This window comes from Equus asinus, chromosome 7 (genome assembly GCF_041296235.1).
Source record: "Equus asinus isolate D_3611 breed Donkey chromosome 7, EquAss-T2T_v2, whole genome shotgun sequence".
Taxonomy (NCBI): domain Eukaryota; kingdom Metazoa; phylum Chordata; class Mammalia; order Perissodactyla; family Equidae; genus Equus; species Equus asinus.
This window is the reverse complement of record NC_091796.1, coordinates 47,926,699-48,414,285: the sequence shown is the minus strand read 5'-3', so window position 1 is coordinate 48,414,285 and position 487,587 is coordinate 47,926,699. Positions and strand designations below refer to the sequence as shown.

The 487,587-nt window shown below is 39.0% G+C and overlaps 4 protein-coding genes, 4 long non-coding RNA genes and 1 pseudogene across 29 annotated transcripts; 4 read left to right on the top strand and 5 right to left on the bottom strand.

The window, feature by feature from the left end:
• Window positions 1–728: 728 nt before the first annotated feature.
• On the top strand, window positions 729–105,653 carry TTC39C (tetratricopeptide repeat domain 39C). 5 transcript variants are annotated; one of them, XM_070513291.1, is made up of 16 exons: window positions 19,915–20,050; window positions 21,153–21,207; window positions 21,369–21,433; window positions 47,725–47,773; window positions 50,022–50,150; window positions 52,319–52,433; window positions 60,297–60,651; window positions 62,415–62,583; window positions 89,327–89,420; window positions 91,948–92,055; window positions 96,162–96,271; window positions 97,286–97,409; window positions 101,491–101,588; window positions 102,719–102,823; window positions 104,127–104,165; window positions 105,261–105,653. In XM_070513291.1, the coding sequence occupies exons 4-16, from the start codon at window positions 47,741–47,743 to the stop codon at window positions 105,348–105,350; spliced, it is 1,569 nt and encodes a 522-aa protein (XP_070369392.1). In that variant the 5' UTR covers window positions 19,915–20,050; window positions 21,153–21,207; window positions 21,369–21,433; window positions 47,725–47,740; the 3' UTR covers window positions 105,351–105,653. The 5 variants fall into 5 exon arrangements, with proteins under 5 accessions (XP_044630423.1, XP_070369394.1, XP_070369392.1 ...); XM_044774488.2 differs by lacking the exons at window positions 19,915–20,050; window positions 21,153–21,207; window positions 21,369–21,433 and adding an exon at window positions 729–1,114; XM_070513293.1 differs by lacking the exons at window positions 19,915–20,050; window positions 21,153–21,207; window positions 21,369–21,433 and adding an exon at window positions 869–1,114 and having other exon boundaries at window positions 60,297–60,623.
• Window positions 105,654–110,748: 5,095 nt separating this feature from the next.
• On the top strand, window positions 110,749–133,742 carry CABYR (calcium binding tyrosine phosphorylation regulated). 6 transcript variants are annotated; one of them, XM_070513298.1, is made up of 6 exons: window positions 110,749–110,886; window positions 112,891–113,063; window positions 113,162–113,215; window positions 128,154–128,501; window positions 131,528–132,128; window positions 133,656–133,742. In XM_070513298.1, exons 2-5 carry the CDS (start codon window positions 112,916–112,918, stop codon window positions 132,121–132,123), a joined length of 1,146 nt encoding a protein of 381 aa, XP_070369399.1. In that variant the 5' UTR covers window positions 110,749–110,886; window positions 112,891–112,915; the 3' UTR covers window positions 132,124–132,128; window positions 133,656–133,742. The 6 variants fall into 6 exon arrangements, with proteins under 6 accessions (XP_070369399.1, XP_070369396.1, XP_070369400.1 ...); XM_070513299.1 differs by having other exon boundaries at window positions 110,830–110,996; XM_044774491.2 differs by having other exon boundaries at window positions 110,835–111,238.
• Window positions 133,743–134,170: 428 nt separating this feature from the next.
• On the bottom strand, window positions 134,171–241,105 carry LOC106822896 (oxysterol-binding protein-related protein 1). Of its 6 annotated transcripts, XM_014828255.3 has the most exons (14): window positions 240,558–240,931; window positions 213,398–213,554; window positions 195,925–196,074; window positions 163,488–163,563; window positions 148,932–149,066; window positions 147,799–147,896; window positions 146,755–146,937; window positions 145,051–145,158; window positions 144,051–144,140; window positions 143,684–143,810; window positions 141,340–141,456; window positions 140,614–140,737; window positions 138,684–138,774; window positions 134,171–135,368 (listed from the first exon to the last, which is right to left on the bottom strand). In XM_014828255.3, the coding sequence occupies exons 3-14, from the start codon at window positions 195,984–195,986 to the stop codon at window positions 135,266–135,268; spliced, it is 1,314 nt and encodes a 437-aa protein (XP_014683741.1). In that variant the 5' UTR covers window positions 195,987–196,074; window positions 213,398–213,554; window positions 240,558–240,931; the 3' UTR covers window positions 134,171–135,265. The 6 variants fall into 6 exon arrangements, with proteins under 6 accessions (XP_014683741.1, XP_014683742.1, XP_070369402.1 ...); XM_014828256.3 differs by lacking the exon at window positions 213,398–213,554 and having other exon boundaries at window positions 240,558–241,105; XM_070513301.1 differs by lacking the exon at window positions 163,488–163,563 and having other exon boundaries at window positions 240,558–240,799.
• Window positions 241,106–244,561: 3,456 nt separating this feature from the next.
• LOC139045669 (uncharacterized) lies at window positions 244,562–247,825 on the bottom strand. The gene is made up of 3 exons (XR_011504500.1): window positions 247,718–247,825; window positions 246,878–247,078; window positions 244,562–244,832 (listed from the first exon to the last, which is right to left on the bottom strand). It is a non-coding gene; the product is annotated as an uncharacterized lncRNA (long non-coding RNA).
• Window positions 247,826–249,226: 1,401 nt separating this feature from the next.
• On the bottom strand, window positions 249,227–257,231 carry LOC139045670 (uncharacterized). The gene is made up of 3 exons (XR_011504501.1): window positions 257,092–257,231; window positions 251,929–251,981; window positions 249,227–249,352 (listed from the first exon to the last, which is right to left on the bottom strand). It is a non-coding gene; the product is annotated as an uncharacterized lncRNA (long non-coding RNA).
• Window positions 257,232–259,166: 1,935 nt separating this feature from the next.
• LOC139045796 (oxysterol-binding protein-related protein 1-like) lies at window positions 259,167–278,074 on the bottom strand (annotated as a pseudogene).
• A 4,029-nt stretch (window positions 278,075–282,103) lies between these two features.
• LOC123287296 (uncharacterized) lies at window positions 282,104–360,237 on the top strand. Of its 3 annotated transcripts, XR_011504498.1 has the most exons (4): window positions 282,104–282,229; window positions 292,556–292,735; window positions 300,190–300,586; window positions 300,753–301,329. It is a non-coding gene; the product is annotated as an uncharacterized lncRNA (long non-coding RNA). The 3 variants fall into 3 exon arrangements; XR_011504496.1 differs by lacking the exons at window positions 300,190–300,586; window positions 300,753–301,329 and adding an exon at window positions 359,911–360,237; XR_011504497.1 differs by lacking the exons at window positions 282,104–282,229; window positions 300,190–300,586; window positions 300,753–301,329 and adding exons at window positions 282,270–282,608; window positions 359,911–360,232.
• Window positions 359,829–406,639, bottom strand: LOC106822897 (uncharacterized). The gene is made up of 6 exons (XR_011504499.1): window positions 406,515–406,639; window positions 379,541–379,637; window positions 374,274–374,359; window positions 365,146–365,326; window positions 363,325–363,412; window positions 359,829–359,961 (listed from the first exon to the last, which is right to left on the bottom strand). It is a non-coding gene; the product is annotated as an uncharacterized lncRNA (long non-coding RNA).
• Window positions 406,640–453,441: 46,802 nt separating this feature from the next.
• On the top strand, window positions 453,442–482,505 carry IMPACT (impact RWD domain protein). Of its 6 annotated transcripts, none has more exons than XM_014828365.3 (11): window positions 453,442–453,615; window positions 454,704–454,832; window positions 456,732–456,784; window positions 458,462–458,524; window positions 465,568–465,653; window positions 469,397–469,480; window positions 471,812–471,909; window positions 474,051–474,124; window positions 477,451–477,541; window positions 479,057–479,191; window positions 479,942–482,228. In XM_014828365.3, the coding sequence occupies exons 1-11, from the start codon at window positions 453,580–453,582 to the stop codon at window positions 480,008–480,010; spliced, it is 918 nt and encodes a 305-aa protein (XP_014683851.1). In that variant the 5' UTR covers window positions 453,442–453,579; the 3' UTR covers window positions 480,011–482,228. The 6 variants fall into 6 exon arrangements, with proteins under 6 accessions (XP_014683851.1, XP_070369391.1, XP_044630436.2 ...); XM_044774501.2 differs by having other exon boundaries at window positions 453,457–453,615; window positions 477,451–477,547; XM_070513289.1 differs by lacking the exon at window positions 456,732–456,784 and having other exon boundaries at window positions 453,457–453,615.
• Window positions 482,506–487,587: the final 5,082 nt, after the last annotated feature.

The following is a 487,587-nucleotide window of genomic DNA, read 5'->3' as shown; positions in this document are numbered from 1 at the left end:
GAAAACCATAGCTTTCACTTATTTTTCTATTTCATTGATATCAAAGTATAATTGCCAGCCTAAGACTAGAACTCACTTCAACAGCTTAATTTATAACTCTTAAATATTCAGGTGTATACCATATGGGCCTCCATCTGACCTCTTGCCCTATCGCGCAAATGTTGGTGGCGGGCCAGAGGGGGTGGATGCCGGATCCAGGAGCTCTCCGGTCCAGCTCCTCGGCGCTAGGCTCTGGGCTGCGGTCCGGCAGGTACCGGGGGACCCGGACCCGCCGCCCACCTCCCAGGGGATTGGCTGCCACCGGCTAGTGGGCGGCCCCAGGATCGGGATGAAGTTGGGGGTCGCGGGTGCTGGCCGCGTGGGGTTTCAGGCTCTCGTGGCGAAAGCGCCGCGCGCTGGCTGCGGCCACCTGCTCTCTAGCCGCGCGCTCTTGCTGCTTCCCAGGAGGAGTTCCCCGTGCCCTTTTCAACCCGCTTGCCCTCTCTGGCTTCCCCGAGGCTCCGGGTCCGGCCCTTTTGGAGGAGAGGGTCAAGGTCCGGGGCTCGTGGCCTCGCGCGTATCCGCGCTGGCCCTGGACGGCTGGCCGAGGGGCGCGGTGAGGGCACCCACAGGGACCGGGCGCTGGGGCTGCAGGAAGCGGGGGCGGCGGCCGCTCGGGCCCCGGCTCCGCGGGGTTAGAAACACCCGGAAACGGATTCGCTTCGGTGCCCGCGCGAGCCGCGTGTCTCGGAGGGAGCGGGAGGAGCGGCGGGCGGCTGCTGAGTAATCCCCCGCGGCGGCGGCGGGCGGCGGCCTGGGCGCGCACATCCCCCGCGCCGCAGCCGGTCGCGGCTCCTCCCTCCCCGCCCCGCCCCGCCGCGCTCCGGACAGGTAGCGGCGGGCTCCGGGCGCGCGCCGGGCCGCAGCAGCTGCTCCCGACCTCGCCTCGGCCCTGCGCAGAGCCTCGCGCGCCCATGGCCGGCTCGGAGCAGCAGCGGCCGCGGCGGCGGGATGACGGAGACGCGGCGGCGGCGGCGGCGGCGCCCCTGCAGGACGCGGAGCTGGCCCTGGCCGGCATCAACATGCTGCTCAACAACGGCTTCAGGGAGTCGGACCAGCTTTTCAAACAATACAGGTGACCCACGCCCCCTGCTCCCCCGCCCCGGCCACGCGCGCCTCGGGTCCAGCACCTGCGCTTCACTATGCAGCTGGCCCTCCCCCTCCCGTCGGTCACTAATCCCTGGCCCCGTCCCCGGTCCCCATGTCGCCTCCCTCGGCCTGAGCTGCAGCCGGCGCTTCTGCGCCTTTGCCACATCGCCGCTTTCCACCCCCACCCCCGCGCGGTTGTCCTTTCCCTCCGTGGGACCCGCCACGCGTCCTCCTGGAGCGCCCACGTCTCTCCCTCTCCCTCACTTTCTCCGCGGCCTCCCCCTTTGAGAGGCGCCCGGGGATTTTCCGCTCCCCGCTCAGGGGTCGCCCTCCCGCCGCCAGGTCCGGAGCCGGGCTTGGGGACCTGGGGCCGGATGCGATCTGAGGCAGCAGCGAGCCTTGGACTTGTAGTGGTGTTACTCCGGCTCGCGTGCTGCCAGAGCAGCCTTTGTGACACGGAGCACACCAGCTGGCTCGTGCCTGTTTCTTGTTCCTCGTATTACTTTGCATCATTGTGCATTCCGGACGCTTTTATTGTTTGAAAACAGATATTCATAATCGCCTTGCCGTGCAGGAATTTGAAAAACTCAACCTAACTCTGCTCACTTACCCCCTGTCTGCCTGTCTTCTAAAACTCAGTCCTGAAAATTAGTTTCTAGTACTTTTCAAGCAAACGTATTTACTATGGATTTCTCTAACTGAAAGGAAGAAGGAAATGGAGGGATTTTTAAGTATATGCAAGAGTGGAAGGAAGAACACGTGTGTTCAGTTAATTATGTTTCATTCGTCTTTTTAAAAATGAAGTGAAAGAACTGAAACTGGGAACTTTCTTGTGGGTGTGGGAGGAGCCTTCAGTTTCATTGGGGACCAGAAGCATCTGCTTTCTCGTTTAGGAAGAAGTTTGTGATTTGCCCTTTGAGTGTGGACAAGACTCTGGGATGTTAATTACTAGCTTCTCTATAGATGCTTAAGGGCCATGTGCTTCACACTTTCTTGGGCCCCCTGGTTTGGTTAGGAAGAAGAAGTCTGATGTGCTGCTATGATGGAGAGCCACAGTCTTAAGAAAATGAGAGAGAGGGAGATAGGATGCCCAAAGTTTTCAGACCTCAAAGAATGGTGGTTTCTGCTGGTTGGAGCTTCCACATCTTAATGGCACAGCAAATATCTCACAACTATAAACTTTTCACTGAAGAAATTTTACTTTTAAATCAGTTTTTTTAATCGAAAAATGAAAACTTCTTAGCTTTACTCAGAACATTTTATTTTTAAAGCATACAAGTCTGATTTCAAGCCAGAGTTTCATCAAGGCTTTTAATGGAGGATAGATTTAAAAGATTTACTTGTCCTGCAAACTCTCTCGGGTAGTTTTTGTAGCCTTCTGAGAATGTATTTCATGAGGCAAAAAAAAAAAAACCCCAGCATCTGAATATTTCGTATACTGTGCTCTGACTTTTTTTAGACTACCAGTTTGTGTTGTATGAGAGAGGCCTGTAGAAAGTCTTAGAGTCAGGTTTACTCTCTTTAGTTGTTGATCAAGATATGGTGCTTGCGTGTCAATACTTCTTGCTTTGAAATATTTTGTTACTTATTTTAATGTTTTTTTCTTCTGAACTGCTTTAGTGTACTTAAATACTACCTTGTGGTTCCTGTATTTGAAAGCATGAAATAACAGTATTTTTGCCTTATCTAGGCAATTTTATGCATTGTTATTAAAGGGCAGGTTATGGGTCATAGGAAAACTCATTTTCTCACAGCAACAGCAGAGAGATGCATCTTGAAAGGTGTTTCTCTGTGGGTGAGTGTGTTGGGAGTTGGGGGGTGTGTCCAGAGAGGATTTACATTGTGTAGATAGGAGCTATCTGCTTGTGTTTTGAAATTAGAACTGAAGATAAAGAAGGAAACAAAATATTGTGGTATGTGTTCTTTGCCAAGCACAGTGCTAGGTAGGCGCATTCCCTTATATTCTCACTATTCTGTGACAACAAAAGAGTGAGGTGTGTTTCATCGTGACACTTCATAATGAGAGACTTGAGTCTCAGGGTTTAGCATGGAGCAGGACATAAGCACTGGGGGTGTAAATTAAGGACTCTTTTCGTTATACCTGCCTGTCTCATTAAATTTATTATTATTTTTTTGTAATTTGCCCTGCAACCTCATTTTCCAGCAACTTAAAAAACTTTTTTAAGAGGTGGACAGTAGTAACATTATCCTGTCAGCTTTCCCTTGCTCCATCTGATGTGTTTGTGATGTGGAAAGTCATTGCCTTCTTCTCATCTCCCGAAATGTGCTTCTGATCCGTGTTTTGGAAAGCGCGATTGTCTAGAGGTGTGCTTGTGGACCAGAGTCTGCAACCAGCGTTCCAGTCCTAGTTACGCTACTTTTAGTACATACTGACTTTGGTTTCTTGAAATTTGCTTCCTTGCCTATAAAATGGGAGTAGCACAATCATAGTGTAGTTGCTAGAATTAAAAGAAATAATCCATGGTAGCTGTTACAATGTAAGCGCTCAGTAAACACTAGCTAGCTTTTGTACCTGATGTGTTCACCACTCTTGTGCTTTCTGCTTGACGTAGTTTGCTTAGAAGACAAAACGTCCTGTATGCAGGTAGCTTTTATATTTAAAGTTAGCCTCACATACTACATTTGAAAGATTTAGATCCTCTTATGCTTTTGGATGCTTCCTGTTCCAAAGTTGAATGGCCTACTGGAAAACTCAGCAGTAACTTTGTTGTAAGTATTAGAGAATACCTCTGGCTCAGTTTATCTACGGAAGAGAGAGCGACAGCAATTTGGTTATCTCTTTTCTTAGGATTGTTTTGTCACAGAGGACCACCCTTCCCCCATTAGTAGACCTTCCAGAATCTTATTGTTACAGTTTAGCAATAGAAACATATTTTGTATCTAGCATAACAATAACATTTTTTATTGAAGCCAGAAAATCATTTTCTCATGCCATATTACTGGGATGGCAGAAGTTTCATCAATAGCTACTTACTGAGAAATGATTACCTCATAGAAACGGATTATTATGAAGGCCATTCTGAATTAGTGGAAAGTCTGGATTGTATAATTCACATATCATACATATAGGGATTAGAAATATATGCACAGTAGCGGCTTTCTTTTGAGCTATAAGACATGCCATAGTTGGAATTTCAAAATGTAGCTGTGATTTCCATTGTAACTATAGTAATGATGTAACAAGCTGCCCCCTTGTTGGCATTGAGCCACTGTCAGGTACTTGGAGATGTGTTCCCAGAGGTTGGAACAGATTGGTGCTGCTTTGTGGCCTCTCTGCTCTGAACCCAAGGACATAACTTTGTAAGTTCGTGATACTCACCACCTGAAATCAAATTCCTGATCTTGGTCTTAGGGTTCGGTGCTCTAATCCAGCAGTGTTCACTCTTCCTCCTACACACACACACACACACACACACACACACACTCATACACTCTCATTCATTCTCACTCTTAACTGATGTTTGCATGCATGACACACACTCAGACCTTTGGGTATTCAGGCACAGGATGTGGTAGGCTGTGGTTATGTGCACAAGACAGGCACTAAATTTTTAGATGTTGTGGTGTAGGTAAGATTGACAGTGGGAGGGAGTCTGGGAGATGTATGTGTGGCCCTCTGTAGTCAGTAGCAGTGGAGAGAAGCAACTTATAGCCCAGCTTGGAGGAGGATTTTGTGGAGGAAATGATGCCTGAGCATCATGATGGGGTAGAAGTCAGTGAGTTGAAGGAGGAGGAGTTGGGAGGGTGAGGGGAAGAGGGAGAAGGAGGATGTGAGAGGCGGTGAGGTGGAAATGGAAATCTGGGAGAGGAAACAGTGAAAACGCCACATGGAGATGTGAAATGGCATCTCAAGAAGAGGGTTGAGAACTGCAAGCTGATCAGTATTATTAGGTTGTCAAGTTTGATGGCTTATTCTACACTTGTTATTTTCTTCTCAGATCCACTGGTTGGTCCAAGTTTCCTATGAGTCAGTGCTGCTTTTCAGGGTGACTTTGCTGCTAGGTGTCTAGTCAGCTCTCTGTTTACGATGACCATTGTCCCCCACAGTGTGGCCCTCACATCCATAATTAACTTTTGCCTCCTTAGGACCTCAGGGTCCTAATGTCACCATCTTTTTCTCTTTGGGGCTTGCAATATTACTTTGCTTTTTAATCAGAGAACTAGCCGGAGAGGTGAAGCACACTGAACTGTGAGGAAGACGGGAGACATCTGGAGCTCTTGGCCAAAACGAGCTTTGCAGTTCCAGTTTCCACAGGCCTGACATTTGCTCTCCCTCCTCCCCTGGAGGGCACCATCTCCATCTCCTGCTTTAACTCCTGGCCTTCTTTCTAACCTTAAGACTTCTATAATTCTTACCCCTGCCAACACCACCACCAATTTCTGGCTGTAAATCTTATTAAAAAGTCATATTTAGTCATTGTCAACTAAAATAAGAAGCATACAGTGATGATAATGAATGTTCATTGAGGATAAATATGCATGAATATAATAAAGAACTAGTAATAGTTGGTGTTATGAATTGTGATATTTTTCTTTTCCATGTTATTTAAAATTATAAAAGTGGCAAAAATGTATTAAAAACAAAAAGCAAGAAAGATTCAGGGTAAGTAATTTGTGTATTTTTAAAATGAATGTGTGGATTTTAAATTGTTTAACAGTTTACAGCACATATGACAAAGCCATATGACATGTGGCTTTATTTATGAGCATGTTGATTATAGAGCCAGTCTTACCATAGAGATGGCTCAGTATAATCCAGGGATTGCAATCTATCGCCGGTGGGCCAAATCTGGCCTGCTCACTGCTTTTGTAAATAAAGTTTAATTGGGACACAGCCACTCTCATTTGATTATGTATTTTCTGTGGCTGCTTGTACAATACAATAGCAGAAATGAATAGCTGTGACAGACACCGTAGGCTGGCAAAGCCTAAATTATTTACTCTCTGGCCCCTTACAGAAGAAGTTTATTGACCTCTGGTACAAACCATAGTTCCCCCTGGAAAAACTCAAAAGGCGTGTGTAAGAGGCCTAGGCCAGTAGATGTCTGAGCCTCTTCCGTGCCCCAGACTGTGTCGGATGCTTCAGAGGACAGGAGTTTCAGGCCACCTGTGTTTTCTGCATGATTTGGCTGCTCCCAGACAGCAGCGTGTCTGTGCCTTGCTGCTGGAGTCTATAGAGAGTCCGTGGAGGCAGAAATGCAAGAAAAGGAGAAGGGATGAAAAGCAGAAATGGTGTGAGGAAACGGGCAGGAGAGATAGGAAACTCATCTGTTGCCTTTTTCCATCCTCCTCGGTGGTGTGTTTGTAAAAAGGCTCATTTTTTTCCCCCCAACTATTGCACTGTCTGAAAAGCTCCCAATTAAATATTCATTATAGATATATTTGTCTTAATTGGGATTCTTTCAAAAATGCAACTGTCTGTAGAATAAAGGGAGAGTTTGTATAGGAAATTATCAGGAAAAAAGTGAATACGCATACTGTGGGGGGGGGTGTGTCTGTGTACAAACACACATAGTTAAAGACTCGAACCTTAAGAGTCTGTGTGCTCTGAGTTATGCGTGCTGTATTAACAAGTAGTTCAGTGAGTTACCTTCATTACCTACCCTCGTTGAGAGGAGCTCTACCAGGTGGAATGAAGTTTCAATGAAGATAAGGCAAAAAAGGAAGAGAGAGAATATTGAGGCATAGAGCACTTTCTGTTCTAGTTACACAAAACCACTTGTAGATCCCGAAACACATCATCACATTTCAGGGGTCATGGCCTCCTGCACAGGCTGTTTTAGCTCCTAAAATACCATTTTTCACACCCCCTTCTCCTTTGCCAGGGTAACTCTCCTCCTTACGCAGCAACAGCAGTGGGACTTTGAAGAGGCTAAGGCTAAATAGAACTTGAGGAGGAGAGAGTGTAGAAGTACAGAAAGTAGATGGCTGTGTAGCACAGATGAATTTCTCTCTTGTTTCAAAACTTTGCCTAGTGCCCGCTCTACTCCGTGAGAGGGTTGGGATGCCGGCGAAGAATTCATCTCTTTTATACCTTTTCCACCACTTACTCTGTTCCCTAAATTCGGGGTATGCTGTTCAGCCAGTCACGTAGGTCCAGTTTGGGATTGAAGAGGCCGTTGTGGGCTAACGTGGGGATCTAGGCATCACTTTAAAGTCTTTTTATTATGGGGAGAAATGCATTCCAATTTCTGAACAAGTGACTTTGCACCTGTGTTTCTTTTTTATTGAGGTATAATTGACAGAACATTATATTAGTTTCAGGTGTACAACATAATGATTGGATCTTTGTATGTATTGTGAAATGATCACCGCAATAAGTCTGGTTAGCGTCTGTCACCATACAGAGTTACAAAAACATGTTTTTACGTAAAACCGTTCATCACTTTGCTGTGTAAGGAGAGAGGGTCGTGACTCCCTGATCTCTCATTTGAGGATTGAGGGAGGGCTTTTCTCCAGGTGTGAAGGTGGTTGATGGTTTGCCATCTCAGCCCTTTCCCTAGCTGAGGTTGCTTTCTCCATCTCTTCCTTCTTGCTCAAGAATTTCAGAACACAAGAAATATATATATTACTCCTGTCTTACAGGAAAACTGACCGTTATTACAGAGAAAGGCCCTAGAGAGTGTCTGCCATGTGCAGGACACAAAAGGGAGAAGCAGCTCTTGCCTTCAAGGAGGTGTTGCTTACTTATCATCTTTAAATGTGCCTCAGGAAGGGTCACTTTAACACCTTGTCTTGTCCAAAGCTGTGCTGTCTGTGAAATCACTTGTTTAGGTGACTTGCTTTTCCTAATACACATCAAAATAAGCACATAATGGTAAAAATGGTAAAACTGTGTGCCAGGTCACACACCAGCACTCTTGAATGTTAATCCTTGTTTAATCCTCCCCACAGCTCTGTAAGGGAGTGCTCTTGTTACTTCTGTCTTATGGGGGGAGGAGGGGAGGCACAGTGACATTGAATGACCTGCCCAACGTTTCACGTTAAGTGGCTGTCTGGCTCCAGAATCTGTGTGTTTAACCACTACACTGTACTACGGCTCTTCTGCAACTTAGACAATAAGAGAAATTTACCTATGTGCTGCTACAGCCATCTTGGGGTGAGTCACCAGCAATATGCAAACCACACTCTGACACCCAGAGGCTACTCGATAAATCCCCAGAGAGATCCATCTTTAGGGAATGTGTCACCCGGAACTTTAGACCCTTTGTGGCTCCCAGTCTTCTACAGGATGAAGTCCGAGGTCCTCTCTTGGCATAGGATGTCCTGTGATCTGGCTTGTCTGCTTCCCTGCCTGCCTCCTGCCTCTTCGGCCCAGTCGTGTTGGAGTATATTGCATCATCTAACTAGTTCTGGCTTGTCATTCAAGACACAGCTCAGATCTCCATGAAAGGGTGGTGTGACTCCTCAGTGCTCCTGCAGCATCCTTCCACCCCTTTATCCAGCACTAATGTTGTAGGGAAGTTGTTTACATGGCTTCCTGTCTGTGTGATGGGGCTGAGATAGTAGAGATGGGTGGACTTGCTCGTCAGGTGTTTTGGCCTTCCTGAGGTTCTGGAGTGATGTGGGATCCATGAGATTTTATAGGCATATCAGCTCCCTTTTATTAGCTAGTCGGCAAGTGCAGCCCAGGGGCAGTGTCATTTAGGAGCTCTGAAAGTCAGGATTCCATATCACTCCTTCCATAGTGACACAGTAGGTGCATCTCTTGACCCAGTGGAGGCGCTCTGGAGTGCCCCCAGAATTGACACTCTGCTCCTCATGAGCAGCTAACAGAACCTCCTGGCCTGTCAGCCTCTTCCCTTTGGTGCAGCCAGGTGGCCCAGTGCTTAGTGTGGGGCAATGCGGAGCAGAGCTGCCACTGAGCACACACTGGTCTTGATGGGTGCCATCAAAGGAAAGCTGAGCAATCTCAAGTCTCCTGCTTCTGTAGTGGCCTCGGTCTCAGCTGCGCATGGCCCAGGCATCACAGCTCTTTGAGTGAGCTGTCCTCCGCTCTGTGTTGTGTCCAGTCAAGGGGAGTCCTGCTCTAACTGGCCGCCCTTTCACTTCTCTCAATAGCTGCCTGTGGGGCTCTGGGCCACCCCCCGGGCAGTGCTGGCATGACATGATCTGTAGTATTTGCCTCTCTGGTGTGAGAAGGCAGAAATCCAGCTCCCCAACTCCAGGATCCCTGTCCTGAATTTCAGGAAGAACTGGTCTCTGGAACAACTTGGCGGCTAGAAGGGAAGCTTTCTAGAGCAGGGGCTCTTGTCTGTCAGATCTAATGCCCTCTTTTTATGATAAATATTTTAGAATTCCTCTTCTCTGCTCCTAAAACAAAACTGATAGATGAAATGACTTGCTGACATGTACAATGTCTAAAAGTCAATAGAATGCCCAAATAGTTTTATAAAGGAGAAGTAAAAAGAAATTCATAATGAAAAATTCCATGTATTTCAAAATGTAAATGCCCAACACGCCTTCATCAGAAGATGAAGTAGTTAGATACTGGCACCTGTGTATAATGAATAAATTTGGATTTAAGAGAAGATCAGAAGCCATCCCATAGTAGAGAAATCAGAGAGCAGATGCACTTTAAACTAAAAGAGGTAACATATCAAACTTATCTATATGTGTTAAGAGAAAGTGGGGAAATAACCTTAATTGGAGTAGGAACAATACGCCAGGCCAAAACGCTGACTGTGGAAGTGGAGAAAATGAGGAAGCACGACATTTTGGCAGTGAGCCAGGCCGCCTGTGTCGGGGTGGTGTCAGAATAGTTAATTGCCTGTGTTAGGACGTGGGATGTGTGCTGACAGAGTGTCTCAGAAAACAGATCTCCCATCTTTAAATCCTTCCCCAAGCCAAGCACTTTGGAGACCAAAGCCTTGAATACATGTCTGGGATTAGAGGATGAATTGAGAAAAAGGTTTATAAGGAAGTTGAGGAGGGAGGTGGTATGTGACCCCTGAGGACAGTATCAGGGTAAGATAGAAAAATAAGAATCAAACCCAAAATAAATAATTTCTGTATGCAATTTTTATCATATAAATTTCACTATGCTACAGACTCTTAATATAGGACAGGAAGAATGACAAATTTATTAATGAAAATCATTTGTATCCAATATTTCATGAGTCTTCAGTAATTTATTTGGCTTTAAACATATTTAAAGGAGTTTTCAGTATCCCTGTCAATTGTTGGCATGTGATAGCTACAGATGCAGGCTGGTATAGCTGTGGTGTTGGCAACTCAGATGCCACACGCAGTGTTGCTATTGGTGACATGGTTTTCCAAAATTGTGAACAAATCTAGATAAAGGGTATATTTAGACAGTGCCAGAATGATTTTGTTTCTATGTCCATGGAGGTAGGTTTTAGAACTAAATAGTGATAAACAGTTTTTCATCCACATGATTTTCCAGATGTTCAGAAGTTGTGCAGGACATGGGACGATGTGCAGGACAGGGGACAATATGCTCGCCTATCTCGCACATTGCAGGATGTCTTGCATCCTTGGCCCATTCCATTGAGAGGCACTGAGTTTGGGGACATGAGGCTCAAGGCAAGGTTTGCTCTCTGAAGCTGGAATCCCGGGGCTGCCGGGAACAGCACAGGGGTGGGGTGTCTGTGCTGATAGGAGGGGGACAGGCTACCCAGGCTGACACAGCAGCAGAAGAAGGAGCATGGTGGAGAAGGCGGTGCCTCCATTGCGTCTGTGTCCACGGGTGCCAGGAGAGCCCAGGGGTAGGGTTCATCCAATGTTATGCCCCACAGGTTACTGCTCCTAAACACCAGCTTCTCCAGGTCACACATACACAGGTGCTTCTAGGGCCAGACAGCTCCAGGAAGGGATGTCAGCTCCAGTTCTTCTGTCCCTTGCCATGTGGATAGAGAAGCACTGGGGCCCTTTCCCAACTTCATTCTCAATGGGGAGCCAGCTTGCAGGACCTGTGTCTTTCTAGCCTCAAGTGACTTTATTTCAGACGCCTAGTCTCCCTGCCCTGTCCCCACTCAGGTCTTTCTGACTTTGAATCTCAAGGTATAAAGTGGTCCACAGCCTGCCCAAGAAGTGAGCAAGATTTTTGCTAAGTAGGTTACTCACACACACAAAAAAGAGGCTGAATCCCCAGGAATCAGGACATGGATGCCCCCAAGTTAATAGCCAAGGAGACCACAAAAACAGTTCTTCTAAAATGGGAAAAAATAGGGAAGGATGCTTCATGATGATTTTCTGTTCTGTTGTATTTAGAAGTAGCTAGTAGGAAACACCCCTCCACACACATACACACACACACACACAATTTAATCTCTGATAGGATGCCTCAACAGGACAGATATGCAGAGCTTTCTCTGGTCTCACCCTCAACCATGACGTCAGCTGCATCCCATAATACATGTTAGCTTGACCTGTTCTTACATGCTTGATCGCACCGTCGTATTCCTTGCTGGGTGGGGCTTTTCTAGGAAAACGTGAGTTTGAGCGTGATGCGTCTGAGTTCCTATGTTTAGCGAGCATCATTTGCTGCTCTTCCCGCTTTGGCCTTCTTGCCATCTAGATAAATGCCTTTTGTGTTGGAATTGTGCTTTCTGGCCTCCTCTCTGCAGCAACTCTCCTTCAGGTTTTACTTCATGTAAATTATTCATCCATAAAGTAAGCAACACCAGATAAACAGATTTTTAAATGGTTGTATCATTTTATCTCTATCAGAAGTAAAAATTTGGTGCTACAGGGCAGAAAATGAGGGAAAACGACATTTTATATCTGAATCCAAATCGAATTTGCTAAATGACGGGGATTCAGGTTTTGGATTAAATTAAAATCCATGCTGTATGGCCTCTTGAGGAAGCTTCCAAGATAATGAGTCACTGTCAAGGCTTCAAGTGCTGTTTTTCCCCTCATTTTGAACAGTGAGTTGCAAACTCTCTAGTTATGTATTGTCAACGGATCTCTGGAGCAAGAAAGAACTTGATATCTTCGTGTCTTGTATATCATGCTCACCCTCTTTATTTAGGTCTAAAATAAAGAAGCATGTTGAATTCATCAGCTGCATCCCTGTCTGATGTTGTGACTCTTGAACTATCTGAGACCAGAATGGGGCTGCTTTTGTAGGTCTGCAGTTGTTGGAGTAATTGGACTTCAGTCTTTCCTCCACATTGTAGGAAGGTTTGCATCAATTTAATTGCTGAGAAAAGAGTTTAATTACATCTGGAATGCCTTTTGCTTTAGCTGTCAACCACGTGAATCCAGATGTTGTTTGCTCATTTCTGTATTGATGATTGAAAGATACTCATTATTTTGAATTATCAGAATTATGAACTGAGCTAGAAAATCTTCCTCTTGAAATAGCAAAGAAAAACAAGGAGGAAGGGCGATGGGAGAGGGGAAATGGCGGTCTATAGAAGTTTAGCCAAGTATCGGGACCTGCTGTGGTGGATTTCTTGGAGATTCTTGTTCTGGAGAAATTGCTAGTATAAAAATGGCAAGAAATGAGAGAATCATTTGGGTGTTTTTCTGTAGTCCATGTATGGTGTCTTGGATCTGGGCTTGGCCTGTAGTTGAGGCTAACTTGAAATTGTGAGCTTTTCTCTTCATAGAAGAATGTTGAGTTTTATCTAAAAGTAACAACAAACCGCATCAGAGAGCTATTCTGTTTAAGTCTAAATTTACAGTTAAGGAAGCTTATGAATAGTGAAGTAAACACAAGTGAAATTTTCTTGACCTATGCTCTACTGAAAACTAAAGGAAAATGTGGGTCCCTTGGTGAGAGACACACACTTCCACGTGAAGTTCAGAGTGGTTTACTAAGCACTATCTGACTAAAATTTTATTATCAGGACTAAGTCTCTAGTTTCAGTTTGAAATGCCTTTTAACTGAGTGATAGACATCTCCTAGAATCTTTAAATGATTATCTAAAATGAGCTAGTGTTTGAATTGCTTATATAAATAACCTGTATAAACAGTGTGTGTTTAATCCTCAAAGTATTCATGCAGTTTGTGGATTATTGCCATACGTAATAAAGGAACCCTATTATGACTTAAAGATGAGAAAATAACGAAAATATGTTGATCAATTTTATTACTTTTAAAATAACCCTTGTCGAAGGATTGGTTGGAAAGGCTTTTTAGGTGGTTGATGAAAATGTGTTTGGATGATCTCTTTGTAAGTTGCTTATCAATGCTGGCTCCTTCTGGTATTGGTATAGAATGGAGATGATTGAGCTGATTATTTAGTTGTATGACTTAAGATAGAGAAGGTACTAATGCTGATGAGTTAAGAATATATTTGATACACATTAATGACAGAATTAGAAAAACTGTAAAAGCAAATTGACTTTATTTAGCCTGAAGTTATTTTCAGAATATATCAGTAACTCTAAATGAGCATCAGGCCTTAGCAATAAATGAATATGAATTAGCAGAACTAGAGAGGAAGCAGAGTAAAGTTAGAAGTGTTACGGTCTTGTAATCACACAACAGTTATTTGGTCTTCACTCGCCTTACTGCATGGGCAAAGAATGGCAGTGAATGGTCATCAAGTGGGTAATCAGTGCTTACTGTTAACGTGCACTGTCGTGTGCGTTTCATCCTTAACCCCGATTCTCTCAATAGCCCTGAGGATAAATATTGTTATTATCACTTTGCACATGACAAAAGTGAGGGCTCTTGACAGAAGGAGGTCTTACAGAGCCCAAGTTAAAAGAGCATGAGTGGAAGATCTGGCCCCAGCCCCAGAGTGTAGGCTCTTTCCCTGCTTCCTCCAAAAGAACCCTGTTCTTTCACTGGTATTACCCAGAAATATTGCAGGCCACTTGTTTAGCTGGATCTTCTCTGGCACATCTGATCATCTTCCAGTGCTCCCAAGCTCAGTGGATGGCACCACTTGAAACAAGGTTAGGCTCGTCAGAAGTCTAGAAAGCTCCCTTGGCAGTTCCCTCTTACTCACCATCTTCCTGCATATCTCTTGAACCCATTCACTTCTCTTCATCTCCACCACCATCACCTAGTCCAGGCCACCTCTCACTTGGAAAACTGCAGTACTCCAGCTGGCTTCCTCATCTCCTCTGTCCCTCCTCCACCCCCACCCCTGTGAACTTTTCAACATGTGAGTCTAATTATATTGCCTCTCTGCTAAGAATCCTTTCATGGCCTCTTTGGTAGGCTGAAAAATGGTCCTTCAAAAGATATCCACAGCTGATCCCTGAAATCTCTGAGTGCTACCTTCTGTGGCAAAAAAAGTGTCTTGCATATGTGGTTAAGTTAAAGATTTTGAGATGGGAAGATTATCCAGGTGGATATCCAATCCACCCAGATGGGATAGATGTGATCACATATATCCTTATATATGAAACAGAGGGAGATTTCATACACATAGAGAAGATAGTATGAAAATGGAGCAGAGAGAAAGATTTGAAGACGTTGGCCTTGAAGATTGGAGTGATGGTGGCCACAGGCCCCGGAATGCAGGCAGCACCAGAAACTGGAGTAGTGAGGGCATGGATTCTCCCAGAGTCTCTGGAGGGAGCACAGCCCTGCCCACATCTTGATTTCAGCCCAGTGAAACTAATTACAGACTTCTGGCCCCCAGAACCGGGAGAGAATAAATTTCCATTGTTTTAAGCCACCAAGTTGCAGCAATTCATTACAGCAGCCACAGGAAACTAAAACAACCTCCCTCTGCTCTCAGGATTAGGACCAGAATCTCTATCAGGAGCTCTGTGGTGTGGCTTAGCCCTGCTTGGTTTGCCTCTTAACCATCTGCTGTTTTATCTTTTTCTGTATATTTTACAGTTATTTCTTTCATTTTTTTTTTAAAGATTGGCACCTGAGCTAACAACTGTTACCAATCTTCTTTTTTTTTGATTTCTGCTTTTTCTCCCCAACTCCCCCAAGTATATAGTTGTATATTTTAGTTGTGGGTCCTTCCACTTGTGGTATGTGGGACGCCGCCTCAACATGGCCTGATGAGTGGTGCCATGTCGGTGCCCAGTATCCGAACCGGCAAAACCCTGGAGTGCGCGAACTTAACCACTCAGCCACAGGGCCGGCCCCTCATTGTGTTCCTTCTAGGCTGGGGCTGTACAAAGCCAAGTGAGCTCATGCTAGAAAATAGACTCATAGCTCTTGTTTTCATATGGTGGCTTATATAAAAATGGAAAAGTAAAATAGCTTTAACTTGACAGTGATTTTGATTTTAATGAGTTTCAGAATCTGTGCTAACCTTCATTTAAAATATCAACGCTTTGGCCAGTTACATCACTCTGTAGCCTTTTCTTTCTTTGCTGTGCTCTTCCCTTACTCTTTGACCTCTGGTCACCTTAGTCTTCTTTCAAATTCTTGAAGATTCTCGAAGAATCGTGTTCTTTTCCTCTGGGCTTCCCACCTCCGTTTGTGATTATATACAGATAGCACTTGCTTTGCTTGCTTCTAACATGCGTGGATTTCAGTTACCAGAGGTTAGTTAAATAACACCAGTTCCCCAATAACATGGTTCAAATTTCACTTAGCCCTGTGTACGAACTGTGAGTAACTGTATATACAAGCTGCTAGCTCTTGAGCCCGCAAGTCACCACGTTTGTAACAGATGCACGTCATGATCAGTGACCAATCATGTCACTTCTTTCAGAGTTGGCCTCTGACTGGTCACTGTGCATCTCTTATTCAGTTCCCACACAGACAGCAAAGTAGGTTGTTGTGTTGCCTCCTTATCTCTTAATGTTAAATCCACATGACATTTTACAGAAGTGGGTAATTAAGAGGGACTTGGCGAACAAAGATGAAAGTGTAGCAAAGAAAAAAGTGAAATCTGGGAGTGAAATCTGCGTTGAACATAAATTGAGTTATAGGAGGAGGAGCTACCCTGGGAGTGTTATCCCTGTCACCTTTCAAGGGACTCTACGTGTACAGCCATGGGTGCCTAGTGAAGGCATTTTTACCAACACAAAGGAGCTAAGTGGTTGTGAGGAAAAAGATGAAGATGTCCCAGAATCGGTGACACAGGCAAAGAACTTCACATTAAAGAAACTCGCAGAGATATGTCACAACATTGAAGGCACAAAGGCTAAAATGTTGGAAGCTGATCCAAATCTAGTAAGAAGTATGACAGTTCACCAAGACGTAGCAAAAATGCTCACTCTGCATCATAAGTTATATGACGAGAAGAAAGCAAGTGCTCTTCAAATATTCTCGATAAGGTTTGTACAAAAAGTAAAGCACTTTAATGTCAATGTTTCTAATGTTTTAAATTATAGCCTACTAAATAAATACTAGTTTTACTATTTTTTCATTTCATAAATATACATATTTATAACTGGCAGGAAGTTTTTAAATTATTTTTTAATTGTAAAATGTTCATAAAAAATACACCATTTTAACCATTTTTAAGTGTACAGTTCAGTGGCATTAAGTACAATTGTGTTGTTGTGCAACTGTCACCACCATCCATCTCCAGAACTTTTTTAATCTTCCAGGCTGAAACTCTGTACCCATTAGACACTAACTCCTCATTCTTCCCTCCTCCCAGCCCCTGGCAACCACCGTTGTACTTCCTGTCTCTTTAAATTTAACTACTCTAGGTACCTCATATAAGTGGAATTACACAGTATTTGTCCTTTTGTGACTGCCTTATTTCACTTAGCTTATTGTCTTCAAGGTTCATCCGTGTTGTAGCATGTATCAGAATTTCCTTCCTTTTTAAGGCTGAATAATATCCCATTGTCTGTACAGTCATGCGGCGCATAACAACGTTTGGTCAATGACAGGCCACATATACAATGGTGGTCCCGTAAGATTAGTATCATAAGGGCTGGCCTGGTGGTGCAATGGTTAAGTGCACACATTCCACTTTGGTAGCCTGGGGTTCGCCAGTTCGGATCCTGGGTGCAGACATGGCACTGCTTGGCAAGCCATGCTCTGGCAGGCGTCCCATGTATAAAGTAGAGGAAGATGGGCACAGATGTTAGCTCAGGGCCAGTCTTCCTCAGCAAAAACAGGAAGATTGGCAGCAGATGTTAGCTCAGGGTTAATCTTCCTTAAAAAAAAAAAGATTAGCACCATATAGCCTAGTATAAGACTTCCCCCCACTAGACTGTGCTCCTTGAGATTAAGAACATTGTCTGATTTGCTCACTGTTGTATCCCCAGCACGTAACCTGATGTCTGGCATGTAGTGGTTGCTCAGTCAGTAAATGATGCATGAATGATCCTTGCTTTCAAACATGAGTTTTACCTGGATCCCACTGTGTGTGCCATACATCTCCCATTCTTTAAATGTATGGATCCTTTATGATAGGAGGTTTATCTGGGGTATTGGAAAGTAGTGTTGCAGGGTCTCAGATAAACTGTCTCGCTAGGAGGATTAGATAAGACTATGAATTGATGTCTTTCACTTGTTTTAAGGCTTACATATGTTAGACATTCTGTGTAGTGTTCGTTGGTTATTATAACATCTTGTATTATCCCTTTAGCACTAAGACACTATATATGATCCCACTTGAAATAGAAAATTCAGGACAAATGTGTGCTGGTAGTGAAGTGTAGTTGGTGGCAAGGTTGCTGCTGTGAACTCAGCTGTTGTGATCAAGGAGATCATAAAGGGACTGTGGCATTTTGTGTTGATATGCACCTGTGGAAGTGGGGACCATGCATCAGGTCAAGAGAAAAGACACTTCACTTCTTCTCATTCTTCAGGCTGCATAGTGAGACTCCCCTGCAGGTGGGGCCTCACTTGGGGTCAGTAAAAATACAACCAAAAGGTGATTCCTGCTGCTCCACATGCCCATGTCCTCTGAACAGTCAAATGCATGTCTAGTGATGACGTTCGGCTCTTATCGTTCACACCAGGTTCTATAGAAGGGTAATGTTTGCTTAAAATCAAATTCTCATTATTTTTGTTAATAAGTTAAATATTTATTGATTGCCTACTGTGTTCGAATCACCCCAGTAGGTGCTAAGAGGAGACAAAGGCAAACAAGACCCTTTTCCTGCCCTCAAAGAAGTACCAGTCGGGTGAGGGAGAGCCGCACAACATCTAATTTAAATGGAGTAACATCGTGAGAACAGAAAGAAGAACAGGTGCGTTAGTCTGCTCGGGCTGCTGTAACAAAGTCTCACAGATCAGGTGGCTTAAACAACAGATATTTATTTTTTCACAGTCCTGGAGGCTGCAAGTCCGCAATCAGGATGGCAGCATGGTCAGGGTCTGGTGAGAGCTTTCTTCCTGGCTTGCAGATGGCTGCCTTCTCGCTGTGTCCTTGCATGGCCTTTTTTCTGAGTACATGTGAGTTCTCTCTCTTCCTCTTCTTATAAGGCCACCAGTCCTATCGGATTCCAACCCCCACCCTCATGACATCACTTAACCTAAATTACCTCCTAAAAGCCCTGTCTCCAAGTATAGTCTCATTGGTGCTTAGGACGTCATCATATGCACGTGGGGGAGACACAATTCAGTCCATAGCAACAGGGATGCCAAACTTTATTGAGGACTTACAGTGCATCAGACACCGTGCTGCGTGTTCTCATTCAATCCTCCTCATGACCCTGGGAGGCAGGAACTGTGATTTTCTTCTGTTTTACAGATGAGGAAACTGAGGCTTGGCAGAAATAGATTTTCAAGCCCACTCACTTTACAGAGCCGATGTTGAACCCAGGGCCCTGGGAATTGGGGTAGTGTCAGAGGAGGTACCTTAAGGATGAGTAGGGAAGTGGCCAGGGGCACTCAGGCAGGCAGGGGAGCAGCCTCTGACTTGGCGTGTGTTGTATTCAGGGGCAGGCTGTTCCCTGGATGCACATAGAGAGGTGCATTAAAAGCAATGGTGGAGGTTGATGCTGGTACGTAGGTGGGTTCGTGTTCTATGCAGAGCCACGGAATTTTTTAGCCTTGCCCTTGGGCAACAGGGAGCCATTGGCAGTTTTTGAGCAGAAGAGTGACATAAGATTTTTGTTTCAGAAATCTAATTCTGTGTGTAATGTACACAATAAATCTGGAGGTCGGGAAACAAGTTAGGTAGCAATTGTCCTAGCCGACGTGGTGCTGCCTGAGCAGGGTCGATACACGTGAAAGGTTTTTGGAGGTAGAATCAACACGACTGTTGGGTTTCAATTTTTTTTTTTGGTTGTTGGGAGAGGAATTGAGGATGTTCTGGGTCACTAGCTAGATGGTGCTGCCACTGAGAGAGAGAGGGAGAATACAGAAAGAGGAACACATTTGAAGGATTGAGTAATGTAACAATTTCTTTACCAGTTTGCCATCAATTGGGAAATGTTAGACTGAGTGTTTTAAGTCTCTTGGGAAAGAAATGTATGTGGTACTGGATACTGGGGAAAGACTTGCAGCCGCTAGTTGAGTGTACTGGAGGCCTCTTACCTAATGTGATCAGACCACTAGTGGTTATTTAATTTGGAATTATAGAAATGAAAGAACATTTAGTAAATATTTTGTTCTGACTTTTGCTGTAAGGCCAAGGCCCTCCCTTTGTGAGTTTGCCGATGGGTTTTCCAATTGGCTCTCTTGCTTACGCCTCGCCTATAATGCATTCCTGTGGTTTTCAGCACGGGGGTCTTGAAAGTGGAACAGAGATTGAAGTCATTTGCAAAGCAATCTGAGTGGAAGCTCCATGGTTTTACAGGTCTTGTGCACTTATCTCTCTCACTAATCCTAAAGGAATTTTTAAAGTCATATGCCTTTATCAATCTTGTTGAAGCATTTATTTATTCTATATAGATGTGCCACTTTTTGTAACCTTATTTCATCTATTTACATGATAAACAATTATATAATTGCAGTAATAAAGTCAACAGGCACAAACATGAATAATCCCAGGGACTCTGAGGAAGCACAGAAGAACCCACAGTTTGAGTGTTCAGTAGGCAAAGGGCATCTTTTTCCCCTCCTCTAATATTGCTGAATCTGGAGATTAAGGTGAGTGGATATTGGTTGGGTGTCTACTGTGTGTGTATTTTTTGTGCATGTATATATAAAACAAAGATAATTGTAGACATCAGTTTGACATGGTAGTACCATATTTTTTCTGGGTTACATTCTAAATGTCTCATTATGTTTAGAGCGGTTACAAAGAGGAAATGTTATAGGAAGCATTACACCATCATAGTGTCAAATGAAACTGGTGTTAGTGGAATTTCTCTTTAGATGTAGTAGTGAAGTGAAATGGGTTCAAGAAAAAAAGTGGGGCATCAGAGGGACTGTTGGATCACTAGAGAGAGAAGAGTAGAAGTATTTCCTTTTGAAATTCAGATTTATATATGCCATTTCATAATTTATGACTTCTTAGATTCCTAATGCCATCAGTTAAAATGATCATTGCTTCCAAGTGAGCCCACCTACTTTCTAGCAATGCTAAAAGCACAGCTAATTGTAGAGTCTAAAACAGCCTGCACATATAGTCCATTAGAGCCAAGGGTTATTTTCCCTTGGTGACAAGATTAGCATTGATTAGCTAGCACAGGAAGAGAACACTGTTGGCTTTTGAGAACCTTGGCTCTACCTTGCAGAGAGCCTGTGTTTGATGGCACTCTGGTGGCTGGCTGGCTGGGCAGTGGAGAACATACCCAGCCAGTAGCCCAGGGGTGTGTTAACAGTTTAGGAGAGGCCAGGAGTGCTATTTGCCGGCTCAAAAGACACCAAGCCAATGTAAGATGCAGCAAGTTCTCTGATGTGTGGTCCAGCAGCAGTACTGACCTTTGTCATTAGCTTAGGAATAGCTAGTAATTGTGAAACATCTTTGTGACCTCTTTCCTCTCATCTATTTCCCTGGTTTGCTTTAGTTATTTTAATGCTGGAGAGAAATTGAAGCTTTTAATAATATTAATGGGAGTATGATATCACTTTTTCTTTTTAATTTATTAAATATTTTAAACGTACAAAAAGTACAGCATGTTATTAAAAATATGGATGCCTTTCATACTCAGAATTAACAGATGTTAACATTTGCCATATTTGCGTCAGAATTTTTTTAGAGAAATAAAACATTATAAATACAGTTAAGATCCCCTTTGTTTTCCAGTGTAATTCCAGTTTTCCTCTTGCCCTCCCCAGGGGCAGCCACTGTCCTCAAATTGGTATGTGTCTTTTTCCATCCATATTTACACCTTTATTGCATGTTTCTCTCCATAAACAACATATAGGTTTGTGTTTTTAAATGTACATAATGAGTATCCTTTGCAGTTTGCATTTTTCACCCAGTTTTTTATTTCTGAGTTTTACCCATGTTAATATACAGGCATATCTCAGAGGTGCCACGGGTCCAGTTCCAGACCACTGCAATAGAGCAAATATCACAATAAAGTGAGTCACGTGAAGTTTTTGGCTTCCCAGTGCATATAAAAGTTATGTTTACACTATCCTGTAGTCTAAGTATGCAATAGCATTATATCTAAAAAACAATGTACATACCTTAATTAAAAAATACTTGAGTGCTAAAAAATGCTAACTGTCACCTGAGCCTTCAGTGAGTTATAGTCCTTGTGCTGGTGGAGGATCGTGCCTTGATGTTGATGGCAGCTGGCTGATCAGGGTGGTGGTTGCTGAAGGTTGGGGTGGCTGTAGCAATTTCTTAAAATAAGACAACAATGAAGTTTACCACATCAGTTGACTGTTCCTTTCATGAACGATGTCTCTGTAGCATGCAATACTGTTTGATAGTATTTTGCCCAGTAGAACTTCTTTCAAAATTGGAGTCAGTCCTCTCAAACCTGCTGCCACTTTATCAACTAAGTTTATATAATGTTCTAAATCCTTTGTTGTCATTTCAAGAATCTTCACAGCATCTTCACCAGGAATAGATTGTATCTCAAGAAACCACTTTCTTTGCTCATCCATAACAAGCAACTCCTCATCTGTTAAAGTGTTATCATAAGATTGAAGCAATTCAGTCCCATCTTCAGGCTCCACTTCTAATTCTAGTTCTATTGCTTTTTCCACCAAATTTGCAGTTACTTCCTCCCCTGAAGTCTTGAACTCCTCAAAGTCATCCATGAGGGTTGGAATCAACTTCTTCCAAACTCTTGTTAATATTTATATTTTAACTCTTTCATGAATCATGCCATATTCTTAATGGGCATCTAGAATGGTGAATCCTTTCCAGAAGGTTTTCAATTTACTTTGCCCAGATCCATCAGAGGAATTCTATCTATGGTAGCTATTGCCTTATGAAATGTACTTCTTAAATAATAAGAGTTGAAACTCAGAATTACACCTTGATCCATGGGCTGAAGAATGGATGTTGTTTTAGCAGACATGAAAGCATTAATCTCATTGTACGCCTCCATCAGAGCTCTTGGGTGACCAGGTGTGTTGTCAGTGTGCTGTAATATTTTGAAAGGTATCTTTTTTCTGAACAGTAGGTCTCAACAGTGGGCTTAAAATATTCGGTTAATCATGTTATACACAGCTATGCTGTCATCCAGGCTTTGTTGTTCCACTTGTAGAGCACAGGCAGAGTAGATTTAGCATAATTCTTAAGGGCCCGAGGATTTTCAGAGTGGTAAATGAGCATTGGCTTCAACTTAAAGTCACCAGCTGCATTAGCCTGTAACAAGAGAGTCAGGCTGGGGCTGGCTCTGTGGCCGAGTGGTTAAGTTCGCGCACTCTGCTGCAGCGGCCCAGGGTTCGGATCCTGGGCACGGACATGGCACTGCTCGTCAGGCCACGTTGAGGCGGCGTCCCACATCCCACAACTAGAAGGACCTGCAACTAAGATATACAACTGTGTACAGGCGGGGGTTGGGGAGATAAAGCAGGAAAAAAAAAAAAAGATTGGCAACAGTTGTTAGTGCAGGTGCCAATCTTTAAAAAAAAAAAAAAAAAAGGAGAGTCAGGCTGTCCTTTGAAGTTTATACTTCTCTCTAGCTACGAAAGTCCTAGATGGAATCTTCTTCCAATATAAGGCTGTTTTGTCTACACTGAGTATCTGTTGTTGAGTGTAGCCACCCCTGTCAATTATCTTAGCAAGATCTTCTGGATAACTTGCTGCAGCTTCTACATGAGCGCCTGCTGCTTCACTTTGCACTTATGTTAAGGAGACAGCTGCTTTCCTTAAACCTCATGAACCAACCTCTGCTGGCTTCAGACTTTTCTGTAGCTTTTTCACCTCTCAGCCTCTGCCAAATTGAAGAGAGTTAGGGCCTTGCTCTGGGTTAGGCTTTGGTTTACGGGAATGTTCTGACTGATTTGATCTTCTGTCTAGACCACCAAAACTTCTCTGTGTCAGCAATAAGGCTGTTTCGCTTTCTTATCATTCGTGTGTTCACTGGAGTAGCACTTTTAATTTCCTTCAAGAACTTTTCCTTTGCATTCACAACTTGGCTGTTTGGTACAAGAGGCCTAGCTTTTGGCCCCTTGGCTTTCAACATATCTTCCTTACTAAGGTGAATCATGTGTAGCTTTCAGTTTAAAGTGAGAGACGTGTGACTCTTCCTTCCACTTGAACACTTAGATGTCAGTGTAGGATTATTAATTGGCCTGATTTCAATATTGTTGAGAGCGGTATGTACTACACTTCTCATAAAAATTCCTGTCTGCTGTGCCTGCAGCGTACACATTGGTGATAAAATAAATGAAATTCTGTGGAGGAAATCAGGCACGGTCTCTGTCCTGAAAAAATTGAGTCTAGCTGGGGTTATGTAATATATACATATGAAAGATAACACATTTATGAAGCAAGCTAAGAGTAGTAGAAAATATAATTTGTAGAAATAGCTTGAAAATCAAATGGAAGCAATATATGTTGAAAAAAAGAGTGAAATCAAAGACTACTCAGTGATACCATTCTTTTCTTCCTGCTTCTTCCTCCCAGTCTTAGAGCTCAATCTTATAGAAGCAGGTTATAGAGCACTTAGTCAACACACTGAAGAAGAAAAGAAGGTAAGAAAAGCTCGAGCCTTCTGAGCGTGCTGTGGGCTGGAGACACTGGGGCCAAGTGCTCGGTGGCAGGCCTGGCACCCTAGAGGTGTCCCAGACCTGCCAGTCGGCTGCTTGGGACTGTGGCTGCTCAACACAAAGCCACAAACATGAGGGGCCCTTCATGCTGTCCCATACTCAACGTTGTCATGCACTTGTGCCATCTCATACTCAGAGCTTACTCAATTCTGCTTCTGCGCCATAACTCTCAGGCCAATCCCCTGAGCAAGGGCACATGGAGAGATGCAGGTGCATACCTGAGGACGTTCTCAGGGTGGGAGAACCATCTGAGGTGTGTGGCATTAAGGTGATCACAGCAGGTTTAGGATCGAAGGACTGGTTTTGCATTTGCAAAATGTTTCAGAGAGTTCTCACCAAGCTTGTTAGTGCTTTCTCTAACGTTTAGTATCTCACAAGTCAGGACAGTAAGTTAACTTCTTGCCCCAAATCTCTCTACCTCTAGCTATTGGATTTTCACCTATGGGAATGAAACTTCTGTAATGGAGGTTGACAGAAGGAAGAGTATAGTGTGTGTGTGTGTTTAATAATCAGTTTTGTTGGAGCTATGGTGTAAACCCAGGAATTCTGGTTTCTGTCTGTGGACACAGCATGGGTACAGGTCACAGAGAGGCATCATGGAAAAAGCTGGATTTTTTTCAGGATTCTAATTGGGTTGTGAAAAGGAGAGGGGATAATGTGCAAAGACTGAGAGGACAAGATCAGCACTGTGGAGTGGTCAAGGGCTGTCAGATTTGCGGAGCTGGAGCAGAGAGCCTGCTTGGAAGAAGAAAGGAGAAATAAAGCCAGTGAGGGCCAGACTGTTGGGGGAATGTCGAGCAGTGGCAGTAGTTTGTTCTGATGGACGGTCAAAAGGGACAGCTGGTCAATGACAGAAGGCATGTTGAAAGGTGTCCCTGGGCAACACTGCTTTTGTGGCAGTTTGGTGTGGACTAGAGTTTGGGAGACGCCAGTCCTGAAAGGTGAGGCCCGAGATGGAGGCTTGCCTGAAGGGAACAGGAAAGGGGAAGAACAAGGGAAAGACAGGACCCTCAACTCCCAGAGGACTATGGGAGGACGAGGTGCTAGCGATCGTAATGGAAAGACTGAGAAATACTTTTGAAAATAGGATCTTAAATTTGGTTCAACAAAACAGGACTTAATAAATACAAGAATTCTTTCTTTCAAGTAGGAAAATATTAGTGATGTCTTCAAATATTCTTTTCCAAAAGGGTACATTAGAATATATATTTTAGTTAGCAAAACTCTGCCAGCCTTATTAATTTACCACTTTTTGGAAACAAAAATCCTAACAACGCCTCTAAGACTTTGCTACTCAAGGTATGGTTTGGGGTCCAGCAGTATCGTTTAGGGGCTCCTTAGAATGTAGAAGGCCTCACCCAGACCACCTGGATGAGAGTCTGCCTTTTAGCAGCGGGGATTTGAATGCATAGCAGAGTATGAGAAGCACTGCTCCAACACACGGTCTCCTTGTGAGTTTTTTAAAGTTTTTTTTTTGTTTTTGTTTTTTGCTGAGGAAGTTTCACCCTGAGCTAACATCTGTGGCAGTCTTCCTCTATTTTGTATGTGGGTCACTGCCACAGCATGGCCACTGCCAACTGGTCTATGTCCACACCCAGGAACTGAACCCAAGCCGCCAAAGCTGAGCACGCCAAACTTAACCACTACACCACAGGGCTGGCCCTTTCTTGTGACTTTTTTTGTTTTTAATGAAGATTAGCCCTGAGCTAACATTCACTGCCAATCCTCCTCTTTTTGCTGAGGAAGACTGGCCCTGAGCTAACATCTGTTCCCATCCTCCTCTACTTTATATGTGGGATGCCTGCCACAGCATGGCTTGACAAGCAGTGTGTAGGTCTGCAACTGGGATCTGAACAGGCGAACCCCAGGCCGCCAAAACAGAACGTGGGAACTTAACTGCTGTGTCCCTGGGCTGGCCCCTCTTGTGACTTTTTTAAAGAAAATTTATAACAAAAAAATTTTATTATATATCAAGTTTTGTTTTCTGGAAGTCTGTAATAAATGCCAAGAATACCCTTTTAAAAGTGCTGATAGGAGCAGTTATAAAATTGGTGATTTAGTGATAAATATGTACTGTTCACCGTCAGTCTTTCCACTCTGAAACATCACTTCCTGTGAAGCAGTCTTATTTCAGTGCCTGGAACAGTGCTTGGCACATCTAGTGCTCAAAAGATATTTTTGATAATTTTGAATAAATGGATGAAAATTAAGTATTTTAAATTACTTTGATGTGTACATTTTAAAACTATGCCTTATGTTGATTAAGTTAAAAACTTCAGCTTGCAAGGGAGATAAATGCTTATTTATTGATCATTTAGAAAAGAAAGAAAAGTAGAAAAAAGAAAAATCACTCTTTACTCCTGCTACTCATAGATAACATTTTAGGATGTTTCTTTTTGTGACTGTTTTCATGCAGTTTGTCATACTGCACGTATTGCTTTATCTTCTGCTTTTTCGCTGATCATGACAGAGTAACTAGTTTGTTCATGATTACTATGTGCCAAGCTTCAAACTAGGCATTTTAGATACTTTTCTCTTTTGTTTGTTATACTTACATAAGGCAGTGTAATTACATCAGATTTTCAAATGAGGAAAACAGGCTGAGAGTTTGTGTATGTTGTTCATGGTCATATAGCTAGTCCCTGATCAAGTTAAGATTTTAACTCAGGACCAGTTTTGATAGCCTGTGCTTTTTCAAACACTCTGGAGTAAGCATTTCCTTAGTTATTATGTTTTTTGGTGGGGGGACTAAAATAATATTTTTCTAGGTGAATATATCATAATTTGGCTGAAAGTTTCTATCCTTCAACATTCCAGTAGTCTTATTTCTTGATATTACATATAATACTGTGTTGAACATCTTTGTGTAGAAATATTTTTGTGCATTTCATTTTTCTTAAGGTTGGTTCTTAGAAATATTTTTAAGTCTCTTGAAAGATAGGAAAATAGATAATAGAACTTTCCAAAAGTTCCGCATCAATTTTCTCATCGGTCACTGTAAATGTTACATTGTGTATTTGAATGCATATGGGCAAAGTAATATGTGAACCATGCTTCTTCAGAAAAAATCCATTTGAATGTTTTTTTCTTTCGTTTTGAATAATTTTTGACTTTTATGTCACAAAATGTAATGGATATTTGTTACTGAAATATTTAGCTGTCTGTAAATATCAGCTTTTATATTATGTGGAATTTTAGCATGATATTCGTGCTACCCTGCTCAAAAAAAAAGTCCACAATTTGTTAAGAAGATGTACATCATTTGCATCGATTTGTGTTTTCATAAGCTCAGAATTCTTAAATTGTGAGTTTTTTATGGTATACAGCTTATTCAACTTTAATATGTATTTAATACCACTTTTTTCTTCTCCAAAATCATGACGACCATATCATTCTTAGACTAAGGTATGGTATTTCTTTTTGTTTCCTTTCTCCTTCTCTCTCTTCCACCCTCCCTCCCTGCTCTATTTCTTTTTGTAGCAGGAGGGCAGATGGTGTAGAGAGGAAAGCCTGTGCATGTTATCACAACAACCACAGCCACGGTAAAACCAACCAAACAAACCCTTACTTACATGGAACTTTATTTGATATTCTAATTAAACTATTGAAGAAGGTAATATCCCCTACTCTTAATATTTGGAATCATAACAGATCACTATAAAATTTAATAGCTCTTTATTGGCGACAATACCAGAAGAGGACGATAATGAGAACATATGAAAATAGAATACTGTCTTATTCATTTAGCCATGTTTATTTGATGCAGTGCCTGTTTATTTTTATCTGTAGTGTACCTTTCCCAAATATCAGCACAGCATCTTTAAGCTGGCAAAAAAAATTTTGATTCTGTTATTGAACAGAATCTGTTGTAGATGGGTTTTATCCTTTAGTTATATGTATGATTTTGTGGTCTGATAATACCTCTTCTAAAATAAAAAGTGTTACAGTTTAATAATTTGTGTGAGACTAATAAACCAGTGAATTTGGAAAACACATACGTGTACTTTCCACAATATGTTAGAAAGTTTTGCAGTTTTGAAATACTTGATAAGCTATGAGTAAGACATTAATAGATAGTTGCATAAGCAATTAAGGGCCTGTGAGAGTGAATTGATTTTGTTAAATTCAGTTAAGTACCCTATTTCTGACTTCCTTAAATAAATGAGGCATTTTTGCTTGCTGCCCTTTTGCATTTATGCAAGGCTGCACACAGCCTGAAGGCGGTCATGCTTGTATGAGTAGGCAGTTAAAGGCCTTTCCCATTCTGATTGGAATTACTTATTTTAAAAGGAATGATGTGATAAATATTTGAATTTAATGTAAAGTTTTAGTTAAAACAGGTAACTTTTCTACCTCTGTTCTTTTGGAATAGCAGTCAGTTTTAGCATAACTTTATTTCAATAGATATTGCCGTCTTCTTGTGCACTACAATCATGTAAACTAAAAACTCATAATCATATTTATCTTTTAAGATCTCACTTTCATGGTAAGTATCAGCGATTGCTGTTTTGAGTTTATTTTTTTCTTAAAAGTAGGCTTTTCAAATGCAGGGAGTTTTTTTTTTAATTTAGTTTTCATTGAGGTAATGATAGGTTACAATCTTGTGAAATTTCAGTTGTACATTATTGTTTGTCAGTCGTGTTGGAGGTGCACCCCTTCACACTTTGTGCCCACCCCCCACCCCACCTTTCCCCTGGTAGCCACTAATCTGTTCTCTTTGTCTACATTTTTGAATTCCTCATATGAGTGGAGTCATACAGAGATTGTCCTTCTCTATCTGGCTTATTTCACTTGACATAATTCCCTCAAGGTCCATCCATGTTGTTGCAAATGAGATGATTTTGTTCTTTTTTACAGCTGAGTAGTATTCCGTTGTATATATACACCACATCTTCTTTATCCAGTCATCTGTTGATGGGCACTTAGGTTGCTTCCACGTCTTGGCTATTGTAAATAATGCTGCAGTGAACATTGGGGTGCATGGGACTTTTGGAATTGCTGACTTCAGGCTCTTTGGATAGATACCCAGTAGTGGGATAGCTGGATCGTATGGGAGTTCTATTTTTAATCTTTTGAGAAATCTCCATACTGTTGTCCATAGTGGCTGCACCAGTTTGCATTCCCACCAGCAGTGTATGAGGATTCCTTTTTCTCCACAACCTCTGCAACATTTGTTACTATTTGTTTTAGTTATTTTTGTCATTCTAATGGGTGTAAGGTGATATCTTAGTGTAGTTTTGATTTGCATTTCCCTGATGATCAGCGATGATGAACATCTTTTCATGTGCCTATTGGCCATCTGTATATCTTCTTTGGAGAAATGTCTGTTCATGTCTCCTGCCCATTTTTTGATCAGGTTGTTTGATTTTTTGTTGTTGAGTTGTGTGAGTTCTTTATATATTATGGCTATTAAGCCTTTGCCAGATGTATGACTTGAAGATATTTTTTTCCCAGGTAGTGGGTTGTTTTTTTGTTTCACTCCTGTTTTCCTTTGCCTTGAAGAAGCGCTTTAGTCTGATGAAGTCCCATTTGTTTATTCTTTCTATTGTTTCCCTTGTCTGAGAAGACATGGTGTCTGAAAAGATCCTTTTAATACTGATGTCAAAGAATGTACTGCCTACATTTTCTTCTAGAAGCCTTATGGTTTCAGGTCTCACCTTTAGGTCTTTGATCCATTTAGAGTTTATTTTGATGAATGGTGAAAAAGAATGGTCAATTTTCGTTCTTTTACATGTGGCTTTCCAGTTTTTCCAGCACCATTTGTTGAAAAGACGTTCTTTTCTCCATCATATGCCCTCAGTGCCTTTGTCGAAGATTAGCTGTTCATAGACATATGGTTTTATTTCTGGGCTTTCAATTCTGTTCCACTGAAATGTGCACCTGTTTTTGTACCAGTACCATGCTGTTTTGATTACTGTAGCTTTGTAGTAAGTTTTGAAGTCAGGGATTGTGATGCCTCTAGCTTTGTTGTTTTTTCTCAGGATTGCTTTAGCAATTCGGGGTCTTTTGTTGCCCCATATGAATTTTAGGATTCTTTGTTCTATTTCTGTAAAGAATGTCATTGGGATTCTGATTGGTATAGCATTGAATCTGTAGATTGCTTTAAGTAGAATGGATATTTTAACTATGTTTATTCTTCCAATCCATGTACATGGAATGTCTTTCCATCTCTTTTTGTCGTCATCCATTTCTTTCAGAAAAGCCTTGTAATTTTCGTTGTGTAGGTCTTTCATTTCCTTAGGTAAATTCACCCTGAGGTATTTTACTCTTTTTGTTGCGATTGTGAATGGTGTTGTATTCTTGAGTTCTTTTACTGTTAGTTTGTTATTAGAGTATAGAAATGCTACTGATTTATGTAAATTGATTTTATACCCTGCAACTTTGCTGTAGTTATTGATAACTTCTAGAAGTTTTCCAATGGGTTCTTTGGGGTTTTCTATATATAAGATCATGTCATCTGCAAACAGTGAGAGTTTCACTTCTTCCCTCCCTATTTGGATTCCTTTTTCTTGCCTAATTGCTGTGGCTAAAACCTCCAGTACTATGTTAAATAAGAGTGGTGATAGAGGGTATCCCTGTCTTGTTCCTGTTTTCAGGGGGGTGGCACACAGTTCTTGCCCATTGAGTATGATATCGGCTGTGGGTTTGTCATTTATGGCCTTTATTATGTTGAGGTAGTTCCCTTCTATTCACATTTTGTTCAGAGTTTTTATCATAAATGGCTGTTGGAACTTGTCAAATGCTTTCTCTGCATCTATTGAAATGATCATGTGGTTTTTATTCCTCAGTTTGTTGATGTGGTGTATCACGTTGATTGATTTGCAGATGTTGAACCATCCTTGTGTCCCTGGTATGAATCCCACTTTATCATGATGTATGATCCTTTTGATGAATTGCTGAATTCAGGTTGCCAAAATTTTGTTGAGAATTTTTGCATGTATGTTCATCAGCGATATTGGCCTGTAGTTTCATGTTGTCCTTGTCAGGCTTTGGTATCAGCGTGATGTTGGCCTCATAGAATGTGTTAGGAAGTGTTCCATCCTCCCTAATTTTTTGGAATAGCTTGAAAAGGATAGGTATTAAATCCTCTCTGAAAGTTTGGTAGAATCCTCAGGGAAGCCATCTGGTCCTGGGGTTTTATTCTTTGGAGTGCTTTTGATTGTTGTTTCAATCTCTTTCCTTGTGATTGGTCTGTTCAAATTGTCTGCTTCGTCTTGACTAAGCTTTGGGAGATTGTAGGAGTCCAGGAATTTATCCATTTCCTCTAGGTTATCCATTCTGTTGGCATATAGTTTTTCGTGGTCTTCTCTTATAATCCGTAGTATTTCTACAGAGTCTGTTGTTATTTCTCCTCTTTCATTTCTGATTTTGTTTATTTGAGCTTTCTGTCCTTTTTTTCTTTGTAAGTCTGGCTAGGGGTTTGTCAATTTTATTTATCTTCTCAAAGAACCAGCTGTTTGTTTCATTGATCCTTTCTACTGCCTTTTTTGTTTCAATAGCACTTATTTCTGCTCTGATTTTTATTATTTATCTCCTTCTGCTGACTTTGGTCTTTGTTTGTTCTTTCTCTAATTCAGTTAGGTGTAATTTAAGATTGCTTATTTGGGATTTTTCTTGTTTGTTAAGTTGTGTCTGTATTGCAATGAATTTTCCTCTTAATACAGCTTTTGCTGTATCCCATATGAGTTGGTATTGCATGTTATCATTTTCGTTTGTCTCCAGGTATTTTTTGATTTCTTCAACGATCCATTGCTTGTTCAATAGCATAGTGTTTAGTCTCCACATCCTTGTGCCTTTCTCAGCTTTTTTCTTCTAATTAATTTCTAGCTTTATAGCATTATGATCAGAGAAGATGCTTGTTATTATTTCAATTTTTTAAAATTTGTGTAAGCTTGCCTTGTTTCCCAACATATGGTCTATCCTTGAGAATGTTCCATGCGTGCTTGAGAAGAATGTGTATTCTGCTGTTTTGGGTGAAGTGTTCTATATATGTCTGTTAAGTCCAACTGTTTTAGCTTTTTGTTTAGCTCCACTGTTTCCTTGTTGATTTTCTGTCTGGATGATCTGTCCATTGATGTGAGTGGGGTGTTGAGGTCCCCTACTATTATTGTGTTATTTTTGATATGTTCTTTTAGGTTTGTTAATAGTTGCTTTATGAACTTTGGTGCTCCTGTGTTAGGTGCATAGATATTTATAAGCATTATTTCTTCTTCATGAAGTGTCCCTTTGATCATTATGTATTGGCCCTCTATGTCTTTCTTTACCTGCCTTATCTTGAAATCTGTTTTGTCTGATATAAGTATTGTGACACCTGCTTTCTTTTGTTTGCTATTAGCTTGGAGTATTGTCTTCTACCCCTTCACTCTGAGCCTGTGTTTGTCCTTGGGGCTGAGTTGTTTTTTCTGGAGCCAACAAATTGTTGGATCTTGTTCTTTCCATTTTGCCACTCTGTGCCTTTTTATTGGAGAGTTCAGTCCGTTTACATTGAGGGTGATTATTGATGCATGAGGGCTTAATGCTGTCATTCTGTCTATCGTTTTCCGGTTTTCCTGCGTTTCCTTTGTTTCTCATCCTGTGTGTTTTAGCCTACTTATTGACTTCTGCAATTTCTTATTCTGGGTTTCTTAGACTTTTCCTTATGTATGTCTCTGTTCTATTTTTTAGTTTAGTGGCTACCCTGAAGTTTGTATTCAGAATCTCATGCATAACATAGTCCATTTTCTGGTGGTCTCTTACTTCCTTACCCTAAACTGATTCAGTCCCTTTCCTCCTCCCCTCCTAAATTATTATTTTCATCTCTTATTCCATGCTGCCCTGAGTATTCTTTCTTTGTAATTCACTTTTGCCATTTTTACTACTATATGCCTTGCAGTAGGTCTTTTTACAATGACAAATCTAGGAGATCTGAAAACTTCCTCCACACACATTTCTCTCCCTAGATTTGGGAAGTTGTCTTCTGTTATTTCGTTGAGCACACTTTCTGCTCCATTTTCCTTTTCCACGCCCTCAGGACTTTCAATTATTCTTCAGTTGCATCTTCTCATTGAGTCAGCTATTTCTCGGAGATTTCCTTCAGTTTTTTTAATGTTTAGTTCTTTTTCTTCCTCTGTCTGGAGCCATTCAGCCTGTCTATCTTTGATTATGCTAATTTTCTCCTCTATGATGTCTACACGGGCATTCAGGGAATCCATATTCTGTTTTATCTGATCCATTGTATTTTTAATCTCTAGTATTTCTAATTGATTCTTCTTTATAGTTTCAATCTCTTTTGTGAAGTAACTCCAGAACTCGTTGACCTGTTTCTCTATATTTCCCTTTACCTCAGTGAGTTTTTTGATGATAGCTACTCTGAATTCATTGTCACTTAGTTTACCTATTTTCAAGTCCTCAGGACATAATTCTGTGTTTTTATTGTTTTCCTTTTGGTCTGGAGCTTTTATAAATTGCTGGATGGTAGAGGAGCGGTTTTTGTGCATAATTCTATTATTTGTTTGCAGTTAGGGCATGGCGCCAGTAGATAGGAGTCGAGAGCCGTGTGTTCTGAGCCCTCCGCCTTCAGCTGCGATGGTGGTGCACAGCGTGGGTTGGGAGAGGAGGGGCACTTTCTCTCGCACAGACCTGAATTCCTATCAGCTCTCGCTCTTTGGTTTCCTGGGGTCCTGGCTTGATGAGGTCCCCCCAAGTGAAAGCTTTCCCCAGTTTAAAGGATTTCCACTGTGTGGGTCTTTGGGAGTCCTGAACCATCCTGCGGACACATGGCCCTCTCCTCTGTGCCTTTCGTCACCCACCGCAGTGATCCCAGTCTCTAGGGGAGGGGTTAAAATTCTCTCTAACCCTGTTCCAGCTCCTCCCAGGGTGGCTCCAGCCTCTCTGCCCTCCATCATTTGGCTACTGTGGGTCTCTGACGATTTCTGTTGTTAGGATTTTTTTTGGTTGGAATGCGGTTGCTCCTTTTGGTTGTAATTTGGAGGGGAGAGACTCCCAGGTGAGCTCACTCTGCCATGTCGCTGACGTCACTCCCAGGGAGTTCTTTTTAGGCTGGGGTTGACTATAAGTGTTTAGGTAAAAAATAGATTTGTTATTTTCTATTGTAGAACATATTCTTTGTGAAAACCACTTCTAACTATTTAAATTTCACATTGTTAAAATTTTTTTTATAAAGATTGGCACCTGAGCTAAAATCTGTTGCCTGTCTTTTTTTTTTCTTTTCTTCTTCTTCCTCTCCCCAAAGCCCCCCAGTACATAGCTGTACACCCCCGTTGTGAGCGCTTCTAGTTGTGGCATGTGGGATACTGCCTCAGTATGGCCTGATGAGCGGTGCCATGTCTGTGCTCAGGATCTAAACCAGCGAAACCCTGGGCTGCTGAAGCAGAGCATGCAAACCCAACCATTCGGCCATGGGGTCAGCCCCTAAATTGTTACATTTAAAAAATACAATTATAAAATGAACACATCAATGCATGATTATGTACTTCTTAAGATGTTTGCCAACTCCAGAGAAAATTTAATAATTATGTAATAAAAGGAGTCCTAGTTTTAGATGCTGGGGGTTATTTTTTTGGTGAGGAAGATTCACCCTGAGCTAACATCCGTGCTATTCTTTCTCTATTTTGTATGTGAGTTGCCACCACAGCATAGCCACCTATGAGTGGAATTGAACCTGGGCTGCCAAAGTGGAGCACCCCAGACTTAACTTCTAGGCCATGGGGCCAGCTCCAAGAAGCTGTCTTTTTAATGCCACCGTAAATATTTTTCAGAGTCCTACAGGTGAACAATTCAAGAAATATACTTGAGGAATGATGTTTTAAGGAGAGCTAACAATAAACATGGGAAATCCTTTTAAGTATTTTGTGTACTCCAGGGTCTATGCAAGTTTTAATCCTGTTTCTGGGAGTATCTTCTTTATGTTTTCTTCATTTAAACCAATTAATTATTTATTAATCTCATTCAGTAAATAATTATATTTTACCTACTATATGCCAGGCACTATTTAATGAATTTCTTTACTCAGTAAAACAGCTTTACAATATGAAATGAAACAGTTTCACCTATCACAGAACTACCTTTAATGAACTCAACATACAGATATCACTTTCTCTGCCTTCTTTTAGTTATTCTTTTGCTCATTTCTTTGTCAGGCCACTTATTCACTCATTCCTTCATTCATTGATTGATTCACTCATTCGTTCATTCAGCAAGTACTCATTGAGGTCATTCTAAATGGCAGGCCCTGGGATAGGCACCATCCCAGTGGGAAAAGCAGTAATAGTATTTGGGAAGTGTTCTGAAGGGTGAAGGCTAAGGAGCAGTGTGAGCCCAGGGGAGGGCTCCAGCCCAACTAGGGGAGGGACCAGAAAGGGGGGTCTGGAACCAGCACCTTTTGGACCAAGGCCTGGAGGATGAGCAGGAGCCAGTGAGAAAAGAAGTGGAAGGTCAGTGACCCCAGGACCCTGTGTGCCAAAGTCCAAAGCAAGAGAGCATGATATTCCCTTCTCATTGTCTTTACCTTGATTTGGAAATTTTACAGGATAAAATAATAATGGAAAAGGAAATAAAATGGAAACACAATATTTTCCCAGTTCTTGTCTCCAGACAAACTTAATTTTTATGCATATATTTTGTTTCCTAAATATCAACTTACTAAATAGTCTATTGCTAAATAATCATATTAATTAGACCAGTTAATTCTCACTCAAGGAATCATTTGGAAGTTAAAAGTGGTGCCTCAGGGCCAAACTCTCTTCCATTTCACTGTCTTAGTCTCTCATCTCCCTCCTCACAGGCCTGGCTGGCTGGGCGCTGGGCTACCATTTGGGACCCTGTGAGGGGTAGCACCCAGCTCTCTGGGCCGCTGGCTCTCCAGCCTCCCACTCCAGGCCACGTACTCCATGTCCTCTGTCCTGGTCACCATTTCTCTTTCATGGTTTTTCCCCAAATCTCCTCCACCCCACGTTCTGAGGCATACCCCTGCATTTGTTAGCTCTTCCTTTGCAAGTTACCAGGAACAAGCTGAAAAACTGGAATTCTGTTTTTGCCAGACAGTGGTAGAACCAGTCTGTATTTTAAATTACCATGGTGGCTTTGAGGGGTGTCTTGCCATATGCAGGGGATGCATTCCTAATGTCCGTACATCCTAGAAATGCATTGATCAGAACAATTGTCCATAGGAGGTAAGGATCAAGGACCTAGTTAGTTTTTACTTGTTCACTGATTCACTCATTCATTTATTTGTTCATTCATTCAGCAAGTACTCATTGAGTACTGAGAGTGCTGGGTTCAGCAGCTCATTGATGATCTATCTGTAGATAGTTCCCGCTTCACGTGTGGGAACAGACCATCGAGGCTCCTGTATATTCTCTCTGTATGTGGGGGGAGACCCAGAGTCTCAGCCTGCCCTCCAGAAGTCCTCCCATGCTGCGTCACAAGCTGATGGCTTCACTGCTTCCAGTGAGAGTCTTCTGTGGCTTCGTGGCACCAGACAGTGAATTACAAGGTCTTTTCTGATAAGATGCAAGGCCACATCACAAGCGGTTAACGTAACAAAGGTAAACAGTAAGACAGTCTAGGGGCTGTGAGTGTGACTGTCACTGCACACACACGAGCTGCCACTCCCTGGGGACTGGCATCCCTCCAGGCCTGGGGTGCCCCTGGGGCCAGCTGGTGGTGCACTGAAGACTCCCAGATCCCCAAGAAGGGGGTTACCTGATAAAAACAAGTCTGAACAGAAGACTGGACCTATTTCAAGCACTCTTCATCAAACAGTCATAAACTGAATGATAAACATTGATGACGATGATCTGCTGTCCTTCGGATAAGAAGTTCCCCAAGGATCACATTTTGAATTGTATCTGAAAAGTAAGAGAGCCTTTCAGTGAAATCTCCCCTGCTATCTTCTGATAAAGGAGACAAGCACATTCATTTTTCTCTTTTTTTTCCCCCCAAAGATTTCTTTTCTTTTCTTTTAATGCTTTTTTTTTTTTTGGTGAGGAAGATTGGCCCTGAGCTCACATCTGTTGCCAGTCTTCCTCTTTTTTTAATTTTTTTCTCCCCAAAGCCCCAGTGCACAGTTGTACATCCTAGTTGTAAGTCCTTATAGTTCTTCTCTGTGGGATGCAGCCACAGCGTGGCCTGACAAGTGGTGCGTAGGTCCACACCCAGGATCTGACCCCGTGAACCTCGGATTGCTGAAGTGGAGTGTGCAAACCTAACCACTTGGCCATGGGGCCAGCCCCTATTTTTCTTAGTGAAAGCAGTTTTTATGGGCTTGGGTTGATGGTGATCTTCTATCTGGTAATTCTTTTTGAATCTGGGAAGGAAGGTCCATCAGATGAAGTGTTGTGAAGTGTGGAGATGGTTGGTTTCTTAAGCAGATGTGTATTGGGAGCCGTTCACATGACAGGTTCTATCCTATGTGGTCAGGACAGCAGCACATGGCAGAGATGGGGTTCCCACTCTCATGGAGCTTCCAGTCTTCAAACAAATAAATAAATAATGGGATAGATATCAAATAGTACTAATTGCTCTGTAGAGAATTAAAATATAGAGGTGTGATGGAGAGTGATTGGAGGCTTATTAATGTATCCTCTTAAAAAAGAACACTAGAGAAGAGAAAATCAAAGATGGAAAGTAGCCTTTTTTCCATCAAGTAGGATGTTAGAGGAAGCCTCATTCATCCACAAAAAGTATGGTAACAAAGGATGACTTTGTGAGTAAAATTAACAATCTACCCACTTTCTGTCACTGTTTATCATTATTGGACTGTTTCTTTCTAGCAGCCAAACTGGACTGTGTAGGCTCCGTCAAGAGCAGGCGTGTTCTTGTTCATCTTTGTATCTCCTCTGCATAGCACAGTGCCTGCTGTATACTTAGTGTTCAGCAAATATATATATATATATATATTTTTTTTTTTAAAGATTTTTTAATTTTTTTCCTTTTTCTCCCCAAAGCCCCCCGGTACATAGTTGTATATTCTTCGTTGTGGGTCCTTCTAGTTGTAGCATGTGGGACGCTGCCTCAGCGTGGTTTGATGAGCAGTGCCATGACCGTGCCCAGGATTTGAACCAACGAAACACTGGGCTGCCTGCAGCAGAGCGTACGAACTTAACCACTCAGCCACAGGGCCAGCCCCAGCAAATATATTTTGAATGGATGAATGAAACAAAACTAGATTAGAACTTTTCTTATAGCCTCATGTATAGGAGAGGTCGCTTTTGATCTACTTTTAGTCTGCAGAACATTATCTGGTTATGACTGGGATATGTGATTTTACAATTAAACATCCATTTTTTTTTAAATGTTTTTTGGAAAAAAAAATGTACAGTTTCCTTTTAGATAACTTTGATGGAAAAAAGGAGCAACCTGGAAAACCAGTGTTATTTCTTTGACTTTGATAGTAACTTGTATTTCTTTTGTTGGGCCTGATTTCTTAATCATTTGACTTGGATGGGGTTGACATTTTAATCCTTCACCAAGGAGGCTCAGAGTCAACTGTGCGCTATGGGAAACCACTTTAGAACCGGAATTTGATCATAGAGAATTAGAAGATGTGGAGCAGGGAGGTGCATGGACCTGGGTACCTCTCAGACCTGTGGGGAGGTTGGTACTTAGTGAATGGGATAGATCCACTGATATTTCTATGGAAGTGATTTAACTTTCGAGAAAAACCATAACAAGCTTCAAAAGGGGACGTTCCACTGATGCTCTCCAGTTATATATGAAACCTCTAGGGATGTTCTATGTAACACATAAAGGAAGCGTTTGTAGTACTTTTTAACTAAGGTGCTTTCAGAATAGATTTTTCCTTTTGAAAAAATATTGTTAATAACCATTATAAATCATGTAAAGAAAACCTTCTAAACAAACCTTTTCATGTTTTATTTTCCTCAGCCACCATCTGAGGGAACAGGGTACTTTTCTTCCTAAACTTTTGGTTTAGAGTTTTTCCTTCATCACTTCTGAGGTGCCTTTTCCTTTTCTGCATGTGCTAGATGCTCTCTTTAATAAATGTTGAATGAATGCTGCAAGAATGAGGTGCTGAAAACGTCCCTGTTCTTCCTTGCTCTCACTGTCTGAGTAGAGAGAAATCTTTCAGTCTCTCTGGTCGTTGAGTGGTAAAAACTTTTATGCTCTTGGCACTGACAGGCCAGACATTCCTTTATTATTGCTGCCACATCTTCAAATTAAACTTGAGGTCTCCAAGTAGCTCACCATAATAGTTTCCCATTTTTGGGTGATGTTAAAAAGTAAGTTCAATAAATTTGGAAAACAGAGTTCATTGCAGAAGAATCAAATTAATCTTATCTATTGATTGTTAACACAGTGTTCTCAAAGTTTGAGAACTTGAAATACAGGGTGATAAAAATTAAGCCAATTGCCCAGGAACCGCAAGTACAAGTTCAGTGAGGTCTGCATTCAGGCGGACGGGGTCTTGAGAAGTTTAGACATCTCAGCGCTCTCTCTCTTTAGTACTGACTGCAACATATTTTAGTTTTCAACTCACCTTTCATTAAGCTCCTTATTATAAATAAAGCCTTTTATTTATTATTTTTCTTGGTAGGGTGGGGAGGAGTCAGCGAGATAGAGGGAAGATTTCACTATTAAAAATGAAAAAAAATTTAAATAAGGTAATTAGTTCAAATAGCAAGAAAATGTGTGGTTTTAGTTGATGTCCTACTGGCCTTCTTTCTTCTTTTTATTTTGAAGAGGGTGCATTTAACATCTTGTTTACACTACTTACATAGATAATATAAGAAGCAATCCCCAAGTCGTTTGCATTTGGTTTTGGAAAACAATCAGGGACTGTTTTGGGGAGGAGCCTCATGTGAGTGTCTCTCTCTTTGCTTCTTTTGGGGCCGTTTCAGGATTAGCCTGTGCTGACAGTACCCTGGGTCACAGTGGGCACAGCCAACCCTCAGTTTGCCATGAGTGAGGAAGTCACTCCCATGTAAGCAGGCTTTGGCTGTTTTGGTACTGAATCTCCCTATTATTCTATTTGGTTGACTAGACGATATATTCTGTTGAGAAATTGTATCAGGGCAGCAACTGAATCACAGGGAGTATTTGGAAAGAGTAAATTGACTTAAGTGATGCATTTTTCTCTCTGAAGGGTGTCTAAATGTAGGGAGGATATCTTTGGTGACACTACTGAAACAGAGATGGTGATTAATGTAGTTTTAGTCGTGTCTGTTTATCCCCCCACATGCACACAGTTTGTCCTTGAGGGAATCTCGTTTAATCTTATTGCCCCTCACAACACATACTCATTTTTTATTGTCCATACATATTGGAACATAGTGTACAGAGAACTTTTGTTTTTACATTAAATTTTATCAGGCATTTTTCTAGGTCATAATATTCCATCTGGTTATTTTATGAGGCATTTATTCTATTGTAGACTGTTTTTTCCCATTTTCAAAACATTTTTAATTGTGGTAAAATATACAGAACATAAAATTTACCATTTTGCCCATTTTTAAGAGTACGGTTCAGTAGTGTTAAGTACCTTCACATTGTTGTGCATCTCATCTCCAGAACTCTTTTCATCTTGCAAAACTGAGACTCTACGCCTGTTAAACAACAGCTCCTTTTTCCCTCCTCCACCCAGCTCCTGGCAACCACCATTCTACTCTATCTCTAAATTTGACTACTCTACGTACCTCATATAAATGGAATCATATAGTGTTTTTCTTTTTATGACTGGCTTATTTCACTTCGCAAAGTGTCCTCAAGATTCATCCATGTTGCAACATGTGTCAGAATTTCCTTCCTTTTTAAGACTGAATAATATTCCATTGGATGTATATACCACGTTTTGTTTATCCATTCATCCGTTAATGGACACTGGGGTTGCTTCCTCTTTTGGTTATTGTGAATAATGCTGCGAGAATGCAGGTATACAGATATCTGTTTGAGTTCCTCATTTCAGTTCTTTGGGATATATACCCATAATTGGAATTGCTGGATCATATGGTAATTCTATTTCTAAATTTTTGAGGAACTGCCATACTGTTTTCCATAGTGGCTGCACCATTTTACTTTCCCACCAACAGTGCGCAAGTGTTCCATTTTCTCCACATCCTTGCCAACACTTGTTATTTTTTGTTATTTTGATAGTAGCCATCCTCATGGGTATGAGGTGGTATCTCATTGTGGTTTTTATTTGCATTTCCCTAATGATAAGTGATGTTGGCATATTTTCATGTACATGTTGGCCATTTGTATATCTTCTTTGGAGAAATGTCTATTCATGTCCTTTGTCCACTTTTTAATTGGATTGTTTGTTTTTTTGTTGTTGAGTAATAGGAGTTCTTTCTATAGTCTGGATATTAACCCCTTATCAAATACAGTCATGCACCACATAAGGACGTTTTGGTCAACAATGGACCACGTATACGATGATGGTCCCATGAGATTAGTACCATACAGCCTAGGTGTGTAGTAGGCTATACTATATATATTTGTGTAAGTATACTCTGTGATGTTCGCACAATGACAAAATCGCCTAACAACACATTTCTCACATACCCGTCATTAAGCGAGGCCTGACTGTAAATGATTTGCAGATATTTTTCTCCTATTCCATAGGTTGCCTTTTCACTCTGTCGATTGTGTCCTTTGAGGCACAGAAGGTTTTTATTTCGATATAGTCCAATTTGTGTATTTTAACTTTTGTTGCTTATGCTTTTGGTGTCAAAGAAATTGTTGCCAGATCCAATGTCATGAAGGTTTTCCTCTATGGAGACAGTTTTTTTTAAACTCGGGTTTTCCCTATTCTGGATAATGTTCCAATGAATGACTTCATGCATTTAGCTTTTTTCTTCTGTTGGCATTATTGTACTTTACTTTCAGAAAGAAAAATGAAATACTGAAGCAGTTTTGTCCCCTTAAAGCCCATTTTTGGAGATACCAGCGAAGGCAGAGGACATCATTTGTCCTGTTAGCAAAAGTTGTTTCTGAAGGCAAGGGGACAGGCTTCTAGAGAGGCATTTGGTAATGCTTGCTTGGTGATTGTATGAAGTTAACTTACGTGGTTCTCTGGTACTGTGATTCTTAAAACAGCGTGGGTCACATGAGCAGCATGGCAGAGCTCCCTTAAGAGCATACAGGGGTGAATTTATATGCCTATCTCTTCACCCCTCAGGTCCGAGGTCTCAGGCTGCAGTGACAGATGAGGAGGACTACTTTGGGCTGATTAGGTTCAGGTGGCCCTGGATTTTTACATTTGAAGAGGGGAAAAGTCATTTTGGAGAATTCTTCTAAGAATTCAACATTATGTATGTGGACAACATTTTCAGAGAAACCAAAAAAATTCTATCCATTGCCACTGTGTTTGGGGGATAAAATTACATTTGAAGACACATATTCAATTTGTTCTTTTTCATAGCTGTGAACTATTCCTTTGAATGAATATACTGCAATTATTTGATCCATTCTAGTGTTGATGGACATTTGAATTGTTTCCAGTTTGAGGCTACTATGAATAACACTACTGTTAACATACCATACATGTCTTTTGGGGACATAATAATTCGATTTCGTTGTGTATATGTATACCCAGCAGTGAAGTTACTGGATCATAGAGTGGGCATATGTTTAATTTTAGGATGCTCCTGGACAATATATGAGAGTTCCAGTTGCTTCATATCCTCACTAACTCTGGTATTGTCAGTGCATGTAAGTATGGCCAATCAGATGAGAGTGTAGTGGTATCTCATTGTGGTTTTAATTTGTATTTCCCTGACAACGAATGCTTTTCAGCACTTTTTAATATTCTTATTGACTTCTGGATATCCTCTTTTGTGAAGTGCCTATTAAGACTTTTGCTCATTTTCTGCTGAGTTGTCAGTCACTTTTACCGATTCACAGGTGTTCTTTATATATTCTGAAGATGGGCTTGTTGTTGGATATGTGTATTGCAAATATCTCCTCCTGGTTTCTGATTTGCGTTTTTCAATCTCCTAAGAGTAAACAGAAATTCTTAATTTTAATTAAGTTTTGTTGTTGGGTAATGTAGATCTCCAGATTTGTTGTTGTTCTTTAAATTTGATTTGAACATTCTAATTATTTTGTTATTACATATAAATTTTATAATCAACCTTTCAAAACACACAAACACACACACAAACTCACACACTCACTCATACTCACACACCCCGTGGATTTTGCTTGAGATTGATTGCATTGAAGCTGTAGTTCAGTTTAAGAGAAATTAGCATCTTAGCCATGTTGAGCCTTCCAATCCATAGGAATTGTGATTCTCTTTATTTAGGTTGGTGGTTCACAACCAGGGTCTATTTTAGCCCCAGAGGACCTTTGACAATGTCTGGAGACATTTGGGGTTTCACATCTCTGGTGGGTGGCTGTGTACTATTGGCATCTTACAGGTGGAGGACAGGGATGCTGCTCGATGTCCTATAACACATAGGGCAGCCCCCATGACAAAGAATTATCCAGCCCAAGATGTTAAGAATGCCACTGTTGAGAAACCCTGATTTAAGACTTTAATTTTTCTTAGTAATGTTTCGAGTTTTCAGTGTAGGGACATTGCACATTTTTGTTAGATTTATCTTTAGATAATTAATATTTTGGTGCTATTGTGAATGATAATCTTTAAGTTTCATTTTCTAATTGTTGCTACTGTGTGTACGTAGGTATTTATGTATATGTGTGTGTATATGTGTATGTATATATATTTGCTGTTTTATATATCTCTTATATGTGTCTTTATTTGTCTGTTGTTTTATATTCCTTTTATTTTAGAGATCCCTTTCAATCTCTTTATTCCCCATATACTGTTGTATTGTTGTTGAAGAATCTAGGATCTATTTTGTCTTGTAGAATTTCCCACAGCTTGGATTTTGCTGATTGTATCAACATGGTGTTTAATATGTTCCCTTGTCTTTATGATCACTGCCCATATACATTAATTCATTAGATCTGAAAAATGAGAGGCTCTGATTCTATCATTTTCTTTTTCTTTTTTCTTTTTTTTTGGTGAGGAAGATTGGCCCTGAACTAACATCTCTTGCCAATCTTCCTCTTTTTGCTTGAGGAAGATTGTCATTGAGCTAATATCTATGCAAGTCTTCCTCTATTTTTTTGTATGTGGGACACTGCCACAGCATGGCTTGATGAATGGTGTGTAGGTCCGTGTCCAGGATCTGAACTTGTGAACCCCAGGCTGCCAAAGCAGAGCCTGCAGACTTGACCACTACACCACTGGGCCCACCCCCTGCATTTTATTTTTTAGCCTAGGATATTTTTGTAAAGAGAACCCTTCTCCCAACTAATTAGTCTGAGTCCAGAGAGAAACAGCAGGATAAATGCTTATTCTTTCCCTTTTTTTATCAGTTTTCAAAATAATGAGTTGGTTCTCTAAGATTCTCCATAGGCAACCAGTGAAGTTGTTTTTTCTTTTTTTAATTAAAAGTATCATTATGAACTTACGGTTTAAACTTATTTGGTATTTCAATCCATTGCCGTTTTTTATCCTTATTGATGATCAAATTGTTCCATGTTTGGCAAGTGGGAACCTCTTCAAGGCCCTAGTATATTTTTTATGACTTCTTTGCTTTCTGCGGTAACAAGAGATTCCAGGCTCTTGAACATTTCTTGACTCTGACCTGGAATCAACCATTTCTTCAAGGAGTGGTGGTCTCTTTTACACAGTGTATTTAGAGAGGGTGCCAGGCATGCGTAATGCCACTCAGTGGTCGTTGTTTCTAGTCTTTTCCAGTAGACAGAGCTAGAAAAGATGTATTTTTTTTTTCTTAAGATAAAAAATCCATTGAGTTTGCATTGCTTTTCCTGTTTGTATTCTGGAATCTAAGATTTTTAATTAACTTTGTTTTTTTTTTTCTATGCACAAAATCCTGTGTCTCAACAAACACCAACATACCTACACATTGCTTTATCACAGACTACCTATCCAGCAGCCTTAGAATAACAATTACAACTTGACTGGTAGAAATATGATTACTGAAAAGAAATTAAATGTTTTTTGCCATCTTTTGGGGTCTGTTTTTAAGGATGTTTCATAATAGAGATGTGCCGTCACATTACTGTGTTTTAAAGCCGCTTGGAACAGTTCTGCTCTGTGTGGTTATGGTACCAACTGGATTTGCATTTAAGTACATGTAATTCATTTTAGTTTTTATTTTTAGGGGTTGTGTTATTAAAATTTAATTTGGTGTTATTGTGATGTACAACATTTACATGGTTCCAAAGTCAAATCAACATGACAAAGTACATACAAAGAAGCTTCATTTCTATCCTTGTTTCTCTATCCCTGTTCCCTCCCTCACTTTGTAGGTATCCATGTTTTACAAAACTTTATGGGTTATCCTGCCATTATTTTTTTCAATATCACTGAGTATGTGTATATGCTCCCTTCTTTTGATTACGTGGCACGTTCACTACGTGGTCTATTTCACTTGCCCCCTCCTCCTTTCTTGGGTCTCTGGTATTTAGAAAGGTTTGTATTTTGGTTCTGATGCTTACCTTTACACTCAACCTTTGCATAACACCCTCACTCCCCTCGTGTTTGGGTCTTTGTTTATTTGTTCCTATGATGAGCATGTTGAAGTGAGCTAGGAGCCTCTTCCTTCTCCTCCCTTAGCATCAGTTTTGAAGCAATGATCCTTGTACTCTTTGGGAACATTTCCCTGTCTCCAAAATGAATAAGTTTTATGTAGAAACACGTGTGGGCCAAAATTGATGAAGATGAGGTAAATTAATGTAGGATCACTTGAAGTATGTCAAGTTAAAAAATCAAATGGACTAAACAAGTGAACGTTGTTCGGTTAAGCTCTTGGAACACCGGGTAGTGTGCAGCACTTGAGAGGATGTCGCTTGTGGACGAGGTCATTATGGAGCGTCTCATGTCTGCAGTGCTGTGGGGTTTACAGAGACAGTCCTCAATGAGGGAAGAATGTTTCCATTGGGCTGGCTTTTCACTTCAGTGATAAGATGGTATGTGAAGTACTAAGGGCTAGGCTAGGGTACCATGAATAATTAATAGCCATGGCTCTCAGAAACCTAATTTTAGTCAAGAACAGGAACAAGGAGCAAATGTAGCAGCACTGGCCCTAGTTTCAGCTTCTTTTATTTCTCAAATGGCAAAGTGGCTAATGTGTAAGCCAGGAAAGGGGAACACTAATCAGCACCCGATGGAAATGTGTCTGTCCTGAAAGGCAGAGTTCTGTGTCGTTCATCCTTCACTGATGCATATTTGTGTGTAAGGCATGATGATGAGGGATAAGAGGCTGAAAATAACATTTTAGAGGGGACACTGACATGCAAACCAAATTATAATAGGGTGGGAGCCTATACTGGTATTCTAGGTAGAGCTGTGGAGTGGCAGAACTAACGTTCCCCCGGGGCAGAGTGGAAGGATGCTGGAGACTGCACAGTGTGCTGTTAGCTGTGCTGTTTGAGCCAGATCTATGGGTGTGAGAGCTAGTGGGGGATCTTCACAGTGAGTTCACCTTCCTAATTTTTTCTTGTAGATTTAAGTGTCCTGTTAAATGGGGGTAAACAAACTATTATTCACTGTAGAATTTGAGTAGGTACCAAGTAGATGGGGGAAAAAATGGTAGCAGAAGATTAACATTCCAAAGAAATTGAGTTTCTAATCCTCCATTCTCCCCCTGCCCCCCCCCAAACACATACACACACACCCCACGAGAGGAAAAGGCATGTGTATACCATTTGACTCAGCAATGTTACCTCTAGCAGTTTATCCCAAGAACATATTTGGACTTGCCTGCAAAGATATATGTACAAAGATGTTCATCCAGGCATTGAGTACGTTTGTGTGTGTACATATGCATATATACATATAAATATGTATGTTCTCCCTGCTGTACCCACTCCTCACCTCCTCAACACATGCACACTCACTTTGCACACAAACTAAATTTCCAGTAGGGGACTGACTACATTGTTCTTGCTGTGTTTGTAATGACGATATATTATTTACATAATAAAAAATCAGTAAAATTATTTTTCAAGAAAGCAATTAAACTTGCTTTCTCTCTTAGTGCAATTTACAGAGATTTGGATTTTGTACTGGTTGTGAATTTGAAGCAGAGAGTTTGTATTCTTTAAATTGAATTTGTGTTAGTTTGGTTTGGTTTCCTGGTTGGCTTACATGTAAAATTGGATAATGACTATGTATTACGGTGGGGAAATGACTGACTTTTGGGAGGCGTTCTTAAAGTTCTTTGGATAGGATAAGTGAGTTTTTGAGATCTGGCTCAGTGGTAAAATCCTTTACTCTACTCTAAAAATGATACATATTTTATGTATGTAAAGTTTTGAACACGTTTTGCGTTTTAAAAATGGGTATTAGTCATCTTCCTTTGGCCGTGTGTGCGGATGTCGGATTGGTTACTGAGGCAGTCTCTGTTGTAATTGGACTTTCTTGTTCGCCTTGCTTTGAAGGACCAGGGGCAGAATCTATCCTGGCAGACAGATCTGTGAACCTCCTTGCCTCTTTAAATTTTTTTTAGGGTAATTTAATGGGCTTGAAGACCTTAACTTTTATCCAATTATTAGGACTATGTGGTGATCCTGATGGATCAATTGTTTTTAAAATAACAGCTTACAATAAAAATAATTTTATTTTGTTTCCTTAACAGAAATCATAGCCCGTTAATGAGTTTTGGAGCCAGCTTTGTCAGTTTTTTGGTAAGTTGATGTGGGGGGAGGTATTGGTGTGAAGGAAACAAATGTATAAAGTATAGGATTTAGTGGCTACTGGCTGTATAGATACAGAACTTTTAGAGCTTAAAACTAGAAGTAAGTTTTTGCCTGTTAATCAAACCTGTGTGATATCTTCTCTTCCCTATTTTGCAATAAAATGCTGGGGCCAGCCTTTTCCAAATGGTTAAGTTCGTGCGCTCCGCTTCAGTGGCCCAGGGTTTCTCGGGTTCAGATCCTGGGCATGTCCTGATGATTGGACAGGGCACTGCTCATCAGGGCACGCTGAGGCAGCGTCCTGTGTAGCACAACCAGAAGGGCCTACAACTAGAATATACAACTATGTACTTGGGGAGATTTGGGGAGGAAAACAAAGAGGAAGATTAGCAGCAGTGTTAGCTCAGGGCCAATCTTCCTCACACACACACACACGCACACACACACACAAAATCCTTGTGGTCAGCCTTGACTTTAAAAAAATAAATAAATAAAATGCTCATACCTTACTTCTAGAGTATTAAGTTTTTCCTAACCAAAATCCTTTTTAAAATAAAAATGTAATTGAACGACCTTTCCAAAAATTAAAACTGCATTAGAGTTAAAAAAAAAAAAAAAAGTCAGACTTTGGATAATAAAGGTTTGCTCTAAAATTATTAAATAAGTGTGGACTGGAAGACAAGTTAAATTAGCAAAGCTAAAATTTTTCAGTTACTATTATATTTTCAAATATTAATATTTAGGAATTGAGAGAATAGGTTGCAGTTAGTTTTTAAAGTAAATTGGGCAATGTAGAAAATTGGATGCTTTTATTTTTCAGAAACGCTTATCACATAAACTACCTTCAAACACACAGTTTTTTAAAAAACCATCATAGAATTGTATAACAGCAAAAAAAATTCACGAGTAGAATCTCAGAGAAGTAAAATGGAGAAAACATTTAGATTCCAGATTTAGAAAGATGTCAGCAAATGGGCATGTTGGCATGTCATGTGCATCCTTGCAGCACCCAACCGTAGGCAGCAAGCTGGCTTCTGGTGACATGGATTTTTATTCAAGCTATTTATTTCCTCATATTGCCAGGCAATATAACAAAATTTTAAGGCCTACTGTTTGCAAGAAAACAGTTCTTGATCTTAAGCAAAGTGGTGCTGGGTAGGAATGGCAGGATGAGTTCCCACGTAACTGCACAGGCTTGGCAGGGGGTGGGGGGGGCTGGGGAGCTGGGGGGAGTGGGGTTGGGGGCGGGGGTGGGGGCGGGGAGGAGGCCCTGGCAGGATTGGGATTTGGTTGGGAAGAAGAGTGTGGAGGGGAGATTTGGGCACGGGTGGATGTGGTCTGGTTTGTCTAGAACAGAAATCCGAGGAGACCTAGAATGCCAAGGTGGCGCTGGCTGAATGTGATAAGGAATGGAGAGCTAGATACAGTGAGTTCATTAGGTCCTTCCAAGAACCTGGTGTCCTCTCTGCCCTGTAGCCTGTTCATCTCAGTAACCTCAGTTCTACTGGGTGGAAGTAGCAGGTTTTCAGCAGAGGAAAGCTTGCCTCTCCCAGTCAAATGTGCCCTGAAGAAAATCTACCAGCATCAGGTGCTTGGAAACAAGCTGTCAGTGGAATTTTTCACCGTGGACAGTATGAAATGAGTTCCTTATAAGTGAACTCATGGGAATTGCTGTCCCTGAAAAGACCGATGATTTTCAGAGCACCTCCTAGCTGTTGTTTCGTTAGCCGTTTTTGTGCAGCACTTGAGGCAGCCAGGGATCCGTGTGTGGGTAGAGACTCTGTTATAAAAACTGAATTAAGTGGACCAAGCAGAAATTATACAGGGTTTTTGTTACTGTATTTAATAACAAAAAACTACTGTAGAACAGGAACTGTAAGAACATTTGTTACCATGTAGTCTTTCATGCCAGTGTAATACAAGTAGATTCTTATTTTATATTGAGATTATAGTTTTTTTAAGTGAATAGGGTTTGCCGTAACATTCTGGTTCTTTAACTTGCAACCAGCAGAGATAGGACACCGGGTTCTTGGAAGGACCTAAGGAACTCACTGTATCTAGCTCTCCCTTCCTTATCGCCTTCAGCTAGCACCACCTCGGCCTTCTAGGACTCCTCAGTATGACTCTTATAATTTAAATGGTTTTTTCCCCCTAGTTTGGAGTTTTGTTGCAATAAATTGGCCTGAATTTTCAAACAGTTACTGATTCATTTGTTCTTTCCTTATTTCTTTCTTGGAAGAATGCCATGATGACATTTGAGGAAGAAAAAATGCAGTTGGCGTGTGATGACTTAAAAACTACAGAAAAGCTATGTGAAAGTGAAGAGGCTGGAGTAATTGAAACAATCAAGAACAAAATTAAGAAGAATGTAAGTACTGTGTCTCCAGGTTGTCAACTGTGTGCCACTTACGGAGAACATTGCTCATTTACTTGGTTTTTAGGATATAACTGAAAGCACTAAATGTTTCTTAAGGCTTTTGATTATGTAAAATGTATTTCTTAAAACAATAGAAGCTCCCTGCAGTCATTAGAGCCAGTCACTGCATGTTCTTTTGGTATCTTAAAATTACCTTCTTCCATAATGGGCCCTGTGGCAAGGGCGTTTGTAATGAGGCTTTCACGTACGTGTCTAATTCAGATATGTTGCATTTTGGCATAATTCGGGAATTCCGGCGTTTACGTACTTTTCCCCAGGCCTCACCAGCTTTTGGTTACAAATAAAGTCACAATTACGTTGTAATTCACTTTTCTTGATTTTGCTTTCACCTTTCAGTGCAGAAGTTCTAGGATTCGGAGTGGCATCTTCCTACCCTTATATTTCTGGAGTGGAGTGCCCATGGGTCTCGCATATATCACATATTTAGCTGACAAACCTGTCTGTTGCTTATAGTGTTCAAAAGCCTCATTGTCTTTTCTTCTACTCCTTCGTTTGAGGCCAGGGCATCTTACCTCTGTGTTTAATTTTGGTGTTCACCATGAGGAAGCCACTGGTGCACCAGGAGTATCGTCTCCTGGTGCTCCAGAAGGGCCAGAGTTTTCCACAATTCCTTTCTCTCCAAACCCTAAATCCAGTCAATTACCAAGTCCTGTTGACTCTCTTTCTTAAATACCCCCGGAATTCATCTGCTTCTCTCCATCCTCTCTGCAGTTTCCCTAGGTCAGCCACCGTCTCCACTTGCTTGAGACAACCCTCACTGGCACTTCTGCCTCCGGTCTCACTGTTCTCTAATCCATTCTCCATGAGACGGTCACTAAAATGCAAATAATATGTTGCTAGTTTCATTCTCCGTGTCCCCACCTCCATCATTACCATCTCAGTAGAGTCCAAACTCCTTACTATGGCTGACTTGGTGTTTGCTTTTCCAGTACCTAGAACATTCTCCTCCTCTTGACCTGGTTCCTACTCATTCTTTGGTTCTCGCCAGATGTCATTGCCTCCAGACACTCTTGCCTGAACTCCCACGCCCTGTTGAGTATGTCTCCTGCTTGTTTCCATAGTTCTCTGCACTTTACCCTCCAGAGCACCTAACAGTATTATGTGGTTGTAAGGTCAGTATTCCCTCCTTGGACTGTGAGCTTGTTTACATGTCTATCCTCAGTATCTAGTGCCATGCCTAGCACGTATGTTAATAATTAATTAATTATCATTTATGTAATATAATTAATACATCTTTGCAATTTAAAAAACTTTTTCACATGTGGTATTTCATTAGCCCTTCCAACAAGCCTGCACAGTAGACATTATTACAAAGAAATAGAAGCATGGGTAAATTGACATTTGCCTGAGCAAAGAGAGTAATGAGTGCTGCAGTGAGATGTGGAACAGTGGTGACCGTGACGAGTTATGCTCATCTAGAAAAAAGGGAAGCAGGTCACTGTGTCTTGTATACTATGTGTATTATTGTCATATTTGCAGAAATCCTGTCATTTCTTATATCGTTGTAAAAGCATATGAAAGCTATTTAGCTTATTTTGTTCAAATTTACTTTGTATTAAGAATGCAGTATTCTATTTGAGTGATTTTTCTTCATTTAGAAAATTCTTTATGATAAAGCCCAACATTTTATAAAAAGCAGGACTTTTTGCTTCTTTTATGGAAGTAGTCACCTTAGAGGTTATGACTTAAATTTCAAGTTCTATTTTTCATTTGTTCAGAGCTAATTTTTAATTCCAGAGTATTTTCTCCTTAACTAAAACGTAACCAGCTTTTGACCATCATGTCTCAGTTGTGTGCACCAAAGAAATGAGTCCTACCTGGAGGTAGATGTCTGCAAAGCGGCTTTTCAGGTCGTCTACTTGGGGGAATGTTTTATACCATTAGTGATTTTTATTTTGAATAAGTAGGAATTTACATCATTTAAAAAAGGGTAAAACTCTGATGTTCTGTATTGACTTTCATGTTTCATGGCTTTCAGTGACTGCCATGATTCACCATTCCTGTGTGAAATCACTTTGCACAATAAAGTAACAGTTGTTTGGAAGGGGTATTGTTCTTGTGTGTGATTTATTGGTGTGTACTTTGTTTCCACTGAACAGGTTGATGTCCGAAAATCCGCCCCCTCTATGGTTGACCGGCTCCAGAGGCAGATAATCATAGCCGACTGTCAAGTTTACTTGGCTGTGCTCTCGTTCGTAAAACAAGAATTATCAGGTATGCTGGAGCGTTATTTTTAATAGCTTTCACTATTCAGTGGACACCATCCGTAATACTTTTTTTAGAATGCCTTGTATTTCAGTCTTTGAAGACATGTGGCGCCTCTTTGGGGCATGATGCTGATTTATTACTTGAGAAAATTGAAACTGCGAGTGCTGAATGTGTTTTAGCAGAGTAGTTTTAGTCCTAAAATCTGTTTCATCCTCTTGTCTCAAGATAATTCTGTCATACTTAGAGAAATTACCAGTACCTTTTGTATAGATAGATAGATATTTTTTTCTTTGTGGGAATCAAGTTCTGATAATAACATTTAAAGTGAAATATAACTGGTTTAAATTTAAGTTTTTTTGGAACTTGTTACTGAAGTCTTGAACATGTACTAAAGATTTCCTAAAATACTTGAATGATCTACATTTTAACAACCTTTATCAAGGGATGTAAACTAATTTCTTAATTACTTTGTCCAAGACAGATGTTTCCCAGGATTTTTTAGCTTTAATGTCTTGAGTAGTATGGACTCAAATTGAGTCTCTAATAGCTTGCTGTGAGACTGTTCTAACAGTGACACTAATTCTTTCGCTTATGTAGTTATGTGTCTCTCTGACACTGACAGCAGAAACCTGCCACTTTGGTAGATAGGATTTACTTGGAAAAAAAGGAAATCAATTAAAATTTACATTCAGAAAAGCATTTTCTTCGAAACCTTAAATGAAAAAGGGTACATTGCTGCTAAGTTGTAATATACACTTTTCTTTCCAGACTCCCAGAAACTAGTTTTTCCCTCTTTTCTCTCTTCTCTGCTCTTCAATTCTCTTTTTTCTCTTTCTCCATCTCACCCTTGAGGATACTTTCTATTTGGCTCAAGTAAAAAGTGGCATTTATTATTTTGACCTCCAAAATTTGGACTTCTTAGAGTATGTTCTATGATTGTATTTTGGCTTTTTGCTTTGGTTCAGTTTTTATTTTCTCTGTAATCCTCATCTCAGGACTCTCCCAATTACTTATTTGGTCAAGTTTTCATAGTTTCATTTCATAGTTCGTGTGAATCTTCTATAATGCACTAATACAAAACCCCCCATTTGATGATGTATGACACTGATGTATGTCTGACAGAGCACCGGAACTATCTGGAGCTCTTGGGGCAAGACAGGATCTCTGGCGTTTTCTGTGATCTTTTACTACTTTTTCCTAGACTCAAGGCCTTTTTAAAGGAGCTGATTTTAGCTACTAAGAAAATATCTGTTGAGAGAGAAGGATAAACCAAATGTAGTAAAATGTTTGGGGAATCAGGGTGAAGGGTATCTGGGAATTCTTTGTATTAATCTTACAACTCTTCTATAAGTCTGAAAGTATATCAAAATTTTAAAAGTGAGTATATTTATATCTGTCCTTCATTTGTTCATACATCAGTCCATTTAACAAAAAATTATTGAGGACGTACAATGTGCTAAGCACTGTGTCATGTGAGCAAACACAGGCCATGGTCCCTGCCCTCATGAAATTTAGAATCATCGGTTAGTACTATTTATTTTTGAAATTACTAAATATTGTTATAGAAAGTTTGGAAAAAATATAGAAAAGTAAAAAAAGTCATCTCTTGAAGAGATGTCTCCAAGTCACGACTTGGAGAAAATCACTCTTTATTGCTTATCTTCTATTTTATGTTTCTCTATTTCTTTTTTTCTTTTTTTTTTAACAAATTGAATTTATATTGTTTCAATCCTACTTTTCCCTCTTAGATCATATTTTACATATTTCCCCTATAACTCAGTTTCAAAATGTAATTTAAATAATAGCATTTTGGTTTATCCTATGAATGTGCCTTATTTATTAAACCAAGTCCTCTTGCACATTCAGCTGTTCTTTGTTTTGCATTTTTTCTTTTTTTTGTTTTGGTTATTAGTGGAGCCAAATCTATTTTTGTATTTTGTCCATAAAATATGTGTATTTATTTCACAAGTTGCCTTCCTGGCCTTTACCCATTCTCCTAATAGGTTGATATTAATCAGTCATTTCATCTTGTTTGTCATAGATTTTTAACAATGCTTGGTTCTTCCTAAAGCCTTATAGTTTATTGAATGTTATATTGATATTGGAATGAAATTCTGACAGACATGAAAACCTCAGGTTCTAATAAGGTATGTAGTGGTCATTTGCTTTATGAATAGCTCAGTGTTTGCTACAAACAAACATAACCAAAAATGTGCATCATTTGCCTTTCAGAAACCCACAGGGTTATTAGGCTGTGAAAAATGCATTTACATCTTTGTTGGGATCCATTTCTTAGGAAATGTTTTTGATGGATAATTTTCTGGGGAAAAAACCTCCTCCTTGGAGATGTTTGTTATAGGGGCCCCTCCCCCACCCCTTGAGTGGGTGGCACAGAAGTGGGTGAGGGCGCACACGCTCACTTGAGTTCCAGTGAGGGGTGAGTCTGTGTGAATTTTTTAATGCTTCATACTTTTAAAAGAGCTCTTGTGCTTTATCTCATTTGAACCTCTTTCTAATGAATTGTCCCATCATCTCTTTTTATTTTTCTACACTATTTGATAAGTATCTTTTTAATTTGCTCTATTGTTCAAGAGCTGTTTTCTTGCAGTGAGCATATATTAATTACTTTTGTACCAAAATGAAGTTATTTTTAAAACCTATTTTATGGTACTTGCCACCTTGTTTTATTATGTTTCCTTTTGAACTTGAAGATAGGCCCCATGTTTTGCTATTCTTGGCATAATTTATGCTCAATAAATTTTCCTCAAATGAGATTATCTCCTTTTTTTACATGTGAGGCAGTTTGAAGCTGATTGATTTGGTTGAGGTTGAACAATTTATACAGCTTGTTAGTGATGACAGAACCAGAACCTGAGCCACGGGTTTCTTATTTCATACCTGAATTCCTAGGATTCGCACCATTTTCCCATTACCTTAGTTTGGTTACTAGAGCCTCCACCCTCCAAATGGCCCAGAAACCTGGGTTTCTCAAGGCCTTTCCCCTCAACCCCCATTACCGCTTGCTCCTGGCATGCTGTGGAACAAGCCTGGAAGAGGATGACAGTGCTGTTGACTCACATGCTTCTCCAGGCCACGTTCTCTACGATGTCATTAGAGCGATCTTTCTAAAACTTCTTACATCTGTGCTTTAAACACTTAGCAGTTCTGTGTCACCGGCAAGGTAAAGTCCAGATTCCTTTCTCTGGTGACGTGTGAGAACCTGCCCCCTTCCCAGCCTCCCTGCCTTCTTCCCACCACAGCATCTAGCTAAGCAGAGCTCCTTGCAGTTCCCTGCATGCCCTTTGCTGCCTCATGCCCTTGTGTGTACTACCCTCTCAGTTTGGAATGCCACCCCCCTCCTCCAATATTTTTCTCTTGCCTATCCAGGGCAGCTCAGGGCAACTTCCTTCAAGTACTCCTTCCATTGTGCTTACCTTCCATTATAGGGTTCACCAGCCTTGTCTAGGACAAGTACACAGACAGAATGCTGTGGTAGAAGCTCTTACCAGATACAATCCCTGCTGAAAAATCTACAAAATATGTTCCAAGATCAATTTAGTGTAACCTGATATTTCATTTTCCAGACGACTCTTGCCCTTTCTCAGGAAGGGCTCCCACCCCCATTATGGGCACGGGGTTTCCTATCCCCTTTCCATCTCCCAGCTGATTAAGGCTGGCGCTAATAGGGGAGGGCAGATGGTCTGTGGTTTTTCTCCTGTCTGTGTCATCCTCCACAGGCTCAGATAACGATGGCTGAATGATTTATATTTGACCTTTCAGAGGGCTCTGTGTTCAACTGTTTTCTCTGCTTATTGGAAAGACATGTGCTCATTGGCCGCATTGCTCTGTGTCCAGCTGACTAAGCGTCCCTCCTGTGGGAGCCGCAGTCTGTCTGCTTGGAGCACAGTGCACTCTGTGCCTGGTCCTCACTCAGCCTTCACTCCTCTGCTTGCGGTCTGGCTGTGCTCAGATGTTTCAATCACAGTGTTCGGGACGGGAGTAGGGTAGTCCCGGGGAACCTGTTTCAGTACCAAGTTGAACTTAGAAAGTGGGGAAAACAAAATCTTTCTCTTCGTGTGTATTAACTTTGCACGTATTTCAGTGTACAATCTTTGACTCAGTGAAGACTTTGGGCTCTATTTACCTGGCTCAAATTAAGGGCCGTACAGCTTGTAATAGACTTTAATATGTGCTTCTAAACATTGGCACCTAAGCTCCTATCTTTGGCAAGAAATTAAAGACATGTTGAATTAATTTCATTTTCATTCCATAAAAATGGAGTTTTTATTTTGTTTTATTAACTGAATTCCATGTGGTTGGCATTGATGGATTTTTACGTTTGTTTTCATTGCTCCCATCCTCTTCTCTACCTCCTCACCTGAGAGATGGACGCCTACAATTGTTTCCCGAACACTGGTCCCTTCAACCCCAATCTTAGAGATTTCCCTCTCCTCCTGTGCAGGTGTCCCTTCCTCAGCTGGACGTTAGGGACCTCCATAGCTGAGCGCAGCATGCTGATGCCCTTTCCTGTGTGTCCCCTCTGCCTCTGAGCAGCTTGCTCACGTGTATCTTCCTGCTCATGCTCCTGTTCCTCTCTCCTGGAACGCTGCCTGTCCCTAAGTGCTGTAAAGCTATAGTAGCCTGGAAAATACAGGATAAAATGGAGTTAAATTTTTTCCTGCCAAATTTCCATTTAGGGGTGGAGGTGAGAGGGAGTAAAGTTTTCTGCTGAAATCCTGCAGTACTTATTTTGCACTTTCCAATTTATTTATGGGTTTTATTATATAGAAAACAATTTAATGACAAAAAGGAAATAAAAAGAATAATTCGTCCATAATCTCACCTTTATTTGTTTTCATTCTTCTAAATATGACCCAGTGGATCGTATAACTAAACATATAGATATATAGTCTTATGCTGCACACTTATTTTTTTCAGTTGTTTTATTTTCTAGTTTTATTGTGGGCATTTGGAGGGCTCAGACTGTCTTATAGTTCTTTTGTATCCCTCAGGTGCCAAGCCCAGTCCTAGGCACATAATAGGAATTTAATCAGTATCTCATTAACATTTTTAGGGTTTTGCAAGTTCTTTTTCATTTTTTGAATCTGTAGCTAGTGATTATTTTCACTTAGATCCCAATTGTGTTTGTGTTCTCAAGACTATATATTTTAGTTTCCTTTTTTTTTTTTCATTTTCTGTTTTTCTGTTCAATCTTTGGCTTTTTGGATCATAACTGAGAGTCATCTTTCTTGTTTATGGGCGTATTGGATGAACCCAACCACTTTGTTAGCATACACAGAAGTTTCAGGGTTTTCTTCTTATTCTTTTTTTTAAAGACTTTATTTTTCCTTTTTCTCCCAAAGGCCCCCTGGTACATAGTTGTGTATTTTTAGTTGTGGGTCCTTCTAGTTGTGCTATGTAGGATGTCGCCTCAGCATGGCTTGATGAGCAGTGCCATGTCCGCACCCAGGATTTGAACCAGCGAAACTCCAGGCCACTGAAGTGGAGCACGTGAACTTACCCACTTGGCCACAGGGCCAGCCCCCAGGGTTTTCTTAAACCTTTCTTTTCCCATAGTGCTTCCATAGGAGAGAAAAAGTCACTGAGTCTCTTAAAGGCAGGATCTATGTCTTATTTCTCTTTGATTCTCCTAGAACAGTACCTGAGATATCATATTTGCTGAGTAAATATATTTGTTAAATTGAACTGAATGAGAAGATATTGTTTCAAACATGTATTACTTTTATAAAGTTATTAAAAAAAGTTCCCTTTTAAGGAAAAGCCTCTATAAACTAATTTGTTTTGCTTGTTCATCCTGTCTTATAGCCTTCTTTTCAGTGAACTTGGGCTATAGGACGTTAATCACTCAGAACTTGTGAGATGGTTGTGTTTTGAACTGTGGTCCCATAGGAGATAGGGTCATCATTTGTCAGAAAATTGGTACATTTAAATAAAATAATAGCTTGATTCCATGGATTGAGGGTCCTCAAGACCCTCAGGTTCAGTGATTTGCAAGGACTCAGCGTATAATCACGCTCATGGCTCTGATTTGTGGCAGTGAAAGGATGCAGAGCAAAACCAGTGAAGGGAAAAGGTGCAGGGGGGAATGTCCAGGAAAAATCAGGCACAAGCTTTCCAGGGTCTTCTCCCAGGGGAGTCACATAGGACGTGCTTAATTCCTCTGGCAAGAAGTTGTGACAACACATGTAAAATGTTACCAACCTGAGAAACTTGTTAGAGACTCAGCTTCCAGAGTTTTTATTGGGAGCTGACCATGTAGGCACCCGCTGCCTTGCACATACCCAAATTCCAGACTCCCAGAAGGAGAGCAGGTGTTCAACATAAACCATATTGTTTGTTCAAACATTGTGGGCACCGTGAGCCACTCTTATCAGTTCTGGAAATGGTGGGAACCCTCCCAAATCCACGTTCCCAGATGCCAGCCAGGAGCCAACCTTGTAAGCAGGCCTTTCAGAGGAGAACAGTGGCCTGCTACCTGAACTCTTTCCTGTACAGTATATACCGTATATTCTTAGATCCCTTTCAATTTAGGGATTAGACTTTTATAAATCAGATTGTATGTTAAATATTTTCTGTAATTTAAAAATCACTTTTAAAAAACTTTTCCTGCTGTTGTAAAGGGCCCAAGAGTCTGGGACAGTTCCTGTTGTCTTGCACCTGTGCGTTGGGGTCAGAGTATTGCTGCCATATTGGTAACAGTGCAGAGTGGATAAGCTCTCTTCTGCAGTTACAAGAGAACTGTTTTACAGAAATTCCCTGCGGAAGACCTTTTCCTCAAATATGTGGTGATGATGCTCTCAGATAAGCACAGATAAATTGACTCCCTGTTTCCTTCCACGTCAGAAGGGAAAAATGTTCATGGGAGGAGAGGTTGAGATAGGGCATCGGGCTTGTGTGGGAGGGGCTGTTGGGGCACAGAGCAGGGTAAATCCAATTGTGTCTTATCTCTGAAGTCTTCTTTGTGGCACATACTCTCAAGAAGGCTCTGTTAAGAAAAATTGGCTTAATGGGAAGTAATGGATTCAGCTTTAAAAATAACAGATGTTCACCCTCTGTTGTGGCATAGCTGCTTCTTCACCACCTTCCTTTGCTGGATCTCTCTAGGCTGGGGCAGCGTGACAGTTTGGCCATTGTCATAGACCAAATAAAGCCATCCTGATAAGGTGCGGTTAAGCCACCAATAGGCATTAGATACAGAAGAATTAGGGATTCTTTGCATTTCTGCATTTAACACTAAGAACTTTTTTGTTAATAAACTGGCCATTTGTTCACCCAATAAATATTAATTAATCCTTTCTGTTTGCTTGTTTTGTTTTTTGGCAAATCTCCATGCTTAGTGCTTGGGTATAAATTCAGCAGTGATTTAGACTTAGGACTTGCTCTTGAAGAGGAATGAAACACAGGGCAGACAAATGTAAGAGTTATAAAAGAGGTTTATCAGGAAAGTGCCATGGTAGCTCAGAGACACGGTGAGGTTCATGTTTCACAGAACTCATGGAAAAAAAGTCCAGCTCAAGTGATGCTTGTATGCTTGTATCCATTCATTCTTTCATTCAGCAGATATTGTATACTATGTCCTAGCTCCTGCGAAATGGGCTCCACGCAACAATAAACAAAGAAATACATGGTCTTGCCGAGTAGTCATACAGTGTGGTAAAGGGAAACAGACAACAAATAAGGAATGTATGCCCTCTGAAGAAACAAGGTGCAAGGATAGATCATAACGTTTATTGTTTTTAAAAATCTTGCTTGATTTTTCAGGTCCTTCTTCAATAACCTCATTATTAATACAGGAAAATTATTTTAAAATGGTTATTTTTTCATGGTTTTCTTCCCTTCTCTTTATAGCATATATAAAAGGTGGGTGGATCCTTAGGAAAGCCTGGAAGATTTACAATAAATGCTATCTGGACATCAATGCCCTCCAGGAGCTGTATCAGAAGAAGCTAACTGAAGAGCCCTTGACTTCTGACGCTGCAAATGATAATCACATTGTGGCTGAAGGGGTGTCTGAGGAGTCTCTAAACAGACTGAAAGGTGCTGTGAGCTTTGGATATGGCCTTTTTCACCTTTGCATATCCATGGTGCCCCCAAACCTGCTCAAAATCATCAACCTGCTGGGTTTTCCTGGAGACCGCCTACAGGGGCTTTCTTCACTGATGTATGCAAGCGAAAGTAAGGACATGAAGGCCCCTTTAGCTACGTGAGTAGCTGTATTGCAATGCTTTGGTAGATAATATAGTGTTGAAAGTAAGTAAACAACAATCAAAACCTTTAAAGGAAACTTCAGGTAAAATGCTTGGTTGGTTGACATGATGCCATGCCTGATGTCTTTTAATGCAATGCCAAGGACTGTGTTTTGGGGGGTGTTCATAAGCTGATTTTAGAGAACAGGGCACTGTTCTTAAGTCTCATGAGTCCTATATTTTAAACAGGTAAAATGATCATGCTTTTTAACCTCAAATGATTTCATAGGCAGTTTTTGTGACCTTGACCACATTCACTGAGAGATTCACGATTCTGATTTTTGGAGTTAAGGGGTACAAATTTGATAAGGCTTTTCTGTCATTGAGAATTTTTATTCGTATATCCTTATATGGGGTAATCTTCCTTGATAATTCTGGTTGGTCCATTGGTCTCTTATATGTGGCTTGGATATTTTGTGCTGTTCAGCCAGATTGAGTCATATTATGTTGTGCAGCCTAAACTTAAATGACAATTATTTCAACAATGGAGTGTGGTGAAGCTGATGTAACTATCCAGAGCAAAGATTTACCCATTTCTCCATTTGTTAAAAATGATGTGATTTTTTTTCAGTCTGGTAAATATCTACCATTTGCAACTTGAGTAATTTTACCAGACACACTAGATGTCCTTTGACGTTACACCACTTGTCAAAATTTTTCCAAAAAAACTTGATATCACAGAGATCCTTAGCTCAATTTCTACTCATCTTATTGTATTGAGAGTTGAGGACTTTGGATGTTTTCTCTTAATCAGTTGGTAGCTATTATAAAGATCATTAATTTTTCATTTCAAAAATATTTGTGCCTCCCCAAACTCATTAAATGACACAGTAGTCCTTTATTAATTTGCCTTAACAGATTTGTGATAATTTATCTGTCTATGTCTTCATATTATTTTCTGAGAAAGGAATGAATTGAATTAATAATGTAAATTGGTCCTATCTTTAGAAGAGAACCAAATTTATGACTATCCTGGAAGCACACATTTACACAAAAATATTTGTTGGTTAAACATTTTTGTCCATTCGTTAAAGCAGATCCCAGTGAATCTATTTCATATACCTACTATATCATGGCATTTTTTTCTTCAAAGGGATGAGTTTGAAGTGAGAGAATTTTAAGTAATTTGCTTATTTGTTCGTTTTTTAAATTGAGCATCCTCAAAGGCCAGAGAAGGGGCCATCGATCTGGTCCTCTCAGTTACTTTAACCCAATTTAGTGTAATTTTGCTTGTGGTTCCTATGTTTAAATTCAGATTCTGAGGCTTACGCCTAACTTTTGTGAACACAAGAGAAAACAACGTTTTCCTTTTGCAGAAAGTAATGCTTTTGTTATGAGGGGACCATAGATTCATGGTAACCAGTTACTGTTTCTAATTTGTGCCTTGATGAGTTAGGTGTAGAATTCAGAGATTTATGTCAGTCATACATTCAGTGATCCATCCAGAAGCCTCAGAAGAGCTCACTGTTTCTGTCACCTTATTCTTCTCTCACCTGATGGAAGGGAATGTGCTGATTTATATGTTGTGTTCAAGTTGCAGTTTCCTAAATATTGGTAAAATTAAAATGGGGAAAAATACTCTGATTTTACTTCTTTAAAGACTGCATAGTAAGCTCTTTGGAAGGAGTGTGTATTGGGCGAGCTCATGCTGATTTTTTTAAAAAGTAGAAACACTATAAGAAAAGTCTTTTGCTCACCGTTTCTCTCCCTCTCCCCTTAGACTAGCTCTGCTGTGGTATCATACTGTAGTCCGCCCGTTCTTTGCCTTGGATGGCAGTGATAACAAAGCAGGCCTGGATGAAGCAAAGGAAATTCTTCTCAGAAAAGAAGCTGCTTATCCAAATTCTTCCCTCTTTATGTTTTTCAAGGGACGCATACAACGATTAGAGGTACCGTGCCTTCCCCATCTTTTGAAAATAAAGCCTTCTGTTGATCAAATCTAATTCTGGCTTGGGGACTAGTATCCAAATGAGGCCGAATGTCTTGGGGCCGAGGAACATTTTGTTCTTGTGCCTTCCGTGGCAATGATGCCACGGAAGGCTCTCCCAGGAACCCAGGATGTTAGTTACCTTCTGTTCAGGAGACGTGGGTGAAGCTGGTATGGGGTTCCTCGTTGGTAATGAGACAAGAGTGGTGTTCTCTAAGCTGAAGGCAGAGGAGCATTAGTAAGTCTCTTAGTTGAAGAACACAAAATACAATTTTTTTTCTTCTCTGGAGTTACTAATAATCTTTTTCTAAATTTTCGTCTTCACTAACGATTTATACACAAGTTATTGTCTTAAATGTCAAGGACAGCATCAGCTTTGAAATTGTGGTAGCTCTTATTGGTTTTTCATGTGCTTCATTTGCCTGGGCACTGTGCCAGGAGCTTATATGTGCTATCCCACTTAATCTTCCAAACAAGCCTATGACACACATAGAAAATTGTCCTCTGTGTTTTATAGGAAAGAAAAACAGGGATCTGAGAGTGTTACCAGACAGAAACACAGGTTCTTTACCCGCCACACAAGAGGGTCCAAATAAAAACTGGAACACCAGGCTTATGTCAAGGAAAGGGTTTTTATTTCACGTCATGTCATCTGGGAAACAAGAGTCAGCCCTCAAATTTGTCTCCTCAAAAGATGGGAGGCAGGGGGTTTTAAAGGTTGTGAGGAGTCGGCTGCTTATAGGGAGGGAAGCCTGTGGCCTTGCTGGTTGGTGCTTTCCCACCAGCCTGCATTTGGCCTTGTGAGGCTGCTTGCAGGAGGAGGATGGAGAGATAAGGGAATCTACAGGTGGATGTCCTTCGTTGTCTGCCTCCGTGATAGGTGTTGCATTTTGGGGCCAGGAAACCGAGGAGCTGAGGTCTGGGAAGCTTCAGCTTCTTGATATTCTCTGGATATCAGTTTCCCTGTAACAAACTTCAAGGAACCGTAATTAGCCAAAACTTCAGTATGAGCCCAGCATGAGGCCACCTGGGCTTTTAATAACTTGTAACTTCTGTTTGCCTTGTGAAGTTCAGGGATACAAGGGTTTAAAAAACTGATGTTTACAGATGAATGTAACTTAGAGAAGCAGGGAAAGGGGATGAGTGCTTTTGGTTTTAACCCCACATATGCTGGGTTTACTGTAGGGGACCCATATCAGGGCCAGCATCAAGAGGGCTTCAAGTGACCTCCAAGCTCACCCTGCGAGTGAGGCCAGGCTGTCTTGTTCCAGAACCAGAACACGCCCTGGCCTTTGGAGGGGCTCTTCTTCTCCTTCATGCCTCTTTTTTTGTCTGCTTGTTTGAGGGCATGAGGATTTAAAGAAAAATGAAAATATTTATAAGAAATAAATCAGGCATATGAATCATACATATGAAAGAAGGTGGCTGTGATGCTAGGGGCCCACCCATATTCTCACCAACAGCTATTCATGAATCAGTGTGAGGTGTTAACAACCTCATCCTCCAGTTAACCAGGTACTCTGCAGCACAGTCAATGCTTGAAGTCAACCCAGCAAACCAATGAATGCATTTGGAAGATTTTTGCCTAGAAATGCTTTTATGAGCGCAAGGAGGAATTGTTCATTAATTTTTTTGTTGGCGATGAAGTGTACATTACTTTCCAATAATGTCTTTCCTTCACAAGTGCCTCCTTAAATCTGGAGATTCCTCATCTTTATATTTGGAAGTGGTACTTTGGAGATTATCTTTTTTTTTTTTTAAGATTTTATTTTTTCCTTTTTCTCCCCAAAGCCCCCCAGTACATAGTTGTATATTCTTCGTTGTGGGTCCTTCTAGTTGTGGCATATGGGACGCTGCCTCAGCGTGGTTTGATGAGCAGTGCCATGTCCGCGCCCAGGATTCGAACCAACGAAACACTGGGCCGCCTGCAGCGGAGCGCGCGAACTTAACCACTCGGCCACGGGGCCAGCCCCTGGAGATTATCTTAATAGTTTATCATGAAAACAGCACAGGAAGCTCACCAGGATCTGAATGACTTAAACCCATGTCCGAGTTATTTTTCTTCTCGTTATCTTGAAACTATTTTTCTTTGCATTGAGGCTCATGTGACTACAGTTATATTTCTGTTTTTCTCATGCGGTCTTAAAAACATTGTTCTGATCAATCTCTTGTGCAGTCTGGTCTGTTTGTTTGTGATTCTTTTCTTTCAGGCTCAGGGTTATGGTCCTACATGTAGGGAAGGTGTTCAGGTTATTAAAGTTTCTCTACTCCCTTGGGTTTGTGCAGGAGGAACTAAGACTGTAAAAGGAAATTTCAGGTTGACTAAGCCTTCGCACTTCAATGATCATTTCTGAGATGAAAGTTAGGTACAGGGTAAGTGCTTTCTAGATGTAAATTTCTTGAAGGGCGGCCAGGATGCATTTTGAATAACTTTGAACAGGATCATAGTAGGGTCAGTGTTCAACAGAGATTTGCTGACTGGGGGTGAGAGCCTGAAGTTGACAATTGTGTAACACAGCAATAATGCGCCATAGTATTAGGCATTTATTAGAATTCTCTTCCCTTACTCCACTGATCAATGAATGCTCCAGATTGGGTTTTGAAGCTGTTAAATAGAAATGTACAAGTCAGGATTTATGTTTGGTTATGCCTGCCATTTTAGTTAATTTTTCATTTTAAAACAAAAGTGCTTAACTTTTAGCTACACTAATAACTTTTTTTCCCTAAAAACTTAACTTGGCATAGTTTTAGTTTATACCACAATTCATTCCTATTGGGGACTGAGTGAATGCTAAAAGTTTAAGTGGTCATTCATTGTTGTTGGGATGGTTCTAGAAATGAGGAAGCCACAGCGCCATCAAAGGATTCTTATAAATATGGTTTGGGGAGGTATATAGTCAACATTGTATCTCTCAGCAGGCATTCACTCTCTTTTAGGGCAGATCGTTGTGATCTGAGTGTGGGTGGTAGATGTTAGAACTTCACCGTGAAGCAATTTCCTTACCTAACTGATACTGGTTTTAAGAAAAAAACCTGAAAAGATCTATTACTGCTCTTGTTCAGTGAGCTGTAGCTTGGGGGCCAAGCAAAATGTGGCAAGTGTTTCTGTTTGGCCCTTCCCAAAGGCCAGAGGATGAAAGGGTTTTAGGGCTGACTTGAAATGTTGGTATTATCCTCACGGTGCCCAGACACCAGCATTTCATTAACCTTTCCAAGTAACCGTGTAGGAAGGTGTCAGTTGGTGACATCCTTCATTTGCACATGAGAAACTCTGTCCAGGAAGGCTATGATGTGCTCTTGTCAAAGGCTTTTTGTAAGGTCTCTAAGGTCCAACTCAGTTGATGAAAACACCCACGGCTGTTTTCAACAGATTCACTTGCAAAGAATCTTTTTTCTTTCAGTGGGCATTTAGGTTAGAGAGAGGGCCCTTTGACATCTTTTTATCAACAAACACTGACAGAACATGGTCCGGGGGCTCTAATTTAGGCAGGTGCATCATATGACACTGTCTTAGTTTCTTCAGTGACGCAGAATCTGTAAAATTATTTGAACAGCTGCGTTTTTGTGAGCTTGCTGTCATCCAGGGTGACTAGCTTCAATGTGTACTGGTTCGTTTTCTTTTTCCTGTGATCATTATTTTGAAATCATATGCAGTTGCCCACTTCCTCTTTTAGTTTCATTAAGAAGTTTTTACATACTTTGCACTTCATTGTTTGGGACAATTTGAAATCCATATGGGAGGGTGGTCTTTAACACACCCACCCCTGTCCTTCCACTTGTATAACCTTGTTGTAGTGACTTCATCCCTTTCTGTTGTTGTGACCTAACTTGACCTAGCAGTGAAGTTCTGCCCTTGATGGGCTTGGGGTCCGTCTGTACCCCAGGATGGTCAGCACCCTCTGCTTTTGGGGGCTGCTGAAGCACATGAATCTTGGCTGGCTGCACAAAGAATTTTCTTTCTTTGCTACTTTCGCTTCTCCGCACTGGATGTCTACATACCCCGACTCCAGCCTTCTCCACACCCTGTGGTCCTTACTACCTCTTCTGTCTCTTGACTTCTCCCATGTGACTACTCCTGTTGCTGTGAGGAATAAATGGGCTCATACTGTACTTAGCATGGATTCAATACTCCCTAAGTAGTGGTGGGATGGTGGTTATTATTCCTACTGAATGCTTAAGCCTGAGAAGTAGGGGTATCAAATTTTCTCTTTTTTCTTCTTAAGAGAAAGTACTTGTTTTGGTGTTGAGAGCCGTTCAGCAACGCTAGGGCTGTAATTGGCAAAATGGGTGTGTGTGTAGCTAGAGGGGCTGTGGATGCCATACAGTACCTGTATTTACTTTTCTCTGAATTTCCATAATGCAAACAGCTATTAGGAAGTGGACGCATGGGGTCTATAGCAATCTCAATTTTAAAATGTGAACCAATAGTTATTGTTTTGAGCTTTTGTATTTTTCATTAGTTTGCACCCAGTTAAACCTATGGTAGTGAAAAAGACAAGTGATTAAGGATTATTTGTCTTGATTATTTTAAAAGTATTAGGGACAGGTCTATATTTTAATAAACTACTTTTATTTCTCTCTGGTCCTCTTTTTCTTCTAAACAACACAGATTTGCACAACTTCTCTCCCCTTCAGTATTAACAGTCTATTTAGTAATATACAGATGTGTGTATTTGGTTTTATGTGTATACATACTTTCATCTACACACTTTTATATGGTGTGACTACTTAGTAACGAAACTAGTTTTTGAAATTAGTCTATTTGTCTCTAAATGCTCAAATATTTGAATGTATGCAAGGTGATAAACATATTCTAATAAAGCTGCTGTATGTAAGCATTTTGAGACCTCTTATTTTGAAACTGTCTTCTGAGCTTGGACCCCTACTTTTTGAATATTCTGCATGCTGGCATTTTAAAACCTTGGGTTTGGTTTTTAGGAGCAGAGGTCTGGGCCTAGGACAATACTGACCCTCAATGTTTGTTTGTTGAATGAATAGGTCATTCTGCAAATTCATTGATCAGTATGAGTGATATAGTTCCTTTGTTTAGAAAGGAAGTTGGTTATCACGAACTGTCTGTTTTTCTTGTGGCAACTAAACCTGTTTCTGAAGCCAGTTCTGAAGAAGAAGATGCAAAAATGTCTTGACAATTGGAATGAGAGAATGGCCTCCTAAGGAGAGTACCAAATCCGATGTTTAGATTCTGATGTGCTGGCTAAAGAAATGTGACTCTAAAAAAATAAATAAGTTTAAATGAAATAAAAAGCAATTGGATTTAAATGAAGTCTGTGCTCATTGCTGGGAGTACAGAGATGAGAGGGCTTGAGCCCTTGTCCTGCATCAGCTCAGCCTGGTGGGGACTTGACTATAATGCCTCTCAGACACTTATAACAGTTACAAGACTCCTTCATAAGGACAACATGGACGTTTGTACAGGCCTAGAGGTCACACTGAAGAAATTATAATGAACTTTTCCTTTTATATTGTGTGTATACCTTCAATCATCTTTCTCTTATTTGAAGCTGCCTTGTTTGTTCTTTCTGGAAAACACAGCCTTCTCACTGTGCAGTCTGCTCCTCTGCCTGTGCGTCCCCCCCCCGCCCTCCCCTTCTTTCTGAGAAAGGTATATGATAGGATATAGTATTTCCCCCATAATCAGTGTCTGCAGGGACTGTGTGGATGATTGATCTATACTTCACTGTATTCCTGTCACCCTGACATTCCATCTCCTTCTAAGAGGATAAGGCTTCTTATCCTTACTTTCTATCACCTGCAAAGTTCTGTGTGAAAGGCTTTCACACACCTACCCCAGTGTGCGTGTGTTCTGTCTCTGGACCTTCTTTCTACCCATTATTTTAGGTGTCTTCGATTGTCTGAGGTACCTTTTAAAAATTAGCTGTAGCGCTTTCTCTCTGTACTTTTATTGAGATGAAATTGCATGTTTCATTGGTGCTTCCCAGAATAATTGGGAGCTCTGTGTTGCTTTTTAGCCCATCAGTTCATGATTGTGGCAGGGACAGAAAAGTGGAGGTTGATCTCTTTGGTGATTAATTTATCAGATTGAGAGGGCCTGCAGGGGTTGTGGAGGGTAGGGGTCAGCACAGAAGTGCCACACACAGAGCCTGTGCTCGGGGGCACGGTGACATATCAGAGCTGTTTGGTGGCATCGTTTCTTTGCATCTGTTGAAGAGCAAGCCTGCCTCTTGTATTGGAACAGCATGCCTTGCCAGCATGATGTAATGTTGTTATTTATAGGATCAGGAAAAAGGCAATGGAGGAAGAGAAATAATTTCCTGAAGTTCTGTTAATTGTAGTCTTCTTTTTCCCCATCCTACGTGGTTCTCGTTATTACTTCAGGCACCAAAAAATAGGGTTGCCATTTATTCTTAGAAGTACACAAAATGAGAGATTGATTTAATCTGGTGGAGGAGAGATAGAGGATGTATTTGTCTTGGCTTTCCAGCGAGATAAATCCATATTGTGTGGTTTAATGACTGTCCACTGAAATAAGAAGATGTTGGTAACGCCAGTTGCTAATGGGTACATACATTTGCTGTTCTTTTAACTCTATGTTTACAGGCTGTTGGGTTGAAAAGCAAGTAGAAGGTTAATACTGATTTATATCCCTGAGCTCACCGATGTGCGTAAGAGGATGAGCTGTCCTTTGCCCACATTAGCCCCAGCACTAAGGGTAGGGGTTAAACGCATCATCTATTGTTAGGTGTCCTTGATAGCGTTGTTGCTAAACCGATTCTGCTGCTCAGCAGCATTAATGCTGGATCCCACGTAAGTAAGTGGGTTGTCACAACACGTCCTTGTATGTGCTACAGGTGACAAGGAGGGCCTCTCGTTTTAAACACATCCATAATAGTTTACTTTAAGATGTTAAGCAACTTCATAAAAATCACCCAGTGATATTTAAATTGTAAGCTGATTTACTTCCACTTCTTTTGTGATCTTTTATACACGTGTGAGTATTGTTTACAAATCAAATGCTTACATATTTTAACATAGTTTTTATAAATAACTGGTATGCAGACTATTTAGATTCCCATTGTGTTAATCATTTGATATTTCCCTGTTGTTAGGAAATTGTTGTTGGGATATTTGACTGTTGTCATTTCCCTATTATTTCCCAGTATTTTGCTGTGCTGGTGAGTACTGAAATAAATATCTTAGCATATTTTTTCTTGAGTTGTTTCCTTGGGTTATGGCTCCAGTGGTATTGATGCGGGGTCGGTGAGCCGAGGAGTCGAAAGAAAGATTTCTTAGACTCTTAAGATCTGGCAGTAGTGCTCTTTTATTTAGAGAATAGTATAGAATAGCATGGGGATAGGACCAATGGGCAATCAGAGCTGCTGCGTGGGGACAGGACCCATGGGCAGTCAGAGATGCTGTTGGCATGGGGAGCTGCTGCTGCCGCCGCTGGCATGGGGACAGGACCCATGGGCAGTCAGAGATGCTGCTGGCATGGGAAGCTGCCGCTGCTGCTGCTGGCATGGGGACAGGACCCATGGGCAGGCAGAGCTGCTGCCGGCATGTTGCTGCTGCTGCTTCTGCTACTCCAAGTTGAGGGTTAGAGTTAAATTTAAGGCATAGGTATGTGAGTTATCTCTTGACAAGACAAAGAATATGTAAAAAAGTTAAAATGGTATCAGTGCCCGTAGGGTCCGACCGTTTGGTGGTCCCACAACTTTTAGGTAAGAATCAAACCGGATTGAGTAAATGGCAGAAGTCACCGCGTGAATTTTATCCTCAGCTAAAGACAAAGGAGGATTGGGGGGGGGGTGGGGGTGCGGGTTCAGTTACATGAGGTTGCCAGACAGTAACCAATTTAAATTCTTGCCTCTGGCATTAAGAGTTTCTAGAGATAAGGCCATCCCCCTTCTTCCTGGCACAGAGAGGAAGGCATCTTTACAGATAGAGGTTTCCCTTAGAAATGTAAATGTTTCCCAACAAAGTGGCAGGCAAATTCCACTCCTCGGAGCCTGCTTCTCATCTGTAGTTTTAAAATTAACCAGCCTAAAAATCCTCATCATCAACCATTTTAAAATTAAGCAACCTAAAAATCCTCATCAGTATCATTGTTAGAATCAGAGTATGAACAGCTCTGTAGCTCTTGCTAAATGAGAGATTATACTCAAGAAATAGTGGGCCAGAGTATAATCAGTCATTATTTTGTGCATGGTAGCAGCAGCAGTATTCAGCTGCATAGTTTTCTTTCTTTCTTTCTTTCTTTTTGCCATAATGGTACAAATTAAAGTAGTTTAAAGATAGTACTTAAAATATTACTGTTAAGATAAATACTTCTGAAAGATATCAGAAGACTCAGTATTGTGAAGGTGGCAATACTCCCTTAAATGATCTACAGATTCAGGCAATCCCTATCAAAGTCACAGCTGGCTTTTTTACAGAAATTGACAAACTGATACTAAACTCAAGGAATCCAGAATAGCCAAAACAATCTTGAAAAGGAAGATCAAAGTTGGAGTAGTCATACTTCCTCATCTCAGAACTTGCTACAAAGTAATCAAGACATTGTGCTACTGGCATAAGAATAGACATATGGATCAATGAGAGTCGAGAAATAAACTTTGGCATTTATGGATCAATTGACTTTTGACAAGGGCACCAAGACAAACCAATGGGCAAAGAATAGTTTTTTCAACAAGTGGCCTTGGGACAACTGAATATCCACATGCAAAAGAATGAAGTTGACTTCTACCTAGTACCATACCCAAGAATTAGCAAAATGGATCATAGCCTTAAATGTAAGACCTAAAACTGTAAAAATCCTGGGTTAGGCAGTGGTTTCTTAGACATGACATCAAAAGCACAACAAAATCAAAAATAGCCCAATTGAAAACTAAATCAGAATTAAACACTTTTGCACTGCAAAGAATACCATCAAGAAAGTGTTAGCCTAAAAATAAAGAATGAAAATGAGAGGAAGAGAGGCGTTTATTTTGGGACCAAAGAATTGCAGTTCGGGGTACACAGATTCTGGTTGCACCCCAAATAGTGTCCTTCTATAGACTTCTTTGGTAAGAAGCGGGGGATTTTAAGGCAAAAGAGGGAGATTTGCAGTACAAAGAATGTTAATTGGGGTTGGCAGTGGAAAGCTAATCTTGACTAAAGATAATTGATTGTTAAGGCTAGCTAGAGGAAGACAAAAGTTAGTCACTGTGGTGAGTTGCAGGTTTCTTGCAGTGTTCTCAGAATATTTGTGTCTTGACTCAGTTCAGAAGTTCCTGTTCTGCCCAATGAGGACGTGCATAAGACCCATTTCCTTAATGGCTCTCGGCTCCATTTTAAAGCTTTTAGACATGTGACCCCATTTTGTTTCATATTTCACAGAAGTGAAAAGACAACCCACAGAATGGGAGAAAATATTTGCAAGTTGCGGATCTGATGAGGGACTTGGATCCAGAATATGTAAAGAACTCTTACAACTCAATTACTAGAGGCCAAATAACCCAATTAAAAATTAGGCAAAGGATCTGAAGAGACATTTCTCCAAAGAAGATTAGACAAATGACTAACAAGCATATGAGAAGATGCCCAGCGTCATAAGTCATTATGAGAAGTGCAAATCAAAACCAAGTGAGATGCTAATGTCATATCCACCAGGCTAGCTATAATAAAAAAAGACAGCCAATGTCACTTGTAGGTAAACATGGGGAGAAATTGGAACCCTCATTCGTTGCTGGTGGGAATGTAAAACAGTGCAGCCACTTTGGAAAACAGTTTGGCAGTTCCTCAAAATATTAAACATAGATTTACCATATGACCCAGCAATTTTACTCTTAGAAATATATCCAAGAGAAATGAAAACATACGTCCATGTTATTATTCATAAAGCAAAGAAGTGGAACCAACTCACATGTTCAACTGATGAATGGATAAATGTGTATCCATACAATGGAATAATATTCATCAGTAAAAAGGAATGAAGTCCTGATATATAATGGATGAACCCTGAAAACCTGTTAAGTGAAAAAAGACGATCACAAAGGAGCATATATTGTATGATTCTCTTTATATGAAATCTCCAGAAGGACAGAGAGAATAGATTTATTGCTTACTTAAGGGCAGGTATGGGTGAGAGAGAATGTGGAGTAACTGTTAATAGGTATAGGCTTAGGGCCGGCCCCGTGGCTGAGTGGGTAAGTCCGCGCACTTGGCTTCAGTGGCCCAGGGTTTCACCGGTTTGGATCCTGGGCTCAGATATGGCACCACTCATCAGGCCATGCTGAGGCGGCATCCCACATAGCACAACCAGAAGGATTTACAACTAGAATATACAACTATGTACTGGGGGGCTTTGGGGAAAAGAAGAAGGAAAAAAAAAGATTGGCAACAGGTGCCAATATTTTTAATAAAAAGAGAACAGCACAATTTCTGTAAAAAAAAAAAAAAAAGTAGATACAGGCTTTCTTTTTGGGGTGATGAAAATATTCTAAATTTTGATTATAGTAATGGTTGTCCAACTCTGTGAATATACTAAAACCATGAATTTTACACTTTAAGTGGGTGAATTTTATGATATTTGAATTACATCTCAATACATGTTTCAAAAAAGTGTTACTGAGAGTGTGTGTTTTCTACATGAATGTATACTCTCTTTTTCTTTGAATATAGACTGTTGATCCAACCAAGTTTGATGACTTTTGAGTACGAAATATTTTCCTTATATATTTGCCTAAATTCTAATGTATAATATAAGCATAAATGATGTTTATCATGTATTTCCCCTCTTCTGTTACTTTCATTTTGAGAACTATCATTACATTTTATTGCGAAATTTGAACATTCAAACTTATATACATCTTTGTTATAATAGACTTCATTTCTTCAGAAATAAAATTTATCTTTAGCCCAAATTGGGACACATAGACTATTCTGTTTTCTTCTAGACTGTAAATTGATGTTTTAAAAACTCTTCTTATATTCTCATACCTCATTGCATATGTGAGATATGGGTATGGTTCAATTCTGATACCTACCATAATTCAGAATTATTAATACTTTTGATTTAAGAGTGTTTCTCTTGCTGTTATGGAATTAAATCCTTAAGATAGATGGGATCTGTTTTTGAAATGTCTTTATATTCTACCTTTTATATATATTTTTTAATGAATATTACATAGTTCTGATAATTGTGATTTTTATGTCTTAATATAACAAATACATCACTATTGTCTTTAAAAATATATATTATTTAGTATTTTTATCCACTTGTTTTCTCGTGCATATTTAACTATCAGTTTGTCAGGTTCTATATAAGGAAATTTTAATTGACATTCTATTTATAATATTTCTTATTGATTTCTGAGGATATCTCTCCTTTTAGTCATGTCACCTTTTATTTCTCCCATTAGTCTTTATAGTTTTGGGGGACATACATCTGTCCATCCTGTATATAGTAAACAGGGGTCCAGATAAAATAAATATTTGCAAGTATTGTTATTTTGCATAGTTATTTTGTGTAGTTATTTTGAGATTAAGGAGGAACCAGAATTCAGGCCTTCTTTCTCACTCCATGATTCTTTTTAGCTTTTTTTTTTTGCAAATAAGTTACACACATATATATTATATACATATATATATTAGCAAATAACATATATTTAAGTATGAATATAAATGTAGATATAAATATTCAGGGAGGCTTATTCTTATTGGGCTTTAGAAATAAACCTGGTATTTTTTTAAACAATGAATTGTTTAATAGAATTTTTCTTTTGCATTTTGGAGAAGCAAATCACTTAAAGTAATTAAACCATCATTAAACATTTGAAAGTATTTTTCTATTACTCGTTGTTAAGTACCCTTTGAAACCAGTTCTTGAATAACTTCCCTTATTTCTTCAATAAGGTTTTAATGTAGAAACATCTACTTACTGTTATATCCATTTTAGTTCTATATTATGTTTTTTCTATTTCCACTTACTACTTTTTTCAGTTTTATTTATTTTTTATTGAGGTAACATTGGTTTATAACATTATATAAATTTCAGATGTACATCATTATATTTCAGTTTCTGTGTGGACCACATCATGTTTACCACCCAAAGACTAATTACCGTCTGTCGCTGTACACATGTGCCTTATCATCCTTTTTGTCTTCTTCCCTCCCCTCTTCCACTCTGGTAACCACCAATCCAATCTCTGTATCTATGTGTTTGTTTGTTTATTGCTGCTGTTAGCTTTCACTTATGAGTAAAATCACATGGTATTTGACTTTCTCCATATGACGTATTTTGCTTAGCATAATGATGAATGGCTATAATTAACAAGACAAGAAATAATAAGTGTTGGAGAGGATGTGAAGAAAAAGGAATGCTCGGGGCTGGCCCCGTGGCCGAGTGGTTAAGTTCGCGCGCTCCGCTGCAGGCGGCCCAGTGTTTCGTCAGTTCGAATCCTGGGCGCGGACATGGCACTGCTCGTCAGACCACGCTGAGGCAGCGTCCCACATGCCACAACTAGAAGGACCCACAACGAAGAATATACAACTATGTATGGGGGGCTTTGGGGAGAAAAAGGAAAAAATAAAATCTTTAAAAAAAAAAAAAAGAAAAAAAAAAAGAAAAAGGAATGCTCACACACTGCTGGTGGGAATGTAAATTGGTGCAGCACTATGGAAAACAGTATAGAGATTCCTCAAAAAATTAAGAATAGAAATACTATATGACCCAACTATTCTGCTTCTGGGTATTTATCCAAAAAACAGAAAAACACTAAGTTGAAAGTTATTTGCACCCGTGTGTTCATTGCAGCATTATTCACAATAGCCAAGTCTTGGAAGTAACCTAAGTGCCCATCAGTGAATGAATGGATAAAGATGTGGTATATATACACAATGGAATACTACACAGCCATAAAAAAGATGAGCTCTTGCCATTTGCGACAACATGGATGGACCTTGAAAGTATTATGCTAAGCAGAATAAGTCGACTTACTACTTTTTAAACAGATGATTGAATACTATTTCCAGATATGTAAAAATGTGTTATTGCTTTTTCTTATTTTTGGTATTTTATTATTTGTGGTATTTTTATAAATTTGTGTTTTCTTAATTTTATGATTGGGCTTTTGGACTATCATATTGGTTTTTGTAGAGAGAGATTTTATTTTTTTATCAATTCATATTTTATTTCCATTTTACTTCCAGTTTTCCTTAATTTAGCTTGTTTTATAGTTCATTTTCTTAATGCTTTCTCATAACATATTTGTTTTATTAGAATAGGGAAATATTAGTGTTCTTATTTAGGGATTTTATTATATTCCTTGAAATTCAGCTTACATTTTGTTGTTTTACTTGAGGGTGTTTGGGAGGCTGTGATACTGTGATAGAGATATATATTTGGTCTTTGATCCCAGTTCCTGGCAAAAAGTTCCTAAACCTGTGAATTTTCTGAGTGAGATAGGTGATAGGAGCATCTTTTGTGATTCATTACAAGCCTCTTTCAGTCTTACCTGAGTTTATGTTAATGAATGACTAGTGGCTGGAGGCCACTAGGTAGCTTCAGGATGGGGGCTGGGTGCCAGAAGAGCTGACTATGTATGATTAGAGGGTTGGAACTTTCAACTGCATCCCCCATGCCTCCCCCAACCTCCTGGGAGAGGGAGAGGCTGGAGATCATGCCTGTGTAATGGAAGCTCCGTAAAATCCCTAAACAGTGGGGTTCAGAGAGTTTCCTGGTTGGTGAATATATCCATGTGCTCAGAGGTGATGCACCCCAAACTCCAAGGGACAGAATATGCTGTGCTCGTAAGCCTTCCCTACCTCGCCCTATGGACCTCTTCATCTGGCTGTTCATTTGTATTTTTTATAATAAACTGGTAATAGTAAGGAAAGTGTTTCCCTGAGCTCTGTGAGCCATTGTAGCAAACTATCAACCCTGAGGAGGGGGTCATGAGAATCCTGATTTGTCACCATGTCAGATAGAAGTGTGGCTACCTGGGGAGCCACTACTGGCAATTGACCTCCACAGTGGGGGCAGTCTTGTAGAACTGCGCCCCTAACCTATGGGGACTGTACTAACTCCGAGTAGTTAGTGTCAGAATTGAATTAAATTGTAGGACACCCAGTTGATGTCAGGAAAGAGCTAGAGAATTCATTGGTGTGGGAAAACCCCACACATTTGGTGTCAAAAGTGTTGTGAGTATAGAAAACAGTTTTCCTTTAGGCTGCCTAAAGGTTTCATGTTATTAAATGTTCATTGCCATATGTCTTTTGTTGTTGTGATTAATCTCAGTTATGTCATTTGGTAAACTGTGTGGTCTGCTCTGTCTGGTCCCCTTGTTTGAGTCTGTGTGTAGCCCTCGACTTCGGCCTGGCAGTAGCCTGTGGCTAAGGGCCCAGCCCTGGAGGCCAACTGGCTGGGCTGAGTCCTGGCTCCTCCACTCTGGCCAAGTGACCTTGGATGAGACCCTTCATCTCTTTAAACCTTCCCTCCTCAGTGAGATGGGGACCCTAGTGGTGGTACCTAGGGCATAGTTTTGCTGTTAAGATGCAGTGAGGTGGTAATCTGGGAGGTATGTGCTGCTCACAGAGCTCTGAGTGAGTACCAGTCGTCGTTGGCTTTAATGATGGTGGCACCACTGTGGCTGCTCTTAAGACTTCTGCACTAATGGTGACAGCGACAGAGCTCATGCTCTCAGAGAGATCAGGTCTGCATGGCAGGCAGGCACGTAAACAGATGCTGGCATGGCCAGGCTTTGAGAAACATAAAAGCAGATGTATAGGAGGGTAAAGCAGGGTGCAGCTCACCTACGATGCAACCCTTACAGCTGGGAAAGAGGACCCAGAAGTTGGGGTGTTTGGGCTGGCTTTTGAAGAGTCAGTAGGAGTTTGCAGGTAGAGGTAAGAGCATGGGGGAGGAGCATGCATTCAAGCCCAGATGCGAGAAAAGGCCAGATAATGGAGAGATGGAACTCAGTGGGGCTGGAGCCTTTGGTGGAGAGAGGCAGTTGGAATAGGGGTGACCTGGGAAGCAACAGATCATTGGATTTTGTTTCTCAATCCAAATCTCCTTTCTCATAGAGGAGTTTCTGTTCATATTTAATTGTGCAGTGGTGCATGTGTATTCTTTTCCTTTGCCCTTCAGGGTTATGTTTATTGTTCTTGCTTGTTTCCTTTTCTGCTTACCTATTTGTTGGTAGATTTTTCCTTAATATCAGATTGAAAAGATGATCGTAGTGTTTTACTTGTTTTTCTCCTTATTTAAACATGGGTTCACACATCCGTGCAGTCAGTGGTCCAAGTCTTCTTTGTTCCTCATGCTTCTGATGCTGGTAAGTGGACGGTGAATTCCCATTGAGCATGACTCAGAGTCTAGTTTTAGGAAATAGCATTTCTCACTTCCACCTACCCCTTGTCCAGGACTCTTGTATGACATTTTATATTTTCTCATAGTATCACATTGAACTTTTCTGTCTTCCTTTATGATTTTGGACTCTTAATGTTTGGGCGCACTGGTTTCTTTGTTTAGTGGAGTGGTCCTCATTTCTCTGTGGTTTCTCAGAGAGCTCGTTTGCTCTGGGAATGTGTTGTCGTATTGCTTCAGAGCTTCAGGTTTTGGTGTGTAGTGTTGTGGAAAGAGCACTGGACTCAAGTCTGAAGATCTGGCTTTGGCTCTGTCATAAACCATAGAAACACTCCTTGCTTCCAGATGGTTGCTCACATATCAGACAGTTTGAAAGAGCTGTGAGACCTCAGTCAAGCTAGTCACCCTTTTTGGCACACTGTTTTTTTTTAATTTTTTTTTTAAAGATTTTATTTTTTTCCTTTTTCTCCCCAAAGCCCCCCAGTACATAGTTGTATATTCTTCGTTGTGGGTCCTTCTAGTTGTGGCATGTGGGACGCTGCCTCAGCGTGGTTTGATGAGCAGTGCCATGTCCGCGCCCAGGATTCGAACCAACGAAACACTGGGCTGCCTGCAGCGGAGCGCGCGAATTTAACCACTCGGCCACGGGGCCAGCCCCTTGGTACACTGTTTTTTACTTGGAAACTTAGAGGGTTGGAACAAATCAGTGTTTTCTGAAGCATCTGCCGTGGATTACTGATTTGATGGACTAGTTAGTACACATTCCATGAAAAGAGGTTCCATGTCAGGTAAATAGGAATATCCTGGGGCTTCTCAGACAATTTAGTTTTGCACGGTGAGGGAGATAGAGTATATGTGCCATGTTTACCCATTTATTTCACCAGGAAAATTCTTTTTCATACAGTAGCCTGTGAGACTAGAAGCATTCAATAGAGCACTCTGAGAAACACTAGGCTACATAATTTTAAAGACTTCTTCAGTTTTCAAGTTTTGTGGTTCTGTGACTATACTGAAAGCCACTTAATTGTACACTTTAAAAGGATGCATTTTCTGGTATGTGAAATATATCTCAACAAAGCTGTTTTAAAAACATTTTTTTATGGTTCTTTAATCTTCGGAACTAATTATCTGGGATTATTTCTGTTTTTCACAACTTGTCTTTAATTCCTCTTTGAAAAAAACCCACGTAGCAGCTTGCCCGTTTGACATCCTCTACAGAGAATGCCCTTCACTTCCAGGAAAACTTTTCAAAGTCACTTTCCTAATTATGGCTTCTATTTGTTTCTCTCTTGCATATTAGCTCCTCTGCATCTATTTTCTGGTTTGTCTGTTTATCTTGAATTGCTGTCTTCTTTTGAGTAATCTGACCGCTTGTAGATTAGTATATTCTGTGTTTCTGTGGTCTTTGTTTTTCTAAGTTAGTTCTTTGCATTATCTTCTTCACTGTTTTAGCTCTTTGATAGCATCTTTAACATAAGCACATTTCTTTTAAATTTACTGCTGCTTTTCATATAATTCCTTTTCTGTAATTTTAAAAGGCAGCATGTATAGCTGAAAAAGCATTGAACTCCGCTCAAAATGGTCTCTTCAACTTACTGGCTGACAGAGCTGTCTGAGCCTGTGTCCTTGTCTGTAAAAAGAGGGCAGCATCTCCCAGGTCAGCCTTCAGTAATGTAACATGGGTATGGTAAAGTGCTAGGCACACGGTACTTAGTCAGGACTTTTCCTATTTAGACAGAATTGTGTCTGGGTTGTAAATCTAGTATAAAGCACTTTCCATCACAAATTTTGTCAGAATTATGTGCGTAACTGTTGAGAGACCAAGGAAATCTTGTGACTGGTACATTATTCAGTTCCTCTACTGTTAGTGATAGATTCAGTTACATAACTCATTTTCCAAGGAGATTGCTGTCCATCCACATTGGAGGTACTGAAAACATAACTACTATATTTCATTATTTGTACATAATCAGAGATTTGTTGCCTATGATCTAAAAGGTCTTCTGGGGGATGCGAAGAGAAATAGAAAAAGACCCTTCCCCCAAAGAAATTATAATCTAATGATAAAGATAGCAATGTGAATGCATGAAAAGGCAATAGAAGGAAAGTGCCACATGAATGGGTGGTCATTGTAGGTGGGGATGACTGGGGGAAGTGGGGATGGAGGAGGTGGGTGGGACCTGAGGAGAGCACGGAGGTGAGGAGTGTTGGCTCCAGAGTTGGAATAAACAGGTTCATGTTTCTGCACCTTGACCTTGAACAGCTGTATGGCCTTCAGCAAAGCACACAGATTGTCCCGAGAGGGTTTGCCATCTTACCAGGCACTTGATAAGAGTGCCACACACGTTAGCTTTTGTGATGACGATGATGAGACTGGAGTAAGCTGGTTAAGGCAGCATTCTTTAAAGGCTCAGCATCAGAACGTGTATTTCTTACCATCTTGTTCTGTCTAAATAATGCATATTCATTTGGGAACATGGTAAAATACAAAAGTACATCAAGAAGCAGATAAAAATCTTGCATTCCAGAAATAACTGCTATTTACCTTTTGCTAGATATCAGAGTATTGACTATCCTTATCAGTTGGAGATCTATATCTTCTCAATAGTCATTCCCAGTAAAGTCTGGAGGAATTCATCTGTCAGAAATTTGTGCAGACCATGAAAGGGCAAGTGGAGATTCACAGCACATCCCTGTGTTATAGAAATCTATGTATAATTTATTAATGTACAGTTTGTATGTGTAGTCAGCAGTAATGCACAGTACTCATTGTAGTCCAGTTCTTAGGGACTCACTGAAATCCTCTGCTGTATTTCCTGAGAAATATGTTTCAAGGTCAGCATCATTTTCTGTTTATTTGCTGGGTCTCTTTCATGTCTCATGTGACTCATATTGGATAGTCTCTTTCTTATTTATGGGATTTTGTGAATTAATTAGGAATTTCAGAGGCCTCTTCTTATATCTTTTGCACTTGCTCAACCTTCTCACTTTAAATCTGGTCCTCGTCAACCATTTTATAAAGAGATTAATTTCCTCCAGTGTAGACTTCTGCTCAGTGTTGCTCATTTCCTCTCCCCTCTCCTTGGCCTCAGGGATCTTACCCACTCCTGGTTTTCCTCCAGGCTCGTTGGCCACTCCTCCATCTCTTTTGCAGTTTCCTACTCATTTGCCCAACCTCCAGCTACTGGAATACCTCAGGTCTTGGACTTTTCTCTCTATTACCTTCCTTCATTCCTTTAGCAAGTTCATCCAGCCTCATGACACCCCATATATTCCAGTGACCCCCAAATTTGTTCTTTAGCTCAGAGTTCCCTCTTGAATTCCAGACTCATGTCCAGTCCTCCTACTCAACATCTCCAACAGGCAGTTTGCCCATGCTCCTGTCTTGTCCCCAAAGACGCCCTCCCTGCAGTCCCCTGCATTTTCCTTGCTGGTAACTCTGTCCTCCTATGGCGAAAACCTTGGAGTCATCCTTGATTTTTCTCTTTCTTTTGTACCTTACATCCAAAGCTTTGGTAAATCTTGTCAACTCTGCTTTTCAAAACACTCTAGAATCAGAGCACTTCTTTCCACCCTTTCCACCCCACCCTGGTCCCAGCCACCATCATTTTCTCCTGGATAGTTACAGTAGTCTCCTAACTGACCTCCTGTTTTTGTTCTTCCTGCCCTACAGTCTGTTCTCAACACAGCCTGAGTGGATGTGGTAAAATTTAAGTCACATCATGTCATGCCTCTGTGCAAAACCCTTAAATGACTTCCCTTCTCATTCTGTGCAGAAACCCAAATTCGTTTTTTTTTTTTGAGGAAGATTAGCCTTGAGCTAACATCTGCCACCAATCCTCCTCTTTTTGCTGAGGAAGACTGGCCCTGAGCTAACATCTGTGCCCATCTTCCTCTACTTTATATGTGGGACACCTGCCACAGCATGGCTTGACAAGCAGTGTGTAGGTCTGCACCCAGGATCCAAACCAGCGAACCCTGGGCTGCCAAAGCAGAATGTATGAACTTAACCCCTGTGCCACTGGGCAGGCCCCTTAACCGAAATTCTTCTAATGGCCTACAAGACCCTACACACACTAGCCCCTATAACCTCTGCGACCTCATCATCCACCTCCCAGTGCTCACCCCAACTCTATGCCTGCCTCACTGGCCTCCTTCCTTCCTCAAACATGCAGGGCATGCTCTGCCTCGGGGCCTTTGCCCCTTCTGCGCCTTTGCCTAAAATGCTTTTACCGTGATATCTGCTTCAACCATTCCCTCACTTCCTTCAACTTTGTTCAGTCATCTTCTCAGGGAGACCTTCCCTGACTGTGGTATTGAATGTGTCAGTCTCACTCCCTGTCTGGACTCCCTATCCCCCTTCATTATAATCCACCCACCTCACTCCTGCCTGGAGACTCATCCTCATTGGACACATGGCATAAGGTGTTTTCCTTATTTGCTCATTGTCTGTCTCTCTCCATTAAAATGAGAATATAAGCTGCACGAGGCAGCGACTTTGTCTGGGTCACTGCTTATCTTAAATGCCTCAGCCAGTGCCTGGCTTCTAGACAGCGGGGCCTCAGAGAGTGTGTGTGCGTGTATTTTGAATGAATGAATACTCTTGCCTCCTGCTCTTTCCCTCCCAGTTGTGCTGTGATAATAGTTATATTTCTATAGCCCCTGGATAAATATAATAATAATAAAGGATAATATAAACATACAAAAACAAAAATAGCCAGAACACTTAGACAAACCATGAAATAAGATATGCAAATGGCCAATAGCATATGACCCTCACAATGTAAACGAGGAGATGCAAACTAAAACTACATGGAAAAAATGATTGGCTGATATTAAAAACATGCTGTGCTAGAAAAAGGTATAGGGAAATAGGCCCATTATAAACTGTTGGCACACATGTAAATTGGTAAAACCTTTGGGGCAGGCTGTCTGGTGTTTATACAAATTACTTATACAATTTGCTAGCCTATGAGGAAATAACGTAGGTGCACCATATGCGCTCAGGCACACATGCACTGAAATACGTGCTTACACACACGCAGGAAGCCAGAGACCACACCTGCCCACCTTCGTCACCTGTAAGAGCAACTGTGGGGGTGGACTCTGAGTCCAGGGGAGGGGGAGGTGCTGTGATTTGCCTCACTTAGGTCCAGAGACCAGAAAAGTTTTCCAGAGAAGCAGGATACTGTCCGTTCCCACCACATACATGAGCGTGGAGAAGGGACGAATGTCTCCCCAAAACAGGGCACCTCTGACAGGGGGTGTCTTTAGGTTCCCAGGGCTGCCACACAAAGAAGCACGACTGGGTACAGAAGTTTATTTTCTTACGGTCCTGAGGTAGGAAGTCCAGGGTCAGGGTGCCGGCAGCCTTGATCTCTCCCAAGACCCCCCACCTTGGCTTGGAGATGGCCGCCTTCTCCCTCTAATGTGGTCCTTCCTCTGTGTGTGCACATGTCTGCTTCTTAATCTCCTTTTCTTACAAGGACATCAGTCACATTGGATTGGGGCCTGCCCTAAAGACCTCACTTTAACTTAATCACCTCTTTAACAACCTTATCTCCAAATATGGTTACATTCTGGGATACTAGGGGACTTCAACATATGAATTTGGGCGAACGCACTTCAGCCCATAACAGTTAGCAGTGCAAAGTAGTGTCTCCTCACAGGTACCTGGGGTTTTCCTCTTTCTTTTCACATAGATGCCACCAGTACCCCAGTAGCCTCCGAGTACCTGGCAAGCTCTCCCAGAGGTGCCAGAACAGAAAGACTCACAGACCAAATTAAAACGGGCTTGAATCACGGTTTACTAAATCAGTGTAAAACACACAGCAGGAAACAAAGGGAAAGAGAGAACATCAGTTAACACTCTTAGGACCGGTGCAAGTGGGGTGGGAGGGCTACACCACCTGAGTCCTGGGGCACTCAGTGTGCAGTGTCCTGCTTCACTCTGCACATCAGCCTTCCTCACTGACGGGTGGGTACGAGGAGAGAGGGGCCCACGGGGGAAGGTGCCCTGGCCGATGTCACGTGCTTGGTCAGAAACACACGAGGATAAGTACACCTGGCCACAGCTAATTAAACTGATGGTCAGTTAGGGGTTTTATTAGTGTTTCTTGGGCAGAGGACATGGTGCTAGAAGGGGCATCACCAATGGGTGGTCAAATTAATACTTCATAAATGTTAAGTTCTAATGCATATTTAGTATTCTGAATATTTAGTGTTTTTGTGTATTTAGTCTCATGTATACTTAGTACCCAGGTGCCTCGTGAATATTAGATATCTCCTGGCTCTTTCATTCTCTGTAACACACAGAGACACAGACACACACAGGCTCTCCTTGCTAAGTGCTTAACTGTGTCCTTAACACATCTCAGGAACTCTGCCTGTGCCTAACAAACTCTTTGCTTACTAGTTACTTAAAACACCTTGAAAGAATATGCCCTGTGTTTTACAAACGTATCTGACAGAACTGAAAATTCTCAAAAGCAAACACACATTAGAGCCGTCTGCATGGGAACACCCTTCCCCCGTAGCTGGACCACAGGCACCACGACGGTGATCCCCTCTCTGGTGTTTAACCCGGCAGAATTAAGTGATACCAACATTATCTGAACGTCAGTGGACAGGCTCCAAGCTGAGACCCTGGAGTTTGTGAACTCTTGCTGTCATTTAAGGTTAAATGTGATTCTGGAGGCGGTACAAAAGGAAACTGCCTGCTTTACGGATTCGGGGAAGTCTGGGACGTGGTGTCCCTTTGGCACCACAGTCTGGGCCGGGCCCCCACAGAACTTGGCCTTGTTTCCATTTCCACTTTGTTTTGCAACTTTGGAAGTGGAAGCTTTTGCTAGGTACCTGGATTGAGTGAGTCCTCTCAGCTTGGTGTTACTAGTGAAAATCTTGGAGTAGAACAGAATGTAACATTAGTACTGACTCTGAAAATTATTCATGCTTTTTGTGTCTTCATATGTGTACTTGGAGATCCTTACTTTCTAAAGGGCTTTAAAGATATATTACTGTGGAAATAGCTTAAGAATAACCTAACATTTTTAATATTGTGTGGAAAATGTTGCCTGTGGTTACAGCATCCCTTCATATTACATGTTTCATTTTTCTTTGTCTCCTGTCTCTCCAGCTGTGTATGTTTTTGGATTAGGCAAGAGTACACCCTTGTATATTTGTGGTAGACTCTTAAACAGCTCTTAATTATGCCTGCTAGATAGAATCTGGAATCTCTCCTGGTGGCTGAAATAATTTGTGAGAAGCTTAATTGCCACTTACTGCCCAAGCCTTGGTTCTAAATGTTGGAAAATAATATTGTGATTTATTTCCCAGCACTATTAACGGGTGACATAGAGCTCTTTGTAAAGACAATGTACCTTTCCCAAGAGCATTTTATTTACATGAATTCACTTCTTTCAACATCCCCTGAGAGTACAAACAAAACAAATTATTTCCTAAGGTTCAAAATTGTGTTGGTGATGAAGTTGGCAGTGAAATCTGGCACTATTGACTAAAATTTAATATTCTTTGTTACACTGTGTGCCCATTAAAAGGAAAAATATAAATTGTGGTAATTTAAACATTTTAAATGAATTATTCAGTTGAAAGATATGGCTTTATAGTGAACTAGTTATTTAGATAGTTCCAGAGCATAGAAAATATTTCATATTTTCTGGAAGTCTACAAGTTCCGGCATTATCCTGATACCAAAACTCACAGAGGAGAACACTAAACAAAATATTATAGGTCAACTTCATCCTGAATAAAGAAATTCTAAATCAATATTAGCAAATCAAATCCAACAGCATATTTTTTAAATGCCGTATTATGACCTTAGCAGGGCTTCTTCCCCAAGGGCAGGCATGGTTCAGCCTCAGGAAGTGTGTTCCTGTTATTCCCTGTGTTGAGGAAGTAATTGATCAAACCATCCAATCCTGTCAATAGATGCCCAAATGGCACTGAATGAAAGGCACTTTAAAAAACCAAAGAAACTATTAGCAAATTAGAGATAGAAAGGAAATTTCTCTCTTTGTTAAAAATGGTACCTACTAAAAACATGCATATACTGAAAACTACATTTAATGGTGCAACATTAAATCTCCTCATTACAGATGGGAATAAAGCAAGGATGTGTGCTAATATTCAGTATTTTAACTGATATCCTAGCCAGTTATCGGAGAAGTCTTTTGTAGAGGAAAGGACAACGCTGTCATTATTTGCAAATGATTTGAATATCTCCCTAGAAAATCCAAGAGAAAACAACTAAAAAGATTATGAGAATTCATAAGACTATAATAATGACATATACAAAATCAACTTGCAAAAATCCCAAGTTTTCCTACAAACCAGCAACACTCACTTAGAAGGTAAAATGGAGGAACAAATCCCTTTTACAATTGCCACAAGTAGTATAAAATGCCTCAGAATACACCTGTCAAGAAGTCCTGAATGACTGGAAAAACACACTAGATCTCTGTAGTAACAATGCAGTAGCCATGAATTATGCTGATTTTAATTTGGCAATAAGTATGCTCCATTTAACTGGGCAAAGACTTGTGCTTTGGTTCTTTGTGGCTTCCTCTGGAAGCAGGTGAAGCTAGCTACCGTTTTTTTCTCATTTTACTAGTGAGGAAACTGAGGCTTTAGGTAGTTTCTGTGACACAGCGTGTCAGTGCATAATTCATGAGACAAAAGCCTGTGTGATACTGTCTGAGGCTTGGCTTCACGGCTTTTTCACACCAGACCATTTTCGGTATTCCCTTCAGGCCCCAGGGTATGTGAATTTCTTCAAAAATTAAACTGTGAATCGAATATCAAATTGAGGATAATTCTTCTTTCTCTGCTGTGTAGCGGATATTTTAATTTGTAACCATAAAAGCTTCCACAGATCATTTTTATTTTAAGTTATTTTGGTGAAAAATAAGGGGAAATGTTTTTCCACTCTTTAGTGGTTGTTCATTGTAATTCCTCAATGAGTGTCGGGCTAGAACTGGAATTAATTTTGGAGTTAATGTCATTAAGCTCCATAAATGGTCTCAGTACTTTCCAGTTCTATTAGTTCTGCTTGTAACAGAAAGAGCATGGTACTTTCCTTGCAGTTTAATTTTTAAAGAATACACTGTGTCAGTTTTCTAAGGCTGTTTAACAAATTACCACAAACTTGGCGGCTTACAACAATAGACATTTATTCTCTCGAAGTTCTGGAGGCCAGAAGTCCAGTCAGTTTCCCTGGGGTGAACTCAAGGTGTGGGCAGGGCAGTGCTCTCCCTGGAGGCTCCAGGGAGAACGTGTTCCTCGCCTGTTACAGCCTCTGGCGGCTGTCCGCATTCCTGGGCTTGTGGCCACATCACTCCAGTCTGTGCCTCCGTGGTCACACTGCCTCCTCTTCCATGTGTGTCTGCTTTCTCTGTTTCTCCCTCTTATAAGGACGTGTGATTGCGTTTAGGGCCCACCTGGATAATCCGGGATCTGCTCCCTCGTCTCAGGCTCCTGTATCACAGCTCATGCACTCTCCCTGAGGAGAGCACATCTGGACTCAGCTGGAGCAGAGTTTGGATACCAGTCAATTGCTAGCTTGTTGGCCTTGACCAAGCTACTTAACCTCTTTGAACTTCAGTTTCTTCATCTGAAAATGGACCTAATACATGCCTATCTCAGAGAGGTTTTTTTAATTTAATTATTTTATTGAGGTCATATTGATTTATAACATTGTGTAATTTCAGGGGTAGATTATTATCTATCAGTTTCTGTATAGAGTGCATCATGCTCACCCCCAATAGTCTCGTTTTTATCTGTCACCATACATATGTGCCCCTTTATCCCCTTTACCCTCTGGTAACCACTAATCTGTTTTCTTTGTCCACGGGTTTGTTTATCTTCCTCATATGAGTGAAATCATACCGTTTTTGTCTTCTCTGTCTTCAGAGTTTTTGGAAGAGTTAAGAGAAACAATGTTCATACAAATGTTACTTGGTTTCTTTTTTCTTTACTTACATTCAAAGCCTTGTTTTGGCCTGTCTTTGTGCCTTCAGAGCCGGGCACATAGTAGTTCCCCAACAAACGTTCACCGAGCAGTTTTCTGTCCTCTGAAGGGCACTGTGGCATGGCTAGGATGCACTGAACCCCAGCTGGGCACAGCTTGGAAGTGATGCCCATGCAGCAATATCCCGTGTGTGACAGTTGAATGTCATGCACTTAGCAAACTGGGGAGATGCGTGAAGAGCAGAGTTCTCAACACTGTCGTTTCTGTGTAAATGTGCTAAATCGAGTGCCTGCATGATGCAGGAAAAAAACTGCTGATCCAGCAAGGGAGAAGTTAGAGACGGATGTAACGACAGAGCTCTCTCTGCACACACGTGCTCTTCGTAAAAGACTGATTGATTTTTTAGGTCTCTGGTATTTGGCTGTGTGCTTACAATCTGTGTGGATGTCTGCCCTCAGAGTTGTGCACCTGTTTTACATTTCTGTGAGGTTCCCTCCAACTGGATGTTAAGCTTCCTGTGACTCAGTGAAGTGTATCTTCCGTGGCTACCTAGTCAGCATTCGGGGCTGGTGATGAGGGGTTGAACGCTGCGTTCGAACCTTCCTGACAACAGAGTGAAGTGTTGTATGGAGTATGAGCAGTTAGTGATCCAGCAGTGGCCTTGGGTGAGCAGTCACTTGGCCTACAATGTTCCTGAGTCACAGACTGTCCTGCACATCTCCTTCTGACTCATCAGTGCAGTGTGTTGTGTCCTGGAGGCCTCCTGCAGGAACCGTGCATCACAAGGAGCCCAGGAATGTGGTGGGGGCTGGTCCTCAGAGAAGCCCACAGCCCCTCTTCCAGGACCCTTCCTGCCCCCTCCTGGCTGCCTGTGGGGAGAAGAGGCCTTGGGGGACTTGGAAAGGGCGTGGTTGGGGCAGAGAGGGAGGCACACAGGGACCCTGAGGAGGCGGAGTGTGGGGGAGGCAGAGCAGGGCTCATGCAGTCCCTCAGTCCCGACTGCCATCTTCCGGGCCGGGGTGGGTGTACCCAGAAGGGTGGAATATAGTCGCTACCCCTGTAAAACTTACCTGGTCCCACGGAGCTGGACTAGCAAACTCGTCTAATACAAGTTCTGTTGTCCACGTCTGTAGAGGGTGCCGTGGGGGAAGGTGGGGGTGAGCTGAGCCCTCGCTGGAGGAATCTCCTGCCTGAGCAGAAGAAGTGCCCTGTGCTTAGGTTCATCTCACAACTGCGTGGGCAAAGTCGAGTGTTCTGGAAATCTTTAAGTCACTCTCTTCTGTACTGCTTAATCTAAGATAGCTATTAAGGAAAAAGGTCCTTTGGAATTACGATGACTGTGATGTTATTGACAGGTGTCAACCAGTGACTCTGTTTTCATTTTGTCCTTAGTGTCAAATCAACAGTGCCTTGACTTCCTTCCACACCGCTTTGGAACTTGCAGTCGATCAGAGAGAAATCCAGCATGTCTGTCTCTATGAAATCGGTAAATATGGGTGTCTGTTCAGCTTCTTGTCATGAAATAGTCCGAATGCATTCAGCTGACGTCCAGCTGAATGCCCAGCTCTTGTCATGCAAGTATTAGTGCATTCTTGTGCACTTCTTCATTATTAATGCTGCTGAGTTTGTATCTCTGTAAAATGCTTGTTCCCTTTTTAATAACAGGACTTTGTTATCAAAGCACAATTGATGATACTTATCTCAATGATTCTCATTTCTTCTTTATAATTCATTCTTTCTAACATTTTGATTTTAGGACAGTAGGTAATGTTAAGTGAGTTGACTGAAAAGCATTTGTAAACACCCCATTGGACTGCACATTAGAATTCAGAACTATTTTCTCCTCCCCCCCAATCAGTGTTAACCTGAGGAGAAAAACATGGCGTAGGAGAGAGCTGGGCCCATGGATTACAGTCCCAGCTGTTGGCCGACTGGCTCAGGGACCTGGGACAAGTTGCAGCTGCCCTCGTAGTTCCCATTGGAGTTATGGCACCTCCCTCGTGGCGGTTGGGAGCTTCACATGGAATCACAGGAAGAGCATCAGGCAGGGTGCACATGGAAGGCCCTCCCCATGTGTTCGCTGCTCCCTTCTGTTTCTCCCTCCTAGAGATGAAGTGATGACGAAACGCGGAAGCATTTATTTGCCTAAGGTTTTCCCCAAAGTTGTCACTGTCAGTTTCTTGCTGACTGCACTAAAATTCTCCTGTCCTGTTACATTAGTAATTCCATAATCCTTTTATGTAACTGTTTACATTACTAAAATATTGGGAGCTGCCCAATAAAGAATATTATGTGTTTTTTAGGGTTTTTCTTGGTGAGGAAGATTGGCCCTGAGCTAAGATCTGTTGCCAACCTTCCTCTTTTTGCTTGAGAAACATTGGCTCTAAGCTAACATCTATGTCAGTCTTCCTCTATTTTGTGTGTGGGACACCACCACAGCATGGCTTGATGAGTCGTGGGTGGGTCCATGCCTGAGATCTGAAGCCACGGTCCCTGGGCCACCAAAATGGAGTGCACAAACTTAACCACTACACCACCAGGCTGCCCCAACAATATGTTTTAAATGCCTCTTATGGTTTAGGGAGGGGATATGAGGTATAATCCAGTGGAAAATGTATTTTTATATAGTCTGTTGAGTAGCCATAACGTAGAATAGTGTGTATTTCAAGAACTTGAATTAAAGGGCCCAGATTTAGTGGCCTTTTTTTCCTCTTAAGATCCTGGTATCTTTGTTTTTTCTTCCAGTTTTGTTGAGATATAGTTGGCATATAGCATGGTATTACTTTAAGGTGGACAACACAATGATTTGATATGTGTGTATATTGTGAAATGGTTATAGTGGCCCTTTTTTTGTGTACATTTCCAGGTTTGTTAGAAATCTTCAAAATCATTGAATCCAACACTAAGGCCTTAGGAAAGTTAACTTGGGGGAGAAAAGTAGCAAAATCAGAAATCAGGCGGCTTATTCAGGTTCAGTGCTGCCTCCCACCTCTATTTTGCATTTAATTCAAATCTTCTCTTGATATCTGTTACACAATGGAAATAACTAACCCCCATTTTTACTCCAAAATATGTCAATTTCATATCCTATCCCATAGAATTTGACACTGAGTTTTCCAGAAGTGTAGATTGCCTCATCCCTATAGTTCAAATGGCAGGTCCAAGATGCCACAACTACTTGTGATGCACCTGATACCAGAATTGTGTTTTATGGAGACAAGATCATGGATGGGAGAGAGTAATGGCCTTCAGTCCTCAGTTCTTCCTTGTTAGCTGCGTGGCCTTGGGCAAGTCACATAAGCTCTTCATGCCTTAGGTTTTCTCCTTGGTGAAATAAGGACACCATCAGCCACATTTGCGAGGCTCTAGCCAGATTAGAGAGAATTTATAGCAAGCTCCTGGCCCAGGCCTTGGCACACAGAGGGTACTATTGTAACCGTGGGAATAAATTCCTTGCGTGTTCATTGTTGCCACTTCTTATCAGAATGCCAGTCTACAGTGTTTTGATCCAGGAAAGACGGGGTCCTTTCTCAGCTCCACTGCCAGCTTGCAGAGGGAGGGTGGGAAAGTATTTACTTTCTGACTGCTCTCTTCTTCACACAATGATTTGAGAATTAATAGTAATCATTAAGGAGCAGGTGAGTGCTTTAAGACTTTTTGAGGTGGTCACTATACATAGAATCTGATGATATTGTTTTTCTGTACTGGGGCCTATTGCATACTTGGGTTAATCTCACAACTGGAGAAAACAAACTGGAGTGTGTTCATAGAAATCTTTACACCACTTTCTTCTATACTGCTTAATTGGTTGTAAAATAGAAATGCCCTGTTGTCCTCAAAATGTCACACTGAAAATATTTAAGAGAAAAAAGATCAGTTGTTAAGTTTTCAGGTAGTGCACATACACCACTCACAGAGAAGGACAGTCAGCAGTATCAAAGGTTTGTAGCTTAAAGATGGGATATTGAAGCTCACTACTATAGGGTTGTATCCTAAAAATGTTTCTTTCATAGGTTGGTGCAGCATGATAGAGCTGAATTTCAAGGATGCATTTGATTCCTTTGAGAGGCTAAAAAATGAGTCCCGGTGGTCACAGTGCTATTATGCCTATTTAACTGCGGGTGAGTAGACCTCTTCTGTCCTGAGTTGGGTCACATGTGTTGGCGGATGGGAGAATGACAGTGGGAAGATGCAGAAGTTGTGTTCTTCCTCAGTGTTCCCCAGCATATTAATGTCTTGTGCTACTGAGTAAATAGCAGCTGAATACAGTGTTCACTGACCCAGCTGAGCACAGTCTCTTCAGTTCTGCATGCCATGCCCCTCCCCCACTCTCCCACTCTGAGCTGGTTTAGTCACATGCTCTGTCTTGGAAATGCTTATTGTGAAGTTCTCCCTATTTTTGTGCATTTTGCTCTAAGTAGCCTCAGCCTACCCTTACCTCTCTCCTTTAGTTTCTATGATATATTTTTTATTTATTAGGAATTTAAAGAATTTTTAAGATGGTAACGTGTCTCTGTAATTGTATTAATGTTTTTGTTTGGATCGTCAGTGCTTTGGTTACAAAGTTGCACAGATTTCAGAGTAGTTGGCTCTAACCTGTTTGACGTATTAACTCTGTTACAGTTACACTGTGATTTTGCATAACACAAGGTATTTTTACACTGTGTATCGTTATAGCAGAAACACCTCTAATTTCTGATAGAAATATGAGAGTTCCTTGCCTTTAAGCCCTTGTATAAGGAGATAGGTAAAGATATGCTGCCACCTGGTGGACAAAAGGGTTATCTGTGCCTGAGCGACATGCAGTGCAGTTGTGAACTGTAATTGTAGAGGTGGGAATTGAAGAGACCCATGCAGTGGTTGTACATTTTCTGCCTCTAACAATGAGTTGTCCTTATGCAGCTATTTAAGTCATTCTTTTACTTTAAATTTAAGACTAATCCAAACATTATTTTAAATATCTCCGTATTTCTCAGAGTATTTGGATTTAATGAAACATCTCCTGTCGTTCCATCCTCTTAACTGATCTACTTAAAATAAGATAGAATTAACAGTGGCCAGTATGTAGATCCTGGATGTTCTAAAACTGCAGTCCCTTAGCGATCAGTATGAAATCCTCTTATAGCCACCCACCTCACTACAATCCCCGCAGGGCATCCATTTCATATGGTTCTGTAGCTAATGTTTGAATAGGATTATTTTCAATATCCTGGTTAGTACACCATGTCTCACACTTTAAGAGTTGTTTTATAGAATTCACAGCCATCTCAGATGAAAGTAGCAACTGTTTAAGGAGCGACCTTGGTGTACCCAACACGTTGAGAGGTGGATGAACCAAAAAAGAGAGGCCTGCATGACAGCTCGAGGATCGTTAAGGTGTAATTGAGTCACATGGTCAATTATGGGCAGGTATTTCCCTTCTAATCTTTGTTGAGCATAGAACATGAAGAAGTAAATGCACAATGTGACTATACAGAGGAGCATTTATTCTGCAATCTTGGAAATCTTATGAAATGCCAGTTGTAGGAGATGATAAAGCATGAAAGACTCTAGTCTCTGCTCTCCAAGGGGATTTTATGCAGGTGATAAGACGAGTGTGAATAGTGCCACCACAGAGAGTTCACGGGAGAGGGAAAGACGCTTCCGTCAAGCTGTCAGAGGAGGCGTCTTGCAGGAGCTGCCATCAGACTTGGCCCTGAAGGACAGGTGCACGTGGACAGGCAGAGCTGGAGAGGATGGGCCTTCAGGGACCAGAAACACTGCCACCAGCAGCCTAGTTCCTTGCAGTATTTTTTTAACTGTGGTAAAATATACATAACTTAAAATTGACCATGGTAGCCATTTTTAAGCGTATAGGTCAGTGGCATTAAGTATGTTCACACTGTCAGGCAGCCATCGCCACCATCCATCTCCAGAACTTTATCATCCAGAACTGAAACTCTGAACCCACGAAACAATAACTCTCCGTTCCCCCCCTCAACAGCCCCCAGCAACCACCATTCTCCTCTCTGTCTCTATGAATTTGACTATTTTAGGTCCCTAAGATAAGTGAAATCATACAATATTTGTCCTTTGTGTCTGGCTTATTTCACTTAGCATAATGTCTTCAAGGTTCATCCATGTGGTAGCATGTTTCAGAAATTTCTTCATTTTTAAGGCTGAATAATATTCCATTGTATGTATATACCACATTTTGTTTATCCATTTATCTGTCAGTGGACATTTGGGTTGCTTCCACCTTTTGGCTACTGTGAATAATGCTGCAATGAACATGGGTTTCTTGGAGACCCTGCTTTCAGTTCCTTGGGGTGTGTACCCAGAAATGGAATGGCTGGATCATATCCCTGTACTATTCTTGCAACTTTTCAGTAAGTTTGAAATTATATAAGAAGTTACCGAAAAAGGTTAGACTATCACTTATGGAATGGTATAAACTTAGTCTTAATGGAAGAGCCAAGCATTCTAAGTTCTGTTTAGGTCTCAGATTTAGGATAAATCAGAGATGCTCATGCTTTCAAACATCTGCATCTTTTAAAGCAGCTGTCTGTAATTGTACTGCAAGAGGGATTGGTGGTGTGTATTCTTGAGGATCTGAGGCGTTAGTGCTGTAGAGCTTCAAAGGTGGGTCAGATCTGATTCCATTGCTGTTTATGGCACATGGGAGGGCTTGTGCACACACTCTCTCATTCTTGCTTGCACACTCACTCTGTTTTTTAAATTGTGTGACTCTGTAAGAATGTTATAAATTTTCTGCAGAAGACCTCAGGCTAGGGGTAGCAGAAATTTTCTTTTTCATTGGTTTACTGTGTGACCTTAGGCAACTCTTTTAACTTTTCTGGACCTCTGTATCCTCTGATCTACGATGATGGGGTTGGTTTACAAAACAACCACTGAGCTTCCTCCTGATTTTGAAATGTTATAGCTGGAACTGATGAGGTCATTTTAGATGGCTTCAGACCCCAACATCTGGACCAGGGCTGCTCCTGTAACTGGGAATGGGATTGTCCCTCCCTTTGAATATTCAGCTTAACCCCTCTCACTCCCAGTAGAAATCTTCTGCCTTTCCCATAACCTCCATGTCCTCAGCTTTCTCTAAGCCTTGCTGCTTCTGCTTCTTTGGCCCTGCCAATAGCAGCCCATCCTCTCACATGCCATGGCCCTGTGCTCTGCTTGACGAAGCCCAAAAATGTGAGTATAGGACCACCTAGTTTGGGGTGCTTGAATGAAGAAGGAGGAACCAGCAAACCAACAGACGTTCCAACTGAGGATTGAAAAACATCTAACAAAGGCAAACATCTCACAAAGATAGCATCTAACAAATAATTAATAGAAATGAATTCTGTGCCATAGGAGTTAAGAAAACGATGACAAAGACTGGTTGGCAAATTTTTTTTAAGGAGGTGGGACTGAAGCTGGTATGCAGTTCGGAGAAGGCAGAGAGCAGGTGAAACAAAGGGAGGATGATTAAGTCTTTGCCTGGAGCTTGGGTGGGATGAAGATGGTGTGCAGACCATCCTCCCAGGCTCAGCTGGACTCCTATCTCCTCAAAGCTTTCCTCATCTCTCCAAAGAGAAATGGTCCCTTCTCTTTCTGAGCTTTTCCAAAAGTACTTTGGTTCTCCAACTCTAAAGGCTCGTGTCACTCTGTACACTGTAGCTATGGGACCGTGTGTATGTCTTCTCTCTCCAGCTGAAATTTACGTTTCTTCAGGGTGCAAGTTTGTGTGTTTCTTCATATTCTTACTGGTGGCTTGTCAGTGGTAGGTGTCCAACGAACCTGTGTAAGACTTATTCATGACTTTCTTTCCAGGCACAGAAATGTCCTCTTTCTGTAGTGAAGCTGTCATGATCCTCTTGGCTCCTCATTGTTCTTTCCTAGATTTCTCTTTGTTCCACATTCTAAGCATGTGGGTTCCCATTAGACTGTACACTGTGACAGCAGCTGGGGATTTTGTTGCATACGAGACCATCTCCCCAACAAAAAGACTAGCGCCATGGCTTTCCCATCTGTCTCACCAAAGCTCTGGGAGCCCAGCACCTAGGAAACAGTTGTTGAATAAATGGAATGACTATCAACAGGATGGTGTGGTCCTTTGTGTAGCAGTCTTTTTAAATATATTTGCTCCCATTTTTTCTTTGGTAACATTTTCCAAGTACCATCAACCTAGGTAGCCCTTAGTGGCGTCTTCCCCCTAATGCTTAAGAAATACAATGATGGTTTCTTACAGTTTGTCAAGGAGCCACTGGTGATGTGGATGGGGCACAGATTGTCTTTAAAGAAGTTCAGAAACTCTTCAAGAGGAAAAACAATCAGATTGAACAGTTCTCAGTGAAAAAGGTATGTTGGAACCTATTGACCTGGTGGATTATTTATGATGAGCAATTGTAACCAACACTAACTTAGAAAGGTTTTAGGAAGTCATATTAAAAGCTGGTGACTTACTTGTCTTGCAAATGTAGTTCACCACTGTGGGGAGAATTTATCCCCATGGTCGTACTCTGTCCTGCGTGGAAAGTGCTTCTTTTGCTGCAAAGAATTAAAGCAGTTGTTTTTTTTCAACAAGGAGAGACATTACAGACCGTGTAGAGCTAATGAGCATATCTGGAGAGGGAAAGCATCTTTCTAAAGAGTTTCAGAAGGATACGGATTGGCAGAACCTGGGCAAGAGATACAGACTGCTGGTCTTGATATTGTGAACATGTCACATTTTGACCTAAGAAAGAACAAAAGTGTGCACAAAATTCACCAGCAGAATGTGACTACAGTCCTTGGCCTACGTCCCTAATTTATTTTATACTTTTAAGAATATAATTTAGCTGAATTATCATGGGTTGTATTGACAATTTGTCATATCCTGAATTTTCCATGATTTTAGTTTTATAAGTTTTTATTGAATGAACATTTAATGACGTGGTTCGAGTATGAACCAGACTGTGGTATGGAATGCCACTGAGAGCACTCAGTAAGTAAAAAGTAAAAAAGTCAATAAAACCATAGCTAAAAGTCATTCAGTATTCCATCCTCCATGTAAACCCATGGAGTCACCCAGCGCTATAAATTCCTTTGATTTGGACTCAAATGAATCTAGTTTCATCCCCAAGTTTTCAAAATATACCCTGTATCTTGATAGTAGATGAGTGAAATAATGAATAGAAGGTATGGCTACCAATATATTAAAAATTGGAAAGCAAAATTTTTTTATAGAGAGAGAAATTTGCATTTTCAACTTTGTAGGAGGGTGCTGTTCATGTTAAATATGAACCGTGCACTTTCAAATATCTCCAAAGTATATTTTTTTAATTTGAATTTGTTTTCAAAATAATGTAGCCTAATCGTTCTGACTCCTCGCAGGCGGAGCGGTTTCGGAAACAAACCCCCAGCACAGGGCTGTGTGTGCTGGCGTCCATCGAAGTGCTGTACCTGTGGAAAGCCCTTCCCAACTGTTCCTTCCCCAACCTCCAGAGGATGAGTCAAGGTAAAACCACACTGTGCTCCTCGGCTCGTTCCTTGAGTCCTCATTAATATTATCTGATTCACAGAGAACACATCTGCCGTTCCTGGATGAATGACGCAGAGATTGAGAAAATTCAGTCTCTTAGGTGACAGGAGTAGGAAGCCCTGGAATGTACAGACACGCGTTGTTAGCAGCGTATGGTGATGCACTGGGTGTAAATGTTATTAATGCTACAGCCGTGGGGGCTCCTGGAAGCATACGTTTTTTCCCAGTGAAAGCCCTTTGTTTCATTTCGGTTCGACTCACATTCATTAACATGCACAGATACTAAGTGTACAGTTCAATGAGTTTTGACAAATACATACACCATGGCATCTGCCACCATAATCAAGAATAGAACATTTCCACCGCCCCTAGAACTTCCCTTGTGCCCCTTCTCAGTCCGTCCCCATGCCAAGGCATCCACTGTTCTGATTTCTCTCTCCAGGGATTACTTTTGCCTGTCCTTGAACTTGGTGTAAGTGGATTCAGACAGTGTGTACCTTTCAGTGCTGGGCTCCATGTGTTTAGCCGGCACCTGTGCGAGTTCCGTGGTGGAGGCTGTGTCATCAGTTCGCTCCTCTTTCTGGCTGAGTGGTGCTCCATCGTATGGCTATTCCTATTCCACAATTGTTCTTTCATTCTCCTGTTACTGGACACTTGGTTCGTTTCTGGGTTTTTAGCTATCACGAGTAAAGCTGTCACGAACATAAGTCTACAACATAAGTCCTTCGTGTGGACGTTGCATGCTCATTTCTCTTAGTAGATACCTGGGAGTGTAATTAGAAGCCTACATTTTTGATTCATATATTTAAAAAAACATAAAACTGTGGTAATATAACCTTCCTAAAGTAATTTTCCTTATAAGTTTAGGAAAAGTTCACAGGAGAAGAACCTAAATCTTTAGGTAAAATAAAGCTTTATTGGTTATTAAAGGAATACTGTAACATTTCTTGTAAAGGTTTAATGGCAGACGTTTGAATGACACTTCATCTTCATAGTCTGGCAAATTATTTAGTTTGCTCCCCACTGCAGGCCAGGGAAGTAGAAAGGCAGACAATACATACTGTCCTACCCATTTTAAAGTGAAGAAACCAACTCGGCACAGTGAGGTGACTGGCCCAGCTCCCACAGGAGCGAGAGTCGATGCTGCTGGTCTGAGGGCAGCACATGGAGTGGCAAAGCTTTAAGCTCTTCCACACGCGGCTTCACCTTCCCGGGAGCATCAAGGTGTTTAAATTGCGCAGCCAGAAGTACGATTACAAGAGGAGATGCTATGTCAAAATGAAAACGCATTCATCCAGATATATGGTTTTACAGACAGTAATTATCTTGGGAAATGTATTCTTATTCACATATATGCTGCCTAGTTATCACTTAATGTGACTGAATATTCTCTGAACTCTTTTCCTGGTGTCAAAATAAACTAACAACAAAGATGTAGTCATGGAGAGGGAGGCAGGCTCTGGAGTAAACATGAGATAATTCTTTAATGTCTTTGTTGAAAGTTAACTCAGTTTTGAGGTCTATTAATGAGACTATATCATTCCCCAGTGTTAAGTGGTAATGATCCAAATTGATTCAACCGTGTAGAGTACAGTGAAGATTTTTGTAGAGAAATAGTTAAGTTCCAGAAAAACCTGACAGTGAGTGATAGTGATGCGTTTATTAAACTCTTTCCGTTAGGCCCACATAGCTTTGTGCACTGAGCTCCTTGGGGTCCCCATCTGTACCTGCTCGATCAGCAGAGCTGGTTGGATTCCTGTGTCTTTGTCTTGTGGTTTCATTCTTAGCCCTCCCTCTACCCATCTCCCCCCCTCACTGCATTCTTTCTCCACGTTTTAAAGATGTTTCTGTGCATTCTCAGCACAGCAGCCAGAGTGATCCTATTAAAACCTAAGTCATGTCGTGTCATTTTGCTTTTCAGAACCCTCTATGGTGTCATCTCATTCAAAGGAAAAGCCCACGTCCATTCAGTGGCCTCCAGTGCCCTGCCCCTCTCCCCACAGTGCCGTTGCCTCCCTCTGCTCTTCCCCCTCGCTCACGAGGCTCCAGCCATGCTCCTCCTCGTTGTTCTTGAACACACCAGGCATGTGCTGGCCTCGGTGCCTGTGCACTTGCTCTTCTCTCTCTCTGCAAATGCTCTTCCTGCGAACATCTGCATGGCTCTTTCTCTCATTTCCTTTGGAGCTTTACTCAAATGTTACCTTTTCAGTGAGGCTTAACCTGTACCTTTCCAACACACATGTAAATTCCCATTCGCCTTCCTAGCTTTATTTTTTCCCTTAGCGCTAACACTTCTTTAACATACATGTTTTACCCACTTGCCTTTTGTATCGTCTATTTCCTCCACAAAATGTTACTTTCTTAAGGGCAGAGATTTTTTCTGCTTTTTACTGCTGTATTCCAAGCACCTACATCTGCCTGGCACAGAGTGAGTGCTCAATAAGTATTAAATGAATGAGAAAGTAAATGAACTGCATCTCCCCTTCCTCAACACTGCTGCCTTAGGATCATTAAAGTTCTTTTTATGTGGAGGGATTATTCTTAGCCTAGCTCTTTTTCTTTTTCTTTTTCTTTTTTTTTTTTTTGGTGAGGAAAATTGGCTCTGAGCTAACATCTGTTACCAGTCTTCCTCTTGTTGTTTGAAGAAGATTGTCCCTGAGTTAACGTCTGTACCAATCTTCCTCTGTTTTGTGTGTGGGATGCCACCACAGCATGGCTTGATAAGCAGTGCATAGGTCCATGCCTGGGATCTGAACTCGCAAACCCTGGGCCGATAAAGCAGAGCGCATGAACCCAACCACTATGCCACTGGATCAGCCCCTTCAGCCTAGCTTTTTGAGGCAACTCTTGCTTCTATAGGTTCAAACTCTGGTCTTCATATTTACCTCCTAGCTGCTCTACCCAGCTCTTCCAGTTGCCTTCAATTATTTGTTCTGGAACTTTGAGCATTTTGTATATGTAGATAGATATACACACACACACGCACATAAATATATACACACACACACACGTATATTTGTATGTGTGTAAATGTATGTATGTGTATGTATAATATGTATCTATGTATAAAATCTTATCAAATATCAATATCTTTATTGGTCCACAGAAATAATTACTTCTTTTCCTTTTCTGTTAGCTCCACTATGTTTCCAATTTCCATCTTTTCATTTCCCTGAAAACCTTCCATAGCATCCTCCTACATGGGTGCCCATCCTCCACAGAAGATGGCAGCTTCATGAGTGGAGGGATCAGGTCTGATCCCATCTCAGTGACTAGTGCAGCACCTTAAAATAAACATTGTAAAGGTGTCTGCTGCCTGGTTTGTGAAATTAATATGATGCAGTTAAAATGATATTAATAGACTTTATTTTTTAGAACAGTTTTAGATTCACAGAAAAACTGAGCAGAAAGTACAGAGGTTTTCACATGTACCCCCCAACAAACACACATGCACACACAGCCTCCGTAACCATCAGCATCCCTCATCAGTAGGATTTGTTACATCAGTAACATTTGTTACAACTGCTGGACCAACACTGCCACATCATCACCCAAAGTCCATAGTTTACATTAGGGTTCCTGCTATGTTTTGTACATTCTGTGGGATTTGATAAGTGTACAATGACATGTAGCCACTCTTAAAGATAGTATCATACAGAATAGTTTCACTTCCCTGAAAAATCCTCTGTGCTCCACCTGCTTGTCCCTCCCCCCGCCAGGCCTCTGGCAACCATGGATCTTCTTTACTGCCTCCGTAGTTTTGTGTTTTCCAGACTGTCATATAGTTGGAATCATGCCATATCTTGCAGATTAGCTTCTTTCACTTGGTAACAGTATGATGCAATTCTGAGTTGTCTGGGCATTGTGAAGTTTGATGTCTTTGCCTTTCTTTGACGAAGGGTACTCACTGATTGGTGAGGACGGGGAACCTTCTGAGTTTTAGAGGACAGAATCATGAACTGAATAAGTCACTAAACAATGAAATTCTTAACTCTTGATGATACTTAAGGAATTAAGGGACTGTATTTCCTTCCTGCTATTTTCCCTTCTCTTTAAGCTTGCCATGCAGTGGACGATTCATCTGTCATTGGATTAAAGTATTTGCTTCTTGGTGCCATACACAAATGTCTAGGAAACTCAGAAGACGCTGTTCAGGTAAACTGTTAAATGTTGTCATGGCTAAGAAATATAAACTGTGAAAACCTACATATGTGCTTGTGAATAAAAAAAGTGAAAAAGCGTTAAACAAAACCAGACCTCCCACTGCAATGTGAGCTTTATCCACTTTTATTTGATTCTTGTCACCTTCTCAGATGCTAGAAGCTCATGATGGTTCATACTAATTTTTAATGTAACTTCAAGTTCTTAAAGTACTTCTTTACATATGGCTTCTTTTCTGGCACTAGCTGTTTATCAAAGATGACAGTCTCAATTGGAGGAGGAGGAAATGAGGATGCAGACAGTTTTGAAGGAGCGGAGTAAACCCTCACAGTTAGATAAATACAAAAGTGATCGGGCGTGTCAGTGTGTGTTCACTTTTGCTCTGACTGCAGATTGCTGATGCAGTACTGGAGGTGAAGTGTGGAAAGTTCTTAGCTTGGGATGTTCTATGTACATAGATGAAAAAGAACCATTCGTTATCTTCAAATGTAGTTGAAGGGATTTTTCTAACCGAGCTTTTGTTTGGTTGGTGTTTTGAATATTCTTTCAAAGAGTTCATTAATAAGAGTACAGTAATAGGAGACTTTGGCTGTTCAGTCCTACAGTGTTGATGCACTGATATTATCATTTTAAATTAATTATTTAGTGTGGGGTTACAGTGGTTATTACATGGCTCTGAATAGCTTGTTTTAGATCATATGCTTAAGTATCAACAAGATACAGTCAAGACACGTGTCAAGAGATGGCTCCTGGCTTGTGTGCTTGCTTTCTGTTTTAAATAATAAAATGGAATCTTCAGACTTTAAGATGCAGATAAAGATGTTCTCAGCAGTAAAATCAGTAGAGGCTAGCGTGTCAGCTGGAAAAATAAGTAGCACAAATTGGATTGACTGATGGGTAGCATATGCTGGAGGAAGCTCCCCAGACAAGCATGTAAAGGACTTCTAAGATATAGATGAGGATGGATGGGAGGAAATAAAGATGCAAAAAGAAATGAAAGTCTGATATAGAATACAGAAATGAGTCCCTCTTCCTGCCTCCTGAAGATGCGATGAGCCTTAAGTAGGCAAATGAGCCTAAGTAGGGAAATGAATGAATCCCAGTAATATTTGTATTGCTTTCAGTTCTTTCAGCGAGCTGTTAAAGATGAGCTGTCTCGTCAGAGTAACTTGTATGTTCAGCCATATGCTTGCTATGAACTTGGCTGTCTTCTATTAGACAAACCAGAGGTAAGACCTTATGTATTAAATAATGTCCATCAACAAAAATATGCAATGAACAGGCACAAAGCATCCTTCATTTAGAATAAATTAATTGAACATAGTGTTTTTTTGTTTTGTTTTCCTTAATTTCACCTAGGGTGAGTCCAAGAAGCTACTAATCCTATCTTACTATGTTCAAGAAGGTGATTTCTGCTCTGGAATTAGAATTATAAAAATAACTTTTTGTACAAAAGTTCATTCGAGGGAAAATCATTGCCTTTTTTAGAATGCTGTGATATGCTGCAGTGTGGTTTATTTGGAAGAATACAGAAGTGCACTGTGATTCTAGCTCTGCCATTTACTTTAGTTTACGATACTGGTTAAGTTACTTAGCCACCTACCTTCTTCCTAATATGTAAAACAGGATAAAAATACCTGCCTTGCCAGTTTAATAAAGATTGTAGTGAGAGTAAATGAGGATGACATGTATGATTACTTTAAAAATTTTAGAATACCATATAAATTTAAGCTGACAATTACTAAGATGTATATTTAAGTACAATGGGACAGTTTAAAAAAAAAAAGATTTCATTAGTACTGGATTTGCTTGGTACCTTCTTTTAGAAGCTTAATTACACAGTATTGGCTTTATAAAAAGTCTAATTTTTAGTACGTTCAACTCAGCTTTCAAATATGTGAATTTTCTAAAAGTTGAGCTAAATCAACAGAAATATGATTTTAGTCTAACCCTTAAATATGTATTCTATCTTGTCAAAGATAAGCTTTTAATTGGTAAGCCTTTTCATGTGAAATTCTAATTTTACCAAAATAGAAAATGTGATTTTGGTAGAAATTCCAAACACTATATTCTTTATTTTAAGGAAATTTTTACTTTTAATGCAGCCTTAAAGTATATACATAAAATATAACAAGACTGGTCCATTTCTTGAATAATGAAGTTGATGTCCTCAATCAGGAATGCCTTCAAAAGGAGATACAAGACTTCAGATAAATGTTTTAATTGTTATCAGTTTTAGATTGTTTAGTAAGAGCTTAACCTAAAGTATTATAATTCTTTTAAGTTATTATCCTTTATGGAACAGTAGTGGAGATTATAAAAAATTATTTATCAAGTAATGGCTTGATGTAAATTTCTAAGCACCATTATATTAAAGAAAAACTGAGTCATTATACATGAATGAGCAGTTAACTCACCTGTATGCCTACTGTGAGTTGTTTTAATTAACATATCCTCCTAGTATAACATTTTCTGCTTGCGTATATATAAATTTAGACATTAAGAGGTAATCTGTTTTTCTTACGTTCATAGACTGTAGCAAGAGGCAGAACTCTACTTCTTCAGGCAAAGGTAAGAATAATTGAATCTTCCTCTTTCCAGTGGCTCTTCTTAGCCTTTGGAGTGTACACTTGAGTCTGAATTCAAGAAGTTTTGTGAAATGATTGTTCTGATTGATATTTCCGGAAAGGAAAAGTAATAACTAATTGAATCACTGAGCACTTGATTTTTAAGTGAAATTACCGGTATCATAAGAAACTCCTATGAAATTGCTCATCCTGCTTTATAAGTACTCTTCTTGTTTGAGTGGGAAAGTAACTTTTGATTTCATAACTACGTTCATTTTTGTGTGTGTGAGGAAGATTGGCCCTGAGCTAACAACACCTGTTGCCAGTCTTCTTATTTTTGCTTGAGGAAGAGTGGCCCTGAGCTAAAATCTGTGCCAGTCTTCCTCTATTTTGTATGTGGGACACTGCCATAGCATGGCTTGATGAGCGTTGTGTGTAGATCCACACCCGGGATCCAAACCCGCAAACCCTGGGCCGCTGAAGAGGAGCATGTGTACTTAACCACTACACCACCAGGCCGGCCCCTCATAACTACGTTCTTGAATTAAGAATTTCTTTTTTTTTTTGAAGATTGGCCCTGAGCTAACATCTATTGTCAATCTTCTTTATTTTCTTCTTCTCCCTGAAGTCCCCCAGTAAATAGCTGTATATTCTAGTTGTGGGTCCATCTGGTTGTACTGTGTGGGACGCCACCTCAGCATGGCCTGATGAGAGGTGCTAGGTCCGAGCCCAGGATCTGAACCAGTGAAACCCTGGGCCACCAAAGTGGAGTGGGCACACTTAACCACTCAGCCACGGGGCCGGCCCCTCAATGAAGAATTTCTAACAGCAACTTATATCGAGCACTACTTAAGACTGCCATTTCAGGAATAACATGAAGAAAATTTTCCAAAGATGGCAGTAATGACACTCAGTTGACATTTTAAAAATGAACACGAAGTTTGAGGTTTGGAGAATAAGAAAACCAAGTTGCTGTGAAGCCTTTAGTAGGAGTGTGAGGGCTTTTATTGGGGAGTCCCACGCGTAGTGTGGTGTATACTGCAGTCTTTCAGAAGGCTGAGCTGGTAGAGTCCGTAAATATCTTTCTTTGGTCTTACAGGAGGATTTCTCTGGCTACGACTTCGAAAACAGACTGCATGTCCGCATCCATGCTGCTCTGGCCTCTCTGAGGGAGCTGGTTCCTCAGTGACAGACCCGGAGTTCCCGCTCTGTCCCTCCGCACCCAGGTTCTGCACTTTAAAGTAAAAGCAGAGGACACGGCTCTTAGGAAGATCAGCTTTTCTTCTGAAAACCGCCCGTGCCAGGGACACACTTTCCCAGTTAGGCTGACATATTCAAGATCTCCTCTTTTAAACATATAGCTAAAAAGTAAAAATAATGATGTTAATAGTGATACTAACTAACCACCTGGGGAGAGGGGTAAGTGACCTTGTTCAAACATTTTAGTTTTGTGATTTATTATTTTTAAAATAAAATCAAACTGAATATTCAACCTGTGATCTTGTAGGAATGCCTACGTTAAGCACATATCTGACTGGGAAACACTAAGAGGTCCCTGTAAAATTATTAACAATATCATGACATAGCATTTATATTGTGTTTTGAAAAAATAAAAGTGCTTTCTAGTGTTTTACTTTATCCTCAGACTATTCCTGTGAATAATATAGCACAGATATTCTTATCTCCATTGTCCGGATAATGAAACTCAGGCACAAAAAGGCTAATTGACTTATCCCAGGTAATTATTCCTTTTATCAGTGGAGCGATGAATAGAATGCAGATCTCCTGACTGTGGACCGAATATTCTTTTATTGTAAAAAATATATGTTAATAACCCAGAATTCCATGTTTTCCTTATTAAAAAGCAAATGCTCTTCAGCTGACGTTGTGTCATCAAAAATACCTATCTCCACATTGTCTACAAAATGTTTCAAAGTGAGAAATACTTTTTTCCTTTGAAAGCCAACCAAGTGGAAGCAAATAGAGGATAGTTTTACAACCGAAAGTATAACTGTTTTGATAGTTTATTAGAAAGCCTAGTCTATAGACTAGATAAATAATACCTACATTTTAGGAGTTTCCTTTCTTTGTGATAAATTGTCTAATTACCAACTTTTAAGTTACTTGAAAAGGTTGTTCTTGAATGAACATAGGTTTTTTGGCCTCAAAATATTTGCTGGTGAGGATTTGTTGGGCTATCTGTTACCAGGATTTAATCATTTTCTCTTTAGCTCAGGTTGTTCAGTATTATAAAAGGAGTTCCAAGTTATTTTTTAATCCTTTTTGCTAATTTTTGTTGTCATTTAATTTACCTCTTTGTCCAATACTGCACACCTGTGGTTTTGAAGAATCTAAATACCTCAGTCACTTAAGAATTTCTGCCATAATTGTGTGACTAACTTGGCTCAATCTTAAGGTTATATCCCTTTTTTTTAACTTATATTGAGCTAAAGAGTTTCATCTTGGGATGTCATTTATTTGTGTATCCTGTTAGCTGAAGCATGATCTTATGCGAGGTTAATACTTTTATATTTATTTTCAAAATAAAACATAGGAGGAGTAGCTAGAATGTTGGCAGCTTTAATCTACTTAATCTGGTTTTGAGGGACTGATAATTTGTTTGAAAGAAATGATTATTCCCCACTGACTTTGACTAAACCATCTTCATGTCTCCTCACTTGCAAAGTGTTTATTCACGTTGACTTTCTGGTGTGAATCCTGCAGGATTTTAGACACTAGCCAGAGAGAAAAGATTGCTATCCTACATTCAGCGAAAGAGAGATCCAGAAGCCAAGTAGATGCTTTCTAAAGAGAAAAATTGGTGTCTAAAAATATTGGATACCTGGTTTTATTGAGGCTGAAGGGAAGAACGTTAGGAATCTTTAAAATATGGCTCTTGCCATTTTGCTGTCTTCTTGACTATAATATATGTGGCAAACTTCTCAGTTATGATTATGCAACATTCTGAATCATGAAGTTCTTCAGAGTTTGTACTTACTTTAATTTTCAGTTCAAATATTATTCAAACTATTATTCAGTATTCAAAGATTACAGAAAGCCCTGTACTTCAGAATTTTTTTTAAAAAAAATTGTGCTTGCATTAACTACTTAAAAAAATTATTTTTATTTCTCCAGAGAAAATTCAGGATTTCAAATAAGTTTGTATTCAGTTCACTTAACTGAACAGATAACTTTATAACACTGTCTGCTAGGTTTTCTTTAATAGTCAAAGAATACGTCTGTTTACAAAGTCCAGCCTAGGTTTGGTGCAGGATGGCCCCTGTGGTTTATCTGTGTTAACATGGTAGGAGAACGTGGAAGGAGGGGTCTATGATGATTCTAAAGACTCTCAAATAACAAAACCACAGTGTGAGTACACTGTACCATTAGATTGACTGAAATCGGAGTACATTTCTGAATCGCGTACTTCATAATAGTTATCTGGCCTGTGTGCTGTGACTTATCCAACCTGTGAACTACTGTGATCCGCCTGGAAACTTAGTTTGGTGTAAATTGCTCTTTACCCTTTGCTGATGAAGAAAATAATCATCTAAGCGGAACTATTTGCATCTATCTGTGCTTTTTATGTTGATATCACTCACTCCTTCCCCTTTCCTATTTTGGAGGCTCTCTAATAGATCTTCTAATTTATAAGTATCAAATGTATTTTTGTATTAGATTGTGCCTATGATGAGAGAAATCTCTAATGTATTTTTATGTACTCGGAACACATGATTTGACACACTTGGAAACAGTCTAATAATAATTTAAGATGTACCTTTGTGGTTAATGTATTTAAGATCTTTTATTGGGTTAGGTATCGTTTTGATTTTAGCACATGGTAGTTAAGTACTTGACTGAGTAAAGAATTGTTACTTCTAGATGTCACAGAAAATTAGAATATTTATTGTCACATATAAGTTAATTATTTACAGAATTTTCACTTTCATATTTCCGCCAACTAAAATTAAAGGACAACACATATCTGATTTTTAAAATACACATACACATAAATGTGTGTTTGTGTGTGTGTGTATAGTCCTTTGCTGCGTAAACTTTCCTACTTGATTGCTTCTTTCAGCAAATTGTGGTGGCAAGCGTTCAGGTATGACTCTGTACCTATGAAGATGTACGTTCACACAGTCATGATGTACTACTGTTTGGTATTTCTTATATTTCTTTGGATCCTGTTGGTAGTATATTTTGTAGGGAAAAAAAAATGCTAAGCCCAGATCATCCCAGGAAGATAAATAGTAGAAGGCATAGACTTAGGAACTAGGAAGAGGAAATACAGAAAGAGAAAAGGACGGGGGAGCAAGAGCACGGACAGTGGGTCAATAAAAGATGTGCCCCTTCTTCAGTGAAGTGTGCAGAAATCACCCAGTGCGAAGTGTCATTGGCTTTCTTGTAAAAACTTCAAGGGGGCTGAGCTCTATCTTCTAGCTGACTTGGGTATGAAATAGAAGTGATCCACAGTCGCCCAGGGGAGCTGTGTGTCATCCTTCCTTTTTCCTCCCACAGGCCAGTGGTTCTCACATTTTAGTTCTGCAGATGGATCACTCTGGAAGGCATTTTTAACAAGCTCCTAGGATGATTCTAATGCAGGTGGTCAAAATCAGAGAAACATTGCCCTAGGTTATCATCTTTTGGTAAGTATTTAGTAACTCTGAGAGAAGAGTCAAAAACAGAATTATATAGCAAGGTTATGCTCAGTCATCGAGTGTGTGTCATGGGGCCGCTGAGCTTCTAACTTGTTGGTTTCCTAAAGTAGGAGATTCCTGAGCTAAGTTTTAAAGGAGAAGGATGCACTCAGGTGAAATGATGGCTAGAAAGACATGTCAGGCCTTGGACCTGATGAGCAAAGGCACAGAAGTGACAAATAGCATGTGTGTTTAGACCTCGTCTCTAGAGAGTCAAATGGGAACCAAGTGGTAAGATAAAATAGGAGAGTTTTGCAGAGGTCACACACCAAGAACCTTGGGCTTCTATAGAGTAAGGTTTTGGGGGCAGGTGCGGGGGGAGGGCAGGGAGCAATGGAGAAAAACTAGATTTGCATTTCAGTTAGATCCCTAGTGACTGAAAGGGAGATGAACACACGGATGAAAAGATTGTAAAACCACATCAAATCATTAGGAGTTCTAGAAATCAAAGCAGCAAATAGTTGTTTGAAAAGTTTTGGTTAAATGTTTTCACTAACAATTTGCATTTTAGAGAGACTTGGACAGTCATTGAAGAAATGCGGAAAGAATAAAGGCTTGCCTTTTGAGTTACAGATATTCTGCACGATACCTAACATCTAACTGGTGTTTGAGATGACCTACCAAGGTTAGTTAGGCTACACAAGCATAAATGTATCTAATTCCAAAAGATACCATAAATAAAATCTAACGTTTGTACTTGGGTTTTTTTAGTAGGTCGCTTCGTTACACCTTTGATAGTAAATACATTATAAACAAAACTGTCAGAAATCATGAAAGCCTCATTTCATTTTTATTTACACTACCAAAGTGGGGCTGGGGCAGTGATGAAGGACAGAAAAAGACCACCTGCAGACCTATCATCATACACATAGTCTAAAAGCATTTCTCCTTTTAAAATGTAATTTTCATGAGAAGAGGGAGCTTATCTGCCACATAATGGACACTCAGTAATAATTATTAAATGGATGAATTAACATCCCCAGAAAATGCTGTGTGCAGCGTAGATGTAGGCTGGGCTGCAACATTGCCTGTTATTCCAAAGTGCTCTGGAAGCCTTAATGTTCTTCTGAATTTAAAAGTTTGTCAGATATATGCCCTGATGATGTTATTTAACGGTTGCTTTACAGTGGTTCTTGCTGCTTTTTAAACTTTTGAAAGTGGACTGCAACGATTTAAACTTTTGAAAATGGACTGCAACGAAGGCTGCTTGGAATCTGATAACTAGACTATGGGTTATTTCATGCCCAGTACAGAAATGTGAGCCTGAAGCACAGAGCGGGTATTTTAAATGTCACCGTTCCTTTACTTTGGTAAAACTGAGCTGAAATCACACCCAGTACTCGTTGACTTGCAGGCTGTTGCTAATGGTACAGTTTGGGGAGGAGAGACTGTGCCCGAGGTATTGCAAAATCCGAATTACGGAGCAACAGGAACCCTCAGGATTAATGCCAACTTCTCCTTCCACGGGCGAATTTCTCAAGAGGAAAAGTACTGTGTTGCATAAAATTATTCTCTTTATACTAGTGTTTGTGTGTACCCAGAGGCAGAAGTTATTCTTCGAAAAGGTGACTCAGGAGAGTAACAGATTACGGGGGTAGAGGTAGGGTGAAGAGGAGAGGCAGTGGCGGCAAGAAAGAACTGCCATAAATCTATTTCTCTCTCCTTCCAAACCAGCTCTTATTTTAGACTGAGTGACCAAAAGCGTGGCCTTGAGCTGCTCCGGACTCCCGGCCTCCTGGAACCGCCAATTCCCCTACGCCGGTGCGTATGCGGTCCGAAAACCCGGCAGCACGGCTCTCGTACGCGCGGAGTTCTGGCCTTTGTCCCTTCCGGCTCCCCATTGGCTGGAACGGCCGAGGCCCCGCCCCCTCTCGTGGCGGTCCCGAGCCTTCCGCGAGAGGGCGGGGCTTTGTGACGCATGCCTTGACGTCCCCAGGGCTATAAAGAGGACCGCTGGAAGCGCGCGCTCCTTCAGGAGCCGCCGGCAAGGGAGCAAGGAGGAAGGTCGTAGCCGGAAAGGAGAAGGTGGGGCGAGTCTGGAGGAACGGCCCGCCCCTGCGGCCCCAGAGGCAGTTGGGCCCTCGAGGCCCCTCGCGCGTTGGGATCAGTGGACGGTTCCTCAAGTGCCGGGGAAGGTGGGGGGCCGAAGTGGGAGGCCCGTGGGGACGGGCGGGCCCACACCGGTGGGTTTTTTCAGCAGCCTGCCAGCAGCCAGGGCGGCGGAGCTCCGGGACCGGGCCGGCGGGACCTCCGCTTGCTTCCTGAGCTCGCGGACGCGGAGTCTGGACGCCCGCTCTTCCACATTTCACTTCTGTCCCCGCCACACAGATCAAACGGCAACCCGAGCACAGCCCCCGCGGGGCCCGCAGACCGCAGCGTAGGTCCTTAGGGAGTGAGTGGTTTGTCCCGTTTACGTTTGCGGTGGCTCCGAAGCCCCCGCTCTCGCATCCTCAGCCCAAGGCACTGTTGTCCTGCTCAAACGTTATCGCTGTGGTCGTGGGTAAATGGACGTTCACAGTTTGGCGCGGGGGGTGTAAAATTTGCTAGTTTTTTTTGGCAAATATTCATTAAAGGAGAGATTTGGGGAGAATTATTAAGCTGTCACTTTTAAACAACCCAAGTGTCTACGTTTGTGACTTTTCCCGTTGATGTAGTTACGCCTGGTGTCACGGTATTTCTCAGCTTGCTCAGGACAAATCTTTATATAGGACTGCGTTGTAGGACGCTCAGCATCCCTGGTCCTGAGGCGCTAAGTGGCCCCGCATATTCGCAAGTCCGGGGTAGGATGGGGTGGGCGGGCGCACCACCTTGGTTGAAAGCAGTTAGGATCACGCGGGGCCGCTCTCTCCAGTTAGTAGCACCAACTGGTAACTGCCTACGGAAAGGGTGTTTTGTTAGCTCCGTCATGGCTACTACTAAGCCACTTTCTAAACATCTGTCTGCTCACAGTGGGGTGCAAAGGATGTACTTTTTAAAAAATTATACATACATATGTATATATAAAATATATGTAATTATATGCATCATACGTAGAATTACTGCCTATGTCCCTCAACATTTAGTATGTGGGCCTGTCAGAGATGCCATTCTGGCTTTTTAAAGATGGTTTAATTCAGTAAAACTCCAGTTTGCATGACACTCTGATAGTAAGTTTTCATTAAGGAATTCTATACACTTAAATATATTCTCAAATGGTTTGCTTTGGCCTATACAGATTCATTTTTTCTTGACTTTTGAAAATATGAAATGTGTTTTTGTATATTCAGCGTTTTGCTATGACACATTAGTTGCATTTATTAGAGGTCGACCCCTTGTATAATTGCTGTAACTAAACTGTGCCACTTAGCCCCATGAAACTCGTTATTCTCTTTACTGTGGGGATGTTGCTGAGGACATGGTTCGTTATCTGACACTATTCTACTATTCTCCACTTTGTGAAGACCCATAGGAGAAATTTCTCATGGGTCTCAGTGTCCAGAATAGCTATGATTCTCCCAAGCAACTGATTTGTTTTCTTTTCTCAGGAAACTTGGATCATTTAACCAACTGTTTCCTACTTTGTGATGGCTGCTTGGTAGCTCAGGGCTGATTTGACAGCTTGGAAAAGCCAGTGCCCATGTGGTTTGGAAGGATGTTGTTTGGACACAGATAAATGAGATTAATTTAATTTTCTTGAAATTGTACTGCACAAAATATTTACTGAATTTTACAGAAACAGGTTTTGGTTGTTTGGTTTTTTATTCATTGTTTTTAATATCATCCTGGAGTTCTTAGCAGGGCTTTTCCCATGGACTTCTTTAATAGTACTAGATTGCTCATCTACACGTAATAAGCTAGTGGTAGTGTGGTTTTTTGTAAATTACCATCAATAATTAGCCCATTTTACTAGAATAAATACCTAGAGATTAGAAGAAAAATTAATAATTTTAATAGGAGACAGATTTGTTCTTAGAAAATATAATTAACTGGTGAGAAATATTCTAATATACTAATATACTATTTATAAGACTTTGTTTTTCTTCATTATAGTTGAGATTACAGACATCCTGCCAAAATGATTTCTTCAAAGCCCAGACTTGTCATACCTTATGGCCTCAAGACTCTGCTTGAAGGAGTTAGCAGAGCCATTCTCAAAACCAATCCGCCAAACATCACCCAGTTTGCAGCAGTGTATTTTAAAGAACTTATTGTGTTTAGAGAAGGTTTGTTATTGCCTTTAGATTACATATTTGTTGCTTTGAAAAAGAAAGCATTTTAAGTTGGAAATTTTATGTATCTGATTTACTGTATTTATTCTCAGGGAATAATTCTCTGGATATAAAGGATCTGGTTAAACAGTTTCATCAGATTAAAGGTAAGTACCACAGTGGTAATAGTTTAATAATAATAGTTATAAATTATTGCATCATTACTAGCATGCATTCAAACTTGATGATGCCCTCAAATATTTTGTGTTTGAATAATCATACTGATGCTTTATTTTTATTATTAAATCAGTTTTTTAAAAAATTAGAAGACTGACTTTTGGAGGATTCTAAATCTTAAAAAGACAAAAATAGGAATCACTCATCTTTTGCAAACCATTTGGTACAATAAGACCTAGAACAGTGTGTGTAAACTATGACTCAGACTCTTTCCAGTATACCCTGTCTTTAGGGAAGAAGTACAGTGTATTTGAAGAAAATTGTATTTTGTAGTAATAAAGGCTCAAATTATAATGAGATACATTACTTACCAAAGTTCTGTAAACACTCTTCTTGGGAGATTAAAGAAAAGGTTCACCATCCCCTTTTTCTTTCTTCCCATGATACTTTAACTGCAGTGCGGGTGGGAGGACAGGAGATCAATTAGGTGTCATGACCATCTTTTCTGTTCCACAAGTCTCTCTGTGTAGTGAAGAGAGAAGTTTTTCGTAGAAGGTGGTCTCCTCTGGCCTATCTCTGTGACATAGGCTGTATATCTCTGTGTATATGTGTAAATGTCTATCTGGCCTATCTCTGTGACATAGGCTGTATATCTCTGTGTATATGTGTAAATGTCTATCTGGCCTATCTCTGTGACATAGGCTGTATATCTCTGTGTATATGTGTAAATGTCTATCTGGCCTATCTCTGTGACATAGGCTGTATATCTCTGTGTATATGTGTAAATGTCTATCTTATGTGAACGTGCAGCATGCAACTGAGTTGACAGAGGAGCAATGAAAAAATCAGAGGGAGAGAAATGAGAAAGGCAAAGTTGACAGGGTGAAAATTTGGGACGATCCCTATAAGCAAAAGAGGATAAATTGGTCAAATCCCAAGGACAGACACACATATCTAAAAGAATGGTAACAAAAAGCTTTTGGCAGGATTTTCTGGAGAAAATGGAGACTCATGGTCAGTATGGAAAATACCTAAATAATAATTGCTACATTGGCTGGCTAACATCTTAGAATGATCATAGAGAAAGAAAAGACCTGATCAATGAGTTTCAACTACCTTTATACTCATCCACGTTGGTGATGTTAATAGATAAAATAGCCAAGATAGGGAGAAATCAGGAGTAAGACTTTGGAAAATATAAAAATCATGAGGGTTTGGATCTGCAGTGAAAGAGACACCCAAAACAGAAAGCAAGATTAAGAGCAGCAAGAGTCAGCCTTTGAAGGTTCAGAAATATTCTATTGTGTAGTCTGGCTGCTTCCCTGCAGGGTCTTGGCAGCATTCTCAGCCTACCATGGGAAATAGGTCTAGGATTTGCTTACCACCAGCAGGATATACAGACAAGTGCTAGAACACTGACCACTCTCCCCCTCCCCATGAGCCTTGTTTCCCAGGCAGTCAAGGTTAATATGGCCTTTGTACTTGTATCTTCTATACCAGGAGCTATGTTTGAGAGGATTGGGAGCGTGCAGGTTTGCTATGTTTGAGAATCACGATAAAGTCAGTGAATCTTTATGGTGAAAGGTAACTAACTGGTAGCCTTTGAGGCCAGTTTGTTTACCGAAGAATTTACCCACCATTCGACTTAGCAAATGGACTAAACTAATGTGGATTTTGGTCCAGCTGGTTTAACATCTTTGAATCTCAGGCTTCAAAATTAACAGACTGAACTAATGGAGTAGCCATACTTTCGATGGAGCCTCAGGGGTAGGAGATACTGCTGCTTTTTTCCTCGAGTAACTACAGATATCGAGGAAATTGACATAGATATATAGATAATGCTAAAAGCCAACTCATAGTATGGCTGTAGAAACAGATTGCTCTTTAGATAGTAGAGTAAAAACGAACTCCTTGTTCTAGTTTACCTGGGAGATGGGAAGTAACATGAAGGTATGACCAGAAAATACAGAGTTCAGTGTTACTGTCTAATATTGCTTTGGCTCGTTTATTCATCTGCCTTTTATTGTCGTCTGAAATGGTTTCTTAATGGACAAACCGTATCCGTTAACTTGGGTTCTATCATAGAGACTGCCTGAGTCCAACTATATCCAGGAAAGCATCACTCTGGGCTAAAGAGGGACTATCTGGGGATATACAGGGACCATAACGTTCCCACTTGGTAGGGCATTTCCTCCCCTGAGTGACATCCTCCTACCTTCTGACTGGTTTAATTCCCCAACTGCTATTCCTGTGGGAGTTCTAAATAAATTTGGCTGCATGGTTGTTTCAGTTCTAGACAATAAAAATGTAGTTATAACAGGTGGTATCTTTTCCTTCCTCTAAATAGAACTTTCTTTATGTGGATCCCAGTTTTAAATATGGATGGTGGGCATCTATAATAATCTACATGCTCTGTTGGTCCCAAGGATTATGGCTCTCCCAGGCTTTCAGTGACTTGCAATATGAGGAAATGGACCATCCTTTGAGGACTGAGTCGACTTACTCTTATTCTGGTCTTTCAGTCTCTTCAGCAAGAGGCTAGATCAGCCTAAAGACTGCACCGGGTGTTGGAACTTGGTGATACGGGCAAGAGCTAAATTCCTAGTGCATTGGTCCCCACTGATCTCCCAGATATCAGATATTAGCATGAAAGACGTGTGTTTCATAAGAATCTTCCGTGGGGATGCTGTATCCTCCAAAGTTATTCCCAAACTGGTCATTCTCTGCCAGCAGCATTACTACGAAGCTGACTATATGCATGAAAAGTGTGGAGATAAGTACATCCTGCATATATCATTTGTTTTGTTTGAATACTTCATTCTGTGATTTTTCCCAGAAGGAGCCCAGTTTTTGGTAGGGGCCTCTAGGACCATTAGTGGTTATCCATCTCCCCAGTGACTTCAAAATTTCATGCAGAGGCAGGTGAGGGAGGAGAAAAAGAACCAGACGTGGGAGCAAACTTTTCTCACGTCTCTGTTGTGTCTCATTTTTTCCCCCATTTTCCAGAGCCTAGGATCTTTAGAATGGTTTCTGGCTCTATCCAGGTCTCCGTTGTGGTATTTCACCCACATATGCCCATTTCCAAAGCAACTCATGCTGTGAAACACTTTCTTGGATCCTCCTCTTGTTTTTCTGCAATTTGATTAAACAGATCTCACTACCATATGAATCTATGAATCCAAATAAATCATTGATTAAGGGGATTGTAGAAACTCAGGCAATATTTTAAGGCAAAAGAGTTGTCTCTTAAGTTCTATCACCTAGGATATGCTAGGAAAAGAAGGAAGAAGAGGACAGAATTTATTGAGTACCTGTTTTGTCCTAGGCATTTACAATATATTTTGTCGATTAATTAAGACAACTTTATAAGGTAGGTGACATCATTGCAATTTTGCTCAAGAGAGTTCTGATGCTTGGGAATGATTAAATAACTTGTAAGCTTCCAAATATTAAGTAACTGGTAGAGTTAGGATCTATACTTAGATCTTTGTAGTAGCATGAAGATGTTCCTAGTAGCATAACTCATGCTCTTTCCACAACATTCTAGGATCCCTCTGCAACAACCTTAAATTCTTGAGCTGAAAGAGTGAAGGGAGAGGAATTTCAGCTTCCTTTCCTCACATTATCTTGCACTATTTCACTTCTTCCTCCCCTGTCACCTTCTTGTGTGGAACCTGAAGCCTAAATTATGCTAATTTCTAATCTTTTCACCACTCAGTGAAGAGGGCAATGATTTCTCCTTCAGAGTGGCAAAAGAGATCTCAGCAGCGCTATCATCTTCCATCCGGGTAAGCCTAATTGAGTCCAGTTTCCGGCGTCAGCCCTGTCTTGGCTTCCAACGGAGGCAGGAAATAGCCACCTCTTATAAAGAATCAAGAAGGCCTAGCCCACCTGGATCCTCATCTGTTACCCTGTTAACTTTTCTAACTGATGCTGGACATTCTTTGCTTGGCCATGTAATAGAAATTATAGTCATGAACTGCTGCCGCCCATTGGGCCCAATTTCAATTGCTCTGCAGCATCACAGCAATTATGAATGTCATTAAATATTGTCTTGAGTTATTCATGTTAAATATTCATAATAAGTAATGTTTTTAGTTTAGTTCCTATGCCAAATTCTATTTTTCTGCCTTATATAGTTGGTTACACATACTTGTGGCTCTCCGCTCTTATTAAAGAAACAAGGAATATACCTATTTCAGGACTACCCGTGCTAAATTTTGAGAGGCTCTGGTGCTACTTCATACTTTCCTGGGCATTTTTTCAAGTAAGGCTAAACTGAGTCCTTAAACAGGGATGGGTATTGTGCCAAAATGACCCTTTTATTTCTTGAAGTCTTGCATTTGCCTAGGCAGGGTGGTAATTTGTACCAAGGTAATACTTTAATTAAATTTAAAAACGGTTTGAATGATTATCTGGTGATGTTGTTGGGATGGGGGCTAGGTCCTTTGTGCTTTTCCATTGTGGTAAGGTTATTCACTTGGGGAATAGTCCATAATAAAGAAGGCAAATAAATCACTGAGAAAATGGTATAGTCAAGATTTTGGGTCAGATTGTCAGACTAGGACAGAAACACAGGATCAGGATTAAGAGAGGAGGGGCCTGGGGTGGGAAGTAGATATGGCAAACCAGGGAAGCTGGAACAGGAAACCAGGTTGCCAAGATCAGGAACACTAAGAGACAAGAGGCAATACATGAAGGAAAACATCTTGGGCCTTGTAAGTTAAGTGTATCACTCTGCAATCAAGAAACTTTGATAGCTCTCTATTTTCACAACATCCAAACTCTTCAGTGTTGTAGGGATACTTTTGAAAAATATTAAACTGGTAGAGATTGATTTCAGATAACCTCTAATTGTTCCTATTTGCTCTGTTGATCCCTATCCACTGAAGCATTCATTTGCTTTAGGGAGAAGGCAAATATAGCCTGGAGCAAGGAAGTTATTACTCAGTATTGAGATTCCAATGTTCATAGTACAAAAGCTAACAATTTGGAGTTTTGCAGGAATCTGTTTTTGTTGAGAGATTTTCTTGGCATTTCCAGATCTGAGTTTTGATTTAAGAGCCAAAGCTACCAGAATCAAGTTTTTACTTTACATAAGCCATAGAGGAGGGGAATAAAAGATAGGATACAAAGGATATTTCCTGCTGCAAAGGAAAGGGAAATGGAAAGTCCTTCTTGGCAGTGGGATTGTGGAGTGGGGTGTGGGTAGTGCATGGAAAGTGCTAGCTGAGATTGAAACTGGGGATAAGGAAGGTAAGTAGAATCTCTGACCAGAACTCTAAAATCTGAGCAGAAGGCGTTCTCTGCTTTCCTGGGTGCTGTCTAGAAGAGTGCATGCCTCTCAGAGAAGCCATATGGTTAGCATGGCACTGCATTTAGTATGACTTATGCTATATTCAACACCTCTACAATTGTCATGATCAGACATTCAGTAAATATTTGTTGAATAAAAGAATTGCATTTGAAGCAATAGATTAGAAATGATGGAGAATCTTTCTCGGATGAGCCTAAGATATTATTTCTGGTTTGCTATGGCCTCTGTGTGGCTTTTAGTGGGTCCAGATGTGTTTAGATTATCTCAGAGTGCCGACTAGCAAGGAATCAGTATGGGAAAAAGTGAAGTGACTCAACCTGCTAGCAGAGCTGTAGTACCTAATGTCCAAGCTGGGAATATGTCCAGCTAGGGCTCAGATGCTAAAGAGGACCAAATTATGAAGGGGATCTCCCAGTCCTTGAGTGAAATAAGCAAACAGGCCACACTTGCCACAAAGTAGAAACACTTTAGTGGTAAATACAGCAAAATCAGAGACCAACACCCAGAGCCCAGGCAATGTGAGTTGCCTCTGCTGGAGGTAATTGAGAGCTAGCAGAAAAGGACAACATGTGGATCAGAGCCAGAGGCTTCCTTAGCACTCCGATTCTGTCTTTAGAAGTGGGAGAACCTTGGCTAAAAGAGCAGTACCCCAAAAGACTGAATAATTAACCAAAGAGACTTTTAAACTAGAAGGGACAAATGTTTTTAACTAAGATCAAGTAAATTTTGCCATTGGGAAATGAACATTTAATGAAAACTGAGATCAGCTAGAGAAAATAGAGTAATGCTCTCTAGCATATAAGTCATAGTATGTAAATTTTGATCCCTTTACAAGACTATGGCATGCAAAGTTTTCTACAGTCTGAATCTCGCCTACCTTTACAATCATCTCTCTCATTTCATATCTTCATAGACCTTATGCACCAGACAGACTACTTGCCATCTCCTGAAAATATGAAGTAATTTTAAGTCATTTGATTTTGGCTTATGCTACTTTTCTCTTCAGGGATTCCTTTCCCTCCCCTTTCTACTTTTCAAATCCCACATATCCTTAAAGTCCAGTTCATTATTTCATTTAACAAATATTTAAATTCCTAACCATTACCAGATGCTGTGCTAGGTGAAATTCAGTTGACGAAGAGAGATTTCAGTTTCATCTATGATGGAGTAGCTAATATTGGACTTACCCACCTACCATAAACAACCATAAAAGCTGGAGAAATTGTATAAAACAAAGTCCCGTGCTGAATTCTTGGGAGAAGGGATTCACAGAAATTGAGCCCCATATTCACCCTCGTGGCAATTTTCAAATTCTTGTGCAGGGAAATAGAGGGCAAGCAGAGAGTGGAGGTCTTTCTGGGAAGAAGAAACAGAGAAGCAGAGTTTGGGGCTACTAATGTGGCTGGGATTTGTGTGACAAAGTACCAGAGAGAGAAGGCATTTGAAGAGAAGGATCCCTAAAAGTCTGCAAAAATATTTCCTTTGGGTTTTTGGCCAATTCCTAAGCTGCTCATGTGTGGACCAAGGCTTGAGGAGGCTTAGCAGAGAAGAGCTGTTGGGAGACTGAAGGCTGAGTAGGGATTTCAGAAGTGGTTTGCTGTTGGAAGAGGCTTTGGAGTTTGGGGCCAGCCAAACTGAAGAGACTTTTGTGAAACCCTGGCAATTAAGTTGAGACCCCAGGAAGGTCACACCCTAGGAATAAAGGCAATGTGCTAGGAGTAAGAACAAAGCTAAAATACACCCACTTTAACAAAATCTAAAAACCAAGTGTCAGGAGGATCTGATCTGCCATTATTAGAACAAGATCAACACCATTTAGAAGAAAATAATCAGAGCCTCTGCAATGTGTCATTTACAATTTCAAGCACAAATAAAAATTACTAGACATCCAAAGAAGCAGGAGGAAATGCTAATAATCAAGAAATAAAACATAAAACACTCACTAGAAGCAGACCCAAAGAAGATCCAAATATTGGAAGTAGTACAAGAGGACTGAAAATAACTATGCTGAATATGTTTGGAAAAAATGGATGAAAAGGTGGAGAACTTCAACAGAGATAGAATCTAAAATAAGAGACAAATGATTATTCCATAACTGCAAACTAAAAACTTATTGGATGGCTGTACTAGCATAAGACAGAATTAGGAAGCTAAAACACAGGGCAATAGAAAATATTGAAATTGAGTTAAAGAGAAAAACAATAGGAAAGAGTGTAAGAGACATTTGTGGGACATGATCAAAAGGTCTAACGTGTAATTGGCATCACAGGGGGAGAAAAGATATGAGGTGGAAAAGTATTATTTGAAAAAATAACGGCTGAGAATTGTCCCAGTCCAACTGAAAGACATCAACCTACAGATTCAAAAAGTTTGGTGAACCCACAGGATTATTAGGAAGAAAACCACACTTCAGCACATCATGGTCAAATTATTGAAAAAGATAAAGGCAAAATCATGAAAGCAGGCAGGGTAAAAGGGCAGATTACTTTCAGGGTAATAAGACAAATGGCTGATCACTTAACCAAAACCATAGAAGCCAAAAGACAATGGAATGATATCTCTAAAGTGCTGAAAGCAAACAACTGCCAACGTGGAATGAATGTATACCCAGTGGATAGCTCCTTTAAAAAAAAAGAAAGCAAAATACAGACATTCTCAGACAAAAGCTGAGAGAATTGATTTCCATTAGACCTGCTCTACAAGAAATACTTGTAAAGAAGTTTATAAGTAAACAAGGAATAAAAGGGAACTTTCTAAATCCAATAATACCTATGCATTACAAAAACTTACAGCTACCATTATTCTCAATGGTGAATATTGAATACTTTCCCTTTGAGATTGGAACCAGGACAGAGATGTCTAATATCATCATTTCTATTCAACATTGTACAGTATGTTCTAGTCAGTGCAGTAAGACAAATGGAAAACAAAAGGAAAAAAAGACAAAAAGGTATACTTATTGGAAAGGAAGAAGTAAAACTACTTTATTCACACAAGACATTATTGTGATGTAGAAAATCCAAAAGAATCATCATCTTGGTAACCAGCCTGATACTCCAGAGGAGAGGGTGTATGGGGCACAGCCCGGAGCTTTATGGGTAGTAAGTTAAAAAGTACACATGTACTATCTAATTGTCCTAAATCTTAAGATAATGACTTCAACAAGTACCCATTGAGAAAGTAGACATTACAGAATTCGTAGAATAAAAGCAGCATATACCACTATCCCCCTTTTTCATGTTTCCTTACTACTTCTAATTTATGCCCCATATCAGTTAGGAAAGCCTTCAGCTACAAGTAGCAGAAAACCAATTAACAGTTACTTAAAGAAAAATAAGATATCTGAAAGTGTTGTTCATTCTGCTGCTAATATTATAATAATAAAGCATCAATTATCTAGGCTTTCTGCTCTACCCTCCTTAGCATATTTTACTTGTCCCTTCATGCCACTGCTCCAGGTGTTAGGTCCATGTTTAAGTTAGGAAGGAGAAGAAAGTGGTGGTGCCAGTAATACTTGTTCCTGTCATTAAGAAGGGAAAATCTTTCCAAGAAGTCTCCTAGCAGACTTCCACTTCTGTCTCATTGGCCAAGGAAGGCTAATAAAGTTTCTGATAAGGGAAATCAGAATGGACAGGGCTGGTTTAGCACCTTCTCCAGAGGGCCTCTGGCATCTTGGGTGGGGCAGTTGTGTGGGGCCCCTTTCATACCTGCCCCTTCTCTTTTTCAAAGCTTAATGACAGTCACTTAAAAGCCATTATATTCCGTACATATTTCAGTCACTACACTGACCACATTGTTTTAATCATCTATTTGTGTGTGTCTATCCTTAGTCAGACTGTACTCTTTAGGAAGTCTTATTCATCTTTGATTCCTCAGTTTCTGTCACATAATAGAAGTTAATGATTGGTGAATGAAGAATGAGCGGAAGAGAGGAAGGGGAGAAAAATAGACTGCCTACTGTCTCTAGTATTCCTCATTCCGATCAGTTCAGCACACAACAGTTGGAATCCTCTTCTGTTTTAAACTCTTAAACACTGTATACCATACATACTCCAAATTCTCGACTTCGAGTACTCTACTGTGAGTTCCTCACCTCCAGTCCTTATCTCCTGTCTCCTCTCCTGTCCTGTTAATCACCTCTCCTATCTCCTATTATGTCCTGCTTTTATTTTCCTCTCGTCTTTGACACCTTTCAGGTTTCCCTTTAGTGCCAGAATATGGCTTTTTTCTTATTCTTCCCTGGCAGTTACGTGCCCCAGCACCACCAGTCTCCACATGAGTTCTGCTATTCCAAGCAATAGTGTGTGCTTGGCACTTCTCTCTTTATCTTATTGGTTCCACAGAATACTGATTTTCTGTATTCTACAATGAATTTTAATCAGTTAGTCACTTTATTGTACTTAAAAGTAAACTATACAGGGAGAAATGCCTTTCCCTATGTTCTTAATTCTGAGAGCCTGTGCAGTTTTTTTTTTGTGTTAAAGTAGAACCAGATCACTGAAGTCATATTGGGTTAATCTTCATAAGGTTGATAAGTAAGATTAACCCATAGCAAACCTAGTTTACAACTTGAAGAAATACAGTTTTTTGTACAAACACAATCTCAAGGTTACAAATCAGCAATCTTTGGAATGATTAAAACAGATCTTAAAACATGAGAGAAAAGCTCTTTACCTTTCTTGTTTTAGCTATTTTATTGGGGTCATATTGACTTATAACATTGTGTAAATTTCAGGTGTACATCACTGTATTTCAGTTTCTGTATAGACTGCATTGTGTTCAACACCGACAGTCTACTTTTAATCCATCACTGTACATATGTGCCCCTCTACCCCTTTTGCTCTCCCCCAACCCTCTTCTCCTCTGGTAACCACCAATCTGTTTTCCTTATCTGTTCTTTACCTTTCTTAATAAACAGATATTGACAGGGACTCAATTTAGATTTACGTTATATACATGGTAACTTGTATGCATATGTTTGCTGACATTCTCTCATGTATTCTAAACAAAGCCAAATGGTTAGTTCAGTACTTTGGATTTTCGAAAACACTGTTAAAGCTTAAGGCATCTGATCTCAACTTAATTTTTCAGAATTAAGCAATGCATCCATTCAAAATAGTATATATGATATATATATGTGTTTATATACATATACACACACACATACATAAATTATAAATGAAAAACAACTATGCTGCATTTTATCACCCAGCTTAGGAAATAGCCAATTTAATTTTAATCAAAGCTGAATTAAAAATGTGAGGTTTATAGTTTTTAATTTTTTACATTTCAAAACTTTTCTGTCTCTTTTTAACTAGGTGTTGATTTATTCTTTTCTCATTTATATGTGATTTACAGTTTATAGAATACTTTCAGATGAATGATTCCATTTATCTCCACAAAAACTCATGAGGTCAGAATTATAACTCTCATTTTGCAGATGAGGGGCTGAAGCTCAGAACATTGATTTGGCCAAGGTCGTGCAGCAATTAAATCACAGTCAGGACTGAAACCTAGGTCTTCTCCTGTATTTTTTACTGTGAAAAAGAAAGCAGTATACAGAAATTCCCTGATGAACTGTTAATGCTTCATAATTACATAATGCTTTACCCTTCCAGAATGGTTGTTATTTAATAGGAGACTTCTACAGGCAAAACTATTAAGCCTGGGAATTAATCTCCTAGATATAATTTGACGTATGACAAGCCTATGAGGTAGACACTTTTTTTTTCTTTTATTGAGGTTATGATAGTTTACAACCTTGTGAAATTTCAGTTGTACATTATTTTTTATCAGTCATATATTAGGTGCACCACTTCACCCTTTGTGCCCACCCTCCACCCCCCTTTCCCCTGGTAACTACTAATCTGTTCTCTTTGTCCATATGTTTATCTTTCACATATCACTGGAGTCATACAGAGATTGTCTTTATGTGGCTTATTTCACTTAACATAATACCCTCAAGGTCCATCCATGTTGTTGTGAATGGGACGATTTTGTCATTTTTTGTGGCTGAGTAGTATTCCATTGTATATATATACCACATCTTCTTTATCCAGTCATCAGTCATTGGTCACTTAGGTTGCTTCCACGTCTTGGCTATTGTGAAGAATGCTGCAGTGAACATAGGGTGCATGGGTCTCTTTGAATTGCTGATTTCAAGTTCTTTGGATAGATACCCAGTAGTGGGATGGCTGGGTCATATGGTATTTCTATTTTTAATTTTTTGAGACATCTCCATACTGTTTTCCACAGTGGCTGCACCAGTTTGCATTCCTACCAGCAGTGTGTGAGGGTTCATTTTTCTCCACAACCTCTCCAACATTTGTTATTTTTTGTGTTGGTTATTTTAGCCATTCTAATTAGTGTAAGATGCTATCTTAGTGTAGTTTTGATTTGCATTTCCCTGATGATCAGTGATGATGAGCATCTTTTCATGTGCCTATTGGCCATCCGTATATCTTTTTTGAAGAAATGTCTGTTCATATCCCCTCCCCATTTTTTGATGGGGATGTTTGATTTTTTGTTGTTGTGTGAGTTCTTTATATATTATGGATATTAACCCTTTGTCAGATATGTGATTTGCAAATATTTTTTTCCCAGTTGGTGGATGTGTTTTTGTTTCAATCCTGTTTCCCCTTGCCTTGTAGAAGCTCTTTAGTCTGATGAAGTCCCATTTGTTTATTCTTTCTATTGTTTCCCTTGTCTGAGAAGACATGGTGTCTGTAAAGATCCTCTTAAGACTGATGTTAGAGAGTATACTGCTTCTATTTTCTTCCAGAAGTCTTATGGTTTCAGGTCTTACCTTTAAGTCTTTGACCCATTTTGAGTTTATTTTTGTGAATGGCATAAAAGAATGGTGTATTTTTGTTCTTTTACATGTGGCTGTCCAGTTTTCCCAACACCATTTGTTGAAGAGACTTTCTTTCCTCCATTGTAGGCCCTCAGCTCCTTTGTTGAAGATTAGCTGTCCATACATGTGTGGTTGTGTTTCTGGGCTTTCAATTCTGTTCCATTGATCTGTGTGTCTGTTTTTGTACCAGTTGAGGTGGACACTTTTAAAACGGCAAGTGGGTCTTTCCAGAGTTGCTAAAATTACATCATGTAAGTGATGTATCACATAGGCCCCATGCAGGCAATCTAGGGGTTGAATTACTGCTTCTTGAAAATTCTCATGGTAAATAAATCATTGGTTGGGGAATTTAAGATCTTCTGGGTGAAAATAGAGTTTTAGAGGCCTTGAATTGGTCTGGGGGTGGGTAGGTCAATCTTGTCAAACGTTGGGCTTGGGTTTTGTGATGGCTTTTGTTACCTTCGTTGTACTGCCGCCTTCAAATTCCTTTAGCAGTGGACTGCTGTTACCTTGTGCTGATGGCGGGGCTGGGGTGCTAAGGGTGTTTCTCTGTGCCTGGGCTTCACACTCAGCTTTCAGCCTTCCCCTCTCGTCTGCACCCCAAAGAGCGTCTCTCCTCACGTTCTTGCCCCTCACCCAGGGGCAGCCTGCCATTTCTTGTTACTCTGTGCTGGTCTGGTGGTTGGGGCACAGGGATTCTCTGGCCTAGGCTGGCCCTTGCATCTGGGCTGTGGGGGTGGAGCTTTCTCAGTGTTCCTGCTGGTCATCAGTGTGGCAACCAAACTCTACCTTGTATCTGTGGTCAGTCCTGCCAGTATTCCCTGCCTCTGCCCCAGTGGTAGGAGACCTCTGCTTGGTGTTGATATAGGATCCCTCTTCTGACCTCTACCCTGCTTCCATCTTTCATATGAGGCCCACAGAAAAGTGCTTGTGACTGAGTGTGAACCTCATTGGGTCTGGAGTCCTGAGCTATTCCAGACTGACATCCTAGCCCACATTTGGCCTTTAGCAGTTAAGATTTTAGCTGATACCAGTTAGTATGGTGGTGGCCTCTCCTTTCTGGGCTCTGCCACAGATGAGACGGTTCTTGTAGCCCTTCTCTCCTTGGAGGGAGGGCTGGTTGCTCTTTGGAATCAGGTGACTTGATTGCCTGGGACTCTGCTCTCTGATGGGCTCAAGAAAAGTTATTTTGTGGTTTATCTGACTTTTCCTTGTTGTGATGGGAACAATGTTTTCTGTTCAACTTTCTATATCTGAAGTGTAAGGCCAGCCTTATTTAAATAAAATTTCCTTTATTCCTCCAGCCAGAGGAGTTCTTTTCCTCTTCTGAACTTCCATAGATCTTTATTAGGACCACTATTAGGTACTCATACTTTTTTACCTATAATATTTGTGCATCAGTCTTATCCTCCCCGACTGAAGTAAGCTTTATGAGGCCTTGTCTTAAAATCTTTATATCCTCAACAGTGCCTAGTACAGTATCTTACATGAGCACAAGCACTCAGTCCAATGTATGGTGGGTAAATGGCTTTATTAAAAAGTGGGTGGGGAAGTCCCAAAGAGGCGAATGGTTAGGAAAATGAGGTTATTGTTCTAGGCAGAGGGAGGTTAGAGTAGATGTGGCTCTTTGGACTTTTTTAAAAACTTTTTTATGCAGGTGAGCATTTGGTGTGGCACCATGTCCATAATTAGACCCCTTCCTTGAGTTTACGGGAGCTCAGCAGCTATTGCGGACGGAACACTGTAGGACACTATTCTTTGGAAAGCAGCTGAACCTATGAAAACGTCTTCAAACGAGGTTTTGACTTGAAGCAAACAAATTCTTGTAAAGCAAATTCTCCTTTCCCGCAGATTTCATTATGATATTAGGGAAATGCTTCCCCAAGAGAAAATCTTCCATAAAGTAAGCAGATGTGAAAATGTTCGATGAGTACTGACTAAGGTGGTTAGACAGGTGTGTGGGTGGCAAGCAGAATGCTGAGTCCAGAAAAATCGAGCAGTTTTCCAGCTCTAGGAGTTTCTGCATATCTTCAGCTATCTTGACCTTGTAAGCCATGGGAATTTCCCTCATGCCTTAGGATTCACTGAGTCCTCACTTACGGATCCGGAGATCTCTTTCTGCTCCTCTTGTCTAAGTCAGTATGACTCTGGCTGCATTATCACACCTTGCTAGCAGGAGCTACCATTTTGGGGTTAGAGTGTATGACATTTCCTAATGTAAAAATATCCTATAGTCCTTAGTTTTCCAATTCATTAAGTTAAACTTTATAAACCTATTTTCTTAAATTGAAGAACGCCTTTATTAATGTGACAGCATTTGTTTCATTACTAAGTTATTACACCAGCTACAGATTAGATAATTTCTTGCCCAGGTTGAAGTCTTTCTTTTCCCTCTAGTTTTATGAGGAAGTTTGGCTCAAGAGCTTTTTCCCTGGAGGTTTTCAGCTTCCTTATTTCTAGGCAGAGTTAGGATCCTCCCCCTCATGCTGACCAGCTGAAGGTGGTGTCTGATTATTAGTTTTGTTGCTGTGCTACTTAGAATCACTTATTTCTGAGGAAATGAACTGAGGTATCTTTTGAGTGAAAAAGGACAGGAAAGTTTTATCGCCCACACTAAACCACAGATGTTGCAAATAAAGCAAAACTCTTTTGTTCTTGTGTATATATTGACATTTGAATGCTCAAGCTATTACTACTTTCCTTCAAATTCTTATTTGGGGAATGTATGCTTATTAACCCATCTGGCTGTTATTTTTAGTAGAGAAGTGGTCAGAAGGAACGACACAAGAGAAGAAACCAGAATGTGTAAAAGAACCAGAAAGAACATCTGTAGTTTCCAAAGAACCTAGACGGATGGAAAAGTCTACGGACACAGAGGAGGACAACATAGCTGGACCGCTATTTAGAAACAAAACCACTCAGTTCCCATCGATTCACGCGGAGCTGCAACCTGAGCCTGAGGAGACAACTGAAGCAGTTCGTGGTCCTTCGAAACCACCCACCCCTAAAGTTACTACCCCACCCTCATCACCATCCCCAGCAGCTGTCTCACCAGAGTTTGCCTATGTCCCAGCTGACCCAGCTCAGTTTGCTGCTCAGATGTTAGGTAAAACTTCATCTATTCATTCTGATCAATCTGACATTTTAATGGTGGATGTGGCAACAAGTATGCCTGTTTTGTCCGAGGAGAGGCTGAGCTTAGAGGCTGCTGAAGATATTGTGGTGGCCTCTCCTGTTGTGTATTCTGGAGAGATGGTAGCAATGCGGGTTCAGAGCCAAGAAACTGTCCATGTAGATTTGCATTCTAAAGACCAGGCTGAACCATCAACGGCTTCCTCATTCCCCTTGCAGGATGAACAAGAACCTCCTGCTTATGATCAAGCTCCTAAGGTCTCTTTGCAGGCTGATATTGAGGTTACATCAATCCTTCATATATCATCTATCTATAAAGATCAGCCTGTGACTGCAGGAGTTACTTATGTTGAGCAAATACCAGAACAAATAGTTATCCCTTTTACTGATCACGTTGCTTGGCTTAAAGAAAATGAGCAGTCACCACCAGTTAGTTCCGTATCTGTAGGAGGCAAGAGAGCCTCAGGCATATCTGAAAAATCTTTAGGTTCTGCAAAACCTGCACAGTTGGAGGAGAATGCCAAATATGATTCCTCAGTACATATGGAGGCAGAAGCAACAGTTCTGCTCTCTGACACCTCTTTCAAGGGTCAGCCTGCACAATCCCTGGATGCAGAGGGCTCTACCAAAGCAGGAGGCTCTGAAAAATCTCTACACCTTGAAGTGGAGATCATTGCAGTAGTCCCTGGCAATCCTGGAGAGGAAAACTCTGCATCCCAGGAGACGAAGGTCAAACCTGTGCTCTCTGGGGAAGATGCAGAAGCAGTACACTCAGATGCATCTGTAAGATCATCTGGTGGCCCCTACCCTCCTGTTCCAGAAGGTTTTACTGAATCAGACATTGAACCAGAATGAGGAGCAGCACCTGAACAAGGTTTGATGGAGCCAGGTAAGAAAATTAGATACTTACAAAATTAAAAGTTACATTTCAGGTAACCATCTAGGTAGGCTCCCTGCAGATTGGTCAAGTCTTTTTTTTCAGTAGCTTTTAAAATGCCACACCTATTTAAAGGCTTTGTTGTATTTGAGATTTTACTCTTATGAGCTGAGTGATTTTCAAGTGACATCACCACAGCTTGGCCTCCATGTTTGGTCATCTAGCACTTTTGTGTTACTCTTTTGGATATTTTATGTATTGAAAAACATTAGAGCCTGTTGTCAGGTACAAAATATATTTATGTGATCTGAATACTCCTATTGCAAAACTGTAATTAGGGGATGTTGGTTTGAAATTTCTCACTTGTGAAGGTAAAATCACACTACAGCAATGCATTTCCATAGGCTGTGGCATTTAAAGCGTAAAAGAAATGGTGGTGTTTGACTCTGCTTTCGCCCTGCGTCAGGAGAGCTCTGCATCCAGGTTTGGGGAGCTGGGTCAAGCACTGATTTCCTGCCTGGGAGCTTCCTGCAGCCGAGGGAGCAGCTTCATAACTGGATGGAGAGAGGACAGGTCAGGTTGAAGTGCTGTCACACAGGGGAGCAGGGAGGTAGCAGCAACAGAAAGGACAGGGAGGCACTCGAGCAATAATGGATGCGGCCAAGATTCCCCTGACAAGTGCCAAAATCAGGTTGCTTTCTTGGCTGCTGAACTATCATCAGTGCTTTCCTGTGACACAGACATGATTTGACCTCCATCTCAGTCTAATTATGGCCTTTGGTCTGCTCATCCTCCTGCCGCATTCAGACAAATGCAGGGATGCTTCTCCCTGTAGGGACAGATGGGAAATGCATGAGCCAACCTCCCCCATTCCTTTTGCAGAAACTCTCTCAACTTTGACTCTTAGAGCCAGAATGATAAAGTGTTACCAAAGCAGGTGTTTAGAGATCAAATTGTGTCTGGCTGTGTGACAGGGATTCTGCACAGCTGAAAAGGCAGAGGGCAGTGTTGGGAGTATAGCCTGTGGGACTGGCATTACACTTGTGGCTTAAGCAGCACTTCCATACCAAGTTACTGTTCTCAAGTGCTTAACTATTTCCAAAGCACTAGGAGAATATTTAACAACAACAAAAAAACCTGAAGAGTTGGCTTATGCACCTTTTTAAATTAGCTTCAAGAAAGATCAGTTGAAACTATCTGAAGCTACTGAAAAATCCTATCAGCTTAATCATGTGCATAGCGTTGTTTTCTTTCTTGGGGAAGAGAAAAAGCTGCGCCGGTGATACATGGCCCAGTGTGCAAAAGGTGAACTCGAAACATTTGGGCGAACGGCAGCTCCTCCATCAGGAACCTTTTCTCCTTTATCCCATCTTCTGGGACTCAGTTCTCCAAGACAGCACTCTCTTAATTAGGCAAGTCAAAGTTGGTATCATAGGTTCCTTGGTGTCAGTAGATGGATGGCACTCCTAGATCTTTTTTTACTTAAAGAACCCCCGTGGGACCAACCAGCCGTTTACTCCCTCTTAGGACCTCTGATTTCAAGCCTTGCCTAAAAGGGGTGCTCTCTGGAGTTCTGAGTTCTAGATTATGGGATGTTTTGAGTGTGCTGACAAATTAATGGGAGATAATGGTGCCTGTGAAGGGCCAGAGATATTTGATTATGTGATCAGATGACCTAGCAATGACTTCTTTAGTAAAGAAAAAATCACTATGCAGATGCATTAACAGATTTTCAATGGCTCAACACATTCTTCACTTGATTTTTTTGATAAAGCCAAAAATGTTGATTTTCCATTTCCTCTCTGAGGACTTTGTAGAGGCCATGTCTAAAGTTTAAGTACCTGGAAACAGCAACTTAGAATGAGATTGCTGCTTCTGCCACAACTCTAGTGTCCCTGCCACTTGCTATCACAACATTGTTCCTGTTTTCAACTGTAGAGAATCTCTCTTCTTTCACATTCCAAACACAATTCATTTAGCCCTCTCTATAGCATGCTTTATGGCACATAGCACTACAGCTGTTTGTTTAGACGTAAAAAAAACCTTACAAAGACATTTCTGTGCATAGCGCCTGATACAGAGACCAAATCTTTAATGCCTGCAAATTTTTTTTTTTTTTATAGCAATAGCAGCAAGCGAAGCAGGACAACCACCACCATATTCTAACATGTGGACCCTTTATTGTCTAACTGATATGAATCAACAAAGTCGCCCATCACCGCCACCTGCACCTGGGCCTTTCCCCCAAGCAACCCTCTATTTATCTAATAAGGATCCACAGTTTCGGCAGCATCCACCGAAAGTTACTTCTCCAACTTATGTGGTGATGGACGACAGCAAGAAGACCAGTGCCCCACCTTTTATTTTAGTAGGCTCAAATGTTCAGGAAGTACAGGATTGGAAACCTCTTCCTGGACATGCTGTTGTTTCTCAGTCAGATGCCTCGAAGAGATTTGCTGCAGTACAAGTACCCATTGCTGTTCCTGCAGATCAGAAATTCCAGAAACATACCCCAAATCCCCAGAATGGTAGTCCTCCTACAAGTGGACAAGATGTCCCCAGACCACAAAGCCCAGTGTTTCTTTCCGTTGCTTTCCCAGTAGAAGATATAGCCAAAAAAGGTTCAGGATCTGGTGACAAACATACTCCTTTTGGAAGTTACGGTATTGCTGGAGAAATAACTGTGACTACTGCCCATGTTCGCAGAGCAGAAACTTAAAACTGGTAGGTAAATTTTCCTACCATAATATGTGGGCCTTAACACACTTGAGTTTTCAGCATTTTGATTTGTTGACCTGGAGACTGAGGTATTTTACAAAATTGAATTGAGATATGCAGTGAGTTGAGGTATGCTCTAATATGATGTGGTTATTGCCTGCAACTTCCTTCCCAATTACGAATAAATGCACAGCGGGTGCACTGCACCACAATGACTCACACAGTGGATTTGGTCCCTAATACACAAACCAATCAGCTCAATCACCTTTGAACACCTGGTTCTGTCTAGCCCTGTGGAAGACATAAAAGGGGATGGATTAAAAGAAAAAAAAGAAAGAGACAAGACATAGTTTTATATGGGAACTTTAGAATCTACTTGTCATGTTTAAGGGGTGGGGAGGAACAGAGAGAAGGCATAAGAGCTGGAAACAATTAAAGAGCAAGGTAAGAGATAATATATGGAGCATCCAATCAATGCAGTAAGTTTATTCCCTGTTAGAGTGAATATTTAGAGTAGAATGGACAGGCTGGAAATACATTAAAGAGCTAAAACAACCACAGACGAGAGAGTTTTATCACTCACAGATCATTTTAAATTTTTTATTCAACCAGTACTTAATACCTTGTACTGTGCCAGCCCCTCCCCCCCTCCTCCATGTGTGTACAGTAGAGGGAGCAAACATGGACCGTACACCTTACTGGGAGAGAAGGACAAAAAAGTAAAGTACAATATGTGAAGTATTGTGAAGAAAACCAAGAAGGTAACTGAAGCAGGCCCTCCTTTATTAGACGGGGTGTTCAGGCCCGGATGTAAACTGACACCTGAGTAAGAGGAGGAGTCAGCCTTGCAAAGAACCCACAGATAGGAAGGAAAGAGCATGGGGGTTCAAGATATTGCAAGTAGGCCAAACTGAGACTGGCTGGGAGGAGCTGTGGAGAGTACATAAGATGGCGTTGGAGGCATGAAGAGGGGACCATATAATTCAGGGCCTCTGTATTCCAAGGAAAGAGATTTGCATTAAAGTTCAATGGGAAGCCAGAAGAATGACAGATCCCACTGGCTGCCATGTGGAAAAGTAACAGAAGTCAGGAGGATGTCAATAGAGGAAGCAGGGAGATGAGTTAGGAATATAATACAAATGTTATACCCAGACACTAATGAATGAGTTCAGTTACTAAAAACAATTTATGGGTACTTCAAGCTGACTATCTGATGAACAAAAGCTAGATTTCATTCATAGGCTGGTTCAAATACTACAGTTACCATATTTAAGGAGACAACTCTCAATTATCAAAATATCTTAGAGCTATGTCTACTACTTATTCATCCTCTTTGTAGACTTTTAGTGGAATTGTCAAAATGGCTGTTTTCAGCATGAACTGCTAGGATATTTTAGTGCAAATGCACAGGTAACTGATTAGTTAAGAGCTTTGTAACAGCAGGAGGGTAGACCTTGCATTTCTGATCTTCCATTCATTTTACATGTTCGGATTCATGACTAAACAATTCACAATTTACCTTATTCCTAACAGATGCCAAAAAATGACGCTGTTTGAGTCGATGATCAAGGTGGAGTCTGCCATCAAGCATAATATATCAATAAACTTCATGCAAGCATAAAACCTGGTATTCTTATTTTGTAATTTAAGAGGTATACAACCAACCAAACACAAAAGGCCTTAAATCTTTTCAGACTTGTATCACAGTAGCATTTTCCAATTCGTACGTATAGAGTGTAAAAAAACTTTAACCGTTCCTACTCTAGCAGATCTAGTCACAAGTTTTCTGGCCAGGTGCTGCCACTTGATCATTCTGTGTCTGGCATTCACACCAAGTGAACACAGCAGCACTTCACTATACTGCTGTACTACCCAGAGAATACTGAGTGCTAACGGCCTACTTAGCACTGGGCACCCTAGGTGGCTAGTTTTTTTTGGCCCTAGGGACTGCAGCACCATAAGGACGTCTTTGTAAGGACATTCTTAATAATTTACGATAGCATTAAGTGGTAACACTAGTATATTTGAAAGTTTAAAAGAAACCACACTTTTTTTGAACATTCTAAAGCCTTTATTTAGCATCAGGTAGATTATTTCATTATAACACTTGTTAACTTCAAGACAGCAATTAAAATAACTTACTGGTAGCTACCTAAGGCCCTTTGCAGCAGTATCTCAGTCTGGGGTTGGGTGGATAAATACCGTAAGATTAATGTACCCCAATTAAAGGGGCAAAGCTACTGTACAGTAGGTCTCCATACATATTTTAAGTACACAGGTGCCTTGCAAACTTGAAATGCACAAGACCTCCTTTTATATAGTTACATACTTATAATACATGAGTGCAACTTAATTTCTTTGGTGGCATTTGCCACTGGAAGTTGAAGCATTTAAAAAAGTTTGTCGTTATGTAATGACAGTGATTAAAATCGGTACTTCTAGGGTATTTTTATGAATTGTTAGATTTTATACATATCTTCAAACACCTTTTAATTCTAATGACACTGATTATAGAAAATTGTAAAAGTAAATTCAGAGCACTAAAATAAGCAAATGAAATACCTTTTCCAGCTTAATTCTTCAGGTTTTCTCATCAGCAATACCTATGCTGAATTCAGGCATTTTTTCTTTTTGATGGTGGGAAGGGGTAAAACTGAGAGGATTAGGATGAAAAGCCATCTTTTCAATGTAGTTTTTACAAAATGACCTAACCTTCTTATAGAACAATTCTAAACATTTCAAAGTTACATCTAAAACATAGAGGCATACAGCATAAAAATATTCAAAATAACTTCATTTGGGATTACTTTATAATTCCATAAAGCTAAAGTTACATTTAGGTATAAACCTTCAGTAAATATGGCAACAGCAACCATAAAAAGCATATTCAGCAATTTCTCTTACCTCTATATAAAATAGTATTCCAAATAAGTATGTTTGGATAGCAAAATTACCCATTTTTTTCTGAGACTTTCATCACCAGTATCACCTTATGCCCTACTTTTGTTGAGTAAAATGCAAGTTCTCTCATGAGTGGGTTTTTTCTTTTTTTTAAAGATGAGTAGAAACCAAGGGAAAAAATTAAAAAACATAGGTTTAAGACTTATTTGTAGATTAGCCAAACACCCTGACTTGTCTGCATTTTAATAAATGTCAGGCAAATTGAAGTAGTTTCTGTCCCAGTAGCTGCCAGAGTAAAGCCAGTCCTGCGCTCCGTTGTAGGGATTAGGACCTTGATGGAACCACCTGTTTAAAGAGAAAGGACAAGATTTACAGGGGAAACTGATCACAGGGTTCCTGCTGCGTCATTAGCTTGTAGTGGTTCCCTAGTGCAGCAATTCATTCTGTGAGTTAGGATTTCCAAAGAGACTTTGAAGAAGTGGTAGTTTTTTTAGAGAGCAGGTATGCAGAATAATATTCCAACAGGTGTAATGATACCATGCAGAAAGTTTATGGATCTTCCAAAGCATTTAGCAAGAGTACTTAACAAAGTGGTATCTTCTGTCTAGAAGGCTTCTGAGAACCAATATATTTGTCTAATTGTTCATTCTCTAGCCCCATTCCTTATCTTCCACTAGAAGGTACTCTTTTGAGCAATTAGGAATGAGGAATTAGGATAAGGAAATTTTACAACATATCTACAGGGGCTGGTCCCGTGGCCGAGTGGTTAAGTTCACACGCTCCGCTGCAGGCGGCCCAGTGTTTCGTTGGTTCGAATCCTGGGCGCGGACTTGGCACTGCTCATCAAACCACACTGAGGCAGCGTCCCACATGCCTCAACTAGAAGGACCCACAACAAAGAATATACAACTATGTACCGGGGGGCTTTGGGGAGCAAAAGGAAAAAAATAAAAAATCTTTAAAAAAAAAAACGTATCTACAGTAATATGTAAAGTGCCTGATTCAGAGTAAATGTTCCTCAAACTCTTAATGCTCTGTTTTGTAAATGAGGAGCTGAGTGTCAGAGAAGTTAAATAACTTGCCCAAGCTGGTAACTGATACCAAACTTGAGTTTGATTTTAAAGACCGTGATTTTTCAAATATACTATGCTACACATGAAATTAGTCCGGTCCGGATCTTCCTGGGTTTCAGTTTTCTCCATGCTAATAAGGATCTTAGGTTGCATCAAGCTTTTAACATCCTAACCTGTCTTTCTAATCCTAGAAAGGGCTGCCCTAATCCTATCCCCATTTCCCACAGGCCCAGCTTTCTATAAGTAATGGAAATGCAAAATTACTTGCTCAAAAGGTTCACTATCAAATTTGTGTAACTTTTTTGAATGATTGTTTCAGAGTAACATTGAGGAAAATAGCTTCATATCTCTTTGCCATTCTGTCCAAATAAATTGCTTCTGAAAATATTTAACAATTAGAGTGAGGTTAGTTTTCTTTGATAAGTCCCAAATATTCCTATTATCACTAAAGCAGCAATAAAAACCCTAAAAGAAAAAACATTTCAGATTGAGCTAATTCCTTGAAGGATTATACAGTAAATGCTCATTAGACCAAATTCTCTTGAATATTATTATATAAATTCTTTAGTTAGCTTTTGGGACTTTTCCCTAATTAGAAAATTTAAAAGTCTGCTTCAAATGATCAAGATATATGTCTATTTAGACTTTAGTAACCAAACTAGAAATATATTAAGGAACCATTATTTGATCAAAGTCGCAGAATTTTTGTCTCCTATGAAGCATATAGTTATACTCCTTTCTCAAAAGTCCAAGCAGTAAAAGCACTTTTATAGTCATGCTTAGCAAAGTCAAGCACTTAGAAAAGCAGGCAAATCAAAATCAAGGTAATAAAAAATAATTTAGAAAATGAACTGAGTGAAACCAGTATTAGCGGGAATGCCAGCTTTTAGTGTGGAGGAACTTGGGACAGATCATAATAAGTTTCTGGGTTTGATTTCTATGAGGGTTGGTTAGCTCAATCCAGCAGAAAAGTGTTCCTTCACAAACTGCCCCATCCCCCGCACTCAGACTGGAACAAGCTACTCAAAAGTCTATTCGCAGTCTGGAGAAGAACCAAACCAGCGAGCGTGTAATCTCATCACTACTGGAGAAGAGCTCAAAGCATACATTCTTTTGACAACGGGTCGGCAGGATACTTTTAAGATAGGTATATTCATATAAGAACTACTGATGCTAAGAGAGAGCTGTGGAAGAAAGCATGTGTAAGGCCCCAAACTGTAGTTCCCAAACGTAGCTTCCAGTTTTTATTTTCAGTCTATTACAGAGCTGTCTAGAAGCTCTTTGCTTTCTAAACGCAGACTTTATCTGACAGTAAAAATTCTTAGTGGACTTTCTGCTCACATTGTATACCTGAAAATGTGACCAGAAAATTAAAGGAGTTAATAATTAGAAATATAGTACAACTGGGGTTTTCTGCAAAAGAGACTAGAAATAATGATAAAATGTATCAAATCTTCAAAAGGGATCACACACAGTAAAGCACCGTGGCTTTGTCTGAAGGATTAATGAAGGTGGAGGGTCTGATCACAGCCTGCAGCTTACTAGTTGTGCGCCCTTGACAAGTCCCCTCAGTGAAACACACCAGTGTTTGGTTTCCTCTGGTGCAACGAAGGGATTTCTAGACGAGTGGTTTTCAAATTGCATTCCACAGAGTTCTAGGAACTAGGGTGCGTGCAGGGTGGGAGGGTGAGGAGTGCCAAGGCCACGCCCCTCAGTCCTCATCCAACCAGAGCAGCTCTGTTCCCCTGCGCTCTATATTTGCAGATTCTTTATGTGTTTATTGGCAAAAAAGATTTTGCTAACAGAAAAAGTCCCCAAACCACAGGACCAGATGATATCTAAGGTTATTTCTAGTTCTAATAATTATCTAAGATGCAAAAGGACTACCAAATATGCAAAATTATGCCCATACTGGCTCTAAAGTTTATTTAATAACTTTCAATTATGGGACAATGGTTTCTGTTATGTGATACTAAATGTAGAAAAAGTTTTATTCTATTCCCATTTATAAGTGATTCTATTACTCAATAAAGTGACAACTAAGTAACTCCTGATTCTTAAAAAAAAACACAAAAAACCTTCAAAACTTAGAAGTTTTATTGCCCGCTTTCTATTTCTGAATGGAACCCAAGATGTTACCTTATATAAATCATATTTCCATTACATGTCAAATCTCCTGTGTTTGGAAGAGTAAAGGCATTGTTCAAATATCCTTAATACATGATACAAGTGGAAGCAATGGCTCTCAACTTATTTTCATGCCAAAAATCTGTAATTCTGGATTTCACCTCCCCTCTCACATATGGAAAGGGCAGGGTTTGGCCAGATAAGGAAGGTCTGCTTAATGGACACTTACCTGTGTGGGAATATTTTAATCTTAATTTCCAAATAGTCCTTTCTCTGTCACGCATGCAATTCTTTCAGAATACTTAGTAAATGGAAATAACTTTTCTCTCAGGCCTAGGGACAACTCTGCAGGGTTTCTGTTAGGCACTACTCTGCAGTTCCCCGTAGGTGATAGCCCTGCCTTGCCCACACACAGCAGCCTGCCTAAGGGCTCAGCCATGAGGCATGAAAAGCCACCTACCTCGTCTTCCAGTCCTCTTCCGACTTGGACCTGTTTTTGCGGGCTGCTCTCTGTTTTTCCTCAAGTCGTTTTTTTTCTTCACTAGCTTGATCTAAAATAAGAACATCAATAAAAAAGTTACTCTAAAAGTAGAGAATGCCCAGCACAGTACGAAACACAATAACTTTATAGAGAAGCACCATCCATATGCATTACCGGGGTCTTCATTTTATTAGAACACAGACTCCAGAGTCAAACACCGTACCCAAGCTAGTAAGAGACGGAGCTGGCATTCGAAACTCAGTTGTCTGTTTCTACAGCCTATGCCCTTAACAACCTCTGCATTTACCAAAAGGAACCTGCTTATTTTTTTTCCTTAAAGATTGGCACCTGAGCTAACAATTGTTGCCAATCTTCTTTTTTTTCCTTTGTATTGCTTTTTCTCTCCAAATCCCCCCAGTACATAGTTGTATATTTTAGTTGTGGGTCCTTCTAGTTGTGGCATGTGGGACGCCTCCTCAACATGGCCTGATGAGCATTGCCATGTCTGTGCTCAGGATGTGAACCAGTGGAACCCTGGGCCACCGAAGCAGAGCACGCGAACTTAACCACTGGGCCACAGGGCCAGCCCAGGAACCTGCTTATTCTTTTTTTTGAGGAAGATTAGCCCTGAGCTAACATCTGCTGCCAATCCTCTCTTTTTGCTGAGGAAGACTGGCCCTGAGCTAACATCCGTGCCCATCTTCCTCTACTTTATATGTGGGACGCCTGCCACAGCATGGCTTGCCAAGCAGTGCCATGTCTGCACCCGGGATCGGAACTGGCGAACCCCGGGCCACCAAAGCAGAACGTGCGAGCTTAACCACTGCACCACTGGGCAGGCCTTGGAACCTGCTTGCTCTTAACGCCAAAAATATTATGCTAAAATGCTTCAGTGAAAACTTGAGTGGAAAAACTGATGTGAAATGGAAAAAATAAGTGTGAAATTTTTCTAAATTCTTAGTGAGACCTCACAGAGTTCCTTCAGATTTCATTCATAAAAAATTCAAACAATTTTCCAAAATACTGTTGCCTTGTCTCACTGATAATTCAAAGAGAGCATGAGAGAATGTGGCTAGAACAGTGTTTCTCAACCTTGGACTACTGATGTATAGGACCCAATGATTCTTGTAGGGGGACGTCCTATACATTGTAGGACATTTAGCCATATCCCAGGCCTCTACCCACTAGATGCCAGTAGCAGTTCCCCAAATGTGACAGACAAAGTCTCCAGACATGGCCACATGTCCCCTGGGGTAAAAAACTGCCCCCCTTTGGGGAACCACTGAATTAGAAGAAATTTAATACCACCAGATACAAATGTTATAATTAACCAAGGGGATGCCAAGCTCTTCTTTGAGGCTCACAAGGTGCTACACAGATCCTGAAATACGTAGTGAAATAATTAGGCAGAATATAGTTTAAAGACGATAAAGATGCTAGTATTTTCTCACATTCCTCTCTGACATTTAAGACATGCCTCTGGTCATATGTAGTACACAGTCATGCGCCACATAACATTTTAATCAACAATGGACTGCATACATGATGGTGGTCCCAGAAGATTAGTACCAGAAAGCCTGGGTGTGTAGTAGGCTAGACCATCGAGTTGTGTAAGTGCACTGTATGATGTTCACACAACGATGAAACCATCTAATGATTCACTTTGCAGAATATATCCCTGTCCTGAAGCGATGTGTGAGATTATCAGGGAGTATCACTGAAACGATGAATATGAGCTAAAAAAGTCTACCTCAGATTTCCAAATTTAAAACAAAAGTTACTGAATTTAAATTGAATTTTAATTAAAAAATCTCTCAGAGACACTACGCTAACAATCACCAGGAATAAAACAAACCATCATCCCCAAAGACATTAATCTTCACCAGTAGCACCGTCAGATGCTAGTTACCTATTTCTCCATTTTCCATGGCTCTGATGTCAGGCCGTAACCTGCAGTCTGTCTTAGGAATCACACTCTCCATTTCCTTGTCTACTTCATTCAAAACCATTGCAAAGGTAGTAAAATTATACATCTAAAAAAAAGCAAAACATTCAAATTAATATATACCATGGCCTAACGCAAAATGAAAGCCCTGAAGGTAGAAGAGGTGTGATTTGACAATGAGCCCCCTCCTCTTTTCTGTGGTAAGGATGATCAACCTTTCTCAGACCACGTATCTAAATGTTTTCACTGAAGTCCGCACCACCTGTGGGTATCTCAAAGCAGGGCTCTTAATAAATATCCTCTATCATTGTCAGCTTTAAGTAGCACTATAAGGAAAATGAATATTCTTTCTCTTTTCCATATTAAAATCATTACTTGCTGGATCTGAGGAGCTTACACTGAATAGGTTGCATCATCATGTATTTAACGAGAGCCAGTTTTATCCCTAAGTACTTATTAAAGAAGGCCCGAAAAGTCCCATCCCAATGCATCTTCTCCAGCCAGACACCAGAAGGGATGGACAAAATGAATGAACTGGGTCTCAGGGTGAGTAGCCAGCAGAGGGACAACTGAGGAGCATTTTGATGACAACTTGCCCTCCTCTCTGTTCTGCGCTGCATGTGCCGGGGAAAGAGCACCATTAGAGCTGAATATGAACAGTGAGGCCACATTCCGCCAGCGCAGTCCCACCTGGGCAGAATTTGGAGGCCGTGGGGCTATTCGCCATAGGAGAACACTTCCAGGGATAACAAATACACTTTCAGAATCTGGCATTGGCATTTCATCCGACTCCTCAGAAGTGCTCATCTAGAAGAACCAACAGATGAACCAAATTAAAACATTCAAAAAGAATATACTTACAAATCACAAAATAACCACCATTTATTGCACACCAGAATGTAAACTGCATGAGGGCTGGGGCACCATGACATTTTCCTTCCTATATCCATACTTTTTGACACAGTGCTTTAATGTTTTTAAAGCTCTTTTTTTAAAGACAAAATAACTCATTTGAGTATTTCCTAGAATATTATGAGAACAAGCAAAGGTTAAATCCTTGGGCCAGTCAACTAAATTAATCAATGACACAAAACCAGTAGGGATCCTGAAAGAATTCAATAAAAATGGAATTTAAAAAGGTGTTAGGTTAAAAAAAACCCTAACATTTCCTTTGGCTAGCCCCCATAGGAAGAGCTATGCTAGGAGCTCTCCATGCATTTAGTCCTTACATAATAAACCTATGAGACTATATTATTACAGTTTTATATATAAAGAATTTAAGCCTTTGGAAGGTTAAGTGCTATTCCCAATGTCACACAGTTACCAAATCTAGAACTGCTGGGTGAGACACTTTGAATGAAGATAGTTTAAAAAACAGCAGCAAGGAGGTGACAAAATTGATGATGACAAATTTCCTACAGCATCTGAGTATGCTCAGGGAACACCAGAAATCTATGGTAGCTAGATGCATACCAGAAGGAGAGAGATGAGACAAGCAGTGAATGTGTGCAAATAATTTCTCTCTCCAAGGAGTAAAGCCACTTTTCTACAAAGATCGACTGGAGATTTATGGGATAGGAGGGATATTTTCTGGGATTTCTTTGCTTCCTCCTATCCCCCATAAAAGGAGGGTGGACAATGCATGTGTTGGTGAGGCTGTCTTTGCCAAATTGCCTACTATTAGCTGGAGGTGCTGCCAAAGAGTTTGTGGCAGGGCTCCCAGGATCCTGGAACATTTCCTTCTCCAGCCCCATCAGTCTCGTAACAGCTGCAGTGAACTGCCAGTGCACCCCCCAGAATGAACGAAAAGCAGGTGGGAAACATGGCATGTGTTCTTCACAGAACTGCACAGCGAGATGAAGGGAAATAGAAAGAAAAGAGCCAAAGCCACAGGAAAGCAGTTAGCTCTGGTCATTTAATAAAACACTTTTCATCTGAGGACCATGGGTAACTCAATTTACAAAGAAAGTCGCTCATAAATACACCTTCTGTTTCTGAGGAAGATTAGGGCTTCTTAAACTTTTGAATGTGTATGAATTGCCCGAAAAGCCCTAGAGACTGTGACTCAGTAGGTCTGAGGTGAAGCTGGGAGCCTGCAAGCTCTCAGATGATGCTCAGGTCACCAGCTCTTGGATGTGCTTTGAGCAGAAAGGACTGAATCAGTCTTTACTATGAGCAGACGCTATTCTGAGCCCAATGCATCTGCTAACTCATTTTTCAAGTAGCCACTATTATTAACCCCATTTTAGAAACGAAGGGACTGGGGCAGAGAGAAGGTGCGCAATCTGCCTAAGACGGTACCACTCATAAACGGTGGCGATGGGATTCTAACCCAGTTTGTGCCGCCAGCTACTGGAAAGTAATCAGTCCTCAAATATTTCCTGTCCAAACAGGTGCAGTCTTTCTTTAGCTCTCAGCTCTTCTGCCTGGAGGAAAGGGCTAGGAGTCTGCTGAACATGAGAGCCTCCGGGCGCCCGTGCAGCAGGAAGCATGTACCTCACATGTGGGAAATTCCATCAGCACACTAGCTGTCCCACAAAGCAAAAGGTCAGTAAGAGAAGGACCGCAGTCCAGTAATGACTCCTTTAGCTGTGGCGGTCTTAACTTCAGTGATTTAGGGGTAAGGAAGAGGACAAGAAAACTGCTAATGAGCATGAAAATGCAGGTGACAATTTTGGATGAAATTTTAAATACTCAAATGATCTCAACTTCTAATGCAGTAAACAGAAAAGAGGAAAAAAAATTTGTCTAAGATGACCTCCATCTTTCCAAAGCTATGTGAATTCAGAGTCCCATCTGTAACTGCACACGTTACAAAAGTGCCACACACCCATATTCTATATAAGATTATGTCAAACGTTAGCTACAAAGGCAGATTATCTGTTCATTAACAAACTTCAAGGGGAAAAATCACATGCATTAGACACAGGAAAAAAAGGTCAAACTGTGAGCCAATAACAGGCCACCTCCAAAATGACTGGTAGAAATTGAAGAGTCCAATGAGTCCTTAGATACCACCTTACAGGATGTTCACCTGTTTGCTGTTCTTCTTCTCTTCAGTATTTTTCTTATCATTTTTTTTGTAAGCATCAAAAGTGGCGGGATCAACACTATACAAACACTCAGTCCACTTCCCATAGAGGGCACAGAGCTTCTTTTTGCTGTCAAGAGAAACCGATGTTTAGTCAACAATTAAACCAGTGTTTTGCTGCAATCAAATATTATTATAAAGATCCTTAAAAATGAGATTCTTTAAAGAAATACATATTTCCTTGTAGAAGAAAGACTTTTTCAATTTATTAGAATGCTTGTTTCCTAGGTTCTGGCAGCAGATTTTAACAGTGACATTTCATTTCGTGAACAACATCTATGCCATTCAACATTTAAAATGGAAACTTTACCTTTTATCTTGAATGTAGCCTTCAACTTTGTGTAACTCCTTACCAAAAAGGCCGCATGGCTTAAAATTCAACACACATTTGTCTCCAGTCCTAGGAAGGAAACATTAGGGTCAGATTACCATCCAATACAGAAGAAGCGGTAGACAATAATGACTATGATAACCTTTTTAGCAGCAGCTGCTGTTTACTAATTTTCTAACACATGCCAGGCTCCCTACAGAAGTTATCATAATTCATCCTTAATGTGTACTGGACCCACCATAAAGAAAAGGTAAGCAAGGTTCATAAAGAATAAGTGACTTGCTGCTATGCAATGAATGTTTATGTCCCCCCAAATTCACATGTTGAAGCCCTAATCCCTAATATGATGGCATATGGAGGGAATATGGTCATGAGGGTGAAGCTCTCATGAATGGGATTAGTGCCTTTATAAGAAGAAACACAAGAAAGAGAATCTCTGACACGTGAGGGTATGAAAAAGGGGCCTTCTGCAAACCAGGAAGAGGGCCTTCACCAGACATCAAATGTGCCAGCACCCTGATCTTGCACTTCCCAGCCTCCAGAACCATGAGAAATGAATTTCTGCTGTTTAAACCACCCAGTTTATGGGATTCTGTTACAGCAGCCCAAGATGACTAAGACCCTTGCCTAACATCACAAAGCAGGATTTGAATCGAACTCTTTTTAGCTTTTATGTTCCTCTCGCCCCATCCCACCCCACTGTGTGAAGAATGCCAATGAAACAATATAAACAAAATGAGCTGAGGTTGGAATTAAGATTCACAGAGGCTGCAGAAGCTCAGAGTTCACCCAGTCTTTCCCAGTCAGAAACTTTAATGAACTCCATTCATTAAAGGGATGGGCTGCTACTTACTCAAGAGTTATACTGACTGGTTCTTAAATGATCATCAGGCCCCACTAGAGCTTTTTAAAAAATGAAGTCCATTAGAACTGTTCAATGACAATTGAAGGGATAGATAAGTACCCTAAAGTGTCTTACTTGTGGTTTATGATTTCCACATTGCCGTACTGCTCAATCCAAAGTTTTCCCACAATGATATTATGTACACAGCAGGTAGGATTTGTCCATGTGTATGCTTCATTGTGTCTAAAAAACAAAAATTAAAACCAAAACCCAGAAAAAAAGGTGAGAAGCGTTATTTTGTTTAAAAAGTGCACTTGTCTCAAATGCCATACTCAACAAACAGATCACACTGCTGGAGATAACTAAGCTCTAATTGGTGTAACTCTGTAAAACCAGTGTAACCTGACTACTCTTATTGTTTCTTAAAAGGATACAAAAGCTTAAGAAAAGAACTCTCTACTTCCACCAAACTCCAAATAAACTATGTATATAATCATCTGAAGCATTCAAAAGTTAGGTGAAAACATACAAAAATAAAATAAATTAGAGGTAGAAAATAAAAATGAAGTTCTATTTAGCACTTTTCAGACAAAGTACCCTCCAGCTCATCAAAGGAAAAACCTTATTCAGGTCATTTCAATGTAGGAGCATAAAAGGATGAGCTTAGACTTTCATACACAGCTTTATGGGATCCCTTTCTCGAGCTCCCTACTCTCTGTGGTTTTCCCCACACTCTCAGGTACCAGAGGGGGTCTTTCCTCTGGCCTTCTAGCTAGCAAGGGGAGGTTTTAGCCTCTGCTCTGCCTTGCACTTCCCACAACTGAGTCTTCCTCGGGGGCAGAGAGGTGAGAGAAAAGAAAGAGGAAAAAAGTAACAGGGATTCTTCTCACACTATTTGGACCACAGGGACCTCTTTATCAAGTTCCTCTGTTGAGAGAAAGACATTTTCTGAGTTTCAGGTACTGGTGTGGCTGCTGCTGCCACCACCACTACAAGTATGTAGTTGTGGGTCCTAGAGCTCGCTCTGGGACAAGGTTAGGAGAGAAAAATAAATGGAACTTCCCCCACTTCCTACATCCTGCAGGGGTATCTTTCTAGGTCCTCTAACCAGAAAGACAGGGTTTCTCTTGGAACTTTTTCTGTCTGCCTCCACTGCCCAGTTCCGGGATTTGGGCTGCTCTGACTCTAACCCAGGAAACATGGGGGGATAACACCAGGAAACTCACTGCCATATTGGTCTTCAGATTTTAATTTCTCTCCCCAGTCTGCCTGAGATCATTTACTTTTCAAATTCCTGAGATTGTTGCTTTACGTCTTCTGTCCAGGGTTTTTAGTTGAAATCACTGGAAAAGATAGGCTAGGGTGTGCTTACTCTATCTTAACTGGAACTGGAACTGCCTTTGAATGTAAAACTAATCTTTTTCCTATTGCTCAAGAAGAGAACTTCTAATTTACCTAAGGTCTAAGATGTGCCACACAATTGTCATTTCAATATTTCTCAAAGTGATTCATTTTGAAAGATTAACAAAATATTAGCACCATGATATACAGAAAGCCTGTTTCATAAGAACTGTCATGGAGTGATTAACTCCATTCTATCTTAAAATAGAGCCAAATACCATAGTCAAACATCGTTAAACTTTTTACACATACCCAGATTGATTAACAATGGTGATTGTCACGTTTCTCAAAGTCTTTTATATGGAGGTAGATAATTTACGCTTTATAAAAGCTGCTTCTTTTTCTCCAGCTTTTAACAACAAGGTCAGGTCTGTGTGAAGGCGTATACTTATGAGTAGGCATACGTGAAAAGAGTTTAATGGCTTGATTTCAACTTACTCAAGGAGCTCCAAGGTGATGGTTCCTTTGGGTTCTGCTTCTACACTCTTTCCCCAGAACTTCAGTTTGGGGTAGATTGAACCATGAAAGATGAAATCATTGTTTAATCCTTCAGCATGAAATGCACTAATGGGTGGATGATGGCTGACCTGCTCTGAGATGAGTCTGAAACCAAGGTCATCTCTTCAGATTAAAAAAAAAAAGTAACGTTATAATTAACTCTTATCATGGAATGTGGACATAATTATCATTTTGGTCGACAAGCAATGTTAAAGTATTAAAGAAACAGGTTTGACAAAGTAAATAATTCTATGTTATCATCCTGATAAAAGAACAACTCAACATATGAGAAACTGTACAAACGTAACCCAAACTACTAAATCCAATGTTATTATAATTCTAGCTACTCGAACATTAAAATAAAGAACACCCACATGAATTTGGCTGATTTAAACAAACTGGTAATATTAGCCACATAAATTTAAAAATTATCATTCCATTTGTATTAAGATAGAGAATCTAGTGTGTCCACTTCCAAACATCTACAGAATAAATGAGATCAAAACTTGTACAGAGAAGAAGAGAAAGATTCAGAAAAAATAAAGCCACATGAATTCCCCAATTGTACGTAAACAAGAAGCAGGCTACAACAGGCAAAGAGAACTGCACTTGTAGATGCCTGCACTGCCTTTATGCCAACAGTATAAATTTATGCTAACACATTTCATACGCTTCTAAGTCCCAATAATGTCTTACAATCTACATAAGGAGAACAGGACAGTCATAAATCCCATATGATCAGGAATACTGAAATCCTCGTAATTACTTTTTATAATGGTACATTTTCTGTATGTTTCAATATTTTTGACATAGTCTCTAAAATAAGTATTATAGAAACAAACATCAAATAGATTAACTTGCTCCAGTTATAGAAAATTGTTAGTGGTGATGCTCAAAATATATATATATTTTTCTCTTCATTTTAAAGGCTATATAAATCATGCAAGTTCAACTAACGATCTGGAATATAGCGAAATATCTTACCGAACTAATTCGTAAGTCTCTCCTAGAAGGGGGTTGAAAGGCTTTCCAGTGCGTTCCCACTGAGAAGCAACCGCCGATACAGCGAATGCAGCTACACACTGTGGGACAAAGCATTAGAAGTTAAAATTAGCCTTGCTTGCTCCTCATTCTCTCAGGAACTGAAATTCTGCTGAAGACTCTAATTTACAAAATTATTTTGAGGACTGATTACTTTTTAAATAGGTCTATTAAATTATGACTTTGGATTTTTAATATGGCTCTAGCAACTTTATATGCAAATATGGATATTCAGAATGAAAATTACTCTGAGTCTCTTCCTCTAGTGTCATTCTCACCATGGTTTTTACAACATTCTAAAGAGTGCTACAAATTCTCTCAAGGACTTTAAAAAACCTCTCAAACACAAAATTACTTCTAATTCCTTTAAAATTTCTAAAACGTACAACATTTTTAGGATGGGGAGAAGAGAAAAAACTAAAACTGGTATCAAGTCCAATGAGACTGGGAAAAGCTGATTTATATAAATGAAAAAAACAGGAAGATTCCCTTTAGAATGCTCTGGCTTTGTCTGAAGGAGAACAATGTATCTATTATACTCTGCCTGTATCTAGTCCATCCAAATACATCACATAAACATCTTCTATTCAAAAGAAAATGAAAAAGTGCAATTCCTTGTTGTCTTTTGTTTTAACCTATGGCAGTGTTTGTATATTCAAATATACACACATAAGCATAAACATATTTATGTGTGTATGTGTGTGTTCATTTCTTTTTGGAAACACCCTGAGCAAGTCTGAAAGGAAAAAGGAAGGATTTTTCCCTCTAACACAATGCTGCTTTCTAAAATGAAGACTCAGAAACAGCTCAGCAATATCTAGGTTTGATTATGGCTCACCTCCTGCTTCTCTTGCCATTTCCGTTGGTCTTTCTACTATGGCAGAACTCTGACGAGAGGGTGGCAGGGGGAAGGAATGCAGAGGACACTCCAAACATGCCACGTTTCAATAACATTTCCCAACCTCATATTAGACATAACACTAATTCTGTGTAGGTGTGTTTGGGGTGGGGGGTGGGAGTGGTAGCAGAGAAGTCTCTAAGACTCAAACCTCTTTCAGGGCTTTCTTGACACATACCTGCATCCTTTCCACAGGATCAGAAAATGAACTGGCCTTGTGGATGAGGTATGTATGCTCCATATATTCAGTGAGTCGCTGTAGGAAGCTCAAAGGCTCATTAAATATAACTGGCATTGTGATCTTGGATAGTTCCTATTTAACGAGAAAATGGAAACTGTGATATCCAATATAGACAGCAAACGTATCTGCTGCTATGTGTACATAACTGGTTCCGGGAAAGGAAGTAACAGAAAGTAAGAACCCATGAAATTCAACTACTTTCGATTCAATTTCACAAATCTTTCCATAGCACCTAACAATATGAAGTATATTGTTCTAGGTCTTGAAGTAAATACCAAGGCTACCCAAATATCCTCCTTGGCTTCAAGCAGCTTACAATCTAGCGGTGAGCATGAGATGATGACTATTAATAAGTTTGCCTTAGACCAGAATTAGAAAACAGGATATAAAGGTGATGAGGACACAAAAAGCAAAAATCTTCACAGTGGGCTAAGGATCAATCACATATATCACTTTTGTGAATAATTTTCCAAAAGAAATTTCAGACTGTTTTTAACTGATAACATTGAGGTTTTCTGAGCATACCAATCTACTATAAATTGTGGACTAGGGTATTAGAAAGCTATTGTGTATTTCACAGAATAGGTTTTAAATTGTTTGCCAGAGTGACACAACCACAGTAGACTTCCAAAAATAATTTAATGATGGGGCAGGGGCCTCTGGCCTGAGTTGCAACCTTTTCACTCTGTCTACCACATGCTGTCAGCAAAGAAAAGCATGAGGCCCTTGAAAAATTTCATTAGGTAACAAACTTATATTGGTATTCTCTGGAATGTTCTGATCATCTTCCCAACTTTCTACCTACCATTATCTACCTTTCCCTTGGGAATCAGGTCTTTCATGAAGCCCACTGACTAAAGTCAATGGTCAGGTGAATGGTCTCAAGGTGCCATTAAGGTTGAATACCACCTATCTTAGCTCCAACTTTTTTCCCTAAACATCCAAATTCTTACCAATCTTCACAAGTAAAAATAATGTAATCTTCACAAAAGTACAACTGGTGTGCATTAAAAAAAATAAGCTCATTCATTACCATAAAATATTGCAGAACACAAACAGACATAGAGCAGCTCAATCTAATTAAAAGAATGGTAGGTTTATTGCTGCCTCACTGAGGAGACAAGGGAGAATAGGAACTATAAAGAGATAAAGAAAAGAAGCCTCAACTACATATACCCGAACATCTCATTAAATCCAAAAATTCACTAATGGGGCCAAGTCAAGAAAATAGAACTACCAAAACTTGTCTTAAATGAGATGTCCCAGGCTCTCTTTCTTCTACCTAGAAGCATCTTCATTGGATATTTTTCTTTTTTAAAAAACTAATAGAGGAATATATAACTCTCAGTATAAAATTTAATAATACAGAAGTAAAAACATGAAAATGCTCCTCTCCCCAGAGGCAAAGCACCATCAGCATTTTGGGATACATTGCTGTGTATTTCTACCAAGTGTGTATACACATATATCTTATTGTTGTTGTTTCTTTTAAACACATGGGATCCACTCTATGTATTGACCCATGACTTGCTTTTTCCATTTTTACTCTTCTCTGGTGGTCTTACGCACATATAAGGTACACCAATGAGTGTGTCAAGTTCTTTGTAATCACTGGATGGTGTAATGGTAAGACCACAGAACCGGACTGCATTCCACTGCTGGCTTTCTCATTTGCTAGCTGTGTGACTATGGCCAAGTTAAACTCTGCCAGTTTCCTCATCAATAACACGGCACTACAGTAGTATCTACCACAAGGCATCGTTATAAGACTAATATTTGCAAAACACTTAGACCAGTTCTGGGCATATTAGTAAATGCTATGAGTGTTTGTTAAATTAAAAAAAAAAAGTCTATATATAGATATACCATGCACTATTTAATCATATATCTTTTAAAACATGGGTAAATATGGCTTTAAAGTAGATTTCTCTAAGTGGAATTCCTGAGTCAAAGGTACAGTCATTTAAAATTTTTATAGCTGTTACCAAGCTAAATGTCTTCCAAAAAGGCTTTACCAATTTGTATTCCCACCAATACTGCATGAGAGTCAGATCTTTTAACATCAAACGGAGCGGCACTCCTTCCAATCTTCATTTAGATGTGTACACTCTTTCCTTACATAAATATTTAATTGAAGAATACTCTAAAATTATAATGGTGGTGGGTAAATCACTTATAACTCTCGCATGAAACTAAAAAACAAAAGTATTCAAAATGACTGTAACAACAATACTTTCTTAACAGATATACAATGAAAAAAGATGTAAATTGTGACATCAAAAACATAAAATGGGGGGGAGTATAAAAACACAGAGCTTCTGTATGCATTTAAAGTTAAGCTGTTATCAGCTTAAAATACACTGTTCTAAATAGAAGATGTTTTAAGTCTTATAAAACAAAAGCAAAAACCTATAGTAGATACATAAAGAGAAAGGTATCAAGCACACTACTACAGAAAATCATAAATCACAAAGGAAGAAAGTAAGAGAGGAACAAAGGAACCAATGAATTGCAAAACAAAAGCAAATAACTTAAAAAATGTCAATAGTAAGTCCTCACTTATCAGTAATTATTTAAATGTAAACGAACTAAATTCTCCAATCAAAAGACATGGAGTGGCTGAACAGAGTGAAAAAACAAGACCCAAGTATATGCTGCCTATAAGAGACTTGCTTCAGCTTTAAGGACACACATAGACTGAAAGTGAAAGAATGGAAAAAGGTATTTCAAGCAAATGGAAACCAAAAGCAAGCAGGAGTAGCTATACTTACATCAGACAAAACGGACTTTAAGCCAAAGACCGTAACAAGACACAAGAGGATCATCATGTAATGATAAAGGGATCAATTCATCAGAAGATATAACAATTATAAATATTTATGCACCCAACACAGGAGCATCTAAATATACAGAGCAAGTATTAACAAATCTGAAGGGAGAAGTAGACAGCAATACAATAATAGTAGGGGACCTCAATACCCTACTTTCAACAATGGATAGATCACCTAGACAGAAAATCAGTAAGAAAACACGAGACTTAAAGGACACATTAAACTAGACAGACCCAAGAGACATATACAGAACATCCCATCCAATAGCAGCAGAATACACACATTCTTCTCAAGTGCACATGGAACATTCTCCAGGATAGATCATAATTTAGGTCACAAAACAAGTCTTAATTTAAGAAGACTGAAACTGGGGCTGGCCCTGTGGCTGAGTGGTTAAGTTTGCACACTCCGCTTCGGCAGCCCAGGGTTTCACCGGTTCGAATCCTGGGCGTGGACATGGCACCACTCATCAAGCCATGCTGAGGTAGCATCCCACATGCCACAACTAGAAGGACCCACAACTAAAAAATACACAACTATGTACTGGGGGGCTTTGGGGAGAAAAAGAAAAAAATAAAATCTTTAAAAAAAAAAAGAAGACTGAAACCATATCAAGCATCTTTTCCAACCAAAATGATATGAAATTAGAATAAATTATAATAAAACTGGAAAATTCACAATACATGGAGATTAAACAACATGCTACTGAACAACCAACAGGTAAAAGAAATCAAAATAACAATCAAAAACTATCGTGAGACAAGAGAAAATGGAAATATACCAAAACTTATGGGATGCAGCAAAAGCAGTTCCAAGAGGACGTTCACAGCAATAAATACCTACATTAAGAAACAAGAAAGATCTCAAATAAACAGCCTAAGTTTACACCTCAACAAAATAGAAGAACAAACTAAACCCAAAATTAGTAGAAGGAAGGAAATAACAAAGCTCAGAGTAGAAATAAATGAAATAGAGACTAAAAAGACAACAGAAAAGATCAACGAAACTAAGCGCTGGTTTTCTGAAAAGATAAACACATCAGAGAAACCTTCAGCTAGACTCACCAAGGAAAAAAGAGCAAGATGGCTCAAATAAATAAAATTATAAACGAAAGAGGAAGCTTTACAACTGAGACCACATGAGTACAAAGGATCATAAGAGACTACTATGAATAATTACATGCCAACAAATTGGACAACCTAGAAGAAACAGATAAATTCCTAGAAATATACAACCTACCAAGACTGGATCATGAAGAAGTAGAAAGTGTGAATGGACCAGTTACTAGTAAGGAAATTGAAGCAGTAGTAAAAAATCTCCCAACAAACAAAAGTCCAAGATCAGATGACTTCACTGGTGAACTCTGCCAGACATTTAAAGAACAATTAATACCTATCTTCCTCAAAATCTTCCAAAAAACAGAAAAGGAAGGAACACTTCCAAATTTATTTTACTAGGCCAGCATTACCCTAATACCAAAATCAGACAAGGATACCACAAGAAAAGAAAATTATAGGCCAATATCCCTGATGAACATAGTTGTAAAAATCCTCAACAAAATACTGGCAAACCAATTCAACAGTACATTAAAAGGATCATAAATCATGATCAAGCGGGATTTATTCCAGGGATGCAAGGATGGTTCAACACTCACAAATCAATCAATGTGATACACCACATTAACAAATGAAGGATAAAAAATCGTAAGATCATCTCAATAGATGCAGAAAAAGCACTGGACAAAATTTAACATCTTTTCAAGATAAAAACTCTCAACAAACTGCATATAGAGGGAATGTACCTCAACATAATAAAAGCCAAATATGACAAGCCCACAGCTAACATACTCAATGGTGAAAAGTTGAAAGCAACTCCTCTAAGATCCAGAACACGACAATCCCCACTCTCACCAATTTTATTCAACATAGTATGGAAGTTCTTGCCTAGTTAGTTAGGCAAGAAAAATAAATAAAAGGCATCCAAATCAGAAAGAAAGAAGTATAATTGTTTCTATTTGCAGATGACATGATATTTTATGTATATATATATATAGAAAACTCTAAAGACTAAACCAAAACACTGTTTGAACTAAATTCAGTAAAGTTGCAGGATACAAAAATCAATATATAAAAATCAGTTGTGGGGCCAGCCCTGTGGCCAAGTGATTAAGTTCACATGCTCCACTGCAGCGGCCCAGGGTTTCACTGGTTTGGATCCTGGGTGCAGACATGACACGACTCATCAAGCCAGGCTGAGGCAGCATCCCACATGCCACAACTAGAAGGATCCACAACTAAAAAATATACAACTATGTACGGGGGGGCTTTGGGGAGAAAACGGAAAAATAAAATCTTAAAAAAAAAAATCAGTTGCATTTCTATACACCAACAACAAACTCAGAAAGAGAAATTAAGAAAACAATCCTATTTACAATAGCATCAACAAGAATAAAATACTTATGGCTAAATTTAACCAAGGAGGTGAAAGATCTAAACACTGAAAACTATGAGATATTAGTGAAAGAAATTGCAAAAGACAGAAATATATGGAAAGATATTCTGTGCTCATGAATTGGAAAAATTAACATTATTAAAATGTCCGTACTATCCAAAGCAATCTACAGATTCAATGCAATCCCTATCAAAATATCAATGGCATTTTTGACTAGAAAAAACACTCCTAAAATTTGTACGGAACCACAAAAGAGTACAAGTAACTAAGTAATCTGGAGAAAAAAGAACAAAGTTGTAGGCGTCATGCTCCCTGATTTCATACTATATTACAACGCTACAGCAGTTAAAACACTATAGTATTGGCATAAGAAGACACATAGATGAATGAAATACAATAGAGAGCACAGAAAGAAACCTGTGGATAAATGGTCAATAGATTTTTCTGCATGTATGAGGCAGATTTGCCCTGAGCTAATACCTGTGCCAATCTTCCTCTATTTTGTATGTGGGTCACCACCACAGCACAGCTGCCAAGAAGCGATGTAGGTCCATACTCAGGAACTGAACTTGGGCCACCAAAGTGGAGTGCACTGAACTTCACCACTAGGCCATGGGGCTGGCCCAATCAATTGATTTTTGACAAAGGAACAAATAATATACAATGGGGAAAAGATAGTCTCTTCAATAAATAGTGCTAGGAAAACTGGACAGCCATATGCAAAAGAAGGAAACTGGACCCCTACCTTATAGCATACACAAAAATCAACTCAAAGTGGATTTAAAGACTTTAATGTAAGAATTGAAACTATAAAACTACTAGAAGAAAACACAGTGGGTAAGATGCTTGACATTGGTCTTGCTGATGATTTTTTAGATTTGAGACCAAAAGCAAAGGCAATAAAAGCAAAAGTAAACAAGTGAGACTACATCAAACAAAAAGCTTCTGCACAGCAAAGGAAACCATCAACAAAGTGAAACAATATTTGCAAATCATATATTTGATAAAAGGTTAATATTCAAAAAAATAAAGAACTCACACAACTCGACAGCAGAAAAACAAACAATCTGATTAAAAAATGGGGAGAGGAACTGAATAGACATTTTCCCAAAGACAATATATATAGAGGTACATGAAAAGGTGCTCAACATCACTAATTATCAGGGAAATGCAAATCAAAACCACAATGAGGTATCACCTCACACCTGTTAGGATAGCTTTTCTCAAAAAGACAAGAGATAAATGCTGGCAAGGATGTGGAGAAAAGGGAACCCTTGTGCACTATTAGTGGGAATTGGTACAGCCACTATGGAAAACAGTATAGACATTTCTCAAGAAATTAAAAATACAACTACCAAATGATCCAGTAACCCCAGTTTCAGGTATATCCAAAGGAAATGAAACCGTTACCTCAAGAGATACTTGTACTCTCATGTTCACTGCAGTATTTTTCACAATAGCCAAGGTACGGAAACAACTTAAGTGTCCATCAATGGAGGGATGGATCAAGAAAATGTCATATATACATATATACACACATACATACAGTGGAATATTATTTGGTCTTAAAAAAAAAGCAAATCCTGCCACTTGTGACAATATGAATGAAAGTGGAGGGCATTATGCTAAGCGAAACAAGCTTAGGAAGACAAATACTTCATGGTATCACTTATATGTGGAGCCTTAAAAAATAGTCAAACTCATAGAAACAGAGTAGAAAGGTGGTTGCCAGGGGCTGAGGGGTGGGGAAAACAGGGAGAGTTTGGTAAAATGGTACAAACTTTCAGTTGTGAGATGAATAAGGTCTGGGGATCTAATGTATAATCTGGTGACTACAGTTGACAACGCTGTATTGTATAGCTGAAATTTGTTGAGAGTAGAACTTAAATGTTCTCACCAAAAAGAAAAGAAAAATATGTGAAGTGATGGATATGTTAATTAACTTGATCAGGGGAATCCCTTCACCATGTATACATATCTCCAATCATTTTGGTGTATACTTTAAATATCTTATAATTTTGTCAATTATACCTCGAAAGAAAAAACCCAAACAAAACAACCAAGCAATCTTGTGGTATGGAATATGCATGTAGAGATAAAACTATTTCAGAGTGTTTTTTAAAAAAAATTTGACTGAGCAGCTGGTAGGTGCCAGGCACTGTCTTAGGCACTGGATTAAAAACCTTGTTACAGGCGCTCCTGACCTGGAATGCCTTGCTCTCTTAACTCTTGTACTTCCTACCCTTAATTCAAGGCCCAGTTCAAGTCTCTCCTCCTCAACTATTCTAGCACTCACTGATTTCTCACCTCTTCCAACTCTTGGAGTACCAGAAGCTCCTGCTCACCAGTTAGCATTTCATCATGTATTAGATGATATTACCTGCTGTTATGTCATGGGTGCTAACCAGCTTATCTTGCTAACCATACAGTAATATAATTCCCAGAGGGAGGGATAATACTTCGTACTCCACCTGTATCCTCATCACCTCAGGGAAGAAGAGCACATTGCAGGTGGCCCCTGCCCCACAGGCTCCTATATATTCCCACTGCCCCCTGAGTTTCTTCCTCTTTGGAAATTTATCACAACCTACTGCATTTTCCCACCTCCTTCACTGGAATACAAGCTCCTTGAAGTCAAAACCGTCTTGTTTAATGACGTGCAACAGTTCACATGGCGAAATGTCAAGTAAAACAGTAGGCTACAAAGCGACATGTTAAAAAATACTCTAATTTTGTAAAATATCTTTTATAGACAGGGAAACAAATATTGGAAGGTTACAGCACTAAAAGGTTAACAGTTGTTTTCTCTAAGAGTTGGTACTATAGGTAATCTTAATTGTCTTCCTTATTCCAAATTTCCTAAAACAAACATACATTGCTCTTCTAATCAGTAGTAAAACAAGAGATATTATGTCAAATCCTAACACTTTCAGCCTGGCAAAAGAAAAGAATGGGGAAACTAATAACCTTGCACCACAGAAAATGGACCACCTTACAACATATACTTTGCTTTTTCTCTTGTACATTTTATGATTAGCATAACGTAAGTGTGTAACTGGCATGACGGAAAAAGCGGAACAAAAAAATATGCTCAGATTCGTCCAGTCCTAAGTTCTAGGTAGAGTAAAGAGTTGTGGTTAAAACAATGAGTTCTGAACACAAAGTGGAATGGTGGTTGCCAGGGGCTGGGGAGGGGGGATGGGGGGGATAGTGTTTAACAGCTACAGAGTGTCGGTTCCGCAAGATGAAAAGAGTTCTGAGGGTGGATGGTGGTGATGGCAGCTCAACAATGAAAATGTACTCAGCCATGAACTGTACACTTAAAGATGGTTAAGATGGTAAACTTTATGTCATGTGTACTTTACCACAATTTTTTAAAAAGGAAAAAATAATAATGGGCTCTGAGATCAAAAACCAGTTGCCACCCATTGCTTGTGTCGCCATGAGTTCCTCACCTCTCCCCAAAGTAGGGATTTCATTACGAACCTCACAGGGCTTGTAAAGATTAGATTAATTAATTCATAGAAAACACTTACAATAGTGCCAGGCATATGCTAAGCAAGCAATAAGTGTAGCTATTATCATTATTACTAATAATACATCCCAGAGCTCCAGGTCCTCCAAGGTTGCATAGAGTGAGGAGGCTTCAGAGGCTGGGATACTTCACCCTGTCACCTGGGCAGCCAAGCTGTAGAAAAGCTACTTAGATGGCAGCATGGCTTATGAGTCCTGGCCTTAAAAGGTGAGGGAGTGAGGGAAGAAGCACCTGCTCCCCCTCACGCCCCAGCCAGGAGGGATCACTGTAGTCCCTGCTGCTCAGGTTCTCACTGCTGGCTGGATGTCCTATCCAATCCCCAAGACGACAGGGTGGTGACACGAGCCCTATCCCTTGACTAGTATGTGACACAAACTATGCCGTTTCCAGCTCAGCTCTCTTCCCGTTTTCTACATTTTACTCTGTTGTGCACAACAGCAGGATGAGATTTACTTTAAAGGAATTTAAAGGATTTACTCATTAAAGGAATAAAGAATTTTACCTCTAAGTTTGATTCTGGATTTTTTTTTCCTGAAAAATACTAGAAGGACTATAAAACATTCACTATGGGAATAAGAGAGGTGCTGGGGGTGACAGAGCATTTTAGCTCTGCCCTAATTATGGTGGATCAGATAGGATCCTGGCCTAGGGACTTAATTTTTCATCTCTAAAGCAATGCTGTGTATGTTGGCATTTCTTCACATATATCTCTTTGGGAAAATATACAGGCAAGACGGGACAGTCAAGTGTCTACTAGCCATTGGTTGCTCAACACCACTTAGCTAGACTTTATATGAGTTAGCAACTCAATGAAAAAAAGGGTGGTGAAAAAAACTCCAGAGACCAAGGCACGAAGGACATGGTCTTACCATCAATTCAATGGGTACATTATTTTTTACTCACTTGAAAAGCTCCTAAAATTCTAAAAGGTTCTTTAAATCCAATTTTGTAATCTAGAATAATTTAAATATCTTCCTATTTCTTTTAGTAACTCAGAATGTAAGCATTTAAGGAAATGAAATGGCACACATCTGGGCCACATAACAGGGAGGGAGTGGAAGGGGAAAAAAGACCTGAGAGAATATATACACATAATTCCAGACTGCCGTAAAAAAGCTATTTTAAAATAAAGCAACGGACCTGCAACTTTATTGCCTCTATTAGTCTGTATTACTTTTAAATAATCTTACAATTATTTTAACTGTTAAAATCTACATATCTTCCCTGTATATGTAATGAAAAACTCAGTGACGCAAACTATATTCATTCCCTCTTGGAAATTCACAGAGACACTATTTTTACCTCCAATAAAATGAAGTTTGGTATTGGATTCTCCAGATATTGTATACAACTAATTAGCTCTGGGTATATTCCAATAATAGGAAAAGCAACAACGCACAATATGAAGGTCAAGTTTCAGGAAGAAACATTAGCTCGAATACTTTTATCACTGAGAGCTTCAGTCAGCTTGAAAAATTAAATATTTATGCCAGGCAATTCTATCTTGTGACCCAGCTAAAAGCAAAGTTTAAATTTATCCATGCAAATTAATAGCAACCGATGATGAAACTGAAGAAACTCTTAATTGCAATTGCTCATCAGCTGACAAACTGAGAAGAAAAAAAGAGGGAAGGTTGCTTCGTCATTTGAGCACTATATAAACAACCCGAAGAGAAGGCCAATTGGATCCCAACTGAAATGGAAAATATTTTATATATGTAATGTCTAGCATCATAACACCCAAATTTGCAAATATTTAAGACCTGGGTTACAGAGAGAAACTCAACTTAGGTCTTAGGCTAAGTCTGTCTGCTCGTTTGCCCAGGCAGCCAGCCTTTGGGTACGGTCCTCACCTACGACTCAAGCACTAAGTGAGCCTCTAGGCTCTTCACTGATAGTCAAGTGTCAGCAGCAGTCTTGGCTCTGTTCCTTGGATGTGCCTTCTGCAAGATGACATTGGCACTGGATCCTTCCTCCACAACACCTCTCCCACAGCCACCAAGGATGTAAAAATTCACCCTTCTTATGTTCAAGGGCCTCGGGGGTCAACGGTCTTTCCCATCTTGTGCTACTCAGTCCCCTCCCTCTCCACAAGATGTGTACCATCTATGAGTTTAGCATTGCATGAGAGGTTCTTGTATCTGAATACCATTGACTACGCCCAAAACAGTCACACTAAGACCTCACAAGACAGTCTTCCTGGGACCACTCTGAACAAGAAGTTTGAAAAAAGCCTGCTGCCCCCACACCTTTTGCTGAGTTCACAGTTGGTTATGTCACTGTTCCTCAGCAATCAGAGACCAGCCCAGGGGAAACACAACGGCGGAATGAGGAGAGGATACATACCCAGAAATGAAGGAACTATGGAGCAGGAAAGAGGTATGTGTTTGTGTGTGAACTGAACCACACTCTGCGCACCTTGGTGCAACCAGTGGTAGTCAAGAAAGTCAAGAAAAGCTATGAGGTAAAAGATAAACAGAAAGATATTCTTTTCCTATTCTTTCTGTCTAGTAGCTGAATATTTTCAGAGTTCAGAGGCAGTTTGAGCCCTCTTGCTAGAGGCATTTAACCAAAGGTTGGACATCAGCTAGATGGGAATGTGGAAGGACAACTGAAGCAACGGCTGGAAGCTTGGACTGGATCATAGTTTTCACATTGTATTCATTCAAGGTACATGAAGGGACCTGAAGACTGTCCAGCTGGTAAGTGGGCAGGGATGCTTTAAGGGAATCGATTTCCAGATGCTCAACCTCCATATGCATTCTTACCTAAAAACTGAGAGGCCAAAGAATGTATTTGCATTGGATGTACTACTGTTCCTCTTTTCCCACTTTTCCTTTTACAACTGCACTTCTGCTACTTAAAAAAAAAAAAAAAAAAGGACATATCTCACATCAACCTGAAACACAGGACAGTATTCTTGCCCTGAAGTATAAAAATCTTCAGGCCATCAAATGAAAGCTGGCTTAGAAATACAGTATTGGTATCAATGAAGCCTCTTTTAATCAAGCACTACTAATCTACATGAGAGTTCCAGGACTTTCCATTCTTCAGATAAGGGAAAGACTTGACATTACAAATGAGGTCTTCCAGCCGTTTCTTTCCATGTTAGAATGTTCTAATTTCAGATGATGGTAGAGATGCTAAATTTTGTTTAATTACTTTGCTTCTTCTGTCCCCTGTCTCTCAAGTCAGAATTTCAGAGATTTGACAAAGCTCCAAATCTTATCTAGATCTATATCTATCTTACATTTAGAGTTCAAGAATGGGACAGTCGTCACAGTGACATATACTAATATGCTCATCTAAATCCAAAAACAGCACCACACTCCTGTCAGTTGACCTGGGAGGCACCTGGCTGTGGTTGGGCCCTATGGCTATGTGGCAGGCATTCTGCATCAAATGAAGGAGTTAAATCTCTGGTTGTGAGGGAAAAATTTTAAGGCTCATGGTAAAATAAAAGCACTTCATCAAAAAAATTATATTGGCAAAGGTTTGTTTCAGTGAAAAATAGTTCAAACCCCTTCCCAATATTACAAGGCATATGTGTGTGTGAGAGGAAATAGTTACATGAATCAAGAGTTGAGAGCCCTGATAAAGCTTCTCCAGTACATTTCCCAGAGACTGAGACATCTGTGATTCCAATGGAAGGTAACAAGACATTTTGCAAGTTAAGTTTTGCAAATTTTTGTTTTCAATAACCTTGAAGGAGGTCCTAATCGAATTGTCAGCTTATGGACCATAAAAAATTATTTTTGATAATACAGTTATGTGTCACTTAACAATGGAGATAAGTTTGGAGAAATGTGTCAATAGATGATTTCGTTGCTGTGTGAACATCAGAGTGTACTTACACAAACCTTGATGGTGTAGCCTAGTGTGTCTAGGCTATATGGTACTAATCCTATGAGACCACCGTTGAATACGCAGTCCACTGCTAACCAAAATGTTGTCATATGGCACGTGACTGTGTATTATTATCTGATTTTTGGCATATAGTTGGGAAGGGCTCACGGAACTGAATGATATTGCTAGATATTAAAAAACACAAAACTCCTACTCCCATCTGTCTATTAATGTGAGCAAGGTTTCTTAATCTTCAAATCTATTAAAAAATAAGCATATAATTGTTACTGAAAATCCTGCCTCATTCTAGCAAGAGGGTGACATTCATTCTCAGATATCTACACTCAATTGAAAAAAATCCATTTCACTAATAAGATTTTACCTTTTATGTTAATATTTTCACAAATTTTGTAATGTCTGTTATTTTTATCACTCATATACTAATATTTGTAAGAATAACTTGATGGAAAGAAACTTTTGGAACTAAAGTCTTATGGTCATAGGATATAAACTTTAATTTTTATAGGTATGTTTTGTGATAGCAAAGTATGGTAGAGGAACCAATAAGAGACCTTAAAGATTAAAAAAAATAAGTTAGGATAACATTCTATAGAAAATATGAAATAAAAATGTGAGTTAAAGGAGCAAATGGAACTATAAACTTTTTGACTCTTAACAGCTTGCTCTCATATTTAACAGAACAATGGTGGCATTCAAATCTCTACGGTATTTGGTTCTACTGCATATCTTTAAAAGAATGACATGACATTTTCACTTAAAAAAGTCAGTATTTATAACATATAAGACCTTTTTCATCTCTTATAATAACCCAACACTAATATTCTATGACCCCAAGATAGCAAACAGAGGGCCCGCATTTGATGGCCCCAGTTGCAAATGCCTACTCAAATTTTGTGCCTAGGTGTCTTGCTTTTCTCACCCTGGTGCTGGCCCTGGTTTCCAAAGTCATTAAGTAGGAATACCCATGACCTAACCTCTGGGTGAGTCCTGCTGAGAAACCTTAAAGGCCTGGGAGAGAAGAGGGGGAAGAAAACAGGGGACAATGGGATTACGGGATTAGATTCCTTCAACAAAAGCTCAATGGGGGTAAGGAAATAAGGAGCAAAGGAACCAGTATCACTATTAATTCTGAACTGGGAATTTGTCTGGTAAAAGCTTCAATCACAAAGAGACTTAGGATTGAATTCCAGTCATGTAAAGTATTCATTTCATGTAGTACAATCCAACATTTTGGTAACATAATCCTGTCCAAAACAGATCAGGAGAAACAAAGGAAGGGTGTCATTAGTTTTGGAAATCTAAGTCTCTATATTCTTTTCAGAAAAAAGCAAAGCAAAATGTGTATTTATGAGGAAGTGGAGGATGGGGGGCAAAGTGAGCCTGGCTGGAGAAGGTGCTCCAGGGGGCCATGGTCCAGACTGACAAATGCCTAAAGAATATACTTTGACTTTCCTTCCTGATTAAGGCAAAATTACACCTAGACCATACCTGGCAGATAAGCAACTATCATGAGTTCTTAAAAGCCACATATTTTGAATAATGATATTGCACCATAAAGCTATATCATCATATCATAAATGAAGGGCATAATAACAGAAGTCACATTAAAGCCATATCAAATGGTATAAAGAGTGGTTCAAAAACTGTCAGGAAAACCTATAGAAAACTTTTCCTGATTTCTGATTCTCAAGTTTCCATAAACATTGTTGTGTATCACTTTTATGCCAACATTATGATTCCATTCTAAAGGATATGCAGTGAAAGACCTATCAGCTTAATGTTATATTATAAATTTGACAGTTAATTTACCATTCCAATACATTTTCTGAGGATGCTCCAGATACTGAAGTCATTTCTGGAAAACATGGGGGAGGGCAAGCTTGTTCTGGAAAAAGAAAAGAAAAATAAAGATTTAATTTTAATGCCCTTGATGCTGGGAAGGAAAAGTTATTGTCATTAATTAAGAGCAACAGGTACATGAAAAGATGCTCAACATCACTAGTCATCAGGGAAATGCAAATTAAAACCACAGTGAGATATCACCTCATGCTTATCAGAATGGTCATCATAAAAAGACAACAGAAAACAAGCGTTGGCATGGATGTGGAGAAAAGGGAATCCTTGTGCACTGCTGGTGGGATTATAAATTGACATAGCCACTATGGAAAATCGTATGGAGGTTCCTCAAAAAATTAAAAATAGAACTACCATATGATCCAGTAATTCCACTTATGGGAATATATCTACAGGAAACGAAAACACTAACTTGAAAAGATATCTGCACCCCCACGTTCACAGCAGCATTATTTATAATAGCCAAGACATGAAAACAATGTAAGTGTCCACTGATGGGTAAATGGATAAAGAAGTTGTGGTGTAACAGCCAACACCACAGAAATACAAAGGATCATAAAAGATTACTACAAACAATTATATGTCAACAAACTGGACCTAGAAGAAATAGATAAATTCCTAGAAACATACAATCTTCCAAGACTGAACCAAGAAGAAATAGAAAATCTGAAAAGACTGATTACTAGTAATGAAATTGAATCAATAATCAAAAAAACTTCCAACAAACAAAAGTCCAGGACATCTTCACAGATGAATTCAACCAAACATTTAAAGAAGAGTTAATACTTATCTTTCTCAAACTATTCTAAAAAATCGAACAGGAAGAAATGCTTCCAAACTCATTCTATAAGGCCAGCACTACCCTGATACCAAAATCAGACAAAGAGATTAAAAAAAGAAAATTACAGGCCAATATCCCAGATGAACACAGATGTAAATGTCCTCAACAAAAATAATTACAAAATCAAATTCAACAATATGTGAAAAGGATCACACACCATGATCAACTGGGATTTATCCCAGGGATGCAAGGATGGTTCAATACCTGCAAATCAATCAACATGATACACCACATTAACAAAACGAAAAATAAAAATCATATGATCACCTCAATAGATGCAGAAAAAGCATCTGACAAAATTCAACACCTATTTATGATAAAAACTCTAAACAAAGTAGGCTAGAAGGAAGATACCTCAACAGAACAAAGGCTATACATGACAAATCCACAACTAACATCATACTCAATGGTGAAAAGCTGAAAGCATTTCCTCTAAGATCAGAAACAACACAAAGATGCCAACTCTTGCCACATTTATTGAATATAGTATTGGAACTCCTAGCCACAACAATCAGATAAGATTGTTATCTTGGGATGAAAATACATCCCAATTGGAATGAAGGAAGTAAAACTGTGATTATTTGCAGATGACATGATACCATATAAAGAAAATCCTAAAGACTCCACCAAAAAAATACTAGAACTAATAAATAAATTCAGTAAAGTTGCAGAATACAAACTCAATATACAGAAATCTACCGTGTTTCTATACATCTGAATAACAAACAATTTGAAAGAGAAATTTAAAAAACAATCCCATTTACAATTCCACCAAAAAGAATAAAATGCCTAGAAATAAATTTAACCAAGGAAGTGAAAGACCTGTACTCTGAAAACTATAAGACATTGATGAAAGAAACTGAAGATGACACAAATAAACGGAAAGACATACTGTGCTAAAACATCAGAAGAATTAATATTGTTAAAATGTCCATACTGGACCTTGAGGGTATTATGTTAAATGAAATAAGCAGACAGAGAAAGACAAACACCATATGATTTCACTCACATGTGGAAGATAAACAAATATATGGACAAAGAGAACAGATTAGTGGTTACCAAAGGGGAAGGGGGTTGGGAGGTGGGCATAAGGAGTAAAGGGGCACACATATATAGTGACTGACAAATAATAATGTACAACTGAAATTTCACAATGTTATAAACTATTATGACCTCAATAAAATAAATTTTTTTAAATGTCCATACTAACAGATTCAAAGCAATCCCTATCAAAATACATTGGCATTTTGCATCAATGGCATTTTTCACAGACCTAGAGCAAATAATCCTAAAATTTGCATGGAAGACCCCCAATAGTCAAAGCAATCTTGAGAAAGAACAAAGCTGGAGGTATCATGCTCCCTGATTTCAGACTATACCACAAAGCATTAGTAATCAAAACTGTATGGTACTGGTGCAAAAACAGACACATAGATGAATGGAATGGAATAGAGCCCAGAAATAAACCCACATTTATGTGGTCGATTAATCTACAACAAAGGAGGCAAGAATATACAAGGGGGAAAAGATAGTTTCTTTAACAAATGGTGTTGGGTAAACTGGACAGCTACATGAAAAAGAATGAAAATGGGCCACTTTCTTACATCTTATACAAAAACAAACTCAAAATGTATTAAAGACTTAAGACCTGAAGCCATAAAACTCCTAGAAGAAAACATAGGCAGTAAGTTCTTTGACATTGGTCTTAGCAATATTTTTTTGGATCTGTCTCCTCAGGCAGAGGCAACAAAAACAAAAATTAACAAATGGGACTACATCAAACTAAAAAGCTTTTGCACAGTGAAGAAAATCATCAACAAACCGAAAAGGGAACCTAATGAATGGAAGGAGATATTTGCAAATGATATATCCAATAAGAGATTAACATCCAAAATATATAAAGAACTTGTACACCTCAATATCAAAGAAACAATAGAATTAAAAGATGGGCAGAGGACCTGAACAGACATTTTCCCAAAGAAGATGTATGGATGGCCACCAGACAAATGAAAAGATGCTCAACATCACTAATCATCAGGGAAATGCAAATCAAAACCACAATGAGATATCACCTCACACCTGTCAGAAAGGCTATTATGAAAACAACAACAAATAACAAGTGTCGGCGAGGATATGGAGAAAAGGGAACCCTTGTACACTATTGGTGGGAGTGTAAATTGGTGCAGCCACTATGCAAAACACTAAAATTTTTAATCAAAAATTAAAAATAGAAATACCATACAATCCGGCAATTCCATTTCTGGGTATTTATCCAAGGAAAACAAAAACTCTAATTCGAAAAGATATATGCAACCCTAGGTTCATTGAGGCATTATTCAGAACAGCCAAGATATGGAAGCAATCTAAGCGTCCAGTGATAGATGAATGGATAAAGACGATGTGATACACACACACACACACACACACACACACACACACACACACACACACACACTGGAATATTTTTTGTTAGTGCTGTGGAGTTAATTCTCACTCCTAGTGACCCTGTGTAGGCAGAGCAAAACCCAGCCAAGTCTTTTTGCACCATCCTCTCACCTTCTGGCACTGTATCAGACAATGTTCCACTGCTATCTATAGGATTTTCATGGCCAATTTTTTTGGAAGTGGGTGGCCAGGTCCTTCTTCCTAGTCTGTCTTAGTCTCGAAGCTCCACTGAAACCTGTCCACTATTGGTGACTCTGCTGGTATTTGAAATGCTGGTGGCATAGCTTTCAATATCACAATAACACACAGCTGCCACAGTACAACAGGTGACAGATGAGTGGTGTATTTCCTTGAGTGGGAAACAAACCCAAGCCATGGCAGTGAGAGCACCGAACCTTAATCACTAGACAATCAGGGCTGGCTAAAATGGACAATTACTTAGCCATAACAAAAACATCTTGCCATTGGTGACAACATGGATTGACCTAGAGGGTATTATGCTAAGTGAAATAAGTCAGACAGAGAAAGACAAATACCATATGATTTCACTTATATGTGAAATCTAAAAAACAAAAAAAATGAACAAACAAAACAAAACAGAAACAAACTCATAGATACAAAGAACAAACTGATGGTCACCAGAAGGTAGGCAGGTGGAGGGATGGGTGAAATATGCGAAGGGGATTAAGAGGTGCAAACTTCCAGTTACAAAATAAGTCACAGGGATATAATGTACAGCATAGGAAATATAGTCAATAATATTGTAATAACTTTGTATGGTGACAGATGGTTACTAGACTTCTGGGATCATTCACCACATATACAAATGTTGAGTCACTACGTTGTACACTTGAGACTAATATAATATTGCATGTCAATTATACAAAGTGGTATATATATATACATATATACACACACATATATATACACACACACACACACAATGCAAAATTATTCAGCCATAAAAAACGAGGAAATTCTACCATTTGCAACAACGTGGATGGACCTTGAAGGCCTTCCGCTAAGTAAAATACGTCAGGCAGAGAAAGAGAAATACTGTATGATCTCACTTACATGAGGAATCAATTTTTAAAAATCCCAAACACCAAAACACAGAAAAAGAGACTTGTGGGTTACCAGAGTCAAGGGATGGGGGGAGGGGGAATTGGAGGAAGGTGGACAAAAGGTGCAAACTTCCAGTTATAAGTTGAATAAGTACTAGGAATGTAACGTAGCACATGACGACAACAGTTAACACTGCTATATGATATATAGGAAAACTGATGAGAGTAGATCCTAAGAGTTCTCATGACAAGGAGAAAAGTTTTTCTTTTGTTTTTATTGTGACTGTATGAGATGATGGATGTTAACTAAACCTGTTGTGGTAATCATTTCACAATATATGTAAATCAAACCATCATGCTGTACATCTTAAATTTATATAGTGATGTATGTCAACTATTTCTCAAAAAACTGAAAAAAATATGCACGATCATAAATACGGTAAAATAGGGCCAACCTGGGGTCATATCCTTGTTCATTGCTATTTTTGCCACTGAAAAGTTTCAGAGCAGATCGACTGGCCCTATCTATGTCTTCGGTATTATTCTGATCCAAATTCTCCCAGTCCTCCTCTGTCGGTGTCCAGCTGTTTCAGGATCACCTCAGAAGCACATTGTCCTTTCATGTGCCGGCACATCTGACCCTGTTGTTTGGTTCATGACACTCCTACCATATTCTGATATTTAATAACCTATTTTACTCTAGCTGCTCAATAATGTAAACAAAAATGCCATTATGGAGCTTAGCTTAAGGTTTTTAAGAAATTAAATGGGAAAATACAAACAAACTATAAAAGCCAAAGGAAAACTCAGGCCCTGCATCATACATTACTACTTTCCCAAAGATACTGACAGTGAGCAAAATTTAGCAACTCTACCTATATTGGAACACCCCTTACAGATTAACCTCTATAGAAAGAGTATTTTCAAAGCCTCTGCAGGGGTTTGGAAGTAGCCAGAAGGAGGGTGGCTATCAGCAGCAGAGGGTCTGTGGCTTGGATGAGCAGCACTTCTGAGCTCCGACATCCTGAGGCCAGGCCCTGGCTGGTAGGAAGTCAACCCCATTTCCACAGATCACAACAGCGCTACCAGGAGGAGGAGAAAGGGGTGCACAGACCAACTTTCTAAAACACCGTGAGAACAGTGCATTCTTTTCTGTTACCTTACATTATAGCAAGGGATGCTGGTTTTCCAGCTGCCATTTGAAATATACCCATGTAACTAAAATATTAAAGAAATATTTAAAAAATTTATCTCCTAAAGAACCTCTATTCTTAAACTAAATTAATTTGAATTGTAGAACTTACTAAAATTTTATTTTTTAAATAAATGATATTTTAAAATCCTCATTCTTCTTTTTTCTTTTTCTTTTTGAGGAACACACACTGCTCATTTGACAGATCTGTTATCTAACCAATTTGCCGGGTAAGTGGCCACAGATGGTATTTAAATCATACTGTCCACAATCCAAGACTACCAGTCTCTGTGACATGAACAGTGGGACCCAGGGATAGAACCCCTGCCACTGTCTCCCATTTGCATGCATTACACAGTTTTAGAGATGCATATAAACTCAACTTTCCATCTCCTGTCTATGAAACAGTCAATCAGAAATGTAACATAAATCTAGGAAGTCGTGAGGCCGAAATAAGCTTTATGAAAACTGACTGAGGGGGAACAAATGTTTACATTAAATGTATACGTATATGTTACAATCTGATAAAAGGTAAGAACAGCAGAAAAGCCAGAAAAGCCGAAATATTTTGGAAGCAACAAAGCAGAAGATAAGAGACATCCAAGCTTTATTTTTAATTTCAATTTAGAAATCATCACAAGACTGCCAACCAAGAATCCCACTTGGGAATAGAGTCACTTTTATGCACATAACTTTTTATGGTCTTTTATTAAAATATAGTAACTGCTCATTTATGAGGAAGCCAGATTATCTGAAACATTAACTATCTATTCTAGAACACAATTAGAAAGCAGAGGTTTGTGAAAGGTAAAGGGCTATCACAAAGCCCATGCTGTTTTCTTGCGTAGGACATGCAGAGCCAAACGCAAACCCTCCTTCAGACCATATTGTGCGCAATAAACTGATCAGAAGCAGCAAGAGAAACGCTGGCCCAGAGGACAAGTACAAAGTGCAGAAATTGTGCCATAGTAAATGACCTCAAGGTTGTTGACTGCAACTTAAGTCAACAGCATAATGAGGCTGCCAAAGAGGCAGGTGCAACGTCAAGCTGCCAAAAGGAGAACATTAGCCAGAACATTCCCAATGGTAACTCCGCAATAGCCAGACTAGCACTGGGATTCAGATCCACATAACACTTTTAAAAGGAACCTTAACACTCTCACTCAGAAGGACTTACCAGAGGTTAGGCAAAGTGTCTAGAAAATGTGTGTAGGAAATGTGTAGTCTAGAAGAACAGAAACTGGAGGTGTGGGGAACACTGGCATGGTAGAGGTCTTTGGCTATTAGAGGATGAGGCCAGGGGTATAAGGATAATAACATCCCCATAACCCCACCCCCACCAGCTGCAGCATTCTATCTGCACCTGACTGCTTTTTCTCCATAGCACTGATCAACATGTGACATGCTGTAGGGTCTCCTGCGTATTTGCTGAGTACATCCCCCAAAACAGTATGTAAGCTTCCTAGATCTCACGTTTCATCTACTGCTTGTATCCCTGTTGCCCAGGACGAGCCCTAACGCAGAGGAGTTTAAGTATCTGTTGAACGAACTTTGGAATTTATAAGGCCTTTTAGCACACATTGTCTCTGTCATAAAGAATCTGGTTTATTTTGTGCTACTCAGAGATTAGGACTTGGACCACTGGTGGAAAATACAGGATGGCTAACATAAAGACCGGTCTTACAATTCATTCCAAAAAACGGAAGACAAGAAATTCTTATTAAGGAAGAGTTTCCGAGGCTGGAGGATCCCTTTCAGTCATGGCCCAGAAAGGCATTTCCACACTGGGTGGGAACTTAGTCTAGATCACCCAGGCCAGGAATGTTGCTAAACATGTTCCAGGAACGAGACAGGCCCCTGCAACAAAGAATTATCCAGCCCCAACTGTTGGTAGTGCCACAGCCAAGAAACTTGCCAAAGAATTACAGTAAGAGCTTCAGCGATAATTTTAAATTTTGTAGTAGCTACACTAAAAAAGTAAAAAGGAACAAGAAAGAGCCAGCCCTGATGGCATGGCAGTTAAAGTTTGGCACACTCCTGTTCAGTGGTCTGGGTTCGGTTCTCAGGAATGGAACCACACCACTTGTCTGTCAGTAGTCACACTGTGGTGGTGGCTCAAACAGAAGAACCAGAGGGACTTACAACTAGAATACACAACTATGTACTGAGATTTTGGGGAGGAAAGAAAAGGAACAAGATCAATTAATTTTAATAATATATTTTATTTAACTCAGTATGTCCAAAATATTAGCATTTCAATGTAATTAATATAAACAATATTAATAAGATATTTTATACTCTTTTTTCCCATACTAGTCTTCCAAATCCAGTGTGTATTTTACATTTAGAGTAAACCTCAATTTAGCTACTAACTTTTCAACAAAGTGAAATATAGTCTTACCAAAATAATAAAGTTATGTTTACTGGAAAGAAGTTTTACACTGCTTCATTTTTACAACTCCAACTTAATTAAAATTAAATAAGACTAAAAATTCAGTTTGTCACACTAGCCATATTTCAAGTGCTCAAAAACAACATGTGGCTAGTGGCTACTACTGGACATAACAGATTTCCGTGATTACTTCTGAAAACAAAAGGATAGTATTGCTCTAAGATTATAGGGGAAGAGCAAAAAATTGCTCAGTTATTGCAGTCTAAAGTCAATGAGCAACAAAACAGCCCACAGCCTAAACACCAAGAAAACACTAAATCTTCTGCAGTATTTTTTAAAGAAGCAGAGGGGATAAATTTTTTTAAAAATTAGGTAGATTAAAATGTTTTTTAAATGATTTCTACTGAAAGCATCTATTTCTATATTTAAAATAATGTTCACCCCCAACACTGGGGGAAAATAAACAGAATTCCCTAGTGATACTGATGAAGGAGGTGTTACTCCAGGCAGAAATAAGAACAAAGGAGAGCAGCAATCCGAATTTTCAGGCTGAAAGCATAGATCAACTATTCTCTTCCCTTGGAGTTTATCTGAGAGTCATTATCCTGAATTCTATGCTTCCTTTTTTTCCTCTTCACACAGAGAGAAAACACCCTGTACCAGGGACTGAGACTGATATGTCCTGGCTCTATTTTCAACCATACAGATGACATTATGACTATCTACACAACAACACAATAACAGGTTTTTAAGTGAGACGTCTCATCACAATTGTTTTATCTACCTGATGCAAATGGCTCAGCTTGTTATCGCACCATCACTCTCTGCTACACAACGTTGCAGACAGATCTCAAACTAACCAAAATTAATTTGTGAAGTGTCACTAACAAATGCTGTGCTGGAATCCCCCTCATTCAGAAAAGAGCTGTGTAAGTTCAGGAGATCATGATCCTCCAAATCTTTAAAAGATATTTTGGATGGCAGAAACTATAAGCAAGGCTCAGCTTCATAGAGCCTCTCAAACTCAGGTGAACTACACAGATCTTCTCAAACCACCTGCTAGGCACTGGGCCCACTGCCTACCTTCTGCATCACGGATTACTAGCTTAAACAAAGAACACCACTCACAGAGACTCTTGGAAAAAAGTAGAAAAAGATTATAAAACAAAGGTAGGAAAAATTAGGCTTTGTCTGGAATTAGCTGCCATTCCAGGCTTTTCAGGTTTGCTTCTTTACATTCATGAGGTCACATGGGCTCTTCTGGGTCTTGTGTATGTATGTATGTACTCTACTGAAATACCATCATACTTGGGCAGGTAGTCTTTTCCATGGAGGATATAAAGAACCGTGGGATGGGAATCAGGGTCACAGCGCATGCTCTTGCCACAGCCTACCTGCATAACCTGGGGCAAACCTCCAAGTCCAGGTTACACGGCTGTACAATTCGCCTTAGTTGGCAGCTAGATCTGTACTTAGAAAAGTAATGCCCGGAACAATTAGAGTCTCTCAGAAACGGAGATTTAGTTTCTTACCTTTATATCAGCTTTAAAGAATTCTGAAAATTCTTTTTATCAAGTACAAACATATTAAGATGAAAACATTCATAGTCACTGGTGATATTATCTGCCGACTGAATTAGCTTCTCAGTTTGTAAGAGCTCTTTTTATATTATAAATATTTTATTCACTACTTACATTGCAGATAACTTTTTCTAAGTCTAACATTGGTCTCCTGATTCTGCTTAGTGTATAATTTACCAAATCAAATCTATTTACCTGGGAGGACTATATATGTTATGACCATAATCTATACGTGAAACTTTAAACAGCTATCTTTCAATATTTTCCTTACAGACATGATTCTATTAATACTCACTCCAGAAAAAAAGGTAAATCTCTCAATTCATAAAGTTTTGTAATCTACTTCTTAAAGTTTTAGAAATTCAAGCTCTATATCAAAACTAAGACAAGATATACAACAACAAAAATATTCTTCTCAAGCATTTACCAAATGAAAGTAAACAAAATTAAATGGGAAGAAACCATGGGCTGGCCCCGTGGCACAGCAGTTAAGTGTGCACGTTCCACTTCGGTGGCCCAGGGTTCGCCGGTTCGGATCCCGGGTGCGGACATAGTGTTGCTTGGCAAGCCATGCTGTGGCAGGCATCCCACATAAAAAGTAGAGGAAGATGGGCACGGATGTTAGCTCAGGGCCAGTCTTCCTCAGCAAAAAGAGGAGGATTGGCAGCAGTTAGCTCAGGGCTAATCTTCCTCAAAAAAAAAAAAGGGAACAAACCAATGTGGTTCATTTTTCAAATTACAAAATAACACATTATTACATCAAGTGAAACAATCCACACATAAATAACAAGTTGGTCATCTATTCCTATCTCCAATACCAACATGACAGCCTAGGAAGATCCCTTGCATACTTTTCTCCTTGCACAAGTATATATTTTTTTATTGAAATATTACCCTATAGGTCACATTGTTTTTTCCCTAAATAATAATATATTAAGGATACTTCTTCAAGTCTATAGATGTAAGTATACCCATCTTTCTAATATCTTTATGTGCAGGTACGCACGCACATACATGTAGCTTTATGTAAGGAGCATGTCATGCCTGCTGGTCTTATTTTTAATGCACTCTTACACCCCCTGTTGTTCTTTTGTGCCACTCCACTTCCCCATCTCTGCCGCCACTGTACAGTCATGCAACGCTTAATGACTGGGATACATTCTGAGAAATGCGTCATGAACATCATAGAGTGCGCTTACCCAGACCTAGATGGTATACTCTACTATACACCTAGGCTATATGGTACTAATCTTATGGGACCACCGTTGTATATGCTGTCCGTCGTTGACTGAAATGTCGTTACATGACACCTGACTGTACTACTGTAACTCATGTTAAAAACGATATGCATTTTTCCACATTTTCCCAAATAGTCACAAATAGAACATGCATGTGTGCACAAAGGGGCTTTCTGACTTTAAGATTCTAAAACAGAATACTAGTGATACACACTTCCCAATGGTTTGCTTGTCCCAATCAATATTTCATGGAAATTTGCTCAAGTCAAATGGTAAACTAACTCTTTTAATAAATGAATAATATACCATGATAAGACTACTATATATCAAAATACATGTGTCATTCTCCATGAAAGGCATTCACTGTTTTCACTCTTTTGCCAAAACAAACAATGCTGCAAAAACATCCTAATACATCATATTCCTATTTAAATCTAATGCTTTCATTTCCATGGGATGGAGTACCAGGAGTAAGATTTCTGGGTGAAAAAGTATTTCTATTTTACATTTCCAAGGATGGTGCCAAACTGCTTTCTGAAAAGGCTTTAACACTTTCATATTTCAGCAATAATCTGTGAGAGCACTTTTCCCTACATCCCCACCCAGAAGCAACTGGCGTCAACAGGTGTTCTTACCCAAGTCTTGTCAGCCTGACTACTAAAAGTGGCATCACACTGCTATTTTACCTTGCTTTTATTTAACTACTAATGAGTTAGAACATATTTTCATAGGTTTAATGAACATTTGGATTTACAAATCTGTAAATTGTATCATTTATAAGGAGATTTTTTCCGTCAATTTGTAAGAATTTGTTGTATATGATAGATATTAATGTTTTGTCTTTTATTAATCTCTTTTTAGAATGCAAATAGAATCATCTGCAGGTGAAAAAAAACTTTTACAGCCAAATACGTCTTTTATGGGTATTTTTTTTTGCTTTTGGGTTTTGCCTGTCTTGGTTAAGAAGGGTTCTTCCTCCACCCCCGATATTTTTTTACATCATGTTCTAAATCTTTAAAGACTAAAATATATATGTATATGTCAAGCCCCTATCTCTACATAAAAGTAGCTAGGTACCTTTAAGGGTTTGTCCTTGCTTGTTCATCGTGGACCACTTTGACTCCAAAATTTTTGTGCACTCTCGCCTCTATGCCTTTCACAATGGGGCCTGTGAAGTCACCCTGTTCCCTTTCTTACAAGACAGAGGAGCTCTCTCTCCAACATTGCACTTACCCACGCTTCCAGGAATCTTAATAGTCTACATTTTTATTTAGCTTCATTCCAGCTTCTCTCTCCTTTAAAAAGATCCTTAATCATTGATCTGTATGCTTCAGGGAGGACGAGAAAAGTTAAGTTTTTTTAAAAGCAACGTTTTCACAAATGCTGTGACATCACACCACCACTGAGCTAACTTTAAATGAGTTCTACCAAGATGAAGTGTTTGAGCCCTACTAACTAACGTTTAGTGGGTGTTTACTTCATTTTAGACCCGTGTTAATCACTTAACATGCATCACCTCATTTAATCCTCAAAATAATCCTATAAATGAAGCACTTATTAAGTAACTTGTCCCTGGCCACAAACTTCATACCTGGTAGGACTGAGATTCTTTAACAACAGATCTTTAGCTCCTGGGTTTCAGAGCTCTGATTGCCACTTTGCGTAAACTTGAACAAGTAACTACCAAACTATTCCAAGCCTCAGTGTTTTTACTTAGAGAATGACAATACTACTTCAGATGGTCGGGATGAAGTTCCAGTGAGACAACGCATATAGAGCAGTGTTTTTGAAAGTGTGGATCCTATTCATTGGTGGTTTGTAAATTCAATTTACTGGTTCATGTAACCAGCATTTAAAAAAACAAAACAGAATACATCCAGCAAGGATAGGTATTGTAAATGAAAATTTTGTTCTGACAATACACACACAATCCCATATGTGTATAATATGTGGCCAAATATATATATATATGTTTTACTATGGGACTTTGTCAGGGACGTAGAACCTTCAGACCAGTGCCTGGCAGGTAGAAACTCTCAGCGTAAAGCAGATGTTGATGTTATTATTAATTATTTCAGGGAAAAACCATCTCATTTTTCTGTCTGAGCTGTTAAAGATTTAAAATTACTATTACTTTCTGGAGGGATAATTTACTAATTACACTTTCAAAAGATGATCTAGAAAAATGGCTGTTTATGAATAATATTCATAACTATATAAAGGTATGCACAGAGAAACAGGTAAGAAGTACTTCTATAACCCTAGAGAAAAGCAGACAATGAAATGGTTTTGACACTTATGCTATTCCTCGCTAGTAAGGCTTTACACAGGATGATGAACGGTTTAGCCAGTGGTCTCATTTGTGATCAGATATATGACCATTTGTGATCATACATTTGTGATCAGTATGGCTGGAGGAGATTTTCAAACTCCAGACCCTGGCCCCAGAACCTCTGGTTTAAACAAAGGTTCTTTAAACAGATGTGGTTAAGGCATAATGAAGCAACTTGGGACAGGCCCCAACTTGGTAAAGTCCCTGTCTTTCTCGTCATTTAATAGTTCTTGGTATTCTTTGTTTTAATGTCATATGTCCTGGATGAAAGTGCTAGAAAAATTCTGCCCAAATACCATTTTTCATTTAATTGAAATGATGAAAGAGAATATACTAATAAATCCCAAATTTAATTTCACTGTGCTTTAAACATTCCATTGACATTATTAAATGGTATTAAAACTGACTCCTGCCTTCAGACTCTAGGGTACTTCCTTTCACTGCATACATCCTTCACAGAAGACTTTAAGCATGGCTCTCCCATTCAGGCTTCTCTTTGGCACCTACTTGGGGAATGATCTGGAACTCAAAAGATGCTGTCAGCAATGGAATTTTAAAACCAACTCCAATGTTCAAATTTAAAACATTGAGGTTGACCAGTGTTCCATGTTCTACTTAAACCTCACAATTCTTTATTTTCTCTATCTTCATTCATCTCCTCTGTTATTTTTGTACACTTCTGCCACTCACTAGACTGTAATTCCCCCTGAGGTTAGGGATTAAGTCTTATTGTCCTCTGCATCCCCCACAGTGCAGAGTATTTTGCATGTAACAGGTGCTCAATGTTTTAAAATAAATGGTTTTACCTGTCTCAAGTTAAAATAGACCAAAGAAAGAAACACAGCAAAAAAATGAGAGATACAGATAAGCAGCAAGTGAGGTATGAAGAACACCAATAATCAAATTTTCTGTCTCTAAGTTATTTCTTAAGAAAATATTTTCAAAACCAAATTCCTTAACACACATTTTCAGTTGCACTTAACAACTAAACATTTCTTCTTGTTATTAAATATTTTGAAGGAATCATAATTTTAAGTAGCAGGATATTCATTTGGATATTTAGAAAAGAAAAAACAGGGGCTGGCCGAGTGGTGCAGCAGTTAAATTCGCACGTTCTGCTTCAGCGGCCCGCGGTTTGCCGGTTCGGATCCTGGGTATAGACATGGCACTGCTCGGCAAGCTACGCTGTGGTAGGCGTCCCACATATAAAGTGGAGGAAGATGGGCACGGATGTTAGCTCAGGGCCAGTCTTCCTCAGCAAAAAGAGGAGGATTGGCAGCAGATGTTAGCTCAGGGTTAATCTTCCTCAAAAAAACAAATAAACGAAAGGAAAAGAAAAAACAACCTGATTCTAACCTTTGATTCAAGATCAAAAGAATGAACTAAAAATCTAAGAAAATAATTTCATAGAGAAGTAGACTTCAATACATCTATAACTGTAATACTGAAAATCTGTTTGTGTACATGTACAAATATGTTATGTGCTTTGTACTTACGTGTGTATATCTATTTGCAGTTATCAGATACTTATTGTCTCTCTTTTCAACTATCAGAATTCTTCTTCCCCACTCCCCTAAATCCTTTCTTCCACAAGTCCCAATTTAAATATAATCTTAATGGACACAGCTTGTACTTGAATTCAATCATCTTTAATTTTGATTGCACTATTGATGTTTTTTAAACACCCAAGTTGAAAGTCTTCCAAATTAGGAAACCACAGAAACAAACTATAAAATAAAATGATACTCACAAAATTGAAGACTAGGATTTTAAAATGATGTTACAAGAGTAAACACTGTAGTAATAAAAAGTCTTATTTTCAGAAATTATGTGTAAGCTTACTTGAAACAATCTTTACATAGTTCATCTGGAATATAGCCCACAAAACTACTCTTTAAAAAAGGCTGAAAAGGAAGTGACGTGTGGAGAAGCCTAGTAATCTCATCATTGATGCGTAAACATATTCTTACTCACAAGTCATATGAAAAGTATCAAGTTCCACTGCCATTCCTCTCCAGCCCTTCTTCCTCTTGGTGTTAGGACAAGACCATAGAGAGTGAAACACTCTCATTTACCCTCCACTCATTTCTTGAGAACACGCAAGGCTGCTGCTGCAGATTTACTTAAATTCTTATTACCGTTAGATTCTAAGCTCTGTTGAACTTCCAGGTGGAACACAGCAGGTACTCAGTAAATGTTGCTAAGATAAACTTTATGCCAGTTGGTTTTCTATTAATTAAGGATCTAGGTTGAGTGAAGTGTCCCACAATGCATTTATAAAACAATTTTTCCATAGCAACAACCAAAAAAAGGGCTATTTGTTTACCTTGAGAAACTAAAATGCTATGTCATTCTCATCAAAAGACTAATGAAGTTAACGTAAAGAACACACATCAGCAGTGATACTAGAGAGAGCAGAGGCAAGACCACTTTTAGTGGTTAAAAGTTTAGGGTAGGCAAAGATTTCTCAGAAAGGACACAAAAAAGCCCTGACATCAAAGAGAAAAAATATAAAGCGGACTTTCCTAAAATTAAAAATTTCTGTTCAAAAAAGATATTAAAGACGTCTGTTCCTTATTAAGGAAATGGAAAGGCAAACTACAAACTAAGAGAAAATATCCATGATACATATATTTGATAAAAGATTATATCCAGAATAAAGAATTCCTACAAATCAATAATAGAAAGACATACGACCCAATTTAAAATGGGCAAAACTCTCAGACACTTCACGAAGAAAGACATTAACAATGGTTAATAAACACGAGTGCTTAAAATCATTTAGGAAATGTAATTTAAAACCACAAGGCGATACTATGTCACACCCATGAAACACCAGATGTTGGTGAGGACACGGAGCAACTGAAATTGTCACATATCACTGAGAATTGGTACAATGACTTTAGAAAACAATATAGTAACATCTTATAAAGCTTAACATACACCCTCTCCAGGACCCAAAAATTCTACTCCTACATAACAAAGACAATGAAAACACGTCCATAAAAAGATGTGTTTAAGAACATCTAGAGCAGCTGTGTTCATAATAACTACAGACTGGAAACAATGCAAATGTCCATCAACAGGGGTATAGAGAAACAAATTGTGGCATTTTCAAACAATGGCATACCACTCAACAATATAAAGCAATGGACACTGATACACACAATAAGGATGAATCTTGAAAACATTAAGTTGAGTGATTAAAACCAGACTCAAAAAGAGTACACACTGTACGATTCCATCTAGAATACAGACGGAGAATACCCAAGACTAATCTACAGTAAGAGAAATCAGAATAGTGGTTGTCTCTGGAGGGTGGGGACTGACTGGAAGGCAATTAGAGGGAACTTTCTGGAGTGATGTAAAGGCTCTACAATTTGATCGGGATGCTAGTTACATGGGTATATGCATTTGCCAAAACTCACCAAATTATTTATTAAGATCTGTGAATTTCATTGTATATAAATTTTACTTCAACAAAGAAACAAAACGAAACTATAATGTAATTTGTTGTTATAGATCAACATTTCTCAAACTTTTTGTCTTAAGATCAATTTAACTCTTAAAAATTATTTAGGACTCCAAAGAACTAGTTTTCTTTTACTGTGGGTTATATCTATCACTATATTCCCAAAAAAGGGGAAAAATTTAAGTTTTCACTTATTAATTTAATAACAGTAAAACCAATATGTTAATTTAACTTTTTTTTTTTTTTTTGGTGAGGAAGATTGGTCCTGAGTGCACATCTGCTGCCAATCTTCTTCTATTTTGTATGTGGGATGCCGCCACAGCACAGCTTGATGAGTGGTGTGTAGGTCTGTGCCTAGGATCCAAACCCACAAACTCTGGGCCACCAAAGCAGAGCAAGTGAACTTAACCACTATGCCACCAGGCTGGCCCTAAATAACATTTTTTATGAAAAAATAACTATATTTTCCAAAACAAAAACAACTTAGTAAGAAGAGTGCCACCATTTTTCATTTTTGCAATCTCTCTAATGTCTGGATTAACAGAAGATAGTTGGCTTCTCATAACTGCCTCTGCATTGAATCTGTGAATCACACACCATGTAGTCTCTAGAAAACTCCACTGGACACTTATTATGAATGATAATAAAAAAGACAAATGTCTTAGTGATATTAAGAAAATTGTTTTAACCTTGTGGTTCCCCCTGTAAGGGTTCTGGGGACAATCCCCAACCAAAAATGGCCCACAGACTCCACTTTACAGAACCACTGGCATAGACAGTCGGCAAAAGGGCACTCCTCTTTCCTCAGTATGTCTTTAGGGAACTTTGGAACAAGGCAAGAAAAAAACAAAAAAATTCACTCAACAAATATTGACTGAATTTCAACTACTATGATTGGTTTTGAGGACAGTAGGAAACTAGATCAACAAAATATTCAAGAGTGTTTACGGTTGAGATATTTCTATTTCAAAATACTATTTCACTTCTGGATTCTGCCTTACCACATTAAAACCCTGGCACTTCTTCAGCTACATGGGTTTAAAGATATTTGGAATCAGTAAGATTTTTCACATTATTTTAACATTTTTTTTTTAAAGATTTTTTTTTTTTTTCCTTTTTCTCCCCAAAGCCCCCAGTACATAGTTGTATATTCTTTGTTGTGGGTCCTTCTAGTTGTGGCATGTGGGACGCTGCCTCAGCGTGGTTTGATGAGCAGTGCCATGTCCGTGCCCAGGATTCGAACCAACGAAACACTGGGCCGCCTGCAGCGGAGTGCACGAACTTAACCACTCAGCCACGGGGCCAGCCCCACATTATTTTAACATTTAAATCTGGGAGTAAAACAAATTTCTTTGGTCATGCAACTCAAAGAATTTCAGCTTAAGTTGATTCAATCTGATTTTTTGTTTTTCTTTTTTTTGTATTGATGGTATTTATATCATTATGAAAATGATGCTCTCATACAACCAAGGAAAATAATGTTTGCCCTCCGAGGCTGGTAAGACTTACAAGCATAGCCTTGAAAATATTATTATTCCTCAGTCACACAATATTAAATAAAATTGTAGTTGTAATATATGCGGAAATTTAAGATTTTCAAAGGCATCTTACATATGAAATATTTTATAAGTTTAATATATTAACAGCACAATTAAAATAACTAAAATTTACCCATACAATACAATTAAATTTCCAAAATCCACCTATCCCCATTTCAACAGAAGCACACCTGGACAGGTCTTAAAAAGAGACTGTATCACTTACAACTCTATTTTGGCATGACTGATACTGTAATGTACCTTCTACCAACTTCCCCATTTGAATTCAGACAAATAAAGGAATTGCAAGTTCCCTCTCCATATCTAGAATGCCATTATGAAATCTAGTATAAACCAACGCTGTAACTTAGGGCTGAGTCAGACAACAAGGTGATGGCATTAGCTGGACAGGTGAGAATTTACCCTGATCCTAGACATCTTCAACTAAAATTAGCCTAGAGTGTTGGAAGCAGGTCAGTACAAGTCTAAGATGAGATCTCTAAGACCAGCCATACGCCTTTTTAGTTACTATGCAAACTTTAAAAATTCAACAACTTGGTTTCCTATTTTAAGCTTACTGTGATAATTTTATATAATTATCTGACATTACTATTTTATTTTGCTGTATATTTTTAGAATTTGATATTTTTTTCATTTTTGATCTTTTAAATTATAAAAAGTCTATGATTATCACTAAATAAATCTGGCTCTACAGAGCAAAGAGGTTGGGGTGATTATACTTGTTTTACAAGAAGTTTTACTGTTTTGATTTTATTAAGTAAAAACTGTATGTTCAAAATTTCAAATTGATTTTTGTACTGCTTTTCTAAAATTTAGAATTCATTGTCCAACTTCAGTAACATAGTAAATTTACTTCCTACTCGTTAGTTTATCACCATTACTAAATTAACAGGAAAGCCCATCGAACCATCACATTTCCAAGCCAAAATGGACAGATGAGAATATGCCTATGAACAATTCTTTCGGTTTAGAAAGAATCAGTCCCTTTGGGCAGCTGATTTCCCTCACTTCAGACCTACTTCATGGTGTTCAGCACAGCTGGGAGGCAGGTAGGTCACAGAAAGGCAGACCTTAACCTAGGGACAGGGTATGTATTCTTTGTTTATCTTTATCTCTAAGAATTAACTAAGATTTCATGCGAGCGGTGTTGGAACAGATGTGAAGTAACTGAAATGAAGTGAAGAGAGTAGATCATGGTAAGGTCATTTTGACTTAAAGGAAGTGGTTTTAATGACAGAGAACACTGATGAAATGCACGGTGGTGTGTGGCACAGATCACAGCCAACTGTCTTCCTCCCCGTCTCACATGAAGGCTCACCTAAGCCTCTTGCAGTGTGGATGGCAAAGGAGCAGAGAGGCGTCAAGATGGCGAGCATGAATCTTCCACTAATATCTCCCCACATTCCAGAAAGGATCTAAGGCTGTTTTATGCTAGTAATTTTGTTGGCAGGGGAGAGGAAAGAAGCCTTTCTTGACTATAACAGAAATTTCTTGGACTCTATACTAAGAAACGTCCTGTCTTGGAATTTGAACGTCCTCCAGTTGTATTACGTGGTGGTAGTAGTGGTGGTGGTAGTAGCAGTAGTAGTAGTAGTAGTAGTAGTAGTAGTAGCAGTAATAGTAGTAGTGGTAGGCAGTGAGAGGTATGGTGAGACCCTAGAGTAGATATGACTACTTGATGGTGATGGTTGATACTTGAATGCAACTCTGGAGCAAGACTGTGTTTAACACGCTATATGTTACCTGAAACACTGCAAACAAGGACTTCAGATCACCGAAACAAGAGTTTGGGGACTATGCAAAAAACAGTTAATAATAAAAGAAGAACAAATAACAGCAGAGATGGACTGAATAATAGAAGTGTCCCTCGGCAAATACCACTCTGCCTCTTTCAATAGCTCTCAACTTTTTTGACTTATTTCCCTTTAAACCCCACCTATTTTTTCAGAATGAATATAACAATTGGTTTGCGATTTGCTTTAGCCAGTTCAACAATCTGATTTGACTTCCTTTTTAAATGATCTGAGATGCTTTTGACTGCTTATTATCAGAGGGATATTTCTATGGAGAGTTGAATTTCTGGTTCCTGCCCACTCTGTGGCACATAATACCTCCATGAGTGTTATCTGACATTTTGTTAGTTTCCCTTCTGATTGCTCTGAGCATAGTGAAACATCTGTACTGCCAAGAACAGGATTCTTCCTCTTTCCTAAGAAGGTTTCTTCTGCAAAGAAAAATTACATAGTGTCCTAAAACACACACTCAGATTCAAGTAGGGTACCTGGACTTCTGAGATTTTCTTGTTCTTTCTGAAAAGATAGGTTATGTCAACTATACCCTGAGGGAAAATAGCCCAATACCTTGGTTTTCACTAATAATAAGATAATGCATAGTTACTTATGAGAAACAAATAATTTCCATGAAAATATTATACCTTTAATTATTCCTGCATCCTTTGAAATATTCTGCTTTGGTAGGAAGTTGGTGGATAATCGAGATCATAGGAAGAGAAAATTATTTTTTCCTCTAGCATTGTATAAGGAGAACAAATTTTCATCCCAAATATATTTAAAATTGGCAGAACTTTCAATGTGTTCATGTGTTCTTTTGTATGCTGTTACTACAAGTGGAAATTTATAAGGGTCCAGAGAACAAGTTCCATGTCCACTTTGATTTGTAATAGTGTCCAGCACTGAGCCAACAGCAGATGGATGCTTAATAAATGCTTTGGGAATATGATGTTAATTCTCTATAAATTATTACATAAAAGAAACAAACAGAACTGCATTAATTAAAGGCTGGGACAAATTGTCTTAAATTTCAGAATATGAAGCCTTTTGTCTAGGTATATAAATCTCTGTTGTTCTAAACATCTATAAAGATTCTCAATTTAACAAAAGAATAGAGGCTCAAGTCAGAAAATCTGGTGTGAATGTAGCTTCTATCACTTACTGGCTAAGTAATCTTGAGTAAGTCAAAGTTTCTGTGCTTCGATTTCTTCATTTGTAAAATTGAGAATATAATAATATCTGCCCTACCTATAACTCAAGAGATATTTTGAGAATCAAAAGCTATGGAGTTTGTGAAAGTACTTTATATACACCAATTTATAATCCAAATGTAAGCTGTAGCTATTAATATTATGCACAATATTGTAAAGAGCACTGAATCTGAAGTTGACACAGTACAGTCGGAAGACAGCAGCTTTAGAAATCAGACAGACCTAAGTTCTAGCCATCTTGCTATTAGACTGTGCTTTTGTGGGGTATTGCTCATTTTAGAGATGAAGCAGCTGAAGTGTGGATAGATTAAATGCTCACCAAAGCCATAGAGCTATACTAAGTCACAGAGCCAGAATCAAACGCAGAAGACAAAGAACATTAAGCTGATGGTTCTCAATCATTTTAGGATCGTCGTACGCCTTCACGTACTAGAATTTTTTACAATATACTTAAGGTATTAAGACTCAAAACACCAAAGCATAAAAGTAAAACAATATTGTGAAGAATCTATGGTTATAAACTATCTACTTGGTTCATCCACAGAAGCCCGTTTTGCTGAGAACTGTTAACTGTCCCAACCATGTTCTCTTACAGTCCAGAAAGTCCACTACTTTATTATAGCACTGGTATGACATTATGCTCCATCCCTTACCTCTTCCTAAAAGCTGGTTGTACTCTGTTCTACCACAAATCACATTATCTGCTTAGATCAATGTTCCATCATACATCATATTAGTACTCCTAGCTACAGTCATTTACGTTTTTCACATTTGTCAGCTGCAGTGGCACTGCATCCGGGTCGAGAACCAAGATGTGTAGTTAATGTGAATCACTGCCACGTTAACAAGGAATTGTCTTTGAGAATACTTGCTACGGTAAAATGGAAGTTCATCCTAAGGTTTCAGATCCAGGCTCAACACGGTGCTACCTCAACATGACTCAACAGCAGGTTATATCCCACAATTAGAATTTATCACATTTTATGCAATGAATGTGTTTTGAAAAGAGCTGTGTATAAACCAAATTTTTTTGAAGACTTTAAAGGCACAAGGCAAACAAATAAACCATTAAAGGACCTCTATGTTTTTAAAACAATCACTTCCCTAATTTATTTACCATGTAAATTCTTACTATTATATTTGGTGTTTTCTGAACAAGGAAGATTTCTCTTGAGCTAACAAGCAAAGCAAACAATAACGAAGAACTCTATGTCCCTAGAGACAGTTTTCTCCTGTAGGCAAAATTTAGATTGGCACAGTTCCAACGGGAAAGAGATACTCTGATGTATTTGTAAAGACCAAGTCCCATATGCCTTCAGAAGTCAAGATGCCCAATTTATGAATTATTGTGATTAAGAAATGGACAGAATAAACAGACTAAAGCAGACCATTAAACACTAAGTTACAATGAAAGATATTTCCTAGGCAGTCCACGTGCATGGAGGCGGAGGAGGGTGCATCTTCAAATAGAGCAAGATGCCAAGCAATAATGTACATTTTATTAAATACTCAACTTATTTCTTTTGGCTTTCTGAGGATTATAAGTGTATGTAAAGCAAATGTGAAATAGAAATTGGATATTTACCTAAGAGATTCAAAAAGCCTAGGGATCAAAAGGAGAAGTAATGAGACCTCTGTATGGGGAAAGTAGTATCAAGGGACCAAGGAATGAATAACAGAGCTTCAAGCCTCTAGTCACCTCTTGTTTACACTTGTGACAATGTTAGTTTACAACTAGCTTTACGGACGCCAGCCACACCTTCCTATTCTCAAAAGAAAGAAAAACTATGTTTCAATTTAACCATAATGGAAATCAACCGTAGAAGACATTAAATGTGAGGACAATTTTCCTTATTTACATTTACCAAAAGAAAACAATGTTATTCCAAGATTAACAGTTTCATTTCAGCTACCTCCTTCCCAAATTTCAGTTTCGAAGGACAATATAAACTTCTAAAACCCATCAAAAGACCTTTTCTTATAAGTTAAAAGGAAGAAAATTCCACATACCCACTTTTGCTTAAGTTTTATCAGTTTTCTACTTAAAACAGCACCTGACATTTAATTAGTTAAAATCACTATAAGTGCTCTGCATATATCATTTAATTATCATAACAAGCCAACAAGATAAGTCCTATTATATACCCATTCTATAGATGAAGAAGTTGAGTTTCAAAGAAATTATAAGTTGCTTAAGATCAGGAAAGTGGTAGATATGGGATTCAAATCCAGACAGCTCTTAATAACTACACTTTTCCAGTTCACCTATGTTTTTTTTTCAAAGAGCATATATACATCTGTGCAAAAATTAAGAGACAAAAACAAGATTTTTTATTTAATAGTGTCGTTTATTAAAGCGTTTTAGTAAATATATTTTCTATTATGTGGTAAGAATTAGAAATTCTTTCTAGGAATTATCTTTCCTTTTGACAAACCTGGAAAAACATTTTCAACACACATCACATACAAAAAGCTAGTTTCCCTAATGATATCATAGAGCACCTGAAAATTGCTAAATTCAACATTCCTATAGAAAAAGGGGCCAAGGATATGAGCAATTCACAGAAAAAAAAAAACCACAAATAGATCTTAAACACACAAAAAGATGCTCGACCTCCCTCATTTCAGAAATGGACATTCCATAAGGACAGGGGCTTTGTTTGTTCATTATTTAACCTCAGCACCCAGAATAGAATTTGGTATTATTACTAATAGGGACTCAAAATATATTTGCAGAATACATATACAATTTGACACATACATATATTTCAAAAAGCAAGGTCAAGAACTATCATTCTTGTGAAACTATCATTTGTGTGAAAAACACTATTATATGTAATAATAATGGTTGCATTTGGGGAAAGGAAGAGAAATGACTAGCTTAAAAAGTGGGAGTTAAAATTTGAAAAATATGCCCTACTACATTTCTGAATTTTTAACCACATGAATGTATCAATAATTAAAAATTTTAGAGAGAATCATCTCTGCATTAAACAAACACACACATAAGCATTTTTTTAGAGGCTGCAGAAAAATAACCCAAGTGACTAATATCTAAGAACATGAGACCACAAGAATTGGAATTAGCATATATTAAGTGCAAAAAAAGCAAAATTGTACAGCATCTTTTATAAGAAGAAATGGAATATATCTTTGTACTGTTTATATTAAAAGCGAAATAATTGGAAAGATTATAAAAATGATTACCTTTGGGGGAGGACAGAAACAATGTTGAGGGGACAAGAATGGAAACTAGATTATTCTAAACATACCTTGTTTTGTATTTTTTACTTTGAAATTATGTAAATATTTTATATAACTATAAAAAATTAAGTCAAAAGGGAATCCCTAAAACTTGAAAGCAAATGAAACAAACGAACCTCTCTGTGCAACAAGTTAATACTTTAACCACACAAAGAAACCACTGCAAGTGACTTTCAAACATCATTCCATGTGTTCATACATCACCTTCGGAGGATGTTAGAGAACCACCATATTCTGAAAAGAGGTAATGGGGAGTTTTTCCTTTACAGAAGAATTCTAGCTAATAAAAGTAGAAGGAATGACAGAAATATAATATAACCATTTTGCAGCACCTAATAAAATGAAGATGTGGACGCTGATCAATAATGGCTGCTAAAATCATTAGGTGCATGGCTGCTGCGCAACTTTATCAAGGATGTGTCACACTGACAATGCCCTGAACCTAACAATCAATCTCAATATTATAAAAAGAAGGAAAACCAGATAGTGCATACCTCCAATGGATGCAACAGAAGATACTTCTATGGTATGAAGTATTTTGTGGCAAACAATTCAAACCTAAATCTGGCTGAGCCTCCATATACAACCATCAGTTTACAGGAGATTCAGGAGTAAACGAATGTGTTAGATGACACCATGGGAATGCAACAGCAGTGTCAGACTGTGGACTATTCTACAGGACAAATGACCAGGTTTCGTCCACAAATAAACGGCAAGAAAGAAATGGGGAGGAAATCCAGAGATTAAAACAGATTTAAGAGACATAAATCAAATGCAGTACGTGGATCTTCTGGATTTTTATTATTAAATGACATTTTAGATTCAATTACTAAGTGACATTTATGAGACAATCAGGGAAATTTGAAAGCTGACTAAACATTTGATGATAAGACTATTTCTTAGATGTGATAATGATACTATAGTTTTAGAAAATAAGAGTCCCAATGTTTTAGAGATATGTACTAAATTAATTAAAGATGAAATGATATAATCTTGGATTTGATATAATTTTGTAAATAATTTTTTAAATTATGGAGGATGGGAGATGGGGAAGTTTGTAGATGAAATAAAGGTGGGCATATGATAAATGTTGAAGATGAATGATGGGTATGAAGGGTTCATTATGTTATTCTCTCCGTTATGTATGTTTGAAAATTTCCCTAATAAAGTTTTTTTAAGTGGGATCATACACCTGAAAATATCTTATTTTTCCTCATATCTTAAGGCAAACAACATAAATTCATTAGTTATTTGCTACGTTGTTCACTCAAGCATAGCTTTACAGATTACGGCTGCCCTAAAAAACTACCCTCATTTACCCAGGATAATCATTGTTCTAGGATCAGAATGAGCTCTTACAGTCATGGTGTGTCTCACCATCATTTGCTTACAGAATGCTAGCACTGGAAAGACTTTGTGGATTTCTAACTATGTTTTTAAAAAGCCCCAAGACAAAGAATGTCTCAGGAGTCAGGGGCAGGATAAGGAAGTGGGCCTGTGGGCCTCACCCTCAGCCCCCTGCTTCCAAAAGAGCAACTCCTCTTCTATCTGCTTTTTAAACTAGGGTGGGAAGAGGTCAATTCTATGGAAAGATGTCTCTCAGTTTTCCTAGAGCAATTCCTGGCAATAAGTTTGGCACCTCAGCCTGGTTTTGTGAAAGTAATTATTATGAATCTAAACTCATGCCATCTTTTTTTTCTTTTTCTTAACATACCCCAAGTGACCTCATGGCCTACCACCTTGTTGGTCCTAGATAAGGTTTTTGCATTTGAACTCTTTTAGCTGGATGACTAGGCCCCAAATGCCACGTTGGCACTCTCCATTATTGGTGAAGGCATCTCCAAATGTGTTTTTGTAGGACAGACGGGTGTCACATGTAATCAGAGTGGCCTACTGGCTTTTACTCCTCTAATTTAGCTACTGCCATCAACTTGCCAATCTGTTCCAGGTGTCCAGTCTCTGCCGCCCTCTGATGATAGACATCTGCAGTTTCAGGGCTGCCTGTGGTACATGCATACCCTTGCCCAACCTCTGTGCCTCTATGCCTCTTAGAGTATCAAGTATCCTTTCTCTACTGCTCCTCCTCAAGCTTCTCACTGCTTTTTGAGCTCTAGTGCTCTTCTCTCAGGCTACTGAGACATGCTTGTGTCCAGCTTGTCAAAGAGTTAGGCCCCACAGCAGAGCTACAGGAGCTTTTGGTGATACTATTCTCTTTTTATTATATATAGCCCTCTACTTTCCAGAACAAATAAGTACTCTGGGGCAGGGAGTCGGGTGACAGCACGGACTCATAGCATCTTTGGAACCAGTGCTCCCTCCAGCCCACAGGCTCTACCACAAATCTGGCTAATTCTGGGTAGGGCTCTTGCTCTTTCTCTCACAACTCGTGGGTTCTCTGAAAATCAGAGATGTATCTGGACTCTTGCTTAAGTGACCCTGGTCACTGCATGACAATAAGGAGTCACTCCAAATATTTCCTGACAGACAAGGCTGTTTTTCCGCTCAGGGCACCAGAAGATCTCTGGGTGGGGTGACTTGTTACCAACACTATGCCCTGACCTAACCAAGTCTGAAACTACATGATTTGTCTCATATCTGTAGGGGGTGGGATTTCAACACCAAGGTGGTTTTGTTCTAGTGAGTAAATATATTCAGAGATAAATGATTTTTATTTACCATAACATTTTCTCAATATAATCTTACTTCTTGGAAGTTTATTGTCTTAGCTTATACTTTCAATCTTTTTGTTTGACTTCAACTTCTTAGTATACTCCTTGTATGAATTCTCTATACATAGAAGAGAGCTGTTATTTGGCTACTAATAAGTCAATTCTAAAGCAATCATGAAGGGAAAACCCAGGGTAAAGCAAGTGATTGTCTGGAGTCCTAAGCTACCGTTTAAGCAAACTAAACCTTTGAGATTCTTAGGCACATTTACCATAGAAGGCTTTATTCAAGTAAATACAGCAAGTACCAGTATGTTAATTAGAAAAAGATAAAAACTTAGTCCCTATCACATTTTTGTTCTAAGAAATCCTTCCCTATTTCAAAACTGCAAAGATATTTTACATTTTCTTCTAAACTTTTTTAAGTTTTGCCCTTTCACATTTAAGTGCTTCATTCATTTAGAATTTATATTTGTGTATATGAAATAGGCATCCACTTCCCTCCCCACTGCCTGTATTAAATGACTACCCCAGCACCATGTGCCCAGCAATCCACTCTTTCCCTCACTGATCTGCATCGCTAGCTCTATTGCAGATAGCAGGTTTCCTTACATGTGTGGGTCTTTGGACCTTTTACTTCCATTCTACAGGTCAGTCTGCCTCCATGACAATTCTGCACTAAAAATTTGTAATCAATCTCAACAGTTGGTAGGGCAAATGACTTCCTTTCCACAAACCTGGTTCTTGAGCAGTACCATGGCTCTTCAAAGCCCCCTGTACTTAAATATATACTTCAGAATCCATTTTTCAACTTCTAAGGAAAAGGACATTGCAATTTTAATTAAAATTACATTGAGGGTATAGATCAATTTGGCAAAAACATCTTTATGACAATGAATTTTCCTTCTCAGTAAGATTATGTCTTTCAATAAGTTTTATTATTACACATATTTTGGCTAAGATTTTCCTACCTAAGTGATTTTTTAATAACTACTCTAAATATCTTTCCCCCCAGTTTTAATTGCAGTTTCTGTCTGTTGATTGTTCAAAGAAATGTGATTAGCTGATTTTGTATAAAAAGCAACCCTGTCAAACTTTCTTACTAACTCCGATAATTTGTCTGTAGAACAAAATGGTTTCATTTCTAAATTTTGTGCTTAAGTTAAACATCTGGCTATTGCCTCCAAATAATGCTGAATAAAAAAGATGATGACAGGCATTCTTGTCTTATTCCTGAGATTATAAGAACTATTTTTAATATCTCATTATCAAGGATTTATTTGTCCTAACTTTTAACTAGACTGAAGGGGTTCTCTTCTATTGGTGGTTTGCTAAGATACTTATTAATCATGAATGACTGCTTAATTTTATTGAATGTTTTTTCTTTATCTATTAGGATGATCATATATTTTTCTCCTTTAACCTATTAATGCTTTTAATATAGTGAATACCATTTCCAGAATCCTAACAAGGACCCAACATGTCGGATTCTGACCAATCTATTCTACATTAGCATCGTTTACACCATACATCTAGTGACAAAGATGATATAAATATCAATATCTTTACCAAATATAACAACTTAGGTTAAATTGCTAATACGTTAAAAGATTAGAGCTCAGAATAAATGTAATAAATTAGGTCCAAGAGTACAGAATCAATCTTAGGGAACACAGCCAAGGTGACAAGAGGTCTTATAAATATAAACCTGACCAGAATGGTGTAGGCTAACTTTCCACAAAACAACTCAATGTATTTTCTGGGGGGGGGAAAAAAAGGGCCATCAAAATGGACATTTATTTTGTACATTCTCTACCTCTGCAGTATTTTTGGTTCTAGGTCTTAAATGAAACCCTGATTCTTTCTGTTGATATTTCTCCACAACTAACCTAAAAGCACAAAGGCATGCACAACACTTTGGCCTGAAGAGTACACAGCATATTGCAGAAGTTCTCTAAAACTTCAGTATGGCAGAAAAATCATTTTGCAAGATTTCAGTCTGCAATCACAGGATCTTCAGAGGGAGAAGAGAATTCAGTTTTTATTTAGCCCAAACTTTTATTTTAGAGATAACTTTAGTTATCTAGTTAACAGAAGAATTATTTTGTTGGTAATTAACACATGGAATGGATTAAAAATCCATTAACATCTATACTTTTACTATCATAAATTCAATTAGTTTGGCATGCCTTATTTTATATTAAATTAATATGACATATGCCTTATACCTTATAAGGGTCAGAAATTTTCAAAGTGCACTCCAGGATGTCACCCTACAATAATGGGGTGGAAAAGGAAACAAGAGGGCAGAGGTTCTTCGGAACAAAGCAAATCACCATTTTTGAGGAGAAAGGGAATAAACAGAGCTGAAACAGATAATTTATGTTAAGAACTTCGTATGCGGCGGGCACTTTCCTAGGTACTCTGTGTATACTAACACATTAAATAGGAACAGAAACATAGTTTGGAATGCTTTATGATGTTATATTTGGGGAGGAAACCTGCTTCTATAATAAATACTACAGAAAGTAAAGCTTAAATTTTTTTTTGGATGAGGACATAAAGTAGATATGGTGATTCCCACTGAAGTAGGAGACTGGGGAGAAAAGAAGAGAGGACCCATCTATGGGGAGCCTCATCAATCTCTGAAGGTGGTTGAGATTTTAATAGTTTCCACACTAAGTATCTGTTGCACAAATGGTTCCAGGGCTAAAAAACAAAAATGGCTGAAAACTCTTGTTCTATTTTATCAGCAAATTAGTTAAGCTACGGTTTAATATTTTTCATGTAAACTATAATTTGTAAGGATTCTCCTTTCCCTTTTGTTTTTTCTACAGATTGGCCCTGAGCTAACATCTGTTGCCAATCTTTTATTTCTTCTTCTTCTTCCCAAAGCCCCCCAGTACATAGTTGTGTATCCTAGTTGTAGGTTCTTCTAGTTCTGCTATGTGGGACACCACCTCAGCATGGCTTGATGAGCAGTGCTAGGTCCATGCCCAGGATCAGAACTCGTGAAACCCTGGGCCGCTGAAGCGGAGCATGCAAACTTAACCACTTGGCCACATGGCCAGCTCCTCCTTTCCTGTTTTAAAATACGCATTTCTCTCTCTTAAATTTTACATCCATACTCTTCCCATCTCCTTCCTAAATTTAAGTGTGTATATCCTAGGGGTAAGTGGTGATATAGGGTGAGAGGGAAATGTGTTTATGGGAAAGTTAAGTAAGTGATGAGTAAATTATTTTTCAACATTAAAGAGAACAGAAATATATGACAAGGTCAAATAAAAATTTCACATGACTTTTAAAGATTAAAAAAAGACTTCAAATAAACTTCATGGTCACTTCAGGCCAATCCCCCAACAGCAACATATATCTACTTTTCTAAAGCATCCTGCAAATTACTATTGATTCAAATTACTCTTAGCATTAATATAATAATTTGCCATTATAAACAGATTACTTACAATGCAATTTAGGGCACAGGCAAGAGGGATTTGATAACACTGAATACTCCACCTATTTTCCCATTTTAAAATGAAACTTTTACATTATGTGTAGCACATGCTCTGTTTATTTGATTAGAGAAGAACTTTATGAATAAAAGACAGGCTTTAAAAAAACTCCTATAATAGCTACTTTTTAAAACAGTAAATTGTTATATTTCTCCACATATCCGACTGCTGACAATTTCCTAAATTGTCCTCTTTTCCTCTGAACAACTGAAGGATGTTTTACATTTATAGGTTTAATAAGCTGCGTCTTGTTTATCAGTGTAAGTTTTCTGGTTAGGTCATTATCTAGTTGCATTTCTTTGTAGTTTTGTTTACTGATCTGTCCTGGTTTCATTTTTTGAACAATTTTATGTTAACTTTCACATAGGTACCATTCTGGGTTTGACTAATTAAGACAGAACACAGAATATATGAACATAGTATAATAAATTCCCGTCAAATGCAAAATAACTACTGTTATGATTATAGTACACACACAAAAGGGCTACCAGGCCTTGAAAAGCAGAGAAATCTCCCTCTGGCCTTAGGGTATGACGGCATCTAAGAACATAGCTCTTTCTGATATTTTAAACAATTATCTTGACTACTTGTATGCTTCTTTGAACATTCCAAAGATTTCACCCATGTTCTCACTGGACTGCTATGATGCATGTGTTAAACAGTTAAAGGATGTCTTCTCTTTAGAGATAGGCAGACCTGCGAAGTTTCCTGTTAGGTATTTCATGGCCCACACAGAACTTAGCCCTGGACCCCTAAAGGAGCTAATAGTAACTGCAGAAGGGAATCAGGAAAGACACTGTTAACCACATAATCTGCAATGGTAAACTCCATCAAATGATAACCATCAATAAGTATGTTTAGAGGATACTGCTACCCCAACCAAAGAAAACTCTGGTTTTATCAGTTAGTTGCCTAAAACTCACTGATCTTTTCAAAATAAGTACAAACTGAGACATTTTTGTTAACAAGGGGCTAATACACAAAATCAGAAGTGATATGTACATTTTTCCCAGTAGAACAATAATTGAGACCAATTGTGGCCAGAATCATGGCACAGACAGGGGGTTAGAGCTATACAATCTACAAATATTAAACAAAAACTACCTTGTAGAAATTAACTGTTAATAATTCCTTATCCCATAAGGGCATTTTATGACAACAGGATATATTCTTCACTGATAATTTGATAAAATATTTCACTCTATGAATATCACCAATGCACACATATGCCACTGTGTCTGTAACTTGTGCTGAAACCAGAGAACTCTAGTGTCTGTTACATCTCATTAATTTGGGACAATCTCTACGACTAAATCATCAAGGGAATAAAAAGATACTAATGTTATTAGAAAGTATAAAATGGATATGTTCAACAAACCCTGGGTCTTAATAAAAGTCTTTGTTTAAACATAACTAAATTGTATCAACAGTCAGGCAATATTACCATCCATTCTTAATAAAACCAACAAGAAGATCAAATGACTAGAAACTAAAATAGCATTGGGAGGTAGAATCATAAAAGATGTATGATGAAAAAAGGAACCCAGCATCAATTTCAGTAGATAGTTCTGAATAGCTAACTAAAGGATTTATGTTCCCCTAAAACCACAGTTGCTAAAACCAAGTTTTGTGCTTTGTTCCTGCAATTACAGATGACGTTCTTCTCTTAAATGGACAAAGTACTTACGCTAAATGCTTTCTTGAGGTGATATAGCAATATAAATACCCAATAGAGGAAAAAAAAACCCAAGAGAAGGAGTACTTTTCCTTACAAACCCAAATGTACTTTATAATAAAATCACAGCAATGATAACTGCTAAAGGCTATCTCCTACCTGTGTTTTTTGATGCCATTGGAGAGAGCATCTCCACCACCACAATCTTTTCCTTCAGACATTCTGTGTTTTCAACTGCTCAAATGCTTTCCTTCTTCAAATGAGTGCGCTGTCACTGCTTCCAACTCAGGGACCGTTCGGATTCGGAATCTGTGGCAGAGCAGGTTCACAGTCAATGAACTGAAGTTTGGTGCCAGGCTTTGGTAACAATGGATATCTCCTTTAATGCATCAGGCTTTGAAACTTAAGCAGCCTACTTTGCCCTTCAACAATCCATCATTTAACTACCTCCTCAGGGATTTCATAGAATGTGCACCCAATAAAGTTAAAGTGGATTTATGAAACAGATATAGGTTTATATGAACTTACAATTAAACAGATTTTATATATTAAAAGAGATTTCCAAACATTACCTTATCTTTAAGGAATCATATTCAGTGGTTTCCCCCCAAACTTCTATTTTTATTTTCCCTTCCAAAGCGTCTTAAGTATAACTTACAAAAAGCATTCAAATTTTAAAATTCATATATAAGGAAAAAGCTATAGTGGCTGTACTTGTGGGAAATGTAAATTATATCCGATACTGTAGACAGAAAAGCAACAGCATTAAAATATTTTAAAAACCCTTCTTCTGCTATATTATTATTTAAATCCTCCAGTGCTAAAGCCCAAAGTGTCTATATAAAATCTAATTATCAGGCAGGCATTTTTAGGATGGAAATGCCACATTCCCAACTGGCTATGTGTTCAGAATGGAGCCATCTGCCTGTTTGGGAATAATAAGACAACTTATTTTTATACAATACATCACAGTTTTCAGGCATGTTCACATTCTTCATCTCCTTTCAGCATCTCCAGGGTGCTTTGGTGACAGCAAGGGAGGACTACAGGGTTAACAAGTGTGCTAATGGTTTCATGGTTTGCAAGTTAGGTAAACCAGGATTTGAACCTAGGTTTTCCGACTCCTTGTTTAAAGCTCTATTTATTTCAGCTGAAAGCAGCAGTCACTCAGTCTTCATAAAACTTTAAATGGTGCCTAAGTTTTCATTAAAATATAAATTCAAGGTAACTTTCCCTTCTTAAGCAGATAACTATTCACTCAACTGTCCTCAGCTCTGGGAAAGCATTCTTACACATATTCAAGCAAACTTCCTTAAAAAAATTTATCAACCATCTGCTCAGTATGCATTATAGCTAATCTGTTCAGGAAATTAAATTTTTTAGTGCTTTCTTTTCCCTTTACTGCATTCTATAATTCAGCCAATATCATGGAACCTTATTTTCAACATATTAGGTTGATTAGTAACAACTGCTGGAAAAGCACAACTGCAAGTTGGCCAACATACCTTGAACTCTGAACTCTTTAATGTTGTAAGTTACTTGCAGAAAGACTTTCGATCCTAGTAAAGTTATTTTTATTTTCTATTAATAAGTAAATATTTTTGGAACTTGAGAATACAGAGCTTTGTTCTGTCATATGCCTTATAACAAATAAACAGATATTTTACAAATAAATTTAAAGAGCTATCTATTTTTCATTGTCAATTTCAGCAGGTAGTCACAAAATTTTATCAAAAGAAAATGAAAGACAATCTGAATAGCCAATAAGAGGAAAGAGTCACCTATTAGATGAAATAAGCAGTTGTTAAAATTACACTTACGAAAACAATTTTGATAAAATAGAAAAATGCTTTTAATATAATGCTAAGACAAAAAAATCAGGATACCATTTTACAACTCTAAACTAAAAAGCAAAAAAATAATTTTACTCTGCCTTAAAGAAAGACCAGACTGGTTCAAGAAAGCAGATATCGGTACAAACAAGAGCAGTAAAATGAGAGAAGTTTGTCTAGGGCACAGTGAAGCAAAGTGGGGATCAGGCAATTTTCTGAGGTAGCCAAATGAGTGTCAGGAAAGCGTACATAGGAGAGGCAGGGCTGCAGGAAAATCTTAAAAAAACAAAAACAGTGCTCAGGTGGAGGAGAGAGTTGTTCAGATGGAGCAGCATGAGCAACACCTGAATCAAAGATAATGATAGTAGTCTTGCAGTGGTGGGTGGGGGGTGGTTTTTTCACTTCTACATTTTCAAACTTGTTTCATATGAAAAAAACTAAGAATTTAAAGAGTCAAACAAAAATAACTCTCTATTGGCTAGTATTATTTAAGATGCATTAGTACTTTATAATTTAGATGTTATGAAAATCAAAAAGCACTCAAGCAAAAAACCTCAAGCATTTATTAAACATCACTATGCACAGGATAATGTGTTTGCTATTTAAGAAATACAAATCATAAGACAGGAACTTGTCCACACAAAAAGAAAATTCTTAACAAAAAGAAGATATACAGTAAACACCAAACAAGAGGTAAGGCAGTAAGAGCTTCTATGAAGCAAAGACAGACTTTTCTCAAAACAAGATTTCAACTTAGTGAATACAAGATGAAGACCTACCTCTCTCACCTGTATCATGGGACCATGGTGCTTACCTGTAGCAATACACCATCAGGTGGGAGTACAGACCCTTGTCCTCTGTGGCTACCAGTTCTTGACTCTCTCTCTGGCTCTATCCTAGTCCATCTCCCCTCTACTCCCTTTCTCCTTGTTCCTCCACCTCTCCCTGTCCCCCAATCATTATTCCTCTCTACCCTGCTCCCAATCTCCTTCCCTCTCCAATAGAATCAGGCTATCTCCACTCTTCCCTTGAAGGGCTCTGACCAAAGTCACCAATTACTTCCACATTGCAAAGTCCAATGGTCATTTTTCAATTGTTAGTGTGACTCATCTGACACTGCTTAATTCATTCCTCTCCTTCATCATGTGCAAGGCAATAGTGGGATTCAAAGAACAGTAAGATCTGATCCCTGCCCATGGTCTAGCAGAGTCAGACTGTTTTGTGAACACATGAGTTCAGTAAATTTTTCTAGGTGCAGTAACAAAGTCTGAACAGAAGCAGTGGACCACAAAGGAGAGATCAGCCAATTTTACAGAGTGAAGGACAGGGTGTCCAGAAAGGATTGTGGCTCATGATAAGCTGAGTAAGTTGACAAGGAGTAAGAGTGGGGGTGGAGGAGAGAGTTACAATAGAGGAACTGTTCCAAGCAAAGCGAACAATGACCCAACACAAGGAGAAAAGAAATATTCAGTAAGATGGGAGTGGAAGAAACAAGAAAGAAGTGGTGGTAGGAGTAGTTGGATGGAAATGAGGGTATGAATCAGTCATTAAGCTGACTATATAGGATAAATAAAAATCAAAGGCAGGCAGTGCAACAAAGAGAATATAACATGAAGCTAAGAACGAGGTATTCCCCCAATACATGCCATGAGGTTCTGTATACTTGCTGGAAGTAAATCACAAAATTATCTCTGAGCGTTCTAGCTTCAAAGACAAAGAAGCAAACATGATCAATTACATGATTTACAGTGCCTGTGAGAGAAAAACTAACGAGTTACTTAAGAACATAAGCTCAGTTACTTCTAATGCTACAGAGATGTCTAATATATATAGTAGTCTGATATAGTTTGGACTTATTCTATTGGCAATAGGGAGCCATCATAATAGACTATGACTTCATAGCAATAGTCACACTAATCTGTCTATCTCCAGTATAACATCGTTTCAAACGGAGACTCATAGTTCTTGATATATTTAAATTCAAACACGTTTAGCTAAATGTCAAAGAGGCCACAGCCACCACGGAGAATCAAGGTAAAGCCTGCCCACAGAAGCAATTTTCAAGTCTCCCTGTATTAACAAATCAGTGATAGATCTCAGTGCCTCTGAGGTGATAATTCAATCTTAAAATTTCAGGTTTTTCAATTTTGCCCATACATAAAAATATCAAATGGGCCAGATTTTATCTACCATCCAACGTTACTGGGCAATATATTAATGACTTAGCGGAAAGCATAAAGTATTGGAAAGAGTGTGCTTGATGCCTCATGGTGGTTACAGTGCTCTTTTACAGTGGTATATGGCTGCAGTTCTCATGCTTTAGAAACAAACAAACATGGGGGAGGATGGGGAGTTACTGTTTAATGGGTACGGAGTTCCAGTTTAGGATGAAGAAAATGTTCTGGAGATGAGTAGTGGTGATGCAACAACGTAAATGTATTTAATGCCACTGAACTGTATATTTAAAAATGGTTAAATGGTAAACAAAACAAAACCTAAACAAACAGGCAAACAGAAACTTGTCAAGCCAAAGTCAAAGATCTAGCAGGCTGAATGCATGAACTATATTCTGGTCCTGTTCTCTCTCACCTCAACGCCAACAATGAAAGAAAACCACACAGAAGAAAAAGTGGTTGATTTTGCTACAGACCCAATGTTTTTAAATGCAGCAAAAGAAACTTAACAATAAACATAGCTAGATTTCAGAAAGAGTTAGCCTTTCATTATTCTTTTTATTTCCCACTGCGTTTTACCCTTATAAACATATATGCTTCTATAATACGTAAAATCACCCAAAATTTTCAGGATACTTCAGTGACCACTGAAAAAGAGGGTAATGGATTTATGAAATAGCCTTACATTACTTATTGAACTTTTGGTGAGTCATTAGGAAAATTTGTATAGCCCTGAGTAATGATGGGAAATGCAACACTTAGTACGTATTTATTTGTGGCTTTGTTTCTTCTCATCTAGTTCCAAAAGGATTCAGGTGGCTTAACTGATAATTATATTTTATAGAAAATCTGTTAGAACAATACTTGGAAAGAAACTATATTTTAGAAGATAAATTCTCCAGCCTACAGACAAGCATTTAAGGTAGATAGAATATCTGCCTGACTAATTTCTCAATTAAATGAGTAGTATTAACAGAAAGTTTGTTTTAATGTGATAAATCCCCAATGGCCTAGATCTTTAAAGCTCTATCCACATTAGGACTTAGAATTATTTTGAACACATTTCAGATTGAACACAATCTTCTCTCATCCAAATAGCATGGAAGCCAATGGCTGTGACTGGGTTAACACAACTTTAAAACTTTACTTGTAAAGTTGTATATATTAAATATATACAGCTCTTTATATGTCAACCATAGCTCAATAAAGTGGTTTTAAAAACTTTAGATTAAGAGGAGCATTACTTCTATCCTACTTTTTTGAGTTTTTCCTCCTTATTAAAAGGCTGGAAGACGAGGTCATGAAGTTAACAATATAAATATGCCAACAATTCTTATGTTATCCTGATAAACTTTTTTTCAATACAACCTTTGAAAAACAGCTTGAGAACAAATAGTACAAAGGAGCAAGATGTGGAAGAACTGTGGATAATGTCCAAATAACCCTTCCCCCTGTTACTTCAAGTAACAGGAAATAGTCAGGAGCCACACATACTCAATTTAACATCCCTTTATTGTTTATGGTTTCCCACATACTAGGCATGTTCCAAAAATGTCCAAAGTAACCCGACGTAACCCAAGCTTAAAATATCAGTGCCAAATTTTTTTGTGCGTGTGAGGAGGATTGGCCCTGAGCTAACATCTGTTGCCAATCTTCCTCTTTTTGCTGGAGGAAGACTGTCACTGAGCCAACATCTATGCCAATCTTCCCCTACTTTATGTGGGATGCCGCCACAGCGTGGCTTGACGAGCCGTGTTAGGCTCATGCCCAGGATCTGAACCTACAAACCCCAGGCTGTGGAAGCAGAGTGCGAGAACTTAACTACTACGCCACCAGGCCAGTCCCAGTGTCAAAATTTTATTTAACTTTAAGGTAAAATTGAGTAAACTCAAAAATAACACAGCAAAAATGAAGAACACAAAGAAAATAAGTGAAACGTACCACATTTAGAATAAATTGCAAACTGAAAATCAGGATGAGTCCAGAAGAAGCTGCCAAGAGACTGCTACAGTTATCTACTAAGGAAATGACAAAGCTTAAAACAGAATTTTGGCAGTAAGCAACAAGAGTCAGAGACATTCTAGACATATCCTCTCTGAATGATGTCTAAGGTCAAAATCAGCCAAAACGTATATAGTGCTGCAGATGACAGAGTTTCTTAAGAGTACTGGCTTGTCCCCAAGCAACTAAATCTACTAGTTTTCCACAACTTGCAAAATCTGCACATGTAATTGAAGATGAATAATTATACAAACTTTTGTGTGGTCTCCTGGAAATCTTATGTTTATCTATTTTGGACTACTACATCCAGAGCTTTCTAATTTGTCTTATTGATATCTTTAAAATTATTTTCAAGAAGGTCATTTTGCATTTACTCTACAAAGAAAATAATTCTAGAACTAAAGACCAGTTACAAAATAATCTATAGTTATAAAACAAAGTATTTTCACATGACTTCAATTTAATAAATCAATGTTTATCAAATACCTACCGCTCACCAGGTAAATGGCTAGTTGCTGAAATAGTTTAGAAAGATTAAGGAGATGTGGTTGGTGCCCTCCAAGTATTCAAGGTCCAATCTAGTAGAAGGCACACAAGTAAACATACGCTTATACAAACGGTGTGTGGGAATAGTGGAAGAAGTCACTCTTATGGGAACCAGAGTAAGTTTCCAAGCAGAGATGACATTTGAGCTTCGATGATGAATAAGAGTTTAAAGCAGGAAAAGAGAATACTGGGTGTTAAGGGAAGAGCAAACAGCCCCAAGGCCTGAAAGAACAAGGTGTGTCCAAGAATATCTGGCATAGTTAGGGAGGAGAGTAGTTAGAGGGAAAAGATGTGGTCATCAGATAGAAAGCTTTAAAGTGGGTCAGATCACAGAGCATGGACTTAACCTTTAGTAAGGGGGAGTTACTGGATGTTTTTCCAGAGAGTGATAGATCGGTTTTAAACTTTACAGATAACTCTGATGTATCCGTGTTTCATGGCCACTGTAACAATTACCACAAACTTGGTGGCTTAAAACAACAAAAATGTAGTCTCATAATTCTGGAGGGCAGAAGTCCAAAATGAGTTTCACTGGACCAAAATCAAAGTGTTGGCAGGACCACTGTCCTGCTGGGGGCTCTAGGAGAGAATACATTCCTTATTTCTTTCAGCTCTGGTGGCTGCCCGCATTCCTGGGCTTGTGGCCACATTACTGTAGTCGCTGCCTCCCACTGCCTTTTCCACTGTGTGTTTGTCTAATCTCCCTCTGCCTTTCTCTTATAATGATACTTGTGACAGCATTTAGGTCCCACTCAGATAATCCATGATAATCTCCTTATCTCAAGATCCTTAACTTAATCACATATGCAAAGATCTTTTTTCTAAAAACAGGTTATAGGTTACCGGGATTAGAAGGTGGACACATCTTTGGGTGGCCATTTTTCAGCCTATTACACCTGACAATATGTAATGTGGAAGACTCGTCGGCAGGGTCAAAGCCTAGAAGCAGGCAAACCTGTTAGCAGGTACTGTCATAGTCTATATCAGAAGGAGGGGGAATTTGAAGTAAGGCATTGGCAGTGAATACTGGGGAGGTGGGAGGAAAAGACTAGATATGTGGGGGTGTAAGTAAAGGAGACAAAAGATGACTTCCATACTTGTAGTTTTCACAGTGGGTAGATGATGATGTCATTAACCAAGATAGGAAATATAGAAAGGGATAGAATAAGATGACAAGTCCAATTTCCATAGTATAGAGTTTGAGATGCTTTGGGCCAAACTGAGAATTTTCAGTAAAGAGATGAGAAGCCTAAGGATATCATTATCCTCCACAACCAACTGGTTCTCAAGTTCAGTCAATTTAGCCTTAAAGATGTATCTCAAAATTTTATTCACTCAAATATTTGAACTCCTAATACGTGCCAGAATTTATGCTAGTTGCTACGGATGCAGAGTTTCTCATGGAATTTACTGTCTGGTTGAGTGCAGGGTTGACAAAAACCAAATAATCACACAAATGAGTACAAAATTTCAACTAAGGGAAATGCTGTGGTACTATGGTGCACTGAGAGCTTATAAACAGGGATCTGAATAAGTCAACTAGACTTCCTTGAAGAAGTCTCTGACCCTGAGCAAAAGTCAAGTCAGAAGGATACCTGTTCGAACAACTACAGCAATAAAAAGGGAGAGAATTGAAACCTTCTATTCTTATGTAAATTGCTTTTATTTAAACTCTTGTCATCTCTCATCTAGGTTACTAGGACCTCAAATCAATCTCTACTCCTAAAACAAAAATATTTTACTAGCATGTGAACTCCTGAGTAGGGACCATGTCTTATTTTCTTTGAATTCCCAATTCGTAATATAATGCAAGCATATTATAAGAATTCCACAATGTTTACTAAAAAAGTGAATCTTTATAAAACATTAATCTGACATCACCCTATATACTTAATTATCCCTATTGGCAACCACCACCTATACGCTAAAATTCAAATTCTTCAGCAGAATCTTATCACAAGACTCATTACAAGCTGATCCTAAACTGTTTTCTTGGCTTCATCTTGTCACTACCTCTCAGCATCCAAAACACTCACTCCTGCTTTGGCCACAGCACATTTCATGATGCTTTTAAAAACTATTTTTCTCTACCTTTGCATGTGCTGTCTTCCTCCACAAAGAAGATTCTCCCCCATCTCATCTGTCTGAAGAACTCTTTACTGACTCTTCAAAACATCCCTCAAAGGTCATTTATTTTGTTATCTTTCTCCAACTTTGCCAAGCAGTTAGCTGCCACTCCTCTGAATTTCTGTAACACTCCTTATGTACCATTCGGTGGTACTTACTCATGAACTTGTTCAACAAATATTTACTGAGCACCTCCTTCTTTGTCCAGCACTATTCTAGCGCCTAGAAATACATCAGTGAATTAAACAAGATCCTTCTCCCTCACTGAGGAGCTTACATTCTAACTGTGGGAGATCAACAAACAAATAAATATTATGTGAAAGGTACTATTTAAAAAAGGCAGAAAAAGGGAAAGAAAACGATACAGTGAAGGTGTCCCTGCGCAGAAAAATGAAGGAAGTGAGGGAGTGAGGACTGTAGATATTTGGGATAAGAGAGTTCCAGGCAGAGGAAATAATGAAAAGCAAAGGCCTGAGGGAGAACATGTTTGGCAAGTTCAAGAACTAGCGTTGAAGTCAGAGCGACAGAAGAAAGTGAGTGAGGACGACAGAGGCCGATTTTGGAAAGGTGGCAGAGGGTCAGATCATCTAGGACTTTGGCTTTTATTCTAGCCAAGAAAGCAAGGCCATTGGAGGGCTCTTTGTAGAAAATTGATGTGAACTGATTCATGTTTCAAAATGATTACTCTGAATGCTATGTTTAAAATACCGTTGGAAATAAGGGTGCAAGCAGAGAGACCAGAAAGAAAACTACTGTAATAACCCAGGCAAGGGATCATAAGGGCTTGGGTCTGGGTGATAAGAGAAGAATTACGGGAAGTGGTCAAATTCTACTATATTTTGAAGGTATATCTGACAGAACCTGTTGATGGGCTAAATATGGCTGTAAGACAAAACACACACACACACACACACACACAAAAACCACAACAGTATGTGATGGATGATTCAAAGGTACTCAGCCTTGGCCAAAACAACTGGAAAGATGGATCTTCCATCTACCAAAATGTGGAAGACTGTGGAAGGGGCAGGCTTGTGAGTAGAAATCAAGAGTTCTCTTCTGGATATTTTAAGACATTTAGGAGATCTCATCAGACATTTAAGTGAATATGCCAAGTAAATAGTTAGACATGAGACTGAAATTCAGGGAAGACAGGCTAGAGACACAAAATTATGCATTTATCAGAACACAGACAATATTTAAAGGGATGGGACTAAATAAGGTCACTTAAGGCAATGCTGCTCAAGCTTTAATGTCCATATGAATAACCTATGAATTTGAAATAAATGCAGATTCTTATTCACTAGGTAGGAGTTGGGGTCTTAGGTTCTACAGTTCCAACAAGCTTCCAGGTGATGCTGATGCTACTGATCCTTAGATCATACTCTGAGTACAAAGGATCCAGAGACTAAGTGTAGAAAGAAAAGAGAAGAGGTTCAATGCCTGCACCCTGAGAGACTCTAATATCTAAAGTTGGAAGGATTTAAAAGGACCAGAAAGGAAACTGAGAAAATCAAATGAGGGTGGTATCATGGAAGCCAAGTAAGGGAACTGTTCAATGAAGGCAGGAGTAATCAACAACCTTAAGCGCTGATGAAAGGTAAAGAGAGATGAGAATTGATACAGGATCACTCAATTAGGCAAGTGAGTATATTACAATAGTGACCTAGTCAAGAGCAAGTGCAGTGGAATGGTGATGATAAACATACACACAGAGGGTATTCAAGAAGGAATGATAAGAAAGGAAAGTGATGTGGGATCAAAGGTATTTTTAAAATATACAGCATTTTTAAAGATAAAATAGCTAATGGGGACAAGGAATAACCGATTACCTGGGAGGGAGAAGGAGCTGCATTAACGTCCTTATGTAAGTCAGAGGGGTGGGATCCCAGGCACAAAGGGAAAGGTTGGCTTCAGTTAGAGACATAACATTCATCAACGTAAAGTAGAGAAGGTAGAGTATGTAGACATCCAGGTGTGTGGGTGGCTTTGATACTGGAAACACAAGGAGTTTCTCCATGACATAAACAATGTCCTCAGATGAAGCAAGATGGAAGAGAAGGTATTAGAAACTTTAGGTGAGGTAAGTACAAAATAAACATGTAAAAGGAACTGACTAGACAAATGCAGAAGGACTGCTGGGCCGCAAAAGGGCACAAGAGAAGTTAACAGCCATGGACTTAAAGCAAGACCCGCCAGAGCGGCCTTGTATTCGTCTCAAGCTTCACAGTCACTCGAGGACTGGTATGGGAGGGGGAGGGGGATGGACTGGAGTTTTGCCAGATGAGTATAATGCAGGCAGAGAGAGGCAAGGGAGTGATTATATGATACCCATGCAATCTAAGCCTGGTAAAGTGGGAAGTGAGGACACGAGTGGAGTGAGGGACAACGAAAAGATGAATAGATGTCATGGTGTGGTCAAAGAAATGCTGGCATCAGGGTTTTAGAGACAGCAGGTTGAAAGATAGGAGATAGTGGTCAAATTGTGGAATGTATAAAACTGAGATTATGGCACATATATGGTGATTAACAAAGGCAAACTCTAGGGCCTGATCTTGGGAGTAAGTGCATTTTATCCTGGAGGAGCAGATCCCTTTCACATGACATTTTAACTATCTTTCCATGCGTTAGTCTCTTCCCCTAGACTGACAACAAACCCGCTAATTTAGGGACTAGATCTTCTTTATCTTGATATCGCCATGCCTAACAAAGCATCTGGCACACAGTGGGCACTCAATAAATAAGTTTGGTTAATGAAATCCGGTCAATGCTAAGGAGAGTACAAATGCACGTGGTCTTACAATAAATATTTAATGGAGACATTAATTTGGTCAATAAAACATTTTAGAAAAAGAACATGGGCCCAGAAGGTCAACCCCAAACCTAAAGGATAAATTATATCCACCAGCGCTTATCTACAACATATATATGATATAAGTAAGCTGCTGGATAATTTTTTAATGCTATACACACAAAACTAGATTAAAAGCCCCCACAACTATTTACATTTTCTCCAGAATGTTGTACCATATATTACATATAGTAGGTGTTTAATAACTGTGGTATTCTATGGTACTCACATGACATCAACCAATTAATCTGTTTTGTGCTGAGCAATAGAGGAAATAGAAAAGTTAATTCAATAAGGTCTCTGTCCTTAAGGGACACGCAATGTTGTTGGAGAGATGAAGAAATACACAAAAAGTTATATAACAAGAAAAAGGGCAAGAAGCAAGGCAGTATGGGTAATTGTCAAAAAAAAAAAAGGGTTGGTGGGCAAGAGAGAAATAAGTGCTGGGAATACAGAGGTGGGTGAGATTCTCATCTACTAGGCAGGTTTGGATTATAGAAAAGATAAAGAGAAAAGGCCCAGAAAAGAAATGTACAGCTATTTCAAAAATCAACTATAGAAGGAGAGAACACTGGGCCTGGGAACATAAAGAAGTCTTCACAGGGTTTTACTGAAGGGCCAAGACGCATTTCTGCCTTCCCAACGACACTGACCACCGTGGTCAAATTCTGTGTCTTCTACAGGCAAAATGTCAGTGTAGACTGACACTTATTACTGACATATTATTACTTTTTCTCAACTATTACCTGTTGTATTTATTGGATTAAGCTTTATTTGACATAGGTCATAAGTGTTTCTGTGTTGCTCTCCTCCAGACAAAATCAAAGCATAACATTATATTCCCAGTGTTCATTTTGAAAGTTTTGATTTAGAGAGATAAGCACCTACCCTTGCAACTGCTGAGAAATGCTAAAACTGGCTTCAATTCCATGACATAACTATCTATTGGTTTTGCCACTCTACACTACTGGATTCTATGCATTATTCATGCACATTTCGACCAAAATAGCATTAAGAAGAAAACTTAGGAAGAAAGGCTTTCTTGAGCAACTGATCTCAACATGTTTCTAAAAAGGAAAATGAACAGACCGTAAGAAAAACAATATATTTTTAAGTTGTAATACTTAAAAGGCAAGAATGTTCAAGAAACTGCTATCTCAGACCAGTCCTAAAGAGTAACAGCCATGAAATTATTTAACAGGTAATAAAATGTTTCAAAAATAATTCCTCAGAAGATCATCAGAGATTCATAAACCCATGCACCTTTAGTTTTCTCCCCCTTAGCTTTTTCATTTCCCCTGTCTCTGTGAGCAGGTCTCACAGCTCCAACTTGATTGTAAGTTCCTTGAGAACAAATTTAACCTTTTAACCCTACCTTATCCCTGTTTACTCCTTTGTCACCCATCCCTCGTCTCCCACATAGCACCCACAGTAGTGTATGCAGACTGTATAAAATGAGCAATGATTACTGATTCTCTTGTGCTCTTTATTGAATACCAATATATTTTTAGGGAAGACAGAAATATCAATGACATTTGGTCCACAACCTGCATTCAAAAACATTTAGAGAGCAACTATGATTCTATGCTAAGTACATCAGGGATATCAATATATAAGGTCCCTAGCATCACAAAGAGACAAGAACAATACAAGGAAAGGGCTATAAAAGAGGTGTAAACTGAGGGAACACAAAGGAAGAAATGCTCAGTTCTGCCCGGGGGAGTCAGGAAAGACTATCCAGCAGAGAAGATAATTGAGAGAGATTTGAGAACTCTGGTAGGAGGAGCAGAGGGAGCATAAAGTAAAGGTGGAATGGAAAGTGTAGAAATGGGGGTAGGAAAACGCAGAAGGAACTACTTTCTTCTTCCCTAGTGGTTCCCTCTACATATTTCTACACTTTATTTGTTGGCAGAATGGAATTTCTCCACAGAATTAGTTAGCTTTTAGTTTCTCATTAAAACTTTTTGCTTCAATACGCATAAATGTTTAGCCCTCTTGCCAGGAAGTGTTCACTTAGAGAAATATTGGAAATTTCACTCGACATAACTGTTTCATTCCTTAAACGCACATACACACACACACACAAAATGAGGACAAAATGTGATGTTTCATTAGATTTAGCTACTTTTAAATCATGTTACACAATGTAGTTCAACCAAATTGTGAGAAAGAAATGTTTGTTTTATGGAATTTTATGAAATCCTTAGTCACTAAACATACTGGAAAAAATAATTTTTAAATAACCAAAAGATCCCATGGGGCTGGAAAAATTATACTACACTGCAGGCTTGCATCAAAGTTTGTCTCACCCACTCTATTAGTAGATTTCCATTGACCCTGCTTATCTGAAAATACTTAAAGGGACATGATAAGGGAAAAGAAGAAGTCCATGTTATTCTGATTCAGCAACCAAAAATAAGCTTCAGATGAAACACAGGTTTGTATACTTTTCTTGTTCTCATTTAACTCTATCTCCAACTGCCTGCTGTCACTACTGTATTTGAGAACTGCAGAAGGCCAGTGTGGCGAGAGCACAGGAGGTAAAGGGAACAAGGGGACAAGACTGGTTTGAAGACAGAGGCAGGGTCTGGATCACGTCAAGAGCCTTGAAGACCCATTAAGGAGTCTGAATTTCCTTCTAGATGCAATGAGAAGCTACCGAAGGATTTCAGGCAGGGGAATGGGACGATATGATTGTCTACACAGTGTCACTGGATGGAGTGTGCAGAGTGAACTTCAGAAGGGCAAGGCTGGAAACACAGAAATCAGTTAGCAGATTAGACAGAGTGTGTGCAGTGTGTGTGATGATACCGACAGCTAGCATCTGTCAACCCCTTAGTGTGCCAGGCACTGTTTCAAGAACAAATATTTATTTATTTATTCCTCACAATAATTCTATGACCAACTTGAAGACAAAGAATGAGGAACAGAAGAGTCAAGTAACTTTCCAAAGGGTACAGGAAGTGGAAGAGCCGTAATTTATCAACAGCCTTCTAGTCGCAGCACCTATACTTTTAACTGCTACACTAGAGTAATAGAACAGAGATAGATTCGAGGTCTGATTTGAAGGTAGAATGGACAAGCCTTGGTCTGTGTTTCATAGATACGGCACATGAATGTCACAAATCACTCCCTTGTTTCTGGCTTTAGGAAATGAAAGAGGTGCTATTTACTAAAATGAGGCAAACCCCAGGAGGAAGAAGCTTAGGGAGGAAGATCAAGAATTCATTTTTTATTTATTCCAGCTGATAGTTAAGTACATAAATCTCTAACAAGAGATTACAGTTGGAGATACAAATTTGGGAATTGTGGTAGTCAGAATAATGGCCCCTAAAGATGTCTATGTCCTAATCTCTGAAACCTCTGGATATGTTACCTTACGTAATAAAAGGGCTCTGCAGATGTAACCGAGTTAAGGACCTTGAGATGGGAAGGTTATTCTGGATTATCTGCGTGGGTCCATTGTAATTGTTAGGGTCCTTATAAAAGGGAAGGATGAGGGTCAGTCAGAGAGAGAGCTTGGAAGATGTCATATTACTGGCTTTGAAGATGGAGGCTGGGGCCTCGAACCAAGGAATGCAGGTGGTCTCTAAAAGCTAGAAAAGGCAAGGAAACAGATTCTCTCCTAGAGCCTCCAAAAGGAATACAGCTTGACTTTAAAATTTCTGACCTCCAGAACTTTAAGAGAATAAACCTGCATTCTTTAAGCCCGTACCTTTGTGGGAATTTTTCATAGCAGCAATAGGCAACTATTACAGGAATTTTAAGTTAGTATTTAAAATAATGTGGTATTGAAAGTGTAGGTGGAAGAACCAAGAACTAAACAAAAGTTCTGGAGAAGGCAAAGGAGATGGGTACCAGAACAAATCACGAGGGGATGGTCTTAATTAAGGGAAGACGTTTCTTCTTTTGGAAGAGAAGGTGAGGAGGAAGTGGGAATAGAGGTTGATGTATATGGATTGTAGTGACAAGATGAAGTCATTCCCAAATGATGGCTTTTATGATCTCAATGAATTATGTGGCTAGGTCATCAGCAGGTCAAGACTTGAACCCAGGGGCATCTGACTCTTAATTTTAATGCAGCTCTACATTGTACCAAAGGATTCCCAAGATTTGTAGGAGGAAATAGTAGGAGTGGCTACAGAAAGGCTACTATGTTCAGGCAAATATAACAAAACTCGGGTGGGTCATTCAAGGCAGGAAGGAGCAAATGCATGGCATCTGTCTCTCTCCTTCATTTCCTACAGCCATGGCAGAACATGCCGATTAACCTAGGCTGTTGGATGCAGCCTCAGGAGGCTTTTCAACACAGCGATTCATAAAGCAGAAGGTACGGCAAACCAATCTCAATTGGCACTTGCTGTGAAATGTATTTGCCAATCCTGACCTAGGGACTACAGTTCTTTTTTTCTCTTCCTTGCAGAGGAGACAACTGTGGAGATGAACCTTAAAATATGACTGGGAAGCAGAAAAATGACAGTAGCTGCTAAATATCTATCAAGAAGAGAATGATTAAGAAAACTGTGGTAAAGGCATATCATGGACTTCTACGCAACCTTTGAAAAGAATGAGCTAGGGGCCGGCCCAGTGGCACAGGGGTTAAGTTCGTGCACTGTGCTTTGGCAGCCCAGGTTTGCTGGTTCGGATCCCGGGCGAGGACCTATGCATGATTCATCAAGCCATGCTGTGGCAGGTATCCACATATAAAATAGAGGAAGACGGGCACAGATGTTAGCTCAGGGCCAATCTTCCTCAGCAAAAAAGAGGAGGATTGGTGGCAGATGTTAGCTCAGGGCTAATCTTCCTCAAAAAAAAAAAAAAAAGACATAAAAGAAGAGCAGCTGAAGTGTGTGGGCTCTGTTATATTCAGACCTCTTTGCATTTAATCCTATAATCCCTCTAGTGACTTTCCTTTTTGGATGCCCCAAAGAGAAGGAATACAGGAGATAACACTACTAAACTTGGCACAGCATAAATGTGAATAAATGTCAGCAGTCTCACATGTCATTCACCTTCCTCTCCCATCTCCCTCCATCATGTTAAATACTTCCTTTACCCTGTCACTCATTCCACTGCCTTCAAATCTTATCTTTACTTTCTCTTCCCAATGAGTCAGTCTTTTCACAAATACCATAGCTAATTGACAGCATCATCATCATTATCATCTTTTCTCTAATTATTACAAAATCTGGTGATTAAAATTACTTTTTCCCCTTGATTCTATCACACTGCTAATAATAATCTTCCTATTTTCCCTGTTTATCTTATAAGAGGTATAAGAGGTATAATATATAACCTCTTAGCGGTACCTCTTCTCGCAAGTCATTCTCAACTCTCCACATACATCTCCTGTATTTTGAGTTCCTAGTACATGTCAGGCACTGTCCTAAACACTATTTAAACATACGAACTCATTTAATCCTGAATCAACCCGTTCAAATGGACAGTATGATTACCTCCATTTTAAATATGTATAAACTGAGAACCAGAAAGGTCATGGAACTTGCCAAGGCCACACAGCTGGCTAGTGTCAGAGGCAGGATTCCAATTCAGGGAACTTGGCTCTGGTGTCCATGTTCGTTGCCAGTGTACTATACTGATCTTTGGCATGTATTTCTGAGGCAAAGTTAAGCACTTCCTTTTCTCTGCTCCACCTACAACATAGTCTCACCTCTACTTCGGCACTTTGTGTATTGTACTGTAACCAACTGTTACTTCTCTGTCTCCTGTATTCTAAGGCCTCTCTGAGGCTAGAAACTGTCCATCTCTCTATCCTTAAACAGGTAATAGCACCTGGCACTAGGAGTTATTTAACGGTTACTGAATAAAGGAATAAACTAAATTTGTGCAGTTTTAACAGCACTCCAGCCCTAGCAAAGCTTATGCCATCAACAAAGGCAGACTCAGTGATGACTTTCATTCTGAACTTTCAGGCTCCTGCCTTAATAACATGACACACACAAAAAGGTAGTTTGGGGAGCTGTAGTGATACATTTCTACCTGTTTGATCCAGGAAACTCAAGGTGACATCACTCTAAGAAGACATTTAGGTGGTGGACTTTAAATGACCAACAATAGAGATGGCAGGATTCTAGAATTACCTGACAGCGCATCCTATAACTTGTCCTCACTAAGGATGGAGGTGGTGAGCCTTTAAACAGAGACTGCTCTAATTCATGATGTTCAGTGGCTACTCTCTGGTGCTTCTAACAAAATTTTGGTTTTTTCTTGCTCCTGTTCCAATTTAAAATTTCTCACCTAGAAGAAAACAGATATACAAAAACGACTTCAGAGTGACAGGAGACACAGACTTACTCAGAAGAATGTGAAAATTATTTGCTTTTGATCCAGTTCAGCTGCAACATCAGAAATGAAAATAGTCATGTTATATACACATGGATGAATGAGCAAAATTACCAAGCTATTTCAGTCCTTCCCATGAGGGTTTTTCTCACAACAGCTCTAGCTAATGAAAACAGATTAAGAACTAGCAAACAAATTCAACTCAGATGATCAGGATGCTAGTACAAGGACATTAGCCAATTCAAAAATCATATAAAAATTTTTTTAGAGAATATTTCTCTCAACATTATTCCTGAAATTAAGAAGACAGTTTTTGAACAAAATAAAGTTAAAATCATTTTAATTATGAAAATATGTACCACATCAAAGCACAAGATATACTCCGCCAGTTTACTTCTAAAATAACTGCTATATCAAAACAAGGGAAACAAGCGGCCAGATAATGACATTTTAATTTCCATTTTTCAATTCCATATTTTGCTTTTGGCTCTATATTTTACCTTGAATTTAGTACACTAAAATAATAACAGATTATAGAAAAGGCAAAGGCTTCATCCTTTGAAGATACAATCTATTCTTCCTATCTAATTCAAGAGCATCTGAACTTTTGCAGTTAACTGAAACCTTCTACAATTTAAGTAGCCTAATCCTCATATAAAATACCAGGTGCTAGACTTGGTATGGACAGTTTCACCTATCTTTGTATCAGAACTCTGGAAATCACAACTATTTCATAATCTCCCTCAATTCCTGGAGCCCACGTGACAATTTAGACAGGGGCCAGAAAGGCTGCGATCTCTGTTACCCACTATGTAATCTCAGAAGTCTCCCGTTCCTGTTTCCTTAGCTATAAAACAGGGATTCTATTATCGCCGAATAATCTAATCAGTGGTCTTCAACCCAGTGGACTTCAAACTTTTTTCTAAAACTTTAGCAGCAAAACCTATTTCTCAAATATAAGCCCAACATATAAAACAGATGTTTTAGAAAGCAGAACTGCACTGAGTGACACCGGATACGGATCAGTTGCCCTTCCCCTGCCTGAGGTCCCTTCAAGACCCAAAGCTGGGAGCTGTTCCAAAAGTTTGAAAAGCACTGGATGGAGTGACCTCTAGAAACTCCTCCAGGTCACAATGTCTGTCTCTGGGTCTTGGAGTTGTAGAAGTTTCTCTCAAACACTCTCTGAATTACTCACCCTCTTGCTTCTTGACCTTCCCTCGCATATTCTCCTTCCTTGGTCCCCAAGGACTCAGTGATCTCCTCTGTTCTGACTCCAGAGTCCTTTGTGGCTGAGTTCCTGAGAGCCACACATTAGGGACAATACTCCAGGAGTCCCAGATATAACTTAAAATATAGTTTTATTGAATTGCTAAGTTCATAACATATATAAGGTTAAAATTTTATTATCTTGGGATAGTTCCAGTCCTCAGGCACCTTAGTGTTTATCACAATTCATTTATCCACAAACAAGGACTACAAAATTGACCACAATGTCCAAAATGATCCTTTCCTTGAATAGAAAACATCTATAAGCACTACCCATCCAAAAACACCTTTTTAGGAAGATCCAAACTCTTTCACCCCTGCCCACCCACTCCCTTTTGGCAAAATAAATGACTGACACCCAAAAATATCAAGTTCCCTCAACAAAATCTTATTGAAAATCCAATTTATCCCTTATCCATCTAAAATAAACATTACTTTATTTCTGCCACCTCAGAATCTGTTCTCACTTGTTCTTGAGACAAGGAGCGAAAGGGGTGGGAGGCAGAAGAGGGGAAAAGAGGCTCAACCACCCTTCTAGTTCTTACTTTGCTTTTAGCTACCAGTTGATCTGAGTGCACTTGTCTTAGTTTCAAGCGCAACAAGATCTTCTGCACTGAAGATGCCTTACACCAAACTACCCAGAAAATGGCAATATCTCCACTCATGTAAAGTGATGTATCTGCAAGAGCAGGCATATAGATCACAGAAACTGCACTATTAAAGAGCTCCCTCATCGCTTTAGAGAAGCATCTAAGAACACACATAACCGTAGTTGATACTTTTTAGTCAGTTAGAAGGATCACTGGAACAATCGAATGCTAAATCCTCTACAATCTCACTATTTCAGAAACATCTAGGGGATATCCTGCATCGAAAAACTAGTGTAGAACTACTGCTAAAGTCACGCAGAACGCAAATTCATAGAATCTTCATCTTAGTTTGAAACTCCGTTTACAAATGCTCCTTTGCTAGCTTAGAAACTGTTGTAATAGAAACAATACCTTTTATGCAATGTCTCTTGGCAATTCCAGGCACAGTGCTTCATTTATACTATATATCAATACAGGCACAATGATGATGTTTTTTTAAGTCCTCAAACTATAATTACCCTAGTTATTATTAAAGGAATAAAGCACTTCCTTTACAAAATTAGTGGAGCCCAACATATGTGTTTATAATTACATCAGAGCATTTCTGGAATACCGTTAACATTTTATTTTTTCAAATTCACATACAAAATTTATACCCTCTGCCCCATGACTTTCCCACAACAAAAAAATCAACATTTAACCAAGTGAACATAAATGTCAACCTTTTTATTAGTAAAAATTTAAAGACTGAACCACCATACACTTGAGTAAACATATACATTGCTCTGTGTCTGTAGCCCCTTAAGACAAATGCAAATTCAAGCCTTTCTGGTAGTCTCTGCAAACCACTTCAACATGACAACCTTTCATCTTACGTCACTTCATGCTGACAGGTTAAATTCACAATGAATACTTCCAAAGTGTTCTTCACATTGACAGTGAACGGATGCCAGAAAAGAATCTAGTTTTAAGAACAGTCACGTGTTAGTCAGCATATACACATTTTATCTACTCTCTCATTGTATAAAGTACCTTGTTATTTACTTTCACTTCATAGAGGTTAAATCAGGCAGAGATAATAATTAAATCTGGCAAAGACCCACTAGTAAGTGGGGAGTAAGTGATTAGTATTCACAGAACACTGTGGCCAATTATCCAATTATAAGTTAAGTGAAATTCTGGTCTTGATCAATCTGGCGAAGTTCTTTCAAATAGCCACACTCTGGTCAGGTCAACAGCATTAGCCTAACTTATTTGTTATTGGATGTATGGTTACAATAACAAAGAATGTATTAGCTTCAGCCTGAAATACTAGATCTGGAATTTAAAACCATCTAATTTTATCTCTCAGATAAGGAATGACATTGACATCTATTTCTGTGGTTATTACAGGACCATTAATACACTGACTTCAACACTTTTTGAAATACATGCTTTAGGTGACTCCCTGCTATTGCTACATAGCTGTTAAAAAGTGGGCCTGCTAATTTACAATTGGTAGGGGCTCTTCCACTCATAGAAGACTACCACACTGTTTTGGCAGTGGAGGAGGATGGAGCTCTGTAAGTGGAGGAGTGAACACGAATGGTCAATGTTACTTCTGAATCCATAGTCAGGCTGAATCACACTCTCACCTCCAGGGTCCAGGAAAATTAAGATTTGATCCCATGTCTCAGGCATGATCAAGTATGGAAATATGCCCTCATGATAGTACAGTATGCATTTGTTTTGTTCTATGATTCACAAAGCGCTCTTGTACATAGTAAACTGCAGGGTTTGCACTGACTATAAGTGCCCTTCTTCTAAGCCATCCTATCACTGCTTTTTCAAATGTAATGAATTTCCTTATGTTGCTGAAACTTTTTCTTCAGTCCTTCCTATCACTAAAAAAAGACACTTATGTAAAAATAAATACGCCTCAGTGACCAGAGCAGATTTGTCTAAAAGAAGGAAACGGAGATGAGGTAGGATATGCAAGGAGGGGTGGGGAGAGAGGAGTGCAGAGCCTGCATATCACTATAACAAGTCTGGCTTTGACTCTGAGTTACGTGGGGAACCACTGGAGGGTCTGGAGCAGAGGAGTAACACTATTTGATTTACATTTTAATAATGATCTCCCTGGCTAATATGCTGAAGAAGAGACCTGAGGGGAGGTCAAGAGTAGAACCAAAAGGATCCCTTAAGAGGCCACAGCAACAACCCAGGTAAGAGACGGGTAATAGCAATGGAGGTGTTGAGAAGTAGTCAGATGCTGGATATATTTTAAAGGAAGGCCTAAATGATCTGCTGACAGACTATGGGATGTGAGAGGAAAAAGGAATCAAGGACGACTCAATGGTTTTGGCCTGAGCAACTACAGGTAAGAGTCATCCTTACCTATCACAGGGAAGACTGCAGGAGGAACTGGGACAATCAGGAACTCAGTTTCATACAGGGAAGTGTGAAAAGCTATCCAACATGTAAGCATCCAAGTATATATGTCAAATAGGCAATTATATATCAAATCAGGTGTTCAGGGAAGAGATCCAGGCTGGAGATATAACTTTGGGAGTGATTTGTAAACGGATCACATATTAAGCCATAAGACTGGACAGAATCACTAAGGGAGAAAGTGAAACAGAAACAGAAAGAAACCCAAGGAATGAGATTTCCTTCTGATTATAGAGATGAAAAAGGAAACCAAAAAAGAGAGAGAGAAGGAAAACCAGTGTATGTGATATCCTGGAATCCTAAAGTAAGTATGTCAAGGAGGAAAAAGTGATTAACGGTGTCAAACACTAATATGAGAACTAAGAAAAGACCTCTGGATTTAGCGATGAGGAGGTCAGCAGTGAACTTGACAGGGGCAGTCTCAGTGGAGTTGAGAGGATGCTGAAGGCAAAGATCCGACTGGAGTGGGTCAAGAGAAAACAGAGAACGAAACTTGAAGAGAGTGAGTATAGCTGATTCTTGAGAAGTTTTGCTAAAAAGGGAAGGAGAAGATTGAGGCAATTGCTGGAAGGGGATGTAGGGGTCAATAAGGCTATATTAGGGAAGACAACTCAGCATGTTTCTACGCTGAGAGGAAAGATTCAATAGAGAAGGGGAAATTCATGATGTAGGAGTGAGAGGAGAGAATTATGGGAATGATGTTCTTGAGTTTGCAAAACAGGCTGGGATCTTTTGTGTAAAGCTGGCCTTTGCTAAAAGCACGGAAAAGTTCATCCTTAGCTGCAGGAGAAAAGGCAGTGTGTATGTGCACAGATTCAGATAGCTGGGTACATATAACGAAGTTTTCTTCTAATTTCTTCTTTTGTCTCAGTGCATATAAGATATATAAAGAATAGGGAACAAAGAGGTCATCGACCTATAGGTCTCAACATGTGATGTAGTGAGAAGCCTCTAGTCTCTTAATATTATTCACAACATAAAAAAGTTTGCCCTGAGATCATTTCCAAGGTCCTCCAAAGCCTCATTCATAGTAACCTCGTCAACTCAACACAGGACAGCTGTTCAGGCATTTTCCCTTCGCTTACAGTCAATTGTGACTGGCCTCTGGCACTATTAAAAAATGTCCCTTTATGGGTTAATCTCCATAATACATAAAGAACTCACAAAACTCAACAACAAAAAATCAAACAAGCCGATCAAAAAATGGGCAGGGGAGGGGCTGGCCCCGTGGCCGAGTGGTTAAGCTCGCGCGCTCCGCTGCAGGCGGCCCAGTGTTTCGTTGGTTCGGATCCTGGGCGCGGACATGGCACTGCTCATCAGACCACGCTGAGGCGGCGTCCCACATGCCACCACTAGAAGAACCCACAACGAAGAATACACAACTATGTACCGGGGGGCTTTGGGGAGAAAAAGGAAAAAATAAAATCTTTAAAAAAAAAAAAATGGGCAGGGGATATGAACAGACATTTCTCGAAAGAAGATATACATACGGATGGCCAATAGGCACATGAAAAGATGCTCATCATCACTGATCATCAGGGAAATGCAAATCAAAACTACACTAAGATAGCACCTTACACTAATTAGAATGGCTGAAATAACCAAGACAAAAAATAACAAATGTTGGAGAGGTTGTGGAGAAAAAGGAACCCTCACACACTGCTGGTAGGAATGCAAACTGGTGCAGCCACTGTGGAAAACAGTATGGAGATTTCTCAAAAAATTAAAAATAGAAATACCATATGACCCAGCCATCCCACTACTGGGTATCTATCCAAAGAACTTGAAATCAGCAATTCAAAGAGACCCATGCATCTCTGTGTTCATTGCAGCATTCCTCACAATAGCCGAGATGTGGAAGCAACCTAAGTGATGATTGGATAAAGAAGATATGGTATATATATATACAATGGAATAACTACTCAGCCATAAAAAAGGATAGAATCGTCCCATTCACAACAACATGGATGGACGTTGAGGGTATTATGTTAAGCGAAATAAGCCAGATAGAGAAAGACAATCTCTGTATGACTCCACTTGTATGTGGAAAATAAACAAACGTGGACAAAGAGAACAGCTTAGTGGTTACCAGGGGAGAGGGGGTGAAGGGTGGGCACAAAAGGGTGAAGTGGTGCACCTAATATATGACTGAAAAAGAATAATGTACAACTGAAATTTCACAAGGTTGTAAACTATCATAACCTCAACAAAAAATAAACTAGAAAAGAAAGCCCCTTTCTTACCGGCATTGACATCTTCCTCAAGCCAAGAGAAAAGAAAATCCCACTGAGAATTACCTTCTGTACCTCTCTGTCCTTAAGCTCTGCTGCAGAAAAGAAGGTAAGGGCTTATATTCGGTGGTCGACTTACTGACGTGTTCTGAGTAAAATGACCTCAATGAAGTTTATTAAACTACATTTTCTGCTAATAATCTGTTAAGTCAATTACTTCCAAATGTATCTTCAGACATTTAAATCAAGGAGGAATTTGGAGATAACTGCCTACTCCCATATCTAGGACAGAGTCCAATAAATAGGCACTTAAGAAATACTTGGTAAATAAATGAGGAGTTTTAAAAGCAAGAGATAATAATATTTGGAAGAATCAATATAAACCCAGAATATCTGATAGTTATTTTTGTCATACCAATTTAAAAATAACCTCCAATAAAAATAAAATCAATGGAAGACTAGTACTATATAAAAACGACAATATAACGAACGTCTAGTTTCTACATTTCTGAAAAAAAGAAGCAGAGAAATGTGTCTTCTGAAACAAAAGCACCGTTCACTTCCACAGTATGCCACCAACAGTAGATCCAATACACATTTACCCCACTCCTTTGTTCAGTGGTCTGGCATTTAAAATAATTTAGATCTCACAGTAATTTTCTCTTTCAATTGCAAAGTTGAATCACTTGACACTGACTATAACACTCACACAAGGAACTTATACAATAAATTAAAATTTCCATAACTATGTACATTTTACATTCCAGAAGTAGCACTTACAGGATTATATTCCTAAAAGCACTATGCACTTCAATGTATAATTTCTAAATTATTCTAGACTCTAATATATAAAAATTTTCAAAAGGTTATGTATCATGTAAATTATAGAACAGAATGTTAAATTGCCATGTAACGGTATATATTAAACACACTGCAAATTTCAATGTAATGTAATAAATCTGCCCTGACTATATAAAAATGATATAATTCTAAATCCACCTATTCAATAAAGATTCTGAAATTTTAAAAAGCCTATTCTTTTAATCTCGTCTTTTTAACTCTCCATTAAATATTTGTTTGAGTGTATCTCCAAGCGCCTGGAACAGTGCCCGTAACTCGCTGAAAGGTAAGTGTTGAGACACTATTTTAAAATAAATGAGTATTACGGTGTATAGTAGTAAGAGAAGTAGAGGGTGGATGGAAGCAATGCAAAATGTTTTGTTTGTTGTTATTTTTTTCCTTTTTCTCCCCAAAGCCCCCGGGTACATAGTTGTGTATTTTTAGTTGTGGGTCCTGCTGGTTGTGGCATATGGGACACCGCCTCAGCATGGCCTGATGAGCGGTGCCATGTCCGTGCCCAGGATTTGAACTGGAGAAACCCAGGGCCACCGAAGTGGAGCGCACGAACTTAACCGCTCGGCCACGGGGCCAGCCCCGCAAAAATAACGTTTTTTGATAAAATCTCTTTAACCAGTATTAACGAGTATTTCAAAGTTTACCCAAAAAGTAATAACGTGCAGGGCCCTGAGCAAAAATGTCTCTAAAAATTTCCCTATTCTTCCCGCAGTATGCGAGTTTACAGAAAAAAAAAAAGGACAACTTCATAGGCACTTGTGTAAACAATGGCTTTGCTTACACAGGACTATTTCTATGTCTACTACTGATAAAGGAAGTATAAACACAGCATTTTACAGTTTAAAAGGCACTTTTACATACTGTTAGTTCATTAAATTCTAACAACCCTATGAGGAATATATGTGTATAAACTGAAGATCATAAGTTTAAGTTACTTGCCAAAGACTAGCAGAGGAATAAGAAATGAAAGCAAGACCTTCTAACTCCAAATCTCATTCATAAGCTTTCCAACCCACAGCGTTGCCAAAAACTGTATGTCCCAACAACATAGTTGATGCAAATACATGATGAGTCTTGGAAGCAGAGGGTCTAACTATTTTTTTGGAGAGGGTTACTAGACTGCTGGACCAGGTAAATGAGGGAGGGGGTGCAGAGTTACCTGGGCTACAGCAAAACATTTGTTAAAACCATTTCTTGGACCCCTATCAGGGATTACATCACTGTAAAATGGGAAAATCATTAAGTATATTAGGAACCTGGCTGAATCCACGCCCTCCAGGAGAATGGTTTCTCATTCCAAGAATTAGTAAATCTGTCTTGTTCAAAACCCGGCTTAGAGATGAGGTTTTCTCTCTAATGAAGAGTATATCTGGATCAGCTATAGGGTTTGTTAGGTTTTGTTTTGAACTCAGAAGGCCCAGTTTTAGGCCTGACCTACTACCGCGTCAGGACTTCCAAGAATGAACTAGGCCTATGTATTGTGATGGAGATTGCTGATTTCTCCTAATAGCTATTCTCTTCTTCCTCAGTAAGAACCCCAATTCGTTAGCTGGCTACATTGCCCTCCAGCTAAAAGACCATTTCTTAGACTCACTGGCAGCTCTGGCCAAGAAGAACGGAAGTATTGTGAGGAATTCACCAGATCTCCCGAGAGGGAAGGGCATACTCCTATTTTTGCACCTTCCTCTTCCTGCTGACAATTTGATATTTGGAACAGCCCCTAACACCTGAAACTGCCATACCAGGCCCAGAATGCCTGCCTCCTATCTTCTTTTTTATTTAAAGATTGGCCCTGAGCTAACATCTGTTGTCAATCATTTTTTTTTTTTGCTTTTTCTCCCCAAAGTCCCCTGGTACAAAGTTGTATATTCTAGTTGTAGGTCCTTCTTGTTCTGCTATGTGGGACACCGTCTCAGCACGGCTTGATGAGTGGTGCTAGGTCCATGCCCAGGATCTGAACCAGTGAAACCCTGGGCCACCAAAGTGGAGCACGCAAACTTAACCACTTGGCCACGGGGACAGCCCCAGTGCCTCCTGTCTTCTGTAAGGTGAAAAATAAATTCTCTAATTTAAGCTAATGTTAATTTGGCTTTGGTTTTTTTGGTTTGTTTGATCAATGCTAATGCTAACACTAACACACATAATGCTTTTTTGAAGCACCACAAATTATTCTGATGTGGCCCCTGATTAACAACAACCAATTAGAAGAATTTCAGTTTAGTTAAAAAATATTTACTGGGCACCTACTACTATTTCAAGGTATGTGCTACGGATACAACGTAGAATAAGGGATTGGTTAATCCTCGGAGATATTATAGTCTAGCTGGAAAAAAGACAAAAAGACACTTGACATTCCTGCCCAACTCATCTATTAAAAATGCAAGCCCAGCATTACTTCCTTAAAGTTTTCAGTGGTTCCCTATTGCCTTCACTTACGGTCTCGAAAGTGGAGTGTGTGAGCCCATGACATACGGGAATATTAGAAAATCTTTTATATTTATTTTCATCAAAAATATTGGACAGAATGTTACATATGCAGATAGAATCTGATATATACAGATTGAGAATGGTGCCCTCACACGGTCCATGTGTCACATGTCAAGGGTCAAGTGCAGGATGCACAGTAACTTCAGGGAAGAGTGGTACCTACTACTCAGAGACTGACAGAAGCACTTGATTTCAGAGTATTACGATGCACTGCAGTTTACGAGAGCTTGGTTATGAAGATTTACAGACTATATTACCTATGTGAGTTTTAGGTAACTCACAAAACGTACCCACAGCATAAAGACCACTACAAAGGAACTCTAGACTGAATACTAATGATGCGAACAAAGTGAACAAACAGAATAGAGCAAAGGCTTCTACTGCTAGTGTGAGCTCTTTGTTAGCTACTCTGGTAAAAACAGATCATATATAATCAGATTACAATAAGCCAGTTCTCCAGAAGACCATATGGAATAAGGATGTATGTATATAACGTAGGCTACTCTGTATTTATGTTATTATTATGCCTTCCTTGAGATATAAACTAATGAACATATGAAGCTATGACATTTGGCTCAAGATTTAAAATCTAAGCATCCAGAGGGTGAAGATAAACCTCAATTGTTTTCAGTGATATTTAAAGTCACATGACATTCAGTCCATAGCTTTACCCTTTAAATTTCTTCATCATATGTTAGAAAATGTTTGAAAACGCCTTTAAGGTTTTTTAATAGAAAAGAAAAAAGCTACAAATCACTTGGAGAAATACTTATTCTCAAATTACAAAGAAAGTCTGAAATACTAGTCAGGAAATAGTGTGATGAAAACCTAAGACATATTCCTTTGTCAGAAAATATTACTGTAAGATACACAGACACAGCTGCTGAAGATACAAAAAGACAATTTAGTGTGGGATATTTGTCCTTTGGAAAATTACAGATACTCTGAACATGTCTTGGCTAAACCATGTCTGAATAACCATAAGAACTAGGTTTTTAGGAACCTCTAAGGGAAAAAACATACCAAAGAAGAAATATTCTCAATAGTAAATAACCAATTTAAAATGTTTTATGGAAACTGTGTATATACATAAATGTAATATGCTGATGGAGTAGTTATTTTGACCAAATTTTGTGTGTGTGTGAGAGGAAGATTTGCCATGAGCTAATTATCTGTTGCAATCTTCCTCTGTTCTTTTTCTTCGCCCCAAAGCCCCAGCACATAGTTGTATATCCTGGTTGTGAGTCAGTCTAGTTCTTCTATATGGGATGCCACCACAGCATGGCTCAACGAATGGTGCATAGGTCCACAGCCAGGATCCAAATTGGCGCACCCTGGGCCACCAAAGCAGAGTGTGTGAACTTAACCACTACTCCACGGGGCCAGCCCCTGACCAAAACTCTTTGAAGATTATGAAAAATTTGGTATCAAAATGTGATTAGGAAAATATAAGAAAGGAAAATTATAGGCCAATCTTGATCAGCAATATAAATAAAAATTATAAGCAAAATATTAGCACACTGAACTATGCATAAAAAGGAAACACATCACAACTAAGTTGGGTATTTATTCCAGGAATGTAAGGTGAGCTCAATTTTTAAAAATCTATCAATACAATCCTACATAATTAGATTACCAGATTTTTACATTTCTAATAAAGAAACATTATAAAATTATTACAATACATACAAAAAAATCATCTGGTAAAAGAAAACCAACTGAAAAACTAAATCTCAAAAATTACAATTATGTGTTTGTGTGTGTGAGTGCATGTCTGTATATAATAGAAGGGAATTTCTTTAACATAAAACAACCTGAAAAAAGTCTACCAGAACAACAGAGCAAACATCTTCCTCAATGTTAAAACATTAAAAGCATTCATCTTAAAACAAAGAATAAAATAAGAATGGTTCTCAAAATTTCTTTTCAACATTGTATCTTGTGAAGCCCTAGCGACACATTTAGTCAAGAAAACTAAAGATATAAGAACTGAGAATAAAGAAACAAAAATGTCATTTTCAAAAGATATGACTGAGTAGAAATGTCAAAAGAATCTAGAATTATTTAGATTTAATAAGAAAGTTTAGTGAGGTTGCTGGATATAAGATCAATACATGAAGTCAACATCAACCACAAAGAAAAATGTAATCCTTTCTCTCACCGAATTGCCTTGACACCTTTATCAAGAATCAGTTGACCTATATATATGGGTGGGTTTATTTCTGGACTCTCTAATCTGTTGCACTGATCTGTGTCTCTATTCTTTCATCTATACCATACTCTCTCAATTACTTTATAATAAAAAGTGTTGAAATTACAGGTAGTGTAAGTCCTGTAACTCTGTTCTTCTCTTCCAAAATTGTTTTGGCTATTTTAGATACTTTGTATTTCTATATAAATTTTAGAATCAGCTTGCGACTTTCTACAAAAATAAACTCTGCTGGAATTTTGCTTGGGATGACTTTGATTCTCCAGATCATAAATGGAGATCAGGCATCTTAGCAATATTGAGTCTTCTGATATAAATAAAGGATATCTCTGTTTATTTAAGTCTTTAGTTTCTCTCAGCAATAGACAAAGAAAACAAAAACTAACTCTTAATGGATCATAGACCCAAATGTAAAGCTAAAATTAGAACAACTCTGGAAGAAAACACTTAACGGAAGATTTTCTGGCGAAAATGTTAGTAACTATGGGTTTGGCAAAATTTCCTTAAATAGGTCATAAAAAGCAATAGATATAAAAGAAAAAAACTGAAACTTGGACATCATCAAAATCAAAACTTTTGCTTTTCAAAAGATAATGTTACAAAAAAGAAAAGCAACACACTGGGAGAAAATATTTACAAATAACATATCCAATGAAGGACTTGTATCTAGAGTATATAAAGAATTCATAACTCAGCAATAGAATGACAAACAATCCAATTTAAAAATGAGCAAAGGACTTGAAGAGACATTTCTCCAAACACATACAAATAGCCAAAACATATATGAAAAGATGCTCAATGGCTTCAGTCAACAGATGAATGCAAATCACTACAACATTGAGATATCACTTTAAACCCTCTAGGATGGCTGTAATTAAAAAAAAAAAAGGAAGATAAATGTTGGCAAGGATGTGAAGAAAATGAAACCCTTGTGCACTGCTGGTGAGAATGTAAAATGGCACAGATGGTGTGGAAAACAGTTTGACAGTTCCTCAAAAAGCTAAACATAGAGCTACCACATGACCCAGAAAATTCACTCTTAGGGATATACTCCAAACTTGAAAAGGCTTCAAACAAATAATTGTATAAAAATGTTCAAAGCAGCATTATTCACAGTAGCCAAAAGGTGGAAATAATAAAATGTGTTATATACATACAATGGAATACTATACAGCCATAAAAAGTAACAAAATACTGATACATGCTACAGTACACATGAAGCTTGAAAACATTATGCCAAGTGAAAAGAAGCAGATGCTAAAACTCTCATATTATGTGATTCCATTGACATTAAATGTCCAAAATAGGCAAATCCATAGAGACAAAGCACAGATTCATCATTTTCAGGGGCTGGGGACAGAGGCAGGGAATGAGGAGTGACTCCTTAATGATACGGGGTTCTCTTTTGGGGTGAAGAAAATGTTTTGGAAGTAGATAGAAGAAATGGTTACATAACATTGTGAATTACTAAATGCCACTGAATTGTACACTCCAAATAGTTAATTTTATGTTATGTGAATTTTACCTCAATTGTTTAAAAATGAAAAACAAACTCAAAAAAGAAAAAGCCCCTCAAACATGAGTCTCCCATATGACCTGGCCATTATGCTTACTCTTAGGTATTTATCTAAGAGAAATGAAAGATTATCTCCACACAAAGAGTTGTACATAAATATTCATAGCTTTACTTGTAATAGCCAAAAACTGGAAACAATCCAAATGTCCATCGAAAGGTGAATAAATTGTGGCAACAGCCATAAAATGGAAGAGCATTCAGCAATAAAAAGGAATGAACTATTGATATATGCACAACAAACAATATATTGATGAATAATTGGATGAATCTCCAAATAATTATGCTGAGTTAAAGAAGCCAAATCTCCTCCATCCCCAAAAAAGCATAAACTCTAAGATTAGATTTATGTAAAATTCTAGAAAATGCCTACTAATCTCTAGTGATAGAAAGCTGATCAATACTCGTCTGTGGACAGGGGTAGGAGAAAGAGTGGGAGATATTACAAAAGACAGAAGAAACTTTCAGAAGTAATAGAAGTATTTATTTTTGAAAGTGGTGATTGTTTCACTAGTGTAAACATGTCAAAACTCACTAGATCACATGTTAAATATGTGTAATTGATTGTCTGATAATTATATCTCAATAAAGCTGTAAAAAATGATTATATTTGGGGCTGGCCCCGTGGCTGAGTGGTTAAGTTCGCGCGCTCCGCTGCAGGCGGCCCAGTGTTTCGTCGGTTCGAATCCTGGGCGCGGACATGGCACTGCTCATCAGACCACGCTGAGGCAGCGTCCCACATGCCACAACTAGAGGAACCCACAACGAAGAATACACAACTATGTACCGGGGGGCTTTGGGGAGAAAAAGGAAAAAATAAAATCTTTAAAAAAAAAAAAAAATGATTATATTTAGCGATAGTAAGGTCATACTGAAAAGACCACTCATTTACTGACAATGGTAATTAAAACAATATTTCTTATGGAGTCTTAAACATCTTTTCAAAGAATCTATGTGACAAACACTCTGATACTACTGAAAACAATGTAGGATATTAAATAGTAACGTGTACTGTATTTGCATGTTTGCCAATATGAATAAACTAAGACAGACCAAAATCCTGCTAGTGGTTGTGGGTTCTGGCGCTTCTATTCCTCTCTATTCTTTACAGAAAATAGGTTTCTGTATACTCCTGTATATCTTTCATATCTTTCCTATAATTTTACAATTAGCAAACTACGTTTAAATGTGTTTATTTAGGAACTGAGGTTTGCATCAAATTTGTAAAAGTTCTCATTGCATCAAACACAAAATGATGTTTGCAAGGCACTCCCAAATAGTGCAGAATGCACGGCTCTCTCAGCAGTCTAGTTTAGGAAACCAATCTGAGATTCTGCTAAGCACACTCCAGTCTCATCATAGTTGCAAAGCTTCTACCTAAAAACAGCTTGCTGTTATATAATCACTCACCACAGATTTATATATTTTATGTATCCTTGAAATAAATTTAGAGATATGCCATAAGAGGCAAACAATCATTTTTAAAAGCAGAGAAGTTTAATCATAATCTAAACAAATCTTATTTTCAGAGGTTATTCAAGGACTCTGTAGTTGATAGTTCTGTTGACGAAAATAACCAGAAAAAGTTATATAGCACAAGTAAGAACCTACCAACTCTAATTTTTAGATGAATTTTATTGAGATTATTTATATACAATAAAATACATCCATTTTAAATGTACAGTTCAACGAATATTCACAAATGTGTACTCCATGTAACTAGCCCCACTATAAAGACATACAGCATTTCTGTTCCCCCTTCTCCCAAGTTCTCCTGTGCCCCTTCACAGTCACTCTGCTCTCCCCACCCTCTAGGTCCAGGCAATCACTGCTCTGATTTCTATAATCACGCATTAGGTGTCTGTTCTTGAACTTCAAATAAATGGAATCAGGCAGCGTGTACTCTGCGGTCTGGCTTCCTTCACTGAGTATACTGTTTTTCAGATTCATCCATGTTGGTGCAAGTATAAGCAGTTTTTCCTTTTGACTGTTGAGGACTACTCCACTATACAGCTGATACCATGATTTCCAACTCTACTTTTTTAATGCCTTCAGCTTTGTCTCTAGGAATATGTTTCTGTATATGCTGAACATTGCTAAGTCCAGAAAGATAACAACTTTGCTTTTACAGAATTTTGATGTTTTATTCTGTTTTGTCAGTGTTTTCACGGTTTTCAAACTATGGGGAAAAACATCCCTAAAATATGCTGGAATCACAACTCACTAGGTTATAACTCCATCTGAAGAAAACATTTTAAATATCTTAAAGCAGTGCTTCCCAACCTTGGCAAGTCATGGCACACACAGAAAATGATTTTTGTACATACACAGGAAAGACCAAGCACCTGGCTTGGGGCTCTGCCATTCTAAGGGGTGAAAAGATCATTTATCTTAAGCCCATGACTTGGAAAGCTCTGCTAAGACATATCTGAAGAACAAATATTCTTGTCTTAATAATCTACATTTATTTTTACAAAACGTAAAAATCCTATGAGCAAATAAAAATATATGTGAAATAAAATATTGATTAAGCAACCAAAGTGATTTGAAAATTCCCAAAGTCTTGGGGCCTGCCCAGTGGCACAGCGGTTAAGTGAACACGTTCCTCTCCAGCAGCCCGGGGTTCACAGGTTCGGATCCCAGGTGCAGACATGACACCGCTTGGCAAGCCATGCTGTGGCAGGCGTCCCACATATAAAGTAGAGGGAGATGGGCATGGATGTTAGCTTCAGGGCTAGTCTGCCTCAGCAAAAAGAGGAGGATTGGCAGCAGATATTAGCTCAGGGCTAATCTTCCTCAAAAAAAAAAAAAGAAAAAGAAAATTCCCAAAGTCCTAAAAGAATAACATGGCCTCTTATTTACCTCCTTTCAGGTACACATAAAATTTTTCCAAAAGAAAAAAAAATGACCAATGACTGTGACCCGGTGCCCAAGCGCCCCTTCCAAGCCCAGTATGATGCAACTTCTAAGCAAAGGGAAGTCAATCATTCCATTGTGCTCTTTATGCAACAAATATTCATCAACCACCTACACCATGCCAGGCATTCCAGGCTGCAGGAAATCAGCAGTGAACAAAACAGACAAAAGTACCTGCACTCAGGGAACCTATGTCTACTATGGGGAAAGAAATGGGTGAAAACAGTGAAACATTTAGTGTGTTAGATGGTGGAAAACACTAAAGACAAAAATAAAGCTGGGAAGGGAAAAGGAAGTCCTGGGAGATAGCACTGTAACCTTAAACAGGATAGCTAAAGGACTCACTCAGCAAATGCCACAGGATTAAAGGCTGACAAAGGTGAGGGAGAGAGCTAGGCAAATATCTGGGAGAAGAGGGTTCCGGGCAGAGGAACAGCAAAAGTTCTGAGGTAGGACTGTGCTCACAAGTCTGTGGGACAACAGGAGGCCACTCTCCTCAGAACAAAGCGAGCAGGGTAGCAGGCTCCATCTCAGAGGGCTTTGTAGGCCACTCGAACAACTGAAGATCTTTCCTTTGAGCAGTATGGAAAGCCAACTGAGAAGCACCATGCACTGCACTCAAACTTCGCGTGGAACATTAGGCTCATTTCTGGATGATACATTTTAAGAAAAAACCTGAGAGGAATCGGTGAAGAGTGAGAAAAGGAAAGATCTGGAAAGTTTGACATAGTAATAACAGCTGAAGGAACTTGGAGATGTTTGGCCTGGGGAAAAGAAGAATTTATTGGTTGCTCCAAATAGCTAAGGGATTGTCACAAGAGAAGAATCATACTTTTCTGTGATGCTGCAGAGCACAGACTTGAAACCAGGGATTAAAAACACGAAAAAACTTTACCTTAATGTAAAGTTTAATTTTCTAGTATTCACGGTTCTCCTACAGTAGAATGCGTGACCCCAGGAGATAATTCATGCATAATAGTAGTAGTAACAGGAGCTAATATCTAGGTATGTTTACTATATGTCGGATATTATGATAAATACTCGGCATACTATCTCCTATAATCCTCCCACAATCCTGTGAGGTAGGTATTATTAACAATGAGGACACTCGAGCTTATTGAGATTACATGACCTGCCTAGCATCACATAACTAGTAAGTGACCGAGCCAGTACTCCAACGCAGGTCTGCTTGACTCAGGCTCCAAGCTCATACCCACTGGAGTACACTGCTGCTATGTCCATCAGTGGCAGTGTTCACATAGCACATAAAATGACCATCTAGCTGGCAGGAAGTTGGAGAGAGGATTCTTGCAAATGAAGGAAAATTAGATGACCTTTAAGATCCCTTTTATAACTTTGTGATTACATTCTTCCCAACTTTCCATTTTATTTTTAAAATTTTCCTCTGACTTCAAGGTTTATGGAAATTTTGTACTCCTAAATATGGCTAAAGATCATATAATAATAATTTCATTATAGAATATATTAAATTCCTCATCCAATTCTAACGCTCAGGTTAATCCTTCTCTGATTTTGAGGAACATATATTTTACTTCATTAGTTCCCATGTACAAGTGAAGGGAGGTTTGACTTTTCTCAAATATATTAATGTCCTTGTCTCATATTTTATATCTGGGGGGATTCAAGTGTATCTTTGCTTTCATTTTCCTAGGCTCACCCTGTAAACAAGACAAAATTCTTTTCAATTAAGCAATTATCCTTTAAAATAAAACAGCAAATCAACATTTGATATCTAATCCAAAGTAGAGAAAGAAAGTAAGTATAAAAGTAAAATACAGCTATATAGACTTAAACCAAGTCTCAAGTCCACGGAAACCTCAGGAATCATCCTTGCTTTGTGCAGTTGTTTTTCACTAAGTAGAGGGAAAAGAGAGGACTAAGGAGAATTGGGGCTGTGCACCCTGGACCACGCTTCAACAAGGACAACTTTTGAACGGTTTGAAAAGTAATGGAAAATCATTGCTCTGGAAAGAGATAGCTTGCCAACCCTGAGGTTAAAATTGGATCGAAAACATGATTACCTCTACGTGTAAAAAACTCTTCTCCACATCTTACATCCATTAGGATGGCTACCATTTAAAAAACAAAAACCCTAGAAAAGAACAAGTATTGGCAAGGAGGTAGAGAAACTAAAACTCTTATGCACTGTTGGTAGGAATGTAAAATGGTGAAGCCACTATGGAAAACAGCATGGCAAGTCCTCAAAAAGTTAAACATAGAGGGACTGGCCTGGCAGCAGAGTGGTTAAGTTCAGCGTCCTCTGCTTTAGCAGCCCAGGGTTCGCAGGTTCAGATCTCAGGCACAGACCTACAGCATTGGTCAAAGGCATGCTGTGGTGGTGACCTACATACAAAAAATAGAGGAAAATTGGCACAGATGTTAGCTCAGGGCCAATCCTCCTCAAACAAAAGGAGAAGGATTGGTAATAGCTGTTAGCTCAGGGCCAATCTTCTTCACCAAAACTAAAACAAACAAAAAAATAGAACATAGAATTACCATATGATTCAATAATTCCACTTCTGGGTATATACCCAAAAGAAGTGAAAGCAGAGCCACGAAGAGTTATTTGTACACTCATGTTCACAGCAGCATTATTCACAATAGCCAAAAGGCTGAAACAACCCAAGTGCAACACTGATGGATGAATGGATTAAAAACAATATGGTATATACATAAAATGGAATATCATTCAGCCTTAAAAAGGAAGGAAAGGGGCCTGCCCAGCGGCATGGTAGTTAAGTTTGTATGCTCGACTTCAGCAGCCCGGGCTTCAATGATTCAGATTCCGGGTGCAGACCTATGCACCGCATATCATGCCAGGCTGTGGCAGGTGTCCCACATATAAAGTAAAGGAAGATGGGCACAGATGTTAGCTCAGGGCCAATCTTCCTCAGCAAAAAGAGGAGAACTGGTGGCGGATGTTAGCTCAGGGCTAATCTTCCTCAAAAAAACAAACAAAAAAGGGAAGGAAATTCTGATATATGCTACAACATGGATAAACCTTAAGGGCAGTATGCTAAGTGATGAGCCAATCACAAAAGGACAAATATTGTATGATTCCACTTAAGTGTAATTCCTAAAACACTCAAACACACGAGAGACAGACAGTAGAATGGTGGTTGCCAGGGGCTGGGAAGAGAGGAGAATGAGTAATTATTGTTTAACAGGTACAGATTTTCAGTTTGGGAGGAGGAGAAGAGTTCTGGAGATGGATGGTGGGGATGGTTACACAACAATGTGAATGTACTTAATGCCACCAAACTGTACACTTAAAAATAGTTAAGATGTTAAGTTTTATGCTATGTATATTTTACCACAAATAAAAACAACAAAAAGATGTTTTTCTCCAAATACTGGTCTAAAATATATTGTCTGATTTGCATTAACAAGGAAAAAAGGCTCCCATTGTAACATTTGCCATATATTTTAACTTGGGTCCTTGAAATTATCTATTACAAAGTCACTTAATATCAAAATGCACATATTCTTGACATAGAATAAAACCACAGTATAAAGTACAACTCTACTCCTAACATTTTAACAACTATTTACTTAGTACTTACTTCTTGCAGAAAAATCCAAAAATAATCATCATCATACCTGAATGTGCTCTGGGACACAACCATATTCAATTAATTCACAAGAGAATGCTGTAAAATTCTCACTGCTGTAAAATTCACACTGAGAGGCCATGAAAATATAGAGCAATTTCTGATACAGTATTAGGGTAGGACTTACAAGAGATGGAGCCTACAAAGATACCATGGACAAGCCACAAATCTGGCTGGCTCTGAATTCTCTTAAGGCCAAAATAGAAAGAGAAATACAATTATGCCCTTTTAATTGTCCACAAGGAAAAAAAAATATTAGTTCTTTAGGGAAAACAAACTCCCTCTTTGCCCTTAGCTCTAACTTCTCATTCAGGGTAATATATAGGAGAATAAGAGTGTTCAAGGGCAAAATAATAATATCATTAAAGATAATTTTTTTTGAAATGCCCCTCAATAGAAATTGAGGGTGTAATGCCAATTTACAACAGTGATGGCCATTTTTAGAGCCCACGCTGTAGCATTCTGATAGTCTAGTTTAATTTTAGGACAAAATTTAGGCTATCTAGAGAAATGGATGAATTCTGTATCTTCCAAAAATGTGACCTCTACTAAGCAAAATTTTCAAAAGAAAGATGGACGGCCTTTCCTATCAAGAACTTGGAATAGAGTATTCTGTGCAAAATCTGAAGCCACTGCAATATTCTTAGCCATCTGCTTATTTCTAAAGATGGTACCCTTTTGTCAAACTGAGAAATTAGCTTATAGATGGCCACATTAGCTTTGAAACAAGGTGGACTGTCTTCTCTAATGGATTAATTTTCCTAATTCAAACCATGTGTGATATCATGGGGTTGTTCTTCAGCACTAAATATGGAGGCAGAATCCTGGATTTAGCTCTAAGTGTAGCCTTCTCCAGCCACATACACTTGGAGAAGCAGCTGACCCTCTCTCCAGGCCCTACTCTCCTTACCTGCAAAATGAAGGAGAACAGACCAATCATATCAATCATTTCAAATTGTGTTTTATAGAGGTGCCCTAGCACCTCATCAGTCTTATACCTTAGCTCCCAGTAAAACCTTTGAAATCAACAGACTAGATGCTCTACAATCGAAGCTGATTCTATGACTTTGGGATTTTAAACAACTAATCCATATCACAAAGTAAAATAACAAAAGTAAATGAAAAAATATTCAAAATTAAATCGTTTCTATCATAAATAAGAAATTTTACTAAGGAGAATAATATTCACAAAATTCATTTTTAATTCAGTTGTTCAGAACCCAAACAACAAAATCTCCTTCACAGAAACATTATTAGTGAACTCGATTTGTCAAGTAAGCTCAAAAAGGCACAGTGTCCCGAATGTAGCAAATAATAAATAGGAAAAGGAATAGATCATATACAGCTTAGTCTCCAGCAACTGGCTGTAGCGTGTCCACGTCTCCAGCTCCTGTCCACCAGAGGAAAGACACCTCCCCTGAATCTCCCTCAACCACTGGGCAGAACTTCGGTGCTTCTTGTCATTCCTATCACCACCTACTGCTTCCGTCAGTGGTTCTTTGATCCAACACCCCATGCCACAAACCACTTTTATTCTACTTCTCTGTCTCTGTATTTAGCACAAAGTCCTTTTAAGGTATTTTTCTGAAAATAAAGCATGGAAAGACCATCTTACATAAAACTGATGAGTTTATCTGAGTCTCTTAGCAACTCGTGAAGTAGACAGAAGGGGTCTGTGTTAATAATCCTGTGCCAAGGTGGAATGCGAAGCCTTGGAATAAGCTGCCCAGAGTCATATAGCAAGAAAAAGGTCACTGATACTGGAGCCTGTACCTCAGGACTCCAAATAATAGCACTTTCGTATGCTACCATCTATGCTTTCTTCCTACGCCTTCCCCATACCCTCCCTGACTTTGTCATAAATTGGAACGGACAAGGAATAACAAAGATCACGAGGTGAACCTTTGAGCATCTGAAGAAAATCAGATGCAGTTTATCTGCTTTTTCCTCGTTGGTGCTGGAGTTAAGGTTCTGAGGAGAAGGAAAGAGCAAGATGGACCATGTTGAGCAAAGAGTGGAAAAATTCTCCAAGTACTGCAGAGGTAGGGGGCTGGGGAAGAGTAGAAAATTAGGAAGACAGAAGAAAAAAGTGAAGGAAGAGGGTAAGGGAATGACGATCATTCTTCTTCCACCGTGCAAAGTACCCAGGGATAGAAAAGAAGTTGTGAGGGGTGAGGGGAAAAAACGCAGAAGGTGAGCAGCAAGGTAGGGGAAAGAAAGAGAGAGAAATGCCAAGCAGTTAAAAAGGAAGAGTTGGGTAAGAGAAAAAAAATTGGAAGTAGTCAAAACCTTCCAAAGTTTTAGCTGTTTTAAATATTAGGAGGGCAGGACTCTGCACTACATACATTAGCAGTCCTCAGCCCAGAAAGATAAGAGTCTAGGAAATATATTATTAAAGTCTGTAAAATAACCAAAGCAACAGATAAAGCTAGCAGTGAGGTATTTACTAAATTACAAAATACCAGAATTAAGAAACATACAACTTGAAATCTGGAAAAAAACAAATTTTAAACAAATTATCCACTTTCAAGAGACAGAGGATAATAAATGTATAGATACTAGGGGAAAAAATAAACTCAAAGAAAAATGATAAGAGATAACTATAAAAATTAATTTAAAAGAAAAAGAATAGATAAAGTTAGATAGTTCTTTGAAAAAGAATCAAACAAAGTCTTGAGACTTTGAGTCTGATTTTAAAAAGAGCAAAATTTACTTGGAAACAGCCAAATAAATGTTAGGAAAAAGAAAATGGAAAAATGAAAAGAAACACATAATTACAGATTCAACATAAGTTTAAAAAACAGTAATAAAAGATTATGAACATCTTCATAACAATAAATTTCAAAACTTAAATAGAAAGAATAAAATTCCTAGAAATATCCAACTTGTCAAAACTGACCCCAAAAGAAACCAAAAATTAAAACAGCTCTATAACCATTAAATATATCTAACTAGTGGTATAAAAAAAAAGAATTCACAAAGAGAAGATAGTTTTATAAGAAAGTTCCACTAAATTTTCAAGGAATAGACAATTTTAATTTTAAACAAGCTCTTCCAGAGAACAGCAAAAGAGGAAATACTTCCAAATTCATTTTATGAAGTCAGTGTAACCTTGATATTAAACTCTGATGAAGGCGGAACAAAAAAAGGAAATTACAAGCCAATCTCACTAATAAACAGATGCTAAAGTCCAAAAGAAATGAAATCGAGGAGAATGTTAAAGATAACATGTTATGACTAAATTAGGTTTATACCAGGTACACAAGGATGGTTTATCATTAGAAAAAATCTAAAAATATAATGTGTCACCTTAAACTAAAGAAAAATCTTATGATTCTTTTAATAAATGCAGAAAGAACATCTGATAAAATTCAAACCCTTTCATGATTAAAAAAATCAACAATATAAGAATGAAAGGGAACTTCATTTATCTGTTAAGTGTTATTTATTAAATATCATGCTTAACAGTGAATAATTAGAAGTTAGAAGCATGCCTTTTTTAAAAACTCAGAGATGAACATGGATTCCCACCACCTCAGCTTCTATTCAGCACTGTCCTGAAGGCCCTAGTCACTACATTAGGAACAAGAAAAATAAATAAAGGTATAATGATTGAAAGAAAATAACAAACTGCAATTATTCACAGATTATGACTGTCTACAAAGACTGAATCACAGTCTATCTTCATTGTTTCCACTTTTTCACTTCCAATTTACTCTTCTACTCACTGCAATCTGGTTTATTCCCATGTCATGCTTCTAAAACTTTTCTCATAAAGACTCCAATGACTGCCTGGCTACCAAATCTAATAGACATGTTTCAGTTGTTATCTCAACTTCTTGGACTACTTGTCTCCCTTGGCCTCTTCTGTTCCAGACTTTTGCCTCTTTGGCTGCTTTTTCTCAGTGCATTCCACTGGCTCCCTTTCTTTCACTTATCTTTTATCATAGTATTGAATCCTTTGATTTCAAACTTTTTCAAACTATACTTCTAAGTGATTATTATTTGTTCCAACTTCGATCACATTTATTCAGGTGACTTCCAATACTAATGATTCCCAACTTTTTACTGGACGAGTAAGGATGACCTCATTTGAATGTCATTGTGTCCAAAGGTGAACTCATCCTCCCCTACTCCCTTTGTTCCCTACTGTAGTCACCTTCTATCCAGTGACTTATGCCATAAACCTGGAAGTCATCTATGACTCCACCTTCTTCCTTCCTCATACTTAATCTCTTATCAGCTCTTATTTATGTTGTTTATTTGTGAAGTCTCTGTATCTTTCTTTCCTTTTCCATAGTCACCAACTTGGTTCAGACTCTGATTTTCTCTCTCTTGAATTCCTGCACCTGGTCACCCTGCTTTTAGGCCTGTCCTCTAATCCGTCTCATAAAGAGCAAATCTGATTAAATCTCTCCCCTGATTAAAATCTTTCAGTGATTCTAACTGCCCAAAATAAGATTCAAACTCTTTAGTCATGTTTTACAAAATCTTTCAAGAAGACCCTGCTATTCGCCTCGCCTTGACTGGACTTTCTCGTTATTCCCCCTCACTTCTAGTCTTAATGAACTATTTGCTAGAATTCATCCCTTTCTGTTCCCTCTGGGTATGTTGGTCTTCTGTAAGAATCTTTATAGTCATCTGACTCCTGTAGTAATCTCTTAAGTTTTACAAAGACAGACTGGTATAGCAGTATCTGACAAGGTAAACATTCTGTAAATACTTAGTGAATTAAGGAAGAAATTTTACATAAATAGATACCAAATTTATGGTAGAATATTATTAAAAATGTGTAGGGATTACATCCTTAATACTCTGAAGTTAAAACGAGAGGAAAATTGTATCAGTCTATAACTCATTCAAAATTCATCAGATAAGAGTATAAGTCAGACACTGCACTCTCTATCAGGAATACAAGACAAACACAACCCCATGCAGGTTCCAGTCTTAGCACCACTGTGAGATACAAACCTTACCAGGATAGAGCCTGGGTCATATCAAGGCTAATACACACACACACGCTTCATGCTACTAACTAAAACCTTATGCATTTTTGTTCAAAAACTTGAAAAAAGTTATCAAAATGAAAACCAGCTTCATTTTACATGAACTTCATGTTTAACTTATGTCCTAGCTGCTTCCAAAATTAACTGTAGCAGTATATTTTTGGACTATATATACAAAAGCTAAAAATTAAGGCATAACGTTGAATAATGTGGACCAAGGGAAAATTCCAAATTTCTAATTTTTAAAGGAATTAAAAGTTTTCCTATAATTCTCATGGAGCTGACAAACACAATCATATATTTGAATGCCAGAAATACTAATGATAAGTTTATAAAAACTTTTCAAAAGAATGTAAATGGTAAATGTCATAAATTGTACAGAGTTTAGAGTATCACGTTGCACAAGTGTTTTATCAATTATTTTATGTACAGTATTTAAAATGCACTTGAACTGCATCTATATACTACCTTGAATATTAATATAGGCATTTGCTTTTAATATGGAAAACCTAATAAGCTTTTAAATTTTCCCCCCTCCTCCAAGGCACAGAACTGAGGGTAGAGAGACTATGTGGGTAACTTTCATCATCAATTAAATTCCCTAAGATTAACCTTTAAAATGCTTCCATCTAAAGAGGAGAGACTAGAGTCATGCAATTGTGTTCATAGTGATACAAATTTCTTTATGAGCCAGGCTAGTAAAACTAGTACTGGCACAAAGGCTGAAGTAGCTCTCTAGTCTTCGCGTCCAGATTAAATATCTACTCAAGTGAAACCAAGATAACTTGCCAAAGTCATCAGCTTCAGGCCTGAAATCAAACACTATTTGGACCAGATATTAACTTTGGTGTGTCTTCAAATTGAAAAGAAAATTTATATTTAGATGCCCATATTCTAGCCTACACATTACTCCACCAACATGCATTTCAAACATTTTTCTCTTTTGAAAGAGATTCCTGCTAAGCAATGCTATGTCTTCAAAATGAATGCCTTCATTCTGTCTTTGAATCTAATTAAAACTAAGAAACTTTTAATAGCTTTAATAACTCTCAAAAGCTGTACTAAGGTGTTCCCTGGCATCTTCCCCTCCTTACTACCCTCTCTCCAAATCCAGAAAAAACCAGCACGACAGAAAATACAAAACAACTAGCCACATGCTCTGAACGCAAGGGAACGTGATTCTCCACTGGTTTAGGCTACAAAGAAAGTCTATGAGTAATCAAAAATCCTTAATCAAAACAAAGTTAAAAGCCAGCTCCCCTCTCCTCAACCCCAGTATAATTTCCCTTTCTCTCCTCAGTCAACTCATGCATTTCTCTTCCTTTTCTTGGAATTTTAGCGGCCTCTGAACAGCGGATGGTAAGTTCATCTCAATGTCAGCCACGGCAGAGACATGCAAAAAATCACTAACTTGGAAGGTTATTTAGGACAATAATGTCTTTCACCGCCTTACTCCTCCCACTCGGCCCCACTTGACCTACTACCAAAATTTAGCCGAAAAATCGGTCCACGGGCTTTTCACCCAGCGATGAAACAGAGGCGGCAGGAAGACCCCGCGCCGGGCAGGCAGAGCAGAGTCCCCCAGTTTCTCGCCCCCTCCCCGCTCGCCCGCGGCTGCACTCCGCTCCGCTCCCTCCGTTGAACTCTGCTTGGATCCGCTCACATCCCTAGACCGAGTCTGGCCGCCCTCCCCGTCGCTCCGCGGCGTCCTCTGCCGCCCGAGGCTGACCCGCAGAGCCCCAAGCGGGCGCACCCCCACCCACCTGGGCCGGGTCCCGGGATCGCCGCCGCCGCGCTCCACCCGCGCTCCTCGGCGAGCTCCAGCACGAATGAGCTCGGCCTGGCCCTCCGCCTCTTCTCCAGCCGGCCCGAGGCGCGACCCAGGGCGGCACCACAAGGTCTCCCCAAGTCACCTTCGCGCGGGCTGCCCCCGCTCCGGCGGGGTCGAGCAGGGCTGCGGCCCTGGTCGCCGGCGCCCGCGCTGCCGGAGCTCCGCGCGGCGTCCCCGGCGTTCGGCCGCAGAGCCGCCTCCAGGGCCGGCCGGGCGGAGTGCGAGCGGCGCGGCGAATGGCCTGCCGCAGGCGGCTCCGGCTGCCGCTGTCGTCGTCCAGTCCCTCCTCCCCGCTCCCCCACCCCCACCCCCGCGTCGCCCGCTCTGCTGAGGCTCAGGTAGGGACCCGCCGGGGCGGCGAGAGCCTGCGCACGGCCTCTCCGAGCGGACCCCCGGCCCGGGATTTTCGGGCAAGGAAGTCAGGAAAGGGCTCTTCGGAGGCCCCGCGAGGTCCTCGAGCGGGCTGCGTGCTCAGCCCTCTCCGGGAGAAGGCTGCCCTGCCAACTTTTAAACGGCCAGCCCGCAGAGGAAGCCTCTCTTCTGGACTCTTCCACCTCGAAGATAACTGACACTTACTTAGGCTTACACTGAAGACTTAATGTTTCCGATACCAAAACAAAGATTGGGGTAGTCTTCACATATTTATTTTTTATACACTTTCTGGGCTACATTTGGAGCAATGAGGAAAACAACAATATTAATCCTGCTAATGTGAAGCCTGTTTATATGAAATAGGTGGTTTCTTATTCCAGCCAGGCTTCAAGGGTAGACAAAGGCTCAGAGGACAAGAAAATCCACCACATAAATACATACTACACCTAAGTGGGATGTTCAGCCTAATGAAATTTCTGGTTAACTATGAGACTCCAGTGGGAAAAAAAAATAACTTTTTGTTACAATAGTAGTTTTAAACCTTTCTGAAGTGTATAAATCTGTCCTGAGACTGTAAGAAACAGAGTAATACTGGACAAAATTGAATATTTCTTTGACAAGATCCTAGGGTACTTTTAAGTTCACCAGTCCAACAGTGGTGGCTGTATTTGCACTAAGATGTAAAATATGTAAAAAATGATGAGGCCATACTCGGAAAAACTGGAATTAATGTTAGTGAGGTTTCAAGGTGTCTTTGAAAGTTCAGTTTGCTTTCTTTTTCATTCTAAATTGATCATTAAATATTGTATTTCAAAGTCACATTTGGCACTAAAAGGGGGAGCCCTTGCTACAGGATCTTTCTCCACAGGCTCTGAATATTAGAGAATGAATTCAGTTTACAAAACTAGTACTAGGCAGCAAAACAAAACAATGAACAAGTCTACTTTGTTTTAGAAGGCAATTTACAGAGCACCTAAAATGTGCTAGGCACTATACTGAGGAACTTCACATAAAATAACTCATTTGTATTCTCATTCACAGATTTAGAAATGGAATTCCCAAACATAGATTAATTTGCTCAAGGTTGAGCAGAGTTTAGATCCTGACTGGTCTGACCCTGAAGCTTGTATTCTTTCCTTTGTACATTCATCATTCATTCAAATATTAACTGTCTACTACATGCCAAGTGCTATGCTAGACACAGATGCTACAAAAATAACTAAGATACAGTTGCTTACTTAAGGGGCTCCAGTTTGGTAAATAATATAATCAGACAAGTAAATATATAATGATACAATGTGATAAGCGCTACAATAGCAAGGAACTAACTCATGGAACAGGAGGGACATCTAACACAGTTTTGAAGGGTGGAACCTGGGATTAGGAAACAGTGGCAGTCATTCAATTGAGAAATCCTGAGATCTTTAACTGATAGAGTGTCAATGGGGAATTTGTGTATTGGGTGGGGACAGAGGAAGTAAGGGGAGATAGACAACTGCAACATCCGAAGTAAAAAGGACAGGACTTGATTAAGAGTGGGGATCAGGAAGAAGGATGAACTAAAGGCAGCTCCCACGTTTCTGGCTTGAGTTACTGAATAGGTGGTAGTTCTATCTTTGAGTTGAATTGATAACTCAGTTTTAGACACATTGGTTTTCAAATGCCTCTGATATAACCATATGTAAATGTTCAAAAGGCAGCTGGATATACTGGTTCATAGCTAAGGAGAGATCTAAGGTGCAGATATCTGAATCATCATGGATTTCTGGTTCAAAGAGTAGATGAGATCATCCAGGGAGAATGCTGAGTGAGAAGGCCACCGAGAGAAACCTAGGGAATACTAACATTCAAGGCACAGGCAAAGAAAAGATCTTTACAAGAAGACTGAGAAGGAGCTGCTATAAAGGAAAGAGAAGTCAGAAGAGGTAGGCACCATGGAAATCACAGAGAAGAATTCCAAAAGGCAAGATGTAGTCAAATGCCAGATCCTTCAAAGGGCAAGCAACTTCATTTAAAGATGACCTCTGATTTAGCAATAAGGAAATATGTATTCACAAGAATGGTTTCAGTGGACTAGCTGAGGAATAAAGATGTAGAAACAGAAAGTATCACATTTTTAAAAATGGAATTAGAAAGGGATATAGGGAGATAGAAGCTATAAAGGAGTAGAGAATTCAAAAGAAGAGAGGAGCTGTTATTGACGCAGGATAGAAGGAGAGAGATGCCTCCAACAAAATGAAAGAATAAAGGTAACAATTGGGGTGAGGGAGTGGTAGGGAGTTGATAACATATACAACGACTGCCTAGTGTTTAACCAAGAATTTTGCTCACAGTAGGAGATAAGGAAACTGTAGAGGTGAACGAGTTAAAGACAGGTGAAGGCCTGAATGATAGAAACATTAGGAAATGAAAGAGATTAGGGACACGAAATGATTAAAGGACTCTGAACAGCACAGGAAGCTAAATAAATATTAGAGACCATGACTTTATAGAGTTACAATCCCACATGAGGGTATGATTTGTCTCCAAAGACATCAGCATCTGGTCCAGAATAGCAGTACCCTTTGGTTGGTTCCAGTTACAAGTTTGAATCTTTCCATTATACCATAAACTTAAGCATCACTATCGTCCCAATCATCCATTTGGATTATAGCTCTTTAGCAGTCAGAAGATTTAACATGGAAGCATAAAATATTTTGTAAATGAGCTTACACTTATCTTAAATAGGCAAGTTCCTACCTTGGAAAAACTGGTTTGACTAATATCAAGGGGACCTCAATAATACAGAGAACAAGAAGGGCACCAATGATGGCTTCTGTGTGACACTTTAACCACTTCTGATACCACCCTCTGGTGAGGAAAACTACAGAAAAAATAATTCATGAAACCAGTTTCTAGTCCTTTGAATGGAACTCCCAAACAACGTTAAAGAAAAATCACAACATTCCCATTCTATATTCCCAAAGTACAGCACCCTAAAAACATCTAGTAAATTTCCCTTTAGTAGGTCAATCACAAATGTTGCAGCTTACTTTATATACTGCAGTTTTTTTCAACATAAGTAGTGTTATTTACAAGTAAAATATGCCTACATGATGCCTCATTTATGTAGAGGTCATATGGAAACCTTAAATATCTGGGTCTGGGTCGGCCCCATGGCCGAGTGGTTAAGTTCGCGCGCTCCGCTTCAGCAGCCCAGGGTTTTGCCGGTTCGGATCCTGGGCGTGGACATGGCACTGCATGTTAGGCCATGTTGAGGCGGCATCCCACATGCCACAACTAGAAAGACCCACAACTAAAATATACAACTATGTACTGGGGGGATTTGGAGAGAAAAAGCAGAAAAAAAAAGATTGGCAACAGTTGTTACCCCAGGTGCCAATCTTTAAAAAAAAAAAATATCTGGGTCATATCAGAGCATCCCCAAATAAGCAAAGAACACCCAAACACCACAGAAACAGAAGGTCCCAAATCCAGGCACTAAGGCCTGTGCTCACTGTAAACCCCTAAGTTTCTCACACAGAGCCAGCTTATTCTTACTGTGGACATAATTTCACCAAGTTTGGTTATCTGGTTTTCTTTTTAATACACAGGAGATTAGGAAGAGTAAATCAGAAAGGATCAGTATCCCACTGCTAGGCACACAGTTGATCTAAAAATTAAGAGGGAGAATTTTTTAAAACCCAAAAGAAGCAAAAAAGAATTCAAAAAGCACTAGCAGGGCTGGGCCATTTAGTCAAAAAATGCAGAGTCCTATGAACATTATCCCCCGAAGGCATCTCTGTATTAAGGCATTGAGTAATTATGAACACACAAAAGGACAATCCTGAGGCACCTAGAAAAGATAAAATTAAGTTTAAAATTTTAGCTTAAGAAGTAAATTTGTAATATTTAGAATAACTGTCATCAAAACAGATTAGAATAAAACCAGTTTTGCTGCCGTGGGAGCTGGGGTCACTTTCATTTAGTGGGTCCTTATTTGTGCCAGGTACCATACAAGGTGTTGTGCCCATACGGTCTCATTTACTCTTCAAAACACTCTTTTTCGGTTGGTCACTACTTTAAAAAGGAGACTGTATTTTAAAACTGAGGCGAACAGAGATTAAATAGCAGAGACAGGAATCAGACCTAGGTCTATGTGAGTTCAAAGCTTATGATTGCTCTTTTGATGAAATTTCCAGATAATAGAAATATAATTTATGATGGCAGATAAATAAGGCATTATAGTATGTAATTATTCTGCTCTGACCTCAATTAAGCTATTAAATTCCTATGCTGTAATTCTTAGCCATTTGAAAGACTAGCTTCAATGATGCCATTTATCTTTTAAATATTTTTAGGCCTTCATTGTCTATAATCACATTTCTCAGAAGGAAATCCATGGATTCTACTGAGAGCCTCACAGAGTTGATATTTCACAGAATTACTGAAAAGGAATCTTAAAGACACTCTAAAACTTTGAAGCAATAAGTGCCATTTACTAAACAAATACTGTGTGCCAGGTAATATGCTAATATGCACTATATACATATTATTCAACTGTATACATTTAATCCCCATACCCAACACTGAGGTGTTTATATATTTTCATGTTACTTGAAACCTGCCGAAGGTCCCACAATTGGTTAAGGAAAAGACTGCCATTTAAGAGGCCCACTAGACTTTCAGACTAGTGCTCCTAACGATGTTCTATATGGTCTCCCTTATTTGAGAGATGAAGATATCAGGATTCAGAGAACTTAAATAGCCCATCATCACTTAAATAATAAGTCATAAGGATGGAACAACACAATCATTCCACACAAAGAAATTTTCTTTAGATAACAACACCTCTCCCAAAATGAGATAAATCCAATGTCAAAAACACAAAAGCTCCAAGATACCATCACAGAAAAGAGGTCACAAGTGTAAATTGGAGAGCATTCTACAAGAATAACTGTTTACTTTTCCTCAGGGCTTACTATTTGTCAGGAGCCATGCTAAATATTTTGCCTACATTGTCTTGTTTAATCCTCATGACAACTTTAAAAGGCTAAAAGAGGTTACGTAGTCAAAACTTCATGCTAACACTCTTGCACATCAAGATTTTCACAGAGAGATGATTACCTAGGCTATTTTTTAAGCAAATAGTTTAAAAACTAGCATAGTTGGATTCTCTAGAAATTAAATTACTTCTACTCTCGTGTTCGCCTTAAAACTATACATCGCTAAAACAAAAAAGCTATTAATACATCCATCAGGTACCACATAAAAGATGTGAATGAAATTTAATTTTACAGGGTACTAAATACTACACAAATCCCATGACATCATAATTTGTTCACTTCAAAAATGTTCTGCAATGCTATCATCCTATTTAGATATTTTTAGATCACTAAATCATTCCTCATTTAAATAAGCTAGACTATGAAATCTGCAGACCACCAAAAACAGAAATGCTGAGAAGAAATATTTTCAAACAGCATTAGAAGAATCAATCATTTAAAATGTTTAATGAACAACTGTTTTTCTGTGACAGTTAGAATTCTGTTAAAAGGCTTTCTGTAAGTTTGTTTTAAATGAATTCAGATTACTATTTACATATTTTTTATTATTCTCCAAATAGAATAATATATGGAATTTGTGGTTTACATAACAAATATAGCATTTAAAAAATTTTGTATGAATTCACAAGGATTCCATTCTAATCATGGGAAAATACAATTTTAGATCTTTACCTATCAGATAAACATATATGAAACCATTTTCATCTATCTGGTTTTACCAAAACCTAATCTCTAACCAAGAGGTACAAATAAATTATAACAAGAATGATAAACGTGGTGTCTTAACCTAAAAAATTGAAGATTAAACATATATATAGAAAGCTACTTGGCTTACATTAAAATCACAAAAACGGGGGGCTGGCCCCGTGGCCGAGTGGTTAAGTTCGCGCGCTCCGCTGCAGGCGGCCCAGTGTTTCGTCAGTTCGAATCCTGGGCGCGGACATGGCACTGCTCATCAAACCACGCTGAGGCAGCGTCCCACATGCCACAACTAGAAGGACCCACAACTAAGAATATGCAACTATGTACCTGGGGGCTTTGGGGAGAAAAAGGAAAAAAATAAAATCTTTAAAAAAAAAAAAAAATCACAAAAACGGGGAAAAAATCCATAAAAAAAGAGAAATCCTAGCTCAGGCAGCCAAAACACATCTTTATAACTTTTCAGTCCTTAGAAAAAGAATTCCTAATGAATAAGCATACCACTCATACTCATATTTGGAAAAGCAAATGGCAAATTTTTGAATGGGAGAGAGCAAGGGGAAAAGAGCACAAATATTTAATCCATTGAGCTGGGTTCACATAGTAAGTATGATAGGACTTTATTTTCCAAATACAAGTATTACATATTTTTCATATAAAGACCTTCAGTTTCTAGAATATTTTCACAACCCTCTTACTGATGTCACAACAACCCTGAGTAGAACAACTCTAAAACATATTTTTTAAATATGGCTATATAAATAAACTAGATGACTGAACAGAAGTTATTTCAGAATCATCCTGCCTAATCAAGGATAAATAAGTTCTAAATATTGGTGACAAATGAAGCTTTCGTTTCCTTTGTTAAGAAACTATTTTCTTCTACCTTTGGGCAACTTGAAAGCAATGACTTATCTGATAATCAAGTGTGTGACACCCAAACAACTATTAAAAAATTCAATTCTGAACTACCTACCCCTTTTTGTTTAGTGAAGAGATTAAGGCAATCACTCAAAGCTACCAAGCTTCTCTAGAAGTTTCAGAGGCAACTTCAACTTTCTGAAGAAATAATGAAAGCATTTCTATAAATAAAAAAATAAATGAGTGGGATTTTAAGGAACCTTCAAGTAAACTAAGACCACAAACATAGTTTTATATCTACTAACTTCATGTTTCCTTCCAGCTGCCTTAAACAAAGCATAAAATATGTTCCTTGTGAATCATTATTAAGCACCTACTGTATTCAGAGCACACAGATTGGTACAGAAAAAGAAAGGACAAAGCCTTGTCCTAGAAAGGCCTACATTGTACAAGTAAAAGCACCAGGACTAAAAAAATTAGTTTACAGAAATAAATAATAATGTTTAAGGGGCTGGCCCCATGGCCGAGCGGTTAAGTTCGCGCGCTCCGCTGCAGGCGGCCCAGTGTTTCGTTGGTTCGAATCCTGGGCGCAGACATGACACTGCTCATCAAACCACGCTGAGGCAGCGTCCCACATGCCACAACTAGAAGGACCCACAACAAAGAATATACAACTATGTACCGGGGGGCTTTGGGGAGAAAAAGGAAAAAATAAAATCTTAAAAAAAAAAAAAAGTAAAATTATAAAAAAAATAATAATAATAATAATAATGTTTAAGAAAAGCTGCTGACAAGAACTGATAGTGCTAGATATAAAACATTAACATTTTTATGATCTTCTATACTAGATAAGTAATTTTACTCAAAAGCAAAGTGCTAAAAAGAGACAAAAATAATTCTGTAATTCACATGATGGCTAACATATCTGAAGGCAGCATTAACTCAACTTCCTCTAGTTCTTACTTGGATATATGTTTTGCATTAATAGGTTTTTCCAATCTCAGAAATATGTCCCTGTGGTGGTTCAGTATCTTTTAGAGTATGTTTCAGTTGGGAACAAAGAAATGGTAGTATCACTATCTTCCCCAGTTTTCTAAAGAAAATCTTAATCCACTTACTAATTACAAAAAAAAAAAGAACAACCTAAAACAAAAGACTTCAGAACATGGCCAAGAGAAAGCTGCAAAATACAGACACATCACTTAAAAAACAAGTAAAATGTCATATACTGTACAGATTAATACAAGAGAAAGGTGCTTAGTTGAAATAGTTTTGGACTTTATGTTAATTATATATTAAGATCCTTTACATTTGTCCCTTCCATGAAATAAAAATCATAACATTAAGAAAGCTGATCATCAAAAAGTAACTTAAAAGAAGAAAATTAAATCTGTAGCATCATTTATATTTCAAATAATCTTGATTTACTTAAAACACTGTTCTTAAAACATGGTAAACAAGGTCAATAAACAAAAGCAATCAAATATATCCAAATGCCAGCAATTTGCAATTATTAGGCCATAAAAAGGTGGATCCCATCAACAAGAAAAAATTTTCAAATGGGAAATGGAAAGGAAAATAAAATCTACCAAGAACACATAAGAAATTATCTACAGTCATTATTTATAGGTGATAAAATTGTGAATATTACTCTGCTTTATTCTTTTTTTAAAAAAATTTCCAAGTTGTCCATATGAATGTGATTTATTTTAGCAAAGTCCTTTTCTTGGAAAAATTCTTACTCAAAAACCTATACGGCAAAAGGGGTAAAAAAAGGAAAAGGTCAGAATGAATGAAGGTATGAACAACTTTAAATTAATATCTGGATATAAAGGACAAAAGATATTTTACCTTATTTTTCATCTTATGGGATAGTTTCCTAGTGTTAGCTATTCTTAATAACACCCAAACAATTGAAAACCATTATATTCTAAAATAAATTTGACTTTACATACTTTATTTTTCATCTTCGATACACACTGTGAAGATTTATTCTCTACTTAGTTGCAAAATAGCAAAAGAGAGTACCATATGCTAGATGCCATAAGACTTAAATAGTACCTCAGCAGATGTCTCACACAGAGCAGTGCACCAAGTCCTGTGAGGAGATGTACAAGAAAAAACACACAGCCTCTGCCTTCCATAAATTTTCTGGGTAATCTAGTAATTTTCCACTTTCATGGCAAAAATCATAGGAAGATGGAAGCATAGTCATTCATGGATGCATTTCTTTTATTAAATACCATCATATGCTTAATCATCTCCAGTTTTGTCTATGTTTTAGATATTTCACACTTTAGATACTTGTTGATTAGCATAAAACAAACAAATGTTGAAATAAATTTTTAGGAACACTTATAAGTTTTTAAATAAAACTGATTCTGCAAGCTTTCAAAAGATATTCCAAGAAATACATATGAAGACAAGTTTTTATAAGAATCCATTATTAAGAGAGGGTCAGATTCTTTTGTCCAAAACAGTTTCAAAAGTTCCCTAATTTCTCTGACAATCTAGTATTCCACAGGATTTTAAAGTTAGCACTAACTTGCACAGTGGTCAATGTAAGCACTGATGGACTTCGGCATGGACACTAGTGCAGTGCAGAGCATCAAGGACCCGTCGGTTCACAGTGGCATGCTTCTTATATAAAGAAGTTCTAATACGGTCATATAAAAAGAAAGAACTGCTAAGCATCTAGGAAAGTTGCCAACTGAGAATCACTGCAAATATGTTTTAGCCAATTAATACTTAGAGACAAAGCTGTAATGAATAAATTCAAAAAGGCCAGTATATTACCATATTTGGCCTACTATAATTGGACAGTGTTAATTTTGAGGAAAAAAAGTTATCTTTTGTATTAAAAACATTTTTGACCTGAGGAAAGATGCTAGAAGATCATATGTGAAAAGCTTAACTTTAGAGACAGGTATAAAAAGCTCACACTCTCATTTTCATGATTATACTGTACAAATTTTAATTAGGTAAGTTTTAAAACTATTGGAGAAATACTTGTTTGTTGTTATGTTAACAAACTAAACTCTAATACAGATGGCCTCCAATGTTCTTCTAATATAGAAAAAGTCTACACTCCTTAGCCTAACATTTAAGATACTCCATAAACTGAATCAGTTTCAGCCACATTGTTTTCCTGGAAATATTTGTTTTCCTAGAAATATTCCTCTCCCTTACTGCCTCCAAACCTTTGTTTGAAATGTTCCCTCTTTCCTGAATATTGGAAATAATAATTATTCATATTCAGAAGTTTCCCCACTTTGATTAACATTTTCTTTTCCAAGGCCAAGTTCAAATGCCACCCTCCTCATGAAGCTTTCCTTAAAGATCACTGAGGGACATGACCTTTCTACTTGACTCGAAAAGCAGCCACATCCACTCGTAATAGAAAACACAGGGCTTGTATACATATTCCACCTCTGTTACCCTGTAAACTCTAAACCTCTAACTCCTCAAATACCCTGCACTGAGCTTTGTACAAAGAAAAGAAATATTTATTTAAAAAATGGGAAACTAATATTCTATTCCCACGGCTTGCACAGAAAATCCAAAAGATTTCGGATTATTTTATTTTACATCAAAAAAGTTATTGTACTTTAGTTAAAATATAAGACAGTTTCATTTTTATCACTACAAGATGGCTAATTGGTGCAGATAGAGAAATAGATAATTTTTACTACATTTTCCTTTTAACTTGAGGCACAAGAAAAAATATTTTGCCTGTTCTTCAACATTTAACTACTAAAATATTTCTATCATTGAGGACAAGATATTTAAAAGAAAAAACTGGATGAAGGGCATTTCATTCCTTTACCCTTGTCCTTCTGGTAATGGTGCTACCTTAAAAAAATTTTTTTAAGTAAACTCAAACAGGAGAGAGAAGAAATAGTCCAAAAATTATCTAGTGACAAAGCTAAAGATCATAGGAAATAAAGAAAATACCGAAATGAGATAAAGAATTCTCTTTTGTGGTAAAAAAAAAAAAAAAAAAAAGCGATGCATCTGACTATGGCAGTAATCAGGAGGCAATAAGGGACATCAATTTTAATGAAACAGAGTAAAATCTCCATCAAAGGCCATGAGTGGATTTGCATCACTCCAGACTGTACTTGTACAGTCCTGGCAATGGGCTCTTCACCTTATGGTAACAACTCTACCAGACAAACGAGTCAATGAAGTAAATATGAATTAAGGTTGAGCCACACGTGACCTAGAGAGCTCTACCTGTAGGAAAGTCAGGAGAGGAATGCTGTAGGGTCTGTGCCACAATGAATAAAGTGAAGAGACAGAAAATTTGATGATGTATTAACTTACATGCGCATGCTTGAGAGCTTTAGGGCATGATGCTTGCTGTCTTCCCCCTCAGACTGTGAGCGAAGTACAAGGAGTAAAAAATCACTTAGTTTCATAACCATGTTGTCTCATCTATTTGATTTCTTAAGCTTGCTGCCTGAAAGACTGGACCGAGGATAGAAGCTCCCTCTCCAGTACCCTGTATAAGAGGCCTGGGCAGCAGTGAATGCTGTGGCCTATACCTTTACCTGCTCTTCCTGTCCTTTCTAAGAACTGAGGAGACTGGGCCTGCCCACAAAGAGGACTGCAAATAGAGTTCCACTAAAGGTGATTAGTGCTACTACAGAAAAAGTGCAGGGTGATTTGGAAACACATATTAAGAACACTTAAGCTAGTTTTAGAGAGGTCAAAGAGAAATTTCTGGAAACGATGTTTAAAAGATGAGGAAAAGTTAATGTTTCAAACCATAGGCACAACACATGCTAACAACCTAAAGCATGAGAAAAGTTAAGTGCTGCTGAACATAGATTAAAGGGAAGGAAGAGCCAAGAAAGGAGACTGCTGAAGTGAGGAGACACAAGTCAAGGTCGGTCAAGTTAGAGTTTGGATTACACCCTAAGCCACTGACGCCTTACAGTTAAAGATGTGACAGGATCCAATTTGTGTTTAGAGGCATCTCTCTAACTACACGCAGAACATTCAATGGAGGGAAATGGAATATAAAACTGGAGGCAGCATGGCCAGACAAGAAGTTGTTGCTGTAATCTACAGGAAAGACGGCCGTGGCCTACTTAAGCGTATTAGTAGGGGGATATAGAAAAGGGGACAACGTAGAGAGATACATGAGAGAGAATAAGTATGATAGAAAGAGAAGTTAAGATGACTACAAAGTTTAGGCTTGGGAAATTGTGTGAGTCAATGACGTGTTCTTTGAGATGAAGAACACCACAAAGAAAATCAGACAAGAAAAGAGAAGGAAAAAAACTGACAGAAAAAATAAAGAGGATTTCTTTGTTGTGAGTTGGAAACTTCTGCTCTACATCAGTCCCACTCTACCCCTGAACTTCTGAATAGAAGGCTATAAGGACTTGAACAACACCTCAACCACCACGGCCAAGCTAATGTGATTATCCTCAACAAATTCCACCTTTCACTGTAGATCTAAGTATAAATCTGTAAACTTTTCTAGTTCATAGATCAAATGTTTAGGGGTAAATATAGAATTCTTGATTTATTCCAGAAACTTTATTGGTTAAGCGCAGACACTGGAGCCAGGCTGCCTAGGATCAAACCCTGTCTTAGGTTTTTTACTAGCTGTGTGACCTTACACAAGTTAACTCTTGCCTCAGTTAGCTTCTCTGTAAAATGGACATATTAGTTACATGTACTGCATACGGGAGTTATGAGGAATAAATAAATAAATACATGTAAAGTACATAGAACACTGCACCAAAAGAGGCTATATGTTTGCTATTATTCTACATAATACAATTTGTGGATTACTGATATGTTTTATATTAGAAAGAGCACGGGACACTTGCGGTATCTGGCAGACTAAGTTGATGGGGAACACTCCCTCCAACCCCAACCCATAAAGATGATGAATAAAATAATATATACCAGAGTTTGGGGAAAAAAATCCCAGATATGCTGGAAACCAAAACAAAAGTCAAGGCTGATACAACACTCATATGCCAGTGAAGCCTTGGTGAGGAAGGCCAACGATAGAGGTGGATGTCAGCTGGAACATAAACCCAGGGGATTGAAAGCTGAGCTTTCACACCCACATAAGGGGTGGAGACATGACTTCCCGTCTCACAAAGCAAAGAGGCAAGGGCTTGTGAAGGGCTAGACTCCCAGTGAAAGCAGAAATGGAGAAACTGCTGTTGGGCTCAGGGAAGCAGTGAAGAAGGGCATTTTCTGCCTATTGCTCTGGGTGGGAATCATGAGAGAGAGAAACTCTTAGCCTGTGCCACAGTACTAAATCCAATTTAAAACACTTAGACCAGAACCAGGAAAACCTTTACAGCCTCACCAGAAAAAGACACACAACTCCTGTGTAGGCACACGTCCATGATCCAGGAGGTAGGAAAAACAAGTCCCACTTAAGAGGAGCTCTCAATAAAAAGTTATAATTCACTGTGAGGAAAACAGTCCATCCCAAGGGACGTTTAGCAGACAAAACAAAAGAATTAGCTCCACTACAACTTCAGATCTAAGAACATTCTGAAAAAGGCTTTAAATTTATATGCTTAAAATATTACAAGTAAAATTAGAAATATATATATTATAAAAGAACATATCTCTATGGGAAAAATAAAAACTTTAAAAATCACTACCTAGATTTCTAGAATTAAAAATATAGTCACTAGAATTAGAAAGTCAAAGGATTAAAAAGAAAAATAGATCTACTTGAGAAAGAAACTACAACTAGAACACAGATATGAGAAATTACTCAGAATGTAACACAGAAAAATAGAAATGGAATGAGAAACTAAGAGGTGGGAGAGAAAATAAAAGGTTCAACACATGTCTATGAGGAGTTCTGGCAGAAAAGAACAGAAAAAACGCAGAAGCAAAATTTGAAGAGATAGTGGCTAACAACTTTTCTGGATTGAAGAAAGATATTGAATGAGTTTTTAGATTAAAAACAGTCTCAAGAAATAACAAGTGTTAGAGAGGATGTGGAGAAAAAAGACCCTCATACACTGCTGGTGGGAATGTAAACTGATGCAGCCACTATGAAAAACACTATGGCGATTTCTCAAAAAATTAAAACTAAAAATACTGTATGATCCAGTTATTCAACTTCTGTGTATTTATCCAAAGAACATGAAAACATTGATTTGAGAAGATACATACACTCCTGTGTTCACTGCAGCAATATTCACAATAGCCAAGACTTGCAAGCAACCTAAGTGCCCATCAATGGATGAACAGATAAACAAGATGTCACATATATGTACAATGGAATACTACCCAACCATAATAAAAGACAAAATTGTGTCATTTGCGACAACATGGATGGACCTTGAGGGTATTATGCTAAGTGAAGTAAGTCGGACGGAGAAAGACAACTACCAATTACTGGATGACAACACTCATATGTGGAAGATAAACAGACAGATATGGAGAACAGATTGGTGGTTACCAGAGGGGAAGGGCAAAAGGGGTAAAGGGGCACATGTACATGATGATGGACAGAAACTAGACTTTTGGTGCTGAACACAATGCAGTTTATACCGAAGTTGAAATATAGTGATGTACACCTGAAATTAATTAAATTAATTAAACTCCTTCATGGAGTTTGTATTCTAATAGAAGAGGCACACAATCAACTACACATACATATATAGGAAGTTTTATATGTGACAAAGAGAAAAATAAAGCAAGGTAGGGGGATAGCAAGTGCTAATGGAGTTGAAAGTTTAGACAGGATGAGGTATCAGTAAAGGTCCTGGCAAGAAGAGTTAGCAAACATAAAGGGTACCTGAAAAGAATTTAAAAAAGAGATTATGAACAAAAGGGAGGAAGGTGAGTTGAACTAACAGAGACTGGCATGCAGGAAAGTTACCACCCTGGAACAGAGGGGCATGGGGAGGGGGCAGTGTCACTAAGCCTGGCAGAAGCTGGAGTCATAGAATGGGGCCATGGGCCAAGTGGAGGAACCCAGCAGCACTGTTAGACCACAGCCCAGCTGGAAGGAGCAAAGAAAACCCCTTACCTACTTCTCTTCCCACCCCCACCACCAATCTCCCGACAGGGCCTTCCACCTGCCGAATCCAATCAGAAGTCTGAGGGCAAGGAAGCCTTAGTAAAGCAGTCTGTAGTGATCGATGGCCCAAGGCACCAAGCAGGGCTGAGAATGGATGTAAGAGGAGCAAACCAGTGCAGGTGGCAAGAGAAAGTCAGAAGATTCAGTTTGAGTAAAGACCCGGGGAGGTAAGGAAGTGAATGAGTACCCCAGAGAAAAGCCTTCCAGGCAAGGGGACCAGCACAGCCAGGCTTGAGGCAGGAATATGCCTGGCTTCCTTCAGGGACAGCAAGAAGGCTGGTAAGGCTGGAGAGAAGCAAGCAGAGCTAACCAGGAGATGAGGACAGAGGTAAAAGGGGACTGGAAGGGTTCGTGGGTCATTGGAAGGACTTTGCCTTTCATTCTAAGTGAGACCACCTGAAAGCTACCGGATGTTTTGAGCAAAGGATATCATACACTGATGTTTTAGAAGGATTCCTGGGGCAGGAACTGTAGGGGGAAGGATGGAATTTGAGGGCCAGTTAGGAGGCTGTTTTAATAGTCCCTATGGGAGACAACGGTGGCTTGGACCAGGGTGGCAACAGAAAAGGTGGTTAGAAGTGTGTTCGCCCAAAGCCTACAATTTTGAGAAAAGAGTTTTCAGTGGGTTGAACAAATGTGCTTTTCCTTTAAGATTTTTTCTTTCAGATAACTGAAATCATTCTAATTTCTTTAATCAGGGATTCACTATATACATTTAGTAATATGCAATAAAGTGTAGGCATTAAAGTCGGCATGTAAAATAATATATCTTTTCGGAAAATAACTTAGCAATATGCAACAATAGGCTCAAAAATGTTAATACACTTCACCCACTAACCCACTTCTAAGAATCCTACAGTAATAAAGTGATGTGACCAAATATAAATGCACAATACAACATTATTTATACTAGTCAAAAACTGGTTACTACTTAAGGGTGAACTTAGGGTTGTATGGAAGAATAAATTGACTACATGATCTTCAGGAAATCTTCTAAAAGTTTTATTAGTTCGGGTGATTCTGTTTTTGCAACCAGCCTTTTGGTAAAGATAAAAATAGGAGAGATTTCAACACTGTATTCTTTGAATCTTGAATGATGTGCTACCAATGCCAGATAAATAAATTTTGGCATTCACTTAGACAGAAATTAGGTTTAAGGTCCACTCACGAAAACGAAATCAGTATTTCAACACAGGACATTTTGGACCAACGACACAGTGTTTGGTCAAAAGTGTTTACAGGGATCATGGAAGAGAATAATTGTAAATAAAGCTGAAAAATCAGGTGGTGAGAGGGTTAAGAAAGTCCTTAAATGCCAGGATAAAGAGTTTGCATTTTATTCTATAGTTTCAAGAACCCATAAGATTTTTTTTCCAAAAGGAAAAAAAAATTTATGCTCAAAAAAGTACCTTTCTAAAATTAATCTGGCAGCAATAATGCAGTATTTCACAGAATTTGAGTTGGAAGAGTTCCTGAAAGTCTTCTGATGCAATTCCCTCTAAGGACAGAATGCAGTGGGGTCCCAGAAGGCAGGAAGACTACAGGGAAGGCTGCTGCGGTAAACTGGATTTGAGAGGACAGAGAGCTGAACTAGTATGGTAGAAGCTGAAATAAGAAGGAAAGGAGCAGAGTTTCAAAATTCATACAATTTTGTACTAAAATGTAAGACAACTAACAATTTCAACCACAAGATCTGGATTCTGTCCACCAACATTTTAGTTTTTCATCCTGAAAAGTCACTGGCAAACTATGTAGACAGTTTGGAGCAGGATGTATATCTACCAGCCTCCTTTAGTAAACACATGGTGCAAGATTATTCTGTACAATTCCTTGGCATTAAGAGCGACTCAGTTACCTTCAACTCTCCAATTCGATTCATGAAATCATCTTAACCCTATTTACTTACTATTTATATAAAATGTGGATTTATCTATCTATACCAATCTTTCAGAAAATAATGCTTATAATTATTTGTGTATAAGTCCATTGAATTTTATTGTAGATATATGAAATAGGGTTTTCAGATCAGAGTGAAACATCTCAAAGTTTCCCAGATGACACTGTCTAATTTGACACTGTCTAATTTGTCTAATTTGACTAAGGTTTAAAAAAACCCAAAACTTAATTTGGTTGTAATTCTGGTATCAATTTTTCTTTGGTCCAGGTTAAAGGAATTAATCTTTATATTTCATCTAACTCTGGACATTTTCTACATCTTTTAAATGTTGTTAGTATCTCTTCTTACTTTTGATGGTTCTTGGTGAAGATACTGTTTTAAAGCCTATTGACAATCATAATTGCATAAGTCTGTGAATACACTAAAAACTACTGAATGGTACACTTCATATGGGTGAATTTTAGGCTATGTGAACTGTATCTATTGAAGCTGTTATTATTTAAGGAGTCCACTGAGGATGAATACAAGTAATACAATATTCCAGCCTGCAATTAATAATCAAAACTACTTAAATGCTGTCGTTCTCAAAGCTATTATTGCTGATATGAATAAATGTTGGTGGAACTGAAGTAAAGCAATGCCCGAGGTACATTTCGACAGATACAGAATATTTCTGCTCAGTTTACTTTAATATCAACATTTCTTCACATTTCCTGCGCACATATAAACTGAATCTAGGAGCCCACTGAGGGGAAACTAGATCATGATTAAAATTGATAGTTAATCATAAACTCACAGACAACTAAATCAATTCTCTTTTAGTGAACTTATTTATAAACACATCAAAACTAAAGTCTAAAGCAACTGTTAGGTGTCTAAAATCTAAGAAACGTGATAATTTTTTAATTTACAAAGTAATAAATAATTTTTTCAATATTTAATTTCTGTATTAGATTTTATATTAAATTCTGTATTTTTTATTGGATTGTATTTTGATTTCTGGAGTATTTACAGTCAACTCTTAATAATTCATAACTAATGGAGAGTGAAGACATACAAAGTTACTACTGAAAGGTAGACTGATCATTAAATAGACAAGTTCATGTATACATACATACAATCATAAAAGGCCAAAAGCTGGAAACAACCAACCCCTTTATTTATAGATGGGAAAACTGAGGCTCAGAGAAGTTAATGAACTGTTCAAAGTTACCACTAGTAGTGGCAGAGAAAGGATTCAAACCCCAGACAGTCAGACTCCAAAAACCAAGTCTTCTGAGATTCATAAGCAGAATTTTCATTAAGTAGCCAAAATGAATTTATAGCTCCAAACTGTTAACTTTAACTTTTTCTTTTTCTTAAAAGAAAAAAAAATATTACTCTATCAGCCAAGCCTCCTCCATGAGCAGAAATTTTAAATAGCCCTCTTAAAATTTCAAAATAGTTTTATCAAACATAATTCTAAATTCAAACCCAAAACTTATCTAAAATATAGAATCAAACAAAACTACAAAGGGTCAACATCTATGATAATAGGTTGTGCTAAAGAGTACTTTGGGGTTTTTTCTGGTACTGTTGTCTTTTTTTTTAACCTGTGGCCATGTCACACTCCTTAATCATTTAAGAAAGTTGGACATTTCCCTATCTAGTTTCTGTTAGCATGTTTTCGCTTTCTGGAAAAACAAAATAAGAAGACAAAATTAAAACAAATAAAAGATTTTTACATTACATACACTTTAATGTTTCCATCAAAACTTTTAGTTCATAGGTTGGTACACTATAATAACTGAAACATATTCCTAACAGAGAGAAAAAGGTGAGAGAAAATTTCCTTAGAAATTGAATATAACAATTAGTTAATCACATACAGATTAATGTCTTTCTAAATTTTAAATACATTCAACATCTGCCATGCAGATACCATACAATTGCATTAATTACTTCTAACAATTCATTACACCATATATATCTAAGGAGTTAAGACTTCTCTGATTTATTAACACTGTAATAGGCTTGATTAAATTCAAAATGCATTCCTTGATTAGATTACAAAATGCATTCCTTAAGAACATATTTTAAAAACTGTTTCTGTTAAAAAAAAAAAAATCCAGATGGCACTAACATTTGGAAACCATGAGCTGATTTTCATTCAGCAATCTTAAGCACACACAGCCCCCACATAATCAGACTGATAAGGACATTTTCTTAGTAAGTCAAAGCTTATAAAAACAAGGTAAAGGCATTCTTCCTTGTAATTTGGAATTTCTATACATTTAGGTCCCTAAAAACAAAACATAAATATAGAGTTTCATGATGCGAGTTGCATCCCATCTTAGCATAGATTTGGGAAGTCTAAAATGAAAAATCAGATAAATCCATCTACTATATTAACAACATAATTTTGAAGTTAGTTTTATTTATAGTTTCCCTTTAAAGAGGTAGGAAGAATAAGCTAGAAAATTATCATTGTAAAGTTGGTTGGTTACAGCAATGAAAAATATTTATTCTGAGAACTTTGACCTTAATATTAGAATCACATTGTTGTAAGTGGAGTAATATAGTTAACCTTAGGAATCTTCCCTACTTTGTACTCCTAATCTCAACTGGCTCATAACTAAACATTTTTGCTCCCCCCAAATGAGATCTACATGCCAAGGTGACATAGGTAAGCACCCTTTTCTCCTTTTTCACCTCATAAATTTTTTAGTGTTTATGAAGCTCAGCTCAACCACAGTAGAATTATTCATGGTACCACATTAGTGACAGGCAACGTTCTCTTCAAAGTCTTTGTCAGTCTGTTCTGACAGCTCTAACAACATAAAAATATAATTCACATTTATGTTTTTTGGGGAGGGAGAATACCTACACTATGCAATTTAAAACACCATAGAAAGGGAAATGGAATGCTGGATAATTTTTTCAGATATAGCCTGTGAATACAGGTTTGAAGACAGGGAAAAAGCCAATCTGGAGGCGCTGAAAACACGCACTGCAACCAAATGCATCACTCATAATTTATTAATAGAAAATCATCATTTCACTCTATTCATATTTAATACTCCTGCCCATATATAAGTCAACACTACTATTTTCTCTTTTCCTTTCTATGCTGAAAGTTAGCTGGATGCATAAAAGTAAGCACTGGCTTCATTTACAGACTGTGAATCTGTAATAAACATGATAGTTCCTGAGTTATAATTAGAGACAAGAAACACTCTCCATAGCATCATCCTCAAATACTTGAATCATATTCATCTTCCCTTAGCACATCTATCTGACAGCTATTAAAAAAAGTTTCCTTGGGGCCAGCCCCATGGCCAAGTGGTTAAGTTCAAGCACTCCGCTGCAGGCGGCCCAGTGTTTCGGCGGTTCGAATCCTGGGCGCGGACATGGCACCGCTCATCGAGTCACACTGAGGCGGCGTCCCACATGCCACAACTAGAAGGACCCACAACTAAGAATGTACAACTATGTACCGGGGAGCTTTGGGGAGAAAAAGGAAAAAAATAAAATCTCTAAAAAAAAAAAGTCAGTTGTGTTAAAAAAAAAAAAGTTTCCTTGACCTCGGATTTACTTGTTTTAAAAGGTCCATAGTAGGTTAGCTGAAGAAGATTTAATCTACATATACTGTTTTATAGTTGGGTATAACACATGTCTTCTAAACAATTTGTGCTGTCTAACTGATGCTAAAAAGAACAGAAAGACGTTTATTAATAAAATAAAATAACACATTCTCCAATTTACTATAATTTCTCCTTAGCAGCTATTGGTTATATTATGAAAACTTAAAAATCTATTTATGAAGGTTAATGCTTATGAGTTCTTTGCAGAGCCCAGCATGGTGTCTCATTCTTGACTTCTATGCCATTCACCTTGTGTCAGGGACTTTTTTTTAGGTTTAATTTTCATTTATTCTACATAAATGGGATCCCACTACGAGAAATGTTCTAACACGTGAAGTGTAACAGTATTTAAAACCCAAGTTATCTGGGCACAGGATCATACCCAGACATGGGACCCAGAGGGTCAGAGGCACCCAGGTGAGCAGCTAAGCCACATTAACAACACAGGTCTTCTGCTCCTACTTCTGCCCACCTAGATTTCAGCTGTCGGTTTTGTCTGATTTAAATCAATGTTAAACTACTTTATGATTCCTGGCCTATGGGACAGCTTACAAATGTGTATCAAGGGGGTGGGCATCTAGGGAGAAGTGGATAGAGTAGGAGAGAGGTCATTAATTCCAAGCTGTTTGCTACAGACAATCCACATTTGGTTAATTAAGACCAGAAGCAGACTGCCTTCTACTCAGCAATAAAAAGGAACAAACTACTGATACACACAACATAGTGAGTGAAGGAAGACAGGCAATGAAGAGCACAACGGTATGATTCCACTTACGTGAAATTCTAGAACAGGCAAAACTGACCATGCCTATAATGACAGAAAGCAGACGAGTGGTTTCCTGAGATGGAGGTGAGAGTATTGTTTGGGAAGGGGCACAAGGGAACTTTTTGAGGTGATGAAAATGTTCTATATCTTGTAGGAGTGGTGGTTACACACAGTATATAGGTTTGTCAAAACACATCGAATTGGAGACGTAAAATGCATTCATTTTATTGTATAAAAACTGTATCTCAATAATATTAAACTTTTAAAGTAATACATTATAGAACCCTAATAACTTCCCTCTTTGCAGAAAATAGCCAGTATTGCCAGTATTGGTGCCCCAGTACTCATCTCTAAGTTTTCCTAACTCTATCCAAACGCACTTTGAGGATAACCCCATACTCCATCTTTCCTCAGTATAAGTCCATCTACAGCACACTTATTCTTTTTGGTACCTGGTGATTATTAAGGCCCTGCTCTGTAATCTTCTTTATGTTTTATTTTGCAATAGATATTTACACAAAGTAAAATAAATAAATAAATAAAAGGATATACAGAGAAAGGCAATTCTCCCTCAGATACCTATCAGTCCTAGAGACCCTGTTTTCCCCCTTTCCCAGCCTCAAAGCAACAAATGCTAACAATTTCTCATCTTTCCAGGGATGATCTAAGCCTACACAAATGTGTGTGTGTATGTCCCTGCTTTTTTTCTCCCAAGTAGAAGCATACATATTAGATATATCATTTTATACCTTGCCCTTTCTACTGAACTACAAATCTTAAATATATCAATATATATAAATCTGCCTCATTCTCATATGGATGTACAATCTTTGTCAGCCCAATGTTGGTGTACATTCATCTTGCTGTGCATTTATTTTAATTAGCAATCATTTATTCTTAAATCAGAAGAGTTTGGTATTACTTTCTCATTTGGTTAAAATTTAGCATCATCTGCTCATTACTTCTTATAATACAGATAGAGTTCAGAATCAAGATACAGATCTTACAGAACCAAGATACCTTCAACAAATAAAACCTCCACTTTGCTAGTACCACACCAAATGCCAGAGCCTATCCCAGTTTTATCCAATAAAACTTTCTACAATGATGGAAACATTCTATGTACGCACTGTCCAAGGTGGTAGCCACATACAACTATTAAGCACCTGAAATTTGGCCTGTTAAAACAAGAAACTAAAATTTTAATTCAATTCTAATTTAAATGTAAATAGCCACAAGTGTCTGGTAGCTACTGTATTGAACAGTACAGTTCTATACCAATACTGTGCTTAAATTTCTCTTTCAATTTTTTTTTCTGAAATATTTTCAAGTTGCCATTAAGGCAACAACCACGAAGCCAATATTTCTGATTTGTTTTATACTTTTCTCCCTGGAGGCCTAATCTCAAGACAGCAACAGAACTAAAAGAAAATGTTCTAAGTTTTTGGAGGCCCTCATTTTGGGTGGAGGTAAAATGAGACCAAAACTATCATATAACATGGTCACTTTTTCAATGCAGACACTTTGTTCGCCTACTTTCTTATAGGTCTGCTTACAAACCCAAAAGCAGTTGAGGAAGTAAGAATGGTTTTATGTTAATTCAGATGGTTTTATAATTGCAGTCCCAGAGTTCCTAATTTTCTTTAGAAAGTCTATAGACACCAAGAATAGATCTGTTTCACAAATTGGTGCCAGAATTTCCTTGCACCTTATGAATCCAAGGATCAAGAGCACTCTGAAGCCAGTCTACCACAAGCTGTAATTCAACATACTTCAAAGCTCGTTTGAGATTTTATCTTTTTTGGACCAAACTTCAGAAGCTGAAACAGAGTCAAGACTCACAGAATTTGCATTCAAGTTCTGTTGGACACAGATTTGTCTATAACCTGCAAAACCTGAAAGTGCTTAACACTGGCTAAAATTCTCACTGACTTCAGGTGCTATAAAATCTAGACTGCAAAAACTTCATGATTTTAAAGTTAACATGGGAACACAATATTCAAATGAGTAAAATGAAAGGTATAGTTGAGGTTGATGACACAAAAATTTGAAAACTAAAGAGGAAACACTTCTTTAAGAAAGTTTTTTAATGATATGCAAGTTAGTATGCTTTTATTTTACCTGTCACTTCCATTAAAAAGGTCTTAAAATTACCATAATCCTGGAAAAGATACTGCTATGCTTTATATGTTCTTCCAGGTTTTATCATTAAACTTATATTGAAGGTAGATAAATAGGGAAGGATTTCTTTTCACTTAGGGAATACTGACTAAAAGTTAAAAAATATTTAGCACAGTTTTATTTTTTCTTGTTTAACATTATTTTGGCCATAGATATTTAAACCTTCTTTATGTACCTGAACAGTTTTAATGATATTCAGATGCTCTGGTAGATGTTACTTTTGCAAAGTTCACTGATCTAAAAATTACATTTATAGTTATCCTATTAGGCTTTAAAACAGTAGTTTTAACCGGTAAAGCAACTGTCAATAAATCATGCAGAATGTCTTCAACAAAACATAGAAGAGTTCAAATTCTTTAATGTTCTATCATAAATTAAGATTAGCGATCAAAAGAAGCAAAATCTCTCTTATTTAAATTTATAGGCCTTTAAGTCAATAAAACTCCTTAGGTAATAGCAAACTTCATTACAGTTGTTGATTTAGAAACGTTCAAATCCTGCAACTAATTGATTTCATTAAAAAAAGGGATTAAATTTAGTAGGCAAATTTATATGCTCCGATATAATTATTTGGATTGAAACTCATTTTCCTTTTATAGTTGTAATTCTTCCAAACTCAATTCCCATTTAAAAGGTATAGCCAAAACATTGATACCAAGGAAAAAATACCTCGCTCATTTCAATTACACGTGCTGATATTTCTCTACGGATAAGGCACTGATGTCGCTTCAGATAAGGGCCTCTCCGTTCACTACTGATGCTTTACCTTACAATGAAGTTACAGATTACAAGTGGTTTTAAATGAAACTACTGACCAGGAAAGGTAAGTATCACTATGGTTGCATTATTTAAACTCTTAAATACGCAGTGAAGTCACAAAGGGCAGCAAGTCAAGCTATGCATGATCCCCCTACTGGTGGCAGTTTTCAAAGAGAATGACAATCTGATTACAAAAATTTTAACAGAAAAAGATACATATAGACACATGCTCATCTTTAGAGCATATCTACAGAGACACTTGAGAGTATTACCATAACAGACACATTACAAATAGCAATAGAATATTACTGGGCAAAGAGCAATACTATTTCCATTGTTGTCAGAAATTTTAATTTCAAAACTTTGCATTAAAAAAAAAATTCTTGGTTAAACCCTACTGACAGAGTTAGCTATAAAGGTCAGGTTATGTTTTCCTATTTACCTCTATGGATTCCTTCAAGGCTACAGCAGAAACTGCATCATCCTCTTCATCCGTCAACTGATCCTGGGAACGGTAGTGAGTGCTATAAGCAGAACGCTCTTCTATTGTCCAGCCAGTCCTAAAATAATCCAAAGATTTAAATAAAAGTGAAATGTATTTTTACTCAAAAGAGATAATACGACAATGATCTGGAAAGTATAAAATTCACATGGAGAAAAAAATATTATGGCCTCAAAAAAAACCTCCAACCAACAATGAAATAATGACGCAGGTCTCTTGTCCATGCATGTGTGGACAGAAAATTTTCCCAACACTTTAAAAAATATCATTCATAAGTTTACATATCATTAATAATAATACTCAAACACATTATAAAAACTAAATGAGCAGAGAATTTTTCACTTACAATTATAGGTTCTCAACACTGTTGAATAAGTTATTGTATAATAAGGTATCCAGAAACACAGTTTTACTAACCTGCAAGCAAATTATAAGCACAAGAAACTCAGATCATTTAAAGAGAGCCAACAATTGCCCTGATGCTTTTTGGTTTTTAAAAAATAGTGATTTCACAAAAAGAGAATGTTTGCCCTAAAAATACCTGTCTTACCTCTTCCTCATTTCTTATAGCGTTATTCAGGGCCAAATCTTACCATTTTATGAAATGTTGGGACAACTATGATTAGGAGTGTTTAGGGTTCTTTGCAAGGCCAAAGTTAGTCACTTTGGAAAATACACTCTTTTAACTCCTTACACAATTTATGAAAAACAAGATAGATCTCAGACTACTGCTTTGATTTAAAGGAATATGGATTATGGATTCTCCATTAAAAAACTGCACTATGAATTTCTGTCAGGAGAATCCCAATTTTCTTGCTTGCTCGTAAACTGATAAATTGCTCAGTTTACTATAAAGGAAGGAGGAGTCTACACTGTAATAAATCAGAACACCTGTAGCAGAGTCCAGGTTCTGTCACTTGCAAGTTGTGTAACCTTGGAAGATCACTTCAGTCTTACGAGCTTCAGTTTCCTCACCCATGAATTAAGGGGCAGACTAAATAATCATTTAGGCTTTTTTCCAAAACCAATAAGAGGCCCTTACATTCACAGAATCAAAATGAAAAAGACTTATGAACAGAAAATACCTGCAAGTACATGTTGATAAACAACTAATTCATAAGCCAAATTTCAAGCTTCATATAATCGCCTCCATTAAAATGGTATAATCAACAAGATTTTAACTGTTAACACTGAAACTATCTTATATTCTTTACGTTTTTTAAAATGTTCTTTAGGTTTTATGAAAGATAAGTGAATCCATAAAATTACCTCTCTTGACTGCTGAAGGCTATTCTTAGGAACGAACTCTGAAGCTATGAATACTGTCATCAAAGCATTCAATAAAGAAGCAGCTATCAGTGGATTTTACCTTGGATATAAAGAAGTCACTAAGACAACACCATTCACACATAAAGTAGAACCCTAAAATTATCTATATATAAAATTAAAAGTATTAACATGACAATTATGCTCTATTTAACAACATTTAAAATACCAACTGATAAAAATTGGGAGAAAAACTGATACACTGGGAGTTTCAAAGTACACTGTAGCTTATCTATGACAAATCTGGCCTTCCTATTCTTAGTTACTCAAAGTAAATAATACAAAGGAATATACAAAGTAATATATAAATAATACAAAGTAAATAATATCCTTTCTATTAAATATAACTTAGCATGCACTTGGGCTGTAAAGTCCTTTAAATACCACAGCTCCAATTTCTTATTCACTCTCCTGGACCTTTTGTTTGAGCTGAGTGTAGTAAATGTTTGAACTGAGTGTAAAAGAATGAGGAGTAGATAAGATTGATAAAGAAAGGGAAAAAGGGAAGGAAGAAGAATAAGAAATAATTATGTCTTTTGGAAGTGAGGAGATTTAAGAATGGAAAAAAAAAAGACTTCTGCTTCAATACCCTACCAGAGGAACCCCTTCACTCCCCACCCCACGTTGCAGAAAACTACTATAAAACCTGGACACAAAACAAAAAGCAACTACCTAATGGAACTGGACAGTGAACAAAAGTTGACAGACTCTGATGGGGAATGCACATTCTCTAGGAGGAAAGGAAATGAGGAGCTATGTAAATAAGTTCCCATACCCAAAAGTTTTTCACTTGGGACCAAGTACAGTCCACATGGTGACACAACAGCAGCAAGGGCACATGTGGGAAAACCCAGTCTTTCTGTCTCTGGGAATTCAAAAAGCAAAGCCACAGAGCCCATAAATACCAAAGAAAGTAGGAGAATACCCCAAGAGAAAGAGACAGGGGAGGGATCTCTAAACCCTATCTATTCACATCTCTAACTAATACGCCAAAAAGATTCAAAGCAGTCATTTAAATACAAACTATCTGAATGCAGACCAGAGCTGCTGCCCAAGAAACAGAGTTTACAACCCAAAACCAGCCTCAAAAATGACCTGCTAAAACAAAGGAAATAACATTTAATGGAGAAAAATAACAGAATCCAGAAACTCTAGAACTTAACCTTCATAATACCAAGGATACAATCCAAAATTACCTGACATAAGAGTAAGTAAGACTGTGGAACACATTCTCAAAAGAAATCGAATTAAAAGGCAAAAAATGTCAGATTGGTTAACAGGGACCTAAATATACATTATCTACAAGAAACAGAAAATATAGATAGGTTAAAAGTAAATGGATAGAAAAAGAGATACTATGCAAACAGTAAGGATAAGAAGGCATGAGTGGTTGTATTAAGATCAGGCAAAATAGATTTCAAAATAAAATGTATTATATGACATAAATAAGGGCCACTACATAATGATAAAAGGGTCAATTAATCAGGAAGTCAACGATTGTAAGTATATATGTGATCAATAACAGAGCAAGAAATAAACAATTCTACAAGCATAGTTGGAGATTTTAACACCCTTCTCTCAGCAACTGATACAATTAGCCAAAAATAAGCAAAGACATAGAAGACTTGTCTTCACATGATTCGTCACCATGACTGAACATTTATAGGACACTACATCCAACATAGCAAAATACACATTATTTTCAAGTACATTTACTAGGATAATCCATATGTAGAGCCACCAAACAAGTCTCAACAAATGTGACAAGACAGAAATGATATAGGATGTGTTCAGTGACCAAAATGGAATTAAATTATAAATCAAAAACAAAATAATAAGGAAAATTCCAATTATTTGGAAATTAAATAACACACTTCTAAATATTCATTGGTTCAAAGAAGAAATCACAGTAAAAATTAGAAAATATTGTGAACTGGATAACAATGAAAATACAACATACCAAAATGAGTAGGATGAAACTAAAACAGCTACAAAGGGGAAAGTAGAGCTTTAAATGGCTGTATTAGTAAAGAAGATAGGTCTCTATCAACAATCTAAGCTTCGACCTTAAGAAACTATAAAAGAGAGCAAATTAAACACAAAGCATGGAGAAATATTTTAAACAGAACAAAAATCAATGAAATAAAAAATAGAAAAAATTCAATGAAATCAAGAACTGGTTCTTTGAAAAGATCAATAAAATTGATAAATTGCTAGCCAGACTGATCTAGGCAAAAAAGAAGCGAGAACACAAATTACCAATATAAAAAAATGAAAGCAGATACAACACTACTTATCATAGACATTAAAAACATAATATGGGAATATTATTAACAAGTTGGATAACCTAAAGAAAATGGACAAATTTCTTGAAAGGCAAAAATTACAAACACCAACCAAAGAAGGAATAGAAAATTTGAATAGCCCTATAGCAACTGAAGAAATCAGATTTGTAATTACAATCCTTCTCACACAAAAACAACTCCTGGTCCATGTGACTTCACAGGTGAATTCTATCAAGCAATTACGAAGGAAATAAACCTAATCCCACACAAACTCTTCCAGAAAACTGAAGAGGAACACTTTCCAATTCATTATGAAACGAGTAATACTCTGATTCCAAAACCAGACATAAATATCACAAGAAAAGAGAAATATAAACCAATATCCACCATGAACACAGAAGCAAAAATCCTTAACAAAATATTAGCGAACAACATATTAAAATGATAATATATCATGACCAACTGGGATTTATCCCAACAATATTAAGATTGCTTTACTAACACCCTAAAGTCTATCAATGTAATAAACCATATTAATAAAATGAGTAAAATCATATGATCATTTCAATAATACAGAAAAAGTACTTAGTAAAATTCAACAGATTTGCATGCTGAGGGCTCTCAGTAAACTAGGAAACGAAAAGAACTTCCTTAACCAGATTAAGGGTATCTATGAAAAATCTACAACTAATAACTCAATGATGAAAGGCTCAGTGCTTTGTACCTAAGATAAGAAACAAAATAAGGATCTCAACTCTCACCAAGTCTATTTAAAATTGTACTAGAGGTCCTATCTAGTACAATAAAGCAAGCATAACAAAGAAAAGGTATACAGATTGTAAAGAAATATAACAATCCTTATGTGCAGACAACATGATTGTATATGTAGGAGACCCTAAGAAATCTACAAAGAGCTACCAGACCTACCTAACAAGTGAATTTAGCAAGGCTGCAGTACCTTACGTGAATACTCAAAACAGAAAAAAACCACATTTTTCTATTTATATACTAGCAGCAAAAACAGAAAATAAAAATTTGGAGTCCATTTGTAATAGTTTCAAAAGATAAATACAAAAGAATAAATTTAATTACAAAACATTGTAAAAGGAAATTAAGATTTCAAAAGTGGAGAGATAAGCAATATTCATGGCTTGGAGATCTCAATATTGCTAAAATAAAAATATTCCCCAAGTGGATCTATAGATTCAATGAAATCTCAATCAAAACAACCATTTCACAACACTGGAAATTGACCAAAGACATACAACAAGTTGAAACGCATCTATTCAAGAAAAATCTACTGAATCTCAGTAATAATAGTGGATGCTGCTGTAGTTTTAGCCTGGATCTGCTCCATTTCCCCTCCTTCTAACTCTATAGCAAAGTTGCATCAAGATGGGGCAGGATTTAAATACGAGGCCTAACTTTATTTAGAGCAGGACTTTGAAAATTCCAGCTCAGGGCATTGTGGAAAACAACAGCAATCTCAGTGCAAACGGTCAGAAAAGGCCAACATCACAGCACATGAAGTCCAAATGTGTTTAGGGCAAGCAACAAAATGGCAAATGAGCCAGAAATTTCTAAGCTCTTAGAAATATGTTCAAAGACTAAAGAAAATCATACTTAAAGAATTAAATAAAGTATAATGACAAAAATCCAGCAAATAGAAAATACCCAAAAAAAGAGGCAAGTTATAAAAAAGAACTACATGGAAATTCTGGAGTTGAAAATTACAAGAACTGAAATGAAAAATTCACTAAGAGAGACTCAACAGAAAATTTGAGATGGCGGAAGAAAAAAATAACTGTAGAGCATTCTCACATGTACACATGTGATTGTATCACAGACAATCAACTGAAGTCACAGAAGAAGAGAAAAAAAGGCTGAAAAAAATATTTGAAGAAATAATGGTTGAAAATTTCCCAAATTTGATGAAAACATTAATCTACACATTCAGGAAGTTCAATAAACTCAAATAGGATAAACCCAGAAAGATCTATACCTAGACACATCTTAGTCAAACTGTTGAAAGCCAAAACAAAGAGAAAATCTTAAAAGTAACATGAAAAAAAAGACTCATAAGGTACAGGGGAAGCACAATAAAATGAACAGCAGACTTAGTATCAGAAACAATAGAGGACAGAGGTAAGGAAGAGGACATATTCAAAGTGCTGAAAGAAACTTTCCATGTCTGGTAAAACTATACTTCTAAATGAAGACAAAATGAAGATACTACCAAATAAACAGAGTGAGAGAGTTGCTTGTGAGCAGGTGTACCTTACAAAAAAAGAGTAAAGAAAGTTTTTAGGCTGAGAGAAAGTGACACTGAACAAGAAATAAAAAGAACTGGTAAAGTTAATTGTATATGTAATTCTAAAATAAAATATATTTTTCTTTCTTCTCAATTATTTAAAGCAACTACTTAATAATTATAAAATTCTATGGTGGAGCTTATAGCATACCAAGATGTAATATATATGACAATAAAAGTACAAAAAAGAAGGGAGGGACTGGAGCTATACTGGAGCAAGGAAACGACTCCAGAGAGTAACCCAGATCCATTGGAAAAAATAAACAAACAACTGGAAAAGGTAAAAAACATGAGTAAGGATAAAAGATTCAATAAACATATTTTTTCTCCTCTCTTTTCTTCTTAAAAATATATGAACTTAACATATATCTACACAAAAACTCGTACTCTAATGTTCATATCAGCATTATTCATAATAGCCAAAAAATGGGAACCTCAAATATTCATCAGTTAATGAATAGATAAATAAATATGGTCTATCCATACAATGGAATATTATTTGGCCATAAAATGGATGAAGTAATGATACACGTTAGAACATAGATGAACCTTGAAAGCATTATGCTAAGCAAAAGAATCCAATAACAAAAGACCACACATTAAAAGATTCCATTTATATGAAAGGTCCAGAATAGGCAAATTTACAGAGAGAGATATTAATGGTTGCCTAGGAATTGGGAGGGGATGGGTACTGACAGGCAAGAGGATGATTGCTAATGAGTATGAAGTTTCTTTCTGGAGTGATGGAAATGTTCTAAAATTGATTGTGCTGACGGCTGTACAACTCTGAACACATAAAAAATTACTCTGTCACTTTAAATGAGTGAACTGTACGCAATGTGAATTATAGCTCAATAAAAAAATATTTTCAAACAAAAAGTCAAACATATACATAAGATTGTATAAAGCAATAAATATAACACTGTATTGTTAGATTTTTAAACATATAGGGTCATCACATACACAACAATAATAACACAAGGGGAGGTAGGAAATGGAACTATATTAAAGCAAAGTTCTCATATTTTATAAAATTAAGTTAGTATTAATCTGAAGTAGATTGTGATAGATTAAGGTGCATATTATAATACCTAGAGCAACCATTAAGAAAATAATTTTAAAATATAGTAAAATATAAACAAAAAAATGATACACAGAAAATATCTATTTTATGTAGAAAAGGAAGAATGAACAACAGAACAGTATGATCACAGAAACAAACAGCAGAATGGCAGATGTAAATCCAACCACTCAATAATAACATTAAGTATAAATTCATTAAACATTCCAAACACAAGGCAGAGACTGCCAAACTGCATAAAAATACAAGATACAACTATATGCTGTCTACAAGAGACACACTTTAGATTCAAAGACACAAATAGGCCAAAAGTAAGAGAACAGAAAAAAGATACACCACGGAAACAGTATCCATATGACAGCTGGAATGACCACAGTGATTGTTACAGGCTGGACTGTGTCCTCCCAAAATTCTTATGTTGAAGACCTAACCACCAATGAGACTAGAGTTGGACACAGGGCCTTTAAAGAGTTAATGAAGGTTAAAATAGATCACAAGGATGAGGCCCTAATCCAATATGACTGGTGTCCTTCTAAGAAGAGGAAGAAAAACCAGCCATGCCTGCACAAAGAGAAAAAGTCATGTGAGGACACAGCAAGAAGGCAGCCATCTGCACGCTAAGGAGAAAGAAAGGCCTCAGGGGAAATCAATCTCTAAACATCAGAGCTAAAACTACAAAACTCTTAGAAGAAAACAGGGGAAAAGCTTCATAGCACTCGACTTGGCAAGGATTTCTTAGATACGACACCAACAGCACAAGGACAAAAGAAAAAACAAATAAATTAGACTACATCAAAATTAAAAACGTCTATGCATCAAAGGACATTATCAACATAGTGAAAAGGCAACCTGTGAATGGGAGAAAATATCCACAAATCATATATATCTCATAGCGGTTAATATCCAGAATATACAAAGAACTCCTACAACTCAATACCAATTAAAAAAACAACCCAATTAAAAATTGGGCAAAGGACTTAGACAAGTCTCCAAAGACAATAAACAATGACCAACAAGCACATGAAAAGATGCTCAGCATCACTAGTCTTTAGGGAAATGCAACTCAAACTACTATTAGATACCACCTCACGCTCATTAGAATGCCCAATATTAAAAAAAAACAAAAACAGAATAAGTGTCAGTGAGGATGCGGAGAAACTGGAGCCCTTGTGCACTGTTCGTGTGAATGTAAAATGGTGCAGCCACTATGGAAAACAGTATGGAAGTTCCTCAAAAAATTAAAAATAGAACTACCATATGACCCAGCAATTCCACTCCTAGGCATATATCCAAAAGAACTGAAAGCAGGATCTTGAAGAGATATTTGGACACCCATGCTCACTGAAGCATTATTCACAATAGCCAAGAGGTGGAAGCAACTCAAATGTCCACTGATGGATGAATGGATAAAGAAAATGTGGTGTATATATACAACGGAATATTATTCAGTCTTACAAAAAGAAACCCTGTCACATGCTATAACATGGATGAATCTTAAGGAAATTATGCTAAGTGAAATAAACCAGACATAGAGACAAATACTGTTGAATTCCACTTTGTACAACAAAGTGAATACAGTTGAAGCTACTGAACGTCACACTTAAAAATGGTTAAGATGGTAAATTTTATGTTATGTGCTTTTTTACCACAATTAAAAATTTTTAAAAAGGAAAGAAATTCTGATACATGCTACAACATGAAGGAAACTTGAGGACATTACACTAAGTGAAATAAGCCAGTCAGAAAAGGGCAAATATTGTATGATTTCACTTATATGAGGTACCTAGACTAGTCAAATTCACGGAGAGAGAAAAGAGAATGGTGGCTGCCAAGGGCTGCAGGAAAGGGGAAAGGGGAGTTATCATTTAAAGGATAGAGTTTCAGTTTGGGAGGATGAAAAGAATTCTGGAGATGGATGGTGGTGATGGCTGCAAGATAATGCGAATGTACTTACACATGGTTAAGATGGTAAGTTTTATGTTACGTGTATTTTACCACAATTAAAAAAAAAGAAATTTATAGGTGTAAACACCTACATTAGCAAATAAAAAGGATCTCACATCAATAACCTAAGCTTCTACCTCAAAAAACCACAAAATGAACAGAGCCTGCCTTGTAGCAGTCATTCAGTGAACGCCCATTAACTTGTACTGACATGCAATTCATACGCAAGCTTTAAGTAGACATGTATGTAAGAAAGAAAGTCATAAAACAATGTGAGGCATAATATACCAGGAGCTAATCATTCCAGAGAGGTTAAAGACCAAGAAATTTTAAAAGGGTGGGCAGAACAACTTGTTCATTTTTTTTTTGTTTTAAGGTAGACAAGAACAAGATAAAGGACCCAAATGAGGAAAAACTTTGGTATTAAGTAGATGAATCAAGACCAGGAACAGAAAAGAATGGCCAGGACTGCCTCAACAGAAGAAACGAGTAGATGAATCAGATAAGAGAGAAGTTCCCTGGCCCTCTGGTCTAATGTTTAAGGAGGAAGGGGTATGAGGACACTGAAGGGACCAGCTTGTGTAATTAGGCTGTACTGCTGGGGAATGCAACTAAGTCTGTGACTCCCCAAAGGGAATACTGCTGGTCTCTTGAGAGTGCTCACACTGAGAAAGGCAGGTGCTGCGCTCAAGAGAGCAGACAGACTGCCATGCATGTTGACAACCCTAAAGGACTTGAAGCGGAAAACAAGAAAGTATGTCTAGGCTCCAGTCTTAGACTAATCTCTGAAGGGGAAAAACTCACTTTTCTCCTGACTGGTTAAAGTAAGAGAGTCAGAAGTGAATACGGAGAACCTAAAAATCTCGATTTTGATATAGGCTTTAAATTTCATTTTAACACCAGAAAAACTTCCATTATCTAGATTTACCCATGTACAAATATACACATTCATCTACACACGTATATACATATTTGTATATGTACATATACATATATACATACTCGCACACACAAAAAGCTCTGTATGAATGTTTTTGGATCACTCATCTCTCATCCCACGAAAACTTGCTATTTTTAAAATGGAGATTCCACAACTTTACTTGTTCTCAAATAAAAATATATTCAAGTGCCTTCTGCACCACTGCATAGAACTCCAAGATTTTACAAAGCAGTTTATACCAATGATTTAGGACAATCACTTGCAGAACTGATTTCACAGTTTGAGCAAAAGATGCGTGTGTCATCCTACCGTGCATACTGGTTGAGTTAGGTGTTTGCATCCCTGGCGATAAATATTATGGACTGCATCAGGCCTTCAAAATAAATATTAAATTATTAAGGCAAAAGGAAAAAAGATGGGAAAACTTTTAATTTTTCAAAATTTAGATGCTGAAATTTTATAAGTATAAGGATTATAATACTTACTGTTTCCTATACCATGAAATGACTCCATGTTCTAACACTACCCAGCATAATCTCCAGACAAAAAATCTTGAGCTCTAAGGAAAAATGACAAAGATTTTCCAAGCTGACATATCTAGATTGAAACACTTGACTGATAAAAAGTAATTAAGTTATGACAGTTCCATCTGAGTCTTTCACCCAGACAGTACTACTGAACATTCAAAAATGATCAAACGTGAACTTTCAGGCACTGGGTACAGTAATGAAAACACCACTCAGGATGACAGGAACAGAAGAAATACCAAACTGACAAGATCAATGATGAACACTTTATAATTCTAACAATACTGTTCAGGGATATTTATAGGAAATATATCAGTTGTGGGCTTCAAAAACAATTTCCTCAAAGTCCTGGATAAATTCTAAAAAAAGAGAATTATCCTGTATTTATTTTAAACAATATAAACATACATGCATATAAATGTATAGAGGTAGTGCTTGAAATTGCAAAAGAAATTATGTTCTCTAAAATAGTTAACTCCAGAAATAGCTGAACTCCAAAATGCACAGAAATTTTTAGAACCAGAAAGATTTTATATGTGTGCTCTGTGTCAATTCACATATTAAACTCCTCCTAAGTCCTCCATGGTTCAATGTTCATAACAAAAATAACACTGTAATTCTATGATTTAAGTAAGAAAAAGATATATTTTCCCCTACTCTGCTCCATACAAACTTGGTCACCTAAAAGTGTTAGACCTCTACACAAAAGACAGTAATTGCTATAACCAGTGGAAGCCTAATGAAGTCTAGCAGTACAAAAATGATTTATAAGATGAAAGAATGATTAAATCACATATACTTCAGAAACAATTGAAACAAATTTTAACAAAAACAGAGCAGCTGAGAATTCTTTCCAGTTCTATAAAACCATCCCAACTTACCTTCCAGAGAGGGCCTTCATATCATTTCAATGGTTTGTAGATGACCTAGTGAAAAACATGCTTTCATTAAAAACGCATCTATTTCAAGAATTCAAAAGTTTTTCCTAAAAATTATTATATAAATGCAATCCATTACCACATAACTTATTACCAATCAGAATGTGGAAAATTGCTTGAAATGTCATATAAAGACAAAGAATTTAGGTATGTAATGGATATTGACTTGCATATTTTTCACTAACATTTGCTGACCTTTTCAGTGAATATGTTTTGAAGCTTACTTAACAGATCAATATAACTTATTTCAGTTTAGATTTAAATTATTTTAAACTGCCAGAATTTTTCCTTTTTTATGAATATAAAACTATTGCCAGAGTATATTAACATATATGTTAAAAACTACTTTCTTTGGGAATTAGAAGTGTCCTGCATTACTATGTTGGTTTTTTTCCAAAATAATAAACATATTTAAAATGACCTTTTGCCCCTTCATCTCATGTGCCCTTATTTCCTTTAAAGAGCTATGGCTATAAAGCTGTACTAACAATTGAGCTAAGTCATTTTGTAAGTGGTTCTATAAAATGCAAGAGAAACCTTATTTCAATTAAAAAAGGTTTTTTATTCCATCTTACTCTTCCATTGAAGCTCCGATGAGAATTCACCAACTGAAGGGCATGAGTCACATTTTAACAACAATAAAAAGTAACCAACACTACTTTTTTCCTCTCTTACTACAATTCTGTGACTAAAGACTCATCTCTTAATGTCCTCCAAAATGTAATAATATATTTTGAGGATTAGGGGAAAAGCTTCCACTGGATATAATGAGAGCACATCTAGTCATATTCTCCTGCTGACAAAGAACGTTTCAGTTTCACTGATTTTGGTGAATAATCTCCTGTGATGAGAAACAAGTTCCAAGAAAGAATCTGAACAAGAATTCAAATGCCATACTGTTGAGCTGACAAGGCTATCTGCTTTTATTCACTCACCGATTCCAGAACACTAAGATTTGTAAAGAAAATAACCTCCACGCTTCAGAAATCTTCTCCCCCGCCCAGCAACCCATGAGAGCTCACTGCTGGCAATGGACTAAAATTGGACCAAATCGCTGTAGGTAGTGGCCATAGGGTTTTATCCAGGTTGCACGAAGCAACAGCAAAGCAGGTAATAACGTCATATATCTCAGATATCCAACCAAGGTGAGGCAATCCTTGGAAAAGACAGATTTGCTGAGGTGTACACAGACCTGGATAGCTGTAAGGAAATCAAGTTCCATATCCTCAACTTCCATCTGTTTCTTCCTAAAGCTGACTTGCCTGAGAACCTGGGGAAGGTTATCCTGGTTCTCCTTTCCTGGCCTCCCCATTCTCAGTGACCCTGCATTGCAGGGTTCCCACTTCAAGAATAAAAGTTTTACCTCTCCTCCACTGTGAACCGAACTGTGATGTAAAAACTTCCAGGATGCTAAAGAACAGGAAAATTCCAGGCACTAGTACAGGCCTCTTTTGATCATCACCTTCATTATAAGGTAGAATGGAGAGGCAGAAGGGAAGACAATTTTCTTCTAAGTCTCACCTCTTCTACCCCCTAATTAGTGTCAAAGGATGCAGCACTTCTGAGAGAGGATTGTGGGGAAAGCAAAGCAAAGAATGTAGTAAAAACTGAAAGAGTGCCACTCTAGTCCACCTAGGTGACAATACATGGCAAGATTTCCAGGCCTTATCCATGTTTCTTAGATTAGTAAGTATTTGTAAAACAAAAGAAAACAATTTGTATGCTGAGACACTAATTTGCTGCCTCTATTTTTTTTTTTTTGGAGGAGGATTAGCCCTGAGCTAACATCTGCCACCATTCCTCCTCATTTTGCTGAGGAAGACTGGCCCTGATCTAACATCCCTGCCCATTTTCCTCCACTTTATACGTGGGACGCCTGCCACAGCATAGCTTGCCAAGCAGTGCCATGTCTGCACCCGGGATTCGAACCGGCAAACCCCTGGCCGCTGAAGCAGAATGTGGAAACTTAATCGCTGCGCCACTGGGCCAGTCCCCCACCTCTGTATTTTCATCATTCTTAGTAATAACAGTGTTCGGTGTCAAGATGTTAATCAGACACTTCTTGTGCCCCATCTCCCATCCTCTAGGCCCACTCCTGCACTGTAGCCAATAGCTGCAAACACTGGTTTAACCCCAGTGGCACCTCACATCCTCTCTCTATCCCAGGGCCTCTCTGCTGCTGCCATATGGGACACCCACATTTCACACGTGCACAAACCTGGAAGGGAGATAGTTAATATCCCATGAGGTAACCCTTAACCAAGAGGAACAAGAACCAAAGGATGAATAGTCTTCTAATATAGCCTCTGGGTGGACAATTTTGAGGCATATTTCACATGACTCCTCAAAGGGTCCTTAGCAGGGTTGAGCTGCAGTTGCCCACAGTGGTGACCCAGCTCCACCACAGACCCTTGGACTGGCTTTTCCTCCTTCTCTCTTTCAACCCTTCCTATCTCCCACTTCTACTCCTTGGGATCACTCCTCAAAATAAGCCACCTGCGGCCAAGCTCCTGTCTCAGGCTCTGCTGCTGAAGGGAACCCAGGCCAGAGTGTCTCAGTTGAATATTTTGCATGATTCCAGAAGAGGTAAAAATTTCCATGATTATTTCTATAAAATGACAGTTCATCTGAGTAAAAGGGATATATGGGTAATAGGTAAGTTAATGTTTTATATTTTCTTATATTATTCACCCAGTAGAAGAAACATTTTCATTAACTTTTGCCAAAACATTAGATACTCTAAATATACATTTATTTTTAACTTGGGCTCAAACCTCCTACTTGCCTGCATTTGCCTACGCTCATTTGTTTCCAGCACATTTGGGCTGAAGATTAAAATAAAGAGGTTATGTTATAGATTTCTACCATAAACCATGTACTTAGCAGTCATATTTAATTCATCTCTTAACTTGATGTGTCTTTTAATTTAATACATCATTTATATGCTCTATAATTAATAGTGGCCATATAGGATTTTTTGGTCAATTTTTACAAAAATATAACTTGTAATCTTCAGAACAGACCATCCTCTTACACGCAGATATGAGACAAAATGTTTCTAAAGTGTTCTAGGATATAATATCTTAAACTCTAGAAAACCAGCTTCATTGAATTAGAATTGGTTCCTCTTTTGCAGATTCAAATCTGTTCCAGTTCTGTCAAATATATAGTTATAAAAAATCACTTATCATAAAATCAGAATTTATTTATATATAATAGTTCCCAAGCATCATAATTTTTAAAGACTTTGAAATGACTTCTTAGATAATTTAAATTTGGCATTAATATATAGTTCTGTGTTCAGAAATAATGGGTAAATTCCTAAAGCACAAAGTCCAATTTTATGGGCTTATTTTTTTTACCCCAGTTTCATGTAATTTTATCTCCATAAACAAGGGACTTCAAAGTTAAAAATTAATTGAAATAATAGCTGATACATTGAAGGTTTTTTTATTACACTTTCCACATATTGAGAAATTAAATGATTTTAATGACTGGGTAACAAATCTTTTTGCAAATCAAATGGTTTCCAATTCTTGCCTGTTACAAAATTAGTCATTAGCTGCTAAATAATTAAAAATATTTTTTATTATAGATCACTATATTCTTTTGACATGCGACTTAGAAGAACTTCAAATAATTGATATTCTTATATCAAAACTCCTTCCATTTCCACCAACTTTTGTCAGCAAGCTTTCTTAGTACCTAAATCTAGACTAAAAAAGAAAGGAAGGGAGAGGGGACGAAGGAAGAGGGTGGGAGGAGAGTCAGAGGAGGAGAGGGGAAAGGACAAGAGGAACAGAAACGTGAAGTTGAACACTGTCACATTCTAGTGATAAATAATATCCATCTGTAGATTGATAAACTGGGAAAAAAGCTAGCTTCATCCATCTCAATAAAAGATGTATTTTCAACAGTCTTTACATTTTATATTTAATAATTATCAAATTTTACAATACATTTATATGCTTTTGATCAATACAACTAATAACTTTAAAGATAATTTAGTGCATAGAAAATTGTTAGCATTTACAGACTTATCACCAAGGATAATGAAAACATTTTTAAACTTATGGGCATACTTTTTTTGTCAAAGCAGAATGCCTCCAGGAAGTGATTTTAGAGTTCCCAGCATGATATAACCAGGCCTCAAACTGGCATAGCTTTAGACTTAGAAAAGAAGGGACAAAAGGCACATTTCCAAGAAGAACTTGAAGGACACGATTTACAAGATATGAGATCCAGGAAGGTATCAAAAAAGACTCAGAAATTTTGAGTCTGGGTACCAGTGAGAATAACTATTTCGGTGACATGATTTTAATTAGGCCATTGCTTTTATGGGGCTAATCCTGCAAGGAAGGTCAAGACTTGTAAGTGTTCCACACAGTCAAAAAATGTGGAAGATGGGACAGGAGGGAGCTGGCAGGGAGGTAAGGCAGGGCATGGATGAGCTTCATTCACCTGGTGTTTTACGTTCTTTCTCCAAACACTTAAGGAATCTTGAACCAGGCTAGCAGCTAGGCTCCATCTACAAAAAAACAATCACCTCTACATTTGGATTATTAATGGACTCTGACGTCATCTTGATTTGAAAGGTCATCATGGTTTTATTCTTGGCTTTCACAACAATCGTTAACTAAAAGCTTAAGCTTCAGCTACGCCCAGTTTTCTCAGGAATCCTGCAAGTTCACTGTTCTAAAAAGAAGGTGCCAATTTTACTAAATCTGCGTGGCTATTTTGAGTAGAGCCCTTCCCCCAAGAATTAGAATGCTAAATCACAAGCATTTCCCTGCTTTTAGAAATGACTCATTCTTCAACTCCAGACCTGAGGAGTTCATGCTTTTTACAAATTTTATTTTTTTATAGCTGTATAAATTGGAACCCTTGTCTTCTGTTGGTGAGAATGTAAAATGGCATTAGCCGCTGTAAAAAACAATATGGTAATTCCTCAAAATTTAAAAATTAAAAATAGATTTACCATATGATCCAGCAATTCCACTTCTGTGTATACACAAGGAAGAATTGAAAACGAGTCTCAAACAGAAATCTGTACATCCACGGCCGCAGCAGAATCATTCAGAACTGCCAGCTCAACGCGGTATCAGTGCGCCGAGTCCCTAGAGCCTCCCGCGACGCAGGCTGGGCGGGACCAGGCGGGCGGGGTCCTTCGAGTGCCGCGGCGCGGGGTCCTGAGGGGTTCGTCCAGCTACCTGCCGGTCTGGAGGGACGAAAGGGACTCCGAGATGGAAAGAGAGAAGGAGGCGGGTAGTGCATCCAGAGACCCTATCAAGGCAAGGAGATGGGGTGCCCTGAGGTCGCGGAGTGGGGAGCCCGAGGGAAGGCGAGCGGCAGGAGGAGATGATCAGGCAGAGCGGCGGACAGCCCCCAAGGCCTGGTTTTTTTTCCGCCGCCGTTTGAAAATGAGTTGGGTGCCGCTGCCCCTGCCGCAGCCTGGGAGCTGTTCTCGGTGAGCGGTCGCACCGGCTTTGTCCTCAGCCGAGAGTGATGCTGCCGGGCCGGCGCGGGTGCGCCGCGCGGTTGCGCCGCGCGGTTGGGGCGCCTGAAGCGGGGAGAATTGGCGGCGAGGCGCCGGCCTCAGCATGTCGCTGCCTCTGGGGAAAGCCTCTGAGCTGAAGCAGCTCATCCACCAGCCGCTGAGCAGGTGCAGCAGCTGAGCGCTGGCCTGGGGTCCTTGGGCGCGGCCGACTATGGCGCCTGTTTGCCGGGGTCTTGAGCAAAAGCTGTGAGAAGCCCAGCACAGGATGGGCAAAGCTTCGGGTTTGAAGCCAGAGGAACTTTAGTCTCCATGAAAGAGCAAGCGCAGAACGTGCTAGTAAGAGTCTGAGGTAATAGAATGGTGTTAGCGTTATAGGACAGTTGTGGAAATGAATCGTTTATCGAGCGACTTCTGGAAGTCAAATTGAGTATATAAGTTGTGTTTGAAGCATACACCACATCTTTATACATTCATCAGTCGATGGGCACTTGGGTTGCTTCCAGGTCTTGGCTAGGTGAATAATGCTGCACTAAACATAGGGATGCGTAACTCTCTTTAAATTTTGATTTCACGTTCTTTGGATAAACTCAGTAGTGGAATAGCTGGGTCGTATGGTATTTAAATTTTTAACTTTTTGAGAAATCTCCATACTGTTTTCCATAGTGGCTGTACCAGTTTGCATTCCCACCAGCAGTGCATGAGGATTCTAGTTTCTCCACATCCTCTCCATCTCTGTTGAGGCTTTCCCATGGGCTATGAGGCAACTTGGAGAGCCAAGATGTACCCATGGAGGGCCGCCTCTCCCACTTCTCCTCTCAGAGCCAGTGTGGTCCTGCACCTTGGGTCACTGCCGTTGAGGGAGGCAGAGGAAATCCTCTTACCTCTTTCCACTTCCTCCGGGGTGTCCAGCACTTCCACCTTCAGACATATGGCTTCCTGGGTCTCTCATCCATCTTTTGTGTTGTGTGAATGTCCTCTGTTGGCATATGAATGTCCTTTTCGTTGTATCTTAGAGGGGAGAGTCTAAGGGAAGAGCTCACACCACCATGATGCTGACATCACTCTCAACAGAATGTTTTTCCATTTTGAGTTAATTTTTATCAAGGGTGTAAGGTCTGTGTCTAGATTCACTTTTTTGATGTAGATGTCCAGTTGTTCAAGCACCATTTGTTGAAAAGACTACCTTTTCTCCCTTGTATTGCCTTTGCTTTGTCAGAGATCAGTTGACTATATTTGTATGTGTCTCTTTCTGAGCTTTCTATTCTGTCCCATTTATCTTTTTGTCTATTGTTTCACCAATAACACACGGTCTCAGCTATGGTAGCTTTATAGTAAGTCTTGAAGTTGTATAGTATCAGTCCTCCAAACATGTTTCCCTTTATCCATATTGTATTGGCTATTCTGGGTCTTTTGCCTCTCCATATAAACCTTAGAGTTAGTTTGTTGATATCCACAAAATAACTTCCTGAGATTTTGATTGGGATTGCATTGAATCCATAGATCAATTTAGGAAGAACTGACATCCTCATACTGAATCTTCCTATCCATGAACATGGATTATTTCCACCTTTATTTAGTTCTTTGATTTCTTTCATCAGAGTTGTTTGTTTGTTTTGTTTTTTTGAGGAAGATTAGCCCTGAGCTAACTACTGCCAGTCCTCCTCTTTTTGCTGAAGAAGACTGGCCCTGAGCTAACATCCATGCCTATCTTCCTCTACTTTTTATACCTGGGACGCCTGCCACAGCATGGCTTGACAAGCGGTGCCATGTCTGCACCCGGCATCCGAACCAGCAGACCCCAGGCTGCCGAGAAGCAGAACGTGTGAATTTAACTGCCGCGCCACCAGTCCAGCCCCAATCATCAGAGTTTTATAGTTTTCCTCATGTACATATTTGTTAAGATTATACCTAAGTAGTTCATTTTTGAGGGTACTAATGTAAATGGTCTTGTTTTTAATTTAAAATTCCACTCCCACATATTATTACTGGTATATAGAAAAGTGATTGGCCTTTGTATATTAACATTGCTATGCAACATTGGTATAATCACTTGTCAATTTTAGGAGCCTTTTTTGTTAATTCTTTGAAGTTTTCTAAATAGACAATCATGTCATCTGCTGAGACAATTTTCTCTCTTCCTTCCCAAATCGTATACCATTTATTTCCTCTTCTTGTCTTATTGCCTTAGTTAAGACTTCCAGTATAATATTGAAAAGGAATAGTGGGGTGGGGACATCCTTGCCTTGTCCCTAATCTTGGCAGGAAAGCTTTTAATTTTTCACCATTAAGTTTGATGTTATGTGTAGGTTTTTTGTAGATGTTCTTTATTAGTTGAGGAAGTTCCCCCTCTCTTCCTAATTTGCTGAGAGCTTTTTATCATGAATGGGTGTTGGATTTTGTTTCATGCTTTTTCTGTATCTGTTGATATCATTATGTGAGTCTTATTTTTTAGCCTGTTTATGTGATGGATTACATTAATTGATGTTTGAACATTGAACCAGGCTTGCATACCTGGCATACATCCCACTTAGTCATCATGTATAATTCTTTTTATACATTCTTGGATTCAATTTGCTAATATTTTGTTGAGGATTTTTGTATCTATGTTCATAAGAGATACAGGCTATAGTTTTCTTGTAATCTCTGTCTGATTTTTGTATTAGGGTCATGCTGACCTCATAAAATGAATTAGGAAGTATCCCCATTGTTTCTGTCCTCTGGAAGAGCTTGTAAAGAACTGTTATAATATCTCCCTTAAATTTTTGGTAGAATTCACCACTGAACCCCTCTAGGCCTAGTGCTTTTTGGTTTTGGAAGGTTATTAAGTATCAATTCAATTTCTTTAATAGAAATAGAGCTATTCATATTGTCTATTTCTATTTGTGTGACGTTTGATAGATTATGTCTTTCAAGGAATTGGTCCCTTTCATCTAGGTTATCAAATTGTGGTCACAGAATACTTTATATCCTTCCTTTATAATCCTTTTAATGCCCAGGGTGTCTATAGTGATGTCCTCTCCTTCATTTTTGATTTCAGTAATATGTATCTTTTCTTTCTTTTTTCTCAGATAGCCTAGCTAAAGGATTTTTACTGATCTTTTCAAAGAACCAGCTCTTGGTTTCATTGATTTTCTCTATTGATTTCCTGTTTTCAATTTCATTCATTTCTCTTATGTTTATTTTTTCTTTTTTTCTGTTTACTTTGAATTTAATTTGCTCTTCTTTTTCCTTAGATGAAAGCTTAGATTATTGATTTTAGATCTTTATTGCTTTCTAATTTTTGTATTCAGTGCCATAAATTTTATTCTAAGCACTGCTTTTGCTCTAGCCTAGAAATTTTGATTTTTTTTTATGTAGTTTAAAATATTTTTTAAATTTCTCCTGAGATTTCTTCTTTGAGCCATGTGTTAAGTGTGTTTTTTAGTCTTCACATATTGTGGTATTTTCCAGCTGTCTTTCTCTTACTGATTTTTAGTTTAATTCCATTGTGATCTGAGAGCAAACATTGCATTATTTCTATTCTTTTTAACTTTTTAAGGTGTGTTTTATGGCACAGAATGTGGTATGTGTTTGTGAATGTTCTCTGTGAACTTGAGAAGAATGTGTATTCTAGTATTGTCAGATGAAGTATTCTATAGATGTTAGTTGTAGCAAGTTGATTGATGATGCTGTAAAGTTCAGTTATGTCTTTCCTGATTTTCTGCCTTATGGATCTGTCCAATCCTGATAGAAGGACGTTGAAGTCTCCAAGTATAATAGTGGATTCGTCTGTTTCTCCTTGCAGTTCTGTCAGTTTTTCCCTCACATATTTTTGATGCTCTTAAGTCTTCTTGGAGAATTGACCCCTTTATCATTATGTAATGCTTATCTTTACCTCTGATAACTTCCCTAGCTCTGACATTTGCTCTGTGTGAAGTTAATATAGCTACTCCTACTTTCTGTTGATTAATTATTAGCATGATATATCTTTCGCCATCCCTATACTTTTAATGTATATATATCTTTATTTTTAAAGTGGGTTTCTTGTAGACAACATATTAGTCAGGTCTTGTTTTGTGATCCGCTCTGACAATCTCTGTCTTGCAATTGGTGTATTTAGACCATTGACATTTAAAGTGATTACTTATATATCATTGGATTACGTTCTACTATATTTTTAATGTTTTCTATTTGTTGCCCATCTTCTTTGTTCCTGTTTTTGTCTTCTACTCTTTTTCTGCCTTTGTGATTTTAATTGAGCATTTTATATTCCATTTTCTCTCCTTTCTTAGTTTCTTTTTTTTAATTTTCTTTAGGTTTGCCCTAGAGTTAGCAATATACATGTACAAGTAATCCACATCCATTTTCAAATAAGGCTATACTGCATCACAGATAGAGTAAGTACTTTATAACAAAGTATTTCTAATTCCTCTCTCATGTCCTTTATAGCATTGTTGTCATGCATTTCATTTATACGTAAACTATAATCATCAAGTATATTGTTGCTGTTACTTTGAACACTTACCTGCTAAATCAATTAAGAATAAGAAAAATAAAAGTTTTTATTTTTACTTTCATTCATTCCTTCTCTAATGCTCTTTCTCTGTGTAGATCCGAATTCTGAGTTATATATAGTTTTCCTTCTTTCTGAAGAACATCTTTTAACATTTGCAAGGCAGGTCTACTAGCAACAAATTTCCTCAATTTTTGTTTGAGAAAGTCTTTATTTTTCCTTCACTTTTGAAGAACAGTTTCAGAGTACAGAATTCTGGGTTGGTGGGTTTTTTCTCTCAACATTTAAAATATTTCACACCACTCTCTTTTTGCTCACGCGGTTTCTGAGGAGAAATCAGATATAGTTCTTATCTTTGCTCTTCTATAGGTAAGGTGTTTTTTTGCTTTAGTTTTTTTCGAGACTTTTTCTTTACTTTGACTTTCTGAAATTTGAACGGTATGCCTAGATCTAGGTTTTTTGGCATTTTTCCTTCTTGGTGTTCTCTGAGCTTCTCAGATCTAAGTTTTGGTATCTAACATTAATTTGGGGAAAATTCTTGGTCACTATTGCTTCAAATATCGCTTCTGTTTTCTTTCTCTTTTTCTTCTCCTTCTGGTTTCTCATTACGCACATATTACACCTTTTGTAGTTGTCCCACAGCTTGGGGGTATTCTCTTCTCTTGTTCTTCAGTCTTTTTTCTTTGCTTTTCAATTTTAGAAGTTTCTGTGGTCATATCCTCAAGTTCAGAGATTGTTTCCTCAACCATATCCACTCTACTAATGAGCCCATCAAAGGCATTCCTTAGTTTTGTTACAGTGTTTTTGATCTCTAGCATTTCTTTCTGATCCTTTCTTAGAATTTCTTTCCCTGCTTATGTTATCCATCTGTTCTTACATGTTATTACTTTTTCCATTAGAGCCTTTAGAATATTAAGCATAGTTATTTGAAATTCCCAGTCTGATAATTCCAATATCCCTGTTATATCTGAGTCTGATTTTAATGCTTGCTCTGTCTTTTCAAACTGTGTTTTTTGCTGTTTAGTATGCCTTGTAATTTTTACTGACATCCAGACTTGGTGTACTAGGTAGAAAGAACAGCTGTGAAAGATCTTTAGTAAGATGATAGTAAAGTGTCAGGGGAGGCAAAGGCATTCTATTAAGTGCTATGATTATGGCTCATTCTTTTAGTGAACTTGTGCCCCTGGGCTGTGACCTTCACAGTGCTTCTCAGTAGTTCCCTTTGCGTGGGAGAGGATGCCTGCTGGGAGCTAGACTTGCGTATTTTCCTTCTCCCAGATTGGTTAGGCTCTGATAAAACCCGAGCAGGTTAGGCTCTAGTAAAATAGTGTTTTCTTGAGAGCAAGCCCGTGTAAGAAGCACAGAATCTTCTGGGTGTATTTCAAGTGACTACTAGCCCCCAGCTTGTTAGAAGCCTGAGGAGACTTTTTTCTCTAATCTTTACTCTGAGGACCTGGTAGGGCTCCTGGAGGTAAAACTCACAAAAGTGTGGGGGTCCCTCTAGGACTAAACCCCCCTGGAGTTTTTAAGTCTCAGACTTGTCCATACTGAACCTCCAGTAATTTGCCAATTACAGTTTAGATTTTCCTACCCTGGTGCTGGTTCTCACAGAGATTTCTGCTCATGGGTTTCTGCTCTGATGAGCTGTCACTCTCTGTATCCACCAGTTTGTCTCTGTAATTTGGGGGCAGCAGTTTGCCCTGTGACCTCAGTTATCTAACAAAGCTGAAATGAGTTGTTTTTCAGTTCATTCAGCTTTTTACTAGTTGTTAGGACAGAATGGTAACTTCCAAGCTCTTTACATGCTGGACCATAAACCAGGCGTCCTCTCTAATTTTTTATGATCCATTTTTAGGTGTTGGTAGGATATTTTATTATTATTATTAATATTATTATTACTACTACTACTACTAACGGTCTTTGAAATTCATGTAGTCTAAGTTTGGAGATTAAAGATTAAAATATTTCAGATACACCATTTGTTAAAAATCAACATGGAAAATAAATTTACTTGTGTCTTTAGATAAGATTGCAAAGAAAGTTGCTTCTACTTTAGGAGTTTCTCTGCACAAAATACTTGTATTTCATTAAGCTCACAAAGTTTTTCTGACAGTTTTCAAAGTTTTCACTTGAAAAAAAAATACAGGTAAAAAACAAAGCCCAAAAGAGAAATAAACTCTAATTTATCCGCAGTTATTTTCAAGCCTCATTTCTAAATCTGACCTTTCTCAACCTTCTGTAAGTATGGGCTACCGCATTTAGCAGTGAGTAAGAATAAATGAAAATCTCAAGCAACAACTCAAAACCTCCATGACCAGGCAAACTACTTTTGAAAAATAGGTTATAGAAAAACTCTCCTTACTGATGCTGTGGCATGATGACAATTAATTCAATTAACAAGCATATTGAATTTGTGTAAAGACTAGTGGTATAGTGGTTAAGATTCAGTGGTCTCACTACCCTGTCCCAGGTTTGTTTCCTGATCAGGGCACCACACCACCCATCTATCGGTTGTCATAGTGTAGTGGCTGCATTTTGCTGTCATCCTGAAAGCCATGCCGCTGGTATTTCAAATACCAGCAGGGTCACCCATTGTGGACAGGTTTCAGCAGAGCTTCCAGACTAAGATAGACTAGGAAGAAGGACCTGGCCACCCACTTCTGAAAAAATTGGCCATGAAAACCCTATGAATAGCAGCAGAGCATTTTCTAACATAGAGCTGGAAGGTGATAGGATGGTGCAAAAAGACCAAGGGGGGTTCCACTCTGCTGTCCGCAGGATCACTAGGAGTCAGAGTCAAGTTGACAGCACTAACAACAAGGCATTGACTAGGTGGTAGTAATATAATCCTGCTTTTTCAAAGCATAATATTTAGTTATGGGATGATAGAATGTTCATACTTGAAAGCAATTTGCTGATAATTATAACTTTTAAGGAAATGTAAATTAAGAAAATACTTACCAGAGATAGCACATTGTTCTAGAATGAGTATGTTTGGGGTGAGAGGGATCTACATCTGGGTGCAATCCCAGCTCTACCATTTGGACAAGTTACTTCTTTGAGGCTCAGTCCCTCATCTGTAAAATAGGAAGTAGGAATAACTCTTGCAAGGTTGCTGGGATTACATGAGACAACACTTAGAGGGAACTGTCATACAGTTGTTGTGCACTATATGTTACTTTCCACTCCTTTCTGTTGGAATACAATTAAGAGTCAAAGTGCTGTTAATGGAGAACAGAAAGTGCCCACACACTTTGGGCCACACAGTGTTTTATTTTTTTAGTTTGACTAATTTGACAACACTTAAAATGTTTTCTAATAAAATCTAGATTTCTGGCTTCTCCGGGAATTTACATCTTGGACCTCCATGGGGCATCAATCTGCTGGAGCTGAGTGGCCATTTTCCCCTTCCGTTTCCCCAGTCTCCATGGCTCCTTATTGTCTAACACCTACTTTACTCACTTAGATGACCTGCCTAACCCAGGTGAGACATTTGTGGTTGAGACATCTGATGAAAGTAAAAATGTGGTTAAAGCATAATGTTAACTCAGGAAGGCTTGCTGAGGACACGTGAGCCAGGTTTTCAAGAAGATTCATGGGCAAACAGTATGTGCTTAATGGTTATGAGCTTAAAGCTGTGAGTCTCTGACTGCACCTCTGTTTGCTTTGAGCAGGCTCCCGGGAATCTTTAATGGGCTGCTTTTGTGCATAAAGATGATCAGCAATGAAGTGTGTAGCTTGACATCACTGAAATTAGTTCACAGTGGAGGATTAGAAAGAGGAATATCTTTTCTAGTACAAGCTTATTAGCTGTTGTTGGTGTACACATCTCCCTCTTTCACCACCACCTCTCACCACCAACAAAACCAAGCATATTCACTGTCGTTTCCTAACTGTAAGGATTAGAGGAATACAAACAAGGACAGAAAAATTTGGTGAATTCGAATAAGCATTTCTTCATAGGCAGGACAAAAGAGAACACTGAGGCAGTTATCTGCATAAATCAGTCTAAAGCAAATCAAAGAAATTTCAGCAAAAAGAAGATCTTGTGCCTGAATTATGGAGCTAATTACCCTCATTATCTCAGTCCTTTACTTCACTATTGCTGGCAGGACCTGGCCTGAGAATGCTTTTCCAATGAAGTAACAGATTCAGAAGTGGATAGAAAAAGTATTATTGTCATTGCAGCCGTGGAGCTTGAGCCTGAGGTTGCCTGTGTCCAGAACACCTGTTGAGAACGTCTAGGCCCAAACTCTGGTGCTCAGACTAACATGGTTGGCTGGAAGAAGGGGCTCTGAGAAGATGATCATGGTCTGCATGCTGGTGAGAGAGGAATGCCGGCGCCTCGAGGAGCCACAGTGGCTTACTTTTCAAAATCTTTACAACTTTAACACAGTCATGGAAGTTATAGATGATTTTCAGTTTTCTGTTTAAAAATGAGTCTTTTTCTTGACAATTTTTAGCAATAAAAAGGGCAACTTATTGATGAAACCCATCTGTTTTCATAGTATGCAATTATAAGATTATTGTAACTACAGGCAAGAAAGCATTTGGATTATGTGGCATTTAGAAATGATAATAAAGATTATCCGTATGATCTAATGTTGTTAGTGCCTTACATTGCATTAGCAATCACCTAATAATGGGGGTGATTTTGATTATGTGGCTTATTTTAAATTCTGCTGTGTTGTAGGCCAATCAGAGTCAAGATGGTTTACTAGAAATAGCTCACATGTTCTTTTGTAAATGCTGCCAGGTACTAGAATTAGAATAATTTAGGACATAAGATTTTTGTTGTTATGGTGCTATGGTCTTCTTAAATCTTCTCACTTTGTACCTTATCCTTGTGCATCTCTAATTCTATTCTTGCATGTCTTGGGTGCATAAAACAACCTCCTGTAGTAAAAACTGTAAAAATTTGTTTTATCCTTTTTTGTATATGTTAGTTTCCTTTAGGTTTTTATGGCTTTTGTCCAGGTATCTTTAACTTCAAATTATGAGCTTTTGGTGGTCAATGAGCAGGGTGCACAGCCCAGGATTAAAATGTCTCCTAAAGAATTGGAAATCTCTGCCTTCCTTGACCTTTCTGCATTCTCTTCCACTGAGGGAAGGAACATGGGAACTTATTCCTCTGCTGAACTTCCTAAGGAAGCCAACAAGATGACATTTTTTTACCCTCTGATCTGTTAACCAGCCTAGCTGTGGAAGTTATTTGGGTTCATTTGGGATTTGTCCAGTGTCATCACCATCTGAGAATTCAGGATATGCCCTCAGTGCTCCTGAGGCCTGAGTTTCTTGTGCTGGTTAGGCTGTGTCACAGCCTGCTCCCTGTATGCACGCCCTCCACTTAGACTGTCTTCACGCCTCGCCTAGTTTTGCTCTTTAGTTCTACCATATGCCCCTTAGATTCATCCTTGGATTATTTCAGCTTTGTTTGGAAAATATTTACTAGGGAGATCTACTCTTTGACATTGAATATGGCAATGTAGATAATAATTTAGTAAAAAGTTAATAACTCTAGAAACATCAGTAAATTATGATTGCATTGTACTAGGGTCGTTGGTCATTTTAATTTAGCTTATAGTAGGAGAAACAGAAAGTAATGTTTTAGTCTGTACACTCCTAATATCACCGTGGGTTTTTTTGAGGATAGGCAGCAGATATTTTTCATCTCTGTGTCTCTGCAGTTGGCAGAGAACCTGACCATAAATCAGTGTTATGGATGAATAAAGTTAATTCAATAGAAGTTATTCCTGATCACCGTCAGTACACATTTTAGTGCCCCATTTTCCATTCACATGCAGGTCTATATAATGAACTCTTTGTCCTCGGGGAAGGAGCCAAGGAGTGGAAGACGACAATGAGCAGCACCCAACAGGAGATGACCGTGATGGTGGACTCGACGGACAAGAGCTATGTTGAGCAAGGTGCAGACTGCGGCTAGACGTTCTCGTTCATGGACACGCACAATCTGAACGGGAGAGGTAAGAGCTGCACACCTTTCTTAGCTTCTGGTACATCTCTCTGGTTTTCCAGGATTCCAGATAGCACTGGGGGATCACAAAAACAACTCCCTAAGGAATTCTTATGCCCTATTGGTTTCTCCTGTCCCTTTGAACGATCCTGAAAGCTTCTCTAATGTGCCACAGGTTGCTTAGGAGAGATGATGTGAAGATGATAGGGACAGATCAGAGAGCACAGGAAGCCACAATTAAGTTTATGTAAAGACAAGAGCAGTGACACAAAGGCTTCTCTCTCTCAACGAGGAAAGCAGCTGCTCTCATCATCCGTTTTGTTGTTTAGAGCCTATTTGTAAGCTAGCCAGGTGTGGGATTACACTAGGGAAGCCTCTTATAAAATGGTTCACTAAATAGCAGTAACAAGTTATTGTTTGTTTATTTAGCTGACAGGTTCTGCCTTTATTATAGGCCTGTTAGTGTCAATTAATAAGTTAAACTGTATTTCCACTTCACAAGTCTTACATTTCCCACCAGGTGGTCAGCCCAGCTCAGCTCATACCTTCCCACTCCACCACTTGTGATCCAGGTACAAGGCATTATTTTAGGACACTAAGAATTAGGTTGATTATATGAAGTACAAAAGGAGTTGGGAGTACATGCCTGGTGATCTCGGAGACCTGAAGTAAATGCTGTGGTATGTGTCTAACTGTGGTTCACAGTTCTTCTGGGTTCAAGGTCAGAGGTTTCTTTACCATGTGAAATCCATGTCCACAAGCTTCCGCTTAACCCTGGCTACATAATCAAGATGTTGCTCAGCGTAGGGATGGAATAAAAGTGCAGTTACTAATACAAGTGCACATGGGCTAGGGGCCTCGTGACTGCAAGGAGCACAGAAATCCGGTCTCTGGGGGAAGAGGGCTGTTACCAGAGTGGACAGTCTGTCCTCACGTGCTGACCACCCATTTGGCTTGTTCTGGTTCTGCAGCTCTGCCCCTCCACTCCTCCTCTCTCCAGGCACCACATGGTCGGTGCCCGTGCCTTCTGCTGTGCCTTGCCTTTCCCCTACATTCAGCTAGACTTCCTAGAAAGGCTTATTCTTTCTGCTTGGAGTGGCTACCGTTGTCCGCCTTATCCCGCTTAGAGGCTCTACGTTTATTTCTTCTACACGCACTCCTGGCCCTTTAGAGGGGGAGTTCAGCAGACACACCTTTGACTCTGGGGGGCAGGATGGCACTCCTCATCCTTGGTCATTCTTCTTTGCCCTTTCATGTCATTTTCAGTGTAGATGACAGAATCTGGTACTTCAGTATACCATAAACAACATCCCATTTTGTCATTGAATTTTCTCTGCTTTATTGTAGCAAGTAGCGTATTTTCCATTAAAAATATATATATTGGGGCTGACCCCATGGCTGAGTGGTTAAGTTCGCACACTCTGCTGTGGCGGCCCAGAGTTCAGATCCTGGCGTGGACATGGTACTGCTCGTCAGGTCACATTGAGGTGGTGTCCCACATGCCACAAGTGGAAGGACCCACAACTAAGATATACAACTATGTATGGGGACGTTTGGGGAGATAAAGCAGAAAACAAAAAAAAAGAAGATTGGCAACAGTTGTTAGTTCAGGTGCCAATCTTTAAAAAGAAAAAAAAAATATATATATATATATATATATATATATATATATATATAAAATTCATTTAACTGCCAAAATAAAGCAACTTAGGATGCATTTCTTGTGGGCTGCATCCTTGTGGGTGGGAGAATATCTTCCCACCACAGACAAGGTTAGAATTTTTGTAGTGGTGATTGTTTGTTGAATGTCACTCTGAAAGGGACCACACAGATATATGTTCTCACTTTCCAGGATAACCCGTTAATGTTCCAAATTTTCTATTTCATGATGAAATTCCTCACAAATAAATTTATTTGGAATTACCTGTCCAGAGAGCAGAAACTGTCTACATTAGTAGTTTCTAGGCTTCTGAAGTTTGAACAACAGGGAGTATTTGCCTCTGGACAGGAAATTTAACTTGGCAGTTGCTTTTTAAAAAGTGAATGTATCTGTGGAAATCCACAAATGCTCATGCAAAGAGGACGGCTGCAGAAGCTGGCGCCAGCTTCCCTGGCTCGTCTGCCATTGGGCATTATTGTGCGCCTCCCGTCAGTAAAGCCAATGGAAGAAAGACGGCAGTAGGCGGTCCATTTTCCTCCCACTCTGGAGCAGTGAGTAGATCTCATCGAATCCCATACATCGGGAGTGACCCACTGGTAAGCTTGGCATTATGCTCTCTTAATGTCTTGAAAATAAGCGAGCTGTTACTGGGGGAGGAAACTTGCAGGAAAAGTGTTCATTAGACCACTAGGCTTCGCGTCCCAAACCTGTTACAAGTCTGGGGATGTTTGAGATCTTTTAGGGTTGGAAGAAAGTGAGGGCAGTTGGGAGATGAGTAGCTTTTAGAAATAATACAGCAGGAAAAATGAGATCGGAGAATTTAGGAATAAGAATGAGCATATTTGTGAGGAGGGCATCATCTGTCCACCAAAGCAAATGGGAGTCGTACACAAAAAGGGGAAAAATAGATACATATGGCGGACGGGCGTAATTTTTACAGTAAAAGACAGAAGTAAATACCTTTCCTTTTTTAAAGGTGAAAATAAACAGTTATTTTGTATCTGCTTTGTGCATTTTAAGAACCACATAAAAATGTCGGCAGGTAATAGGCAGTTTTGCTAACCTCAGGTGGTCAGGGAGGAAGAGAATAACAGAAGGAAGAGGAATAACAGGGAGGAAGGAGGAGGGTATAACAATTAAATCTTGAGTGTTTCAGGGAAATATTTCAAAGAAATATGAGCATTTTTATAAGGATTGAAAAGACTAGTAAAACAATGTGTAGGCATGCAGCTTTCATCTTAAATATAGCACATGTGAAACATCACCTTTATTTTTCATAAACCAGGTCATAGCATTGTGGAAAGTTCTCTGAGTATCCAAAATATGGGGAAGGAGAGGATTTAATTTAGCAAACTACAAAAACATTGACATTCAGAATATTCTTCTAAAGCCATGTGTGACACATTTCCATACTCTTAGTTGTAAAACATCAGCTCAGAGGCCAGCTGATGGCGTAGTGGTTAAGTTTGAGTGCTTCACTTCGGCAGCCCAGTGTTTGCTGGTTCAGATCCTGGGCATGAACCTATGCACTGCTTATCAAGCCATGCTGTGGTAGGGTCCTACATATAAAGTAGAGGAAGGTGGGCATGGATGATAGCTCAGGGCCACTCTTCAGCAAAAAAGAAAAAAAAAAAAGAGGATTCGCAGCAGATGTTAGCTCAGGGCTAATCTTCCTCCAAAAAGAAAAACTCAGCTCAGTGTGATACTCAACTTTTACAAGCAAAGCTAGAAGTGAAAATAAAAATCTAATGCATTTCTCAATTCAAAATGGTGGATGTAGGGTGGGTTTTTTTTCTTCCTTCGTGGCGTAAGAAAATCTTTTAAGTGGTAAAAGTGTTTGTCCTCTAAAGTACAAGAATTCCCCAGAGACAGTGGGGAATGGTAATATTTACCACGTAAACTTCGGTACATCTCTGCTGTTTCTTCAGTCAGGTGTACACCAGTGTGGTGTCCATGTAAGTGATCTCAGAGTGCCGTAATTTCAGGAATTAACCTCTCCACAGTCACTGATTAGCTTTTCTCTTGTTTACAGCTGTGTCTTCACCATTGTCCTTTACATTACAAACAAATAGACTGAGCACATCAGTGCCTAATTCCTATTACCAGATAACAGATTTTTCCATTGGTTCATCTCTTCATAACCCCTGAGCAGTCAGAATCAATCCGTGCTCACTTTGCTGCGCTTGAGCTTAACGTGTTGGATGTGTTGTAACCTGATGCTGTCTGTGGCTTTCTAAGGGAAAATCGGGAGGCCTTTCGTCAGTCATTTACTGTTCTTTCTCTCTACTTTCTCTGCATTGACCGTCTTGTGATGTATGACAGACCCATTTGTGCCAACTGCAGTTTTAGGTGAGAACATTTCCCTTGATCACAGTTTATTGCAGGAGCAATTTAGAAAGTCAGGGGCTACTCTGTAGGAGACTGGAGTTTTATTCTGTATGATACAGTGATTGTAAGCAGGACATGGGGGTGGTGGGGGGCATAAATAATAAAAAGACTTTTCTCCAAACAGTCTCCATTGATAAGAAGAGTTTGTCACATGTATGTTGGAAATGATACCAAAAGATTCAAATGAATAGTCCCAGTTCTAGTATTCTCCTTTTCTATGCACAGAATTTAAAGTCAGATCTGATGTCAGGGAAAAGCACAGTATGTCATCCCTCAGCTGTGTACTGCCAGGAGCTGAATTCTGTCCATGTGACAGCCGTAAATGTGAAAATATCTTATTATTTTCATTTATTGCTAAGCACTAAAAACTTCAATGTCAAAAATAGCATATTTCTACTTGCACCACATGTTAATTCAGAAAAATTATCGCTAGAGTTTTCGCCTCCTAACCCTCCTCGGAGCCACTCAGGGCACCCCTAGCATTCCAAAGTGTCTGTCACACAGTGGAATTTTGAAGGAGCTGATGTTCTCAACAGCAAAATGAGAAGATGCACTTTATAATCACATGGTTTATTGTGTGTCAGACGTCACTAGAAATGAAATAAAATGTTAGCCCATTGTGGCAGAATGCATTGAAAATATGAAATGTTCACAGAAGGGAGTTAAAGAAAACAATCCTCTTTGTCCAGTGTAGAAAGGGTGAGGAGAAATGGCGTTACCTGGCTTTGATAATCAAAGAAGTGTGACCTACCTGTTGCATGTGAGATGCATAAACAACCCAACTATGTTCTCTTTCTGCTGCTAACTTTGCTGAAAAGGAGCACAACACAAACAACTTTAAGGTGTATAAGAATTCATTGTAACGAGAATTCCATCCTCAGCACTTCGATTTCTGCTTCCTAATTCTCTCTACAGGAGTTTACAGGCTCACCTTGTTTTATTGCACTTCGCTTTATTATGCTTCTCAGATACTGCGTTTTTCACAAGTCCCTCCACCAGCAAAAAGATTTTTGACTCACTGAAGGCTGAGATGTTGGTTGGCATTTTTTAGCAATCGGGTATTTTTTAATTAAGGTGTATACATTGTTTTTTTTACACATAACGCTATTGCATATTTAATAGGCTATAGGATAGTGTAAACACAACTTTTACATGCACTGGGAAACCAGAAAAATTCATGTGACTGGCTTTACTGCAATTGCAGTAGTCTGAAACAGAACCTGCACTATCTCCTAGGTATGCCTGTATATCTTTGCAAAATTGTTTTTCCCCCTGTGCTTCTCTTTTTTCTAAGTTGTTAATTCTAAGTTGTTACTATTTTTATATAGAGGGTGATTTTTTGTCCTTAGGGTGTTTACTGGGCTTAAGCAAGTTTGTTGCCTGAGGACAAAATGACCTCAGACAGAAGTTTAAGAATAGACATAAACCAGAATTTTTGAATTTGTATCAGTTTGAAGTCTAACAAACAAAGCCGCCCTTTTAATACCAACTATAAAGGAAAGAAGGCTACGTTTTTATTCTTCTCATAAGTGAGGGGCACAGGCTAACCTCAGGCACCTGACCAATGCAGTCTACATGCAGATGACATTTGCAGAAGCTTCTGAGAGGGAAAGATGATGATTTCTTTGTGTGCTGTGGCATTCATTCTGTGGTTCCTCTAGTAGATGTTCTGTCGTCGTGGGGGCTGTGAGTGGGGAGGGCTAAAACGTGCATTGTCAGAGGGAAGAAAATGTTCATATTTCATAGCGGGATTAAGATAAGCTTATTAAATATTTTTTAAAATCACTGCTTTGTTATTATGAACACTAATGACATCTTTTAAAGTTGGTTAGGCTTCTTTACCGAGAGGGAGTCACTTGAACAGACAATTCAAGCAGCAAAAATTACACACATTGTGAAAAATAAGTCAGCCAGATTAACAAATAACTGTTATTATGTCTAGCTTATATATATACCAAGGTAACAAATGGCAGTGCTCGAGGACTGTTCCTTCCACACTGTTAGGTACAAATGTGAATCTGAATTCAGGATTAGTGAGGTTGTCACTTGAAACCATGGAAAAAAGATAAGGTCTGCCTCCCCTCTGGCACTTTGTGAGATTAGTACTATTATAATTTACCTTAAGACAAGAAGAAACGTTCTGTTGTGACTCCAAGCTCGGGCTTAACTCCTCTAGCACCTCCACCTTTTATTCTCACATGCTCAGGTACTCAGCCCTAATGGATAGAACTTTAAGATGCCTCTCCCTCGTTTTCTGGCAAAAAAATAATTGTAAAAAGAGAGATAGGTAGAACCACCCCTACCTCAAAAATATAGCACTCATTTCGATTCTAGATTTTTCAGCTGGTTCGTTGAAATTCAAGATAGTTTATTAAAGAATATAGGTAGAATTTGGTTAACTTGCTCAGGAAATGTAAATGAGAAAATGTGTCAAATACAAATAAGACTTATTTAGCCATGACTTGATTCATGGAAGTTGAAAAGGAATTAGGATACTATTTTAACCTGCTTTTTGTTATTGAGTGCTTAAATTAAACACATCCATCCTGACATGATGGGAGGATTGAGGCTTTGCCCTCTGACCACCTATGAATAGAAAACTCAACTGTAAAATTAAAGCAGAAAATAAAAACTACCTGGAATTTTTCACACAGTACTGTTGCTCCTGCCCTGTTGGCTTTTTCATCTCCTTTTTTCTCCTGATATGTGTCTTCTTAAAAGTGCCATTAAATGGTAAGTTCCCCCATTTGCCCCATGGAAAAGGTGTGGAGGGAATGGGGGCATGTGTCTTATCTGTAGCTTCTGACAAAACCAGCTGGTTCTGCTCTGTGTTGGCCTGCATGTTAGCTCTTGTAGAACATTCCATGCATGAAGTGTGGGTCTGCTCTGCAATATTTTGTCAAGCTTTCTGATCCTGGAGTGTGCACAGTGACTCATCAGTCTAAAGTTCTGTTTTCTTTTTCCGCTTTGCTTCCATTTCATGTATCAAGTCCACATTTTCATTGCTAGCTTTATAAGCCAAGCCATTTTGACCATTTTACTTTTGCTCACAGAACATTTGTACAGAGTTCATTTACTTCATCATGCAAACTAGTTAGCTTATCTTTGGAAGAATACGTGACTGGTTTTATCAGGTCTTGATGAAGTTTCAGATTGAAACTTCTATAAACGTTAGCACCCAAAAGCTAGAGGGTTCTTACCGCATAGTTTTGTGAAAGCAATATATCATTTAGACTGCTTTGTAAAAACAAAACTTTTTGCCTCATTCCTATCAGTATTGCCAGTTTCATTTAGATTTGTAAACATTGAACTTTTCCTCTTTGCTGAGCCATCGTAAGGATTAGTGCAGCCATAGGTTGAGGGGATGTCAGCAGCAGCTTCTTAGCGTTCTCAGTGACCCTGATGTATCCCGTTAGTTCTCCCTCACTTTCTCTCTACCTTCTTTTCCTAAATGACCACACGATGGCCACTGAGATGAGCACTTTGGTGCATTCCCACACTTAGAAGAATCACGAGCCGGCTGACGTGCGCTGACAGACTGGGAAGCTTCACCCCGCTATCCAGGTGGCAGACCGGCGTCAACATCACACAGATGAAGTGTTTAGAGGGCTGCGGCTTAAAGGAGGGATATGAAGTGACCATGAGCTTCGGGCCAGGGCTCCTTCTCAGCCCTCCGGGGCCTGATGCCAGGGACTGTGCTCCCAGCTTATTCAGCCAGCAGTGGGACCGCATGAAGGCTGGCAGGAAAGGACCAGACATTTCATCCATGGATCCATTTCCTTCCGGCTGTAAGACTTATTACCTGGAAGCTAAGTAAGTATGTTAAATGGAACAAGGATGACCACTTCACCTTTTTCGTATTCCATATAAATTTGTAATGAAAACAGAGGCTTACTACCAGGCTCTCTTTCCCATTCTTGATCACCTTTCTTGGCTTTCCCATAATTATGATTTTTGTTTGTTTGTTTGTTTTTTTGAGGAAGATCAGCCCTGAGCAAACGTCTGCTGCCAATCCTCCTCTTTTTACTGAGGAAGAGTGGCCCTGAGCTAACATCCGTGCCCATCTTCCTCTACTTTATATGTGGGACACCTACCACAGCATGGCTTGACAAGCGGTGCCATGTCCGCACCTGGGATCTGAACCAGCAAACCCCAGGCCGCCAGAGGGGAACGTGTGCACTTAACCACTGCATCACCAAGCCAGCCCCATATAATTGTGATTTTAATCCTAATAATTTTGTGGTAATTACCTCAGAAAGAAACTGTCCACTTAAAACAATTTTAGACCAACCATGATGTCATGTGGTGGAGATAAGACAGCAGTAAAGGGACTGGCTAGTGTCATGGCTATGGCAGTTGTTATTGTCCTGCCAGCCCAGAGAGCGTGTTGCTGTGCTGGGATCTAGCACGGACAGCTTTCGGGGGCATTTCCAGGAGCAGTGATGTTCTCTCACCATATTTAAAATGGAGGGCCCACCCCTTTCACAGCCTCTGTCATTAGCTAATGCTGTTGGAAAGTCATTCAAGAAATGAAGAGAATTAATTGATTTAAAGAAGTCTGATTCAAAGAAGCACACCAGTACCTGAGTGTGTGTGTCTGGTGTGTGTGTGTGAGAGAGTGGAGGGGGGGGAGGAGAGAGGGTTGGATTTCTTTTTACCTTATTAAAATTAGTTACAGTCATTGGTGAAGATAAAGTAGCAGGCTTACAGTAAAAATAGGGTTATACAGATGTGTGGTTTTTTTAAGTCTTAGAAGGTGTTTCTGGTCCTGTATCTACCTAGTAACTAGCTCACAGCTGGGAAACATCTTGTCTGGAATTAGAGTATTTTTGAAATCAATTCCTACCACCTCCATAGCCTATGAGTTTCAAATTTTGCTTTTTTCTCCTCTTTGGTGCACACTCATGATACTTCTTTTTATGCCCCAGAAGCTGCGTTGTCTTGGGTTTAGCTCCATCTCCAAGTTTAATTGCCAAAGATTTGTTACAGCAGTCAGAGCCATGCCACTGCTACACTTCTTTTCAGACTAGGTCTGTTGGTTCAACGCAGACAAATAGACACACTTTGCTCTCCTGACATGTGCATCCTTGTATGTTGCAAATGACCTTAGTTCAGAAGACAGCAAAGCCAAGGAAACTCAAACCAGGCCCCAAGGGTTTGATTTAAGTCCAGAAAATTTCAGATGAAGTTCTTCATTTTAGCAACACTGAGAATCTTAGATTTACCTATAGCAGTTTAACGTATACTTCAGTGAAATTGACTGCCTTTGCATATTTCCTCATGCACTTTTAAAGGCAGCTGAGGAATTAATAGGATTAAGACTGCCAAAAGCATTAATATCTTATTTAACACAAAGTTAGGTATTGAGAAAATATTAAGCCTAATGAATAGAGATGATATAGTTCTAGCCAGTATTCTGATTGCAGATATTGCTCAAATATTTATTAAAGATGTTAATGTTAAAGAGTTTAGTTACAGACTCAAATAACAATTCATAAAATAACCTCAGTCCAATTTTTCTTGGACTATTGTAAAATATCTACCTTGGGACTTCCCATAACACACCATAGATGGTGCATATTTGGAAGTATGCAAAAAAAATTAACAAGGTGGCATGCTGGAGCTGGCTCTCCTGTCTTGCGAGAGCCTATTGTGCACATGTCTTTCCAGCCTCCGTTCAATGACATCATACTGCGAGTTTGAGATTGGCTGTGATGGGAGTATGTATATCATGGAAGTCAGCAAGTGCTAGAAAGCAGGACTTTTTCTTTTCTATGGAGATCCTGGTTTACCAGTGTACTGCTGGGAACAAACCTATAATTGACTGAAGAATTCATTCAATCTGGTGGAAATGAGGTCTCTAAATAGAAGTTTGTTGGGTTATAATAGGAAAATACATGTTATTCTTTGCATGCACGAGGTTAGCAATTGCGATTTATTTTTTGTTTTTTCTTGCTGGGAATTGCCTTAGATGGGGTTCCCCAGCAGCAGACACCGAAACAGAGATTTGGATGCAAGTGATTTGTTAAGAAAGTTCTCACAGGAGAAACTGGTTAGAGTAGGAGAAGCAAGTGGGAAGGATCCAAGCCATGTCGGATTTCAGGTGACTTTTTAGCTTTGGCCTGATCCAGCAGGGAGCCTTGGAGCCTAAGGTTGCATTGCAGTCTTGGTCCTGCCTCTCTGCATGGCAGGCTTTCTCTCACTTCAGTGATCAAACTGCCTGGCTGTGGGCTGCTCAGGGGCCATAAACTCCCAGGTCCTTCCAGCTCTCTGCACATCTAGTTGAAGTGGCTCCAGTGGCCCAAAGGTAGTCTTCTAAAGAAGATTGCAGAAGGCAGGGGACAGTCTTGTGTCCTGAGAATATGGTCAGAGCAGCAACAACATCTCCTCCAGGGTAGCACCTGGAGGTTGAGATGGATTATTCACATTCCTTGGTTCTTGGCCTGTTATCATCACTGGTCTGTGCAAGTCCCCTGTTTCATTTCATTTTTCCTGCTTTATCCCCAATCCCTACTCCATGTGCCCTCATAAGTACCCACTCTAATGTGTTGGAGATCAATACCAATTACAACATGTGGGCACATTTGAAGGTTACAGGTACCTGGGATGGTGGTGGGGGGAGTGTTGCAGTAATTCAGGTAGGCTCTTGTTTTAGGAAGGCTCCCACACAGGCCCAGAAAGGAGAAAGAGCAAGGCAGAGACTCATTCCCTGGGAATACGGGAAGTACATCCTGCTGCAAAGGTTGGCCCAGGTGACTCTGGGACAGAGACTGGACCGTCTGCATCACAGTGGGTCTGCAGGGTATGGCCCGCTTTGGCAGAATTCTGGCAGCTGTCAAGAGCAGAGCGCCCACCCAATGTTGGGAATGGTAGAGGAAAATTTCAGTGCTCTCTGTGGGAGCCAGGCATGGCTTTGGTCAGCATTAGAATCATGTTCATAGCGGCGGTGCTCTTTGCCTTCAGCAGCCAGCTGTAGGGAAGCAGCATTGCGAAGAAACTTCAGGGGTTCCCAGTCCTGGACACCACAACACTACTGCCTGAGTCACCATCCAGTCCCAGGAATCAAGTCAGACTCCACGAAGGACATCAGGGAGTGCTGAGCCCCTAGAACTGAATGCATAGTCAGCTCATTCTTAGCATAGTGGTTTCCGGGAGTGCCTGGTAGCAAAGACGACTCAGGAGCAAAGGGTTGACACATGTGGGAACTTCATTCTATTTGTTAGGAGATAGTTTATTATGGAAGCAAGAAGACTGAATTCAAAACCTGCTCAGTGGTCAAAACCTCTCCCTGACACTAGAAGAGTTGGCCAGCTCTTCTGTGGACGTCCAGAGCAAGTTCAGTTCGGCTGTGGTTGCTTAACTCACTGGCCAAGGTGATTTTAGACAATCATATAGCCCTTGATTATCTACTGCTGAGCAAGGAGGTGTCTTTGTACTGGCAAACACCTCCTGCTGCAGATGGACAAATGCCTCTGGGGAAGGCCAGTCTGGGGCAGAGGCAGCACCCAGAGTGCTCTCCTCCCAGAGCTGATGTCTTCCCTTCGGGAAGGAAGGGCCAGGACAAGGAGCTGCCCTCCAGTGGACCTTCCCTGGGACTCCATCAGTCCCTTGCCCCGACTCCCCTTCCCAAATCTCTGCCATCTCCTGCCTCCTGCTCACCTCATCCCATCCCCACCCAAGTTGTCCACATTTTACAGATGAAGGAACTGGGGACTCCGAAGAGGTGAGCAGCTCCGGATCACACCCCCAAACTAAGGTCCTGACCCCTCCAGCCTCTAGGAGGCTGCTGTGTCCAGGGAGCTGGGGTACAGGTGAGCCAGATCTGAGCAGCTGAGCAGAGGATGTACCCAACGCTGGGATCACACAAGTGCACCCTGCACCCTCTCATCTCTGCCCCTCAGACCCTGCCCAGTGCAGGAGACCTGGGATCCCCAGGTAACAGAAAACAAGTGTGAAATGCTGCCTCTGCCTATGGGAAGGCCGGCCCAGAGGTTCAGGTCTCACACAGTGCCCACCTCCACTTCAGACCCTTCACCAAATGTTGCTCCTTAAACCATACCTCCTCTCGGTCTTCACCGTCTGATAACCAACATTTATCACATTAACACCAGCTCTGAGCCACTTTCCTCAGGTCCCAGTTACCTGGACTCCACCACCCTCCCCACTGGCTCATAAAACCAGCAGCCCTCCAGACTGCTTATACATTGTCCAAGTCATTCTTAAGTTCACCTCCCTGCCCAGACCCAGCCTTCTTGCTGACTTTCCTCAGTTTAGGCCTGGTTGCTGTGAACACATGTGCTTTAAACACTGCCCCTGGGCCACAGCTCCACGCTCTCCTCCCCAGCCACAGGGCCCAGCTTACTGGGATCCAAACCTTACCTAAGCTCCAGCCCACAGTCCCTGGAGCTGAGATGGACCGTTGCCTGGGAGGGGGTGAGCCTGGTACCTTGGCATCCTCCTCCATCCTTGCCGCCCAGCATCCAGTTCATCACCGATTCTAAGCTCTGTTCTTGGAGCCAGCCACCTTCCTCCATGTCCACAGACACCCTGCAGTCTCTAAGACTCACCTGTTCCTGCTCTGCCTTGCTCTGTCTATCCAGCCCACACCTACAGCAGCCAGAGCAAATCCCCCCTTTCTCCAACCCTATAGAGCTTCCGTGGCTCTGAGTATGCAGCCCACCATCCTGGCCCACTCTCTCCAGTCTCTCACCTGCTGCCCTCACCCCATACCACCTCACCCGGAGACGGAATGTATTGCACGCCTCTGGCCTCTCTCCACCCTGGTCTTACCCCTAACCTTTGCCTAGCAAAGGCCTGCATCAGACAGGAACCTGCAGTTGAGAGGCACCTGCTGCAGTGGCTGGAGTTTGAAGCCAGACATCAGAGTCCAAACCCAAGTTTTGCCACTGTGAGTTCTTGGGCCAGAAATAATCTATGCAGTGTGAACACTCTGCTTCTGCTTTCCTTAATGTCAGAATGGCACCCACCTTGGCTTGGCTTTGAATTTTAGAGGAGGCAACATGCGTGAAAAGTATTGATGGGGAAGAGCAGGTTGTGCTCAGTGTCAGCTCTCTTTAAGTCACCAACACTTTCTCAGAGTCATGGAGACCCCTGCCTACCTCACAGCTCTGTTCTGAGCGTCACGTTAGACACTTGCCCTGTTGAGACCCAACCAGCTGGAGAATGTGAGTACTCCTATTGTGGGTACAGTGAGTGTGATCCCAGGCTGTACATCACAGTCAGCCAGGGACACCTCTTTTGTATTCCAATACATTTATTTAAAACATATATAATGAAGCTCATGCCACCTCCACTCAAGGAGGTGACCCACTTTCTGCCCCAGCTCCACTTCTATGCCCATTTGGGATGGGTGTATGCAGGGACATCATTCCTTCCTGCTTTGAAAATGCTGCCTGGAAGGCAAAAGCTTCCAGGAATCCCCACATTTCGCCATAGAAGCTCTTCAATTCATGGACCTGGGCCTGCAGTTGACACCACTGCTCAGCCTGTTCTTGAACACCCACTCCCACCCCCTCCAGTTGGGAGTACCTGTCCTTAGCCTGAAGGAGCTCAGCGCAGGACTCCTCTGCCCTCAGGGCCTGGGTCTCCTCTGGATCTTGCTCATAAGCCCCCTCCTCATGTCCTGCTGTGTCCAGGAGGCCTAGTCGTCTGGCAGATCTTGCCTTTCTAGAATTTTCATGGACAGCTCTTCCCATTTACAGTTGTTCTCTTGTTCTAAGGCATGGCAGCCTTTGCTCCCTCTGAACAAGAGAACTCCCCAGAAGAAAAAGGCTCCCCAAGTGATATGCCACCAAGACATCAGGCTGAAGTCAGCCCCAGGCCAAAGGTCTTCAGGCCATGAGCCCAGCACCTTTGCACAGTGACCCACGAAGGGGACTGCGCTCTGAATGGCTCCAAACACTGGCCAGGCCTTGGCACCCAGCTATGAACCACTAACGTTTCTGAGCCCACCTCTAACAGAGGCAGTAACCTCTGTCTTCACAGACAGCCAGCCCCTCACCTGGAAATCCACCTGGAAGATAGATTTCCACCTGGACTGGTAGCTTCAGATTCCTCTTATCTGGGTCAAGATGCCCCACTTTTTTGTATGCAGGTTGTTTCTGCTCCATTTCCTGGCCTTCCATCTGTTTTACAGATTGAATCTTGGTGCTTTTGGGAGGGGCTACTAGGACTTGTTCTTCCTGTTCTGGTGGTTTGGGCAGCACTGGAAAGCCAGAGACATGGCCAGGACCAAGACTGTCAGGAGGCAATGAGAAGTTTCTGAGGCCACTCTCCTCACTCTGCGACTTCTGGGCTCAGATTTTCAGTTCTTGATTTTCTCGTGACGGGGTGGACAATGACTAGTATAAGGTATTTTTCCTCTGCCAGGTAGCAGCATCTTCCTGCCAGCTTCCCTGGTCCTGGCAGAGGTCCTGACAGCCACAGGAAGACGAGGACTCGGGGAACATCCACAGGAAACTTGGGGCTAGACACCTGATGTGCAACTGGGTGAGGTCCCAAAGGACAGGGCTTGGGGGTTGACGGCTGCCCTTTGCTGTGCTGGGTGGGGGGCCTGGCAGTTGGCTGGGTATCCTGGGGACTCTATTGCCTCTGTTGAGCTGGGTTGGGGCCTTGCAGTTGGCTAGGTGTCTGGGGAACTCATTCGTTCTGAACTGGGGGCTTGCAGTTGACTGGGTGTCCTGGGGACCTGTTTGCCCTGTGCTCAGCTGGGGTGGACAGCTCCTGGTAAGCCAGGTGTCCGGGGTACTTTTTTGCCCTATGCTTAGCTGGGTCAAGGGGCTCACAGTTGACCGGGTGTTCAGGAGACTGGCCCACCCTGTGCAGAACTGTGTTTCAATGCCGGAGGTCTGGGAGGGGCCCTCCTCCACTGGGTGAGTTGTGGATCCATGAGGCACCAGGTGCAGGTGTGGGACTACACAAAGGTGCATGGGGACATAAAGGTGGAACACAGAGTATGAGAGGTGTGAGAGGCCCAGGGAGGATGAGGTCGGGGCTGGAAGCACACTGTTGTCTGGGGTGGAGAATTCAACTGCAAACACTGCACAGAGCAGGAGGAACTGAAGCAGAGGTGCCATCTCTTTCCTCAGTGAGGCCTTGGGAGAGCACCCAGGTTTAATAACTGCCATGTGTGTCACAGTCCCTTCTCGGGACATCACAGCAGCTTCCCGGCCAGTCACCAGGCGACTCTCAGCTGGGTCTTGCTAATGCAGTCAATCATCAGGCAGCTCACTGGCCAATCACCAGGCAGCTCTCACTGTGGCCCTCCTGACATCATCGTCCAGAGGCCATCTCCCCTTCCCTACAGGGTGGACTGGTGCCCTTGTGGGCCCTTGCCCCTTGCAGTGCTCTGCTTGCTCTCCCTCATTGCAGAGACTTCATTTCACAGGTGGAGCACCTGAAGGTGGGGGCAGTGACTCGCCCACATGGGGCATCCAGACCTGGTGTTCCCAGGACCCATGCAGATCTGAAGGCCGCAGAGGCCAGCTGTTCGTCATGTGTTGTGGGTCCTCCCTGGGGTCCTGTCCATTGGCAAAGCTCCACCCAGGGGTTTCCACAGTGACCATAAATGTGCCTGGATGCTGAGGCTGCACCTGCTCCCTTTGCTGCCGCAGCTTGTCCCATCTGATACCAGTTTTAGGACAGGACCTCTGGGAAAGGGAGATCAAGATGGAGTGCAGGGTGGTGGACTACAGGCGGCCTGGGGCGAGGACAGAGGAGATGAGACTTCAAGAAGAGGAAGGGTCCTCATGCTGAGGGTCCAGGGCAACAGAGGGAGTAGGCTACCCATCTGAGAATGTGGAAGTACCTTCCTGGACAGCACCCCATCACTCCTGTGCAGTTGTCTGCCCCTTCCCCATCCCTGTGGTCATCATTGAAGAGTTTTGCCCTGCTTGCTGCTGGCACCACTACGCCCCATCTTCATTTTCAGTGACTTCTACATCCACGACAACAATCCACTCTACACCTATACTTTTGGTCCTTGACCTTCTTGCCTCCTGTTGCAAATGTTGTTCGTATTTTCCCCAGCAGTCATTTTCTTTCTTCTACACTGAGTGACACTAATACTAATAAGTAAAATGCAAATTGTTCTGGTCTCCTGATGCACATGGGCTCAGAGAAAGTAGGCCCATTGCCAGGGAATGGATCATGACTGGATTAAATCAACCATGGTCCTCCGCTTCCTCTTTGTTAGGATTGGTTGAGGGTGAGGAGGGCATTTGACCCAACTGTGGCCACTAGAGCCTGAGCAGATGTGTGCTGTGGGAGGCAGGAGGTGTTTGGGAAAGTTTTGTCTCTTTAACTAAAGAAAGGCAGATGGTTGGAATCAGTCATCGCTCTCTGCCTTTGACCTGGTAGGGTGAATATGTGATGTTAGCAGCTGTAGCAGCCAAAGTGAGCCCATGAGGAAAGAGGTAAAGAGAATCCCAGAGGAGCTGATGCCAAGGCTGCCCCTGCTGACAGGGTGCATTCATCAACCCTGGAGCCTCCTTGTTGGTGAGATCATGACCACCTGCGTTGAAGAATTTCTTTGGCTAGAAATTCTATGATATGAAGCTGAAGGCGTCATAGCTGATCCATTTCATCCCCAGAATAATATAAATATCTTATCTAAATATTTCTTGTGCCAATTCCACTTTCTAACTACAAAAATTTGTGTTTATCCTGATGAGACATAGGCCATTGTAGGTCAAAGTCATATCTCCTTCCCTTTGTATCCTCCAGTGTCGTAGCATCTTGTTTACCTCATAGTCAGTGTTAAACATGTGTCATGAATAAAAGTGTGTGATGAATGGTTTACAGTTTGGGCCATCAACAGAGCACAGCCCTTCACCCCGACCAATGTATTTGTTAAAGTAAAACAAAACAAGCAAAAAACAACAGGGAGATCAAGAACTAAACGATTCAGTGTACTCTGTGTGGTCACTGCTGTGAAAGCAAGCCAGAAGACAAGTCTAGGCCTGGCCCAGAGGAGGGTGGATCCTGAAGATGAAGGCCTGTGTTGCCCGCATCACTGCAGATGAGCTTCTCATGGGATAAGCCAGTAAGGTGCTGGCAGTTGTTCAGGCAGCTTCTATAATCTTAATGCACACACCCTCTCCTTTCTCTTCCTTACGGAGTCGTGCACCTATGCTAAGAAGACTAATCTCTTGGCTCCCTTGAGCCCTGGTGATGTGGTGATGTGACAGTTTTGAGTAGAAGGGTTGTGTGGGATTTCTGAGGAGGATCTGGAAGTGAGGCAGCAGCCCCTTTGCTGCCATCTCTCTGTCCTCCTGCAGATATGGAGTGCATGTGTGACGGCTGGACACCCTCAGGTGGCGCACCGAGGATGGAAGCCACAGAAGGTGATGGAGCAGAAAGATGGAAACAGGGCCCTAATCTTAGCATGCAGAATCTAGACTTCTTTCCATAAGAGAGAAGAATTTCACTTTCTTTTTTCCCAGTCATTGTTATGTCGGCATTTTGTCATATGCAGATACACTGATCCCCAACTGATCCAGGGCCCCTTCTCAACTCCACAGCTCCCCAGGGAGGGAGCCTGCTAAGCCTGCACCTGCTGAGCAACTGCTGTGGTCCCAGGAATGGGGCTCCTCACCTCCCACACTCACAACTCCTAAAGGCCCCTTCTCTTCAGCAGTTCCCAGAACTGGCCCATCTCCTTCACGCCACTGGGCCTCTCCAGGTGCTCCTCCTTGCCCTGGAGTGTCGGCCTCCCGGCTAGCCCTGCCCAGCATTCCACTCTCAGTCATCTCCAGGGTGCCCTCCTGGCCCCCCACTAGCTCTGACCTCCCCCCCACCTTCTTCTTCAGTGTCCTGTGACACTTGTGATCACATATATGTTTGTGGATCCATCTGATTAATGTCTCCCTTCCCCATGACACTGAGCAACCTGAAAGCAGGCAGCTCCGTTTTGTTCCCCTCTGTATCCCCAGTCCTGAGCACGGTCCCTGCACACAGAAGGTGCTCACACATGCCGAGTCGTGGCCTCAGGAGCCTTAGGGTTTCTGCTTCTGTGAGGGTCAACATGCTCCTTGTCAGCAAAGGCAGTGCCGAGCAAAGGCATTGGCCTCAGTCAGAAAGCCCAAGCATGGATTTTCTGCCCAACCCCTTTCTCACTGTATAAGGTAGGAAACCTGAACTTAGGGTTATGGTTAGGGTTAGGTGACCCCTATGGCCTGAAATAGGCATGATGAGAGACCCAGCTCCTGGGGCTGTGGGGAGAATTCCGTGAAGAGCACTTGAAAATGTTTGGCTCCCTCGGTGCCTGGAAAGGAACTATAAATTATTAGTTATCCAGCCTTTAAACTTTCCTAGGAAATAATTTTTTTGAGGCTAGCCAGATTCGAGGGTTGAGGAGGAAGAGAGTGGGAGTGGAACAAATACAAAAGTTCACTTTTAAGGCAGTAATTTTTAGATAATTGATATTTCGCCTCCCTCCCTGCCACGACCCGCCTCCTTGCCCATCATAGCCCCGAAGTGGACATAGACATAACTCTGGATTCCCTTTGCCCAGATCCTTGCTAGCTCAAGGACATTCTTTCACTTTCCGTTCTTCGAGGTGGCTGATGACAGAGGTTGCGGGGTAGTCCACCGGCCTGTCCAGTGTCCAGCAGGGTCTCGGGATGCACAGTGACTGCACCTCACCTTACTGTCTGCTGCCTGGAGATGCCCTTCCTCTCCTCCAGAAGACATAGGCTAGAGATCCTGTGGGGCTGGACCCCAGATGGGTGAGGTCATTAGGGGCGGCAGCATGTGGGGCAGTTAGGGTGGGCACTGAGAGCTTGAGGTGGGCAGAGATGACTGAGGGCCAGCGTGGAGGATGGCGTAGCAAGGAAGAGGTTCCTCAGTGGGACAGACCATGGGCACAATCTGAGGAGATGCAGACCCAGGGGCACCATGAGAGATCTGTCCGAATTGGTTCAACTACAGCTAAGCAGTGGGTGGGGGAGACATCAGGGATTGGTAGGTGGTCTCTCAATGCTGCTGGTGTGGGTGGACCCTAGGAGAGAGACTGGGGTCACTGGGCGGCACTGGAGGAGTTGAGGTGAGGGCCCTTGGGTTCAGCTGGGACTGGCCAAAAGGCAGAAGAGGCGCAACTATGAGGGCCAGTCATCTGAGGGCATAGGCGGGGCTCTCCTTGGCGTTACAGGCCTTTCTATGCCAAGCCCATAAAAACTCCTGCTGATCTTTCAAGACTCAGCGCAGACAGCCCTCCTCCCTGCTCTCCCAATCCTGTACATTCCAAGTGTGTACAAGCAAGTGCAAACTACCTACTGGGTACCAGCTAGATCGAGAGTTTTAGAGCAGTCCGTGCACCCACCAAGGTCACATTCTTGGGGCACAGACACCGATCCAATGAAGCAATTGCAACGATTCTAACATTGTGTGAGGAGGAGCAAAGTGAGCTCAGGGGATGGACAGAGAGGACTGGGTGACAGGCTATTTGCGTGGGGAATACCCTCTCTGCAGGGATTCTAAGGGGACCAAAGCACATAGAGATGGGGAGGAGCACTCCAGGGAAGGTGACCAACAAAGGAGGGGGTGACACACAGGCCTGAGGGGCTCCTGAGGGTGGGGCAGGGCAAAGAGCTTGCATCTTGGAAGCCACAGGAGGTTCCAGCAGGGCCAGGCAGGATGCAGCGGATGGTTGTGCCTAGATTCAGGTTCCTGCAGGGAGAATGGCAGCTCGGCCACAGCGGGCCTTGGCTACAGTGATGGGGGCTTGCCTGGGAAAGGGGGATTCAGGATGACACTGGTTTGGGGTGTGAGCAAGAGGGAGGAAGAGGCCACTTGCTGAGTCAGGGATGACTGTCTCTGTGGGATTTGTGCAGCGTTGTCGTACAGAGCCCAGGCCCTTTCTCTGCCCACCTCCCACTGCTGTGCCTTGTGCCCAGCACAGCCCCTGCCCTTGATGCTTAGAGAGGCCCAGTGGTCATCCTTATCAAATGGGTGGGCGATAGACAGAGTCCCCATCTTCCATCCCACTCTGCTGCCTGTTCTTTTAACTCATTTTGTGTTTTTAGCAACATTTGTGTTGCTCTGATTCAGAAATTACTAGATGTCCACTCCATTTTCCTGTGGCCAGCAGGACAGAGGCTGCCTCAGGGCCATGAGCGCAGATGGCTGAGGAGCAAGGGGGACTGGCAGGAACAATCGGGACAGAAACAAGGGAAGGATGTCTTTCTGCGAAGCTGTGGGAAATACAGTTTACTGCAAACATATTGTCTAAATGAGTTCTATTTTAAATTTGCATTGGGAAATCTGAAATTCAAAAACAGAATACTGAAATATTAGCTTTACTTCTGTGATTTGGCCCCAGAGTGTGAAATGCTGCCTCTGCCTGTGGGAGGGCCGACCTAGAGGTCCAGGTTCCACACAGCGTTTACCGCTACCTTAGATCTTCACCATTGTCTCTCCTCAAACCGCACCTCCTCCCAGTCCTCACCGTCTGACACCAACATGTATCACATTAACACCAGCTCTGAGCTGCTTCCCCTCAGGTCCCAGTTACCTGGACTACACCACCCTCCCCACTGGCTCATGAAAGCAGCAGCCCTCCAAAAGGTTCAGACATGGTCCAAGTCCCCCCTCAAGCTCACCTTCCCCCCATGAGACTCAGGCTTCTTGATGACTCTCCGATGTTTAGGCCTGGTTGCATGTGCCTTGAGCACCGGCCCTGGGCTCTCCACTTCCACCTCAGCCTGAGCTGCAGGCAGGCCAAGCTCATTGGGATCTGCACCGCACCTGAGCTCCAGCCTACCATCCCTGGAGCTGAGGGGGACCATCACCTAAGAGGGGGCTGCTGCGAACCTTGGAGGGTGCACATTTGCATGTCCCACATATAGGACAAAGACCAAAGGAGCAAATAAACCAGAAGAGTTTGAGTTGAGCTCAAGGAGGTCGGCACAAACCAGAACATGCAGAGCCAGCCCTTAACCCAGATGAGGAATTTGAATTTTATGCATAGAAAGAACATCTGACCACAATTGACATCTATGTCTGGATCAAGCTCAGAAACATCACTGGCCGTTTAACTTAACTCATTGGCCAATCCAGCCATCTAATTCAGCTCAGCACAGGGCGAAAGAGTCTCCTAAACGTTAGGCTGACCTTAAGACCTCTGATCAGCTCAGCACAGTGCGATCAACTCTCCCAAAGATTAGGCTGACAGAGAGCCCTCTGATCCAGTGCAGCATGAGGTGAATGAGTGTTCAAACGCCTAACCAAATGCGAGCCCCCTGACTCTGCTCAGCACAGGGCAAACAATCTTCCTGACACCCAGCCAACTGCAGCTTCCTGATCTAGCTCAGCACAAGATGAACGAAGACCCTGGACTCCTAGCCATCCAGGATCCCTCCAGTCCAGGTCAGCATAGGGAGAATGAGTCCCCCAGACATCTAGTGGGAGGCCTCTGAACTACCTCCGTGTAGGGTAAATGTGTCTTCCAGACACCTGCTTAAATGTGAGTCCCCTGACCCAGCTCAGCACAGGGAGGGCGCAAGTTTGCTTGTCCTGCGTATAGGACAAAGGCCAAAGGAGCAGGTAACCTAGGAGGAGAAGAGTTTGAATTGAGCTCAATGAGTTAGGCACAAACCAGAACACGCAGAGCCCTTAAGCCCAGACGAGGAACTTGGACTTTATGCAGGGGAAGGCATCATCTGACCACAGTCCATATCCAAGTTAGCATCAAGCTCAGAACCATCATTGGTTTAACTTAACTCACTGGCCAGCCCAGCTATTCGATCCAGCTCAGCAGGTGGCACCTGAGTCCCCCAGACACCCTGCCAACCAGGAGCCCTCATACCCAGCTCTGGCACAGGGCGAATGAGTCCTCCTGACACCTGGCTGTCAGTTTCCATTCTGTGAAGTGTCGTGAGAAATTACTGATGGTGTGTAATGATGATTCTTCCTCATAAAGAAGTATGCTTTGGAAACACTTTGAATTTGATCAAGTTAACAGTAGCAAACATAGGAAACTCCTTTCCACAATAGTATTAAATATAAAGAGAAGCAACAGGCTATAAGAAGGTACTCATGAAAGGTTATACTTTTTTATAGAATGTGGTAAGTTTTAAAGGTCAGAATAGACATGTTTAAAACAGTATTTTAAAAATTGAAGTTAAAACCCTTTAAAAAAGGAAACAGAAAGCAAGTTTTATTCAAGGCTTACTGAGAGCAGCCCTTACATTAAGTTTCTCCTAAGCATCATCTCATTTAATCCTGACTGTAGCCCTGAGCTGGAGGGGTTAATGTTATCCACATTTTGTAGATGAGGAAACAGAGGCTTAGAGAGCCTGATCAACCTGAGCGACGTGATGGAACAACTAACAAGTGGACGAGGGGGGTTTGAACCCAGGTCAGCCTCACTTCAGAGGCTGCTGCTATCTAACCTCCCTTATAAATGGGGACTCAGAGCTCATCAGGACAGTCAGATTTCCTAGCAAGACATACAAACCAAAAAGGAGTCCCAGATACTTTGAGTTATACTTGATATAAAAATGTAATTTTGGAATGTCATACTGGTTTTGATAGTACTTTGTCCTTTTTGGTTGTCGGTTGTGTTTATAGGAGTGCAAATAAGCGGTGTGCCATGGGTTCCCTTCAGCCGTGTAGCTGGGCTGCCACACAGTCATTTGTGCTGTGGCAATGTGTGCCAGTCAGTGGCACTTAACGCCTTCAGGGGATCTGCCAGAGCTGTCGGATCATTTCTGAAAGTTTTGAGTGCATTCAGCAACACGCTATTCAGTAACTTTACAATCGTTTACTTGAGCTTTCCATGCATGATCATGTAATTTTAAGTTTTAAAAATGCCCTTGTCTGTCTTTGACATATAGTTGTTTATTTTCAATTTACTTGGTATTTCTTGCTTAGATTTTTATCTACCTCAGAGGGCTTTTACATAGAATTAGCTTCTCTTACCGTTGACCTCTAAAAATTAATAGGAATAGTGTTGTTTGGTATCATATTAACGTAGTTCAGGTGGTAGGGCCCACAATTTGTGGGCAACCTCCCATCAAAGTGCAGTTTTCACTTTATACTTTCAGTGAAGCAAATGGGCTTTGACAGGAACATTGGCATTGGTCTTATGATGGTTTGAAGATAAATAGGTTAAAAAGTTGCTTAAGCTCTTTAATGTAAAATTAGTTCTTATAAAAGTTTCTCTCAGTGCCTCAATGACACTGACAGCATTATTAATACTTTCAATATTCTCATGTCAGCAATCATTTAATATCAGTTTAATAATTTTAATGGTTAATGTTACCTTTTTAACTTGATCATTAAATATCCCAAAAGATTGGATTAATTATTTATCACCAAATAGATTCATTTTAAAGTCAAGAAAATTGCATCACTTATAACATCAGATATGCCTTTTCCGGGGTTTTTCCTTAAATCAAATCATTATAACTTATTGTTCTGACACTTAGAGATCTATTTCGATTTATTTTCTTCGTAGGATTGCAAAAAAGTCTTTTTGCAAATTAGACCTTCAGAAAATGAAAAGTCATGTTTTTCTGAGTCTAACAACACTCTTAAAAATTTACCACAAATATCTATTTTAATTTCCCTAGAAATAAGTTTGCAGGGTAGATTTCTTTTTGTGTATGATTGTCTCTTGGATCTCTACCACAGATACTAGTTTTAATCAGATTTGTCATTTTTTCTGGCATATTTTGAAATAGTAATGCATAGGAGTGTGTGTTTCATTAGCTATAGTGGTGCAAATGCGCTATGTAAGAATCATTTGAAAACCTAATAACCTCTGTGTTTTTATAGCTACCAGTTTGCATTAGTCATCCTATTGCTGGGTCTTTGTTTATGCATGTTTCTGTGCATAGCTCATTCCTGGGCTGTCTTTACTATGCAGGCTTTATGTTTGCAGATGGTCCTTAGAAACACAAACAGTGAATTGTAGCAGCAGTATTTTATTCCTAAAGCTGAATGATGGCAGGCATCGTTACTGAGACTAACATCTGGACTGGTGTATTAAAGGGAAACCTGCCAAGCAGGTTTGTTAGCATATACCAATCAGGATTACCTGTATGTGCCCTTTTAATAAATTATATGTACATTTTAATAAATGTCAGAGTGTGTTAGTAGTCAGAGTGTGTTAGTATGAGGGAAATAAATAAAATCCAGCAAAGGATCACTACTAACACATTATCTCCCCAGAGTTGGTTTCAGTTTAGCTTGATGGAGCAGTTTGCTAGAGATTCTCACGATCGTGAACATCACTCAGGAACGGAGGGAGAAGACATAGATCTCCAAAACTCATATTCAGATAGTTTTTGATAGAATGGAGAAAAAAGTGACCCACAGAAGAAGCTCCTAGTTCCTCCTCTGTGCCAGTCTCTGCCAGGTGCTGAAGACTGAAAAGTAAGAACATTGCCATCCTCTGGTTGTGTTGTAATCAAAGTAACTGACTGTGTTAATAAATAATACCTGCAGGTAGTTCATGAGTTGTATTGTGGAGGTATATGCAAGTACAGAGAGAACACTGTGGAAGAGATGAGTAGCTTAATGTGCTTGTTGGACAAACTTAAGTTGTCTACTACAAAATCTCATCACCTCCCCTTGAAATGACGACAGCAATCTCCTCCCAAACCCCTCATGCAGTCTGTTGTTTCCTCACCCTGTGCAGACACTCCCTTTACAAAGTCTGCACTGAATAAAAGTCCTTCTTCCCACGAGTCCTACTGCCACTGTCACTTCCTCACTGTCTCTCTTCTCCAGTACCCATGGCTGCAGCCTCAGGGCAGCCCCCCTTCCTCCCTGGGCTCTAACTCATCTTTTGCTTTCAGTCTCCCTTTGCTTCAAGCCATCTGCCATACTGCTATCATTTGTGCAGTGCACACATCACCCCTTACATACAACTCACACTTCTGGGGAAGACTCCAGCAGCCTTTTGCCATTCCTCCCACCTTCCCACAGCAGGCTGCTGATGTTCACCCTTCTGTGACTCTCCCTCTACCTTTCCTTCCACCTGGAGGGCTCTCCCCACTTTGGTGAATTCTTTGTTAGCCTTCACAAGGAAAGCTAAGGCTTCACACTTTATCTTCTGGGGGATGGAGCGTCATGCTTCAGAGTCTAGTGCCTCTTCCATACCCCAGGGATGCAGATATCCTCTAGCATTTCAGCTTTCTGTCTCCTGTGGTATTCTGTGGGCTCCTTGAGGGCAGAGATTTGTCTTATTCAGCTGTGCATTCCCAGAGCCTCACATATTGTAGGCACACAACCAGTGTTTGTAGAGCAAATGCATGATTGAGGTGCTAATTGAACTTGCCCTTGAAGGAGGAGTAAGATTTGTCAGTGATAAGTACTGATTAAGATGCATTCACCATAAGACAAACTTAAGCAGATCCCTCACTTTTAAAAATGTATTTTAGCAGAATAGATGTCCTGCAAATAGATTGAAAACAGGCTATGGATGAACTCTTCAGAAAGAGATGGGGCCGCTGTTGTGTTCCTGCGACATTACAAGTCTGTGTTAAATGTGTGCAGCTTAAAAAAATCGGTTACACAACAGTGTTGATTTGAAGCTTTTTATGCATTCCTTGGATATTTGGCTTATTTGGTTTCCAGACATTCTCATTTCTGAATTGCTGTTTTGCAGTTTTAGATTGCACCAATCATCAATGCGTTAGTAGTTCCCATGCGTGCACACATGCACATATACATACACACATACATATACATATATACATACGTATGTAAGGATTTATAATCAAAGTAGCTATAAACATTTTCATGTTTCTGAATTGTATGTAACTCTGCAGCAGAAGGTTGCTAAGGTCATCTGATCCCAGGTGTCACCTTGAAGGTAGAAGTACTCTGTCAGTAAATACGCAAAGTTAAAGGACATGATATCAGTCAAGACTTATGGCCACTGGTAATGGGGGCATCTGAGGTTGTTGTGGGCATTTGCCATACCCAACAATGAGTATCTTTTCTGCCTGTCTTTCTTGCTTCCTGCTGCTTCCTTTCCCTCCTCTTCTGCTCTCTCCTTTGTTTTTCCCTGCCAGTGGTCCCCCCCTGCATATTGTTTATTGCTTCCTGGTAAGATGATATGTGAGAAGACTCTAGGCAAGCAATCAAGTGAGACCAGAGGCGATGCTGCTACACAATCTGGCATGCAGGGGACTTGAGGAGGCTCACTCAAGGACTGTTTATAGACATAAACAACAGTAGTTGTGGAATGTAGGAATATGTCCAGAGAAACCAGAGCACCTAATCAGACTGTGACTACCACTGAATTTTTGTTCATGGAGTAGGTTGGTGGAAGGGGATTTATTTGCATTTCTTGGATTAATAGTGAATTTGAACGTGGTTTAAACTTTTATTTTTCATTTGTATTCCTTGTTTTTAATGTCTTTTGCCCATTTTTCTGTGTGGCTGCTTTGGTTTTCGTAACAAAACTAGCATGAGGATTCCCTACAAATGAACTGCTAGCTTGGTGTATCCCTTATAGCCATAAGTAATTAGTTACATGGGATGACTCGGGCAGGATGTTCCCTGGGACGGGTAAGAATAAAACAGGAATCTTAGATTTCATGAACATCCTGCTTTGTTGATGTTTAGAAGTTAACCACAGAGCTTGAGGTGAAAAATATGTTCATATTCTGTCTTTCCTGCTTCTACTGAATATTAATAGTGTGAGTCTACCTTTACTCTTACATGGCCCTGAAGGTGAAGCTTCCTTTATTTGGTGACTTCTTTTTTTTTTTTTTTGAGGAAGATTAGCCCTGAGCTAACTACTGCCAATCCTCCTGTTTTTGCTGAGGAAGACAGGCCCTGAGCTAACATCCATGCCCATCTTCCTCTACTTTATATGTGGGACGCCTACCACAGCATGGCTTTTTGCCAAGTGGTGCCATATCCCCACCCAGGATCCTAACCGGCAAACCCTAGATTGCCGAGAAGTGGAACATCTGAACTTACGGGCTGCACCACTGGGCTGGCCCCTATTTGGTGACTTTTTCGTTTTGTTCTGTTTTACTTTTTTCTTTAACAGCTTTCCAAAGAAATAACTTCTGGCTCAAATTCCTCATTATCCTAATTCAGGATTCCCCTGTTTTACCTAGTTCAATGCAGTAAACATCTCTTAATTCCTGTAAATAACCTTATCTACCCAGCATCATGATAAAAGGAAGGATATCTAGCGTATGAGTAAAATTTTCTTGGATGATTCAAACTTATTAAGTGCAAAATTTTGCATTTTAACCATTTTATGGGAAAATTGCCTAAAATATTTTACTTGTTTCAGACTTCTAAGATGTTAGCACCATCACTATTTTCTGGTGGGTATATATCTAGAAGGGGAATTAATGAGTTCATAGGCTATGCATATACTTAGCTTCAGTAGACACAAACAGTTTTCCAATGTGATTGTACCAATTTACACTCCTTCAACAGTGTAAGAGTGTTTTGGTTTTTCGACATGCTCACCAACACTTGGTCTGTCAATTTCATTTTATCCTTTCTGATGGCCATGTGATAGTGTCACACTGCAGTGCTGGTTTGCAATTCTCTGATGACCAAGAAAGTGCAGCACCTTCTCATATATTATTGGCCATTGGATATTTTTGTTAATGGTCTATTCAAGTCTTTTGCCCATATTTCTTTTGGATTTCCTATCTTTTAAATCCTCATTTGTGGTAGTTTGTCTAAATTCTGTATTTAAGTTCGTCATATATATTTATTGCAAATATATTTTTCCACTTGCTGGGTTGCATTCTTATTCTCTTAATGATTTCTTTTGATAAATGGAAGCTCTTAATTTTAACAGAGTCTAATTTATAAGTTATTCCTTTAATAGTTAACATTTTCTGTGGCCTGTTTAAGAATTATTTGCCAGGACTGGCCCAGTGGCGCAGTGGTTAAGTTTGCACATTCTGCTTCAGTGGCTCAGTGTTCACTGGTTCAGAACCCAGGTGCAACCTACACACTGCTTGTCAAGCCATGCTGTGGCAGCATCCCACATATAAAGTAGAGGAAGATGGGCACGGATGTTAGCTCAGGGCCAGTCTTTCTCAGAAAAAAGAGGAGGATTGGCAGCAGATGTTAGCTCAGGGCTAACCTTCCACAAAAAAATAAATAAGTAAATAAATAAATTATATATATTTAAAAAAAAAAAGAATTGTTTGCCTATACTAAGGTACCTAAGATATTCTCCTACATTTTCTTATAAACACTTTGTTTTATCTTTCACATTTATTTTTTCAGTCCTTCTGGAATTGATTTTTATGAATTGTGTGAGGTAGGGTCAAGCTCCCTTCCTTCCATATGGCTATCCAATTGACCCAGCACCATTTATTGGAAAAAGCCTCCTTTCCCCCGTTGCAATGAAGTGTTATTGTTGTAATAAATCACACTAATATACTGCTTTAATTATATACTATGATGAGGACTTATAGAATTTTGTACATGTTACATGTTTGTTTCTGAAAAATGTGTAGCTTAGAACATGCCATCAGAATGAGTTGATGTTGAAGTTGCCTTGTCTTTCTATTCTAACATGACAGTAATAGATAAAAATATTGTATAAAGTAAACCCTTTATGTGCTGGGGTTTTAATGCCTTACAGAACCAAGTGAGTATGAACAGGAATTAGGCTCCCTGTGTAAATCCAATATCCAGGAAAGGGTGGTTCAGTTGGCAAAAATTTTGTCTGCTGGCTACAGGATGAAGCTTCCACCCAGGCAGTGGATGTAAACAAGACAAATTATGGGCATTTGATCTCCCAGACTGTGCAGTGCACACATTTGGGACTGAACTCTCCCTCTACTCTGGGGAAGCCCTGAGCTAAGAAGCCAACAGAAAATGTGGCCAAGTACTTCATAATCACATTGGGCTGAGATAGAGGCAATCATAAAGTCATTCCAAAGAAATGCCTCTCAGGACCCCTGAAGAAGATAATTTGTAGTAAACATGAGCTCATGGCAAAAACTTACAAAATACATCAAGGAGAGGGAGAATATTAAGAGCTTTCCAAGAGAATAGGCAGATTATTTCCCAAAAAACAAAAAAATACTGCAGATCTTTCATCAATAATAACATATGACAGAAGACATTGGAATTTAAAGTGTTAAGAGTAAATAAGTGTTAACATAGAATTTTATCACTAGCTAAATTATCACTCAGGATTAAGGGTGAAATTAGTACATTTTTGACATGTACAGAAATACAAGGTAACTTTCAGAAGAAAAACACAAATAGTCAATGCACACAAATAATCAACCCTACTAATTACAGAGATAAAAATTAAAATTACAATTATTTACTTACTTATTTCAGTCCACCAAATTGAGATAATAGACAAGCACATTGACAAGTATCTTGGGACAAATAACAGTCTCACACTTAGCTGATAAATTTACATTGCTACTGCCGGGAGCTGCCCATCAGTCAGCTAAGCCTCTACCTGAGGGCAATGGTCCGGGAGAGAGATGAGGGAACACACGGCGGAGCCTCAGAAGGTGGCGGTCGGCCGTTCCTGATCCTACTCATGCTACTAATCTTAGCAGTATTGCTCTCGCTGTTCTTTTTCTGTACATGGGATATCTTGGGGAAAATCTCTCCATGCAGGGGAAAGAAGCTGGTGTAACCTGGCCTTCTAGGGAGGGTTCAGGGAACAACAGCCTGAAGGGAAAGAACTTTCTGACCCCCTGCTGGAGAGGCGGGAAAGGAGCTTGGACGGCCCTCAAGGAGGAAGCCTTCTAATAATCAGCCTCTAAGGAAAACATTCCCTCCTCAGGTCCTTCTAGGAGGTAGATATTATCCTAGGCCTGTTAGGACAAGAGGTAAATGGTGGCACCCAACCAGAAACAAAGATATGTAAAAGGTACACTCTCCTAAAACAACCCATAAGCCTGATATCATAATATATTGATATCATAATATATTGATATCATAATATATTGACACAGAGGAATTGGGATTATGATGAGGATTGGGAACCCTATACAATAGTTACTGATAAAAGAGAAACCCCAAGCACTGTGCCTGTGTGGCTTTCAATCCCCTTACACTTTACAATACTTCTACTTTCATGATTACAGGAATAAAGCTAGAGGCTTAGGGCCATTCGACCCATGAGGAACTAAATCTAGACGTTACACCCCGTTTTGCAATCAGTCTTAAACATCTAGACGCTTAATAGACATATAAAAAAGGTCAATATCTATATTTAATAAAGGTTGCTTACTTCTCACAGACATACTGTGCTAATATTATAACAAGATATGCTTATGTGCCCATTTTGTTTGCCAAAATTATGTACTGAGACAATTCCATGAAATCATAAACGCATGACCTGGACCCTATATAAGTGCTTGAATACTTCGAATAAATCAGACTTGGAAACCTCACTCCTTGTCTCACTACGTCTCTCTCTCGCCGACTCCGTCCATCCCTTCGGGAGACCCTGGACTCTGCTGGGGCTGGACCCCGGCATGCTACATTTTTAGGGAACAAGGTAGCAAAGGCCTTAATATTGTGCAAGGTCTTTGAATCTGCAATTTCACTTAAGGTATATATCCTAAGGAAGTAATTGAAATTATATTTAAGTATTTAGCTTCCAAGTTGTTCATCCCAGTGTTTTTAAGAGCTCAAAGTTGAAAATAAAGTTAATGTCCAACATGGGATGTCCAACATGAAATAAATGATCAAATCTGTATAATAGAATATTGTATGGTCACTAGAAACAACATTTAAGTAATACATCAATTGACAAGAACAAGTGTGTTAAATGAAATAAATATACTAAGTGGAAAAAATATTATAAAATGAATAGCATGATCTGTTTTTATAAAAACAAATAATCATTTATACATAAACATATTTGAAAATATATCAATATCCAACTATATCTATATTTATATATACAGTTCAAGGTTTAACAGTGGTTGTACTTGGGTTCGTAGTGAAACAGAACAGAAATACAGGTTCATTTACTTGACACACAGCAAAGCTAATCACTGAAACATCAGGCTTGTAGCAAGGCAAGAGGTTTATTATAGAAAGGCAGCCAGACGGGGATATGGGAGTAAATAACTCAGATCCACCCCCTTGAAGGGAAAAAGGTAGGGGCTTTTATCTAGAGTTTTAGAGGGGAGAAGGAGCATGTGCTGGGATTTTAGATATGGGAGGGGAAGCATGTGGCCTTGTTGAAAACAAAGGGAAAGATGGCACCTTCTCAAAGGTTTATCTTAAGTCTCTGGTGTCACTTTAGCCTGCGTTTGACCTTGTGAGACTGAATTTCCTTTTCCTTGACCACCTGGACCTTGGCTTCCTGGGGAAAAACAAATTACTCATCATTTGCCTGAGTATGTGCATGCACAGCTGCAGTTAGCAAAGCTTATCTCAATTTTTTTTCTCTTCTAACCCAGGGAAAATTTTAACTCCTTCATTCTTGGTTTCATTAGTATTGTGTAGTTTTAAAATATTCTTCTTCATTGTCTTTGTTCTACTATTTTTCCAAAATTTTTTAGATGGAAAAGAAAAAAGGAAATGTTACATTGGAGGAAACAAAAAAACATTGTAGGCGTTATATTGCAGTATTTAACATATGTAGCAGCTTCACAGTACTGGTGACTGGCAGAGTCCAATCAACTGTGTCTAGTTCATAGTTTTTCCACTGATTATAAGGATTAAGATAAAGTTACCTCTGCATTTTAAATTCCAATAAATAATTTTCACTTTTTAAAGTTTTTTTAAAAACTCAAAGGATAAAAGAACACTATATTAGTTACTCAGTATATAGAATATATGACTCAATTATCTTGTTTAATAGTTGTCTTTCTGATTTTCTAATCCTGTAATTCTTTTTTTTTTCTTTCTAGACAATCAAGTGACATTGCTTTTGGTCCATATCATCTGAGAATGACATATAGCAGCCATCTGTTATAGGCATGAGGGTGTGAGAGATATCAAGAAGAGGCAATAATCAGGGGTTTTTTTGTGTGTGGTGGCCAGTTTTTTTTCTCATTGAGATTTTAAAATAGCTCAAGAGAAGTGCTTGTTTCAAATAGAAGATAACTTAAAAAGGATTGGAAGCCAAGATGCTGATGTGGAGGAACAGACTGTCCCAGTGGAATAGAATGCAAACTACACCCTTGTTCTGGCTAATAAGAAAGGAAAGTGCCTTCCACCTATATAAAAGAGATTATCCTGGAAATAGATACTGCAAATATTGAGAATTTTGAGAGTATTAGGGATGAATTATGTTTTAAAACAAAAAAAATTATGGAAAGGAAAGGAACTATAAATTATTAGTTATCCAGACTTTAAACTTTCCTAGGAAATAATTTTTTTGATGCTAGCCATGTAAAATGCTTCCAGATTTGAGGGTGGGGAGGGAGGGAGTGGGAGTGGAACAGATACAAAAATTCACTTTTAAGGCAGTAATTTTTAGATAATTGATATTTGGAGACTCTTGATACCTGAATTCCTTTTGGAGATAATTGTGGAATCAGTTTAAAAACCTACCTCATGTCTGAGAGAGCATTTTCAAATCTCCTTATAGGCAAATATAAAGCATTATTAATTAATTTTAACTTTGTATTGTACTACTTAAAATCATGAAGGATGGAAAAATACTTTACTAATCACCTGCAGGCTCTTTTTAAATGACTTAAGGGAACTTTACCTCTGGGTCTTTAAGCAAAATATAAATTGAAATCCAGTGCCAGCTACCTACAAATATACTTGTAATTCTTTACAGGATGTGTTCCATATTCTCTGTGTTAGCTGTGGTTTGTAGAGAGAAACAGAAAAAGTGGAGTTCATACTTGAAACCCAAACCCAAAACTAGTTCTGACTCTACCAATAACTAGACACGTGACTTGGAAAATCACTTAACCTCCTTGAATTCAATTTTTTTCTCTATTCTGTGAGAGGGTGGAACTTATGAGTAGGTGATCTTCAAAGTCCCTGCCACTACAATATTCTGTGTGCTCAGACAAAATGATCCCAAAAATTGATACCCTACCTGTTAACTTTTTTCAGTATTCTATCAAGAATTTCTTTAGCACCAGAATATTGCAGAATATGCTATTTAAAAGTGTTTTTGATTATTTATGCCCAACTGCTTTATTCAGCTCTTGAGCTGACTTTTAGAAAGCATACAGTAAGGTTTTTAAATAAAGTGAATATCTGGACTTTAGAGATATAAATTAAACAGGGGCTCAAGAATATATATTTTGGTAGTATATCCTACTTTTACAATATCATATTGAGAGCCTTAATTGTAACCAAATAATATTTGCCAGTCTGTGTTTAACTCTACATCAACTCAATGGACGACTCATAAAGAGTATAATTGACAGCTAGTAAAACCCTTGCAAAAATGAATCAGCTTTTAACTTCATATGAAACTATCCTTTTCTAAAAGACAGAAAACTATAATCAAGTTCTTTCTGCGTAATTTGCTACAGATTAAGAGATGTTATTAAGAGAGTAAGATCCTTTGTTAAAAAGGCTTTTCTTTTATTGGCTTATGGTGTCCCCTCCTCCACACTGAATTACACTTTCAACCTGTTCTTAGATGCCCTAAGCTTTTCACTTGAACATTTTTACAATGAGAGCATAATGAGTGTTGAAACTGGTATAGATTATTTAAAATAGGCTTAGATTAGTTCTTTTTTGCTAGTCTTGACTTCCAGAGAGAGGAAAGAAACAAGTTTCCTTAGCACAAAAATGGAATTTTTATCAAACATTTTAAAGCTTCAATTGTACACATGAAGCCTGTAGCCTCCTGGTGCTAGTTTTTCTTTCTTTCTCAGGCTCACTTACTAGAGCAAGTATGAATACTCTGACAGTGTGTATTAAAACACTAGAAAACAATATAACTATGTTATATAGAAGAATTAGGAACTTAAAATTGTTCATTTATGCATTTATAAAAAATAATACTAAACTTTATGTGTTAATATTCTGTGGATAGAGTGTTGAAAAATACAGCCAAGGTCTCTGCCTTCACAGAATTTAAGGGATCATGGTCAAGACCTTTACTATGATTTACTTTATAGGTGCTGATAGGGCCTTTAACAAAATTCAGCACCCATTCCTGACTTAAAAAAAAAAAACGCTTAATAAAATAGGAATTGGTGAACAATTCTTTAGTATTAGCTAAAATATTTAGACTGCAGAAATAAAGTTGGCATCTTACTTAATGCTGAAATATGAGAAGGATTTCTACTAACCGCCAAACAAGGCAAGGATGAGACCATCTTCACCTTTGTTTAACTTTATATTGGAGAGGTTAGCCAATGAAACCATACAAAGTAAGATAATTAGAGGCATAAGAATTGTACAAAAGGAAGTGAAACTATCTCTTTGCAGATGACACTTGGAAAATCCAAAAGAATCAATGACAAAACTAACACAATAAAAGAATTCAGTAAGGTACCAGGATACAAAATTAACTTACAAAAATCAAGCATTAACTGGTCAGAAGATAAAATGGAAGAGAAAATCCTGTTTTACAGCAGCGACAAGAACAAGAAAATAAAATACTTGTGAGCAAAATTAAGTGTCTATGTACAAAATTATATAAGGAAAATGTTTAGCCTTTCCTGGAAGGTCCAAAAGTAGACTTGAACAAATGAATAGTCACAACCTGTTCTTAGATAGGACGACTCAACATCATAAAGATGTCATTTATCGTCCAATTAAATTTAATGCAACCAGTAAAAGTGCCCAGTTTTACTTTGAGCTTGATTTGATTCCCATGTTCATAGAGAAAATAAATATGCAAGAATATTTGGGAAAACCTGAAAGGAGAAGAGTCATGGGGAATTTGTTTTATCCAATATTCAACTCTAGAGTCACAGTAATGAAATGATGTGGTGCTAATTAACACACCATTTGGCCACTGGAGGAAAAAAATCCAGAAATAGACCCAGGAACACGTGGAAATAAAGTATAATGAAAGTGGATTCTCAAATCAGTGGGAAAAGATAGACTTTTAAAAAAAATTAGTAGACTTTCTTCATTTTGTTTTATTTTTAATAGTGGTTAAAATACACGTAACATAAAATTTACCATCCTAAACATTTTTTAGGTATATAGTTCAGTAGTGTTAAGTACCTTCACATTGTTGTGCAACCATTGTCCAGAACTCTTTTCATTTTGCAAAACTGAAACTCTATACCTGTTAAGCAACAATCCCTCATCCACCCATCCCCGCCCAGCCCCTGGGAACCCCCGTTCTACTTTTTGTCTCTATGAATTTGACTACTTTAGGTACCTCATGTAAGTGGAATCATATAGTGTTTGTCTCTTTGTGACTGACATGTTTCGCTTAGCAGAGTGTCCTCAAGGTTCATCCATGCTGTAGCATGTTTCAGAATTTCCTTCCTGAATAAAATTTTATTGTATGTAGGCATACCTCAGAGATATTGTGGGTTGAGTTCCAGATCACCACAGTAAACATAATATCACAATAAAGCAACTCACACGAATTTTTTGGTTTCCCAGTGCATGTAAAAGTTATGTTTACACTATACTTGTAAACTATTAAGTGTGCCATAGCATTATGTCTAAGAAAACAATGTACATACCTTAATTAAAAATACTTTACTGCTAGGGCTGGCCCCATGGCCGAGTGTTTAAGTTTGTGCGCTCCGCTGCAGGCAGTCCAGTGTTTCATTGGTTCAAATCCTGGGCGAGGACATGGCACTACTCATCAAACCATGCTGAGGCAGCGTCCCACATGCCACAACTAGAAGGACCCACAACGAAAAATATACAACTATGTACTGGGGGGCTTTGGGGAGAAGAAGGAAAAAAATAAAATCTTAAAAGAAATACTTTACTGCTAAAATATGCTAATCATCATCTGAGCCTTTAGCAAGTCATAATCTTTTTGCTGGTGAGGGTCTTGTAAAAAACGCGTTATCTGTAAAGCGCAATAAAATGAGGTATGCCTATGCCACATTTTGCTTATCCATTCTTCCATCTATGGACACTTGGGTTGCTTCCACCCTTCGGCTATTGTGAATAATGCTACAATGAAAATGGGTGAAAAAATATCTCTTTGAGACCCTGATTTCAATTTTTGGAGTATGTACCTAAAAGTAGAATTGCTGGATCATATGATAATTCTATGTTTATTTTTTTAAGTACCCACCATACTGTTTTCCACAGTGGCTGCACCATTTTACATTCCTACCAACAGTGAATAAAGGTTCCGATTTCTCTATCTCATTGCCGATACTCATTACTTTCTGTTTTTTGTTTGTTTGTTTTTAGAGTAGCCATTCTAATGGGCATTGGACAGTATCTCATTGTGGTTTTGATTTGCATTTCCCTAAAGATGAGAGATGTTGAGCATCTTTTCATGTGCATATTGGCCATTTGTATATTTTCTCTGGAGAAATGTCTATTCAAGTCATTTAATTAGGTTGTTTGGTTTTTTGTTGTTGAATGGTAGGTGTTCTTTATATATTCTGTATATTAACCTCTTATCACATCTATGACTTGCAAATATTTTCTCCCATTCAGTGGGTTCCCTTTTCACTCTGTTGATTGTACTGTGATGCACGGAAGTTTTAAATTTTGAAGCAGTCCAGTTTATTATTTGTTGCTTGTGCTTTTGGTGTCATATTCAAGAAATCATTTCAAATCCAACATCATGAAGGTTTTCCTCTACATTTTATTTTAGGAGTTTTATAGTTTAGCTTTTACATTTAGGTCTTTGATCCATCTTGAGTTAATTTTTGTATATAGTGTAAGGCATTCTCTTTTGCATGTGAACATATAGTTTTCCCAATGCTATTTGTTGAAAAGACTGTCCTTTCCCCATTGAATGGTCTTGGCACCCTTGTTGAAAATCGTTTGACCACATGCATGAAGGTTTACTTCTGGACTGTCTATTCTATTCCACTGTTCTGTATGTCTGTCTTTGTGCCAGTACCACGCTGTTTTAATTTAACTTTATCTTTTGAGTAGTTTAAAGTTTATAGAAAATTTGAGCAAAAAGTACAGAGAGTTCCCATATACCCTCTCTCCTCGCAATTTCCCCTGTTTTTAACATCTTGCATTAGTGTGGTGCATTTGTTACAACTGATGAACCAATATTGATAGATTACTGACTTAAGTCCATAGTTCACATTAGGATTCACTCTTTGTATTGTATATTCTGTGGGTTTTGATAAATGTATATGTGTCCACCATTACAGAATCATATCAAATAATAGTTTCTCTGCCCTAAAAATCTTCTGTGCTCCACCTGTTAACCCCCACCTCCCTCCCTCACTGCAAGCTCCTGGCAACCACTGATGTTTTTGTCATCCATAGTTTTGCGTTTTCCAGAATATCATATATTTGGAATCATACAGTATGTAGCCTTTTCAAATTGGTTTGTTTCACTTAGCAGTATGTACTTAAGGTTCCCCCATGTCTTTTAGAGGGTTGATAGTTCATTTTTTTTTTATTGGAAAAGAAAGACTTTTAATAAGTGGTGTTGTGACAACTGGATAATCATTTGGTAAATATAAAACAGGATTCACACCTCAGACCATACACCAGAATAAACTTCATATGAGTCAGAGATCTAATTGTAGGAAAAAAAGGAAAATCAAGAAAGAAAACAAAGCCAAATACTAAAATAAAACGTGGGTAAATTCACTTATAAACTGCCCTTCCAGGACTCAAAATCCAGATAAAATAAAAGATAAACTTGTAACAACATAAAAAATTTTTTAAATCTGCATGACAAAACCACAAGCAAAATCAAAAGAGAAATGACATATGGAAAAAAATACTTGCAACATGTCAGAAATAAAGGAAAAGGCTCCCTAAAATATTAGGATTCTGAAAAATCAAAGGATTCTGAAAAATCAAAGAAAAGACCAAAAACTCAGGAGAAACACTGATAAAAGATATGAACAGACAGTCCATGTAAACAGTTATGGAAATGGCTTTTAGACCTATGTGAAGATGTTCAAGTTCACTCATAACAAGAATGCAAATTAAAACAGCTCTTAAACCAAGATACCGTCTTTCACCCAACAGACTGGCAAAAATTCAAAATCTTGACAAGTTCTGTTGGTCAAGCTGAGGTGAAACAGGTCCTCACATTGCTGGTCTGAGTGCAAGGTGACCCTACCCTGTGGAGAGAGATTTGGCAAAGTCTAAGCAAATCGCCTTATTGGGCTGTCTCCATGCCCCTCACTTCCTCCCTGGTCTTTCAGTCTGCTCTGGGATTTCCCCCCCCAGAACCGTGCACGTTTCCTCTGCTCACCAGCACAGCAGGCTGGAAAAGCCTGGGAATTAGCATTCTCCGGGAGACGATCTCACCCAATGACTCATTTAACATTGATGTAGTTCCTTAGATGGGATAATTTTGAGGCCTGTTCTTTGCACCATTTCCCAATGTTTCCCTTTAGGATTAGGGACCTGTCTCCACTAGGGCAGCAGGCTCAACAGACACCATTTCTTGGATGCATTTTCTTCCTGTGTCACCAGTACCCCCTGCATTTCTCCAATAGACATTTGCAATCATTTACTGGTCACTAGATCTGCTTCTGAAGAACCCAAAGTCAGACCATGCCACATGCAGTTACTCTTGGACCCAGCAATCCTAGGTCCAGGAGTTTAACCTGAAAATGCACTCTCCAAAAAAGAAACAACACATACTCAAGGTTACTCGTTGTGGCATTATTATAGCAAAATGGGATCAAACGCCCAACCCTAGAAGTCTAGCTGCGTAAACCATGGTGCATCTATGAAACAGAGTATTTTGTAGCCATTAGAAATAAAGCCAAAGGTCTCTCTGGACTGCTATGGAGTGATTTCTAGGATATATTGATGAGAGAAAGGAGAAGGTTACTAAAGAGAATATGTAGATTATGCTACATTTTATGCAAGATAGACAAGGGAAGAAGAAAATATACGTATATCTGGTTTTTTTATATAACCCTGGAAAGATAAAACATATATTAAACATGATTATTTTGGAAGACAGGTGGAAAGGATCAAGATGGGGTGAGATTTCTCCTAATACATCTGCTCCTGGCCAAGATGGAATAATAGGAACTGGATTTACCCTTCTACTGAAACAACCCAAAAAAAAGACAAAATGACACAACAGTTTTCAAGATATGGACATTTGGCAACAAAGGACAATGATCTCTGAGAGGGCAAACGATGATGGCAAACCCTGTGATTGCCTCTGCTCACTCCTGGGGAGAATTTCCAGACCACAGTGCACGGAAGGGCAGCCCAGGTGGAGCCCAGCGGAGTCCCTGAGTTGAGGAGACAGAGTCTGGGGAGCCAAGACAGAGTTCCTAGCACAGAGTACCAGAGAGGAGAGAGCTGCCCAGGGGGAGGAACCTTGAGATGCATGCTGTGTCCCTCAAGTATGCAGCAGCTCCGCGCATGCAGGTGAGGAAACGAGTCCAGTCTGGGAAAGGAACCATCAGGAAGGATTGGAGGGAGTGGTGCCTGGAGTGCATATACAGGGCTGTTCCCACCAAACAGACTGAGAAAGCTTCCAGACTCAAAAGTGAGGAATCGTTAACTCTAGACTGACGTTGAGTTCAGACCCACCTAATAAATCATTAAAGCAAGATCTGAAAGGATCAAACTGTGTCCAAGTAACAACTGCATTCCAGAACAGCACACATTATAGGAATGTTTATACGGTTTTGATTTTTGAACAATATGTTTTACATATTCAAATTTAAAGTTAAAAGGAGTAAGAAAAGCAAATCAGAAAATTGAAGTCAATCAAACGAACCTGATGATGTCATAACTACACAGAAGAAAAGGTTAATTCAGGTAAATTTGGGGCTTCGTACACTATATATTCTCTATGGGAAAAATACAGAACTGCAAGGAAATCTTGAACTCTCCTTATTGGGATCAATGTAGACATTCTGAATTATATTTGTGTATTGTTGGATGGAGTAAGTGAGTATATTGATGTAGTCGAGAACCAGGGTTCTCCTTGTAGAACAGGGAAGATAAAAATATGGAATGTTAAAATATATTGAATTAGACAATGCAAAATTTATCAACATTTTTATAATATGCATTGATTCAACATAGCCTCAGAATAGCTTTCCAAAAAATCAGGCTCTACACATTCCATATTTTTATTTGTTGAATCAATGCATATTATAAAAATGTTGATAAATTTTGCATTGCTAATTCAATATATTTTAAAGCTGTCTTACATATACCTTCTGGTGATTGAAATTACAGTTAATGTTCTTTGCCTCAAGGCTGTGCTCACACCACCCTCTAAAAGTGACCTGTTTCTGAATTTCTATTGATTTACCTATTGGTTTTCCATAAAATCAAAACAAAATATTTTTATTGATTTCCTATTTTTGTGAAACTTACGCTAATGTATCTTCAATGTACTCTAGTAATTTCCTTTTTAAAAAAATATGTGGTATAAATTCCTGGAGGACAAAAAGTGTGATCCTCCAGGATCAGGCATTGGGTCTTACACATAGCCATCACTCAGTACCTATCTGTTGAATGGAAAGTAATAACGCTTTTCTGCTTTTTCATCACATCATTCTTCTATACACTAGAGTGATATTTATACAGCTTCCTTCTTATATATTTTCTGTTTTAATCAACCATGCTATTAGGAATTGCTGATAAAAAGACAATCATGATGGTTTCTATTGTTGGAAAAGTGTGGCTTTAACTATTTTGTCCCATCTCTAATTTAAAACAAAAAATTGAGGGGCTGGCCCAGTGGTGTGGTGAAGTTCGAACGCTCTGCTTCAGGGCCTGGGGTCTACCAGTTTGGATCCTGGGCATGGACCTAGCATGGCATATCAAGCCACGCTGTGGTAGGCGTCCCACATATAAAGTAGAGGAAGATGGCCATGGATGTTAGCTCAGGGCCAATCTTCCTCAAATAAAATAAAATAAAATAAAAACATAAAAAAAAATTGAAAGCAACATTGACCGAGTAAAATCTGATTTAAATTAAACCAAGTCTACAGGAAACCTGGCCCTTGACAAGTAACAACTATGGTAAAAAGAAGACTGATTCATTTATACCATCATCATACCTACAGACTGCTGGCGTACTGCATTATTCCTGCAACATGGTTTTCCACAAGGATCAATTACTTGACCTTGACTGCAAAGATTTTTCAGAATCTAGTTGTGAACTTTTATTATTTTTGAAACTCCATTATGAGTACATAGGACGTATACAATTCCCAGTGGTCAGAGCATATACACTCAGATAAATTTAATAGAAAGACCAAAGGCAGCTTACTGTTCAATGCAAGACAGAGAGATTAGCAAAGATTAAGAAAGTGGTATTAAAGGTTTGTTGGCTGCTCCTGATAAATACATATATTTGAAATAAACTTTAAAATTTGTAGGGTGATGCAACTCTGGCTCTTATTTTTTATTTTAAACTATTTATTGTTATAGTGTTATTGAAGAATAGGTGTTCAATTAAAATGTTCAGGTTCTTATTCTTCATACATTCTTAATTACATAGACTGGTAGTATTTTAGGGTCACATTAGAAGCTAGATTTCAACAGATCCAAATGATTTGTCTCAATTATAGGCATTCCATCTATGCTAGCTAGGTTAGAAGCTTATTCAGCTGTTCCCTGAACCTGTAGTCTTCAACAATGAGACAGCTTACTCTGGTTATTGGCTGCATCTAAATAATGGACTGTCATACTTTATTCTGCCCCTCAATTTAACTTTCTCATTCTAAGAAGTAATGTTTAGGTCTCCCTTCTGAAATGATAGAGTGTCATTTTTTTGTTATTTTTTTAAACAGCTTTATTGATATATAATCCACACACCATACAAATCACAGATTTAAAGTGTACAATTCAGTGGTTTTTGTGTCTCCAAAGAGTTGTACACCATTAGCACAATCTAATTTTAGAGCATTTTCATTGACTGCTAAAGAAATCGTGTACCCATTAGCAGTCAATCCCCATTTCCATCTCCCAACCCTAGACCTAGGCAACTACTAATCTACTTTCTGTCTATATAGATTTGCTTATTCTGGACGTTTCATAAAAATGGAATCATATAATACATGGTCTTTCGTGTCTGGCTTCTTTCACTTAGCATGATGTTTTCAAGGTTCATCCATGTTGTAGCATGTATCAGTATTTTATTCCTTTTTATGGCTTAATAATATTCCATTGTATGGATATACCACATTTTATATATCCATTCATCAGTTAATAGACATCTGGGTTGTTCCCACTTTGGGCTATGGATGAATAATATTGCTACAAACATTTGTGTACAAGACTTTGTGTAGATGTATGTTTTCATTTCTCTCCCAGGTATATAACCTAGGAGTCAAATTCCTGGGTGATATGGTAACTATGTTTATGTTTTTTAAGAACTGCCAAACTTTTTCAAAGAAGCCATACCATTTTTATTCCCACCATCATGGTATAAGGGTTCTAATTTCTCCACATTCTTGCCAATTCTTGTTATTGTCCATCTTTTTGATTCTAGCAATCCTAATGGGTATGAAGTGGTTATGGATTTGAATTGCATTTCCCTAATGACTAATGACGTTGACTATCTTTCCATATGCTTTTTGGCCGTTTGTAATCTTCTGAGCGTTGTTTCTTCAAATCCTTTGCCCATTTCTTTTTTCCTCTTAAAGATTGGCACCTGAGCTAACATCTATTGCCAATCTTCTTCTTTTTTTTTTTTTGTTTCTTCTTCTCCCCAAAGCACCCGAGGACGTATTGTATATTCTAGTTGTAGGTCCTGCTAGCTCTGCTGTGTGGGATGCCACCTTAGCATGGCTTGATGAGCAGTGCTAGGTCCGTGCCCAGGATCCAGACCAGCAAAACCCTGGGCCATTGAAGTGGAGCATGCGAAGTTAACCACTCGGCCACGGGCCAGTCCCCATCTTTGCCCATTTTTAATTGGGTTATTTCTTATTGAGTTTTGAGAGTTCTCTATATTTTCTGGTTATAAGTCTCTTATCAGATATGTGATTTGAAAATATTTTCTCCCATTCTGTGGGTTGTTTGAAGTATCATTTTATTTTTAATTTCTTAGCCATTATAGCCCTTCAAATATTTAAAGATTACTAATCTGTGACTTGCACAGTGCCTAGAAGGTGCTGATACTTTCCCAGTACCCAGAAGGTCTTCAGCAGAGGTTTATGAGTGAATGAATTATGTATCTTAACCTCTCCCCTGGGTCTACCAACCACACTAAATAGACTTTGTCCCTCAGTTGAGTCTCATATTCTGTCATCTCTCAATCTCTCTCTAAGAGCAGGAATGGTCATTCTCTGGAAGTCTCCTAATTTGCCATTGTGCCTTACTGAAAAGTGATGCTCCAAACCGGATTTCTAATGTGGCATCACTAGTGTGGGTACACTGGGGCAATCACCTCGTTTGAACTTGACACTACTTTTCTATTTGCTTAGCTTAAGGTTTCATGACTTTTTAATGGAACTCTGTTTTTTTTGCAAATAAACAAACTGTAATAATCTATCTTGGAATAACAGATCTAAGTGACACAAAGCCATGCCTTTAGTTTAAGAAGAAATCAGTACATACGTGAAGAAGAGAGGATATCAGTTTTGACAGCAGTTCATATGAAAAGACCTGGGCTTTTCAGTTAACTCATTATATATAATTCAATGTTAGGACAAAAGTTGCTTTGTGTGTGCGTGTGTTTTCTTGTTGTCGTTTGGGACTTCTTGGTGGTTTCAGTTTTAAGGAAGAGCTTCCTGTCAGAGCTGTGAAACAATGGAATGGGTTATTTGAAAAACACTGACTTCCTGTCATTGACTGTATGTTAGTAGAGGCTGGATGAACACCAGTCGGGGATATGTTAGAAAGGACACTTGCCTGAAAGGGACCATGGACTGAGGACCTCTGAAGACCAGCTTCTTCTCTAATTCTATTATGCCAAGATACTTATGAGAAAGGCCAGCTTTTTTGTGTGTTTGTGTACATGCTGAGATTATATTCTCAATTTATTTTTTCATCAAACATATTTATAACCTCAAAAGATTGCTTTTATTATTTACTGAATTATTTTGGCTCGTAAGGAAAATATGCTGTCTTTAGTATTAATCCTTAATGAATTTAAATGTATACTCAGATAATTTTTGCTTAGTTGTATATTTTCACTTTTTTTGGTGTCAAATTTCACATCTATATTCAATAAAGTCTTTTGAGAGATAGCCAAGTAACTGATTTTTTTTGGCAAGCCAATGGCATGTCAAATTTGAATTTATGTTGGAAAGCTGTTTTGTGGACATAGACGCCCTAATAAATAGCCAAATTACCACTTCTCCCCAATTTGGATATGGAAAAGTGAGTATGTGTTTGGTTTTTATGTCTAGAACAACTTGAGAGTGGATAAATAGATTTTCCTGTGTGCTGCTCTAAACACTTGCAATTTTGCAACAAATCCAAATGTGAGAAATTTATCCCCAAAGAATTATGTTAAGTGGTTGAAAAACTATTACTTAGGATCATCCACTGTGTGCGAAGTGTTTTACAAATGTTATCTCATGTAAGCTTCAAAATAGCACTGTAGATATTAACATCATTTCTATGTCATAGGCACTAAAATCAAGGGCATCAGAGTTTAATTTGGTCAAGGTCATGGAATCAGTAAGTATGAATAACAAATTTGAGATTAGAACCCAAATCTTCTTGTCTACATTAAACCTGTTCCTTTAAGCTTTCTCCAAGTTCTTCCAGACCCAATTCTTTTGTACCATAGTACAAAATGATACTTAAATTCAGATATTTTGATATTTACTAATATTGCTTCTGATTTCTGTTACAGTATTTCAGCATATTTAACTATTCTAGTTTTTAGTAACTATCTCAAATCCAAAAATAGCAGCATTTTTCTATTTTAGTTGATAAAAGCAGGAATAATTTATCTGTGTCCTGGACTATTTGTGAATCCTACCTCAATTTAAATGTATTTTGAGAGGTAAAAAACTGAAGGATCATCAGGAAACTATTACTCCTTTTGAAATTTAATTTCCCTCCAGCTTTCTATGTGAAGTATTCCTGAATGAAATGCCTAAACGTTTGTAGTACATCAGAGAAATGGAGAAATGCTCCTCACTTATGGCTTAACGTTTTTTTCCCTGAGGACTCAGCAAGGATGTTTGTGTGTCCCTGATTTGGGACACGTGGATCCCCTTTTAGGCAGTGAAGCAGATGATTATCACAGGATAGATTATAGAATCATGCTCTAGGCTAGTTCCTGGATGGAATATTATTTCCTTCCACATTTTCCCCTTATTCTTTAGTTTTCTGCCTCAAGCAGAACTTCTGTTGTATTTAAAAATAGTATTTATATTTCATAGTAAGCTTAAAGGAAAACAAATATGGAAAAGTATTCAGAAGAACATAGTCAAGGTACAGTTTGTGTCAGAGGGAAGTTGTAGCAGTCACTGAAGTAAAGCAATTAAAAATGGTCCTGGGACTCTGACTTTTATTTTCCACACTGTTTGTTCTAAAGCCACGCTTAAGTGTTTTTTCCTTATAGTCCAAAGCACACATTTGAGTTTATTACTTAAATTATAATCCTTATTAGCAGCTTCAATTTTTTAAATACCTCTAACTTCAAGAATTTTTAAAACCTCTAATCATATTGGACCATATAAAGCTAATAACCTAAATTTATATCCTAGTCTTCCTAGTCTCATTTTTTTTATCTTAGCGATAAAATAATGAATTAAAATCAAGCTTTTGGACATTCTGTGTTGTAGAAGTTATCTCCAGTGTATTCCATGAATGAAAAATATACACTCTAAACTTACTTTAATGCTTATATGAAATACCTTTCAGTGTCAAATATTTATGGAAAAAAATTCTGCTTTGACCCTAAGTTTTTATTTTGCCCAAACCTCACTGTAACATCCTGAAGTTGTGCAGGTGTGGCGACTCTCATTATTATAAATATTTGGCACTTAGGTAATACCTGTTTTGTAAGGAACAAGATGGACCCTTGTAAATGAAAATGGACTCTGAAATACATAACTTTAAAGAATCTTTATTCTGAGGTTTTTGAAAATATGTCCCCATGGGATGATTGATGCTGAAAATGAGCCATGTTATGTTCACTTTTTTCTGTTGAGGATTTAAAACTTATTTATTTAGAAATTTGGTGCATAAATTATTTTCTTAAGCTATTGGAGTATTTAACTGCCAGTCATTTCTATGTTAGTTCCTACATTACCTCCCCAAGTTATAAATTTGTGTTTTCTTTGGGTGGCAGAGAAGTGTCTATATACCTTAAACCATACATAATTAGAAATATAAATGTGCTGAATACACACAGATTAAGCAAACACCTATATTGTTACCTAAAGTTCAAACGATTATTTTTGGATTATTTACAGTAGCTGTAGATAATCTACATCTGATACTGTAGAGCTACAGTATCACTCTTCATTCAAATTTAGAACAAGTAATTAAAAGTTATTTATCTGTGATTGTAATTTTTCTCAAGAAACATCATGTGCAAAGTTTTTGTGCCAGTGCTTAATAATAAATTCTTTCTCTAAAAGCAAGTAATTGTGGAGCCAGAAGCATTCCCCACCCCCCTCCCTGCCCTTGGGGTTGGGAGAGGGTTGCTTAGAAAGTCCAAAATGCTGTAAATTTGTTGACAGTTTCACTTCACTGACATCTGAGATGTTGATTGCACTCCACATCACACACAATACTGAGGGACTTACTCTGTAAGGTTTCTGGCCTTCCCCTTTATCATAACTGTGGAGTCTCACATTGGTCTGATGGAGACAGATTTAGAACGGTTGTTGTTTGGAAGCTCTTGATAAACACAGGGAATTCAAACACAGGTTCTGTCTGGAAATTCCATAGTGACCATCACTCATCTCTAATAATTTAACAAATGGAAAAGATCACGATAACGTGCCACCCATCACATCTGTTTAACTGTACTCCAGAGTGGATCAAATTGTATATAACAACTTTTATCTTACAGGATTTACACACTCTGAAAGGGAGTAACACTTCTTCCCCAAGCTTTTTTTTTTTCTGTTTATTAATGTGAAATTTTGAATTTTTTTCTGTCAACTTGCAAAAACAGAAGCCAGTTTAAGAGCCAAAGCATTTATTTGGGATCAAAGAATTGCAATATGGGGAGCACAAATTCAGGCAGAAACCTTAATAGTGTCTCGCTGGAGAGTAAAAGTCAGGGGCTTTCAGAGGCAAAGAAGGGAGATTGTATTACAAAGAATTTTAATTGGAGTTGGAGGCGGAGAGCTAGTCTTTGCTAAACGCTGACTGGATGTTCCTTCTCCTGCTGATCTCAAACAATTGCTCATAAAATAATTGCTGGTTTGGCCCAGTCCAAGGTTCAAGACAACAAGGCAGTTTCTCTGGAAAGACAGCTCCAACTCCATTTTAAAATTGCTCCATTTAAATCAATTTTGACATTTCCCCCTTTTGATTGAGATCTTTCTTTGAAAGCATCACTGATCAGCCATTTGAAAGCATTACTGATCAACTATTGGAAAGCATTGCTAGTCAGCCATCAAAGTATCATTGATCCCACATACTGAAGAATGCTCATTCCTGGTATATCACGTTCCATGTAGGAGGGAAAGTCGTTTCCTTAGGAGCCTTAGGCCACATTTGAGCATCCAGAGTGCCAGAGCAAAGCCTTACCATTAAGTTCTTTTAAGGGCAAACATTATCTGTAGTTCCTTGAAATTTCTCAGTTGAAGGCTCATAAGCCGCAGCAATCATTTGAAAGTGCTGAGGAATCACTATCCAAATGGTGGTTTTACAACGTCAAACTATGCAGAAGAGACAAAGTTGTACACCAGTGAGAATACCTATAATAATAAACAAAATGCTAAATCCAAATTGGTGAATTGATCTGACCCAGGAGGTAATTCCTGAGGGTAGCCAGCTAAAGAAATCAAAGAACTATGGGATGTCTGTTGGCAGTGCATTTAACCATTTGACTTGCGCTCAAATTCTGTCTAGTTCTCTCTCTACCTTGCCAGAGGTGTTTAGCTAAATTCAGCAAGAGGTATTTACAATGGTTACTAATGCTACATTTTAAGCCAGTGGGTTCAATTGATTAGGCAAGAAGTTTTAGAATCTTAGCACAAGAGTAATGGCAGAGAGACTGGTAATTAAGTGGTAATTAAGCATTCTCTAGATTCATGTACAGAAGGAGGGGTCTCATGACAAATCTTAGAAAGATTTCCCCCTTTTGTAATAGATTGGGAGATGCAGATGACAGTATTGTCTTTCTAAGAAAGAGAGACAGAAAATAAGATAAGAAGCAACCACAAGTGAAAGGTATACAGGCCTGGTCTGGCCATCTGGGGAAAGCTGTCTGCCTCAGGTGTTGATTGCTTCTCTTCCTTGTCAATTTGTTTTGGAGGCCTCCAGGGCTTGTACAGGACCAAATGACAGGGAAGTTTTATTTAGCTGTAAGCTGTATCTTCAAGGTTAAATGCCTTTTAGTTCTGCAGCAGTGTCAGTGGTTAGGAGCACTTGATAAGGCCCTCTCCATTGTCTTTCTCTGATGATGCTTCCAGAATATCCAGTCACCAGGCTCTAGACTGTGACCAACATGATGCTTTATATTGGAATCCAGGAAAGCTTCTTTAATGTGTTGATGACAGGCTTGAGTATGAGACATCAGAAACTAACAGGAGCTGGTCATGCCAGCATAAGACAACAAGGGATCAGCAGAAGGTTGTGTACCAGTAGACATTGATCTGCTGGTGACTGTCTCATGTGGAGTGAGTTTATGTTTTCCAAAGAGGGTACTGCAGTCAGTGAGACCAAGGGCAATGCCTTAGGCCAAGGGAGTCCAGTCTACAGTATATAACAAAAGCTCAAAGACAATTAATAGGACTAGAATCCCATATCTACAAAGATGCAAACATAATTTTTGTCACTACAATTACCCTCAATTTTTTTTACCAAAGATAATCATAATCACAGTAAAACTAGTCTGTTTTTATTAAAAAATTGGCCTGATTAAGTGAAAATAAGAATACTTACTGAGAGTTTCTGAATTCTAGAGGGCTCAGGTAGGGAGAAAATACGAATTTTTCATTTTTGTTAACAAAGGTATATCTTACCAAATTGTTGATAGCTTAAGAGACAAGATTTCTTTAAATCTGGAAAAACAAAACATTAGAGTGTCCTCCTCAGTTCATGTAGTCCCATGTAATTAATATTTGTTCTTAATCTTTTGTTTCTTTTAGGAAGCCATTAGTCTCTCCATTAGAGTTCTGTTGTTTCTTACCCAGTTCAGTTTTATGATCTGAAAGCTTATCAGAAACCTGTATTCTATAGTATGTCAGAGTCCTTTCCATGAATCTCTCTGAAGATGAAACATATTTACAAAAGCTTCAGAATAAAACAATAACTGCCTATAAATGATGAAAGACTTAAAATAGCATGGTTAAAGATTTGATTACTATGCAACTGACAAGGAAATGTGGTTATTTTTGTGGTATATAATATTTTAAGACAGTGACTAGAATTATGACTGATAACCTCATACCAGGACATATTAGAATTTTAGCAATTGTATATAATTTTTTTAGAATGGTTATATTAATAACATTCATCCAGGCACTATAACTTAAGGTTTACTATCACTTATTTGACAATACTTCCCATGTAATTTAACATATCAAATAAGCCTAATTAGTTTAATCTCTCCGTTTTTATAGGAAGAGACAACAAATTCTTTGAGAAGTCACAGGGACCCTCTGTAAATTCTCAAAGTTACTTTCAGGTTAAAAAAAAAAGGACTTTATTTAGAATTTGAATTTGGGGAAGTTTTTCAAAAATATCAAAAGGCTTTAAAACACTTGGTCAAATAGCATCATAGGTCACTGTAAAACAATGCTTAGTTATACATTCAACCAAAGTTACAATCGAAGATGTTAGGAGCAAAGAGAGTTAAATAGTTAAAAAAAAAAACAACTTAGCTTTCTTAATAGGCCACAGCTTTTTAAACATAAGAAATTATTTTGATAAAACAAAGTCTCTGCTTTTTAGGTAGACTACTCAAAGGTAAAGAAAAAATTTTCATAATCTCTTTATCAATAGGAGACTAAAAGCCCAAGAAACCTTGTCTTTTTGATAGGGAGAAAACCAAATTCTAATTTTCACCAGCTTACTTTTGATATTAAAACTCATTTACTTAATTAAAATTATTTCAATCTAAGCCATGTTGACCTTACACAAAACTCTTTTCATAGGCTTCCTCTTACAAAAAGTTTCTATAACTTTCTTTTTTACAATCAGAATTTCCTCTTTCCTATAACCAGTTTCACTTTAGGACAAATTTAACTTCTTAACAACAACAAAAATTTCCATTCCTTATACCTTCTTTATTGAAAACATACATTTTTCTCATAGCATATATTCTTTAATGTGGCACAAGACATGTTTACTAATAGACCCAAACATCATTTAGTTTTTCTGTAGTAAGAAGCCAAAAGTAGATAAACCTATGTTTAGTAATTAATGTCTAATATTTTCTCTTGTTTGGAAATGATCTAGACATTCCATAAATTATCATTTTGCTTAATTTAGCAAAACTCTAAGGTTTCAAGTTACCAAAAGGTTTTGAAATTATTTTTAAGTACATACGCCATAACACAAAGTCATTGTTAAAAAGTTTACCTAAAAAACCTTTTTATCTTACTTACATTTATTTAGTTTCCTTGTTCTTAATAAGTATGTTTAAATTACCTATAAAAATTTCATGAGACATTAGACAAAGTCAGCCATTAATTTTTTTTGCTGACACATTTTATAACAAAGATAACATGAATTTGTTTGACTTTTGGTAAACCTAGGTAGAACAAAAGTTTTATATTTAATGCTAATAACTCAAAAGACATGCCTATTTTAACAAAACCAACAAACAAATTAGCTTTAATACTGAATATTCCCTAGATCATGTGATCCTGAAGTTCATTTGGGTTAGCTTCTCTTATATTTTTGAGAGTATATTCAATTTATATAGTGCTTATTTGTTTTTAAACCAATAAAATAGAGCTCTCTTGTAAACTAGTCTTGATAATACTACCCACAGGTAGAAAAGTACCACACATTTATAACAAACATATATAGACACAGACATAAACACACAAACAGATGCAAAGAAAGATCTGATTGCCTCCATTTTAACATTTTCATAAGATTTTTGGGCAAGGGTCCTTCCATAGCAGTCTACATCTCCAAAAGCTTCTTTTCCCCTTTTTTTCCCTTCAGTCTTAGGAATTGGGGATGGTCTAGATAACAGTTCTCAGAGAGAATACAAGCTTTTTGAGATAAACAGGGAGTTAAGTTGCTTATCAGAGGACTGACATACCCATCCAATTACATTATCCTTAATTTGTGTCTTTCCCTCTGGGTATGTAGTTTTGTTTTTGCTTAGTGGGGAGGGGGAGCCTAAAAAAAGTTCCTACCAGGCTCCAAATATCAGCTTCCAATTTGGCCAAAATTCTCATCATAAGTTACTAAGTCCTTTCAAATATCTTTCAAGTTTCAGCCGGGACAAATAATAAATATTTCTGGCAGTATTAAACAACTCCATTAATTTTTAATTTTAATTTCTCCTTGGTTGTTCAAGGGAATAACATAGCAGTTTACCAGAAAATCTCTCAAAGTCTTGTTAACTTTGTGAAGGGCCTACACAGGGGTCCTCCTTCAAAGGTAGACATGGGGTGTCTGTAAGGCCATTAACTTAATGGACCTTTGTGTAGTCTTTTCTTTTAGGTACCACTTATATCTTAAATTTTCATTAGCTTTTTGCAGTGAAACTTTCAATAAGGCTATTTTGGAATTTTAAAGACTTTGCTTTTAATTGCACTTCTTAAATGATCTTATCTAATTGCAAAGTTCCTTCTAATAGCCATTATTTCCCTGAGGGCTGGCAGTAGTTTCATAGAATCCTAGCCAAAAGTGGAGTTTAACCCCCATTTCTGCTCAGCCTTATTTGGCCTCAAATGAAGTGCAACCCACAATTCTGTCCCACCATATTTTGGGCCCCCAACCTAGTGGTTACCAAGACTAGCTCTTAGGACACCAAACAAGCTTGTTAAGATTTTGCTGTTCTTTGCAAATAGTTACAGCTTCTGGGACCATAGCTTTTAAGCAGATGTGCTGGAAGGTAGCACACTTGATTCTTTAGAAATTAAACATCTTATTTCTGGTCTTGAATCTGTATTTCTCAAGCCTAGTATGCAAAAAGATAAGTTTGAAAGCTGAGAAGAGCCCCAAGTGGCCACTGTAATTTTAAATCATATTTAGTATTATTGATCTACTGGAAAAAGGTTTACAAGAGGAAGGACCATAGTTCTTAAATACAAACCCAGTTGGAGTTTGCAAGGGAAGAACTTCCTCGGAAATTTTAAAAGATTAAATTCCAGTGTTAAAGCTCAGCCAGACAAAGAGACAGCACTTGCAAGACCCAGGTTGTTACCTGTGATTCTGACCCACTGGCTACAGCTGTTTGGATGAACAACACAAAAGACAGGATTTGAGCTTTCACTAGATAGGGAATAAACCTTCAGACAACAACAGCCATAGCTGGCTCAAACAGAAAAACCCTTCCAGATGGCAATAGCTGTGAGCCAGCTTGGAGGCAATTGTCTCCTGTTCAGTAGACCCCAGGTTGGGCTATTGCTCCAGAATCTCAAATAAAGGCAAAGACCTCAACCAAAAGGGAGGGAGGTCAGAACCTGAGAGGACTCATGAGTGGAGGAGCTGATGGTTTGTGGAAGCCGTGAGCTCACAAGGGCAGATCATTTTGGTACCAAACACGTTTCTAGAAGATGCCAGTCTACAAAGGTGAGATTGCTTCAGATCCCACCTCTGACACCATTTGTCAACCTTTAAAAACAGAAACCAGTTTAAGAAGCAAAGCATTTACTTGGGATCAAAAAATTGCAATTCAGGGAGCACTGATTCAGGTAGAAACTCAAATAGTGTCTCACTAGTGAGTAAAAGTCAGTGGCTTTTAAAGGCAAAGAAGGGAGGTTGTATCACAAAGAATTTTAATTGGAGTTGAAGGCAGAGAACTAGTCTTGGCTAAACATTGATTGACTGTTGATTCTGTCTTCAAAAAGTCCACAATCCTCAGTCTTTGTAATCAGGATGCCTGTTGTCCTGCTGACATCTCAAACAATTGCTTGTAAAACAATTGTCGTTTTGGCCCAGTCCAATGTTCAAGCTAGCAAGGCAGTTTCTCTGGAAAGGCAGCTCTGATTCCATTTTAAAATGGCTTCACTATAGTCAGTTTTGACAGTCTAAGAAATTCTTCTGTCCTGGCTAATGTCAGTGAGTTGTCAATTTGTTCCTAAGTATTTATTGGGTTATTATGGTGAAGTACTAGAGTGGTAGAAATAGAGACAATGACTTGACAAATTTTGAATAATATTTTCTTTTAAGTAAAAAGGGAAAAGCTGGCTAAAACCTTGTGTTTTCGCAAACTAGGCAAACAGAACTCCTGCCTCATATAAGAGGTAGATGTAGGGCTTTACCACTATAGGATTAAGTATGCAGCTGGCTTATGTCAGTGAATTTTCCCTTGAACATTTTGGATATAAAACAGAGGACTTTATACGTAGTATAATTATTTCGTACATATGTTTTGGTCTATAAACTGGTTTATATAGAAACCTATGTTCTTTTAAATTGTAGGTTAAGAATATCCATAGAGGGGCTGGCCCCGTGGTTGAGTGGTTAAGTTCGTGCGCTCCCCTTGGGCGGCCCAGGGTTTCTCCAGTTTGAATCCTGGGCGCGGACATGGCACTGCTCGTCAAGCCATCCCGCATGCCACAACTAGAATGACCCACAACTAAAAATACACAACTATGTACTGGGGGGCTTTGGGAGAAAAAGGAAAAATAAAATCTTAAAAAAAAAAAAGAATATCCATAGAAACTATCAAGATTAATAATACTGTAGGGGGCCGGCTCTGTGGTTGAGTGGTTAAGTTCGCGTGCTCTGCTATGGGGGCCAGGGTTCGGATCCTGGGTGCGGACATGGCACCACTTGTCAGGCCACGTTGAGGCGGTGTCCCACATCCCACAACTAGAAGGATCTGCAACTAAGATATACAACTATGTATCAGGGGGGGTTGGGACATAAAGCAGAAAAAAAAAAAGATTGGCAACAGTTGTTAGCCCAGGTGCCAATCCTTAAAAAAAAAAAAGGAAGATTGGCAACAGTTGTTAAAAAAAAAAAAATAATACTTTTGTTTACATAAAAGCAGGAATACATTATTCAGTAGCTGTTATTCTGGGCTTAGTGTGCTCTTATCTGAGAGGCTTCATGAGTATTCTGAAATAACTGCAAAACTCACCAAACAAATGACAATGATTACCATGAAATCAGACTTCTCACTGAGATTTTTCTCTAATTAGTGGGAAACCATGACGCTTGGACTTATGTTATTTAGATTGACTGAGGAAATCCTTTTTAAAGCCTAAACTAGACTATATCATATTTTCAAGAATTACTCAGTGGAACTTTTTTTGAAGTCTTGTGAAAATAAGTAAAATCAGTTTTGAAAAAACTGGACCACATTTGTCTGCAGATTTGGAGCTCAAAAAGGCCATAGTATTGAGAATAACAGGACTGATAAGTATATTTGTTTTCCTGCAGGTCATAAAGCCATGAGAATTACTCAGAATGAATATTGAATGCTAAGATTTATGTCCTAAAGCATTTAAAGGTGGTTAGAAGCTGAATTGGCAGGTGAAAAAGGTTCAGTTACTCTGTAAAGAAGCATGTCTTTATGAAGAAGAGAGTGGGAGTGAGGTGGAGTAATTATCAACTATATTGGAAAATCTTACGTAAAAGCAAAATCCTGCAACCTGCCCTTTATCACCTGCCCTGCCCTCCCAATCCTTTTACACAGCTCTATTTACCCCCGTAAATCTTAGGATCTATATAATTGGCTTATTTATGATGTATATTGTTTATATTCTGTCTCACCTATTAAAAAATGTCCCAGGTGCTGAGAACATTGCCTGGTGTGTAGTGGGTAATAGATAAAATATTTTTTGAATGAATGAATAAGCCAGAGGCCAAGGCCTTTATCTTTGTGGTCTTCAGTTTATTCATCTAAAAAATGAGAGCTAAATTGGACACTCCAACCCACATTTTCCCAGAGTAACTATGAGGATAATTGTGATCATAGACATTATCTTAACTTTCAATTGAGATGGGGCTGCATCTCAAAATGCCATTGGTTTGAAGTCAAATGTATTTTCCCATAGGTAAAAGCAAAAACTAAATGTATTTAGATTCCAAACTCTAATAGGAAGACCATTAGGAGGATGGGATTTTGAAGTCAGAATACTAGCTCTGAATCCCAGCATGCAATTTTCTGAGTCTTTCTATCACTTAGGTTGTATTAAGGGTCGAACCAGAGAATGTATAATATATAGTGGTTAAGAGACTCAGCTCTGAAGTTTTATTGAACTGGGCTCAAACTCTGACCTAGTCTTTGGTAGCTGACAAGTTATGTAAGTTATCAAAATTCTTTGAAATCCAGCTTCTCTGCTATAAAATGTCAATAATAAGTAGCACTTCCTAGCATTGTTATAAAGATGGAAGTAAAAGTTTATCAGCCCATCATTAGTCAATGGCAATAGGACTAAGTTTTTTTGGGCCAACTCTTTTGCTGAGAACAATTAGAAAACTGGACTATATATATAGCTGTCTATTTAAAGTCAGTAGAGAATCGCTACATAGTAGTCCATGATCCAAGAAGCACAGAGCTGTAAGCCCTGCATTTGGGGCCACTTTTCTCCTTAAGACTGAGTGTCTCAGCCTCTCAGCCTGTGCTTTGGTAGCTGGTAATAAATATCAAAGAGCAGAGCTTTCAAGAGACTCATAGGACTAGATGTTGGGCAACTAAATTGGAGTTTAGGGCTTGTCATGGAGAAGGTAAATACCCCAGGCTTAGGAACCCCAAAGGCCACATCCCAGCTATTAGGGTGAATAGAAAGTAGACCAGCTCAAATCATTTCAATGACTGATTAGATTAAGGTAGTCTGGATTGCTAGCACCCCAAGCTTATCTGCCTGTCAGAAGCTCATCAGAAACAACTAGGCTTATGAAGAGATGGCAAACCTGTGACCAAAAACCAAGAGAAAACACAGACACTAAATCTATAGGGTATATAGAAAAAGGAGTTGAGCAATATGTGCTTTAAAATAACTGTGATTAATATGTTAAGGGAATTGGAAAACAAGGTTGAGAATTTTGGATACTATCATTTACTAGAAATTCTAAAGTTGGAAAGTCCAATAGCTAAAAGTTTTTAAAAACTCAATAGATGATTTAAACATATTAAGAGAAAAATAGTGAAAAGACAGAATAAAATATCCAGACTGATGAAAAGAGAGACAAAAGATGAAAAATATGGAAAAGAGCCTAAGAGACATATGGACATGGTATACATATAACTTAACATGGAAGTGGAGGCCCAGAAAAAGAGAGAAGAATGAGATAGAAGCAATGCCTGAAGAGATAGTGCCTGAGAATTTCCAATATTGATAAAAGACATAGGGCAGAGATTTGAGAAAATTATAAATGTCAACAAAATAAACACAAAAAACACTATACCTAGGCACATCATGGTCAAATTGTGAAAATCAAAGACAAAGAGAAAATGCCGGAAGCAGCTAGAGAAAAAAACATGTAATCTTTAAAGAAGCAACAAGATTTTGATTTGATTTCTCAACAGAAGCAATGGCAGCCAGAAGACAGTGACTTGGTACTTTTGAAATCCTGGAAGAATTCTGCCAATCTAGAATTTTGTATCTAATGATGACAGCCTTCAAAAGTGAAGACATAATTCAGATATTTTCAGACATATACAATTTTATCAGCCCACAAAATTCTTTAGAACCCCGAATAGACCAAAAGAATCATATTTTAAATCAGTAGACCTTGACCAGCATATGCAGTGATCTTTCTGTAAAAATCATGTGCTCAGAGTTTCAATTTGGGATACCTAGAACATTTCTTCCCTCTGCCTTTTCACCCCATTATAGCCTTGACAGTAGTAGCCTTTGCTATTATAGCCTTGACAGCAGGACAAGGCTCCCCACCTCCCCCATTTCTTCTACCAGCTGGACGGTGAGTGCATGGTGATTGTTTCTTCCGGCAAAGGAGGATGAAGGGCGGTAGAAAGGCATTAGGGGATGATATTCAAGGGAGAGAGCGAGGGAAGAGAGTGAAGCCTCTGTGGCTCCAAGGTCTCTGACAGCTGTGAACCCTCAGGGCTATTTCTCACTCTGAGTGAAATCTTTTACCTCCTTTCCCTTCACAGGACTGCCAGGATGCTTCCTTTCTACTTTCTGTGGTTTGGGGGCCACGATTTTTGCCTTTGTAGTTACCTTAGCAAAGAATCCTAGTCTCATAGCTTTTTTCCCACTTTTTTGATCCTAAAATAAGCACAGAATTCTTTTAGTTTTGCTTTTGTTTTTTAAATCAAGCAATGAACTATTTTAGGATACAGAAGTAAAGCTCAGCTGCTTTCTAGAGATACCCTGAGAGCTAGCGTATTCATGTCAGTACTGGACCAGGCATAGTACCTTTGACAGCCCACGGAAAGGAGAAGGGAGGGCGCCTCAATGAGCTCCTCTACAGAAAAACAGATTCATATGCCAGCCATCTGAGGTGTATATTAGTTTGCTAGGGCTGCTGTAACCACAGACAGAGTGGCTTAAACAATAGGAATTTATTGTCTCACTGTCCTGGAGGCCAGCAGTTCAAGATCAATGTATTGGCAAAGTTGATTCCTTCCGAGGACCTTGAGGGAGAATCTCTTCCAGGCCTCTCTCCTAGCATCTGTTGGTTTGCTGGCTATCGTTGTTATTCCTTATCTTGTAGATCCATCGTCCTTCTCTCTCTGCCTTCATGTTCACATACTATTCTTTCTGTGTGCATGTCTGTGAACAAATTTCCTCTTTACATAAGAAAATCAGTCATACTGGATCAGGGGCCCACTCTGCTCCAGTATTACCTCATCTTAACTAATCACATCCGCAATGACCCTATTTCCAAGTAAGGTCACATTCTGAGGTCCTGTGGCTTAGGACTTCAACATCTGAATTTGGGGGGTGGACACAATTCAGCGCATAACATTTGGCATTTCCAAGAGGGTTGTTTTTATGTAAGGAATGCATGAAAGTTTTAAAAGCCTGTATTCCAGGCTTGTCTCTGAATATGTGACATCTTAGACCTTTCAGGAGAATGTTTTAGAGATTACAGTTTCCTCCACCCCAATATATTCTTCCCTTCTTATATAGGAAGAGATTGTCCTATATACTTTTTATTTGGCTTTTATTTGGGTTCAGGTCCCCTGACCATGAAGACTACATTTCTCAGCCTCTCCTGCAGCAGGTGTGGCCATGTGATTGCTTAGAGTCTAGACCAGAAATCTCCAAAAGAACTTTCTGTGATGATGGAATTATCCAAACAGCAGCCACTAGGCACATGAGGCTGCTGAGCACTTCAAAGGCGGCTGGTGTCTTTGAGGAATGAATGTGAAATTTTATTTAATTTTGGTTACTTTAAGCTTACGTTGAAATAGTTGCATGTGGCTAGTAGCCTCAAACTGATCCGCACACCTCTAGACAGTGCTCTTTGCATGGAAGTGCTGGGCACAAGTTCCACCCAGTGCCTTTAGCGGAGGGGCACACCCTTCTCCCCCTTCTCCATTCTTCTCCATGGATGTGGGTGTGCCGGACAGAGCCCCATCTCCACAGTGAGGATCAAGGCCACACCTTCGGACCATGAAACCACAGGCTGGGGGGACGTGGAGTCTCTAGGGACATCATAGAGCAGAGCTGTCATTAGTCCCAGGCTACTAACACAGACTTCATCTCTTTGGGAGAAAAATACTCTTGTTTAACCCACTGACATTTGAGTTTTCCTGCCCTTTTTGATTAATCTAATCCTAATTAATACAAGAGGTAAAAGCCAAGTATAATTCCTCAGCATCATTAGTGATGGTAATAGATTAATACTTTATAGCACTCCAAATCCTCGCTGTCACCATTAAAATGAACCACTTTGCAAACAAGAGGCAGAGTTCTTGACTTAGGGAACCCCAGTCTTCTATTCCCAGGATTTTGAGAGGGTGCTGTTACCGGAGCCCCTTCCATCTCGCCCCCATTGGAAGTAACACCCAACATTGACAACATGTCCTGGAAATTTCTCTTTGGTAAAAAGCTTAGGGCAATTTGCCAGGGTCCCACTCTAGGGTAATTTGAGATATTATCTGAATTATCTTTGATATTTCCTGATTACAACTTAAATGGTCTAAGTTTGCCTAGGATGAGATCACTTGCATTTGAGGAGCGACTTCACTTGGTGTGACATGCTTTGAAAGCTATCTAGCTGCTCCAATATTTGCCTTTGGAATTACTTGCCCAAATAGCCCCACAATGCCCTTGTTAAGAACCAAGGAGCTCTGCAGAAACAGCACTGGGATGTGGCCAAGTGAACTGCTGCTGAAAAGGGAGTCCACGGGAGGGGGTAGAATGGTTTTTGTCCCTGCCCCATTACATTTTAGCTGGCAGAATTTACTACTTTTTAGCTGGCAGAATTACAGCAAGCTGTGTGTGTTAAAAACCACTATTCTTTTGTCAAGCTGTTTTAACAAGGATTTGGTCTTTAAATAGTAATTGCTCATTAAGTGCATTTCTCCCTACAGTCTGGAACCTGCTTGGTCTCCTTGTATACTTTAGAATATACAGATATGTAAGCCAATAATATTTCTGCTTTAACTGAGATTATGGATATGTTAAAAAAAAAAAAAAAAACCTACCTTGGGACTATGTAGGAAATGCATGTCTTGACTGTGGTAGGACTTGGAGCCCTATTTAAGTGTAATTACAATCCGACACCATTTGTTCCTAATAGCCTAAGCTGTTTTAATGGGATAGCATATGGTTTGTGCTTACAGTGTCACAGGCAGAAAGATGGGACTTGCTGGGAGAGTGACTCACTTGAACAACAGTTTACCTGAATCTAGTGCTTTGTGGTTTATAAAGCATAGATATATATTTAGAGATATTTTTTAAAATCTTTGCAGAAATCCCTAGGGTTAAAAAATTCTGCTTTTAAGTGACATTATTTAGCTCATGAGGCCAGATCTGTCTCTGCTTTGTCAAGCATTTAAAAACTTCACTTAAAGCAAGTTGGATAAAAACCTATGTTTGCAGATGGCTTAAGAAGCCTGGTATCTAGTATTATAATGACAGTTAATGTTGGTTAACTGTTGCTTTTTTGATTTGGTCAGCAAGGTCCTTATTCACTTTAGGTTTTTAAGACCTGGTAACCTGCTAGAGAAAAGTTTCCATGTAAATCCCCAAATATATAATATCTTTCTAGGTTTTGCTAAGAAAATTGGAATTACAGGATAGTTTTGTGACTAAAGGATATTTTTCTGTGTTATCATTTTGATAGCTGTAAAAGGAAATACCATGGGGATAAATTTAGTTCTGATAAGCTTTAAATTTATTATAAAATTTATATCCTTTGTTCACTTTTACATTCTGTTGTTTTATTTAAAAAGAAAAAAAAGAATAGGGGCCAGCCCGGTGGCGCAGTGGTTAAGTTCTCACGTTCCGCTTCAGCAGCCCTGGGTTCGCTGGTTCGGATCCCGGGTGCGCACATGGCACCGCTCGGCAAAAACCATGCTATGGTAGGCGTCCCACATATAAGGTGGAGGAAGATGGGCACGGATGATGGCTCAGGGCTAGTCTTCCTCAGCAAAATGAGGAGGATTGGCAGATGTTAGCCCAGGGCTAATCTTCATAAAAAAAAAAAAAGAAAAAGAAAGAGAGAGAGAAAGAAAGAGAGAGAGAGAGAGAAAGAGAGAGAGAGAAAGAGAGAGAGAGAGAAAGAGAGAGAGAGAGAAAGAGAGAAAGAGAGAAAGAATAAAAGATTTCTAAGCCTCTTAGTGAAACAGGCTTGTTACAGGCTATTTTTTTTAACACACCATCTTTTATACTGCCAAATCTTCCTCCAAAGTACTGTGGATTAACCCTTTCTACTAATTTTGAAGCCACCTCTGTGCTTATGTTACCAGCCACAAGCAGGTTTGTTTGCCCAATGCGCTACAGAAGAACCAGATGCTGAGGCAAAGGTCTTTTGCAGAAAGAAAGTTTATTTCTTTATTGCAGGACAGCCAAGCAAGGAGACAGGAGGCAAAACTCAAACCTGTCTCCCCAAGTGGCTTTTGTGTGGGATATTTATTGGGGAAGTAGACAGTAGGAGGGAGGGAGTAGGAGGGCATTGGACGCTGAAGTTTTAAGAATCTTCTGTGCAGGCATGACTGTCTTTCATATTTCCTCATGGGTCACATGTGCGAATTTGGGGGTTTCTATGTGTTGCATGCAGTGGATATTTAGTCTGTGACATCTAGTTTACGATTGGTCATTTTAGCTTCTCAATGCACCTGCATGTTGTTTAGTCAGGCTTGGTGGCAGTGCGGGGGCGTTGTCAGCAAGTCTTTTCCTTATCTGCAGCGTCCTTGCTATTCTGCAAGACAAACTCAGAAGCTTTGGTTAATCTGTTTCTTACTTTAACCTCGTGGGTGTGGGGTACAGTTTCACTTGCTGGTGTTGGCTAGTCTCTTTTTTCTTCATACTGTGCAGCTGCAAATTGAGTACCGTTCCTCACGTCAGTCTCCGCTCAGGTGCCCAGAATGGCTCTTTATTAGCTATTATAGCAAATAAACTTTTCTATTTGACATTTAAGACCCTCCTGACATTCTCACCTCAACTGTGCCACACCCTCATTTTATCCTACCCACCTGTTGGTCACTTCCAGAACGGTTCTTTTCCCTAAAAATCTGGATAAAATGTGTCCCAGTTTATGACCAAAGTTTATTTCATGTGATTTCTTCATTTTTGGACCAGTGCATATCCACCTAGAATTCCATCCTTCACAGCCTCTGTCTCTAACAAAACTGAACTCCCAGCATAACTGAGCCTTTCAGTGTCCGGAGTTGAGCATCGAAGGCCCAAAATGATAAGATGGAAGGATGTCCCCTTGGGAGAGGAACAAAGACAGTTTCTTCTTGGTTCCTATGACAGAGCAGAACGCTCCAGCCTGTGTGCCCCAAATGGGCTCTGGGTGTGCCTTTCCCCCCAAGAGGACAGAGACTGGGCTTATCACCCCGACCCCAGTGAGCTGTACAGATATTTGTTTCCTGTATGTCCTGTGACCTGAGGAAGGCTGGGTGCCCAACTTGAAGGCCAGTATCAGTCTGTTTTCAGCTTATCTTTCCAACCTGATCTACTGACTGGACAAATGTCTGTGCTCCTTGACTCACAATTGTCCTCAGACACCTTTTAGGTGGATCCGACCTTGCTAATTGTGTGCTGGATGCGTCTGCCATCGTTTTCCATGAGCACCTCTCCTGACATCTAGTCTTGTAAATAGCCTGAAATGTTAGGGTCACACTGGACTTTTGTTTATCCCTCCACCCCGACGTTTAACTTGGTTGGATTTTCATTCCCAGTGATAGTGACTTTTGTTCCTTTCTATACATTGCCACTGCCATCACCTGCCCCTTTTGGCTCTGCCACTCAAGGTAAGTGATTTCACAGCCTGGGGTCTTGATTTCCTCATCCAAAAACAAAAGGAATCAAAAATCAGGTTTTTTACATGTAATTTTAGAATAAGACCTGTGTCTGGAAAGATAATTTTTTTTTGCTTACAAATTGGGTAGAAAGCATATTCACTTCAAACCCCAGTTTTTTCATTTATGAAGTGCATACAGTTGTTCTCTGATAGAGTTGCTGTGAGCATTAAATGAGATTTGTCTTTGCAGTGTGACTTGCACAGTGCCAGGCAACTAGGATACAGACTGTCCCAAAAGCCTGTATGCAAACTTGTCACTTCACTATCTAGTATATGATTCTTACTCTGTGAAGAATTTCCTCACAACTGCCTCTCTAATAGTAATCTTTACTTTTAAAAAAAAAAAAATTCGTACTTCTTAGGGGGCCGGCCCCATGGCCGAGTGGTTAAGTTCACGAGCTCTGCTTCAGCAGCCTAGGGTTCGGATCCTGGGCGTGGACATGGCACCGCTCATTAGGCCATGCTGAGGCAGCATCCCACATGCCACAAGTAGAAGGATCCACAACTAAAATATACAACTATGTGCTGGGAGGATTTGGGGAGAAAAAAAAAAGCAGGAAACAAAACGAAGATTGGCAACAGTTGTTAGCTCAGGGGCCAATCTTTAAAAAAAAAAAAATTTTGTACTTCTGTTACACTGAAGAAATAATCACAAGTGAACTGAGGTTAACCAATGTGAAATATAAGTTCTGAGGGAATATAGGGAGACCTTATTTGGTGGGTGAGCTGATCAGGGAGGCTGTCACTGAGGAAGTGATATTTGAGCTGAGACCTCAGGATTGCAGGAGTTTGTTTTGTGATAAAAGGCTTTAAGAGTATTCCAGGAGGAGAGGTGTGCAAAACCCTGGACTAACAATTGTGACCCAGGCCAAGACAGTAAAAAGCCAATGTAATAGGGTTCTCCAGAGAAACAGAACCAATAGGAGTTATATATATGTATATATCTCACATACATATATCACTACATATGTATAGAGAGATCTATTATAAGAAATTGGATCTCATGATTACGGAGGCCGAGAAGTCTCATGCTCTGTCATCTGCAAGCTGGTGACCCAGAAAAACTGGTGGTGTAGTTCTGAGAATCAGAGGGCCGATGGTGTAAGTCCCAGTCTAAGGGCAGGAGGCTGGTGTGCCAGCTCATTCACTCAGGCAGAGAAATCAAATTCTCCATTCCTTCATTCCTGTTTGTTCTGTTCAGGCCCTCAATAGATTGGATGATGCCCGCTCACATTGGGGAAGGCCATCTTCTTTGTTCAGTCTACTGATTCAAATGCTAGTCTCTTTTGGAAACACCCTCAGAGATGTACCCAGAGACGGCATTTAGCCAAATATCTGGGCACCCTGTGATCCAGTCAAGTTGACACACAAAATTAATTATCACAGCCAGTACGGCTGCCTCCAGAGGGGAAGAATCAGAAGGGGGGGGGGGTCTGTTGTTCTCTCCCTTCTTTGAACTTGTTTATCTTGGATTTTCTTTTGGCTAGAACCTACCTCGCTGTTTTATCTTGTTTCTTCACAAGATCCTAAAACTTTCAAACAGAGACTAACTGTGCTTCATTTCCAACTTTTGGAGAGAAGACCAGTCTTGTTTACTAGGTGGTAGATTCTTCCTATTAACTGTTGAGCTCCATGAGAGCAGATGCTGCTTCCATTGTGTTTACCGCCGTATCCCAAAACTCAGTACACAGCCTGGTACACATTCGATGTTTGTGCATATTTGTTGAATGAATGGCTTTTCCATCCAGCATTTACCAAGCCTACTTGTATCTTTTTTGATTATTTTCCTCCCTCTTGTTCCCCTTCCAATTCACAAACATATATATATTTATAATCAAATGAAATGATTTTGGTTTTGACTCTTATTGGAAGTCTTATCTTGTAAGAATTAGCCAAGATTCCCGCCTAACTTAATAAACCAAGTTAAATTCTGCTGAATGCATTTTTGTGTTTTCTTGGTCTTATAATATTTGTGGTGTGATTCTGAATGTCATTTGGTCTTGGATGGTATGACATTCTAGGAAAGTACATATGATAGGCCTTGTTACTTTCTTCTTTTTTAATATTTGTGTGATTTTTACAAGCAGGAAACATGACAATAGTTCATTTTAGGTTTTATTAATGTTGGACATGGTCTCGTGAGCCATGGAAACAATAGTCAGAGAAAACTACCTATTGAGCTCAGATGTCCTTTGGCTTCTTAATTGTGGCCACTTTTCAAAGAATGCGTTTTCTAAGTTTATTAGTTACTTTGATGGATGCTCTTGTCTTAAAATCTATTTTATGTATATTTTGTAAGTATTCTTAATTTTCTAACCTCACTTTAAAGGAAGAAGTCACTTAGGAGTTTCATAATTGGGAAGGGGTAGATTCTGGAAATGTTATGATGAACAAGACATGAAGGAGCAGTCTTACAAACCTTTGGTTTAGTAGAGTATTGAAGTCAGTTTGGAAGGGGATACAGATTTTACTTAGTCAAAAAATTTGATTGAACCTGTTTGGAAAAATTAGCAGTTTTGTAAAAACATCCATTGAGGGGCAACCAGGGATCTCCATATCCCATCTAATATTTGTGAAAGGAAAAAAAATTGAGGTAGATAAGTTTTGAAAGCTGGCACATCGTGATTTGAATGCTAGTTACTGTTATTAACTTGCTAATATAATCTTGAGAAACTTAACTCTGCAAGCTTTAGTTAGCTCATCAGTTAAGTGAGCACAATGCTCCCAATATGGTAGGGTTTGGGGGTATGAGTATTAAGTGAGGTATATTAAGTGACTGCTACACAGTAGGTGATCATTAAGTGTCAAATTCCCTTCTCTTTCCCTATATGTAATATAAGCAGGGTTTAAATCAACAGAGTTCATATATAGTTGCAGACTAGCTTTGCCATACTAGCTTTAAGAAGTTTCAAATGGTTAAACTTGCTTCACTTCAAAATGCCATTTTTATCATTATTCATATTTTGTTTGGGCTATATTTGCTAATGTTTTTGGTGGTGTCACACCATTTTCTGTTGGCTTAATTTATAATTCTACTTTCTCTTTGGCTGTATACATACTATTTCATTTTGGGGCCCGTTACACTGTCAGATTTTTGGCTTCACTCACCTTTCTTCCCTTCTCCTCTCTGGCCCATCTCCTCCGATTTTGGCACCGCTAACAGAACTGGTCGCACACGTGCTCCAAGTCTACCCAATACATCTTTAATGGCGTAGTATTCCTTTTAATTTTTCAAAATGACAAGTTTATATTTCAAGTATGTGAAAATGCCTTAGAACTTCATGTTGCATACAGATTAGTGGACATTTTCAATCTTAAGCAGTGCTGTGTAGCTGTGTTTTGATTTTTTGTTTCTCTTTTATCTTTTCGTCATACACCTCATAGTTTTTGTCATCAATGACTCATTATTAAGAATTCTAATGAGTATGGCACTGTGCTGGGTCTTGTATGGAACAGTTTAAAGAAACCCTGTGCAATAAGTCCCCAATTCCTATGTGCTTATTCGAGGCAGAATTTCACAGACTATGAATTATCATTGTTAGGTGCTTGAGTCTAAAACAAATGAGAGAGTGTGTAAATAGTAAACAAATAGACATGAGTGTCATTTACCATAGACTAGACTTCGGGCTCCCAAGATATTACCTCCCTTCACTGTCTTCATTTTCTTGAGTATCGAGATGTCAAGTTCCTTTCCATGTTGCCAGGAATAAGCGGTAGGCAGTTGTGCCACTTGAAAATAAGGTAACAAGTCCTTTGATGGGATTGGCCATTGCACCACCCGTGATAGTATCTTTGCAGCAGTGTTGCTTTATTCTTTTCAGTCCGTTCTCTCGAGAAACAGGCAGCAGGAGTGGATAGCAATGGATCAGGGGATCTCAGGACAAGAAGGAGGTGGGACACACCTCCCTCTGAGGAGGCCAAAGCGGGATGGAGGGTCTGTCTGTCTTCTCCCTGGTAGCTGGAATGTGAGTCAGTGACTATATGCAGCCAACTAGAAGCTTAATGCATAAAATAGGAAACTTCAGGGAATGACTAGTGGGATTAGAGATGATTTGCTGTGTGGCTTTTGCAGAGCACAGAGTGATGGGGGAGTCCAGTGTTCCTACGCAGACTGCTCCTGTGGGCTGATCCTATCTGCGTCTGCCCTCCGTAGGTCCCTGCCAAAGCATGGTTCCCCAGTCCACCATTTATTGTTACTATTCTGGTGAATTGGTCTTCTATTTAAATTTACCAGGGTGCACTTTGTGATATTTGGAGCCAAGAAACTGAAGATAATAATCAGACAAATCAAACAACTAGTAGTAAAAACACAGACAAACCAGAGATTGGCTTAGGAAAAAATTAAAAAAAAAAAACAGCCAGAATGAGCCAAGGTAGATCTATTAGAGGTGAGAATGTAAGGTTAGGGCTGGAAGTTAGAAGACTTACCAAAGAAAAACACAAGTTTGGTTTTCCATTTCCAGGTCTTTGAGGAGTGGGATATTGTGATCTGTTCAATCAGCATGGTTGTCTTCCTAGTGACAAGGAGGACCAGGAATGAGAAGAGGAAGAAGAAAATGGCGACGCATTCTTTTAGGACATGGATAAGGATAGTCTTCCTGCCGCGGTGAGGAGAAGAACATGGATGGAGGAGGACTCCACATGGAGGAGTAACTGAAATGCTGAGCAGCTGATTGAATTCGGGTCCAAAGCAAAAATAGGATTTGAAGACAGTGCAAGAATTTTGTGCAGTGTTTTTCATTTGGCTTTTAAACTGATTCAAAATAAATTGAGATAAAAATTGTCTGCCCCAATCTCTTTATTTCTTTTCTTAAATATTGTTTGCCCAATGTGTGACCAAAATTTTCATATAGAAAATCTTGTCTCCAAAAAATGACAGGATACAGCTAATGATGTTTGTGTTCTTTACAAATCTTTTATTTTGTAGTCCCTTACCAATTATCTGCCACTCTCTATGCGGGAAGCTAAGGTAAGAGTTTAAAGAATACAGAATTTTAAGCTGAGAGGCCACTATGGTCATACCCTTTTCCACACAAACCATGCTCTCCCTCTCGACTTTCACTTGCACAACTTTGTTCCAATTTGGGTTCTCTGTAAGATCCATCTTCATTCCCTCTGTTCCCATCAGACTTCTAGATTTCCTCGTACCTTTTGGCCAAACACCATTGTTTTCAACTTACTGAGTGGAACAGTAGATGCTGTTCCAGCTTTGGTATTAATTTCCTCTCCAGTACAGCATTGCTGAGCTGGAGAGCATGAGCATTTCCTTCCAGTTTCGAAGGGAGATTTGCTCTCTCAGCACCCTGCTGCAGTGGTGCTGAGACGGTTCCTTGTGGCTGCTTTCCACGTAAGGTCAGGTTTATGATGCAAGTGGCAAAGCAAACAAGCGGTTAATTCTGCAAGTCCCTGTGTTTTGCCACAAACATGCCTATCTTAGTGTATGGCCTCTGGGAGCACCCTTGCTTAACATCCTTCAGTTTCTAAAGGACTGATTTGTTCAGAACTATTGGTAGTTGATTCTAGGAGTCAATTTTCTCTGGTATCTATTTGAGGAAATAAATCTCACTTCTCTGTTCCTTTCTTTAATTAACTTGCTTCTTTTGTCATCAAATCTTTGTTTAATAAGTCTATAAAGGATCTTCGGTGGTGTTAAGATGTCAATGCTTTTTGGGGACAATTTAAAGGATGACATCTAACGTGTCGGCTTTAGTAAAGATGCACTTTACTTAAGCAGTAGAAATGGAAGGAGCATCCACGGAATAGTCATCCTTCTGTAATTATGTATAATGATTACACTGTAAGGAAAACCTCTTCAGGGTTAGGAAACCAAGGGTCAGGTTCCACCTCTGCCGTCATCTACCTCTCTCCTGTAGGCAAGTTAGAGCAATATTCTGATGTCTTCCTTTGTCTCTAAGATGGGATCACATTTTTGCCTTCCTTTGTCACCAGACTGTCGTGGATGACCGTATGGAATCATGAACGTGGCAGAGTGGTAATCCCATTCCTGCCCAGGGTGGGCCCCAGCCTGGCATTAGACTGCTCTGCTCTGCCTTTGCGGCCTGGTCTGCAGCCCTCCTTTATGTTATTAGTGCTGCAGTGAAATTTGATTTCACTGTGAAATTTGGCACACACAGTAGCCTTCTCACAGCGTGCTCTCTCCTCTCTGTTTATGCTCCCTGGACTCTATCTGTCCCCCAAAACTTGACCCATCTTCCCAGCCACACCTTAAATGCCTTTTCCCCTATCAATTCTCCCTTGTTCTTCCTAACTTGTGGTGGCCTCTTAGCAATCTCTGGTACTATGTCACCTTCTCATCACAATACTGAATTATAGTTGGTCACATATGTGTCCTGTATTGCTAACTAGATTAAAATTGAGGGTCGGGATCCTGTGTTTTGGCATCTGTTACCACATGCACGGTGCCCTTGTATGGATTGGGAGTTACTGGATGCTGAATGGAGCGGCTTTGATAAATCAGGCACATCCCCTGGCCTTAGTTTCCTTATTTGCATAATACTTTGGATGGTCTGTGATCCTGTGTAGGAAAGTAAGTTGGACATCCTCCACTCTTACTAGAAACAGTTAAGGAGTGACCATCCTGGACAGCCAGGTGCCAGGTGCTGCTTTTGCAGTAAAATCAGGGTGCTCATCATGTAGTCAGGTAGACCAGTGCATGAACACACACTGTACAGTGAGAAGAGGGACAATCTCATACATGTGAGAATTATGGGCATTCAGGGGCTGGCCCTGTGGAGTAGTGTGGCTAAGTTCATGCACTCTGCTTTGGTGGCCCAAGGTTTGCCAGTTCGGATCCTGGGCGCAGACCTACACACTGATCATTGAGCCATGCTGAGGTGGCATCCCACATAGAAGAACTAGAATGACTTACAACTAGGATACACAACTATGTACTGGGGTTTTGAGGAGAAAAAAAAGGGGGGGAAGATTGACCACAGATGTTAGTTGAGGGCCAATCTTCCTCACCAAAAAGCATATTTAAAAAAAAAAAAAGAATTATGGGCATTCAGTGAAGAGCGAATAATCCAGGGATAGAGAAGAGAGCTAGTAAATTCTGAGGCAACGGGTCTTAAAGGACGAGTGAGCAAGAGTTTGCTGGGAAGGTGGGTGGGAAGTGCCTCCAATAAGTGTACAGGAGTCCAAGAGTCTGCTGTGTGTGGAAACTGGGAATGGCTGTGTATGGATATACTGAACGCGGCATGCAGAGCGGGTGAGAATGCAGGTGGAGATGCCCTTTGGTCATATGGAAATGACCTTGGAGAGCTTGGGCTCCTCAGGAGAGAGGTGAGTGGGTGCTGGAGGAGCGTCTATTCCAGATCCAGCTGATGCCATGATTGGATAGGGAAATGGCCATAGCAGAGGATCTTCCCTGCCCTTCAACCAGCAGAAGAATCACTGGGAAGCGACCTAAAATTCAGAGCCTCAGCCCCACTTCCAACAATTCTGATTCCATAGGTCTAGGGTGGAGCTCAGGATCTGTGTTTTAAGAAATTATCCAGGGCCAGCCTGGTGGCACAGCGGTTAAGTGCACACATTCTGCTTTGGTGGCCTAGGGTTCACTGGTTCAGAACCTGGGTGCGGACATGGCACCGCTTGGCAAGCCATGCTGTGGCAGGCATCCCACATGTAAAGTAGAGGAAAATGGGCACAGATGTTAGCTCAGGGCCAGTCTTCCTCAGCAAAAAGAGGAGGATTGGCAGGAGATGTTAGCTCAGGGCTAATCTTCCTCAAAAAAAAAAAAGAAAAGAAATTAACCAGTTGATTTTGACACAGGTGGTCAGTGAACTGCCCTTTGAGTAAACGCTGAATTGTCCCTAAGAGCTTTGTAAACCCAAGGAATTATAAAATTTGCACATTACCCATTTGTCATGGAGAGGGAGATCACGGATAGCTCTGTTCAGATTCTCAAAAGGATCCAAAAATTCCCAAAAGCTTAAGAATCACTAGCTAGAAGAAAAGCATGTAAAACAGAATGAGAACAGTGCTATGGCAGGAATCCTAGAGAACAGCAACCTTTAAAGAAATGTTTTGTGACACAGGGAAAGCTGGTGTTTTCAGGAAGCTTACAGTAAGCTTACTCAAAGAGCATCCCATAACAAAGAGAGATATCCAGGCCATGCATAATCAAATGTAAAATTACACACTGAGAGGATTAAAACCAACTATATGGTGACACTTTAAGTAATTCCAGTGACCACAGCTTCTTACAACAACTCAGCCATATGAAAAAAAGAAAGGTTTCTTGAGAAGCAGAGCTCCACTCTCCTGGCTTTATATTAAAAATATACCAATGAATAGTTTCTGAGGCAAATAGGGCTCATCCCAGGCATATTATGAAGTCCTTTATCTTGATGTTATTTTATTTTTTTGAACCTGTTCCCCATCAACTTTTAAACTATGTCTAATTAAACTATGTCTAATGTCCCTAAGTCATCTTTATCAAAATAAGAAATATCTCATCAAGTTATGTATACTTGGGGATTGTTTTTGTGAGCCTGTACATGATAGGTCTAAATAAATATTTTATGAAGTGAATGTGGCTAGAGAACTGGTTGTATGAGTCTATTTTCATATAGTGTTTGAGTTTTACATTTTGAGCCTCTTTCTTGTAGACTGAAAAATGTAAACTGATTCAGATAATTCTGGACATGAGTCAGCAGATGCTGAGAGTGGGGTAGGCTGAGAAGAGTCCTACTGAAGTCATATTCTACGTTCTCAAACGATCCTTTCGGCAAATATGATGTAATCTCTTTGGGGTTTACTTGGACAGGAACCATCACCCCAAATCAGTCCCAGCCCTCACAGGATTGAGAATAGTGGTGCCTGGTCCTGTGACTTTGTATTCTTTGCTTTTCCTAGGCCAGGAGACTGGCCAGCCCTCACACAGACGTTCATATCCAGAGAGTTTCTTCTCCCTCCAGTCACTACCTCTTCCTAAACCTTCTCTTTAACATTGAGCTCAGCCTCTTTTTGCTTGTATTATTTAACATTTTATTTAGGTTTTATAATCAACACCCCCTCAGCCATACATCTGGATACATACCAACGCATTTTAACGTCCATTATGTTTAAAGAATTATGTTCATTATGATAAAGAAGTACTATATTTAAGAGAACAGAGAGAAAAATAATAGAGTGTATAATCTTAGAATGGAAATATTTCATTAGAGGCCATCTAGACCTGAAGTTGTCAAATATTGTTAAGCATTAACTTTTTACGGTACAATTGTTTTATTGCCTATGGAACCCCAATATTTAAAGTAAATGAAAGTTGACTCTATCAGGTTAAAGCAGGGTTTTAGGAAGGCCTGCCGTGGGTACACCTTCACAATCTAAGGGGGCTGAGGGTTCTCAGGATCACAGTTTGAAAAACCATTGATCTAGTTCATCCATGCTATTTCATATAGATCAGAACATGGAGGACCAGAAAGTAAAAGGAGCCAACATTCATCTACTTACCAGATAGATAGGTAGGTGAGTGGATAGGCAAGTAGGTAGGTAGGTAGATAGACAGACAGATATACAGATAAATAGATACACAGATAGCTTAATATATATGTGTACATATAAACACACACATATCTACAGAGTCATTTAATCCTTAAAACATTCTAGAAGGTAGATGGCTTTACAGGTGAATAGATGAGGAAAGCTTTTAAGTTGATAGGGTTGGGACTCACCTCAGGTCTTTTTGGTGGCAAATCTACATTCTTTCCATTGTATCTCCACACTGCTGACTGGTTGCCTTACTCAAAGCCACACACAGGCAGGGGCAGGACTGGGACCAAGACCCTCTGCTCTGGTCCAGGGTTGTTCCCTCAGACTACCTTTTCTCTCTGGTCAGTGGCAAAATAATACCTACTAAAAAAGGAAATAGAATATTGCGTAAACTCTCAATTAAAAAAAGAAAGACATTCCAGCTGCATTGACATTGAGAAGGGTTAATATTCTTAGTTCCCTATATTTTAGCAACTAAATGGTCATGACAGTAAGGAAAGCTGATTCACAATAATTTTTATGCTATGTCAGTATTGCTCTCAGCTTGAAGAGTATGGCACAGAATCCAGCTTCCTAATTAAAAAAATTACATAATAAATTATTTTTCTTCAAAGTATACTTTCTTCATGGCCTGAGAATTGAAGTTTGATATTGAATAAATATTCACTACTTTAATGTTTCATGAATTTGAAAGATATATAATAGGTAATCATTAACACTCTTTTTGTTTAGAACCTAAAATCAAACACAACGAACTGAGGCTTTAAATCAGAGTTCCAGTATGATCACAGAAAATCTGTATGCTTTTTGTTGACTTATGCTGAGGTCTGCCAAATAACCGCCTTATTATGCAGAATCTTAGAATCATAGGCCATGGATATCTTAGATTCTTGCATCAAGTTGCTGATCCTCTGGTTTTCTTTTCATGTGGACCATTTAGGGACAGGAGATCTTCAGGATGATTTTTTGTTCTTTCTCTTGGCTCCCACAGCATTTTTCATATTTCTCCCTTTTAACTACTTCCTGCCTCCCAACCTGTCTTCCCAGAGGACAAGAACTTCTTTTCTCTGTGTATCCCCTCTAACTCCTTCCGCTTTTTCCCCAGTGCCTGACATAATGCCTGGTACATAGCGAGAGGGAGGGAGGGAAAGAGATGCCATAAATCAGATCAAAAAGGCAGGAACTCTAGAATCAGGATTTTTTCTTCCCTTGGTATGGCCAAAATGTTTAATGAATAGAGTCCATTAATATTTTTTTTCCTCCAGTGTTCCTTTCTAATAAAGACAGAGCAGTATGGGTTTTCTCCTTACTTTTGTTACAAAAAACTGACAAAATTTCATTAAACCCAGCAGATATGTAATGAGCAGCAGGCAACATTCTAGGACTGGGGCTACAGAGGTGAAGAGAACATAGTCCAGGAGCAAGGAGCTCATGGTGCGGTAGAAAAGACAAACATGCCCACAATCTTATGGCTGTATGAGTAATAAGGACATCTAGAAGACTTATATATTTTGTAGTGATTGTGCCCAGGAAAGAGTGATTGATTTTATCTGTGAAAAGCAATGAGTAACAGGTACCCAGGAGAGGTGGCGTGTGAGGTGGGATCTGAACAGCAAACGGGAGTCTGCCAGCCATACTCTGGGGTAGAGTTGCAGGGACAGCGTGAGCAGAAGTGTGGCATGCGGGCAGCATGGTCACTGGGGTGAATCTACAGATAGGAATTACCAGAGTATACTCTCAAAGGGAAGTGGTGGCAAGAAATGAAGATAAAGAAGTCGGTAGGGAGCAAATCTAGCAAGCCTCATATGTCACATGATAACATTTGAATATCATCCCATGGGCAATGAGGAGACAATGAATTTCGAAGTAGGGAGAAACTATTTTCAGCTGTGTGTTTTACAATAGGTCAGCTTGCTGGTAGTGTGTGGAATATACTGGAGAGGGCAGAGTCTAGATGTGAGATGATGAGTCAAGTTCAGCGGGGACATGAGCTGAAACTCAAATTGTGGTATGGTGGGAGTAGGAGACTGACAGGAAAAACATTTAGGAAGTTGTTTGGGGGAGAAGGTGTTGGGTCGAGAGGTGGCAGACTCACAGGGTTTTGGCTTGAGCCTCTGATTTGTTGTGCCATCAACCAACATAGGCAATATGCATAAAGAGATGCCTATCACTTTAATTTCCTGTTTCAGATAGCACGCACCAACATAGTTGTGGATTTCTTTGATGTTCATCATTTTGTGACAGTGAATACACTTTCACATTCACCACCAAGTTCAACCTTCACCATTTCCCTGGGGGATAGGTAGTAAATATTACAAAAAAGCCTTATGTCCTATAGGGTGTGCATAAGTCCTCAGGGATTTGCCTATGATCAAAATTGCCCCTGAAAATCCTATAGGGGAGTCCTGGGTTGAAGACTGGAATACTGTTTCTTTGGAAGTCTAACGGACCTTCCTCCAACTCCCCCGCCACCCCTGACGTTGAAATAGGTTGCTTTTTCCTCATTTGAGCCCAAATTAGGTAGGAGACTTGGAGTTTGGACTCATGTTTTATAAAAAATGTAGATCTTTAAACATGAGAATTATGCTGAACCCAACGACACGTGCACACCAAGAAAGGTATGAAGGATGAAGGAACAGTGGGAGTGGAGGAGGCCAGTTAATATTTCTCAGTTCCATCTCATCGGGGCATATGATTGTTAGGCTCCTGGACTAAATGAAGGACTTCTCTATTAAAACCCTCTCCCTCATTGTCACCGTTGAAATCATGTACATTAATTGTACCTACGATGTGAGCACTGCATATTTTCTTTTCATACAGTGAGCAAGACACACAGTCTGTGACTTGTCCAAAGACAAAATAGGTAGCTGACAGATCCAGGACTTAATGTATCCTGAGTCTCAGATTCCAACTGAGTTGAGTCAGTCTCACAAGTTACCAATTTTTGTTTTGGAATAAGTACTCCTAATGATCGGAAATTGGAATGAATGTTTTATCAAGAGGATATAAGAAATTATATTTACTTTTTCCTTATAACTTGATTCTACCAAATGAATGTGATGTATAGAAGAAATGTTCATTGAGGGAAATACATCAACTGAATTTGGGTTAATCAGCATCCAGTGAAAATAAACAAATGGCTGGCTGTTTGAAGCTGAATAACAGCTGTACTGCATATTGGTGAGTTCAGGAGTTTATTTTATCAGCTGTCCCAGATAATGATTTTATGCTAATAAAATCATCAAGAGACGAATTTTTAAATCATGCTGAACTGGCAGGAGCACTACTGGGCATAAAATGAAATTCCATTTTTTAATTAATTTCCTGGGTATCTTTGACCAATCCAGGCTTGTTCTCTACCTAGGATCTCTCTCCTTCTTGTGTGGTTCCACTTAGGAGAAAAATTACAGATCTGGGGTTTCTTAGCATGAAATTAGAGCATGGAATTCAACACTTTGATCAAGCAGTGTTATTCTGTTGCCCTTTTTCACCTGAGAGATATTTATGACTAAAAAGAGTTATTTAGAGAAGTGATTTCCAAAAGGCTTTCTGCACACCCTTTCAGATGTGTTATACAATCCACTGATGTATGCAAGAAAATATTTGAACTTCAATTTATATTTATTTTCTAGTTTGTACTTTAAAAGGTCCATTATATATGTTTCTGTAATAATCTGCATACATAGAGTACTATATTATAATTTATAAATAAGTAAACATAGGATGGTTGTACCTTTTAAAAAAAACTGTTAAGATACCTTCCTTAAAATGTTTGGAACTACCGATGTACAGCATTTTTCTAAAAGGAGCCAATGATTAGATTATTCCGGGAACTTTTTTTTAAGACCGGAGATTCCTGAGGCTACTCCAAGAAGATTCTAGTTAAATAAGTCTGCCTAGAACAGTGGTTATCCAACATTAGTTACATCAGACTCACCTGGACCCCACCCCAAAGTTTCTGATTTCAGTAGGTAAGGGAGGGGGCCTGAGAATTTGCATTTCTAACAAGTTATCAGGTGATGCTGCTGGTCCAGGGACCCACTTTGAGAACTGCTGCTCCAGTGGGGGACTCAGGACACAGGTAGCTCCAGAGATGAGGTGATGGTACTGATCTAGATTTGATCATCTCCCATCCTAGGCAGTTCTCACAGATATTCCATCATTTTGTTTTTCTTTCTTACTCCTGTTGCTGTGTTAGAGGGAAACAACTGTTTTTCACACTGTAGTTTTCAATATTGGTGTGGAGGCTAAGAGCACCAGTGTAATATTCACGTAGATTTGAATTTACAGGGAATTCATATGAGTGGTTTAATTAAATCCTGCAATTAATGTAATCCTGTACTCAATGAGGTACTTATTTGTATATGGATGGAAAACTGAGACAGTCAGGTCCCTAATGATTTGGCGGCATCCGTATGATATCTGGGAATAGAAATAACACCATTAACCATTCAACATACACAGATTTTAAGATCAATAAGAAAAATACATGGTGGTTTGTCACAACCAGGCCTTTTTTAAAATTGGAAATCAAGAGATCGATATGAAATGAAGTATGAGTAAGTGTAACAAGCCACAGAAACTTTAAGAAAAGGAGAACTCCTTTCCTTTGAATTATATAGAATACATCCATTGGCAAATAGCACTTTTTACAATACAGCATAGCATTAGCTGTTTCAATGCCTGCACAATGTGTAAAACTACTTGCTAGATTAAATTATGTAGAAGAGCATTTCTATAACGCTTAGTGTCTGACTCACTGACCATCAGTGGGGCACTCAAAGTTTGAGAGGCATTACATGCTTTCCTTGTTGAGCAGACAATTAAATGTAGATGTTACTGGGACTGATTTACAAGAAGAAGGCAGTGGCAATGTAGGTATAGGTTTGTTTTCGAACTCTTAAAACAATTATGTATATTACAGTTCACTTTCTGTTTGTCCTTTGAAATGTGTAGTTACGGCCATTTATCTCACAGTTTTAATTTGAAATAAATGGATAGGACCACTTGAGATTAGATGTATTTTAGGAAAATGGAACCTATAACATTAATTCTTTTGGGGGATACTTTAGCACTAGGTTTTGATCTGCCCTCTACAGAGAGACACATTTATGATTTTATACATTTGATAAAAGCTATTTTAATGGGGTCATTCTGTATTTAAAACAAATGAGAAAAGTGTTCCAGAAATCTCCTCAAGGAGTATTACTGTCTTTTTATAAAATAACTTTAAATGGACTGTAGTTATAACAAGAAGAATGATTGCTAGAATATATGTCAGTTTAACCTGTTAAAGGCAGAACAATTCAAAATGTATCGATCTTAAAAATAAGTTTTGAAATAACATTTGGTTGTCCTCCATTGGCTTCTTAGAAACAACACTTTCAGGAGCTTATTTACAATGCAATTCACATAACAATCAGTAAATAAATATTAACACATTTTTGTTTACTTACTCTATAGAGGTGCATTAAGGGTGAAAATGTGCAGACTGGAAAGAGTGTGAATGTTGGACTCAGACCTCGGTTGAACTGCTAGCCCTACAGGAAAGTCTGTGTGACTTTGGGCGACACATTTGACCACTCCAAAGAGCCTTTTGTAAAAATAAGGATGTACTAATCAAATTCTAATCAGGAGACAGAAACCACATAGTAATCCGAACAGGGAGAGTTTAATATAAACAATAATAACTGTAACAGTGGACTGGAATACAAGAGATTGGCTAGGACAAAGTAAAGAGAGCTCTAAGAATAAAGGAATAGCAGACATGAGGAGCAGCCACTGCTCCAGGGCAGAAATAGAGCGCCAGGGAGGAGATCCTTCTAGAGCTGACAGCCATGGCTCAGTGGATGACAGGGAAGTCACTGTGGGGCCTCACTGATAGAACTTGGAGGAAATGTGTCCTCTAGAGTGGCAGGGAAAGCTGCTCATGGGAGGTGTCCCTCTGGGAGTGCTCCGCTCCAAAACCACAGAGGGGATGCTGGGGCAAGATGCTGTCTGCCGGCCACTGCTGGGAGCCATACCCTAGAGAAGCCGGGCATGGGGAAGACCCCTGCATTGCAGGCCTGGTGCTGGAAAAGCCTCATGTGCTGAGGAGGCTTCAAGGCAGCCCCGCAAGCTCACCCCTTCCTCCTGCAGGGCCTCTCCTGAACCCTCCTCGACTGACAACGCTTAACATCTTGCCAACTGGGACATTGGCATTATTTTCAGTTTCTTGAGTTGAAAAGCAGATCATATAGAGAGAATTTCTATCAACACCAAAGCTCACGGCAAATCGTAAGTGATCATAACATAACCAAAATTGTATAATTCAGAAGATATAGGGGCTGTTCAGGAGCCTCTCTTCTGCTTAATGTTTCTTCACAAGAACAGAATAGGTGTATTTGTAACTTTAGATCAGACAGATTAGGTTATTTTGGACTCAAATCATTGCTTAATGAGAGGTATGGTCAGCACTTGATTATTCAGAGAGCAATTTGTATATTACCTGGCACCAGAGTTGCTTAAAATACTCTGACATTAGTATAATCATGAAAATCACCAGTAACCTAGAAAGGAAAGTGACAATACTGCTGATGCTATGAATGGCCTTTGCTGGATGATTTGAGAATTCTGTAGGGTACTGAATTGAGCTGTAGGTTCAGAAAGTTTATAAGATGGGCCCCCTGGCTTGGGAGTAGGACATGGAAAAGGAGGAGAACAAAAATCTATTTAATTTACACTTTGAAATTCCTATCTTTTGGGCATAGAAAGATGACATTTGAACTGTTGTTCTTTTTGGGGTTGGGGATTTTTTTTTTTGCTTTAATACCCTAGGTTAATTTAAACTGTTTCTGAGGTTATCAGAGTATAAAATACTTAGTCTTTCTAGAATCTGAGAAAGGAGTCATTATAATAAGTGTTTAATACATTAAGTGCCAACATTTTGAATTTAACTTTAAGGCAATTTATTTTTCTAAAATGAATGATGCACTGATGCTCAAAATAGAGATATAGTAAACATAATTTGGCTTTTCTTATTGACTCATAATTCATAGGCTGAGTTGCCACGGAGGAGTGTGACTGGAGGTCTAGTTCCTCCAGCAGATCAGGGCAACCAGAGCTGAAAAGGATGATGCCCAGGACTTGCTTTCTCAGAAACATCCAGCATGTCCCTTTCTTTTTTCCTTTAGAGCCACTTTCAGATAAAGGTGGAGAGAAGCATGGGACCGAATGATCCTCTGGTTTGCAAGATTACTTTGTAAGTAATAACTAAGGGACACAAGGGTGCTATTTATTATTACGCAGGAACACCAGGTATAAACCAGGGCTGTCCAGGACAAAATAACGGTCATCCCAGTAATAAGTTGCATGTATTGAGCATATACTCTCTGCTCAGCATTGTGCTAAACACCTATGGCCATCATCTCACTTAAGCCACATGACAGCCCAGTGAGGTAGGTACTATTTTTTATCACTGAGATGGTTAATTTTATATGTCAACTTGGCTAGGCCATAGTACCAAGTTGTTTGGTCAAATACCAATCTAGATGTTGCCGTGAAGGTATTTTTAGATGTGATTAACATTTAAATCAGTAAACTTTGAGTAAAACAGATAACCTTTCATAATATGGGTGGGCCTCATCCAATCCTTGAAGGCCTTAAAAGACTAAAGTTCCCTAAAAACAGCATTTTCTTCAGGACTGCACCATAGAAACCCTGCCTGAGTTTCTAGCCTGCTTCCCTGAATAATTTGGACTTGCCAGCCCCCACAATTGCATGAGACAATTCCTTAAAATCTCTGCTCTCTGATATATACTATCATATAACCAAATATATACCATTGGTTTTGTTTCTCTGGAGAACACTGGCTCATGCAATTCCCATTTTACAGATGAAACGAATGCACAAAGAGGTTAATTAGCTCATCTAAAGTCAAATCACACAGTTCATAAAAGGAAAACATGAGATTTGAACCTAGATTTTTGGACTCCAGAGCTCAAGCTCTTTACTATTAAGCTCTGTTGCCTCTTAAAAACGTAAATAAACAAAACAACAACAAAAAACCCTAACATGATTTTTGTTTCAATTGGCCTGTCTGTCTGGGACTCTTCCTTGTTACTAACAGTTTCCTGGTGTTACTGAGCATCAACCAAAGCCTTTATGATGATTTGGTAGCCGTGTTACAGCGGGCCATAGGCACCTCTCGTCGAGACTGTGCATTCTTCAATCACCCGTACACAGACTTTGTTCAGGGCATATAAAGGAGTATCCCTCTGCATTTTTAGAATTTCTGATAGGTGTTTCAGGAGAAAGACCTACTTTCCAAGCCTTCCAATAGATTATGTTTGTCATCATTAGTTAGCGCTAATTCAGATGTAACGCAATAGGCTGGCATTTCCCAAACCTGCTGGAATAGGTAACTCTCTGAACTTAATACTGTACTGGGCATAAGAAACATTAAAATTTTCATTTTTATATTACACTGAGAGCTAAAATCCTGTTTCTCATTAGTGCCATTGAATCGATTCCGACTCCTAGCAACCCTGTGGACAGCAGAGCAGAACCCTGTCCTGTGGTTTGTGCCATCCTCTCACCCTCGGGCGCTCTATCAGACAATGCTCCGCTGCTATTCACAGGGTTTTCATGGTCAATTTTTTCAGAAGTGGGTGGCCAGGTCCTTCTTCCTAGTCTTTCTTCATCTGGAAGCTCTGCTGAAACCTGTCCACCATGGGTGAGCCTGCTGGTATATGAAATACCGGTGGCATAGCTTTCAGCATCACAGCAACACGCAGCTGCCACAGTATGACACCCGACAGACGAGTGGTGTGGTTCCTGCATCAGGAAATGAACCCGGGCCATGGTGGCGAGAGCACAGAATCTCAACCACTAGACCACCAGGGCTGGCTACAAGTATAGCACACCTTTCAGAAATTACTGCTCATCAAAATTAGAGAAACTTATTCCTTTACAGGATCCTGTATATTATGTTTTAATTTTAAATTGGCTTAACCTAAAAAAAAATTTGTCTTTACATTAAGTATTTGCCTTGAAAAATCAGATTCTTATCCATCGGGTTTTCAGGAGGGAGTGGGGATGTACATGAGAAATTCAGAGACAACATCATCATGTAAAATGAATCCTGCTCAAACTATTACCATGCTAATAGATATGGTTTTTAATAAATAGCATGGTTTTTAAATATTTAAAGACTTTTGTTCTATTATTATGACCTCAAGTATCTTGGATTCACAATTCGACTAAACTATGAATTTAACATTAAGCAAAAATTTCCATGAAGTGTAAAGAAAGAATGCTTTTTTTGTGTTACCCAGAGTAGGAGTTGTGCTGTTTTGCCTTCTCTTGCTGCTGCTAAACGTAATTCTTCAAGATTTCTTTGTTCAGTCCTTTCTACAGCTGCAAGAAGAAGTAAGTATTACTCGACTTTAGTCAGGATCCTATTAGAAAATTCATTACAAAAATGTGTAAAGAACAAAGTACCCATGGTGGGAAAGTCACAATGTTCTGATTGTAATTCAAATGCAGTTAGACTTTATTGCTGTTCTCACTGCCTTCCCTTTCCAATTAGAGTTCAACTTCTTTCAGGTTCAGATGAGTTTCTGGTTTTGATTCAGAAGTCTTTAAGCACATTACTCACTACAATACCCATCACAGATAATTATGAGTTACTTTTGCATGCTGAAATACTATTACACAGCTGCCTTGGAAAGGTAGATAAGTGGAGAGAGGGGTTTATACCTTCCCGAACCTTACACTGTGAAAAGTAATAATAAGAAATAGCATTGGTAGGAAGATTTACAAACCATATAAATATATTTAAATTTACATATACTCATATACATCCACATAAGAATATAAAGTTTATTTAACAAATACTATTGAACTTACTATGTGCCAAGGGCTATTGAAAGCACTTTAAAAATATTAACTTATTGAATCCTAACTACTGTATGAAGTGTTACTATTATCCTGATTTTATAGATGAAGAAACCAAGGCACCAAGAGGTTAAGGAACTTAACTGAGGTCACACAGCCGGGAAGGAGAGGAGTTGGGATTTGAACTTGGGTAGGCAGGTCCCAGAGTCCATGCTCTTCTTGCTACCCTACGCTCCTGATGCCACACTTGCAGGGAAAGGGAGCAGTGGGTAATCTAACTTGTTTAAGAGACGAGAATATGTAATAAGGTCTCATTTCTGCTAGATCTGAGTTCTGTTCTGGCTTACAGAAAAGAAGCAATTTCATAGAAAGACTTACTAATCCCACTTAAAATATGTATACAACGTCCTGTGCAAAGGCTGCAAGAGAGGAACCACACAAGGTTCCTTAGGTCTTCCTAAGAAATAATGAACAGTTATTAATAATTAGTAACTACTGTGCACTAACTGTTGTTCGAGACACTATGTGTGCCATCTCATCTCAACTACAGGGAACACACATCGTGAATACAGGAATAGCCGGATCTAGTTTAGCTCTGTCTTAAGAAATGACTAACATTACTACATACCGTCATCTTCCATTCTCACATTTTTATTTCCACATCCAGACTCCCTCTCTACCTCAGAGGAAGGTGGCCAAGCCTCTACGGAGGCTCTCAATGCCTTCTTTTGCTGAGATTCACGCTCTCCAGTCTTTCCTCTCTTTGGTTCTATGGCTCCTGGACTGTGAGCTCTTTGCGAACAGTCCTGTCCCTATCTCTCTTTACATACCTCTACTACTCCATGTATTACCTGAGCTGCAATTTACGCCTTCAGTCATTCCTGCAGTGAGCTATCTGTGCTTACACTATCCAAGGCTTTTATGACACTGTCTGGCACAATGTATATTTGGCCAATAAATATTTATAGAATAATCAAATAATGCTTAATAATATTTGCTCTACACTTTAGGGAAGGAAGTGAAGAGCGCGCCCTAATGTTTCTTTCTAGATTGACTAGCCACGTAAATGAAGGAAAACAGACAAGGATTTGGAGTTGAAAACCCTGAGTATGTTCCTAGACATTTCCTGTCCTGTGTTCATTCAGGACACTGAAAGAAGACTGTTGATCCAGCCAATGCAAAGCCAATATTCCAGTTTGGTGAGGTGGGGCTTCTAGAGTGCTCGTAATGTTCTGTTCCCTGATGTGGGTGCTATTTACATGGATGTGTTCCATTTGTGAAAATAGTGAGTTGTACATTAATGATGTATACTTTTCTCCATATATTTTATACCTTAAAAAAATTTTTTTTAAGTAAATACTCCAACCAAAAAATATTGTTTGTCCTATAAATTTTAAATTTAATATGGCTATAAACTAAATCTTTTTTTTTTTTGAGGAAGATTAGCCCTGAGCTAACATTGGCTGCCAATCCTCCTCTTTTTTCTGAGGAAGGCTGGCCCTGAGCTAACATCCATGCCCATCTTCCCCTACTTTATATGTGGGATGCCTACCACAGCATGGCTTGCCAAGCAGTGCCATGTCTGCACCCGGGATCTGAATTGGCAAACCCCGGGCTGCCGAAGTGGAACATGCGAACTTAACTGCTGCGCCACTGGGCCAGCCCCAAACTAAATCTTTATCTTTCTTTTCAATCAGAATCCAGAATCAGTAGGGATCACAGAGATCTAACTGCATCCTGATAGACAGTTATTTACATGCAGAGTAGGTTAATTAGTAGTATACTTGAAATGCAGGTGGGAACTTGGCAAATGCACTTCATTGATAGAAAAATTGCCACTTTGCAATCTCTACAGTAGTAAGTGATTCAGCAAGAATTATCAATAAATGCTAAAACCATGGATTAAAAGTTTATTGGTAAACAGGATATTTGCATGGCCTCAACTTTTCTACCCACAGATTATTTATTAATTACAACGAAGAGAAGGTGTCTTTACAATGAACCACCGAGTTATCAGAGTTAACATCACCAGTAATAGAACAAAATGGCATCCTGGACCTCCTAATGTGATGCACAGGTAAAGAATACAGCCTCACCCACATATTATTTCTGCCAAAAATGCGTATGTTAACCTAATTATATGAAAAGAGAAAAACTCAAAATGAGGGATATTTTACAAACAATTCCATAAATGCTTTCCTCTTCAAAAAAGTCAAGATCATGAAAGACAAAGGATAAAGAATTAGTCCAGATAAAAAGAGACTTAAAGCAATGTGACAATTAAATGCAGTGTGGGATTCTGTATTAGAACCTGGATTAGGCGGAAAAATGCTACAAAGGACATTATTTGGACAATTGGCAAAATTTGAATATAAGCTGTATATTATATAATATTATTATATTAATGTTAAATTTCCTGAAATTGACCATTAAATAGTGATTACATAAGAAAATATCCTTGTTCTCTTTTTTTAAAGATTTTTTTTCCTTTTCTCCCAAAGCCCCCTGGGTACATAGTTGCATATTTTCAGTTGTGGATCCTTCTAGTGGTGGCATGTGGGATGCCATCCCAGCATGGCTTGATGAGTGATGCCATGTTCGCACCCAGGATTCAAACCCACGAAACCCTGGGCCCGCCAAAGCAGAGCATGTGAACTTAACCACTCTGCCAAGGGGTCGGCCCCTATCCTCGTTCTTAAGAGATACATACTGAAATATTTAGGGCTAAAGTATCACTATATCTGCAAATTACTCCCAAATAGTTCAGCAAAGTTAAAGGTAAATAAATAACATTAAATAATATATAAAAGGATAAACCAGATGTGGCAACATGCTAATGATTGGTGGATCTAAGTGAAGGATATACAAGTGTTCATTTTACTATTCTTGAAACTTTCCCATAGGTTGGAAACTTCTCGAAATAAAAAGGCAAATGATATGTAGGAGAAGAAAGTATCCCTCTCTAGTGCCTGGTAAGCAGTAACTACCCTTTCCTGAACATCTCCAGTCGTGGGAAACTCACTACACTTTGCAAATTAACTCAAGCCATTACTACAATACACTGGATCCAAAGATAAACTCCCTGGCACTCCATCAACTAGGCCGTGAACTAGGCCTAGTCTGCCACAAACAAGATGATCCCTCCTCCAATCTAACAGCTGTTCAGATACTTGGGTATGATTTTGTTGTGTCTACCAATGTCTGCATTTCTGAGGTGAAACATTTCCTGTCTCTTCGAGCATTACCCTGTGATGTGGTTTCTGGTCTGCCTTGGTCTTTGGCGGGTTGCTGGATACACTCTCTACAGTCTGAACCATTCAATGCGCTATCAGCAAATGATGTTATATCTGGCCAAGGTGATCTCACCAAAGCAGAATCACTCAGTTAAGTTTCTACTTCTATTTCCCAGGCCAGGACCATATCAGCTGACAAATCACAGTACCCATAATGCCAACTAAGCCCTTGTCCTTAGTGCATTTGGGTTCTGGGGAGGCAATAGGGCATGTCTTTATTACTGGGCCCATTAAATGTCAACTTGTCAGGCTAACCTAACATTCCAGTTTGTCAGGAGAACCTCAGTTCTGGGTTCTAATCTTTTTGTAATTAAAATAACACGACAGGATCAAAAACATTACCTCATCTTCCCAATTAGAACACAATTTATCAAAGGGCTGGGATCACATCTAATAGGTTCAGTCTTCCAAAAATCACATAATACAGAGGCTTACAGAAGATGTTATGTGTTGATCTGCTTGTTCACTGAAAATGAGAGTGTTCATTTTAAATGCAAGAGCAAGTTAAGACACTGACCTGAAGATGTCTGACAAGTGGACATTATTTTGTAACTAGAGAACAAGAGAAGATTTTTAGTTCTCAAAGACATTTGGAAAGAAGTACAAAGAAATCAACATGCTTTAAATACAAAATTATCTTGCCCTTCTCTGGATTGCAAAGGAAAGATACACAGGATGTGTATGAAATCACAACTCTAATTCAATATTTTTATTCATAAAGTAGTAATGGAGAAATTTTCTCTTCTCTACCATAGAAATACTACTAAAAAATAATTACAGCAAAGCCCTGGCCATTTGGAGGATAATCCTAATGCATGAGGGCTTCCCAATGTAAGCATCAAATTTTTTTGTTTTAAACTATTTTAGAGAAATCACTCTGAGTCATTGAAGACTCATATGTCTTCTCAAATGCAATTTAATGTTTGAAGTTCATAACAATGAAGCTGGTCCATAAAGAAATTACTGTTGGCTGTTGTACCACAATGAAGTCTTCAGGACAATAGAACCAGCCAGAGCTATCTTCCCCCCAATCAAATGACTCCAAATAGCTATACCTCTTATGGTTTCTGTCCTGCCCGACTGTGTTCCTTGATCATCATGCTTCTGCAGCCTATCGGCCACACTCTCTCATGTCTCTAATTTTCTACTTTGAATTTTGTTGGGGATTAGATAAATGGACTTTGAAAACATGCCATAATGTTGTATAAAGTAAGAATTTAAAAGCTCTAAGTGAGGAAACTCTCATAGATAATTTCATGTCTAACCAATGACTCCCAAATTACATTATCTTTAGATCATAGGCTTGGTGTCATCTATTTTGGCATCTCAGAAGCCATTTCTACTTACATTCTGGGCCTTGGCTATAATTAAAGTAAATGCTGTTTATGTTAAGATCCATAATATTTACCTTCAAGCATGTTTCTGATTTCTTTGTCCTGAGTGACTTCTTTTGCTGTCTGTCCACTCCCATTAATAACAGCAGTATCAGCATTATATACTGACTCCTAAAAAAGCAGAGAAATTATTTTTAGCTACTATTTTTGTATTATGTATAGTCTTTTTCCAAATTACTAATTACTACTGAGTTTCTACAACAGAATCAAGTACTATGTAGGAATCTTTATATCATATCAGTTATGTCCACAGTAAGTGACTACTATTACAAGAAGTTGAATACTACAGCTCAATTAATTCTAATAATAACTGGTGATTGTCCAAATAATTGCCAATTCACAATTAACACAGACAACTTCTATAATTGATTTCTTAGGTAAATTATCTGGTTGTTTTACCAAATTGATTCATGTGGTCAAACTAAATGAATAAGTTAACAAAGCCATTATTTAAATTAGAGCAGATAGCACATTCGTTTAACATTATTCCTCCAAAGATTTTTGAGAAAAATAATTTCTCCCAACAGATCTAGATTTTTTTAAAGTTAATTTTGATGTATATAAGAAATAGAACATTATTTTCTAAAGTGATGTACACTGATAGGATACACCACTATCAAGAAGATGGTTTATAATGAAGCAAATTATCTCCTAAAGTCAATATTCAACAATAGAGAATAAATTTTTACTCTAAGTGGCTAACTGCTCTTTCAGGGATTTCAAACTAATTGGTAATGTATATATATATATCTAGGACCACTGGCTCAGTTCAGTTATACAACGTAAGACAGTAGAAATGGAGAGAATGCAAAAGATTTGCAGGAGAATATTAGAAATTTGATGTTTAATTTTAAAGACTTGAAGGTAAGATGTGAAACCATAAAACTCCTAGAAGAAAATATAGGCAGTACACTCTTCGACATCAGTCTTAGAAGGATCTTTTTGAATACTGTGTCTACTTGGACAAGGGAAACAAAAGAAAAAATAAACAAATGGGACTTAATCAGACTAAAGAGCTTCCCCAAGGCCAAGGAAACCAGGAACAAAATGAAAAGACAACCCACCACTGGGAGAAAATATTTGCAAATCATATATCCAACAAGCAATTAATCTCCAAAATATATAAAGAACTCACACAACTCAACAACAAAAAAACAAAGAACCTAGTCAAAAAATGGGCAGAGGATATGAACAGACATTTTCCCAAAGAAGATACACAGATGACCAGTAGGCACATGAAAAGATGTACAACATTATTAATCATTAGGGAAATGCAAATCAAAACTACAATGAGATATCCCCTTAAACCTGTTAGAATGGCTAGTTGGAGAAGATGTGGAGAAAAGGGGTTCCCACCATACACTGCTGGTGGGAATGCAAACTGGTGCAGACACTATGGAAAACAGGATGGAAATCTCTTAAAAAATTAAAAATAGAAATACCATATAACCCAGCTATCCCACTACTGGGCTGTTTATCCAAGGAACTTGAAATCAGCAATTGAAAGAGACCCACGCACCCCTATGTTCATTCTAGCATTATTCACAATAGCTAAGAAGTGGAAGTAACCTAAGCACCCATCGACTGACAAATGAATAAAGATGGGGTATATATAGAGAATGGAATACTACTCAGCCATGAAAAAGACAAAATCATCCCATTTGCAACAATATGGATGAACCTTGAGGGTATTATGTGAAGGAAAATAAGCCAGACAGAGAAAGACAAACACCACATGATTTCATTCATATGTGGAAGATAAACAAACACATGGACAAAGAAAACAGATTTGTAGTTACCAGAGGGGAAGGGGGTTCAGGGGTGGGCATAAGGGATAAAGGGGCACATATATGTGGTGACTGACAAATAATAAAGTACAACTGAAATTTCACAATGTTATAAACTATTATGACCTTAATTTAAAAAAATGTGAAACGGCTATATACTGTATGAATCCAAGTATATGACATTCTGGAAAAGGCAAAACTACGGAGAAAGTAAAAAGATCAGGGGTTGAGGTGGGGAGAGGGATGAATAGGTGGAACAAAGAGTATTTTTAGGGTAGTGAAAATACTCTATATGATACTATAATGATAGACACACATCATCATGTATTCCTCTAAACCCAAAGAACATACAACCACAAGCGTGAACCCTAAGGTAATCTATGGACTTTGGGTGGTTATGATGTGTTGATGCAGGTTCATCAGCTATAATGAGCGGACCACTCTGGTGGTGCATGTTGATAATGGGGGAGGCTATGCATGTGTGGAGACAGGACATATATGGGAAATCTCTGTATCTTCTCTCAGTTTTGCTGTGAACCTGAAAATGCTCTAAAAAATCTGTCTTTAAAATAAAAACACTTTAGAGGACTGGCCCCATGGCCGAGTGGTTAAGTTCGTGCGCTCCACTTTGGCCGCTCAGAGTTTCAATGGTTCAGATCCTGGGCGCGGACATGGCACCGCTCATCTGGCCATGCTGAGGCAGTGCCCCACATGCCACAAGTAGAAGGACCCACAACTAAAATATACAACTATGTACTGGGGGGATTTGGGGAGAAAAAGCAGAAAAAAATATTGGCAAAAGTTGTTAGCTCAGCTGCCAATCTTTAAAAAAAAAAAGTAAAATAAAAAGACTTTAAATAAATGGGCAAAGGACTTCAATAGACATTTCTCAAAAGAAGAATGACCAAAAAGCACATGAATAGATGCTCAACATCACTAATCATTATGGAAATGCAAATCAAAACCAAATGAGATACTATTTCACAACCATTAGGATGCCTAAAACTAAGAAGACTGACAATAACAAGCGTTGGTGAGGATGCGGAGAAATTAGAACCTTCATACAATGCTAACAGGAATGTAAAATGGTGCAGCTGCTTTAGAAAACAGCAGCAGCTGTTTTCTATTTGGCAGCTCTGCAAAATACTAAACACAGATATACCACACGATGCAGTAATTCCACTCCTGGTATCTATCTAAGAGAAATGAAAACATATGTCCACAACAAAATCCTGCACATGAGTGTTCAGAGCAGCATTATTCATTATTCATAATATCTGAAAAGTGAGAACAACCCAAATGTCCATCAACTGATGAATGGATAAATAAAACGTGGTATGTCCCTACAATGGAATATTATACGGCAAATAAAAAAGAATGAGGTACTGATATATGCTATGAATGAATGAACTTTGAAAATATTATGCTAAGTAAAAGAAGCCAGTCACAGAAGACCATGCATTGTATGCTTCCATTTATATGAAATGTCTAGAATAGGCAAATCCATAGAGACAGACAGGAGATTAGTGATTGCTTGGGTCTGAGGAGAAGGGGTAATAGGGAGTGATGGCTTATGAATACAAGATTTCTTTTTGGGGTGATGAAAATGTTCTAAAATTGATTGTGTTGACGGTTGCACATATCTGTCAACATATTCGAACCACCGCATTGTACTTTAGATGAGGAATTGCATAGTATATGAAATAGGTCTCAATAAAATTATTTTACAAAAGGTAGTAGAGATAGTCTGGCACCATATGGCACATTCAAGTTAAGGAATGTTATTTCTCACCTATTTAATACCTCATCTAACTGTTTTATACCATTTTTGCAACTGCACAGAGTTGTTTTTTTTTTAGGAAGATCAGCCCTGAGCTAACATCTGCTGCAAATCCTCCTCTTTTTGCTGAGGAAGACTGGCCCTGAGCTAACATCCATGCCCATCTTCCTCTACTTTATATGTGGGACGCCTACCACAGCATGGCTTGTCAAGCGGTGCCATGCCTGCACCCTGGATCCGAACCAATGAACCCTGGGCCCCTGAAGTGGAACATGCACACTTAACCACTGAGCAACTGGGCCGGCCCCTGCACAGAGTTTTAATAATTAATTGTCTTGATAACAGCTTTAGGAAGGCAATAAAAGCTAATATGGAACCTGATTGACATAAATCCCCAAAGGGCCAGACTATAGAGAATGGACAGAGGGAATGGTATACACAAAGGTACGGAGAGATACATTTGCTAAGGAAAGAGGATATAGGGTGGGGGGAAAATAGGGCGGTGTAGAATGTGAAGTAAGAGTTGTTAGGCAATCTCAGCGAGTTCAGGTTGTCCTAAAAGCGAAGGGACAGCACTGCAAGTCCTCAAGGGAATGATATCAGATTGCAAGTCAGAAAGATCATCTGACCACTGTATGAGGAAGACCCAGAGCAAAAGTTCTCAGTGTGATCCCCAGACCTGCAGAAGCAGCATCACCCATGACACTGGCAGAATTCCACGTTCTCAGGCCCCAGCTCAGACCCACTGCCGTCTCCCCACACTCTTATTATTCACTTAACGTGCTTAAGCTCTTAACATTGTACCAGGCCCTCCACACGTGAGAAAAATTACACAGACAATGACTACTGAAGGGATATGAGAAAGAAAGTGCTGACAAAATCAGAGCTGAGATTAGGATACTGACCAGGGCATCCCTGTATAGGATGGAATGAAGAGATTGGAAAAAATGAGAAAAGTAACTGGGAGACAGAGCAGTCTAGGAGAAAAGCAATGAGTATGTTCTCAAGCAGAGACAGTAACAAGGAGTATTTAAAGTGAAAAGTATTTCAATGACCAACTCAAATATTGCATAAGGAGCAGGTGTGAAGGAAGAGGCGTCCCATTTTTAGAAACATGAAATTTCAGATAGCTGAGGGGCAAGTAAGGATACCCACCATGCAACTAAACAGAAGACCTGGATGCCTGGAGAAGAGGATGAGGTCAAAACACAAATTTCCAAATAATCTCCCAGGAAAAATAGTGAAGCCATAAGAGGTTTGGTAGGGGAAAAAATTCAAGGGAAAAGGGAAGAATGATTAAAAAAAAAAATCAGAGGGACATCTATAATGAATATGGGTAACGGAAAAAAAGAAAGATAAGAACCATAAAAGCAGCCAGAGATGCAAAAAGAGAAATAGACTTATAGTGTCACCTCCTAGAGAAGTGATCGGTTTTCTTAAAGCATAGATATAGAAAAACATGAAAACAGAGCCCTTAAAAATAGTAAGGGTTTACTGATGGCATTTAGAAAAACAGTTCAGTTAATGGGTAGAGCCAGGACCTAGACTACAAAGGGTCAAAATTATCAGGTGCTAAAGAGGTTGAAAAAGGGAGTGTAGACACGTTAATATTTTTTAAAAATCAGAGCCAAAACATGCATCTTGCTCAGAGAAAGTGCCCTTGCCTACTCTCTCTCAAGTAGCATTTGCCCACCCCCTAATTCTCATCCCTTTGCCCAGTTTTATTTACTTTCATAACACTTGCAACTTCCTGTCCTTATTGTCTGTTCACCTTCTATGAAGGGAGGGCTTTGTTTTCTTCACTCTTATATCCTCTCACCCAGAACAGCAGCTATTTATTTTTTCAAATTTATTCTTGAATTAAGATATTTTGCTTAAAATACTCCTGGCCAAGACAGCACTTTGACCAATTTGTCAAATAATTAACTACTAAGAAGTAAGAGGAGTAAAGTACTAACTTTGAGTATCATACTTTTTTTTTCATTTTTTAAAATGGATGCCACATAGTATGTTAGGACTAGTAGCACAGCACAAAGGTTAGAGCGAAGACAAAGTTAACACAAGCCGTGACTCATGCCCCTAAGCTGCCCTCACTCCACTCTCTACTCAGCACATTGTCAGCCATTCCCTTACTGCAGCTTCACTTCAGTGTCATCACACAGTTCATCCCACATGAAATACTTAGAGAAAAATCCCCAGCCCCAGATTGATTTTTTAAATAACAGCTTTATTAAGACATAATTCACATACCATAAATTTCACCCTTTTAAAGTATACAATTCTGTGGCTTTTAGTATATTCACAGAGTTGTGCGACAATCATCACTATCTACATTTAGAACATTTTCATCACCTCAAAAAGAAATCCCATACCCATTAACAAACACTCCCCAAGCCCCTGTGCCCTACACTCCTAGCAACCATGATTCCGCTTTCCGACTTTATGGGTTTGCCTATTCTGGACATTTCTATAATGGGAATCATCCAATATGTGGCCTTCTGTGTATGACTTCTTTCACTTAGCGTGCTTTCAAAGTTCTTTCATTCTTAGCACATATCAGTACTTTATTCTTTTGCATTAATATTCCATTGTATGGATATAGCATATTTTGTTTACTCATTCATTAGTTGATGAACATTTGGGTGTATCCACTTTTTGGGTATTATAAATAATGCTGCTATGACCATTCCCATGTTGATTTAAAAAAAATTTTTTTTAGAACATTATCTACTTTTATAAGAGATTCCATGTGAAAATTTTACTTCTTTAAAAATTTTTTTTTATTGAGGTCACATTGGTTTACATAACATCCTGTAAATTTCAAGTGTACATTAGTATATTTCGGTTTCTGTATGGACTGTATCCTGTTCGCCACTACAAAAATGTTACTTCTCATAAAGCAATCTCTTAATGCAGGCTTCAGGTTTCATCAAAGTTAGAAAGGAGAAAATGTCTACAAATTATGCTTATTGAACTCAGAGAATAAGGAGAGATTCAAGAAAATTATTTAAATAATGAGTTGTAATTTTACAATTCTAAGGAAAATATCAGAATTTTGGGCTTTCACTATGTTGATATATTATTATTAGAGAGGGCAGGGAAATGTAGCAAAACATTAAAAAATATGGCTATCAAAAATGGTTACATTTTTTAAAAAACTGGTGATTTAAAAGGGTAAGGTTTATAAGAGGGGGATAATAAGCATTTGACTTGTTAAAGAACCTATTCCTGAACCAAAACACCTGTGACCACTATAAAATGTCTTCAAAGCTTCACTCTTATATTTAGCATCGAGTACATACTTTCTGTGATAAGAAAACCACCCCTTAGATTGGAGCAACTGCAGTCCTAGAGCAATCACAGAGGAGTTATCTAAGAATACAGCTTTCTCTCCGAAAGCTCAGGCTTCACAGCCATAGGTGATTCAGGTGTAGAGGCAGTAAACTAAGGTGCTAAATCTGTGATCGTCATCATTTGCTGTGAATTGAAATTAAAACCTATATTCACTCACTATTCCCAGCCACTAGCCAGCTATATAACCTCACTCTAGATGCCTAAACATCAGATCACTCCCAAAGATAAACCAGTGGTCCACACCGACACCACCCTGGTAGACCTGTTCCACAAACGATAGGTGTTTGCTGAATAGACACTTGCCCTCCTACCCACCTCAATTCCATATATCCTTTTATTCCATTTAGGAAAAAAACCCCAAAAGCCTAATGTAGTATTCTTCCCTTTAAATACATTTAGGTTCTTCTCAAAAGAACTTACCCTCTTTAGCTCTCTTTGCTCAATGGGTAAAATTAGATGCATGTTGACCATCTCTATGATTCATGTAATGACTTCTGCCTGCCCTGCCCATTTCATATCCTTCCAATTCTGTAAGTTAAAAAAGGAAACTGGCAGTGATAAGTTTTAAGGGCTGCCCCCAACAAATAAAATAATGGAAAAGTCCCTAGATTTTAGACTTTCAGCTTATTTGAATCCATTTAATTAGGAAAAAAACTATTAAGATTGTAGCTTTTCACCTTAACTTTAGAAGCACAGTATTAGTTATCCCAAACTGTGATTAAGCTGACCTTACATTTAGTATAAGCTAGAAGAGGTGAGTATTTGTATGAATGGAAAAAGCCAAGGTCTCATTGATCTGTGTCAGTTCATTTGTAGTGATTGATATACAATTAGCTGTTTCAGACAATACACAGATTCCCCTTCCCACTAGTCTAGGTCCTAAAGAGACCTTATTTTCACTCTCCTAAGTCTTTTAAGAGTGCTAAGTATAGATTATGTTATCACCAGGACACAATGCTACTGCCCCAAAGTAAAAGAAGTCATCTCTGGTCAATCCACACCACCAACAGATATGTATTAAAAAAAGAAAATCTTTGTCTTTTCTAAAAGAGTCTTGCCCAATGGTTTTCCCATTGCTGCATGGTTGGTGGGGTCTCCCTTCCCAGCTGGAGAGGATGAGGGACTCAGGCCAGAGAAGGGGCACACATGTTCCTCCCCACATGCTAGGAGCTAGATTCTGGAGAGCACACGTGTCATCTACCCAGCCATGCTGCAGCTGCATTGCCCAATCTTCTGCGTGTGCCAAATTTGAAAATGCCTACAAATGCAAAAGTAGGCATTTTCAAATATACGAATTCTCAAAAAATTGATTTCCTAGGCAGCCTTTCTCAAAATGCTCTGCAAGGTTGTGCTCCACCAAATGATAGAGAAATCAAGAAGAAGGAAGACATGGGATACAGGACACAGAAAATCCGGTGTAAGAAAGTGGTGAAGAGACTTCCCAGAGTGACTGAGAAGTGAAGCTCCCGAATGACAGCCATGTGCAAAGCTGTAGAGGTCAACCAGGCCAGGCTAGAGCAAGAGGACACAGGGACTAAGGAGGGCTGTCCTCAAGAAGTGACCACTTCATGAAGTCCGTGACTATATCTAAAGACAGTATGAGAAAAATCACGCAACCCTGTGTGGCTCAAGCTAGCAGCATCATAATAATGAAAATTCAATATTTATTGAGCCAAAATCTAGTCACAGATTAAGAGAATGAGAAAGGTAAAGTGGTTTTGCAGAGATTAAGGCAGGGAGAAACAGGAAAGAGACTCGAACGCTTATCTTTCAGAAGTAAGCCAACAGAAAATCTAAAATTGAAAAAAATCAAGCAACAGTGACATAAGTATGTTATGTAGAAACGTGGATGTAAAACAACTAAAGTAACAGCTAAAATTATTTAAATGGTTGCCTCTGAGAAAGTGTGAATCAGGGTGGGCAGGCATGGGCAAAGGGCATCAGTTTTCCATTGTAAATCTCAGAATATTATTTGACGTCTAAAATGAAATACTCACAGGCACATACACAGATTTTTTTTTTAAAGAGACAACTCACAAAGAAGAAAAGTCTTAAAGATTCCTAAGACATTGATAAATATTAACTGATATGTGTAAGGCACAGACACATGATCAACTAGACACTTAAGAACTAGCAATGCCTCTGAAGTTACCACAATAAAAGCCCATTTCATAAGTTAATCGTGACCTCCAGATTCCACCTAGGATTTAGAAAGCTGGAAAGAGCCTCACTCCCGCTCTAATAATGAGAAAACACATAACCTACAAAACTATAACTTTTCTTGAACCCATGAGAGAACTGAGATGGCAGGGCAACCAACTAGTCTGAAATCTAAGGAAACTGCTCTAGAGTAAGCACTGGCTCTCCTGTGGTGCGTATGGGAGGAGGATGGGGCCTGCCAAACAAGCAGATAAAAGAATCCAGCTAAAATTTTTAATGAATTGCTACAGGCTGAAAGTAGGCTAGTGTGAGGATACAGAACCTCTGAGAGTCACAGACACGAGGAAAGTTCACACCCACCTGCAGGTTCTTCTCCATGGACCCCTACCTGGTTGTAACAAAAAAGACTGGAGTTAGGGCAGGTGACCAGAGAAAGCCTTCCTCAGTGGCGCAGGCCTGGAGGAGGGGAGCTGCCACTGCTGCAGAAAAGGCATGAAGCCCCACCGGAGCCTTTCCGCCCTAAGGAATAACCCTGCTGCGGGAAGAACTGCAAACCCGCCATCCACAGGGCAGAGTGAAGATCCTTTCACTAAAGAGAGGGACTGGAAACGATTGGGGCCCACATCATTAAAGCTCTCCTATTACAGGAGGAGCAGGATCACTGAGAAAGAACCATCTCAGGGACCCCTGTCCCTTAGGCAGGGATGCAAGCCTGTCGAAGATGGAGGCTGGACCAGGACAATAGAGGACTTCCCCATCCCCTATTCTCACCCCAAGACTAGCAAGTACTGAGAATAAGCAACAGCAGTCTATTAACATGGGAGAAGCAAAAGCACAGAGAGAAACTCTCTCTGAGGCACAAGGCACACAAGGAAGGCCTAAAGCTGAGGGTGAAGCTGGAACAATCAGAAAAACCCTCCAGCAAATCAGCTTGCACCTTATGCAGAGGCAATACTGAACTCGGAAATGGAAGGAATTTGAAGCCCGGGGTGCACTGAAGGTAACCATAGCAACAACAGAACCCAAGCTCAGCTCTACTCCAGCCTAGATTGATTGAACCTCCTACACTAAGAGGTATGGCCATTCCCAGGCCCCAATACTATTTACCTCTGTCTCTACTGTATTATACATAGTGTTTAACATTCCATACAAAATTATGAGACACACAAAAAACAAGAAAAAACAATCCACTGTCGACAAAGTGATCAACAGAATGACACAGAAATGACCAAGATGTTGAAATGATCAGATAAAGAATTTAAAATAGCTATGATTATTATGTTACAAGGTCTAGTGGAAAAAGTGGACAACATACATGATGACCTGGAGAATTTCAGCTGAGAAATGGAAATTATAAGAAAGAGTCAAAGGAAAATGCTAGAAATAAAAATAACAGTAACAGAGACAAAGAACGCCTCAATGGTCTCATCAGTAGACATCAGAGCACTGCTGAGGAAAGAATCAGTAAACTTGAACATAGGTCAACAGAAATTAGCCCAACACTAAGACAAAAAAGGAAGGGGGAGGAAGAGAGGGAGGGGGAGGAGAGAAGAAGAGGACTAGGAGGAGGGAAGGGAGAGGGGGAAGGAGAGGAAGAGGGGAGGGGAGGAGGAGGGGAGGGAGGAGAGTGGGAGGGGGAGGAAGGGAAGACAGGAGGAGGGGTGAGGGAGGAGAAAGAGAAAAGAGGGAGAGAAGAAGAAGAAACAGAACTGAGTACCCTACGGCTGTAGGACAATATCAGTCTAATAAATATGTAATAAATCATTGAATTTATATGAGGTAGTAGTTTCTCAATTTAGCAAAAAAGAGTAAAAGGGGGAAAAAAGATAATGAAAGCAGAATCTGCTACCATTTGCCCATGTAATTTGCCTTTAGGAATGCCATGTTCTGCTAACCATTTCCATAACTCTCTGCAGGTCAGTACTCCTGACCTTGCCCCTCTGGCCCCACTGCTCATTACCATAATTGCATCCACCTGGCTTCTGATATTTAAGCGCTACCTCTGGGCCTCTACTGTTTTGAGGTCCTATGACACACCATCCCACCCCCATTGCTATCAGTGAAGCAGGTCTGCAATGGCATTTCCTAATGGCAGCCCTAGACCTCAGAGGACAATCATTAATAAGTTTCTTGGTCATGCTGGTGACTTTTTCACCAGAAATTTCTTCCTGCTTTGGTAAATGATGTATCCTCCAGGCCCTTCTGTGGCACAAACTTATCTGGCGTGATCTTACATACTGTATCAAATCTAGCGGGACTGCTTATTTAAAACTTTCTTCTACTGTCTGCAATGGTATTTCTGGCACTTGGACATCTATAATGGGGGACATTGTTTTGTCCATGATGCTGAGAACTATCCAAGCACAACTCAAGTTGTACCATCAAAAGAAATCCATGACAAATGGTCAGAAACTGAAGACAGTCACTCCAATAAAAGTCCTGATACCTTGGCCAGTTTCTGGACCTGAGTCAATTTTGGACTTAAAAGTATTTATTGAAGGAGAGGCCAGATCCTGGAAGGAGAGATTCTGTGACACCAAAGCAAACATACACAGTCATGAATCTCCCAGACCATTCTCAAAGGGACCAATGACCATTTTACTCAAGTAACTGTACACTGGGGAAAGGGGATTACTCAAACATTTCACGAATTGTTAGGTATAAGGTCTGAGTTGACACTGATGCTAAGAGACCCAAAGTGTCATCTGGCCCCTCTGTTAGAAAGAGGGCATGCATGGGAGCGAGATAATAAATGAAATCTTGGCTCAGATCTGGCTCATAGCGTGTGCACTAGGTCCACACACACATCCAGTGGTCATTCCCCCAGTCCCTGAATGTATAACTGGAATAGACATGCTTAGTTGTTGGCAAACTCTCATTCTGCTTCCTTGGTCTGTATGTAAGTGCCAAACGAAAGACTCAAAACTGCCCTTCCCCATCCCCTGGTGAAGATAAATCAAAACCAATGTGGGGAGGAATAGCAGAAATTAGTGACGCACTTAAAAACCTGAGAATGCAGGAGTGATGGTTTCTCTTGTATTTCCTTTTAATTCACCAGTCCTGCCATTGCAAAATCCATATGGAATGTGGAGGATGACAGTGGACTTCCACAAACTCAACCAAATAGTAGCCCCAATTATAGCCTATCTATCAAATGTGGTCTCTTAAGGCAGGTTAATACTCCCTGAGTACATGGTATGCAGCAGCTGATCTGGCAAATATATTATTTTCTACCCTTATCAGGAAAAAAAAGATTGAAAACAGTCAGCATTCCCATGGACAACAGTATACATTTATAGTTTTGCCTCAGAGCCATTTGGGCATCCAGCAGAACATCACAGTGGTCCACTTTATCAATGACATCATGTTAATAGAACCAGATGAGCAAGAAGAGGCTAGAATGCAGAAAGCCTTGGTAAGACATATATGCTCCAGAGAGCGGGAGATAAATCTTGTAAAGAATTTAGGAGCTATGCCATGTCACTACATTTTTAGGGGTTCAGTGGTCTCTGTAATGCTAGGACATTGCCTCCAAAGTAAAGAACAAATTATTTCACCTTGCATGTCCCCAAACAGAAGGAAACACAATACCTGGCTGGCTTCCTCAGGTTCTGGGGCAGCATATTCCACACCTAAGGATAATGCTCTGATCCATATGTCAGGAGATGAAAAAGCCTGCCTGAACACTGGGCCCCTGTGTCAATGGACCAGCAGGCAAGAAGAGTCACTAGCTTAGCAGAGGTAACTGAACTCGAACATGAGGAGAAAGTATGACTATATACAATGGGGATATGGAGGGATATGTTTGGTGCGCAGATGACACACTTAGGTATCTGTTGGTATTCCGTGTCCAATTTTGACAGTAAATGGACAAGTGTGGCATCCCCAGCCCAAGAAGAGCATGGTAACCAGGGGCTCAGACCTCCAGGGATGAGGGCCTGAGTCATACCACCAGGTAAGCCACAAAGACCAGATGTGCTGGCCAAGGCAAGGGGGACTCTAGAATGGATAGCAGAGGAGGGAGAGGATGAATTAGCTGTGGCCCCACAACCAACTACAGCAACAGAGGCTTTATCTGTTGTATTAATCTTCTTCTAAGTTTCTCCTATGAGTAGAGGCCCACTGGAACCCTGAAGGAGCTACTCCCAGAAATGTATGCAGTGAATCTGAGCAGAATAAAGGGTGGGCTGTGGCCAAAGCTGTGATGCACTGCTCAGATCCCCCCTTGAGGAATGAAGGACTTATTACCCAGATGCTGGGAGTGCCTGGGAAGCAGCCTTTAGCTGTGAGCCACTTCAGGGACCATCTCAGCTGAAGAAAGCCACCTCATGCAAGGTCACAGCCCCTTCCTAGGGCAGCCTGTATCCACTGACTGACCGTCCCAGGGGTCAAGCCCTCTCACCCCAACTTGGGACAGCTTTGAAGGGTCATCTCTTCTGCAAGCTCCCGCAGTCGGCAGAGGCGTCCTTGAGAGTGAATCATGGCTTGACCTCAGCCTCTGCCCACTCCTGCTTCCTTCCCTCCCTTCCACAGGTGAGATGGCACAGCACTGCAGTAAACCTGCTGCACACTAATCTCCATCTCAGTTGGCTTCCTGAGGTTGGGAAGCCCAACCTACAACAAGTAGCAATGTTTGTGCCTATATTTCAGGGTTGTCATTTTCCATCAAATGAAATGCATGTCAAATCATTTAACAGTGCCCGACACATAGCAGGCACTCGATATGTAAGCATGAGAAACGGTATCCTAGGGAACGAGATAGATAAGCTTATGTAAACCTCAGGATTATATGTATCTTCTGTATGTCAGGTGAGATATACACAATTCCTGAGACACAGAACACAGGAAGCATTTGTTTTCAATATATTCTCAGCTCTGCTAGAAAATAGGAAGTTATAAGAAAAGTCAGTACTACAATCCAATTCTTTAATATATTGATTGTATCCCTATTTTAAACTCATTATAAAAGATGTAAAAACTTCAGAATTCTAGCTGCATTTGAAACATAAGGTAAGAACAAATGCTAAATAAAACATCTTAACATTCTGATATATTAATTTTTATTAAAGAACACTAGGGGTCGCTACTGTACCAAGAAAAGCCCAGAGGTCCCTCAAAATTTTGGGAGCTATATTTCATATATTCCAAAGGACAAGAATTTAAAGTGCTTTATAATAAACCAAATCCCTTTTCAACTCATCATTTTATTTATTAAATTACAGAACATCACTATCATAAGATATTTTAGATTATCTTCCAGGTAAAAGATCAGAACAAGATAATTTGATGCCTTTCACGAGCGCAATTAGAATAAAACTTTTCGCAAAATTCATGCTTAAATATTGAGCACATAAATTTTTAATGTTTCCTATGTGACACAACCATTTAGCTTGAGCTAAATTTTATTTTCTAATACAAGAGATAACATATATGCTAATGTTCAAATCAAACTAAGGCCCAATTTAGCATAGTCTCATGTTCAAAGTTCAAGAAAATAGCGGAATCAGTCAAATATGTGAAGAACCAAACACAGACACATTCCAGATTTCACAGACAAAGGCCAGATAAGTTCATAAAAAAGAACAAAAAGATAACCTCGAGAGGGAAAAGTCAAAATAGAGTTGCTAAAATACATTACAGAGAATGTCCAGTTTTCAGTAAAAACTTGTGAGACATGCAAAGAAAGAGGAAAGTATGATCCATAGTCTGAAAAAAGTAGGTAACAGAAACTGACTTTCAGTGGGCCCATATGATGAATTTAGCAGATAAAGACTGCAAAGCCACTATTATAAATATGTTCAAAAAGTTTAATATTCAGAGGAATTAAAATGGTACACTAATATTTGTGTAACACTAAAGAAGGCAGTAAAAGAGGAACAAAGGAACAAAAAACCTGAGACGTAGAAAACAAATACAAAATATAAGTTATAAATCCAAAGTCACTAATAATTAAATTAAATATGAATAGGCTAAACACTTAAAGGCAGAAATTTTCAGACTAGATAAAAACAGTTGAATTATATGCTGTCTACAAGAGACACACATTAGATTCAAAGACACAAAGAAGTTGAAAGTAAAAAGAGGCTAAAAGTTATATAGTGCAACCAGTAACCGTAAGAAAGCCAGATTGGTTATATTAACATAAAGCAAAATAACCTTTATGACAAGAAATATTACTGAAGGCAAAAAAAGACATTTCATAATGGGAAAAAAAGTCAATACATTAGGAAGACATATCCCATATAATATATACCATGCAATCCCATTATAAAGGAATATGCACCTAACGGAGCCCCAAAATTCAGGAAGCAAAAACTGACAAAATTAAAAACACACAATTTAAGATTAATAGTTGGAGACTTCAATATCAGACTCTCAATATTTGATAAAACAAACAAACAAAATCAGTTAAGGATAATAAATTTTGAATAGCTCTATCAACTAACTCAGCCTACTGGACATTTATAGAATACCCAACCCCCAAACAGCCGAATATACATTCCTTTCAAGCACTCAAGGAACATTCTCCAGGATAGATCAAATGCTATACCATAAAATAATGCCTAATAAATTTTAAAAGAATTTACAATATATTCTTCAATAAATAATTCAAAGTAAGTGATCTGATCATAAGGGGAATTAAATTAGAAATAAACAATGGAAAGAAATTTGGGAAATCTCCAAATATTTGTCAAACAACATACTTCTAAATAACCTATGGTTCAAAGAAGAAATCACAAGGAAAATTAGAAAATATCTTAAAATGAATAAAAACAAAAACACAACATGTCAAAATTTATTGTATGTAGCTAAAAGGAAAATTTATAGCTTTAAATGCCTCTATAAAAAAGAAAAAAAGAATCAAGTCAATACTCTAAGGCTTCAATTTAAGAAATTAAAAAAAAAGAAAATATAAAATTAAATAAAAAGAAAGCAGAAGAGAGAAACTATTAAAAAAGATCAGAGCAGAAATCAATGAAATAAACAGAAAAACAGTACAGAAAATCAATGAAACCAAATGTTGGTTCTTGGAAAAGATCAACAAATTGATAAATCTTTAGTCAAACTAACCAAGACAAAAGGAATACATATATTATGAAAAACAGGAATGAAATAGGCACTATCATTACTAATCCTACACACATGAAAAAATTATAGGAAAATATTATTAACAACTTTATGCCAACAAACTAGACAACTCAGGTGAAATGAAAAAATACTTAAAAAGACAAAATAACCAAAACTGACTCAGGAAGGGTTAATCTTCCTCAAAAATAAAAAAAAAGAACCATAAATAAATATATTAATAATAATAATTTTAAAAACCCAATGCCATCTGTGATCCATGGCTTCACTCATGTTACACTCCTCTTTTGAGACTTCTGCCATTAAACCATAGCTATAGCTCCCTCAAATGCCTTCTCTGCTGCCACCTATCTGCCAGCCTCCCAGTGGTTCAACTCTCACCAAATAACTCTGGGCAACCTGGTCTTTCTCCCCACAGCAAATCCTGCCACTGTCCCAGGGGTGTCTCCCACCCCTTCAGTATCCTGGTCTGTTTCTAGGTTTCCCTCATTTCCCACACACTTTGCCTCTGCTCAATGTCAGGTGCCCAGTCCCAGACCCAGAGCTTGAATATCATTATCATCTCTAAACTCACGAACACAGCAAGCGTACTGTCCCACAAACTCTCACTTTCCAGCTTGTTCACAAAGGTCTACTCCTAGACTTGTTCTTCAACTTAATCAGCCCTTCAGTTCTTCAATTACTTTTCAAGTAGGTAAATACCCCCATCTTTACTTCCTTCAATAAATCCACCATGTATTTCTTGATCCCTCTCTTCAGCATTTCTTTGCCAATATCCTCGCTTCACTATCTTTGTCACAGCAGCCTAGGAAAACCCCAAAGCCAGATAAATACACTAGCTCAATTTTTCTATAACCACACCCAAGTTGCTAAACAGCTGTGTCAAAAAAATAACTCAACCCTGCAGATTCATGGCACCATAAAGTCAGGATCTCATACTCCAGGTAGGCCCTCAACACTGCTTGGCAATCCTTTTTATAATGCCCTATTCAGGTGTCTCTCACATATTCCACAACAGATATTTCAAGCTTTCACTATTCTCCTCAAGCCTCTTACCCAAACACCTTTCCCTTAACAAATGACCTCATCTCTAAGCTTTACAATGAAAAGAGAGGCTTTCATAGAATTCCTTGGGCTCCCTGGCACCAAATCTACCACCATAGCTGTATCTACAGGCATTCTTCCATTCTTTCCTCCTGATGCTTAAGACTAATCCCGTTTCCTGTATCCTGGATCCCATCCTTGCCTGCTTCTCAGGCACACCCTGTTCTGCTCAACCTCTCCCTCTTTACTTGCAAATAGAAAGGAGCAAGTAAACACTCCCGTCTCTTCCGTCTAACAGCAAAAGCAACCAAACCCCTCTCTGATCCCATGCTCCCTACCAGATATTGTCCTCCTCACTCTCCCCTCCCACTCCCAGTCTTGACTCACCCTTTCCACCTTGTTCCTTCCCGTCAGCTACCCACTACCTACTGCAGACTAGGCTCATCTCCCACCATGTCATTAAAACTGTCCTCAATTTTTATCAGTAAATGCTCACTGAATCCCAGGGACCCCTTCAGCTGCCACAGCACTGTGTCACTGTACGGCATTGAACAGCATGGCCTGCGTGCCTCCTTGGCTTCCACAACCCTGCACTCTGTGGGGTTTCTCTCACTCCTCTGACACTTCTTCCAAAGATCCTTTGGAAGCTCCACTTTCTCTGATTACAGGTATCTCCAATAATATCTCCTGGCTCTTTCCCACTGCTTTAACTGTTTATGTGCTGTTGACTTCAAAATTCATATTTCCAACTCTACTAGAAACCTCCCTTTGGATGATACAAGAATACCTCATGCTCAAAAAGCACGAAGCTGCACTCATCTGTCTTCTTAGATTTACACACACACAAAAACTACGTAGGTGTTCCTTCTCCCACATTTGTTTTTCATAAGCAATTGCCCCATTATTTACCTCCTTTCTCATGTCACAAATAAGCTCTGCCCTTGCCCACTTTCTCCTTTTCACCTCCACACTCAATTAGTCCTATTACTTCTACTTCCCAAGTGTTAATTATATCTACTTATTGCCATTCCCATTGCTTCTATACCCACCCAACCCGTAATGGTCTCCTCCAAGTTACTATAACAGCTTCTGAACTGGTCTCTTCATATCTAGTGTTTCCAAATGGGATTCTAGATCAAGAAATCAAAATTTCTGAAGAGTGACGTCAGCATCATGGCAGAGTGAACTTGCCTGGGACTCTCTCCCCTCCAACACACAACAAAAAGGGGCATCCATACTCCAACAGAAGACATCCTATCAACACAAAAACCTTGGAGAGACATGCAGCCACATGATGGAGGGTGGAAGGGCTGGAGCCCCCCTTGGAAAAGCTGGAACGGGGTAAGAGAGAACTTTGCTCCCTCCCTAAAGACTGCAATCACTGCCCAGGCAGATCCATGAGAGAAGAAGTGGGGGAAGGTGGTGTGTCCACGGGATCACCCAGGACTCACTAGGGCCCTAGAAGCCTAGAGGGAAGCCATCTAACGGAGCGAAAGCTCACGCATGGGGTGACCTCATCAAGCCAAGACCCCAGGAGACCAAATAGGAGAGCTGATGGAGAAAGCTCAGACTGTATGCAGGAGAAAGCCACTCGTTCCCTGATGCACACCGCACCATCTCAGCTGAAGGCAGAGGGCTCAGAATACACAGCTCTCTCCACCCCCACCCAGTGGCGATAGGCTGTAACTTCAACCGAATAATATAAGAATGAGAAAGACTTTCTAACATCAGACACTACATCAAGTCTCCAGACCAGAGAGAAAACGACAAGCACCCAGAACTCAGTCCTGAGGACACAGAATATGTAAGCTAAATGACAATGAATTCAAAATAGCTATCATCAAAAAAACTCAACGAGGTAAAAGAGAATGTAGAGAAACAATTCAATGAGTTCAGGAGCTACTTCACAAAAGAGATCAAAACTATAAAGAAGAATAATCAGAAATAATGGAGAGAAAAGACACAATGGTAAAGATAAAACAAAATACGGATTTCCTGAATGCTCAAGTGGCATCACAGAGGAGCATATAAGTATAATCGAAGACAGACATGTTGAAATGCTCCAGACTGAGGAGGAGAGAGAACTAAGACTAAAAGGAAAGGAAAAAAGTCTCCAAGAAATACCTGACTCAATGAGGAAATGCAACATAAGAATTATAGGTATTCAAGAAGGTGAAGAGAAGGAGAATGGAGCAGAAAGCATGTTCAAAGAAATAAGAGCAGAGAACTTCCCAAAACTAGGGAAAGGAAGAGAAATATGAGTGGAAGAAGTTTCCAGATCTCCTAGCTTTATCAGTGTAAAAAGACCTACTGCAAGGCATGTAGTAGTAAAATTGGCAAAACTGAATGACAAAGGAAGAATACTCAGGGCAGCAAGGCAGAAGAAAACAATCTACAAAGGAACCCCTATCAGGCTTTCAGTGGATTTCTCTGCAGAAACTTACAAGCTAGGAGAGAATGGAACGACATATTCAAAACTTTAAAACACAAGAATCTTCAGCCAAGAATACTCTATCCAGAAAATTATCCTTCAGATATGAGGGAGAAATTAAATCTTTCCCAGACAAACAAAAGCTAAGGGACTTCATAGCCACGAGACCCCCCCCCCCCTTACAAGAAATCCTCAAGAAGGCCCTCATACCTGAAAAAAGAAAAAAAAGGAGAAAGGGGTCACAAAACACAGAGTAGGGAGACAGATAGATAGAATCAGAATAGGATAGCAAATATTCAACTATAGCATTAGGATAAAGGGAAAGAAAACACCAGAAACAAAGACAATTTTTGTGAATTTAACCACAAACTCACAACACAAATTGGAATAAGATATGAGAAAAACAACTTAGGAGGGAGAAGGAAAGGGACTGAATCGGTTTAGACTGAGGAAAGAAGAAGCCATCAGAAAACGGACTATCTTATACACAAGATTCTGAATACAAACTTCAGGGTGGCCACTAAACAAAACAGTAGAACAGAGACACAAAACATAAATAAGGAAAAAACTAAGAAACACAGTATAAAAAAATACATAATTCAATGGGTAGACCAAAACATACAGGATGAGAAACAAAGGAAATGCAGGAAACCCAGAAAACAAGTGATAAAATGACAGCATTAAGCCCTCATACATCAACAATCACCCTCAATGTAAATGGAGAATAAAAAGACACAGAGTGGCAAGATGGATTAAAGAACAAGACCCAACAATATGCTGCCTCCAGGAAACACATCCAATGACAAACACAGGCTCAGAGTGAAGGGGTGGAAGACAATACTCCAAGTTAATGGCAAACAAAAGAAAGCAGGTGTCAAAATATTTATATCAGACAAAGTAGACTTCAAGATAAGGCAGGTAAAGAGGGGCAGTATATAATGATCAAAGGGACACTCCATCAAGAAGAAATAATGCTTATAAATATCTATGCACCCAACACAGGAGCACCAAAGTTCATAAAGCAACTATTAACAAACCTAAAAAAGATATTATTAATTACACAATAACAGTAGGGGACCTCAACACCCCACTCACATCAACGGACAGATCATTCAGACAGAAAATCAAGAAAGAAACAGTGGAGCTAAACGAAAAGCTAAAACAGTTGGACTTAATAGACATATATAGAACACTCCATCCAAAAACAGCAGAATACACTTTCTTCTCAAGTGCACACAGAACATCCTCAAGGATAGACCATATGTTGGGAAACAAGGCAAGCCTCTATAAATTTTAAAATATTGAAATAATAACAAGCATCTTCTCCGATCATAATGCTATAAAGCTAGAAATCAATTACAAGAAAAAAGCTGAGAAATGGACAAAGATGAGGAGACTAAACAACATGCTATTGAACAAGAAATGTATCATTGAAGACATTAAAGAAGAAATCAAAAAATATCTGGAGACAAATGAAAATGATAACATACTGTACCAACTCATATGGGATGCAACAAAAGCCATATTAAGAGGGAAATTCATGGCAATACAGGTGTACCTTAACAAACAAGAGAAATGCCAAATAAGCATTCTCAAATTACACCTAACTGAATTAGAGAAAGAAGAACAAACAAAGCCCAAAGTCAGCAGAAGGAGAGAAATAACAAAAATCAGAGCAAAAATAAATGCTATTGAAACAAAAAAGGCAGTAGAAAGGATCAATGAAACAAAGAGCTGGTTCTTTGAGAAGATAAATAAAAATGACCAACTCCTAGCCAGACCTACAAAAAAAAAAAAGAAAGAAAGCTCAAACAAACAAAATCAGAAATGAAAGAGGAGAACTAACAACAGATTCCACAGAAACACAACAGATTATAAGAGAATACTATGAAAAACTATATGCCAACAAAATGGATAACCTAGAGGAAACGGATAAATTCTTAGACTCTTAAAACCTCCCAAAGCTAAGTCAAGAAGAAAGAGACAATCTGAATAGACCAATCACAAGGAAAGAGATTGAAACAGCAATCAAAAGCATCCCAAAGAATAAAACCCCAGGACCAGAAGGCTTTCCTGGGTAATTTTACCAAACTTTCAGAGAGGATTTAATACCTGTCCTTCTCAAGCCATTCCAAAAAATTAGGGAAGATGGAACACTCCCTAACACATTCTATGAGGCCAACATCACTCTGATAACAAAGCCTGACAAGGACAGCACAAAAAGGGAGAACTACAGGCCAATATCACTGATGAACATCGATGCAAAAATCCTCAATAAAATTTTGGCAACCCGAATTCAGCAATTCATCAAAAGGATCCTACATTATGATCAAATGGGATTCATACCAGGGACACAGGGATGGTTCAACATCTGCAAATCAATCGATGTGATACACAACATCAACAAATTGAGGAATAAAAACCATATGATCATCTCAATAGACACAAAGAAAGCATTTGACAGGATCCAAAAGCCATTTATAATAAAAACTCTTAACAAAATGGGGATAGAAGGAAATTACTTCAACTTAATAAAGGCCATATATGACAAACCCACAGCCAACATCATACTCAATTGGCAAAAACTGAACGCCATCCCCCTGAGAACAGGAACAAGACAAGGATGCCCACTATCACCACTCTCATTCAACATAGTACTGGAGGTTTTGGCAAGAGCAATTAGGCAAGAGAAAGGAATAAAAGGAATCCAAATAGGGAGTGAAGAAGTGAAACTCTCGCTGTTTGCAGACGACATGATTCTATATATAGAAAACCCCCAAAAATCTATCAGAAAACTAACAGAAATAATTAAAAACTACAGTAAAGTTGCAGGGTACAGAATCAACTTACAAAAATAAGTTGCTTTTCTATACTCCAATAATGAACTTACAGTAAGAGAACTCAAGAATACAATTCCATTAGCAATCACAACTAAAAGAATAAAGTTCCTAGGAATAAATTTAACCAAGGAGGTGAAGGACTTATACAATGAAAACTATAAGACATTTCTGAAAGAAATTGATAATGACATAGAGAGATGGAAGAAGATTCCTTGCTCATGGATTGGAAGAATAAACATAGTTAAAACATCCACACTACCCAAAGCAATCTACAGATTCAATGCAATCCTTATCAGAATCCCAATGACATTCTTCACAGAAACAGAGCAAAGAATCCTGAAATTCATATGGGGCAACCAAAGACCCTGAATTGCTAAGGCAATCCTGAGAAAAAAGAACAAAGCTGGAGGTATCACAACCTTGACTTCAAAACGTACTACAAAGCCATAGTGATCAAAACGGCATGTACTGGTACAAAAACAGACACACAGATCAATGGAACAGAACTGAAAGCCCAGAAATAAAACCACACATCTATGGACAGCTAATCTTTGACAAAGGTGCCAAGAACACACAATGGAGAAAAAGAGAGTCTCTTTAATAAATGGTGGTGGGAAAACGACAGCCACATGCAAAAGAATGAAGGTAGACCACTATCTCATGCCATGCACAAAAATAAACTCAAAATGGACCAAAGACGTGAGGATACATCCTGAAATTATAAAACTCCTGGAAGATAATATTGGTAGTACACTCTTTGACATAGAACTAAAAATGATCTTTTCAAATACCATGTCCTCTCAAACAAGGGAAACAAAAGAAAAAATAAACAAGAGGGAATTCATCAGACTACAGAGCTTCTGCAAGGCAAAAGAAACTGGGATCCAAACAAAGAGACAACCCACCAATTGGGAGAAAATATTTGCAAATCATATATTTGATAAGGCATTAATGTCCATAATATATAAGGAACTCACACAACTGAACAATAGGAAAACAAACAAGCTGATCAAAAAATGGGCAGAGGAGATGAACAGACATTTTTCCAAAGAAGATATACCAATGTCCAATAAACACATGAAAAGATGTTCAAAATCACTAATCATCAGGGGAATACAAATCCAAACTACACTAAGATATGACTTTACGCCTGTTAAAATGGCTAAAATCACTAAGACTAAAAATAACAAATGTTGGAGATGGTGTGGAGAGAAGGGAACTTTCATACCCTGCTGGTGGGAATGCGAAGTGGTGCAGCCACCATGGAAAACAGTATGGAGATTCCTCAAAAAACTGAAAATAGAACTACCATACAACCCAGCTATCCGACTACTGGGTATCTACCCAAGCAATCTGAAATCGACAACCCAAAGTAACATATGCACCCCTATGTTCATTGCAGCACTATTCACAATAGCCAAGACATGGAAGCAACCCAAGCACCCATCCACTGATGATTGGATAAAGAAGATGTGGTATATATATACAATGGAACTCAGCCAGAAAAAAAAGACAAATTCATCCCATTTGCAATAACATGGAAGGACCTAGAGAGAATTATGCTAAGCAAAATAAGCCAGACTGAGAAAGACAAACACCAGATGATTTCACTCATATGTGGAATATAAACAAACACATGGACACAGAAAAGAGTTCTGTGGTTACCAGGGGAAGGGGATGGGGGGGGGTGGGCACAGGGAGTGAAGGGGAGCACTTACGTGGTGACAGACAAGAAATAATGTACAACTGAAATCTCTCATTGATGTGAACTATTATGAACTCAATAAAAAAAAATTTTAAAGAAAAGAAATCAAAATTTCCAAAATCCTAAATTGGTTTTAAAATACTCCAAACATTCTTTATACCCTTTACTACTTATCATGGCTATCCAAAAAATTGTATTCAATCAATAAGAAATATCAAGTTTACAAAGCATTGTACCCTATAGAGAATATTAAAACACTGGGAAACACCAGCAGATATTATGGGTAACATTGAAGTAACTTCACATTCAGACCTTCCAGCAAAGTGACAGGATAGCACTACACAGAATCATGTGTTGACAATTCTTATTTTGCTTCCAAAACTTATTATTTCTTGGAACACCATTCACAGAATTTATATAAAGCATACAATACATATAAACACATTAATATTTTATTTGTAAGAATGTCTCATCGTTAGCAACAGACAGGACCACAAATACATACATATAACCTGACAACAGCTGCAAGTGACACTAACTGATTAGATCCTCCTTTGTTCCCCTAGCCTAGAAATGTTGACCTTAACCTTCGACTGCAAGTCAATGCTTCCTTCTCTTACTTTCGACTTGACATCAGGGGACTCCTTTCAACCAATAACATCTTTGTGTCGATTGTTAGGCTTTAATTCTTACAGAAGAATTATAGTACATATTACCATTTTCTCTGAAAATGAGTACATATTATAGTACATATTACCATTTTCACTTCTGAAGGTTTGAAAAAACAAATAAGATAGACGAGAAAACCAAGAAATGCCAGGCACAGGTGATCCGCACATGGAAACACAACTCACATCGGGTCGCACCCCTCCTCATTCACCTCCATTGGGTGAACCACACATCACCTGATTATGTCATTCCCCTACATAAACCCTTCAAACTGCCCTTAAGACAAAGTCTGACTGACAAGTACAATGAGGGTGAAATTGTGAAAAAGCATTAACATCTGTTTCTCAGTTTTATGTTTCCAAGTAGATGACTTTCTACTAATTAGCCTGAGGTAACTATGGGTGAGGCGGGGAAGGGTGGACAGTAAAGGGTCACTGTGGATTATCAAATCAGGAATGTTTTTGGCATTCAAAATAGAATCCAGGTAAAGATTAAGAACCAGTCTTTGTTGAAGGATGAGGACATTTTTAAGAATTCCTTTAGCATACCAAGAAGCAACTCAGCCTCCACTTTCTAAACAACTCAGATCATAGTTTTTTCCTTGCTGCAAAGATACTACCCCTTCCCCACTGAGAGCGAGGCCATGAGGTTTGTTACTTGAGGACAGGAGGAGAATGTAACAGAGCAGAATAAATATCCATCTGGGACAGAGGATTGTGGGAGAGGAAAATACACGAGATGGGGCATGTGGCTCCTGATCGTAAGCCCAGAGAGTGAGATAATTGAGGGGGCACTGAGAACAGGCCAGTGGTATGTGGGCTGCTACAAAAAGATCCTCTAGCAGCCCACCTATCCTAGCGCCCACCTGCAAGGCAGCCACATCAAAGTAAACTGTGTAGTGCAGGCAGAGGGAAGGCTAAATTTTGTCTAACCAGACCTGCTTTTAGCTCTCGTGTGTGGCTAAATTCCCACATGCCACCCTTGGCCACACCCCAGTGGCTCAGGGTGACACAAAGCCAACAAAAGCCAAGGTAAGTCTCCTGAGACAGCCAAGGAGCACTACCTGTATCATATGACAAACTGAGAGACCTGAGTTTTACTTTCTCCCCAAGTTTGACTTCAGCTACAAATGCTTAAGGAGCACTAGGAAGAGTCACTGAGGAACCAAAGGTGGTAGAAACACACAGCAAGGCTCACCTTTACATTTAAATGTCGCCTGAGGGGAGATGGTGGGAAGAGAGAGGTGAGAGGCTCTGGAAGACCGATCATTTATTAGGAAAGCTACTGAGATTGAGGTACCCAAGACTAGCATTCAGTCCTTCATACTCCCAGGATGAGAAGGTGCTTGTTGAAATATCAGAGCCATTTTAGAAAATAAATTCTATTTCTCTGTACACCTGAGTGTAATACAGGTGCAACCCTGCTACACAAGGCACACTATGGTTTGGGGCTACTTACCCACCTCAGCTTATCCCTTGCCTGCTCTCGCCTGTAGGCCCTCACCATCTAGGCTGACTCTCACCTCAGAAACATGCCGTTTCTTCTGCAGTGAGCCCTTTTCTTCTCTATTTTCACCTGGTTAAGTCCTACACACTCTTCATATATCACCTGAGAATCACTTCTTCCAAGAAGCTGATCCTTCAAGCTCCAGTTGCAAACCTTTCCTATGAGGTCCCATGACACCCTGCACTTCCATATTCTGGTACAGATTGTGAAATGTGGATCAGTCTGATCTAATAACCTACTAGACTAGTCTCAGTGAGGGCCAGGATCCTGAAGGACACCATCTCCAAGGTAATTCATGTGACTCTGGGCATATAGTATACACTTGGACCTGCTGGTTCAACTATAATGTCTTTGAGAAGAAAAAAATATCGTAGCAAGCATCTTGTGGGCTCAGGGTCACCCTTGTAGCTCATAAGGTTTAGGATCCATGCCAATTTTAAGACTGGTTCTTAATTTCTCTGACTTAGAGGGGTTTAGGAGAGACATTTTACTCATTCTTATGGGGGTTCTTTCTTGCATAAGAGATGGAAATTTATTGCAAGCAAGATTGGAAAGATTAATGCTAAATAAATGATAGAGTAGTGCATACTTGCAAGAAAAAGCTAAAAAATCCATTTGAAGCTTACCTTTACAATGAATGTCAGCAATTACTTCATTCCTTTCCATGGTTTCTAATAGCTGTCTTACTTCTTCATTGTTTCCATTTCTGGCATGATGGAGAAGCCATTGCTCTGTTTCTGTGTTCATTTCTAGATTTAAAAAACAATAATATTGCTATTATCTAAGAACATAATTAGTTTGGGGACATCATCTTCTTATACAAAAAAAGAGAAAAATCATCTTCATTTTGCAGTTAATAAGACAGACACAAGAACTGATTAAATGAATCAGTTGCAGGGCCAGAACTTGACCCTGAGACTCCTTGCTCTTTGTAGTATTATAAAAGAGTGCACTAGACATTTGGGCAAGTTTCTCAATCTCTCAAAGCCTCAGTTTCCTCATGTGCAAAATACAACCAACCTCATGAGCACTTGTAAGACTGGGTTTATAAAAGCATTCTGTAAAATTACTTTGCAAATAGTTATTACAACATTAATAACTAGACAAAGTTAAAATATGGCCATTCATACAGAAATATCGTAAGGCTGAAATGTAAATGAACACATTCAAAACCTGTGCAAAAAACCACTCTGAATAGAAAAACTAAATCATAGATAAGGAACCTGGAGTGACCATATTTAGAATTTTTTCTCTCTCATAATTTCTTATCAAGCCTCAAGCCAAATATAGAGGAATACAACCAAATCTAAAGCATGTATGTCAAAATGTTATGAACAGCAATTCCCAGAAGAAATACAAATTTTTCTTACTAATAATCAAATAAGTGCAAATAAATCAAACACAAATGATATTATTTGCCTACCAGATTAGCAAGAATAAAAAAAGATTAAACATACTCAAGGCTGGCATGGACAGAAAACTGCTAATATAAACATAAATGCATACAATCTTTCATATGTTACAGGGGAAGTGTCAACAATTTGACAATATCAAATAAATTTCAAAATACACATACCCCTAAGGAAAGATTCTGGGAAGATAGCAGACTAAGAAAAACCAGGAATCTGACTCCCCATTAGACCACAATTGCAGTGGTAGAATCTCTGATGTAACTATTTTAGAACCCTGGGGTCTACTGAAGGTTTGCTACTACCAGGGGAAGACTCGGAAGGTAAATTGTGGTTACTGAGGTCCATTTCAGCTCTTAGCACAGTAGCAGCTACCCATCCCCCACCCCAGCCACGTGGCACCACCTGGGCACATGTTCCTGGAGCAGCTTGCAGGAACCAGGGTGGCTCCGTGTCCTCCAAATATCGGGGAGCTGGGCTCTGATCATGGATTGCTGCTTCTGATCACAGAGGTGCAGACAAAGACGCAGGCAGCCATTGTTTTTGCACCTTCCCCCAATGTTGCAAGCCCCTCCAGTAGGATGGACTTCCAGTGGATTTGTTCACTCTGTCATTTTGATGTTTTTTCTGCTTTAAAGAGTCAGACATTAAAGACTAGGACATTTAAAACCAACTACATATATAGGGAAAATTAAAACATGACTGCTCATGCCCACTGAAAGGTTCAGATAAGACCTGAGAAGACCTTAAGTTTATACCTCAGGCTGACCCTCAGCACAGACACAGCCTACCACAATGAAAAAAAATCAATAACAAAAAATTAGCAAAGTCTGGGTAAGAGGGAGAATCTGACTTCTAGAGTTACTACATTATTAGATTCAAATGCCTAGTTTTCAACAATAACAACAACAAATCACAAGGCATACAAAGAAACAGGAAAGTAGGGCCCATTGACAGGAAAAAAAATAGATCAACAGAAACTGTCCCTGAAAAAGACCTGATGGCAGACATACTAGACAAAGATTTTAAAGCAACTGTCTTAAAGTTGCTCAAAAAAGGGGAAGACATAGAGAAAGCCAGGAAAATGTATGAACAAAATGAAAATAACAATAAAGAGATAGAAAACCTAAAAACATCCTGGAGCTGAAAAGTACAATAACTGGAATAAAAAACTCACTTGAGGGATTCAAAGGCAGATTTGAGTAGGTAGAAGAATCAGTGAGCTTGAAGACAGGACAATGGGAATTACTGAGTCTGAAGAACAGAAAGAAAAAAGATTGAAGAAAAATGAACAGAGCTTAAGGGACCTGTGGGACACCAACAAGGAGATGAACAAATGCATCATGGGAGTCCCAGAAAGAAAGAGAGATAAAATGGTAAATAGAATATTTGAATAAATAGCAGCTGAAAACTTCCAAGATTTGATAAAAGACATGAATATAAACATCCAAGAAGCTCAACAAACTCCAAGTAAAAGGAACTCAAAGAGATATATTATATAATCAAACATTCAAAAGACAAAGAGAAAATCTTGAGAGCAGCAAGAGAGAAGCAAATTATCACATGCGAAGGATCCTTGATAAGATTGTCAGCAGATTTCTCATCAGCAACTTTGGAGGCCAGAAGGCAGTGGACAGATATACTCAAACTGCTAAGAAAAAAAAAAAAGCTGTCAACCAAGAATCCTATATGTGGCAAAACTGCCCTCCAAAAGTGAGAGAGAAATTAAGACATTCCCAGAAAAACAAAAACTGAGAGAGTTTATTACCACTAGAGTCACCCTGCAAGAAATGCTCAAAGGAGTCCTGCAAGGTGAAATAAAAGGACACCAGACAGTAACTCAAAGCCATATGGAAAAATAAAGATCTCAATAAAGATAAATATATGAGCAATTATAAAAGCTAGTATTACTATAACAATGATTTGTAACTGCACTTTTTGTTTCCTGCATGATTTAAGAGACTAATACCTTTAAAGAAAAAAATGACTCATCTAAAAGCTAATAGTATTGTAACATTGGTTTGTAACTCCAAATCTTGTTTTCTACATAATTTAAGAGACTAATACATTTAAAAAGAATTCTTACTTTGTCCTTTTAGGTACACAGTTTATAAAGATGTAATTGTATAACATCAACAACCAAAAGGGGTGGAGTCAGAACTCTAAAGAAATAAAGTTTTTGTATGGTATTGAAGTTAAGCTGGTACAAATTCAAATTAGTGTTATAACCTTTGGATATTAAATGTAATCTCCATGGTAACCCCAAAGAAAATAGCTATAGAATATATAAAAGGAAATGAGAAAGGAATTTAAACATTTCAGTACAAAAAAATCAACGAAACACAAAAGAGAGTAATGCAGTAAATGAGGGACAAAAAAGTAATATGGCATATGGAAAACAAATAGTAAAATGACAGAAGTCCCTTCTTATCAGTAATAACTTTAAATGTAAATGGATTAAACTCTTCAATCAAATTACAGATTGGCAGAATGGATAAAAAACATGATCCAACTATATTCTGTCTACAAGAAACTCACTTTAGATCTAAAGACACAGATTGAAAGTGAAAAGATGGAAAAAGATATTCCAAGCAAATAGTAACCAAAAGAGAGCAGGAGTAACTATATTAATATCATGCAAAATAGACTCAAAATCAAAAAAGGTTTTGAGAGACAAAGAAGGACATGACATACTAATAAAAGTCCAATACAGCAAGAAGATATAACAATTATAAACATTTATGCACCTAATGACATTTCATCAAAATATAAGAAGCAAAAACTAACAGAGTTGAACGAAGAAACATTTCTACAATAATAGTTGGAAATCTCAATACTCTACTCACAAGAATGGATAGGACAACCAGACAAAAGATAAGTAAGGAAACAAAGGACTTAACACAATAAACGAACTAAATCTAACAGACATATACACAACGCTCTACCCAACAATAGCGTACGCATTCTTCTCAAGGGCATATGGGACATTTTCCAGGATAGACCAAATGTTAGGCCACAAATTAAATCTCAACAGATTTTAAAAGAGAGATATCACAAAGTATCTTTTCCAACCACAACAGGATGATGTTAGGAATCAATAACTGAAGGAAAAGTGGAAAATTCAAAAGTTGAGGAAATTAAACAACATACTTTAAAACAACCAATGGATCAAAGAATAAATCACAAAAGAAATTAGAAAATATTTAGAGATGAATGAAAATGAAAACAAGATATACCAAAACTTATGAGACACAACAAAAATAGCGCTAAGGGGGAAATTTATAGCTGTAAATGTTCACATTAAAAAACATAAAAGACCTCAAAATAACAACTTAACTTTGCAACTTAAGGAACTAGAAAAAGAAGAACTAAACCCAAAGCTAGCAGAAGGAAGGAAATAATAAATATTAGAGCAGAGATAAACAAAACAGTGAATAGAAAAACAGTAGAGAAAAAATAAATGAAAACAAAAGTTGGCTCTTTGAAAGAAATCAACAAAATTGACAAACCTTAGCTAGACTAACAAAAAGACTCAAATTACTAAAATCAGAAATGAAAGTGGGGACAGTACTACCAATTCTACAGGAATGAAAAGAATTATAAGAGAGCCCTGTGAAAAATTATGCACCAACAAACTGGATAACCTACATGAAATGGACATACTCCTAGAAACACAAAACCTATCAAGACTAAATAAAGAAGAAATAGAAAAATCTGAATAGACCGATAACTAGTAAGGAGATTGAATCAGTGATCAAAAATCTCCCAACAAACGAAATCTCCCTGGACTTGATTGCTTCACCGGAGAAATCTACTGAACATTTAAGGAAGAACTTATGTCAACCTTTCGCAAATTTTCCCAAAAAATTGAAAAAGAGAGAACATTTCTGAAAGCATTCCATGAGGCCAGCATTACCCTGATAGCAAAGCCAGGAAAAGACACTACAAGAAAATTACAGACCAATAGTCCTTGTGAACATTGATGCAAAAATTCTGAACAAAATAGTAGCAAACCAAATTCAGCAATCTATTAAAAGGAATATATACCATGACCAAGTGGGATTCATTCCTGGAATGTAAAGATAGTTCAATACATGAAAACTTCTCAGTGTAATACACCACATTAAGAAAATGAAGGGAAAAAATCATGATCACCTCAATTGATGCAGAAAAAAGCATTTGACAAAATCCAATACCCTTTCATGATAAAAACATTCAATAAACTAGGAATAGAAGGAAATGACCTCAACATAATAAAAACTATATATGAAAAACCCACAGCTAAAATCATACTCAATGGTGAAAGACTGAAAGCTTTTCCTCTAAGATCAGGAACAAGGGAAGGATGCCCACTTTCATCAGTTCTATTCAACACAATACTGTAAGTTCTAGCCAGAGGAACTGGCAAGAAAAATTTAAAAAGGCATCAAAATTGGAAAGCAAGAAGTAAAATTATATCTCTTTGCAGATGACATGATCTTTTATGTAGAAAACCCTAAAGATCCCGTAAAAATGCTGTTAGAAATAACAAGTTAATTCAGGAAAGTATGAGGATACAAAGTCAACACACAACTCAGTTGCATTTCTACACACTAACAATAAAAAATCTGAAAAAAAAAACCCAAAACCAATTCCATTTACAACAGCATCAAAAAGAATAAAATACTGGGGCCAGCACAGTGGCACAGTGGTTAAGTTCGCACATTCCACTTCAGTGGCCCAGGGTTCACCAGTTCGGATCCTGGGTGTGGACTTACACACTGCTTGTCAAGCCATGCTGTGGCTTATGTGGTAGGCATCCCACATATAAAGTAGAGGAAGATGGGCACAGATGTTAGCTCAGGGCCAGTTTTCTTTAGTAAAAAAGAGGAGGATTGGCAGCAGATGTTAGCTCAGGGCTAATCTTCCTCAAAGGAAAAACAAAAAGAATAAAATACTTAGGAATTAATGTAACCAAGAAGATGAAAGACTTCTACAATGAAAACTACAAAACATTGTGAAAGAAAAGAAAGAAGGCATAAGTAAATATACACACATCCCATATTCATGGATTGGAAGACTTTGTTAAAGTATTAAACTTTAAATTTAATTTAAATTTAAAATGCCAATACTATCCAAAGAGATCGACAGACTCATTGCAATCCCTATCAAAACCCCAGTGATGTTTTCTGCAGAAATAAATAGCCCATCCTAAAATTCATATGGAATCTCAAGGGACCATAAATAGCCAAAATAATCCTGAAGAAGTACAGCAAAGCTGGAGCACTCACACTTCCTGATTTCAAAAGTTACTACAAAGCCACTGCAACAAAAGTAATGTGGTAGTGGGATAAAGACAGGCATACAGAACAATAAAATAGAAGAGAGAAGCCAAAAATAAACCCTTGCATATGGGTGCCAAGATCATTCAATGAGAAAAGGAAAGTCTTTTCAACAAATGGTGATAGGAAAACTGAAAATCCACATGCAAAAGAAAGAAGTTGAACCTTTACCTAACACCATATTCAAAAATTAATTCAAAGTGGGTCAAAGATCTAAATGTAAGACCTGAAACAATAAAACTCTTAGAAGAAAACATAGAATAAAAGGTTTTGACGTTGGATTTGGCAATGATTTCTTGGATGGGACACAAAATGCACAGATAACAAATGAAAAAATAGACAAATTAGACTTCATGAAAATTTTAAAATTCCATGCATCAAAAAAAACTATCAGGACCAGCCCTGGTGGCCTAATGGTTAAATTTGGCGCATTCTGCTTTGGTGGCCTGGGTTAGGTTCCTTGGCACAGACCTACACCACTCATCTGTCAGTGGCCATGCTGTGGCGGCAGCTCACGTACAAAAAGAGGAAGATTGGCAACACGTTAACTCAGGGCAAATCTTCCTCAGCAAAAACAAACAAACAAAAAACTATCAACGGAGTTAAAAGGCAACCCACAAAATGAGAGAAAATATTTGCAAATCATATATCTTATATCATATATCCAAAATATATAGAGAACTTCTAAAACTCAACGAAAAACAACCCAATTCAAAAATGGGCAAAGTTGGGGCCAGCCCAGTGGCGTAGTGGTTAAGTTTGCATGCTCTGCTTCAGCAGCTTGGGGCTTGCAGGTTCAGATCCTGGGCATGGACCTAGCACTGCTCATCAAGCCATGCTGAGGCAGCATCCCAGATAAAATAGAGGCAGATTGGCACAGATGTTAGCTCAATGACAATCTTCCTCAAGCAAAAAACAAAAAGAGGAAGGTTGGCAACAGATGTTACCTCAGGGCCAAACTTCCTCACCAAAAAAAAAAAAATAGGCAAAGTACTTAAATAGATATTTCTCCAATGAAGATAAACAAATGGCTAATAAGCATGTGAAAAAATGCTCAACATCACTAATCATTAGGGAAATGCAAATAAAACTACAATGAGATCCCACCTCACACCCATTAGGAAGGTTACTATGAAAAAAACAGAAAATGACAAGAGTTGGCATGGATCTGGAGAAATTAGAACCTTTGTGCACTGTTAGTAGGAATGTAAAATGGTACAGCTACTGTGCAAAACAATACAATGATTCCTCAAAAAATTAAAAATAGAGGAAGATCCAAGATGGCACCGTGAGTAGTCCTCTTTGACTCTCCCCCTTCGAGTCTACAATTATTTGGACACTCATCGCTTAACAAAGGATATCCAGATAGCATCTCAGGACGTCTGAGAGACCCACGCGACTATACATCGGAAGGCGGACGGACTTCCCTCCGGGAGGAGGTGGAGATAGGTGAAAACTCTCCAACCCCGACCGAACAGTCTAGTACCTGCAAGTGGCTTTCTTCCAACAGACGCCCCCAGAAGATCAACACACACCTAGGGCAGGAGCGAGCACACACCAGAGGAGCGATGGTGGAAACAGGTGACCAGAACCCTACCTAAACCCCTCTCAATTACTCCTAAATGCAGAGGGAAACTCTAGAGTTACACACTTGAGCCCGCGGGGAGAGTCTCGTCCCGCCATTGGTGGGGAGATCTCGCCTGGTGTCCACGGCGCCCGGAGGGTCCCAGAGAGAATCACAGAGGGTGTGGCGGCCCCCAGCTGCTGTTGCCCACCCGGCAGGGCAAGGGATTGCCAGAGATCTCGGAGAGGACTGGGGCTGGGTGAAGCTCCAGAGGCCGGCTCCGTGGCCCGGGGGGGAAGCTCCAGAGTTCCGCCCCGGCAGCAGACAAAACTCTCTGTCTGCCATTAGCGGAGGGGCCACGCCCAGCATTCACAACTCCGGGAAAGTCCCGGAGAGAATCCCAGAGGGTGAGGCAACCCCCAGCTGCCATTGCCTGCCCCATGGGGCAAGGGATTGCCGGAGATCTTGGAGAGGACTGGGGCTGGGTGGAGCTCCAGAGGCCGGCTCCACGGCCTAGGGGGAAGCTCCAGAGTTCCGCCCGGGCAGCAGACAAAACTCTCTGTCTGCCATTAGAGGAGGGGCCACACCCAGCATCCACAACACTGGGAGGGTCCCGGAGAGGAGAATATCAGGCAGGGCAGCAGCTGACCAGCTACCACTGAAATCAGGATCTCCGGCTATCCCCCAGTCAGGGCAAAGGGCTCCCCGAGTTCCTGGGGAACAGGACTGGGGCTGGGTGGAGTTCCAGCGACCCAGCTCTGTAGCCTAGGGGGAAACCCTACAGGCTCACAGCAGCCTCAGCGAAAGCCTCTGCACAGCACTAGTAGAGAGCACCCAACCGGCAGCCACAAGGCTGGAAGACCCCGGGACAAAAGTAGCATAGCTAGGTGAGCTAACCACAGACTGTAGAAGATGCCAATAGCTCTGCTGCGACCCATAGTGGACAAGTGAGATTTTGTGGGTGCCGACAGTGATGGAGCGGCAAATATAAGTGATCGTACCCCTGGCCGCTGGAAAAGCCCATAACACCGTTGCAGACCCCAAGGAGGGAGCACGTCTAGGTGGGCTGCAACAGTAGGCACCAGCAGCCTGAAGCACCCCTGTGACAGCCCCCACGGCAGAAGAGGGAATCCAAAGGACCACTGTGACTACGAGGAGGGGCCCAGGCCCAGTTAGCAACTGCGGATAGGGTTCCTGATTGGTGCAGTATAAACAGCTGCTCCCCCACCACACCAGCAGAAACAAGTGGAAGGAGCAACTAATCTCTATCTCTACAAATCTACAACATCAAGCAATATGAAAAAATACATGAAATCTCCAGAACAGAAGGAAAACAACAAATACACAGACAACAATCCCAAAGAAAATGAAATATATAACCTAAATGATGATGACTTCAAAACAGCCATCATTAAAATACTCAATGAGTTAAGAGAGAATTCAGATAGACAACTCAACGAGTTCAGGAGCTATGTCACAAAAGAGTTTGATACGATAAAGAAGAACCAAACAGAAATTCTGGAAATGAAGAACACAATAGAGGAGATTAAGAAAAATCTAGATGCACTGAACAGTAGGGCCAATAATATGGAGGAAAGAATTAGCAATTTGGAAGATGGGAATATAGAAATGCTGCAGACAGAGGAGGAGAGAGAAGCAAGACTAAAAAGAAATGAAGAAACTCTCCGAGAATTATCAGACACAATTAGGAGATGCAACGTAAGGATTATAGGTATACCAGAGGGAGAAGAGGAGAAAGGGGCAGAAAGCCTCAAAGAAATAATGGCTGAGAACTTCCCAAATCTGGTGAGAGATGGATCGTCAGGTGACAGAAGCCAATAGATCTCCAAACTTTATCAATGCAAGAAGACCAACCCCACGGCATATAGTAGTGAAGCTAGCAAAAGTCAATGACAAGGAGAAAATACTAAGGACAGCTAGGCAAAAGAAACTAACCTACAAAGGAACCCCCATCAGGCTATCAGCAGATTTCTCAGCAGAAACTTTACAGGCTAGAAGAGAGTGGAATGATATATTCAAAAATCTGAAGGACAAAAACCTACAGCTGAGAATTCTCTACCCAGTGAAAATATCCTTCAAATACGATGGAGAAATAAAAACTTTCCCAGATAAACAAAAATTAAGGGAGTTCATTGCCACAAAACCTCCTCTTCAGGAAATCCTCAGGAAAACCCTCATTCCTGAAAAATCAAAAAAAGGAAAGGGGCTACAAAACCAAGAGCAGAGGAGATAAGTAGAAGGACAACAACAGAGAGTAGCAGCTCTTCATCAGAACAGATTAAACCATGGGATGAGAAACAAAGGAAATTGAAGAAAACTGGAAAACAAGACATAAAATGGTAGTGGTAGGCCCCCACATCTCAATAATCACTCTAAATGTAAATGGATTGAACTCCCCAATCAAAAGACACAGAGTGGCAGGATGGAACAAAGAACAAGACCCAACAATATGCTGCCTCTAGGAAACACACCTCAGCCCCAAAGACAAACACAGACTCAGAGTGAAGGGATGGAGAACAATACTCCAAGCTAATAATGAACAAAAGAAAGCAGGTGTCGCTATACTAATATCAGACAAGGTAGACTTCAAAGCAAAACAGATAAAGAAAGACAAAGAGGGACAATACATAATGATAAAAGGGACTCTCCACCAAGAAGACATAACACTTATAAATATATACGCACCCAACACAGGAGCACCAAAATTTGTAAAGCAACTCTTAACAGAACTAAAAGAAGACATCAACAACAATACAATAATAGTAGGGGACCTCAACACACCATTAACACCAATGGACAGAACATCCAGACAGAAAATCAACAAGGAAATAATAGAATTAAATGAAAAAGTAGACCAGATGGACTTAATAGATATATATAGAACACTTCATCCAAAAACAGCAGGTTACACATTCTTCTCAAGTGCACATGGAACATTCTCAAGGATTGACCATATTTTGGGAAACAAAGCAAACATCAATAAATACAAGAGAGTTGAAATAATATCAAGCATCTTTTCTGATCATAATGCTATGAAACTAGAAATCAAATACAAGAAAAAAGCAGAGAAAGGTGCAAAAATGTGGAGACTAAACAACATGCTTCTGAACAAACAATGGATTATTGAAGAAATTAAAGAAGAAATCAAATATTATCTGGAGACAAATGAAAATGAGAACACGACATACCAAATCATTTGGGATGCAGCAAAAGCAGTCCTAAGAGGGAAATTCATCGCAATACAGGCTCACCTCACTAAACAAGAAAAAGCTCACATAAGCAACCTCAAACGACACCTAACAGAACTAGAAAAAGAAGAACAAACAAAGCCCAGAGTCAGTAGAAGGAGGGAAATAAGAAAAATAAGAGCAGAAATAAACGATATTGAAACAAAAAAGACAGTAGAAAGGATCAATGAAACAAAGAGTTGGTTCTTCGAAAAAATTAACAAAATTGACAAACCTTTAGCCAGACTCACCAAGAAAAGAAGAGAGAAATCTCAGATAAATAAAATTAGGAATGAGAGAGGAGAAATCACAACAGATACCAATGAAATACAAGGGATCATAAGAGAATACTATGAAAAACTATATGCCAACAAATTGAACAACCTGGAAGAAATGGACAACTTCCTAGACTCCTACAACCTCCCCAAACTGAATCAGGAAGAAATGGAGAATCTGAATAGGCCAATCACAAGTAAGGAAATAGAAACAGTAATCAAAAACCTCCCCAAAAATAAGAGTCCAGGACCAGACGGCTTCTCTGGAGAATTCTACCAAACATTCAAAGAAGATGTAATACCTATTCTTCTCAAACTATTCCAGAAAATTGAGGAAGATGGAGTACTCCCTACAACATTCTATGAAGCCAACATCACTCTGATCCCCAAACCTGACAAGGACAACACAAAGAAGGAGAACTACAAGCTGATATCACTGATGAACATAGATGCAAAAATCCTCAACAAAATTCTTGCAAACTGAATACAGCAATACATCAAAAAGATTATACACCATGATCAAGTGGGATTTATACCAGGGACACAGGGATGGTTCAACATCTGCAAGTCAATCAACGTGATACACTACATCAACAAAATGAAAAACAAAAACCACATGATCATCTCAATAGATGCAGAGAAAGCATTTGACAAGATCCAACACCATTTATGATAAAAACCCTCAATAAAATGGGTATAGAAGGAAAGTACCTCAACATAATAAAGGCCATATATGACAAACCCACAGACAACATCATACTCAATGGACAAAAACTGAAAGCCATCCCTCTGAGGACAGGAACAAGACAAGGGTGCCCACTCTCACCACTCCTATTCAACATAGTACTGGAGGTGTTGGCCAGAGCAATTCGGCAGGAAAAAGAAATAAAAGGAATCCAAATAGGTAATGAAGAAGTAAAACTCTCGCTGTTTGCAGACGACATGATCTTATATATAGAAAACCCCAAAGAATCCACAGAAAAACTATTAGAAATAATCAACAACTACAGCAAAGTAGCAGGGTATAAAATCAACATACATAAATCAGTAGCATTTCTATACACTAACAATGAACTAACAGAAAAAGAACTCAAGAATTCAATCCCATTCACAATTGCAATGAAAAGAATAAAATACCTTGGGATAAACTTAACCAAGGAAGTGAAGGATCTATACAATGAAAACTACAAGACTTTCTTGAAAGAAATTGACGACGACATAAAGAGATGGAAAGACATTCCATGCACATGGATTGGAAGAATAAACATAGTTAAAATGTCCATACTACCTAAAGCAATCTACAGATTCAATGCTATCCCAATCAGAATCCCAAGAACATTCTTCACAGAAATTGAACAAAGAATCCTAAAACTCATATGGGGCAACAAAAGACCATGAATTGCTAAAGCAATCCTGAGCAAGAAAAACAAAGCCGGCGGAATCACAATCCCTGATTTCAAAACATACTACAAAGCTACAGTGATCAAAACAGCATGGTACTGGTACAAAAACAGGTCCACAGATCAATGGAACAGAATTGAAAGCCCAGAGATAAAACCACACATCTATGGACAGCTAATCTTCGACAAAGGAGCAGAGGGCCTACAATGGAGAAAAGAAAGTCTCTTCAACAAATGGTGCTGGAAAAACTGGACAGCCACATGCAAAAGATTGAAAATTGACCATTCTTTTTCACCACACACCAAAATAAACTCAAAATGGATCAAAGACCTAAAGATTAGGCTGGAAACAATAAGTCTTCTAGAAGAGAATATAGGCAGTACACTCTTTGACATCAGTTTCAAAAGAATCTTTTCGGACACTGTAATTCCTCAGTTGAGGGAAACAATAGAAAGAATAAACAAATGGGACTTCATCAGACTAAAGAGCTTCTTCAAGGCAAGGGAAAACAGGATTGAAACAAAAAACAGCTCACTAATTGGGAAAAAATATTTACAAGCCACTTATCCGACAAAGGGTTAATCTCCATAATATACAAAGAACTCACACGGCTTAACAACAAAAAAACAAACAACCCGATCAAAAAATGGGCAGAGGACATGAACAGACATTTCTCAAAAGAAGATATAAATATGGCCAATAGACACATGAAAAGATGTTAATCATCGCTAATCATCATGGAAATGCAAATCAAAACTACACTAAGATATCACCTTACACCCGTTAGATTGGCAAAAACATCCAAAACCAAGAGCGACAAATGTTGGAGAGGTTGTAGAGAAAAAGGAACCCTCATACACTGTTGGTGGGAATGCAAACTGGTACGGCCACTATGGAAAACAGTATGGAGATTTCTCAAAAAGTTAAAAATAGAAATACCCTATGACCCAGCCATCCCATTACTGGGTATCTATCCTAAGAACCTGAAATCAGAAATCCCAAGAGTCCTTTGAACCTCTATGTTCATCGCAGCATTATTTACAATAGCCAAGACGTGGAACCAACCTACATGCCCAGAAACTGATGAGTGGATAAAGAAGATATGGTATATATACACAATGGAATACTACTCAGCCATAAAAAAGACAAAATTGGCCCATTCGCAGCAACGTGGATGGACCTCGAGGGTACTATGTTAAGTGAAATAAGCCAGTCAGAGAAAGACGAACTCTATATGACTCCACTCATAGGTGGAAGTTAACATATTGACAAGGAGATCTGATCGGTGGTTACCAGGGAAAAGGGGGGGATGGGGGAGGGCACAAAGGGGGAAGAGGTGTACCCACAACATGACTAACAATAATGTACAACTGAAATCTCACAAGGTTGTAATCTATCATAACATTAATAAAAAAAAATTAAAAATAGAATTACCATATGATCCAGCAATTCTACTTTTGGGTACACACCCAAAAGAATTCAAAGTGGGGTCTCAAAGAGATATTTGTACATCTGTGTTCATAGCAGCATTATTCATAATAGTTTAAAAAAAAAAAAAAAGGAAACAAGCCAAGTGTCCATCAGTGAATAAATGGATAAGCAAAATGTGGCATCTATCCTACAGAAACATTTACACAAGATTACTTGATAAGTTTGATCATAAGGATTGCATTATTTACAACAGTAAAAAAGGTAGCAAAAAATCCATGTCCATCAACAGGGGACTGTTAAATAAGTCCTCTACAAAGACTGAAAGAGACGGTCTACAGACTGGAGGGTGGAAGACAGAGTTGACGGCATGGTTTCAAAAATATCAGTCTATGCATAGTGAACACCATGACCCCCAGAATCTCTTCCTCTAATCAGCATTCCTAATGCTGACAAGTCAGGCTCTACCCTCTTGGAGGAGACTAACCAGCTATAGTCCCTAAAGTAGAACATATTCCCGGAACGCATAGGAGCTCCTAGCAAATGGGCAGGCCAGATGAACCTTACAGTGAAGTTGGCAGCCAGTAAGGTCCACCTATTTTCTCAGTTTCCATTCAGCTTTCCACATCCCCATTCTTAAACAAGAGCCAATAGCCAAGGATGACAAGACTTCTGAATAAAACCTCTAAAATGTGAAAGAGAGTCCAAAATCAAACAGGGAAGAAAAGCAACTTGAAGAAAACAAATTATTCAGAGAAAAATTTTAAATATAAAAACTAATAACCTTAGAGAATAAAAAATATTATATTCTGAAACAGAAACAAGAAGCTATAGTAAAATATAAATAAAGAAAAAAGAACTTGGAATATTAAAAACGATAGCAAAAGTAAAAAGTTCTATAAAAGAGCTGGAAAATAAGGTTGAAAATATCTCCTCAAAAATAAAGCTGTTGAGAAAAACAGGAGAGAAAATAAGAGAATTAAGAGGACTGGCCCAAGAGTTTGAATATCCAAATAACAGAAGTTCTAGAAAAAGAAACCAGAGAGGGAGGGAATAAAGAAATAAATCAAGAAAATTTTACAGAATTAAAGAGCCCAATGAGAGACAATAATTCTGGAAATTTTCTGGTTTATAGATGAAAGAGACTCCGACCAAGGCACGTCATCATGAAACTTTCTAACTCTGGAAACAAAGAAGATTCTATAAGCCTCCAGGGAAGAAAAAATACGATAATAAACAAAAGAGCAGAAACCAAATAATTTTGACTTCTCAACCTCAGCAAAAGCTGCTAAAACGTAATAAAGCAAGGCCCCAAAGTTCAGGAGGAAAATTATTTCCAACCCCAAATATTATAACCAGCCAATCAAAAGTAGAGGTAGAATAAAGACATTTTTAGACATGCAAGGACAAAAATTTACTTCCCACGCATCATTTCTCAGGAATGTATCGGAGGACATGGTCCACCAAAACTTATAAACCACGAAAGAAAGATGCGGGACACAGAAGATGAACAAAGGGAATTCCCAGAGTGAAGGGGAATACCCAAAATGTAGCTGTGTGCCTGGCCTCGAGCTCATCCACACTTGGTTTGTCTGGGCTTTGTGCTAATCACATTGCTGCCCTCCATGTTTGCTGCCTGATCAGCTGAGTGTACTCATGTCACCCCTCAGAACTGTTCTGCTTCCACCTGTACCTGAGAGCCAGAGGTTGGACTCAGTGAGCTCAGAAGCAGAATACGAAGAGCAGCCTGCTCCCCCCATAAACTTCTGGCAGCCAGGGGCCCAGAACCTGGTCCCCAGATAGCCCTATAAAATAACCAAACTGTGCCCAGTACTCACTCCCTGACTTCCCCTTGAGAGGGCTCTTGTAAATTCTCAGGGAAGCCACTCAGAAATTTATTTTCAGATTTTCAGTGTATACTTTCCAGGAGACTTCATCTAATAGTGACCATGACATCCTTTCTTCACACAGCTTGTTAATCAGCTTTTATGTTAATGACCTCTGCATTCATTTATGTGTGCCTAGTTATTAAAAAATAAAACATGTGATCATTTTAAAAGTTTAACAATATTTATATTCATTGCACTATTTAAAAAGAAAAAAATTAAAGAATGTCCATCAATAAAGGTTTGTTCACATAATTGAATACTATGAAACCATTAAGAAGGTTGTAAAAGAATTTCTAAAATTATGGAATTGCAATACAGGCATGCCACATTTTACTGTGCTTTGCAGATATTATATCTTTTACGAGTTGAAGGTTTGTGGCAACCCCGCGTCCAGCAAGTCTATTGGCCCCACTTTTCCAACAGCGTTTGCTCACTTCATGTCTCTGTGTCACACTTTGGTAATTCTTGCAATATTTCAAACTTTTTCATCATTATTATATTTGTTAGGATGATCTGCAATCAGTGATCTTTGACGTTGCTATTGTAATTGTTTTGGGGCACCACAAACTGCGCCCATATAAGATGGCAAACTTAACAATGGTGTGTGTTCTGACTGCGCCACTGACCAGCCATTCCCCCGTCTCTCTCCCTCTGCTTGAGCCTCACTATTCCCTGAGACAAAACAATATTGAAATTGGGCCAATTAATAATCCTACAATGGCATGTTGCATGTCTCTCACTTTAAATCAAAAGCTAGAAATGATTAAGCTTAGTAAGGAAGATATGTCAAAAGCCGAGATAGGCTGAAAGCTAGGCATCTTGTGCCAAACAGTTAGCCAAGTTGTGAACGCAAAGGACAAGTTCCTGAAGGAAATTAAAAGTGCTACTTTAGTGAACACACAAATGATATACAGCCTTATTGCCGAAATGGAGAAAGTTTTAGTAGTCTGGATAGAAGATCAAACGAGCCCCAATACTCCCCTAAGCCAAAGCCTAATCCAGAGCAAGGCTCTAATTCTCCTCAATTCTACAAAGACTGAAGAGAGGGGAGGAAGCTGCAGAAGAAAAGTTTGAAGCTATCAGAGGTTGGTTCATGAGATTTAAGGAAAGAAGCCTCTCCATCATATAAAAGCACAAGGGGAAGCAGCAAGTGCTGATGTAGAAGCTGCAGAAAGTTATCTAGTAGGTCTAGCTAAGATCATTCATGAAGGTGGCTACACTAAACAACAGATTTCCAACGTAGATGAAATAGCCTTAATCAGAAGAAGATGCCATCTAGGACTTTCATAGCTAGAGAGGAGAAGTCAATGCTTGGCTTCAAAGCTTCAAAGAATACACCAACTCTCTTGATAGGGGCTAACGCTGCTGGTGACTTTAAGTTGAAGCCAACACTCATTTACCATTCAAAAATCTTAGGGCCTTAAGAATTATGCTAAATCTACTCTGCTTGTGCTCTATAAATGGAACAACAAAGCCTGAGTGACAGCACATGTTTACAACATGGTTCACCGAATATTGTAAGCCTACTGTTGAGATCTACTGCTCAGGAAAAAAGATTCCTTTTATTTATTTTATTTATTTTTTTGAAGAAGGTTACCCCTGAGCTAACTGCTGCCAATCCTCCTCTTTTTACTGAGGAAGACTGGCCCTGAGCTAACATACATGCCCATCTTCCTTTACTTTATATGTGGGATGCCTACCACAGCATGGCATGCCAAGCAGTGCCATGTCCACACCCAGGATCCCAACCGGTGAACCCCGGGCCACCAAAGCAGAATGTGCGCACTTAACCAATGCGACACTGGGCTAGCCCCAAGGTTCCTTTTAAAATATTACAACTCATTGACAATGCACCTGGTCATCCAAGAGTTCTGTTGGTGATGTACAAAGAGATTAATGTTGTTTTCATGGCTGATAACACAACATTCATTCTGCAGCCCATGTATCAAGAAGTCATTTCAACTTTCAAGTCTTATTATTTAAGAAATACATTTGATAAGGCAATAGCTGCCATCGATAGTATTCCTCTGATGGATCTGGGCAAAGTAAATTGAAAACCTTATGGAAAGTTTACATTATTCTAGATGCCATTAAGAACATTCACGATTCATGGGAAGAAGTCAAAATATCAACATTAACAGGATTTTGGAAGAAGTTGATTCCAACACTCATGGGTGACTTTGAGGGGTTAAAGATTTCAATGGATGAAGTAACTGCAGATGTGGTAGACATAGCAAGAGAACCAGAATCAGAAGTGGAAACTGAAGATGTGACTGAATTGCTTCAACCTCATGACAAAACTATTACAGATGAAGAGTAACTTCTTACAGATGAGCAAAGAAAGTGGTTTCTTGAGATGGAATCTATTCCTGGTGAACATGCTGTGAAGATTGTTGAAATGACAACAAAGAATTTAGAATATTACATAAACTTAGTTGATAGAACAGCAGCAGGGTTTGAGAAAATTGACTCCAATTTTGAAAGTTCTATGGTGGGTAAAATGCTAGCAAACAGCATCGTACATTACAGAGAAATTGTTTGTGGAAGGAAGAGTCAATCAATGTGGCAAATTTTATTCTTATCGTATTTTAGGAAATTGCCACAATCATTCCAACCTTCAGCAACCACCATCCGGATCAGTCAGCAGCCCGTCAACAGCAAGGCAAGATCCTTCACCAGCAAAAAGATTACAACTTGTTAAAGGCTTCAGATGATGGTTATAATTTTTTAGCAATAAAGTATTTTTTAAATTAAGGTATGTACATTTTTTTTTTAACATAATGCTGTTTTACACTTAATAGACTACAGTGTAAACACAAATTTTATATGCACAGGGAAACCAAAAAATTTGTGTGACTCACTTCCTTGCAGTGGTCTGGAACTGAACCTGCAATATCTCTGAGGTATGCATGTATATTATTAGGCCAGTTGGTTTCAATATAACAATGTCTATATATGTTTTACAAATTCACAGACAAAGAGTGGAAAAATACATCAGGATGATAAAAGTGGTTACTCCTTACAGTGAAATTATGAATGACTTTAAATGTCTTCTTTTCATAGTCATACTTTCTAAATCCCCTACAATATAAGGGCATTTCTTTTTAATAAAAAAAGTTATTGAAGATAAAACAAAATATCCTCATGTCAAATTAAAGGGAAATTTTTATCACAGGTGATTTTATATATGTTTTTAGTCAGACAAGTGCATTAAACAAAGAGTGACCATCTAGATTTGCTGGCATATTGCATAAAAAGATTTCATTTAATATCCTTCTCTTACTTTTTAACAATGAATCAAAGAACATTTGAAGTAAGTATTTCAGAGCATACTGAAAGTTTTTTTAATAATATTACCCTTGGATTCTCACCACAGTGAGTTTACAGAAAAAAAGAAGTTTTTGATTTTTTTCAAGTTCTTCAATTTCTGTATAACAAATTTGAAAAGGATAAAAATAAATCTATTATGTAGTTAAACAGCCCATTATAAGATATTAACCACGACAGTTGCTCATAAGTGCTGGAATTGAGATTAAAATTTACTTGACAGGGGCTGGTCCCACAGCCAAGCAGTTAAGTTCACATGCTCTGCTTCAGTGGCCCAAGATTTGCCGGTTCAGATCCTGGGCACAGACCTATGCACTGCTCAACAAGTCATGCTGTGGCAGCATCCCACATAGAGGATCTAGAATGACATACAGCTAGGATATACAACTATGTACTGGGGCTTTGGGGAGAAAAAAAGAATTTATTCAGCAAATGTTTGTTGAATACCTACCAATGACAGGGACTGCTACAGGACTGGAGGTACAATGATGGACAGTATAGTCCCGCCCTCCAAAAACATGGGAAATATGCAAACAACAATCATACCAACATGTGCCAAGTATAGTATGTACAATGGACAGTGGTTTTACAAAGGAGAAAGGGAGTGATTAGCTCTTCACTTATATTAGTTATGGAAGGAATCACAAAGTGAAATTTAAGCTGGAACTTGAAGAATGAGCAGATCATCAAGACCAGCAGGGTGAAGGTTTATAACTCAGACAACTTTTAGAAAAGAAACAATCTTGATGATTCCCTTTTGGTCATGGTGAGTTTGAGATTCCTGTGGGAAATGGAAAGGGTGATGCCCAATAAGCAATTAGCTAATACCACCTTGAGCAAAAGAAAGTGGTTCTAGGCTAGAATTAAAATGGTAGGAGTTAAATAGCCAGAAAACAATTAACAAAACGGCAATAAGTACATACCTATCAATAATTACTTTAAATGTAAACGGACTAAATTCTCAAATCAAAAGACACAGAGTGGCTGAATGGATAAAAAAACAAGACACAACTATATAGTGCCTATAATAGACTCACTTCAGAAGTAAGGACATACAAAGACTGAAAGTGAAGGGATGGAAAAAGATATTCCATGCAAATGTAAATACAAAGAAAGTTGGTGTAGCTTTACTCATATCAGACAAAATAGACTTTAAAACAAAGACTGTAATAAAAGACAAAGAGGGGAACTACATAATGATAAAGGGGTTAATCCAGCAAGAAGATAACATTTATAAATTATAGGTACCCAACATAGGAACCCCAAAGTATATAAAGCATATATTAACAGACCAAAAGGGAGAAATTGACAGCAATACAATAATAGTACAGGACTTTAACACTCCACTTATATCAACAGATAGATCATCTAGACAGAAAATCAATAAGGAAACACTGGCCTTAAATGATACATTAGAACAGATGGACTAAATAGATATATATAGAACACGCCATCCAAAAACAGCAGAATACACATTCTTATCAAGTGTACATGGAACATTCTGTAGGATAGGTCATATGTTAGGCCACAAAACAAGTCTCAAAAAATTCAAGAAAACTGAAATCATATCAGATATCTTTTTCAACCACAATGGTACAAAGCTAGAAATCATTTATAAGAAGAAAACTGCAAAAACAACAAATACATGGAGATTAAACAACATGTTACCAAACAACTACCAGCTCATAGAAAAAAATCAAAGGAGAAATAAAAAAATACCTAGAGCCAAATGAAACCAGAAATATGACATACCAAAATCTATGGGATGTAGTAAAAGCAGTTCTCAAGAGGGAAATTCATAGTATATTGGCCCACCTCAAGAAAAAAACTCAAACAATCTAACTTTACACCTAAAAGAATCAGAAAAAGAAGAACAAATGAAACCCAAAGTCAGCAGACAGAAGGAAATAATCAAGATCAGAGCAGAAATAAATGAAATAGAGAATAAAAAGACAATAGAAAAAAAATCAATGAAACTAAGAGTGGGTTCTTTGAAAAGATAAACAAAATTGACAAACTGTCAGCTAGACTCACCAAGAAAAAAAGAGAGGGGGCTCAAATAAAATCAGAAATAAAGAGAAGAGGTTACAACTGATACCATAGAAATATAGAAGATTGTTAAGATACTACTATGAACAATTATATGTCAACAAATTGGACAACTTAGAAGAAATGGATACATTCCTAGAATCATATAATGTTCCAAGATTGAATCACGAAGAAATAGAAAGTCTGAATAGACCAATTACTAGTAAGGAGGTTGAATCAGTAATCGAAAACCTCCCAACAAACAAAAGTCCAGGACAGACGGTTTTACTGGTGAATTCTACCAAATATTCAACGAAGATTTAGTACGTATACTTCTCACACTCTTTCAAAAAAATTGAAGGGAAGGGAATGCTCCTAAAATCATTTTACAAAGCCAGCAGTACCCTGATTCCAAAACCATACAAGGAAAACACACAAAAAAGAAAATTACAGGCCAATATCCCTGATGAACATAGATGCAAAACTCCTTGACAAAGTATTAGCAAACCAAATTCAACAATACACGAAAAAAATCATACACCATGATCAAGTGGGATTTATATCAGGCATGTAAGGATGGTTTACCATCTGCAAATTAATCAGCATGATACACATTAACAAAATGAAAGATAAAAATCATGTGATCATCTCGATAGACACAGAAAAAGCATTTGAGAAAACTGGTAAAAATTAAATAAACTTCATGGGGCTTTCCCTTATGCCACTGTTTAAACTAACCTTAGGTTGCTACACATTTTATCTGCTTCAACAACCAAGAACTAACCCTTAGATGCACCCCTGATTTGCATTTCAACTTGATAGATTCTGAAAGCAATTAATGACTGTTTCAAAAAAGGTTGGATCCATAGAAGCAAAGCGCAGAGAAGTCCACAAATTAGATAAATCCAGTTTTAGGTAATAAAAATACTAACAAGGAGATTGATTGAATGTCACCTTTTAATGACAAAATTCCATAAATTTTAGACAAAATTTAAATTTTTCCCATTTTGATTACAGCACATTTGAAAATTATTTTCCAAACATAACCAAACTAACGAACAATAATACTGACCAGTTATCCACCATATAGCCAGAAGTTTCTCTTTAAAGGAAAACTTTAAACAACAAGGTAAAAACACATGGTTACTTTCCAGTGTCACATGATAGGAAAATGTTCAGTTAAGGACTGCCTTGACTATAAAGTAAGTTCCTATTTGCTCACTGATGAATAAAAACTCAGATAAGGTGAGTGACCTAGTATATCCTCTTACTAAAAGCATTAAAACTATTTCTTACACTTGCCCACCTTATTAGTGGGTGAGGTCAGGTAAGTGAGGAAAACCTCACATTTCTAGGGATCAAGAACATCCTATAAGATACTTATATGATACTATGATCATCAATATACAGTCACGTGTCGGCTAATGACAGAGATATGTTCTTAGAAATGTGTCATGAGATTTCGTCCTTGTGGGCGCAGAATAGTGTGTACTTCCGTGTAGCCTACTACACACCTAAGCTATAAGGCACTAATCTTATGGGATCACTGTAGTATCTGTGGTCCATCACCGACAGAAATGTCGTTACATGGTGCATGACTGCATACTGTACAGAGTGCATGACAGTATCTTTTCTGATGCCTCATTACTGAATTCTCCTGAGACTGACATAAGCTGATGCCTAACCTGCTAACATCTGCCCTCTTTCTAGGAACTAGAAAGAATTTCCTAGTCATCAATAAGGTTCTTATTTCCATCTGACATGGCTTGAAACAACTGACAAGATTTTGAACCACTTCAAATTTCTCGCATGCACTTGCTATCTTGTTCCTTCTCCTCCATATGCTATTAGTTACGCTGATTTCTACTTTCTACTACTTTCCTTAGTGAATAGCTATAATGTACAAAACCTCAGCTTCTAGTAATGTCAAGAGGAAAGAAATTGCCACAGAGTTCCAACTTAAAAATATTAGGATTAAATATATAGATTTATCTGTAAGTAAAATAAAGCCACAAGAAGAAAAATTTTAATTTATTTAATAAATACGGCACCATGTTATCACTCAAAAGAAACTGGCTGTATTCTACCTGGTTGTTGGTTCTAAACAAGAATCATTTCCCTTGGTTTTAGAGGAACAGTGGGGGAGCAATATTTTTAGAGAAATAACATCTAGCCTCACTGAATTACAGATGGAAGTGCTGCTCAAATAATACTGAGCAGTCCCCAGAGACAAGGATTAGCCACCCACACAAATTTCTGCTGAGGAACAGCTAGCTATTTAGCAAGTGTTATCTGACAAACTGACCTTGACAAAACCCTCCACTGAGACACAACAACTGCTTCAGATAAATCTACTCAACCTGCAACAGTTAACTCCTGTTCTGAGTATCAGATGCTCAATGCTCAGGGAGAGTTACTCTGCCTGAGAGAAAAGAAAAAGATAGTTAAATCTTTAAAAAGAATGTTACTGACGGTTCTCTCCCCTTTTTTTCTCCTACAGATTGTAGATAGAGCCCCTAGTTTAGAACCAGGAGATGAAAAGAGGGTAGATTTTCTAACTATTCTAAATTAATACCGAGATCTTTAAATTTTCAGCTAGGAGATTCGTAAATTATATTCACCACAGTAGCTGCAAAAAATTCATTTTATCAGGGTTAGAATGCGAACATTGCTAGCCCTCAAAACAAATCAACAAAGGATTTTCCAAATGCTGGATAAAGAGGCAAGGATATTCCAAACTCTACATCCAGAAGGCATCAACTACAATGCTAAGGCTGAAGTTTTCAGGGAAAACACATGATTGATTTTAAAGCCGACTTTATATTATCAACTATTCACAAAAGCCTAATCGCTAAATTTGCAACATTCAGGCAGCTTTAAGTTAACATCGCAACTGCAAACAGTTCAACTTCACAGTATGGTCTGCATAAAACAAGGACTTTGACAACTGAAAACTAACATGAACCAAACCAGGGCCACCCTTCAACGCCTCCTGCCAATCCAATAGGGCCACCCAGTAAATGAATCCTTGTTTCTATCACGCGGCTGCTTTCATAGTTTCCGAATTCCTCCGACAGTCTCACGCTCGTCGAATTGACCATGCAGTACACTGAAAATGGTCACATGAACTGCTCCTGACTTGCACCGTGAACCAATCCTCCTCACTTAAGTAGGAAACTAAAAGTTACGATGCACATATCCTAGTACCGAAAAAGCACGCAGTTGATGACTTGGTGGGGAACGCACGTGGCCCCCTAGTGGAACTGCAACAAATGCCAACACCTTGCTACTTTTAACATCTAACTTCCTTGCAGCGCCGGAGTAGCCAGCGCTCCAGGAAGCGGAGCTCCGGCTTGGAGCCTAGCATCGGCATGCCGCCACCCTGACCATCTTCGGAAAAGTACGGGAGAGGCGCGCGCACTCCCCACCGAGGGCAGACACACCTCCCCCGAGCACCAAGCAGGGGAGAACCTGCTCGCGCCAGAAAGGGCCTTGGAAACTGACCTACGCGGTCACCCGGGCTTCCAGAGCACCCGGGGTGGTGGCCACGACCGCAGGTTTCCCGTCTGCCCGCCCCACGTCGATGAAACGGCCGTCACCGACTGACTCTGGCTGGCACGCCCAGAGCACTCGCGACCCCGGGGAAAGACACGGTTCGGCGCCGGGAACGGCGCGGTGGGCAAGTCAGTAGCGCACCAGTCCGCGGGGAAGAGCCGCCGCACAAGCATGCTCGAGTCCGGCTTATTTGCACCGCCCCTGCTCAGCGCCACAGCCACCGCGGCACGCCCCGCCCCCGGCCCGCCACGCTCCATTCCTGCCTGGATCACCTACCACGCCGGCTCCAGGCTTTGGCAGGAGGAGCTAAGCCTACGCGATCCTCCCACCACACGCCGACCAGAAAGAAGCGGTGGATGGTACCTCGCGGACTCAGAGGAGCTGTGGCGGGGGAAGAAGCTCCCCAAGGCAAAGCAAGTATAAATGCTGGGTTAATGCGCCCGAAATTCGTTATTAAACAAATACATCACCCAGCTGTCCAGATTTTTTCTTTTCTTCTTTGGTTGTGACTTTACCCATGGGAACTTAATTGGCAATTTAAATTAGCTACACCCCTTTTTCTTTTCACTAGTCTTTTTTTTTTTTTTTAAGAGTGTTGCACCGTAGTTTTAATTTACTTTTTGTGATTGTCAGGAATAGGTCTTTTTTTCTCTGCTTTTTTTTCCTCCCCAAATCCCCCCAGCACATAGTTGTGTATTTTGAGTTGTGGGTCCTTCTAGTTGTGGCATGTGGGATGCCCCATCAACGTGGCCTGACGGAGCAGTGCCATGTCTGGGCCCAGGATCCGAACCAGCGAAATGCTGGGCCGCAGAAGCAGAGCCTGAGAACCCAACCACTCCACCACTGGCGGGCCCTTTCACTAGTCTTAAAGGATGATCTTAAAATGCCATACAGGTGTAACTGTTATAAGGTAGATGTAAGTGAGGGATGCTTAAAGAGAGAAGGATTTACAAAATTTCCTTCACTTCCTCTTTCATCTACTCTCATAGAGTCCACCTCTTCAGACTCGATGCACAAGTCTAGCCAGAGGAGTTAACACATGGTCTATAATGTGACGGTTCAAACTCTAGTATAATTACAACTTTTCAAAAACTTCTGCATAACTAAAGACAGGAAATTATAAGCATATGAAAATTTTTTCAACTTTCATGTATTTTCCAATGTATTTAATGAATATGTTCTTTGGTTATGAAAAATTAATAAATAGGTATCATTTTTAAGGGACACAGTTTTTCAGTCAATTCAAATCTAGACAGATATATTGAGAACCTATTATAGGCTGGTTGGTCACTGAGCTACATGTGGGACATCATGTGGCAGATCTCTCAGAATGTCTTTGAGAACACAAGCAACCTTCCTTGTGTATCCCGGGCTAGCATTATCTTTTATGAGTAAAAAAGGCACTTGACTAGCACAATACTTCAACTGCAAAATGTGTGGTAACTAAGAGTCATATTTGCCTTGCAACAAAGAAACCTCAGGGCTTATTTTCTAAGGATATGAAATTATCTTCACAGCCAAAATAAAAATTGATGAAATAATTTTCCACGTTTCCACAAAAGCCTTCATTCTCACTATGAGGATTTCACTGCCTAAGTTCACTACTCTTGTTTTTCGATTCACTTTACTCTCTTCCTGAGTTTGTAAATGAAAACAGACCCTAGCCAATAGAAGCATGAAGGTAATAGGAGGTAATCATTACGACTGCCAATAAGAGAAGTTCTAATCTTGATAAGATTACTAATTGTGCTGTATTTTTATAGGAGTCTCTTTGGTATTTACATAAACAATCTTTAGGGAAAAGTATCTCTTTGGCATTTTTATCGTCGACTGGTCCAGATAAAAACACGATTTTGTAACAATTGTTATTTATAGAACACTGCTTCCCAATGGAACTTACTGCAGCGATGGAAATGTTCTATAATTCTGTCTTGTCTAATATAGTAGCCACTTGCTACATTCACCTACTGAGTACTTGATATGTAGCTAGTGTGACTAAAGATTTGAATTTTTATTTAATTTTCATTAGTTTTAATTTAAATAGCCACATATGGCTAGCAGCTACCATATTGAACAGCGCTGTTCTAGAACAAAGCAATTACGATATTGTCCCCAATCATGTCATATTCTATTTTCAGAAATGTTTGGCAGACACAGAACCTCTGGAAACAATAAATATTTTCTCCATACTCTTTTTCTGAGCTTATGAGCAGGTAGATATTTTAACTTTGCAGATGGAGCATGTTAAAGTAACTATGTTCCTATCTACAACGTGTTTCCGTAGGAGTAGAAATGGAAGCTCTGGATGGAAAAGGGATTTGGGAGTAACTGCCATTCCCGTGTCTGCCTGACCTAATTGAAAAGCTAACGAGGTAACTTTAGACTGCGATGCGCTTCATCAGAATTGCCCGTTGCCTGGTTCAGACTGGATCCACCTAGGATGCTTTTGTTTGCTTGTTCCAGGAGCCTTGGGAGCCCACAGCTCTCTGCCACTATTCCTCTCCTCACATCCCAACCATTCCCTCCAGAATATGATTCCCTCCAGATTACAGTACCGGATGTTTGTGTCCCTGCAGTTTTGTCTTAAGCCTGAAACACCCCAGAATGCATTTCGTGTGTTGAACGTTTTATAAACACTCTCTTGATGCCAGTGTGACTTTGAAGTGCTGCAGGAGCACACTAAAGGCTTGTTAAGTCTTATTAAAAGGAGGATTTTATGGACTGAGACTTTGGGGAGAGCTTTGGGTAGTTATTGCCTGGAATGCTGAAAAGTAGGTCAGATGTCATCAGGCAAATCCAGACAAATTGTTGAGTTGGGGGAAATTAACCATCCCCTGCACCTACATATTAAGCACTTTGTTGTTATTATTAACTCCAGACCATCAAGGAAATGGGGTCACTGGGGGTTTTTTTTCTCTCTTAAAAGCTGACTGTCTAAATTTTTTTTGTCTTATACTCAGTTTGTTTAATAACTGAAATAAGTGAGTTGGTATATTTTCAGATATTACATTATTTTTTATCTAGGCTTAATTCTGTGCCTGTCCCTCTTTCCTTAGGTGTGTGACACAGACATCTAAGCAACTACCTTCCACCAATGGTTGGTTTTGCTGGGTCCCCACACAAAAAGTTTAGAAAGGACCCCTATATCTGCAGAGTTTTTGGCTGCAAGCAACCAGCACTGACACTGGTTAACTTAAGCCCATACGGATGTATCACAGTGTCAAAGCAATAGTGCTTGAAAACTGGGCCTGGCAAGGGCAGGACTGGGGCATGTCCAGGGACCTGGGTAGGAGGAGCTATTCAACAGTTTTTCCAGGGTACTACCACTGGGAAAGAATAAATTCTAATTTTTGTTTTCCTATACTTTTGTCTTTCTTCAGAAGAGGCAAAATTCAGAGAGAGACTTTTTGGCTTCTAGGGCAGGGCACCTAGGCTGACAATCCCATGAGACTACCTTCCATAGAGGGGCAGCTCCCCACCTGCACGCAACCACACAGGTGCATGCATACACACAGACACACGCACACACAATATCCTGCTGGAGTGCTGTTACCAGAAGAAGGGGAGATGGTTGGTGGACAGCTACAACCACAAAGATGCCCGTTACAGCCTCTTCCCCTTTTTTGTTTTTCAATCAAACCCTTCTCTTTCCTAGCTTTTCTCATAAGGCATGGGCTCCTTTGGCAGTATTTCCAGCTACACCTTTAGCCCTTAGCTCTATTCATCATGAACATACCTGGCTTTTCCATCCATAATTGGCTGGTCAAGCAGTGCACCTGACAATTACACTACCACTTCTTGGAAGCCTCAGGAAGTATGCTCTGCCTATTGCCTCCTGTTGAGGGCTTCCTTATGCTGTCTATTCTTGGCTGGGCAGAAGGGGCAGGGTGGGGACCTGACTAAATGGCACCTTTCTATTGGGCTTACCAAAGCCGTGGTAGATACGCTCTGCCCATCAGGAAAGCTCTCCACTGAGTAGCATTACACCACCTAGATTCTCTCTGGGTCTATTTGACTGTGGAGTATACAAAACACAGTCTTTAGCCAGGGTAGATGCAGAATGGCACATAGCGGGAAGTGAAGGCAGAAAAACGGGATCCATGGGAAGGCAAGGAGGAGAGTAGGAAAAAGGTGGTCAGGCCCAGAGTGTGGAAACGCTAGTGGAGGGAGCTAATTGGTGAGCCTCCTGCTGAGGCGGCGCTATCTGGCGGCTGCAGCTGGATCTTCAACAACCTCTCAGAGCAGCACAGGTGTGTCTGTTTTATCTCTGTATTGTTGCAGTAAGTTTCTGTTCTTTACCTGATGTAACCTGAGTGTTTCTCTATTCCTTGAACCCAGAGAGAGCCTAACACACCACTATTGCTCTTTCCTGCTCTCCGTTCTTTCTTTTATCTCCAATAACTCTGTCAATATCGCCTTTTCAGTAGTCTCCTCCTTCAGGGTCTCTACTGCTCTTCGCTCTTCTAAGCCTTCTAAAACACATCTCTTTTCCAGATCTCCACTAGCCTCCACTATCCATGCCCAAATCAGCTGGCAATACCTAAATACAGCCAGGTCAAGGGCCCCATTCTTGATGAGTTACCACAGCATGCAGTGTGAGTGCATTTACTGAAGTCACAAAGATCTAATCAAAGGGGATTTGAGGGGCCAGTCTTAGGGCCTGAATTGGAAGTACAGGTCAAGCCAAAGACTCCTGGATCTTAGATTTGGAAGAGTCATCAGAAATCATCTAGTCCAACCTCAAACTTAAAGCCATATTGTCCTCAGCCACATTCTGAAGAGGTGTTTCCCCAGCATGAGGCTGGCAACTTCCTAGCCTGCCAGGTCACCACTTCACAGTGCAGCTCCCTCTGTTCCACATTTGTCCCCAACACTATTACTGTTAGAAGTTCCACTCACTGAGGCAAATGTGGCTCCACACAGCTCTCACCTGTTAGTCCTCTAGGTAAAACTGAACAGAGCAAGTTTAATGACGCTTCACAGGCCATTCTTCTACAAAGTTTCAAGACTTATGAGGATCAAATAAGATGATATGTTTTATAAATTCTAAAATACACTACAAACGTACAGTATTAAATTATTCTCTCCACTACCGTAAACCTTTCTCATTCTTCTTCACGCCCACAGAAGGAAGGACACCCCTAGGGGGAGTGGGCTTCTAGAAAATATTTTTTGTGGAGGCCTCCATCTGTGTGAATTTAAAAAGTAGCCCCAAAATTAGGGTGTCAGCACTATTCTGGTGGCCCAGTCCCCTGTGATCCCTTGAAAGAAATACCACATCAGCCACCAGGAGCAATCCACTAACCAGGCCACCCACGTGGAACTGGGCCTGGCCATGGGACCCCAGATTGACTCCACAGTCACAAGCCTTGGTGCTTTTTAGGACATTTGGTTGACTCCACACAGAGTAGAGGTTTGGAGGGCACTGTGAAGGGGAGAAACAGCTCTGGCTGGTTTCAGACCCTAGAGGGAGGCATAGAAATTTTGAGAAAGGCATTCCAAAGTTTAGGCCCCCTGAGGTGCAGGGACCAGGTCATGGCTCTGCTTTCTGGAGCCTGGGGTGGAAGAGAGGTGCTAACACGTGAGGCATGGTACACCCAGAGTGGTGTGCTCAACTGAGTTCTTAGCTCTAATTCTGGCTCTCAATTAACTGGTTATTTCAAGCCAACCACATTCTGTTTCCTTATTGGTTAAAGGGACCAATGATGTTTTTCTAGTCTATATCTCAGTATTGTATGTGTGTGTGTTTGTGTGTCATAGACACACATATTCTTTAAGAAATATAAAGGGTTCTACAGAATTTAAATATTATTAGCAGTCATAAAAATCATGAAAATAAAAGAAGTGAATGGGCTATGACTGAAGAAAATGTAGGATATTGGTCAATAAATTCAATAATGAGTTTCTGTGTGTAGGGGAAATAGTATTTGAATTGATAGGGTGAAGAAAGGAGGAAAGTCAAAGTAAAAAGTTGAAATTGTTTGACTTAGAAATAGTACAAATAGATAAGACAAGTTCTGTTGATGGCTGTCTTAAAATACAGAGTTGATGAGTTGGGTTTTATTAATATCTGTGGAGAGGTTATCGAACAATCAACTGACAAAAATGTTTTAGAAAGATTGATTTGTCATTAAGTGACAGATTATATAGCTATTTACAGGTGGTAATTGACCCCACAGGGGCGTGTCTGAAATGTGGTCTCCTTCGTTAACCTCCTTTAAGTTTTGCTTTGGCATCAGTAAAAATGCCTAATCTGGGGATATCCAGATACATAAATCAAAATAATGATCTTGTTGGTTAAATGTAAAAAGTCCACTAAGAAAAAACGCTTAAAGACAGATTGACTAATAGCACAAAAGTGTTCTTTCTTTAGATGAACCCAAAGAATTAACAGCAAAAATTAACCTATGACTTTCATTAAGTGTTTGTGTAGTTTCAAGGGTAAAACTCAAATGCCACTACAATGCCCTGATGTAAGAGGTGTTGTTGTTGTTATGGTTTGTTTTGTCTTTTGTTTTTGAAACATCAGGTCAAGCTCTGGTGTGGCCTGTGAAAATAAAATATTTTTTGTTATTGTAATAAGAAGGAATTTCCTTTTTCACCACACATTTTATCCAAAATGAGACACATGAGGTTTTTGTATGTGAGAAATAGATAGATACAAGAACACCTCATCATCAGTTTTTAAAATTAATCCACCCAGTGGGTATTTCACCTTATTATGATTGTATTTATCAGAATTCAAAGAGTATTCCTTATAAGGAATTGATCAGACACATTTAATTGCAGTACCTCTCCAACTTACAGATTGTATTACAAAGGTTTGTTGGCAAGCATTAGTCTATTTTTTAAAGTTCTGAAAAGTCCTGCTATATTAGTAGCAAAACTCCCTGAATATTAATGAATTTAGTGTATTGTTGGAGTCAAATAAAAATTATAAAAAGTAAATTACATACATATGCACAATGGTTATTATCCTACAAGAAAGTTGTCATAAATGATAAGCAGTTCACAGAAATATCTACATTTTAAAATATTTTTGTACAAAATGAGGCTTTAGTGTATAGAAAATTGTGCTGGGATTTTAATCCTGAAAATGCTGGAGGATCCAATTACTAAAGTAATAGTCTAGAATGCTCTCAAAGTCAATTTGCTGATCATGTTCAGTTTCTTTTAACCCTTAATCTCAGGATGATCTTATGACCCTCAACTATAACAGTTAAGATGCTGCCTTAGAGATAATACAAATGAAATCTACCATGCTGCTGCATGCATAATAACTGCTGTTGTTATTATAAATAACATAAAAATATTTTTGTTAAAAAATGAAGAGAAAAAAGGAGAGATGCAACATCTTATGTATACTATGATATTTACAGTATAAAAGAAAAACTAAACTCATGCATAGAAAAAAATCCTTGTAGGAAATACTAACTGTTAGTAGTGTTTAGCATTAGATAGTGGGAGTAAGATCAAACCACAGACTCCTAGATCTTAGATTTGGATGAGTCACCAGAAATCAACTAGTCCGATCACAAACCTAAAGCCAGCTTGTCCTCCACCACATTCTGAAGAGATGCTTCCCCAGCCTGAGGCCTGGCAGACCAACACTTCACAGTGTAGCTTGAGAGGGGCAGAATATACCACCACAGAATGTGTCACTTTGGCATGTGGATTATTTCCAGCTGAAGACAACTGGGGGCCCAGCAGACTCAGGAAGAGCTTTTTACCTCCCCCTTAACTGCCAAAAAGAATTTAGATAGGGGGCCTTTACCCCAAAGAGAGCTATTATGAGAGAGAAGTTTTTATATCAGAAAAATTTATCTGCACGGCATGGCAAACTTTTGTTTACCAAACATTTGCTCTTCTCACCTTCCTGTGAATGGCCTTCCTCCCCTTTGAAGCCGCAGACCCCTACCTCCTTCTCCTTAGGTCAGTGTGGTACATAAGCCTCAGGCATCTGACTGCAGGGGAGTCTCATATTTTTATGGGGCTCTAGTACATACAAAATTTATTTTTCTCCTGTTAATCTGTCTTATGTAGATTTAATTATTAGACCAGCCAAAGACCCTAGAAGGGAAGAAGGGAAAAGTTTTCTGTCCCTACAAGCTCAAACCATTTTTCCCTCCAACATCATTACGGTTAGAAGTTCCTCTTACTGAGGCAAATGTGGCTCCACACAGCTCTCAGTGGTTAGTCCTCAATGAAAGCTGAACCGAATAAGTTTAATGACCCTTTCACAGGCCATTCTTCTAAAAAGTCAAAGACAGCTGGCGTGAGCTGCCTTGACTTTTCTTTTCTAGGCTTGCATTCCCAGATGCTCCAACCTCTCCTCATACTCCAACTGGTCACGGCATTCTGATACACCGTTTATAGTTTTCTCTGTTAAAATTTAGCACCCAGAATTAAATAAATCACATCCATTTCTATGAAGCTAAAGAGAGTAGAGAAATCTTAGTAAATCATATTATATCAACTTTGCTAAACCTATGGCCTTTTTTCCGTTATTATCTCTGACATCTCCACTGCCCTCTGGTGGTAACTATTTTTTTTCTCAACTAACAGAGGAGAGAAAGATTTCAGAAAGGAGGGAGGGAATGCTGCAAAAACCTGATACTTTTTTTTTTAATTTTTTTTTAAAGATTTTATTTTTTTCCTTTTTCTCCCCAAAGCCCCCCAGTACATAGTTGTATATTCTTCGTTGTGGGTCCTTCTAGTTGTGGCATGTGGGACGCTGCCTCAGCGTGGTCTGATGAGCAGTGCCATGTCCGCGCCCAGGATTTGAACCAACGAAACACTGGGCCGCCTGCAGCGGAGCACGTGAACTTAACCACTTGGCCACAGGGCCAGCCCCCAAAACCTGATACATTTATATACAAATTCTTGGCCTCATGAAGTTTAAAATCTAATTTGGGAGGCAAAGTATACAATTAAAACTAACAAAAAATACAAGCCGTAATAACACCTAAAAGTGATAAATAAATTCTAAAGGATTTGGGAAGACCAGATCAGTGAGGACTAGAATAGAGAGGACATTTAGAAATGGTGATATTTACACTTAGCCTCAGCTTTAGATGGGAAACCCAAGAAAACAGGAAATGAGTCCTTTAACATAGTAAATTGGAGAGACGCAGCAAGAAACTGAAAATGTGGAAGTACGCTTTGAGCAAGAGCTTAGGTCTGGAAACGGATTTACGAATCAACCACAAATAGCCATGACATTGTATAGGATTACCAATGGAAAGAAGATTGGAAAAATGACATGTGAAGACTTACCAGAGCAGAGAATTTGTCATTCATCATTGATGAATTCGTTTATTCATTAGTCAGTAAACATATATTAACTTAGTAAATGACATAATTTTGTGAGTGGATACATGTGTAAGGCACTCTTTGAGGCTGACAGATAAAAGATGAATCTGATAAAAGCCTTGACTTCAAGAACTTAATGACCTAGTAATGCAGATAGGACAATGTAAGACTTGTAAATCAGCAGGTATATTAAGACAGAGAAAATAAGAATCATAAGAAAAGTTCAGATAAAGACGGAATAAAAGGAAGAGAGTTTTGTTTTATTTTCTAGCTGGGGGTATCAGTGAATACTTTACAGAAAAGTTGGGGTTTAACGTTAAAATGGGCAGGATTTGAACATGTGGAAATGGGTGGGGAAATGACATGTTAAGCAGGTGAAAGTGTATGAGCAAAACTAACAAAGTGAGGGATGGGTGGACATAAAAGCTAGCATCTCGCCTTGCACATAGCAGACCTCACTGCAAATGCATGAAACTAACCATCACCTGAATTCTCAGCACTGCCCAACAACCTTCTGTCCCCTGTCAGTTCCGAGCTGAAGCTGGAGGGTAGGTATTTGAAGCAGCCTCTGAGACACTCAAGTGGAGGTGACAGGTAGATGGTTGAGAGCTCAGAGGTGAGGTTTGGACTAGAGATATAAATCTGTGATCATCTGTGTAGAGGTGACTGGAAGCCATGAGCCCTGCAGGAGATGGCCTAGGGAGAAAGAAGAATAGAGAATGGAAGGGGCTAGGACTGAGCTTTGTTTCCTGCCCTTCACAGCACTCTCTTCACTCTCCTCAAATACTTTACCCCGCCAGCTCCCCTGCACACTCTCAACAGAGGCGGTTGCCTCTTACTTTACTAAGTAAACAAAAGCCATACTGTTGAGAACCCCCCAAACTTCTTACCACCAAACCAACAAGCTTACCTGCACCCACACCCTTTCTTACTTTTCCTTTTCTGTTAAAATAGAAGAGGGATCCTTCCTGTCTAAGGCCAGAACCTCCACTCATGTTCACAATCCCTCCTTTTTACCCCTCAGTGACCTCATTCCATCAAGTCTCTCTCCTGGATCTTCAAGTGCTCTCCCGATGTACCTGCTGCACGTGTTCTCTAATCTCTGCCATCTTTTAAAAGCCCTCCTACCAGGGGCTGGCCCCGTGGCCGAGTGGTTAAGTTCGCGTGCTCCGCTGCAGGCGGCCCAGTGTTTCGTTGGTTCGAATCCTGGGCGCGGACATGGCACTGCTCATCAAACCACGCTGAGGCAGCATCCCACATGCCACAACTAGAAGGACCCACAACGAAGAATATACAACTATGTACTGGGGGGCTTTGGGGAGAAAAAGGAAAAAAATAAAATCTTTAAAAAAAAAAATTAAAAAAAAAAAAAAGCCCTCCTACCAGACAGTACTACCCTTCCTTTCTTCCTTCAGAGTTAAACTCTGAAGTTGAAAGAGTGGTCTGCACTGGCCCTCTCCATTTCCTTTCCCCTCTCTCCTCTCCCCTTTCTACTCTGCCTTCTGCTCCCACTACTCCACTGAAACTGCTCCTGCTGAGGACACCAAGGGCCTCCTTAGTGAAAGTCCAGCGGACCCTTACAAGTCCTAATTTTATCTGCCCTTTTGGCAGCATTTAACACGTGACCCCTTCCTTCCTCCTGGGAACGCTCTCTTCCTTTAGTTTCCCTGAGCTCCTCGTCCTTGGCCCTTCCTTAAATGTTGCAAGTTCTGCCTTAAACTCTACCTCTCCTTATACCCCTCTTGGGTGAGTTCATGTGCACCCATGTCTTACTAACCCTCTGTATGCTCACGTCTCCCAAATCTGTAACTCAGGTCGAAACACCACTCCTGAGCTTCTGACTCATACACTAATTAATCAAACTCAATACAACCAAAAGGGCAATTTCTTCTCTCCTCCCCACCCCCTCACCGCAACCTGCTTCCCTCCTTATATTCTCTTTCTCAGTGGCAAGCACACCTGTCTCTTCCTCCACTCTCCCCATCCTACCTTGTCCCCCATCTCCCCTCATGTCAACTCTAATCTTTTCTTCTACTTTGTAGTCAGAAGATGTTTCCAAATTTTAAATCTGATCAAATAATTCTCTTGCTTAAGACTCTACTCTGCCATTTAACTGCTCTGGGATGTAGTCTAAACACCTTAGCATCATAAAGCCCTGCAATATCCGAGTTCATCTTTCATCATTATCACTCTGGTATTTTACACTGCAGCAATTATGAACAATGTCTCTGATGCTGTAGGATCTTTGCTTGTGTTGTTTTTTTGTGCCTTGAACCCTCTTCCCCAGCTTCCTCCTCATGCTGAGGCTTATACTTTGTGCAGTCTGAGCTTAGAAATCACTTCTCTCCAAAGGCCTTCCCTGACCCCCTATGACTGGGATATGTGCCCCTCCTGTAGGGTTACTGATTTACCTTGTACTTACTTCTATGATAACACATCACACTGTGCTACAAATTCCTCTTTATTTCTCTATGTCTTTCATCAGACTAGAAATATATTGAAGGCAGGGAATGCTTTGTACACCAGTTTACTCCCTTTGTCTAACATAGTGCATGGCACATATTAGGAAATCAATAAATATTTGTTGAGTTAATGAATGAACTTGGACTTTAAACTATGTCTAAGATGTTTTTATCCAAAGTGGGAGGCAGTATAGTGAAGTGGAATGTACATAAAATTTAGAATCAGAAAGCCAGATGGAATCCCAGCTCTCTGCCACTTAACCAGCTATGTGACCACGAACAATTTATGTAACTTCTCTAAATAGAGAGCCCACCAGATGCCAGGCACTGCACTGGGTGCTGACAATGCAAGGATAAAGAAAGACATAATAACTGCCATCAAGGAAGCTGAGTCCAAAGCAATGTGTAGTAGGAAGGAGGTGAGAGGAAAGAGCATTCCAAAGTAGAGGAGTAACAGTGAGAATGACTGCGGGCAAGTGATCATGTGCCTCACAAAGGAAGTGAACATGGTTCAGTAAGGCTAGAACATACAGTGCAGAATAGGCAGCTGCGGAGAGTTGGGGTGAAGAGATGAGACCAGAGAGATAAACAGGAGCCACATCATAAAGGGTCCTTTACAATATGTCATAGAATTTGAGATTCATCCTCAAAGCCATGGAATTAAAACCCAGAAGAGTCTTAGGCAGGAGAGTCACAATGTTAGATTTCTATTATAGAAAGAGATAAGTCTGGTGGCTAGGGGGCGAATAGTTGAAAGACGGTGATGTTAGAGGCAAGAATACCAGTTAGGAGGCAGTTGCAGTAGTCCAGTCAAGAGACAGTAGTGGCTTGATCTTTGGCAAGAACCTTGAGAATGGAGAAAAGTAGTAGTAAGCTGATCCAAGGAATATTTAGGTGACAGAACAGAAAGAATTTGGTAATAGAGGAAGGAAGGACAGGGAAGTACAGAGATGGCATCCAAGTTCCTGGTACAAGCAATTGGTATACAGAGGCTCCTTTACTGAGACAGGGAATGCAGAAGATGGAAAAGCTTTTGAACAGAGGACTAACATGATCAAAATGATGCTTTAATGAGAGAGTTCTGTTGGCAGGAAGTAGGATGGGTGAAAGGGAAATGTCCAGAGTCAGGAAAATGAGCTGAGAAGTTCCTGCAGTGGTCTAGGGTGAGATGACAGGGCCTGAACTAAGGTGAGCAGTGGACTAGAAGGGAAGGTGGACTACAGTAGCCAGGGCTTGGCCATTACAGTGGAGAATCCTGGAGGATAGTATTAAATAGCTGCGTTAGGGGAGCTGATCTAAAGGTTTCCGAAGGCCAAGCAGAACAATTGAGACTTGATTCAGTAGGGAAAGATAAAACTTTAAAATGTTCCTGAACAATGTAGCGTTTAAGGACTATTAGTCCATCAATAGTATACAAGGTACACTAGAACTAGAATGAGGAAAGGATGGAGGCAGCAAGGAGGCTGCGGTTATTACTCAAGTATAACACTATGAGAAAGTGGATATTACCAGAGGAAGAATTTAAGATACTTGCGACTCATTTACTGTGAGGTGTAAAAGAGAGGAAGCAACTGACATGTAACCATGGCACATCACACATTTTCAGTAATTATTTGTTTACATGTTTCCCTCCATCAGACTATGGGTTTCTTGAAATCAGAAACTATGTCTTATTTATTTTTATATCTTTAATATATAGCCCAGATTATGATACAGATCAGGTCTCATTAAATATTGTGAAATGACCAACTCAACAAATAAATAAGTCGGGGGGTGGCAGAGTACATATGAAAACAAGATAGTTTGGGGAAGCTTTTGAATTTGGCTATGAAATGCTGAGTTTAAGATGACATCTAAAATAATGAATTCTGTAAATGAATACTTACGGAAGGAGTAAGTGCTCAGAAGCTCAGTTGAGAGAAGAAAGCTGGAGAGAAGCACATTAGGGAGTCATCCATGTTAATCACCCCGCAAACTTCTAGCACCACCTGACATCTGAAACAAACAACGCCAAAGCTTCAGTGGCTTCCTATTGTATACAATGTGGTCAGCATGGAGGTTCTGCTCTGAAGAGTCATTCAGAGATCCAGGTTTCTTCCATGTGTACATCATCATTGTCAATTTACTGACTCCAGAGTCACTGCAGAAGGAGAGAGAGCGGAGTGGATTGTACTGGAGGTTTTATGGATGGGACTGGAAGTGGTTTATATCACTCTACCCGCCTGTTTTTGTTCTCTCCTTGGCCTCAAACTCCAGATTGACTGTTATTCTGGAATATCCATTTGTCTTCTTAATCCCTTCTCTCCCGTTCTCTCCTCTGCTCTGTGTCCTGGGAGCCTGGCCTCTACGGATTGAACCACCTGAGCCTCCTTGCCTTCTGGCTTCCAGTTGGGTTCAGAGAATGAGAGGTGCAAGCAGCAGAGTGTCAACAGGAAGAGATTGAATTTGAGGTATCTATCACATCCTTACCCCTGACCCTTTGTCAAGAATTTCTGGCAGTGGCTGCATTTTTCTACAGCCCCAGCTTCTGTGGGGCAGACCCTTTCCTATGGCTCCAGCTCTTGCTGGCCTCCAAAAAACACTGTTTCTTCAATTCTTGGCATCTTAACAGCTTCCTGCAGTTAATAACCCCTGGCTGATTTTCTATCCTGTGGGGTCCCTGAACCTTGCCCATTCTTCTGTAAATCGTCCCTTCCTTTGTTTCCATTTAAATCCTCTGAGTATGCCATTTGTTTCTTGCCAAAACCCTAACTGACACATTGTTGACTAGCTCACATTCATTCCATTTCAATGACCGATGCACTATTTTGTGAGTGATTTCATTGATTTGTTCCATCAAAAGGGGTATAAGTGACCACTGTAGTCAAAATGCCATTTAAGAACCTCATCCTGAAAGTCTTAAGTCTACGCATTCTATAGCAAGAGAGAATCCATTCTTTTCACTCGCTTGATTCCAGAAATGGTTATGCATGACGACTCTGGTCTCCATCCATACCTATAAACACCCCATAAAGTAATCCGAGCCATTCTATTCTTTTTCTCAGTAGTTTTGTTCTTCCTTTTCCTGTTAGAGACCATTTCTACTTATCATGCACCCAAGGATACAAAATCATAGATGTATTTTCAGTCACTTTAGCTATCACTTCGTGAAGTCTTACTACATGCCAAGAAATGTGCTAGGTGCTCCATTATGTAATTTTTTTAACAATTCGCAAAATGGACATTAACATCTTCATTTTATAAGTACGGAAACTGAGACTTGGAGAAGCTAAATAACTTGCCCAAGGTCACAAAGTTAGTATACGAGTCAGAATATGAATCAAATAGTCTATTTTTAAAGCTCATGCCCTTAACCTTTATACTATCTTATTAGGGCCCCAAAACCCATAAACTGTGTGATGTGCATAGAAATAAGCGGTGGAGGGGGCTGGCCCCGTGGCACAGCGGTTAAGTGTGCTTGTTCTGCTTCAGTGGCCCAGGGTTCGCTGGTTCGGATCCCAGGTGCGGACATGGCACAGCTTGGCAAGCCATGCTGTGGTAGGCGTCCCACGTATACAGTCAAGGAAGATGGGCATGGATGTTAGCTCAGGGCCAGCCTTCCTCAACAAAAAGAGGAGGATTGGCAGCAGATATTAGCTCAGGGCTAATCTTCCTCAAAACAAACAAACAAACAAAAAAACCAAAAAAACCCCAAATAAGTGGTGGGTAATGGTAGAACAGCAGTAGTGGGAAGGAGAGAGAGAATGGGTGTATAAATGAGTATTTGACAGAGAGATTTCCTTGGCATTGTACAAAGATCATGGTTAACAGAGCTACACAGTGGTGATAAGGATCACTTTAGATAAGCAATGTAGGTCACAGGAGATGAGAAAGAGGAAAAATTGGTTTCACAGATACATTTAGAAAAAATAGACAAGAGATCTGGAGTTTTGTTCCCACACAACAGTTGCTGAGTTTTCAGATGGAAGTTTGTCAGTGTTAGAAACTGTCTTACTAATATCTATATCTCCAGCAACTATTATGAAACTTCTACATAGCAAAACATATTGCATAGCAAAAAAAAAATAGCAGCAAAAAATATTGACTAAGTTGGATAGTGAAACTTCCTACTGTTTTCTGTATGAAACATTGTGGAGATGTTTACTGTAAAATGTTTATTAATTATACAGCTCTGTAAACTCTATGAGAAAAATATGATAACATATAACATAGTGTAACCTATAATAAAAATAATATTTATTGAATGTTTACTATGTGCCAGGCAATATACTAAGCCCTTTACATATATTAGATCATTTAATTTTTACAATAACCCTATGAAATAGATACTATTGTTGTCATCCTCGTCTACAGACAGGGAAACGGAGGCATGGAGCTGTTAAGTCACGCCGCTAGTCATTGGCAAAGTCAGTATTTGTACCTAAACATCCTGGCTCTGGCAGCCTTTCAAAGTACATGAACAAGCTATCTACCTATTTCAGCTTAAATGTACACAATCTCAACCTCACAAGATGATATTCAACAGGGCCTGGCTAAGGCTAGCAATTTTGAATCTCTTCAGCACAAATTAGTTGGGATAATTCAGTGTGCTACACATAATCGAAAATAGGTCTTACTGAAAAGGGCACAGTTATGTCTTTTCCTTTATACTTTCTTAGCCTTCTTGGAAATGAATTACATAGTGCCTTGTACATAGCACAAAATACAAACTTAATAAATATTTATTGAATTCAACCAAACTAGTAACTTTTCAGTAGCTCTGTAAGAAACAGTTCCAGGAGGCATTAAAAACAAACAGTGGTAGTAAATTGTACAAATAGTAAATGTAAACATAAATCATCATTACTGCCTCCTAGATACAGTGTTTTGGTAGCTTTGTGAAATGGCCCAATGAATATTTTCAAGCATACTGTTTCAAATAGTCACCACGGGAATCATGGTCTAAGTGCAAATGGAGTAACAGATCTCAGAGCACAGTAGCTGGGGCCCTCAGTCAATTACTCTCCCTGCTCTGCAAGATCTGAGAGACACTTTCTCATGGTCATCACACAAGATTCTAAAAATGTAATATGCATGGGGCCTGCCTGGTGGCGTAGCAGTTAAGAGCGCACGTTCCGCTTTGGCAGCCCGGGGCTCGCCGGTTCGGATCCCGGTGCGGACATGGCACCGCTTGGCAGGCCATGCTGTGGTAGGCATCCCACATATAAAGCAGAGGAAGATGGGCATGGATGTTAGCTCAGGGCCAGTCTTCCTCAGTAGAAGGAGGAGGATTGGCAGCAGATGTTAGCTCAGGGCTAATCTTCCTCAAAATAATAAATAAATAAATAAATAAGTAATATGCACACAAATAACCCATTATTAAAATGCAGATTCAGTAGGTCTGGGATGGGGCCTAAGTTTCTGTAGTTCTAGCAAGCTCTCAGGTAATATGATGCTGTTGGTCCACAGACCTCACTTTGAGTAGCAAGGTCCTAGAGAGTATTTGGAAGAGAGCTTTTCAACCATCTAAGTAGGTTTGTGGAGAATCTTTTACAGGCTTAATACCTCAGCCCTGAGGGGACAGCCACCTCCACTGCAGCCAGTAGACATATACACTTCCAGGTTAGGTTTTTCCATTCAAATAACTCATTCCCCTTGCCTCTAATACCATAGCTATCAACCCCTCTTGTCACACTGCTTGCACAGCCCATTAATGATCATCTCTATGTCATCTCTCTATCCATATGCATTCATTTTTGGTATCAAGAGAGCACTCTGGCCCTTTGTAATCTCAGTAACATGCTTTCTTCCCTCCAATTATTTGACTTGGACAGTTTATGTTTCTTAATCTTAAGCCAAAGTTTCAAGCACCTCTTTCCAATCATACTGGGCTCTAAAGTCAATCCTACATAGAAATCTTGGTGCAGCCAGTCAGCATATTTCTGTTCTGTGTGAGAGTTCTGAGGGATCTGGCCACATGCATCTCCTCCAGATTGCCTGAGAACTTCTGCAGTTATCATCCTAACACCTTGTAGCTGTCCACCTACTGTTAAACAGATCTGTTCTCTTCCTCCACTCTTGTCACTGGCCTCTTTGTATATCTTAACTCAATTCCCCACACAGGGTCTATGGTGTAAAATAGCAGTTTTCATAATTTTTTCTAAAGCCATAGAATTCTTTCATCAAAGAAAGCTTAAATAAAATAAACTAGGCTGGTCTAGCTGGAACAGTGGGAGATAAAATTAGAGGGGAAGCAAGGAACATCCCTTGTGTGTTAAGATGTTTAAGCATTCTCATGAAAGCTATGGGGAGCAAGAAAAGGATTTCAAGATAGAAAAGACATGATCAGACTTGTACATTTTGAATGATCACTCTGGCAGACACGAGGAGGATAACTGGAAGAGGGTCCAGATGGAATCAGAAAGACTAGGAGGGAGGATATGAGGAATATAAGGGATATTAATAAATCAGAATCATCAGAACTTGCTGTCTGGATACGGAGGCAGTGAAAGAGAGGAGGATAGTAGGTCTTCCGGCTCTCAAACTTGGACAAATATTGATGCAGGGGTGCAGGGTTGCCAACTACAGAAATGGGGAAGATAGGAGGAGGAATAGGTTTAGGGAGAAAGATATTGAGTTCAGTTTTCAACATACTGAGTTTGAAGGAGACATGCGGTAACCAACCATTTGGTAAATTGATGTGGAAATCAGCAGAACTTCGCTTACAGACCCATCTTGTATCCAAGTCCACGTTACTATTTGCAGATTATTCTTAGCTTCTGCTTAGGCAACTGCTCAAAGTTCATATTATGTAAAACCTTTTTCAACTGAATTGTCTATATGTTCTGCAAATGTAGGTTATATGTAGGTTGTCTGTTACAACTGTTACCTCAATAATTACTTCTCTCCTTCTCTTTCCAAAGTGCTGTGTGGGGGATCAGAATTTGCCATCCTCAAATGTGTCTCTTTGGCTTGATTATTTTTAAGAATAGAAGACTCAAGAAGAAACTTTGACCTTCCCCCTAATGCCTACAAGAATTTAATATAGATGGCCTGTTCCAGGAAGGAGCTATTACCATAAATAATTATATCATAATATGAACTAGGTGTGATAGACAGGGAAGAACCTAGCAAGGCTGCTTTGATCAAAGTCCTCTCTGTGTCCCATTGTCTTTGCAAGGTATGGCAAACATTTACTTACCAAACATTTGCTTTTACATCTCCATGCGAATTGTCTTCCCTTTGAAGTCCCAAACCACTACCCCCAACATTCTCCTTTGTCTTTAGCTGAAGGGTTTTTTTGTGTGACTGTGTCCCTGAGCTAACATCTGTGCCAATCTTCCTCTATTTTGTAGGTAGGACACCACCAAAGCATGGCTTGATGGGCGGTGTGTAGGTTCACCCAGGATCCGAACCCATGAACCCCTGGCCGCTGAAGTGGAGCACACAAACTTAACTACTACACGACTGGGCTGGACCCTTAAGATGGTATTTAAGGTGGTGGCTTTGGCCATTTGGGTGAGTTACTCAGTTTTCCTGCATTTCTCCCATATACACATGTTATTAAACTTGTTTGATTTTCTCCTGTTATTCCATCTCATGTCAATGTAATTCTTAGACCAGGTAGAAGGACCTAGAGGATAGAGGAATATTTCTCCCTCCTTTACAGTGCTCTTTGCATTTCTGAGTTTGGGGTTCTCCGTGTTGGCCACATGCTTAAGCACTCAGAGAAATAGGGATGGTTTTATTCTGTTCCCTTCGGCAGAAAGCGTCATGTCTGTTCAGCATCTGAGCTCAAAAGAAGATTTAACTGCTCTAGCTATGAGGAAATATATAGAAAATAATAGGTGTAATCTGCAGAAGGTAAAATAGACTGGGTTGCTATGACATGTGGTAAAAAAGAGGTGCTATGTATAATAAACTGGATATATTATGCTTTGTCTATAAGGTTAAATTATGCTTTGCCTTGTTTTCTGTTACATTTTAAAGTGGTAATTTTCAAATTTGGGTTTAAACTCTTTGAGGGGCCACTGGGAGGGAGGGAGAGTTGCTGAGCAGTTGGGACTTCAGGCCCATCACCACTATTGCAGCCAGAACAACCTAATCTATTTTACACAAGCTTTCATTGAGGAAAGGATTCTATGGCTTTTTTTTTTAAGTGTGAAAAACACTGTTTTATGCAATGGAAGCTGTACAACACGAAGGGGCATTGAAGGAAGAGTTCCGACTGAAGGAAAGAAAGAAAGCCGTTTAACAATAGATAGACATCTAGGTAGTATTAGGATTATAAGTGCAGGTTTTAGGCAACATGGAGATGCACTATGGCCAAATCCCTCAACACTTCTGTCACCCAGGGAAGTCCTTAAAACACTTTCCACGTCTAATGCTTTGTTTTTAAGTTGTGCTTGCTTACAGGAACCAAGGCAGAAGACTGCCAGATGGCCAAACTGCAGAACTGATCCAAACCAGAAAGGTCCAAGATGGTGACAGGGTGTCTGGTACAAAAGGAAACGTGTGCAAAAGGTGCCATGTGCAAGAAGGGAAGATCTGCACATGCCCCAAATGCCCCCGGCCCCCAAGCGGTGATGGGGAGATGCCCCCCGCTTCACATCCCATAAGAATGTTGCTCACCTTCCCTTCCAGGAGGTGTTTTAGAGGACCAGCTCTCTCTTTCTCCATTCCTTGATCAAGCAATAAAGTTTCTGCTCTGCTATTCTGAACCTGGTCTTGTTCTATTGGCAACAGCGACCCTGGCTGAGGCAAAAGGACCCTCTTGCAGGTCACCAGTCCCTTAAGGCTTGGTAACAGTTCCAGGCAAATTTCTCACTTAGAAGAGAAACATCACGGACTTTGGGGCCCAATCTGGTTGGAAGGAGGGGCCTGAAACTGTTTTTGCTCAAGATAAAGAAAAAATACACTGTCCAAACCAAATAATTGGAGTGAGGGGATGTGATTGATATCACAGAGGGCTAAGCCCTCTTGGAACCAAAATGAATGCACATGTGCAGATTTATGGAGACCATCACAAAGAGGTTATGCAAACCATGTGACAAGAGGAGGTTGACAGCTGTGATGTTAGAGGCAATGAACTGCATGAAGTTCTTTAAACAGGCCATAGCTTTTCTGCCAATATTTCTCTCTCCATCTGGAACAGTTTCCCTCCCCTTCCTCAATTAGCTAACCTCTACCTGTTCTTCTGACTTGGTTCAAGCATTCTCCAGAACAAGCAGCCCCATAAACTTTGGATGGATGGCCCTTCTTTGTGCTACTAACACAACAAATAATTCTGGTCCATTTTAATGTTGACTTACTTTCCTTGTCCCTCAGCTCCTTAGAGGCAACGCATGACATCTTAATCTGCATCTACAAAGATGAGCACAACGAGAGCCTAATAAATGTTGAATTAATAAATCCACAAAGCTTATATACTAGGATCCCCTCAAGGTAATTCCAGAGGAATTCTTTACAGGTACTTATGCATCGCACCTTTGACTCAGGGAAGAGTTTTAAAGGGGAATTAAACATGCCCATGATTAAGGAAGACAGGAGAGAAAAAAGGCATAATATTTTGAGTTTTTGTTTGTGTATATGTGTTCGAAGAATATGAAGCAAGAGAGGATAAAATGCCTCTAGGATAAGAGAGAAAGCGGCTTGATTAAGGTGTCTCCAGTAAGGCAACTGATCTAATTCACAACCGATGTATTAGAATGTATGCATTGGCGGGGAAGAAAAATGACACAAACCGACTGATGTTTTTGGATAATGAAACAATGACCCTTATGTTGATTGGCATAACTAATGTCTTGTACAAAAGTTGCTCCCAGACAAAATGTCCAAGAACACTAAAGAAAACGCTCACAACACAACAGAGAGTGGGTGGATTACGTTTTTCCGCACGCTTTCAACATTGCCGCCGGCCCTCTCCTGCTCTTCAGTTTTTGGCAAATCAAACCCACCCTTGCCCAAATCTGACAAAATCCCTCTCTTAAAAACACGTAGAAAACCTCTGCCTTGAAACGTAAAGACGAGTCTGGGGCTGTGGCCTGCAGACGAGTCCCTTCCCGGGACATGGCGGTAAACCCGACTCCCCGACGTCTTCTGGGGGTTCAGATCTTAACGAGGCCGCAGCGGGCGAGCAGAAGCCCCCAGCCCCGGCGAGTTTCCATGAGACAGAGCCGAGAAGGTCTCCGGGCAGCCCTGGGGTCAGAACGACTTCCCCTGCCGGCCGAGGGGAGAGGGATAGGGCGGGGGAGGGTATTGGGGGAGGCGGGCGCTAGACCCGGGCTGGCAGGGGGGCACGGGGACAGGGGCGGGGAGCCCCTCTCACCGCTTGGCCCGCAACCCGGAAGCAGATGCGACCTGCGCGGCGCGGGCCGGGTTGCGGTTCCGGGTCGGTCCGCGCAGCTGGCCGCACTCTGCTCGCCGCCGCAGTGCCCTGTCCGCGCGCTTTGAACCTGGGCGGGCCGCGGCCGCTGGGTTGCTCTAGGGGCCACATGGCTGAGGGGGACACAGGGAGCAGCCAGAAGCAGGTGAGGCCTCGGCGGGGCGCCGACCCCCAGGCTGGGTTCGGCCTCGCCTCGCCTCCCCGGGCCTCCCCCGCCGACCGGTCCTCTGCCCGGCGCCGCCCCCGGCTCCGCCTGCACGTCCGGGCCGCCAGCTGCTCGGGTTGCTCCACCGCGTCCCGATTTCCTGGCGCTTGTTCTCGGCAGATCGCTCCCCGGCGGGCCGCCCCCGGGCGGTGGAGGGCTCAGATTGCCTGGACGGCGTCATGGTTAACTATCAGCATGCGACTGAGCTGCTCCGGGCGGGAGGCAGAAACCCGGGTTATGCTCACCGCCCTGTCGCTGCTGGGTCACCCTCGACAGGCCATTTAAGAACCCCGGTTTCTGCCTTTGCAAAATGGGCAGTAACAACACAGATCCTAGAGCGCCCCGAGGGCCTACGAAATCTTACTCCGCTTGGCATTGAGGTTTCCCCAGTGCGTGGCTCACGTGGGCGCTTTTAAAAGCCTTTCCTGCTGGGCTATGAGGACGAAATGAGATGATACAAAGATGAATGGGTACTTTGCTTCCTATTTTCACCTTTAGGTCACTTGTTTTTCTTTTTTAACCCTAAACCAAAAGAATAATTTATGTTTTGAAGGTTTGATTACCCAAAATCCAAAAAAAATCGCCTGGCCCCGTGCCCAAATCCAAAACAAGAAAGAACGAAGGAGATACCCAGCAGGAAGATAGGGCTCCTCTGTGACAACGCTGCTAGAGAGTGGGGGTGGGGATTTCCTGTTGAAAAACAGAAAGTGGAACAGAGAAGATAGGTTTATCCTTTCACTTCTGAATCTCGCTGCAGGATATGAGAGGGCCTGGATATTTTGGCTCAGTAGTGGCCCAAAGCGCAGTGATGTAGCAAGGCTGGTTCCAGTCATTGCAGTAGAGTCTGGCAACCACCCAGAGAGCAGAACGTAGTGACCGGCTGCTAAGAACGTTTGGCAGCGTTCTTTAGGGATCTTTCATCCAGGCTAGTGATGTTAAATGCAAATACCTTATAAAGGAGTAAGGAAAACTCAGGTTTTTAGGGTATGTGCATTCCTTGACTTCTTTCCCCCATCAATTTCTTTCAGAATGAGGAAATTGAAGCAATGGCAGCCATATATGGTGATGAATGGTGTGTCATTGATGACTGCGCCAAAATATTCTGTATTAGAATTAGCGATGATACCGATGACCCCAAGTGGACAGTTTGCTTGCAGGTATTTTTTCCCCCTTCTCTACAGCCATTTTCCAGTTAAGACATTGACTCTATATGATTGACTACTGTTGTATTCCTCTAATGACTATTCTTGTGTGACTTTTTAAAAATTTGGTTTTTTTGTTGGCTTTTGTTAACGATTGATTATCTAAATGGGTGGGTAATTGAATCTCAGGTCACTCTCAAGTCATGCTTTAATTAATAGTTTCAGTCTTTCCTATCCCAATTATTATTTTTTTCCCCAGCTTTTTAAATTAAAAAGTTTTATTATTGTGGTCATAATAAGTTTATAACATTGTGAAATTTAAGTTGTACATTATTATTTGTCAGACACCATATAAATGTGCCCCTCCACCCCTTGTGCCCACCCCCCAACCCCCCTTCCCCTTGGTAATCACTAAACTATTCTCTTTGTCCGTAAGTTTATGTTCCACAAATAAGTGAAATCATATGGTGTTTGTCTTTCTCAGACTGGCTTATTTCACTTAACATAATACCCTCAAGGTCCATCCATGTGGTTGCAAATGGGACGATTTTGTGTTTTTTATGGCTGAGTAGTATTCCATTATGTATATATACCACATCATCTTTATCCAATCATCAGTCGATGGGCACTTGGGTTGCTTCCATGTCTTGGCTATTGTGAATAATGCTGCAATGAACACAGGAGTCCGTAAGTCTCTTTGTATTGTTGGTTTCAAGTTCTTTGGATAAATACTCAGTAGTGGGATAGCTGGGTCATATGGTATTTCTATTTTTAATTTTTTGAGAAATCTTCATACTGTTTTCCACAGGGGCTCCACCAGTTTGCATTCCCACCAGCAGTGTATGAGGGTTCCCTTTTCTCCACAACCTTTCCAACATTTGTTATTTTTTGTCTTGGTGATTACAGCCATTCTAACAGGCGTAAGGTGATATCTAAGTGTAGTTTTGGTTTGCATTTCCTTGATCTTTAGTGATGTTGAGCATCTTTTCATGTACCTATTGGCCATCTGTATGTCTTCTTTGGAAAAATGTCTGTTCATATTCTCTGCCTATTTTTTGATTGGGTTGTTTGTTTTTTTGTAGTTCAGTTTTGTGAGTTCTTTATATATTATGGAGATTAACCCCTTTTTGGTCCTATCCCAATTATTTGAATTATTGAAGTGTTTTTAATGTACCATTGACAGACGAGTTTCACTTCCTTTCCTTATCTGTTTAATAGGAGAAGGTCCAAACTTGGGAAGATGGCTAACATTTAAGAGGAAGAATAAGTTAGTAATGTAGATGATTCATAGAGTAGATACTTCTTTATTAATTAAGCATCAGTGTGATTAGGATAAATAAATGAAAATATCAGTATGGCTTACTGTTTTAAGGCTTATTCTTTGATGACTGCCTATACTTTCAACATAAAAGATGCCAAATTGAGTTTTTGTCAGTATTTGGTTTTATAATACTGATTTGAGAAGAAATGTATATAGTTCTCTACTAAGTGTTAGCTATTTAATGTATTTAACAATATTCAGTAAGATTTTTTTGAGTATTTCTTCAGAAAAGTACCTGGAACAGGTTATAATGTTACTCTGTTCATTTGGGGTTGGGGTATAATGCCCCTATTTCAGTTTTTGTTTTCCTTTCATTTTTGTCCTTCCCATCCTTATTTTCTAACTTTCATTGCTTTTATACTTTCTCTGCAAATAATGAGCTTGCTCTTAAAAAAAATTGGCATCATTATTAACATCATATTTAAAATAGAAGCATAAATAGGAGGAGGGAATTCTCTCCTGCGATTTAACAAAACAATGGTTTTGGTTTTTAGTTTGGCAAGTTAGAAGTTTGTCCAGCCATTAGCTTTATAAATATTTACTATTGAGCCATGATGAAATATAAACAGATTTGTTTTTAAACTGCTTTGTAGGTGATGCTACCGAATGAATACCCAGGTACAGCTCCACCTATTTATCAATTGAAGTAAGCTGTATTTCTACATTAATATTTTTATAAAGAGATTATACTTTTCAAAGCTTGTTTCTCTATACTGTACATTGTGTTTATATTAAATACCTTTCTTATCAAAATGTATATAGCCATTGAAAATACCTTTTGGGGGGCCGGCCCAGTGGCGCAGCAGTTAAGTGCGCATGTTCTGCTTCTCAGCGGCCCGGGGTTCGCCAGTTCGGATCCCGGGTGCGGACATGGCACTGCTTGGCAAAAGCCATGCTGTGGTAGGCGTTCCACATATAAAGTAGAGGAAGATGGGCGTGGATGTTAGCTCATGGCCAGCCTTCCTCAGCAAAAAGAGGAGGATTGGCAGCAGTTAGCTCAGGGCTAATCTTCCTCAAAAAAAAAAAAAACCTTTTGGACTTGGTATAGAGCATTTAAATAAAAAATTAAATTATATAAAATACACTGAAGTATGCCACTTAGTGTAAAAGAGAATCAGAAGGGCTAAAATAGCTACAGAATTGTCTATAGAGATGGGGAAGGAAACCTTCCTCTTTAGACAACCTAGGAATCTGGAAACCGTGGCCTGTAGAGTTTCTCCTAACCTGGTTCTGCTGCATAGTTCCTTAATATGTCTCTGCCTAAGATTGCCTGCCTTCCAGTAACTACCCATGGTGCTTCTCCCTGCCCATTGTTGTTGAGGAACCAGCTTCTCAGCAGCTCAAGCTTAATCTTTTTGTTTATTGAGGTCACATTGGTTTATAATGTTATTTTTTTTAAGTTTCTTGGTTTTTTCTTTTTCTTTTTCTCCCCAAGTCCCCTCAGTACATTCTAATTGTAGGTCCTTCTAGCTCTGCTATGTGGGACACTGCCTCAGTGTGGCTTGATGATCAGTGCTGGGTCTGCACCCAGGATCCTAACCAGTGGAATTCTGGGCTGCTGAAGCAGAGCAGGTGGACTTAACCACTTGGCCATGGGGCTGGCCCAATATAACATTCTCTTAATGAGTCATGCCCTCTTGGTTGCAAGTAAACCTTGATCAACCTTGCCCACTTAACCTACTAAGATATATAAACCTATGTGAACGAAATTGCATTAAATCACAGTTACTGAAATGTTTACCTACCAGTGGGATTATTTTTTGTATGAGTGTTTTAAAACCAGAAAGTAAAATTTGCTATTAATAATGGTTCTGTAATTTGTATTTTTATTTATCGAAAATGGTAGATATAGAATGCTTGTAAACATAAATACCTTTTTCAGAAAAAGTTAGTTTTTTTACATCATTTAACAACTAGCTTATTTGTTAGAGTTGTTGAGACACCAGTTATAGAAAACTGGGAAGTCCTGATAGTGTGGCAGATACTACGCATCTGGAAATTTAGATTCGGGACCTTATTATGTCACTTATGTAAACTTTGCCAGGTTTATGATATCCTGTGAACTCACTGCTGTTTTTAAAACCATATTTTAATTGAATAATATTGGTGTTGGCTTCATCCTGGTTTCCTTGGAGGACTAAGTGAGTTAATGCAAATGAAAGCATTTTGGAACTGTGTAGATTTATACAATGTAACATTTTAATGAAAATAGGTAATTTTTAAAAGGTCAGTAAAGCCAGTTTGTCACTTAATCAGTAATTTCTCTTTGAGATGTAAACCCCATTCTTGAGTAATCTCCTTTATTGTGTTTGTTTAATCTTAGTGCTCCTTGGCTTGAAGGGCAAGAACGTGCAGATTTATCGAATAGCCTTGAGGAAATATATATGTAAGTGACAAGTGATTTAAAAAGTTCTATTAGTTCTTCTGTTGGGGCTTTTATTGGAACCATGATATTTTAGGGCCTTTTCCAAACTTTTCGTTATGCTGCCTTTCCATTAACCAAAAGGATACACTTGAAGAGTCTTTGAAAGATTGGTTGTGTAGTATAATTTTATATGTACATTTGATAGGGCTTCTACTTATATACAAAAATACAGTAATATTTAGAACTAATAGCTATAGAAACACTTAGCCAGCTTGTAAAAGTAGATTCAGAGATGCTGCTCTTGTTTTGATATTTTCATAGGCTATGTTGATTGAAACTGGTAACAGCAAAATCCTAAGCATAATTACTTATTAAACTATTATATACTTTTAATGATAATTTTCTTGTATTAGGCTGTAAGACTGAGAGTCTGCATATGTGGAAGATAAACACATGGATAAAGAGAACAGATTAGTGGTTACCAGAGGGGAAGAGGGTTGAGGGGGCGGGTGAAAGGGGTAAAGGGGCACATATGTGTGGTGACGGATAAAAACTAGACTCTTGGTGGTGAGCGTGATACAGTCTATTCAGAAACTGATATACAGTAATGTACACCTGAAATTACACAATGTTATAAACCAGTATGACCTCAATAAGATGTAAAAAATTTTTTTAAAAAGACTGAGAATCTATAGATTTACTGTATTTTTCACTCATTCATTCAACAAGTACTATATGGCAGGCACTCTACTAGATCCTGGCTACACATAGTTACCAAAAACAGCAATGGTCCCTCTTTTCATGGCATTTAGAATTTACTGGTGGGAGAGAGATTACTCACAACAATGTAAAAATGAATGTAGAACTGTAACTGTGATAAGTTCTGTAAAAGAAAGATATTAATGTGGAGTACTAATTGAGTTTGAAACAAGACCTGACCTTGTCTGGGAGGTTAGCGATGGCTTATTTGATTTAAGAGCTGAGTTACTTGGGTAAAGTAAACTCCAGTGAAAGGCCACAGCATGTGCAAAGGCTCTGTGTCAAGGAGCTTGGCACATTTCAAAACAAAAAGTAATGGTGGTATGAAGTAAGAGTAGAAAAGAGCAGAGAGAAGGGAGTACAGTGGGAAAATGACCTGGCAAAGTAGATAGGGGAAGTCATGCAGAGTCCTGTAGGCCAAGTTCTGGATTTTTGTCTTTATCCTAAGACCCTGGGAAGCAGAGAAAGTTTTTAACCGGTGTGATGCCATGATAAGATTTTCGTTTTGAAAACAACATTCTATTTCTATATGAGGAACTATTGGAAGGGTGCAAGAATACATGTGAGACATGGGTTAGGAGGTTAATGCAGTAGTCCAGAGAAGAAATGACTGTGATTTGGATTAATTTTAGTGATATATATTAATTTAGTAAAACAAATTATGTTCTGGAATATCAGTTTCACTATAGTCCAGGAACAGGTAAGGATGTCTTACATGTTCTAGGTGGCCACCCCATTTGGCACATCGAGAGTACTCCCTTTGTATCCCTGGGATCTAGGCTATGGTTCTTTTCCTCCAAAATATTTAACTAAAAAAACCACTAAATCTTCATGGAATTGATTCTATTAGTTCTTTCCTGTAGGAAGTGTGGTCTTTTTTGAGTCCCAGGTTTACACTGGACTCTGGAAGTAACCAAGAACTGGACATAGCGTTAAAGAATGCCGTCATTTAGTGATTCCGTCGTCTTCAGCATATAAATATTATTTATTTCCTCAGTTAAATGTTTTCTGATACCTGTCCCTAACCTTACTGGTCACTCCAACTTTTGTGCCCTCAACAAACTTCTTTCTGTAATCTTTTATTTATGCTTATTTGCCAATTTATCTCCCTCCTTAAAGTACACTAAGATAAATATACTGCAAATTTGCTCACCCATGATGTAATTGTGCATCTTATGGTCATTTTTCACTTCTTATCTTATTGGACTAACTTTTGGTGGTGGTGAACACTTCCTCTTTCTCGAAAGTCTTCCCATACTTGGCTTCCATCGTGTTAATCATATGCATCTATTAGATTTTTCTCCTCCCTATGCACCGTGTCATGCACTCTGAAATGGCTTCCTACCTGCCTTTTCTCTGTCCAGAAAGTTCCCCCTTTACTCGGGAGATACTGTTCCATAGGACACAAGTTGCTGTTCTCCATAACAAGTGCAGTTGAGCTATTTGAGAATTAGGAAGGGTCATAATTTAGAAAGCAGCTTGTTCTAAAACCAGAATATGGTTCATGGTCTCTTGTTTATTAAAAGTGCTTGAATAAACTGTCCAATGGTATTATTTTCACACATGTAGTTTAAATAGAAATACCCGTTCTGTTTTTAAAAGTTTTGTGTGACAACTTTTAATCATATTTTTCCATAAAATCCCAGCAGTGGGCAGCAAGTAAAAAATCTTCTTGGTCTTTGAAAATTAAACATATTAGGTAAATGTGTGAATATAATTCTTAATGTTTATAATTTCATTGTGTTCTAAATATTGTTACACTATTGAGATTTTCATATTGATTTAGCATCATTTTGAATGCTAAATTTGATTTTTGCCTAGATAAGAAGATGCAGCTATGCTTTGTTTCCTCTTATGTCGGGAGGTAAAGAAGTCAGAAACCTAAGTTTTTCCAGTAAATGTTTATTGAGCATCTTCTATATGCTGGCACTCTGTTAGGAGTTTGGAATTTAAAAATTAAGATAGATGTGTACCAGTATAATATAGTGACATAATTGCTAGTAGGTTTGGACTAAGTGCTATAGTTAGAGGTTTTAATAACAGGCTGTCTCTGGGCATATGGATAAAGTTGTAAAAGAGGGTTCCATTGTGAAGGTGACCTTTGAGCATGTGTTTGCCAGGTTGTCAAAGGAAGAGAGGTTTTCTGATAGGAGGAACTGCATGAGCAGAATCACGTAGATGTGAAGCAACCTGGGATGTTCAGAGTTCAGCAAGTAGTTTAAGATACCAGGTGTGTAAATTGAGGTAGGTGTAAGAAGAAGCCTACAAGCCGGGATCAGGAGTTTGGGCATTATCTTGTAGGTGTAGGCTCTAGATGTTTTGGGCAGGGGAGTGATGTAATCAGATTTGTGTGGCAGTGTGGAGGATGGCTTGTGAAGAGTTTGAGGGAAGGGCCACCATGGAAGAGCAATCAGTAACTCAGGAGGGAGGTGGTGAAGGCCTTGATTAAGGCAACAAGAAGGTGGTTGGAGAAGAATCGTCAGTTGAAGAGATACTTAAGAATATAAACTAGGATTTGGTGATTGATTAGATGAAGACTAGTTTGCTTATCATGATTATTTTTGTTTGAATAGTGTGCATATGGACATTTTGAATATATGAAAATATTTTAGTAATACAAAAGGTAAGTAACATAAAAATACTTACAACATTATACTAATTGGTGTTGCTTAAGAGAAAAGGAAAGGGATTAAAATTTTTTTGTAGTGTTTGAATTTATGATGGTCCATTTCAGCAGTCCTTAATTTAAAATCCAGGAGAATGGTTATTTTAATTTTCCACAGTTCTTCACGTTTTGATGCATCGTGTAGTCTTAGATTTGAAAGTTGGAGAATGAGGCTTGTCAGAGCAACAGTTGCACTGGACAAAGTTAAACAGGCAAGGAAGACTTTATTCTAGGCTGTTGTAATCGGGGAGAGGCCAGGACTCGGACGCAACTCAACTTCCTGAAGCAAAAAGCAGGGGGATTTTTAAGGGCTGGGATGAGCTAGTAGAAAAGTACTGGAGGCTGTTGGAGGGAGGTTGGTCAATGAGATGTGTCCAGCACATTTAGTTACTTCCTGAGTTTGCGAATGTGTTTCTGTGTGTTTGCTACTTTCTGCTCATCAGAAGTGAGGCTCCTCTGCTCCCCCAGAGACTGGGAGACGGGGGCGCTGTCTTCCTTGATGATTACATTTCAGAACGATGGCTCCCAGGTCCTGGAGGAAGACATTCCTAGGTTGTAAAACTGACAAGAGTCATCAAGAAAGATGTCCATAATCCCAAAAGAACAAAGAAAGAATTCTAATAACAAGTTTTCTAAAGAAAATGCTGTAAGAAAAGGGAGGTCAGGGTCTAGAGTCAGGAAGTTGTGCTTGTCTGAAGTTAACCTGAGGTTAAGGCTATCTTGGTCAGGCTTCTGGAGTCAGTTTTTGAAATAGTCTGTGTTCTCATCTATAAAATGAGGATAATAGAGTAATAAAGTAGTGAGGATTAAATGATATAATTCATATAACGTACTTTAGCAGCTCTCATTTTTATTGTTCTTATTAAAAAAATCACATCATCCACCTTTGTCGTTTTGAAAATGAGATGACGAAAACTCAGAGATCAAGTAATTTGTCTAAGGTCACACAACTCAGTAGTGCATTTTAATGAGTAACTTTACCCTTAAATTGAAAAATATAAATATTGGAAAATTAAAGATACAAAACTTAGAGCCACAAGTAAAATTAGAGTCACTTTGTTTTGATCCTTCTGAATTGGATAGTAGTTATTTGAGTATAGTTACTCACAAAGTATCTCAACTAAAATGTCAGTTTTTAATCCAAGGTGGTCTTTTATTTAACTTGAAACAAATTTTTTTCAGACTTTTTATATTTAGCTACTTTACCATATTTAATTTCATAAATACAACTTAACATTTCACTCTATAATGAGCAGTTCTCAGATTTCTCAGCAGACTTCTTCCAGGACCATTGCAGGAGAGGAGGAGAGACACAGCGGGGAGGAGTCCCAGCTTTTGTCTCTTAATTTGTTTCTCATTCTGTGAGAGATTTCATTATAGTGATGGCAAAAGTTTGAAAACCTCCAAATCCTGGTAGATAATTAAAATACATGAACAAACTATTGTCATAAGAGAGAACATGAATACGGTAGTAATGACAACAGCAAATTAAAAAAAACCACCGCCATGATAGAATTTTGGGGTCCAAAGGAAAGAATAATTTTCGTTTTCTTCAGGAAACCTTTCACATGCCCTACAACTTACACTGGATTTCAGGAAGTCTTGTTAAATACTAGAGAAGAAGGAAGCATTCAATAAATGATGTTAGGCAGAAGTGCTGTTGTATATTCTGCAGGAAGCCATGGGCCAGAGGAGAGGAGATTTGGAGTTAAGGTTTAATTTCTTCTTTATTATTTGGAAAAACTAATTATTAATTGTGAAATTTCTTCCAAGGTGTCCCCGCCCCCCCAAAAAAACAAAACAAAAACAAGTCTGAATGTGAGTGTATATTCACAGAGGGATGATTTTCCTGTCTCAAAGGGTGGTTGTAAGGATTAAGCAAGGTAACAAAGTGTTTTCTCCGTGTCTTCTATACAGTAGGTGTTCAGTAAACACTAGGTATTTTCATTACTACTTTTGGTGATGATGATGATGTGAGGAATTCAAAAGAATGAGATTAGGAGATGGAAAGAATTACATACAAAACCATAAATTTGTAAGGATAAAGATTACAAACACTGAGATAAGGGGCCCAATTTTCTCATTCCCTACCATGCCTCCAGGGCTGCTATAGTGCTTGGTGTATAGGGCAGGCCCTTAAAGATTTGTTGAGTGAATTAAGATAGTTTCACTTGAAAAGAAACTACTTTTGTAAAGTAAGACAAGATGCTCTAAATCTCTGTTTTGTAGATGAGGAAACTGGGATTCAGAGTTCAGGTAGCTTACTTGCCTAAGGGCATAGCTGCTTGATAGGAGAGCAAAATGCAGTGGGCCACCCAAGCTTTGGAGTAAGTCTGCGTTCCCATTCTGGCTCTGGGCTTCGTATTTTTATAAGACTGTCTTAGACAAGTTTATTGATCTCTCTAGGTCTGTTTTCTCAAGTGTACAATTGGTAAATAATACCTACTTCATTAGACAATAATGAGTATTAAATATGTTGATATGTATAATGTACTTTGGGCTTAGGATATACTCAATACATTTTGCCTTTCTGTCTCTTTATACTTCTAAGTCTTTTATTGAGAATAGGGGATGGGAGTGGCAATTGTTTAAAAGAAACTCAACTAGCATTCTCAACTTTTTAAAACCTTTCCAGATGACTTTTGCTATCTAAAAAGACAGGTTACCAAAGCACACAGAAGATGGTTTTAGTGCTTAGGAGTTATGGGTGAGATGGGGAGGGTTTGCGGGTAGAGAATTATTTGAGAACAGTGTTGTTTTCTTCTGTATGTTTGTTTTGAAAGTTTCCTTTGGTGGGTACTGATGAGCGGTGATAAAGGGAGATAATGGTTTCAAGGGGAACTTTTAGAGGAAGGGGGTAAGGTGTTGTTATGAAGTAGTGAGGTGATTTTGTTAAACACACAAACTAAAACTTATCTAAAATTAGTGTCATTGCCTAAAGAGTAGACACTTGGGTCTTTATTTTATTGCTGTTGCCATCATTTAACATAACTCGATAGACATGAACCATGATATGTTCTTTTGCGCAAAGATCTTTTGAGATGGATTCAATTATCTGAGGCAGACAGACGTTATTTGGAACCAAAATGAATCAATTTGGGCAGTAGAATATTTTAGTCAAAAACAAAATAGGAGTATAAAGTTGTTGCATCGATTGTGTTTTAAGTCTTGTCAATTGGCTCTCTGAGGGAATTCCTCAAGTACTGTGCATTCTTGGTTGAAATAAGTATACCAAATAAGTGGTTTGAAATTGTTCAAAAAGTTTAGAAAAGCGAGCGATGATTGGACATCAATTCTGAAACTGTATCTACTGATAGAAACTAAATCACATTTACATCTATCAAATTCATCCAGTTTAAGTTCAGAATTTGTTTTTCCCCTCTTTGATTGTAATTCTTCTGCTTAGTTTAAATAAGCAATGTTAATTTTGGAGCCAGTTGGGATTGTTAATGTTGATGTAAACAATCTATATTAAATACTCATCCACAAATGTTAGTAAATCTCATGTTTTTAATAAATTCTTTTTTAAAAGGCTTGGCTAGATTGCATATTTATTAGATTGAAGATATATCTGTATTTTCTTGAATTTGAGAAGAAAGTTTTTTTAAATAACGAATTTTTCCCCTTGTATTTTGTTTAGGCAAAATATTGGTGAAAGTATTCTTTACCTGTGGGTGGAGAAAATAAGAGATTTTCTAATACAAAAATCTCAGATGATAGAACCAGGTAGGATTGAAAAATATTATCAATGCTCTTTTAACTTACAGTAATTAAGTTTTAGTGTAGATATTCTAATTGAAATTTTTAGTGAAAATCTGTATTCTGTTTTATGGTTCTATGCATGTTAAAATATTATGTTTCTCTGGAAAGTTTGTTTACTCATGTAATCAATGGTTATTTCTTTCTATAAGCTTTTGCCTCTTTGGTTTCATATTATACTCTTAGAGAAATAGAATTTTATGGTTAAAGAACTTGGGTCAAAAAATCTCTGCTTTTTTGACTATTGTTAAGGTAATAGGAGCCATGTAACATTCTTTATGAATTATTGGACTATATAAGTTAGACATTACCTTCAAATGAGTATAGTATTTATAGAAAAAGAACTTTGGAAAACACACTGACTGATATTTAGGATATAAAAATTGACTTTGAAAATTGATTTTTTAAAAACTGAAATGTAACTCACCACAATTATTCACCCTTTAAGAATGTATAATTCAATGGTTTTTAGTATATTCAAAAGTTGTGCAACCATTACTGCTATCTAATTTCAGTACATTTGGAAATTGAAATTTTGCTCTATTATTATTATTTTTTATTGAATCATTAAGTATATGACAACATGAAATTTCTAATGTTTCCTGTTTACTTTGCTAGTCTTTGTTCCACTTACCACAAAGGCCTTTAAGAGACGAAAATAACTCTATTTAACCCGATTTTATTTCCAAATAGAGGTTTATTGTTATCACTGAGAATTGTTGAGGGATTTAAAACAAAAAACCAATAGCTTATTTACTAATCTTTTAGAAAATTATTTACAGGGAACCAGTTATTTAGGACTCCCTTAGCCAAATCAGTATACGTTTTTGTTTTTTTGTTTTTGAGGAAGATTACCCCTGAGCTAACATCTGCCACCAATCCTCCTCTTTTTGCTGAGGAAGACTGGCCCTGAGCTAACATCCGTGCCCATTCTCCTCTACTTTATTTGTGGGACGCCTACCATAGCATGGCTTGCCAGGTGGCGCCCATGCCTGCACCCGGGGTCCGAACAAGTGCACCCCAGGCCGCCGAAGTGGAATGTGTGCACTTAACCACTGTGCCACTGGGCCAGCCCTCAGTATAAGTTTAAAATTGGTAGTAGTATATATTTTTTGAGAGCATTTTACTGTTTTTCTATAGAAGTGAATGTTTTTACTGCTTCCATTAAAATCAAGGAGATAAATGGTATGAAGATATTCTGTCCATGTGACAGTGTTTTTTGAAGTATTTTCCTTAGCTTTTTATGATCCGTGTTCTGGTTTTGCAGCATTTCAGGGCATCTGTGAGAAAAGTAGTCTCAAAGCAAAATTGGTTTTTGCCAGTCCACCATTCTATAGTGTGGGGCAATTGCAAAAATGGAATGTACAGGGGTAAAAATTTAGGACTCTAAAAATAGTTTGGGATCACTCAACTCTTAGGAAATTTTAAAAATTATTGATCTTAAAAATGATATTTTCCCTTTCCCACCGATAACCATAATTTAGTTTAGCCACTCTTCAAATTTTAGAGTTATTGATTTGTGTTATACAATTTATAATTTTTAGAAATTTTGTTTGGAAGTTTTTACTCAAAAATTGATTTTATAGACTTCATGTTAAAATGGAAGGATTAATAATTCTGAAAACTAGTAAGAGCAGAAGCTAGTAATCAGGATATCTCATGACAGTTTTCTCTCTAGGGTACCCACTTGACAAATAATTTATTTTGATTTTGCTGTTATCTTCAGTATAAATTTATTTTTTATTATTTCATCATGTTTTTTCTACTCTGGGAATATTAAATTTTGAAATAATTATATACAGTTATTTATAATTTTTTGTTGTTGTTGAGGAAGATTGGCCCTGAGCTAACATCTGTTGCCAGTCTTTCTCTTTTTGCTTGAGGAAGATTGTCCCTAAGCTAACATCTGTGCCAATCTTCCTCTGTTTTATATGTGGGAGGCCACCACAGCATGACTTGATGAGTGGCATGTAGGTCTGTGCTGGGATCCGAAACCAGGAATCCTGGGCCACTGAAGCAGAGCATGCAGACTTAACCACTGTGCCCCTGGGCCAGTTCCTACAATTTTTAAAAATTCTGCACTAATATTAGACTTAGAGAAAAGTTGCAAAAATAGTACAAAGACCTCTCTTAATATTCCTGACCCTGCTTCCCCTAGTAACATCTCATAGTATTATCATCATGAACAGGAAAATAACATTGGCATAATATCAACTAAACTAAAGAGTTTATTCCAATTTCACTAATGTTTCCACTGATGCCCTCTCTGCTGTTAGATAATCCTGACCAGGCTTCTACATTGCATTTAGTTGTTATTTCTCCTTATTCTCTTCTAGTCTATAAACAGTTCTTCAGTCTTTCCTTGACATTTATGACCTGACACTTTTAAAGAACACTGATCAACTGTTTTGTAGACTGTCCCTCAATTTGGGTTTGTCCATTGTTTTTTCTCATAATCGAAGTAACATTAGGCATTTTGGCAAGAAAACCATAAAAATGATATTGTGTCCTTCACAATGCATTATATCAGGAGCTCATGATAAGAATATGCTTTGTTATTTGTGATGTTTAACCTTGATCCCTTGGTTAAGATGGTATCTGCCAGAGTCTCCATTGTAAAGTTACTGTATTAGTCTCCAGAGAAACAAAACTAATAGGATGTGTGTGTATTATGTATATATGTGTCTGTGAGTGTGTGTGTCTGTATATTTATAAAGCGAGAGAAAGGAGGGAGGGGCGGGTAGAAGGAGGGAGAGAGCAGGAGAGAGTGATTTAAGGAATTGGCTCACAAGATTCTGGAGGCTGACAAGTCCAGAGTCTGCAGGTTAAGCTGACAGGCTGAAGACCCAGGGAAGAATTGGTGTTGCAGCTCAAATCAGAAGGCTTTCTGCTGGCAGAAGTCCCTCTTTTTCTGGGGAGCTCAGTGTTTTTCCTGTTAAGACCTTAACAGGATGAGGCTCACTCACATGGAAGGCGATCTGCTTCACTCAAAGTCAGCTGATTTGAATGTGAATTCCATCCAAGAAATACTTTTACAGAAACATCTAGAATAGTGTTGACCAAGTATCTGGGTACCATGGCCTACCCAAGTTGACATGTAAAATTAACTGTCATAGTTACTGTCTTTCCCTTTGTAGTTGAGAATTATCTTGGGGGAGATACTTTGAAGCTATGCTAATATCCTATTTCTACTTAAACTTTCACTCAGTAATTTTAGAATCCATTAGTGTATCTTGTCAACAATATTTATTACTGTGGTGTTTGCCTAATGGTGATTCTTACCTCCTCTTCTCCTTCGACATTTATTAATCAGAATTCTATTGTGAGGAAGAGATGTCTCTTCTCCCCATTCATTTGATTAGTCATTTATATCAGTATGAATTCATGTATATTATTTGATTCCATGCGTTAAAATTCCATATTATCCGTATTTTTTTGCTCAAATTGTTCCAGGTTTGGCCTTTAGGAGCTTCTTCAGGTAGGCTCCTGTGTTCTTTTTATAAGCTCCCATCTTTTTGTGAGCATTTCTTTGCTTTCTGGAATCACAAGATGTTCCAGGCTCATTTTGTATTTTCCTTGTGCCAACCTTGGAATCAACCTGGATTCCTTCTATTGAAGAATGATATTTAGAGACCAAGACCAATGATTTTTTTTAGGTGTAATTTTGTATTGTCTTTGTAGATAACTCATAATGTTGCATATCCACATAGGCCCAGACATAGAGAAGAAAACTGAAAAGGACGATGTTGAATGTGAAGATGATCTCATTTTAGCATGTCAGTTAGAAAATCCAGGTAAGCACTGGATTTTGATATCAGTGAAAATTAAATAGGTATAATGTTACTAACATGTTTCTTTTGAGGAAAGTGGGATGGTAATATTATGTATTGTTTTTGGAATGGCATAAAAATTTAGTAAACACTCACATGTTAAGAAATAGTTATTAATTTGCAGAGAATTGAATTAATTTTTTCCTGCCTGCTGGCCATTTTAGTGTTTGGTAGGTCTGTCAGACGGGTGAGGAAAAATAGAAATTTACTTTTTTTTTTTCCTACTTTGTAGAGTTTTGAATTAGTGATGGGAAAAATTGAAACTAAGAAAAGCTGTGTTAATGTTTTCAATTCACATCCTGTTTTTATATTTCATTTTGAAATCCTGATCTCTCTTCTGATGGCTCACAGGTAAATTTTAGTCTGTGCTCACAAATCCAAATATAGTAATTGAAGGTGCAGCCACTGAAATAAAGCTAATAAAATGCCTTTAAGATTTTCCATTCTGCTTAAGCAGATTTGTTCCATAATTAAGTACTATTCACCTTATGAATAGGTTGATGTGATAGACCAGCTCTATGTTTTTATCAGACAGTATGTTCCATTTCAGTATTTTAAAATTTTGAATGATGTCGTCATTTTTCTCAAGTCTCTTACAAAAATGTGATAAACCAGAGGGAACATTCATTTTCTTTGCAGGTAAGGAGTTTCCTCTGCCATTTTACAGTAGATTTTAATGAGTATTATGAAGGTTTAAAGTTCTTGCATGGTGTCTCAGGACTAGTGGAAGGGGGTGAAGAGGAAGTGAAAGAGTGGAGAAGATGAGCCAGGACTCCTACCCCTGCTTCAATCTAAGTAGCTCCCATTTTATTCATTTGTATAGTTGTGGATTTGGCATATGATTTCTTTTGGGAAACAAGATCCACTATTAAAGGAAAAAGAGTGAAAATCAATACTAATAAACAGCACCCTGTTGATATTGACCTTAGTACTATACTAGTATGGTCGTCACAGTCTGTTCAAGAAGAGGACACTATCAGGGGAAGGTAAAACATCCTGCATAAACCTGGTTTCTTGTCCTAGTCCTGCCACTAATCAGTGCAGTGATTTTTGGCAAGTTGTTTAAAGCTCTCCAGAAATGTTGTTACACATGTTAAGTTGAAATATTTCATCAATTTTAAGGCAAACTTATTTGGTAAGAGTCAACAGATTAAAGAATAGGAATAGGAAAAAGTTTTAATTCTTTCTTCCTGAATGACTTTTTATCCTAAGTGGGGCAGCTGCAGCAGCCAGGATAGTTGGTCATTTTCTCAACATAGTTAAAGGTAAATTAGTGGTTCTTAAACTTGTTTAAGAGGCAGAATACCTGGAAATCTTGATACTCTATTGAATACCAATTTGGTGTATTATTGATACATCTAATTCAATCCTATGAAGTAGGAAGAGTTTTATTAGCAGAAGACATGCGGTAGTCCCACCTTATCCATGGGGGATACGTTCCAAGACCCTCACTGGATGCCTGAACTGCAGATAGTACTGAACCCTGTATATACGATGTTTTTTCCTATACGTACTACCTGTGGTAAAGTTTAATTTATAAATTAGGCACAGTAAGAGATTAACAGCAATAATAATAAAGTTGGCTTTGGGGTTATTAGTAAATAAAGTAAGGGTTATTGAACACAAGCACTGTGATACCACAACAGTTGGTCTGATAACTTGAGATGGCTGCTAAGTGACTAATGGGCCGGAGGGACAGTCCAAGATTTCATCACGCTTCTCAGAACAGAGTGCAGTTTAAAACTTTTGAATTATTTCTAGAATTTTCCGTTTGATATTTTCAGACCAAAGTTAACTGCAGGAAACTGAAACCATGGAAAGCAAAACTGCAGATAAGGGAGGACTACTGTATGTTACAGCTATACAAAATAAAGTTATAGGTTTCCCAACCCAGAGGTCCATCCGCAGTACAATGGCTACATAAGTTGTGGTATTTAGCAGCTGTCAATCTTTTTGGTCTCACGACCCCTTTATATTCTTGAAAATTAGATGTTATACCAACTTATACTACTTCAATAGTCCAGGATTTGAGTCCCAACCCACCGCTTCCACTGGGTGACCTTGGCAGGTGAAAATCATTTATAAGTCAAGTAGTTTTACATACAATGTATTTGGAAACTTTCCCTTAAAATTAGAATTTGATTTTAATAGACAACTATTAATGGCTATTTGGGTTGATTTGCAATATAATTTATGTCTTTTTCCGAACCCCCCTCCACACACCATTGCCAAATTTTCAGTATTTGAATGTAAGAATTTTAAAAATAAAAGTAATATAATTCTTTAAATTTATAGAAATAGAAGAATTGCCTCTGATCGATCATGGCATTCCTATTACAGACCGAAGAAGTACTTTTCAGGCACACTTGGCTCCAGTAGTTTGTCCCAAGCAGGTAAAGTTACCATGTCCGGCTCACTTTGATGTTGTTTTACCAAAGTAAGTCGAGTAAATGGTTTTGCAATAATATCCTTATTTTTACTATTATGTTTAATTTTCATGTAACATAAAAATTATTTGCTTATTTTCGTACCCTGAAATTACTGTAAATCATGGACGATTTGTTTTGTTTCTGTTTTTCACTGCTTTCAAAATTTTATCTGAATTCTGATTAGGACTTACCCTCAAATGGATTTTCAAACAGGAAAAACCCCACTGTGGTGTTGTGGAAAATTATGATGCTTAAATAGCTTGTTAAAAAGAATTATTTGTCCTATTGCGTGAGAGTCCTATAAAACCAAGTCTGTTCCATTGTTGCCCAGTTAGGGGGACACTGGACAGACTGGCTTAGCCTTGTTTTCCTGTCCTGAATTCCTTTTCCTTTCTGCTTCCTGATCTTAGGTGACCTAACTCCCACCCAGGTATATCAAATGGGAGACTTTTCAGTCAAAAACAGTATTCCTAGTCTTTGTCTTTTTCACTCTCTTTTCAGCAGAATCATTTTCTTCTTCCTTGCTGCTATAATCTAGCTTCTTTTAAACTTTATTGATGTAAGAGACAATTTCAGTACTACCTATAAAGTTAAATTAACAACAAAAAATCTCATTAACTTAGCATAGGTTTTGAGCGTTAGTCTCTTCCCTTTGGTCTCAACAGTGACTCTCCTCTCTAAGCTCTTCTAGAACCCTGACCTCTAGGGCTACACTGCTTTGTACTGGGCTCCTTTCACTCTGTATTAGGCTCTGGGAGAGGAAGTGCTTTTCTGCAGTGACTTGTGGTCAAGACAGCAGTTTTTGGTGCAGGCTTCTGCGCTTTTCTCTGAGGAACCCTATTTTGTCCTTGGCTGTTGCTCATAATCTTCTTGTCGGGGTCCTTAGACGTTCTATTCTATGTCCGTTCATCCTTGACCCTCTTTGTTTCTGATTGTAGTCACTTAGAGTTACAAGATCATAATTTGTGAGACCTGAAACAAATCTTAGAGGTCAATGTCTTCTTTATTTTATTGATCAGGAATCTGAGAACGTGAAAGTTTAAAAAATGATAAACACAAGATTGCACAATTTCTGATCCAAGTTGGTCTCCCTGACTCTAGCTTGGTCTTCCCTACCTCTAGTATGTCTTCAATATTTCTTCCATACTCCTTGCCAGTTACCTTTCTGAAAGATCAGGACACCTGTCACCATTCCCCCCACATAATCTTTGCTGATTTCCGTTGTCTACAAGGAAAAATCTAAACTTGTTATACAAGGCCCTTTGTGTTAGGACCCTAGCTTTTTCGTTCCTGATACATCTGCTATCATCTTCTCATTCGTACTCTTAAGTTACAGCTACATAAGACTGTTCATCACTTCTTGAACCCCTTTTATGTCTCTGCTAGGGTTGTCAGATAAAATATAGAATACCTACTTAAATTGGAATTTCAAGTAAACATTATTGCATGGGACATACCTATAATAAAAAAGTATTCATTTATATGAAATTCCAATTTAACTAAACATACTTTATTTTTATTTCCTAAGTCTGGTACATTCGCACATGCTGTTTCTTGTGAATGGAATGGCTTCTTCCTGCACTACCCCTCTCTTCCCTTTTGATGAAGAAGAATTGCCACTTATCTTTCAAGACTGGGTTCATGTTCCTCTGTGAACCTTACGTGATGCCCCGAAAGAGTTTTAGCTTTATAATATTTGGAATATACCATTATTGTGCATCTATCACATTGGATAGATAAATTTGGTAAATTTTCAGAACTCATTTTTAGAAATTCTCGTATTTACATTTAAAATGCTCTACCTGGGGAAAAAATTTTCATGTACAAATACCTTAGCCATGGTTAGTGCTCAAATATTTGTTGATAATTGGGGCTCAAAAATACCAGATTTGTCATTTTTATACCAATTGAGAGTATCAGTATCTGCCCCTAAAATGAGGAGAAAACTCTGGAAATGGGTTTTTCAGAGTGTAGTAGATTCTTTAAATAATGATTTCAGTACAACAGTACTTATATCAATGTGCTTTCAGATGTTTTTCCAGCATTTATTTACAGAGCAAATAAAAAGTATACATTAGTTTATTTATATTACTGCTGTTTTTAAGGTGAAAATGGTTCTCGCCAAATTATATGAGAATAAGAAAATAGCTAGTGCTACCCACAACGTCTATGCGTACCGGTGAGTGATCATCACAATTTTAGGAATGTGCAGTTTGTAAAAAATGGGGGAAACTGATACATGATTTTAAAAAATAATAGCTATTCTGTGTTATTTTCCATTATAAAAGTAATAATTGTGTAGAATATTTGGAAACTGCAGAAAAGAAAAAAACAGAATCAGAGGGAAAATCAGCCGTTTTCTGCCACTAAGTGTAACTGATAGTATTTTGATATGTTTTCTGTCTTTTCTATGCAGAGTGTATTTTTGTAATGCTTTATCCTAGTATCCTGTTTTTTCTTGATTTAACAAAAGAATTTTTTCATGTTGTAATTGCTTTATAAGCATTATTTTAATGACTGTATAATATTTGTTTGAGGCTCCATACCACAATTTATTTAACCATATCCTTTTTGTTTTAGTTTTTTATATTTTTCACTATTGTAAAGAATAGTCCCATGAACATCTTTGTATACTTTTTAGATTACTTCCTCAGGATAAGTTCTGGTTGCTTCTAGATTCTTTTTTCAAATGAAATGGGGGTATAATTAAAAAGGAAGAAAGAATAGATTCCTAGACATAGAATTATTTAAAAAGTCTGAACATTTTTGAAACTCTTGATACACATTGGCAAGCTTTTTCCAAAGTTTTTCTTTTAAACTGATTTATGCTCTCATTAGCGGTGAATGAAGAGAGCTTCTTTTACTACATGCCTTTTAGTTTTGAGTACTAAGGTTTTACACAAATCTTTGCTGATTTGTTAGCAAAGAGATGAAGGGTATATTTTTAAATATGTGAGTTAGTACAGACTTAAAAGAGCATAGATTAGGACTGTAATAAATCAGAATATAGACATAGGGATTTGGTGCAAACTTAAAATGTGGTTGAGACTGTTTATAAAATCTAGGCTATCTGAAACTCAAAAAAATTTTAAAAAATCCATCTCTTTGGATAGGTGAGTTTTTAATATTACTAAGTCATATCCCTCTAAATGCCAAAACTTACAAAAAACTGTTTGTTATATAATTCCCTACTTACTAGAGTATCACTGAACAGAACTTTGATGTTTGCTTAATGAGTTAGGGTCATCAATATAAAAATGAGGGATTAGACTATGTTTGCTTGCAGGGAGTATTAGAATGTGCTGGAAGAGTATTAATAGTATTTATTTATCCTACATGTTTATTGACTGCCTACTCTGTGGCAAGCACTTTATAAAAGTTAATTCTGATTATTTCAGCAACTCTGCTACTGTAAAAATGTTAAGTTTTTCAAGATCACATAGTTGTTAAGTGGCAGAGCTGAATTTGGTAATCTAATTTCATTTATCTCTATTTTATTCCTCCATGCTGTGTGGCTGCACCTTCAACAATTGCTGTACATAATATTGATCTTAATTTATCAAAAAGTTAAATAATGTGCCAGATATTCTATTTCAAGCCCCAGATTTTGAAGTTAAGTTCTTATATTTTGGTAGTTTTGCGTATTAATAGGTGATCAGCTGTCACTTCTCACAAATGTCATTGTGACTACATGTAGCAGCCCCTTCACCTTAGCACCTTACATAATTGGTTCTTGGGAATGAAAGAGCTTAGCTTGTCAGAATTGTGTGTCAGATAAGACTAAAAAGGCACAAAGGAGTCTTGAAAGACCTCATTGGGAGTAAAATAATTGACCTTTATTTGGTACCTGGACTTTGTGTTGTGTATTTTGAATGCTTAGGGTCCTTTTAGGGTTACTTCCTGGTTCTGGGGCTGTATTCCCACTTTGAAGTTACGGAGCGCTCTTCAGACTGCTGGGACACACAGCTCTTGGGTGCTGCCTCATTATTTTCCTGGCATGTGAGGAAAGGGTTAGTGAAAATGTCCATAGTGTTGCGTTTTTTTCCACAACCTAACAGTATTGGTTATGTAGTCAAATTTTCTTCATTTGTTCCATAAAATTATGGTGTTAGATTATAATTACAGGCCTAATATAAACCAGCCGCTGACTGCTTTTTGCTTTAAATTTGACGTATAAAATTTTGTTTAGTAGTACTTTCTTTTCTTCAAATGAGGCCAACTCAGTAATAATAGAGCCTAGGGGGCCGGCCCCGTGGCCGAGTGGTTAAGTTCCCGCGCTCTGCTTCGGGAGCCCAGGGTTTTGCTGGTTCAGATCCTGGGTGCGGACGTGGCACCGCTTGTCAGGCCATGCTGAGGTGGCATCCCACACTCCACAACTAGAAGGACCCACAACTAAAAATACACAACTATGTATCAAGGGTCTTTGGGAGAAAAAGGAAAAATAAAATCTTTAAAAAAGAAAAATAATAATAGTAGAGCCTAGTCATAGTAGGTGGACAGTAAATATTGAGTTAACGAATAGATGGATTGGTGGATGGAATGATGAATGAGTGAATGAATATGATTGCTATAGTAAAGTTAATGTAATTGAGTTAGGTGTATAGATGAGGTAGTATCTGACCTCTTACAGTCACAGCTGGAAAGATATCTTTGCTGCATTTGCCTAGTCCTAGATGGTACCGTTTGTAGGGGCCTAAGAAATCCACTAGATGGCATACCTTAACTGGCACTGTTTCTCTGTCGCACTTGATGCCAAGCTTAATCTACTATGATGTATCCCTACATTATTATTCCAAATGCTAACTCTCTAGATAATTTAAATGGGTAAAAATACCATGATTTATCTGATATTGATAAGGATCCCTGGGAAAATTATAGAGAAAAGTAAATCTTATAATTCTTAGTCAGAATTGGGAAGATAGAGAAATGCTTGATGCCTACAATAAGATATGAAAAAAGTGTAAAATATTAACATATTGGTTTTATCACCTCCATATTTTTAATATACTTTTTGTCTCTTTCACTAGATCTTAGGCTCTTTGAAGACAGGAGTATGCCACTTACTTCTTTTATATCATTTCATAGTGCCTATTATGTATAATGCATCTATACAGTATATTCTCAATAAATGTTTTTCAGTGACTACTCTATATAACCTCATAGCTTCAAGGTTAGATGAAGTTGGGAACTGTCAGATATGTAAACTCACCTAACCATAATCATAGCATTTCTGTTTTAAGGAGGCACCCTTGGTTCCTATATAAATATAATAAATATACAAATAATAGATATTTATTATATATAATATAAATATTATATAGATATAAAAAATGAAACATACTGGATAGTAGATAGTGAAAATATATCTAATATATAGTTCAAGAAGGATTTTTTAATAGCAAATGTGCTTATTTTGAAAGTAAATTGATCGCAACAATTATGAAGGAGTAACTTTTGTTAGTATTTTGAGGTTTCAAAGTGTAACACTGTTGTATGTATTTCTAGAATATATTGTGAGGATAAACAGACCTTCTTACAGGACTGTGAGGATGATGGGGAAACAGCAGCTGGCGGGCGTCTTCTCCATCTCATGGAGGTGAGTGTAAGTTAAACCTTGTTAATCCCGTTCTATGAGCCATAAAATTTCTCAACAAACAGAGCTCCATTTAGGAATAAGTAAATCAGTGAGACTATATAACAGGAGATACATTTGGTTTAATTAGTACTTAATTTTTAATCATTGATAGAAAATTTTAACCACTGGATATGGGGAAGAAAGCAAAAGGTTAATAACAAGTGCTGTGCTTTCAAGTTCTTAAATCATAGACAATAGAAGATTGTCTTCAGTTCTGAAGAAGCTCCTCCTTTCTGTTTTTTGACAATTTCCTCCCCTTTATTTTCTCTGTTTTGTCTTTGTGATACTTCTGTTAGTTGGATCTTGGACCTTCTGGATAGATCCAGAATGTTTCCTTTTTAAAGTTACCCATCTCATTGCCTTATGTTCTGAGACATTTTCTTGACTGTCTTCCAAAGCTTCTATTGAATTTAAAATTTTTTTAGCAACCACTTCTTGTTCTCAATTTCTATTTTTCGTAGTGTACTGTTCTGGTTTTAAAGATTTTTTATTTTTCCTTTTTCTCCCCAAAGCCCCCGGTACAAAGTTGTATATTCTTCGTTGTGGGTTCTTCTAGTTGTGGTATGTGGGACGCTGCCTCAGCGTGGTTTGATGAGCAGTACCATGTCCGCGCCCAGGATTCGAACCAACGAAACACTGGGCCGCCTGCAGCGGAGCGCGCTAACTTAACCACTCGGCCACGGGGCCAGCCCCGTGTACTGTTCTGGTTTTATGGATGCAGTATCTTCTAAAATTTCTCTGACTATACTAATTAGAGTTTCTGTTTTTTTTAAAGTGTTTTCTCCCTTAAATTTTTTCTGGTCCATTTTAGTTTGTTTATCTTGTCCTTTCTCTTTCATGCTGCTGGATTGTCTGGTGGTCATTAATTGTCCATTAATTTTAAGAATGGATTGGTTTTTCTCTAAGGTAGTTGCTGTAGTTTCTTCTGCTGTTGTATGTGGAGGTTTGTTTTCTAACCAGGCCATTCCCTTGATAGGAACTCGTTGTGGGGGTCAGGCCTGTAGACTGGTGGGCTTCACGTTAAGGGCAGCATTTGACAAATGTTAAACTGAGGAAGACCTTACTGGGAGGCACCAGTGATTGCTCATGCAGCCCCATTCTCTCTAGTAGTTGTTCAGAAGCAGGTTTTGTGTTGTTTGGCCTAGGGGTAAATGGCTGCCTAAACTGAGGTATTCTGGTTGAAGTCACCAAGAACTGGAACCCTACCTGCATGATCTCCCCTTCACTCTGCCCGGTTGCCCCAAAGTTTGGAATTCAAGGACACTGGCATACAGTGGTTGTTTTCCAAATTCTTTTCCCATCCTCACATTTTATCCCCTGAATTGTTAGTAATCTCACTCTGCTCACTCATGTGGTTCTGCCATTAAGGTCACCAGGAAATTTTATGTGCAGTTTTATATATGGGTTATTTCATTCTCCAAACTCGCTTTTGTACATGCCTATATGTGTGTCTAATTCTGCTTCTGAAAATAACAGATTTTGAATGTGAGAAATGTCATGGTGGTAGTATCACGCTGGTTTGGAGGGATTCTGCTAGGACCTGATCGCTTTAAACACATCAACAACTGTGCCAGAAACATACTCGTGGAGAAGAACTACACAAACTCACCAGTAAGTGGCTATATTGATACTATATCCAGAAAGTTTCTCACCATTGCCTGTGAAATTAAATTAAAATTAAAAAAAAAGAGAGAAAATTAGGAATGAATCAGAATGTATAGTGTGTTACAAAAACCTTTGGACTAGGAAACTGGAGACTTAGGTTCTAGTCAAAACGTTTGACTGGGCAGTTGTGACTTTGGGCAGATCATTTCATCCCTTTGAATGTTAATTTCATAGATTCTTAGAGTTTTATAAAAACCTTAAAGACCAGTTAATTTCCACTCTCTCAAATTGAGGCCCAGAGAGGCTGTAGCTAATGCTACAGTGAGCTAGATGTTCTTTTTAGACATTCGTAAAATTCTGACATTCTCTGGGAATGTCATCTTCCCTTTCCCCGGCATGCCTTCAGATGCCTCTTCCTTTATACTTTGAGGTTTTTTTGTTTCATATTTTATAAGTATATTCATATCTATTTTATTTAAACTTTGCTGCCTTACTTTGGAAAGTGGACAATAGATTAAATAATATCGAAATTATCCAAACATAAATTTATTAGGTAAATGAGTGTTTTCCTTGATTATTTTGGAAATACTAAAATACACTATAAGCAAAAGTGCCCTGTAAAACAGAAAGGTAATGCATATGGAAGTAATATACTTTTCACTATTATACATATTCTGTATGATTAGATTTAAGGTTCGTAAGCCAGTATCTTTATATAAATGGGGAGAATAGTACATTGATTTGTGTCTTTTCCAGGAGGAGTCATCTAAGGCTTTGGGAAAGAACAAAAAAGTAAAAAAAGACAAGAAGAGGAGTGAACATTAATACTTGAAACTATATGAAAGGTTAATTTGCCTATAATTACATAGAAATTCCACAGTCATCAAGGAGTGTATTGTGCAGAGAGAGGATCCTGGACTGCTCAAGTCAGCCAATTCATTGTGGACACCAACGTTATCTTTTCTTCTTTGGTTATATCATCTGCCAAAAATAGAGAACTTGTGATATATTCATGTATGTTTCAGGCTGATTCGGAAAAATTAATTTGAACTTAATCACCACTTCATCTAATTTTAGGAAGGTAACAGTTGCCCAGGGCAGTACCTGAATTAACTGTCCATTTCAGTACATGTCAAGTGCCTTTGTTAGGTGGAGAAGAAATGTCTCCAGGGGAATATAAATATCTGATTTCTTGTCATTGGGACTCTCATTTTGTTAAATGAAAATTGCCTTTTACTGCTCTTTATGGCTTATTGGAATAGAGGCTCATCGAAGATTGATCTTGGAGAGTTTCTTCTTGTGATTTTAGTTCATAAGTATGTCGCCTTTCATTTTATAGCGTTCATCACTGAGTAATGGATTAAGTGAAAATCCAGGAGTATCCATCTGCAGTTATGTGCTGAAGTGATAATTCATCTAACATACTTGTTAGCATCAGTGTTATGCCTCAATTTCTGTCTGCAAATTGGTGATAGTGAAATTGCAAAAAGTGATTTTCTAGTCTCTACCTTTTTAGTTTAATTCTTGTAATGTCAAGCAATAAATATGGAGTGTCAGTAGTCTCCTCCCACCCCTGAAATGTGTTGGTGTAACATTGTGGTTTCTTCTAACAACCTGGAAGTACTTTCTTGTGATCTTCACTGAGGAATCAGAACTACACTAGAAGCTATGCTGTGGTCAGTGGGACATTTATAGAAGGCATGGAGATGGCAGAACAACACTGGTGGCGGCCAAGGGTCTGTTGTGTAGTTATGTAAACGTGATGCACTATTCCCATCTGCGCTCCAGCCTTCCTCGGTTCCATGACTTTGTGGAGAAAAGGAACAAACGTTTTGATTGGAAAAACAAAGAAAATCCCTGTCTTTTTTCCATTCTTATCAAATCTTCCTTTTCATCAGTGTTTTATGTTTCTTCTTTCATCTGCAAGTTGTGTGATTTATCTCTAGGCATCTAGACAATAAATTTACCTTTGATATATTAAAAAAACTGTTCCCTTTCATATATGATTGCAAACAATTATTAAAAATTATTAATTGATCGCAGATTTGCCTGTGATTCCCTTCCAAAGGGAAGGAGCAGAAATTGGAGGCAGCTTAGGATGGTGCTAGAGCTGGAAAGCGTCAGAGGAAACACAGATAGATAGGTTTTTTTGTTCTTTGATGTTTACCTTTAAAAGATCCAACATCCTTACTTGGTATTTCTGATAAGAATCTAGTCAATAACGTTACACTAGGATGGATTCTGAGAATTGAAATCTAAATTATATTTGTTGTAAGTGTGTTTGATGTTGCCAGTTATCCAGGGGCATCAGAGGGTGACCTATATGTATTTAGAACACTTACTTCAGATTCCATGAAAAGTTAATTAATGCCCTGTGTATTAACTGTTAAAATAATTAAAGAACTTAAAGACCATTAATTAGTATTAAAATAATTTGACAATTTGGGCATGTCAAACCTGTGAAAGAAGACATAAAACAGTAAGAATTTGATGCTGCAGAAGGGTGGGACTTAATTTTTCTGTAACACCAAATTTGAATTTCTTGCTATTTATCTAACGTTTATTTTGGTCTTCATAGAAAACAAAAGCACCTTTATATCTGTGATCTCATTTTCCCCTACTTAAAAAAATCTTATTTTTGCTTCTGTCTACGAAATTAACCACACTTTCCTGACTAAAAACCCTAATATCCTTTGCCCAAAGTCAGGTAGTAAAGAGAGATTCGAAAGTCTCCAATTCTGGAGCCTGAGTTATTTCACTTTACAATTATGGACTTCTAACCGATGATGCTATCTTTTTTCTGTATTTACAATTTCTCTCAATTAGAGGATTTTCAAATTCTCTAAGTAATTTTCTATAGCTGGATCTATGCCCTGGCGTATTTAATAGTATATTGTATTAATTAAAAATGTTCTCCATATGCCAGTGTATAAGAGCAAGTAGCATCTACTCTTTAAGTGGGAATAGCAGTATAATTTGGAGATATATATCATGAAACAGCCTCTTTGAAGAGAATTGTACCAAACTAATCACAACCAAGAAAGAGTCATAGGAAGCAGATGCTGTTTGGAGGGCAGGTGAAATTTATTGGGAAAATTGTATAATCACCTTTAATTCCTATATCTAGAGATATAACCATTATTAACATTTGATATGTACATCCTGTTTTTTTCTTATGCATGATTTTCATATATATGGTTATTTTTCTTTCCATGAAAAATGTTATTAAACTGAATATACTGTTTTGTATCCTGCATATTTCATATAAAAGTATATTGTTAACATTCTCCCATGTCAATAAATATTCTTCTATGGCTTAATTTCTTATGGCTACATTGTATTCTGTCTTCTGGATATAGCATAATATACTGACTAGTCCCCATTTATTTCCAGTTTTTAAGTTTTTCCATTTTTTCACTATTTTAAACAGTGGAAAACTACATTGTATATAGATTTTTGTATATATCTCTGATTACTTTCTTAGGAAAAATTCCTGGAAATGGAATTTCTTGGTCAAATATTTGCACCTTCCTAATAGCTTGATTGGTTTAGCCAAACTGCTCTCTAGAAAAGTTTTATTATTTATACCCCCATTAGCATTGTATTAGAATATACTTAAATACCAGTCAAAGCTGTGGAAAACTGGGCAGTCTGGTAGGTAAAACTACAAATATCTTTTTTTAAATTGATGTTTTTTGTTTTGAAATAATTATAGATTCAAACAAATAGTTGTAAGAATAATGGAGAGGCCCTGTGTGCCCAATACTCAGCTCTCCCTGGTGGTAAGATCTTACATAACTGCAGTATATTATCAAAAGCAAGAAAGACAATTCTCGATACAAGTTCTTTGTCAGATATGTGATTTGGAAATATTTTCTCCTAGTTTGTAGTTTGTCTTTTCATTTTCTTAACAGTGTTTTTTGCAGAGTAAAAGTTTTTAATTTTGATGAGATGTAATTTATCTTTTTTTGATTATATTTTTGGTGTCATACCTAAGGACTCAGCCTAACCCCAGGTCATGAAGATTTTCTTTTGTCCTCTTTTTAAAGTTTTAAAGTTTTATGTTTTTCATTTAGATATATTATCCATTTTTAGTTAATTTTTGTATAAGGTGTGAGATTTAATTTGAAGTTCATTTTTTTGCATATGGATGTCCAATTATAGGAGTGACTAATTTTTAAAATTGAACTTTTTTTTTATATGGCTGAAGTGTTTTTTTTATTGAGGTAACATTGGTTTATAACATTGCATAAATTTCAGGTGTACGTCATTATATTTCAGTTTCTTTGTAGACTACATCATATTTACCACTCAAAAAGTAATTACCATTCATGCCCTATATACTATACACGTGCCCTATTACTCCTTTAGCCTTCCACCCTCTCCCCTTCCCCTCTGGTAACCACCAATCTAATTTCTGTTATCTATATGCTTGTTTTTATCTTCCACTTATGAGTAGAATCATACAGTACCTGACTTTCTCCATCTGACTTACTTTGCTTAGCATAATACCCTCAAGGTCCATCCATGTTGTCACAAATGGCAAGATTTTATCTTTTTTATGGCTGAGTAATATTCCATTGTGGATATATACCACATCTTCTTTATCCATTCGTCTGTTGATGGGCACTTAGGTTGTTTCCAAGTCTTGGTTATTGAGAATAACACTGCGATGAACATAGGGGTGCAAATATCTTTTTGACTTAGTGTCATCTTGTTCTTTGGATAAATACCCAGAAGTGGAATAGCTGGATCATATGGTAGTTCTACTCTTAATTTTTTTTGACGATTTTATTTTTTCCTTTTTCTACCCAAAGCCCCCCGGTACATAGTTGTATATTCTTTGTTGTGGGTCCTTCTAGTTGTGGCATGTGGGACGCTGCCTCAGTGTGGTTTGATGAGCAGTGCCATGTCCATGCCCAGGATTCGAACCAATGAAACACTGGGCCGCCTGCAGCGGAGCGCACAAACTTAACCACTCGGCCATGGGGCCAGCCCCCAACTCTTAATTTTTTGAGGAGTTTCCATACTGTTTTGCATAGTGGCTGCACCAATTTACATTCCCACCAGCAGTGTATGACGGCTCCCTTTTCTCCACATCCTGTCCAACACTTGTGATTTCTTGTCTGTTTAGTTATAGCCATTCTGATGGATGTGAGGTGATATCTCATTGTAGTTTTGATTTGCATTTCCCTAATACTCAGTGATGTTGAACATCTTTTCATGTGCCTGTTGCCCATGTGTGTATCTTTGGGAAAATGCTGAGGTCTCTTGCCATTTTTTAATTGGGTTGTTTGTTTTTTGTTGTTGAGTTGTATGAGTTCCTTATGTATTTTGGATAGTAACCCTTATCAGATATATGATTTGTAAATATCATCTTCTAATTGTAAGGTTGTCTTTATTTTGATGATGATTTCCTTTGCTGTGCAGAAGCTTTTTAGTTTGATGCAGTCTCATTTGTTTAGTTTTTCTTTTTTCTCTTTTGCCAGGTGAGACATAGTATTCAGAAAGATACTGCTAAGGCCAGTGTCAAAGAGTGTACTGCGTATGTTTTCTTCTAGAAGTTTTATGGTTTCAGGTCTTACATTCAAGTCTTTAATCTTTTGAATTAATTTTTGTGTATGGTGTAAGATAATGGTCTAATTTCATTCTTTTGCATGTAGCTGTCCAGTTTTCTCAATACCATTTATTTAAGAGACTTTCCTTTCTCCATTGTATGTTCTTGGCTCCCATGTTGAAAATTAGCTGTCCATAGTTGTGTGGGTTTATTTCTGGGCTCTTGATTCTGTTCCATTGATCTATGTGTCTGTTTTTGTGCTAGTACTACGCTGGTTTGATTACTGTAGCTTTATAGTATAGTTTGAAATCAGGGAGTGTGATATCTCCGGCTTCATTGTTTTTTCTCAGGATTCCTTTGGTGATTTGGGGTCTTTTGTTTTTCCACATGAATTTTAGGATTCTTTGTTCTATTTCCTTGGAAAATGTTGTTGAGACCTTGATAGGGATTGCATTGAATCTGTAGATTGCTCTAGGAAGTATGGACATTTTAATTATGGTAATCTTCATGAGCACAGAATATCTTTCCATTTCTTTGTGTCTTCTTTGATTTCTTTTGACGGTGTTTTATACTTTTTTTTTTTTGAGGAAGATCAGCCCTGAGCTAACTGCTGCCAATCCTCCTCTTTTTGCTGAGGAAGACTGGCCCTGAGCTAACATCCGTGCCCATCTTCCTCTACTTTATACATGGGATGCCTACCAAAGCATGGCATGCCAAGTGGTGCCATGTTTGCACCTGGGATCGGAACCCGTGAACCCCGGGCCACCGAAGCAGAACGTGCACACTTAACCGCTGCACCACCAGGCTGGCCCTGTTTTATACTTTTCAGTGTACAGATCTTTCACTTCTTTGGTTACATTTATTCCCAGGTATTTTATTTTTTTGTTTTGATTATAAATGGGATTATAGTCTTAATTTCTCTTTCTGCTGTTTCCTTGTTAGTGTATAGAAACACAACTGATGTTTGTATGTTGATTTTGTACTCTGTAAATTTACTGTATGTATTATTTCTAATAGTTTTTTGGTGGTCTTTAGGATTTTCTATACATAAAATCATGTTATCTGCAAATAGTGACAGTTTCACTTCTTTTCCAATTTGGATTCCTTTTATTTCTTTTTCTTGCTTGATTGCTCTGGCTAGGACTTCCAATACTGTGTTAAATAAGAGTGGTGACAGTGGGTGTCCTTATCTTGTTCCTGTTCTTAAAGGGATAACTTTCAGTTTTTCACCATTGAGTAATGTTAGCTGTGGGTTTGTCATATACAGCCTCTATTACGTTGAGGTACTTTCAATCTATGCCCAGTTTATTAAGAGTTTTTGTCATAAATGGATGCCAAATCTTGTTGAATGCTATCTCTGCATCTAGTGAAATGACCCTGTGATTTTTATTATTCATTTTGTTAATGTGGTGTATCATGTTGATTGATTTGCAGATGTTGAACAATGCCTGCATCCCTGGCATAAATCCCACTTGATCATGGTATATGATCTTTTTTTAATGTATTATATTTGATTTGCTAGTATTTTGTTGAGGATTTTTGCATCTATCTTCTTCAGTGATACTGGTCTATAATTTTCTTGTGTTGTCTTTGTCTGGTTGTGGTATCAGGGATTATAATGTTGGCCTCACAGAATGAGTTATGAAGCATCCTCTCCTCTTCTGTTGGTTGAAAGAGTTTGAGAAGCATAGGTATTAAGTCTTTGAGTGGTAAAATTCACTAGGGAAGCCATCCTCCTGGACTTTTGTCTTTGGGGAGATTTTTCATTACTGTTTCAATCTTCTTACTGGTATTGGTCTACTCAGATTTTCTATTTCTTCTTGATTCAGTTTTGGAGCGTTGTATAAGTGTAAGAATTTATTCATTTCTTCTAGATTATCCCATTTGTTAGTGTATAGCTTTTCATAGTATTCTCTACTAATCCATTATATTTCTGTGGTGTCCATCATAATTTCTCCTTTTTCATTTCTGGTTTTATTTATTTGAGCCTTCTCTCTTTTTTCTTGGTGAGTCTAGCTAAAGGTTTGTCAGTTTTGTTTATCTCTTCAAAGAACTAGCTCTTAGTTTTATTGATGTTTTTCTTTTTTTTTTTTAGTCTTCATACCATTTATTTCCACTCTGATTTTCATTATTTCCTTCCTTCTACTGATTTTGGGCTTTGTTTGTTCTTTTTCTAGTTCCTTTAGGTATATTGTTAGATTGTTTATATGAGATTTTTCTTGTTTGTTGAGGTAGGCCTCCATTGCTGTAAACTTCCCTCTGAGTACCGTTTTTGCTGTATCCCATAAATTTTGATTTATAACATTTGCTGGTTCCTGTAGTGTAAATACTCCCATTCTGTCTAATTTCAAGCTACCCATGTGAAATCAACTGACTTGCAAAACTTCTGAAAATTTACCAATCGCTTCATGTGAGATCCAGCATATCGCTCACACTGCTGAGCAGTTTTCAGAGGAGTTGTACCAATTTGCATTCTAGCCAGGAGTGAGTGAGAGCCGTAGTTGCTGGGCATCCACATTTGGTATTTCCTGACTTTTTCATTTTAATCATGCTGTATAATGAGTAGTGGCATCACTCTGTGGTTTTAATTTGCATCTTCCTGGTGACTAATGAAATTGAACTACTATATCTTATATATACTATATTTTTTACCTGAAGTGATTGAGTAATCTTGTAGTGACACATTTCCTTCCCTCCTATTCCAGGAATGGAAACCTGGGGGCTCGTTACCAAGTTTGGTTCAGATGCAGAGAAATAGGGTTAACAATTTTGCATATCTGAGCACCTAGTCTGAGAATTCAGCCCTCCATCACCACCTGTGAATTTATCAGGGAACTTAATCTTT

What these genes read in the sequence shown, in the direction of transcription:
- IMPACT (XM_044774501.2), top strand. Translation starts at nt 453,580, where the DNA reads ATGGCTGAGGGGGACACAGGGAGCAGCCAGAAGCAG. An exon ending in AGTGGACAGTTTGCTTGCAG is followed by an intron (nt 454,833 to 456,731) that starts GTATTTTTTCCC and finishes ACTGCTTTGTAG; the next exon opens with GTGATGCTACCGAATGAATA. An exon ending in CACAACGTCTATGCGTACCG is followed by an intron (nt 474,125 to 477,450) that starts GTGAGTGATCAT and finishes ATGTATTTCTAG; the next exon opens with AATATATTGTGAGGATAAAC.
- LOC106822896 (XM_014828256.3), bottom strand. Translation starts at nt 195,986, where the DNA reads ATGTCTGAAGGAAAAGATTGTGGTGGTGGAGATGCTCTCTCCAATGGC. An exon ending in AATGGCATCAAAAAACACAG is followed by an intron (nt 163,564 to 195,924) that starts GTAGGAGATAGC and finishes TTCTTTTTCCAG; the next exon opens with AACAAGCTTGCCCTCCCCCA. An exon ending in GTGGAAATCATAAACCACAA is followed by an intron (nt 144,141 to 145,050) that starts GTAAGACACTTT and finishes TTTCCTTCCTAG; the next exon opens with GACTGGAGACAAATGTGTGT.
- TTC39C (XM_044774488.2), top strand. Translation starts at nt 954, where the DNA reads ATGGCCGGCTCGGAGCAGCAGCGGCCGCGGCGGCGGGATGACGGAGAC. An exon ending in AGAACAAAATTAAGAAGAAT is followed by an intron (nt 50,151 to 52,318) that starts GTAAGTACTGTG and finishes TCCACTGAACAG; the next exon opens with GTTGATGTCCGAAAATCCGC. An exon ending in GACGCATACAACGATTAGAG is followed by an intron (nt 62,584 to 89,326) that starts GTACCGTGCCTT and finishes TTTTGTCCTTAG; the next exon opens with TGTCAAATCAACAGTGCCTT.
- CABYR (XM_070513295.1), top strand. Translation starts at nt 112,916, where the DNA reads ATGATTTCTTCAAAGCCCAGACTTGTCATACCTTATGGCCTCAAGACT. An exon ending in ACTTATTGTGTTTAGAGAAG is followed by an intron (nt 113,064 to 113,161) that starts GTTTGTTATTGC and finishes ATTTATTCTCAG; the next exon opens with GGAATAATTCTCTGGATATA. An exon ending in ACAGTTTCATCAGATTAAAG is followed by an intron (nt 113,216 to 128,153) that starts GTAAGTACCACA and finishes TGTTATTTTTAG; the next exon opens with TAGAGAAGTGGTCAGAAGGA.